At 39.5% G+C, this 576716-nt stretch overlaps 1 protein-coding gene across 2 annotated transcripts; it reads right to left on the bottom strand.

The window, feature by feature from the left end:
• Positions 1-74765: 74765 nt before the first annotated feature.
• On the bottom strand, positions 74766-75228 carry LOC130890073 (40S ribosomal protein S19-like). Of its 2 annotated transcripts, XM_057794017.1 has the most exons (2): positions 75013-75228; positions 74766-74869 (listed from the first exon to the last, which is right to left on the bottom strand). In XM_057794017.1, exons 1-2 carry the CDS (start codon positions 75221-75223, stop codon positions 74766-74768), a joined length of 315 nt encoding a protein of 104 aa, XP_057650000.1. In that variant the 5' UTR covers positions 75224-75228. The 2 variants fall into 2 exon arrangements, with proteins under 2 accessions (XP_057650000.1, XP_057649999.1); XM_057794016.1 differs by having other exon boundaries at positions 74786-75228.
• Positions 75229-576716: the final 501488 nt, after the last annotated feature.

Raw genomic sequence — 576716 nt, 5'->3', positions numbered from 1 at the left:
TGGCAAAAACAGAGGATTTGGGAGTCTGTGCAAATGCCTGAAGCAAAGACCTTCCTGAGTCCCGGGAAGCTTCTTCATTATTAGAATGAGCACCAGGTCTCCCGGCATGTATCATCATTGGTTATTGACAAAGATTGTCCTATTACTACATAAATACCCCAGGAAAACAATAGCTCTGATTCTGCAGGTGGTGTGCAATTACCACGACTTGTATTTTCTATACATTTTCAATAATGCTATAATTTGGGAAACAATTATTAAAATAATCATGTAGCATTTTCATTTTTTTTTTCCAGTTTGAAAGCCTGTCAGGGAAATTTGAACTTTCATTGTGAACAATAGGCTTTCGTTTTCGCTGGGAGATTTTCCTCTTCTTCCTGAAGCCCTTCACATTTAAAACTTTTACAACCATCTTAGCACACACTCAAAACAAAGCCATAATTATGTAAAAAGAAATGTTTTACAGTTAATGCCATCTAAGACACTCACCAAGTGCCAAAATGCATAGGATTTTGGTAAAAGGCAATCTGTTCTTTGAGGATAATACATGCAAACTCCTCTTGTGTGAAACCTGAGGCAGGAGGCAGGAATAGTATACTGCCTTAGCTCACACCTATGGAGCTGACTTTGACACTCTGCCCAGAAGTGGGTTACAGGCTGTGATTTGAATGCAGCTTAATCATTTTTAGAAGCGAAGGGTCTTTAGGGTACTCTTGTTCCATAAGACTTATTACATCTAAGAAAGATGAAGGCATGGGCTTTATTCTTCCTCGTTAACAATGGTAATGATCCCTAATGATGGACGGTTGTATGAGATTCTCGGGCTGGGGAGACAGGCTAGGGGGAAACAGCTGTCTTTTCCATTGTCGGGCCTGCTCGTCTGTGGACAAAGAGATCATGGATTCCCAGACTCCAATGGAGAAGGCATTATGTCATTGTATGGCCACTGCCATTTCTATGGGCTTTAATTTAATCCCTTGCAAATGTTAAAAATATATATTTTACTTAGTTATAATGATATAAATAAATGAGGTTTAAGTAAGGCGGGTCAGGATATAAAGTCCAAATGTTACAGTTCTCAAGAGGTGAATCTTTCACAGCGTCTCTTCGTCCCTGTCCGTCTGTTCTTTCCCCCTGTCCTTTTCAGGGTTTTAGCTGTTGTTTTTTTTTTTTTTTAATTACTAACACAGACAGAAGATATTTTATTTGGAAAAATATTGAAATATTGTCCAAATGAGCCACGTTCAAGTTTATCACTCTGATTGTAAACCAAATGGGTCTTGGCTTTATCGGGTAAACAAAATCAGCAGAGATCTCTGAAACTCATAATTGTAGCATCCCTCCCCAGAAACTTTCAGTAGGACTCATCTTTTATGTAAGTCAGGTATGTAAAATGGATTGGAAGTGAACCCAACAAAATATTCAAAGTCGCATCAATCATGCCTGCACAATGCTCAATTCAATGGGGGCCGACTCCAGCACCCAGATAAGCGGTGTCACACTAACTTATGCTCCATGGCAGCAGAGCCCGCCGTGATCAATCACCCCCTAACCTGCCCGAGTTACAGTTTTGCTTTAGTCCTGAAAGTCTTATGAGTGAACTTGGAAAACTATTGTTTTTATCTAAAGTATTAGATCAATACCTGTGATCAATAAGCATTTATTTCCCACTAAAGAGGACAATGGCCACTGGGATCCTGAGATGTTCTCATAGAGAAAAATGTTGGGTTGAGTAGGAGATCATTAATACATCAAATTTTAGCGGGGCTGTGTCTTGAATGTCTCCTTGAGGCTGGCGCTCGAAGAAGAGAAAGAGCTGTTTGCGTCAAGAGAGCTGTTTCTTTGTTAGACTTTCCGGTGAACACTTCAGAACTTTGTGTACCGGTGGGTTCTGTCGTTTCAATCCTCAGCCAATAAAAATGGAAAGCACTACTTATTGACAATTTGGCCTTGTGATATTTTCTAAGTGTCTTGTTATAAAAACACATTATAAAGTGTGAACCAACCTTGCAAATGATATTAATAACATCATAGTGGGAGATCAGGGTTCTACTCCTGCGTCCACGCTCACCTAAAGTTGTGTGAACACTTAGGGGTCCTGCTTCTAGCTCATGGCATCAGGGAAGGAGGACAGCTTGAATGCCATTGACTGGGATCCCTCTTGTGGAACTGGACCCTGGCTTTCGCAGTAACATTTTACCCAGCTCATCCAGCCAGGAGGCCGTGCCTCCCATTTTACTGTATTCAGAATTGCCAGTCCATTGTTTTTGCCCTGACGAAGATCTAACGGAGTCATCGCCTCACTGCCCGACAGTTTTCGCTGAAGATTCCCGGCTGTCTGTTCATTCAGGGGAACTGCCTCCTACCAGAGGGTTGGCCTGAATGAGAGATGCTTGAGAAGTGGGTACGGAAGTGAATGGGCCCCCTCAAGCAGACCTGCAGACATCCTGCTTTGAAAATGTTGCAAGAGAGGATGCAAACAAGGTAGAGACTAGGGGAACTCCCTAGTCTGGGTACCTTCAGAAGCGACACACTTTAAGTGCGTTCATCTGAGTAGCACCCTTGATAAAAAAAATTCCTCTTAGCAGGCACTGATCCATATCATCTTACAAATACATGAACTGTACGCTAGCACATGGGCGTATATGTATATGTATGTATATATTTAACAGCTTCAGTAGCAATATCCAAAGTATATAATTTAATCACGGATGATAATGAAGATGGATACCTTTCAAATTTTTTAAAAATTATCTTTGGTTGACGCATTGTCATCTAAAATTGTGTTGACTTTATTGGGGAAAACAAAAGGCGTGAAGACAAGCAGAGATGGGGAGATGAACATGATTCATCCATGTTGTGTCCACATATTAAAATGTCACATGGAAACCCACATGTCTGTGGAATTAAAATGGCTAGTTTAACAAACTAAATTTAATCATGTGGCCTTGAAGGAGTAGAAGCTTGTGCTTTGGTGACTGACATTGTCTTCAAACTGCACAGATTCTGCAGTCTGTGCTAATTTTAATCTTCAGGTTCCACAGCTACTTAGGTGTCTGTTTTGTGAACTAACGCAGCTGGAACTAAATAATGGCCCATGAACCTGTTTTAGTAGTGTGAGGAATGGCATTATTGACATATACAACACTCCCTCTCTCACGGTGCAAGGATTATCTCCCCACTTATAGCTTTCAGACGTATGGACCAGGGTGGACACGAGTGTCAATGCACAGGATAAACGTAGCTAAAGTTGAACTTGTATATGAATATAAGTGAGTTTTCCATGATTTTTCTGCATAAGAAAGGCTCATCTTGTATAGCTTGTTTTGGAGATCTCTGTGGTAGAGTTTTGTGGGAACATTCAGATGCTCTCTGGAGAATGTCACCTGACATGAACATGCATGAGACCACACGCTATCATCCTATCTCTGACCAGGAATATCACTCCCACGCTCTGGCTCTGTCTGAACCTCTCTGTCTGCTTACTCTGTATTTACTGAAAATGATCAGTAAACTTTAGTGTTCAGTGTATCTGTCTGTATGGAATGGGATGGGGAGGGGTCTAATGGGAAATTGCAGACAGAAACTGCAATTAGATGTGATGTCAGAAAGATTGGCTGTGATGTCAGCACGCACAGGGGAAGCGGTCACCAGGATGCGCCAGGCCAGGGAAAGCTTAGAGAAAGTGATGTGGAAGTTGAGGCCTTCAAAACCAGCGAAACAAGTCTCAAGATGAGAGAGATCAAGTGCCTTAAAAACTAAAGGATGTCCTTGATGGTTGGCCATGTGGAAAGCAACGGAGTATGCAATCAGGCAAAGAGAGGCTACATTAAACAAGGCTCTGTGTGTCTACATATTTATTTAGTCTTGAAGTGAACTGTGAGAGGGAAGGCCAGAGGTGACCTTAGAAGAAGCAGCGATGGGTAGAATTTGTAGAAAAGGTGCCAGAGAGCTTTCAATGTGCAGAAGCACATATTTCATGTGGAGAAAGCATCTCACATGGGGCCGGGTAGGAACACACACTGAATAATGCCTCTTAGCTGACCTAGTTTTTCTTTGAACTTAAGAAATCTTTCCACAACTCAATAGCTGGCTTTTCTATCATTGGCTTATTTTTTTCCTATATGAAAATTTTTGGTGTCACCCTCTTCCTTTGAGGTGTGCATGCCTGTATGAGTCAAGCTTATTTCTTTGAATTTTCAAATGTTTGGTTTGCCTCAATAGAGCCATCAAAAACAATAACCTTCTATTTTAAAATCTATGATGAGCATTATTTGAGTGTGGTTACATTACCTTTACTTAATCTTCCACCAAGGTAAATTCTTTTTTTTTTGGTAAATTATTTATTAAGCATTAAGTATCAAATATATCTTCAGATTGTGTAGACACAAGTGAATGCTTCATTCACGGTGTTGTCAGTGATCGTGAAAATAATTCGCTTGTGTCAAAAGTATCTGTGCAGAAAAATTTAGAGAGATTTCCTAAATGTCCTTTCTTTGATGTCTTCCGACACCATTTTGTTGAAGGGAAGCAGCCCCAGATTTTCCTGTCCTTTTCCAGCCTTGGATCAAAAAACATCCAAAAGGATACAGATGTGGAGTTTCCCATTCACAGGGAGAAAAATGAGCTCGAGAAAATTCTCTTAGAGGGTCAGGCGATGTCTGAGTCAGTGGAGCGCTTGCTGCGTTAGTGTAAGGACCTGGGCTGGATCTCCTGAACACAGATCAAACTGGGCACGGAGGCACATATGTGTAATTCTGGTGCTAGAGGCCAGGGTGCAGGGAGATAGGAGGATCGCTGGGGATTACAGGCCTGCCATCCTAGCTGCATTATCGAGTTCTAGGCTCAGCAAGAGACCCTGACTCAAAAATAAAAATAAAAACAAGGTGGCAAGCGATAGAGAAAGAAACCTGACATTGATCTCCGGCCTCCGTATGCCTATGCTCATATGTGCATACACACAATACAGACACACACATATAATGAAATAAAGGTCAGAAAACTATCTTTAAATGGCCAGAAGACTAAAGTAAACCTCATATTTAAAGGAAAAGGCATTCATCGTTGAGAGGATGAAGGCACAGACGCAGTACAAATCCAGCCGTGTTTTAGGCACTCCATCACACACAGAAACGGGTGGCATATTCTCGTTTCTGGACACACTGCTGCCTGCTGTGCAGAAATTAAACATTGCATGAAGCAGGTATTTAGAATGCCCATCAGAAAAAAAAAAGATTAAAAACTGTAAATCTTCAGCTCATGAGGCCTAGACAGAACCTGGCAAACTGCCTGTTCTGTATCGCCTTCCTACTGCTGAAGAAGCAAACTCCACCATGGCCAGGCAAACAACACACAAGGCTTTGGCATGGGAATCTTTCGTTCTCTTTTCCTTTCTTTATGAAGGGAACAGAGACCTCAGTCTTCTCCTCTTTTGCGACTTGTGCTCTTATTCTCAAAGGACAGAGCCAGACTCCAAGACGCAAAAGTGGGGGGGAAAAAGCCACTGAAGAAAACTGTTTTTGAGGAAGAAGAGAGCCTTTTCTGATGATGTTGGAGGATGTCCCCATGTAGATGTTGGAAGAAACTCTCTGTTGTGGGGTGAATCACCTGTATCTGTCAAGTTTGGGGTGCTGGAATTCTGCCACCCTCAGTGACTTTTTTGAAATAAGAAATGATTTTGTTCCAAACGAAAAGCATGCCTCCCTTCCCAGCCTGTGGTTCTGCTTAGCAAGCCTGACAATGCTTCAGAGAGGCAGCCATAATTTACAGTGGGCATTTGAGAGCTAAGGGTATATAATTTGGAAGAGCTGTTTTTTGTGTACTTTGTCAAGTTATAGCTTATCTCTGACTTTTATGTGTGTGTTCCCTTTTGGGTGCATTTTCATCCAATACCCTTGTAGATTTATACATGCAATATAACCTAGAGAATGATGAATGGTATGCAATACTGGGATTGTTGGTGCTATCCATTTACAATAATAAAAAGTTAAAAAGACAAAATGTAATGATAATAGTAAACAAAAAACATCACTGCTTTTCTAACTTTTCATCCTGACTTCTCCTTCTCTGGGGTTTCCTCTGGTGGGAAGCAGTTGGCTGTCTTAAACCCTTTGTCCTTCTACCGCCACTTCCACGCTTCCCTTCCTATTGTGAACCTGTAGGTTTCTCAGCCCTCAAACATATGCTCTCATTTTCATATCTGTGACACGCTTAAAACACCTACCTTTTTGTAGATGCGTGTGGGGGTAGGTGTGGGTGAATGTGTATGCGTGTCATATTCAGGATTGAGTGAGTGTGTTTGTGTGTAGGTATGTGTGGGGGGAAGAGGAAGAGAGAGAAAAAGAGAGAGAGGCAGGCAGGCAGGCAGGCAGGGAGACAGACAGACAGACAGACTCGATATGTAGTTCTAGTTGGCCTGTAACTCACTATAGACAAGAATGTCCTGAAGCTCACAGAGGTCTTCCTGCCTCTGCCTCCTGAAGACATAGATCAAACCTGTGCCACGATGGAGGGTACCTTATTTATTTATTCTTTTTGAAACAGTTTGTCACTGTATCTGGAGCTCATCTACTCACTGGCCAGAAAGCCCTAAGGTATGCTTATCCTCACCCTAGGATATCACATGAGAGCTGCCATGCCCATTTTTTCTTTTCTAAGAGGTTGCCAGGATTCAAACTCAGGTCCTCGTGACACTAACCCATCTGCTCAGCCTCGCTCCTTTTACTCCATTGTCCACTCTGCTTTCTGCTTTCCTCCTCCTCTTTCTCTTTCTTCCGTGTCCTTTGTCTTTCCACATCTGTAAATTATCTTTACTATCTCTTTCTTCACTTTGTTTCTTTCTTCTAAAATGCACTCCATTGTTAGGGCAAATCTAGAAATGCTAAAGTGTAACTTGCCTTTGTCCTTGGAACACATTGAGAACACAAGGAAAGCACAAGGTGCAATAGTTCATGAAGAAAATTTAACAGTAAATATACCACCCAGTATTAGAACGAGACTCTAGATCAGGTTGACTCACACGCCTAGAAATGTGTGGATACTGGACCTGCATGGCTTGCAGGAACCCCTCGTAAATATCCTAGAATTCTATTAGAATCCACTGACTCTTATGAGCTCATCAAATGTGCTTACAGTCTCAGAATGCTGTGTGGTGGTGTGGTCTTGCAGGTTTTCATCAATGCTGCCGATGGACTACTGACCTTCAGAGGAAAGTGGAAAAGTAGGTGTATGTTAGAGTTGGAAGTTAGCACAGATGCAATCAGCGTATCTGATTTCAAGTCCATGGTCCAAAATCAGGCACCCTGTAAAGCATTAGCAGAGGAATTCAGCAAATTATTTGGCTTATTTGGGTAGCTAAATGAATAGAAGGCTCACTAAGAAGCCACTACTCTTATTTGCTAGGTTTTGAGTTAAAAAGTAATAGGCGGTGAGGCACAGGCATTGCTAAACCAAGAGCGCCCGGGCTACTAGACTCTCTTTTACCTGTAAACTCGATTGGTAGAACTGCTGCACTGACCACCTAAAAACTGTTCCAGGGAGAAGCATGTCCTCATTTCATGGAGACTACTGTGTGCTTGAAATTTATCTCGATCACTCAAGCTCACCGCTGCACTGTTTCTAAATCCCTCCCCACAGGCAGGGAGTAGTGTGTTGTCTGCATTGTGCACATTCTGGGGGCAGCCCCAAAGTGCCAAGCACAGCTCTCATGTTAGCTTTGCCTCCTCGAGCAAGCTTCCGCTATGCTGTTTGACTGCAGATCTATCCTGCTCTGGGCGACTTCCTTGCTTTACAATCCAGAGTTAGAAGGAGCTATTCCTGTCTGGGCTACACCGTGCTTCCAACGGAGAGAAAACAGAAGAGAGATGGCGACGGTACTTGTAAAGTCCTTCAAGTTTCTACCTGTAATGTTAAACATGATGTAAGCTCCCAGGTAATTGGCCAAACCTAGTCACATGATCAAGACTAAGCCTAGGTAGACAGAGTTCACATCTCCCAAGAAAGAAACTGCAGTTGCATGGCAACAGAACGAGCATAGAATAGTCTTACAGGGAAAGGGAGAGAAAGACAGGGACAATATGATTTCCATACATAATAAAAGCTATTGAAATGAATTATAGCCAGGAGAATAAAATTATTAGTATATTCTCTTGAGACTGAATAGACAGGAGATAGTTTTAAGAACTTTTTCTTTGTTTAGCTTCCTCAGCAAGATTCTCCCATTTATCAGTGGAGTTGAAGAACATTATCTGATTGAGTACTTAGCATTAATTCAATACAATAGTTAAATACATGATCAGGAAATGGTTAAAGAGCAAAGATGATCTGTTACAGGGAGAATTAGAGGGGTTTCTTTCCCTTTAGGTTCCAGATAAGACTTCTTGGTGGAGTTCTTCGGATCCAAACTTGTCCAAAGCCAAAATCCCATTTTCTAGAGTTACCATGGAGGGGTATATTTAATTTATAAATTGTCTTTCTGATAACATATGCCAGCTTTCACTCAGATAAGGGCAACAGCTCACATTGTTACTATAACCGTGGCTGATGAAGACTCAGGACCTCACTGAACTTTTCTGATGTTCCCCAGGAGAGCCCAAGAGTCTCTGTCTCTAAGCAGGCAGCATACTCTGACCACGGGTTCTGGCAGAATCTTTCTCATCTTTCCAATCCCGTGAAGGTTGGGGTTCCTAGGTAGGCTAGGAACTTGTGTTTGTTGAGGGACTTAGTTAAAGTCAAGCATTTGCAGACAGCAAAGCTGAAGTCTCAACAGTGAGCAGATTCGATTTGATAAAAGAAAACGGCCAACTGGCCTAAATCCCTGTAGACGAGCATGTGTTCTATGATAGATGAGAGCTGAGGCGGCCGGTCAGCAGAGACTTAACTCAATTTCCAAGTAGAGGCCAACTTTAGTCGCCCTCAGGTCCATATTGTAATTATATTTCTATGTTGGTAGCCCATTCTCTATGACACACCCATATTTAAATTATTTATTTTAGTTAATGCTCTAGATTTTATTACGCAGCATGCTAAATTATTTACCTCTTTATCTTAAAGGTGTCTGAATTTACAAAGTCATTTTCAGTCTGACTACGAAATTTTGAAATGGATAAGGCTTAAATAACATTTATTGCATGTCCAGGTGGTCAGCAAAAGATGTCACCAGGCAAATGATTTTCATTCTGGAGATGTCTTAGAGCTACTTTAGCTGGTTCCCACCTGCACGAACCCTTGTACACAGCAAGTGTTCAGTAAAAATATTTACCAAATTCACATAGGAAAGCTAAGGACAGGTATTGGGGATGGGCCAGAAAGACTAACTCACACCCAGTCAGAAATCCAGACTGATCACCAACTGAATACATCTGAAGAACTCATTAAAAACCAGGGGAAATGCAGGAGAACATTTCTCCCCTACTCCATTACTCTGTGGGAAATATAAATGAAATAGATCATTTACATAACGGCATAATGTGCCTAGATATAACAGATTATTTGCATAACTGCATAATGCCACTAATCAGGGAAAAAGCCTTAAATATTTCTGGGATATGAACATACAGAATTATATAAGGTATGCATATCAACCAATAATCAGGGCCTTCTCCTTTTTGCAACTCATATCCTGATAAGGAGAAACACATCCACAGGGAAAAATGAACCACCCCAGCAACAGGCACGGAAAGCTGGGCATGCTGGGGCGAGGCCAGACTGCATGGTCTGAGTTCAGTTTCTCCAAACCTGCTTTTTTTTTTTTTCTTGCATCAGGAGCAACGAATAGAGACCTGTACTCATGAAAACACAAAGGTAAAACCCCTTGAAAGTAATTTTTAGGTGAGTGACGAAGAAGGAAAGACTAGACTGCTCACACAGGTATCAGTGCCTGCTCTGTCCTGTTAATGATGATAGCATTTCAAGGCACTAGCCAGATAAGAGGAGGAAAAAAAGGCAGTGCAGTTTCGTGGATAATAATCTTTTCTCTCCCATCATCAGAGCAGCTCACCCTGTTATATATTTATCTCAGTGCTAAGGTTCTTCAACATGTATAACTCCACTGAGTTCATTATATTTTTTAATGTATCTCAGATTCATTTCAGATCCTGATTTCCCAGCGCAAACTAAAGTAACAAATATATAATTATTCTCATAAATAACTCGGCACCTTATAATTCAAACAAGTTTTCCCAGAAGGCACAAGTGCCCTATATTAAATTCTTTTAAGTGTTAAGTTGATTAAGGTAAAAATTAGTTGTTATTACCTTATGGACATTTTCAGTTTAGGAGCAATTCAAAGTCAGGTCTATCCCAAGTCCATTTGTTGCAGCCCACAGGTATAATCATCAGGAAAATTAATAATCATGTTCAGTATGACTATAAATCACTGTGGTTTAGGCAATTAATTTCTGTAGAAAAAATGAAGGATCTATAAGCGTTATTAAAGTGCAAGGAACATGATGTAGGGTTTCTAGTTTCAGTGTGTGAATATGGGGTCATTGGAGGAAGCAGGGACACTGACGATCCTGGATAAACAAGGGGGTGACTTTAGCAGTCTATAAATGTGGTTTTCAGTGCACTCAGTGCCGAGTGTCCGAGTCAGATGGAGGGGAAAGAGCCACTCATTTTTAATAAAGGCAGAGAGCATCATTAGAAGTAAACGAACTGAGGGTATTTGAATGAGACTACACTCATGGTTTGGCAAATATCTCAAGAGCCAGAGCTGGTCCAAGGAATGCTGTTTGCAAAACTGTTTCCTGTAAGACTTCGTTGACTCTGGTCTGTCTAGTCAGTGTGCAAAGTCACACCAGGGGAAGAACGTTCCCTAGCGAGAGACAGCAGCATCCCTCGGACCGTCATCCAGTAACTTATTTTCTCATTTAACTTTCACAGCGTCAACGATGTATGATTATGTTAATAGATGGGGAAATATGCTCAGAGTGCTCACGCAGTCTGTGAAATAAAGGTCAGAGGATATGGCTCTCTTAATTCCAGTCTCAGCTGATCGCCAAAGTTTAACGTTTGCTTTCCAAATCTCATTCTTTTTATCTCCTCTTCGTCTCCGTTTTCTATAAGATCCCTCTCCTTATGTTTCTGCATTATGTTTACCCTTCTCTGATGTTTGCCTCAATGTCTGCTGTTTCTTGCTGCATCTCCAGTCCCCTATGATGCTCTTGGACATTTCATGGTCAGTTAATGATCCTTGGGCTCATAACTCTGCAATGGTGGCCTTGGTTGATGTGGCAATTTAAAGAAGGATGTATTTTCTGGTTTTAGGCATTCTGTGTTTCCCAGGCTATCCTTAGCATGTGTCCTTCTTTGTCCCACCACATCCAACTTTATTAGTTTCTAGTCTAAGAAAGCCACATCATAGCTTTCTTTGTGTACTGTATTTTCTGAGGCATGCTAAGAATAGGAGAGAGAAAGAAAGACAAGAAAACCGGAATGAAAGGATAGGAAAGAACAAAACAAAGAAAGAAGGAGAAAGTTGCAGAATGACTCCTCACATTATGGAAGCTTTGCCTCTTTCCAGAAGAGTCACCGTAGGTTCCTTACATATGAAAGTGTCTTTAAACACTGAATACTCTTTGATTTGTGTGCCTTTTTAGGAATCATTCATGGCATAAAGTGAGCTGCTCCTGACTGCACTGTACAGCATTCCATCTTACAGAGCATAGTGCATCTTTACTGACTAACAAGCATGAGAGAAGTATATATAGATGTCAGTTGGTACCCCTGCAGAGACAAAAGGCACAATTAAGCTGCATAGTCAAGGACTGAATTAAGGGAACAGTAACTAAAAGTGGACAAACTTTAGGAAGAAAAGGTTTTAGGGCATCTCAGCTGGTAACTCAAAGGAACAACCAATCACCTGGGCTGGTTGAGAAGGAGATTTAGCAGGCTGGGAGTACAGTGCTGCAGGACAAGCTTTTGGGAAGTAAAAGCATACTGCAGAGACAGTTATCCTGCTGCGGAAACCAAGTTAGGGAGGAAGATGGGAGGGTGGTACCCTGACCCCACTGTCCGCTTGCCGCCAAGTTACCCCTCATTAGTCTAGCTGAGGTACAACTAAGGCAGTGAGAGATCACATGGGTAGGGTTGATGGGCCTCACAGGTAAGCCTCCCAAACAGAGCAAGGTGGAGGATGTTGGAGCAGATGTGGGGAAGCTTATGGAAGATCTCAGTGTCTGGATTGGAAAAGTGGAGGAATCAAGGCATGATTGACCATCCCAACTGTAGTCTAATGCATATACAAAAGCTGTTTCCTTGAATGGTGGTACCCATCGAGAGCCTAGGAATGAAGAACATTGTTGTGGATCCCTGACCCAGTATTGAATAATTGTAGCTAAACACACTAAGTCGGTGGGGTCTCTTATTTATTATTTTTAATTTATAATTTACAAATTTAGTTTCAAAATTTTAAACTAATTTATTTATTTATTTAGTGTGTGTGTGTGTGCGTGTATACATACGTTTGCAGAGATCAGAAAAAAACTTACCAGAGTCTGTTCTCTCCTTCCACTATGTGAAGCCTGGGGATTGAACCCAGAATTCAAGTCATTAGGCATGATGATTCTAGCACCTTCGTCTGATGGGCCACCCCCCACCCCAGGAGTGTGCATTAAAAAGGTAGCAACTGCTCCAAGTTTTCAGAGATTTCTTCTGGGCTTTTATTGAGTCACTTCCTGACTCGTGTCCCACATAACAAATGAGGTTTAAGCATCCTCCTCCTTTTCCAGGCTCACCACCTTCTGCCAACCAGCCTTGACAGCTTTGCTACTTCTTGCCAAGTGTTTTTATTTTTTCACTTTTTAAAAATTATTTATAGCCAGGTGTGGTGGTGCATGCCTTTAATCTCTTGTGAAGCAGAGGAAGATGGATATCTGTGAGTTCAAGGCAAACCTGATCTACAAAGTGAGTGCCCGGACAGCTAAAGCTATTACACAGAGAAACCCTGTCTCAAATAAACAAATAAGATTTATTTAATGTATATAGATATCTACATGTCCATCAGACGAGGCCATTTGATCCCATGAGATGATAGTTATAGATGGTTGTGAGCCATCATGTGGGTGCTGGGAACTCAGGACCTCTGAAGGAGCAGCAAGTGGACTTAACCCATGAGCTGCCCCTCCAGGCCCATTGCTCAGGGTTCCTTGTGAGAGGCCATCTCTATCTAAAATCCACAACAATTGTGTTCTTTGCTCTCCCTGCTCCCACCCCTCTCCAACCTCCCTGACCGCACACTCCTTCCCTTGTTGAAACCATCTTTCCTTCAACAATGAATATAACATCTTGGGTCCTTTAACAGCACCTGATTCGTGCTTCCTTCTTTTTTCTTGTTTATTTAAACTCTTCTGCTTTCCAAAGAGAGCCCCTATGCAGTTAGCAATCACTTCATTTGGACGCCTGCAATAATTTGAGATGAATTTATTTATACTGTCATTTCTGTATTGCATTATTTAAATGTCTGTTAAGATTGACCTTGAGAACAAGGACTATGGATTTCTTTACTACAAGATTCCAGTATCTAGACAATGCAAAGTGGGTAGTGTTTGGTGAGGGCGCAACTAATGGGTGAGTGAGAAAAGGGAGACTATACCACTCGACGATCCAGAATGACTGCAGCTGACTAGACGCTATAGAATCCAAAGAAAACAACAGTTAAGTTGTAGAATTGTGAAAGAGAAGTCAAAATGCTGATGCTTCTTGCTATAGCCAAGGGCATGGATGGCCACATTAGCCTTCATTGAGCTTACATGGTGTCTCAGACCTGTAATCCCAGCATTTGTGAGCATGAATCAAGAGGCTCACAGTGAGATCTCTATGGGTTACATAGAGAGTTTATATACATACATATATATAAGTTTATATATACATATATATGTATATTTCAATAAATGGAAGCAAATCAACAAATGGAGGGTTTGAATATTAATAGAGTTTCAAGACAGTAACTCATGCATGAGTAGCATTCCATAAATCATGCAAATATTAATTATGACCTACCAAGGCTGCTGTTAGTCATCATCACCTAGATAAAGGAGAGTTAGTTCACGGTGGAAAAATGTCAAATATTTGCCTTAAGGGTGGATCATATAAAATGACAGATACTTCCTACTTTCTCTCTTTACTTCTGTGGCTCTTCCTCTGTTGCAGTGTTTCATAGACTGAGACAGCCTCTGAGAGGAGGCAGGCCCTGGAAAGGAGGTGCAGGGGCAGGAGCTGGGAGGAAGGTACAGAGAGGCTAGGGAAGGCGGAGCAGGCACCTGGAATTGTCAACTTCAACTCAGTTCTTCTGTAAAGAACTTTACCGTGGCGACCTTCCCCCTTTATATGTCTTTTAAACAAAATGTACACACGTTGGAACCCACGGATTTATGAGCAATTTTATGCTGTTCTTCACAAATATAGATAGATACTCATACAGACCTACTTATCAAGAAATAGGGGTTAACAGGACTTTGCCCTGAGCCTCTCTGTTAATTCGTTTCTCTTCTTCTGATTTCCAGGACCGCAGATTTCCCTTGTCTGTTCCCGAACTTTATAGAAATGGAAATATGCATTATATATTTGTTTGTGTCTGGCTTGTGACTCAACATAGTGGCTATGAGCTGCATCCATATTGTGTGTATCAGAAGTTACTCCCTCTAATTGCCGAGGAGTATTACAGCGTATGACTATACCACAACCTGTTTATCTGTTCTCCTACTTGATGACATTTAAATCTCTACAGTTTTTGGTTATTATGAAAAAAGCAGCTATAAACATTCTTATACAAATCTTATTGCATGCATCTGCTTTCATTCCTACTGGGTAAGTCTCTAGGCATGGGATGTAGGTAGGTTTATGTTTTACAGTGTAAGAATTTTCAAACATTTCCTCACCATTGTTAGATTTTATAGTCTTATAACCAATATACAAGATTAACTTGCAGTTACATCACATTCCTGTCAACACTAAGATTTATTTACTTGTGTGTGTGTGTGCCCCTGAATGCATGTCTGTGCACCATGTGTATGCACCATGTGTATGCCCACTGCCTACAGAACTGTGGAGTATCATATTCTCAGGAATTGGAATTACATATGGTTGTGAGCCACCATGTGGGTGCTGGGAAATCAAACCCTGATCTCCTAGAAGAGCTTCCAGGGCTTTAACCACTGAGCTCTTTCCAGCCCTGTCATAGCCATTCTTATAGGTAGGAGACATCTCACTCATGTTTACTTATATTTCCTTGATGACCAGTGCTGTTTCCCACTTTTCATATTCTTATAGACTATTTGTAGAGTCTAACTGTTTTTTTCTCATTATTTTAAAGGGAATGATTTGTCTTGTTATTGTCAGACACTCCTCTCTCTCCTTCCCAAACTCCTATCTGAGTCTCCCCTCCTCTCTCTCACACACAAAACAAATACACACAAACATACTCATGCTCACCAAATGGGAAAAGGAAAGAATATTGAGAGAATTATTTTTCTTTTCTTTGTTTTCTTTTGAGACAGAGTCTTACTGTGTAGCCTTCAGCTGTCCTACAATGCAATAGGATACCATAAACTAACAGAATTTGGCCTGCCTCTGCTTCCTATACATGGAGACTGCTCATTTGTTTCCCGACTGCCCAGACCCTAATAATCACACAGAAACTATATTAATTACAATACTGTTTGCTCAATAGTTTAGGTGTATTTCTAGCTAGCTCTTGTGTCTTAAATTAACTCATTTCTATTAATCTGTGTATCACCATGAGGCTGTGGCTTACTGGGCAACATTTTGGCATCTGTCTCCTTAGGCAGCTACATGGCATCTCCTTGACTCCACCTACTCTCTCTCTCTCTCTCTCTCTCTCTCTCTCTCTCTCTCTCTCTCTCTCTGTTCAGATTTCCTGCCTGGCTTTTCTCTGCTGAAACAGTTTCATTCATTAACAAATAAGAGCAACACATATACAGAAGGACATCCCACATCACATTATGTAAGCAGAGGCTGTTCATTTGTTTTCCAGCTGCCCAGACCTAAATAATCACACAGAAACTGTATTAATTACAACACTCATTGGCCTACTAGCTCAGGTTTCTTATTAACTAACTCATTTTTAAATTAACCCATTTCTATTATTTTATATTTTACCACAAGGCTTGTAGTTTGTTACCTCTTACTTCTTGGGCAGCTACATGGCATCTCCTTGCCTCTGCATTCTTTCTCTATGTATCTCTGTTTGGATTTCCTGCCTGGCTTTATTCTGCTAAGCCACTGGCCAAAACAACTTTATTCATCAACCAATACAGAAGGACACCCACACCAGCCTCCCCAGAGATGGGGTTAAGGTGTATATCACCACACCCACCCCAAGAATCACCTTTTTTAACAGTGCTGTTTCACATGCAGACACTTTTAGTTTTTATAAAGTTCAAACACTGTTTTTCTTTAATGACTAGTTATTTTTTGTCCCCTCATGGTTAAGTCTACGGTCCATCTGAAATTATTATTTATGAAGGTACTTTTGATGTGTGTATACATGTGTGTGTTTGTGCACTTTAGTGTGTTGCAGCTCTGCATCTATAGGAAAACAAGTACAAGCATATGCATGAGTACATGCGGAGGCTGAACCACTTTGGATGTCATGCTCTGTTCTGTGATTCGTCCCCTTTGAAACATGGTTTCTCATTGGCTGGGAGCTCACCAATGAGGAAGTCTGGCTGCCCAGGGAGCCCCTGAGATACTCTTGTTCATATCATGCCAGCACTGGTATTACAAGCACAGCACCATGCTCTACTTTTTAGGTGGGTTCTGGGGAATCAAACTCAGGTCCTCCTGCTTGTTTGCAGGTGCCTTACTGACTGCGCCATAGTTCCAGTCCCTTGTCAACATCCATTGTATTTTTCATGCTTATTCTTAGATGCCCTAGCACCAAGTTATAGAAAGACTTGCCTTTCCCCTTTGAGTTATTCTGGTGTCCTTGTTGAATAGCCATTGCCCAGGTATGCATTCCTGTGTCTGGCTGGGAGTTTCCTCTTCTGTTGTATGGACAGATTTGTGTACTTTTCAGTATTATCAAGATGTCGTTATGATTTCAGCCTTAGGGAATATCTTTATGTCTGTAGGCAAGTAGAACCCTTTAACTTTTTATAAGAACTCCCTCCCTTTCAACCTGGTTCTAGTCTTATGTAAATTTTAGAGTCATCTGCAAATGTCTAAAAACCATTTTGCTTCAATAAAAATGTATTTGCCTATGATTTCATTGAATTTCTAGATCAATTTGGGGAAAATTAACATTCCAATAATATTCATCTCAAATAAAGATATTGACAGTGTTGATAATATTCTTATTTTAAGATAAAAGACTACTGTATTTCTTCATTCATTTAAATCTGAAGTTTCCTTCAGCAATATTTTATACCATAATATTGTGAATGGTCTGATGCAGATTTGCTAAATTTATCCTTCAATATATATGTTTTAATGTTATTTTAAATATAATCTTAAAATGTGATTTTCTAGCTTTTTGTTCTCAATAAAGAGCATGTGGGTTTTGTGTTTTTATCTTAAGATTACATTTTTAAACACCAGATATCATACCACATACTTTCATTTATGCTCATGTTCAGAGTTTTAAGATTTCTAGGAAGTCATTGTAAGCAACAATGAGCTAATTTGTTTATTTATTAACTTTTGTAAACATTTTATTAGTCTTCATCTTTTATTTTTCTTTTTCTCTTTTAAAAACATTCTTAATTTATTTGCCAATTCAAGGTCCCTCTCCAGGCCGTCCTCCCACTCCCCCTACCTTCTCTCTACCTAACCCCCATCCACTTCTCACAGAAGATGGGGCCTCCCATGTGGAGTCAACAAAGTCTATCACATCACTTGTGGCAGGACCAAGGCCCTCCCCACAGTATCTAGGCTGAGCGAAGTGTTAGTGAGCTCCCACTTGTTCGGGTCAGCTATTTATATGTGTATCCCCACCGTGGTCTTGATCCCTTTGCTCATCTTATCACTCCTCCCCCTCTTCAACTAGACTCCCGGAGCTCAGCCCAGTGCTTAGCTGTGGATCCCTACATCTTCTTCCATCAGCTACTGGTCATAGGTTTTATTATGACAATCAAGGTATTCATCAGTCTGATTATAGGGGAATAGCAGTTAAGGCACCCTCTCCACTAATGCTTAGACTTTTAGCTGCGGTCATTCTTGTGGATTCCTGGGAATTTCTCTCGTGCCAGGTTTCTTGCTAACCCCATAATCGCTCTCCTCCATCAAGATATCTCTTTCCTTGCTCTCTTTCTCGGTCCTTACCCCAGCTCAACCTTCTCAATCTCTCATGTTCTCTTCGCCTCATCTTCCCTCCCCATTCCCCCTAATGCTCCCAATTTACTCAGGAGATCTTGTCTATTTCCCCTTCCCAGGGGTATCCATGTATGTGTCTCCAAGGGTCTTCATTGTTTCCTGGCTTCTCTGGAGTTATAAATTGTAGACTGGTTATCCTTTGCTTTTTGTCTAATATCCACTTATAAATGAGTGCATACTGTGTTTGTCTCTCTGTGTCTGGGTTAGCTCACTCAGGATGATTTTTTTTTCTAGTTCTGTGCATTTGCTTGTAAATTTCAAGATGTCTTTTTTTTTATTTTTTTTTAACTGCTGAATAGTACTCCACTATGTAAATGTGCTGCATTTTCTTTATCCATTCTTTGGCTGAGGCACATCTAGGTTGTTTCCAAGTTCTAGCTATTACAAATAGCGGTTTTTAATTTTTTAAAAATGGATTAGGTGTAGATTGAATAAGAATGACTCAAGAAGGAATTCTTAAATGCCCACAATTCTTTATGGATTATTAACTCTATGTCACATATGGTGAATGTTCTGGGCAACATCAGCATTATTGCATGGAGGGAAATTGATATTTTCCATTATTTATAGAATAATTTAATTTTAAAATTAAACTCAGATAAGACAAAACCTTTTAGAAGGAGAGAAAATAAACCTTACATTTCAAAAATGAAACTGCCTTGTCCAGACAAGCTTGAATCATTTGTTATTTTACTCTGAGATTTACTTGTCTAGGAACTTACACAGTAGAGGGAAAGAGATTGGAATTAGGAGTCACAGGAGCCATCCTGACTGAGGAGGAACACCAACAAAGAGCAGATGGAGTTATCACTCATTTGACTTAGGACTGTGTGTTTTACGTAGGTGAGCTCACATAATACCAACAAGCAGAGTTTCCGACTAATAATAAACAAGACTAGCTCTCTACTTTGAGTTATTGTGGTGTGGTGCTTATGGTCATAAATAAGTCCCGGGATACAGCAGTTTATTTTAGCAATAGTCGCCCACTTTTCATTCTTAGGGATGGTATTGCTGCTTGATGCCTTTGTCAAGACATGATTTTTCGAGACCATCAGTTCCATCTGGTGATGGTTATTTGGCTTTTTTAGTTTATCCTCTGGGATAGCTTTTCATTACTAAAGGAGAGGGGCATAAATCCATTAGCAGGGATTTAGGACATTTTGAAGTAATAGCCAGAGTTGAAATTTGGCCACTGTACTTTCTGAATGTCCATTCTAATTCATCAATCTAGCATAGGTTAGTTCAGGGATGATGTCAGTTTCTTCTGTGAAGAGTTTTCCACCGTATAAAAACCTCTTTGAGGTCAGAAGTGTGCATATTTCCAAAAGGCCTTTGACCCTCTAGGATAATAATATAACTTTTGAGTCTAAGTGAAAGATTTTCCCAGTTATTAAGACTGAAGAATGTCCCCAGGGCCCAAAGAAAACCTGCGCTGTGAGGAGGAATCATGGCTGTTGTTCACATCCCAACGGCAGATCTGCCACAGGAAAAGCAGAAGACAAAAGTAAATGAAAGAAAACAAGATAGCTTCCAACAGACAATTCACACATGTCACAAAAAATCCACCCTCCTGTGTCTGAAGTCACACATATGTCTCTCTATTTCTATATTTAGGCTTATCTTTGCAATATCTCTGATTGTGGGAATTATGGAGCTGTTTATTCAAATAGGCATTTGCAGATGATACGTTTCCATTGGCAACGGGTGTCATTTTAAACCATCCAGATCATACAAACCCTTGTTTGGTCCATTATTTTTCTGGTTTCGGGGTTGTCAGATTAGAACTCAATTCCTAATTTCCTTGTAAACATAATTAGAAATACAAGGCATGAGGCAACCATACGGCAGTGCTAACTGAGCTAAAACCATCTACCGACACTCAAACTTTTACTCCTTTCATTTGAATCATTCATGTCTTATATTTAAATATATATTTAATTGCCATCAACAATATACTTTCATATTGCGCTACACTCTCTGGAAAAGATAATGTCACACCTATATTTGTCAAGGTTTTATAAAGAATGCCACATGTCCACTACAGATGGAAGAAAGCCACTCACGCATTTTCAGAGCTGGGTATATATATTGTGCTTGAATTTGTACATTAGTGAAGGTACTATTAACTGACACAGTGCATACACTTCCCTTGATTCACTGGCTTGTTTTAAAGGAAATTTATTTCCCTCCTCTTTGAGTGTTCATGTTGTGTTGGGTTGACTTTCTTCCAAGTTGCAGATCCAGACTCCTTTCATTTTGTGGGTCTGTAGTATCATCCCTAGTATGGGATTATGAAAGTCACCATATTAATGTATATCTGGCTAGCGGGCATGGAAAGACCGAAGATGAGTATCAAGTTGGAGGTGTTTAAAAGACAGGCTGGGAGTTGGCGTGTATCACTTTTGCTCATGTTCCATTGGTTGGAATCAATCATATGCCACATGCAACTTCAAGAGGTTGTGGAAAAGCCTTCAGGCTCTGTTCCTGGGAGAACTGGTGTGTCATTGAAGACACCTATGCCAGTGTCTCGCTCTGTCTAAGTTGATAGCTCAGACTCCTCAGTGTAAACACTTGAATGAAAAACTGAGAGTGGTATGTGTTAATTTGTGATCAACTCCAAATTTCAGAGCTGAGCTTGTTTAGTTGTTCTTTGTCTTGGAAGGAGCGGTCCTTGAAGTGATGCTGTAGTAATGGTAGGGACAAAATGGTTTTAGGTTTATAGTGTCTGAATTGTTTGCTCCTGTCTTCTGCCAATTGTTTGAGTGATCTTAGGCCAGCCACTCTTTGGGCTTTTCCCCCCATTAATACTTAGAACATTAAATTAGATAATTGTTAGGTTTGCACCAAGTAACGTTCTGTGATTGACTGACTTTGTCTTGCCTTGATGCTTATGTTAAATCTATAATTGGATGACTGCTAAGTGGACGGTTGGTATGCTATTTCATAATGCAACTGTGACTATTTTTTTCAACTTTTAAAACTTCATTGATAAATACTTCCCGCCCACAATTATATATCAGGACCATAAAAGATCTACGCTTACTCTGTCTAAAGTTCCACAGTCTGTTTCTCTCTGCCTCTCTGTCTCTGTCTCCCCCCCACCCCGTGTGTGTTTGTGTGTGTGTAAAACAAAGGTTAACAGGGATAGTACTTTGGCCAATATCCACTCATTAAATCATTATAATCTCAGGTTGCTTGGATAAACTGACTCGTGGAGCTTACCGACTGTCATTTGTGAGGACAGGGAATGAGCGATTGAACTTGGATGGTTCCAATTCCCAGCTGTCAAATTGCTTCTAGACAATAGATGAGATGTTTTTTAACATTAAAATGTTGCCCCAAGGTCCATGCCTCCTTTCTATCCACAGTAATCATCAGGTACCGAATGGCGCAGTGATATTTCTTCCCTTCTCTCTAAGCGCGTGTTAGCACTCTCCATGGGTATATGTATGCATATGTGTATATGCATTTGAATTACCCACGTGTGCTGCAATTTCTATTTCTCTTGAGCATATTGAGTTTTCTAGCACAAATACTCCCAACAGGGAAATGATTAAATACCGCTTGGTCAACTTAATTTCTCCAGACCTTATTAATCTTACCCCTGATTTTCCATCAACCTATGTTCCATGTTAATAAACTTACATAGGAGATGATCTTCAAATCCTGTTTTTTTCTATAGAGTTGCAGAAAATATGTCTATAATAATCACCCATTGACCTTGTAATGTCCTTTTACTTCTGGGAACAGAAACAAAAATAACCCAATGCAAAGGTTTAAGCGCCTGTTTCCTTTTGCAGGGTTAGCATCATAACGAGAGGCTTCATCCTTCACAGTCCTCTGAGACTAGATTTTCTTTAGTTCCCCTGGGCTCAAGGAGGTCTGGGCAAATACCCACTTCTGTGTTACATGTTTTTCTCTGAGAACTTGATAACATGTTACCAACACATATTCATTCCCACCACACTTATATGGAGTAATATTGTCTCATCATGCGTGGGAGACCTAGGCCTTTTACATGAAAATGTCAAATTCAATTTGTGGTGAAGAAAGCGTTGTACCCAAGGCTCTGCCAAGCCAGGTTCTTTTCCTAACAACTCCATAAGATGCCTCTGAAGCTATGGATGGGCCCAGATTTAACAGGGGAGGGAATAGTTTATTATATTGTTAAGGCACAGGGAGACAGAAAAATCTAATAAGTTTTACTTAGAAGGTCGAATGAGGTACATTGTGAGACTTGCAAATATCGCCCACTCAGAAAAGTTCCAGGCACTGAAAAGCATTGAAACTATTAACAAACAGCAAGATAGGAAATGAAAAATATTCATAGGGATTTTGAAAAATAGAAATATCTTGGTTCTAAATGCCGAGTTTGAAAATGAGACATTCCCAGATTCTTTTAAATACACATCTTTATTATTGATTCTGGCCCGTGAAAACATATTTGGATGCTTTCAGTCAAACGCATTCTCTCTGTCTATCTCTCCATCAGTTAGGTCCCTGGTGAGCCCAGTCATTTGACACTTTCATTTGGACATGCTGGGCTTGTGTATTAGACAAAAGCTGCAATGTGCCTGGTGTGATGAACTGTTAGAGTTTTGGAAACATTAGCTTAGGTGAGCTTTGCTCGGAGCAGACATTAATAATCTTCTGTAGGTGATATGAAACAACTTTTAATGATTGATTAATAACTCTCTGATGAAATGGTGATAACAAAGAATGTGTATGTTCGTTGTTATGTAGGCAGATAGGGAGAGTCGATATTCAAATAAAAATTGCCGTATAATTAACACACAAGCCCATGCACAAGTCAGCTGTGCGTATAGTCCTTAAAGCCAGTGAAAGCATGATGTTTAAGTCTTTTTAATTTTACCAAGAGTGCAAGCATTTATTAGAGAAGAGAAAGGAAAAATGGGGAAATGGCTTTGTCAGGAAATGGTATATGTTAAAATATTTGCACAATAAACTCATGTAAATTAGATGTTTAGAGACCTAGGCCGAAAACAACACGATTCTGCTCTTAGTTGGCAAGGCAGCTCAATGGTTAAGAGCACTGGCTGTTCATCCAGAGGACCTGGGTTCAATTTCCTGCACTCACAAAGAAGATCCCAACTGTCTGTAGCCCCTGTTCCAGAGCATCTAATATCTTCTAGGTTCCACAGGTACCAGGTACACACTTGGTGCCCAGGTATACTAACTAGCAGGCAAAACACCCATACACATAAAATATAAACAAAATAAAAATACTAATAAAAAGTATCAGAAGGGTACCCTGAAGGAAACATTGCTGTTCTATCTCTCAGTTTTATTCTCTTTCAGAGGACTGTGTTGGATGAGAAGGACAACTTTTCTGTGAACTGTGTGTTCTTTGTCATAAGCACAATGTGAAGATACGGTGTAGGCCCCAGTGTCCACACGAAACACGGGGTGGTGAAGCCCCTGCAAATGTCAGAGACCAGTAAAGCTTTAAGAATGTTTATGAGATTTTTCCAAATCCCCTGGGAAGAAAGAGGATACAGACTCCAGCTGTTGGAATGATGTATAGAATTGTAAACCTTTTAGCAATTGTGTCATTGCCAAATTATAGTTTCTCTTTGATTTACTCTGCAAAGCTTTATATGGTCCAGCGGAGTTCAATATGTAACAATGAAAAAAAAATTGAAGGGAATCATACATTGGCAATGTATTGTACTGTGTGGTTTATGTAAAGTGGGGGTTCTCAATCACACTGGACCCAAACTGTTATCGCAGAGGCCTTATTAAATGTGTGGTTGCTTGGGTCCTACCCCTTGGGCCCAATACTTTTCACTGTTACCACCATTACAGATGATTTCAATTCTGACTCATGTTAAAATTAGAAAATCACTATTATAATAACCAAGAAGGACTCAAGGGAGATCCTGACCTCTCAAACCAAGAGGGACCCCAACTTCAGAGACTCTTGGCTCAGGGATGAATGTTCTATACTCATGAACATAGATAGAGTCTGAGGACCAGGGCATTTATATAAAACACAAACTTTTACCATTTACCTCCTACTAAAAGTTTCCCTGAATTTTCTCTATGGGGCTAAGTGGTTGCAGGCCAGGAATTTCTCTAGTCAATGCCCCAAAGCATCCCATAGTACGACAACAAACAGGGATCCTAGCATTTTTTTTCTTTTTTCTCTTAATGCAAATCTCTCAACTGGAATTCCTCTCAATACCTTTTCTATCTACTATTGATGCTTCAGAAACATGACTTGTTTCCTTTCTTGTCACGTTATGTTCGATGGGTGATTGTGATTGGTTGGAAAGAGAGTTCAACAACTCAGGTTTTACTCACTATTTAGAGACCACCCCACATTTTAGAATAACGAGTACATCTGTGTTTTGTAGAAATTGAGTCTGGAGGAGACGCAGAAAGATGTTGAGTCACTAAAGGGCGTGGCATGTAAGCATGGAGACCAGAGTTCAGAGTTCCAGCACTTATGTAAAAGCAACATATATCTATAAATCCAGTCCTACAGAATGTTCTAGAAGGAAAACTCTAACATAAAGGTTAACCACATCCAAAAAAACACAAGGAATAAATAATCCCAGACCAGCAAATCATAAGAGGGGAAGTACACACACACACCCACACACACACATCACAAGAACAAAGTTACAAGAATCAGTGAATACTGCCAATAGATGCTTCTCAATCTTAATTCCCCAATAAAAAGACAAACGGAATGGATATGAAAACTGGATCCATTCTTCTGATGCATCCAAGAAACACATCATAATATCAACGATAGATATCACTTCAGGATAAAGGGTTGGAAAAAGATATTTCAAGCAAATAGACCTAAGAAGCAAGCTGTTATAGCCATTTTATATCTGACAAAATAGACTTCCAACCAAAACTCAACAAAAGAGATAGGGAAGAATACTCCATACTCACAAAAGAAAAATATCAAACAGGAGGACATTGCAATTCTTAACATCTATTCACTAAACACAAGGGCACACAAGTTCACAAAGCAAACACTACTACAGTTTAAATCACATATTGGCCCTCACACACTGATAGTGAGAAACTTCAATGACCCCACTCACACCAACAGACAGGCCATTCAGACAAAAACTAAGCAGAGAAATGCTGAAGCTAACTGATATTATAAACCAGATGGACCTAACAGATATTTATAGACTACTTCACCGAAAATCAAAAGAATATACCTTCTTCTCAGCACCTCATGGAGTGTTCTCCAACACTGATCATATATACTCGAACACAAAGTAAGTATCAATAGATACAAGAAAATTGAAACCACAGATTATCACTGGATGTCAACCACAAGAGAAACACAGGAAGCTCAAAATATAGTGTCAGGATATTTCGTTTTTTATTACTTTTTATTTTTATCTTAATATTTCCTTTTTCATGTATTTAATTTTATTCATATATTTTCTTCTCTCCTTTTACTCCCAAGGTCCTTTATTTATTATGACTTCCGGTTTTAGTGTTTTTATGGGATTTCTGAATGTGTGACGTGAAAAAGTGGGGCTCTGTTTCTTGTGCCTTCTCTTGGGCTTTTCTCTTTGTTTTGTCTAGTTCTGATGTGATAGTTTTTGTTTTATCTTATAATTTACTTATTTTATTACTATCCCCTAGAAGCCTGTCCATTTTCTAATGAAAGACAGAAATGAGATGACTTTGGATGGAGGAGAAGAGGGGAGGAGCTGAAAGGAGTAGAGGCAGTGGAAACTATAATCAAGAGATATATGCGTGTGTGTGTGTGTGTGTGTGTGCGCGTTGAAAATAATCTATTTTCAATTAAAACGGGGATGGGGAGAGCATATACACCATGGCAAAGGTCCTGCATTTCTCCTGAGAAGAGCCTAGGAATTTCAGCCATGGTGAGCTGAGGCCACTGTTTGAGCAATTTTAAGTAGTGTCCCAGGTGTATAACTCAGAGCAAACAAAACACTTAAGCCTTTGATTAGTAGCAGGAGGTGTTTCTTCACTGATCCTGACAAAACATAGTGCCTGGCTCCTCGGGTAGTGTTCACCCACCATCTACAAATGCTTCAAAAACTCAATGATTGCAGAGGACTCAGCCTCGATGCCTTGGGGCAGGACTCGGGCACACACCATCTAGGATCTATGGTTTCTCAAGACCTGGATAGGTCTGTGATTCATCCTGTGGTTTCTTTTACCTCACCTCCTTCCTCACATGGCCTTGCCTTCATTCCTGTCAACCTTTCTTTCCTCCTTCTTGATATGGACCATACCTCCAACTGCCTGTTTTTTTCTCTTTGTTATCTTCCTGAAAGAAGGGTCCTCAAGATTTTGTCTCTCTGGCAACTTCTTGAAGGAGTGTGGCAACAGGGCTATTAGTGCCCTGACACCAGCCAGCACAGGTGGACTTATGCAATGCACTTCAAAGGGCTTGCTCAACTTGAGGCTGGAGGGCAACACTGGGCCTGGCTTCATCAGGTGCAGCCCAGAGAGGCCTGGCAGCTAACCACACAACCTGCACCATGCAGCCTGCCCACTTAGGCAGGCAGGTTGACAGGTTCATCCAGTTCACACAGTGTGTTTCTCCCATTGTCTACCAGCACAGCACGCTGAAGGAATCCAGGAGTCCCAGGGAGGAGGAGATGCCAACCTGTTGATTTATTCTCAGTCGCAGCTGCCTCTACATTCTCTGTTGTCACCTTCCAACTTGAAGCTCCCAGGGTTGTGTCTCGTCCCGTGGGCATGCCTGGCTCCCTTCCCTCCCTGCCACTGTGGTGTGGCCTATTGAGACAGTGCCCTGTGCCCTGACTTGCTCCTCCCATTCATTCCTCTCCCACCAAGCCCACCAGCTTACATCCCTTTTCCCCAGGAACTGCCTTTCCAGGGGAGTTAGCGTGGGTTGGATTCAGAAGCTTCCATCTTTTTGTTTCCCACCCTTGCGGGAGCCTGGGCTATGAAAAGGCATTAGCATGTGCCTTTGTTAAATCAGAGGCTACCAAAATGGCATTGCTGTCTGTCCTTCCATCTCATTTTCTCTCTCAGTGATATTCAGTACAGACACCTGGCCATAGTCGCAGTCCTCAGTGGTAGGCCTGATTCTACAGGAACGAGTCCTCGGCCACGCCACCTAATCTTTCTGCATCTTGTTTTTGGTTGTAAGACATTGCGAGCACTTTTCTCATTTGTGCTTCATAAGATTGATAGAATTACATGAGACAGTGTGAGCTGGCAGTAGGAAAATGCTCTGTGTTTGGAGCACTTCCCCGGTCATCTCAGTTGAGTTCATGACCCGCTATTGCTTAAACTCCAGCGCTTCTCAGACAGTGCGCACGCGTGCCTTTTAAGAGGGCGTCATTTCAAAGTTCTGGTTCTGCTCAGAGAATTAGCCAATGTCCTTCACACATGGGGTCATTTTGCACATACTATGAGGGTTGTGAAAAAGATGTAAAAAGGGATGCTTGCTGGTGATGGTGATATTACAGTGAGTTATGCCACTTGGGATTTAATCGGTCATTTCCAGACTTTAGAATTAGGCTTATCTGATGTATAAGAAAGAAAAAAGTAAGGGGCAAATACGAATTTTCAATTTTTAAAATTTCTCCTCTTTGAAATGATTTTGGCAATTTTGTGTGTAGTAGTATAGAAAACTACAGCACCAATAAAATTCATAAAACATTGACGCTTAATTAATTTGAACCTTGTGGAAAGCATGCAGTCAGCTCTGATCTTTTCCTGCTTGACCCTGGGCCCCATGGCACTTTCTTATGGAACGGTCAGTGGCTACTACTGCTGAGTACTCAGGGCACCTTATTTTTACTAAGTCAATGTGGGACTTTACATGAGGCATTGACCAAACCCAGGATCCATTCTCTCCTTTGTAAAATAAGCACTGGATTGGACTCCGTGCTTCAGCAGTAGGATAGTTTCTAGTTGTATGTGGACATTTACATTTGTATTGAGTGAAATTCAAACTTTCCTTCCTTCATCATGCTGGCCATACTTAGAAGAGCGCCTGGAAGCCACATGTGGCCGATGACAACTGAGTAAAACAGGTAGGTTTAGCTCATCTCCAGGGTTTCAGGAAGTTCTGCTAGACAGTAAGACTTGGTGATTTCCAAGTATTTATTTATTTTTAATAATTTTAATTTTGGGGTTTTATGCGGGAATGACTCCACTTTTGAATTACCATCCTTCAAATGTTTCTTAAAAGATGAGTGAGGGGGATGGAGAGATGGCTTAGTAGTTAAGAGCACTGGCTGCTCTTCCCAAGGACCTGAGTTCAATTCCCAGCACCCACATGGCAGTTCACAACTCTAACTTCAGAATCAAGCCCCCTCACACAGATACACATACAGGCAAAGCACCAATAAAGTAAAATGAAATAAATTTTTAAAAAGATGAGCAGGATCATTTTAGTTGTTAATCTGTCGGGTACCATGTTCACTAATGGCTGCCAAAGAAATACCAGTTTTGTTGAAAATACTATATAGTTTGGTTAAACTGGTCTCAACTTTAAGTTTCTGCATCTGTCTGAAAAATCATTCTCTGTTTCAATATCCACCTGCTTCTAACCCATAGCAGGTATGCTTTTCTTTGGGGATGGGGGCCGAGATTAATCTCCCTTAACATTTTCACAATCTTATAGGAAAAACTAATCTAAATGATAAGTAGTTCCTTTTTTCTTCTTCAATCTACCATAAAATTGTCCATGTGTTTTTAAAGGCACTATTTTTACAGAATTTTTGTAAACACTCTTTTGGACTCCATCTGTTGAGTCAGCCCCAGTGCTAACAAGTATTGTTCTGAGCCTCTGCCATCCTGGGTGATGTGGATGGGCTACAGAGTGAGATGACTCGGCAACAAGAGACCACATAAATCAAGCCACTGTCACTGTTGCTGAAGAAAAGCACCAACGTCATCCCAGTTCCCCACAAAGTCGAAGATGGGGGGGACCCAACGTGTAGTTTCTAAGTTTGAAAGAGCAAAATCATTAAAAAATCTGAAAGTGATTCTATATCCCCAAGATAAAGACACACACACACACACACACAGAGAGAGAGAGAGAGAGAGAGAGAGAGAGAGAGAGAGAGAGAGAGAGAGAGAGAGAGAGGAGAGCGAGTTCCTAAAATCCATTCAACAAACTCTATCATCAAGATACTGGCAATTTCTGAAAATCAAAGTCTAACCCATCGGTAACCTCTCCTAAGCATTCTTTGTCTCTCTCTCTGAGCAAGCCAAACCAACACTATTCTTTTTTGTACCTCAAAGTAAATGCAACAAAACAAGCAAAGGCTGACTCCACCGGCCAAGAGAATTGGCAAGAACGTTCAGAGAAGTCCAATGACATAATCCACCCTGGCTTCAGAAACACACACTGTGACCTCCAAGCCTGCTCGGGGACTCTGCGTCTTGTCAGTTACAGATTGCTGCCCTTATTACCATGTTGCCCACGTGCTGTGATGAGAGCCGAGAGCCTCTGCCCCCGGAGTGGGTTTGTGTCAACATTTTTATTGCAAATTCCCATTTTCTGATCATTAAAAAGCTTTCGGCACAGAAGTGCGTTTGCGAAAGTTCAAACTTTGAAAGGATTCATTTAATGGCTTAAAAATAACACTGGGGGCCACGCCCATAATTTAAAATTTTCTAGCTGGCTTTGTGGCCTGGGTTTTTTCAAAAGGCATAAACTTAAAATATGAAGGAACTCAAGGCTTGGAATAGTTCCAAAGTTGGTTTTTAGTGTTTGGTGAACTGGAATGGAGTTTGTTAATGGTGAACTTTGCTTGCAGACATGAAATGGTAGGGTCAATTTAGTTAGAATGCTTTCTAATGTCATCTAGAAAGAAGTGAGGGGGGAGGGGTTTTTCCATACTTTCCTAATAGGGCTATGGGACAAGAAGGGAGAGCTGGATTTGGAACGGGCTACATATTTCTGAGACCCACAAATAAAGGGAAAAATCAAGGGTCTCCAGGCTGAGCGAGCCGTTGTGTGGTAGAATACGCTCAAGGCCCCAGGTTCTAGACCGAGTACTAGTGGGGAAACATAGTACCTTGTTTGAAAATTGTTAAGGATTTCAAGATGGAAACATTGAAGTATTAAAGTAAGCGAAGGGCTGGTGTAGGTAAAAGGTCTTACTCGGAGACTGTTCCTAGCCTAGTTTTCTCTTTCTTCTCCCTTTATTTTTTTAAAAAAATGTTTAGCAATCTCTAAGGACCTAGCAGTTTCTAAAGCATTGTCAGTGAGCAGCATTGACTTAGGAATCAGTTTAACATGTAAATGTAGTGACTTCTGTGGTTCTATGCTCTTCCATTTACAAACTACAAACACACCTGACCCTTTCTGAATGCTGCTTGCTAGGAACTAATGAAATACTTGAGAGAAGGTAGATTTTAAAGTTTACAGTTTTTCACATGTGTGTTTCAAGCAGTGTCCTCAGGATAGTCTCATGAAGCAATAAGGCTAAGACACCCATATATTGAGACTGCAATTTCCGTCTGTGTGGTTGATTTTCCTGAATCTTCATAGGTCTTTTCTGATGGAAAGAGAATTGGGACTCAACCCTCTTGACACTTAATTTTGCTTTGAGTAAAAGGGAACCAGGTAGTGCAACATTTAAACACCAAGTAGAAGGAAACCTTGGATCAAGAAATAAAGAAAATATTGTGAAATACTTTTTCTCATAATTTTTGAATTAGACCAATTAAAAAAGAATTCCAAAAGCATGTTTTTATGAAATGTGTTCTTCTTGAGACTAATCCTGTATCCATGCTAAATTCATAGAAATTGTGCCTGTGTTATAATTGGGCTTGTTGAAAACTTGGTAAATGAAAGAGATGGGAGAGGTTATAGGCTGCTAATGAACATAGAGAAGAGCTTCAGGGATAGCAGATGATAGGTAGAGGCCTGTGTTTGCTTAGCAAAGTCTCAAGGGTCCTGCATTTCTTAGAGTAGTCATGGGATGTTAATAATGTCTTTCTTTCTCCACCCCACCCCTGCTTTTTTATTTCAGAGCTATTTTTGGACAATTAAGTTTGGGAAAATAATGAATTTGACAAAGTTAAACAGCTGCCCAAGCTCAGGTCATCTCAAACCTTTAGTGAACCATTGTAATTTGTGCCTCCCCAAGGAGGAGTGAAGTATTTCCAAACTCATCTGACTTTAGAATATTTTAATATAATGGTATTTTAATAAATAAATCTTGCCTGAAGACCAGAGTCAGAGTAAAAGCCACTAGAGGTCAGGTAATGGTAGCTCACACCTTAATCCCAGAACTAAGGAGTCTAGCCTTTAATCCCAGAACTAGAGAGAATATAAAATGGGAAAAGAGAGAGAGGCTTAGTCTGCTCAGTTTGTGGTCACCCAATCTTGATAGAAGTAAGATTTCTCTAGTGGCTTGGCTGCCTTGCTTTTCTGGTTTTCAGGTTGAACCCCAATTTCTATCTCTGAGTTTTTATTATTCCTGCTACAGTTTAACCCTGACCCCAATATTTTTTAAATCCAAAGAATCTCCAAGGGCCAGTGCTCAGCAGAACACACTTTGGGTAGGATACTTGGATCAAAGAACCAACGCCATCGATTACAGTCTTGCAGTGGAGACTTGTGGCTCTTCAAAGACTTCTCCAGAACTGGATTATTAATACCAGGCAATATTAGTACCTTGTAGCCTTCAGAACTGAGATAATACATTCTGTGAGGCCACCAAGTTTGTAGAGATTTTTTTTTTTTTATAGAAACTCAAGAAGCTAGCACAAATCTAATCCGTAAGTCAGAATAGAGAAGTGCCTTCCATCTTAGCCCCACATGGAAAAGCTGCCATCTTTGCCAGGACTGCTCCAGGGAACAGAAAGCTGCTTCAAACAACGTGTAAGATCTAGATAAGTTGAAGTGAATGGACCCTATAGGGCGGCCCAAGCTGTCAGCAGTCCAGCAACTGTATAAAAGGGAAACAGCATGATGAGACCAAGAGTCACTGGTTGGGTCCCTAACAATGCCAGCCTTGTCCTGAGAAGATTCTCCCACGGGTCGACAAGTTGCCTGTGGGGTGAGAACCTTAACCGCTCTCAGCTGTCTCACCCCTGTCTGCAGGCTCTCAAATAAGACTGGGAACCTTTCCAAGCATGCTTTGTATTCTGACCCTTCTGAGTATATTCATGGTTTGTTCTCTTTGCTCTCAGTTGAAGAGGCCATTTCTCTTCTTTGTCTTTCTGCAGCCTTTACCCTACATTGTTGCCTTAGTCATTTCTTTCTGACCTCTAATTGGGCAGAGTCGTAAGGGGCTTTCTTTAGCTTAGAGTGGGGAGGACTTGCGTTAAATAAACTAAGCTAGTTCTCTGATGACTTGCGTGCTCATTGTGTATGAGCAGAAGTGGCTGAAATGTCAAAGAAGCTTTTGCTCAATGGTTTTCACTCTAGAGGCTTAGAGGCTATGGCGGCCTGGGAGGGCCCTTGAATTATCCTGGGTTTTGTAACCACTGTCAGCGTGACATAATGAAGTGAAAAGGTTACAGATGATGTGTGCACGACTTCCCCTTCTGGCAACCCATAGTAGTGAACTTAGTCATCCTCAGCCTTCTCTGAGGGGTCGAAGCTAGGGGTCAGGGCTTCATAAAGTCACTAATTGCACTTAGCAAATGCTCTATTTAGAGGCTCCCTACTCTGTCGCACCAGTAGGGGGCCGACTGTCAGAGTGCTGAGCCAGGAGGGGGCTAGGGGCAGTTGGGGACCTCTGCTGGTGTGGAGCTTCCTCTGCCCCTCTGGTGGGGGATGGGGGCGGGGCAGGGCACGACAGCCACTGAAAGAGAGGCTGGTGTAGAAACAACTTCCTGGTGCCTCTCCAAAGAGAGCTTCTAGGGCAGTGGGGAAGCGATTAAGAGGTGGTGAAAGGGGGGACTAGCAGAAATTTCCCCCCTGTGACTGACCCATAAATTTTGAAAACCCTGGTGATCACCCCTATTAAAAAAGCAAAAATATGGGCCACAGAGAGGTTATTCCAAGTTCATCCCGAGACACGGGGCAGCACTTGGAAGTAAACTTCTGACTCCTGATTTCTGTCCTTCAACCCCACTGCTGGAGAACTCCACCACCCCTCGCCTGTCACCCCACTCGTAAATATAAGCAGATACATCCACTTCTAGAATCCTGTCGACTCCTGCTGTTTGCGTCCACACCCATCTCCAAGCCCAGGGCAGGATCACGTGTGTGAGGCCGAGACAGTGCTCGGGACTTCAAGAGAGAAGCAAGGAAAAACAGCAGCATGGTCCGAAACAGGCCAGAGAAGCATCTGCCAAAAACACAAGCATACATAATTATGATAGCAACTCCCGGAAAAAGTCCCAGCTTGAGATTTCAAGGGGTCCTTTTTGCCTTATCTATGTTGAGGCCCCTCCAAAGCAAAGCAGACCCTGCCTAGGCGCCTCCCTCCAACCATACTCCCAGTCATCATTAAAGATGACAACAGCTCTATAAACCTTTCTAGAGTTACTGTCCTATTATTAATATTTATTTGCTTCTAACATGCAGGCACCACAGAGTGTCTTTCAGTGATTTAAGCCTCAATAATTAGGAAACAGGCATATCTGCAAACAGATACCCTTTAAGATGCCGTTTCCTTCTTTGAAGAAAAGACCAGAGCCTTCCCTGGGCTGCCTTTAAATGTGACAGCCCCTTTTGAGAAGGTTCCAGACAGATCCCCTTGCAACGGCCCTTGCTAAAACCTTTGCTGCAGTGAAACTGGTCCTAGTTAGATCAAAAGCACAAGCCAAACTCTAAAGGAATGGGGGCTAATGCGAGAGAGTAAGAGCCATTAAACTCTTCAAGTATGCGTGAACTGGAGAGAGCCCAGCCATACACAGCGTTCTAGCCCTCAGCTGTTAGCAGGTGTGAGTCAGTCAGTTGTACAATTCATTTGTCTACCTAATTGCACCGAAGATAGGCTTTTTCCTCTGCCTATAACATCTCTAATGAGTAGGTTTTCAGTTCGATCTAACTAATTAATTCTTGTTAACTTCCTTTGCATTGCTGTTCTTTTAATTTAACCAAGAGACAGCCCAGAGTTGCGACTAGTGTTTAGTCTCAACTAGATTACACCAATTCATTAAGGCCCGTAATTGTTGGTCATACCCTTCCAAGCGGTCATTACAACCTCTGGCTTGCATATTGAATAACAGCCGTTTCCTGACTCTTGTGTGAGGGAGGAGAAAATGCTAATAAAGAAAGAATAAATGATTCTCGACTTCATTCAGGGCTGCGTAGATTTCTTTTGCAGGAGGAATCGTAGGGAGATGGCGAAACCGGCTTCTCGTAGGCCCCCTACCTCCACCCTGAGCGAAAACAATAAGAGCCAAGTGAAGCGTTCCGTGCTACTGTGATTACTGCATCCGTAAAGTGATTATATGGCTGCTGTAATCAACTTCAATGAAAGCTGCCTGTTAGAGCTTCAATAATTACTCATTTCTGTTAACAGCTTGCTTTCAGTTTAGCACTTTGAGGCCAAGAGGGAAAAAAAGAAAAAAAAAAAAAAACTTGGGGCATTTTAATAAAGGATTCCACTCACATGGTATTTTGGGGGGTAAGTGCTTGTGTGTGGGCAAAAAAAATGCACATGTAAGTTTTTTGTCCCTTTTTCAATAGCAGCCTCTTTCATTTCCAGCTTAGATTCGCTCTTCTGCAAAGCACAAGTTCATACAGGGTTCAATCATGGACTGAATGTTTACTGAAGAACGCACAATAGTTTAAATAAAGTGGTGGTTTTAAATATTTTACCCATTTCTTTAAACAAATTGCCAATCCTTAAAGTCTGTACTAAACACATTTCAAAAGTAAAATGCCACAAAGATCTTTGACTGAAACCTCAGCATCAAACGTTTCTCTGGGTCTTTCCTCTTCTCCATGACTCCCTGGATTCAAATGCATTTGTTATTACTATGAATTTAGGTGAGGGTGAGTTTGGGAGAAGAAAATTTGGTCAAGAGGGCTTTACATATTTGTTCCAATGGGGGAAAAAAAGCAAAGGGGAGAGATTATGCTAAATCGAGCAACATCCAAGTGCTCAGGTTATCGGACCTTTAGTTACGATGTGATAGACAAAGGAAGCAGCGGACCCACTAGAACATCACCTTTCTGCTTCTCCCAGGTCTCATTTGCAGCATTTCTGCAAGACAAACAAGTCTCATAAATATAATAGTAAAATTCCAACAATAGAGACCTTGTTTCACCAAAGACAGCCAGCAAGCTCCGTGATGCACAAATGATCTTTGAGTTTAGACTCCATCAGTTAATCCTCTTGTCTCTCTTCCTCATTTCCAGACCCGCACTGCAAACAGAAAATATCAAAGCCTTACAGGAAAGCAGGATGTAGTCTTATTCCCATGCCTGCAATGTGCGGATTATTTAGGAACTCCTTAGAGTTTGGACGTTGTCTAGTACGAAATTGAAGCTTACTTTTGTCCTCTGTAACGAAAACCCTAAATGTATTCAGTTCAGATTCTGATGTTCTCAAAACTGTTTAGAAGAACAATAAATTCACTTGACTTTATTATTTTAATTGATTTTTTTCTCAAATTACTAAAGTGCAAATAAAGAAAATCTACCAGTTTTCTGGAAATTGTGATTTGAGAAAACAAAAGTTTTTTAGTTATGCTTATCAATAGAAGATATTCCTATTGGGCTTTTAATTTATCTAATGTTTTCTTTAAAGTTAAAATTTCACCTCTTCAAAACTCTCCCCACACTAGCATCAGTAAAGTTGTATGTGAGGGCGCTTTGTCTGGATGTGTAGTCTTCATCAGCACCTGTAACAGTATTAGCATATCTCCATGGTCCATGTTTCTGTGTATTATTGATGGATTAGGATAAAGAGATGTGTTTTCATCCATTTTTTCTTGGTAATTATTTCACTGGCATATCTCATATAGTCTTTCATCTAATTTATGTCTTCCTATTCATCTTCCTCTTCCTCCACTTTTGCTTTTATTCCTTGGTAAAGTGCCCTCCATTGGACCATAGATCGTAGTCAGTGCTCAGAGCAAGTTGTTGTCCCTTTGGACTCTGTACAGACAATGGAGGGGTAGAAATAAGTAGACTGGGGCCTGGCACTCAGAGTGCAGAGACTGAAATAGACAGACTTTTCCTATTGCTATTCTGGCCCGCTGCTTCAGTTAACACTCACATGTCTCTGCTGCAGAATGTAAACCAAATTCAATGTACTAACCTTTTTTTTTAATTTGTTACCTTCCATGTTGTGAAGTCATGATTATCTCCTAATTTGGATTTTTCTATCCTGTTGGGTATTTGTATTTTTTATGAAGGGAGGAAAAGAAAGCTGTATATCTGAGAATCAAATGAAAATTGGGCACCTTTTAAGGTACTTAACATTTTTAAAAATAAGACTGTAATGAACACAACTAGAGCGTTCACTCTTATTTACACTTAGCTATGTAAAAGCTCTACTTACTCATGAAACGGAGAACTCAGACTTTTGATTAGCACCTCTATAAAATACATGTTATGTGAAATAGAAGATAATCAGAATCATTGAAGAGGATTGGAGTGGTTTTATTTTCCCATTTCCATTTAAAACAGTCACCTAAAATCTTAAGCATACATGAACCAGATTCATACTGGGAAGGCTAACAACCCCAAAATGTTATAGTCTGTAAAAAAGGAGGCAAGATTAGTCCTTCCCATCAGTAGAAATCAGAGACTTAGGGGATGGTTCTCCATTCGGGAGTTTACAACACTGTTGTATTCCTTGCCGTCCAGTTCTGTGTTTCCCGTCTTTACTAAACTCCAGTGTATCTTGCCTCCTTTCTTTTTGTGAGCTTGCACCACCCAGGTGTCTATTATAAATGATCAACATTTGATGTCATTCAAGTCTTTTAAGGCAGGACATCAAAGAAGATAAGGAAATCAGTTACGCTCTGACATATGTATTTTTAAGACATGAAGATTGCCTTTAAACCTTTTAACATAAAGAGGTGACTAAACAGACAGGCTCAGCTGGTATGAAGAGGTGTATTCAAGCTATTTATGCTGCATTTTTAAATAACAAGAGCCCGCAAGCCTCTGTCTCCCATTTGCCCACTGTAAGAAATACTTGTACCCAGAGTTTTGGGGACCAGGGGGCCTGAGAAGAAACTCAACTAAAATTTCAAGATAGAATTTATTCACAGTTGGTCTATCATTTGCAAATTGAAAGTGCTGGCTCAACAGTCAACATCATAATCCTTGCTTAAAGGCACATAATATCTTTTTGATGTATGCCTGATCTCCATTGCTGCCTTGCAAGTTAGTGAGCTGTGGGGTGCCTCCTGTTTGCGATACTTTCCACAGTGCTTTGTGCTTCTAACACAGTCTATTTGTTTCATTGAGACATTATTGACTTTTTTCTTATATTAGCCATAATGATTTTTTATTTTTTAGAGATCTATTTTCTTTAAATGTGTGTATGACTAAGTGTCTGTAAGTGGACCAGACGCATGCACGTGCCCACATAGACAGGAAGACAGATTCCTTAGAAGTGGGGTAGCAAGTGGTTTTGAGCAACCTGATGTGGGTGCTGGGAACTGAACCCAGGTCCTTTGCTAGAATAACACATACTCCTAGCTCCTGAGACAACTCAGCATGCCAAATAAAATTTTAAAGTAATCTAATAATGTAAACTTTCTGCTATGGGATCTTCTAACTTATTTTCTCTGGTTTTATTTGGTTTAGTTTTATTTAGCATTAACTGATAAACAAAATCAGATATTAATGATATTATGACATGATGTTCTGAAACATGTATTCACTGTAGAATTGTGAAACCAAAAAAGCATATACATTATCTTACAAACTTTTTTTTTTTAAATGGGAACACTACTGTTCTACTGGCTCAACAATCTTCAGGTACAAGGGTGTCAACCATAGTAGTTACCATATACATAGTAGATCTTTTGAACTTTTCCCCCTTACTACGGTAGTTTGAATGAGAATGGCCCCCATAGGCTTACATATTTGAATGCTTGGTCCCTATTGGTTGAACTGTTTGGGAAGGAGGAGGTGTGGCCTAGTTGGAGGTCATGAGTCACTTGGAGGGGCTCTGAGGTTTTCAATGCTCATGCTATACTCAGCTCCCTCTCTCTCTGCTTTTGGCTTGTGGATCAAGATATAAGCTCTCAGCTCTTCTCCAGCACTGTACTGCCTGCTTATTGTCATGTTCCCCAGATGGCCATGGGCTCTAACCCTCTGGAACTGTAAGCATCTAATAAACTCTTGGCCACGGTTTACTCATAGGGCAGCAGAAAAGTAGCTAAGACTTTTACCTACCTCCTCAGTTCCTCATCTCCTCTCGATCCTACCTATTTCTTGATAAGCATCTTCTACTCTCTGCTTCAATGAGGCCATACTTTTAGATTCTACATAGGGTGTGCTCTATTGCCTTTTTGACCCTGCCTTCTTTCACTTACTGTAATGTCCCCAGATTCAGCCATGCTACTGCAAGTGACACAATTTTCTTTTCCTTTTAGATTTACTGGTATTCCATTGTATATATTTCTAATGTATTTTCTTTATTTGTCCATTGATAGACTCTGGTTGATTGCATCTCTTGGCGACTAGGAGCGATGTTCCTATAAATGTGGGGGTGCAGCGATCTCCTCAACATATTGATTTCTTTCCTTTAGTCATATACAAAATAGCGGTATTTTTGGATCATATGGTAGTTCTTTATTAGATTTTATTTTTCTATTATAAATTAGCAGTTTATGATTGTATGTATTTATGGGACACAAATCACATTATGATTTATGAATACAATGTAGATTAACTAAATCAAGCTAATTAACATCCAGTACCTCAAATACTTAAAAAGAAAACCCATTATTTTTTGGTCTGAGGATATTTAAAATGTACTTTTAGAAATCTTTGTAATGAAAATACTCTACCACCTGGCTGTGGTGGCACACACATTTAATCCCAGCACTTGGAAAGCAAAGGTAGGTAGATGCTTGAGTTCGAGGGCAGACTGGTCTACAGGGCAAGTTCTAGACCAGCCAGAGCTACACAGAAAGCCTGTCTCAACAAAGAAAAGAAAGGCAAAAATAAAAATAAAAATCTTTCAATTATGTTTGTCATGTGTGTGTGCTTCTAGTCGTAGTTTCAGAACTTCAGTTCAAATAAATGTATTTGTATTTAAATCCTGTTTGCACATGATTTGAAAGTCTAACAGCATTCTTCTGTATGCGGATATCGAGCTTTCCCAGCATCATTTATGGCAGTGTCCTTCACCATTGAATGTTCCTGGAATGATGAAAGTTAACTGGCACAGACATAGGCTTTTATTTCTGGAGTCTATTTTCTCTGGGTGATCTGTGTGTCTGTGTTTATTTCAATACCATGCTGTTTAGATTATAACTTTGTGGTTGACTCTGGATTCAAGTCATGTAATGCCTCCAGCTTCCTTCTTTTTCTTTAAGATAACTTTGATCATTTGAATTTACTTGCTGTTTCATAAAATTTTTATTTTTTTGTGAAAAGACATTACAATTTCAATACAGATAAGAGTAATATGATCATTTTAATGATATTAATTTTTATAATGTATGAACATGGAATGTCTTTTCAATTATTTTATTCAAAAATTATTTTGGTTTTATGAATTGAATGTGGGACCTTGCACATGCTAAACATGTCCTCACCACTGAACTATATCGTCCAGCCGCATTCAGTCTCTGTCTTCAGGATTTTATAGCTTTTGCTTCTATTTCCTTGATTAATGTTTTACTATGAAACTGAATTTATTTTCTTGATTTCTCTAGCAGAGAGTTTACGAGTATATAGAGTCTTATGTATTGCTTCTGCACCTTGGGACTCCATTGGCCACACTTAGTTTTAACAACTTTTTTGGTGGGGTCTTAGGGATTTACTATATATGTATTTTTAAGATCTGTATTAGCATTTAGTTATACTGTCTGCAAATAGAAAATTTGATTTCCTCAGTTCCTATTTTGTTGCTTTTCTTCTTTAATTGCTCTGGGTAAGACGTCTAGGACTCTGTTTCTTTTGGTTGAGATTTACAGATGATCCCAATTTACCAATCCGTAGAGATATCTATGGGCATTTATGGTAAAGCTGGACCTCATTTTAACAAAGTATATCACCTTTATCATAGCATCCTAAACTGTAATGAGCTGATCTTTGTCCAAAATTCAAATAGATTATTGTATCTGTCCTACATCATTGAACAAAATTATTTGATTGATGGGGTTCTTCTTATACCCTAGGATGTTGCTTTTTATATTGCTGCCTCCTTCATACAAGGAAGAGTGGTGGAGAAAAAAGAATATGTTGGTGTTGGAGAGAGAACAGTAAAGGACGTACTATTCTGTCCTGTTGGCTTAGGGCAATTCACATCAATCGCAATTTAAAATATGTCTTCTGTGTGTGTGTGCGTGAGCATACTTGTGTTGTATGAGCATGTAGATGGGAGCAGGACGCTCACCTGTGTGTGCACGTGATGATGACAGAGACTGGCATCAGTTATAGTTTCCTTTTCCTCTCTACTTCTATTTCTTAAGGTAGAATCTCTCATGGAACCTGGAGCTCACCATTTGGACCAGGCTATCTGGTCACCAAGTCCCCAAGATCCACCCATGTTGTCAGCAGCCCTTTATTAAGCACTGGGGTTACAGTCTCTGTGTTGGCTTTTATATGGGTACTGAGGGTCTGGGCACAGATGCTCCTGGTAGTACAGCAAACACTTTACCCATGAAGCCAACTCCCTAGACCCAATGATTCATATGTTTGGAATGAACAATTCTATCTCTAAAATTTATTCCAAAATTACTACCACGAGAATAGAAGAAAATACCCATAAAGGTGCTCATTTGGATTATTTTCATGACAAAAAAACTTAAGCAGATGAAACAAATGTTCATCATCACAATAATTAAGTAAATTACGACCCTACAATAACATATAGTGCAGCCATGAAGATAACATGTGGGAATGCCCAGGGCACTGAAGAGGAGGGAAACAAAAGCAAACCCAGGAGTAGCCAGTGTCTATTCCAGGGTTCTTTTAAACTGTTCATCTCAGCAGTTGAACACATGCTTAGCAGGCATGAGCCTTGGATTTCAGCCTCAGCATCCCAGAATAAAGAGATAAGTAAACGATGATGATAACGCAGGAGTTCATACACTTACATGTGTAATTACACATGGCACAGAAGGACATACACTTCCATGTGTAATTACACATGGGTAGTGGTTATAAAGGATTTGGAAATTAAGTTTACCTTTTGGCTCTATTTAACTTTCATGATATATCAATCGCATTCCACATTTAGATTGTTTTTCAAGTTCAACAAGTAGAATTCACTCAGGTAAGCTTTTAGAAAGAATTATTTTGGAGGAGAAACAGTTGAGTTTAATAAACTGGAATTTTAGGGACAGAAATTTCTAGAGACAAACATCTTTCTTCTCTGAGAGCACACTTTTCTTTGCAAACAAAAAAATCAAACCAATCACTTGATTTAAACACTAAGTGATTGAGTGGTCTAGCAGGGCAAGACGAAGAGTAACAGCGCTGATCTAACACAAGTCCGCTGGAGACCCACCCTCTTACTGTTCTCGACACAGTATTTAATTTTACTCTAATCCCATGACCGTGACACTAAAATGGACATTGTCACAATTAGGGTGTCTATAGCTGTGAGGAGTCACCATGACTACATCAGCTCTTCCAAAGGAAAACAATTGGGACTGGTTACAGTTTAGTCCTTCATTGTCATGTTTGGAAGCATAGTGGTATACAGGCAGAAATGGTGCTGGAGAAGGAGCTGACGGCTCTATATCCATATCAGCAGGCAGGAGGAAGAAAAAAAAATTGACATTGAATCTTACTTTAACTTCTGAAACCCCAAAGCATATCCCTAGGGACACACTTCCTCTAACAAGGTCATGTCTACTTCACAAGGTCACTACTACTACCTCTTAATAGTGCCACTCCCTATGAGCCTATGGGGGTAATTTTCATTCAAACTACCACACACGGGATTCATTGGGTCTTAGAAATTCACTTTCCTTATTTCTATCGGTAAACAGAGACAGGATATCTCCTTAGGCGTGTCCAGATGAAGTCCCGATGTTCACCTGGGTCAGTTGCTGTCTCCTGTTGACCTGTGCATCTGTTGGCTTTGCCCTGGCCACTGTTTCACTCTGTAGACAGGATGAATGGGGGAGAGTCTTGTGTTATGCAAGCACTGCATAGTTGGTGCTAAGGAGAACAGCAGTGTGAGAGAGACAACCAAGAAGTGTTTGCTGTGTCTTTCAGTGCTCCAGCCCCTTGTTTCCCATTTCCCATCGCAACCCTCCATGACCACATTTTCCATTGCTCATCATGACTTCTTTCTGTTCAACTTCTCCTTGTCATTTTACAATTTCTCAGTTCCCATATGGACGGAAAAAATATTTTTAATCACTTAATTTGTATCTTAAAATTTAGAGTTTGATCAGTTTACCTTTTGTTTGAATGAGGCTGTGTTTATTGGTCAGCCTATAGTCTGGCTATCTGGAATTAGACATGACTCCCAGTGCAACACTTTATCAATGGGAGGTGGAATGTAGAGGAATTCAGTCATATGATCTGAAGCATAGCAGGTTGGATAAGGGTGTATCGTTAGCTCATTGATGCCACTTAAATAAAATACCTGATACTTGGTTCTTTTTCAGGAACAGTAATTGATTCGACATGGTTCTGGAGGCTGGAATTCTAAGACAGTAACGGTAGATTTTGTATCTAGGGCTGCTTCTCTCTTCTTCCATCATGGTGCTCTGTTGATGTGTGGTTTAGAGGGCTTGCATGTGGCTTACTGTATTTAAAAGGCTTCATTTTTGCTGAAAGGGTAGAGAGAGAATAGATGCTTTCTTCCAGTCTCTCCTGAAGGCATGAGAGCATTCATGAGAAGAGAGTCCCCATGACCTTTTCAGTCCTACAGGCTCCACCTCTTCCTACTGTTAAACTGGGTTTAATTTCAACCTGGATTCTGAAGGTACACAAACATTCCAACCACAGGAAGAAGCTGTATCAATGCAGGGTGTTTTTTGTGGCGAGAAGCTGAGCAACACACAACTCAAAGATTGACATTGGAAAAGACATGCCTTTTTATGTGCCTTTATTGTATTAAAAATTTACATGAAAAGTATGATTTTGCTTTCTGAGTTTGTATTACATTTGTTTATATGTATTTAATTAGCTTGAATTTTTGTATTTGGAAAGTGTGGGTGATTTATTTTTGAAAGAACCAGAAATTATTTGGTATTTTTTTTCTGATCAAGGATAATGAATTATTCTTATAATTATAAATTTGTCAAAAAATGAAATGTGAGTATTAAAAAAGGATACAAAACTATCTTTTTGTTGTTGATTTTGGTTCATAAGCTGACCTTGAAGGCAATTCCAGGAGGAATTTAAAATGTATTTTCAGTAATGACAGCACATTAAATAAATGTATTATACTTTTGAGGTGACTGCTTCCTTTGAAGTACAAAATTTAGGTGTGTGTGTGTGTGTGTGTGTGTGTGTGTATCATTATTTATCTTCATTCTACAACAAAGAGAAAGCCTGGTTTGAATCAGAGGAACCTGACATTTATCAGGTAGACCTTGTTCTTGGATACTGGTACCTTTAATCTGTTCTAATTGGAGTGGATGTATATTGATTGCTGACTATTTTGAATATCAAGAGATTTCTACTGCTAGCTCCTAACTGACATTGATAAAATGGAGCTGTTGGACTGGATCCACTCTGTAGAACCTAAGAACAGCTGGTCACTAGAGTTAGGATCATGACTAATTATAGCATGTCAATGGGAAATCTAACTCACTATTGTGTGTGTTGTGTAGATTCTATATGGCTACCTTTGATATTTTTCTAGAAGTCTTGAGGATCCTGAGACTCCCATGAAGAGCAGAGGTTTGAGTAGAGCAATTTAGATAGCCAAGCATCTGGTGTCTACTCCTTGCTAAGTTCTTCCTGTGGGAACACAGAGACATTGTGATTGCAGCACCACCCACCAGGAGCTCACTCTCAGAGACGGGAAGAATTTTAGTTCTTATAGGCCATTTAGAAGACAAGTGATTATTCTCCACAATTATCTGGAACTACCTCATATTTCTTCCTCAAACAACAATATTCATTTCCTTCTGTGACCCACCCCCTTTTGTACATTGATATCAGGCACACCAACACACAGGCATTTCACCCATAATAAATCAAAACATCAGGAATGAAAATCAGTGCAGGCCTGACTTTGAGTTCTAGCCCTTTCAAATAGTAGCTGCATTGCTCAGGGGATGCCCATTCTGAGTTTCTACCTTCCTACCATCCCTGATTCTCTTATTTGTACAAAACAGGCAATAATAAATACATGGCATATATAGTTTGCCTTTTAGACTCCTGATAAATAATATGCACTCACACAAAGGCCACCCTTTCACTCCCTGCAACTTCCTGCTAGTCATCTTCACCCCTTAGCTATTTGTTAAGCTCCTCCTGTGTCCCTGTCACGGTAACTACAGATAATATGTTTTTGCAACCCACTCCAATTATACCCACGTCCATGGTAATACTTTACCCTGACTCCTACCTTTGTGTTTAATCTGCTTTTTACCGATATGAAAATACTATCATAACTTTCCTCAAAAGCCAAGTTTTCTGCTGGGGAAAGCTTGAGTCCAATAGGGACATAGTTACCACTGGAGACTGTCTGTGTTGTTAGAGGGTGGGGGCACTCCAGAACATGGAGGCAGGAAAGCTGGGCATCCCAAGTTGATAATTTATAATTGATCCAGGAGCCTCATTCTATACTTATCCCGAAGTCATCTTCTATGATCTATTGCTTAATGAAAGAAGAAATTAATTAATTAAGAATATGTGCAAGGATGCCCAGGGGTTCAATTTCAATGTAAAATAAGTAGCTTAGATCCACTAAAGAGATTTTAACAATGTAGTTCAACCGTAGACGAGGCAACCATGAAAAGCAAGGAGCAGGCCAGAGAGTCGTGCCTGGAAATTTTTCTTTTACCATCTGAATTGTAGTCTCTAGTTCAGTTACTTTTGGAGTCAATAGATTAGGTTCCATGTCATGCTTTAAATTCTGAAATCCATTGACTATTATTGCAGATTTTGCCATTGGTCATTGTTAGACCACCATTTCTCTCTCATGGCTCTTGTCTCATTGCCTTGTTGTTGTTTCTATGGTTCTTCTATTTGTCAGCCTATGAGTTCCTTGGGGATGTGTTTCTCTCATCTCCACACCTCTAGAGCCTATAGTGCTTAGGTGGTCAATAATTGCTGGTTATATAAATCAATTGAGAAACAAAACAGTAAGTGCAAGAATAAAAATGATCCCTGTCTCAGAAAGCAATTATTAGACAGCCTAGTAGTGGGAGGTCAACCATCTTCCCTCCGCATAATTGTGGATGCACTTTGATGACCTTGGACATCAGTGTTCCGGGTTACTTCAGCTTCCAGGTGGAATCTTCAGCTCCTTTAAAGACTTCCTTCTGCCCTCTGGGTCCCCATTTCCCTACATAGTGACACCATCTCATTAGTTCCACAGAAAGGCGAGTTTTAAAACCTCTCTGTGAGGTAGCTGTAGAGTGTCACACGGGAGGAAGCTGTCACTGCCTGCATTAGTACAACATATTTGCTTCCTCCCAGCTGCTGTCAATTCCAGGATGACACAGAGTCAACACTTCAGGTGATTGTACCTGCTTGGTAAATGATACTCCAAACTGTTGCCTTTCCCTCCAGGCCTACACCTGGAGAATGGAACTCCAAGAACAGGACTGACCTTTGGCCTCAAAGTCAAGGGTAATTAGTGAAAAGCTCACGCATAGACTCTCCACTCCTTTCAAGTCAAGACTTAAGCATTCTTAGTTCTCTTCTCAGAAGTGTCTCATGATAAAGTAAGTAAGCTTTATAAAAAATATTATATTATAACAGATCCTCTGGTGCATGATTCTTCCCAAGACTCTTTTTAAAACACGTCAGCCACACGTGATTATTTGGAAAACTAAACTACCTAAGAATTCACTACTGATTGTTGAGAGTGGAAAGGCCACACCTGGCCTGTGACTCATAAAATCTCTAAGTATGTACTCTGAATAACAACTTACAGGATGTTCAGAACAAATGTTTGTCATTAGTTAACCAAGTATGAAATGTGTTTTTATTTCTTAAGAAGAAAAACACATTTCAAGTGTCAAGGTAGCATACATTACCTATGTCTCTATGTTCCTAGGACCTTCAGGATTGGCAAGTGGCAGTGTTTTTGGTGAATATGGGTTTGGCAGCAGGATAGGAAATCTTCTTCTGCTAGTGTATATTTGAAGGAACGAAACTGCAACCTGCCTAGAAAGGGCAGCACCTGCAAGGCAGCTGCAATGTGAGCACACGTGGGAAAATGTGGGTGGCTTCTCAAACCTTAGTTGCTTCTCTTCCATCCTGGCTCCTGGATTCCTGGACAGGAAGCCATCCTATCCAAGCATATCTTGGGGAGGAGTAAATCATGACAATTGTCTTTTCCAGTGATAGAGTCCAAAGTAGTCTTGAAACCCAGTCATTTCTCTGGTTCCTTCCTGTCCACTGATCCAATCTGGGCAGTACTTGTCAATTTTCTGGTCAATCAGGAGCTCAAAACTAGGGGGAAAATGAGACATAGACAACATTATGGATAATTATAAAAAGAAATCTGGAAGTTAATGTTATTTTTAGAGAAGAGAGACTCCAACGAGCCTTGGTTCCCTCTCTTTAAAGCATCACTCTTACCTCCATTTCCACAAACATGGTGATGACACACATGCCACTCATTCCTAGACTGGGACTTGGGGGTGAGAGGAGGAAGGAAACCTTACCTGCTAAGGTACTACCACATGACTCTTCATACGGTATTGGCTGGCTCAAGCCCACAGACCATGGCTGGGAGCTGCATCTTTCTATACCCTGGTCTGCCTGAGAACCTGAAAGGACCACAAAGCTGTGTTTGACTCCATGTTTTTGGAACTTTTAAAGCTTTCTCAGGTCCTGTGTGGAAATATGTGCTCCCATGTTGGATGCTATAAGTAACGAGTCTTTCTCTGTCCCACCAATCAGCTCTCAAATAGTGACATGCACACTTATGAATTATAAAAGTTCAGCCAATAGCTTAGGCTTGTTCTTAACTAGTTCTTATAACTTAAATTAACTCATTTCTATTAATCTACATCTAGTATGTGCCTCATTGCTATTACCTCTCTTCCTAAATGCCCTGCTTCCTCATCTGACTGGCAACCCCACCTTTCTTCTTCCTGGTGTTCTCTCTTGTCCCAGAAGTCCCACCTATACTTCCTGCCTAGTTATTGGCCATTCAGATTTTTATTACACCAATCACAGCAATGCATTTCCACACAGTGTATAAATACTCCACAACACCCACCCCCACAGTGACACATTTCCTCCAATAGGGTCACACCTTCTCCAACAAGGCCACACCTTCTAATAATGCCACTTTCTATGGGTCAAGCTCTCAAACACGTGAGTCCATGGGGGTCATTCCTATTCAAGCCACCACAACAGAGAAAGAGGATAAATACTGTTCTATTGCTGTGAACCACTGTGACGACATAAAACAAGCATGGCGGCAGGCAGGTGAGCAGGCATGGAGGAGACCTTCAGTCTGATCTGCAATTTTCAGGCAGAGAGAGCAAGACTGAGTGTGGTGTTTTGATTTGGAAATCTCAAAGCCCACTCCAGAGGCATAATTCTTCCAACAAGGCCACACCCCTAACCCTTCCTGAACAGTTCTCCGTCATTCAAATAAAGGGGCCTGTGGTACTCATTCTCACTCAATGCACCACACTTGGTGATAAGTGTGGAGTGACTAGATGAAGTCTTAGTTAGTATTCACTGTATTTCTAGATGTTTCTTTATAGAAGCCATAAGTTCCTTTCTAACAAGTAGTCCATTGAGATTTGAGTTCCTTAACTGTCAGGCATAGTGATGAGCAGAGGGCAGTGTGATTGCAAAGGCTGGTGGCTGGGAAATGACTGGATTTACTCCAAGCAGAGGATTAATTGGGTGTATCTGCCCATCCAAGGACAGATATCTCAAACCAGGACAGATATAAACACCAGAGTCTGAAATCTTTATCTCCATTAAAAGGTCTATAAATATTTCTTTGCTTTGTTGTATTAAGATGATTAAAGCCAATTTCAGGGGAAAAAAAGAGAGATGCTTTTACTCTCTCTCACACACTCTCTCTTTCACTCTCTCTCTGGTTCATGGATGCGTTGCCATTCATTTGTCTGTGCACGAGTGAGCATGTGTGTACAGTCACATATGTATACAATCACTGATAGAGAAAGCCATAAAGACATGATTTTGGCCTCTGTGCATCCCTCACCATATATATATATATATATATATATATATATATATATATATATATATATATATATTGTATTCCATGACGTAGAAGGGGACAGCAATGACCAGAGCTTTAAGATCCACTCATTGTTAACCTGAATAATGCTGCAGAATTGAGTGAAAACTGGTGTATGGAGAGAAAACGACAGTAGCTGAAGAAGCAGCGTTACTAGTCTCTCAAATGTCTCTCACTGGAAATCTAGGGTAAACAATGGTAAGACATCAAGGTTTGTGTCTAGTTATCTTTTGCCATCTTCGAGGAGCAGGGGAGAGCAAGGCTTGAGGCTGGAGAGTAGCGTGGGAAGCCACACAGTGCAATTCCAGGGAGGTGGAGGGATGCACAACCTCTTGAAACCTGGTGGGAGCAAATTCATCACCAGAACACGAGATTTCCTATCAGGCATTAGAATTCAAGAGAGCTAATTTGGGAGAATTAACAGAAAGAAACCCAGAGAGTATGGTATTGGAGGAGGGAATACCAAAACCCAGGAGAAGCTCAGGCTGCTGGAGTAGCCGCCATAATTAAAGCAGATCCTAGCTGCTCTGAGGAAAGCAGGTGGAGGGTGAGACTCTCTAGCCAGCCCCATCTCCACTGGTGACTGGTGAGGCAGAGGCTCTGCCATGGCAGCAGCAATGACAGCAGCAGGGGTCCCTAGAGAAATGTCTCACTGTGCCTAGTCTTTTCTTTCTTTTTGTTGAAAAAGGAAATAGTAATTATGACAAACTGGAATGAATAGGCTGAATCAAGTTACCTTTGACCAGTGAACAAAGGGCAGAGTCAATTAGGACACTCTGACAAGCATGAGTCTGTGAAGACAGACTCTGTCTTTAAATCTTTGAAGACGAGGGGCCTGATTAAAACAAACAACAACCCCAGGAGAAAGTCCTGATCTCTCTATTAAAGTTACAGAAGATGAAGAAATCATTTTGAGCAGGTACACAGATATTTGCAAAACTAAAGTTCTGGATGATAGACACAGAGCCTTTCTTAAAGAACACATGACACGTTTAGACTCAGTGAAATGCCCTGCCTCCACCATGCGGAATGGGAAAGGGCATGTGGGATCTACTTGGTGGGCTCCCTTCCTTGCCATCCACTCACGGAGTCAGGAAGGGAGCAAGATTTTTCACAGGACTGGTAGAACAGACGGTTGAACCCTTAAAGGTCATGGAGGTTGTATTAGTAAATGAGCAAAATGTGGAACGCTTGAGGAAGGGTGCAATGATTTATAGGACTGAAGGGCACTCCAGGGAAGGTCTGGTAGTTCTGCTTTAATAAAATAAAAACCTCCCCTTCAACTTTTGTCAGCTGACCACCTCTAGCAGAAGTGGGTATGCATCACACAGCCTGGCTGACCCACCTCATGGTCTATGAAGAATGTGCACACATCAATAGGCTGGCATGCCATCTTCATGGAACAGCCATGATGGTCAGACCACTGGTTAATCCCTGCCTCCAAGGGTCGGTGTACTTGAATAAGACTCTTGCATTGAGTCTACCAATCTACCCAAAGTAGAGAAATTCAGAAGTAATACTGAGAGCTTATCTATATGAAATTAAAGTGTTAGATGTGATAACACTCACCTATAAGCCCAACACTTGGGAGATGGAGGCAGAAGGATAAAGTGTTTAAGGCTAGCCAGGGCTACATGGGACTCCATCTAAAAAAAAAAAAAAAAAAGACTTGTTATAAATCTTAAAATATAATACAATAAAGTTTGTAGAAGAAAACATTATAACACTATGATTCTAAGGTACAATTTCTTAACCGAGACACTATGATCCTAAGGTAATATTTCTTAACCAAGACATGAAACAGCATCTTTTGTTGGAAACACATCATTAAGAGAACAAGAGAAATGAACCATAGACTGGGATGTTTAAATTTTTGTAATCACACATGCACATATAAGGAAATATATTGCAAGCAACTTGTATTCAGACCCTATGAAGATCATCTACAAAACAAACAAGAGATGAAAGGAGACAGAGAGACCCACATTGGAGCACCGGGCTGAAATCCCAAGGTTCAAATGAGGAGCAGAAGGAGAGAGAGCACGAGCAAGGAACTCAGGACCGCGAGGGGTGCACCCACATACTGAGACAATGGGGTTGATCTATTGGAAACTCACCAAGGACAGCTGGACTGGGTCTGAAAAAGCATGGGATAAAACTGGACTCGCTGAACATAGTGGACAATGAGGACTGCTGAGAAGTCAAGAACAATGGCACTGGGTTTTGATCCTACTGCACGTACTGGCTTTGTGGGAGCCTAAGCAGTTTGGATGCTCACCTTACTAGACTAGAAGGAGGTGGGAGGTCCTTGGACTTCCCACAGGGCAGGGAACCCTGACTGCTCTTTGGGCTGCTGAGGGAGGGGGAGTTGATTGGGGGAGGGGAGGGAAATGGGAGGCGGTGGCGGGGAGGAGGCAGAAATCTTTAATAAATAAATAAATAAATAAGCCCTCATAGTAGCTACAGCTCTTTCATGTGTATATGCTATTAAAAATAAAATAATCCTCCAACAAAAAGAAGAAACTTTTAAAAAAGGTACTGTTATACGGCAGAACATATCTAGAAAAAATGGGTTAATTTAAGATGTAAGAACTAGCTAGTAACAAGCCTGAGCTATCAGCTGAGCATTTATAATTAATACTAAATCTTTGTGTGGTTATTTGGGAACTGGCTGGTGGGACAGAAAGTCTGCCTACATTGGGTAGATAAGGCCTTCCTGTTGTCACAGGCTAAATTGGAACGAGTTTTCTAATCTAACTTTGCAATAGCTAGGGTGTGTAGGAAACGTGGGTTACCTTAAGGTCAAGCCATAGAAAGGCCCCTGGTGGGAGAGAAGATTTTAAGGGTGAGCCTCATGGAGTTGAAGCCACAAACAGACCTAGTACCTTCTGGTATGTTTTCTCTGGAAAGGACAGAGAAATAGCTAAAATCATTTCTAAAATTCCACTTCATCAGGTTAACTAAGTGTTCTATAAGCACAGCAATGACGAAAGAGATGTGCTAAAAATGTATGAAAGATAAAAAATGAGCAACCCAACCCAAACACATTTACTTCCATTAAATATGTGGTAAGTCACTAAATATACTTTTTGAACCATATGGCAAAACAACAGGTGGTATTTTTTATCATGGAAAATATCCAGCTAATATTTAAACATGGATATTTATAGGACTAAACTAAAAACAAGCCATGGATGACTGTGTTTAGATCTTGTAATGAGATAAAAGCTAGACTTGGCATTGAAGAGACTGAGTTCAAATCCCTTCTCTTCTGTAGATTAGTGGTGGATGTGTTAGAATATGCTAACCCATCTAGATTTCCCACAAAGTGCTATCAGGCTAACCCAATAGTGAAAGTCAATGCTTGTCAAATCAAACCTGACTGGAGATGATGCAGAAGGATAATTTCTGCTTTTCTTTTGTGATGTCGTGAAGTTAGCATCAAGTTCTCATTTGACGGTTCATTTATATTTACTGGAGTTTTTGGAAAACTAAGGCAGCCAGATAAAGAAGGAATGAAATTGTGGAGTGAATGGCAATTCACAGTCTTCACACACTCTGCTTCCAGAAGGTGGTCGTCACTCGGGGATCCCATAAGTACATTCTTCAGAGACAATGAGAATAGACTTGCAGTCATGGGGGCTTGGGTAGTAATCAGAGATCTCTGTCTTTAAAGGGCTGGCCTACAGTGTTTCAACCATTTCAATAACAGAAGGAAAGAGAAAAAAATGTGAAGAAGAAGAGATTGAAGAAAGGTCTTTACAGATGTGCTCAATGATGGCAGGGGCTGGGAATGGGGAGTGCTGAAAGCCTTCAAGTGTCCTGGGGTATGGAGATTAACGGAGAATAGGAAGACCCATAAAATTAAGTTGGAATGAGCATTAAGGCAAAGAATTAAACTTTGGCTACATTACAGTTTGATTTTAGGCAACAAAATGACTCCTGTGATAATGGAAATTGCATTTTGGAGTAAGACAATGTAGAATAGAAAGATCACCCCTGAAACCCACATATGATATTACTTTCTGCCAAATGTGGCTTTGGGAGGCTGTGCCAGTTTTTTTCCAAAAGTTTTTGTTGTATGTTTTGTTTCCTTTTTAAGTTTGGCCCCTAACTCTTAATCTTCCTACCTCCAAGTCCAAGTCTTTTGGTCATATACCACTGTATACTCAGCTCTAAAGGAAGTTTCTAGTTAGAGACACAAACAATTGTTTCTTTTCTCAAGATATCATTACATGGATTGGCTAAAGGTTCAGGAGAAAGTCCGAGACTCTGGTGTGTCAAACATTTTCACGTTGGCTTTAAGGAAAACTATTAGGGCAAAGCATCCTCTACCTTCCCAAATGTACATTTTTCTTTCACTCATGAAAAAAGCCATGTCAGTGATGAGGAAGAAGCTTCACTATTCTTGATTCAACACTTGGCATTGTCAGTGTACAGCAGATGACCTTTTAACATGCTGACCTCATCAATCTTTCATCTACTTCCGTCCCAGGTAGTTGACCTCTAACCTCTGGCAGCCATCCTCCTACAGTTATTATGGAACTCATCATTGCCATGACTAAAACCCTGGGGACAGTTTCTTTTCAGGCCTTCTGCATTCTGTCAGCTCTTACTCACACAGCTGAATCACCTGGGCTCCTCTATACAACTCTAGTTCATACCTTGGGAGGCAAAGGCAGGCAGATCTCTGTGAGTTCGAGGTCAGCCTGGTCTACTGAGTGAGTTCCAGGACAGGCTCCAAAAGCTACAAAGAAACCCTATCTCAAAAAAACAAAACAAAACAACAAAAAAAGAAAAGAAAAAGAATAGTCTACAGTAAAACAAATCTGAACAAACATGGAAACAAGCCTGAATGAATAAGGACCAGTTCAAACTACAAACAAAGGTCTGACGCCGGGCGGTGGTGGCGCACGCCTTTAATCCCAGCACTCAGGAGGCAGAGGCAGGCGGATCTCTGTGAATTCGAGACCAGCCTGGTCTACAAGAGCTAGTTCCAGGACAGGCTCCAAAACCACAGAGAAACCCTGTCTCGAAAAACCAAAAAAAAAAAAAAAAAAAAAAAAAAACCCAAACAAAGGTCTGTTTTCCCAATGACTTCAAATACTCAGTAGTGAGGTAGATAACAGAAAAGAACTAAATATATAGCATTCTAGAAAATAAAACAAATATAAATAGGTTTTCACAAGAACCTAAATCCCTCGAAAGTTTTGAAAGTTGGATGGGAAGTTCAAATGCAACATTTAAGGAAGAAATTATTAGTGCAATTAGAAATATACCAATAGAGGAAGAAGACACTAAAAGACAGGGCTAAATAGCTTTGAAAATTTATATGCTCATGTGTGTATATTTGTGTGCATGTCTGTATGGTATATGCATACATGTGTGTATTCGTACCCATAGAGCAGAAGAGAGAGGCAGATGTCCTCTTTTGTCATGTTCTGCCTACACCTTTGAGGCAGGGTCTTATCTGCAATCTGGAGCTCTGTTTTCAACTAGCCTGGAACCCAGCAGCACTTAGTCATCTTCCTGTCTCTGCTCCCTTTGGAGCTGGGGTTACAAGCATTTTCAGGGTTGGTCAGCTTGCTATGTGGGTGCTGGGATCCAAACTCTAGTTTTTATAACTTAGAGCAAGCACACTTTAAGAATGTCATCTAGAAACACGGGTAGTTAAAAAACAAGAAATATGAGAGAGAATTTAAACGATAGGGAAAACAGAATAAGAAGGTGTAGTAGACACTTAGCAGGAGTCATAAAGAGAAAGAAATAGAATGTAGAGTGTGACGATCCGAGTTCCTGGAGCTTGTAAGAAAGATGAGTCCAGTGATGGGGACGAGGGAAACAGTTTCACCCAGTGTAAGAGTGAAGATGGGGATCACAGCTATGGGAGTCAGAGTCAGCTCTTAGGTTTCTTGAGACAAAGAACAATCTTACCAGTAGACAGAGAGGAAAGCAAACACAAGGAGAAGACAATTGTACCAACAGCAGGCTTTTCTCTAGTGATAATTTTGTGATCAAATATCAAGACCCAAGTATTCTAAGGGTTGAAAGAAAAATGGTCATATACATTCTCAATATACCCACAACTGTGTCCTGAACTAAGTGTCTCTGAAAGAATGAGGAGACAATCACTGTTTTTAGGGTATGGCGAGACTTGTTTATGAGCATCTTTTATCATAAATAAGCTCATGGAGGAACTTCTAAAGATTATATCTAATATAAAGAATATATAAAAATCAACTCAGCAGCAATGGCTGTAAAGATGCAAAAATGATATATTGACCCCATAAGCAACATAAGAAGTATAGTGTCTTTATAAGGTGATTTAAAAATAAAATTTAATCTGTGAAATATAAAAGAGATGAAACTAAAGTATATTGCTCCTGACAGATTCGATGACCTGGCATAGAAGTGTGAAGTTGGTGCCAAGACGAGACTGTAACCACCTGTTGTTCAAACAAGTGGTCTGGATAGCCTGGGCTATCTTTATTTATACAGTTTCAATGATTTGCTTGAACGGTTTTACAGTTTTGCTTCCTAAGTTTCTAAAAATTGTGACAGTAATTACCAGTTCATTGATTTTTTTTTCTTTTTGTCTCCCAACTCTCCCACCAGTGACCATTGCCTTTTTTGTCTGTATTTCTACTGTTAGAATCATAAATAGCCTTGTAAACTGCAAAGGATCTTTTCTAACTAGGCACACCTAAAGGTAGAAGAGTATGCCCAGTTGGCAGCACATGTGGCTACAGCGTTATACAGTGTACGAGACAGGTTTGTCTTCTGTGGTTAATATTTACATATTACACGGCAGGGTCTGAGTTTTCATGATCGACTCACCAGTCAAAGCTGGATCAGTTCATTCTACATTTTGTAATACTCTATCTCCTCTATGGATATACTAGTTTTTTTTAAATTTATCCTATATACAACATAACTTGGAAACTTATTTTTAATAGTTGGCATTGCTTGCCCTTTGTTTTTATGACTATCTCTCTTAACTTCTTAGGGTATTGGCACAGTTATTAGAAATGAGGGATCTGTGGGTTTCTGTGATTCTGCTTCATTCTCTGTTCCTAGATTTTTCCCATTAACCACCTACCTAATAACATTTCTCAAAGACTCTTGTTAAACCATTATTCCAAGAACAGTTATGCGTATATATAATATTAAACTTCATGAGTTACTGTGACTCATTCAGGCCAACAGTATGGCTAGCATGGTGAAAGAAAGGAGAACACGTAGCACATATGCTCCCGGGGTCGTGCCAGAATCATGCAGCAAACTGTCTTCAGGTTCTTGCCTAGTGGGTCAGGGTCTCCAGGGTCTTGCCACAAGGAGAGCTATTTGTGTCATTCTTAGGCCTTGGTCCCCAAAGAAGTCACATGTCTCCTGCCAAGGCATTACTGGTATGTAAGTCAGACCTAGGGCTGGTTAGAGTCTGTACTCTAATCTCTTAATTAAAATTAAAATATTTTAATATTTATACTCCAATAAATTATCATGTGTGGAAATTTCCAAGAGTGATTTGTCAATTACAGAAACAGGACAAATAACTTTAAACCAGCTTCAAGTAGACTGTATAATAAATAAACTCACAATCAATGATAAGAAACCAAAGGTTTACATAGTAGAAAAATAGAAATGAGTCTAAAATATCATTGCTTATAAGAAATGCAAACAAGTTAAATATGTCAGTTAATCAGAGTTTGTCATATTGGGCAAAACCCCAAATCTAAGGTTATAAGAGGCAACAACCAAAATTTAGAGATACAGAAAAGTTGAAGTTTAAGGGTTAAAAAAAAAAAAGAATAGATAGATGTTCTCTTCAGCAAATGTGGAGGAACTCTGTTAAGGACAAACAAACCTTAAAAACAACAACAACAACAAAAAGAGTGGGTGAAATTACTGGCCTCATTGTAAGAATTTCAGTTTGTCCGGTATGGGAATATACAACCATTCTGAGTTTAATCTGACCCAGTAAAATTGCATAAAAATATGAAAAGAGCTTGAGCCCTGCCTTTGCTATGTAGTGAGTTACAAGACCGTGAACCATATCGTAAGATCCTCCCTCAGTAGTGGGGACCTGCAGGAAGGAAGAACCCTAGAGTTACAATAAAGAATGGAGAGAATCGTTATCCTGGTGGAAGATTGGAACCTGCCTATTTTAATTACTAGTTCAAAGACTCATAGATGAAGATATAGAAGAATTGAGATCTATTTTTAGAACTACAAACATACATCTATAAACTCCAATCTTAAAAATTAAAATATTACTATATTCAAGCACATGAGATTTTCATAAGAAGGATAAAAAGTAAATCACAAAATATTTTAGAAACTGCTACTGCGCACAACATAATGTTTTAGCACACTGAAGTTAGCATAAAAACATGCAATAGAATGAATTAAAATCACTACATTTTGGAAATTAATAAGATGGCCTACTAATCATTCACAGATCAAAGAAATATCATAATTAAAACATAAAGCTCACTTGTAACTGAGTGAAACTAGCAATATTATATATCAAAACTTATGAGATGTGGGAAAAAAACAGACCAAGAAAACCATTTACAACACAAAATGACTACACTGGAAAGAAAAGAAGCTAAAAATTAATAACATAAATATCCAACTTAATAAGACCTCAAATATGTGAATCTCAGGACAATTTGATATTTTCATTGGAAATTATCAAGAGCTTTTATTCATGTGGATCATAACTATTAATATTTATAAGATTAGAAGTTATAATTTTATGTCATTTATTAACTCATTTAAAACAGTAAGCTGATTACATATTAACCTTATATTTTAATAAAAGTATTTCTCTCAGAAAAAAGGATAGTATTGGCTTGATTTTACATTATTAGAAATATAATCAACCTTTCGTGATTTGCTGGTTTGAAGTATATGAAAAACACCTGACCTCATACAGGCATGCTTCGGGAAAATATCCTTTTCCTAGGAATGCGAATACTGTCCTTTGATACTCAGCCAAGACTCTACCAGAGGCAAGCTCTCACAGGCTAACAGCAAGCCTGGAATCTGAAACCACATCAGTTGCTCTTTTGTGCTCTATCACACTAAGGTCCCTTGATATATTTTGCATTTTGAATGAAGATTTACCCTTGTGGGATTTTCTAATATCACTTGTTGATCATTTGCAGAATGTTTATAGACTGAGGTTCACAGCTCTCTTACACATTGGCATATTTCATCATACTACGTGGAAAACCCCACATTTGTAGCCACTCATCTCATGAAACACCCTGCATGAATTGACAAGCAGTCAAATTCAGGGAGTAGTAAAATATAAATTCTGAGAATTTCACTTGAAAGTTCATATTTTAAAAGTATTAATAAATAATTTAGCTATGTGCATTGAAGTGATAGCCATGATTTATTTAATTTGATAAACTCTCTAATATACCAAGCTGAATATTCATAGTTTATGTTGCTAGTTCTTGGAAGTAACAGTTTTTGTAGGAAAATGACTAGTTTAGCCGGCAACTCAATAGTCACAGAAGTGATTTTTTCTTAAAACTACCATCATATGTTAAAACAGAGCAGAAGTGTTTTATGAGAAAATCTCAACTCATTAGACAGTATTAAACAGACATGTAAATATGGATCAAGCCTTAGTAAAATGCTATTTTTATTATTTTAGTAAAGACAATTTAATTTTATTATTAAGTGTGCATATATGTTGTATATGGCAGTGTGCATGCCACACATACATGTGGGGGTCAGAGGAGAATGTTTGGGAGTCATCAGGCTTGGTGACAGTCATCTTTACTCCCTGAGCCATCTTGCAGTGGGGACATTCTTAGGTGAACAGATCTTCAGTCTACAGTCTACAGGAGTGGTGCAAACTGAGCACTGTCTTCAGTTGCTGAGGTATCACTCATTGAATCCATCCTTGGTTTCAGGTTGGCATTTTCATGTTTCATAGCAAAAGCATTGAATAGCATCCTAGCATTTTATTAAAAATGCTTTTACCTTTGTTGTATCCTTAAAAGTCCTTTGTGACTTCACGGAACTCTATAGACTACATCCTTAAAACTCAAGAGTTAGGAGCCAGGTGGTGGCGGCGCACACCTTTAATCCCAGCACTTGGAAGGCAGAGGTAGGTGAATCTCTGTGAGTTTGAGGCTAGCCTGGTCTACAGAGCTACTGCCAGGATAGGCATCAAAAACTACAGGGAAACCCTATCTCAAAAAAAAAACACAAAACCAACAAAGAAGGAAAGAAACAAAACAAAAAACCAAAATAACAACCCCTCCAAAAAAAAAAAAAAAACAAAAAAACAAAAACACAAGAATGAGACCACTGCTTTAGAATTAATCTTGTTCTTTTTTCTTTTCTTTTTCTTTTTTTTTTTTTGAGAGAGGGTCTCAAGTAGGCTAGACTGGCCTCAAACATAGGTTACATAATTGAAGATGACCCTTAATTCCTAATCCTCCTACCTCTGCTTCCCCAGTTCTGATATTACAGGCATGTGCCATCACATGGGGATTTACCCTTATTTTTTAAATAAAGTTTTATTGAATACAATCATGTCTATTCCTATAAATATTGTCTATAGCAACTTTCCTGTATCAGTGGCACAAATGGTATAGTTGAAATGAAAGTTATGTGGCTCACAAAACCTAAACTATTAACAAAGTATTACTATTCTGAATTCATAAAGAATTTGTACAATGTTAATAAGAAAAAGTCAATAAAATTGGAAATGGGTAAAATACTTGAGCAAGCTTATCACAGATGGAAAAAATGCTCAAAATCATTAGTGATCAAAAAATCAAAATTAAATCTATGGTAAATTATAATTCATTCATACATAAAATTAAGAAGTCTGAAATACCAGCTGTTAGTGAGAATGTGGTAAAACAATCAGATATGGTAAAACTATACAGACTAAAAATTGTTGGGCAACTTCAGAAAACTACAATGTGAAATCAGGCATTTCCATTCTTTAGACCTGAGATTCTTGGCTTCAGAGCTTTCAGCCTGAATATAGTGGCACACCAATGCATTGCAAATCATAGATGTGCTGCTTGGATTGTTGACCAGGGCTCAGGCCACCCTACAAATAGATTGGGAGAAGTCTTGGTACAACAAAGTGATGTTTAAAGAATGTTCATAACCTCTTAACTAGGTATGGTATTAATAGAGTGTTCATAAAAGTTTTTGCCTCCTAGGTTAATGTCATGACCTTGATAGGCGGTGATTTGCTGTTAGAACAGCACAGAGATTGCCAGTTGGTGTGTGTAGTATATATATATGTGTTTGTGTGCACATTCCTGTTCTTGTGGGAAGCCAGAGGTTACATCAATTTTCCTCTACTGTGCACCACCTTCACTTTTGAGACAGAGACTCCTACTGAACCTAGAACTCACCAATTGGCTAGACTGGCTGGCCAATGAGCTCCAGGAATCCTGTCTCCCTTCAAAGAGCTAAGGCACCACATCCAACTTTTACATGAATGTTTGTGATCTCAACTCAGGTCATCATTTTTGTATGTGGCAGGCACTGTGCCTGCCCCTTGTCCATGTCTTGTGAGAGGAAATTGAGTCTTAAGAAAGAGAATGTTTTTGAAAAGTACTATGTGTTCATATGTCTTAAAGAAACACACATAAAACTACTTTTAAATGCAACCTAGTTGCTCAGTTTTGTGGAATGAATAAGCATGGGCCCCATAGGCTCATAAATATGAATGCTTGGTCATTAAGGGGTAATACTATTTTACAGGGATTAGGAGGCATGGCCTTGTTGGAGGAAGTGTGTCATTGGGAGTGAGTTTTCAGGTTTCAAATGGTCAAGACAGAGGCAGTATCTCTAAATTTCTTCTGCCTATGGATCTGGATGTAGAATTCTCAGCTCCATCTCTAGCACCATGTCTGCCTTTATGCCACTGTGCTTCTTGCTATGGAAGAAACCTCTGAACTGTAAGCCAGCCCTAGTTAAATGTTTTCCTTTATAAGAGTTACCATGGTCATGGTGTCTCTTCACAGCAATAGAACATTGAATACAACACACAGGTATCTTTTCATATTTTAACGGTGTGTCCTCTTCTCATTCATCTACCATGTTAGACTATCTAAGGTGATCAGATCAAGCTTGTGGAATTTATTCTGAACGAGCCATGCTAAATGTCATGTACTATCTTGTTTGCAAATCCAGTTCTTGATACATCTCTGAATTTCAATCCAAATATTAAAGTTAATTTTACAGAACTCTGTACTGTAGACATCTACAGTCAGACCACAGGAAGGCTTTGCCATCTCTCTGATGGGCTGTATTGAGTCCTTGACACAACTGTGCCCATGACAACAATACACATTCACATAGGACTTCAACTTCTATTTATGCATTCCCTCAAAGTTTGCTCAGATCTCCACATACAACAGTTTCTGGTCTATGACTTTACACATTTATTCAATTACTTAAGCTAGAGTTTTAAAAAAAAAACCTTGGATGTTCAAATTAAAGTTTGTGTTTGTATTCTCCAATGAAGCCTACAACCTACTGGTGAAACATCAGAAGAAAAGAAAAGTCTGAATTTTCTTTCTTCAAACTTATGTCTTCCCAGATTTATGGCGAGTTAGTTAGATGCATAGGGTACCATCTTCTAAAGAATGGCCGGAATAATTTCTCTGCTTAGCTTCTGACGAGACTTTTAGTTTGAATTCTTGTGCAAACTAGAATAACTCACAGGTGGGTTTCTGTCTTAGTTACTGCCCTCATTATCATGATTATCATCAGCAATTATACTGTTATTTTAAATCAAATATAGATTAATTTTTTTTTGCTTTCCAGCTGCTGTGAGGAGTCCAGAGAAAGCTCAGGGCCTGTCACAAAGAAGGGAATAAAATGATCAGTTGGTAGACAGGCACAGGTGTTGGGATTCCACTTCCCTGGGGGGGAGATGTCAAGTCACTCTGCTCAGCATGTCTGCATCAGAAAGAATGAAGAATGGCCATTCAATTAGGGAGAATCCCATTACTGCTGTTTTTATAAATGGATGTGGTGTCAAAGTGTCTTCTGTGCTCTTACGTTTACACTTGAAGGCTTGTGCTTTGCTCTCAGCCTTCCTCAGAGAACCTTATATTATGTAGCAGGCAAAAGTTACTGCAAATAAGTGACTCATGCATGGCCCTTAATGAGACAGCGATATCATCCCCTCCAAAGTCATGCAAGAAGAGGTAGAAAGAATGTGAGAACCAGAAGAGGAAGAGCTGTGCTGTGCAAAGACGTCTTCTAGACATCACATGGTCAACATGCCCATGAACCTCTAGACATCACATGGTCAACATGCCCATGAACCTCTAGACATCACATGGTCAACATGCCCATGAACCTGCAGCAGGCATAGTTAGCCACATAAGATCTGCGTGAAATGCATCTGTCATCACTTCATCATAAATGGAGGAGGGGAGGGGCTCTTGAGACCCTAACCCTCTCTGACAAAGTTACTAGTTCCTGGGGGAGTGTGCCATTTTCTTTGGTGGTATAGCCAATGATAAATTGCCATGCTCCCGTAAATAAGTTCCAAGTTACTCTTGTATAGTGTAAAGATTTGTTACTTGTATTGGTTTAATAAAACACTGATTGGCCAGTAGCCAGGCAGGAACAGATTAAGAGAATTCTGGAAAAAGGTAAGGCAGAGACATAGTCACCAGCCAGACACAAAGGAAGCAAGATGAGAATGCCTTACAGAAAAAGGTACCAAGTCACATGGCTAAACATAGATAAGAACTATGGATTAGTTTAAATTGTAAGATCTAGTTAGTAATAAGTCTGAGCAATAGACCAAAGAGTTTATAATTAATATAAACCTCTGTGTGTTTCTTTGGGACTGAAAAGATGCAGGACCATGGAGGACAGAAACTTCCATTCATACCAAGTCATATTCATTTAAACACTCTAGTTAAAATCAGTGGATCACCAAAGCAAAGAAAGTAAAAAGAAGGCAGGTCATGAAGGTGGAAGGATGATCTGTTGGCAAGAAAGATTTTGGTGGGAAGAGAGAGGGGATAAAAGAGGGTAATGTGGAAGTAAAAATGACTAAAATTTATTAAAGACATGTGTGAGCCTCTGGAAGCATACTACGTGTACAGGAACCAGTTTATGCAATGGAAGTCTTGCAGGTTCAGCCATGGACAGCCAGCTGAGCACTGTGGATTCTTTCCATATAGCAACTTTTCTATAAATTTATATTTATTTTTATGTGACATACATTCTCATATTATTGTTCTTGAGAAGCCTTAGGGGATGTCAAGGAACTCACTCCAGAGATGAGAAATCAGAAGGAAGTGAGGTCAGATTTCCTCTCTAGGTCTTATAGCTTGGGACAGTCAAAGTCAATTCCCAAGTCATGTGACCTCTTAAATTTTAATTCTTTCCTAATTGACTTTGCAAAAACAATGAGGTCTCTGTCTTGATCATTGTCTTCCATTAATCTTAGCAACTTGGAAGTCTCTTATCTCTATGAGGCAAAGTCTCTTTGGAGTGATCCTAGCTCATAGTAAACCTTAATGAACTATCCCTTCTCTTCCAGCAAATTGTATCCATCCCTGAACCACAAAGACAGTGCCAAAAAATGACTCATATCAGTAATGACCTTGTGAAGGGTTTGATTACTCTTAGCTCATGCTCCAATACTTTTCCTATCTTCGGCATTTATCATAGTTCAGCATGACAACTAGCTAGGGGAAAAGTCTTCGTTTACCAAGCATGACGAGACTCTCAGCACATTCTTAAGATGAGACATGTTTGATTAATACATTTTAAGACTTTATTGGCTTTATGCTAGTATTAGAGTCACAGTTTCATTATGACATTTCCAAGCAGGGTTTGCATTTCCCCTCTCTGCTGCCAGTTTTCTCCCCCATTCCCATTCTCCCTCCTGTGGTTCCCTTCCTTCTTACACCTGCTTTCCTGTCATATGGTACCAATACTTTCTAAAGACTTCGAAACAAACTTTTCCCCTTACCCATACAATCAAACTTCTATATTCTCTGTATACTATAATGAACTGTTTTCCAATATTGTGTTTCTTTGGTTGTATTATAACTTTTTGTCCCTTGAACTTTAATTGTAGAGTTAATGTATACCAAAGAAGAATATACTAAGTACTATTGTTTACTCAGGAATTGAAGGGGCATACAAGACGTCATAAAAAAGTCTTAAGCATATATATATTAAAAAACGCATAGAATATCCAGGATTAGACTTGCAATTTGGAAAAATCAGAGAGGGGACATTTATGTCAAAGTAGAATTAAGTAGGGAGAAGCCAGAACAGGCAGTTGGCTTGGGCCAAAAGTTTATATACGCTGGTGTCACACTGACAAGTGTGTTCTCTATGATTGTTCATAAGGATATTAGGCTCATCAGAGCAACGGTCTCAGAACTGACAGCAGTGGAGGTGATGACAGACAGCTGTCATGGTATTGGTACCATTCTTCCTTTACCAGCTTCCGAACACAGGGCCACAGACCAACCCCATGGGGAAATTTCAGAATGAGCAAAGGAAGATGGAAAGATTAAACTATGATGACAAAAAACACCAGTGATTTGAGTTTATTCCCTTTTTTCCTTTCATCGCATCTTCTCCCCATTCATTATTATTTTCCTGTTAGTCTTAGAACTGTGTGTGTGTGTGTGTGTGCTTTGAGTGCTAACTTGGCCAAGTCAGTGTATGTTGTTATGAATTATGTCCGTGAGGGTCCCAGTGCGTAGGACCTGTCCATTTAGGCTGGTTCTCTTCTGTTCAGACACTTGGTGTTTCTAAGAATTTCTTGATGGAAGAAACAACTTTCATTGTACTGTCTGAGTTCCAGAACTGCAAGCCTTATATTCCATCCCTGCCCAGCAAAGCTTTTGGGATTGAGAGCAAAGGATTGGAGCTAAAAGACACACATCCAGCCACACCGAAGATACATTGTGAATGACATGAGAAAAACAAATTTCCATGCAAATCAAAAAGTAACAAACAAAACGAAGCCCCAAGGATGAAATAATTCCTCAATCAAAAATCACTTTGGTTGAAATATGTACTGATACCTGCGTTTGCAAGAGCAGAAATATGAGCCTGAAAAAGAATGAGAGTCCCCGCCAACAAATAAATCTTGACTACCGTTCGTTGTACTCAGAAGTTTTCCAGACGAGATTTAAACATACATTTTGTGAGCATGCAGAAATGACAGAGATTTAGGCTGGTCCACCTACACTCTGCCCTTACACTGGCCTCATTTTTACCTGGTCTTTTCAGTCACACGTGCGCCATGAGTACACTGTAATCTGGGGTAATCCGGAGGAATCAGGCAAGCGCCATTCTGTTTACCTCCTGTCCTTCAGGTGGGAAAGGTGTCCTTTTTGTTAGAGCAGACTCCTCTTGGAAGCAAACAAAACAAAACAGAAAACAAGAAAGCAGAACCCAGACACCTCCCAAAACTGCTAGTGCCTGCAGTCTAGAAGCACCCCAGGGAAGAGTGACTTCAGTGGACAGGAAAAATACTGTGACTTTGCTGATTTGCAAATTTTGAGAAACCTTTGCTTTTAGGAAGAAGACACAGGTCCAGAATGGTTTTATACTGCCTCCTGTTTGCAATGGTTAGAGGACACAGGGCCTTAAGTGAGGGTGTCAGGGTGGCTATTTGAAGTTGTTAGGGCTGCTGAACTGGTTAACTGGTGGAGCAGGTGTTGCCCGCGAACCTGTTCTGAGGACAGCTCCCACACCCCCGCCCCCCTTGAAGGCTGAGGTCAAGCCTTTTGCAGACTCTGCCACAGTAAGTGATTAACAAAACTAAGTTGTAACTGGACAGCTGCGTGTTGACGGCCTTGTCTCTGATTCTAAGCACTGACCTTGCTCTATATCATAGCTGGGGAATCTGTGGGACTGCACAAACTGTAAATGGGTTGTGGGGAGTTTCCTGTTTTCATTCAGATGTGTACAAATTACTTCAACATGCCCCCCCCCCCTTTTTTCCCAGAAAACCCTGAGGTCTGAAAGAAACTCTTGTTACACTGTTGCCACTTAGGTTTCACTGAGCCTGCATTATCTACTCACAGCCTTAATGACTTCCTGCTGAGAGAGGTTCTGTAGCCTTCTTGGCAGCAGGGCTAAGAATAGCATTAAATGCAAGGTTATCTAGGCATTACACCCACTGTAACATGCAATTAACTCTCCTCTTCCATTTTCATTACACAATTATTCATTAATGTCAATTTAATTTTATGCATTGTTCTACATGACCGAAGGCTGATTACGGGCCTTTTCACTCCAATATCCCAAGTTAACTGGTGCCAGCCACACTCAGGGCTGCCTAATTGCAATTTAGCTCAGACAATTCCTCCCATTTTTGCCCTCCAGTAATGGAACAACAGATCATGGCCAGGTAAAGATTTTAAGGTGGAAATAAAGCCCAAGCTACACAAACGCTAAAGTTCACAAAAGGGTTCTTCGCCTCCACCCCTTCCAGTTCATGGAATAAAGACTTTCTGGGAGAAAAATAAGCGATGGAAGTTTTTCCTTTGTTATTATTTTAATTTTCTTTTTAAAGCATGAAGGTTTTGAGAATTGTAGCTTAGTAGTTTTAGCATCACTACCCATGTGGCAACGGACTCCAGGTCTGAGGACCACACTGAACTCCCTCACTTCAGCAACACCACTGGGATGGAAGGTCACCCTATCCAGACCGGGAAACTGTGAACTCCAATATGGACTCGAGGGCAACACTGGCCATAAATGTGCGTAAACTTCGTGTCTCCTTCATAGGAGGAATACTTGTTTATGTTGTTGCTACTTGAGAGGGTTCTGAAGTTCAGCCTTTCTGGTCATTTGAGGGCTTTCTGAGCAGCCCCAGGAGGGAGCCAAGGAAAAGAACTTTGCTTTGTTTCAAAGCTTTTCACTGTGTCTTTCTCCACATCAGGGTAAGTTCAGGAGATCTCCACCTTCAAATCCTCGCAGGGGACGCAGACTGGAAGTCTGACTCTAGTCCTCGCTCTTCTCAGTGTCCGGGGAACTCACATCATTGTTTCCTCTGCACAAACAGCGAGCATCAGCTTTTCTAGTTTTTTAAAAAAAATTAGCAGACCATTGCCAAAAATGAAGATTAAAAGAACGATTAATGAGGACGCTCGCTCACCTGTTCTCTGCCTTCCGCTGGCAGTGACTGAGAAGTCTAGGGGAAGGTGAGTCTGGGATAAGGAAACCTGCACAACCACGTCAGAGAGCACATCTCTGTTTCTTCTCCCACAAAGAGTTACTGGGTTTGTTTCAATTCAGAGTTCAGAGCTAACTTCTTTGCAGCTTCCAAATAGTCCCAATAATGAGTAGACAGATGTGGTTAAGCGACAAATGATGCCCAGGGCTAGGCAGCCAGATCCCTTTTCTAAAGCGACAATTAAGCAAACAAGGTACAAACAGGCATTATAGCACCTCCCTTCTTGCCACTGTGGGCCGAGCTGTGTCAGCAATTCCATTTGAAATCTCTTCTTTTCAGGGTCTTTTGAACTCAGCCATAAAAATTAGTTCCAAGTGAAAACTTGGCATGCAAAGTTTCAGCCTCAGAATGAACTTTTTTTTTTTCACAAATTGTCAAAAAAGGGGGAGGGGGAGGACCAGTCCAATGGCTATTTTTACCTTTTTTTTTTTTTTTTAACTGCACAGAAATAGAAAACAGAAATGCACTGTACTGCTTGTGCACATTTTGGAACCCTGACAGAAACATTTATAGGCCATTATGAGGCATGAATGTTCTTGAATTACTGCGGGCGTCTTAGCCGATGATTTTATAAGGCTAGCCTCATCAGGGGTCGTAAGGTGGTTTCTCAGAGAATGGGCTCTGTAGTACCGTCTCTTCCATCACCAGGAACAGACCTGCCTTATCAACAGGCACAACGGTCCAAGTGCACATTACGGTGAGTTGTTGTGGTCTGTCTGCTCAGAACTCCATAGCCCTTAAGTGTTCATCAGTATAAATATGGTCCTAGACCGTAGAGCCTGGGATCAGCTTCTACTGAAGCCATGGATGCTAACCTCCTCCAATGCGGAGGGAACCAGCTATGTATCAGCTTACAAACTCCTCCTTGGAAAGCAGCGGGCCACGATGCTCCTCAATATAACTCTAGGGGAGAGTTAAATAACTTTAAAGAACAGCACTCAAAAAACTAAACGGACATGATTCAGGCAGAGCTGCGCACGTTTGGTGACACAGACCAGCCGTGGTGAGAGGATCATACTTGTGGCTAGCCATGACTCATCCCATTGTTCAAAATTTACGGACGAGGTCTGGGACAAGCCTGAGAGGTTTGGACACCAGATGGGCAGTGACAACGTGCTACGACCTGACAGGTTAATGATAATGGCAATGAATTAAAAACGAGGCTCCCTCTAAGTTTCAGGACTTACCATTCATCAAAACCATAATGAAAAAGCTTTCATTGCTATTATTTTGCCATCATTATTCCCACCCCGTTTTGCTCACAGTGCTGGGTTAAGTTTCACGGAGACCATAACTAGTAAGCTTACGCCTCTCCGTTTGATTGTACACTTAATTTATATGTTACTAATAGCTAACTGCTGTGCAAAGCCTTTTTGATTCATGCTCTGTTTGCTTTCCTTCTGTGAGGTTTATGGTCAGGGGACCTAATTTGCTGGCTTCATTATAAGCTGCATTTTGGGCAAAATATGAACTAATGGGGTTGAATTTAGGCTCTCAACTTTGCCTCAGAAGTCAAAGCATGGCTTGGTAACAAAGAGGTATTTAACGGTGCCATTGGAGCATTGAGCTTCCTGAAGTTCACATATGATTAGAAGCTAAATATCTAAAAATCCATTTATTTGCTTAATAACAGTGCCAAATTGGACCCGTCTGTGGTTGATGCATTATAAAACCACGAAAGGGCTCTTTGGAGGTACTGGGCATGTGATTACTAACTGCATGGATTTCAGCTAACACCATTCAAATCAATTTGAGTCAAATCAGCTTGGGGGCCATGCACCTAGCCCAGTAGCGCCCTAGATCAGATCTGCATATGTGCAGGGTTCCTTGCTGTCCCCTATGGTCATGAGCATCACAGGACAGTTTAGTTGTGAGTATGAGAGTGCCCTCACTCCAAACTCCATTATTTGATGGACAGGATATGTATATGTCCCCCTCAATTGAACCATGAGTGCACCATAGAGTACTTTTTACACACAGGGGTTGATGATGTTAAGACATGCCTAGGTATGTCATCGGACAAAATTACCTTACTAAGTAATCACTGTCCTATCCCCCAGCCTGGATGGGGAAGCTGAGGTACACAGAGTTACTAGTCTTGATAGGAGTCACACCTTGCAAGGACTGGGACTACTTTCATCTTGAGGCATGTCAACAAGCTTGACTCTTCGACCAGGCCTCATTGTGCGTTGAGTGACCACGCTATAAAGTCTGCTTCTTGAGACTGTCTGGAGCTGGTTTAGCAGGTGAGCTCCCACATCTACACTGGAGACAGCTGTGAACTAAAGGATGGAAAATGTGGGACTAAGAAGGAAAGGTTTGGTCCAGATAATAGATAGCAGTTCAGTGAGCAAATCAGGAAGACCCCTGGAAGAGGTGGGGCAGTTTCGAGATTTGAAAAATCTGAAGGCCTTACATTGCTGAGTAGAAGGTAACGGTTTCTTCTATTGTATGGAGGGAAAGGAAAGAAGAATGAAGTTCTCAAACCTGGGGAAGGAAACAGGAGAGGCTACCTAGGTTTAGTGAAGACCTTGAGAACCAGTGGAGAAGCAGAAATGTCTCAAAGAAAAGTAGCGATTGTTCAGCTAAGTCCCTGCTTAGGAGAACATCTTTGCATTTGTTCGCAGCCTGGGAATGGATATATTCAGATCAGCCTCACACCCTTGCCTGGGAACCCAGCTGTAGCACATCCCTTGGTAAGGCAGGGGCTGCTCCTTCCCGAGGCTTACAGCAGAGTGTAAGGGTCAGGAGGATGTGAGCAGCTCTTTGTCTGTGTTTACCTGGGGCTGCTGCCTGAGACTTCGTGGCTGGCAGTCTTACAAACTGACAACCATGACGCACACATATCTGGGATGAAGAATTAGGCCTGGGGTTGAGAAGATAGCTCAGCTGGTAATTTTTGCTATGTCATGGTAGGTCCTGAGTTCAGTCCCCAGAACACATGTCACAAGCTGGGCGTGGTCGTGTATATCTGTAATCCCATAATTGGGGATAAAAGGGCAAAGGGATCCCTGAGGCGGATTGGCCAGCTAGCCTAATTGAATTGATGAGTTTAAAGATCAGTAATAGACTCTGCCTTCCCATGTAAAGAAGAAGGTGAAGAGAATGGAGAAAGTCACTCTATGTGGACCTCTGGCCTCTACAAGCTTGCAAACGTGTGCACATGCATACAAACACACCATCTACATTTACACACACACAGTAGTTTATCACATAATAAAGATTCAAAGTATTTGGTGGCGCACACCTTTAATCCCAGCACTTTGGAGGCAAAGACCAATGGCTCCTTGAGTTCGAAGCCAGTCTGATCTACAGAGTGAGTTCCAGGACAGCCAGGGCTACAGGATTACATAGAGAAACTCTGTCTGAAAAAAACAAAACAAACAAACAAACAAACAAGAAGGCCTAGAGTATTCAACTAAATTTGATAATTCCGATTCTTAACCCATCTCTCCCCAAGAGCACTTGACCAGTCTCTCAGCATCTCATAAAATCTGGTCCAGAAGGTAATGTGTTCTGAAAGTCTGAATTGGCACCCAGCTCCTAATGAGGTATCACATCATAAACAGTCATTAGGATGTCTGGATGCCACCACGCTTAGGAAGAGACGTCTCAGTTTGGAGTCCACCCGAAATACTCATGTTTGACTTGAGTTCTCTCTGCCAATCATTGTAGATTCTCTGAAGAAATTCTTTCAGAGGCCACAGGAGGTTCTGGCCTACTCCAGACAGGCGATCCTTGACATGGGAAGTCATCTCAAGGAAGTCTGAGGTATTATTTTCTCAAGGTATCATATCAATATGTTTCTGTAAGTGAGGAAGTTCTACATTTTTCAGACACCACAGAGGCCTGGAATTTCGTCTTCGGAGTCACACCCTATTCCCTAGGACTTGTCTCTTCAGAAAAAAGAAAGAAATCCTGAGCCCAGAGAAGTACGGGACTTGCCAATACTGGAAGCAGACATTCAGCTTCCATTCCTGTGCTCCCCAGCTCAGAGTGATCTTTCCGAATATATCTTGGAGACTGTGCAGATTATGAAGCCTAACTAGACAGAGTTCTCCTCGGTGAGGATAATTCACATGCACCAGCTTTGAGTCAGCGACCCTAGGCTACCATCCAAACTCTCACTATCCGAGAGACCTGCAATGAGTCACGCAACTTTTCAGATTCCCAATTTCCTCGTAGCGTGTAGTAACAGTCCCTCACGACCCGAGCCTTTGAGAGTATCAAATGAGACAGCTCATGGGAACTTTCTTAAATGGACTATAAAACACTCTTCAAACCTTGCTGTAAATAAGGAGGAAAATACGATTTTTAAAATGTGATAATGTTTGTATTGACATAGTTTATATCTGTGTATAATATTTCTCCTCCCACTACCCCCTAAAACGCAAAACAAACAAGAAATTGGTTTTCGAAAAGACTACATTCCTGCCAACTTTTTATTCTAAATTGAGTGCAGTTGGAAGGTTACAAGGCACAAGAAACGGCACACTCTAAATCATTCCTCCTAAAATAGATCAGCATGTTCACAGTGGTTGTTTTAAGGTAGTAGGAGCATTGGGAAAATCTTTCAATTTTCCCCCTTCCACATTCTCAATTATCGATCCTTATTGGTGTTACCATTAGGCAAAAAGCATTTAAAAATAAATCTCGTGGTCTGCTTGTAAAGGGCCCTACTCAATAGCAATACCAACCGCTATGGTGTACACTGCTTGCTATGTGACGTATGGCTTACATACAATGATTTTTTTTGCAAGATTGTATGTATATGAGTGTGTGCATACGTGTGCAGGTGCATGTGGAAGACAGGTGACAGCCTTGAATGTCATTCCTCAGTCACTTTTACCTTATTGTCTGGAGACAGAACTTGTAGCTGACCTGGACCTCACCATGTAGGCTAGGTTGGTTGTCCAACTGTCCCTGGGGTCTTCCTGTATCAAGTTCCCCATCACTGAGATTACAAACGTGTGTCCCCATGGTCATCTTTTTGTGTGGGTTATGACTATCAAATCCAGATCTTCTGTATTGACTGAGTCATATTTCTACCCTCGAGGGACATAGCTGCCTCCTCATTTTGAATAGAATTTCAGCATGTTGTGTATTCTGGCTTCATTGGATGATAGCCCAAGGCTTGCAGAAACTAGACTACTATCTCTAGATTACACAGTGAGATCTCAGCATCTCTTTGGGCCCAGAGATTTTATGGATTTTTTTCTGTGACATAGTGTGCTGTTGGTTTGACATTGAGCCCTTGAACGTCATCTCTCTGCTCACTGAAGTGCTCTGGCAATGAGATGCCCTGTGACCTCATCATCCAATCTTGTTGTGATGGACAGAGAACTGACCTCATGTTGGAGCAGAGAACCGGGTTCCAGATATTACTGACCATTACTAGCTGGGGGATGATGTCACACCAGTCTTTTGGCCACTCTGGAGCCTGTGGTTTTTCCATCAATACAATGGAGACTGTGCATTAATAAATGGCCTCCACATTAGCTTGAGCTGCAGACCTCACCCGTGTTCTAAGGAGTGATTCTAGTTGGCCGGACCATATGTCCAGGTCTCTTTGGCCTTCAAGATCTAGGAAAAGTGAGTTCATCTTTGGGCTAGTGTGTATAGTTTGATGTATCCAGGATCTTTGATCCCTGACTTTAGATTGCCATGCCTTTTCTGTTCTTTCTTCAATAACCTTTAGTTCTTTGACTTAATGCCCACTAAAAACAAAACAAAAATGAATGGAAAGCAAAAGCAAAGCTCTTGTGGCTTTATGGGTGTGAATGGCTCTGTCGGGACGTCGGTGGGAGTTACCAGGAAACAACTAAACCCCTTTTGATGGGTGCTGCTGAGTGTTGCTTTTACTTTTTCTTTTTAAGGTTAGAGTCTGGTCTTGCCCCTTCTGTTCCCTTTCTTTTCCTAAATTTCTTGAATATTTATTTTAGTTTTGTTGTTATTCTTAAAGAAAATGCCCTTCTTTTGTTTATTAGGTGATGATATTCTTTTTCTTTTTGTTGGGCATTTTGTGTACAGTGTTGTTAGAAAGAGTGGTGCTCTCTGGTGAGGATGCTGAGGCCAGTTGTCATTGCCCATTTGTTGTGTTGAGACATGGCCGTACTACGTAGCTCAGATGGCCATAAAGTCACAGTGTAGCCCTGGGCAGACCTCAGACTTGAGTCCTCCTGACCTAGAGTTCCAAGAGCTGACATGACCGATGTGTGGCACATACATGACTCAGTGCCTTCCTCTCTGCGGCATTTTAGCTCTATGAAAACTCAATTTGGAAATCCACCTTTATTTTTTTTAAGGGGTAAAGGGTCTAGAAATTCTTCCTTCCCTGACTCTTTCCAAAGACAACACATACTTTCTGGTTGAGATTGTACAGTGCTCACTGTAGATGCCAGATGCAGAATTTAAAGAACCTTCAGACATCTTTGTGAAAACATCTGTCTAACTACCAGTACTGAAAGGAGAGGTATACATCTTTCCTATGCACAGATATTTGCTAAATGGGTATAGAATGATTCTTGTGGATGAGACTACATGATTGTGTGTGTCCTCAGTTAAAGAGAATGTCTACATGAAGGAAATGTGTCCACATCAGTAAGAAAGCAAGCCAAGCCGCTGTGTTGAGCACGGGGAGCTCTGAGAGTGGCATCTTGCCCTCTCATGCTTGCCATGGGAGATGTCGGTAGCACAGTAGTTTTATGTGGGGATGAACAGGAGTTTCTCTGAGGCTTCCTCTGGAAACTTTTTGCTATCAGCCCAGTTGGCCATTGCATTTACTTCAGTTTGAGAAGACCATGTTGGGATTAGTGTTGGGCATAAGGAAACGGTGATTCTTGATCCGCTTTGAATGCTCCAACAGCTCACCGAGGATCGCGTGCAGCTGTTGGAGGACATGTAATGGCATTAGGCACTGAGCTGGAGCAGAGTCTGGTGCCAGGCCTTTCTGGCAGCATCTGCCATTCTAGTGATTCTCCCACTGAGCCAGCTACCATTAGTGACTGAGCGAGGGACAGGGCCCTTCAGTAGGCCCCACACTGGAGTAGAACCCTGGATTTCTGTGCAAGGAAAGAGCGATAGAAGCTTCTGGACTCCGGAATGATTGCACTCAAAATTTCATCTCCACTACTTGGAGTTGAATGCCCATGACAGAGTAGTCTGTCATGTAACCTGAATGCTTTACCTAGCTCTGCATGCCTACGCTATCCATGCTAGGCAGTGGAAACCGAAGAGCATGTATCTCAAGGCTCCCAGTGAGTCTTTGGGAGCACAACACTTGTTTTCGCTCCTATTCTCATTTTACTTGGTGTGTGTATAGATTCTGGACATATTGGTCATTGCCCTAATTCCTTTTTTATTGGAACTGACAAATATGAAAAATCACTGTGATTGTACTTTAGAGTGAATTACCAAGTTCTTTTAAATCATTAATAAAAACCATTCACATTTTCTAATCTCATACACATAATTAGGTCTGGGGTGTGGCTCTGTAGGAGGAGAGCACTTGCTTGGTTTGTGCAAAGTTCTGTATTGAATCTCCAGATTAAACATACCCACCATATTATAACATAGCACTTACACACATATGTATACACACATGTGCATGTGTATACACACATGCACACACAAACACACACACACACCACTGCCACCAACAATGAAAACAATCAAAAATAATTAAAAATACCAACTCAACCTTTTATATGTATTGTTTTTATTGCTCTCATTTTTTTTTTTATGAATGAGGCAATTTATTAACCCAGCATCATTTGTTCTAATGCTTCTTGTTGGCAGCTGCCACCTGGCCGGCAATCCTGTCCAGATCTCTCTGTCCCTGAGGTGTTAGCTTGCGGCCCCCATCTTGGTCCTTTTCCACCATTTTCAGTCCCTCCAGGGCTTGGAGAACGCGGCGGGCCACACTCTTGGAGCCTCTGCTGAAGTGGCTGGGCCTGACACCGTTTCTCTGCCGTCCTCCATAGATCTTGGTCATGGAGCCAACCCCGGCACCACCACGCAGGTACAGGTGCCGTGCTGTAGAGGCAGCTCGTGTGTAGAACCAGTTCTCATCATAGGGGGCAAGCTCTTTATGTGTGGCCAGCTTGACTGTGTCCACACATTCGGGGACTTTCAGCTTCCCGGATTTTTTGAGGAAGGCTGCCAGAGCTCTGACGAACTCCTGCTGGTTAACGTCTTTTACAGTAACTCCAGGCATCGTGCGGCCTCTCATTTTTTTAACTGTCTCTACACCTAATCATATTTACACAGGAAAAGATGGTTAAGTCACAGCATAGTTCTGAAGAAGCACAAGGATATTTTTAGGCTGGCTATTGAAAGGAAATTTCATAATTTCTTTGCAGATTAAATGTATCAATTATCACTTTTCTTGGTGAAAAGAAATACCTAATGAGAGCAGCTAAAGAAAAGAAGGTTGGATTTGGTTTATAGCTGGAGGGTGTAATCCATCACATCAGGGAAGATATGGCAGCAGGCGTCTCGTTCATAGTTGAATCAGGAGGTGGAGATGGGACATCATCGGTGATCACAGACTTTCCCTTTTCATTCAGTCTAGGTCCGGAGTCCACGGGGAGGTGACATGCACGTTTGGGGTAAGCATTCCCTCCTCATTTAAACCTCCATGGAAATGCTCTCATGGATGGGCCTGGAGGTAGATGTCTCCTAGGTGATTCCAAATCTATCAAGGCAGCAGTGACCTTTACATTACAGTAGACCGGTGGTCAGTCAAGTGCTGCTGTACACAGATGTGAGGATGGGGGGTGCAGCTTGCTCAGTGATTATCCACTAATGAGTAGGGGCTGCTCTACTTATTCCCACTGTTAAGAGTGTTCTGTGATGCTGACCTCACAGGCACTTGTGAAGCTCAAGTGTTCAAGTTCCTTACCGTGAGATGAAGTTCTACAGAGCACAGGACAAAATCTCTTAGTGAAGTCCCATTACAAACAAAATTAGTCAACTCTTCTCTTATACATTAATTAATTCCTCTCATTCAAAGATATTTATTAAGACGTTCATTGGGGTTTTAGAGTGTGCATAAATAGCATTCCTTTTTCAGGCTTGTGTTTAGAACCATTTTAAAGATAGATAGATAGTCATGGGTATGGAGATCAATAGATCACCTTTATTACAGATAAAGGTGATTGGAGAAATAACCACACAGACCTTCTAACATAATCAGCATGTTCCCAGTTAAATTTATCGCCCAATTTTCTCACCAAGCTCTTGGCACAGTGGAGAAAGAATGTCGATTCTAAAGGAGAGCTGACTCCTCCCCACGTCTTTCATGTTCCTTTTGCCAAACTTTAGTGAAGTTTCTCTTTCTGTAGGGAGGGAGTCTTGAGACAGGAAAAGAGTGGACATGGAGCTTGTGAGAAGGCCTTCACTGGCATTTCCTGAGGGAGTATTAGAAGGAGATAGGTAAGTTCTCCTCCCGATATCAGGCAGGTATATTAGACAGAAGTAATGTGAGAATGGATTAAAAAACAGAATAGAGGCCTTGAAGCACCTGTCTCAGCACAATGGATTGAGAGCTAATGAGGGGCAGATGGTTGTGTTGCACAAGCAGCATGGATTGAGTAGGCTTACTTACATAAGGAAAAGGAATATCCTTGTTAGTGCGACGTCATGTGACCCACTAAGTGTCATACTTCCCCTTCCACTAAACTATATTCTAAGTAGACCTTACATATATCCACAAACACACATGGAAATAAGAAGCACCATTCTATAAGAACTCCAGGGACAGTGGCCATGGTGGTATCAAAGCAATTCTTCAAATCATGGCTTCTTGAATGGGCAATAATGGCAGCATGTTTACAGGGAAGGTGGCCAGGAGCACTCTCTGGTTGTCATCACTGGTAAGCTTGGTTTATTAGCCCATTAGCTCTGGGTTCCGCAGACATGACACTTTTTGCTTTGCAATGATCTGGAGCCTTGCATCGATCTGCCATCTCCCCATCTTTCTGCCAAGGAAACCAAAGGGAATGCCTGACAATGGAGTTACATGCAGATCTCTTCTGTAAATATGACATGATGCACAGAGTGTGGGATTTAAGGCAGGAAGATGTAGATCCAAATCCTCTCTCTACTATTCAATTGTCTCTGTTACTTGGGGCACGACTTTAAGTCTCTTTGATAAGAATATCAAAAAGGAAGATGTTAATATGAGTAGCAATGCTTAGTAACTTAAGCAGGAGATGAAAGTAGGTGAAGTATGTGGAATTACTTTTAAACAAAATGATTATCGACACTAATTATTTTCTGATGAGACACTGCTGGTATACCAAGATGAAGAAGAGGTTCAACCACTGTGCACATATGCTTTCCTCTCCCTGAACTATCCTACATCCCCCAAGCTGAATGCTGTCTTTCTATTACATACTTAATGTCTTTGACCAAGAAACACACATGCAAAGTGGCATGAAGGGCATTGAAACATTGTGTGTTCACAGTGACTCTCAGAACAATACACTTTACCTGTCGATATGCAAGGTGATGGTGTTGAACCAAGAAGACTTGGTTTCTAAACATTAAATATTAGACCTTGTCTCAGCCAGGTCATGGCTGTTATTGAGACAGGCCTCTGAAAAGACTATATCCACTCCAGGTCAAATCTGAGTTTCTATGTCCATGACTGTGTGGGAAAAAAAGGAAAAATGGAATAAAAGGACAAAGAAGGAGGCTAGGGAAATGGTTCATTCATTTAGCACAGTGCTCACTGTGCAAACTGGAGTGCCTGGGTTTGATCCCCAGAACCTCTGTGAAAAGACCAGATCCACTCTTGTGATCCCAGCAGTGGAGATACACGGGGAGTAGGATCCTTGTGGGCCTTGCTAACCACCCAAACCAGCCTCTTTAGAAAGTTCCAGGTAAAAACCGAGAGGCTCTATCTCAAAACACAAGACAAATGATGCCTGAGCAACATCCAAGGTTTGCTTCCATAAACAATGTTTGCCCAGGACTCACTCACCTGTACATTCATGTCATGTATACAGACCTACATGCTCATATATGGTATGCGAAAAGCCAAGGGCTAGAAATATCTCTTTCAAAACATGTCTACCCCAAGCTCCAGGCATTCAGACCGTAGCAGAGTTCTCCAAAGAAAACATTACATTTTAGGTCTAGTGCATCTACTCCCTAACTTCCACTGAAACAAACAAACAAACAAAGCAAAAGGGAAACAAACAAAACAAACAAACAAAAAACAAGAACAAAACAAAACCATCTAGTTCAAACACAAACTAATTCTCCTGGTTAGGAATGTGGATAAAGAAAATTTTAAAAATATCAAAGGAATCACTGAAAAATTATGAAAGTACAACCGAATAAGGGCATCTCAGGTTTTGAAATCTTCCTTATATATTTCTTTCAACTACAGGATTTAAGAAAGAAGGGGTTTGAAGGACATATGGTTGGTCAATTGGATTTACTCTAACAAGTACATTTTGAGTACTTCTGTGTGTCAGCCTGGGGACACAGAAATGAAAGCTCTCAGGCTCTTCGCTCTAGGTGATCACACACAGTTTAGCCTGAAATTGGGTTCTGTTTTTTTGAGTGGTAAAGTGAGTGGGGAAGACTTGACCTGTACAGGATTGGCCAATGCTATGAAGGGGAAGGCATAAAGCAAATTCTGGTCCAAGGCTATTGTGCTGCTCCTACTGAGCCATTGGGAGGCCAACACAGGAATGCTTGTTAGGATGGAGGAGGACAAACCTGCTACAGACAAGGAGAGACTGGGACCCCCAGCTACAGATAGAGACTGGGATCCCAACAAATTATGTACACATTTATGGGGAACAGGATGATAGTTCAATACATATATAAATGTATTATAATCAAATTAGTAAATAGCATGGCTACATCCTTAAAAATCTGCAACTTGCTTATGCTTAGAAGCTTTGGACTCTAAGCTGAGTGCTGATGAAAACAATATCAGTGTTTGAAGGTTCTTTACGGAGTGGATGGGAATACAATCATTCTAGAAAATATTCATTTTCTTCTCCCAGTTGCTGATAAAAACCAGAACAAAAGAAATGGTGGTGGAATGGGGATAATGCTATGGAAATGTTACAGGGGTGGATTGACTGGAATTTGATTGGAGGAGGACTTTCACGTTGATGACCCTGGGGAGGGAGAGGATAATGAAGCTGTTAACGGAGGAGTGAACCACAGGAGGAGAGAGATTAATTAATTGTATTTTAGATAAATGGAACTTGGGGGGTTTATGGCATATTTTGGGCCTACCACCTTCCAAATAAATAAGCAAGGAGATCAGTTTGGGGCAGAGGGCTAGCTTGGAGTGTCATCATCCTAGAGGGAGCAGGGAGGTCAAGAGAGTGGTGGGAGCTTTTGGAGAGACCGAGTAGTGTGGGGAAATCAAGGCCCAGCATAGCTACAGGTAGAACAGGGAGATGAAGAGTCATGGGATATCCAACAGGGAGAAGATGGGAGGAGGAATCAGAAGAGAACACACCAGGGGTGTGAATGGGGAGATCTGGGGACATTTCCAGAAAGAAGCAGTTATGGCAGTAGTATTAAATAGAAGGGAAAACAAGAACAAAACCCTGTTTATTTGCTTTCTTTTATTTTATTGAGCTCTTCATTTTTCTTTACTCCTTTCCCTGCCTCTCTCCTCTCTTTCAGCCCTCTCCCATGGTCCCCATGCTCCCAATTTACTCAGGAGATCTTGTCTTTTTCTGCTTCCCATGTAGATTAGATCCATGTATGTCTCTCTTAGGTTCCTCATTGTTGTCTTTGTTCTCTGTGATTGTGATTTGTAGGCTGGTTCTTCTTAGCAGTATGTTTAAAAACCACTTATGACTTAGTACACATGATAATTGTCTTTCTGGGTCTGAGTTACCTCACTCAATATGATGTTTTCTAGATCCATCAATTTACCTGCAAATTTCAAGATGCCATTATTTTTTTTCTTCTGTGTAGTACTCCATTGTATAAATGTACCACATTTTCCTTATCCATTCTTCAGTCAAGGGGCATATATAGGTCTTTTTTGGGTTCTAGCTATGACAAACAAAGCTGCTATGAACATAGTTGAGCACATGTCCTTGTGGTACAATTGAGCATCCTTTAGGTATATACCCAAAAGTAGTATTGCTGGGTCTTGAGAAAGGTTGTTTCTTAATTTTCTGAGAAATCACCACACTGACATTCAAAGGGGCTATACCAGCTTGCACTGCCACCAACAATGCAGAAATATTTCCCTTTCCCCACAACCTATCCAGCATAAGTTGTCATCAGTGTTTTTGATCTTGGCCATTCTTACAGGTGTAAGATGGAATCTTAGAGTTGTTTTGATTTGTATTTCTCTGATGGCTAAGAATGCTGAGCATTTCCTTAAGTGTCTTTCAACCATTTTAGATTCCTCTGTTGAGAGTTTTCTGTTTAGGTCTGTACTCCATTTATTTTATTAGATTATTTGTTCTTTTGATGACCAATTTCTTGAGGTCTTTGTATATTTTGGAGATCAAACCTCTGTCTGATGTGGGGTTGATGAAGATCTTTTCCCATTCTGTAGGCTGCCATTTTGTCTTGTTGACCATGCCTTTTTTTTTAAAGTAAACTGGAAGTTTACTATTGAACATTAGGGCAGTAACTTGATAGGAAAACTACCTTCATGTGAGCTGACTTAAAAACTCAATTCTGCTGATCTCCCATCAACCTTTTAGCCTCTCCACCCTCCTACGACTCAGTGATGACTCCAACCCATGCAGGAGACATTCATAACTATGAAGGTGTCTTTGCATTTAGAGGTATTCTTGGAAAACATGCTTTGAGCTAAGAATGATTGAGAAAAGGATTTTGTACTGACACAGGCCCTGAGCCCAACACTTTATAGGCATGAACACAAACTCCACATAGAGTTAATTAATTATAAATGATAACCATGTATAATATAAGCCTTTTCAACTATACATAATTAAACAGGGTGATACAAAAACCAGTTGCATAAATTATATTTAATATGAGAGAATAGCATAAATATTAAACAAAGTTATTGTTTTATTTCCCAACATTCTTTCACATTGGCAGATGATAGGAATTTTAGCAACCTAGAATGAGAAGGAATATTTTGGAGAAAATTACAGCTATTTATGAGAATACTTTGGAGGCCATTGGCACTGCTTAGTCCCTTGTTGAGAAAATAATGACTGTTTTCTGTCTTCTTTTTCTGATAAAAGCCTCTGAGGCAAGAATTGGGGCTCAAGGTACTGCCTTTGCAGCAAGCACCAAGGTTTTCTTTAGTCCTGGTCACCATCTCACCAAGATAGGCACCCTACACATCCTGAGCTTGATCAGGGAATATGGACTTTGAACCACACAGAGAGCACCATTAAGTGTTGATTTTTTTTCCTCTTGCAACTCTGTTCAGTGTGACTCCCCCACCCTCAAACCTTGGCTTGAGTTTAGTGAATCTCAGCAGTCACTAATGGTTTTACCTCTTTGAGGGGAATTTGGACCAGTTATGCTCTTCATGGTTTTATAGAAATGAGACAGGCATTATAAAGAACATGGAGAATTTCCCAATTGCAGTAGCAAATATTTATTTGTTTAGTGCTTTGGAGTTCATACATGATGAGACTTCCTGTGTATTAGCTCACTGTGGTCTGACTGTGTTCTCATATGTAATATAATGGAGGGCGTAGTGTGGTCTTGAAAACTGTAGATGAAGATTAAGGGTCAAAGAGTCCCTATGTTTTTCCTGTGTCACATGAGGTCGTATGTTTTTCCTGTGTGTCACAGGAGGCTGTATGCTTTTCCTGCGTATCACAGTTAAGAGGGTGGGCTAAGAAGTGAACACTAGGGCTTTGAACTCTGGAGGTTGGTCTTCCCAAGCAGCTCTTCCTTTTAATGAACCATCCCAGTTTCCTCTGGGAAACTATGCAAATAGTTGCATATTTTTGTAATTATGAAAAAATTTAATTTTTTGTTTTTCATCCTGATCATTGTTTCCCCTCCCTCCCCTCTTCCCAGCCCCCATCCACTCCTCCTGTGTTGCTCTTCAGAAAAGTTTGTCCATGGGTCTCTGCATCTGCTTCCATCAGTTGCTGGGTGGAGCCTTTCTGATGACAACTGGGCTAGGCACCAATCTATAAATATAGCAGAATATGATTAGGAATAATTTCATTGACTTTCTCCCCATATGTTTGGTCCTATACTAGGTCTCTGGGCTATCCAGCCTCTGGGGCTCGGCATTCCGGGCAGTGTCAAGGGTGGGCTCCCTGTCATGGCATGGGTCTCAAGCTGGGCAGTCTTGGTCTCACTCCCACAATTTCTTAGCCACGTTTACTCTAGCACATCTTGTAGGCAGGACAAATTTTAGGTTGAGTATTTTGTGACTGGCTTAGTGTCCCAATCCTTCCACCAGAAGTCCTTCATGGTTCCAGGAGATAGCTAGATCAGGCTCTATCATCCGCAATGCTAGGGTGGAAAATGTTTTAAAAGCCTTGTTTTACATGTGTTGCCTCAGTCCCATTTGAAATCAGAAACTGATCTCAGTGTGCTGCCTACCTTCCCCGAGTGCCGTCAGCTTCCCAGCTGGTGATGGTCAGTGCTGATGATTTCAGTTGCAGATGCATAGGAGAAACCTGTTTTTCCTGGCAGGATTGGAAGGCCCACGCCATCTCCCACAATGCCTGTTAGGCCTCTGCCCAACATACCTGGGGCCGCTTGGTTGTCACTCTCCTTTTCTCTCTAGGTAAACCTGGCTTCATTATCAGGGGTCACTGATGTTTACAGAAGTTCAATTCTGCTTATCTATCTCAAAAGAGCAGAGTAATTCACAGTAAATATTCTCATGAAAATGATTAGATACATGTTTCCATATTTTGACTTTTTATAAAAGTATGCCTTATTTTTTTGAGAAATTTACTTGTATAGAATTCATCATTCCTTTATAACATCAGTGAAGAATTTGGAGACTGGCCTACAGTGGCATGAAGACGATGCAGGGATGTCATTTACAGTGATGACTGACAGAAATGGAGAGAGAAGGATGTTTGTGACAAACTTGAATGAATCACTGAGAAGGAGAGGTTTGATCTCCTGCTGAATATCTTTATGAGCAATATATTATCTTACCCAAAGGGAATTGATGCTGGTAGACTGTTTCCATATTTTCAAAGCAGCACACAGTTTTTGAGCTATTCTATTCTAGTTGATGTGAAGGATTTGTTCCCTTCATCCAGCCACATTCTCCTTGACAAAGGTTTTTGTTTGCTTTCTTTTCTTCCCAATGACTAGTCCAAGAAGAACATGTTAAGATACTCACTACAGGTTAAAAATGAAGAATACATTAAACAACTTTTGACAGTCTGCAGTTAACTTCCAGCAAAGAAAATAGAAGCAACTGTCTGTCTGTGTGAGTACACATAGGGAGATAGTCACGTCAAAGGGGTTGAAGGAAACTGCTCTGTGTGTGTGTGTGTGTGTGTGTGTGTGTGTGTGTGTGTGTGTAAGAACTTCAACAATGAAATTCTGGGAAAGGATAAAGCCTACTGGATGAGAACTGGTCCTGGTGGTAGCAACAAGGAGAAGGAGGAGAATAAGAATATTGTGTTAGAAGTTAATGTCCTCTTGGCTCTGGCAGCCATGATCTGACTGGGAGTTTGTTTGAGGCTTTTCACATGGACAAGAGGAAAGTCTCTCCAAAAGGATTTTATGCAGAGCTAGAGGAACTGGCCACGATGGGCGTTCAGAACATGAGCTAGGCATGGTAGCTCCCACCTTCCTTTTAGAGTCCTCTCCATTGATTACAGCAGAAGATGCTGCTGTGAATCAGAGAGTGGGAGCTATAACCTTGGTACCCAAAGGGGACTTAAAGATCCCAATGATATGTATGAGATGCAGCCTGGAGGTGGGGGCAGGACTGGCTTATTCTCTGAAGACCTTAGTTTTTGTCCTGATGAGGCCGACATCTATCCAGGACTCATGATCTTTTTGGAATTCAGTTCTAACCACCTCATAGTGATTCCTAGGAAAGCAGATCCCTTTACTCATGGAATGTTCCTGCTCTTGGGGTACTTGGGGAGTATCCAGTAATTTTGCAGGTTTCAGTACTACCCAAACCCTGTGGCTTTGTTTCATCCTCTTATCTTACTGTGGGTTCATGATTCCTCAGATAACAATCCCAGGGTCAAATGTCTTTATAGCTCACATATTCTTAATTTTAAAATAAAATAATATAAATTGCATAACATCCCTCATAGCATATCCAGTAGCTATAGTGTATTGTATACCACCGTGGATATATTCACAGTATGGTGATAAGCAAGGATCAGAGAGAAGATTAATTTGCATACATTTCTTCTGCTAATTTTTGTAACAATATTTGTGTAAATACACTCCAGTATTTCATAGAGCATTGGATTTCAGAACTGTAAGCGAAAAGATCATGAAACCTTGCTATAAACTGATAGACATTATGAGAGTCAGGACAGGGGAATGGGTGCGATTGGAGACCCAAATGGCTGAAGGACGGTCCCTAGCATCATCCTGGAACTTGATGACAATGATCTTATATTACAAAAATGAGTAATTAAAGATTTTGGCAGGTGCTAGCAACTATTGTAGATTATCTAATTGTAACCACAGAAGGAGGCTTAGCAGAAAGAAATAAAATCTTCAGGGAGAGGCTTGACACACAGAAGAGCTCAATGAAGGATGAATGCAGAAAGATTGGCCTTGGATAGTGGAGTGATGGAGCTATAAGTCAGAAGATAGAAGAGTTAAGGAATGGAGTCTATCCTAGTCGCCAGAGAGGGAGCATACCTTTGCCAACACCATGATTTCCATCGGTTGTTATTAATTTTGTACACCTGGCCTCAGGAACTATGAGAAAATTGATATCTGTTGTTTTATGTCAACAAGTATGTGGTTAATTATCCCAGCAAAGAAGCAATGAAGAGTTTCTTAACCTACCTCATGTCAGAGTTCCAAAGCTAAAAGTTCATTATTTTAATATATCTTTGTTTGCATTGATGTGCATGCTTATGTGCCTGCATGAGTTCACGTGCACTGCATATGTGCAGTTGCCCACAGAGGTCAGAAAGAGGGTATCAGGTCCCCTGAAACTGGTGTCATTGGTGGTTGTGAGTTGCCTACCATTGAATGTTTAGAAACGGGTATAGGTCCTCTGCAAGCGCACGAAGTGACTGAGCCATCTCTCCAGCCACTCCTTTTTTTCTTTATCCTGTAATTATTTGCCTGTTTCCTAATTTCTCTCAGTCTCTATTTCTCCATGTGTCATGTAGATTATGACAAATATCTCATAAACGTAATTATAGAAATTAGCTTTTAAAACATATAATGCTTCACACACCGCCCATACATAGTTGGTGCTCAATAAATGGTAGTTTATGTTTGATATTACTATTCTCCGAGATTCCCTTTATAACTTTCTAGGAGATATGAATTTACATTTATATTAAAGTCCATCTCTATTGCAGAAAGAGTTGATCAATCAAATCTCAATTTCTTCTCATCTGAAAGATTTTTTCCAGGCCATTTGTATTCACCAATGTCACAATGAAGATATGTTTGGTTTCTATGAGTATGAGAAACCTGAGCACATACCAATCAGCCCTGGCACCTTAGCTTCTCCTTCTATTCCAAATATTTTCACTTTCTCGAAGGCTGGGCTTTTCAAACCCACTGTCTTTAGCCAAATCAGCGGTGATTTGCTTGGTGGTTACTTAAAAATACGCTCCCTGGCAGACGAATGTGTCTATAGGTACGAAGTAAAAGGTAGTGCTAGACAGTGGGCAACGGTAAGACCATACCCCCACAAAAAAAGAACAATCAAAACTCCTGCAAAACCTCAAGGGATAAGAACATTTTAGAAGGATGCACTTATTAATATTTAATGATTTATATGAACAGTGCTGTAACGTCTTAAAATTCCAATCTTTTAGAAAGAACAATTAGACAAGTTCATTATAAAATACCATCTTAATTTTGTCATCACTTTGACTAAAGAAATGGAGTGTTTATTTTGGCTTAGCGTTGAGGAAAAGATACACCCCATTATACATCAGGGAAGACTCGGCGACAGGAAAGTAAGGTGACTGGTCCGGTTTTATCTGCCATGAGGAGGCAGAGAGTAAGGGATGCTGGTGCACAACTCACTTTCTCCTTCCACTCAGCCCTGCACAGCTGCCTGTGGGAGGGCATATATATGTATACACACACACACATACACACACACATTCAGATAGACTTTCCTTGCTCAGTTAAACCTTTCTCGAAAAAACTGTCAAAAAAAAAAAAAAAGCACACAAGAGGTGTATTTCCATGGTAATTCTAAATCCAGTCAATGGATTTAGACAATGACCAGAGCTGCTAATTTTTAATTTCCACTGTATTTTTTATAATTAATTATCATCATTTAATGCATTATGATTACTTGGTTTCACTGTGGCTCAGTTTCCTGATCTATAAATGGGGTTAATGATAAAAGCTCCCCAAATGTAAGCTAAATTGATAGCAAGACTAGAACATGGTTTCAGCGTATACCAAGCACTATCTCCTTACTTGACCCTTCTACGTCTCCACTGCCACTCTATTGAAAGGACCAAATATCTTATTTGGTTCCTTCCCCTGTTGTATCTCTGCTTCTTCTTCCACTAAATTATTTGTATGTACAGTCAGTTTCTTGAAGTGTTCCTGACTTCATAGAGAATTCACCTACGTAGAACATCACGCGTGTCCCTTCATGATTGCCAAACAGCAGTGTGACAAGAACATCATCAACAACAACAGCAACAAGAATAAGACATTATAAAGAACCACACAAAGGGAAGAGGCTCTGAATTTTCTTTTGCAAAGAAGTAAGCAAATGTAAAAAGTAGGAATCAGATGCCCAGTGTAAGAAGCAAGCCTCCAGCTCAGTAACTTCTATGAGTCTTTAAACATAAATACTTACTCTACACAAGTCTACCTGTGATTTCCCTGGGGTTAGTAACCTGGGCGAGTGAGTGCCATCATGAGCATTGACTAACTCCAGAGTATTCAGCAATGTTCCCACGGGGTCTCATTCCTTTGCCAGTCTAGAAGGGTTGGCAACCTTTTCCTTGGCACCTTTGTGAGTTGTCTTTATACTTTGTTCCATGTCTGATTCAGTAGATTAGGGACAAATGGTTTAAAGGTTCTGTTTTTGGTCTTCTTTGTGGAGAATCGTTTGAGCTCCAGAGTCATCTGGATTTGTCAACATCCAGCAGTGCCTGGCACATAGTCTAAAACTCTTTTATTTCTTTGTTTCCTGGGTGTAAAATATTTCCAGGTTTCTTCTGAATCTTATCTGAATCAAATTTTCTTTCCTGGGCCTTTTTTCTTTGATAAATCATTTTTGTGGCATTTAGGTTCATTTTTCTTCCTTTGATTCCTATTACTCCTGGCCCGTGGGTCCCATGGCTTGGCTTGTCCTATACCAGGGCTTCATGATCTGTTTGATCTGTTCCTTCCTCTACCTGCTGTTCTTCACTTGACTAGATCATGAGAACTTCAGAATAATCTCCTTCTTTAACTCATTATAACTTGTCACCTAGTTATCAAAATCCCTTTCAGAATAAGTAGTTGGAAAATCCCAACTTCTTTATCTCTGTTTATTTTTTCTTCTGTCACATCTGAGTAGCATTCCAATGCTGAAAGTACGTAATTCATGTTTTGCATTTTTGACCCCTCTTTGGGCCTTTCTTATTTCTATGTTGGCCCATAGAACTGCTTTCCAAGTTCATGGCCTTGGCATATTAGCCAGCAATGATGTTGCTCAGACTGATCTCTAACTTGGGAGTCCTTATGGCATAAATATTGCATCCTTCCTCAGTGTGGCATATTGTGATGGGTATTTCTGATTAATAAATGACTTGTGGCAATGTATTTTGAAATAATATAAATATCCTATTCTCCAAATCTTCACTAAGTGGTTATAACAGGTATGGATGAGTCTTGATTCTTACCGAGAGAGGTTACAAAATGGTAAATTTCTAGCTACATTATTTCCTGGCAATGTTTAGTTGGTACTTTACCTACATGAATTTAATAAGGTAACAGTATGGACTCCTGGATTTTTATTTTGTTCAATGAGGTATAATCTTTTCTTATCATTTATTTTGATGCTTAAATTTTCCTAGATTTAGTGCCTCAGAGATCTGGCTCCTTTGCAATTTTTATATGTCTTCATCATTTTATAAGCTTGTTTTATGCATGTGTACATGTGCCAAAAAATCCTCTTTTTAAAACATAGTCATTGTAATTTCCTTCCCATTCCAACATCTGGATTATCTTCTTGTAGTTGAATTTGGTTTTGGGTGCCCCACTTAAAAATCATACCTGATAATTTTTAGTTAAATTCTGGATGTTGTGGTTTAGTTGCATGAATATGAGAAGGATATTTTTCTTATATAAGAACATTAAGATCACATTTGGCAGCAGAGTGCAGAAACACATACTTACATTCTCAGGTTCACTTTTCCTTTTTTCTAAGAATGCTCCAAGCCAGCGTCTGAAATGTTTACAAAGGATGTTCCAAGTTGGCAGCCTTGAATTTCTGCCTATGTCTCTTCAGAGCTCAAATTTTCTAAAACTCTTTGCTCTGTACTTTGGCCTCTAGAACAGTGAGCAAACAAATTAATGCTCATTAATACTATCCCATCTATAATGTTCTGTTACAGCAAAACAAAAAAGACTAAGACCTTCTCATTTTGTTATTGATCTTTAATAATGCAACATTATGCTGGAAGAATATTTGCTTGAACCAGATGAAGTTATCATTTTTATAGGTCAAATATATCCTCACCACTGGTAGTTGAAAACACTTTCATCTATGATTCCATTCCAAAGTATTGATGTTTTGCCATTTATGCTGTGGATACTTTTATAATTTATTAGATACTCTCAAATGGGAATATATGCTTTTTATTTGTTGGAAATATCCTTTAGTTTCTCTTTCTCGAACTCTTACTGGGTTTCTGCCATCATCCTTGAGTTGGCCAGGGGAATGGGGCATCCACTCTAAACAGTGGGACACTGTTTCTTTCTTTCCAAAAGATCAGTCTACTCTAGAAGTCTTGTATTGGCTATTTTCTCAGTACTGTGTTAATACAAGAGAGGGGGAACAACTTAAAGAAGGTTTTGTTTTTGCTCACCATTAGAGGGTTCGTTAGGGGAGGTATATTGAAGGAGGCTTCTGCTCACACTGTGCGCATCATCAGGAAGCAGACAGAAATGAATATTATCAGTTTTGGGTCACTTGTCCTCTGGGACCCCCAGCAGATGGAATGGTGACATTCGAAGTTAGCAGGAGTATTTGCCCTTCTGTTAAGCCTATCTTTAAGGGCCTTCACTGACACACCAAGAGGATGATTCCAAATCCAGATCCAGTCAAGTTGAAAATGAAGAATAATCATTGCAAGCCCTCCCAAGTGCAGAATGAGAAAGGCGTTTATCATCAGCTACTTACCTCATCTTTTCCTTCCTTTTACAGAGATGTACTGTAAGGAAAAGGGAAAGAAGAGAGTCAAAATCAAGGATTCCTACTCTCTGAAGCAAAGACATCTACTATTCCAGTCAGCTTTGATGGTTAATATTGATTGTCAGTGTGACAGGATCTGGAATTACTTAGGAGATAAAATTCTTGGAACAACTGTGGATTGTTTCCTAGACTAGGTAGGTTGAAGTACAAAGACTCAGCCTAGATGTTGGTGGCATAGTCACATGTGCTGGGGCTTCAGACTGAAGAAACAGAGAAGCTGGACATCAGTATTTATTTCCCTTGGACTCCTGTCTCAAACGCAGGGGGGCAGGTGCTTCAAGCTTTGCCTCCACGGCCTTCTTAAACTGTGAGCTAAAGTAAGCCTGTCAACCCTTCAGTTACTTCTACTCAGGTGTTAGAACACTATAACACACACACACACATATGTATGTATGTATGTATGTATGTATGTTTGTATGTATGTATTTGGTATCGCAGAGGGGGTTGTTTCTGCAAATTTCATCATGTAATCCATAGGCTATTGAAGCTATTTTTGCTAGGAACATGGAAGAGTTTGAAGCTTCAGGCTGAAGAAATACTATAATGCTTAAATCTTAAAGGAGCATTCTGATGGGAGCTGAAAAGACTAAGATTCCATGAGCAATACAAGCAGTGGAGGCGGTTGGGGGAAACAAGGACTCCACTGAAAACTGTACTTTAAGTCACTGATGTATTTTGGCAGAGAAAATAACTTTACCTTGCTAATATCTTTAATTCTCAATTAAGGTTGAATTTAAAAGTAATAGACTAATTTGTTTGCTGAAGAAATTTTAAGTCCGGATAGCCTTCAGACTGTGGATTCACTACAGCTCACGGCTCTCATTTGGAGCTATAGTAGACTAGAGAGAAGGGAGAGAACAGAGGAGAGGGAGAATACATAAAAACGTGCAGTTTCAGAAGGAAATGAGCATGAGCTAGTTTGAAATATGGAGGATTCTAAAAAGGAGGTAAAATTGCTAAAGGTTAGCATCTGTATAAAAGAAACCTTGAAGTCTGCACTGAGACGGTAAAAAATGTGTCCTGTGTGCAAGATCTCACACAAGAAACTCCAATTTGTGACAGGACAAGCTCACTTGAATGAGAGTAAACACCGTAACTGAGATATCAACTGGAGGTGTCTCCACTTGAGAACAACCACCTAGGAAGTGTTTTCCCGACCATTGTCCAAGGAAGGAAAGGCTGTATGTGAAGTACGCAGCCTAGCTTGGCAACATTATCTGTGAGGTACTATTTGCAGTTATGAAAGATGAGAGAGTAAGGAGGTCATGGAATTCTACACTCAGATTCCTGACTGAGGCCCCTCAATGTGTGGCAGGATTTTAGTCCCAAAAATAAGGCCCCGAGAGGCCATCGGGTGCTGCAGTGGAGGTAAAACCTCAGGACCGTGGAATTTTTGTGCCTTGGAGGAGAACTATAGGCATAGCGTGGCGCCAGCTCAGTAAAGAGGGTGTGTGCTGTGGGCAACAGAGTTGGAGAGGTGAGGTTACCAAGCTAGTGGGAGCAGAGATGATTTTGTCATGATCTCCAGATGCTGGATATGTAGGTTGAGGATTTAATGTGTTCCTGGCTGTATTTAAGTCTCCTTCGGTTTAATCACTTTTTGCTATCAACCCATTCCTTCCATTTGGAATGGGAACGTTGATATGACATTTCTATATTGGAATTATGGGCCTTGTTTTGATTTTATAAAAAGATTGCCTTAAGTCTTAGAAAAAAACCATGGACTTTACACTTTTAAAGAGTGTTGAAATTTTAAAAGATTAAGGGAGCTTTCGAAGTTGAATTTTGTGTTATGAGTTGAATGTATTTTCCATTATAAGTTGGCAGTGAGCTATAGGGAGAAGGAGTGGAAATTTTGTCTTAAAAGTGATACCTGGAGGTTACCTTGACAAGGTGAGGATTTGTGGTGGCTGATATCAATTGTTAGATTTATGTGGTGTGGAATCATCTCTGCAGCAGACCTCTGGCTGCATCTGGGAAGGATTACCTGTATTGGGTTAATTGAGGTCTGAGGAAACACCTGAGATTTGGGAGGCACTGTTCCATGGGCTAGGACAACGGAGTGCATGTAAGGGACAATGGAAGCTGAGCATGAGTCCCATAGGCTCATGCTCTGGAACACTTGTTGTTGGCAGGAGTTTAAGGAGGATACAACACCTTTAGGAGAAGCAGCCTTGCTGGAATTGGTGTGTTACTTAGGGCCATACTTTGAGGATTTAAAGCCACATCCCACTTTCTGTTATCTCTTTCTCTACTTCCTATGTAGAGATAAAATTTGATTGGTCAGCTTCCTGCTACTACTAGCTTGCTATAGACTCTAGCCTTCTTCTTTGAGTTGTTTTTGGTCATGGTATTTTATCTTAGCAACAGAAAAGTAAACTCATATACCGACTATGAACACAGAGTCACCATCTGCCTCATTTTCCTGCCTCCATGCCTTCCTCACACAGTGGATTCTTCTTCCTTAAACTGTGGACCAAAATAAATCCTTCCTCCCTTTAGTTGCTTCTTCTCAGGTATTTGCTCACAACAATGAGAAAATCATCTAATATCAATACTGGTGTTTCTTTTGTAAAAACATTGATATTTTATTTATCATGATTTTTTAATTTTAATTTAAAGTATTTCATTAAAATAAAATGTATTTTGATCATTGAGTTTTTCAGCATATCCTTTAATTTTGTGTCTGAATTGGAGCTTTACTTTAGTTTGGTAATTGGTACTATATTCTCAGTATTTTGGGCAGAGTGAATTCTAATGAGGGTCTTTTCTTTTTGGCAGAGTAAGGCTGGGGTGCACTAAGGTATGAGAAGTTGGCAGGCTTGAGAGCCATAGAAAGGTCTCAGTACTTACCTTCCACCTAGAGTTGGCTTGTTAGATTTCTTATTCAAGACATAGAACGACTAGTCCTCCCATCCTCCAATTCCTCTGGATCATCATCAAACTGGAAATTCCCCCAGCATTCTTGTGTGCTTCAAGAGTGAAGAGGATATCATGACTCTCCCCACTACAGAACCATCTGTACCAACTACATAAAGCAAAGGAGAAACAAGAAAATTTATACTGATTTTCAAGTTCTGACTGGATTGGAATCTAGAAACCAACATTGACCAAAATGTTAGGGCAGAATATTTTTCAAATTGTTACAAATACTGAAGAGAGCATTAACTTTAAGATGTAAATTCTTAGATGACAAAGCCACTTCATACCTCATAATAACTGGTTACATATATACTGGTAGCAAGCGAAGTTTATTAAAGATATTAATCAAATCTTTCACATTAGTTATTAATTTTTATCTACTTGATTTATTAGATTCTATGAGATGTAGGTTAAATCTATTTAAGGTTCTAAGAGATGTGGGCTAAAAATTATTGCTGATTTAGCTATTATTTTCTTTAGTTCTGATGCTTACTTCCTTTAAAAGTTTTCAGGTGATGTTGTTATGCAAGTATATGTCGTGCTGACTACAAGTATTTGATATTGTTTCTTTCTTGTAGATGACCTTTATTTCTTTGGAGATTTTAATTCTCTTTTGTCTAATTTTTTTTTTCTGGCTCACTTGAGGATTTTATTAGTGTCTGTCTCCAAATGAGGCAGGCATAATGGGGAGCATGAACATTTTAAACTGCATATTTTAATATATTTAAAAATTAGTGTTTTTTCTATTATATCTCTGAAATTTAGTTTACTACTTCTATTACTATTGATTCCTTCACTTGTTGTCCACCCCTAATTTTCGCTGACTAAATTTAATTTAAAGCTTTAAAAAAAAGATTACACAGTCTTTTTCTGTTTTATTTTTGCACACTTCCTTTCCATCAACATTAAAAGCTTATCATAGATGGGTTATTCTCTAAGCATGGCAAGAATTTCTGTTCTCTCTCACTTCCTTCTGTTCAGGATGCTTCTGCATTTACTCTGTGTGAGCTTTTGTGATTTGGAAATGGTCTTTGATCAGGCTTTTGAATCTTTCTTTACTTTTGGAAACTCTCAGTCATTATTTCTTCGTACCTTCATTCCCTACATTTTCTTTTACTTCTCAGTACTGGAATTCCTGGAGGCCAGTTGGAGCCCTTTCTTTAGTGCTCATTCCTCTGCCCCCCTTTTTAAAATCAGGGTACCACTTTTAAAACCTTCTGTTCTGTGGCTGAATCCATTCTGCTCTTCAGCCAACCCAATCATTAGACATATTATTTCACACCTAGTAGTTATAACTGATTTTCCTTTGTATGCTTGTTCTACTGACACCGTCTACTCTTTTTCTCTTAGGGCAGATATTTATTATTGTTATTTTGAGTTCTTGTCTGCCTTGTGTATTACACTTCCTTTGGTATAGGTCACTCCAGTACTTCATATTAGTGATATTCCTCAGGGGTCTTACTCGTCCCTCTGTATGATCACCTCTGACTCTCATGGGAGACCATCAATCCTGTCACTAGGGGAGGAAGACAAACTTCTGTATTCTGGCTTGTGGTCTTCTGGTGATTAAGGTTTCTGTCCCCAAATGTGCCATGATGGGAAGTCTGACCCTTTATAAATGATCTTTCTGTATTTAACACGCCCCTACCTTTTCTTTTCATGAAGAAATGTGAGTAACCTTGTAGCAGTTGTGTTGGAACATAATTATTTAGGAAAAAAAGAAAATGAGAGGGAGCCCAACAATTGTCTTAGGCTCTCATGCTTTTTTTTTTTTTTTTTTTTTTTTTTTTTCTGACTCGGAGCTACTACAGCATAGCAGAGAAAGATCCTCCTGGCTGAACAAAGTATGTAACTAGCAGGGTTTTTTTCTAGGTCCTTTTACTCGTACTAAGAAGCTCCCATCCCTCCACCTATGTTAAAACTACCTTCCCTGTGTTAGTTTCTCCCAGTGTTTGAATTCTGTAGGTGGGTCTGTAGGTGGGTCCAATGTGAGGCTCGGCCACCACCCACCTCCTTCCGTCCTTTATGTCATGGCACCGCCTTTCATTTTTGACTGAGAGGAGGAAGCAATGCCTGGGGTTCATTCATCTTCAAAACCAGTGCTGTGAAGAACCAGTCTGCTTCTCTTAATTGATACCAATTAAGGCCTGTGTAATGCACACAAATTCTGTGTTCACTAAACACAAATTTTTATAGCAAAATTATTGTGGACAGCCTCAACACATAGGGTTAATAAGTAAGCTAAAACATAACCTTAAGTTCTTTTATATAGAAACTTTGGGAATTTTTTCCCCTAGGTTTTGGCTCAATATTAATTTCTACCTCAGAGGGAAAAAGGACCTATTTAAAATCCTTTATTCTCCCATTTATATTAAATAACACGAAATTATTTTTAATAATATGATATGGAATCTAGAGACAAAACACTTTGGTCTACAAAAGGGAACCAATTTATTTCATAAATCATATTCGTTGGCTCCTTGCAGCAATTTCCCCTTTTCCCTGGGAAGGGATGTTATTATGTTCTCTCTGTGGCTCTTGGTGTAATTTTAATTCATCATTAAGTAACACTTTGCTTTTTAACATAAAGAATTCTGTGTGCTTGATGGAGCGGTGCTCCATGGAAAGTTAGTTTGGAGCAACAACTGTTTGGAGCAGAGGAGTTTATTAATTTATCAGAACCTTATGTTCAATTTCACATTTCTCGGCATAGGAAACAGCAATCATCCGCACCTGTTGCCAATTAAAGCATTAATGGCACATCAATCAAAGAGAAGTCGCTGGGAATGGAGACGACGCAGGCTCTGTGCTCCTGTCATTTTTTTGGAAGTCATCCTCTCTTTCAACAGTAAGTGAAATCCACAAGCCACACCCTCCAAACTGCAGTCCTTACTTCTTGGAAACGATTTCAGCAGTTGAACGCTTCAATTTGCAAGGCCACAAGCATTTCCCTGTGGAGAAGTCATTGTCTTAGATCCGGAAAGTAATAACGTTGCTATCTTAGCCATTTTTCTGTAGTTTTGATGAAATACACTGTCAAAGGGAATTTAAGGAGAAATGGATTTGGGGGGGCCGTGTCACAGTTTGAGGTGTAGTCCACTATGACAGGAGCTGAAGGCAGCTGGTCGTGGTCAAGGAACAGAACACCAAATGCTTGTATTCAGCTCACTTTCTCCAGTTCAGGATCTTTGCCAAGAGAATGGTACCACCCACAGTGGACAGATCTTCTCTCCCCAACTGATTTAATCAAGATATTCTCCATGGGCATGCCCAGAGGGTCATCTCCTAGATCTTACCACATTGAGAACTGAGTTAAATCATAAGTTACTACACATGTGGAGAGTGGTTGAAGGCTGTTCATATTTTTTTTTTTTGCCAATCTTGACAAGAGTTAATGTCCAGGATTACATAAAGTGGGGTAGTGCTAACTGTTCAGGATGTATGGTACTGGTTCAGTTTATAAAGGTTTCTCCATGAACATAGGAGGCCACTTTAGCATTAACATCAGGAAGTCTATTGAGGAGGAGGCTGGGCTTCCTAGCATCTTGTTATGATTGGTGAGATGTAGTTCAGGCATGTCTTGCATTGAGATTTGGGATAAGAATGGCAGCTGTGAACGGGAGTTGAAAGTGCATAATTACTGAAGCAGATGTTTTCAGATTGCCTTCTGTCTGGGGCTTGTCCTCTTAGTTAACTGATGTGAGATAAGTAACCCTCAGTCTTGGATTCTAACTCCGAACATTGAGCAGATGTGATATAAAGTAAAGAGGCTGACTAGGTCTCTGAAGGCAAGATGCACAGGTTGATCAGGAGTGGCCAGCTTTCTGATATCAAGGAACAATGTTGCCATGTACAAAAGCTCCTGCTCCAGAATTCTATAAGCAAGGTCTTATCTATTTATTGGTATGTGTATATGTGTGTGCATATTTACACACACACACACACACATCACAAAACCTCCTCATGTTTTGTGTTCATAGCTATCTTTGATTGAATGTGGCCAGTGGAATGTGGGTTGCAAGTGTCTATTAGGAGAAGGAAGGCAAGGCCTTGCATGTCGTAGGTGTCCAATTCACCTGTGCTGGTTAACGGAACAAAGAAGGCCCACTGTCTGGCCATCACCTCTCCAATGAAGTGTGCTTTGTAAGTTGAGCTGGAGAGAAAACAGCTTCTGACTTGGCATCAAGAACTCAACCCCATTTTCTTGTTTAGTGATGGCTGTAGTTTGGGTGAGGGTTCCTCAAAGACACTCATGAGGGGTGCTGGTATTGGGTGGTCCTGTGGTATTTTAAGAGGTGGGTCACTGTTGGATGCCCTAACGGTGTAATGAATGAAGTAGGTAAAAATGGATACTGAAAAAGGAAAGAAAGGAAAGAGAAGGGCAGGGCAGGACAGGACAGGATAGAGCAGGACAAGACAACACAGAGCAGCACAGGACAACACAGGACATCCAGCTGAGAGTCCCCTAGAGTTTAGTATCTAAATGTGGAAAGTAGGGCTGGGTACTTCAGAAAGGGAGAAATCCTGCTTTTAGGATTTCTCCTCAAATGTGTCTTCATACGTTCTCATTTGTTTCTTTTTAAGTAGAATAGTGTGGCCCAGTAGTAATGACTAGTTTTGAGCCAGACAGTTAAAACAGAAGCAGGAGAAATTCCATTCCCTAAAACCACTGTGTGCTTTTTAAAGTACAGCCTGATCTCCATACCTTTACTGAGAAAGATTTTCCTCACAAATAAATGACCAGCACACAAAAGAGCCCCTCCAAATTGGAAACTCCTCTTATTCCAAGTGAATGTAAAAAATATGTAAATTGGAAAATTTCATTTTGCTGCAATTTTCCCACATTAAAAGACACGTGATACATGAAGATATAATATATGTTCTTGGCAATACTAAAGCATCACTCGTAAAGTGGCTTATATGATCCAACCACATGATGTTAGGCACAGGCTACACATATGCCATGCACATCTAACCAGAGCAGCAATTATGCAGGGTGGAAGCCTCCAGTACAGCCAGAGCAATCTGAAGCAAAGAAACAGCTCAGTGTTTGAGTGTAGTTCCTCTCTTTGCTGACTCAACTCTCTGCTTCCACATTTAGAAAAGCATTACTGTTCTGGAAATGAAACACTTGGTTTGCCAAAATATGCATCCCTCCCCTCCCCTTCTTTTCTCTCCCCTCCCATCTCCCTTCCCTTCCCCATCCCCTCTTTTCCCCCCCCTTCTTTCCTCTCCTGATTTGTCTTCTGTGCTTTCTTTCTTCTATTGTTTTCAAGACCTCTTTGAGAGCTTGCCTAGTACATTCAAGGCCCTGAGATAATTTATTAATCACACAAATAAAGAGAAACGAAAGAAGAAAGAGAAAAGAAACCAAAAGAAAGGAGGAAGAGAGAATATAAAAGGCTGGGCCTGGGTTCATATGTCTGTAAGCCTGGAGCTGAGGAAGTAGGAGGAGAGCAAGTTTGAGAAATGGCTACATAATTGATGCTTTGTTGAAGGAAGGAAGAGGAGAAGTAGGAGGAGGAGAAGAATAGAAACACAGACAATTCAGAGTGGCTCCAATGCACCGTCACACCTTATCTGCGTTTTTCTGTCAGTCTTGAACTGAGTGCCTAAAGACTGTCACTGACCAACTAAGACCTTTGTAAATCCGAAATCCTTAAACAGCGAGTTTTATTTTCAATTTTCTTGCCAGTCTAGAGAGATTCCACAGTATTTCATACCAAGAAATTCATTTGTTCTTTGCTTCCTTTCTTTCCTCTCTCCTTCCCTTCTTCCCTCTCTTTCTCCCTCCCTCTCTTCCTCCTTCTTTCCTATCTTCCTTCTTGAAAGGAATAGAGATTAACTAATCCAGTCCCAAGGAAAGGAGACCCTGGTGATCAATTAGACTCCACCAGCTTAATGATCCAGTCTAGAACATGGAATAGGTCACTTAAGTCCATGCATCAGTGACTGTTAAGTCTCTGGATACTGCAGTAGATCAAAGGCACTCTGGGGTCAGACAAGCCTAGGTTGAGAATTTTCTACCTGGGGGGACCTTTGCAAAGGTAGAAACTACTTTGAGACTCAGGTGGACCATACATGAAATATTAACAGTGATTCTCAAGAGTATCTGTTTACACAAGGGTGTGCCATGGGGGACATACCCACAGGCCCACCCACAAATAATGAAAACTGTGAATACTAATTTATTCATGGGAAAAGCCACAGTGCAGTTTTACTGTACACGAGTTAATAACAGAGCACTGTTGGCCATGAGAGGTCTAAGAATTTTCATGTTTCTCCTTTGGTCTTGGCACCCAATATGCTGATAGGCTACAGGTAGGAGATAACATAGAGTATCTTAGTGAGATATTTACCTTTGAGTTATGTGGACTTCAAATTAATATTTTTAAGGAAACCATGAGATTGGTAGCAATTGTCTTCTGCTTATACTTGATCCTACTCCATGTAAGACCAGAGTTTCTTGATCTTCATTACTTTGCCTTTGGGGATAAATGAAATTTATCCTTCATCGAAATGAAGTCAGCTAGTAGCCCATGGAAACTGGAAAGACATGGTCATTAAATCCCAATCATAATCTCCTAGTCAATTGATGAGTGGCAGATACCTAATCTTTGTAAGAGACCTTCACCTCGTTATCAGTGTATGCATGCCGTATGGTCCGGATGTGTGTGTGTTCCCATAAATGCCTATGTTGTGACCTATTCATCAATGTGGTCATAGGAGAGGTACTCTCATTATGTTCTTGGGATAAGTGCCTATGAGTGGGATTAGTACCTTTAATGAGAGAGAGAGAAAGAGAGAGAGAGAGAGAGAGAGAGAGAGAGAGAACTTGTGATTTAGCATGCTGATTTCCATTTGAAAATTGAAGTTCACACCTTTAAAAATAAGCACGTCCTGAAACATAGACAATGCCATCACCACCTGTCTTAAGTGTACTGGAAGGAACGGAAGGAACTTTGTGAAGTATTAGAAATCTTAAGTCATAACCATCTGCCTACGATGCTGGGCCGAATGCTCTGTGAGTTGAAGTAAGCTTTGCCTCTGTTTGAAAGGGGATTTTAATCTACAACCCACACCTTTGGTGCAGATAGAAGTTATATTGTTTTATGGGGAAAAGTAAAAACACTATAATAACTTGTGGTAGTTTGAATGTAATCGACCCTAGAAACTCACAGGGAATGCCACTATTAGGGGGTGTAACTTTGTTAGAGTAACTATGGCCTTGTTGAAGGAAGTGTGTCAGTGTGGGGGAGGACTTTGAGACTTCCTATGCTCAAGATATTGCTCAGTGTCCATTTCCTATTGCCTTCTGATGAAGGTGTAACCAGCACCATGTCTGCATGCATGCAGCCATACGCCACGACATGATGAAATAGACTGAACCCCCGAAACTGTAAGCAAGTCACCCCAGTTTAATGTTTTCCTTATTAGAGTTGCAGTGGTCATGGTGTCTCTTCATAGCAATAGAAACCCTAACTAAGACACAGGGAAACTTCTAATTGTTTGTTTACATTTTCAGATTGCTAGTTTGGATAAACAATTGTCACCTAGATAAGTGAGCAGGACTCTGAACCACTAAGGATTATGTGGTAATTTCCAAACATTCTCTGTACCTCTGCTGCAAACTCACCATCATTTCTTGCTGGAGTCTTGTCTTATTGAACCATTTTTTAGGTATTTTTTACCCTTAGCCCAGCTGGTTAATGCTAACTCATTGTCTATGTTTCTGCATTGGCATGGCTTCCACTTCCACTGCGGAACATTTCCTGCCCTTTGAAATACTGGTAACCTGGTCTTCCTTGTTCTTATGTAGCTCTCAGTTCATCCACCACCACCACAACTCCACACTATGAGGTAGGCGTGGAAAGATCTACTACGGTTTTGAGTAGTACGAGGGTTTGTAGTACTACAGTACTACAAATTGCTACGTTACAGTAGGCTGGCCTGGGCCCCAGCACTAACACCTAACCTAGTGCCTGGCAATGCATAGTTACTGTTAAAGCAAACTGAAGTCCTGGAAAAATCCTGAGTAGATAAAACCAACTAAGTGTTGGTTGTAATCTTTGCTTGCAATGGTAACAGAAGGGAAGTTGGCTTGGACCCTTTCTACTAGAGAAAGACAAAACGTAAGCTCAAACAGAAGAAGCCACCAGGTCCCTTGTATTGCTAGGGAATTGCCTTTGGAGCACCAAATACAGCTGTGACCATTCAGGTGCTTGATTTTCCTGGCTTCCACATTTGCCTTCTAAAACGCTCTCTCTTGCTTTTCTATTTCCTCTCAGCAGAGCTCCAAGCTCTTTCTGGTATGGGGATCCTGATTCATGAACAGTTGCCCTGCTCAAAGAAACTCTTTAAAATGTCTATTATGTTTCAATGTTTATTTTCAACCATAGATGACAAATGCTTCATTGTTTTAGGAGACTATGTTTCTATGTGGAGTAGCTGCACTTTGCATTGACATCTGTGTTGACATCTAGAATACCCTTGTCCAAGAGTTGTGATGTTAGAGATAATCTACCTGTACTCATCTATGGAGTTGAATCCCCATTAACTATGTGTGATCACTGGCAATATGGCTAGTGAGATGAAGGAACCAAGTCTTTGATTATATTTCATTGAAATTATTTAAGCTTAAGTGGTCCCCAGTGGAGGCCACTTTAGACACATAGTCCCAGAAGATTTATATGAAACTCATAAGCAGTCAAACTTTCTCTGGGCAAGAAGTTAAGAGCTCCATGTGTTCTAATAAGACCATTAGCTCTATGGGGCTACTTAGTTATGTATTAAAGTCCAAAATAACTGAAATCAAATATAAGTTAAATACTGGCTTCTGAATCATGCTAGCCACATTCAGCTGTTCAAAATCCAGACTCTGAGAATGGATGTCATAATAGGTACCATAGAGGGCATCTATACCATCAGAGTGATGGGGGAGAGTCTTCTGTTTTGTGTTAATTTCATTGGTTAAATAAAGAGACTGCCTTGGTCCTTTAATAGGACAGAAAATTAGGTAGGCGGAGTAAACAGAACAGAATGCTGGGAGAAAGAAGCCGAGTCAGGCAGTCGCCATGATTCTCCCACCCGACACAGAGGCAGGTTAAGATCTTCCCTGGTAAGCCACCTCGTGGTGCTACATACATTATTAGAAATGGGTTAAAGCAAGATGTGAGAATTAGCCAATAAGAGGCTACAGATAACGGGACAGGCAGTGTTTAAAAGAGTACAGTTTCCGTGTAATTATTTAGGGTATAAAGCTAGCTGGGTGGAGGGACGCAGCCCGCCCGAGCTTCATACTACATCAGAGAAACTTCTAATAGCATTCATGTGTTGCAAGATGGATCTGTTAACCAGAAATAAAGATGTATATTTCTGGCATTGTTCTTTGTGAGGGAGACTTGGTTAGAGCACTGGGGTCATAGTTCTTATGGAAAACAGATAACAGCGACTTACATTCACATTATCTGAATAGGTTTTTGACTCTAAGAACCCAGCATTATCATGAAGTAGGACACTGACGAGAACTACGTAGCTGACACAGCCTTGACCAAATTGATTCAGGTGGACATCCTCTTGTGAGAGCATGCCAGGGTCACTTCGACACTCTCTGCTTCAATTTCTTAGTTACTCCGACACCAGTCATCAAACAAGGTTACAGCCACTTCTTGACCCCTCTCTCTCACTGGGGTCTCAGAAGCTAACATCTTTCCAGGGCAGCTCTCTTTGCTCCTTATTTGCATCCCGTTCTGCGGTTGGCCCATTCTCCTCCCCCATGATGCAGTTCTTGGCATCGACTTGGGTCTTTGTTACCTCTAGAATGGAGGCTAACACCAGAGCTTCTCCGGAAGACCACCCAGAAGTTTCAGCTGGCACAGCGTGGTGCCGTCCATCTGCCTAAAGGCACCAGGCTCCCTGTGCCAGGAACACCTGCGCTCCTCGGTGGTCCTGGCTAACTTATCATTTCCCAGTGACATTCAAGGTGCAGGCCTGAATGCCCACACTGGAAATCACCCCCACGGAGTATCTCTCCTCCCTTCAGCAACATTGCAGCAGCGGGGCGCTGATCAGCCAAGAATGGTCCCAGGCAGGGGGTTAAAATCGGTCTGGTCATTTTCTGAGGAATTTCCTTCTGCTTTGACGAAGCCAACTTTCCTGTGTTCTGGGACATAGTGAAAATGCCATCTGTTAAGGTAGGCTTCGGCCATGCAGGGTTGCTTTTGGGGGAGCAGATACTGAAGTACTCTGGTTTTGAAATCTCAAAAAAGAAATAATAAAAAGTGTTAGCTTCAAGTCTTTGCTTCCGTTTAGGAGCCCTTTAGTATTTGTTTAGTTTTGTTTTTTAGATTTTGAAAGTTGATTTTCTTATCAACTTTTTGGTGCACCCAGAGATGGTCACGTGGTTCCTCTATTCAGTGTGTCTCTTCTGCATAATAATTCTGATTTCTCAATCTTTGACCATGGGGAGAGAGAACTTCATTGCTCTTTTACTTCTTCGATTTACTTCCTCCCTTGCCCACTCTACCCTGGGGTTTTCAAACCACTGCCATTAAAACTTCTCTAGGAAAACACTTAAATGCCAACTCCCCCTTCCTAAAAATGTCTTGTCAGATTTCTTCCTCTTGTTTGCCTCAGAAAGTGGTGCTTTGATTGTCCATTAGAGAGTTGTTTACATTTCTCCAAAAGCTCCATTTAGTTTCCCTGACAAGGTGGAATAAGTGACTGGCTGTGATGGATAGAGGCACCTGTCCTAATGGCTGCTCACACTGTGCCCACCAGTGCACGTTACATTGATAAATTGACAACAGTTGGGGCATGCTCTGCTAGCAGCAAGAACGAGGCTATGAGGACAAACACAGGCGGCGAGACAGTCTGCTTTAATATTCTTGGGAAAGGTGTACAGCCTCCCGCGCTAACACCCCAACAGCTGTGAGGAAGAAGTAGCGCAGAGGCAGATTTTCTTTGTTACACTGACGCTACCTCTCCTTGTTAGTCTAGAATTATAGTCACCCTCGGCCCGTTTAACAGTCCGCCATCCTGGAGCGGACGGTTGTGACGAAAGCTACCTGGTAAGATTGTACTTTTGTATTATGAATTTATGAATCTTTTCGGTCCCTTCGTGGAAGACTTTTCTTCTCTCCTTGACAAGAGAAAAAAACGAGGACAGCAGAATGCTTCCTGTTCTCTTGGAGTGGAGAATTGGGCAAATGTAGAGTAGCCTCAGTTAACACTGGGGTGTTAATTATCTGGATTAAGTTGCTTAGAAGGTTTTGAATTTCTGGTGAGGTAACTGTCTGTCACCGCACTCCACCCTGCTGGGGGTGAGGTCTTAGAAGGTCTTCAGTTCTCTCTGCTGTGAACTTGCTCATTTTCCTTTTTCCACCCTGTTGGGTTCTCATTCCCCTTAATAAGGGCTGGAGCAGCAGCAAGGACCTCAATGAAATATCCCCATTTGAGAAGAGGCCGACCCAGAGAGGTGCATGAGTTGCTCCTCGGGTTCATCCCAGCTCCTGCATGTCTGTCCTCTCAGATTAAGTTGGAAGTATGGGGCAGAGTGGCGGGTGGATCTGCTGGCACAGCTGGCCAGGAGCTTCAGCAGCAGCGCGGCAGCAGCAGCAATCTCCAACAGCTCCTCGCTCCATCCATTACCCGCTTATCTTAACTGAGGACTAGTCTAAAGGAACAAATGACCACTGAGAAAATGCCACAACTTAATACACAGTCATAAGGAAGGAGAGGGAACCAGAAGTAGAAGCAGCATGGACCTAACTACGCTTTCCCGAGGCTCGCTTTCCAATGGCCCCATTACTGGTTTGATGCTAAGACAGTTCGCCTTTGTGATTTGCATGGATAATGAAGCAATTAGCAGCCGTCATATATAAAACATGCTAGTCCTTCTTCATTAGACACCAGACTGGAATGACATACCACAAGACCTATAGTGTGGTGAGGCCCGAGCGCCTGGTTCCGTCCCTTTTACTTTGTGTGGAGTTTTGTTGCCAGCCTGGTTGCTGCTGTTCGAATCACCGTGGCATTAGAAGGCTAGACTGTGGTTAGCCAATGTGAAATTCTGACTGGCTGGCAGTCACCTCCACCCCCCACCCCCTAACTGCTACTAAATTTCATTTCAAGTTATAATTGTTGACATTGGAAACAGCTACTCGGATCAGAACAACAAAGCAACAATTATACAGGATCTGGTATTTCTCATGCAAATTATAGCAATGAAATACAGGAAAATCCAGCCCACTTACAGGCCAGTTTTTGTCTGTGGAGAACACAATCTGAACTTTTCGGTTAACTAAATTAAAATGTAAATCTTGGCAGGGTTTTCTTCTTAGATACTGATATGAAACAGTTTCTAAAAATCAAAGAAGAAGGAGGAGGAGAAAGAGGAAGAGGAGGAGGAGGACGAAGAGGAGGAGGAGGAGGAGAAGGAGGAGGAGGAGGAGAAGCAGTGGCTGCTTAAGGAATAGGAATTCATTCCAAACAACCCACGTAAATATATTTTTTTAATGAAATAAAAGGTCAGAAAGGCATAGCTATAACAACAGGATGTTCTAATACACTGTTCCAATAGGAAAGACAGAAGGGCAAGGCCACTGTACTTACTTTTTTTTTATATTTTTGCTTATAAAGAGACTTGGAAGCTTTGGACACAGTCATAGAGTCCCTTTGTCCCCAGGAGTCAAGCCATCTTGCTCTTATTTTCCCCGGTTGCCTGATGTGCACAATGAGAGGAGGAACTAACGGAGATTAGTGAGCATTCCAACTGACTTCTTTGGCTTTATTAGAATCACTCTTCTTCTTGTCTTTGTCTCTCCTTACACACAAACACACACACACACACACACAAAACCAAACTAGGTGCAAATGTCACAGCCAGAGGACCAACAGAAATCACCAGCCACAAAGACCCTAGCTAGCATCAAACAGGTACAAATGCATCCTGTTCCAGAGCTGTGCAAAGACCCAGGGACTAGGAATCCGTGGGGAAATGGTGTGCTCTCTGAACCATTGTAGTGACTACTTTTAAAAAACCAAATGAGACAAGGCAATAGTTCTCCAGCAGCCTAGAAGGGAGTTGGACACTTGAAGTCCTCCCATCAGTACATTCAAAGAACCATCAAAAAAAAAAAAAAAAAAAAAAAGAGACGAGAAACCGCTGAATTCCCTGCTTGTGCCCTGGGCAGCTAAGACGGTATCTGCTCTGAAAGACATACCTCTGTATTTGACCACAAGTAAACTGACCCTTACGAAGCCATGACAATGCAGGATAGTGACATTTAATTTATGTATTTAATTTTTTTTATGTAAGGAAAAGCAAGGGAATGAGCTCACCTCATTTCTAACAAATCTGATCTTTAAAAGGCAATAATTCCGCAAATGGACTTTTGTGTTAAGAGCTCTGTTCTCATAAGCATGGAGCGAATGCTGTGTGGGCAGTCACTGACTTATAGCACCTCCGTACAGTCGCTGCAAGATAACCAAGAGTAATGGCTTTTGATAATCAGGCCACACTATTAATATAACATGAACCACAAGCCCTTTCGTACTGTGGCTCAGTTAAACCAGCAAATCTCATTGGAATATAAAGAAGGGGTGGGGAGTCATGCTCTCTTTCTACTTCTGCAGTGAAAAATATGCCCCCAGGCACTGTCTAGTGTGTCCATGTCTCAGGGCGAGCACAGCAGTACCGGACAAGGTTTCCCTTAGAACCTCTGGCCCTCTCCGCTCACTTCCAGCCTCACCTTTCCTGGCTAGGTCAGAATTTAGGTCCCTGAAATGCAGCAGATGGATTTCAAATGGCAGTTCTGTTCGCTGGGGGGCAGCCGGTGGAACCTGTGGAAGCCCAGAGCAAGCTGGCTGGATGCTGGGTTCTTGCTGGCCCGTGACTGGTGAAATATTGCAGGGTGTAAAGGGACTCATTCCCGCTGATGTGAGCAAAGGGGAATGCTGCCCCTTCGTCGTAAATGTTAATGTGAAAGAAAATACGAGGGAATCACTTCTGGTGGTAAGAGCCAGGCAACATAATCATAACAAGTAGAACCAGGCTTAAGCGCGTCCCTACAATGTTTATTCATATGGTGACATTTACTGGAACTTTTCTCTAAAAGGCAATGGTTTCCTCCTATTTTAACAACCCAGAGACTGTGATGAAGTTATCTTTGGATATATGATCTATACCTCTGCCATCCAACTCTCCATTTACTAGGACATGTGGACTAGGAGTGAATTATGTATTGGGCCTCAATGCTTGGACTATTTCTGTACATTGGATGATCAGTAAAAATATACAATTTCTGAATCTCACAATGAGGAAAAAAATGCAACTGAGGCTAAGAAATTTCTTAGGCACATTTTTCAAGGCTAACTTTTGAAGGCAGAATAATGCGAATCAGAAGTGAAGCATGGACGTTCCCAGCAGTCCTATCAGGACACAAAAAGGAATGCCCACAATGCTTGCTAGGAGGCGCTTGTGACCATGGCCCCGGATTACTTAGCTGTGACATTCATCTGCTCATTAAACGTTGTTGAATACTGAGTGCAGGTCTGTGAGTGGAGCAGGCTCAGAGAAAGAGCGACAAGCAGATCATCCTGGAAATCAAAATCTGGCAAGGCCAGGCATGTACGTAGTTAATTATAAAACTTGATAAGTCATCATTAGTAGGCTGTACTTCTGCGTCATGGGAAGGGTTACCTAGAGCAGTGTGGAATTAATAAGAGCGCTTTGAAGCATCTAATCCGACCCCCAATGATTTAGTCTTGTGTCCATGTTTTATCTTCCCTTCACTGCTGTAAATTAGCTTAGATTAGTCGCCCTGTCTAGTTTATATCCATATAATGATGTATTGAGCACGTACTTGATCTATAGATGCTTCACATCAGTTGATGCCACATACAGAATATTTACTATGCGTCAAGCGTGTTTTCTTATTTACCCATCGGGGCTCCTCCTAAAGAGGGTCCTTACCACCATTTACAAAGGAAACTTTGGACTGATGGTTTAGTCCGTTTCACAGCTGCTTTGTGGAGACACTTGACGGGAGTGCAGCCCTGTGGTCTGGCTGCAGAGACACTCCTTGTCCTGCACATGCTGCCTCTGGTCAATAAATGTTGCTTCAATGCTGACTAAGCCAGGAAGAGTCTCTCGGCATTTATATTGCCATTTCGTTTATGGATGTAGAATTTCTTAGGAATGCTTAGCTCAGGTAACGAAAAAAAAAAAACCATCAGACTGCATAAAGATCTGTTGAACATTAAATTTTTATTTATCTCCATGAGCAAGACAAGCAATTGTCCCCAGTGCGTCTGTTCTTGGAGACAGCCTTGAGCTGTGTGGATCAGCAAGGACAGCCTTGACGGACGCCACTACTTCTTTGAAAACACTTTTTACTGTTTGGTGGGTACACGCTGTCATTACTCTTGGCATCAGGTCCTCTGTTTATCCCCGTGTTATCGTCCCACAGTGTGAGGGAGTATATAAAGGAATGTGTTTACAAGAGAACAGAAACAAGTTGACTTGGAAAACGTCAGAAAACTGAAAACCTTCTTCCTACCCAAGTTCAACAAATAATGGCTCTCTGGACGAGTCAGTGTTTGGATTATGGATGCAACGATAAAATATACCTTGCAGTTTGCTTTGTATGCAACAGCGTCCAAGTTTAAAAAGTTAAGCATTAAGAATTGATTTTCACTTGGAGTCTCAAGAGGAACAAAGAATGAGTAGCATTGAAGGGAGATATAAGTAGCATGTTCCTTGGATTTTCTAGATAGGTATTAATTTCCACATGGCGACAGTGGGGTGGTGAAATATTGCTCACAGATGCTAATAACTACATCACTATCTTTTGAAGACACACACACAAAAAATCCAGTCCATTCTGTAAATGTTTTTTTCTGGTTTTAAAGAATGAATGAAGGACTAGAGTTAAATCTGAGTGGGAAGACATTTGCTTAGCCCACGAGAGACCCCAGATTTAGTCTCCAGCACTAACGCAGAGAAGAGACCATCCAGTGTTACCGATTTCCCCAGATTTTGCCAGTCTGTCCCAATTATACTCCCATGTAAGCCATTTTGAAAAACTAAATTTCTTTGTTTTTACAGTTGGCATTCACATATTTACTCATCATCATCTGACTTCTTGTTTTGCAAAAGAAATAATTTTCATTTATCTTTGAATTCTATTTCTCACCTGTTAGGGGTTGTTGAAGACAGCAACATTTTTTTTATTATTATTTTACTTCGTAACCAAAATGGTATGTGGCATATTTATTTTAAATTAAAGTGAATTACAATAATTTTAGAGAATTTCATTATATCCCTCAAGATAATTAGAAACATAAAATAACACACCACAAAAGAAAGTTTGCCTTTCTATTTGTGTGTGTGTATCTGTATGTATGTGGGTGTGTGTGTGTTTACTTGGCACTGGAGGTAAGAATCATATGTATCTAATAAATATGCAGGAAAGGAACAACATTTTAACATTTTTAATGCTTTCAAGATGTTTTACTTAAGCAAATCCCTAATTTTCACATAGTAAATTAAAGATAAAGAGCATTCAAGTTCATTCAACTTTCAGATTTGAGTAGTGATGACAGAAGCTCAGACTAACCGCACTTGTGTCTATAATTGCATTAAAAATAATTCAATAAAACGAAGGCTATTGCTTCATTTAATATAAATAAAATTGTAATTTAATTAAGTTTAAATAAATTAATAATAGAGAACAAAAGACAGAATGAGACATAGCATAGCAGATTAGAGGAATCCTGATGTAGATAAGAATCTCAGTGTTGCAGAAAACTGAAATGAGAATCAACTTTCTATAATTCTCGGCTCTTCATTTAAAGACGGAGGAGGCATGTGTAGAAACGGCAGGCAATGTCCTCTGTTCTGTATGTCATGGTAAGCAAAATATTGAAACTGGGTATGTTCACATTGTCTTCTTCATCAGCATGCTTCAACCAACATGTCACACACACATTGCTCTGTTAAAGTTCCATTGGTCGTAGAAACGGTTCCATGGCCGGATTTTCTAGGAGCAGACTGAACCACCCATAAGAAAGCTCAGCCTGAAAGAGAGAAAGAAAGACAAAGAATTAACATTCACTGGCCAGTGCTAAGCCGTGTAGATGAATTGGGTGTCGCTGCACATACCAAAAATTCCTGGTACTCGGAAGAGGAGGTAGGTAAATCATGAGTGCGGGCTCATCCTTGCCTACATAATAAGGCTTTTTCAAAAACAAACAAAACCCCCAACAAAACCCAACAATGGTACCCCCGAAATCTATGGACATGATAGTGAGTGTAATATTTATTATCATCCAGCAGTCCTAGTAAGCAGTAGAGTGGAGCATGTCTTCTATAATCAGAGTCATCATGTGGTGTCAACACTGTTTAGGAAGGAGCAAAAATATTATTAATATTGAACTTTAAGAAAGCAAGAAAAAGTGTACTAATCGCTAAGGTAACAATTCAAATTAATGATAAAATACTAATGTAAGCATAGAATGAAAATGTAGTGTTTAAATTAATGTAAACATTATTTTTAGAATTTATAGAAAACACAAGAAACAAGTAGAAAACAAGCAGTAAAATGAGAGTGATAAAACTTCAAGTGGAACTAATTGTATTTAATTTTGATGGACCAAATCCTTCTATGCAAAAATAAATTGTTAGGTACATAAAAGACAAAACTATGTGTTGTTTACATGAGACAAGTATAGCTGGAATTTTCTTTGGGTCTCCAGCTAGCTTCCAAATAAAGACACAAAGACTTATTAGTTAGGAATGCTTGGTTTTAGTTTAGACTTGTTCTACTAGCTCTTATAATTATTTAACATATTTCTAGTCATCTACATTTGTCTCAGGGATTTTTACCTTTCTTTCATTCTGTAAGTCCTACTTTCCTACTTCCTTCATGTCTGACTGGCTGGCTTCTGGGGCTTCTTTTTGTTTCTTCCGTCAAGCCTAAATTCTTTCTCCTGTTTACTCTCACTGCCCAGAAGTCTCCCCTATACCTCCTCTCTCACTATAGTCCCTTCAGTTTTTTATTAGAGCAATCAGGTGTTTTAGGCAGGAAAGTTAAAACAACAGCACATCTTTATATAGTTAAACAAATATAACACATCTTTTTAACTTTGCATAGTTAAACAAATATTCTGCAACATTTTCCCCTTTTTGTCTAAATATAAAGATTTTGGCTTTAACATAGTAAGAATATATATAATAAGAATAATTATTGAGTAAGAATTACATTTATGATATCTAGTTCAATTGTATTTGGCAAATTCAGAGAAAACACTCCATTATTTAGCCTATCTTAGTAAGACCAAAGATGTGTACCTAATTTTCTTTCTATCCTAACTTGTATTACCAACCCAAAATTATCTTTTAAGACTCAAAAAAGTATTCTTAGATGAACAATTTAAGCTTTTATGTTTCTCAACTTTATAGACTTTACTGTTGTAGAATATTATTTTTAACTAGGCAAAGATGTGTTAGATTTGTTTATTTTACTTTAGCGGTACAAAGGTGGGATGCTTTTGTTTATGCTGCTTTTGTTAAACAATGTAATGATGTGTGTTTAATTATGTAAAGATACGTTGCATCTGTTTCACCTTGCCTGCCTAAGGCACCTGATTGGTCTAAGGAACAGCTAAATGCCCAGTAGCTAGGAAGGAGAAAGGATAGGCAGAGTTTCCAGTCAGACATGATAAATAGGAGGAGAAATCTAGTCTCAGGAAAAAGAAAGAAGAATGAGAAGAGGAGAGAATGAGGGACACCCCTGAGCAAGAATTCAGGGAGATACCAGCCAGCCAGTGAAAGTAAGATATGCAGATGTAAGAAAGGTAATAAGCCCTGAGGCAAAACACAGATAAAGAGAAACAGCTTAATTTGAGTTCAAGGAGTCAGTCAGAAACGTGCTTAAACTACACTCAACATTCAAAATTAACAATAAGTTTTTGTCATGATTTAAGAGCTGGTTGGTGGCCCAAAAGAAAAAAAAAAGCCTGGTATGCTTTGCCTCTTATGTAAGTTTCTTTGCTGAATTTGGTAACAAGGAAAACTATACCCAACCTACCTCATCTTCAACTCCATCAGAGACCGAAAAAAGATATTACCTGAGAAAACAGGAAGTACAGAGCAAGCAACTTCTAAAGCTATATAAATGACAAAGACATCTGACTGCCTGCAGTCACCCCAGTTTCCTCTACAATGTTGGGGCATTGATCTTCAGCCTACAGGCCTAGAATATCTGAAAGGTTTTTCTGTGAGGCAGTAATTTTGTCAACTTTATACATTTGTTTGGACTGTAAAACCAAACCTCTCTCTATGCCATATGAAATAATGGCATACATAAGTCACGAGGATTCTGTAACATACAAGATTTATCATGCCTCATCAAGTCTTAGAACTGTTCCCATGTCAAGGAATCAGCATATATACCACCTGTATTACAGTTTTTCTAGGTTTATTTCTTTATGTCTGTAGCCAAGATTTTTTAGGGGATCTCCTCCAATTAAATCTGGTCTCCATTAATTTTGAAGGAATCTGCATGCTGTCATTTCCTGTGGAAACAAAAGTATAACCTCTTCTGCAATGCAATACATTTTATAAATTTCATTTTAAAGTTAAGACATCCTTAAAATATCCAGACTGGTTTAATTAAGCACTTTCTTTTACAATCCTCTGTCTCCCAGAAGTTGCTGTTCACTCACCAGCATCCAAAATACTCTTAAGTCAACAAAACACCATACAGGATCCAGATTCCCAGTGTATTTCTGATTGTTATGTGACTTATTCTTTTTATATTATTTTACTCTTTATTTTCAAAACTTTGCTTAATGAATTTTAACTATTAATTTTATTCTATGATTGTCTATATCCATTTTCTTTTCTTTTATAAGCACCTATGTACACTGTAAGCTAGTGAAAGATTTTTGTCAGTCTGGACCTCTTTTACTGTGCACCTATAGCTTTTCTGACCATGTTAGGCAACTTAAATTGCTAATCATCTACTAGGCCCTCTACCATGTGATTCTGGCGTTGGTTCTGCCCTTTTCTCTGGTCTTTGAGAGTCAAGCCTTAAGCCCAAGGACTTGGCTAAGAGTTCTGCTTAACTGGTAGCCACATTTAACCACCTCAGCTCTAGGAATTTGGTGCTTGCACTGTGGTAGGCATTTTTACTTAGCTTTCTGCTTCTACTTAGAGTACCAGCTGCTCAAGTGTTCTGCTGTACAGTAGAATCTCTTAAAGGAGACCTCTCTCTCTCTCTCTCTCTCTCTCTCTCTCTCTCTCTCTCTCTCCCTCTCCTTCTCTCTTTCTCCCTCTCTTTCTCTCTCCAGCTCTCACGAGCCCTATGTGGAAATCTTGGCCCCACATCAATTGTAGATGAATTTTCTTAGGGCTTCCAACTAGCTCCCAAGTAAAGACACAGACTTGTTATTAATTATAAATGCTCAGCCTTAGCTTAAGCTTGTCCCACTAGCTCTTATGACTTAACATGTTTCTAGGCATGCATATTCTGCTGTGGAACTTTTTATTTTTTTTTCATTCTATATATCCTACTTTTTACTTCCCCTGCATCTATATGGCTGGCCCCTCAAATCTTTTTTTCTTTCTTCCCTTGAGCCTAAATTACTCTTCCTACTTACTCTCCTTGCTCAGAAACCCCAACTATATCTCTTTCCTCGCTATTATTGCCTGTTTAGCTTTTTATTAGAGAAATCAGGTGCCTTAGGCAATAAGGTAAAACAGCCATACATTTTTACATAATTAAGCAAATGCAACAATTTTTACATAGTTAAATGAATACTGTACAATATAAACAAATGCAGCACATCTTTAAATATTTAAACAAATTCAACACATCTTTGCAAAGTTAAACAGCTGTTTCACAACAGACAAACTTTGGCATGAATATCCAGAAAATTCTGAAAGTAAATGAATTGATAGAGAAACACAGGCAGGAGTCAAGAGTGCAACTCAGTTGTTACATCAAACCAAGGAGAGTTCTAGGCATTTATTTAAAAATAATTCCAGAGATACACACACACTCCAGATGAGAAGCTCTGAATAACCAATGGCTGCCTCTATATATACAAGCAAGAGTGAGCAGAGGAAAAGTATACACACACGTCTATCATACTAGTGAAAGGACACAGCATATCTCTGACCAGGCGATGAAACAGACCAACATTAATAACGACATAGATAGTAGAACCTAATAATACACATCATCTTCATGTGTGCACCAAGTAGTTACCAACATTAACTATACACTCATCTATTAAGCAAATCTCTAAAATGCTGTGTTAAGTAAAAATCCATCTTTTAAAAGACCTGATGAATTCAAATGTATTTTAGATATAAAGAGTGAAATTATCAGCAAAGTCAGGAAATATTCTTTTTTTTTTTTCTCCAAAGTCTCTTATACACCAGGATAGTCTTGAATTGCCATATAGCCCAAGATGATCTTGAACTTTTGACACTCCCTCCTTCCTGAGTACCGGTGTCATAGGAGCATTTGAATACTGTGCTGATTTAGTGAAGTAGGGGTCATAACCAGGCTTCATGCTTGGTAGTCAATGATTCTACCAACTGAGCACATTTTTAACTCCAGAAACATATAAAACAAAATATAATATACTAAAAGTATTAGAAGCTTGGCACAGCCTGGATAAAGCTATTTAAGAAAAGATGATCTTGGAATAGGGGTATATGCCTGTAATTCCAGAATTAAGGAGGCTAGGGGCACAAGAATTCCAATTCAAGGCCAAGATGGGCTATATAACTAGTTGTTATATTAAAAATGAATGAACAGCAAATAAACAAAAGCAAAATAAAACAAATCAAAAAATAAAACAGAAAAGAGGAAAGGCTGAAAGTTAATTTTGTAAAAATTTATTTCAAGAAATGTAGGGAAAAAGCCAACAGCAAGTAAAAAAATTAGAAGAAATTATTAAACATAAAATTATAAAATAGTTGACCAAAGAGAAAGAAAGGAAGAAAGAAAAAAGAAGAAAAGAAAGAAAAAGAGCACAAAACAAATTACAGGGAAAAAAAATCAACACTTTTCCTTTGTAAGTACTCTTAAGTTGATAGAATGATAAAGAGGACAGATATAAATAACCAGCATGAAAACTGAGACATCACTACTGACAACAGAAGACTTAAAATGCTACTGAAAGAATACCATGAGCAGCTCTTTGCCGGAAAGTAGGCTCATTTTAATACATTTGATCAATATTTAGAAACATACATTTAGGGGCTGGAGAGATGGCTCAGTGGTTAAGAGCACTGACTGCTCTTCCAGAGGACCCAGGTTCAATTCCCAGCACCCACATGGCAGCTCACAACTGTATGAAGATCCAGTTCCAGGGGATCTGACACTTCACACCAATGCACATAGAAAACAAAAACAAAACAAAACAAAAACCCCATACATTTAAAAGCGAAAATAAAAAAATGTACACGAACAGTTTTTCAACAAAAACCCTTCCCACGAAAATTTCTTTAAACCCACATGGCTTCATTATTGAACTGTTCTTAATGTTTAATGAAACTCACACTTATTCCACACAAATCTTCTTGAGGAAGAGAACAGAATATACTTTATAATTAAATGTAAAAGACGGTCATATCCTTGATGGTAAGACTTTTAAGGATGATTTTACAAAAAGATTAATACAGGCCAGTTTCTCATAAAACTGCAAAAGTCCTACACAAAATAGTAAGGAATAGAATCTAGTGTTTTATCAAATTAGCAGATAAAGTAGATAAAGGTGAGGTTAATCAATGGACCGAAGAGTGGGCTCGGTGGTCGAGAGCACTTGATGCTCCTGCAGAGCACCTGGATTTGGTTCTCAATACCCACAAATGGCATTCACACACACCTGTACCTGTAATTCCATGGTCTTGATACCTTCTTGTCTACATGGGTTTCTGCATGTGCATGATGTGCATATGTTCATGCATAACTGTAAATAAAAAATAAACTTAAATATATTTAAAAATTTGATCATTAGGTTACCCATATTAATAAAATAAATGATAAAACTCATTATCTTTTCAATGAATAAAATTGAAAACAACTGATAAAATTTAACATTTATTCATGACTATGAAATTGTCCTTTATAAGTTAAATAGGTGAGATTTTATGTAATTTGACATAGGTGATTTTCAAAAATCATTGATTGCAAAATTATTAGAATTTATTAACTACTGGTCACCCAGAATAGTTTCTGGACAATTATAAATTATTGGAGATTAGCAGTGAGTATTCTAACATGGGTTAATGTGTGTCTAAGCTAGTTATTAATACACAGAATTAGTCAGTATTTTTATCATTCTTTCCTTGCCTAGAAAACTTCTAAGAACTGCTTTCAATAATATCCCTCTCTTTTTTTTATTCAATAAAAATATATAGCAGGATGTAACCCATGTACTTTGAAGATTTATATGTTCTTACAAATGTACTTAAAAAATGATCAAGAATTATACAAAATACATATTTGCACCAATGACTGAGAAATCAAACCAAACCTCTGGCCTTCATGTATAATGAATATATAATTTGATGTATGAGGGAAATATAATTTTAAATGATGGTGGTTTCATACATGGATTCAGGATAATTAATTTCTGGTGTTTTCAGAGTCTATTCTGAGAATCATAAAATGTACTTTTGAAGCTATGTATTCCTTAAAGAGTCACTAAAATGTGAAAGGAAGTATAACAAAAGAACCATTTCCAAACATGTAAGTTTTTTACTTTTATTGATTTTAGGTTCTGAGACAGGGTCTCATTACATGGCCCTGGTTGGTCTCATATATACCATTTATCACAGACTAAATTTGAACTCATGAGGATCCTTCTACCTCAGCTATTCAAATACTAGGATTATATATGTGAAGCACCATTTCTGATTTAGCATCAGAGTTAGACACTGGGTGATTATACTAGAGAAGCAATGCTGAAATGTCGACGGAGGCCAGTGTTTTTTAACTCTGCAGTAGAACACAGACTTGAAATCAAACTCCACTATGTGTGAAAAGCATACCATTCTCCAGAAATACTGACATGTTTTCCTCCCTCTTAGAAACTTACCAAACCTGAGATGAGTAAACAACAAACATTTTTTTTTTTTTATTTTTCCAAATGCCCTAATAGGATGTCACCATCTAGGATATACTTCATTGAGGCTGGCTTACTGTTCAGAGGTGTGGCCCATTATCTTCATGGCAGGAAGCATGGTGGCATGCCGGCAGGCATGGTTCAGGAGAAGGAGCTGAGAGTTCTACATCAGGCAGCAGGAAGAGGGAATGACAGTGCTTGGCTGGAGCTTCTAAAACCCCAAAGTCCACCGCCAATGACAAACTTCCAACAAGGCCACACCTACTCCAAAAATGTTACACCTCCTAGTGGTTCCACTCCCTATGAGCCTGTGGGGCCATTTTCATTCAAACCACTGCACTTATCTTAACCTTGGTTCCCCTATTAGAATAAAGAAAATTAAGGGCATATTTATGTGAATTCTTGTGGTAAGCCCAGTGATCTTGTGGTCTCAGAAACAATCAATTCACTTGGGGAAGCCTCCACTTTTCTTTATTCCAGAGTAGAAATGCATACATTGCTTTAACAAGTACCCCAAATAATTGATTTCCCTAATGGTTTAAATTTTTCTGAGGGAACAAGGAAAATAATGAGTTAGAAAGCGAATGGTCTACTCAACCTTATAATAAATACTAGGGAAGCACACAAAACATAACATCAACTTGGCAATCACATGAAAATCCGTATCATGCTAATGGCCATAAAGAGGTTATGAGATTCTTGGGGATCAAATTCACTTTCTCCAAACTGCGTCAAGTAATAAAACTGTACTAGTGCATGTCTACGTCTTGGAAGTTTTATAACTTTTTTTCTCCAGAGGTAGACAGTAGCAAAGTCTTGAAAACTGTTACCAAAGTGCCTGAGATATGACCAACCACACTACAGAATAGTAGCTAACCATATTTCCCAGCAACTATTATTCTCTGAGCTAATCATAAAGGAAATTAATATGCAATTTTTTACATTACTTATATACTTAGATTCCAGTGGAAGAAGTGTGAGTGATAAATACATGAGCAATTACTGAACAATATAACTTTATAACAGTCCCTGACATGTTGCAGTCTGGCTGTTCCTAGCTCTTTTGTGTGTTGTGATTTTTTTTCTTAATATAAATAGTATTCAAGCCCAAACGAAGACAGCTTCCCTTCTATCTATTTTGTTTGTCTTCTTTGTTTCTTTGCAGAGACTATTCTGGTATAGTTGGGTCCAGTGGAGCCATATCAGCCTTTACTGCTTTGCTTTACCCTTGATTCTCCTTCACGAGCTACAGTAAGCCTTTTGAAGATGTTTCTTCTCATGACTAGGAACTTTTGAGTGTTTATTTATTTATCTAGTCTCATTAGATGGGAATCTGTACAACCAGAAGGTCTTGTTTTGGGGTGCTCTAATATTTCCTTGTTCTTATGCATTTACACCTCCATACTGTGTTTTAGTTAGATCTTTTTTGACTACCACCTTAATCCTGCTGCAGTCATCTTGAAGGCAGGAGATGGGCTCTATATTTGATTCAAACTCTGGGGCATCCTTCATGACTATATATACTATATATACTGCTATATGTTCATGTAGTTCAGTATTTTCATGCAGAAACCACAAACATACACAGTATATTTTTTTAAGAAGCTCTGTATCTGGTTAGGGAGAATCTGGACTCTGTCACAAGGCTACTTGCTTTAGAGGTTTGAAACTGGCATTAAACTACAAAATGTAGCCTTTGATCTTTCTATACCTTAGCTGTATCATTTATAGATCAGAGATAACATCTGAAGACAGTTATAAATATTAAGTAGTTTAATTCATGAAGAAGACACAGCATTTAGGAGCTAGTATATAAATTCTTAGTATTATTATTATAAAGATCCAGTGAATAGTGTATTAGTCATTAACTGACTTCAGTATTCTGTTGTCTTCCACTAGTAATACCATTTACCCTTTGTTCTCAGCCTCATGTTTTTCTGTTTGGCTATTCTGAAATCCCAAAGACTTTAGTTCTCATTGATGGGATTTGCTCATTTCAGTATTTACTTGACCATGGAATCCAGAAGAAACACTATCGATGGAATGGTTGCAGCCACTCAGTTCTAGTTCACCCTATTTGGATTTGCTAAGTGCTCATGGTCATCAGTCTGCAAGATACTGATGAAGAAAGATGCAGGCACTGGGGCTCAACACATTGCCCCACAGCTTCTCCTCAAGGCGAAGAAGCTGAAGGATACCACTGGCAGAAGCGGCTCTTTGCACACATAAATGGCTGACCCTATCAGAGCAGGTGCTTTTACTGACAGATGAATGAATGGATTAGAAAATGAACCAGTTCAGGTTTCATAGCATTCTCTTTTGACTTTCTGTTATCTTCTTTCATCTCTCACTTTCTTCCCATAAGACTCTTGTGGCAGGGTTGGTCCAAAAGATTTCCCTTGATCAAAGAACATTCTCACCTTTAGAAAAAGTAGTAGATAGCAAGCTAGGTCCCAAGGGGAAGTGGTGGGAAGACGGAGGAAGCTCTTGTCTCTCACAAATGATGGGAAAGGAAATACTAAACTAGACAACCAGGTAATATCTACTTTAAAACTCTGATTTGCAGTTATCTCTAAGATTTTTAATAGTTATATCTCACAAGAATTCGGTAGCCTACTAAGGAAGGCTAGGTTTAAAGGTTAAGAGATTATGTCCCTGGCCACATAGATTAGGGGCAAATGGCGCTGGGATTTCATCAAAGAAACATTTTTGATTTAAAAAGACATTTGGGGCATTTCTTTTTTAGTGTGTGTGTGTATGTGTGTGTGTGTGTATGTGTGTGTAAACGACATCTTAAACATAAGGGATGTGAAAATTTCTAAGGCAAACAGTTTACTGAGAGTTTATAATGAATATTGTACATCACTGAAGTTCTTGGTTTGTTTTGAGTTTGACAAGAAAGTAAAATAAAACAAAGTAAAACAAAATAAAATGTCACTATAGTGGCTGGTGTTGGAGCTTGATTTAGAATAAACAATTGCTAAAAATTTGGGCAAGTTTCTTGAATATTAGTTCTCTCTAAAGATGTTATCAACAGTGAAATGGCTTACTAATCGAGATGTTAAATATCTAGAAAAATCCAGTGTTAAAACTAAAGGTATAGTTTTAAATAATGTACCAAAAGGTCATAAATGGCTAAAAGCTAAAGGAAATGGAATATCATCAAACAAAATTTTTAGAGTGCAGCAAAGATACCACATAGATGGAAATGCATGGCCTTGAATGTTCACATGAGAAGAAAGACTGAAGAGTTTTAACTTGCAGTTTTTCTTCTAGGTCAGAGAAAGCATAAGAATGAAACTAAAGAAAGAAGGAAGGAAAGTGGAGGAAGAAAGAATGGAAGTGTTAAAAAATTATAGTAGAATTTAGTAAGATAGAAATTTATAAAATAAAGATTAAAATTAATTCAATACAATGGAAAAATCAGTTGGAGGTTAAAAGCACAAGTCATAGATAAAAATATTAAATATAAATCCATGACACCAATGCAAAGAGAATGAATTCAGCATAATGGATAAAATATGTTTTGCAGGTGGATTTGAAAAAATTAAAAGGTCCAGAAAATTTTAGAGAGAATTAAAGTACACTTAACCCAACTAAAAGGGGATTTGAAATCTGAACAGACACGGACACACTAACAAATCATTTAAATCATTAAAATTCCTTCAGATTAAAATCACCAGAATCAACTGATCATAAAGATCATTTCTACCAAACATCCAAGGAACAGATAATCCCAGTCAAAAACAAATGGTTCTAAAAAGAATAAGAAAAAAGAGTAAATATAGTTCTTTCTTAATTTTATTAAGCTTTTAGAAATTTAAAACCTAAACAAGGACAAAAGATCTTAGCAGAATCTCCGGAAAGAAGGTTTACAGTCTGGAAATAAGCAGATGACATCAGATGAGGGCACACCTATCACAGTGCCTTGGTTCCTAAACACTCTCAGTACCAAATGCTGATGAGCACGTAAGGCCAGAGCTGTTTCTCATTGTTGGTGAGGATGCAAATGGTTCAGCATCTTGGAAAAGAGTTTGGTGGTTCTTGCTAAACAGTAGTAATTTCTTACAAAGCCTCCTCTGCCTGGAAATCATGCTCTTTTCAACTCAAAGGGGTTGAAAATGGATCGACACAAAGAACCAGCTCATGGATGTTTGTAGCAGACTTATTCAAAGCTAGAAGAAAGCAAAATGTTCTTAAATAGGTAAATGGAGAAATAGCTGTGATACGACTGAATAATAATTCTGTGCTAAAATGAAGTGAGTTATCAGGCCAGGAAAAGAATGGAGGAACTATAAAACACAATGTTAAGTAACAGAGCTAATTGTAAAAACGAAAACAACTTTACAAATATCTGACAAGTAGTTATAAAATAAATATGGATATGCAAAGCAAGACAATTTGGAAGTATAAGTTGGGGCATGCTATAGCAAGATGCATTTTCATTATATGTTTCCTTATAAAAATCAACATAGTCTGATGTTGAATTAGAACTAGACAGTGTTGAACAATGTAGTAGAGTTTGGGGTTAGTTTTCTAGAAAAGACCCCTGAGCACACAGATCTACATAAACCCAAAGTGTATCTACCATACTAATATCAGGTAACCATTTGGGAAAGAAATTCCTCTCTTAAAAGTTGCCTGTCCCATGTCCCTCCCTCCCTTCCACATCTCATTCCCTCCCTCTCCCACCATGTGTGCTTGTATGTGCATGTGTATGCTTGTAGGATTGTATTGAGTATGTGTACATGTGTGTGCCCACACATACAAATTCAGAGGTCAACAACCTGTCTCACTTTATTGCCCTCCACCTCATTTTTAGAAACAAGGATTTCTCCTTAAGCTGGAGCCTAACTGGAAAACAATTTGGGTAGGCTGCTGACCAATGAACTCCAAGGATCTACCCCTGTAGTTATAGATGTGTGCTCCCCCAACAGATTTCTGTGTGTGTCTTGGGATCTAACTCACATTCTCACATATGCATAGTAAATATTTCTGAATGAGCTATCTCCTTGCCTCCTAAAACTTGAGTATTATTATTTAATAATAAGCACTCAAATTCATTTATGGTGAATCAGATATCTGAATGTGGAAGCAAACTTTAAAACTTTTACAATAAATTAGGGAATCTCTTATAATTTGAGTATAGGAAAAATAATTCAACACTAAATCCACAAGAAAAAGAAAAAGAAGAAAATTGGCGTTCGAAACTTTCTCCCTAGTAATTGATACTAATAAGAAGAACGGAAAGGGACACAAATCGAAAAACTTTGTTCACCAAGTATCAGACACCACGACAAAGCAATGAGAAAGGGCAAGTGTTACAACTGAAAGTGAAAGAAAAAAGGAACCAGTGACATGGATAGGAGACAGAGAAAAGAGAGTGGCCACAACCACTAACACACCAACCACTGACTGACAGAGGTGTTCATCTTCTCTAGTTAGCAACACAGAAACATTGGGTTCCTTTGCTATAAAATCTCTCACCAGATTTGCAAAAGCAAAATATCTGCAAATAGCAAGGATTGGAGAGCAAAGTAAACACCCTTACCTGTAGATACCAAAATATGGGAGAGTGACTGAGTAGATCTTGTCATCCATCAACTATGTCCACAGGAAGATCCTGGAGAAACCAAGGCTTTTCCCAGTGCTCGAATTCATGAACGCGCTTGCTCACCAGTCTTTCCCATACAGTGGAAGCTTCACGTTGACAGAGGAATGGCTTCAATCATGTCCAACCTCAGAGCCCAGAACTGTGGCTGGCAAGTGGTAACTAAATACTGCTTTCAAATGTAAGCAAGCAAAATCAAAGATGGGGTAATCACATTAACTGGTTCTCCGAGTCTGAGGAGTGTTTGTGCAACCAGTCTAACCTTGGCACGTGTCATCCATTTTGACAGGTCCACTTCAAGTGTGTTCATCGTGTGGGTTGACTGCCTGATTATTTCTCCTTCATTCTCATCCCAAAAGACCATGCCTTTTATTTCCACAGAAGGGCTTGGAAGATCGTCTGCTGCTTCAACAACTCAGTGCAATAACTTGTGACTTCTTCATTTTTAAAAAATATTAATTCTCTCATAACTTTCAAGTGAAAAGAGGGACCATGAGAATTTCCTAACTCTGAAATGCCATCCTCCCGAACACAATGGCAGTACTATAAAATAAGACGCTTCTGTCAGGCCAACAGTGCTGATGCCAATGATAATGGCTGGTTCTCCAGTTCCTTCCTTCAGCTTTGAGTAGAGGTTCCTGGGAAGTTTCAGATCCAAGCAACAGAGGTTGACATAAGGCATTAAAAAAAAGTATTATGTAGATTAAATCACAGTATTTTCTTGACCATGAGATTTTTAAAAAATGGGCCCGTGTACAAAAATGTTTTCACTAATCATTTTTTGAGATCAAAGATTTCATTTCCTAAGAGCACAAACTTCAAATCTTTCACCAAGGGCTTACTTTGAACCCTTTTAATGATGGCGTGGAAGTCTTTTCTCCCCTTCTCTTGAACTACAGCTAAAAGAGTTGTAGAAAAGAAAGTCATTTCAACAGTGAAGTACTTTAAATGGCTGGCTCTAACCACAATGTCTAAAAACAGTATAATTCAGACTTGGGAGAGCCAACTAAATAAATAGTGATGATAAGCGACCTATCTAACAATGTAGCCTCCTTGTCTTGTCATTAACACAATTATGTCAGCACAGTCAATCACCACATTGCCTTGACTTTAAAAGCCAGAGACTGAATACCTGCTTTTAGAGTTGGAGGCAGCAGAGAGAGAAGAGCTAGCCCACTTAAGCCAGCAATGTGACTTCGCAGTTATTCAGGGATTTGAAAGAAAAACAAGGTTATACATCTGCAGAATGCTTTGTTGTTGTAGCAATGTTCAAATTATTCTTATGAGTTCAGGACCATCTGTAATAACCCTCTGGTGATCCCAGATAAAAAGAAAGACCTGGATTGCAGCATTCCCTCTGCATAGGAGAAACGGATTCACTACCTGAAGTGAAAATAATGGGATGCCATTCAGTTTCAAGTGGAGATGAATTGCACAGAGGTGACTGTGGAGTCCTAGAATAGCAAGATCCTTCAGAACAGTCTCCTGCCATCCTACCCTGAAAACCCTCTGTAGCCAGAAGTGACAGATTCTAGACCATTAAGCTGAGTGAAAGGGCTGGGTCATGGAAGAGCGAAGGACGTATTCAACACACGTGAGTGTTATTTCTCTTCCACCTACCCAATGGATATAATAGAAATATCCATCTATTTGCATTTTGAAGTGACCTTAATTTCATTCACCAATAACTGAACAGCCACAAGAAACATTGTCTTTATTTGAAATAGTCTCTATGGATGGAAGAAGAGGAAAAAAAAAAAACTCAGTGGAGAAGTTTGACTATCTAACTTTAAACAACAAAAATACTTTGATGCTAAAGGGCAGGGAGAGGGCAACCTTCCTGCTTAATTAGATGGATTTTCACCACACCACTTCTAGAATGTTGGCTGCTTCTACAAAGTAATAAACCCTCTCACAAGAAAGACCACATAATAACACACAGAGGCCCTTCCCTGAGGGTGACGCGTACCACCCCCACTTTACAGAGGAGAAAATTGAGGTCCTGGGCATCCATATCAAAGCAAGATTCAAGCACAGTTACGTTGCATTAAAGATAAAAATTGCACTATCTCCTCTGTGTTTGTTTAACTGATTAGTTCTTTGGTCAGCTTTCCCCTCTTTTTTTGTTTACTTTGTTTTTTTGTTTTGTTTTGTTTTTTTACCGTTTTTCAGTATTTCTCTCCCATGATCAATGCAAAATTCACAAGAACTTCTGTTTGCATTGTGTTATATAGTACTCTAGACACAGGATGGAAGAAGAGCTAAGCCAGTGGTGTCTCAGCATGCAAAGCAGCTCACTACAGCCTTCTCTAACACTTCCCTTTGTTCTTAGTCGTTCATGTTTTTCTCTGTGCCAGTATTTTCTTACCACCAAACACATTATCATCTTCTTGTTTGGCCTGTCTTCTCTGGCATATATGATTTTGTGTTGGGTTCGGTGTTGAATCCCTCATATCTAACCTTTGTCTATCATCATGGTTACTCATGAAGAATGGTTGCTTTTCTTTTGTAGATGAGATGATGAAGACTCAGAGTCTTTCCCCATCATCTGTTACATAAGTGGAGGATCTGCCCTTTAACCTGAGTCTGAGGACTGCCCTGTCTTTTTGAACAAAGCCATCAAGAGAGAGGTTATCTGTTTATTTAAAGATGAATAGAGAGTACCTTTATCAGTTTGGTCATAGGTCAAAATTGAGAAAGAAAAATTGACAATAATTACTGGCTTCGGGAAATTGTTCTGAATGCTCTGGATAGCAAATTGAATTTGGGTAGGAAGTAAAATTATTTGGTAATTTCCAAATCAATTCTTTTAAAATAATTTAGACATTTCAGAAATGATTTAATGAGTTGCATATTCAATGAGTAGCATGACTGAACACCGTTGTAAGTACTGAAACAACTCATTTGTCTGAGGATGGGGAAGAAGACTCTACTTCCTATGATATTCTAAAAAAAAGTTAAAATAATATATACCTCACAATGTATTAGTTTTATGCTAAAGAATAGCTTATTTAAATAAAGCTAGGCAGAGTGATCCTTCAAAACCATAGTGCTTTGCATACAATTTTCAAAAGCATTCTTAAGATACCTGTGGAGTAGGATTTTCCTTGGGCTGCCAACTCCTAAATCATGACACTGAGACTTATTTTTAACTATGAAAGCTTAGCCTTAGCTTAGGCTTGTCCCATGGGCTCTTATTACTTAAATTAACCCATATTTTTAAATCTACATTCTAACACATGGCTTTTACCTCTCTCCCATTCTGTGTGTTCAATTTGTTGTTCATCTCCACAGCAGCATCTCCTATATGCCCCAATTATTCCCTTCTTCTTGTTACCCAGAAGTTCTCCTTAACCACGTCCTGCCTAACTATTGGGCATTCAGCTCTTTATTAAACTAATCAAAAGGTGCCTTGACAAAGACACACCTTCACAGTGTACAAAAAGATTATTCCACAACATACCTGGATATGTAACACAGAGATAAAGATTTGATATTCATAACAAATCTACCAAAACTCATTAATAACATCATAGACAGAGTAGACTTGTCCCATGTTTTAGTCTGTTTGTAATTTGTTGTTGGAAATTTAAAATAACTGTAATAGAAATATTTAGTAGCAAATTGAAGTTTATTTCTCTCAACTCTGAGAAATGGAAGTTCTATACCAAAGGGCAAGAAATAGATGGGTCTTCTTGTTGTGTCTCATATGGTGTAAGGTGGGTTGAAGAAAAACCCAGGCAGCTTATAGTCTAGTGAAGATCTTACTCCTTCACAAGGGAGTGGTACTCACAGCTTAGTCCTTAAAGGCATCGAATCCCAGCATTATTTCATTGTCAATACATGATTTTCTCAGGATGATACATCTAAGTCATAGCACTGGGGACTAAAAGTGAGGACTGAGACTGTTGGCCACAAACCTGCAGAGGCAAGAAGAGATTCCCACTAACCAATTCATATGAAATATCCGTCTGCTCAGCTGTCTTCTGAAGTAGATTATTATATACATTTTACAGCTAAAACCAAGGCCTATGATGGCTAAAGTATTGTCCCAGGAACACATAGTTTATAATAGATTAGACCAACATTTAAACTCTGAAATGCTGATTTCAAATATAAAACTGCTAAATACAGTTGAAAATATGATAGTATCGGGGCTGGAGAGATGGCTCAGTGGTTAAGAGCATTGCCTGCTCTTCCAAAGGTCATGAGTTCAATTCCCAGCAACCACATGGTGGCTCACAACCATCTGTAATGGGGTTTGGTGCCCTCTTCTGGCCTGCAGACACAGACGGACAGAATACTGTATACATAATAAATAAATAAATAAATATTTAAAAAAAAAAAAGAAAATATGATAGTATCTTACTTAGGGTTTCTATTGTTGTGAAGAGACACTGTGACCAAAACGACTCTTATAAAGGAAAACATTTAATTGGGGCTAGCATACAATTCAGAGATTTAGTCTATTTCATCATAGTAGATGGTAGATAAGCAGACAGGATGCTGGACAAGGAACGGAGAGTTCTGGATTAACGTGAACATAGGATACCTCAAAGCCCATCTTCACAATGACACACTTCCTCCAACAAAGCCACAACTCCTAATGGTGCCACTCCCTATGGGGGTCATTTCAAACCAGCACAGATAGCCAGGGGGGTCTGGGCATCTATATTCTGTACATTCCATTGTGGACCCAGGAAGAGCAACCTACCTCAGAGATTTGTGTGGCACCAGAAAGAAAGAAGAGGACGGATATCTGAGAACTGCATGGGCTGTCAATGCTGAAAGGCTTTTCGGTAAATCAGACCTCCTCACGTTTTCCTCTGTAGTTCCCTTCCAACATGCTTTGGTGTGACTTGGGGAGGGGATTATATTTAATCATGAATGTAAGCCAGGGATGACACGTATCAACACAGATCTTAACTGAAAGGTGACAGAAGCTTCCTCGAGTTTCACACTAGCTCTTTCTAAAGAGTAATGAGCCTGGCAGAGAATCTTGATTAACGGGTGGCATGGGAGGGGGAGTCGAGTATAATTTAGGGGATTAAAATCCACAAATTCTAGAAAACATGCACTGTCTCCTATTACTACTTAGGGGGTTTCCCTTTGAAAAACCCAGGTAAAAAGACAACCTGGGTAAGAGCCTGCAGCCAGGAGTTTTCCCACGTACGTTATGACGACTCACCTATCTGCTAAAAAAAGTATGTCAATGACATTGTGTTCAAGTGTTCACTTCTATTTTCTCCTTCAATAGCTTTTAAAGTTATTTATCATGGAATCTTAGAGATAGGAGAGCTAGAGCCATAAAATATAACTATTCTATTGATAGAAGGTTTGATGCTTACGACCCAAGTGAGGAACATATTGTCCTTTGTGGAGGAGTTCTCATATTTTCCTCTGAGAAATGGTACAGCCAGGCCTCTAGCAGAGAGAACGAGGGTCTGTGTTTCTGTAGCAATCTGCCCACTTTGGTCATTGTTGATGAACATCATACTGTTGAATGGCCATCTTCCAGAGTTATCTCTTTGAATGAGGCTCTGTAGAAGTTGGGAAAGAGGTCAAGCTTGACATAGGGAAAGACCTAGAACACTAATGGCCTAGAATACAAAGAAGGGTTAAGGATGCGTGGTAAAGAGAGGGCTAACTGAGCAACAATTAGTGGGAATTTCTTGACAGTTCACAAATGATGGAAGTCTGCAGGTATCAGGGATGCATACTGAAGAAAATGAGTAAGAAATGGTCTAACCAGAGTGCCTCGTACTGCGCCCCCGTGTCTGCGCTCTGTGCGCTGGCACCCAGTTTGCAAGCTTCGGGCAAGGGGCTGGAGGTTAAAATACACAGACACACACAGACAGAGAGACAGCGACACGGGTCATCCTTGAATTCCCCAAGAATGCCCCTTTATTGTGTTCAGGGGCAGATTATATAGAGATAGCCACGCCCCAGCCAAACCCACCAGAAACTACTCTCTTGCCATCAGGAACTCCTGAAGGTCTCGTGCTGAGAGCAGCTGTAGGCACTCAGATCAGGGGATTACAAGAAATTCAGGATCTGGTGTCTCACTGCTCCCAACACCAGAGCAGGGCACAACACTGTGAGAACTGCTCTCCAGGCTGTACTGAATAAAATAAACAAAGAAAAAAATGGAGGCAAAGAACTCTTCCTAACAGAATTCACATTGACTGTAGTGTGGAGGTGCCAGATCCAGTTGGCCCCAGTGTGCCAGACCCTGCATAGCAGTGACTACAAAGGGGTGGCCATTCAAGCCACCTGGGCTCAGCAATAACTCAGCTTTGTTGGATGGACTCATTAATGTATGCCTGATCGCTCCTGGTTGCAAGTTTTTTGTTTTGCTTTTTTTTTTTGCTTTGTTTGTTTGTTTTTGCCATTTTTAAACTTCTGTTTTTCCTTGTCCTCATTACTATTTATTTATCTACGTTCTTGGGTTCAAAAGCCCATTTTTTTTATTAAGCTATCCAGTTATCCCAAAGCATAAGACAATAATTCTGCAGCTTACTTGAGTTAATATATTTCTATAGGATTTGCTTCATAGAGCTCCATATCCTTATTAGGAAGCCCATGAGTTTCATCCGACTTCATATCCGAAGTGCATTGACCTATAAAGATAGATATTCAAAGCTTAATTCCCTGGGCCAGACTTCCCCCAGCATCACTGTCTGGCTGTGATGCTCCACCTGTAACCTGCTTCCAGTATGCGATAGATATGCTTTCAGGACTTGCCCCTTCCTTCTTTCTTCTTTCTTCCTTAAATATGACCTCAGTGTGCTTAGACGTGACTATTAAGACTGAAATCAAGTCTTGGAAAGCCAACAATTCCTTGGAGTATACACCTGAATGACACTCAGGCTGAGTCTTGAAGAACAGAAGGTATTTGTGAGATTAATATTGGGAGGGGAGGGCCCAATAGACTGACACATCAAATGCAAGAGTTGTGAGATAGCTGTGATAGTATAACCTGGAATCAAGATGCAAGTATTTAGTATAGCTGGAGGGTGACATGGGACATGAAGAATGTCGGAAGATGACAAGAAGTAAGGTATGAGATAGCATCAGAAGGAAAAATACAGGTCTAAGGATTTGGAACTCTGATGTAAAGATAATGGGAAATACCTAAATATTTTTTAAGTGGATTTGGCGGAATTTCATTTATCTTTAAAACCACCATTTAGATCATTAGTGGGAGGAGGGGATTGAGTATGTAAACCAGAACAGCAGGTAGGAGATTGTTGCAAGGGTTGAAGAAATAATGAATCCACAGAAAATGACAGTGAGAGAAAAGACGAGCTGCACGAAAGAAGAGAAATATGGAGGCATAATTAATGAGCCCTACGGGGTTAGTAGATAACAAAGGTGTGCTTGCAGGAGAAATCTGGAATATGATGAACTTCTGTATTAAGTAAAATAATCCATTCTTTTCTAGACAGGAACAAAGGCAGAGCCAGGATGTCTGTGATGATGTGGCTCTGGTATGATGCAGGGATGACCTATAGGATCGCAGAGGGCATAGAACAAAGGTGAACATAAAAGCCAGATCTTGCAACCAAAGTTTCAACACAATTAGCTAAGCAAGAGATTTAACAGGAGAATGTGACCTGGGGACCTGAATATTCTAAGTTGGAAACAGACTTGGGAAGTTCTCTGTGAAACTCTCGCATGTTAGTCTTTACAGGAGAGAAGAGATGATTAATTAGAACTCAGCTACACTAATGTAAAGTACCCACTGGCCTATCTAACAGAGACACTCAACAGGTAGCTGAATTTGTGACCTGGCATGAGAGTCCCTTATGTAAGACTGAATCTGTCCATAGGGAAATACGAGGCCACCCAAGAGGAGCTCAGTATTCTCAGGATGTCCTTGTGTCCTCTTTGTTTTCTGTCCCCTGCTGATTGTGCTGCTGAGGGATTGGAGGTGGGGGTGAGGGTTCCTTTAGCCTCTGCTCGTTACATTGATCTACTCACAGCTCCTCCGGAGTCCCTGCAATCCTGCTTGAGCCTCCTTTTGCTGTTTTGATCCTCTCTATGCCTCCCCTGCGAGCCTTCAATTATCTCTCAGCTTTTCTGAGTCCCTGAAATCCCTTAAATCTCTGTTGTGAGATGCACACTATTCTTAGTAGGCGTGTCCCCTTTGAAGTCAATGGGAACTTACAAACAACAACAATAAAAAACAAACATGGTCCATCTGCCATGAAAGGCTGATGCAATTAGGGGGAAAAAATCTAAAAGTGGTGGTTTTAAGAGAACGGTATCTCTTCTTTGTAAAAGTACCATTTAGCAAAGATCTTAGGTCTCATTATTTCCTCAACCATTTCTACTTTTTTATTTTAGTCTAGAGTGTTCTCCATTAAAAAGTGATTTCACCTGAACTACTCAAAATAATGTTAAAAATTGCACATACACCCACGCACCCCAAATCAGATTCCGTGATTAGTAACTGGGGGCAAAGAGAAATTACTTTCTGTGTGCATTTTAAATGACAGAATCTCGTACACAGTTATTACAAATGGTTGCAAAAGGTCATACAGAGCCCACTCAAAGCAAGGCTTAGAGTCATGGGTTGACTAGGACTTTATTTGCTTTTTTTTTTTTTTTTTTGTTGTTGTTGTTTGTTTGTTTTTCGAGACAGGGTTTCTCTGTGGTTTTGGACTAGGACTTTAATATACTTTTATTAAAAGCACTCATAAAATCATATGTTACATCTGAAGAGTCGAGTATCTATCCACTATAGTCTAGACTTGCATTGTGCTCTGTGAGCAAGAGCCTTCAGTGATTCATAAGTATAAAAGACAGAAAGATGTCTGAGAAGGATACCGAGTTCAGAAAGCCAGAGGCCTGGTTCTCCAGTGAGAATTCTGCTGGATTATTTGGAGGGGTGGTAGATGTGCCTGTGCGCACATACTTGTTCTAGGAGGGAAAAACATCTTTAGTCTTTCTATGCTGCAAGGCAGCATAGACTTTCGTAGATGAGCAAACCAAGGCTACAGCAGGCCAGGTCTTACCTAGTGGAAAATAAATAGCAGGTGATGGCTTCGAATGTATTCATGGACTTAGCCTTTCCAGAGCCTTTTTAAAGTGTTTGTGGGAGTGTAAATTAGTGTGCCTATGGAAGTAAGTGTAGGATAGTAAACTGCCACATGATCTAGCTATCCCACGTCTAGGTATATGATCGAAGGTATCTATGTCAGCACACAATGGAGACACCTACACGCTCATGTTTATTCCAACACTATTCCCAACAGCCAAGTTAGGGAGAGTCTGCCTGGGTATCTGACAACAGCTGAGTGGATGCAAACAATGTGGTCTTTTACACTGCCACGAAGACTAATGAAATTATGTCATTTCCAGGAAATGGATGGGTCATCATGTTAAGTGAGTTAAGCCAGACTCAGAGAGACAGATACTGTATGTTTTCCCTCATTCAGGCAATCAAGGTTTAAAACAAGCAAGATATAGCTGTTTGGGAAAAAAAAGGGGGGGGGGACCATCATGAGAGACAGGAGGAACTTGAGATAGAAACGTGGGAGGGGTTAGTAAATGTGATCAAAGTACAATATACACATGCATGAAAATGCCACTAGGAGACTCGTTTTGTTTAAAGAATGCATACCCAAAAGAACAACTAAGTCCTTTCTTTACACACGGCTGTATCCTCACGGGTGGCCTCGTATTTATAAAGTACATGGACTTAGCTTTGTCGAGCCTCAGTACCTACTCTTGTCCGCATAGGAGAATTTGTGTACAGAGTTGGTGGCCACATGCAATGAAAAAACGCTTGATTAAGTGTCTTCACAAATGAGCTCAACCAACTGCATGTACATCTGAACTCAGAACCTTGGATGCGAAGTAGCTTACCATCTCTAGTGGAATAATATGACAGATAAGTCACAGGAGCCCCCCACCCACCCCAGAAATCCTCTATGTGCAGAAGAGGCTTTCTGCTTTGTTTCTCCTAGAAGATGCTCTTTGTTTTTACAGAGTTCTTTGGTTGGTTCTGTAAGGATGCCTAATACTATTTCACTGCAGAAAGCAGGGTTCTTAAACTTCTTTCTGTACTTTAATTTTTAACTAATGGTTCAAAGATGTGTTTAGTTAACTTACACCACTGTTTATCACTATGCTGCTTCAGCAGAAAACCTAGTAAGGAACATTAATTATCAAATGTGCCAGTTTTGTGACCATTAAGTACCTCATTAGATTCTGTTTTGGAAACTGCATTTATGAGCATCTTTATAGAAAAGAGCATAGCGTGATTGGCACTGCTTAACCAGAGCACAATCTAAAGCAGAACCACTGATTTAATACGGCTCCTTTTTATTGTTATGCAGCAAAACAACAAAATGATAATTTCTCATTGGAGGCATAACTTTAAAAAATTACAAGCTCAGCTTGCAAGCCCTGGATATGGTTTAAGGGGACAAACAACAATCTTCATGAAAACCTCACTTTGAAGACTGGGTGCTTGTATATCTCTTGAATATCAGCCTGTAACTTCTGTTTTGTCTTTAAGCTTCTCATTGGAATGGAGAGGCTTGTCTACACCTATCATCATCCCCCATCACTGTGCCTGCTGGAATGTGGGCAAAGCTGGTCTCTGTTGACAGGTTTTGTATCATATCTTCCTTATAGGCCTTGATTTCTCAGTTGTTAGCATGAAAATCTGTTTGGCTTCAACTGTGAAAAAACTAGAAAAGAAAAAAAATTAAAACTGTTTAAAATATATGGGACAGCCTGAGCTTTTCTCCATTAGAAAGACTATAACTGCGAAAAGATTAAACACAAATTTGTTTTGCTTTTAAACCTCCTTAAGAAGCACCTATCCCATCTGACCGTATAAATTCCAATGGAACACGATGACATGCAATTACTAATCTCCGTGTACACAGCTATGCCTCGGGGACCTGGCGGTTCATATTTTACTGTTCTGTAATCAAATACAAAACTAATGAGCAAAAATATGCTTCCCCCAATAAATTCTCAGCACCTGGACAAGTGTCTGACAGGGAAATGGAGGATGCACACAGAAAATTCATTCTATGAAGCTATTAAAGTGTTATACTTGCCAACAAGTGTTCATTAAACCAGAATGAAGGATCTTTACACCAGTTTCCTACCAAAGGCTTTTTAATATTTTAATGGAGAGTAAAGACTATTTATCTGAACTCTGATCAGTTAATGTTCAGATCTGTTATGGAGAAACAAGGAGTCCTTTATAATACTTTCATAAAAATCCACTTTGCAATGCTTCAAATAAAGACACAGGACTGTGAAAGATTATGCTGCACATAAAGAAAATCAGTACCATTTTGAGATTATATGGTTATCCCTGGAACTCCTTAGTACATTAGAATCATGCTGTATTTTTATTTAAAAAGTGGTTAACAAAATCCAATATACAAATGGAAAATGGGATTAGAGATGGCATCCCAGCCGTGTGACTTCATCCGGACTCCAAAAAGCAACCAGCACACTTAATGAAGCAGAGAAAGAGAACAGAAGGCTCATCTGGCATCTGGGACTTGGAAAGAAGAAGGGAAAAAAAGAGAACAGGGTAAGAGTAGGGGAGAGAACAGAGGGAAGGAAAAGGGAGGAAGAAGGGAGCAGAAGAGGGGAGCGACGGAGAGAGGAGGAGGGGGGAGGGGAAGGGAGTGGAGGACAAACCACAATATCAATGTGTAACCATGAGAACTGCTTTTCAAACCAGTATTCAGATAGTTATATTTCTGCCTTGGAGTCAACGGATTTCAATATATACAAAAGTGATGCGAAATGAAGACAATATAACCGGTTATAATGTAGTGTCCTGGAACAATGTTTTGATGGCGGTATGGCAATTATAATCATTTTCATCACTTAACTCCACTATACATGCTTATATTTGTGCATATATGGAAATATGCAGATGCATAGATAAGCCTGGTGACATACTTTAACAATTGGTTCCCACTTGGTGGTACTATTTGGGAGAGTTATATAATGTGGGAGGTCCTCCACTGAAGAAAGTATATCATGCGGTTGGGATTTGAGGTTTGATAGCTGGCTCCCACTTCCTGCTCCCTCTTTGTCTATTTCCTGTGTGTGGATAAAATGCGATTAGCCAGTTTTGTGCTCTTGCCTCCAGGCCTTTCCTGTCTAGTACTATGTCTTTTCTACCATGATGGACCATAATCCCCCTGGAACTGTAATCCAAAATAAATATGTCTCCTCTACTCTCCTGGTATTTTACCACAGCATCAGAAAAGTAACAGATGCGTGTGTGTTTATGCACAGACATGTAGCACGTGTTAACATAGGACTATTGTAGCAGACAAACAGCACAGAGGCATGGATCTTGACAGTGGGGATCGGGTACATTGATAGGTTTCATGACTTCACGCCCTGTATTAATATCTGCACGTGGTAAATTTAGGCTGTGCTGCCTTGAATGGAATCAAGCCAATAAACAAGGCAGGCAACGCCTCTGGTCTCATGTAACTTTTTCAAAAGAATATATCGAAGAGACCTTTTCCCTCCCGCCCTTCCTTCTCTTCAAAATGCTTCATGAAGCCCAAGCTTCTTAGAAAGTTGCCAAATGCCAGAAACCATTTTCCTAAGTAACCTTCCGCAGAAGCAGAGGTAGGGGGGCACTGCCAGTGATTCCAGCTCCTGAGTGATAAAACACCACCTTGGGGTATCCTACCCAAAGTTCTTGGAAAAGTCAGATATTTCTAGGCAGATATTCCAGCAACAAATTAAGGACACGAGGAACATGAAATAGCACAGCTCATCACCAATTCATATTCTTTGAATCTTAGTTTCCAAAGTGGATAGAGAAGAGTGCCTGCTTTACGGGACATGAGTTGTAGAAGAGGCCGCTGTTGGAAGCTCGTTCCCCATGGAACTTGCACAGGTTATTTAACTTGTGGCTTTATTGCTTAGGTAACTAAGATTGGAATACATGCCTAGAAAAGAGCAGGGGACATAATGAGGATGTTTAGGATATTTTGCTTCACTCAGACAAATTACAAAAATTATGGTGAAAAACCTCACAGTATTCTTATAAACTGTCCCCTTGTCCCAGAGTTTCCTCAGAATCAGCAAGTGAATCTAGGCACCTTAGAATCTGCCTTGGTCTGTCATAATCTGCTTGCTCTGCATGTCTGCTGGGGTTGTGTGGACTATAGGGGTCCACGTTTGCTAAATATGGGAACAAGATCATAATTATTGTCTATTTTCGTTTGTTTGATGTCTTAAAAATGAGTTTAACATGGATTCTAAGGTACCCTGGAAGATCTTTAATTTGGAGTTTTAAGCTTACACTATAGGTTTGCAGTGACTTCATACACCATCAACCCTGAATGTGGCTATCCTGTCTTTGGTCCCAGAGGAGAACAGAGAGTTCAAGGAGTTCTTGTTCCTTTTATATGTGCATGTATGAATATATGTATATGGAAAGAGAGAAGAAGCAGGATTTGGATTAATGAACTTGACATTCAGCCCAAATGATCTACATAGGTTCTAGGGAAAGCATATTTATAGACCTTGGCTTTAGTTTCTAAGGAGAATTTGTAACCAAATCAGGAGAGCTGCCAAGGTCTTTGTTCACAAAGTCATCCAGCTGTTATCAGTGAGGTACAGTGAGGCCCTAGACTCCACATCTGCACCAAAACCTTTCTGGAACTAACAGACTCCCTAATAACCTATGGGCAGGTTGCCTTCCCCCTGAAAACCCAGCAGGAAGGCCAGTGCTACGTCCATGATAAACAGAAAATGCTGATGTTTCTTCTTGTGATACAGAGGTCTCTGTACTTTATACAAGCTGGCAAAACAATGGCTAATGATTTAGAAAACCCCACTAGCAAGGAAGTTCTGGTTAATATGAGAGAAGATGAGCAAAAGGTATTGTGTGTGTGTGTGTGTATGTATGTGTGTATGTGTGTGCGGTGTGTGTGTATGTGTGTGTATGTGTGTGTATGTGTGTGTATGTGTGTGTGGGTAAGCATATACAACTATCTTGTGGAATGATAAAATGGGAGTTTAGTTTTAAGTACTTAGTTTGTTTATCAGACACTAGGAGTGGCCCATGGTTTGTCTGTGCCTCTCACCATTCTATCTAAGTGCTATTGAATATTACCTTGCTGAACTTTCTCGGGTCATACAGTGCCATGAATCTTTTTTTTTTTTTTTTTTTATTTTTCTGATACCTGGAGTAGAGATAATGCTGTCTCTGTTTTTTTTTTTTTATTTTTCTGATACCTGGAGTAGAGATAATACTGTCTCTGTACATTAGCCTTATAAGGAAACGTTTGACTGCACTAGATGAAACTCATAAAAGCTAATGAACAGTCCTCCTTAATACACATTTCTTCTTTCCTGTTTGGACTTGAAGTGACAACATTACAGAAACACCCTGCAGGTTTTTTATCTAAATAGCATCCTATAAAACAATGTCCTCTTGTCAGTCACCACTAATTCAGCACAGTCAAAGCTATAAATCTGTCCAAAGGCCAGCACAGTGCTTAACTTGGCACATCACTAATAAAATTAGGAATGCAGGTTTATTACATGAACCTTAAGTAGGTTTGGCGAAGATATTAAGATTTTTGCTTATGGCAACCGTGGCTAATGTGGATTGGTATTTTCATTACAACACACCCCACAGCACTTCTAAGTAGCAGCTCAGGTTTCCGAATCAGACAATACCCCCCCCCATACCCACTCCTAGGTGCTGCAGCTGGAGCCCCCCCCCGCCACCTCCCGTCTCAAAAGCCTCATGCACTTTAGAGTACTCAAGGATGGGAAAGACTTTCAATAATGCTAATTCGGCTGAATAAAATTAGAGCAAATTAATTAATACTTCTATTAACGTAACCTGATTTCACTTTGTTCGAGAACAGAAGCACTTATAGGCTTTTAACATGCGCTCAGAAATATCATTTCAGCCTGGGGCAATTTTGAGAAGTGATTTATACGCAGTTGCAAATACCTCTAAAATGGTAAGATTGGAGAAGGCTGAATGTAGATGAACCAAATTGTCCTGCGGTCTTCGGTTATCTTATTTTTACTATTTTTTAATTATGAAAGAATAATAAATACGTTCTCTCGCCTGAGTCAACACTTAACACAATGGCTTATATTTGCATAGTGACTTTGCTTACAAAATGGCCTCAGCTGTCTCTGGTGTCTGCTCTCGGTATGATGATGGCGGTGCAGGCAGGTGCTGTTACCTCCATTTTGCACAGACCTGAGTTGAGACCGGCACCCAGTTTCTTCCTTGTATTCAGCCCTTCACCCCTGTGAGCACTTAGACTCTCAGAAAATGTTGTTGCAGCCCTTTGCTCCGCCTACCCCCTAGCAACACACACAGAGAAGTGTGCATTTGTTCACCTTCATCTCTTCAGTCCCCCTGCTTCTATTGTCCTGGCCCATCCAAGGACTCCTTGTCTCTTCTCTTCTCAATGACAGAGACCCTGCAAGATTTCCTTTCCTTCCTTCCCGTGCTTGTTGAGGTGGCCCACAATGGCACGCTGTACTAAGGCAGCTCTGTTAAGATATCAGGGGAAGCTGCCCAGCAGAGAGGAAGTGGGGAGCTCTCTTTAGCATACTGCAGTCTTAAAAAAAAAAAAGGAGATAGGCAAAGTCACTAAAGTTCACTTCATGAAAAATACAACACACCACAGAGAGCAAGTATGATTGATGCCCGCAGAGCAAACTGTTTATCAGACAAACACATTTTGCAAACTTTGACATAAATTGTTAAGTTGCCTTATCGCCCAGACAATGCGACACTAGTGTGTCTTTGTAGGAACTTCCCCCAAACTCTTTAATGACCTCTAAAAAGCTTTATCTTATCGTGATCTGATTTGCTACCACAATAAATCATTTACAAATAGCGTTTAAAAAAAAGAGAGAGAGAAAGAAAGAAAACTGGCATTAGAAATATGGATTCATTTTCCAAACATGAGAAAGCTCAGAACCGAGCTGGCTATTGTGCCGTGGTGAAGGCATGACAAAGCGCTCAATATGCCTGGTGCTAAAAGATTCAACAGGACAGACCTGCAGCCTCTTCAGATCTAATTGGAGGCTAATTACACATTTGGTAAATCACGCAGGCACTTTCATTTTCTTTTTTTCGCCTCTGTTTTCTGACTTTTATCACTTACAGTGGGGGTGGGAGCTGTAAGGGAAGTTATATTGTTCAATTTCTATTCTGTCTGATGTTTGAAAATTAAAATGGTACCTGGAGGTGGTGGTGTACAACCACCAATCGGCACACTGGTGCTTAGATCTCTCTGCTTTCTATAATCTAATTTGATTCCATTAACTCTGTGAAATTAACATTTATTGAACACCTACTATGAGCCAGACAGTGTGCTAGATATTAGGAACGTGAAATGAGCAAGGTGTTCTGGTCCTTAATGGACCTTTATTGTGGTAAATCACACTCGCTTGGTATGTTGCCTTTTTCACCTCTAAAATAACAGAATTAGCCTACGTCCTTTGTAGATGCTTCTAATTTCAGTGTGGCAACTGATGGTTTTATGTTGCTGAATCTTTTCCATTTTCTCCTTTGCATACATTTTCCATTCTGTTTCTCTCAGCTGTCGATGCTGGAAGAATACCTGTGGGATCTCCTGCCCTCTGGTTCTTTTCCTGTTTAGCCAATGGAGAGCATCAGGAAAGATGTCAAAATATTGACAAAATATTGTCATTGAATTGCCAGTTTGACTTGGTCCGGCCATGTAAGTGGATTGACGGTCCCTGAGTTTTCAAGGTGGCCTGTCTGTGTAACCTTCCTTTAGGGGTCTGGACCTGCCCCCTCCTACCTACACGGCAGGCTATTGTAAAGCACCACCATTCCCAGTGCAGAACACTGCTCATCATGGCCTCCTTCCATCTGCACACTACTTCTTAAGCAGTTCTCTGTAAATTACCTTCAAGTTTTTGAAACTTTTAAAAACTTAATATAATTTTAGTAATATTCTAAGAATTTCATGCATGGATGAAGAATATTTTGATCATATTCAGCTCCTCTCCTCCCTTTAACTCCTTTCAGAGTCAAACCCCCTGCCCCTAATTTTGGTTCTTCTTTTTATTTTATTTTATAAATCCACTAAGGCCAATTCCTGCTGCTCATATATTTATAGCTATATGGCCATCCACTAAAGCATGATCTACATACCAGGGGCCACACTCTTTGCTGTGGAACAATGGTCTCGCACTTTGTAAAGATTTGTCACTTGTATTGGTTTAATAAAACGCTGATTGGCTTGTAGCCAGGCAGGAAGTATAGGTGGGGCAGCCAGAACAAGAGGATTCTGAGAATAGGAAAGGTTCAGTCTGCAGTCATAACCCAGAAGCAGAGGAAGCAAGATGAAGATGCCTTGCAGTTAAAGGTACCAAGCCACGTATGTGGCTGACATAGACAAGAACTATGGGTTAAGATGTAAGATATAAGAGTTAATAAGAAGTCTGAGCTAATAGGCCAACCAGTTTATAATTAATGTAGACCTCTGTGTGTTTCTTTGGGACTGAACGGCTATGGGACTGGGCAGGACAGAAACCCCTGTCCACAACATTCCGTACCCCTAAAAACATTAAGTGTCAACAGTCCTCAACTAGAGGTGGGAGTTCATGAAACCCCTCCCCTCCGTGATGTTCTAAATTCTTAAGTGTTGTCTGTTGCCTTCTAGAACTCACTTGCAAACCATATGAGTAATATCAATCAACTGAAAATAGTTTTAAGTCTTGAAGAGAAGAAATCAACATGAAATAGAAATGTACAGGGAAATTGGAGAATATATCCATCCTAATAATAGCTTGACCACTTTCCTTTCCAGAGCAAAGACAGTCTAATGTTTAATCTTTTTCTTTTGTCTTATGATAATCCCACATAATGTGAAATTGAACCTCTTAACAGATTTCTAAACACAGTACTACTTATTGTAGGCTCCATGTTAAATAGCTGTGCCCTTGAGCTTACTCATCTTAGATCTTTATGATAGTTAATCAGTAACTTCCCTTTTTTCTTCTTTCTAAAAACTTCTGTCAACCATTATTCTAGTTTTTACCTCTATGTACTTAGCTTATTTTAAAAATACCTTGTTTAGATGATGTCAGGAATGTTGTCCTTTGGTGGCTAGCTTATTTCACTAAGTGTTATGTCCTGAAAGTTCATCCACGTTGAACACCAGAAAACTTCCTACTTTGTAAAGGCTGAGTAATGTTCTGTAGTATGAAAATTCATGCACTATATGCTAAGATTTTGGTCAGTAATGGACTGTATAATGATGTGTTTCTTTAAGATTATTATCATCACTTTCTGTTGTAAACCTCCTCATGATGATCCCACAATGATGGTAAAGGCACACGTGACTAGACTGAGGATACCACTTTCTCTCTCTCTCTCTCTCTCTCTCTCTCTCTCTCTCTCTCTCTCTCTCTCTCTCTCCTCTCCTCTCCTCTCCTCTCCTCTCCTCTCCCTCCCCCCACTGCAGGATTTCATTACACAGGCAAGACTAACATCATCTAACTCACAAACCTCTTAAATAAATATCCTGAGTTCTGGGATCACAGACCCTCCCTTCACCCATAAAAAGATGTCTAGGTTGTTTCTACATCTTCTCTATTATAAACTGCCTAGGGTGAACATGAAAATACTACCATCTCTTTAAAATTCTCATTCTGACTTTTAATATAATGGAACTTACCCATCAAATCTGGTGCTATAATGAAGAGCCATACCTTCATGACTCCCTTTGCTGTATGTTGTAGGTTCAGGTGGACTGTAAAGAACATTCTTGCACATGACAGCTAGGAGGTGGGACTCAGACAGAATAGATATTATCCTGCGTAATCTCAAGTGCCTCTGCCAAGTTTCTCAATCTTATTTTCAGCTCCAACGCTGACTTCTTGAATGTAGGACAACTGCCTGGCCTGAAACTTCTCCAGCTTTGCATTTACCCCTTAGTTAATTCAGTGTCTGGGGAAGCTGGTAGGTTCACAATGAGAGGCACCAACTCCTCACTAGCATCATGTGACTATGATCACGGGTAGAGGCAGAGACAGCTGAGATAGGTCCCAGTCTATCCTGTGGGTTTCAACATGTGTTGGTGAGTTCTAATTTGTTCTTGACATTCTGCCCCTAACATCCATCTTCTTGTCAACTCCCTGACCCAAGGAAATTCTCAACTAAAATATAAAGGAAACAGGCTTATAGCAACCATTAAGTTTTTATACCTTAATTTTGTAATAGCAAATTTATACATTCAACTCATTTCTCACTATTGCATTGGTATTTAGACTCATGTGTCACGAAACATTTTGGCTAATGATGTGCTATACATAAAATAGTGTCTTTAAAGATGACCTCTCCTAAGAATATCACAGATATCAAAGTTTTTATAGTTATTCTATCATATAATGAAAGTCACCTAATATTGTATTTCCTGGAATTTGTCCTTGTTAATATAACTGTATATCAACATGTGCATCAATAAATAGATCTTTGTATCTTTTATCTCTCTGCCATCAATTTATCTACCATGTCTATTATCTATCTATTTAATATTTTTGCAATATATAGTCCCATAATGTGTATATATACACATTATATATATGTATATGTATATATATTTATTTCCTGTCTATACACAAGGCATATTCATATAAACACATACCTTAGTATTTCTGCTTTTCTAATTAAAGAATAACTGATATATTGATCAAGGCATTTTCTTGTAAAACTGGGCTTCAAGCATAGCTTCTTTAAGTTGGATCTACTATTTTTGTTGCCAACCAAAAACTCATTAACCAAGGACAAAGATCCTAATATCCTCCCAAAGTTCTCTTGTTTCCCTAAAATAGCTTATTTGGCAAATGGGCATAAAAATGAATAAGAACTTTTTTAGTGGACAATGACACACATCTCCTAAAGAGATAAATGAACACACCACTGGCTTGCTATCACATGTGATTAATTCTGTGTATCAACCAGCAAGGACTATGAGGTGGGTGTGTCTGGGAGAGTGTTTTCAGATGTGATTGACATCTGTACGGATAGAAACAGGAAAGCTACCATCCTCAGTGCAATTAGCCATCACTTTATCCTCTGAGGCCCAAACACTGCATGAACTAAATCATCTCTTACCTCCTCTTGTTCTCAGACTGGGATCAACATCTCTAGCTCCTCTTGTTTAGACCTCAGAACTATATGAAATTACATCAGCCATGTGCACATTGCAACTCTGTGGAACTTCTCAGTCTCCTCTCTGACAGCAGAAAATCCTTTACAGTAAACTTTATATGCTGACTGAGTACCATTATCTAAAGTGCTTATGAGCAGAAGTGTTTCATATTCAGGATTAGCTTACTTGCAGGAATCTTAGGGTCAGGATCTAAGTCTAAAAATACAATCCATATGTAGTTTTTGCATGTATGTGAATACAATACTTGTGTGTGCATATTCACATTTACAGGTATGGACATGCATTGTGTATAGGTAGGTGTGCATGTGGAGACCTGATGTTGACATAGGCATCTTCGAAGATTGCCGTCAGCTGTATTCATTGAGATAAGTTCTCTCACTAAACCCAGAACTTCTTGGTTCAGCTTATCTAGATAGCTAGCTTGTCCTGAGGATCCTCTTGCCCTGCCTCCTAAGTTTTGTGTTACTTGTAGCTTTCTTACTGTCCCGTCTTCCTAGGACCTGGGTATCTAGGGTCTCGTGCTCATGCCTGTGGCATGATAGAGCCTTATCCATGGCTCTATCTGCCCAGATTCTCATGCACGTTTTGGATATGCTTTACACGCACAGCCTGAAGGTGATGGCAAATAATTCTTATGGTAGAAAAACAACAAACTGGGATGAGGTCTTCAATAATCTTATTCTCTATTTCAAAATGTTTCTGAAGTAGGAAGGCATGAGGGACCTAGTGAAGGAGGTATAGCGGCATGGCTAGCATAGGCCTTGGAAGGCTATTGACACAGGCAGACCTTCCCTTACTTGATATTTCCTCTTTTATTCTCCATGGTTCAAAGGCCACGTGATTATGAACAAGTGATGAAACTCTTGCTTGGATAGAAGCAGAGTGTAGAGCCAAAGCTATAGGGATGTTTCTCTGGGTCACTGCTGGTGAGTCGTATTTTTGTAAGAATGCCAAGTCTTGGGAATGACATTAGAGAGTTTGCACTCTGATTATTGGTCTCCTAATCCTTCTTTCTAAATTCACCCTGAAGTAAATACACTTTTGCCTAGACTTTTATTCTATTTTTGAAGAATGAAGTGTCTGTCAAGGAAGTTGATAGCTGTATGATAAGATATGCTCTGAAAAGGAAATGAATTGTTTCAAGTACATAAGTCTTATGAAAGTGCAAAGATTTTAAAATAGTCATAAAACTATTTCAAATAGGTAAATAGGTTTATTAGTAGCATGAGATGGCTCCAAAGTCTAACAGGGAACCTGAGGATTATGATAGAGAAACAAAATATAAATATATGTCTTGGTTACTTTTATATTGCTAAAATATGACACTATGACCAAGGCAACTTGTAGAGGAAAGAGGTTATCTGGTGTTACAGTTTTAGAGAGTATGTCCATGCCCATCACAGCAGGGTGTATGGCTGCCAATGGGCAAGTATGATACGGGAACAGTAGCTGAGAACACCCTTCTTGAGACACAACCAAGAGACACAGAGAGAGAAAGACACTGGAACTTGTGTTGGTTTTTGCAACTTCAAAGCTGACTTCTGTTGACACAGTTCCTCCAGCAATGCCACACCTCTTAATCCAATCGCAAAAATACTTAGGAAAGAGCAATAGAAAAAAGACAAATGGACCAATGAGAGGAATAAAGAATAGAAGATGGTGGATATGACCATGGCAGGTTACAAGCATGGACAGAATGTTTTGAATTCCAATGTTGTGCATTGAATGGTTACTTAACATAAAAATTTAATTTTAATAAAAAGTATGAGATGTATATGATAGAAAAGGAAAGATCAAAGTATGATAAAGGAAAACCCAGAAGAGGGAAAGGTGACAGGGGAAAAAGGCTAAAGTACCTGAGAATTGCTGAGAAATCGAGCTGAAACACTTCTGATTAAAACGCCTCGTATATTAACAGCTAAGCCTTATGTGAGGGAAATGCCCTGAACCTGGATATTATAGGAGAGTTTAAAAGCATCAGAGACAGGTAGTGCCTTGTAAAGATGTTAGAGAGGAAGCCTAGTCCAGTAGAAAAGAAATTTGATGTCAGAATGCACTGAGGAGAAAAAAAAACCCGTGGTCAGGAAAGCAGGGACTATATTTATTACACAGTAAATGTGTTATACTGGATGGGAGAGCTGTGTTCTGTATCTAAAGAAACATCATCAGGTTCAGAAGACAGAGGTAAGGACGCTGTTTGGAGCAGGGGCTTTTCTGCTTCTGTGTAGCTTGCATGTGGGCAGCTTTTCTCCACAGTGCTCTCCTTTCTCAGTTCTAGAGACCTAGGGTTTTCTGTGTGAGACCTGTTTACCTCCCTGTACTCCGCAGGCTGGTCAGAATATTGCAGGTATTCTGAGTAACGTTTCCTGAATTTGATTTATAATAATCTATGATGCTTCTCCTTTGCTTAACATTTGATCAATGAAACCAATGTCAAATTTACTCAATAAACTATTGAAACTGAGTAAATCAAATGTGTATCTTCAATTAATATTTACTGTGGAAAGCACAAAGCTGAGATCCAATAAGAAAATCAAAGCTCCAGGGAAAATTTGGAAGCTACAGGGCTATGTAAAAACTCTAAGGTACAAAATATCTTTTAAAAGCAGTTATAAGCAAGAGATGAGTCTAACCAGTAAACTTAGGACTGCAGAAGAAAGTTTCTCTGGTGATGACTGAACAAGGCAGCGGTCTCTGAGTATAGCAGAATTAGCAGAATACCATCAGGAGTTGTTTTATCATTACTTTCTTGTTTGACCAGTAGTAGTTGATTTTACCCCCAAATTCTTGGGCTGTCTAGTTTCTGGTTCTTGATTACTCAAGCAGTGTCAGCTATGGGTTCTACTTCACTGAGTGGGCCTTAAGTGAACGCTGATACTAATTGGTTACTCCCACAAGCTCTGTGCCACCATTGGCACAGCCTATCTTGCAAGCAGGGCACCACCGTAGAACAAAGAGTTCATGACTGGCTTGGGAATTGATAGTGTGTAGGTCTGAGCAATAGAAAAGATATTGAGATGGCTGATGCTGGTTCTGAAAAGCATCTGAAAATTCTGAACTGAAAACCACCCACACCTAATCTTAGCTTTTCAGTCAACTAAAATGCCCACGTGTTTTTAATTTTTTACCGTCCTTTAGCTGACAGATAACAAAAAGAAAACCTAAGTTATTTTGGATTAGTACTTTCAATTTGTTGCTTAATGTTTGAAAAAGAGAGGAGCAACCCTAAACAGCCTGACTTCCAAATTTTTTTCCAGGAATTTTGGTTTATGGAATCAAAGGCTCAGGGTTTTAAAAATAAAATCATATCTTGAAAGCCAAATGCTTATATTGAGCAGTATAAAGTAAATTTGCCTCAATTTAAGACGGATAATCATATGCAGGTCTAGAGTCTTTATATTTTATAGCACTCCTTAATTCCGCATCTTCCTCCTGCACAGAGTACAGACATAAAATATTCCATCACAGTGTTTAGGAATGGTTCTGAAAAAGGGGGAGGGGAGGAGTGAGTTTTTCCCAAATGGGATATACTTGCCAAATTCCCATTTGTATTAAAGACAATTGACAATCCTAATTTCTATTTCAGGATCACAAAACTGAAGATGTGATTGAGAATAATCAGAAACAATCCCAAAGGGAGGGGCTGAGCAAGGCAGCAAAGCTGCATTTTTCAGGGTCTCATTTCTGAAATAACTGTTGCTGACAAAATGAACATTTTCTGCTAAATATCTGTCATGTTGCATTTAAATCATATTGATTCCCACCTCTTCACCTTCGAAGAACAAATGTCACCTCTCCTGTAGCAGCTAAGGCATCCCCTCTCCTTTGAGCATCCCTGTGTTTAAGGTGTGATGTGGGATAGGCCTCAGAGATACACACAGACCTGTACACACACATACACCCAGAACCTACAGTATATGACTAATCATCATGGTTATCAAAAGTTAATGGACTCTGAAATTGATACAATTCCAATACTACAGCTCATAAAAACCGTAGTGATGTTTTCTTGTGACCCACATCATTCACACTGAAGAATCCACAGAGAATTGGGACAGGCTTTTGTACTTCTCCTGGATAGCTGCTCCACCCACATCATAGTTTTTCCTTGCAGTATATAGAGTGAGAAAACCCGCTCAATAATTTTTAAGTGTCTGGCTCAGTAATGTTAAGTACATTTTCTTTATTTCATACCAGTTGCTAGAACTGTCCATCACATAAATCAGAAACTTCATGTTCGTTAAGTAAGAAATACCTTCCACCCACTCTCCACTCCAGTGCTGCTGGCAAAAACCTGTTCTCTTCAGGGGATTTGGCCTCGTGTAAGCATTTGTCCATTGAAGATATGAAACTTTGAACATCGGGCTCGCATGGTTTGTTCATACTGTAGCATATGTCAGCTCCCCTTGCAGCTTGAGGTTGAATAATATCTCATTGCACAGATACGAACATTTCTTAGTCTGCCATGGGCATATTGCTTGCATCTTTTAATGATTGTAAATGATACTGCCTTGAGTAGGAGTGTGTAAAGTGGTCCGAACAGGATTTCAGCTGTTTTGGACATATACTTAGAGGTGGGACTGTTGGGTCACGAGGTAATTCCATTTTATGTTTATCAAGGGATTGTCTTTCCATTTTCCTAAAGAATTTTGCATTTTCAGGTAACAGTGCACGCAAGCTCCAATTTCTCTACATCTTTGCCAACACTGGTTATTTCGCCATTTTGTTTTGATAGAAACCATTATGAAACATATAAAGTGGTTTTCGATTTGCATTTCCTTGATAATCAGTGATGGTATGCAACAGTTAATATGTTTGTTGTCCTGGGTATCATTTTTTATTAGAACAAGTAAGATATTAAGGATCAATGCTGATGTGTTCCATGTCCCAAGATTTTGGCACACCAATCAAAAAGTATTACCTTAGACAGGGCTAGTACTTAGCAAAAGAAGTAAATCAAGAAATAACTAAAACCCAATTGTTAAAGAGAAATCTTCCCACAGGAGTGCAGTGAAGACAGAGTGTACATATAAAAGCCTAATGAGTCTCCCGAGGCTTGGGGTTCCCTCCAAGAAAGAACTTTTGCCTCTCAACCTTTTCATCACAAGGCCATTTAATGCTACGTTTAATAAATATTTGTTGACAAATGAGTAAGCTTGTTCTTCCTGTATATGGTTTTCAAAACATTTTTCCATTATGTCTTAATGCTTTTTGTCCCCTAAGCAATGGGCTTCAGTGTGGATCAACACACTCCACTCCACTCCACTCTGAAAATAGTTGCCTTGGAAGAGGTGTGAATTTTCCCTAAAAGTGTGTTAACTTCAAAAGGCGACCTGGTGAGTGTTAAAAAATTAACACGTTTCAGTCAGTAGCCAAAACATCACCCCTGGATCTGTGAACCTCGAGCTGCTCTGGTAGACTGAATTGACTCTGGCTTAGATGCCAACCAAGTCATCACTCAGCAGTAACCTGGACCAGGGAAAATTTGTTCTTTCTTTGGGCTGCAGAGTAAAGGAGCTGGAGGACCATGAGGCTAGTAGGGCATAAAAGCAGGAGACAGCTAGTTATAAACTCTTTGCCAGACCCTTCTAACCCCTTAAACCTGCTTTAAAAGCTACTTTACTGCAGAGAATGTGCACTTTAGCTGGCTATCATCAAAAGAAACCTCTTTTTATTAAGAGCGGAGTTGTTTATTTGTGGAGAAAATTGGCTGAAATATCTTCCCTGGGTCCCTTCCCCTCTCTCCTGCTTTCTCATTGTCCACCAACGTAGATATTTTTCCTCACTCTGCCTGGCACCCACCGATATATTGCTTGGGCCCCGTTTTTTCCTCTCTGCAGTTCTTGTTTAGAAAAGATGCTGGCCACTAGATTTTGGTCAGTGGAAGTGCAGCAATTGCGGAGCTACTGCTGTCAGGCTTTGCATCAGGGACTGCTAACGCTGAGAGGAGGGCATCCGGTCCACCCTTCTGCCTCTGGGCACGAATGCACTTAGCTGAGGCTATTACAAAGGCTTTTATGCTTCTCAGAAGCAAGGCATCCCAGGACCGTGGTGAAATATATGGCAACATCAAGAGCCGAGAAAGAAAACCAATATGTGACAGAAGGTTTGAAATTAAAAAAAAAAAAAAAAGTTTTTGAAGGTATGAGATAGCACGGGGTTATGGTCCAGGTGGCAGTTTTGCTGGGGCTGCGAGACTGTAGACAATGCATTGTGGCAGGAGCGTAGTGGGTTGTTGACTGGACTTCGCAGCCACTGCTGCAGAAGGTGACAATCAGGAGCAGAGGTCCTATCTCACTTTGCCCTGGAAATGCATCTCTAATGCTATCTCTTACACCCACAGGTCATGCTTTATTTTATCCTTGGAGATTCATTAAGTACCATCAATGACCATGGCACTTTGCAAGATGCCAAGGATCAAGGGATAAGTGACTTGTTGAATTAAAGGTCTTGCAGTCTTAAAAAGAAAGATATCTAAATAAAAATGAAAATAAAGGCTTCTAAATGAGGCAGCAGCTACTCTAAGGATAGAAGCAGAGAGAGAGAGAGAGAGAGAGAGAGAGAGAGAGAGAGAGAGAGAGAGAGGAGATTGGGGGTCAGGAAAGACTTTTGGGTTCTTTGATATCCTCACACACATAGGAGAGGGTGAAGTATGCACGGTTCCTCTGTTAGCAAGTGGAGGAACAAGAGCAGGTGCTAAGGTATGTGTTTAGTGGACACATCCAGGATGAGATGCAGCAAAATGTGATGTCTGAAAGGTAGAGAAGATGCCCAAACAAAAACAAACAAACAAACAAAAAAAACCAAACAAAAAAACCAAACAAAAAAAAACCAAAAAACCAAAAACAGAGGACAGTGATGTCTTGCATTCCCAGAAAGGAGAGACTATTGTAGTCTGAGAGGGGCACTAGAAGTGAACAGGAGGCGGGAGGCTGGAGGTACAGGTTCAACTGCCATACACACACACAGAGAAAGACACACACACACATACACACACACAGACACACTCACAGACACACACACATACACACACTCACAGACACACACACACATACACACACAGAGAGAAAGACACACACACAGAAACACACACACACAGACACACACACACAGACACACACACAGAAACACACATACAGACACACACACAGACACACACACAGAAACACACATACAGACACACACACACGCGCGCACACACAGAAACACACATACAGACACACACACGCGCACACACATTTCTGGCAAGGTTATTCAATCCCTCTAAGCCTTGATGTCTTCATCTCCTAACAGTGATGCTGATGTTAGAAACCACAGAAATTGTAGTAAGTCTTGTGCTGGAGAGATTTTGTGACTATCCTGGCAAGAGGGCAGGCACTGGCTCTGTGCACATTCTACTCACTGTTGTTCTGGCACACCTCAAGTTGATTTGGTTCAAATACTAAGAAACATTTCTATTAAACATCCTCATCTTTATCTTATGTATATTCACAATGGTATGTAAACTCACTTCCTTTTAACTCCTGTGAGAAGAGATAATAAGATATAAACAATTGATAAGACTATTAATATTCTAAATTATCACTTCATCATGTACTAATTAACTAGAGTCGAGTATTTACTATATCCAAGAATATGATCAATTTATAATTTCTTTATTAAGGAGTTTATAAGCTAGCTAAGAAACCAATGTAGGGACAAATGACAGTAGTGTAGTAGCTCTTGGCTGGGAGCTTCTCAGGCCCTGACAGCTACTCCAGTGGCTCACCTGGATTTATTTTTGGCTCTTCCAATTGAGTGAGAGGAGTTCACCTGAGTAAAGCAGAAGGAAGCTGTTAAGCATCTTATAATGCACAGTAGTGTAGTCCCATTTACCTTTGCAAACAATTACCCAGCCCAAGATGTTAGTGTTAGTGTTAGAAAATGCTGCTGCAGTAAGTGATGTAGGTGATAGAACAGAGGAGCACGAAGACGGCATTGGACAAGCAGTGATAACATATATCCTAGCAAAGGGCCCAACAACCATAGCCAGAGATGCCATGTGACTTACAAGAAGTGGGATTAGAGAGAGGCAGTTTCATGGCTCCCCTTGCTTTTCTTCCCTATGCTCCATTCTTTATCCAATCCCTCCCAGTGGCTGGAATTACATTGCTTTTGTACATGTAGGTAAATGTGGTGAGCATGTTTGTATTCAAATGTTTGGATGCACCCTTGGAGGCAGACATGTGGGAGCCAGAAGTGGGCATTGGGTGTCCTTCTGGGGTGCACTTTTTATAGAGGCAGCAATAGTCCTTACACCTGGAGCTTTTCAGTTACTACCGGACAAGCCAGTCAGCTTACCCCAGGGATTTACTGTCTCCACTTGTTCAATGCTGGCATCACAGAAGAGCTGTCTTCTTAGCCTTTACTTGCATTTCCTGGATTTGAATTCCAATCCTTACACTTGTGGTGGGCCATCTCCAAAACTTTGGAAATTTAACTATCTGGCATGAGAACTCGGGAAATGTGTCTTATATAACATCATAGTTGAATTAGAGCGGTGAATGAGCAGAAGGTTCATGTCACTCCTAAGGAATAAAAGGATCCCTGGCCCTTCACACGAAGGGAGACACATTTTTAATCTAAGATATACTTTGAATCAAGCCTCTTCAGTCAAATCTATAGCAAATTCCTAGGCCTTTTAGGTTGTTAGTAAAGAACAACAATGAGATCTCTGACATTTTCTCTGTAGCAGGAGAAATCTAAGATGAAAAGTTCTATTTTTAATTTCGAGAACAGGTTCAAGACATTTAGTTATTAAGCTGAACGATCAACCAGCTTATACCAGGGGACAGAACCTGGTGAATATGAGTGTGGTTAAGTGTCAAGTAATGCAGATCAAAGAGATGAATTCTCGTAACTCCAACTAATGTGACTGCCATCATTCTGTCATGTCTCTGGGTTGCTGATATCTTCTTAGCCATGTTTGAGTTTTAAGGTTACACAACAAAACAAAAATGATGTAACGTGAAAACATTTTCCAATTCGTTAATCATCAAGAGGCACCCTTCACACAAGCACTGTTACCATACTGGGTGGGCCCAGATGCCTTCCTTTTAGGTATGCCATACTGTCTCTTGACCAATATCCCTCTGATTCTGAAACACTGTAGCATAGAGTACAAACACACAGTGAATAGAAATATTGGAAAAGCAAGGCCAATAGTGATGATGTTGGGTAATTGGGTAGCCTGCAAAACCAACGACATACACATGAGAATCTTGTGCAATTGAATCAGTTAACAGACAGGAGTAAATCAAAGTACAAAAGAAGATTATCTAATATTTAAAGACTAATATAGGTCTTCTGGAGAGCTGGTGAACCCTAAATTTTAATAGACATTCTTATTTGTCTATTTAATAATTTGTGTGTGGTGTGGTATGTATGTGCATGTGTGTCTATGTTTGAGTGAAAATAGCAGGCACCTGTGAAGTCCACAGAACGTTGTTGTGTATTCTGCTCTATTACAGCTCATCTTGTTCCTGGGGAAGAAGATCTCTCACTAGATCTAGTGCTAGGCTATAATCAAAAAGTTCCAGGGGACTTCCTGTCTTTGCCCCTCATAGCACTGGCATTACAGGAGTGTACTGCTATAATCATGCCAAGATTTTTACATCAATTTGAAGATTTAATTTCAGCTCCCCATGCTTGCATAGGACATGCTATTACTACCTCTCCAGCCACTTTTCAGCCTAATAAAGATATTCTTCAATGATCCTGTCATAGTTAACATTTTAAATAAAGACACCCAATCAGATAGTCACTGCTAATAGAAAAATATCACCCCAGAAGCCAACACTAATCATTTTCATTTTAAAAACTCAAGTATATTGGACATTTAATAAAACTAAGTTATAGTTGGACAAAACAATACATTTATTTGTATCTATTTTAGATTCTTTTTCAATATGAGGTTGTAATTATTTTCTCTATTGCCTCTGAAACTCATGTTCTGTTTAAAGCAGACCCCTCTTGTTGGTTTCACCTTGTCCCAATCACCCTCAATGAAGAAGGCTGAGCTAGTCTCCTCAGGGCACTAGGGCGCCCGCTTGGTGTTTTTCTCCCTCTTTAGACAATGAATCCCTGGAGGTGGTCACAGACAGCATAGACCCCTTCAGTATGATTGCAGACAGCATGGACGTCTTTCGTGGTGCACAGTTTGGTAAAAGCCAATTACTGTGATTAAAAGAAAACAAGAGAAACAGAAACAAATAGCAGAAGATACAGAAGTATAAGATATTAAAGTAAAGAGACCTTAAAATCCTCTGGTGTCCTCCATCCTTTCCGAGTGAAGGAATCTGAAGAATCAAGAAGGGATAGCTTCCTTTATCATTCCACTAGTTTGAGGTGGAGCTGTTGCTCATAACTGTGTCTTGGGACTCCTGTCCAGAACTTTGTTGTGAGTGACACTTCAGCATTGAGAACAGTTGATGAACTCTGTGTGGCCGAGGCCGAAATTGTATCCTTTAATGACTTCACAAGCGGTGGCAGCTGGCTAATGGGCAGAGCTCCGTGTAATTTGCAGGCACCGTATTGCATGGCGCTGATGAACTTACGCTCTGGAGCCAGGCTGCCTGGGTTTTTAATGAGGTCCTACAACCCTCTAGCCGAGTGACCTTGAGCGAGCCACCTCTTCTTTCTGGGCTTCAATTTCCTTGGTATTTTCTGAGTGTTTACTTTGTGCCAGTGAAGAATAATAACCCTTCTTCTGGAGTATCTAAATTTAGTTAATATTTGAGAAATTACTTAGAACACGGCCTCACTTACAATAACCTCTCAGCCTCTCTAGTGTCAACCAGAGAAAGCTCAGCAAGTCAGGTTGAGCACAGAGAATAGGGCAGAGCAATCTATTCCAACTTCACCAAGTGCCCAGCTGATACATCAGGGCAGGTGAGCAGTGCGGAGGTTCTCCACAGAAAAGCTACTTCTATCCTTTCCATGACATTGGTCCTCAGTTCTTTTTCTGTAGCAGTTAGAGGCCCTGTGACTCTGTAGTTTCCTCATGGACTTCCTCTACTTACAATTAGTTCCTGTGTTTTTCAAGTCTTGAGTTAAACATTAATTCAGGAAAAGCTAAAAGGACAGAAGTGGGTGGAAGCTAATTATTTCAGTGGTCTTGTTTCCTGATAAGAAGCGGGCTATCTTTGTTACCTTAGGAGATGAAGTCTTCAGGAATGGAAGGTGTGGCAAAGAGTGGTATTGTTTGTCTGACCCAGATACATCACTACTTAGAATACAGGTTACACACATACACTTACAGAAGGTGTGGCAAGGAGTGGTACTGTTTGCCTGACCTAGATACATCCCTACTTAGAACACAGATTATATACACACTTACTTGCCTACAAGCAAACACAGCAGGTTTGGACCATTGAATTCCTCCTCTGGTGCAAACAGATTTAAGTCCATGCATGCCAAACTTCCTCACAAAATTTCTCAAAAACATGCCAGTTGGAGAAAAATAGGTATCCAAGTCCTGGAGAATTAAAACTTTCTATTTTAATAAAAAATAACATTTGTTAAATAAATCTAGTCTAATTTCTCTGAAGTCCAGATCCCACCTAATTTGCATAGTTTACCAATCCTATTCTTAAACTTTCCTGAGACATAGATTCTTCAATTTAGGGATTTTTTTTTCAAGTTTCTCACAACAGGGAATGCTAAGCAACCAGATAAACTAGAAAAAGGAGAATCTGAAGCCAACAGGCCATTGTGCAAACATTCTGTTTCCTTTTCCCTGGACTTTTTTCTTGAAGCAGTGCTAAGTTTTATTCTGGTTTAAAATGTTATTTAAAAGCAAATAGCCAAGCTATTGTAGGATAGTCCTGACGTGGGGCCGAGAAACAAAGGAAGGGGATGCATTCCAGAAGGGACCTCAGGATTCCTGAAACCTGTGCTGCTTCCTAATGAAAGCCTGAAAGTAGAGGGTCTAAGAGACAGCAACCTAGCACCCATTTCAAACAGCAATAACCTAGCATCTAGTGCAAATGAGAGCAACCTAGCACCCCTGCAAATGACATCCTTTTACTATTAATTAAAAAGCATTAAGAGGTGACGTTGAAAGGTTCACCTCTGAAGTCGTGGATATGTGAGGTCAAATATTGGTTCTGCCACTTAACCACTGTGCGATCTGAAGTTGGAAGCCTCTGTGAGCCTCTGATTTTTTTCTTTCAGTTATGAAACAAAGGAGCTCTAATGCCCACTTCATGAACGTGTAAGGTTTAAAGTTTATGTCAATGATGTGTCTAACATTGTCTTAGCACTTTGCACATATGAATTTGTGATTTGCATACTGAGGGAGTACTCTGGGCAGGAAATAGTTGATACCAAGCCCACCGTAGATTGTAGTTGAAGGAACAGAAAATAGACAAGTCTGAACATAAAACAAAGCAAAAAACACAGCAGAACAGAACACAAAACAGTTGTTTTTGTTGTTGTTTGTTTTTGTTTGTTTTGTGATCCATAGGGAAAGACACTGAGGGTGAGATTACTATGTTACATGAAATGTTTCTCTGAACACTTGATGATAAAGAAATTTAAACAGAGACAAAAAAGAAAACAGACCCGATGGTTCATTTTGATTAAATTTATTTATATTGAGAATTGCCTAGATAATCTGTGAAGTATACTTATGAGTGTGTCTGTGTGGGTGCTTTCTAGACAAGCTTCACTAACCTGAAAGTGGGCTACACCGTCCTCTATACTGGGACCCTGGGTAGATAGAATAAGGCATAAAGGAGGAACATCCGGAATACGGAGATACCTCTCTGCTTTTGCTACCATGATTGTTCTGTTCTACCACAGCCTATCAGCCATAAGGGACTGCCAACTCTGAAATTGCAAGCCAAAATAAATACTTTTCTCTTAAATTGGAATTTCAGGTATTTCATCATAGCAATTAAAAATTCCGATTGACACACACCTATAGTCAATTACGTATTAGTTACTTTTCTATTGCTGTGACAAACCCATGCCTAAGACAAATTATGGAAGAAAGAGTTTATTTGGGCTTCTGAGTCCAGAGGTTCAGAGTCCAGGATAGCAGAGCAATGGTGTGGAGCAAGAGCACAGGCGGGCTGAGAGCCCACATCCTGAGCTGTAAGCAGGAAGGAGAGTGTGGTGGTTTGAAAGACAATGACCCCCAAGGGAAGTGCTCTCTCATTTCTCACCGCCAGATTCAGGACTGTAATGGCGTCATCCAGAGTGGCTATGGAAAGGATCATCTGAAACTTATTGGAAGCAATCACGACAAAATCCAAGTTTTCTGGAGCCACTACAGGGTTCTTGGAGTACTGTGATTGAAACCAAATTCCAAGTAGCCATTCTGTTGTAACCTGGGATGGGTTACATGGCTGGAATGGCATCTCCTTTAGGTGGGTGCTTGTAAGAGGAGGGCCTGCTTGTTTGTCCCTGCTGCCCAGAACCAAAATAATCACACAGAAACTGTATTAATTAAAACACTGCTTGGCCCATTAGCTCTAGCTTCTTATTGGGCTAATTCTTATATTAATTTAACCCATCTCCATTAATCTGTATATCGCCACCAGCAAATATTCGGCATGTATGCCTCTGGCAGTGGCTCCATAGTGTCTCCTTCTGACTCTGCCTTCTTCCTCCCAGCATTCCATGTAGTTTTCCCTGCCTAGCTCTGCTATAGGCCCAAGGCAGTTCCTTTATTAACCAATGAAAGCAATACAGAGATAGAAGGACTTCCTACACCAAGTGTTTGTGGTTGAATCAAAGCCTACCAAAGCAGTCAAAGGATGATTAAAGCAGGTGCAGCTGCCATGATGTCAGCTCAAAAGTCCTCAGAGGCAGCTGGGAAAGTGGTGAGGTTGGAGCTATGGGCGATGTTGTCCTTCTGGATTTTCAGGTGAAGTACCATGTTGCTCAGAGCATCACTGGTCCTGGGAAACTTGGAAGCACTAACAGCAGACTGTTCTGGCAACCCTCTCTTGTTGCCTGGGGGATGTTGGGTTTTCCCCTGATAACTGTAGCAAAACCTTATATGGTGTAAGGGCTTGACAGATTTCAATCAAGCAGTTGAATATTTGAGCCTAAAAGTTTTAGTCATCTCAAGACAACAACATTAAAAAAAAACCCACTAAGTAGTACTTACAACAAAGATCCATATGAAATTAGCTTTCATGAGGGAGCTTTATCTAACAATGCTTAACTTTTAGAAAAATATCCATAAAGACAGCTGACACTTTCCAATTGTTTCAATGTCATGTGAAGTTTTAAAATAATCACCGATCTGCGTTAGAGAATAATCTCCAGAGTACCAGCAAAGTGGGGAGACTGAGTTAGGAAGATTTTATAGTATTAGACACTTAGACCAAGATGGAAATGGGAGAAATAGTGTGTCATGGTCAGAGTCTAGGTACATTTTGAAAGTATATCTAAAATGATTTCTAGTCAGTTTAATGTATGGTGCTGATGGAAAAGAGAAGTCAATGATGATGTCATCGTTTTGTGTGAATAAAAAAATGAGGATTCCTTGAATGTGAGATGCTGCCTCTCTCAGCATCTTTTCCAATACCCTGTCCTTTCTTGAAAGCATAGATCAAAAAAAATGAAATGCCCTGATTTCTAATCTCCTTTACATTTAACAGTGACTATGTTATAAGATTCTGGCTAGGAAAATGCAGGTACTCATTTTTGTTTGAATGCCTTAGAAAAATACAAGAAAACTAGACATCTTCCATGAGAAGAAAGGCTTTGTACTCTGTATGTGGGCCTTTCCAACTTCCTCCTAGAATGTACAAGGGGTGTCTCTGATAATGAGAATCAAGCACATACCAAAAAAATGACATTGGGAGCTGGAGGCGACCAGGCTCTTAAGATAGCCATGGAGTCACAGTGTTATCTTTGTCTGCTAAGCTATGAACACTTGCCTTATAACATCAATTACCTGTCTGTTTGAGATTATGGTGATTATATTTTCTGCCATTGACAGCAGAATGAATTCTTTTTTTTTTTTTTTTTTTTTTTCCAAGACAGGGTTTCTCTGTGGCTTTGGAGCCTGTCCTGGAACTAGCTCTGTAGACCAGGCTGGTCTCGAACTCACAGAGATCCGCCTGCCTCTGCCTCCCGAGTGCTGGGATTAAAGGCGTGCCCTACCATCTCCCGGCTAGCAGAATGAATTCTTAACCTACACAATTGTGTATTAAATATCTAAGTGGTGAGCAAATAAGGATTATAATATAGTGCCTGGAGAGATGAAGCATTAAGACGTGTAGCAAGATGCTGTCAACATATAGAAGTCATTCAAGAATGGAAGTCAGGAAGATATGAAATTCAGAAAAAGAGATGGAGGTGAGACCAGGAATAGAATAAGAAGGAAGAAGGGTGAGTAGGGAGGAAAAGAGGAGGAAGACAAAGAAGAGAAGGAGGAGGAGGAAGAGAGGGTGACTTGTCTCATTGATGAAGACATTTCAAAGGAGCGCCTGCCTCTCTCATATGCTAATGAGAAATGAAGTGAGGTGCCCTGGTGAACTTGGAAATCTGGAGACTCCTGGGGATTTTTACAAGAGAAATTTAAGTCCAGAGTGCAATAATGAGAGTGCAATAATGTTGTGTATATACTGTGTTGAGACTGATGAACTTATCAGAAACCTCTCCTTCCATTAAAACAAACAACTTTCCAACCAGACAAGTAAAACAGCCAACTTTGCTGGGATTCCAATAAGGACAGAGAGGGGGGCAGTCTTTTTCCAAGCAATGCCAGCACTTCAGTCTCCCTGCCTGAAGAAACATATACTCTTTAAGAGCATCATGTAAGCTTTCTGTTTAGTTGGAAAGAAAATGAGCTTAAAAGATGGGGTCTTAATCTCCTTTCCTGCACTACAAGAGTTTCCAAGGGAAATAGAACAATACTAGTAGGTAATGGATAAATGATAAGATTTGGCTCATGTAGTTAAAAAACTGGTTCCCTGGTATTCCACCTGCAAGGTGGAAAGTCGGTGGTGGAACTGAAAGTGTGAGGGGCAGCAAGATGCAGACCCTGTCAAAGTCTGAAGGCTGAGAAGCAGGTGTAGGCAGGAGAAAACCTTGTTAAGCATAAGAGCCTAAACAAAGGCAGGTGTGACATTATTTCATCTTTCTTAATTATTATCATGTTTGTGTTCATGATATGTGTGTGTGCATGTGTGTGCATGGTGGAGAGGGAGGTGGCAATTCTTGGTGCATTTGTGGAGGTCAGAAGTCTTGGAACCAATGCTCTTCTTCCACTTCTACGTGGGTTCTGGGAACTGAACTCATGTCATCAGGTTTGCATGACAAGTGTCTTTACCTGGGAAGCCATCTCACAAGCCCATCCCTTCATTTCATTTTGTTCAGGTCCTCAATGGATTAGATGCTGGTGTCCTCCATGCTATGTGTAGGGGTGAGGTGGACTAATCTATTTTGCTCAGTCCATTAGTTCAAATATTCATTACTTCCAAAAAGAGTTTAACAGACATACCCAGCAAGAATGTTGAGTCATATATTTGGGTACCCTGTGACCCAGTCAAATGAATGTATAATCATTATACCAACCAACTCTAATGGTATCCAATCTTGGTAGGGCCATTGAGTTCACCTGGTCATTCTTTACATTTCTATTATAGTTTGGACTTCTCTTTTAGACAACCTGCCAACTCTAATATTGTGTATTTATACACCAGTTAATAAGCTATTTAAAAATACAGTGTCTAAGCTGCACTGTGTGTCATGGATACTCAAGAATACATTTAATAAAAAATGGATATACACATTGAGAGGCACTGTCACTGTGGCTGTCACTGGAGTGACAGAGATACTGGCCCTGTTGTGTTAGAGATATAAAGGTAGGTGTAGGTGACAAGATTTATCAGAGTTGGACAATACTGGAGACCATGGCTCAAATTCAAGGTTAGTAATTAATTTTGTCTTGATTTCAGAGTTTAAAATCTTAAAACTTTCTGTCCATAAAACACCTCTCTTCTTGTGCCTTTACAATTACACAGATGTTAGCCAAGGAAATGCCAGGACTCCTTCACTAATTAGGCTAGGCTTTAGAGACCTTCAAGAGGAAGGATGTATACACATTACATGTATTGAGACAACTTGTTTAGATGCTAGCTTCACTTAAAAATAGCTTAGAGTGTTCTTCTCATGACAAGGCAAGAACAAAATCCTTCACAGAGGAAATTTGTATTTGTCCTTTTTTTTTTAAAGGTTTATTTGTTTGATTCCTCAAAGTAAAAATCATCTAAATTCCCACACAAGCAGAAACAGAGTTAAGCAGCTTCATTCTGTCTTGAGTATGCAAATATCAGCTCACTCACCTGTCAACGTGAAAAGATAATGTCATGCAGAAAATTAAGTCCATCTGATGAAACCATGTGATGAAGTGCGGCTGGAGGGAGCAACGTTGTGCAGTAGAATTTGAAGTATTTTCACGCCCAAACTTAAAGGAGCAGGCATGGACCTTCAATTAGAGCAAAATTTGAAAATTTTAGACAAATTTACAAGGTGTTTACTAAGGAGAAAGGGAGGGGCAGTGGACATTTAAAATACTGTCTCCTTGTAACAGCCTTGGATTTATGCTCTGTGTCTAAGGAAGTGAACACACCAGCTTTTTCATTTCAGGTTTGGAGTTTAATCTGATAGCAGTTTGGATATAATACTGATGGACTTGCTGGTAATTTCCTTAAAGCCTTACTACTAACAATGCAAGCTATTATCACCCCCACATACTTTTCGCATTTGCAGAGATTTCCATATTCTACAGTGAACTGGACTCCAGAGCATGGCCTAAGAGGAATATGTGAGAAGGTAGAATATATTTCCTTAGAATCTAGACGGCTTTTCCTTTTTCCCCTCCACAGGCCTGTCTTCCAGAAGATGAGGAGACTTGACAGGACTTTATTGGTTCATAAATTAACTTAGTAGATTTACAATCATTACTTGGAAAGCCAAGAAACCTTTTCAGGAACTTACTTTCAGTGCGGGTGGGGCAAACCCAAGCTTAACTCAGACTATGAAACTGATGCCACCATCCTCTTCAGTAACAGTGGGCTGGCTTCCTCTTCATCCATGGACCTGATCCCATCTGCTCTCAGCACAGTTATTTTTGGCCAAAGGGACTATTTAAACAGATATTCACCATTATGCTTCCTTTTCAGGTTAAATGAATAAACAACCATCATTATCCTTCCAGTGGCTGAGTGGTAGTCGGCCGTGTTTGTTGGCTTCCATAAAAGGCTGTAATGGAGTTCAGAGGTCAAATGAACACTATGCAATAGTGGAAGATATCCACGACTTCCTAGTCTAATCTAGGAGTGAAGAAATATAGGTTAATTTCCATGTGACCCGCTCCTCCTAGCCGCTGCTCTAAGACGGAAAAGGTCCAAATTTTGAAGCTAAATGGCTCTATTCCTGAGCAGACCTCTAGCTGGAGTTCACAGGACAGGTTACTTCCAAAGTACACATAGATCTCCTGTGTTGACAAGCCGGAGGTGTGGTTCTTAGTTATGTCTATTGGAGCAGTGTTCTGTCTACTTGGCTCTCTTCAGTTAGGTCCAAGAGAGGATCACATGAGGGCCTCCTATTCAGAAGGTAGGATAAAAATAAATTACCAAATATTGAAATAGAGAACACTAACCTCTGTGGAGAAACACAGGCTACTGAAGAAGAAACTGTCCATTTGGCCAAAGTCAATGTGAGCCTCATTTTTCTTTGACCCAAGCAAGCAAGTTAAAACAGAAACAAAAATCACATGGAGAGGTGATTCAGCACGTAAAGTGCTTATACCGCAAGAAGAAAGACCCACGTTCAAACCCAGAATCCACCCGAGAAGCCGGTGTGCAAGTATACAGTTGTAATTATAGTGAAGACGACACAGGAGGTGGAGACAGGCTGATCTTAGAACTCATTGGCCGGATAGTCTAGCCTTCCTGGTGAAGTCAAAAGACATCACCCCCCACCCCAATAAAGGTGGATGGAGCATTGGGGGAACAACCACCGTTGTTTTTCTCTGACCTCCGTATACTTGTTCCTGTATTCATATGTAGGGATGAACACACACACATGCACAACACACACATATGCACAACACACACATACACACACACACATACACACACACACTCCACTATCCTTTGAAAGTAGGCCCAGGGCTAATTATGAGAGGCAGAGAGTAGGTAAAATGGCCCCTTGTTCAGAAGCATCCTCATATTTTCCTGAGATGAATAGCAAATATTTTGTTTAAATAGCAAGCAATTTTCTATAAAAGTGCTACTGCTTGGAAACACTCTTTATGATTTATTGCTGCCTTTTAACCTGGAAAAATATTAATAACTGAGGAGCCCTTGTTGGTGTCTTTATGATGCTTAAACCCAAATAGCCATAATATTGTAACCGGTGTAGCCACACTCAATGTTTTTCTTTCCTGAACGCAGTGTGGGCTTATTAAGAGACAAGAAAATAAAGACAGAGGCTACCATGCAGCCTGGAGCTAACTTTCAGAAGGCGCTCTGTCTAGGCTGTGCAGAGTCTTGCTGCATCTCCCCCTTGCTCCTGGAGAGAGGACTCTCTCTGTGTGGAGATTCATGTCATCATTCAGCTGTTTCTCCTGGCAAAGCCAGAATCCAGAACAGAATCTCTGTGAAAAAGAAACCAATAAATTAGATCTCTTTGTGAGCAATTTGCCGTGAGTTCTATTCTCCCTGCCTAGTAAGATTCTTTATTTACTTCACCAGGAGATTTCTGCCGACAAACCCATCCATTTACCACTAGCCTAGATAAAATGCTAATAAACAAAATGTCAAGAAATGTATTCATGGGACCTTCCCCAAGCCCACCCCTCCTCTCTTTTTCATTAAAGATCCACCATAGCATTGTGTTTGAAACTTGACACATTGGAATAAGTTTTTGTTTATTTAATTTATTATATTTTTATAGCTGTGTCCCTATATATCATAGATTTTAACTATATGTGTGTATATATGTGTATATATATGGACATCCAAACCACGTATAGTCCCAAATACGGCATAGATCTCCTTGATACATGTGTTCCTGACTTGACTTGTACAGTAATTGTGTCTCCAGAATCAGGACACTGGATGGAAACCTTCAGAGGAAAGAAAATGTCCCATTTTATGCCTATGGATGCTTCCCAGAGGAATCTTTTGTTTCCAAGTGTCTTTTGTGTCCTTTGGGCAAAAGGCAAATGCTGTTTGGTTCTGTCTTGCACACAACTCCAATGGAGACACCTATAACACAAAACAGAAATCCCCTGAGGGCACTGTTATACATTTATTATAAAGCAAAGATTAAAACAATTTTATGGAAATTAAAGATAATATAGAACATTTGTCTTTCTCTCTCAGTCAAAGAGTAACATGATGCTGTTCAGCAAACAGCTCCAGGCATCACACGCAGGATGATCGAATGGCTGGCTCTGGAGGGGACAGGCAGGGCGGCTGCAGACTGCGAGGTGTGGGTTTATTCAATAGGGCATCTTGCCGGGTGCTTGGCAACTGTGCTTCTGTGAAAAGTGATATGCCTGCAAAGTCAGAACAATGGCAACTTACAGGGGGAACTTAGGTGGCTTGCCCTTCTGGAAGCCATCTCTACAGGGAAGGATGCAAACAGCAAGGTGGGGACCAGAAACTGTTCTGGAGGGCCCTTTAGGACTTGCTGTCATGAAGTCTCAGTGTGTGTACACACATTTACGCACCTGTGTGTGTTTGCGCGAGAAAGAGAGAAACTGTGTATGTGTGTGTGTATGTGTGTGCAAGTGTACGAGCTGAACATGTATATATATGTGTATGAGTGTGTGAGAGTGTTAGTGTGACTACGTGTGTGTATTGAGAAAGTGTGTATGTGTGAGTGCATGCATGTGAGCTGAGCGTGTATGAGTGTGTGAGAGTGTATGTGTGTGTATGAATGTGTATGTGTCTGTGTGTGCCTGCATGTGTCTTATTTAGTTTCTACTTGATTCTCATGCTCACCAAGGGAAAAAAATTCAAGTTCTGGAAATTTGCAAAATAACCTCAAGCTGGTAGCATTTCCATTTTATATATAATAGAATCCTGCTCCAGAGAAACGCTTGTCGGAGCAGAGTGAAGCATCTGTGCTAAGCAAGAGATGTACTCAGCTTCGTTTGCACCCAGGGGTCTGGTTTGACCTCTGGTGCACCGAATTCATGGTAAAAGGAGGGCTTTTAAATTGGGTTTGTTTTATTTTGATCCTCTGTCTGGATATTTCTTTCATACCTCCCAGGCAGTAACTCTCATGGGGAAGCTTATATTTTTGTTAATAAAAAAATGCAATCGGTGCTAATCTAGGCCTCCATCATGGTCGTTCAAGCTTTCCAATGTTAATAACCACTCCCAAAGAAAGGATCATCAAAGAGGTTCAGATGACATGGTGTTGCGGTCAAGGCAGTGGGCCATGTTCAGAAATGTGTGTTTTCTATTCCAGGGCCCACGGTGGGATAACTATGTGACATTTATAAGTTAATTGTTTCTTTCAGCCTTGATTTCTTGAGCTGTAAAAGCCCACTTTTTATTTACTTATTTAATATGGGTCTGGGGATGACAATGATTTATGGAGTGAACTAGTTGGGATATTAGGCTCTGATCCTACTGACCTGGGGAGGGATCAGTAGCTCTTTATTACCCTCTAGCTTCAGAACCTTGTGGACGTTACGAGCTCTAACTCACATTTAGATCCTTAAGCCTACATACAGTAGTTACCATGAAGATTAACAAAGATATCGTACACAACATATCTTAAGATAGTGGCTACTACGTAGCACTCAACCGATGTTCAGATTTCATAAATAATAGCATTAATGATGATAAAATAATAATAGCTAAATGTCCTTATGGACACAATTAATTAACTGGAGAGGAAGCATTATCATATAACTATTTTTATAAATAATAAGAGCAACAAATATATACAGATTTTTTATGAGCTCTTGATAGCCATGAATTTTAATGCCACATCCCAAGCCCCACACTTCACCTTTCATTTCAAAGTCTATGACTTTTTCATATACTGGCATAATGTAGTGCAGACGTTTGAAACACCTCCAATTTCCATTCCCCTCCTCCCCCACCGCCTCCCGCCTCGTGCTCTAATGAAAAGTAAAGGTTAGGGGCAATCTGTTTGAGGCGAAAGCTGACTAGCTGGACCAGGCCAGGTGAAGGTGCAGGGCTGAGAGAGCAATGCGAACAGGAAGGGAGGCAGGAGGGACTTATGAAACACACAGAGGGTGTCTGGTCTTTCACATTAAAAAAAAAAAAAAAAGTCACCGAGAGAAGAACGCTGAGCAAAGAAAATCGCGGGAGGAATATTTTTAAGGCTTTTCCATGTGTTCCCTGTCATTCCTCACATAGGAATCATGTTCTTCATGGGATGGATGTGCTGAGTACCATACGTACAAAAGCTCCCTTGTTCGAATGTTATTTAAAAAGAAAAAGTAAAAGATTTCCATTATAATTAAGAAAAGACACAGGGTCCAGGGGCTCCTGGGTCATCATACACATTAAGGGGCACTAAAAGGGACAAAGCCTTAATTTACTGTTTCCTAATGACATCACCCTGAAATATCAGTGCTTCATTACAGCTATTTTAATATTCAGACAATAAAAAAGTCAGAATATATTGTCGAGTGAGTATAGATACACAATCAAGTAATATTGCTGTTCCTTGTCCACTAATGAGGTTGAGACCTGTACCTTTAAAGGGATATCAAGTAAATTCATGGATATTTTTTGCCTCAAATATTTTTGAATCTATGAATTCATCAGGATTAGGGGATTAGATAACTGCTGTCTACATACAAAAAAATCTGCAAAATTTTTCATTACTTTTTTATTAGTTGGCAGCAAACGCTCTAACTGTGAACTTTTATGAAGCTATAAACATAAAGGACCTTCTGATAGTAGTGGGATGATAATTCTAAATTTCCTCTTTGCAGCTGTGTTTGATCCCTCCATTGAGTAGAGTCTATTTTTTTGTGACTTAACAGAACAAAGTTGGCTCACTACTGTATTGCCTTCAAGCAGTTTCCTGGGAAGTTCTTGAATTAAATCCACATGGAAACCCAATTCTCCTCTCCACCTCTCCCTTAAGGTGGTTATAAAATGTCAGTAGAACCAAAGCTGTTTATTTTACTTAGGGTTGGATTCTGTTAGTAAATGAGTTTCTGGTGGGGCATAGGTGCCAACCGCATCTTTCAGTCAGCTTCTTTACGTTACTAAACTTTATTAACTTGTGCCATAAATATTAATTTAAAATTCAGAGCTTCAGATTTCACCTAAATCCCTATGAATAAGCAGAGAGACACTTTGTTTAACAAGGTACTAGAGTCACATTCCAGCCTTCTTAACAAAACATGGCCTGATTTTCGTCTCTTCCCGAGAAGCCTCCTTTCCACTGGCCGAATGGGGCAGAATGGAGGTCTCTGCACAGACAGAATGGCAATCCCCATGGGACAGCTGTCTTGGCATCCAGAAGATGTTTGTTGCTAAGACTCCTGGTCCACATCTGATATTTCTGTAGTTGATTAGGGTCGAAATAAGACAGAAGGAGGTCCTGGAAAGGGGTGCAATCTGAGAGAGTATGGCTTCTCTGGGGGTGGTCCTTGAGGTTCTTGCTGATGAAACCAAGTTTTGTTCTAGGATCTAATGGGCAAGAAGCCCTGGATGGGATTTCAGCCCCTCTATCTGTTTCTCCAACTATATACTTCAGAAAATAATACAAAATGGAAGGCCTACATCTGTGATTGGTAGGTAAATTAAGGAGATGGAGCCTCTGCTACACTTTCTTTTTCATCTAACTTGCTTATATTCTGACAGAATCTCATCTTTTAATTATTGAAGGTTTAAAGAGAAGGGGAATGACATTAGCTGAAATTCCTGAACAGACAATAAAAACATCTCTTTATCTCTCTGTCTCTGTCCATCTCTGTCTGTTTCTATCTCTCTCTTTTCTCCCCATGCCAAAAGCAATAGACATCTTCCAATTTGTGTGTGTGTGTGCATAAAATGAAAACACACCTTTTCTCATTTAAGAGAACCCATATTTAAATCTTGCTTAAATTTGGAAAGTGAGACTCTTTAGGCCGGAAGACAGTATTCAATGGTTCACCACCACAGTATTGTGAGAACACTTTGGAGTTTTATTATGGAATCTTACTAGCCTCTACATTTTCCTTTTGCATATGTGTTATTAGTAATAGCCACATCTAGAACCTTTGAAAAATCATGGAAAAACAATGGTATGTAGCAGTGTGAGTTCAGTACAATGCTGTCTGAGATAGCATTGATATTAACTTGATAATAGCTCTGATATTAACTCCATTGACCCCTGAAAACTTAGGGATCACCTATTTATGCCCAAGAAATGCATTAAATGAAGTTGGTGACTGGCATTTGGTCTTTATTTATGCAAAAATATTAATTCAATGTTTCTTCTGGTATCATCTGGGCTCAACACAGTAGCACTTGTAGTTGCCCAGGGTTTAAAGTTTAGCCTGCTTGAATTATAAATGAAAACATAGACAGAGTAAATACAAGATAGAGAGGCATGTATTTCAAGCCTGATTTCACCATGTGTTTCAATCTGATTTTACCATCTCTGGATCAGTAGCTTGCATGTTTGGGGTGTTTCTTGCATAGATGATTTTCTTCTGCTCAAAAGTAGTGTGAAACTCCAAGAAAGTGGAAGTGATGTGTGTGTGTTTGTGCATGCGTAGGTTGTTAAAATTTTCACTTCATGTGCTGTGCAAATGTTCCAAGGCTGTTCACTCAGACACCGAGACTCCACAGCATCTAGCGGAGGTGTCGAAGGTTAAGAGCATGGGCTTTGATGCCACATTTGAATTTAAATAAATGTTCTCGTACTTACCAGCTACATGTACTTAAACAGGTCATGTAAACTCTCTCCATGTCTTGATTTTATCACTTCTAAAGGAACAGAAATGCTTGTACCTATACATTCATGATTGTCAAATACTAAAATCAGAAAAGCCTTAGCACAATCGATGCTGTGTAGTAGCACTTTATATTGGGTAGGTGTCATGTGACAAATGCAAAAAGGAAATTCAAGGGAAAACTACTTAAAAATTTTGGACACATTGCCCTTTACAATCAGTTGGCTCCATCCGCACTGCACAGGGTCTCTTTGTAAGTCAGCTCTAATGCTCTATGATACTACCCAGATGCCAGGTCAGGGAGATAGAGAGGCAAACCAGAGTTCTGACTGATCAATAAATGAATCTGAATATAACTATGGGACAGATACTGTGGACTGGGGGAGGAAGACAAAAGGAGGAAAATAAGAAATAAACTGGCCAAAAAGAATGAATAGAGGAAGTGTGAGCCAGCAAAGAACACAGGGAAACGGTTGAAGAACGTTTAGGACATTGAGTGAGGAGCTTAGATGACTATAGCAATGTGTGAAGGTCCCTATGCCAGAAAGTCTGCTGCTGAGCTAATCTGAAAGAATCTGAACAGTTACTGGGAGTTGGGTGGGGACAGCTAAATATGCCTCATAGCCTCTGGTTTTTAGAGTTCTGTCATCATCACTAATAAAAAGGTGCTACTCCTAAGACTAATAATAATGATAATTAATACTTATTATTTTTCATCTATAAGTTTGGCTTACTGGTATGCAGTGGCTCACTTAATGTTTCTCAAACCCCTATAGAGCAGATATTACATATTTATTATTGACATTTTACAAGTGACATGACTCTGCCTAGGATCATGTGACTTGTCCCAGTTCATACAAAGTGTCAATGACAGAGTTTAGACTCCCTCCTCAGTTAGTCCTTAACAGGATTTCTATGGATGGCTGCATAGATTGTGCACTACACTGCCACATAAGTTCTAATAGTTCCTAATGATGAAAGCTCAGAGTCAGGTAGAGGGGAAAATGCTGATAAATCACCTAGATGAAGGAACAAAACCATAGCCACTTTACCTATTCAACTTCCCATCCGAAAAGAAACTGTGCTCCTGTCTCCTCCCGCCTTATCACTTCCTCTCTCTGTCAAGTCATATCACTTCCTGTCTATCTGTGCAGACCTCCAGATCTCTGTGGTTAGCTAGTGGCTAGTTCTGCCCTCTGATCTTCAGGCAAGCTTTATTTGTACAAACAAGATATCACCTCACTACACAATTGTTAGAGCTTGGTATCAGTCAGTGTATGATAGAAATAGTTTAACTTTGAAGGTATGTTATACAGAGTCCCTGGTTCCTGATCTGATCTGTGTCCTGGAACTCAGATTTAATGCCCCTAAAGGCTTCCTTTAAGTGAACAAGTGGAGTCATGTGTCTTTACGTCTTATGCAAGAAGAGGTTGCCTTCACCTCTAACTTTTCCTAAGAACATTTCACAAAAATAGCGGTTCATGTCAGTAAACATGTTTCAAATGTAGCTGATAGCTGAACAAATCAAGATTACCACTGAAGATGCCACTTAAAATAAATTAGTGTCAATCAAGTATCTTTAAATAATGTCTAAACTCTTGTAGTATAAGCTAGAGTCATTTAAAAAGTGTGGAATCTCGTATACATTTAAGAGGAGAATGAAAAATCATTTTTAGCCCCTAATATTGAGAAGCGCCATTGTGGAATGGACTCCATTGTCTCTGTCCAAGCAATTTGATCCTTAGCATTAACTTTCAATCCATTTCCCACACAGGTTGATCAAAGCTATCTTTGGAGAGAAACAGCACCTGCTTTTCCCAAACCTTGAACCGAGGATAATTTGTTACATACAAAGGCCTGGCTCAGATCTCAGGGTTATTGTTGAAGTTTAGAAGTGTTTAAAAACAAAACAGCAACATGAGATTTGAGGTAAGGTCAAAGCCAAGGACTGGGAGGAAAGCCGGAAGTTGTGATGAGCTCAGAGTGTGGAAAACTGTTCTGGAGAACAGGACTGCCCATTCCCTACCAGACAGGAAGAATCCAGAACTAGAAAACTGTGGCAAGTCAACTCCATCCGTGTACTGTCATTTTTATAAGGGCAGTTGCAGACTCTCTGAGAACAGTCCTCTGCAGAAACAACACAGATCCTTTGAGGATCTCCAAACTCCTACAGCAAAAGACTCTTCTAGAAGTTTCCAGCACTTTCTTCTGCATTATTTTCCTCCTCTTTCCTACCCAGCACTGTCGTGATTCCCTTCCCCGCTTTGGCTCACATGCTCCCTAATTCCACACACATGTCATCTGCCTCTCAAACTCCAAGGAATTCCTTTTCTCCAAAACTCCTTGAGAGTATTATTTTCCCATTAGCGTGGAACCCAGAACGCTGAGCCTGGCTTATATTCCAAGCTTCCATAAACAGCCGGAGTGATGGCTCAGATTGAAACGGCCTTACACATAATGTTAGCAAATGGAGAAACAGTGAATGGTTCCAACAGGTGTATCGTTATAAAAAGAATGTCAGATTTTTGTGGAAATGAATACTGGGATATGGGGTTTACTATTACTGCTCAGCAGCAAATGGTTCACGTATAATAATACAGCCGACTCACAGAGCCAATTAATCCATTAGGGGAAAATGCTATTAATTTTAAAAAAAGTGAATTTTAGTGTAAAGAGGAATGAACTGTAGATAACGCTTCTCAGCAGAATTCATCTTAACAAGTCATGCCATTGGTTTTTAGCTACCTTATGGGAGGCCAATCAGAGTACAGAGAAGCCTGGCTGCTATTTGTAACAATTGTGCCTTTTGTGAGGCACTAAAACTTTGTGTCAGTTACCCTGTGATTATTTTGGCATCTTGTTGGCAGTAGCGATTGGACAAGAGGGGAAATGTATGTGAGCTCAAAACAAGATCCTGGCTTCCTTTCTTCATCCCTGCACACTTCAGGGTTTTATTTATGGCTAACATGAAGCTGGATGTCAAATCTGGGCCCCTCCGAACAAAATCTTCATAATTAACTGAAGAGCTGAGCATGATCGCTTTTGACACACCTACACTGGTAATTATTGCTTTGAGGCCATTTACTAATGAAATTAATGTATTCATTGCCCTAACAAATTAGCATAACTCATACATAATGCCCCACATTTCAAACCCTCACCAGAAAAACAACACTTAATACCGCAGGATGAAATGGCAAGAGCATCAGAGGGAGGTAGCCTTCGTTGAGTGACTAGGAGTAAAAAAACCACAATAGCTAAGTGTTCCTTACAATTCGAAATGTAAACACAATAGGATATTAAAGCCACTAACAGTGTAGTCGAGAGTGTACAATTGATGATTATCTTTACACTTCAAGTAAGCAGATATAACAATAGCAGTAACCATGGAGTCTAATTAACTGGCTACTTTTAGAGCCACAAAGTATGAAAAGAATGCTCCGAAGACAGCCCCTTCTTCTTCTCTAAGACGACAAAGAATATTGTGCAGCTGTTGCCGCATCTACATTTTTTCTTTTTACTAAATAAACTCAATACCACACTAATTTAATAGTGTAGCCCTTCTCCCAACTGCAAGAGGTTAAAACCACAGGGGTAAATAATTCCAGCACCTACCTGTTACACATAAAAGGGGAAAGGTAAAACGAAGAACATGCCAGCTGGATGCATTGGCATACGAAGGTAATTAGGCTTTAGTTCTCTGTGAGCTTTGCATTTGACACTACAGAGTCATTGTCAAGTTAAGCTGCATCATAAGAAAAACAAAGCTAAATTTAAAAATCTGATGTTTCCAAATGCTGTTTCCTTGAATTGATGAGAACCAAAAGGCAATAATGGTGTTACCAGTGTCCCTGCAGTAGACCCCTTTAAAGAATGGTGTCTTAAAACTCTCCTACCCAGGAGTGTGATGACATTAAACTTGGTGTACAATGCACATGGACACAGGTGCGCACAATCAGCAGTTTGGAGTTGGACAGATCCAGACCTACACAAAAAGAGTGCCGTTTACACCCTCCTTTTGTTCGCAATCTTGGTCTCCATCCTGTACTCAGGGTCTCATAAAAATTTAGAGACAAATGACCGAAAACACTCACAGTATTGATGATAATTTGAGGGCTCTTTATGGGAGGCAGCAATCAGGGTGATCATGTAATCCAGATTTCTCACTTTGTAATGACTTAAGTCAATATTTTGGAGTGGTAAAGCAAAGTGTCTGAGGCAGCACAGCAGGTGAGTCAGCATGGCAACTCTAGCTCTAGTCTCTATCTCCCTTGATCTTCACTTTAGAATTTTATTCACTAAGGACAAGAGACTGGGAGAATAAGGTTTTGGGGAAAAAAACACAGGTGCCACATACTTTATTTATTAGGAAAAAAAAAACCAAAGAAGCATATCCCAAACAAGGATGTTTGTAGTTTTGTTGACACCAGAGCCTCTAGAAACAGATTTTTCAAATGAATTTGTCTGAAATTCTGTGAATCTTGTAATGTGTACAATCACTTAGTCACAAGGAGCTCACTACATATGATCCAGACTCAAACTCTGACTTGTGGGTCTTGTGTATGCAAATACACACCACGCACACACACCGATACACACCTACACGCACATACACACTACATTTGTTTTATGTTGTGAGCACCAAGCCTTAATGCTGCTAACTAACAGATTCTTGGTAAAAGCAAGTAAGACAGAAATAGAACAAAGGCTAAAGTGGTGAGCATCTCCCATGCTTGTTAGACCACGGCATGACTGACAGGGGAACTTGTGCATAAAAGGTCTTTGCCTTTATTATTTCTAGGATTTTCTAGAAACATAGCTATGATCTACTACAGTGTGCTTATTTCTGCTTCCCCGTTTCTCTACTCCCATTCTTCCCCCTGCTCCCCTCTCTTTCCTTCCTCTCTCCTCCCCTCTTTTCACTTCCATCCTTTTAGAACCTGCACTCCTCACTGACTATTTTCCAAAGTAGTCAGACTGAGGACTAATGGAAACAAAGCTTCAACATAGGGCCTCATAAAAATGACTTTCTTCCTCCCCTCTTTGCAGTTCATATTAGTGAGGCGGAGACTGTAAAATATGGTGATAGCCTTGTCGAGCACTGTGTGACCTTCTGAGGCCAAAGGCATCAACAAGGTGACATGACAAGCCCCAAGAGGCACATTCAATTGTACATCTAGGCTCACCTATGGTAAAGTATCTCTGATGGTGGACCTGGATGTATGTGGAGGAGTCAGGTGGGAGACCTGATGTTATGGAAATTCCGGGGTAATGAATGAACTTTTCAAGTTTACAATGGGGACTTACATCAAATGAAGGTTAACTGAAGTTCAGTTCTAAAAATAGCTCAATGTTCTAAGATCATTTTGGGTTCAGTATGCTTACAAGACAGAGGGAACAGATACTACAGGAGCCAATACTACTATTGCCAGGTAGGCAAGTTATTTGGAACTAGTGATTATGATTGCCTAGATTGGCATATTTATGCATTTCTCCTTCTTAGAGTCTCTCTCTCTCTTTCTCTCTCTCTCTCTGTGTGTGTGTGTGTTTGTCTGTGGGGTGCGCATGTGTGTGGAGGACAGAGTTCAACCTTGGGTGTTTCCTTAGGAGCTATCCATCTGGTCTTTTGAGAAAGGCTCTCTCGTTGGGACTTAAGCTTGGGGTTGGTTTACTAGTTACCCCAGGGAGCCTCTTGCTTCAGCTTCCCCAGCACTGATATTATAAGCACAAGCCACCAACTTTTTATGTGGGTGTTGGGGACTGAAATTAGGTTCTGCTACTCCAATGACATGCATTTTACTGACTGAACTGTGTTTCCATTCCTTTCCTTCTTAGATGTTTACTTCATCTATGACTGGAAATATGGTTGCCAAGAGCCTCCAGGGTTGTGTGGTACCAGCACCTTGTGGTGAGGGTTGGACTCTAATATCCCAGGGACTGGGAAAAGATCCAGATTGGGAAAACTTATGGGGGACATTATTAAGAGGCAATCAATCTTCCTTTGGTGACACGCTGGCGGGCACACTCAGCTGCTGAGCGTGAGTACAGGGGTGGAGTGCTGGGACAGAGACTGTGGGCAGCCTGCCTCCTCCTGCAACTAGAGGGTGAGCTGTCTGGAGGAAAGAACTTTGCTTGACCCCCAAGAAGTAATGCATGCAGCCTCCGACACCCGTGAGACGTTCTCTGTGGTGTTTATATACTTTTCAAAGTGATTCTCCTAGTTCCATGACCCTATGTGGTGCCATAGTTAATGAGGTGTTGGGAGTCGGAAACACAACGGTGGTGTTATGCTCCTGTGCTGGGCTTTACCATATAAGGTTAGAGCCAGCGCTTATTTGCTGATGTGACACAGGGTACAGTCTCCTGGGCACCAGTTACAGGTCGAGTCAATCTCTTATTTCAGGGAACTCAAGACATCAAATTAATACATAAGCCAAGTGAAGTCATTTCAAAGAAGGAATGCGAATGAGTGGCTGAAGCGTGCGGCCTAAGCACAAAGCAGATCAAGATTGTTTCATAAGAATCACTGCAATAATGATAATTTGCTGACTCAGTAGCTCATGGCTGCTTATATTTTTTTCCGTGCTTCAATCTGTATTACCAAATGCTCTGTTGACAATGGTCCCCATGCCCTCCCAGCTGCCACATGCCTGCTTATTTAAAAGAAATCCATTTGCCCCCCTCCTTTTTTGACAACTTCCTAGTTCTTACCTTTCCAATACAATAGAAAATGAATCAAAATAAAACTCAAATGGCTTTTCAGTATATGCATGTACATGCTTACATATAGATAGATGTATATGCACGTGTGTGTGTGCTCCTATATCACCACTGCACACATATGGATGCATGCACGGGCTTGTACACACACACACGTATTCTTAGATTTGCACACTCAATAGATGCTGATTAGATAAATACAACAGAGGAGAGGAACCATTTGTTGAATAACAGATCACTAATTTCTCTACACTGGAGCCTGAATGTATAAGTTAATAGTTAACTAAGTAAGAGCTGTGTTAAACCTAATGACTTGTACCCCAAAATGTCATAACAGATCATTCCTAATAAATCACAGGAGTACTGCTTGGATGTGTCAAGAAAGAACTAGGATTAGTAAACTATTTGGAGAACTGCAGAAATGTAAGCATTGGATGAAGATGTGTAAATCAGTAGATGGGTGCACTCATATATTCTTATATAAACAGTATCTATTTTTGGGTTGAAAAGACACCTAAGTGAGTATAAGTTATTGCCTCACAAACTTGGTGAATTTGGATCCTCAAAAACCATGTTAAACAACAACAACAACAGCAAAAAACCAGCCATAGTGTCTTGTGTCTGTAATTCCAGATCTTCTACTATAAGGTTGGATGTGGGCTGGAAGTTTGCAAGCCACTAGCCTGCAACATGAAACTCAGGGGCTAATAGCTAGAAAGACCTTGTTGCAAACAAGGTGGAGGGGCCGTCTCTGACCTCCACATATGTGATGAAGCATTGCATGCCTTTATACAGATATGCATATGAACATAAATAAACAAACAACATCCATTCTCTAAGCACATTGTGAGGGAAGTGTCCTGACTGATGGTCAAATACAGCCAAGGTCAAGATGACAATATGGCCACTAATTTAATTTTCTTAGGGAATGAAGTACTCACCAAAATCCCTTGTTGGGATACTTAAAATATTGAAGTGGTGATATTTAAAGTAGTCATAAAATGTATTAACAATTTGTAGAGGTTGCATTTTAAGAATTTCGATCTCTTGGTTCAGTTTCTACCTGAATGGCTACTTTAGCTCCAGGCAAATTCTTTAAAATAGAAAAAATAAAATAGATCTTTTTTATATAAAAAATGATATATACAAGACTGGTTAGAAGATGGATAAAACTCATAAAAAGAGACTAAAAAACCAAATATCAAATGGAACAAGATAAGAATTATGATGTTATTTCACCTTTTATCATCTTCAATATGAAAATTTAAAAAATCCTCCAATTTTCCTTTGAAAGAAAAATAAGCATATAAAATGTCAACAAGGCTTCTCTTAAATTTTTAACAGACTCATAAAAAAGTAAACTGCCGGAAAAAAATACCCTGAGAAACATTTTGCATATGATTACCATAAAGTTGTCTCACTTCCGGAAAACTCAGAATAGTTCTGCACATGTTCTGAAGATCTCAGCGCAGGAGAGGCTACCAGCACAGATACACGCACGTTCCGGAGTGCTATCAAAACCACTATTTTATATCATTATAATGGAGCACCTTCTTTCAAAGCTCAAATTAGGGGGAACCCAGCACTATGACCTAGATGGGAAGGAACTCTTTTTCCTAACATTTCCATCCAATTTCTGGGAAGAGTGTATGGGAAGGTGTTTGTCTTCTTAACAACTCTGGTGTCTTCAGGCATTGGGAAGCAGGTATTTTCTGTCTGAAGGTAGAACTCACAAAAGAGCCAACAACATGGTTTTACTCTGGCCCAAAAGCAGAGTAAATTCATCAGGAGAAAAGTGAATGGAAGAGGTTCAGTCAAATGAATGAGTCTGGGGCATACCAACTTTTTCTACAAAGCTACAATAACCTGTTCAGGAAAACCTGTCTCCACTCTTCTGAGGAGAATAGGTGTGACTGGAAGTTATAAGTATAAAAGTAAACAAACAAAAACCCGCCCTTGGGACTTCTAAACCGGTCACCTTTCTCCCTTCGGTCCCACAAAATACCCCATGCTTCAAGATTTGAATACCTCTGTCTTACAAACATCTTGGCTGTTGTGTCCTTATGTGTAAGTGACTTGCGGGGCAACCATTCACTTAATAAACCCTAGATAAGCCTGCACAGCTTGAAGACGTATTAAATATGATTAATCCAAATAGGAAATTCTTGCGTTGAAGAATAACAACTGTAGTGGTTTTCTCTGTGAGCAAGTCTTTGACGTCTGGTCTTCTAACACAGTTATTTCTATGTGTGGAAACTCTGGGAACCTGGGCTTGGCCTCATGGAGGTATCTCCCCTACCATGCCCTGCACTGGTTCAGGGTGGGTGAACACATTGTGCCTCTCTGTAAATTCCGCCAAACACCCCTGGGTGACCTTGGCTGAGTGGAGCTAGTGAAGGGCCATTAAGATACATACTCTCAGCTAAGGAAAATCCGCAATTAGAAACATCTAAGGAAATGCTAAACCCAAGAACCAGTATCCTTTAGTGAACCATGAGAACAAAGTAGAAGTCAAGGGCAGACAAACCTCAACATATAACCTTTGGTGAAACAGGCAAGAAGGCGAAGTGGCTGATCACAATACTGAACCTTATGTCTGGATAACATGACCTCAAGTGTTCACAGTACAGAAAGATGCCTCACAGATAGAGCCCATCAGCCATACTGGGCCAACAGCATAATGCCTTTCACATGTGAACTTGTGACTTCTAAGTTATTTTCTTCTTGTTAATGAAACTTGTCTTTAGACAATTCATGGCAAGATGTGTTTCTTACTTCAGAGTTACAAACCTTCATGTGGCCTCTCATCCTTAGAACCCTGCTAGATGAATTTTTCTAGTGTAAGAACACTTTCAAAATTATACGGATCAGAAATACAAATATGAAATGTACTAGCATCTGTCTGATTTGTACCCCCATGCTAACTGAAGAAGAAAATACCAGAGCCAAAGATTAACCAAAAAAATCTATGCTGAACTCCTTTAAAATTTGTTTCATATTTAACAGTTGGCAGGGTGTTTGCATTTAAGTTAATTGTTTAATGGAAACTCCCAGAGATTTCTAGTTATAGGATCATTAACAAAGTCATCCTTCTCAGGACGGCAAGCTCACCAAGGCACTCACACTTTTGGTGCTCTTAGAGTGTTCGGAAATATTCAAGTTCTGGTGAGGCTGCTTGACCATCTAGAAAAGATCCTACATATCATCTAGTGTGGCTGGATCATTCCAGAACTAGCCATGAGGCCGGGCGGTGGTGGCGCAAGCCTTTAATCCCAGCACTTGGGAGGCAGAGGCAGGCGGATCTCTGTGAGTTCGAGGCCAGCCTGGTCTACAAAGGGAGTTCCAGGACAGGCTCCAAAGCTACAGAGAAACCCTGTCTCGAAAAACAAAAAACAAAAAACAAAACAAAACAAAACAAAAAAAAAAAAAAAAAACTAGCCATGATGAGTGTGCTCAGGTTTATAGCCTACCAAAGTAAAGCCAGTACAGGCTTGAAGGGGGAATTTACAGGAACGATTTTCTTCTAACCTTAAGGCAGAAAGGGGGACCACCATCCACCATCAAGGTGAATGCAGGTTAGCTACAAACGTTTGTGGGTATTGGAGGGTCTAATTCTTCTCCTTGCAGCTCCCCAGAGGAATATGAATCATGAAACTGCATAGAAGATGTAATGAAATTTTCTAGCAACTAAAAATGATAAATAGAGAGAGTTTAACATCCCAAGACTCTATAAATCTTGAAAATTCCTACCACTTCTCAAGTAGATCTTTCTTTGTCACAATGGCTTTTACAGTTTTCTTTTTTGATCCACAGGAGCCTAAATTCACTTTGCTCAGGGTTTTTCTTTGACATCGCCACTCCTTATTTAATTACAACTTTTAAATAGCCTAATTAGAAATTGTGTATGAAATATTATTTTCCCCTTTAAACATTAGCACAAACACATGTATCCACATGAAAGAAACATACGGTTATTTTAGAATATTATAATTACCCCAGGGCTTTCCAAATCACCCTAGTATCAGTGACGTCTCCCTCCAGAGGAACATTCTCATAATGTATAAATTATTATGACTTTGATCCTACATCTTCCCTTGGTATTGTTTGTGCCATATCTGAAACTGTCCACAGAGTTTCGACTTTAACCACAGAACAGAATTTAGTAATGAGAGACCAATGAGTGAATCAGTGTACCTGTTTCTTCTAGTGGCTAGCAGATTAGTTTAGCTTTTAAATACATGGGCCACGGATATGGTGGTCATGAATAATTAGACAGGAGTAAAAGGTTTGTGCTTATTCTACAATCAAAACTAAATTTTTCAAAGCTGAACACACAGGGAATTTGAGTTTCCAGCAGCATTTGCCTTTGTTGTGTCACGTGACTTCACTCTGGCCTTGGTTCGGAACACACCAGGTTCTCAACCTGTTGGTTGCAGCAACCCTTTCACAGGGGCACATATTAGATATCCTGCACATCAGATATTCATTACAACTCATAACAATTAGTCATGAAATAGCCACAAAAATAATTTTATGTTTGGAGAGTCAGTACAGCATGAGGAACGGTATTAAAGGGTCCCAGCAATAGGAAAGCTAAGAACCACTTCTCTACAGGGATGACTTTGGACTATACAGGTCTCCATGCCATACAGTCACACTGTATGGAAACATCTAAACTCAGATTTGAGACTATTGTATGTTATGAAGTTGTTCTAGGAAACCCTACTCAGATTGTCAGACCAGCTTTGTGGGGGGTGAGGAGGTATGCAGGTTAGGTGTTTCCCACTGTTTTTTTTTTTTTTTTTTATTTTTTGAGACAGAGTCTCTCACTAATGAGGAAATTTACAACTGATGGCTTGCCTTCAAGGCCCAAGGATTCTACTATCTGCTACCCAAGAGTATGCTACCCCATTCAGCATTTTCATACCTTACACAACAAGCAGTTTATCTACTGAGCTCTCTCTTCAGCTTGATGATGCTGGTGTGACAGCATGGATGTTGAGTTGAGGCAGGTGAGACTACATTTCTGCTCTTCTACGCTTAACAGGTTTTTATTTAATTTGTCACTTTGTTCATATGTGTGGCATGCATGTGTGTGCGTATGACACAGCATAGAAAATGAGGACAACTTCGTGGGGTCAGTGTTCTCTTCCAGTCTTTATGTGGGTTCCAGGGATCAAATTCAAGTCACTATGCCTAGTGTAATTTTACTTGCTAAGTCATCTTGCTGGCCCAACACTCATAAAATTTTAACACTCATGGAATCAGTTCCCTCACCAGAATCAACACCTATCATGTAATAGTTTTTATGAGCGTTGGAGGCACACACTGTTGCTGAACGCTTGGCCTATGTCATGACCAGTGCCTGGTACCTCTTTCCCTGGGCTTGCTTCATCTCCATGGCATCTTGTAAAATATCTTGTCTGCACATCACAATTAAAAAGAAATGATTGCTGAGTAAGTGAAAATAATAAACATTACACACAAACCTTGAGCATCGAAATCTCTCAGATCAAATATTTTTCCTTCATTCATTTTGGACACATTCTTCTCTGATTTTGTGGAAATTCCTTTTGGTAGAGGGTCCTACAGAGAAGCTCACTACAAGAAATGTGGAGGCTGCAGCTCAGAACCTCGTGGTTGCCGGGATTCACTCCACCCGTGGCCCCGCCCATTTCCCCGGGGCAGTCTTCATCCAATAGTTCGTCCTTGAAACAGTAAAAAGCGATCGTCTCGCCTCATTCAGGCGAGCCCAGTTCCAGAGCTCCAGGCTTGGCGGAGATGGCCTTTGAAATGGCCTTGTCACCCAGGCTCTCTGGTACCCAGTTTCACTCTCTTTCCTTGTCATATGTCTTCATTGCTGAGCGGGTCTTTGGGGGGAAAAATCAATTGGCAATCCCTCTGAAATCAGATTTGAAGATCTGCCTTTTACTTTATACACATATCTTTCAAAGGCTATAGCACGCCAGGAGTGTTTGTCAGGGGCTGGCGCTGCTTATTAAGCCTCCTGGTACGCAGGAAACAGGACTATGAATGTTTCATGGTGTGCTCCTGTGGAACAGCCATTTTTCAGCGAATCTCCCTACTTCCCGGTTCCTGGGGGACAAATAAAACTTTCCTAGTCGGAGTTAGAGGAAAGCAGATTCCAAGGGAACCATTTTCTCCTATATTTTAAAATAGTATAATTTATATTATGAAATTACAAACAACATAAATTAGTAATTCAATCCCAGCATTCCAAGTTAATGAACTAGAGATTTCATTACACCATTGTTCTGTTCCACTGGACTAATCTTTCGGCGTATGAATGGAAATTTTGTCTTTATTAATAAGTAAATATATATAAAAAAATTAAAGGTGTCTCTCTGCAATTATGTTGATGTCTCAAAGGAATGCAAATTCAATAATTTAAAACTAATCTTTTCCCTAGCACACTCCCAAGCACAGTAGATAAGCGAGAGAAATGTGTCTCTTTTCCATTTAAAATCCCTTTAAGTGCTGTGTAGCAAAGCAATGGCTCCCGGGGTGGGGGGGGGGGCATGTGGGGAGCGCTTCCCAGGAAGACTGTTACTGGATAGAGTTCTGCCTGCATGAAGTGTAAATATGGGACATTTTTGATGTCCAAAGAGTGCCCAGTGTTCTGGATAGGTGAAGCTAAGAGTCAAGCCCAATGCAATGCTTTTATGTCTTCTCTAAGACAAGCATCATGTGTGGGGGTTCTTGTTCTAGTTCATGTGTTACTATTTCTTAATACTTCACCTACCATAATCTGGAATACACAACAGATGCAAAAATCTTATTACAGGCGTTTAAAATCTCGACAGACCTTGTAAATGCAGTTCCCTAAGTACTTATCCTTTCACAGATGTCTTAAGGAATCTTATTTGCCCCTAAAGAATATAAGTCTATTGTGGGATGCCACTGTGTGTGACAGGCCAGCACTTTGGCAATGATTTCCTTACCCTTCCTCTACTTGGCCAACCACAACCTTGGCCTTCTGTAACCTCTCTGTTTGTTCCCACCAGGTTTTGTTCATAGCTTTTTTTTACCATAAGACCCTATCAGCTTAGTCTCTGCAGAAAGGACAGTAATTTTCAGAAGGGCAGCAACTTTGTGGATTCAAAGATCCATTTTGTCTTTTTCCCAACTAACGTCTGACTTTTAGCAAGTACAAAATATCAGTCTTGTGACAGAGTGACTGTGGACATGGATGTATGTCAACCTCTGTCTCCCTTCCCAGTGGTAACTACAACTGCTTTCTTAACATAATGCATATGAATACAAGTGGACCCAAACCAGATTCTTGTTAATCTTCCAATCTGTGAATCATCTCTCATCTAATACTCCTTGAAGAGTTTCATCATGAAATAGAAGTAATATTTTGTGACTCAGCAATCTTCACATCTGTTTTCAATATTCAGGCATGATATAAGTATTTATAAAATAATAAACAAGAATTTCTAGATTGTACAACATTAGAGACTACATAGCCCAGTTAATTATCTCCCTCTTAAAATTCTACACAAATTCACATAAAAGTTTAAAAGCATATATCTAAGAAGACAAGAAAATCTTCAGGAATAAAAAAAAATGAATGAAAGCAAGAATGTGGGACAGAAAGGTCCCTGAAGCCCAAAACAAGAACAAACAAAATCAAAATAACTGACATCTAACTGGTATACCTCGGGGAGATCTGTGATTTAGTTTTTATGAACTTGAGCGACAAAGATGAGTAGAGCCACATAACTTGGAGATTCTGAGAGGAGCACTCCCTACAAAGCCAAGACCACAGCTACCTCTGTTCACAGGGAAGATTGACTTAGAAAACTATGCACATAAAAAACCTTGCCTCTGCTTGGAGGAAAATCTTCAGTCTTGCTAATAAATAAGTGGTTCCTTACTCAGCACATATTCACACCAACTGTCTTAATCCAATGAAGTTCAAACCAAGGAAACATTTTGAAAGATGTCCTGATTAAGAATTTCAAACTCTGAGATTCCATCTTACACCTGTAAGATGGCCAAGATCAAAAACACTGATGGCAACTTATGCTGGAGAAGTTGTGGTGTAAAGGGAACACTCCTGCGTTGCTGGTTGGAATGCAAGCTGGTACAGCCCTTTTGGATGTCAGTGTCAGCAATTTCTCAGAAAATTAGGAAACAACCTTCCTCGAGGCCCAGTAATACCACTTTTTGGTATATATCCTAAGGATACTCAATCGTGTCACAAACACGTGCTCAACTATGTTTATAGCAGCATTGTTTGTCATAGCCAGAACCTGGAAACAAACTAAATGCCTGTCAACCAAAGGATAAGGAAAATGTAGTACATTTACACAAGGGAGTACTACACAGCAGAAAAAAATAACGAAATCTTGATTTTTCAGGAAAATGGATGGAGCTAGAAAACATCATTTTCAATGAGTTATCCCAGACCCAGGAAGACAATGATCACATGTACTCACTCACAAGTGGTTTTTAAACATAAAGCAAAGAAAACCAGCCCACAAATCATAATCCCAGGGAACCTAGACAACAATGAGGACCCTAAGAGAGATATATAGATCTAATCTACATGGGAAGTAGAAAAAGACAAGATCTCCTGAGTAAATTGAGAGCATGGGGACCTTGGGAGAGGGTTGAAGGGGAGGGAAGAAGTAGGGAGAGGAGCAGAATAAAATGTAGAGCTCAATAAAAAAAAGAATTTCAAACTAAAAGTGTCAATATTTTAAATAGAAAAGAGTCCTTGGAAAGTAGATTTCAAAGCACTCTCCCAAGTCCAGTTCTGTCTAACATAGAATTTGGAAAACTAGCAAAATATTGTGGTATATGAAAATAAAACAGTTCAAAATAGACTTAAATATTACAAACACTATTGAAAATTATAAGGATCATTGTATAATCAACATATTTAGTATTTATGGAGGATATGAAGTTATAATTGTTTTCATTCACATTAATAAAGAGTAAAATGCACATAATCTCAACTTTGGATTGTTTGATTTAATACTTTTTTGATTTTACAGTAGTCGAAAAATGAAATGTATTCAGAAGAATTTGTACTTTAAAATTTTGAAATTTTATCTTTTCCTGGACTCTTCATATTCAGTATGATACTCTCTCTCAGTGCAGGACAACTTCTTAGTAGATACAGAAATGTTGGCTAAAATTCAACTTTTATTCAAGAAAAGCTTATATTTTAAAAATGAGAGAGACTTTTGTTAAACTGATAAAAGATATCTATAAAATTTCACAGGTATCATTATATTTAAATAAACATAAACTTTAAAAATGTTTCCTGTAAAATCAGGAGACTGTTACAGAGCCAAGTTACAGGTCCTCATGATTCTATCCCTTGAAAACTGAAAGCCGATCCGGACTACACAGTAAAATTTGAGGAAGACTCAGTCTCAAAACAAGTTTGTTTGTTTTTTTTTTTAAGCCAGGAGTCATACAAAATGCCAGCCAGCAAAAAAAAAAAAAAAAAAAAAAATCTGGTCATAATCATAGTTGAGGTTCTTAGAACAAAAACTAAATGAATAAATATATTGGAAAAGAAAAATCATAAGGCTGGTAATATATAAGAATGTAATGTCTACAAACGTCTACAAGGAAGAGTAGACATTGTCGTAGTAGTAAACTACTCCTCAGAATTAACCCGTTCTGAGAAGTGACAAAATGTGTTTACTAAAATGTCAAGTAAAAGAAGAGCCAGTTCTGCTGATTTATGCTAGAAGTAGTTAAATTTTTCAACTAAAAATGCCATTATTAATAATTGCACTAAAGACAACACATCTAGGAATAAACATAGCAGAAGACAGGCAGGTATTTTGTGGAACATTTTTAAAAATTTTTTTATTTTAAGGTATTTATGAAGATCAAAACCATTCAGAGGTCTACTGTATTAAGGGGTGGGAAGATGCAATTTCATGGAGATGCCAATCCTTCTGAATTCAATCTGCAGATAGAATACCCTGCCAGTTTCCCAGAGTTTGCTTTTCTATATGTAGGGCGTGCATGATAATTCCAAGGTTTGCATGGGTAAAGAAGCAAAGGAGTTCATGGTGTTCCTATGGGAAGAAATTGAAGGGATCAGTGTTGTCACAGATAAAGACTTACTAGAATGTCAAGGCAGTATATGCTGTGATTTGGTAAGAAACACCAATGGAACAATGGCTTCAATTAAGAACCCAAATACAAAGCCCAAGTTATGTGGCATTTGACTTACAAACACACAGCAGTCAAGTTAGAGTGGAAGTCAAGGATTCGATAAATTAATCTGAGAATAATGGTTAGATATGAAAAATTTCCAAATCACGGCATACAGATCATCATCTTGGTGACAGCCTCAAAAGTGAAAAGCAAAACAAAATCCTAATAAGACATGGAAATAATGCCAAATTATACATTTATGAGCTGAGAATAAAATAGACCTGCCCACATTACACCTTCACCTGGAATGCTCATAAAGGTAGAGTGGATAAGCTTCATTGAAACTTCTAAACTTCCATTAGAAGTTTTATTTTCATAAAGAAAATTGAAAAACCAGTGTGCAACTTAAGAAAGGATATGTGTGTGGATTTATTAATATATATATATATATATGAACAGAATAATATACAAAATAGAAACATTAAAAGACCATATCAATGCAAATATATAACTCTATTATAAGATGATCAAAACAACTGACTAGTAGTTTATTTGAGGAAACACAAAACATACTTAGAGCACTTGCTGCTCTTCCAGAGGACCTGGATTTGATTCCCAGTTCCTGTATTGTGGCGCACAAGTGTTTGTAACTCCAGTCCCAGGGGGTCCAATTCTCTCTTCTGACCTCTGTGGGCACCATGTAGATGTGGTATATAGACATACATGCAGGCAAAACACACATATAAACAAACAAACAAATGCCACGAATTAAGCTCTGAGTGGTGCCTTGTGCCATTTATCATTTATCTCAACACTCAGAAAGCAGAAGCAGGTGAATCTCTGTGATTTCAAAGCCAGCCTGCTCTACAAAATGAGTTTCAGAATAGCCTGGGTGGTTACAGAGAAACCCTGTCTCAGAGAGAGGAGGGGGAGGAAGGAAGGGAGGGAGAGAGAGAGAGACAGAGAGACAGAGACAGAGACAGAGAGATAGACAGAGAGAAACTACATGGTTAAAGTATTAATATAAACTTCTATATACCATAGGTTGGACTATAAATTGATAGAATCACTTGTAAGAATGGTTTGATAATACAATGAAAAAAATCCAAGTTCAAGGCAGAGGTTTTCTGAGTGTGGTCTGTGAAGCTGTCAGCAACTCTAAGAGCACTTCTTGTTTCCAATTACATGTTGGAGAGACCAGATGTTTTTCAAATAATCGCACTAAAAACAAGCCCAGTCGACTGAACACGCGGCGAAGAGGCGTGTTTAGTTGCTGTTTTTAAGCTTTACAGTTAGAAAACTTATTATGATGTCACTCTTGGAAATTATTTTCTTCTTTTAAAAACACTATTTTTCATAAAATTGTTATTGATTTTCATATATGTCTGAGTCAGCTGAGGCTCTTATAACATAAATACTGTTGATTGCATAGTTTAAGCAGCAGGTATTTGTCCTTGGCTATTGTGAAGGCTGCAACGTCTGAGATGGGAACACTGGCACACCCAGAGACAGAGACAGAGAGACAGAGACAGAGACACACACACAGAGTAAAATAAGTAAATATTTAAAAAATAAATACAAAAAACACTAGAGCCCTTAATGCTCTAGTTGACAAGAGAGGGAAAGCAAAGCTTCCCAGAACTCTTTTTGTTGACAAATGGACAAAAAGCTGTGTTAGGTATATGGAATATGTGTGTACTAGGGAGTAACTACTAAGTATTTATTATATGTAGGGTTATATATGGTAAAAACATAAACTTTCTCTACAGGCATTACTGTGAATGGGCTTTAAGAAAAGGAGATCTGCATGGTTTCACATAGTTTTAATCCCAGCCTTCCTGAGGTAAAGGCAGGAAGATATGTGAGTTCAAGTCCAGTCTAGTGTACATCATGAGTTCCAGCCAACCGGGGCTGCATAGTGAGATTCTGTCTCTAATGTAATAATAATAATGCATAATTCAATGGATATGGTGGTCTGAAGACTATAATACTGCCCCTATACAATATGTTGATGAGGGACAAATACACCTGGTAAATCTTTAGAGAAAATTAGAGAAACACAAAATATGAAATAAAGGATATGATTTTTCTAGTAAAATAGGTTTAGAGAACTTCCAAATTTTGGTCAGTTTCTTAAGCCATATAGTTGGGTTTCATGGGTATTTGTTTTAGATGGAGAGATAGATAGATAAATGATAGATAGATAGATAGATAGATGATAGAGAGACTTGTCAAATGTCAAGCATATAATAAGTTTGAATGAACTATTTTTAGTTTTTTAACATTACCCACACATTCCCAGTATTCGTCTATATGTCATATGGAAGAACAGTTCAAGATAAAATAGGGTGTTGAAACATAGAGGGGGGAAGGAGGAGGAGAGAGAGGAAGGAAGAATGAAGGAGAGAGAAACGACTTCCTGACCTTTACTGGGGGCTAAATCAATCCATTAAATGTGCCTTTGCCAATGTTAACCAACTTTTCTGTGCTGAAGGAAGATAACCTTTTGGAGAAAGATATCACTGTTTGGCTCCATCTGTTCTAAAATGCTGTTAAACCAGCCATTTTGAAACTCTTTCAGATAAAGAGACCCATTAGAGACGAAAGCCAGCCTGAGCCGACTTCTCCCGAAGTTAGCCCAATACCATATACAATTTACAGAGTGGTACAGGTTATGGGATCAGAAGAATCAGCCTCAAACAAGGGTTCTGGGAAGCTTTGCTTTCCCGCCGTTGGGCATGCTCCTTCGCACCCTCTCAAACCCGCAGACGGGACACTACTTCAGCTTTATCCGCCAACAACTGAACCTTGTAGCCCTTCCCTGGAGATGCTAACAAAACTGCAGATGCCTTATGAGGGGGGTGCGGAGCAGGGGCAAGAGCAGCGACTGGCTGCAAAGGTGCTCTTCTCATTTTTTTCACCTTGTACCCTTGTCATTATATAACTAGCAGCACCGGCACCTATTTTGCCACTTTGAAATTGCATAGCTAAATATACTTAGGAGAAAAAAAAACAAACAAAAAACAAACAAACAAACAAACAAACAAAAAACCAAAGAGATACACCTAGGAGGAAGGAGAATTTTTTTCTTTCTTTCAAGACTCTGCCTGCAGCGACTGTGAACATTAGTAGCTCCCAGGACCAGAGGGTTTCAAACGCGCAATTCCTCTGTACACGAAGAATCAAAGGCAGAGAAACCTGGGCTCCTTCTGAGCCTGCGCGCTATCAGCAGTGCCAGCGTACTGAGTCAGCTGAGGCTCTTATAACATAAATACTGTTGATTGCATAGTTTAAGCAGCAGGTATTTGTCCTTGGCTATTTTGAAGGCTGCAACGTCTGAGATGGGGCCACTGGCACACCCAGAGACAGAGACAGAGAGAGAGAGACAGAGATAGAGACAACCTATAGTCCAACCTATGGTATATAGAAGTTTTTATTAATACTTTAACCATGTAGTTTCTCTCTCTCTCTCTCTCTCTCTCTCTCTCTCTCTCTCTCTCTCTCTCTCTCTCTCTCTCTCTCTCTCTCTCTCTCTCTCTCTCCCTCCCTTCCTTCCTCCTCCTCCCTCTCTGAGACAGGGTTTCTCTGTAACCACCCAGGTTATCCTGAAACTCATTTTGTAGAGCAGGCTGGCTTTGAAATCACAGAGATTCACCTGCTTCTGCTTTCTGAGTGTTGAGATAAATGATAAATGGCACAAGGCACCACTCAGAGCTTAATTCGTGGCATTTGTTTGTTTGTTTATATGTGTGTTTTGCCTGCATGTATGTCTATATACCACATCTACATGGTGCCCACAGAGGTCAGAAGAGAGAATTGGACCCCCTGGGACTGGAGTTACAAACACTTGTGCGCCACAATACAGGAACTGGGAATCAAACCCAGGTCCTCTGGAAGAGCAGCAAGTGCTCTAAGTATGTTTTGTGTTTCCTCAAATAAACTACTAGTCAGTTGTTTTGATCATCTTATAATAGAGTTATATATTTGCATTGATATGGTCTTTTAATGTTTCTATTTTGTATATTATTCTGTTCATATATATATATATATTAATAAATCCACACACATATCCTTTCTTAAGTTGCACACTGGTTTTTCAATTTTCTTTATGAAAATAAAACTTCTAATGGAAGTTTAGAAGTTTCAATGAAGCTTATCCACTCTACCTTTATGAGCATTTCAGGTGAAGGTGTACTTTCTAATCTGACAACCTGTGAATAACATAGTGATTTACAGAACATTCAATGTGGCCAAGCAACCACACTCCAAATGAGCTGAGTTCTGTGGGTTTGCCCTGTGTATCAGGAATCTTCATTCTAACCAGTTGTGGAGAAAAGACCATCTGAAGCTTCTAATTAGTTCAGACCTCCCCTTCCCACAGAAGACTGTAAAGGTTTTGCTTAATAAAACTTTTTTTTAATTTATTAATTTATGACTTAATAAAGACTCTTTAAGGCTGTGTGTAAAAGAGAAAGAAGAGGCTGTGCACAGACGACTTGCAGAGACTGGCTCACCCTCAGTGTGTGAGCTTGTGGGATCTCTGTGGGTCTGGGTCTGAGGATCACGAGAACTCTGAAACCCGGACACAGGAACACCGAGAACCCAGACAACACCCACAGCGGACTCTCCAGGTTTAGACAAACTGAGCCAAAGCTCGGGCAGCCTTGGAAGAACACTGGTCGCTTGTGTCTCACCAGTGACTGTGCTAGATCAAGAGGGTGAAAGGCCTTCCCATAGTCTCTTGGTTTCTTGAAATGCATCAACTTTGAGCTATTATTATTGTTATTTTACATGCAGAGATATTAAAAAGCAAATCCTCCAGATTAGCTGAGCTACGATTTCTTATCACCTGTATAAAGTGTGCTGAAACAGTGGGGAAAAGATGGAAGAGTTAAATTCAATCTGGTTTTAAAAATCAGATTTCACAGAGCTTGCCAGAACCTGGGGCAAAAGGCTGAATGGATGGGACTGCTGTCTTGAAGATATGTCGCCTGGTTCCAGTTCCGCCCATTGTCTGCTCAAACCCTTCTTCACCTGGAAAGCTGTCTAGCAGTGTGCTACTTTGCTAAAGTGGGTCATTACACCACTGCCACAACAATTGCACATTGAAATGTTTGTCCTACTGCCCCACAAATGGTGTCGTTTCCGACAGAATGTGCATACTTCTGAGGCTCAGCTTCTCTCAGCTGTGAGCCGAGGACTATTATGTGTGGTCACATTTGTGGGCTCAAGTTGGGGGTGGGAGGGAGAGAAAGAAAGAATAATTAAATATCCTGAAATAATGTAGAAATATCTTATTTATTAAGACTCTAAAGCAGACCATATCTATACTAATTTATAACTTTTTCATAGTACTAGAAATTGAACCCCAAGGTATTATGTATATGAGGAAGATGTCTACCACTGAAGTTGTGCTCTGATCTCATGCTAATGTCTCTTCTCGATCTACCTACCAAATCCTTCAAGCATCCCTAAAATGTCCAGGATGGATTAGAACCTAAATTCTTGAAAACTCAAGTACTGCCCAGGCCCATAGTAAGTAGATGATTAAACCCAGTTTGAAGCATGGTTTGATGACTGTCTGCTTGGTGATTATTTCAAGACCAATTATGGAAAACCTTCCTCTCTGACTGTAATACTGACAGAGTAACAGTTACCAAGTACTAAGTCACTGCTCAATGCCTAGGTCCAGACTGACAACTTTTCTTAGGTTTCAACATTTACATATCAGGACAGTCCCTCAATGCGATGTCTTCGATTTGCCCACCATTCCAATTCACTGTGTCGCAGGAACTAGATGCCCTCAGTGGGGAGATGAAGGCGGACAGCCGTGTAGACGCACATACTGCTCACAATCTTCGCACCATCTCTCATGATGGCCCAAATTAGAAACATCTTAAAGTGGAGAGTATGTGGGCAAAGTGGTGTCTGTGAAAGGAACAAACTGTTGTGAATACTGGGAAAGAGACAAACTTCAACAACACGTGAAAGAAACCAACAGAAGAGAAAACACATTGTATAATTACACTTTATTGTAATAAATTATGTAATGTATTATATACAATTATTATAAAATGTAAAGTCCAGGAAAGACATTTACATATATTATTACATGTATTTATACACATATGTATATATATATATATATACAACCTACACATATGCATATATATACATGTATATGGTTACCTGGGATAGGAGGTGGAGGAAAGTTTAACAATAAAATGAGCATGAAGGATTTTATGGGGGTAAGGAAAATATTTTGGAACATAGATAAGGTAATAATTATTTAACTAGACTAACAACAAAAACCAGCACATCAACATATTGTGTAATTAAAATAAACCGACTATATGATATGCAAAGACTATCTCACCACAGTTCTGCTTAAGCAAAACCTCATGGGGTTGGTGATGGATCAGCGAGTAGAAGTTAGTTTGGCAGCCTTCATCTGTATCTGGACCTCACACTAAGGTGGAAGAAGAGAAATGACTCCACAAGCCTGCCTGCTGACTGCCGTGTGTGTTCTGTGACAAGCTTGCGTGCACACACACACGCACATGAACGTGCACACAGAGACAAATAATAAATGATAATAATAGTCATAATTAATTATCAAGTTTTTGAAAACAGCAGTGTGCTATGAATGAATGAGTATGTCACAGTGAAGCCCCTTTCTTTGTATGGCAACAAAAAATGAATTTAGAGAGTTTGAGGAAACATTGTGTAAGACATATAGCAGTTTTTAAATACTTTGCACTTTGGGTCACTGTGTGCTTTTACTGTTATTCTAGACTGTCCTGGTTTTAAATTTGATATTATAGGACCACTTTAGAGCCTTGTGAGTCAGTTCAACAAATAACTTTAAAATGTTCTTGGCAGTTCGGGGTGCAGGGGGAGGGCATGGAAACCACTGGGAGAAAAGAAATAATATGATCAAAATATGTTGTATGAAATTCTCAAAGAATAAAATAGCAATATTATTAAAATGTTCACTCTTCTCTCCATCACTCCTGACAGAGATCATCATTTATAAATAGTATTTTCTCAAACACTAAAGAAGGTACTGGGTCCATCTTCAGTTCTAGACATGTGCTTCAAATCAGTTATTAATAGCTTTTGAATTGATTATTTACACCAATGGGGGGGGCAATACCTTTCTGTCCCACAGCATCTGTACCTTCCCCTAGAGTTTATCATTATCCACATTAATTAAAGAGGAATGGTGAGAGGGGAGGGTGACTCTGACAGAGAGGGTCCTCCACTATGGTAAGGAATTAATTGTGAGCTTATTTCTGAACAGGACCATCAAGAGATTTCTAGTCCTGAGGCTTCATGGGGACATGGTGAGATGGAGAAATGATTAAAGCACTCAGAGAGCATGCCTCACATTTGTATAAATAAGGAAACAAATCACTGAGCCCAAATGTCTGAGAAAGAGTGACTGTGATTTAACTTTGCTAGCAAGATGCCTTGGTCTGTTCTAACGTTCCTGCCATGAGTAATCAGGATATTATGCACCTCTTGTAACTGTACAAAGGCAGAAACTTAGGTACAGCTTCTAAAGCTAACGTCTAAAGCTGAGGAAGACATTTCTTAGGCTCCTGCGCCAGGATGTGCCTTCTGGGTCCTCCATGGCCAGCAACTTTGTGTTGGTTTCCTTTGCCCAAAATGTGTGATTTAGTCATTGTGCCATTAGAGTTGAGGTTCAGGGAATTAAAGAGCAAACTTTGACTTACCTTTGAATAAAATAGCTCAATTACAGGTAAAATTATTCTCCCACTAGAGTGACTAGCTGACAAGTCCCCTAAAGTTAGGAGGTTAGGGTAAAACTACAATTCCTTTTGCTTCTTCCACAAAGTCTTTATTTTGGGACAGAGAGTATAGAGAAAGTAATGTATACCGAGTATAAGAACATATCTATGGGTCTCTGGTAGGGTTGCATGAATGTGACTATGCATTGTATATGTGCATACAAGTGTATGTTTGAAAAGGGTAAGAGACTGTCAGTTTAAAGGTGTTGTCATTTAAAAAAATGAGGCCAAAATGAAGCCTAAATTAAATTCTACACTAACCAAAGCATTTGTATCTATAGGACCAATTGGGTAAAATTAAAGCTGGAACTCAATAGATATTAAATAACAATAACAAAATAATTGGAGGCTTTAGATTTTAATGAAGGGCCATTATATGCTCTTCCTATCAATATAATGGGCTATAAAGATGAACTCTTACTCAGTTACCGGTGTTAAGGACCACTTTTCCCTCTTCTCTCTAGAGACTTTAATTTGGCTGGGTTGATGACTCTCTGACACCTTGGTAAGGAACTCAAGTTGCTGTATCAGGAATTCTGAATGTTGTGTTCTAAAACTTGACCCTGACCTGACCTCTGCCATGGCTCATCTTGAAAACCCTCTCCTTGTCACTTTCTCTAGGTGACAAAAGAACCCTTACCTAAATGGATGCTATTTTCTTTTTTTCTTTCTTTCTTTATTTGTCTTGATATTTGCATGCAGCGAGTAGACAAAAATATTTTAGTTGGCGAACAGCAGCAGGAGAACACAAGTAGGAAGTTCAGTCAAAAGCTTGCATTGCGGGTCAAGAAGAGAGCCCACTCGCCATGCTTGGATGTGGTTTGTCCCACGAAGATCTCTGTGTTGGAAGCTTGGATTTCAGTGTCATAACATCAAATGGTGCGGCTGAGAGGAGAAGACTCCCTTGCGAAGGGATTGATGCTAGTGTCTTAGAATAGACTGTCTCATGGGAGGAGATTAGATTTCCTAAGAACAGCTTATTATAAAAGAATGAACCTAACACATCCCTGCTCTCTTGCTTCCTTTCTTTCCACGTGACCTGTCTTTGCATACTCCAGCTTCCCTTTCTTAGCACCATTTGGTGGTGAATCCAGAGGGTCCTTCCAAGTGATACTGGTGCCATGCTCTATGGACTGTACAGTCATCAGAACAGGAAGCAAAACATTGGATAGCCTGAAATATTATAGAAACAGAAAATGGATTGATACATTTTAAAGAAAATAGCTCCTTTTTGATTTTTATTGAAAATGCAGACTTCCATTTTGTCTTGTGATAGAGAAAGAAGTCAAAGAAATGCAAATATTTTTTGTCTCAGAAATTAATAACAAAAGCAGGATGATCAGCACTGAAAATACTCAAAAGTCTAAGAGGCTGATTGCTTTATGTAACGATGTACTGACCACTTACTAGTTAACTATATGCAGAGAAATAGACTGTTTCTTCATCTTCATTAGAAGATGGGGATTCATTGGCCAATGTACAAGTCTTCTGACTTTTAAACTTGCTATATTCTAACTAAAGGAATAGCATCTCAGGAAGGTGTGTGTTGCAAATCACTTCTACAGGGATAATCAAGCCAAGAGCATCAACTGTTTTTGGAAAATCTGCCTGCCGAAAAGAGAAATGAAAGCTGGGGTTTTCAAAGATCTAGCCGAGTTATTCTGGGTCACTCTGCATGAGAGAAATCACAAAGGACTGCAAGTTACCAAACACATCTTTGGTGCTTCTTCAGGAAGACAGCAGTCTACAGAGTGAACGTTCTGTGTGTCAGATGGGTTAGTTCACGAGATGACAGGCATCCAAACCTCAGCTTACAGCGGTTGGCCTTCAGTGGAAATGCTGCCAAAGAAATGTCTCAGTTCCTCTAGGAGTTGTCTGAGATCTAGTCAGGACAGCCCATGATTTCATTCCTAACTCCCGTCATTCAACCAGGGGAACCAAGCTTACCTTTTCATCTAAAATTTTGTTCACTGATTATTTTTTAACTTAAGTTGACTAACAATGATGTCTTTGCAGGCTCTGTGCTAAAATAAAGCAAGCTGAATTTTCATGAAGGTTTTAACTGTTATTAACTTCATAACCTTGAACAAATTATAAAGGCTGTAAGATTAACTTTCCCGATGACCAAAATGGGCTTGGTAACAGTACATCTTTTATTATGTCATCGGGTATATATAGTTCATTAAGCGCCACAAGTGAAGTGCTTAAAACCCTGCCAGTAGCAGAGTTGTGGATAAATAGTAGCAGGTAGTAAGGCCACCTGATCAACAACTACTGTAGTGATGAAAGCCCAGAGATCCTGCAATGTAGCTTAAAATAGTAGAATGCGAAATCTAGGGAGCATAGGCTGAGCCTGCTTATTGGTGGTCATACTCCAATGCTAGCCCCATGGGCTGTTAAGAATCACAGGTTTTTTTTTTTTGTTTGTTTGTTTTTTTTAAGGCATTCCAGATTTCAGGTCCCAGCACCCACATTTGGGGCTCACAAGTACCTATAACTCCAGTTCCAGAAAATCTACTGCTTCCTTTTGGCCTCTCCAGACAACTGAAGCCATGTTCATATACCTTCACAAAGACACACATGCATATACATAGTTACAATTTCAAAAACACTAAGTAGAGGAGACACAAGTGTGAAACTTCGTAAACCTCAAGTGGCAAGAGAAGATGGGGGGGAATTTAACGCGCAGGTTTCAAGCAAAGGGCAAGAAGTTTGCCTGATCCCACCTGAAGCTTAGCAGACATTCCGCATTCCTGATAAACACATCTTGAAATAGTGGAATCCTTGTTTTGTGTGCGCATCAATAAAATATTGTTTTGTGAAGTCTATTTGAAAAATATATGAGCCCCTCAGACCCTGGATGAGAGTGATCCAGCCAGGCCCAGCCACTCCTACTAAGTGGGATTGGAGAGCACACATTCACAAAAACACCAACCAGAATATCACACACAACCTGTGTGAAGCCCACTCAATCTTCAGATCCCACCAGACTGTATGCCCAGGCAATCAGAATAGATGATGGCCTTAAACAACCTAGTACTGATACATTATAAACATTTTAGGTCCTAGCCTTTGGGGTCACTCACTCCTAAACAGATGTAATCTTAGCTGGGGTCACTAAGGGTCCTTTGGTTCAATAGTTCTCAAGTGATGCTGTCTTCACCTCCCCCACATATACACTAACACTAACATATTTTTTTTTTTGTCTGAGTTGGTAATTGTCCTGGCCAAAAAACACTGTCCCAAGACTTGAAATACAGACTATGTTTTGCTTGGGGCATGCTTATAATTCTATCATAGGGTTCTCCATGTCCAGTCCAAGGGAATAGTTGAAAAGATCAGAGCCTTCTATTTTTTCTCTGTGGGCCCAGAGTGTCCTGTACCTCTGTAAGCACTTTGTAAGGGACTTAAAATCAACACTCTAATTACAGGCAAGAGGAAAGAACATCAGAAACCCATGCCAAGGCTGAATGGAGAAGGTTGCTGCTTCTAGCGGAGTTACATAAGCAGCTCAGTCTTGCTCTCCTTGGGACATGGAGGCCCACAAAGCCCATAGGCGCATTGTACCTCTGGCTGCCTTCAATCCTTCTTTACATTTGAGTTCATTTAAAAAAAATCTCTGTATTTATGTGTATCAGGGTTTGTGTTTGTTTATGCACGGGGGCAGTCTGTGTTGTAATACATGTGTCACAGCATGGTTGTGGAGGCCAGAGGGCAGCTTCCAGGTATCAGTTCTCTCCTACCATGAAGCTTTTAGAGGTAGACCCTAAGACATTGTTCTGGGCAACCTTTATATACTAACTCTGACTCTTTAAATTTTGGAGAACCAACAGAATATTTATGAGACAAATTGGTGTCACCAGGAGAGCTAGACTGTAGAGTTATAGTCCCTAACAGAGGATCCATTTGAAGCCATTAATAACATTAGTTAAGGTATCATCAACATTGCTTTGTGTTTACTGAAAGCTCCAATGACTAGGCTCAAGGTCTACGCTGAGGACAGATCAGGATTTAACATTCTGTACTTTCCTCTGTCTATAATAAAAGAAACTAGGGTTTTAAAAAGTAAATTGTCACTCACCATATTTTGGTTCATTTTGGTCCTAAGACCACCTACATAAAAATCTCCTGACAAGACTGTTTAAAATGTATATTAATGCAAACAAGATCTACCAGGGACTACATCTTATTAATGTTTGTATCACTAGCTCCAACATACTGCTTAGCCTAATGTAAGTGCTCAATAAATTTGTTGAATAACACGACTTATAAATTAATAGGATCCCGAGAGGGATGAGTTGGATGGGATTAAGTTAACCAGGCCTTTGCTTTTTATCTTCCATTCCTCTGATCTTCAGTTGGCAGAAGTAAAGCAGTTGGAAAAATCCAAGTCAAAACATTTTCCATAGTTTCTTCTGAGCTTCCAAATTTCCATCAAGTCAGTAATCTTTAAGAGATGAAGTTAGTCTTGGAGCAGTTCTCTGCTGGCTAAAACTCAAAAGAGTCTTAGTGGTCCAGAATTAAACTCTAAAGCTCAGACAAATAAGAACGTACTCAACACCTGGCAAAAACTTGGATAAATGCATCCCTGCTGAAAATGAAGACTTGGAAATGTCAGGCTCTGGGGACAGTTGAGGGGCGCATTTGTACAGGTGTGCACACAGACATCATCTATGACCTTCAGAACCAGTCTTACCACAGGAGTAAATGGCACCCTATGAGCCAAGGGCATCAGGCCACTCTATAGCATAGTTTAACTGCCAGCAGCTTACACAAAGGTTAGCTACTTCAGACCTTCATCATACCTTTAGACAGAAGGTTTCATACAAACTACAATGCAGGCACCCCTGAAGGCAGCATTCCTTGCACCAAGCCTTTATACTGTGGTTCTCACTTTAAACAAATAATTCCTGTCTCTTTCACCACATTAGCAACCAAAGGAGACTTGCTGACTCTTGGAGGTATATCAACAACAAGTTCTATTAGAGGCAACAGCAGCCAGCCAACAAACTGATCATGTGTTATCTGGGGGTTAGGGGGAGGACCATAATTTATGAAAGGTCTCTCCACACATGGTGGCCTGCACCTGGGGTTTCTCCACAGTTTGCCTCCTCCAGGTTATTATCTCCACCAAGAGCCAAGAAAGCCTGCCATTTGTGGTGGATGGTAATATGTTGAAGGGATTGGAGCATGCTCGATAGGTCTCTCCCCCTCAAGTACACAGAACGGCAGGCCAAACACAGAAGACCCCAGAGCCAGCCATGTTCTTCAGGCCTGACTTAAAAGCTTTTGAATTTTTGGAAAAACAAAACCTCAAATTTATCTGTGTTTAACTCCATTCCATCTGATAAAAGCTCAAGAAGACAGACTGTGCGGTAAAGCACGTCAAGTTCTTCAGAACGGGAGGACAAAGGGTCAGAAGGAACGTGGTTGGAGACACAGCAGCTAAAACCACTTTGGCCCCTGGGCTGAGCCCTTGCCTGCGTTCCGCAGAGACTCCCCTTCCACAGAGGCTCCCTGTGCAGCCTGTCAGCCGCTGTGGCTTCCTTGGGGGTGCTGCCTTCTGGTTTCACTTGGCCTTGACATGTTTCCAGCCTCAGTTAATCTTTTCCTACTTCAGCTTTGCCTCCCAGGCACCTTCTGTGTGAGAAATGGCTTGTCTAGATACTTCCGAACTAGTTCTGGGGGAAGGAAGTGGGATCTTACCTCTTTGAATGTACTCTGTCGCCTGTGGCCAGTGGACCGCATGCATCCCACAAGAGTGAAGGGGCCCAGCATACTTATAAGTGACAACATTGTGTCTTCTTCAGTATGACTCTGAACACTGTGTTCTGTTGGCACAGTTAATCTATTTAAACATGTTTTTCCTTATTCTTTCAGACTTTTATATTATGTATTTCAATCTCATCCACTCCCCTTCCCCAAACCTCCCAGTTCCACTCCTACCTCTCTACTCACCCAAATTCAAGTTTGTTTGCTCTCCTCTCTCTCTCTCTCCCTTACTTTCACCCCTCTCTCCCTATCTTTCTATCCTACAGAAATTCTGTCAAGTACAGTTTGGATTGTGCAGCTCCTGGTTCTGGAGCTGCCTCAGAGGCTGACAGGTTTACCAGGTGTCGCTCTATTGAAGAAAATGGATTTTCCCTCAGACTCAACAAACAAACAACAACAAACTCACCATGTCACACCAAACTACAATATGTAAAAGAAACGAAGGATTGTCTAGGTATACACAACCCACCAAAATTAAATCCAGATGAGGCCAATGACTTAAATAGTTTGAGAGAATCTGGTGAGGTAAAAACAGTGACCAGGGTTGGTTTGGAAGAATATATCTATTAGGGTGAACTATTTTGATGACAAGGTATGTAATAAGTCATACAAAAGCTTAGCTGCTTGGATTCTGCCTCTTAGAAAGATGTGGAATTGAGACACTATCAGGTTTTTAATTTCAAACTCTTGCCGGATAGGGCTAGTGCCCTGATATGAGGGGGAAGATGCATTTTTTTCTTTTTAAATCTCAAAAAAAAAAAAAAAAAACCATGTCAAATGAGAGAATTATACAACAACTTCAGGTAGTACTTCCTGAGCGTCTATTGGCCACATGTCAGCCATTTCCTGTTTCCTCTTCGTCTTCTCTTCCTGGTATTTTTGTTAGACCTACTTTATGGGCAGGAATACTCAGGCTTAGGTTTGGGCTCAGGCATGGGTACAGGACATCTAGGGGACTGGAGAGGATCAGTCTTCTTTCTAGAATCCTTCTGGCTGGAAGGCTTGTGCTCTTAGCTCTGGTCCTCCAGGTTACCCAATAAGGCTCCCTATGTAGATTCCTACTCCCCACATGGCACAGCTCTTGACTTCATTTTCTGCTTTTTAGCCTTGCTACTCACTGATCATGCTGTCTAGACCTATGTCCAACTCTGTCTCTTTCTCAATGTAAATGTTACACCATAGCTCCACAGTGCTATGTGTGTATTCTCATGTACAAGAGAATCTATTCTTCCAGAGTCAGTTCATGCACCTGCCAGCAATCACCCTGGCCTCTTTAATACAGCTGCATAGCATCTAAGCCATGCTTCCAGAGTCCCAGATGTGACTAGTTGTTCACAAGGTCGGGGTCTTCCATATCATCATCCTTACAATAGAATCTCTAGAATCTCCCACAGTGCCCTCTGTCTCATAGGCCCTCCAAACACTTTATTATTTGATTCCGCCGTGTGGAACTCTTAGTATTGGCTTCCATCAACTTTTAAAGTTCAAGAAAATAATCCAGCCTACTTCTACTGATTCATTATCTAGATTTCTCAGCTTGGCAATTTTGTTTCCATACCTTATCCACTCAGGATTTTCTCTAAGCCAACAATCCCAATTAATGTCCACGTCATTATTTTTGTCTCTTTGATCTACACACACTTTCTCACCTTCTTCCATCAGGCCCTGGGATCCTTTTCTGCCTTCCCTAACACCTGTCTCCCCTCCCCCCTCTTTTTTTTTTTGCTTTCATGGTATGCATTGACTCCCAACTCTGGTATGGTAACAATTTAAATTCCCTCCCTAATTTCCCAGCAAGGCTGGTCATGAAGGTGATTTGCTCCAAGAGATACAGAAGAAGTCATTCCTTGATAGAAGCATGTTCTTGCCACTTTGGTCTCCTTGGCCCATGGCCTCGGCTCTACAGGAACTCTCTGTGAGCAATCAAGCTCTTTAGCCCCATGATGAGGCAGAGGCAGAGCCTCGCCACCCAGCTCCTCTCCTTCCTGGCAGATGAAACATCTTTTGCTTCTAATTAAAAAGATTAATAAAAAAATCAGGACACATCAGGTTCACATCAATCATTGCCCATGTGGTTTTTATTACTGTAATTAAAAGTTATCTTTTTTTAAATTTCAGGATGAAAGTGTCATGATTTGCACTTGAAAACACATTGTGATTCTATATTTGTTTACTTTGTTCCTTTTCTCCCTTCACAGGCAGAGAAGCAAAGCGATAACTCTTGTGGCAGATCAGCTTAAGGGTCCTCTTAATACCAGCCAGTCAAGAAACATGCATTGCTTGATTCTCAAAACACCCTAAAAGAAGTTGCATGGCTTTCATTTTTCCTTCAAAATATGAATTGCTTATTTTGATAATTCCCATGCTTGCCTTTTTTTTTTTTTTTGTCCAACTGTTGTTGTCCTTGAAAATTCTGATGGGAAAGGCATTTTTAATGACAAAGTTAATAAACTCACTCACAGCTCTCCTGTCATGTTTGGACCCAAACAAGACAAACTTTAGGCATGCAGAATTTATATCGACCGAATGCATCAGCTTTCCCAAGTTGACACCAACTACCTGCATACCTTGTTCCTCAGGTTGACCAGGAAATGTGAGTGATTCTGGGAACACTGGTCCTTTTGTAGAATTTGATGGAGGAGAGTCAACCCTGGGTCAATTGCTGGGTCATTAGCAATTTCGTTTTCCTGCCATCAAATTTTATTAAGAACCAACAGGTCAACTGAGCACAATGGACTTATGAGTGTTTTAGGCTCCAGCTGGAATGGAAACAGTTGGAGACACAGAATCCTAGAAAATCCATAGCTCATTGTCACGTTCTGGCTATGCATTCTCCCCAGCAACAGTGATTCTCCTAGAAAGTCAGTTGATTGCCAATGCTTGTGTGTATGTGTTTCTATACTATTGTATATGCCTCCCCATCTGGAAAATGGCAGTTCTTACATATATCTTTCTGCTTCCTTGCTCTGCCTGCATCCTGGTGGCTGGAAACATAGTTGGTTGAAATGCATGAGTGTCGCTGTTCTCTAAGCTCTCAGCCCTCTGACCCAAGGCTCTGTCTTCTCTCTGTTCTCCTTATCTGTGTCAAAGCAGGGAGCTTGTAACATTCTCTGCACATTTCCCATCTGCACAGTTCAAAGCAGGAGCTTGCAGCCTTGGTGTGTTTCCTTACCTCTCGAGGCTCAGCTGTACATTCAAGAGCCTCAGCAGCTTCAGCTATAAGGCGCTCCCACTGCCCAGCCTAACACACATCCAGACAAGCTGGAAGCCTCTATAATTCCAGCCTCTTCTTTGAAAAGGAGGTGGCATGCAACTTTAACTTGCAATCAACACATTTCTTAAAAACCTCACGGCTTTGGTTTACTGATGTATAACCTTACCATGGTCCATGGCATTGGACCAAAACCCTTGTCTCCAAGCACTAAATTGTCTCTTCAAGCCAGAACTTCAGGCTGAAAAGATAACTCAGCTGGTTAAGTGCTTGCTTTTCAAGCTAGAAAACATGAATTTGATCCCCAGAATTCACATAAAAAACTGGATGTCATGGAATATACCGCTAATCCCAGCACTAGGGAAACAGAGACAAGCAGTTCCTTGGGACTCACTAGCGAGCTAGCCCATCGTATGTTACAGGCTAGTGGAATGGTCTCCTAATAAAAAATAAAACATTAAAATTAAATATAATAATAATAAATTAATAAATAAATGAAAATCAATGGAGCCTAAAGACTGATATTTGAGGTTTTTCTCTGACCTCTGCATGTATGTACATACATGTGTACACATACATGCCCATTAATACACATGTAAAATTCAAATGTGTATTGAGTCATATTTCCAGACCGCAGTGTTTCTTTTCTTAAAATCTGGTGACCAACATCATTTCTATCACTCATGTGGCACTTTGCTCTCTGTGCCTTTGAAGCCTTGTCTCCTACTTTCTCACTCACACTGTGAGTCTCTTGGGGCTTGGGAAATCCACGTTTCCTCTCTGGTTCCCAGTACCTCTTACAGTGTCTCTCATGGCAAGTCCAAACAGAGAGTGTAGAAGGACATTTAGAGATTTGTACAGTGAGTGAAGTCGGAGTATCACAGAGCCAGGCCCGGCAGGTGGGAAGCAAACACACAGAAATGCTTGCAGTGATGGATAATTAATACCTGTCTACCACGGCTGCCCGTGTCAGACACTGTCATCATGGCATCCTCTGGATTTCTCAAAAAGCTCGTGATCTGTAGTTAGAGCCCCTTGATGCAGTAAGGCAGTGGAAGCAAAGGATGAAGTCAGAAGGCCTTTGCCAAATGAGGATTCTCTTTATCTATCAAATATGGCTGAGAAGAGAGTGATGCCGTCTATGGACAGCTATCCGTTCTTACAAAACGAAGTATTATACCCCCGAAGGAAAGTACTCACGGGGCTGGCAACCTCTGCTTCTTTCTGAGGAAATATTTGAGGGTCAATCTTATCCTCTCTTCCGTACACATGCGACATGGGCCAACTTCAGGACATAAATTCAAGCACCGGATGGAAGATGCAATCTTTTGAGCTCAGAACTGGAAGTCTGCAGTTTGAGTCCACAGGTATGGGGAGGATAATCCACCTACTGAAACTGGAGATGGGGCATGCAGAGGTACTTACCGAAACGTTGGGGGGAGTGCAATGCTGATGCTAAATATGCTCAGCACAGGGGACTCTCAAAACCAGTAGCCAGCATTCACCTGCCACCTGCCATTGCCCTTCCCACAGTCTCTCCTGTACCGGAAGTTGAATGTTCCGAGGGATAGCTAGCTATACATTTCCAATATTCTAGATCTGCAAATATTTTCCAAGAAATCGAGTGACAACATATCATTTGAAACTGCAGATACTTTCCACATTTTTTCCTTTGTTCTTTTTGGACACTTTTCTAACGTATGTTTGGTTTCATCACTTTTTAAGATGCGAAAACATTATCAGTGGGACAGCGAGAACACCAGCCCAACAGAGCACTCAGAAACAAGCAACAGAAGCACATTGTTTGGGCTGCGGACCCTTTTTTTACTTTTCCATATGTTGGTCTATGGAGCTGGGGATGAGACAGAGTGTCTGTCACCCCGAGAGCTAGTCTGGAGGCTCTTGCGGGGGGGGGGGGTCGGGCAGCATGACACATTGGCTGGAAATGGATGTGTGGGAGAAACGTTTTGTAGGTAAGGAACATGCTTTCCAACTTGTCTGTGAAATTCTTGAGACAGAGCCATGCACCTATCATGCATAACACGTGGTTTATTTTTAGTGTGCATTTACATACAAAGTTGATTTGAAGTCGTCCATGAACACTTCTTTCCAAAAAAAGTTTGCTGGCTGTTGCGGAGATACAATCTCCATTTAAATGGCATCCTTCCTGCTTTGCGTTGGTGGCTGGCCATGCATCTTAAACATAGGCCCTTCTACCATGTTTGAATACGCAGTCTCAGATTCCAAAATCAAAAATGGTCCAATGAACATTCATCATGCGTCCCTTTTGAGCAAAGCTACGATGTGTCGTGTCCCTGTCACTCTTTGACTATCCGCTAAGTAATGTCTCTAGCAATAATGCATCACTTCTATTATATTTATGACGTTGTTTGCTCAGATGTATATTGGAGGCTTGCCGTAATTCAAGATTAAAAGAAGGTAATGCTGATTGAAGAGTCAGAAAAATGGGGTCTTTTATGGGCCCATGTAGGAACCCCCCTGCTAAAGTGAGAGTCATTATAAACAGAGCAATGAGTGGCAAATGTGCTGTTGTCATAGCCTCCCCTACTGGAGATTGGTTCTAGATGCAATCCAGAAGAGGCTCAGGGTTGCACTTCTGTTTATGGAAGTCCTATAAGATATGGACTTAGTGTAAAACAAAGTGAATGAGTCCTGGAGAGATCCCAAGAACATAAGGGGAATTCAATATAAAATCATTGAATCTGGAGAATCTCTGCTGCCAATCTGAGCATTCACTTTCCTGTGTGTGAGAGACCTCTGCATGGAGGACTTCACATTCCTGAATTGATCTCCTTCTACTTGTCTTTCTGAGCTAGAAGGGCATATGCTGTCTTCAGTCCAGGGACTGGAGAGAAATAAGGAGTAGTATTTCGTATAATTCCATGAAATGGCTACAGAGTTGCTGAGTTAGTGTCTCAAGACATGCAGGGTTTGGGATATCTAGAATTTAGTACTTGGGGAAAAAATGTGACCAAATGTATGTGGTGAGCACAGAGAAGTCTTCGGATTTTTGAGGGCATTTTTCTGAACTTTACAATAGACTAGAGTTTGGTTTCAAGTTAGAGCAAGAAGGCTGCATAGGAACAATATTTCTTTTAAATTACTGCACACTATGAAATCACATGTGGAGCAGATGAAAGTGGAATAATAGAGTTCAATACACTGTAACTCAAGAACAAGAAATTGTGTTTGGCAGGACTTTTGGACATTTTGAACATGTCTAAAAGCCAGAAACAAGTGCCTAGCCTAAACATTAAACATTAGCGAAAGGCTATTTGTTCAGACTCTGCTTCATGCTGCGCAAAGGAACCACAAACAAGAGTGCAGGTTTGTTTCATAGAAAGCACTCAGTGCTATGAATCTCACTGTGAATGTGGGGTGGTAATCAGAGTGTTTATCATTTTATCATATGATATAGGCCATAGCTTGGAGGCAAACTGCCTTAGAAAAATAGGTCTTTCTACTTCTCCCCTAGCTCCAAGAAGAAACCTCCTTTTCATGGAGGGTTTTAGCCAGACAACCAATAGCACAACCTTCAACATGGAAGTGAAATTCATCAGGTTCTGGGCACTGTAGACCTCAGTCATTTAGGGACACTGTTAAAGAGAGACAGCTACATACTGCCCATGTTCCATTTGTGTAGATCCGCTGTGACCCTTGAATGCACACTTTACTTCAGAGCAACTGGTGCCTCAAGAGTGCAGTGTTTACTGGCTTCCTACCTTAGGTGGTAGCTCCACAGTGTGGGAGATTTAACGCAGAGGAAACTAGAAACTGATTTGGTTCATATTGCCCTTCTTTTGGTTCTTTCCATTTCTTCCATGTTTCCTGACCCACAGTTTTCCTATAGGTCAAATAAACTATGACTGTAGTATCCACCATTTGCTGCGAACTGTATTAAATGTTTCAGCATGTACCAGCACGTTTAATCATGTCCTCTGTGGTCAAGTATTGTAAAAGCAAACATATAAGACAGAGTCAAAAAGAAATTAGGTCATTTTCCTGAGGCTGTGGAGTTAATGAACAAGTAATGGCAGCTTTACAAAACCAAAAGCTGTTAGTTGCTACCCCGTGTTTGATTTTTTTGAGACCTATATTGGCTTAACTACCCAGTGGCAGACAGACTTATCTCTCCATTCCTGCCTCTGTTTGCCGTTCATCACAACACCTTTTACCTATATTGGACTTTTATCTCCTTATGCGGACACATGATATTTTCCAGCCAAATGCAGTTTGCTTTCCAAGCCATCATTCATGTCTTAGGGGGACCTCATCTACTGCTTCTATGGAAACGGACAGAAAGGCGATCAATGTGCCGAGGTCAGCCTGACAACCCCTAGGAACACACCAATAACTTTGCTTTTAATTTTTTCAAAATGGTGCTTCCCAATTTAGCCCAGAATCCCAAAGATCTAGATCTGCCTTGACTATGGAGAACAACGGCTCAACAAGGCCCAGAAGATAGCAGGCTACTAATGCAGCTAAAAGGCTACATTTAAAAAAATGCTACACACAGTAAGCAATCACAGACTCTAGAAACCTACTTAATATGAAAGGGAAGGACTAGCCAGAACTAAAGCAGCACAAAGTTGGGGAAGTCTCTCTTGGAGATCAGTGACTAATGAAGAGTTCAACATGAGATTACTTCGACAAACCTGTCTCCTGTTTGCTAGAACTGGGGAGCAGCAGGAGGGGGTGAATGCCTCACCTTCCTTGGAAAATGTAGTTTCTTAGGGAAGATAAACCAGAAAGAAGTGCCAGTTCATTCAGCTTGACAAGTGTTCCAAAGCTCTGCAAAGCTGATTCGAAGTTGAAACCTGGGAGCCAACAAGATGGCTCAGCTGGTAAAGACACCTGCGGCCAAGTCTGATGACCTAGGTTCAATCCCTGGCGGAAGGAGTGAACTAATACTGATTTTTGTCCACTGACAACTCTATGTTTGTGCACATGTGTATGTAGACTGCCCCAAACACGCAAAATACATTGAAGTTAAAGATGTAATTAATTCAAAGCTGAGTGCTGAAGGGTGTTAGAATTTGTCTAAGCAAAGATAGAAAGGATATGGAAATAGGCATACTACCTGGAAAATGTCAAAATATCTTAATGATGTCCTGTATCTCTCCATATTCTGGTTAGCTGAGTTCTAGGAGACACTCACTGGGTTTCCACCATAACCAACCAGCTCTGTTTTCAATATCTTGCTTAAAGTTCCCACTCTATGAGACCTTGATAAAGATAATGCTGTACCTGTGTGCTTTTGTTTCTCTCTGGCCATTGAAATTGGTTAGACATTCAGGTGCTCAATAAGCAGTCTAGATTGAATGAAGCAAAATAACAGAAGGATATCATGATGGAGCACAGCAAGCGAAACCTACATGGTACAGCTCACAGATGCTTTTGACACCCATGGCCAGAGCACCTCAATCCTATGGTTACACTCCCACGTAATATACTGTAGGATATACGAGTGAGGAGTAATTAAATAGATGAAGAAAAGGGTAACCAAGATCAAGCAGCCTTGGTGTGTAGCAGGTCAGTAAGTGAGCATTTTCAGGTGAAGAAACGAGTTCTGGATATAAGGTGGTGTTCCTCGTTCCAAGACTTAGCACTCTTGCAGTTCCATGGTTAGAAAGGAGACTGATGCAAGACTCCAAACCTAAAAAGCTGCAGAGATGTCTGGGTAGCGTGACTGCACAGAGAGGAATTTAGGAAGTGAATCACCAGTGGCAACAGAAGATGCTATGTGCCTGTAAAGAGAACTGGACTTACACGGAGAAGGAAAAAGTGCATGGCTGCAAGGATCACACGTGGAAAGAATGGGAAGCAAAGATGTAGTTGTGTCCCCTCCTTCCCAACGTTTTCTCCTTTAGACAGCAAAAGAAACCACTCATGAAGGGTTCCTAGTAACATTACCCACTATTCAGGGCCAACGAAAAATATTAGCACTTGACAAATAGGTGTGAAAGCGAGAAAAGAAAACCAGAGAACGCAAAGTAAATGGAGACAGTTTCTCTTATGCTGTCAAGAAGCAATCGCTATGAAATCAACAGGAAATACCTGATGACTTGGGATCTCTCTCTTTTCCCTAAGCTGTGAAACCAAGAATGTTTCTAAGGCACGGCTGAGAGAATTGCAGACGAGTGAGGCCCGAGTGCTCAGAACTTCCTGCTCAGTGATCAGCTGACTCCGCCTTCTCTCCTCCCTATCCATATTTATATTTTTTTACTTTGACAAAGGGAGGGCAGTTCTTTCCAGCAACTGGAGGTTAGTTATCTTTAAACTCTACCTGTGTGGACGGGCACATAGCTCAGTAGTTAAGAGCATTTGTAGTTCTCACAGCTGGTTTGTGTTCTGTCCCCAGCTCTCAGGTAGGGCAGTTCACAAGCACCTGTAACTCCAGCTCCAGGGTATCTGATGCCTCTTTCTGGAATCTTCAGGCACCTGAACACATATGAACATAACCGTACACAGACCAGACCCATACATATACACTTGGAAAGTGAAGTAAACCTTCTAAAATTATTTTTAAATCCTCCCCACATTAAATGTCTTAAAAATTCTCTTTCAACTACAGAAGTGGGCACTTGAGTATTAATTGCTCTTGAGATTTCATGATGGAAAACACTGTTCCTTGGCGCATTCCTTCATCCATTGAATCACAGTTCTTTAAAGCGCAATTTTAAAGATCCAGCAGTCCTCCTTACTTTACTTTGATAATGATATCCACTACTTCAATTTGAAGAGTACCTGTGTGATTCCCATGGTTGTGTGTCTCTGGAATCCCTGTCTATCTTCCCCAGTCATCCCTCTTTCACTAATATCTTAAAACTCCCAGGGCTCAGTGAATTATTTACCTCCTTACAGCCTTGGTTTTCCCCAGCACTGAAATACTGTAAGTGCTTACTAAATACAAATGGAATTACTCCATTTGTTTGAATGCTAAGATTTTTCAGAATATGATGATCTATCTATGCATCCATGCCTGCATCTATCCATCCAGATATTAGTTCAAATGTCCATCCACCTGTCCATCAGTCCATCTATGTACATGTTAAGGAAGTCCAGCATCTACCATAGCAAGAGGACATGAGACAGGGCACTTTTTCCTCTTGGAACCATTTGAAGCTCCTGTCTTGTAGGTAGGCATAGGTGTTGTATGCAGGGCACTTTTTCCTGGAATGTCATTCTGCCACCGACTTACCATGCCAGGCATGGCCATGTAAAAACCCCATGTGACAGACATCTAAAAACTTACATTGTCTTGGGAGAAGCCCGAGGGGTAAAGAGACCCGTGGATTTTAGGGAGTCAAAACAGGGAGGACTCTTTCAAGCGAGCCCTTGAAGATTAATGGAATAATCTGGAAGGTGAGAAAGCAGAAGACTGTGCTTGGTACAGCACAGGTCACACAAAGGCCCAGAGATATGTAAGCGGAAGCCATTGAGGAAGGTGTGGGTCTTCTTGGCTCAGATGCAGTATTTATGGAACTGGAGCAGAGGTCATGGCGGTGATGAGATCCTTGGGCATACTGCTATGTTTTTCCCACCCCAAAGGCTATGGATAGCCAGCATGGGATTTAGGATGACTGATAGAATAAACCTTGCATTTCAAAACCGATGTGAAAGCAACTCACATGGGGGACCCGTGAGAACTGGAATCTCTTCCTAGATTCCAGAATGGCTTGTTATATGACATGGAATGAATAGATTTTGTCAGGGTACTCTGTAGACTGTGGCCAGCATGACTTTTTCTGATATTAATTGTATTCTGATAGAATGTGGCACTCTGTCTTGGAAAGAGAGAGATAACATGTTTAAACTATAGCTGTCTTATTTTTAAAAGTTTTCCCCCAAAGTAAGAATTCTGGGCCAAGGACCTACAATATTTTCTCTTTCTCCAGCTGAATTGTTTCTTCTAAAAAATTTCCTGAGATTTCTCCATTGATTAAAGTGAGGACTTCACTGTAGGAATCCTTGAGGTTCAGGCAAACACAGATTACTCTTTGGATAATACTGTGTGCACAGTGAGATGGAATAAGCCTACTCTCGTGTACCTAAAAATGATTAAGAAGTTCTGTCCTGAATGTGAAAGCTGGAATGAAGCAATGCACATTAGGCACAAAGCAAAGAGGTAAAGTACCTACCACCAAGGAGGCAAAAAAATATGGGTTTCAACATGGGCAGATCTGTCCGTCCATCAAAAATGCAATACGGCAGCGAAAGCTGCTTGCATTCAGACCCGTGTCTGACTCCTCCAGACTCAGTCAGCAGTCAGGTGTGGGGAGATCAGCCTGTTCCTGGGCAGGTCCTCAGGGCAGAACAACGTCTGGAGAGACCAGAAATGTTGATGATTAACCTGGCTGTGGGCTCCCACGTAGGAGTTCATATCATCAGTATGTTTTTGGTCCTCAGGTAAGTTCTTTTCTGTTCTAGTATGCCCTTATTCTTTCTTTTTCTTTTCTGTTATGAACTGGGGTGGGAACAGTGTGTGTTGGGGGCAGTGGTGGCAGGGAGAGCTTAGGCTACTCCTCCATACCTGGGAAAATGCTAATTCCTGTTTTTAAGTATATAGGCTAAGAAAAGGCTCAAGGGAGTCTAGGACATCAAAGAACTCTTAAAACAACTTTTTTTTTTGGCGATTTAAATGAAAATGAGAAAGACATATATGGATTAAATTTCTCTTTCCTGTGCCTGAGGTTTCAAGATTAAGGGGCTGGGGGTGTTGGCGGTTTATCATCAGTGTTTCCACGATGCTGGCACCGAGCGTATTAACCCATGATACGGTTGTGAGCAGGCTCCCATGTTCTTTCCCAGGTACATGCACTCACGCCTGTGAGCCATGTGGTGGGAAAACAGTCCCTCCACGGTGGATGATTTATTCAGCTTGCCAAGAGAGAAATAGGCCACACCAGCCCTGAAAGCACTTTAGTCTGCTTGTTTTTACTCATGAAGGACGTTTTGTCCTGTAATTACTCTGTCATTTCATAGGTGAAATCCTGAACATGTTTGTCCCTTCTGTGTTGCTAGAGCACTTTGTCGGAGCATGTCTGACCGAGCTGGACTCCCCATTTTGCCTCTCTTTTGTGAGGAACAAAGAGGAAGCAGGCACTGTAAAATGTATTAGTGCACAAGAGAAGGAGGAAAGTGTGTTGGTAAGGGAGGATTAGATAAGATAGAAAAATCACAAACAATATTCTTGTTTCCTCTTGGGATATCAAAACACCTACAAGACACATTGCATTAAGTTCTCTGGTTCCCCGTTGCCTGTCAATAAACAAGCATTGTTTTGTATCTATCTGTAGCAGAAGAGACAAGGGTAAAAATAGTCACTGTTTAACTCGGAAGCAAAATGTACGAAGACTCCAACTACTATAAATGTTTTTTTTTTTTTAAGTGTGTTTTAATACTTTGGAAATCTAAAGGGAATGCCAGCGTTGCTCTCTTAGCATTGATATCCTTAGCTAGCCAGTTCTTGTACTACTGATACATTCCCCAAGGTTAGAGAATTAAAAAAAGAAAAGTTTTAGAGATGTAAAATAACCTGGAACTTTACCATTTTATTGATCGAATACAATAAGTATGTAGTTCTTTTTTTATACTAAAATTAATCTTTCAGTTTGAAAGGTAGATCATTGTAACAACATCTAGCATGCCCTACAGGGCATTCCATGCATCAGAATGAATAATCTTCAGGAAGATGTCTTAGCTTCGTGAGTTCTTAACAGTTTTGATGTTGTCCTTTGGATACACCCATGGGTGAGTTGTCCGTGCACTGTATGCTTTGTGTGACTAGCAAGCAGTCGTTCTTATCGCTGTATGTGATACAGGACCTACTCCATGGAGAGCTCTCAAGACCCTTCTGTCAGAAGGTTGTGAAACCGCAGTCATTACTGTTGTCAATTCGTTTAGACCCAGGCTATACCAAAGCACACACAGGCCACCAACTGTTTGCCCTCTGCCAGGAGCCTGCAGTGGCCCAGCTCTTCCACTCAAACTGCTGCTCAAGAATCTCTATTAACTTGAACTTTGGAATCAAAGCACTTCAAAAGTTATCACGGAAGTCAATTCTTAAGTTCATCCAGGAGTCCCAGTGTTCTTTTCTCTGGCTTCTGTCAGGAGCTGTTTCTGGTGCTCTATGCTTTTTATCATCTTCAGTAGTCAGTGATAAGCCAAGTTGGTTAGCATATATTTGAGTATTTTTCTTGAACAGATGCAAAGTGATTGTTACCCAGAATCCTTCAGATTAATATCCTGCCTTTCAGGTTACATGACCACATATTCTGTTTAGGTCCTGGTGATCATTTCCCAAAGCTCTTACAATAGACCTTGGTGTATCATGAGACCAGTCATATCCCCATGGTATAGGCATACTGAGCTATTTCTGGGTAGCAAGGCTCTCCACTATGGGTCTGCTAGATGTAGAAACTTTAAAAAACAAACACATTTCAGTGATTTTAATCAATATGTATGAAGTTCTTTTGACTTGCCTACAACTAGAGGTTAGGAATACAGCAGTAAAAGCAACATACCCACTTTTTGACAATTGACCACGGTGAAAAATGGTTTATATCCCAACCTAATACATATAATTACAAACTTATGCCTATCTGTGAGTATAATGACACTGTCTCACAAAGCCTAATCTGCTTGTGCAGGTTCAGGCACTTCCTATATTCTACTAATATTATCTATTGTATTATGTACTATAATTTATTTAAAGAAATATACTAATTGATCCTACTAAAACATTTTTTATTAGTACTTATTATGTAATAGGCACTATCCTAAGTGTTCTGTACACATTAACTTTAGAACTACATGTCCTCAGCTAGCAAGTAAAGGAAGTATCTTATCATCCAGTTCCAGGCATGAGCTCCTATCCACATCCCAGGGAGGGAGGAAATAGTGTCTCTCACAGAATGACCAAGGGAATCAGCAGACATTGTAAAATTTACCTCTGCGGTGTCTCAGATCTGTTAAAAAAGAGGTCCTAATGGGGCGACTTATGAGCAGCTGAGGGCCTGGGACTGTTATTTACTCTCTAACTTCAGCAGGTCCTACAGTCCAGTTGAGAAAACCCACTGACCTTGACAGAGACTGTGTCCCATAATGCAAGGTCAGCCTAAGTTCCCATCGTTCTCCAACAAGCATTTGCGCTATAACTACACCTTAGCACAGAAAGCCTGCAGCTGTCTCCTGGCCTTTCCTACCTGTGCAATTCAGCTTGCATTGCATTCTTTGTCTTTGCACATGCTTTTTTCTCTGTTTGAGTGTCTCATTGTGACTTCTTAGTTCTTCAAAAGCCCGCCAGCCTGTCAATGAAGCATCTTTTAACTCCCTTTTAGACCCATGGCAAAATTAATTCGTGATTCTTGTACAATTCCTTAGGCAATGCCTTAATCTCATTCTCATTGTAACACTTTTGTCTGTGTTGCTTTGCATAAACTGGAACTTGCTATTTATAAACCAGGCTGGTCTTGAACCTGCAGCAATTTTCCTACCTTTGCCTTCCCTGTGCTGGGATTATAGACATTCATCTCTATGCCTGCCCTATTTTATTTGGCTTCTATTTTGTCCCGTATTGAGAGTCATAACTATTATATTATTTATCTATTCTGCTTTCTGAAAGAGTTTTTACCCCACTCTCATTCTCAACTATCAGAGGAAGACTTCCACAGTCCTTGGAAAAACAGTTCACCGTAACAAATTTTCTATCAGGGACCTGATTGATCACCCAATCAATTCAGTTCAGAGACATGGAGTTGGTTTCTGTGTACATGGTTTGGGTGTCACACTCGTGGCTGTGGGCAGCCCAGTCTTGCTGAGCCCTTAGAAAACACTGATACCATATCATTTCAGATATTGTACATTAAAGAGAAAACATATATCTATGACTTCCATCATTTTCAATTTGAAAGCTATACAGCATAATTACTGATAATATTTACCAAATATATAAGCATAACCATATGTACACAGAATTACATGTATACATTTGCATATTAACTAACAATCAAGGGGAGACAACTTATGTCTTGTTGACAGATACATTGCATGGTATTTATCCTGACCACTTAAATCTGCCTCCCTATATCAGCTATTTAATAGTTTTCCCTAACTTGTAGGGTGTTTTTTTGTTGCTGTTCTTTTTCTAGACAGGGTTTCTCTGTGTAAGAGTCCTAGATGTCCTGGAACTCAATTTGTTGTAGACCAGGCTGGTCTCAGACTCACAGAGATGTGCCTGCTTCTGCCTCCTGAATGCTGGGGTTAAATGCATATACCACCACTCCTAGTTAACTTGTAGCTAATATTTTTACCACTCAACAGGTGAAAAATGGGTATTTAAAGAGTTCTGTTTAAATAATATCCCCAAATTAGCACAGAGATGAAATTCAGCAAGATATCCTTCCTCACCCATAAGGACTTTATAAGTCAACCCTTTGACTCAGAGATTTCCCCAAGAGTAATATGGTATAAACTGAAGTTCTGAGCACTAGCGCCTGATTGTGTGACTTTGCCATTGACACTTCTTGATCTTGCATATCTGGATTATATAGTGTGCATCGTCTATGATCAGCAAATCCTAGGTGTTGAATTACGGCGTGAGTGTGAACATGGGCTCCAGGTGTGAGATGATGCTATCTGCTTGCTTTGTTGCTTTCTCAGAGGCTGAGTAGAAAGGTTATAAAGAGTGACTCACACTCTGCCAAACGCTCCTCATGGTTCACATAGAAATTACTATCATCCATACTACAAAACATAGAGCCCAAAATGCCAGGTCAAGAAAATCATTAATTTTTGAAGGGATTTGCTGAGGGGATTAAAAAGATCTTCTGAAAGGCAGGTGAGGGGACCCCAATACTGAGCACTCACTCAATCCTGCTGAGCCCCACTACTTCTCCCTATGAAACTATTGTGTTGGGGAAATATCTTTCTGTGCCCTTGTGAGCCCAGCATTTTATCAGCTGAGATCTGCAGGATCCTCTGGTCAGGACCTCTGTCTCCCACATTGCTGTGATGAGCCTGGAAAGCCTTACAAGAAAATCTTCCACCCAATTGATCTGGGTCCATTTCAACTGCAGGACTCAAACGCCAGTGTGCTGTTTGGTCTGCTTTTCTGAATTGAATTGACCTCCCAGTGCTGTAAAAATGTATCTTTCTTTGACTTCAATGCCAACTGCTTAATCCCTGGAAATTAATCGAGGGAGCTGGAGCTTGAATTTCCCCGGTGTTATTGGCCTATGGAAAATCTTGTTACTTAAGTCTCACTTTGTGAGTTACATCGTTATTTTTAAGAGATCATCACAGCAATTCCCTGTTTCTGTTAACACTTGAAAATCCAAATGGGTTTATTTCTTAAATTGCTAATAACCTTACCCAGTCAGACAAATTATCAAGTACATGGACTACCGTTGAACACAAACTCATCTTATTTTTATGAAGGCAAAAAAATAAAAATACCAAGATTTCCATTTCGAGAGTAAAAACTGCCAGAGCGAATTACTTGGAATACAGCTCAACATGATGAGATGCCATAAATTATACTGAATATTTCTTTGTGTAGATATTTGGGGCTGTATGCTCTTATTGATAAGGCAGCAGCTCCCTTCCCTCCTTTTGCTTAAGAGGACTAACAATTATATTACTCTGGAAAAGAATTTACTTCTATTAGCTGACTGTAGCCCTTAGACAGAAAACGCAGATTGTTTTATAAGAATTTTGACATAGCAAAATTGTTCCCATGAGACGGTCTTTCTTGTACCCCAAGTATAAGATCACCTGCCTCATGTTCTTTCAGTCTCTCCTGTGGAAGAGCTGTGGATTAGTCAGTTCACTCAAGTTAAAAGTAGGCCCAGTGTAAAAAGTCTGCCCAGATACGACAGCAAATGCAAGGCTGCACAAAGACACTTCCCAAACAGAAGTCTGGCAGAACACAGGACTCAGAACAGAAGGTAGAGCGGAGTTCTCCCAGGCTGCACTGGAAGCTCTCGGAGGGTGCTGGATGAATCCCCACATATTTCTTCCCGACTGGGCATGCATTTTTGGCAATGGACAAGTCCTCTGTTTAGGTTCTGCCATTTGATTTTCGAGAAATTGCTGTAGTATACAAAGTGAAAAAGAAATCAAGACATTTCGGTTCCATATGTTTGAGGAAAGTCTTCAAGATTGACCAGCTGCATTCCTGCGGAACCTGTTTGCAAGCGTACGAAGGAAGCTCAGGAGTCAGTGAGACTCAGACCTCCTCTCTTCCCCTGCATTAGTCACTCTGCAAAAGATGAATCCTAATGAGCTGCCTTCTCCAGGCAGCCACACCCAAGCTTTGCCCTGCATACCTGTGATTTCTCAGCATTTAGGCCAACATGTGTGCACTCCAGTGCTGATAGACAGGATCTTTCCAGAAAACATTAGGCACAGGATTAGTTGTAATAACTTAGTTTAAGGAGTGAGGCCAAGCAGGGAAGGGGGGAGGAAGGGGGTGGCTCAGAGTTGCTTTCAAAGCAAAATAAAAGAACATGCTGGTGGAACTCAGGTTTCTAAATCCAAAAGGAGAGCCAGCCCAGTCCCTTCTCTTTTTTTCATTTTTTCCAAGTGGCTGCTAACACCTCCTCTGAGCCATTGCTGGTCATTCTGCAATAGGCAGTGAGTACCACTAATCTAATTGATTCCCACACTTAAGGGGAAAAGCTGCATTGGAATATGAAGTTCTCTTTTCAAAGAGTCACCAGGCAGATAGAATTTCCTGATGCCTTGGCCAGAGCCTGGGAGGACGTCTGCACACAGGACGTCTATGCTGACCCAGGAGACCATAGCAGTTTGCTGCTTTTATGGGGTGGCACAACTCTGCCCTCGCACATGGAGGGGGTCACTCACTGTGGATGCATCTCTAGGAGCGAAGAGAGTATAGATCCTGCCGTCCTCACACCAGTGCATCTGTGAAATTAAATGTCACCTCCATGGCTGCTTAGCCTTGTTAAACTTATTTAAAAAGAGATTTATTTTTAACTTCTATTTTTCTCAGCTATCTTGGAGACTGTTACAACTATTGCAGCCGAGAAGACAAAGGAGTAAAGACTGGACAAGCCATGAACACAGAGAAGTGACCAAGAGAGGGCACAAAGCAGAGAGGAGTCTAAATCCAGGCTCTGACAGCATTGGATCTGAAGATGGGCTCAAGACAGTCACTCAGTTGGGCACACAGCTGTATGCCCAGAAAAGTTCTAAGGCAGATAAACTTCCCAAATAGAGCAACCTAGTTCCTTACCTTCAAAGGCTCACAGTTCATGGAAAGCAGAACAGTAGCTAACTTCCCCGTGTGCCTCATACCAAGCTCTAGCGTGAAGCATGCTACGTTAGCCTGCCCTCAACTGTGGAATGAATTAATAGCATTTCCCCCATTTTGTTGATAAGAAATTTGAGGTTCAGATAAAACACAAAACTTCCTAACAACACACAAACGGGAAACGGTCAATCTGGGCAACACACCTAGACCTTCTGAACCCAGTGGTGGTCCTCTTCTGGGTTATAGTATAGTTTCTCCCAGGACAGAGCAGTCAGTAGGACCAACTCAGTGGAAGAAAGACAACGCAGAGTTGAGAAATGTTTTATCACTGGAAAAAATAATACATTTTCTCTAACTTAATTTGAAAACTGCTCATGGACTCACAGTTGCACTACTGGCTTGGAGAGTTTTCAGAATTTTGTATGCCTCTATGAGATGCTTGGATATTATTTGCAAGACACTGATGTTCCCTCTCGCCCATCTGACCCAGTGTATCACACAGAATTGGACGGGAGGCTTTGATAAAGGCCTGCTTATTGTGGTGGTCTCTGTAGTCCAACATGGAAGCTAGCAGCCTGTCTAGGGTGATGGAAAAGGCAACTCCTCGATTTAAATTAAGCCACATGTGAATTTAAATTTAAAAGCTGATGCTCCACAGAGTTTGGAGGATGTGTCCACTTGCTTGGAACTACTTAGAGTAAGTGTAGCTCTTCTTTCTCAACAGTGAGGTTTATAAACTCTCAGCCCAAATCAAATGCTTCTAATAAAATGTTAGTACCTGAGTTTTCCTGTCATTTTTAAACACATTGGATTTGGGGGTTGGGGGATGTCTCAGTGGAGAAAAGCATTTCCTGGGCAAACATGAGGACCTACCTGAGGTTCGAATGAACACCCAGCACTCTTGTAAAAAAAGCTAGCCATGACTGCAGGTGCCTGTCACCCCAACACTGGGGATAGAGGTAGTCAACTCGTGGCAGCTCCCAGGCCAAGCACTCTAGCCCAAACAGTGTGATTCCAGGACAATGAGATACCCTGTCTCAAGACATTAGGACAGAAAGTGATAGAGGATAATACCCTATGTCTGCGTCCTCCTCTGGCCTATTCAGGCATGTGCATAGGCAAGCATACCCACACACTCACATTCATGCAACACACACACTCTCTCTCTCACACACACACAAATTACATATATAAAAATAATGAAATAAAATGCACATTAAATTATCAGATTTATGAGAAAATATGAATGGGAAAAATCAACATTTTATGATTTTGGAGCAGTAGAATAATTAAAATGAGCTATACATTTATTTGTTTTTGCTTGATTTGAATGTGACTGATAAACAACTACATATGATTTATGTGAGTTATAGCATATTTCTTTTGTGCAGTGCTGAATTGACAAAGGACTTATTTCTCTATAAGTGGTCTGGTCTATAAAACCAGCCACCATAATGTACACATCGCTGATTTGTCTGTGTCTAGTTGTAGGCCTGTTTCAGTGTTTTCTATGTGTCTTTCAGCTTCCATGTGGTACAATATACCTTTAACTGATTTCTTAGTAAAAAATATGCAAGCCCTAAATAGAACAAGGTCCTCTGAAATGTTGAATTATCTGGGTCATCTGCTCCTATTGAAGTTTTTCAGGGTTTTTTTCTTGGTCAAACACAATTTTTCTTAACCCAGAATAAATCCACAGCCTCTTATTTCCTGTGGAAACAAAAGCAAAACCTCTTCTCTAAAGGAGCATATCTTTTTACTTAAATTTTGAAGTCAAGGCATTTTCAAAATATATATGTTGGGTTAATCCAAATCCAGCAACATTTGTAATCAAATGTCTTTTGGTAGCTGCTGTCCCTTCCTCAGCCATCAAACAATTCAAAGACAGTACAATAACATACAGTATCCAGACTGTCTGTGTATTTTCCATCTTTACATGGCTTCAAGCTCTATTTTTTTATTTTCAATTTTTGTTTTGTGTGAACAGTTTTTTTCTGTGTATCTTTGGCTAGCCTGGAACTCACTCTACAGACCAGGCTGCCCTTGAATTCACAGAGATCTGCCTGCCTCTGCCTCCCAAGAACTGGGATTAAAGGTGTGTGTCACTACAACCAAATACTCTTTCTTTTTTTTAAGGATTTTATCCTTTTTCTTTTTTCTCCCAAGCCTATGTATATTTCTAAACACACTATAAACCATTTGAAAGTTTTCTTCATCTGAATCTATCTTTACTGTATATCTCTCTCTTTCTGACCACATGAGTCTTTAGTTTGCTAAGCAATATGGCTAGGATTAAAGCTGTGGCTTTGATTACTGGATCCACCCCATTTTTTAGCTTTCTAAGTGTCTAGCTTCATGCCAGAGCTACTGGCAGGAGCCATGTTTATTGCTACAACTCTATGGAGTTTCAAAGTCCCTGCCATGACCAAAAAAAAGCATGCTGTTGGCTATTCACAAACATCATTTAAGTGTTTGGTGGTGGGGCCTCTTAAAAAGCTGTATGGTTTTTGCAGTTAAAGCTGAGTTAGGAAGCCTCTCTTAAATGAGACATGCTTGCCTCTAGCAAACAGAGCCACCTGAGAAAATGCTGCTACCAAGAAGCCATGCTTAACTCTATTTTTTTTTGTGTCTAGAATTCCTTCCCAAACCCTATCAGGTTTTAAGTGGGTTTAGTTGTCCATGTTGGCACCATTTGTTGATAAAGGCTTCTGTCCCAGCAGGCCCTGCAGCCATTCAATGCCAAAGAAACACACATAGGTCAACATTAATTATAAACTGGTTGGCCTATTAGCTCTAGCTTTTTATTAACTAATTCTTACATCTTAAATTAATCTATAATTCTTGTCTGTGTTAGCCATGTAACTTGGTACCTTTTATCAGTGAGGCATTCTCACCTTGTTTCCTCTCGGTCTAGGTGATGAATGCAGACTGAGCCTTTCCTCTTCCCAGAATTATCCTCTTCTGTTCACCCTGCTTATGCTTCCTGACTGGCTACTGGCCAATCAGCATTTTATTAAACCAGTACAAGTGACAAATATTTAGAGAGTACAAGACCATTGACCCACAGCACCTCCCCTATTTATACCTTATATTAACGTGGAAAATAATCTGTTTTCTTTTTCTGTATCTGTGGGAAGGATATTTTAATTCATGGTGTCTAGTTTCAGGTTTATAAATAATTCTTTTTTCTACCTAGGGCATCTGGGCCTTGCCTCCCATCCCTAATTCCTGAGAATGATAACTTCCTATCACTTCCTGGTATCTCTGCAACACTATCTCAAACTCACTCACTGCCTGTCAAATTATTATTTAGTTAGGAAGCCTGACATTAGTTTTAGAAGCCTGTTTAGTTTTCCCCAACTTTCTATATCTTTTGAGCATGAATATATATATTTCAAGCTTTCTCTTTCCTATCTACCTACTTCACAAAATTAGAGAGCACTGGGATGTCCAGCATGTCCAGTAGCACAGACTCCTAGGTACCTTTGGAATAAAAGAAGAGATATCTCTCCATATTAGCTTATCTAGATACCACAACTTTCTCTGAAGCAGGGTGTGAAGTGCCTGCTATGTTGGTACATGTGCATACTTATCCATAAATATACATTTATTTGTGTATGTAAATGGATACATATATAGACACAGACATATCAACTTAGAAATCACTGCTTGTCAGCTCCTTTTTCTGTCTTGCCCAGTTGTGTTTCTTAACTATTTCTTCAGATGGGGAATACTTACCCTAGTTTCCAAACCAGTCTGTATTCCCAACAGACACTAATGATATCTGGTACAGTTACTGTGCAGTATCTTCATCCTAGACTTGACCATGGAGCACTACATTTTGGATGCCACTAAACAGACCAATATCCACAGCTTTTAAAGTACTTACTGAGTTTCCTAGTTGTTGCTTGTTTCCTAAGCCATTGTAGACTAGAAATCTACATAAGATTTACACAGTCTCACAAAATCACTGGTCTAAGTGCTCTGGCCCTAAATGTAAATTCTACTCTATGTCTAGCAAATGTTTCTCTCTCCCTGCAAATAGATCAGTTGCCATCAATTGTTAGTACCACAGTGGTAGTACTACAAACAGTCCAATACTTTCCAGTAATCTTCCTATTATAGCTTGCTTGGATTCTCCATCAACATGGGCTACAGATTGCGTTCCTCTTGAAAAGGCAGGAATCCCAAGTTTGTATTAGGTCTTTAATCACCATGTCTCAGATACTTTTCCTATGTTGATGAGCCTTTATCAACTATTATTTTAATCCTTATGAATGATTAAATGCATATGTATTTTGTTTCATAAACATGTTTCTATAAAAGTTTATATATAAAAATATTCATCCAGGCTAATCATTTTGACATTAATTTATCAGTTTGCATCAATAATTAGTCAAGAAAATGAAGATAAGACCTCCTTTCCCTCTGGATTTTAATTTTTACAATAATATAAGACATTATTATTCCCACAATTGTTCTGATTATGTGTTTAATACCATTCTTCTGTTAATGACCTGAAGAAGCTATGAGAATTCCACAATGACAACAAGGACAATCAAAATGTCCAACCTCAAAACACAGATATTTTCAATATTTTATTAATAGGACTATTCCCTTCTATATGCTGTGATTACCAAAGGAACTGCTTTGGGCCTATAGCAAAGCTATAGGGGAACAGAGCAGGGCCGGGAAAACTAAACGGGATGCTGGAAGAAAGGAGGTAGAGTTAGAGAGATAGCATGTAGCCCCGCCGGAGACAGACGCTGGAATTTTATGGTAAGCCACAGCCACATGACCATACACAGAGTAATAGAAATGGGTTAAATTAATATGTAAGAGTTAGCCAATAAGAAGCTAGAGCTAGTGGGTCAAGCAGCAATTTAATTAATATAGTTTCTGTGTGTTTATTTCGGGGCTAAGCTGCTCTCTCCTTCTACATACTTTTTTCAATTTTCTATGAGTATGGTACAAGGTGAGGAAAAAACCCCCCACAAAATTAGCAGGAGAGGGACCAGAACTGATTAGAACAAGGGCCCTGTGCCAGTCTTCATTTTTTTTTTTTTTCAAGAGGATGTAGGATGGGCTGTGAGAAAGCGGGGGATGAGAGGAAAATTGGAAGGAGAAGCAGAAGGAGCTATTCAAAGAGTGGGAAAGAACCAGTCTATACAGAAAGGCTGGGAAAGACTGGAGGACATTTTCAATTACCCAGACAAAGGCACTGGGCAAACACTTTAAAATGGCAGAGCAGAACAAAGTCCTTGCTGGGAGGGGGTGTCAGAGTGAGTATTTGGTGGAGTATTTTTGGCAGAAATTATTCAACTGGATCTTGTAAAATTTATTTCTGGAATTTGGAATTGGAAAGTTGGATGTAACAGAATATTTAAGTAAAAATAAGACTATGTAAAATATACCAATAGCTGAAATGTAAAGCTGCGTCTTACATAACTTTTAAAACATTAATCTTATTTTTCCTCAGGAAATGATTATAATACCATCCATAACTATACAAGAGATTAATTTAAAATTAAAATAACTTCACAGGCTGTAATTATTCTTGATATTCTGGAGATACAATGCGGTTTTGTGAGAGAAATAAAAAGAAAGTCTATAACACAATGATATGCAGTAGAAAACCAGCTGAGACTGTTTTTGAGAAGTCTTAATACCTACTAAACAGCATCCACAGAGGAAACATGTATCTTAATGTGTTGGTCATATTCAAATCCATCAGTCAGATTCAATACATTTTAAAATACCACTATATACTTAATAAATGTAATTCAGAAAAGTCTGCTGATTTTCACTTCCCTAATCTGCAAGCCCTCAGTGCTCACAAAGAACCCTGCAGTCTCACTTCACTTCTGGGCAGAGATTTAATAGCTGTGAGCTTTGCCGTGCTCTCCTGTTACTGAGACTTCATTACTTTTACATGCCACTCTACAGGACACTTACTAATATACTATTAAGTATTATCATAAATAATTAAAATGCAACTACACTCGACAAAATGAAAGAACAAAGTGTATTCTGTATGGCAGGCAACTTGCATGTGTATGTTGGCCAGAGAGAGCCAAGCACATATTTTAAAAATAGAAAATCAATTACTGAGAGACCTCAGTTGGACTGCAATGGGCCTACCTCTCATTAGTGTGAGTTAGTTAGGTCTTTTCCTGGCTTCTACCTGCCAATTAAATCATAGAGTCATTATATCATTAGTAAATTGAAAAAACATAAAGAAAACAAGTACCAATGAAGCTGTGTCTTCATGCCAGGCTCGTCTACCTTGGCATGCTTCTCATTCCTGGTTGATTTGGTATAGCCAGCACTTTTTACTATTGACTAACTTGCAGGAATTTCCCATCTCACTAATTGGCCAACATATGTTTGGTAGCAACACAGTGTGGTCAGCATACAAGGCATGTTGTTAAGGATGTATTATTATATATAATATTCTTCCTCTTCAGGTAGTCTACAATATATTTAAAGAAACAAAATTGGTGTGGGTCAAAAAAGAACAAGAAGACTTCCAGTAAAAGATAAACTTTGGCAATTCCACACAATGACAAACAGATGGTAATGCTATACACTGTGTGTCACAGAATCCAGAAAACCCTTCCATTTCCCCTGAGATTGGATTAAGTATATTACATGCACCTAGGTCATCTTGCATTTAGTCCCAGTTGCCCATGTGCATAGCTGTCGTGGAATCCATGCTAAGAAACATAACAGTGCCGATCAGGTCACATGCTTCTGGAGAACAAAACCTTGTTCTTAGCATCACTCCCCCTCCTCATCAGCCTCAAGAAGCAAACGGAATGCAAAATGATGGAAGGCTGAAGTCCAAGTAGGGCTGCATCACCTAGGGGTCCTACAGACAGGGTTTGGCCTTCAGTTTTACAGGGTTCAAAGTCAGGGAAGACTTATCTGAGGTCTGCAAGCAACCCCCTGTCCGAAGCATGTTGAAGATCAGAGGGAGATGAGTGCAGGGAGCTTAGACAATTCGAAGTAAACATGCAGCAAAGTAACAAGGAGTGGCCAAAATTAACATGTGTTTGTGGTGTGATTTACTCAAATTTGGGTAATAGCCAGGCTTTCTTGGCTGGTCTCGCGGAAGTGTGGTTATTTTTCTGTTGTTATGAATCAGCTCATTATATCTGAAGGTAAACAACTTAAGTCACACGACTCTCACTTTGCACAATCTCTGAGAGTCCCGAGTACTTTCTGTGTTATACATTGGTTTAACACATGAAAGTAAGCTGAAGGTAACACAGGCATCCATTCGGAACAAGTTCCTTCTATTAGCAGGTGGCTGGACTGAGATGCTCCAAATGCCGCGTTTCATTTCTTGACTCTATTGTTCATTGCTAATCCTGCTAGATCAGTCCAGACTCCAGCATTTTCCATCATGATAAATGTCCTCTTTTTAAGAATGGAGTCTTGTCTCATCAGTGTGCAAGGAAAGTCAAGCTTGCTCTGGTTTCTAATAGACGTAGACTTGGACCTGAGGTAGGAAGAAGGAGTATAAAGCTTTGTAGGAAGCAGCTAACCACACAAGAATCCAGCAGGAAGATTGGATGCCACCATGCTACATTGCTGGTGCAAAACACCCCCATGACTGTCACTGTGCTTTCAATAGCTGTAAAAGATTCCTCCTAGTCCTGGATGGGTGCCTACTTCCTGCCCACACTCCAACATCATTTTATACCTTGTTTTTCCAGATGATCAGACAGCTACTTCTCCCCTCCCAAACCCACTTGCTGTATAATAACAGTGCTTCTCTTTGAATTGTTTGAGAATTTTATACATGTGATGTGGGATGCCCTTCTGTACACAGTGAATATGTGTTGCTTTTATTGGTTGATGAATAAAGCTCCTTTGGTCTATGGCAGCACAGAATATTGTTAGGCTGGAAAGCCAAACAGAATACAGGGAGAAAGAAGGCAGAGTTGAGGGAGACACCAACAGCTGCTGGAGCATTAAGATGCCAGGTATTACTGGTAAGCCGTGGGCTATGTGGCAATACACAGATTAATAGAAATGGGTTAATTTTAATGTAAGAGCTAGTAATAATAAGCCTGAGACACCAGCCAATCAATTGTAATTAATATTAAGCTTCTGAGTGATTATTTCATAAGCTGCTGTAGGATAGGGTGGGACACAGAAAAGCCTCCAGCTACATACATGCATATAATGTTTTGATCAAATCCACCCCTTTCCTCGGCTTAAATTTCTCTCCTATCCCGACTTCACGTGCTTTTTTTTTTTTTTAAATAAACCCACTGTGTCCACTTAGTATTGCCTGAATGTGCAATGGGTATGGCACATCTGCTGGAGCACAAGCAGCCTCTCAGGAGCCACATTGCTGAAGAAAACTGACTCTACCAGCCCCTAAAGTCATTGGCTGCCAACAGCTCCTTGGATGGGGGTGAGGCTTCATGTGCTCCTCCCCTAACCATGCCGGGATGTTGGCTGGCTTGATCTTGTGCAGGTCTTGTGTGTGCAGTCACAACTGCTGTGAGTTCATGTGCAGGCACCCAGTTCTTAAAGTTTCTACCATAAGCTCATCATCCTTTGAAAATGTACATAAGCTCATCTTCCTTCGAAAAAGTACACTGTGGAATTTGAAAGATGGCTAAGTGAACTTGGTACTCTTTCAGAGGACCAAATTTGGTTTCTAGCACCCATGCCCAGCAGTTTACAACCCTCAGTAACTCCACATCCAGGGCATCCTACACCCTCTTCTGGCCTCCATACATAAGTCACACACTTACACAGATACACATAAACAAAAATAAAGTAGAAGAAAGGGGACATCATAATCTAGGCATGGTGGGTGGGTGCATGTCTGCAGTCTTACACTAAAGAAGGCTAAGGCAGGAGGACTGTGAATTTGAGACTACCCTGGACTCTAAAGCAGGACCCTGCCTCAGAAAACATAAAGCACATTTTACTTCTTTCTGTACTCTGACTGGAATACTACAGACCCAACTCTCATCCTCACCTCCAGTTTTGCATAACTGGCTCCCACAGTTTCTTTAAGTCTTAGCTTGATAATTGTTTTCCCAGGAAGACGCTCCTACCACCACCTCCACCCTAAAATGAGTTAAACTGACTCATTTATGCCCACACAGTACCATACAATTAGCCTTCACATTGCTTAGCACTTGTCCTCTTAATTAATTTCCTTTATTTGATGGATGCTTGTCTCTCAACACACTGTGAAGTCTAAGGAGACTGGAAGCATGTTTGCTTTTGTACATTATATCCCAGAGGTGGCATTGGTACTTGGCAGGTAGTATGTGCTCAAGAAAACTGTGTGAGTAAATAGAGAACACATAGTTCTCTGGGAATGGTGAGGTCTTCATTTTTCCCTTTGCTGTGGCCTCAGAGTCCATTCCTAGAGCTTTTGTTTATTTTCTGCATTATACTTTGAGCTTCCAACTCTTTCATTGCAGCTTTATGTTTTCAGTTTATTTTTTTACATAGTTGGTGAGAGTGTGGTAAGCATTTGCTTCCATAAAGTCTTATATCATCCCACTAGGGGTGGGTGACATTTGAGCTTGATACTTGGTATTGTTTATCCTGTGACTTCCTCATCTGTGCGGTGGTATATTTGTGCCTGCACACACACACACACACACACACGCACGCACCCTCGGATACATGCATTCACACACACAAAGGGAGAAAGAGAGAGAGAGAAACAGAGAGAAAGGGAACTGGATCTAGTAAAAAATGAAAGCTGAACTAAGAACAATGGACATAAAGGAGCTCCAAGGTTCAAAGTTCATTCTTCAGAGGCAGATGATAATTAAGGATTACTTACATTTACTGTCAAGCCTGAGTTCAATCCCTGTTGGGAGCAGTGAGACCCCAGATCCTGAATTTCTTAATCCCCTGATCTGAGTGCCTACAGCTGCTCTGAGCACGAGACCTTCAGGAGTTCCTGATGGCAGGAGAGTGGTTTCTGGTGGGTTTGGCTGGGGCATGGCTATCTCTATATAATCTGCCCCTGAACACAATAAAGGGGCATTCTTGGGGAATTCAAGGATGACCCGTGTCACTGTCTCTCTGTGTGTGTCTGTGTATTTTAACCTCCAGCCCCCTTGCCCGAAGCTCGCGAACTGGGTGCCAGCGCACAGAGCGCAGACACGGGGGCGCGGTGTGCGGCAAATCCATGGGACCCATATGGTGGAAAGAAGTAACTGACTCCAGCGGAGTGTCCTCTGACCTCAGTACTGTGTCATGTACACATAATCCATCATAAATAATAAATTTAACGAAAAAAATAAGTTGGCTACTCAAGTTTTCCCAGTAGAATTTCTACAGTCCGAATAGCCTGGATGTGAGTTCGGAGAGGTACACTGGCTTCTCACCTTTCTTGTAGTACATACATAGGGGACTCATCACCATCCTCACGGAGAAACGATAGTAAGGGTACACAGCCTTGGTCTCCTTCATCCTTACTGCAGGAAAGTGGCCACCGTGGTGGTAGAGACAGAAAGCCTTGAGGCAGATGGTCACTGTGGAAATGGAGAGGAAACCAGCAGACAGCAGGAAAGCAGGGACCTTGGAAGTCATGACTTTTCTCCCTGTGGGTGTGCTCGCCAGAGTTCACACAGTTCCTCTGCCTCTGCTTGTCACAGGCACAGGACTACAAAAAATTGGTGACAGTGACCACATGGTCCCAGGGGGAACAAGGAGGACTGCTTCCAATGGCATCAGCTGTAAGAATGCACACACTCTCTCAGGGGGAGAGGCATCAAAGCCAGCCGGGGACTGCCACGAGACTTGTTTCTAGTCCTCTTTAGAGTTGCAATCAAATGGTAGAAAGTAGTTTTGAAATCTCCTTTGAGCTATTTTATTGTCTGTTCCCTTTTGCCACCAAAAGGGTGAAGTTGATAAACTGCTAAATAATCAACCTTTGTATATTTCATTTGAAAACTTTAAAATTTTAAATACTCACTTTATGGATCTGATAAAACATGGCAGGGACTCAGTGCTGTCCTCATTGAACTCCTGTGGTGGGTGGATGGGATATGTTTGGTTTAATGGCACACTGAGGGGCTGTCCCTGGCCTGGCTTACTACCCCAGCCTATGACTCACTGATTGGATAGAGCAATGACTCCTGGGAAGCAACGATTTCACATTTTTCCAGGGAAGAGGCTGAGCCCAAGATAGAAGGAGAATATAGTCTTTCAGTGTTGATTAGGCAAATAAATCACGTTTATTGGGAAAGAACTGCACAGATGGAAGTGGATACAGATTAGGGAGGAACCCAGTATCATAATCATTTAACACCTTGGAATATCGATGCATTCTTTTGAACACAGGGATTGAACATGAATTTCTTTTTCTTTTTCTTTCTTTCTTTCTTTCTTTCTTTCTTTCTTTTTTTTTTTTTTTTTTTAACCTCTGTGCGGTGCTTGGTATGTATTAGATACTCAATAATGCATCTTTGTTAGATCAATACATCGATGAGTAAATAAGACAACTTGGAAACTGTCAGATTCAATAGTGGGTTTTTTTTGTTGTTGGTTTCCTAAGGTGTCTATTCTGTCTACTGTGTGGCTTGGTCTGCAGGAGCTCATGACCTCGCAGCTCTAGGGGCTGAACATCTGATGCCAGGGTGCCAGCATCATTATGCTCCCACTGAGGAAGGGTCTGCCCCAGTCTTCTGGAAGTTTCTTCCTTTGTGGTGATACAGGGAATGAAATCCTCATCTGTAGATATTTTCTCTTCATGTATGGCCAATTCCAAATTTCTTCCTCCTTTTTTTGAACAAAAAATAATGGCCAAATTGAATTAGGAACCTAGGCTACTCCGTTTGTATCTCTTCTTAACTATGCCTTGGAGGTCTTTGTTTGCTAACTAAGTCATATTTTAAAGAGGTTAGGACTTCAAGATATAAATTTAAAAATTGGGCCAAACATAGTTTAACTCAAAACACTTTCTCTCTTGTACCATGAATACATTTAAAAGTTGAATTAAATAATATATTTAGAAATTTTATTATATAACTAATCAAAGAATATTCATTTATTAGATGATTATCAACAGGAAATTCAAAAGACATGGATTTTGAACTCAGTGCAGGCATAACAATAACATAGAATTTCCTCTGAGTCAATAAAGAGAGTTGGTATAAAAGGTCTTTCAGGAGATTTTACCTCCTAAGTTCTTTGTATCTCTTAGCTACCTATTAGAGGTACACCTCTTCTGAACCATCCATAATGCTGCATATTTAAATTACTCTTTCAGAGCACTACAGTAGTTAAGCCCAATGATTTCTTTTTCTTTAAGGAGTTCAGGAGCCTGGCCCTCCAGCTTCCATGAGAAAAATGTTTTACATTCATGTTCTCAAGAGTCATATCTGTGTTGCCAACTGGTGAATTCCAGTAGCTAACACAGTGCTTGGAACCAAATTCTCAATAACAAGCCAGGCATGTTGGTGCACACCTTCACTCCCAGCACTCAGAAGGCAGAGGCAGTGGAATCTCTTATAGTTCCAGGGCAACCTGATCTATTTAGAATGTGAGGTTCAAGGTAGCTATAGAGACCCTGATTCAAAAAAAATTATCAAAAATAATTATTAATAGGGGGCTGATGAGATTTAGAGGTTTCTCTGGCTATTTTTCCAGAGGACCCAGGTTCAGTTCCCAGCACCCACATGGCAGCTCACAGCTGTCTGTAACTCTGGTTTTAGGGGATTTGATACCTTCATGCTCATAAAAGTAAAGTTAAATAAATAATTAAAAATAGTTCTTAATAATAGTAGACATTTGCAATTATTTATTTTGAAAATTATATTATAATAAAACATAATAATTATAATAGTTCATATTTATAATAAAAATGAATTTGGTAAATATTGAGTTCAATGGATGTACTGATTTTAATATTACTTGTATGAATTTTTTAATGTATCCAGATCTGTAGATGGAAGTTTCTGTCCCACCTGGTCCTGTAGCCATCCAGTATGAAAGAAATACACAGAGGCTAATATTAGTTATAAACTGTTTGACATATTAAATTAGGCTTATTATTAACTTGCTCTTACTACCTAAATTAGCCCATAATTCTTGTCAGTTTAGCCATGTGACTTGGCATTTTTTCTCAGTGAGGCATTTTTATCTTGCTTCCTCTACATCTGGCTGATGATTAACTCTCTACCTTTTCTTTTCCCAGAATTCTCTTAGTCTGGTTGCCCCGCCTATACATCCTGCCTGGCTACTGACCAATCAGCACTTTATTATATTTATTAATTAGTGACAAATATTTACAATGTACAAAAACATTATCCCGTAGCACAAATCCACACATATTTTCATCTTTTTGTAAACATTTTCCTCTACCTACTAGCGTAAGTATAACATAGAGCTCAAAAATTCATGCTCAAGATCCAAAAATCAATGGCAGTATATAGATAAAACAATTTTAGGATATGTGACAGTTCATATTAAATATAAGGAATATTGTAAGCTTTGTAAAGGCAACAAGAAGGAATAAACACTGTTTGGCATGGTGAAACGTGACTGTGTTTCCAACCCTAGAGGGGCAGAGATGAGAGGATCAGGAATTGCAGCCCAAGCCTAGGCCACATTCAGAGACACTGTCTCAAAACAGCAAACAAACCAATAATGAAAAGCACACTCTGGTGCCGGAGTTGGGTTTAGGAAAGGGCTTGCCTGGCATGGCTTCCATTCCTAGCACTTCAGAAAAAGAGGGGAAACACACGAACTATGTGGGAAATGACAAGAAACTGAGTCCATTGTCTTTCACAGTCAGAGAAAACCAGCATCCTCCTGTGGACGCTTGGAAAGGGATCTTGGTGTATATTTCTCCATATAACTTTTATGTAGAGGACTGTGGATACACAAGGTGAAAGCAGTTTAGAGAGCTGACAACATGAAAACCTTGGGTTCTGCCTTGCTTTGATTCCTGGGAATGGATCATGTAAACAGTGAAGAAGCTTATGAGTTATAAAGATTATCAAGTTCCTTCTTGTTACTGAAGGTCCCAGAGAAAGTTGGTCGTTTCTGGTGACTTTAGGATTTTGGCATGTGTCCTTTATTTACAAGGTCTGAGACTGAAGCTTGTTCTGGAAACCTGGCCACAGGGTCTTGTCTGGCTATTCCCAGGGCACCAGCCCTACCCTCACTTGCAAAAGCTGAACCATGAAGGAGGCTGGAACTTAGTTGCAGTGACAATATCCCAAGCCTCTGAAGTTAACTGATGTTTAAAACATTTTGATCATTGGAGGGACAGTTTTAAGTTGGGAGCAGGGCGATCGCAGAGGAGGTACGCCTTCCTTCCCATCAAACTCAGGGGACCCTTTACTGTTCAAAGTGCCATAAGACTTTAGTCCAGAATCAGGGAACTGTTGGAGCAATCTTTCAGGGTACAGAGGGGCCTTGTTCTCCCAAGCAGTGAAGGGAGCCAACTTCTTCCAACCACAACATGAGAAAATCATATCTCCCTTAATTTCCCTCCTACCACCTAGCTTCATTTCTGAGACCGTTCAGTTCTCTGAGGCTGTAGACTAAAATCAGGGAAGCTTTTGTCCTCCCAAAGAAGAAAAGATTTTCATTTGACAGAAATACCATTCGGAGTGATTGATTTTAAGCTCTGAACTCGTACGTAGAGCCTAAAATGCAGGCACTGCCAAACGAGTTGGGATTTGAAGTTAGAAGGACAGAGTGAGTTTCTGAGTTGGAATGTTTTAAGCAGTGGGGGCAATTGCTTTTCTCACCTATCTCTCAAAAGACGGAGGAAGGCGAACATTTAAGAATTAAGAAATTCTAGGGCTTTTGAGTTCCTGCATCTTGCTCTGCTAGAGGGAGAATCGCAGTTTGCATTTACTCCGGGAGACTTTGGTGAGGAATTTGATGGATCTTTTGGTAACTGTGAATTGTTTGAAAGGAGAGTTGGAGAAGACAAAATAAACAATAGAGGAAGAAAGGCATACAGAGCAGTCACCTTATTAAGGCTGGACTTGCTAGCTATGTAGGTGTCTGAGAGTATAATGGGCCTATTTAAAATAAACAAGGCATTTCCAGGCTGTGACTAACAGGACTTGGTCTACTGGAAAAAATTCCTTTTGAAGATTCTTCAAGAAACAGTAAACACAAACAATGGTACCAGGATATTAGGACATATAGTGTTCATGCACTTTTTTATTTTGTGGACTGTGGTTTTTAACGGATGGATTTACCCATAGCTTACTTCTTCTTTTTCTCCCCCCACCCCACCCTCAGGCATGCTGAACAGTTTCCTTGTTTGCCATTTTAAATAAAAATATTTGTAAAGGGAACACAATGTTAAGGGAGATGTATAAATAAGACAAGTGTTAATTGCGGTGTCTAAAAGGAGAGTCTTCATGCTGTAAATCGTGCTATGACTGCTTGCACAGAGAAAGGGACAGTTACCATCCCAAGTTGTACCTTCCATCAAGTCATGGGGCATAAATCTTGCCTATAAATGATCAGGAGGTACTGTACTGTGTAACTTCTACAATGTTCATAAAATAAATTAATGAACAAATAAATATTCTTTGACGGATGAGATGGCAAGAATACAGCTTTTAAAAAAAGCCTTCCTCTACAGTTGGCAAGAATATCATAGAGGTGACATTTCTTTGAACAGTGTGCTGGTCTCACAGAGAGGAAATGCTTAGAGAATAACCTGAATGCCTGATTTGAGAGTTGTGACATAAGCCAAGGCTTATGTGACTGTCCATGGGGGACCTGGTGCTGGTGGTGAGGAGGCAGGACTGGACTATTTTCTTACATTCTGACTACAAAGCCACCAATTTACTTGGAATTCTGAGACTTAAGTATTGATTTGTATCCACAGTAAGAAGGCTGTTGAACTTCATTATGAGTTGAACTAACCTTCTAAACATAAAAGAAAAAAATCTGTGAAGAAAGATGAGTTTCCCTACAGAAGTGCTGGAAGAATAGCAAATCTACCAATGGACTGTAGTTTGGGGTAGGCAGTCCAGAAGCCTTCTAAGCTTTTTGGTTAAGATGGATATGCAATGAACATTGCTGGGAAACACCTTGGTAGATGCATGTTTCTTGGCAGGCATCTAAGTGACTCTGGAACTGGTGATAGCCACTCTGAACTCTGTATTCTTGTTAGCCCATGAAAAACTTTGCTGTTGATGAGTGTGCCCTACTATTTCCAAACAGGATTTCAGGTGTCTCTGGGAATAAATAGGGGATTGGTTCCAAGATTCTATGAGGTATTGAACCCCATGGATGTTCAAGACCCTTACATAAAACAGCACTGGATATGTGTATAATTCATGTCCATCCACCCATATGCTTTTAATAATTCTTGGGTTTCTTGTAATACTTAATATATTATACAGACCATAAACATAGTTGTTGTATCATATTGTTCAGGAAAAATGTCCAGAAAATGTCTGTATATATTCAATACTTAAAGTATTTTTGATTACAATTGGTTGGCTTTGTGGGACAGAACCTGCAAATTTAGAGAGAAGACTGGATTTCTGCTTTATCTTTTCTTTGTACAGCATCTCTGTCTTCCATCCTTGTTCTCTTGGTCCTATGTGCTCAGTGACCCATCCAGTGAAGTGCAAGCCAAACCTAATTGCTTAATGAAGCTCCCTAGTTCTCTACCCTCTAGAACTTCTCCACAGAATCTGATTACACAGGAAGCCCACTTTCTCATAGCTGTCCCTTCTCTTTATGTTACCCTCCAAAGCAGACCTAACTATTTATAGATGATATATAGTACATGGAGATTATGCTCCATCTGAATATATAAGAAGGTGAGTTTAAATTGTGGAACTTAAAAAGCTTAACTCCTTGTTATACGTACCGAGTTGAAAACAATCATTTACAATTCATTTACCATTTTAAAGTATCACGAAGGACCTTAATAGTTGGATGCTTTATTCTTCAGCCTGTTGGCAGTATTTTCTGTTCAGTAGCTGTCCCCTCCTATACTTGTTGGCAGTGTGTGAATCCCACTTCCATTTGTCTGCAGCGAAACTTTGTCAGCCAGTTTAGTAAGTCCTCGTCGCTAATGCAATTCCGGCATAATTATAATTTCTAATTGTAGTCTACCACATGGGAATCCAATTTACCATCTATCAGTATTAATACTTTAGCACCAAAATAATGTGACTCAAATAAGTAACAGTGAATTGGAAGCTATTTCCAATTGGAAGATACTAATAAAGCCAAATAACAGCCAGGGTGTGATGAGAATCATTTGGGGCGCCATGCTCTGTGCAATTCTGGAAATGGTACAATACGCCAAAAAAGCGGCCTCAAAATAAACACGCTTTAAAATTCTCCAAAACTGTGGAACAATCCAGCCAAAAAGTGACTTTTAAGAAGACAAAAAAAGAGTAAGTGCACCTGGTGTTGTGGCTATAAGATCAAATCCCCCAATTTGCCCAAGGTTTGAATAGCAACACATCTGAGGGAAGTTGGGTGTGTCTCCCCTGCTTTCTGTTTACTGTATTGGTTAATGTAAATTCTGAAGTCTGAAGAAACGCATGTACTTTTCCTTTCCTATAGCTGCTCTGTGTAGCATAAGGTGGACAGATAGAATGTCGGCTGAATTTAAAGACAGAATTTCAGTTAAATTTGAATTTTGGATAAACAACAAAGAAATTGTTGGTTTGTGTTTTTGCCACAGGCATTACATGTGGTAACCTATTTGCACGATTAAGTTTGTGTTTCGTACAAAATCATATTTTGAGTGAGTATCTTCCAATTTGGAATTTATGTGGATAATTTATAACCACTGAAAAATCAGTGAGTCTGCATGAGCTTGCTTGTGCCTAGGTGAGTGTGTTTGCATGGTACTCTCCCAAATTATTTTGAGATAATTTGAGAGGGTACCTCCCCAAACTGATGGTGTCTTTTTGATTTTTATTGTTACACACACACACACACACACACACACACACACACATATATATATTCAAGTTTACAAATATAACCTGATGAGTCTTTATTTGTCATCTGAATTATATGATTCTAGGGTCTACCACTTTGTATTGGATAGGTAATGAGGAGAACATCCCTGGGGGAAGCTAATTCTACCTCTCTCAGCAGTCATTAGTTGCCTGTAGTTTGTTGTCCAGGGCTGGGACCCCATGAGATTTGTTCCTTTAAGCATTAGCATGCCTATTGATACTGTTGTTCAGGTCTTATTTGGTAGCCTTTTCTTTCCTTTCCTTTCCTTTCCTTTCCTTTCCTTTCCTTTCCTTTCCTTTCTTTTCATTTCCTTTTCTTTCGTTTTCCTTTCTGCTCTTTTCTTTTCTTTTCTTATAAAAGACAACTGTTAATTGGGTCTAGCTTACAGTTTCAGAGGGTTTTTGTAAAAATATTTTTATTGTTTTTATTGAGGTATACATTTTTTTCCACTTCAAGTTTCCTGATCCTATTTTTCTGCCACCTTATCTATGATGCTCCCTGAGCCTTGATGCTGGAGCTGTTTTCTTGATGTATCCATTGCTGAGATCCCCATGATCCTTGGATCCTTTCATTGTGTCCAGTTGTGGGTTTCGATACTGGTCTCCATTTTTTCTTGAAAGGCTTCTTTAATGAGGGGTGAGAGCTACGCTTTCCTGTTGGTATAAGTATAAGCTTTAGATGGCAATTAGGAATTATGCTGTGACAGTGGAAGGTTCTCTTCTAATATTCATGACCTCAGTATCCCTGGCTATGTTTCTAGTTTCTACCAGTTATAATTTCTCCCCTATTGAATGGGCTAAGTCCTGTTACAGAGCTGTTGGTTGGTTACTGCTAAAATACGAGTGCCGCTATTGCATGCTTAGGGATATCTTGCTATACTGGTCTTTGGTGTAGTTCACTGGCATCAAAGCTAGATAGGACTATGGATGGTTTGTCTTCTGTGACAGCTTTCATTTTCCTTTCTGGTACTATAGAAGACATGCAACAAGAAGAGCCACATTGAGTTATTCAATTCCTGGGTTCTAAATGGGTGGAATCTTCAGCACCCTCAACTCCTGAGAGGTAACCTAGCATATCAGGTTATCTTTATTGTTTGGGAGTTCTTAGGCTACCCTAACCAACAGCTGAAACAAGTTTTTCTTGGACTGTTTTTTGTTTTTTTTTTTTTTTGTGTGAAAAGTCTCTGGCTTTTGTGTGAAGCTTTGTCAGACCAAGCGTTGTAACTGTATTTATATGTAGGGGAAAACAGATGATCTCTTACTTGACAGAGAGAAGAATTTACTTCACTACTGAACAGCTCCAATGATTAAAATTAAAAATTAAACAGACAAATTTTTCTAAACCTTTGCACCCTCTCTGGAGTAGATTATGCCTATATATTATTTTAAAAGACCTCTTTATAATATTTAAGATAGATATGGTGCTTTAACCTTGATCCTCAGCTTCAGTATCTCAATGCTTTACTTTGATTTTCTTCAGGATGAGAAAAATCACCATATTTTTATGCTGTCACCCACAATGACTTAGTTTGGACTATTCTTAGCCCTCAGTATGGCTTAATATTGTTCAATCTGTTTGTCATATCAGTTACTTTTACTGTTAGCCAAATGTTTGAAAGGGCACCTTAAGGATCGAGGGATTTCTTTTGGCTCATGGATTGCAGGGATATACAGTTCATACTGGCAGCAAGGCATGGCAGCAGGAGAGAGCATAGGTACTCCTTACATTCTTGTAGCGGTATGGAACTCAACTTCCTAGTTGAGAGCAGAGACAGGAAACAGGGACTGCCTATAAAGAGAAAACCTGACATCTACTTTTCTCCTGTGGTTCACATCCTCCAACTAGCCCCCCCCCCCCCGCCGCGTTTCCACAACCTTCTGCAAATCAGTACTACCACCTGAGACCCAGTGTTTCAATATACAAGGCAGTTGGGAGCATTTTACATTGATACTATAGCATAGACCTACTAGGAATAAGCCTAATCCAGGTATATGAAAGTGGTTCATGAGCAAGATACAGATCCTGGTGTTAGAGTCTCTATTAAAGTACTGGAGATATGGAAATGCCCGTATTGTCCAGGACATGAATAATAGTCAGAAGACAAGCAACATGAAAGAGACAGGGCTGCTTTGATAGAGTAATAGCCGAGGAGACGCCTATGGAAGTCTGGGTATCTGATGGATGAAATAATTAGTGTTATTGGAAGTCTGTTTCCTGAATTCTGCCCTGACTCATAGTAAATTAAAAATAAATGTGGAGGTGTTGAGCCACCCCGTCTACATTTCTTCATCTCTACTCATTAATGTGATGATATTTGGTAATGCCCAAAGTCCCATTTATACACTCATCTTGGAAGTTCCCTGACTCACTCTATCCTCTGTTCTTTCTTAGCTCATTGCTCTCCTAGTGACATTTTCCAGGGATCCTTCCAATCTCTTGGTCCGTATGCATGAGTGGGTTGATGGTCTTTGGAAAAGCCACGGGGCACTTTCTCTTACCCATTTCCTCTCCTCTGTCACCAGTGACACTGATACTCCTGGAAATAACCCCAGGCCATGTTCCCTTGCTCCGGTATCATCTGCTCATTCTTAATGGGCACATTTTAACCAGAGTATAAACAATAGAGTTTTGTCTCCATTTGTATTCATGCCTGGTTATACAGTTAGAACACTCCAAGGAAGTAACAGTTCCTGAACTGGAACCTTTACATTCTCCCATCTAGACACTGGCTGAAACTCCATTCTTTACGGTAAATTCTAGGTTCCTCATCTTGAATCTGAAGCATCCCTGGACTACCTTCATAGTTTCCTTCTGCTGCCCCATTTACTATCATCAAGTGAACATTCTGGTTTCATTCTTCTCTAGGGTTCTCTTTATTTAGGATACAATGGTGCTTGATACCTATTGATTCATCACTTAGTGTGTGTCTGACATATTGCCTCATTCCCTGTATTTAAAAGTTCCTAAAATAGGCAGTGGTGACACAAGCCTTTAATCCCTGCACTCAGGAGTCAGACACACAGAGCTCTAAATTTGAGGCCAGCCTGGTCTCTACAGTCGGGGCAGTCAAGGCTACACAGAGAAATCCTGTCTTGAAACACACCAACCAGCCAACCAACCAACCAACCAACAAAAACTCAAAATTCCTCCAAGCATAGCCTCTTTGGAGATGCTGCTTTTAATAAAATGCTTTTCCAAAGTTACAATTGCTTATATTTGTTTATAGTGTCAAACAAAATATGAAGTAATAAGAGAGAAAGCCCTTCATTTAGTGAGAAAACTGAATATTCCGTTCAAGTTTAACTTCACACTGTGAAGCATGAAGAGCTCTTTCTGTTCAGGACCCTGATCTCCCACAGAAGGCAGACGATCAGCAGGCACATCTGAGATCTCACCATGCGAATGACCCACAAAGTCGTTCTGTTTTAGCAACTAACATTAGTAAACAGAAACGAAACAGCCATGTTGATCTCGTTGCTAATGGAATACCGCACAAAGTGATCTGAGTATTCTCCCAGGCCTGCTGTGTTCTTTTCTCCTGAATTATAAACTTATCTAACTCTAACTCATTATTAGATTGAAGAGACAGGTAACCTTATGCATTAATGGAGAAGATCACAGGGGGAAGTTTCAGAGCTCAGACCCCTGCCCAGAGACTAGGTCTTCCATGTCTGGAAACAGTCTTCGTGTATATTTATTCTTCTGTCTCCCTTGGATGTTCTTCTTTTTCCATAGATGTTCTTTGGTTCTCCTCCTCTCTATGTTTCTTCCTAAATTCTACTATGGCAGCCTGGGCATGCATCCAGCATCAGTAAATGAAAATGTCTTCATGCAGCTTCGCCTCAGCATCACATACCAGCAGTTAAATGCTGCCTCTCCCACACCCCACTCCTAGCATATACAGTATCAAAGGGCTGCTCCTCTCAACTTCCCTACACAATGAAGGTGTTTATATTTGTGTGGGACATTTAAGCAATTCCAGTCAATGGGCTTTGGCCTGAGAGTGGAGTGGGGGGGGGATCCCAGGCTCAGAACAGCTTCAATTGCAAACAAGAACCCCATAAAAGCTCAGCACAACTCTAGTTGCTTAACTCCGTGCCTGACTTTCCTTAAGCAGGTCATTCTCGGAACTACGGGGCAGTTTGATAAGCTGGGATATACTAATTTATTGGCCATTTAAAAGAGAGGAAATTTTATTATGGATTACTCTGCTTTCTTGAAAATGTTTTCTTATAATTAAAAACATCTGGAAGGCATTTTAATATATCATAAACAAGAGGAAATCCAAAGCACGTGACTTCAAGAAAATGATGCAAATAGGATTCCTTGCCAAAATTTACTGTAATCTGTTTTTCTTCCCCTCTCCCTCTTCTGGTGCGTGTGTGGAGGTGGGAGATTCAAGAAAGAAGGGTAAATGAGAGAGAATATTGGGGATTCTGTGGAGGATAGACTCATTTTCAAATTAGTCCACTGCTGGGTTTGGCCAGTGTTACAAGACATTACACACTGGCAGACTGAAACAGCCTTGAATTCCTTTAAAAATGTAGTCATTTTACTGGTAACTTTATTTCTGAAATGGGCAAATAATTAAATAAACACAAATGAAATTAGAAGATTGTAATCGGGAAATCAGGAGAGCCAGAGTGGGGACCTCTTCCAGGGCGATCTTTGGTAAAGAACCGATTGTTTGCTTGAGCTGTGCTCTTCCTTCTCTGTCTATCTTCTATTTCGATAACAGCATCATAAGAGCTTCACATTTTTAATAGCAACTGTCCAAAATTGATGCTGAGACAGCACTTTAAAGATTTCCTTCTCGGCCCTCTATCACATGTTGAATAATCCTAGGTATAACATAAATGATAAGTTCTGAAGATCTCCCCCTCTTAGTCCACCTCCTTCCTCCTCCTCCTTTCTGTGTTTGCCTTCTTAAGATAGAGCCTCATCCTATTCAAGGCTGGCCTGAAGTTTGCAATGTAGCTCAAGCACCAGGCTGACTTCAGACTTGCAGTGATCTTCCTTCCCCAGTCTTCCAAATGCTGGAATTCCAGGTAGGAGCTGTTGTGCTTAGCTGAAGACTTGCTTCCTAAATATGGAACTGTATTGAAAGTAGTCATCAAACGCAGGAACTGCATCCCTTGAAGCCATGGTTAAGAGCCACCTCACCCCACATACTTGCCCCTCCATAAAGTGAAGCCAACAGTAACATTGGGGCCAGCACTTACCTTATTTGGCTTCTAAATCTTCAACACACACTTAATAATTTGATGAAAATAATAATGTACTTTTTTGTTTGGTGTAGAGTCTACTTTAAGTGTATAAATAGTTTATAAAAGATCATTGCACTGCTATAAATCTATAACTACACAAAGCGTATGAAAGAAACAGTAGCATTTTATACAATGCAGGGACCTCTTATTTTCCTGGCTCCATTCCAGGTTGGTGCTGCGGGGAAAATTCAGAGGAAAGGGCAGATGAACAGTGTGTGCAGATCCTGACTTGACATCATAGCAGCGATTTCTCCGAGTTTCGTGCTCCCCTCTAGGATGGTGATAATATAACCCCTATTTTCTGTGAATTCGCTTAGATAATTCATGTACTAAGGGCTTGAATAATTTCTAGCATATGACAGAGTATTGGATGATACTACTGTTATTACTGGTGCTGTTATATCTGTATTGCTATTGTTGAAATAAATCCATAAAGGACCAGCTGGCGACAAGCCATTTTGAGTTTTGTTCTCATTCTCTTTGTGTGTATTTGGGAGGGGTGGATATTCTGTGTTGCCTCGTTTCTGTGCGAAAATCTGATCAATTGACTTAATGGCCAGTGTATCCCCTTTGCCACACGCAGCTGTGTAGAGGTGGATTCTGATTTCCGCCTTCCAGGCTCTGATGTGGACACGTTAGGAGGGTCAGATCTGGCCTCACTCCTCTGTCCACAAAAGAGAGCAATTAAGTGCAACATATCTTTTTATCCACCTAAAGCCATACATTGTGAGAGCTGCTGAGGACAAGAAATGAGTGAGACGATCATCTTTTTTAGATTAGAGGAGCTCTAGAAGCCTGTCTCTCCTAGTACAGGAGTATAAACGATGGACAAGCTGAGATCATTAATGCCAAATGTTGGAGCAGAAGGTGGGGAAAAGATGGAAGAATATAGCCTGCCCTCTGTATTTGCAGTTTTCACGTCAATGAACTCAACTAGCCTTGGATAAAGAACGCTCAGCCTGGCCATGGCAGTGCATAACTATAGTATCAACGCTTTGGAGGGTGATTAAGCAATCTTGATGAAGCTAAGGCACACAGTGAGATCCTACCTGTAAAAAATGCACCTATATTGTGTAGAGCAGTTATTTATTACAATTTGCATTATAATTAGGTATTTGTTATGACTGAGAAGTGAGTTAAGGCACGGGTTGTTGTCTTGCTATGCGGTCTACATACTCACTATGCGTTTATGGAAAGTGCCGAACATCAGTCAGTTTAGGCAACCACAGGGAGAGGAATCCTAGCACAATCCCCACCCGTGCCTCACGGACACCAAGGGACAATTGTACTTGACTGCAATGAGGGAGATTGAGATAAAAAGAAATAAATATTTAGAACTCAGCCTATACATATTTATAAGGACAACACTTCTTTTAAAAATATCCTGAGACTATCCAGGTAATTAGTGTTCATATAGTCCCTATTAGGAAGCTTTCGATTCCCAGATTGTTGAGAAAAGCTATAAAGAGGTTAGGGGTGAGGAGTGATGTATGCCAAAATGAGAACTGGGGTGGATGCTCTTTTGAGATCCTGGCTTGGCTTCATAGTAGCAACGTCTCTAAGTTTCATACGTCTTCTAAGATGGAATGATATAGCCTCTGTAATTCTCTGACATAAAGCATCAATCAAATTGTTTAACCTGCTTTGAGTTCCCCCTCTGCAAAATAAGAAATGAAATATAGTCAAGGTTGTTGTTAATGCCAGTGTTGATTTATTTTAATAATCTATCAGGTGATATGTTTATTATTATTGGTCACTGTTTTCATTAAGAAGGACAAAAGACAATCTGGAAAAATCATGCACAGTACTAAAACACAATTGATATCCATTATAAATTAATATGCTTTGCTATGTTAGTTAGTCTTTGCTCATTAATGATAACAGATAGCTTTGGAAAACTTTTAGAAATTACTTTATCTACCCAAATCAATATATGTTAGAAGTTTTAATTACAAAGTATACTCAAGACATTTATTAAAATAAATGTAGGTTTAGGTACTTTCAAAAGTGACAGTCAGTCAATGATTTATAAAATTTGTATTAAACTAATGTTAAAGTTGGGGAGGGGTTCATTTTAAAACCACACCTGAAGTAGATGGTAGTTAGAATATATTTAGTATTCTTCTGAGTTCTTTGTTCTTAATAGGAACACAAAACAAGAGCCTGACTAACAGCCAACTGCAGATGAGGTGAGCAAGAACAGACTTTTATTACAAAGGAAATTACAAGGCTAATTTGCATCAACTGGTTTAAACAACAGTCTACCAGCCACACTATTCTGAGCAAACAGTACATATAGACAAACGACAGGATAAGGCCAAGAGAATGCTTTTTTACATTCTTATTTCAGAATCCCGTCTATTGAAATAGATGTCAAACCTGTGAATGGGCCTTACTATTTTATATTAACACTAACTCCAAAATTATTATATTTATGGAAGGTATTCTTTATAATAACTTCTATGAGGCCAAACACAATAATTGCTACTGACACAAGAAACTTGGAGCACGTTGAAGCCTGGCATGAGAGAACTAAGATTCCACTATTACTATTTCTGTAAGAAATTCAGTCCAACAAAATAAACAGCCAAATACAGACAAATAGTATTATTTAATTGAAAAAAGCTAATTTGAGAAAGAGATACGAGGAAGTGAAATATTATGTACTTGTATATAAAGAGAATATTAATAGCAGTCTTAGCAATTCTGTTTAAGCTCTGAAGTACTATCTGTTACCTTTCTGAGATTCAGTAATAGCTTTTTCTCATTTTGGATCTTAGCCTGTGGTGATATTCTTTAGATGACAATTCCTACTCATATACTTTAGCAATTTACATTGTAAGGCAATATGTGCACATACATTTTGAACGGATATATAGTTTTTGCTAGTAGAACCATTTCCAGATCAGAAACTGAAACAGAGGAGGGAATCTCATGGCCAAATGCTAAGAAACATAAATTAACAAACAAAAATATAAAATCTCTCCAGAAATATAGCAAGTAAATGTATTAAAATGTAGTTCGTGCTCATCCATTTTAGCCTTCTTAACTTTAGAATGTCAGTCACCATGTAACAGACAGACAAGGCTAATGAATATTTGGAATGTTACTCAAGTTGCCTGTGTTAACAGATGACTACAACAAGAGGTCATCAGTAGATTTTAAAACAGTGCCCAATGATTCTTTCTCTGTGCTCCCTTACTGATGCTATCTGTAAAGCTATAGTCAAACTCAGTAAATAAATACACGAGTAAAGTCCTTGGGGAAGGTCCTTAATCTACAACACAGTGATTTTATAGCTATGGGGAAAATGATCTTGAGGAAATAAACTTTCACAGAACAGCAGTAAGAATGTTATCTACGCCTCTACCTATAGTGTTGACCAAAACACAAGCAGTATGGTTAACTCATTTATTGAAAAAACCTTGAGCTAAACAGAGGACATGGTCCATTTGGGGGAATTAGGTGAGACTAGCTTCCATCCTCATGGATCCTAGATTCTAGGATTTATCCCTTAAAATCTGTCCTTTAATCTCCAAACATTTTGGATCTTTACTCTTCATCCATTATGCAAATTATCTCAAAGATGAAAATCTGGAGCATTTCTGATGGGAAATAATTTTGAAGAAGTCAGATGTTAATTCCAGACAGAAACGTCATCCAACTAGTGGCTCACAAATTCTCAAATTGAGGGAAAAAAATCCCAGTTTCTTCCTTTATAATAATGTTATTTACAAAACTTAAGGACCCCTCAATATCTTTTAAAGAATATGTGCTCTGAAAAACCCACGTCTTCTTACTCAAACAGTTCCTGAATACAACTTGACTTTGTGCTCCTTATCTTCAAGAAGATGTTGCTTGACAGACAGGGAGATGAAATATACTCCAAAAAGCTCATATGTTAGAAATTTGATTCCTAGGTTGTGTATCCATCATTAAAATATGTATGGATCATGAAGATTCTGACTTAAAAACAGATTTAATTAACTGATAGAATCATAACTGAATAACTGTTTGGTTTCTAGGGAAACTGTGGGAAGTGGTATTTGATTGGAAGAAGTAGGTCATTGACCTGAGAGGTACCTTTGAAGGATATCTTTGGTCCCTGGTCTGTTTCTCTCTGCTGTCTTACAGTCAATTAACAAATGCAGTCCTGCAAATTTTTCTAGTATTTTATGATCCAGCTACCACCTAGGACCTCATGGTACTGTGGTAGGTAACAAGAACACTGAGGCATGGGGCTGGAGAGATGGCTCAGAGGTTAAGAGCATTGCCTGCTCTTTCAAAGGTCCTGAGTTCAATTCCCAGCAACCACATGGTGGCTCACAGCCACCTGTAATGGGGTCTGGTGCCTTCTTCTGGCCTGCAGGTATACACACAGAATATTGTATACATAATAAATAAAAAAAGAACACCGAGGCATGATGAAGCAGAATTGGGGAGAGATTATTGACTGATCAGGACCAAAATTAATCACAATTTTTTGAAGCAAGAAGACTCTTTGACCATGGCCAGAGACAGCCCATAGCAAGATTAGATTATCAGTCTTTGCCAAGTGGGTTAGAGAAACAGTCTAGCAAGAATTAGGTGGAGTAATGAAAACAATAATATTTGAAGTGATCTAAAAATTATAAAATATGACAGTTGAATATATTTAAGAAAATGAAGTGAGGAAAAAAGTCCAAAATCATGGCCTTTGGTACTTTGGTACATGGTACTTTGGAGTCAAATAACTTCAATGGTATTAGAGCACTGAAATTTGTTCATATTTGAGTAAGAAGGAAGAACTGGAAGGAAGAATGGATGAAAGAAATAAAGGGTAAAGAGTAAAAGAAGAAAAGAAAAACGAGGGATACAGGAGGAAAGAGCTGCTTGTTGGCTCCTGGATGCTTAGTGTTGAAATAATCACACAAAAACTGTATTAATTAAATCACTGCTTGATCCATTAGCTCTAGATTCTTATTGGCTAAATCTCACATATTAATTTAACCCATTTCTATTAATCTGTGTATGTACACATGAATGTGGCTTACTGGCTAAAGTTCCGGCATCTGTCTCTGGCTGGGCTACATGGCTTTTCTTTGATTCCAGCCTTCTTTCTTCCAGAATTCTGTTTAGTTTTCCTCACCTAGCTCTGTTTCCCTATAGCTCTGCTGTAGGTCCAAATCAGTTCCTTTATTAACCAATGATACACAGCATAAGAGGGGAATCCCACACCAGAGGGGAGTAAGAAGAGAAGAAATAGCAGAAGGGAGGGAGAGAAGAATGGATGGAAGGAAGACAAGGTTCCTCATGATGGGTCTTGGAGGGTCTGGGTATGGAGAGGAAAGGGGTGGAGAGGGAGGAAGGGAGAAGAAAGGAAGAAAATAGGAGAAAATAAATCATTGATGTTATGGTTAGTTTTATCAACTTGACACACTCTAAGGCTACCTGTTTGTGGATCCTAACATGGAATTGTCTGGAAGAGCTTGGTCTGGGCATATCTGTGAGAGATTTAACCTTAACTGGGTTAATTGAGGTAGAAGACCCACTCTGAATATAGGCAGTTCCATATCATTGTCTGACTGTGGCCTAACCAAAAGGAGAGAGAGAATAGTCATTTTTCTATTGTTCCCTTCTTCTGTCTATTGACCTATGTGTCCAGTTGTGCTGGATAAAGAAAACTACCAAGGTAGAAGGCAAGCCAGAAAAGTACTGCCTTCTAGAAACCAAGAAGGGAACAGAATAAATGAAAGATTTTAAGAGGGTCTGGTTAGGGACTGGAGGTATGTATGCCTTAGTGTTCAGTTCACTTGCTGCTTTCTCAGGGGACTTGGGTTCATTTCCCAGCATCCACCTCAGGCAGTTCACAACTGCCTATAATACCAGTTCCAGGGGAGCTGACCTCCCATTCTGGCCTTCTCATGCATATATACAGGAACTAACACATACACGTAAAATACAAGTCAGTGGAGAGAGTGAGGACTTGATAAAAGTATTGTAAAGGCCAGTATGGAGGTTGAGAAGAATGACATTGAAAGAAAAAAAAATCATCACTGGGGCATGTGTCCAAACTACTGATCCCTTGGAGACCGAAGTTTCAGGGGTCATAGTACAGGCGAGACTTTGAATATTTTTATCCCCCCCCCCCCAGCATGTTTGGCTATGATAGGAGAAAAGAAAAAGTGGAAGCACCCTAAAAATATAAATGAACGATTTTTTTGAGAAATTCTTATTATTTTAGTAGAAATTTAGCTGCAAAATAGAAAAAAAAATCAAACCCTTGAAAACCTAACTAGTAGCAAGAATGGCTGGATTCCAAAGTCAAATCTGAGGGACCTATGCGCAATTTGCTACAAGCCCCGCTTAGTCAGACCACTAGGGAGAAAAAAAAAAAAAAAACAAAAAAACCAAAAACAGTCCTGGAGAGTTGTGATCAAGCAAACAGAAGAGGTGGAATGAGCCAATGTCAGTCACGGGGTAGGGAGAGTAAAACAAAGCACTTGTTTCATGAAAAGCATGGAGGTGGGGGAAGAGGGGAGGCTGTGCCAAGAACAAATATGTAAAAAAAAAAAAAAATCTTGGAATGACTTGTTTTATCCAGCACATTTAAAGCTGAATATAACAGAACTATCCTCTGATCTCACACTCCTTACTTCCTGTCATTCTCCATGATACTTCCTTTTGGCCTGAACCAGATGCATTCTCCATTTCTACCCCAAGCCGGAGGACTGGCTCATCTCATCTTTCTTCTGCCTCCAAGTCTTCCTTGACTCACTCTCAGAAGACCGAGAGATTTTGTTGTGGTTGTTGTTTATACAACACCTAATACAGAGTAATAAATGTCTACTAAGTATATATTATAGGCACTGTGTTTGTATGTGTGTGTGTGTGTGTGTGTGTATGTGTGTGTCCCTGTGTGTGCGTTCCTTCTATTGTACCTGGGGGAACTGGCTATTAACGTGTGATGTGTAATGGTTATCCATCCTCTGTCTTTGCGAATCTGCCCACCTTACCTGTGTACCATACTAAAAGCTGATTTAAAATAATTGAATGAATGCAGTTTAAAAATTGAATTGAAATTTAAAACAGGTTATTATTGAAGTCTTGTGGATGAAAGATATTGTGTGACAGAAGATAAAGTATAGTATATTTTTATTCAAAAGCACTTTGCTTATAAAAAAAGATAGTATTTAGGAAAAAATGGGGTGGTTCTCCTTAGAAAGGCATCTGGAATGACTGGGAGGTAAAAGTGATTTACCAGTATCTTCAGTTTCTACCATTAAAAGGTTAAGACTTTTGAAATAAATGAACTGAACCTCCCCCTATTCAGCCAGAGGCATCCATTATATCAGGCATGATTGAGATTATTAAAGTAGGAATATAAAGAGGAAAAAATGTCATTGTTCAAGAAAAGACTTTTAAAAAAATCATCAGTGTGTAGTGAGACAAAAAAAATGTGAATTAGGATTTGTGGTCATTGTAAGGTTTTTATAAATTCAAAGACCTACTGAAATATATAAATTAAACTCTGTAGAATGGAAAATACGCTTAAATGTAAGGGAGTGAAGATAAGTAGATGTTTGGAAACCTCAGTTCCAGCCAAGAAAACGTAAAGGGTGTCTAAGAGTGGTTCTGAGAACATTCCAGAGAAGGGAGGCAAGAATTCAGATTGGGTGTCCTGGTTTTCCCTTAGGAAAACGCAGGAGGGAAGACAGAAGGTGGTGTGGATTGAAACACTCAGAGCTGGCTGGTGCATGCTACCTCTCAGGAAGATGTCAGCATTCTGACAAGCATGCATGGTGAGTCTACAACATATCAATTAGGATGATGTTTATAAACTGCTGGCCTTTACTGAATCATAGGCAGGAACTAAAAGAGCCTTCTCATGCACCGACACCAACACTAGGGCGAGCTTTGAGGGGAGAAAGGGCAGGAGAAGAAAGAAAGAGATGTACAAGATCTCTTGTTGAGCCCAAACAGGTGCTTGAGTGGATACAAGGTCTGGACAAGGCATCTGCCACAGAGAGGCTGGGGATAGAGGAAGAGAAGCAAGCTCACCAGCTCTTCTCAAGAATCAGTAAAGCCCCAGACTCACCAGCGAAAGCTGAATAGAGCAATTCTTTGAAGATTACTAGAAGCCCGATCCCCATGCTGCCAATCCTATAAAAGAGGTACTGCTGGCATGACCTAAAGCATGCTAATGCCAGGTGCTGGAGACTAAATTCATCCCCAGCGCCTTCATCAGCACTCAAAGCAACAAAGTCACAAAAGACAGCATGTAGCCTTCTTACTCTGCAGTGGGGAGGGTTGGAGGGCAGAAATGCTCCCATGAGCCCAAGCTCCACCCCCAGCAATAGAAAAGGAAGCTGGACAGTTTCAGTAGGAAGCCTCTATAGTGAATTAACTGTTTACTGCAAGCACTGTGCTAAATATACCAAATCCTTATACAACTGCCCAGTACGCTGTGGCATTCAGGGCTTGAAAGTTGAGACTGATCATGGGCACAGAGTGGCAACAATTTTGGGGCACATTTTGAATGACATATATTTTCTTATCCAAACTAACTGGGAAAGAAGAAAAGGACTGGGAAATATGGGTTTTCTCCAATCGTTTTTAGGTTGCCATGGTGTTTCTCTGTCATTTCTAATCTTGCAGTGAGAATAGTACGTGGAGAGAAAGCCTTTTTCCTTTGCAACACACAGTAACGAGAGAAGGCAGAGTGGCAGCTGGAGATGAAGCAAGGCATGATGTTGTATCGTAAGATTCAAGCTGAGTTAAGACTACACAGTGCAACTATTTGGAAATGGTACAAGCCAAAGTACTTTTGGCACCAGGAGCATTAAAATTGAGAAGTTTATTTCCTAAAACAGAGTTTGTTTAAGTAGAAATTAATTGGCCAAGTTAGTATAGCATCTAAGAAGTTATTCTCATTTAAAAATTGCTCTAAAGCTGTGATCCTTTTGTAGATCCTGGAAATTATACATTTTCCCATTATGTTTATAGCATTTTGGCAAATGATTTATTTTATAGGAAAAACTTTATTTCAGAAAAATATTAAAGAAATTCATTTTATGACTGGGCAGTCCTTATGAAATGGACATACATCCATAAACCAGACAGCACCAGTAACCTAATGGTGGTTTCTGGGAAAGTAAATATAATTTCAAGGATGAGTTGCAAAGTTGTAATAGGTAGGGAGTATCATGCAGCAGATACATGGTTCTATAAGTAATCTATACAAGATAACCAGGCTACTGCAAAAGTTCAAGGAATCTGGTCAATTTTGAAGGGTTTTTAAATGAGAAAATAAATTACTACCTGGAATTATTTCTTTGTGACTGACCCATTTTGATTCATTGAAAATGAAATTGTGGACTAAGCAGTGAGGAGCCTGTATTTACTATTGCAGTGTCTTTCAGTGCATTCGAGAAAGTCATTCATATTTATTGTCCCATTATTTTCCTTAAGAAAAGAAAGCTGCCATTTCGTAACTCCAAAAATGGCACACAATTCCCTGGGAGTCTTCATTTTGAATAACAAACATATTAAGATAACTTGGTAATTGTGTCTTTTTCTTAAAAATATGTCCCTTCCCCTGTCCACTTCCCTACCCTCGTGAAACTGGAAGAATTTTATACATTAAACTTCATCATGATTGGAATATGTCTTAGGTAAATAAATGTAAAATTGTATGAGGAGAATGTGGAACATCCAAAGAAGAAAGAAAAGTGAGTTTCAGTCTACCATGCCTCCACACGTTAATGTAAGGAGAAAAGGGAAAACACTGGATTGCACATTTTTGTCTGTCAGATTTCATGGAGAACTTTTCTGTGGCTCCCTGCTTTCTTTCTTATAAATACTCATACTCGCCACAGTCCACTGAGAGGCAAGATCTCACTCATGCTTGCTTAAAGGTTAGTTGTTACAGTCTTCTTAAAAAAATGTTGAAATATTTCAAGAATCTATGTCACGATCATGGGTTCCACTGACACTCTTCATGTCTGGGAATCTCTCCTAAAAATAGAGGTGAGTCAGAGCCCAGATAGAAGGATCAGCTTTCTTCTTTTAAAAACAAATGGTTTCATATTAGCATATGCAAATTACATTCATGGGTTTCGTTATGAAATTTCCATACATGTATATAGCATATTTTGATCATATTTACCCTCCCTGCTCCTCACTTCCTTCAATTATCCCTTTCTACTAAAAATTCCCTTCTCAACTAGTCTCCCTTTTATTTTTATGTTTTGGTTTGGTAAAGTGATCGGTATTTTCATTTTAAATGATCCAGTGTGTGTTATCAGAGTTGCTTAGAGCCAGGAGAAAAGGTGCGGGGGTCTGCGAGGCCCCCAGGAGCTTGAGAAACTCGACGGTGCTGCACAACTGAAGAAGTCCCGCCTCCCGTTCGCTGTGTGTAAATCCTCTGAGAGGTAGCGCCTTTGAGACTCTTTCCCCTTCGTGACCAGGTGTTGCCAAGCTCAGTCTCGTGCAGACTCCTGCCAGTAACCATGACAGCTGTGAGTTCAGGAACGTAATGCCCACACCATGCCCAGATGTCAGTGTTTTACACTACTCAATGGCCCTCTTCTGCCGCTTGCATTCTTTCCGTCCATTCCTCTAGATGGTTACAGACACATGAATGAGGTGTTACAGATGTCCCATTCGCGGTGACATTCAGCCCTCGTGTACTCTCATTTTGATCAGTCCCTACAGTTACCACTACCCGCTACCAGAGAAGTTTCTTAAAACGAGGATGATGGGGAAAAACACCCACAGTCTTCTGAAGGGCAGTTGCTGGCCACATGATGTTCGTTTAGAAAAACAGCAACAGTAGCTTCTCCACACGGGACTATGACTTCCCTAGCCACAGGGTTTTAACCAGGCTTACAGAAGCAGATATGAAGTCCCTCCTGTGGAACAGGTCTCAAATCCAATTAGAAAGCGGTTGCTTGCCCTGTAAAACACTTGTTATGATTGTACAATAGGCAAACCTCACTTGTCTGGAAAGCCCCTACCCCATTGCTCACTGGACTTTATACCCTGTAGCCAGAACATATATATTAAAATAAAAAGTAGAAATAATATGGATATACAAAGATAAGAAACTAAAGTTTAAATGTTTTTTGCTTCTTTGTTTTCTCAATTTAAAGGTGCTAATGTAAGCTCCCGAGTTTACTTCTCTTCAGGTCAATATCAAACTTAAACTAAGCCAGTTAATTTTGTCATTAATCCCTTTGTTTGTTAAAAGCATAGTATGTTAATGATTGATAACATGTTTTCAAAAATATGTAAAATAAAAGTCAAAGAATCACCACGAATTCTTGTTTTTCAATGTGTGTGTATTCGGAAGGGAATGGAAGAGAAACAGCCCAAAATACTATTATCAGTTTCTTCTCAGTGATAGAACGATTTGCGATTTTGTGTTATTTTCTTTCTAAATTTTTCTGAATGTTACAAACAATTTATCACAAAACTTTTCATTTATTTTAAATCAAAAAAATAAATGGAAAAATAAATTAGAAAAATATTAAAAGTAAATAAAACATTTTAATCTCAAACATCATATTCATTATAATTTTGTGGTTTATCTTCAAAATAACTTATTTTATGTAATATTTTTATTAAATATTTTCATAAAAATGATATGAATTTCAGAAATTTTCAAAAATGGTCTTAGATACTACCCCTGAATCATGAGTAATATAAATAACACCTCAGATTTTATAGAGATCTACATTTCTCTAAGTAGCTATATATGCACACATCATCTGCTTCTTCTGCCTGCTCAACCTGTTTTTATCATAGAATTAAAGAATCTGACTTGGAAAGATCCCTAAGAAGCAAACGATTGAAATCCCTCTTGTGTAACAGAGTTTATTATAAGTTACTGAAATATGCCCCTCAACTATGTTTCCAAATCTCCCAGCACCATGAGGCATTTTTATTTTCTGAATAGTTTTGGTTGTTACAAAGTTCTACTTGCATTGAATGAAAATAGATCAAAAGCACCCAAGGTCCTACCTTCACACTTTACCAAGTATTAGGACAACCGGCATTTCCAACCCTAATGTTCTATTCATGACAGAAAAGGTACCATTTATGGGAAGACAGCTCCCATCAAGGGGATGGAGGGGCCAGTGCTGGGCTTTGAAAAGTTAGTCCCACAGACAATCTATGTCAAAGTATCTGAGAATCTACTGTGAATCAGTTTTCCAGGTCTTTCCTGAACCAGAATGAATGGAGGTAAATATCAAGGAACTTCTGGTTTTCATGATTTTCGTATTCTTAGGTGTCTGAGTATGTGTGTGCAGGAACACATTTGCCACAGTGTACATATGTGTGGTCTTCAGCAGGAAAGAATGTGCCATTGTTAGACTGTAGCTTGCTTTGGCTTGACAATGGCAATTTTATAAGCTCCTGTGTTTAGTCCTCTACTGGTCAATAACAATGTTATCATCAGGGCTATTCTATCCCAACACGGGTACTCCTGTTAAATACTGCTCATTCTACAGTCATCACTTTCTTTAACAGGACCCTGCAGAAGCCTGAAGATGTCAAAGTGATGACCATGGTCTTTGCAGAAAATAAGCATGGTGCCCAGCAGAGAAGCCTATAAATTAGATGGTTGAGGATGGTTTACCTTTTTTGAAGGATAAATCCTGGTTCCATTGCCAGTGGCCCCACAAATTGCCCAGCCACACAACTGTCACCCACATTCAGAGAGCCTATTTCAGGCCTATGCAGGTTCCTTAGCTATCAGTCCAAAGTCAGTGGGCTTCCAAAAGCTCAGGTCAGCTGTCTCTGTGAGTTTTCCCATCATGATCTTGACCCATTTGCTCATATTATTGCTCCTTCCTCTGTTCGACTGGACTCTAGGAGCTTGACCCAGTGCTTAGGAGAAATACCTCGCTCAGCCTAGATAGAGGTGGAGGGCCTTGGTTCAGTCTCAACTTGATATGCCAGTTTGTTGACTCCCCAAGGGAGGCCTTACCCTCTCTGAGGGAATAAGGTTCTGGGAAATTGGGGAGAGCAGCAGGATGAGAGGAAACTGGGATTGGTATGTAAAATGAAAAAACAATTGTCTTTAAATTAAAAAAAAAAACAAAAAAAAGAAAGATTCCCTATTCAATACTTGTAAATGTGGTTCCTAGATGCTAGCATGTGTTTGGAGGAGGTTATGGAACCCTTAGGAGATGGAGTATGTCACTGGGGGCAGATCTGAGAATGCTCAAATCACTTCACTACCTATTCACTCTCTGTAAACTGGTTTACAGTTCACGATGTGATCTTTCAGCTTCCTCCTCTAACTGTCTGGGGATGCCTGCTCTCCTTCTTTGGTAAACCGTAAGCCCAGACAAACTCTTCCAAAGCATGCTTTTGTTCGTGGTATTTTATCACAGCAACAAAAGTAGCTACTACAATGGCTTGGTAATAATAGTGGAGGCTAAGGTTTCTGATAATCAGAGGCTACTCACTGGGGTTACCACTAGTCCTCTATCCATCTGGGCATGAATCCCACTTAAGAATGTCCCCATGTTAAGCCTCAGTGACTCTCAGACACCTTACACATGTTGATTTGTTTTATCTGATGAATGTACGTTGATGCTTTGTGTTTCTGATATAAAATTCACATGATGTGAAGTTCATCATTCTCAAGGGAACAATGTGAAGGATGTCATAACATAGTACTGTGTAACCATTACCTGTGTTTAGCTCCAAACACTTTAATAACTCCAAAGGAAAGCCCACATCCACGAAACACTTGCTTGTCATACACTTTCCACTTGGTGAAAGATTTTGATTGTTGTGATTTTTTGTGTATCTTTACTCTTGCTTACTTGATCCATTAAGCATTCTGTGTGTGTGTGTGCATTTGTATGCAATATATGATACGTAACTCTGTGTATATTATGTGTGTGGGAGGAGTAAGTTTGTGTCACAGCACGAGCGTGGACATCATGGGATGACCTGTATGTCAGTCCTTGCTCTCTTTCTTATTTGAGGCAGATTCTCTGGTTGTTTGCCCCTGCAGGCACCGAGCTAGTTTACCTGTGAGTTTCCCAGATTCTCCTGTAAGAGAGAATTCTCGTTGATATTACAGATGATCATAACCACATCCTGCTTTCCAAGGGTTCCGGGGATTTGAACTCATGTTCTCATGTTTGTTCAGCTAATACTGCTCACTTAGCTGTCTCTCTAACCTTACTTAGTTAAGGTTTCTTAATTCTGTTTGGTTTGACAATGTCAGGGTCTATTATGTTAAATATTCTACCTGATAGGTAGCTGATATAATATTATTTTTATTGCTATACAAAATAAACTTGTATACTATCCACTGCAGCAAAATATTTCTATAATAGAACATAAATTATTTAAATTATAAACATACTATATTGTGCTACAATCATTTAAGTGTCATATAAATAAAGTAAAAGGTAAGAGATTTACCCATGTAATTAATAGTAATAATTTTCCTTATCGCTTTCCAGATATTGCTTGATTCCATTGTATGCATATCACTGTCACCGAATTATATTGTATTAATCACTTCATTATATCAATAATCAGTTTTATCACTTGTTCATTAATTTTGTTTCATTCATTTATTCATTCATTTAATATTTATTGAGTGCTTTTAAAAGACAAAAGTCTTCTAAGAAATGAGGATTCTGAAGTAAATAAATGTCTACATCAGCATTTGTCAGATTGTTATTTGAAATAAATATATAACATTCCATAAATGGTGAATAAAGATTCAGTACAATATGACACTATTTCATCATTTTTCTACTGATGGTCAGAAGGAAATCTTTTAGCTAACATTAACTGAGTATTTGCCACATTCTAAAAACTATGCCAAGAGAGAAGTATTTGTTTATTGATTCTGTGACTAAAATTTAAATCAAGCAGGATTCAACATTAAAATAATCTTGTTTCAAACTTAGAAGTAGCTTTTAATGAGTATATTTGTGGAGACTCAGTGACCTGAAATATGGGCTCAAAATTATGGAGAATACATCAATCCTTTCCTAAAAGATTGCATAGCAGAAGAAATAATCAAAATAACTAAAGTCTTCTTGGTGGGAGTGACAGCCATTCAAATTCACACCTAACCAATGAGTATACATAGAATCTATTAAGAAAAATAGATATGTACCAGTTTAGGTATGTTTTACCTTGGTAAGCACTATAAGAATATCCCATCTTCAAGTCACATAAATAATTTGTTTCTTCTCTTCTCTTCTCTTCTCTTCTCTTCTCTCTCTCTCTCTCTCTCTCTCTCTCTCTCTCTCTCTCTCTCTCTCTGTTTAATTTTACTTTGTAGAAACTGTGTAACAATATTTGTGGTTTTCCATTTACATATTTGGCTATGTAGAGACCCCAGGGAATGTATCATTCTGGATAGTTGAAAATTTTAATCATTTTTGATGGAAATCTTTCTAAAATGGATTTCACACTTCTCTGCCTTCTTAAACAGAATGGATGGAATGTAATTAATCTTTTTTGATGACTTGGTTTTATCATTATGAACATTAATGACTATGCTGTGATATCCAGAAATGATGCCCGTGACACAGACTGTGGTGTGCAGAATTGTCTACGGTCCTTTACACTCTTTCTGACTGTGTGCGCCTTGCTGGTCTTCTTGCCTTACTGCTGTATCATCTGGTGCCACTCCGGACATTAAGAGTGAAGCAGCTCAATTCTGGTGTGAAGAGGTGGACTTAGGAGAAAGAGAAAGCTGTGTTCAAATCTAAGCTGTTGGTTGGGCTTATTTCCTCTCCTAGCCTTTGTGAAATGAACACAGAAATCCACCTAGAAGAGATGCAATAAGCACCATGTGATAGTTCATACTCATAAGGAAAGTTAAGACAACTGTTACTCCCTGTCCTCTACAGTGTCATCATAACCGTGGAAGCATTGCTTCCCAACTGCACTGCAGAGCCAGCTGCTAGGAAATGGGTACTGAAGTTGATAAGATTGTGTTCAAACAATCAATCAAGTATTTAGCAGACTCTGCAATATTTAGAACTCTACAAGTATTTAGAACTCTGCAGGTTCTGTTTGATTCTATAGATATTATGACTGTGCCTTTGGGTGCCTACACTCACCATTTCCTTCTTAACTCCTGTCTAAGAAAACTTCTGCCTCCAGAAAATAGATGGTGGGCATGGTGAGAGAAATGTGCCTTTGGTTCTTTGACATACATGTGTAATATGGAAACACTTCCTAAAGTTTAAATGTTTCAAGGTTCTAAATTTCATTTTAAAAGATCATCAAAACATGAGTGTGATAACTTACACCTAGATTCCCAAAAAAAGCCGGAAAGCTTGGAAGTTCGAGGCCATCCTAGGGTACATAGCAAGACTATGTCTCAAAAAACAAAAAAGAAGGTCTGGGTAGATGGCTAAAAGGGTAGGAGAACTTGCTTTGCAAGTCTGAGAATTCAAATCCTAAATTCTTAGCATCTAAATAAAAATCTGGACATGGCTGCACATACTTAGATCCACAAAACTTAGGGACAGATACAGACAGATCCCCAAACTCACTGATCATTCAGCTTAGGCAAAATGGTGAGCTTTCAGATCAGTGAGAGATCTTGTCTCAAAGCAGCAGTCGAGGAGAAAATGTCCCGCTCTGCTTCTATATGCATGGGAGCAAATCACTCGTGTGCATGCACCGTTCATACACAGAAAAAAAGTCAGGCCAACACCAAAACAAGAAAGACTAAGATAATGAACATTCTTTAAAAAATAAGTTATAATTACAAAGTACTTAGCTCCTACTAATTATATTTATAGGAGCCAGTGATCAACTATCAAAACAACAACAACAAACCCAACCAACCAACCAAATAAACTGATGGAAACTTCTTTTACCAGTAGCTTCCACTCTGCTGGACTAACTAAAAGATAAAGCACACAGAGAAGAAAATGTACAGTGTATTACTTTATAAGTCCTTTAGAGAGTAAAGCAGGAAGGAACATAAATAAATGCAGGGATCCAGGGAAATCTTTCAATTTTAAATATAATGATCAATGGAGGCCCCATGGAAAAGCTGACATTTGAAGAAGGGCTTAAAGTAGAGGCCTTAGCAGAGTTAGCATCTCCAGAAAAATAATTTAAGAAGAATATAGAAAAAAAGTAACAATTTCTGTGCTCAAGAACCAGCAAAGAGTCCCAGACACGAGAACAGAATGGTATGCCAGTCAGATATTGCTAAGAGCAAGAGGGTTAGGGGAGACTTGACATGGGATGGGTTCTGAAGGTAAACATTTCTTCTGAGATTTAGAATGAATATTTCAAACGTGCAGTAGTCTTTAAAAAAAAGTGATTCTAATTGTCCTTATTAAAAGTCAGAGATGATCAGATAAACACATAAGATAAACAAATTTAAAGTGGAAGTTAGAAAGCTTAAGTAAGACCCAAATAAGGGTTCTCAGCTTGAGCTATTAGCAGAGGAAAACCACACTAAAAGAAAGTAAAATAAATGTGGTAATGGATAACAACAAAAAATCGATAAAAATTTTTGTATGGAGAATAATTGATGAAACAAAACCTGGTTCCTTGAGCAATTTACTAAAATTGATAGAGATACAGGTACCATATTAGCAGTAGAAGAGATTATACAGTTTCCTGATATCATGAATAAGAAAAGATGCATCACTACAGACTCCACAAATGCACAAAGGAAAACTATGAAATCTTAGTCTCAACAAATTTGACAACTTAGATAAAATATACTTATTTCTCCAAAACATAAAGGACAGTTCAAGAAGTACGGGACATAAGCAGATCTCTGTATGAAAGAAATTGATGTGGAACTGCAAAACTTTCTACAAGGCAAACCATTAACTCTGATGGTTCAGTTGGACACTGTCATTCTGTAACCCATTCTGTGAAACCAACACTTGTCAAGTATTAATACCATATACTATGACATGTAAACAAAATATTGCATAACAATACCTAATAAGCACAGAGACACTTAAAAATATGAGAAAATTTAATCCATCAATAAAGAGATAGGACATTCTAACCAAATGGAATTTAGGCCAGAGATATAAAATTTGTTTGATTATTAAAAAACAATTAATGAAGTTCATAATAATAGAATATAAAATAAAAATGCAACATGTAGTAATTTTCATACATAAAAACAAATTATTAGAGGTATGGAGATATAATCAATTTATAGTAATAAGTCTCAGAAAACTAGAAACAGATAATAAATTTACTCAACATCTTAAATGGCATCTATGATAAGCCTAGATATGATTTAATTATTCTTAGTGGAGAAAGACCAACCACTTCACCCATAGGATCAAGAATAATGAATAGAAAACTGAAGCTTGCTACTTTTTCTAAAATTGCATTGAAAATCTACATTGCAATATAAGAAAAAATAGAAAACAATAAAGCATTCTTTTTCCCATATATCACCATTTCCTTATAAGTAAAATCCCACAAAACAGGAAGTTAGGAAGCTTGATAGATAGAAGATCACTAAATAAAATGAGCCTGTTTTTATTAAGACCAAATGACTAAAATTGAAATTAAAAATCCATAGTTAAGTGAATAGTAAAATATCCTTGAATCAATTTACTGAAAAAAAAATGTAATGACAGCAGTTGATGGTTCTCACCTGTAATCTCAGCCCTCTGGCGCTTGAGGAAGGAAGGTTGCCATGAGTTTAAAGCCTGTCTGTACCACGGAGTTAAGTCACATCTCAACAACAACACACAAAAATAATTGCAATTGAAAACATTTCTGAACAAGACATCAATAAATGAAGAAATGTGATCCCTGAATAAAAATGAAGATATTTTACTAACACTCATTCTCCTACTTACCTAGGGATAAAGTAGAATCTGAACTAGAATTCTGAAGAATTTTTAATGACAAAATTGGCAAGATGCAATGACCCTCAAAAAAGCCTGAAAAATTTGCAAATGAATAAATCTGGAGAGCTTACATGGACATATTTCAAGATTTTATTATAAAGACCAAAGCATTATTATAAATGTAGTTAATGTGGTAATGATAGAAAGATAGACAAATGTACTGATTTTATAGGAAAAACAATTTAGAAACAGGTCGGCACATATATGGTTAATCAATTTTGACACAGATGCAAAACTTATTAGCTGGAAAAAGAAAAGTCACTTTACCTAACAGAACTCAATGCCATCAATAAATGAACCTTAACCATGCCCCACAATAGGTATATTAGCTCAAAAGTAGACCATAGACAAATATAAAATCCAAATCTGTACAAGTTCCTTGGAAAAGAAAAAGGGAAATAATAAGCTCTTTTGTATTTTATCAAAGACTTGTAGGAACATTAAATGTACAGTCTGTGAAAGAAAATAATTGGTAAGTTAGACTTGTTGGGAGCAGTGAGACCCCAGATCCTGAATTTCTTGTAATCCCCTGATCTGAGTGCCTACAGCTGCTCTCAGCACGAGACCTTCAGGAGTTCCTGATAGCAGGAGAGTGGTTTCTGGTGGGTTTGGCTGGGGCGTGGCTATCTCTATATAATCTGCCCCTGAACGCAATAAAGGGGCATTCTTGGGGAATTCAAGGATGACCCGTGTCCCTGTCTGTCTATGTGTGTCTGTGTATTTTAACCTCTAGCCCCCTTGCCCGAAGCTTGCGAACTGGGTGCCAGCGCACAGAGCGCAGACACGGGGGTGCAGTGCGTAGCATAGACTTATGTTAAAAATTCTTTGACAGGTATTTCATGAGAATGAAATATTGCACAGACTAGAAGAAACTGAAACTCAGTAATAAGTAAGCAAGCAATCCAGCCATGTATGTGCAGAAAGTATGTGAAAGATATAAGGCTGGTAAATAAACACAAGAAGACACACTGAACATCATGGATTGTTAAGGTATTGACAATGAAAAATAATCTGATATATGTCTAAGTATTTCATAAAGTGTACAAAATTAGAATGGCCTGTTTGGTGTATATAAAGGAATGAAATGCTGTTTGAGACACTTGGTGGCCATTCTACTTCTACAAACTTATCCGAGAAAAGCCAAGGCAGAGGACCACATGTAACTTATATATGTGCTCATAGTGGTCCTACTTAATCATAGATCAAACCTAGAAATAGCCCAAATGTCCATCAACAGGTGAAGGAAAAAGACAAATTATGGAATATGAATATAAACAGTTTGGCTGAAAGATGCTACTCAGTAAAGGAGGGAGGGGGAGAGAGGAAACAAGATATTATGAAATGCTCCAAATCTGCTTTAATCTCAGAATCAATGTGCTGTTGAAAACAGCCATGGCCTTCCTACAGGAAAGTATATTGTATAATTCCATTCATATAAATAGTAAAGATTGTGATGTGGAAGTCTCCTCTGTGTGTGGTGATTACCATTAGTGAATAAAGAAACTGCTTTGGACATATAGCAGGGCAGAACTTATCTAGGCAGGGAAGATAGAACTGAATGCTGGGAGAAAGAAAGGTGGAGTCAGGGAGATGATGCTATGGAGCCACCACCAGAATCAGACATGTCAGAACTTTGTTGGTAGGTTATGACCTTGTGGTGATATACAGATTAATAGAAATGGGTTAAATTAAGATGTAAAAGTTAGCCAATAAGAAGCTAGAGCTAATGGGCCAAGCAGTGATTTAATTAATACAGTTTCGGTGTGGTTATTTTGGGGATAAGCTAGCCCGGCAGTCAGAACAAACAAGCGGGCCCTCTTCCTACAAGATTGCAATATAATTTAAAGGACAAATGTAAATGACCTCTGGGGGCAGGTGTATGGGCAGAGATGGATGTGTAAGATTATTTGGGGCAGAAGGAAACTGCTCAAGTGTCGTATGTTTTCACTATCTTGACTTAGTTATGATTTCAGAGTTGTATACTTGTGTCAAAGTTAATTGCATTTTATATCTTAATTACATACAGTTTACCCTGTAGCTGTTAAAAATTAAAATTCAAATATAAAATAACATTTAATAAGGAGGATAATTCTAAATTTACCTTGATGAAAGACACTTTAGAGCATTAAAAATTGGGGAAGTAATTGAAAACTATTTTCACTTAGCAGCCACTAATAAAAATACTCACTTTGGGGTAGGTGTCCTGCCTCTCATTTAGCTGTGGAGATCTCTCTACCAGGACAATGGACACTTCTCCCAGCCTCTTTGCCTATGGAGAGATGAGTGTGCTGAGCGGACTTGCAGAACGTGGTGGGGATCTCAGCCGGGTTGTCTGGCTCCAAGGACAGAGCACAAGAGTTTATTTGCACTACTTCATAGACTTTGTCACTTTCCTCCATAATTTATTTTCATTCTCCTGCCACCCACATTTACTGAGACATCCGCACACAGGTTGAGTGTGTCACTGTCTTTGATTTTTTCATAGGCTGATACTTCAAACACACGAAACCTTACTCTCATGAACACAGTGCCCTGCTCACTCGGCCGTGTGTCCCTACTCCTTACTTCTTTTCCAAATTATTTTATGAAACATGAGTCTTCATTCTCATGCTTTCTTAAATACATTAATATGTCCTGCACCCCATTCTCACTCACTGTACCCCTGTTCCCACTCACTGTACCCCTGTTCCCACTCACTGTACCCCAGTTCCTACTCTCTGTACTCCTATTCCCACTCACTGGTACCTCTGTTCCCACTCACTGTACCTCTATTCCTCTATTCCTCTCTTTGTACCCCTATTCTCACTCAGCTCCTCCTGTCCAGTTTTAAATTTTCTGTCTGCAGGATTATTTACTGGGATATATATATATAACTGGTTATTGTATCTTCTAGTGGTTCTTGCTGGAAAATACAGCTTGTTACCAGTTACATTTGTGTTTGAGATAATAAATGAAGGCTTTGTCTTTCGCATTCATATGCAAAAATACTTATCTTCCTGTCCCAGTATTGCTACCATCTCCATTCTCATAAGACATATATGAGGACGTCCCTATAAAATTATAGCCTCTTATAAAATTAGATTATAGCACATAGATGAGTATCTCAGAATAGGGGAGTTTCTAGTGTGTATCTCCCTTTCTCTTACACGTTCTCTCTTTTTTGACCTAGGTTTGTAACCTGAAATGTTCACCCAAGCACAAAGAATAGAAGCTAAAGGGATTGTGAAAATGGTGTAGTTTATGTGGCTAGGAAAAGTTCTACTTATTTTTCTTTAAAAATGCAGCATTTGAATCACACCAGTGGAGAGTTTGGGGAGGGGCCTCTCACAAGGGCTTAAAAATTGCCCAAGTTCATCAGGAACTCCAGGATTCACACTCTGTCAAGTCCGCCGTCCTCAAATAGCTTTCATTAACTCCCTGGGTTCTAAAACAAGTCACTCTTGTTTTTCCATTACAAGTTTCATATAATTTATTGTGCATAATAAATAGTTTGCAAGAGTTGGGTTTATGAATAGCTTGAAACAGGTTTTCCATGTCCAAATCAAGCTGCCATAGTAACCATTTTTCATTTCTGCCAAACGTATGGTCTTTTCCTTTTTTTTTTCTGACTTGAAATATGTTGTTTAAAAAAAATCCCAAATTATTCAGGAAAGTTGATCAGGTTTCATTAAAATAATGACTTCATTGTTAGCAAATGCTCATTTCAATCTCTTATTAAATGACTCTTTGTGTTAGGAGCATCAAGCTGAAAAATCAGTACTTTTAAACTGTGACATAGTGGGTATTTATCAAGAAAATCAATTAAGGTACAGTTGTCTCCTATTTTCCCATTAAACTCCTCTGCCCTTTTCAAACAATAGAACTAGAATTTGCCCAGATCAAGATATTGCCAGCAGTCTATGTAGGGAAACCTATGAGATGAGACACTCAAGCATTGCCCTCCAAAGATCCCCCACAGAGTTCCTAAATATATAGCAAGAAGGATTCCCATGAAGGGTGCTACCACAAGTGTCCTCCCACTTATTATCAGCGTGATATTCGCCCTCACAGCTGGTGACTTCCCTGTATAGAGTCCTCCTAAGTGAGCATGGCCTCCTAGATAAAGCAGCACACTCCCAAAGCAAGAATTTCTGAGTTCTGTCATGAGCCAGTGTCACTCTTAAGCATCCCATAGTTCGTACGTGCACTTGCCTGCCCTCTGCCTCAAGTCATCAAACGAAGAGCAAACACCTTGAGAAATCACTGAGACTGTGTTGGCTGTCACAAAAAGTTCAGTGAAAGCTGGAGGTAGTAGGTGTGTCCTGCCGATTCAGGAAAGCTTTGTTAATTCATTTTCTTTAATGCTTTCCTTTTTCAAACTTAGAATTGAAAAATTTTGCGTTTTTATCTCTAGTGAGTCTGAATTCCAGTGTCTACTAACTTAGAGAAAGGACATTGTTTATTAGATCATGCTGTAGTCTGTAACTCAGAGACAAAAAACCAAACCAAACAAACAAAAAAAATTGTACATATTTACCCTTTTCTTTTGAAATGTTCTGCTATGTTTATGGTTTTTTTTTTTTTTTTTTTTTTTTTTTTTTTTTTTTTGGTTTTTCGAGACAGGGTTTCTCTGTGGCTTTGGAGCCTGTCCTGGAACTACCTCTGTAGACCAGGCTGGTCTCGAACTCACAGAGATCCGCCTGCCTCTGCCTCCCAAGTGCTGGGATTAAAGGCATGTTTATGTTATTTTATAAAATCTACATTGTTTTCTAAGTACATTCCTCCGTTCTCCATGTTGTTGTATTTCTAACTTGATTGTAATTCCTTCACAACTTCTTGCAAATATTCAACAGATGTTCAGTAAGTCTCTTCTTCCTGTTATATCATAAAATTTCTGTATAATTAAGAGGAGTATCTGCTGTCTGTGACCAAGAGTGGGGGAGTGTCTAGCAGGCACATCCAATCTGTGAACCCCAGGATGGCTATAAATGGGACTCAACATTTTTATAGACCACAATATCATGTTGCACTGTCAAAAGTTTAAATCCCTGGTACCAGAATGGTCATTCCAGACTCTTGAATCCAGAGTATCTTAGGTAGTTCAAGAAACAGGTTGATGCTAGTTCTTGGTAACTAGAAGAACTAAGTCTCTTTAGAACCTAGACTGGATGTTTCAGTACTGTTTCCATTGCCACCACTCAAACAAACAGCTCCAGTGTCTGGTCCGCCACTCCCGACTCGGCCCATGATGCTGAGATAGTGACTCTGGTGGGGCAGTCTGATTTTCTGTTACCCCCAATGAAGAATATATGAGCCAGTTCAAGTACTGTACACATGGGGTTGTTCTTGTGGATTAGTAGACTTGGGACAGAAGGCAGTGAGTCTTGGCATGATGGACAAAAGTTGCCATGTGTAACTGGTTAGTCTTCTATAAGTGAAGCAGCTCAACAAATCAGACTCAAATACAGAAAGATGAACTAAGGACCATGCTAAGGACTTTTCACATATTAATTCAAATCAGCTTTCTGCAACAAAGTCTAACTCAGTAGATTATAAGTTCTACTTTCTTTCTATTATAAAACAACAATAAAAAACAACAATAGTAAAACAACAAAGTTTAAAGAGAACAATAGCCAAATGGAAGGGGCAAAGATATCCAGGCTTTAATTTATTCCTCCTCTGATATTAACTAGATAGGCTTACATGTAGGTGGGGTCTGGCGTCTTTGTATTCACTGAACATTTTCCAGTGTTTAATTCCTCATGCTGATGAAGCAACTGATTAAAAGAGTAATCACGTGACCTGAAAATTATCTGGTTAGCTAGTTGCCCCCAATACTTAGTTTTTCCTACCATGTTCTAATTTGGAAAGGAAAGGAAATCAGGTCCAGGTATATAGAAATATACTTTCCCATGCAGTCATTTATGGAGCTAAGACATAGATGAAGTGATAGTGTCATTATTAATTTTCAGTACATCCTAATGGATCTTTCTATGGGTGTTCTGCTTTAATTTTTTTATTGCTGTCATAAAACCAAAATCAGGTCAATAGAGAAAGTTTTATTTTGGCTTGTAGTTCTAGGGGAGGTAGAGTCCACCATTGTAGCGGTAGCATGGCATCATGGGGCTGGCAGGCAGCAAGAAAAGTGATCCCATTTCATCGACCTACATGAAACAGAAGAAAGAGAAGGAAGTGGGGCCTATCTATAAAACCCCAATCCTGCTCACCCGCAGTGATGGACTTCCTTCATCAAGGCTCCACCCCTAAAGCTTCTGTGCCCTTCCTATACTGAAGCACTGACTGGGTGCTCAAATACATGAACTTATAAATAATCTTTCTCAATCAAACCTTAGTAATGTAAAACCAACTGCTACCTATTTCTTATTTCTATGGAAAAGCATAAAGGTGGCACAGAAATAAAACTTGAGTACATATAAAATTAACTGACCAGCTGAATACAGCTTGCAGACCATTTCTTCTGAACAGTCAACCAAAGCAGACATATAATATTCATATTTTTAATGAATGAAGTTTTACTGGACAAATGGGAAGTGCTCTAATCCCTTTCCTTGTGAAAGGAGAAGAAACCTAGAAACTTTGGACAGTGGAATGAAGATGGGATGCAAATTAAAGTTGTCTCTAGGAGATCAATAACTTCTGTGCAGAAGAGAATCACACATTGGGTTGAGTACTCTAACTCATGTAACAGAGACCCCTAGCTCATGATCCCTGCATAGGGGGAATGGGTGGAAGAAGATAAGAAGGTGAAAAAATAGTAAAAATTCACTAGCTGTGTCTTATTTACATTGTAAATTATTCCTTCATCTAAATGAGGAAAGTCTTGCTTCATTGCAATACTGCAATTAAATCCTTCGGGTTGGCATGTACAAATCCTGAGAAAAAGGTGAGTTTTCTTTTATGTGGTAGAGTTAGTCTTGAAAGTAAAACCTTTATTAACATACTAGAGTTGATAGTTCCTTCTGGGCTAACTGGGAGCAATGGACTCCTTGATGAAAAGAGAATGGTGCCCTGTGGAGGTGAAGATTCCCCTATGGCGATGGGCTTCTCTGGACACCTTGGGTGGATGGGTGAGTAGTGAACCTTCCAAACTTGATTACTTTCTTGTTAGTCATGGTGTCTTCATAAGCATTGCACAGGAGTTAGGGCAAACAAGGATTATAAAACTATCCAAATTTACGTTGATGGTTGAACCAATTAGGATGCAAATAATCCAAAAATTCTAATATTGGAAAAATAGGAGCCAATAGGAAAACAAATGACTTCATCTCCATCCACAATGGAAATATATTTTGAACATCTCACCTTAAATTAACACTTCTCTTGTGATCAGAGATGGTGTGCTTCTAACTAATTCATTCAGCATGGTTCCCAAAAAGATCTGGCACAATCATGGAGACTCATCGACTGACATATACACAGAATGCACCCAAATAACTCAGACGCTAAGTGGCCCCAGGCAGGAGAATAAAACTTCTCCACTTGTTAGCTCAGAGCTAGAAGGAACAGACTGTGACCAGTGACATCCCCGTCACATGACTTGTGTGCCCAGTTATGAAAAGAGAAGGAAGGAAAGCCACAGGGAGAGAAGGGAAGGAATACAGCACAGAGAATGAGACAAGAACACAGAAATCCAGAAGAAATCGTCATGGATAGTGGTTACTCAATTAAAGTTATCTGATATGTGAACCACCCCTCAACACACCCAGATTTTAGGATCTTAGGATATAATTTTTGTTTATCCTTTCTGAAAAGCTGAATACATCTCATAAAAAAAGGGCTCCAATTTCTTTGCACAGAGACAAATCTGGGAGGCACGGAGAATGATGGGAGGAATATTTTGTGGAACAATGTATTTATTCTTGTTTCTCTGATGAGGATATCACGACAGCAAATTGTCTCTGGAGAAAATCATGCCTCAGAAAGATATTTTAAGATCAAAGTTTGCCTGACACATAAGCCAATGCTCTAACAATGAAAAATTCGAAATTCTGTTTTGAAAGTCACAGGTTTTTATTTCCCTTTCCTTTATCAATTTGACTTTTTTTGTTTCACAGAATATATCTACACCTATAACAAAGTGATCTTAGAAACAGAAACTGTTCAAGCTTGGAAACTTGAAACTTTCAAGGAGGCGAGATAATTCACACCACAATCGGGTTACTAGGAACTTGGTTTGTTCCACACAGTTCTGATGAGTTCTTGAAACAATGACAATTATCTCATAGTAAATGCCATCAATTTTCCATTTATATGTACAATGTATGCTAAATTTTTAGGGCAAAATCCTTCAATAGTATAATATCTTTTTGTGGCTCAATTTCTCTTCATTCTATGTTGAGAAAATCAGAAATACATTATTCTTACTAACTTGCACAGAATGAAAGTCTTCATTTAAAGTAACTTAATTATATACAGAAAGTATGCAATAAAATAATGACCTCTATTATAAATCATAAGTAGCAATCAAAATAATGATCAAACCAGATAATAAATTTGATTGTGTGTGGTATTCCACTTCCTTAGGTATGCTATTACTCCCAGAGCAGGAGAGAAACAAAAGGACTTGGCTGGAAATAGGCTTCCTTTTGATCACATGCCTGGTGCAGTTTTCTGTGCCCAGTGGGTTCTCAATAAATATGCGATGATGATTATAATGAGTCTCCTGGCAAACACTGAGGTGTGCAGGTATGTATGCACAGATCCCATATTAGAAGAAATTGGTCAGTGTAATTGATTGTGTCAAAAGAGAAAGAATCCCACATCTAGAATCAATCACAGAAACTATGGACTCAGACAAACACAACTGCTCTGTGGTCTTTTTTTCTTTCATTTTTTTTCCCTCATGGTCACTCCATCTGTGAAATGGATGCCCACTGGACACATGTGTCAATTGGTCAAATTATCCCTAGACAAGGCTGACAGGCAGCACTGATGCTGAATGCTCCTGGAAACCCCCTTGCTTCCTGACAACGCTCATTTTGAATCTGAACACAGCGGTGTGGGACAGCAGGGTGTGGAAATGTCCTGAGGTTGCTCTCGTTAGCCAGACTTCTGGTCATCACGAAGTCAGAGGACAAAGTTGGAAGGGTCACAAGTGCTTATAGAAAGAAAATAAGTGCTGAACTATTAAAATATCAAGTATGAAACAGTCCTTGTTATTTACAGAATTATATGATGTCCAGGAAATGTACTATTAGGCCAGCAGGAAACTGGGGGAAATTATGTTGGTACTGCCATGGCCTAACCAGCTTACTTCTATCCCAACTGCAATCTCCAAGGGGAAAGGGAAGAAAAGAAGATGAAGTGGTGAAGTCAGGAAACTAGAAGGCAATGCTGACTCTCTAGCTGCACCTTCATCTCATATGTGGCCCACGTAATATTCATGCAGTTTGCTGCCTATCCATGTTGTTAATCCATTTGTCGTTCTGTGGACTGAGTAATCTTCAGTATCTAGACACCTATCCCACTGCGTACAGAGCACTCTGGGTCCTTTCACACTTGTTTACATTTCTCATTTGATTCTTCACACACTCAATGGGATGAGTACTACTGTATGTGTTTCCTGTTGTTCCCACAACAAATAGGATGTAAAGCAAATAAAATTAAGGTCTACAAGTCAGAAATCCAGAATGAGACCACAGGTCTAAAGTCAAGATAGTCTTCTTTGACAAATGATGCCATAGCAGCTGAATCTCTCCAGACCAACGTTTGGCATTATCCCTTCACAAGCTTCTTCAAAACGAGTCATGGGCTCAAATACAAAATATAAAACTATCAGAAGCTGAAATAAGAGAAAATCTTGTTTAAAAAATCTTCTTTAATCTCAATACTGGAGGGAAAATCTTGAAAAAAATTATAAAATGGACATCACAAAAACAAAATCTTCAAGCGTCAGTCCATCACAGGAATGAAAAACAAGCTATGGATTCATAAAACATCTTTGCAAAAGGCATATCTAAAATACACAAAGAATTCTTAAACCTCAGCAGTAACAAAACAACCTAATAAAAAAAATGAATAACAGACCCGAATAGACAGCTCACCAAAAATGATACACAGATGACAAATACGTATGTGAAAAGATTCTTCACTTCCTACGTCACTAAGGAACTGCAAAGTAATACAAGGGGACAAGAAGATTGCTCTGTGTGATGGAGAAGTGAGGAATTAGTAATTCATGACAACGAGACACTAGCACACAGCTATGCGAGCAGCCCTGAGCCACCAAACCCTGACCACAGCTACTACTCCTGAGCACACAGCCCAGAGCTCCTACTCATTGTCGGTGGGAATGCAAAATGGTATCTTCATTTTGGAAGACACTTTGGCAGTTTCTAACAAAACTAAATATATTCTTATCATATGATCCAGCAATCACATTCCCTGGTATTTTCCAAAATAGCTTGAAAATTTATGTCTGAACATGATGTTTATAGCAGCTTTATTCATAATTGCTGAGATTTAGAAGCACCCAAGATGACCTTCAGTAGGTGAATGGTATATAAACTGACAATGTTCCATGGAATATTATTCAGTGCTAAAAAGAAATGAGCTATCAAGCCATGAAAAGACATGGAAGAAGCTTAAATGCATATTACTAAGCAAGAGAACCCCATCTGAAAATATTACATACTGTAGGAATCCAACTTTGATGTTCTGGAAAAGGCACAACTATGGCAACAGTAAAAAGATAGTGGCTGTTCAGACAAAGGGCTTTTATGGCAGTGAGGCTATTCGCTGTGTTGCTATGATAGCAGGTAGCAGCAATGAACTATCATCCATACCCAAGAGTGAGCCCCCTCCAAACTATGGACTTGGTGTGGTAGTGTGTCAATGTAGCAACCAATGTACATTCTAATTAAATGAGGTGGGAGGGGTGACTCAAGGGAGACAAAAGCAGCAAAATTCTGAGCTCTAGTATAATTCATAGACTGGACAAAGATTAATGATTTAGATAAAAAGTCAAAGCTTTCCACTTTAATACCAGACAGAATGGTGACGTCATTGGTAAATAAAGAAAACTTTGCAAGCCTCAACTTTTGGGTAGGAAAGACGCTGTAATCTCATTGGAGAACAGAATTTAAAGCATAAGACAGATTACTAAATAATCATTTTAGTTTATGGGTTGGAACTTGAAGAATGTTTGGGTCTAGTGATAGAGGTCTTCTAGCCATTATTTATTCAGATAAATAATAATATTTTATCACAATTACTTTACATTGACAAGAGATCATTTTTCACACGTTATCTCATTTAATTCTTTCATTAACTCTATGAGGTGCTCAAGTTTGTAAAAGCACATTGTTGATAGAACATGGTACTATGTCTGCCTGATCTCGGAGATGATAATTGAGCAAATGTGACCATCATGGTGGAGCTTCTCAACCGTGGCTTCCAGATTTATCCAATGGAAGATGATTGAACTACAAGCCTGTGTTGCTTATGCCTAGATAAGGAAGGTAGGTGGGGTGGGGGAGCCGATTGATAAATATTTCAAGTATTGTACTCAGCACATAAACTTCTTACTTAAAAAAAAATCCATCCTAAAATGGTGTTAATATAAAACAAATATTTCTCCCCAAATGTCAGTACAATTAGACCTAAGGGCCTATGAGCTATGTCAAGTTGGCTTTTTCTCTCAGCAGAGTTTCCTATATTTTAAGAGCCTACAAATAGATAATCTGGGCCGAGTGCCATAGGTCCCAAAAGGATATTGAGGGCTAATACAATGGGCTTGTGGCAGTCGTAAAAAGGTGAAAGGTACTAGTTCAAGCAAGGTCAGAGACTCTGGGTCAATTACATTTTCTCTGTGCCTACAGCACAAACCAAATCTGTATAACTGAAGCATAGAGGGATTTTGCAGAAGTTGTAGGGTCACATGGGAACTGAAACACTTGGATATCAGGAAGTCTAGCTAGGAACTTGTGACTGCAGACCAGCGCTGTCTGGTCAATCTCTGGCCTTTTTCAGACTTGATGTTTATAGGCCTGCTGGGTGCATTGCAGAGAAATGATCTGATGGCTGCTTTCTGACCATGGGATTATCGTTGCCCAGGGAATGGCAATGTTTTTTCACTACAGTTTATCTTTTAAAGAAATATTAGTTATTCAAGTATATTCTGGAGAATGAGTTTCAAATGGCAAAAAACCACCCACAAACAATAACAACAAAAACAAACAGAAACAAAACCCAAAGAAACAAAACCCCAACAAAAGTCAGATCCCAAAGTTCCACAAGTAGAAATAAGCTCTAGTTGTGATACTCGTTGAAGCCCATACATCCTGACATCCTGGCATCCTGACATCCTGACATCCTGGCATCCTGGCCTGGATTCTGCTTTTGCTGTATTGTCATAACTGTGCTTTAACCAAACACCACAGACTGCTGTAAGATTACTAACAAGTAAGAACATGACTGGTCAGTGTGGTGTTGTACAAAGTCAAGCCTGATGTACATATGAGCAGTACCAATGGTAAAACATACAAGACTTCAAAGACAGACTTACAGAATGATATCTAGTAAGAAGGAAACTTCTAGTAAGCTGGACCAAATCCAGCTCTTGCCTAGGGAGTCAGAGGCCGAGGTAGACATAGCAGCTAATTAATGATTTCTACTTCAGACAACAACAACAAAAATACATCATTAAGGCTAAATAGGTGTGGGCATAGTCACACATACCTTTAATCCCGGCATGTTGGAAGCAGAGGCAGAAGGATCTTTGTGAGTTTAAAGTCAGCCTGGTCAACAGAGTGAGTTCCAGGATAGCAATAGCTTGAGACTCTCTTTCAAGCAAAATAAAACAAACAAACAAAAAAAAAAAAACACAAAAGAAAACAACAAAGTTAAATAAATGTTAAAATAAAAAAAGTTGTTCCTAGAGCTTCTGTGACTTAATAGGGAAAGCCACGTGAGGGAAGAGAGCTAGGTTTTGAAGGACTGATGAAATGTGTATCCTGGGGTGTAAACTGAGGTGGGCTTCTCCTAATTCTTAAGAGCCTTTCGACTCTGACATGCTATGATTCAGAGCAACGTGTACTAAAATTAGCAAGTCATCTGCAGAGAATAGTAAACAGTAAGGCTTGATTGGAGCAGAAAGTCATTTGGAAGAATGATGACAGCCCCAGGAGGATCAGCTGATGGATGTCTGGCTAATATTTGGGGGTTCGTACACTTCTGAGAGAAGTAAGGGAACACGTCACCCCTAAAATGCTGCACTATGCCACCATCGTACAAATGTACCAACACAGGCATTGAAACACTATCTCCCAACACACTCCCACGGGATGTGATGGAAATAGTATTGGTAAAGGTTTTCCTCCTGGGTCTTAAAAACTGAGATCCCTCCTTGTCTTATTAGACAAAACAGTGTTGGTCAGGGCAATGATATTTCATAAAGCTCCTTCACTGATTGAACAGTGATAGTTTCAGAAATGAAAGTAATCTGGTTTCATGAACTAACCTATCTTGGTTTTCTAGATTCTTGACTTCCAAGACCTCCCCCAAGCAATGGCTATCTGGAGAGATGTTCATCTCAGTCACCTAACATTTCTACCTGACCACTCCCTGCCAACTGGGAGCCAAAGATGAAAACTGAAATCTCTTCCCATCCTATTATTATAAAGCCTATCAAAGGGACTCCTCAACTCTACCATGTTAGTCTTAGAGCTATCCCTGCCTACTTGTCTGACTGTGGTGTAAATATCTCTTCTGATCAGTTTATTAAAACGGACAGTCTATCTCAGTGTTTCGATTGACCCCAAAGCCCCAAAGCTTTTAAGAAGCTATAGCCTTTAATCAGGATTCTGATATCATCTATGCAACTTCCAACAGATGTACACAGCCTCTGAGACCATACCTAGAGCTGTGCAGAATGAACATATATGTGGGAAAGCCAATACAACCTGCTTAGTAACCATGGGACAAACCCACTCATGGATATTCCATGGGGTTTGCTTCATGTTTTATTCCCATAGGGAAACACCACTTATCGCAAGTACAGGTGGATTATATTATAAAAGAAAGCAGAAAGTTATCTCCATTGTTTTGACTCTCATATATTATCTTTCCATAACCCCCTATGCCTTTTGATCAGATTGACAAATTAATAGATAAAGGAAATGTGTTCAGTTCTCTTTCACTTAGGCCTAATTGCCTTATAGTATCTCTGTTTATCGCAATCCAGCTTGTGTGTGCTTTCCTGCCTGACCTTTCCAATCCCCCACATAGTTTAGCATCCTTCTCTAACCCTTAGATATCTGTGACTTTTTCTAGAGTCCCAGCATTCACTTTCAGCACACTTAGCATTGCTTGAGCTAATTAGAATGCTTTATCTTCCATGTATGCTCTCTTCATCCTGTTGTAATTAGACCCAATTTGTCTGCTATTTTTATAAGTGGTATGGGATTATTAACTATGTCCATAACTGCTGTACAGGCCCTCTCCAAATAAACATAACAATTGAACCTATAAATTAAAGCAGGAACACACCAGAATTGACAAAGGCAGAGATTATTTTTCATATATGCTATCCTTCACGTTCCTAGCATTCTATAATAGGGAATGAGGCACCTGATTTTATTAAGGGAAGTCTTCTGTAGTTACCATTTTTGTCCAACACCTTGTCTCTTTTTAAAACCGAAACCATACATTATCCATTTTATACCCATTAGTCCATGATTCTATTCACTATGCACTAGTTTTTGTTGCTCTGCCTAGATATTATTTTTGTTTTTTTTTTGTTTGTTTGTTTGTTTTGTTTTTCGAGACAGGGTTTCTTTGTAGCTTTGGTGCCCATCCTGGAACTAGCTCTTGCAGACCAGGCTGGCCTCGAACTCCCAGAGATCCGCCTGCCTCTGCCTCCCAAGTGCTGGGATTAAAGGCGTGTGCCACCACCGCCCGGCTGCCTAGATATTTTTTCCATTTTCCTCCTTTCTCACACCTACAACTTAAACAACTTAGGCCAAAGTTGCCCAATAAAGGACTCATATATTTCTTTTAGAAAAGATATCTTTCCATTATTAAATATCCTTCTCAAATATTTAAATATTTAAACAGAAATATATTAACCTCATACCTCTTGTACTTACAACTCCAAGGATCTACAAACAACAGTCATATCTCTCATTTCATTCTTACCAAATCAACTACCTCCGCCTCACATTCTAAGCTTCCTTTTTTTGTTTTTTTCTCTCTTCCTTTCCACTTTTCAAATATAAACTAGCCCTTATTATCCTTTCTTCCCTCCTTAGGACTTTATTGACTTCGCCTTGCTGGTGAAATGGGACACCCATTTCTTACAAGACTTTCTCTGGGAAGATGACAAACCTCATGTTCCTCTCTGATGTCATCATATTCTATTTTCTGCTGCCCTCTCTGTGTTTACAGCACCTGCGTTCATTCTCTTCCTAAAGCATGACATCCCCAGACTCTTGGGTCACTAAAACTTCCTAGTCTCTCCTCAGAAAGGATTCCTCTAATGCCCTGTCCAAAGAACTTCTGCATCTGACTTTACTTCATCTTATGCTGAATCATCATGGCACTCTAAGAACTCGTCTATGTATTGATTCTGACTCCCTTCTTTGCAATGGGCAGATCTCCCATCTCTTCCATTTGCTGTTTGTCTGTTCCAGAGACATGGAAAACAGAAGATATAGTTTTTAAACTTCTGACAATTTCTAGCTCATGAGGGGAGCTAAAAGACAATTAGGATATGAAGTGATCTTCTTCAGGTAGATTTGTAGAATCTAGACTCTGTACCATGTCTACACGGATTAACTACATAACACCTGAGAAATATTAATCACTCGAGAATGAGGAGGAAGCTGGGCATTTTAGCAAATGCCTGTGATCCATGGAGGATAGTGGAGATAGAAGAAACCAAAGTTCAAGACTAGCCTGGACAATGGGAAAGTTGGTCTCAATAAAAGGAGGCAGGGGGTGTTATTATTCATCATATCTGCCTTTTTCTCTTTACTCTAGGAATCCTCAGAGCTTCAGGTAAACCTGAAACTGTTTCCTGGCCCACCAGCAAAGCCTTGACTTCAATTTCATGATTTCTTCCTAATTCACTCATTGTAATTCACTCATTGTTGTCTGTACATAGGCCAATTTGCTGAGATGCTTGGTTGGTTTGGTAATAGTGGAACAGGGACTTTAAATAGTAAAATGTCTCCATGAAATCCCACTCAAAAGTAGCCTAAAGTCTTGACACCAGAGGAGGAAACCCAGAGGATAAAGTACAATTAATAAATGTGGTGGCCAGATCTTTAGGTTCTGATTTTCATTGACTCTGCAGAATCTTTAATTCTTACCCATTCTTCTTTACCATAACATACCAAATATTTTGCCATCTCCTGCCACCTGCCATTTCTTTCCTTTATTTCTTTTCCCATGCAGTTTCTTTGTCATGAATACCACTTACTTAATTATCCTTTTAGCAGTATTAATACTGCTTGTATTTAAGCTTGAGTTTCTAACACTAAAAAGCTAGTTCCCAATGGCTATTAAGAGCTCTATAGAATGGTATGTACACTACTTGTCATTGCAGTTATCATCTATGTCTGGCTCCCTGAGTCTTCAGTATAGAATTACTTGTACTTTAAATCTTTGGTGAAATGCCTAGCACAAACAATTTACTTTATTATCCAATAATTGACTCATTAATACTATAAAGATAACAACTTCAACATTGCAGCAGCTTGACATCAACTTCTTGCCATGGCAAAAATAAATAGTTAATAAACTTCCCACCAGAACAACTAGAAGGTTTGGCAGAATTTATGAAGTAACTATTTTCAGATTTGGAAGACAGGCAGAACAGAGCTGAGATCCTTGATAATAGGATCCAAGCTGAGTGAGAAAGCAAGAGAGGAAGGGAGATGAACATCTTCCCTGGATTTTTCTTTCCCTGGATTCAAAGTCCTAGCTCGTGATTATAAAGAAGCTAACTTACATGACTGCTGAGCTGTCTGATTTTAGAAGACACAGTTTAACTGTATAGGTGCTGAGACAAGGAGAGTTCTGACACACATCCAGAAAGGTCAATAGAAACAGTAAAAATAGCAGATGCTAGTGAAAAACTGTTATTCCATATTAGCTACATATGAACATACTGTAAAGATAAAGGAAAAAAATGTGAGATACAAATAAGTACAGTTACAGAAAAAGTTAATAGACAGTATATATATGAAATGATTATAATATCAAAAGAATAGTATAAAATATCTCAAATATCTTGTATATTTTTAGTTTTATGGGGTATCAGCACAATCATGCATAATGTTCGATAAATAGCAAATAGAAAGTGGTAATCTGCACAGATTCCAGAGTCCACAGTAGACAATGGAACAATCTTGCTCATGAGAGCAAGAGGTGAGGAACTTTGTAGTTGTGACTTGAGAGGGAAGTGCCCTACAAGTAAGTCTGAGTTATTACTAAAGGGAAATTTGTTCTAACAACACTTTAGACATGTTCCAGAAGTGTATTATTCAGAGCTTCCCCAAAGAAAGAATAGGATACAAATAAATATGTAAGGGGGTTGAATCACACTGGTTATGGAGGCTAAGAATCCCTTAGCCTACAATCTGCCAGTTAGAGAACACAGAAAGCCAGCAGTATGATTTAATATCATCACCAAGGTATGAGAACTTTGTGATATGGGAGGTCCTTCTGTGTATGTGTTGTTTTTATTGGCTGAAGAATAAAACTGTTTTGGCCAAAGGATTAGCAGAGTAAAGCAAGGTAAGAAATCTGAACAGAGATGTATAAAGAGAGTAGGTGGAGTAAAGGAGATGCCAGTCAGCTGTCAAGGAAGCAAGATATGTAGAAAATGAGGTCATGCAATGGCCACATGGCCATACATAGAGAAATATAAATGGGTTAATTTAAAATGTAAGAGATAGCTAGAAATATGCCTGAGCCATTGGCCAAACAGTGTTGTAATTAATATAGTTTCTGTGTGATTATTTGGGTCTGGGCAGCCAAGAAACAAAAGTGCAGTCTCTGTTTACAAATGGCACCCAATTAGGAGCACGAACTCATGAGCCTGAGATTAAGAGTCTCATGCCCTACTGACTGAGCTAACCTAACAGGACAGAAACTTCAGTCTATAAATGGTGGCAAAGGGAGGGGTGCTGTGGATAATGCTCTTATACACTGTAAAGATTTGTCCCTCATATTGCTTTGATAAAACACTGATCAGCCAGTAGCCAAGCAGGAGGTATAGGTGGGGCAACTGAACTAAGAGAGTTCTGGAAAGAGGAAGAAGAGAGTGTCAACCACCAGTCAGATGCAGAGAAAGCAAGATGAGGATGCTGCATTATGACAAGAATTAAGGGTTAATTTAAGTTGAAAGAGCTAGTTAATAATAAGCCTGAATTAATATGCCAAACAGATTATAATTAATATAAGCCTCTGTGTGTTTCTTTGGGACTGAACAGCTACGGGACCAAGCAGTAGAGAAACTTCTGTTTATAACTTTGGAGTATCCTAGATCCAAAGGAAGCTAAGAAAAACGGAAGAATCTTGCATTCTGATGTGTGATGATAAAAGAGAAATGACCCACCTCCACAGAACAGAGTGGATTTTTCCATTTCATGTGTTTGTATATTTCTTCACCACTTAGTGGGTAGGAGGATGCTTACTCATGCTGGTGAGAGCAGACTTTAATTTATTCAATCTTTTGTTTCACATGTTAATTTCTACTCCTTATAAAACCTTCATATTCATATTTATAAGCAATATTTCACTAGCAACAGGTCATGACCCCATAAATTCACTGTGATATTAGCTACATATGGCCTCATCCTTCCTTTCTGTCCTTCTGGACCTATGTATTCAACCCATCTTGTTCTTTGTTTCACTTGAGATAGGGTTCCAATTCCTAGGAATTAAATATCTGCCCCTTAAAGAGGCCAATCTTTATGACTGTTAAACTCAGTTAACTTGGCATTCAAATTGACCTGTTGCAGCAATGGAATAACCAGATTAACATTCTTGCAGTTCCAAAAACTCATGTTTCTAGAAAGGATTTTATAAGATATTATAAACAAAGGTCACCATCCATTCAGGCTGTAGAAGAACACAAAGCAACTAGCAATTTCAGAGATATTAAAAGCCCTACCTTTGAAATGGTTAACTGATGAACCAATATGGGTTAAACAAAGGCCTTTAACAAAAGTAAAACTGCAATCTTTAGTACACCTGGTAGAGAAACAACTAGATGCTCACCATATTGAAGAAAAAGACACCCCTTAGAATTCTCCTGTATTTGTTGTTAAAAAGACATCTGGAGAATGGTGATAGACCTAAGAGTTGTCAACAGGATAATTCAACCTATAGGCCCTATACAATCTCGAATTTCTCTGCCTTTTCTATTACCTAATGGATGGCTTCTTATAGTTACTGATTTAAAAGATTGTTTCTCCATTATACCTTTTCAAGAAAAGGACAGAGAAAAATTTGTCTTCACAGTGCCTACTTATAATAATTCTCAGCTTAACAGGAGACATAAGTAGACTGTCCTCCCACAGGGAATGCTCAATAGCCACACCCTGTGTTAATACTTTGTGTGTCAGCCATTGAAAATAATATGTAAACAATTTTCTAAATCTATAATTTATCATTACATGAATGACATTTTGCTATCTGACTCACATGCAGATACCTTAGAAACAATGTTTGAAGAAGTAAAGAAAGTTTTGTCTAAATGGGGATTATAAATTGTTCCTGTAAAGGTACAAAGAGGAGATTCTGTAAATTACCTAGGTTATAAAATAGATTTACAGAAAATTGAACACAAAAGGTATAAATTAAGAGAGACCAATTGTGGACTCCTAATGACTTTCAAAGATTGTTAAAAGACATTTACAGCCTATGACTGGCTTTTGGGATAATATCTGATCTAAAAATTCATTTAAACAAAACCTTACATGATGACAAAGACTTAAATAGTCCCACAGAATTAACAGCTGAAGCGAGAAAGAATTAACTGTAGTTGTGGAGAAATTATAGGAGGCACATGTGGATGAGTAAATCCAAGTCTTAATTGCATTCATGTCTTATTGCCTTCCAGAATTCCCCCTACAGGAATTTTAATGCAGAAGGAAGATATTATCTTAGAATGTATCTTTTTACCACATAAACCAAGTAAAAATTAAAAACTTACATGGAAAAGGTCTCTGAATTATTATAAAAGAAAAATTGAGACTTAGTCAACTACCAGTTATAGACCCAGCAAAGATTGTAGTACCTTTTACTACTGATGAAATTATAAAAATTATGGGAAGACAATGAACCCTGGCAAAGAGTTTGCACTAATTTTTAGAAGAGATTAATAGCAATTATCCCAAAAGTGATAGAATTAACCTTATGAAGAGAACTACTTGAATCCTTCCCAACATTGTATGTGACACACTAATAACTGGAGCCCATATATTGTATACTGATACAAATAAATCATGAAAAGCAAGTTACAAATCAGAAGGTTTAAGTAAGGTGGAACAAAGCCCTTTAATACTGTCCAAAAGGCAGAATTATATTCTATTCTCATGGTACTAAGGAATTTGAAAGAACCTCACAATATAGTTACTGATTCACAATATGCAAAAAGAGTTGTCTTGCATATTAAAATGGCCGAATTTATTCCAGATGATACAGAACTGATTTTATTATTCATTCAGGTTCAAGATATAAAAGGAATAGGCTTTGTCCCATGTACATAACACACATCTGATCCCATATGGTTCTGTCAGGACCTCTAGCACAAGGTAATACAGACATTGATTGATTATTGATTGGAAATGTGCTAAAGGCCTCAGAATCTCATAAAGTCATCATTCAATAGCAAAGGTTTAAAGAAAGAGTTTTTCAGCCAGGTGGTGGTAGTGCACACCTTTAATCCCAACACTGGGGAGGCAGAGGCAGGCAGATCTCTGTGAGTTTGAGGCCAGTCTTGGCTACAAGAGCTAGTTCCAGGACAGGTTCCAAAGTTACAGAGAAACCCTGCCTCAAAAAAAAATCACAAAATGGGGGGGGGGTTATTACATGAAAACAAGCTAAGGAGGTTATAAGAAAATGTCCTACTTTCTTTTTGTATATCCAAACATCACTATCTGCAATAACCCAAAGGGTACTCGAAGGAATGAAATCTGGCAAAAGGATGTGTTCCACTTTATAGAATTTGAAAAATTAAAATATGTACATCACACTATTGACACTTACTCAGGTTTTCAATTGTCAACTGCTTTGAGCTCAGATAAGGCTGATTCAATAATAATGCATTTATTACAAGTTATGGCCATAATGGGTATACCTACACAAATAAAGACAGATAAGGGTTCAGTATATGTGTCTAATAAAATGAAACAGCTTTTTGCTTATTATAATGTAAAGCACATTACAGGTATACCAAACAATCCTACAGGTCAGGCAGTTATAGAAAGATCAAATCAAACTATAAAGAATATGTTAACCAAACAGAAAGGGATGGAAAATACCTACAGAAACTGATTGCATAATGCTTTATTAACCTTGAATTTTCTCAACAATAATAACAGAGGAACAATAGCAGCAGAGAGACACTGGATAATAGAAAAAAATCTTTTAAATTAAATCAGCTGGTGTATTTCAGGGATGTGTGGACCTCACAATGGAAACCAGGAGATATGCTATGTTGGGGAAAGGGTTTTGCTCTTGTTTCCATACAAGAAGAGAAGCTATGGATACTATCAAAATTAATAAAGATTTGGTTTTGAAAAGAGAAACCTCTTCTGAAAGAGAAATGACAGTTTATCTACAAAGGTGACAATCATGTAGTTGGTAAGAAAACCTCATAAGGGTTTGAACAGGGTTCTGTTCTTATCTTTGCAGGAAAATACTCTGCCTGGTTCATATGATGTCATGTTGTTGATAGCATTACTTTAAGACTGGTTTTGGCTTAAAGCTGTTCAAAATTATTCCAACTTGGTTAGCTAAAATGGTACACCTTCTTACAAAATTCTGGCCAGAACTTCAAATAAGAAGATCAGAAAAATCCTAGCAAGTACTCAGAGACTACTTGCAGTTTGATCAGGCAGTAATCTTGAAACTTAACCATCATTTTACTTTTAAAGGATCCAATAGAAAGAACATTGCCCCCATGACAGCTGTAAGTAATTCTAGAAGATGATGTCCCCTCTCCAAACAAAATATTTTTATCAGGATTAGAGACATCAATTGAGCATTGATTATAACTGGTAGAGAGTTGGGGGTTGGGGTGGAAATTATGTAGGCTCAGGGATCTCTTCAAAAAAATAAATAAATGGAAATTTGACAGTATAATAGGTAGATTAGTGTGAGCTTAAACTAATAATAATAGTGAGTGTTAAAGTGAATACTTGTGAGTTATTTTTTATAGGCAATTTACATTGGTATAGATTCTTATATGTTGATACAAATTCAAATTATATTGAATATGCTCCTATTTCTGTTTACAATATTTGTACACCTAAGCAAAGTTATTTTATTATATTGTATACATGCATGCTTCTACATGTTTATGACATTTTGCATATTTATATAATTTTAGGATATATTTATTATATTGCACTATATATTTCTACTTCTTATCAAGATACTGATACACTGTTTACATTTTGAGGTCATTGTCCTCATTTGCTGCACAATTGTTTAAATATTGTTTAATATTCTAATATGAATTCTTAGTATTTAAGCTATATAAAGTATTAAAAGGGTCTATAGTCATTCATGTTTGTCATACTTTAGACTAATCAAGTTCTTTAGATACACAGAGATTGTATTCTACATAGATAGGTAATCCTTAATCACTTCAAAGAACTGTAGAATATGGCATTTAAATAATGTAGGGTTCTGTTGATATGAGACATGATTGCTCCTGGCAGCACCAATCTATTTCTGAGAGAACGTTGAGCACTAAGGACACTCCACTTGAAGCTTGTTGTCTTCTTGGCAAAAAATGGCCTTTGGGAAAGAAACTGCCCATGGCTCAACCACTCACAAAATGCATTATGTCTAGAAAGAACAAGCAGGATACAAGGAAAAAGACTGCCAAACCTTGCCAAGACAGGATCAGTTGCTCCAATGTTGCAAATGAGACTTTGGTTGATTGCCCAGGTAGCCAGTTGTCTCTGTCATTTATTGCATGGTTTGGAAGTTACTTGATTGTACTTCTTGTTTACTCAAGTAATATTATTTCCCTTCTCAGGTTTTCAATAAGTTGAAGACAAGATAGTCATAGTTACTTTCCTCTTATGACTTGGACAAACTATCTCTAATACAAGACTTAGACTCCTTAGGATAGGATGATTATTAAAACATTTAGCATACGTTTCTTGCTTGATATTCTTTACGCTGGCTGTAATTCTAATTTTTATACTTGATATTTTTTCTTATTGTATATAGTTTTGTACTAGGCTTAGAACTCTTTTATTTAAACAAAAGGGGGAAGTGCTGTGGGAATTCCGTCAGCCAGTAGCCTTTAAGATACCACTTGTGCATGGCCTCTTATACTAGAAATGCTGATGTAATTCTCACTCTCTCTCCTGGCTACTGGATTTGGTTTCTGTTTCCCATTTGTACAGAGGACTGTGATTTGTGAGTCTACCCCTAAATAAATAACCCTTTATTATACTCAATTCTGAGCAGGTGTAGAATTATTTTATAGCATTCATCATTAGTAACCAGGTTCACTTTTGTGTTCATGAGACTTTATAATTCAGGAATCCCTTAACTATAATTCCAAAACCTAAACAATGTAGTCATTCTGGATGGGGAAACAATGATAATACATAAAAATGACTTTATACATTGGTCATAATGGTTCATACCTATAATTTCAGCCCTCAGGGGGGTGAAACTGGAAGATGCCACACTCAAGACTCGCTTAAGCTACAGAGAAACTGCCAGGCAATCCAGGGTTATTTAGTAAGATCATGTCTTAAAACAAAACAAACAAAATCCAAACAACAGCAAGAAAACAAGCAGAAAATAAGTAACAACAACCAATCCACACTTATAAACTATTAGAGCAACCACTCAAAAGTTAACAAAAAAATGGGTTGGTAATAAGTAAATAGCTGAGGTAAAATGGAATGCTAAAAATAGTTCATTAATTCACAAGAAGTCAGGAGAAGAGTAATGAAGGAACAAAGATGGCAAGAATAGAAAAATAGCAAGTTAAAAAGTTAAAACTGACAATAGCAGTAATTGTATGAAATGTAAATGGTCTGAAAACTCCAATTAGAAGAGATGAATTTTAAGAACAGGTAATGAAAAGACAAAACTTCACAGTTAACAAGAAACTCATTTTGAATATAAAACACAAAGAGTAAAAAGGTTAAATGTACAAAGATAGAAAAGTTGAACAGGATAAACAGCACAAAACCACGCATTAGCAAACAAACATCAGAAAACAATTGGAGCAGCTTTAATGAATGCTATATAAAGCATTGCAGAAGGAGGTAGAGAGCTGGGAACCCTGAGGATGAAAGGATCACAGTCTCAGGACAAGCAGCAACTCTAACGATGTAATACTCTAGAATGATGTTTCCAGATCCCAAAGAAACAGAAATGATGTGGACCCCCAGATAACCTGTATAGGAATTTGGGAAAATTACAGAATATCTGAACAATATAACACAATTCGATTTCACTGATATTTATAGAACATCCAAGCCAATGTTAGCAGAGTACACAATATTAATAGTGCACACACACACACAGACACAGAAACATCCACATTGTCATGTTCTAAGTCTAAAAACAATGTTCAATAAATTTTAGAGTAAAATTGGAGTTATTTTGTATATGTTGTCTACCCATCAAATGATTCAAATTATAAATGGATAATAAAACAAAATTTAGAAAATCTTCAGTCATTTGAAAGAAAAGCATCATGATTTTTCATGCTAATAGAAGACAAGAAAGCTAAAGAAATGATAGAAAATAATTTTAAATGAAAGAAAAAATAAAATACAGCATATCAAAGTCATGGGATACAGCTGAAGTTGGGGGAAACTCTGTAATGTTTCTAAAATTCTAAAATTAGTCATCTAAGATTCCTTATTAATATTTTAAAAAGAAGAGCAAGCCAGGTGTGTCAGCTTATACCTATAGTGAGAGCACTAGAGATGTTGAAGCAGGGAGAATGCTACCAGCTTGATATAGGCCAGTTTAGGTTACTGTATAATATTCCTTCTGCCCCCATCCCAGCCATAAAAAGAATCCAAATGCAATCCAAAATTAGTAGAAGAAGGAATTGAAAAGCAAGGAAGTTAATCAAATAGAGAAAGAATAGCAAGGGTCAATAAAATCAAACCTTGCTTCTTGGAAAAAAATCAACAAAATTGATAGTTTTCCAGCTAAATTAATCAAGATAGAGAGAAAGAAGAGCAGCAAGCAACACGCAGAATGAAGCCATCACACCACTAGGGACCATGTGGTGATTAAAGTGGCAAGAATAAAATGTTGTAAAGATTTTGTGCCACTAAATATGACAACTTGGGCTAAATGGACAAAGCCTTTGAAAGGCATGAATTATTACAACTGACTAAATTAATTTGATGTGATCAGCACCTATAACAATAGCAACGATAAAACTGTTTTGGGTAAAGTCAAAAATGGCTGTCAGTAAAAAATAAAAATACCTTTAGGTTTGACTTCTGTATTTGACTGTATCGAACAACACCTAAATTACTCCCTTTCCTCTTCCTGTGACACACACAACCTTTGATTTAATCCTACCTCCATGGCCCTTCTTTATTGTTATCTTTCAAGGATTGGTTTTCAATTATTCACATCTGAAATGTAGGTCCTTCCCAGAACTCTGCCTGAAAAATCTCTGTTCTCTTTCTGAAGCTCTCTAAAAGGCTTCCTTTATTCTCAAGATTTCAAGACTCTTCATAGAATGATGAGTCTTGCATTTATGAATCAATGAGGCAATTGATATCGCATTTGACTGTACAACAGATGCTATAAACTCAGCACACACCAGCATGAGAACAGATGACAGTAAGTGATGGTAAGGATGAAGGGAAAGAGGAACCCTTATTCGCTGTGCAAGGAAGCACAAGCAAGTAAAGCCACTCTGGAACCTTCTCACAAAAACTAAAACTATAACCATCATATGAACCAGCAATCGCCTTCTTGAAAATATAACGAAATGACTCTACAACATACCACAGATACTTTTGCATATTCATGTGTATTGATACTCCATTCAAAATAGGTCAGAAATTGAGTCCACCTAGATACCCTTCAATTGATGAATGGAGAATAAAAACGTAGAGTTTTATTTGGCTCTAAAGGAAAACGAAATTTGCAGGCAATTTCTCAGACATCAGATTAATTGATCTGTGGCATGGTCTCCTTGCAGGAAGGGAGCTAAGTCCCAAGGTTTGAGGCTGTGGATGCCGAAAAACATCCAGTGTTTAAAGCAAGACCCGAGAGGGGAAGCTTTCCATGGACTGAAGTTTCTGGAATCATAGGTGTATTTCTTTTTAATCCCCCCACCCAATTCCATCTCTGTCTCTATCACAATCTCTCTCTCCTCTTTCTCTCACTGTGTTTGTCGGTGCAGAAGCCAGAGAACGTCACCAATTCTCTCTCCACCGTATGTTGTGAGGCATGATTTCTCTCTGGACTTGGTGTGCACTGGTTAAGCTAGACTGACTGTCCAGGACAACCCTCCTATCTCTAAGCTCCCAAGACTGGGTGCATCAGAACCTTTTGACTCAGACACCAACTTTCCCCTGGCAGGGTCTAGAACTTTGATTCTGCATTATGTCTGGAGAAAGTCAGGTGAGAGTTTTTGAATAAAAATAGAAAGTTTTTAAACAAGGACACAGCATGGGGAGGATCCAGGACTCTACATGCCTGGAGCATTTAATATGGTTTGAGGGAAGGAAACCTGGGATTAAATGGAGCGTTTGAGAGCCACAGGGTACAATTACTTCCAGAAAATGTTTGAGTGATTGATCACTAGAAACTCTATTCTAACAATCTGTCATTGAATGGATGAATGAATGAATGAATGAATGAAGAGGCTGTTTCAAATACTTAATATACTTGCTTTTTGCCTTATATAGACAGCTGCTAGGAAATGCTTGATACTGATTGAGAATTATGGCATGTGCCAAAAGGATTTTAAAACTGGGATCTAACTTGTGATCTAATTAAACAATAAGACATGACAAAACAGTCACTCTGTTCCCTTAATGTCTTCCCCGGGCAGTTCACATTCCTGTGTCAAAACAGACTCAGGGCAAGGTCAAATGCTTTTGGCCAAGGTTTCTAAAACTCAGGCCTCTACTATTCTTTCTCCCTCCCTCCTTCCTTCTCGCCTTTCTTCCCCCTCTCCCTCCCCCTCTCTCTCCTTCTTCTTACCCTCCTATAAAATAATGTATTAAAACAGACCAGAAAGCCTAACTCAAGAATCCCACAAACACTATGAGAAAACAGCTCTTAACAATCATCTAAAAATACAGAAGAAAAAATAGCATACCACAGCCCACAGCTCTATCAACCGAAGGCCAGGGTGAGGCAGAAGAGAAGAACAGCTTGAACATGCTTGGCCACATTGACTGACATAAAAGAGAATGCACAGGCGTCAGAGAGATCCTCAAACCCCAGCTCCCACATGTGGAAACATCTGTTCAAATTGTGGCCACACCTGCCAGCCTGTTTAGAGCAGAGGCAGTTCAATTTAGGAGAGGCTTATCACCTACCGCAGGGACAATTTCCTGAAGGTATTGGTGGCTGCATGCATTTTTGTATGCTTTTTTATTTTGAGTGACTGTACACACTTAGTTGAAAAATCAAGTAAAACTTGACTTGGGGGAATAGACATGTTCTCGTCAATGTTTGTGACTTTTTTGCTTGTAAGATCTGAGTCTACTTCGTGGTGATTTGGGGGCTTAACAAATTTTTATCATTGAAACATAAAAGCATCCTACATATGATATATTTTACAATGACCAAATTAGCTGAGAAACAAATATTGGTTTGAAAAAAATAGCTTCTTTTTAAGTAGAGTCTTCACATTGTTAATCATGTCTTATAACCTCAGCAGTGAGGAGCAGAGACCTGGGTCTGTCTCTGCAGACAGCAGATGGGACTCCCTTCTTGAACCAACATAGGAGACCAACATTAGTGTGGGTTACAATCTGCAGACACAGCCGTTTGTCTAGCCTGTGCCCAGCATTATCAGCTAACAAAATGTTTTCTCGAATGCCTGCCTGACATGACCATTCTTGCATCTTAGGATAGCCCAGAGACTCTTATTCAGGCAGGTGACACCGAATCATCCATTTGGTCTTCCTCACAAGGATTTACTCACCTTCACATCCCCTCAGACTCGGTGCTTTCCTTTTAAGTTTATAATGTAGCAAACATTATCCTCCCTGTCTGCTTCCTCTGGGATTTCTACATGGTTTACTGTAATTACTCCCGATGCCAGACCTTGTGTGTTATGAACAACTTTAAAAAATAGAATCGGAAAAGGAACAGTATAGAAGAATCTTCCTCCCCCGCACCACTGCTTTCTTTCTATTTTCAAGAAGCAGTATCAAGGAGACAAGACAGCATTTTGTTCTCATAATGTGATGGACAAATCATATGGATGGTCTATTAGGGTGATGGATGGGATACATTTTAATAGGAAACATCAACTAGAGCCAATTTCTCCTAGGCTGTCTTTGAAGCCAAATAGTCTCTGTATAGTTAAATTTAATACCCAAGTCTCTTAAGTCTCAAACTTTTCTTGGTAAAAAAATATTGATTGGTTTTCCTTTAATTCTGCTCCTCACATGAACTATTAAAATTTTAGCTCACAGTACTCATTACAGGAAGAAGTACCCAAAAATGAGATTTACTTCCTACAGCCAAACTGGTATCTTGTTTTCATCATTTACTTATCATTTTGAATACAACTCTGTGATATTCCTTATAGCCTGTTTTTATTCCATAAAGCCAAATTACCACAATGAAATTCTTTTTGTCTGTTTTGTTTTATTATATACTGTATATACTCTTCAAATAGAGTTTTGTTCAAAAGGTGTTTCTTCAGCATCTACTAATTGCCAGGATTTATATCTTGGTCTTGGAATGCTTGATCTCTATCCTTAAACTGTTCCCTGCCTACTGTGGTTCAGAAATAAACCTATGTAATAAGATGATAAAAGTATTGAAAGGTATGCATATAAAAGTACTTCGGAAAGAAAAATGTAGAACAAGTAATTCATAAGGGTTTAAAGAGGTCAAACTGTATTTATGTTTTCATGCATGTGTGTCTATCTTGTGCATGCAGTAGCCAAGAAGACCAGAAGAGGGCACTGGATCCCCTGAAACTACAATTGCAGATGGTTATGAACCACCACGTTGTTGCTGGGAACTGAACCCAGGTCCTTTGCAAGAACAGCTAGTGCTCTTAACAGCTGCTGGACCATCTCTCCATCCTCAGTGCACGTGTGGAGAATTCTCTCCTCTCTCTCTCTCTCTCTCTCTCTCTCTCTCTCTCTCTCTCTCTCTCTCTCTCTCTCTCTCAATATGTATGAGTGTTTTGCCTGCATGTAAGTACATACATCACATGCATGCCTACTGTCCAAGCAGATCAGAAGAGGGTGCTGGATCCCTATCACTGGAATAGATAGTTGTGAGGCCATATGTGGGTGCTGGGAAACAAACCTAGATCTTCCACCAGAAAAAAATCGCCCACTCTGGACTGTGGTCTTCCTTTTTCTGGCAAACTGCTTGAGTTGGTAAAGGTAATAATTCCCACAAATCAGTTTCTGGTATCATTTTAAACTTCTAATCAAATTAGGATGGTCATAGCATTGTGTAGCCTGAAAACAGAACACTAGCTAAAATGAACTAGTTTAACAACCTGAGTCTTCTTAGCCACATGATATTTTAAAACTTGTTTAACCACCACGAAACTGTGGTACCTCCAGATGGTTGTATGTTGTGAGACTTAAAGCTGTCTTCCCAGTTACCATGGTTGCCACTACCACGATTTCCAGCTGATATTCATTCTCGAGTTGTGGTCAGCACCTTTCGAATAATTCAGTAAAGCCTCACAAGGGCGCTCTGAGGTCTGCATCTCCCAATGTTCCTCTTTTAGGGAAGTGAAAGCACCCATGGCACTGTCCATCCTGCAAAGCCAGGCAGACTTCAGGGTTTCACACAGACGTGTCACAGGAAATTAGTTCAATGGCGATGCCATTTTCTGCCTTCCTATATTATTGCTGCAATCATGATTATTGAAGGAAAGCTGGCTTTATTTTGTTCAAAACCCTTAAGAAACTTGGAGAAGCATAGGCAGTAAAAATGGAGAGTAAATACCTCAGTCTATTTGCACTGCTGTAGCAACACAGCAGACTAGCCTCCGGGAAGATGTGTTAATAAATTATTTTGTGACAAGCATGAGAACCTGAACTCAGATGTCCAGCTCCTACAGAAAAACATCTCAGGTCTTTAAGTCCATCTCAAGGGAGGCAGATCATTGGAACTCCTTTGCTAAATAGCCTCACCAAATTGGTGAACTCTTTGAGTTCCAGGTTCAAATCAGAGACCCTCCCTCACAAAGAGTGCCCAAGAAAGAAGCAAACACTGATATATGGCTTTCACATGCATGTGTGTACCCCCATGAATGTGTGCACACATCCATGTACATGTGTGTGCATGCACACACATACACAGATTGAGAGAGAGAGAGAGAGGGAAAGAAATTAAAATTTTAAAAACTTAAATAACATGGTTGTTACTGGATCATTTAAGAATAATGGAAATCTGCTCCATAGTTCTGGGCACTTGAAGTTTTTAATATCAAGACACTAACAAGATTGCCTATCTGGTATGGACTCCTTTCTGCTTCCATGATGGCTTCTTGTTATTATGTCCTTTGAAAGGAAAGTCTAGTATGTCTTCACGTGGCAGATAACAGAAGAAAAAGCAACTAAGCAGCCTAAAGCCAGCCATACACAGCTCTGGTGGCCTAATCCCCCTAAAAGTCCCCACCTGTTAACTATCATATGGGTCATTAATACTCAACACCTGAAACTGATAGGTGACACATTCATACCACAGAATTAAAATTTCTCAGAGGTTTCCCTGTTTACTAAAGGCTGCTGTACACATCTATGATGTTCTGTGACTCTTAACAGGAAGACATAAAAACTTATACTACTCCAGATAGGGAACCAATAGAGACTGAAGAAATGATGTATCAGATGGAATTTGGTGAATGAATGAGTTTGCTGGGGTTGCTTATAGGCTCATGAGTGAGGAAGTATATACAGAAGCATTGGGGGACTCAGCTTTGCTAGCAAGAAGCCCACACCAGCGTGGTGACATCTCACAAAATCTGTGTGGCTGGAAGTCCTTGCCCAACTTGTAGGCTCCTCCACCTGTCTCCTCTCCTCTAGCAATTACTTCTGCAGTCTTGGAAAGGAGTCTTGTATGTTTCAAGTACTTCCTGAGTCATGTAAATTTCATGAGATTCTGGAGTTCCATGAACCTCATTCTTGCCAGTATCTTCTCCTCCATACTCCCAGAGGAAAACTATTATTTTAATCAGGTTACTGGGATGGGCTAGGATTCACAAATTTTCTAATTAGTCATGAATATATTTAAAAATGCTTTGCTCTTGTTTTAAGAGATGACATTCTTGTGATATTGATCAGCAAATAGTGGCAACATGATGTCAGCCTGAAGCTGGTAATTTCATCCCTTGGATAATATGGGAAGAGTACTTTTCACATTGGGTCAAAAGAAGGTAGAGATAAGAAAGTCCATCTTGGACCTGGAGATGTGGCTCAGGGGAAGGTGCATGTTTTGCTTTTGCAGAGGACCTGAGTTTGGCTCCCAGTACTGATGTTGGACCATTCACAAGCTCTTGTAATTCTAGACCCAGGGAATCTAATGTCTCTGGCATTCATAGACACCTACACTCATGTGCATATACTCCTACAGACACACAGACTCAGAATGAAAAACCAAAAGAAATACCTTTTAAAAACTAAGGTAACATGTCGTGGTTTATGATCCAAGAATCTATCCACTTCTTGCCTTATTATCCTTGTCCAACATAATTGAGTCCTGTTAGAAAAATATTTCCCTCTCCTTCTTCCTCCCGTTCTTGTCTCAATCCTGGTGGATCTATAGTGGGACAGAGGATAATGTTGGAAGTACAAGGAGATGTAGCACTGCTTACCTCATGGCAAGTAGGAAGCAAAAGAGAGAGGAAGAACGGAACTCTTAGTATTCCTTTCAAGGGCACACTCCCAACAATCTAGTATCTGTCCTGTAGGCATTGACTGGTAAGAGTTTCACTATCAACAGCACAATAGACTCTTTTGCACATAAACCTTTGGAGACACTTCATATCCAAAATATAGTCAGTTTATCTGGGCAGTGGTGGTAATGCCTTTATTCTCAGCACCTGGGAGGCAAATGCAGCTGAATCTCTAAGTTCAAGGCTAGTTAGGTCTACAGAAAGAGTTCCAGGGAGCCGGGCGATGGTGGCACACGCCTTTAATCCCAGCACTTGGGAGGCAGAGGCAGGCGGATCTCTGTGAGTTCGAGACCAGCCTGGTCTACAGAGCTAGTTCCAGGACAGGCTCCAAAGCCACAGAGAAACCCTGTCTCGAAAAAAAACAAAAAAACAAAAAAAGAAAGAGTTCCAGGAAAGCCAGGGCTACACAGAGAGACCCTGTTTCAAAAAACTTGTGTGTGTACAGTTTATTCATTAAATTTTATACAGTTCTTACAAATGATTCTATAAGATTAGATGATCTTATTTTTATTTTTTCATATAGAGAATCTGCAACTGTGAAATATTCATAAAATGGCCCAGGATCTTCTACTTTATTAGTAGTAGAAAAAAAGGTGCCACAACTGAGGTATCTTTGACTCAAAGCTGGCATTCTTTATTTCACACTAGATTGCCCTTGAAAAACCCTGGGATCTTAGTCTCATCTGGAAAGGAAGGAGCATAACAGGGACTAGAACCACGTGTAACTGTTTTGGATATGAATTACAGACCTCTAAGCCTGTGGAAAATAGCCCCTTAGTCCTCAGTTTGGAGAACAGACCCAAGAGCAAAACCAGGTCCACCTGGGACACCATTTCATTGTGGCTGAATCACAGTAACACACTGAATCCCACTTCTGTTACATCAGTCACATACAATATTCAAATGCACCTAATATCATCGCACTGCCTCTGCTAATTCTGCCTAGGAATGAGTCATTAATGTGAGCCTGCTTTCTGATACAAATATAATCATTCTCTTCAATTTGAGAAAGTATATCTACTTGTCAAATATATTCCCACTAAAAGCATTGTAGTATTTCATATGTGCATTTGCTATGGAAGAAGGGTTTTTGTTATCATTTTGTTTGTCATGTTTTAGAGTTTTTTGAGACAGAGTGTCTTTGTGTAGACTTGGCTGTCCTGGACCTAACTCTATAGATCAAGGTGGCCTTGAACTCAATGGTCTGCCTGCCTCTGCCTCCCGAGTGTTGGGCTGGGAGGATGTTTTTATGTGTGTTTAGGTCACTTTGGAGTAGAATCAGGATGCTGCCATGACTAATTATTGTAAAACAGGCTTCTTCATGAGTTTTGGAAATATATCTGGTGTGTCTAGAAAAGATTTTAGACTTGAAAGCAGAGGCAGAGAAACTATCCACCTCAAGCTACTTATTGTGAATTTTATGGAACATAATTAAATTTCCTAAACTATTGCATAAGGAAGGAACCTACAGATTTTGTTGACATAATGTCTTCTTTAAACCTCCACCCAATGTCTTAAACTTTAGAAATCCAGTGCAGATGTCAAGGGGTCTTTAAGAAAAGAAGGAGTAGAAATCAATACTAGAATTATTATTTTGAACAGGGTATCGACAGCTATAATAAAGGTAGAGCAACGGGGCCCAGCAATGTAAAGTCAGTTAATGGACTTTATTTAGACGACATTAGATAAGGACATTAGTAATAACTGTTATCGTGATGGATAACCTTAAATTCAAGAAAACATTTCCCCAAACACAAGTTGTTGTGAATTCCTGCCCCTTTTATCTTACAGTCAGCAGAAGATTGCAACCTCCCATTATGAAATGGCATCATAAAATGCAGAGCACAGCCACCCAACGGAAACCACCTTTCTCCTCTGCTGATACATGCGGGCTAGCAGTAAATGCTTTTTGAGCTCCTGGCGTGCGGATAAATTCCCACAGACGTCTCCAATTGGACTGAGAGATTGAGAGACACAAGGGAGAGAATAGCTGAGGCCAGGAGAATTTAACATGGCAATTAGCAACCCTTTGGCTTCCCTAGACCCCACAGCCTAAGACTGGGGTGCAAGAAACCGAAAATCTCTCCAGCAGCGTCCATGATAAATTGGTTGGGTCCCTGGGGTTATTGGACACAGTTATTATCCAATAGCAGCCCTGGATGGTGTGAAAGTCTATGTAGTGAGGTCAGAAAATGAAACAGGGGCTTTAAATTCCCAAGGAGAGCTCCTTTGCTTACGTCTCAATTGGTATGCCCTTTCCCCCTATTTCGGGAAGGCTCCAGACCGCATCACAGCATCTGTATTACCTTCTCTATCTGAACAAATAACTTCTCAAACAGCACTTACATGAAGCAATTGCAACCATTACCACCGGTGACTCTGTCCTTGAAAAGTTAGAAAAGTAAGAGATAAAATTGAAAATAAAAATATTTAAAGACTTTTGGTACCCCCTCTCTCTCTCTCTCTCTCACTGCCACCTCCCCCCTCTCTGTGCAAAAGCAGGGAATTTGTGGAGAAGAGAGGAATCTTAATTCTCTTTGCATATTAGGACTGAAAGCTGCTTTTAGGCATTATTTTAAACATCACGTATAATTCATAACAACATCACATTGCATTGAAATTAACTTTTTACATTTATGCATTTCTTGGGGTCTTAGGAGTCTAGGGAGAATAGTATTGCCTATTTACAACTTTGCTGCAAAGATTAAATGAATTAATACATAGAAAATGCTAGGAGGCTTGGCATTTAGGAAATTCTCAATTGTTAGTAGCAAGGAGGATAATGATACTGAAAAAGACAGTAATAATGATTTTTAATGTCATCTTAGATATATTTTATCATCCACAGAGCAAGGATTGCACTTGCCTTATCTAAGCACTGAAGCAGACTGCAGAAATGCAATTGATATTTATACATGTACAGAATGAAGGATTACCTGGGTTTTTCCAAATGCTGAATTCCACACTTGTGTTACTATTGATTTAGCTTCATTATGAAGATTATTAGGGGTCGTTACATAGGAAGTGGGAAATAGACCGAGCAAAATCAATATCTTTAGAATATATTTACTGAGGGACTACTACGAGTCAGGTACACTGCTTACAATAACTACACACACACACACACACACACACACACATATCTTCAGAGGCCTAAAACATTAAAATTAAATCTACTCATCTATCTGTCTATTCTGCCTAAACATACACACATGAGCACGTGCACACACACACATACACAAACATGTATGTGTAACTGGCACAATAAAGAGGCCATGTGGTAACGCTATATATGTTTTTTAAATTCTACTCAAATGTCAACTCTCTCCTCTTTTCCCCCCTCCTCTTCTCCTCCTCCCACCTTGAACACCCCTCCTTCTCTTTATCTACACTGCCTTTATCCTTTCCCTCCTCTCTCCTCTCTTTTCATCTCTCTCACTCCCATGTATTTCTTCTTTCTCAGAGTTCTTAAAGTCTAGATTATTCTATATCTTAAGCTAAATAAGTAAATAAATTGAAAAAAAAATTTGAAATGCTAAACTTTCCTGTGGTTGGTCCTTAAGAGTTTCCACCTAGATTTCATTTGGCCTGCATCTCTGAGCCACACCTGTGTGAAGGGCCTCCAAAGACCACTCTCAGCACTAGCTCTGAGCTCCGCTGTATTGACCATGCCTATGCAACTGTTATGCACCTCAGGACTGTAGGGAGACCCTGTCTCCTCTCTAGTTCATTGTGCTCAACTTCCGAGGTCAAAGGCTATATTTGGTAGGTTGTTTAGCAATGCTGGTGTCAAAATTGAAAACTATTATGTTCCTTGAGGTCATTTTTTATTTTTTTACCTTCTGTGATTCTTTGTCCTGGCTCCTTTTCTTGTGTATTTAAATTAAATTAAAATGTAAGTAATTGGGAAATATGTAAGAAATTGAAAGCCAGTCATGAATGTGTGCACACTGTTTGATCCAAAGTGAATGCCCTCGTGTCCATGTTAAACGCCCTTTGAATTTGTTAAATCCTAGCTCAATGCAATAATTTGAGAAGGAAGTGAATGTCTGGAGATAAATTTCATTTTCTGTCCTCACATGGCGTCTAAACTTTAATAGCAATGTTTTCTTCTTTGTTGCCTTTACAAAATTCCCCCTTCCTGGCTATCCTATTTACAATGACAGTTTCCAGTTGTTTTGCTGTTTCCTGTTTGCTTATGGGACTGCTTTGTTCTGTCATTACTATCATTCTATTATCACTCATTTTTTCTTGGCAGATGTTTATGAATTGATTCTGTATTCTCGGCACAAAGATGTAACGCTGAACTTCTGTGACGTAGCTGCTCTGCTTGTACCTTTGCTGCCTGTTTCTCTTCGCTTCACACATTTACCTGAAATGCTATTTGTTTGCCTATCGTTTGTTTTCTCCACCATGAGTCTGCCCGTAGCAATGCTTGCCCCAGTGTGGGAACACAGAAAAGCATCTGCTGAAATGGCGAGGGAATGTCTACAGAAGCTCTCACACTCACCGCTCCCCTTAAGCCTGGGGCTATCATGGGTACAGCAACTATGGGATAAGTCACTGAGCTCCAAGTTTTCGGTGAGTTGTCTTCTTCTTTGGTTGTGTCTTCTACTCAAAATGGGGGAGGTTAAATTCCCTGAGCATCCTCTGAGATTACTTACCTATCAGGTACAGCCACCAGTTCTTAGCCACCATTGGTAAAATGTGTTGCTGGAACAAAAAAAATCTCAACATCACCTGCTCTTCAAGTTAAACTAGATTATAAGGTGATTAGTGAACTAGGCCCTCACACACTGATAATATCAACCAAGTACCTTTTTATTCATGTAAAAGTAAGTTTAAAGACAGACAATTCTTTAGGAGATGATAAATTTTCATAAATAACAAAAAAAGAAGCTGGCTTCTCTGCCCTGACAATACGTACAAGGCTGTAGGTACTGAAGGGCTTGGGAAATGACTGAGTAAGGTTTCTACCAAGCAAAAATGAGGGCCTGAATGTGGCTCTCCAGTATCCATGTAAAAACCACGGTCATGTAAAACCAGTCCTGCTGGGATGGGGTCAGGAACAAGCGGTTCCCTGGAGCACTTTGACTAGCCAACTTAGTCAGTATGAATTTCAAGTCAATAAGACAGCCTGTCCGAAAAAATAAGGAGGAAAGTGATGCATTCCACCCTGACCTTGGTTTCTATCCATAATTACAAACATGTGTTTGTATACCCACATGCATATACACACATTGGTATTAACATATAACACCCCCCCCACACACACACACATATGAGTTGATCATGGAGAATTAGGTGGTAGGTCCTTTGGGAATTTTTCTTCTTGTGACCGGCCTAGAGTGTATCAGGAAGAGATGACCTCCATTGGCAGTAAAGATTACCCATATGCCCTGTGCCACTGGCAGAATTTCCTGCTTATGACTGGTTAGATACGATAAACAGGTTAGGGACCATTGAATTAAATAAATATTTTTATGACTTATAAAGGCCAATTTTATAGAAACCAAAGGAAATAAATACATCCTATTTGAGGGAGGTTTATTTCCAGTTGTACCAAAGGCCCTGCTGTGGCCTCTGCTTACATCTTTCAAAATTGATTTTCCACCATATAAACAGTTCCTCTGAAGTTACCCAAGGCATTTCCTCCCAGTAACAATGATACAATGTCTTTGAGACATTTTCTGGAATTTCCCAGGCTTTCTTCTTTCTGTTATACTCCTTGTCTTAGAACATTCTTTGCAGGAGAATGTGCATTGTGAGTCTACCATGCTTAGTGTCTCCTGTGTAATCTGGGGACACTAGGAATCAGGAACCTGGAAAATAGCATTGGAATCTCAGAGAAGACTCTCTTGCATTAGTCTCCCCTCGGTAAGTCTTAACTCACTCTCAAGTAGGAAGCGTTAAGGCCTGCACTAATCGGTTCTCATTGAATTGCTCCCCAAGGCAAACTTGGGAAGGAGGAGTTGGTCTTTAGAGCTTGTACAAACTACTTTGCTCTCTTTTCTTCTCTTCTCTATTAGGGATATTTACAGCCTGCCTCTTTCCTAAGGCCTTGTGTACCAATCCCAAAGGTGGGAATTGGCCCCACACACCCCCCCCCCACCTTGTGACTTCATGTCATCACCCAATCCGCCTGCATGCTTCCCTTGCCTATGTCTTCTTTCAGAGAATTTCTATTTCAGTTCTATCTCAAAGAAGACAAGGAAAAGATGATCTACAATAGATTTCCCTAGTCTGTGGTTTCCCTTTCTATAGTGTTAAAACAATACATAGTCTATAGCTTTAAAAGGCTCAAATTAGGTGAAGTAGGTAATTTTTCTCGCAAATAGTAAAATTTCCATCTCTGCAATATTATTTTAATTAATGATACTGGGGAAAAATTTAATCTTCCTCTCGGTATACGAAGTTTATGAACTTTCTCAGAATGTGTTGGTCAGGATGCTTCCTGGATAGGGAACAGTAGTTGTTTGCAAAGTCAGCAAGAAATATTCAGTATTTCAGTTTGATCTGCCCATATCTCTGTTTCCCTCTCTTTCTCTTCCTAGGTGCTTTATGTGGAGTCTACTCTCACTGTGAGAACTCTTCAAGAAACCCAACACTCCATCCCTGGATGAGCACTAAGCCTGGAGAACCAGTGCACACACAAATATTGTATTCAAAGCCCAAGAGCAGGAATATTGCCATTCTACACTGGTAGTCTCATGAAATAGATTTAGGGCAAGTGGTACTAACGACGGACAGAATGTTCCCGAATCTCACTTCTGGTTAAAGGTGTAGGATAACTGGATAGTTCTTGGTACTTTGTGACATCTTGGCAGAGCTGTCTGCCAAGGCACCCTTCTTTGAGCAAATGTCTAAAGATGAGGGGCCAAGGAAAGCCCACACGCCTGTATCTGTGCCTTTTAAGTGTTTGCAAAATGTATGTGCAGTTTGAGATGCCGGAGAAGAGGAAAAGGAGAAGGCCTTTCAAAGGCCGATTGTTGAACAACATACATGTTATGCATTCTTTCATCACCAAAAATCTTATAAAGTATCTGGAGAGGGGAGAAACTGAGGAACATTTTCATTTCAGAAGGCTCAGTCAGTGCAGAAGATTTTATGGTCAAGAATGTAGAACTGGGTAAAGAATCCCGATGTCTGTAGCCTTTCTAGCTTCCTGTCATGTAGAACCGACTCGAAGTTTCAATTACAATGGAATCTAGAAGCAAAATTCCTCAGGGTCAATTTCAGTAAGAAAAATACTTTGCATGACTGTTATTGGCTTAAGATTTGGCCACTGGTCCTCATAGTTATGTCTTGACATGATTTGGGTGTTAACAACAACAGAAAAAGCTCAAACACTCCAATAAAATTCCTTTCTATGAACTGAATTTTAAACTCATTGGTGTCATAAAAGCAGCATTTGAATTTATCATAAAAAGAAAATTCACAGAAAGAGAGGGCCCGGCATGTCAGAGACATGACAACTCATCAATATATTCATTGAATTGGTTATAAATCAAGCTATCTGTGTGTTTTGCTGGCTATGGGCTGGTGATCAGCATGAGATAATAGAAATGTTGTGGGTGAATTTCTCTCATTAGCTCCAAGATGCTCCCAGATCCTTAACAAGCTCTGTGGACGAGAGTGAATCCTAAAGACACCGAGGAGTGTGTGAGCAGGACATCTGCCTGTTTCTCTAACATCGCTGCAGCTCCAGAGCGAAAATTCATGGACTCATTTGAACATTCTTTCAGTGTTTTCAGCCTAGTTCGTGGCTTCACATTATATTTTGGTGTATAGAAAGCACAGTATGGGAGGAGGATAATATCATATCAAAAAGAACCCTGGAGATAGCTGTAAAGTACACCAGTTAGCAACTCGGCAGAGAGCCTTCCATGGAACAACCTGAAGTGAGGTTGCTTTGGTCATTAAACCGACCCTACACGAGCCATTATTGCTATTTGGCTCTGAATTATTAAAAATCAGTAGCAAGATTTAGCACACCTCTAACTCCAGGCTCTCCTGTTCTTTAAGATAAAAACAGTCTCTCTTTGTGCTAGTTAGAAAACATATGTGAGCGCACTAGCACTCAGCTTCCAGGGATAACCTTGTTAGTGTCTACATAACTGCATGTAACCGCTCAGCATGGCATCCTTTTCCATTTCTCTTTATGAATAATTTTGTTAGACCTCATCCATTTTCTAGTGCTCTTTATTACAGCATGCTACTACATTTATTAGAGTTCCCATCAGAGAATTCTTCTTCTTGTTATCCTTAATAGTACCATGAACTGCCCTCTCTCGACTGTAAAGCTGGCACTGTTCAAAGTCCATTTATTAGTTTATAGCCCTTCCATTTAAAATTCCTGCCAAGAACTTCCTAAGTGAAGAAAAAGTTTGTAATAGATATTCACCCATATCACACACACATCACAATACATGTCTGTGGGCACGCGCATGCGTGCGCCCCCCCCCCACACCCATTCACATGAGCATGCACACGTAGGTATATGAATACTCCACCACCACTACCACTATCACCATTATCATCACCATACCACCACATCATCATGACCATCATCGCACCACATCACACCACCAAACTACTACACCCCACCCCCATCAGTACCACCACTATCTCTATTATTGCCATCACTATCAACACGCCATCAGCACCCCCACTACCCCCACTATCACTCTTACCACACTGCCAAACCACCTCATAGTCACACCACCATGGCTATCAACATCACTACCAACCACCACCACTATTAGCACTATTTTTTAAAATATTTATTTATTTATTATGTATACAATATTCTGTCTATGTGTATGTCTGCAGGCCAGAAGAGGGCACCAGACCCCATTACAGATGGTTGTGAGCCACCATGTGGTTGCTGGGAATTGAACTCAGGACCTTTGGAAGAGCAGGCAATGCTCTTAACCTCTGAGCCATCTCTCCAGCCCCCACTATTAGCATTATTAACATACCATCTCGTTATCACTACCCCCACGGTCACCATCACCACATGACCTAACAATCGGACCACCACACCATCACTATTATTATCACTGCAAGCACAAATCACTACTACTACTATCAGCATAGCCATTACTGTCACTATACCACAACACCATCACCATGAACATACCACCGCCACCATCGTACCATAACAGCACCACCATAACTGCTGCCACCAGCACAAACACAATCATTTCTAATAACATCATATGAACAAGGGACTACTGTTTATTACATAAACTTCATGGAACTCATAGACTAATTGTATATTCATTTTAACCTTTTAGAGCCAGGTAATTATGCTAAGAAACAAGGGCTTGCATAGATTGTAGAACACACCTAGGCCTTTTTAAGCCTTGTGCTGAGTTGAAGACTATTGATTTTGGTGCGGTGATACGGCCCTTTGGTTTTTATTGCATAGTCCACTACTACCTTCTGACCAGGGGTAGAGACAGGCTAACGATGTGATGATACAATACAGCTTCAACTTTGATCTCGTGATAGATCCAAAACCATTTTAGAGTTGGCCAGGTTAGATATGGGCAAGTTAGTTCTAGAAAATTGCCTCCTTTGGATTCTGTGGGAGATCAGTTTGGAGATATTGATACAGAACCTGAGCTGGTACCTGTCCCTTCACTGATTGACACCTGTCTTTGAAAAGGCAAGTGACAATACGCATGAAAAATGTTAAAAAGAAAGGAAAACTGAAAACCTTTCTTATGATACCTTATGGTGAAGAGAACAAAGGGTAGAAAAGCTGGGGTGGGGTGGGGATTGGAGGATGTTGGGAAGATGGGGAGATAAGGCTTAAGACAGGGAAATGGCATCACAGGAATCCAGAAGCTAGGGTCACATCTGGGATCCAAAGCCAGCAATGTAAATAACAGTGAGTGGCTTGAGGGAGGCCATAGAACACACAGTGCAGATAACCACAGATAACCTGAGTTTAAAACACAAGTCATCCTGTATAGGGACTGTTGGTAAGGCTTCAAAGGGTGACAGATATGGGGCAGAAAACAGTCTACATTTTAACACAAGGAGAATCACAACCAACTTTCTCTATAAAAATTGTTCAGGGGAGACTCAGGATCAGATTGATTGCCAGTGATTGGAACTGATTTGTACCTGTGGCAAATTTTCCCACAGATATCTATACAGATAAACCCAAGAAACCCTCTGATGCTAGTCCTGGGTCCATCCTCAGGTAGACTTTGGATGGGTTGGGAGATACTTCCTGTATGTCTCTTACACTCATTCTAAGTCAGAAGGGCGTATGTTTTCTTTCTCTAGTTTGTTCTTGCCTGATTTCACTAATTTCTTCAAAATGATTTTAATTCAACCATCCATTTTTATTACCTGGGGTAAGAGTGAGTACACATGCTTGTGATTTCTGAGCTTTTGCTTTTGGTTGGACCAGTTGTGACTCTTCCTGAATAACTGCTTCATGTTCCTGTCACTAATTGGTGGACCTATCTAAAGGGACTTATTCCTAGGGAAAACCAGGGAAGACATGTGTGTGTTCTACCCATCTCTTACTTAAACACATGGCTTACCTCAATTTTTTTGAATCAGCTCAGAAGCAAGTTAAGAAACTTTATGGGTAGATAGTAATCAGAATTCCTCTGATAATTGTATTTTTCCTGTAACTACTTGCTCGTGGTAGTTAATCATTAGGATGGATAGTGAAGGCAGTTTCTCAACATTTTCAGATTTATTCTTTTCTGAAATATTACCCATCTACCTCATCTACCGTTACAAAAGACAGAACAAAATAAAACCAACCAACCAACCATCCAAACAAACAAACAAATGAACAAACAAAAAATGATCTACCAGGAATGTCCTTCTCCAATTTGAAATTTACCTATCCTTTGCTTACCAACCAAGAACCTTGAATTCCCAAAGGTGTGCTTATAAAATGCCACACACCATACAAATATCATTCAGTTTTATATCTGGTTTTCCATATACTATATTTTCTAAAAGTATACAAGAAATATTCATGTTTTTAGATGAAAGCTAAATTTGTTATCTCTAAGTCACATTCTTTGGATGTCATGGCTATTTTTATGTAACTCTTAAATATATATGCAGCAACATCTTATAAAGTCTGATCTTTGGTTATATGGAATGCACTGATACTATTTCCCCTCAGCTCTTGACACCCTGGGAGTTGCAATATGCCAAAGCAAATAGAGTACTGAAAGCAAATGAAAGTTACACTACAGTTTGCATTTTCTCTGTATCCTTATGAACCTTTAACAGGAATTCCAGTGAAGACAATGCTCTCTGATTACTCAGAACCAACCGGGATGGGTAGAACAGGGAGATTCATGAATGATAAGGATGACCAATATTCTGCCATAAATGTCACAGCTTGAAGTATATAGCAATATTAGCGATATGAACATGCACATGATTAAGTAGAGGCATATTGACAAATACGGGATAAGTCAACTTTTCTTCATGGATTTCTTGTTATGAAAGTCTTTTATGTTACCTGAATCAAATAAAATAGTCCAAACAGAAACAGGTTGTTTGCTTAATGATCTGTGAAACTAGGAACAATGATTGCACTTTTAATTTCTAGCACGAAGGCTCTCCAATGTTTAATACAATCATCACATTGCTGAAATTTCTCCTCATGCCTCTGAACCCTGCTATGGCCCCGAGATTAAATTTCAATAATGCAATCAATAGTGTGATGAGGAGACAGTGGTTTTTTTTTTTCAGGGATACATTTCTCAGACAAACACAGGGCGCTGCTTTCTCAGGCAGCAAAGAAAAAGCATTGTAACCACTGGCAATACTCTTCTGTTTCCCCTCAGTCCTGCTAAAACATTCTTCTACCCTATAATACAATACTCTCCACATTTGTCAATAATCCATTCCCATCTGGAAAAAATGTCCAAATAGCAACCTCCATCACATTCCATATGCATGCTTTATTCATAAATTCTGTTCGTGCTCTCAGAATATTGTGTAAATATCCACAAGATACAAAGTCACAGAAATGAGATAATGATGAGCTAAACATTATTTTAAAAATATTATTAGCTAATACCTCAAGGCATATTTTCTATTTGGAGTTTGTTATGACAGTAGATGATAAATTCATCTTCAAAACAATTTTCTTGATTTTCAAACTCATTGTAGAAGAAACATTGAAAGATCTAGAAAAATCTTCATTGTTTTAACTCATAGTATAAATGTTGACTCTATGAGTGGAAGAGTCATCTGATTTAGTGCTACTTTTATTGATGGATGATGCTATTTTGAACAGTAATATTTGTTAAGGGAAAAACTGAGATGCTTGTCTACTTTGAGAGATTCTGTTTAGTTAAAACTTGACAACATAATCTCTAAACTGACCAGTGACCATACATAGTCTAAAGAATATCACAATCTGCCCAAAATAAACCAGTGATTTAAAGGTGATGCCGTTGACAATTTTCATTCATTTAACTATTAGTATTTTTCTAAGGACAAATATGTTCTTCATAACATATGTTCTCTAAAGCAGGTTGAGAACCATTTTATTTTATTCATTAAGCCTTGGTAAAGACATTTCATCAGAACTATTAATGTGGGAAGCAAATATATATATATATTTATATTTATATATATATATATATATATAGTGGGGGCTGGAGAGATGGCTCAGCATGCTCTTTAAACTCAGTGAGTCATCTTATACAGCACTGTTTCCATTTCCAAAGTTGAAATCTTCTATCCTGACAAACCTGAAGTTTGCTCTCACATCTTGTCTCCCCTAGTTTTATAATATTTTGGAGTCATTTAATACAGTCTGAAGAGACCAGATAGACCATAGCTCAAGCTTCTCTTCTAAGCAACAAACTCTATCTGTCTGTCTGCCTGCCTGCCTGTTTATCTGTCTGTCTAATCTATCTATTTATCTACAAATAAACACATTTGAACACACACACATATACACACACAATAGACAAGTGGATGTGAAAGTTGTGCTTATTTAATTAGACTTATATTTCTGATGAATGGTTCTCCCATTCATCCTTTACTTTAGAACACATACCTGATATTATTTTCTTTGCTTTCCACTTTTATGTCAATACATTCTCTTCCTCGCACCTTGTAAAACCTCTCCAAACTATCACCTTGGCTAAATCTTACTTCATGCTTTGTTTGTACACTAAGTGATGAACTCTACATGCTGATCTCATTCATGTTTCCTCCAATCCTACCACCATCCAACTAATTTCAGACAGACAGATAGATATAAATATAAAGATAGATAGATAGATATAGATAGATAGATGATAGATAGATAGATAGATAAGTAATAGATAGATAGATAGATAGATAGATAGATAGATAGATAGATAGAATAAGTAATCGATAGATAGATAGATGGTTTCTTTAAGACAAAAAGATTCTCTTTTGTTTACAAGATAAAGGAGTTTGTTTCTCACAGATATAAGGTTATCTAGAACTTGGAAATCGGCCTTTTCTCCCTCTTTCCTCACATGTTGATACTCTTCTCTTGTTTTGAATTCAAACTTATTTTTATTAACTTTTTTATTTTTAAGTATGTATATACATATGACATAAACATACATATGGAAGAGTTGGAAAGGTTGGAGTCTGTACACATGAATGGGGTGACCATAGAAGCTAGAAGAGAGGATCTGATGCCATAGAGATGGCAATACAGGTTGTTGTGAGTCAGCCAACATGGATGCTAGGAACCAAACTTGAGTCCTCTGTAAGAAGGGTCAATACACAAAGCCATCTCTCCACCTATCATATTCTTTAAAACTTTAATCATCATAGATTATGAAAACTCTGAAGGTATCTTTGGTGTTTCAGAATACACTCATTTTAGTGGCCCCTTTGCCTAATATGCTAGGTACACCCGGGAAACTTCCGCACCCTGAAGACCTTAAATGTCTACCCACAAAACTCTCCTGGTGCAGGGAGAACTGCCTTTATTCTACTTCAGGTATGTATCTTTTACTTTATCTTAATTGATGAACTCACTTTCGTGCCTACTTCATGGCAAGTACTGTCTTAGTGGCTTTTTCTTTCTTACAGTCATAGAATAGAACGTTAATGTAACACTAGGGCATTTTGTTAACAATATGTACTAGGGACTGATATACAGGGATTTAGAGATTGAATAAAATAGACAAAAAAAAACTCTCTGACTTATGCAGTAGTATATTATGCCTCATAATAGGTGTTCTCAGTATTATTATTTATATAATGGCACACTATAGTTTGAATTGCATTTAATTGAGCTGAGGTATACCAACTAGTTAAACTCATATTGGTATTACCAAACTACCTCCTGCTTTCTAAGAAGAATTAAGCTTGCAACCAGATCAATTCAACAGAGATGATATCAATTTCTAAAAAATAAAGCAATATATTTAATACGAAATCAAGTATTCTCCCTTGTAAATGCCCTTTTATTGATTGTGCTTGCTTACTTTCAACTTTCAAGACTAATTTTTTCTCATAAATAGGGCCTAGTTATATATGAGAAACTAACCAGCTACTTAGGAATGTGACTAAATGACTATAACTGATTAATTTGGTCATGATCTGTATTGTTTTTGTTTTTTTTTTTTATAAGGAAAAAGTAGATGACAAGTTGGAGAAACTCAGGCCAATTCAGTTCTTACTGTCTTGATTTCCTGCAGTGCTCATTGCTGTCTCCATCTTCTGAAATTGCAGATCCACAAGTGTGATGCTGCTGACTCTGATTATTTCAAAAGTCCTCTATAGACTAGGTAGATAACTCTTGTTCTACTCCAGCAAAGGATTCAAGTTCTGCTCAAAGTGCTCAGGTCAGATAATCATCTGCAATTTGGATCTCAGAGCTTTTTCTGGACTGCAGACTTCTGGAACACTGCACACACACACACACACACACACACATGCACATAAATACACTCATACACACACACATTCACACATTATTTTAAAAAATTCTTAAAAATATTTTATTTAGATCTAAAACTTAGAGCGAATGACACATAAGAGTCCTATACAAAGTGGCTTGTTTGAATATTCTCATGGAATTCTCCCACTAAACTTTACACAAGTGAGGCTTTATTATGCTTTGCATTTTGTGGAGGAGGAAACAGAGATTTGTGGATAACTAACAGCCTTCCTGTTATACCACCTGAACACATTAAAGAAGAATTGTGTGTGTGTGTCTACATGAATGAATGTCTGTATGTACATGTGGAAATGTGTGGGGATGGGAATGCACATTATACATGTGTGTCACAGCCAGAGCTTAACTTTTTCACTGGCCTGGACAGTTAGACTAGGCTGACTGGACAGCAAGGCTCCAGGAATCTAGCTGTCTCCACTCTCCCATTCTTAGGATAACAGGTACACACCACCATCCTAGGCCTTTTTGACTCAGGTTCTGGGTATCTGATTCAGGTCGTTTTGCTCACACAAGTACTTTTCTGCATTTGCCATCTCTCCAGTCCCCAGAACAAGAATTTTAAGCCAAGGATTTTGCCACGAAACACTCTATGTTTTACTTAGGTTTCAGGAAAACTCATTCAAGACACTGAAACTGGAAGTGAGGTCGGGAGGTATGTTAAAGCATCAAATCCTGCTTTCAAGCGTTGCTGGAGCCTACACGCTTGGGACGCTACACAGATATGTGGTAAGAGAAAGTGGAGCAGGAAGGATGCGCTGAGCATGAGCTCAGCATGGAGGCTGTCAGTCTTCAGCCTCCAACAGTTTCCAACAAGCGCTTGCCGTTGTCAGGAAGAAGAAATAGTGCTGCACTGATGACTGTTGCGATTGTTTATGGGAAGCTGCATAAACAAGTTTCACCTCTGTTTTTTGTCAGCTTTCTGCTTGTGCTGGCATGCTCAGTGTTAAAGTGTCCTGGTGGAGTTCAAACGCAGCCCAGTGGGCAGGAAGCCGTCACTGCTACTTGAGATTAAATTATTTCCTATAAACCAGCCTGCTGGTTGGTTCTGGTTAGCACACACAACAGTGAGGAGGGGGCGGGCACACGGGTTTCAAAAAATATTGAATCTGAATTTGATGAGTTTGGGACAGAATTTGGAAACTGGAAATCAGGGTAGTAGGTGATTGAGGATAATGATAGCAAGACAGACAAAAGGACAATGAGAAACAAACTCCAGCTCCAAATGTGTGTGTGTGCGTGCGTGTGTGTGTATTTTGTTGTTTGTTTTGTTCAGTTTCATTTTGTTTTTCAAGACACTGCTTCTCTGTGCATCCCTGGATGTCCTGGAACTTACTTTGTAGATCAGACTGGCCTCAAACTCACTGAGTTCTGCCTGTCTCTGGCTCCCAAGTGCTGGGCTTAAAGGCATGGACCACCACTGCCCACACCTTCTATATATTTTAATGATTGTTTCTATGATTTAGGAACTTACAAACTCTGAAAGGTATTCACTCCTCAAAAATGAGTTCTTTATGAGAAAAGAAGCCTTGGAATATGGCCTGTGCTTTCCTTACCAGCTCTGCAAGGTCAACATATCTAAACCTTGTCTGGTTCTTTATTTACATGGGAATAATAGCATCTGTCTCTACCTCAGTAACACATACCCTCAATGTGCAATGTGTAAAATAATTACATCATTCATGCTGTGCCTGTGACTCCCCTCATGCTTCTTACTAAACACTTTAAGCTATCATGAGGAAACAGGGCTCTCACCGCAGCTCATTCTAAGAGAAGACTGCCCAAGGAGCTACTCAGAAGTTGTCTGTCCACTCACTAACCTGATTCATCCTCATGAAAAGTTGTTAAGAAGAAGATTTGTGTTATTGTTAGAGTCAAACGTGCCTCATCATGAGTTTAAGCATCTAGGGAAGAAGAAGCTAAGACAGACACCTGCTTGAGACTGGAGCCACTAACAGTTAAAGGCATAGAGTCTGGCGTGTGCCGTCTATCCTACCTAGGACTCAGAAGCTTTCCTCAGTTCTTACCTGTAAGTAATGTGCATACTAGTCCAAACATCTCTGTCCTGTCCCTAGACTGTGTCTAGCAAAAATGTACATGGTCACATGAGGACTATAATGATTATATGTCATGTTAATTTTATATACTTCACAATGAAGGCTGATTATTAGTGAGTTTGCACAGTGAAGAATTACTAGAATTTAACCATTTCCAGAAAATATTTACATAATACACATAGGGAATATTTTTATACACTGAATACTCTTCTAAGTATGTATTGGCTCAACCTTCTAGGGCACATATAACATACACTTCAGTAAATATTACTGTGTTCATCAAAAAAAAAGAAGGATTTAGTGGACAAAGAAATTAAATAAGTTGCCCAAGTGAGATATCTATAAATACAAAAGTTTCCCTGTACTATAGCCCAATCAACTCTGCCCCTTAACACAATTCATCACGAGACCTGGACTACCACACACCACAAGGCAATATCCTCCTCCTAACGTCAACATTTTTCTGGTACTATGAAATTCTTGTCCTGTTCTATCCTTCACCCAAACTTTTAAAGATGAGCAAGTGACCTTCTTACAATATAGAGAGATATTATTATGAAATTTACTGCCAGGGTGAGACCTTGCATGCCACACTAAATTTTTATGACAGTTATAAACACTTAAAAAAATATAAGTCTATCATGGGACTGCTTATAAATCCTAATAATAACTCTCTGGCCAGCCATGTCAGTCATAAAAGAGGCGCGTGGCTCCAGTCGTACGCGTGAGAACAAAGGTTGGATGCTTTCTCCAGCTCTCTGTGCTCTTCTTCCCTTCCTCTGCAAGATATTAGGGGACGGAGGAAGCAAGGTGAGGCAGAGGAAAATGGAGGCTTCCCATAGGAGCCCCAGTAGATCTAATTTTCTGAACTCCACTTTTCTTTTAAGTAAAATGGTATTCAGTACATTGTGAAGTTCTTTGAAATTCCATTTTACTAAATCCGCTCAGGATTTAGAAGGCCAATTTAATAAGTGATTGTAGAATTCCCGCCATCCAGTGCTGCCTCAGGAGTTATTCCCCTGTTGTGTGTTTCTTTTTAAGTATTGGAAGGCCTGGGGAAATACTAAACAGAATTACAAAAATGAATTATACAAGATGTGACTTTAAAGTAATGAGACCAATTCTGCGAGCCACACCTGAAAATCAATGATATCACCATAATCACACTTGCACTTGCGCTCAGAAAGGTGCAGCACATAATCAATGGGGCTAGGGAACAAAGGGGGATTAGGAGAATACACATCAAACTCGGAAAAGTACTTGCTTGTGGGTTGAGTGGAGACTCTGGCTTACCCTTCGTGTTCAAATTTTTAAGTGTGATATGTTCATGTGTGGTGGGTTTCTAAAAATCACCCAATATATTTTGATGTAAAGATCAGCTAAACCAATTTGAAGGAAAAGGAAAGAATTGATTGGTTAATTTCATCAAGAATTTTCAAAGAAGTAAATTGCATGCTTTCAGGAAGAAATCACCTCCAAGCTTCAAATCTTAGCAAAGAGTACAATTCATGTTAGTTCTATTTTATTTTATTTTATTTTATTTTATTTTGAGACAGGATCTCATTTACTTCAGACCAGCCTCTACCTCATTATGTCTTGAAGGGTGACTTTGAGCTTCTGATTTTCACGGCTCTACCTTCCAGGAGATTGGGTGACAGGCAGATGCCACCACACTCAGTTCACTTCTGTTGCCGTGTGGACAAAACTATCGCCACAACAGAAACAGAAAACCATTTGTTGTGAGTGAGGTCTCAGTGATGCTTTTGACATCCTAATGGCAGCCTCCCTTACTTCTCCCTCGATCTCATTTATTAATTTATCTAATTGGTCTCTCTAATATACTTAACAGCTCCACCATTTGTTTCATTCCTTTCCTTTGATGTGTGACATGATACCCCATTGGACTGAACCCGTTGATTGGATTTCATATGCTTGTCTGGGATAGTCAAGGAGAAAATTCATTTTCTCTCCCTACAGAGAGAAAAGGGAAAGCATTTATTCGTAAACTTGAATTTGTAAATGTAAGCAAGTACTTACAGGCAGTTATGAGAGAGCTGAATCTCCAAGCAAATATGGTCTCTCTGTTGGCATGGCTCTTCAAAGAAGCTGTGTGTGTATCCTAGAAAGCCTCATGGCAAAATAATACGTGTCTTGGTATGAAAACTCAGAAAACATATTTTAATTTTACCCACTGGAAATAATTCTTACCATGAGATTGAAGTTGGAATTAGCATTGCTTGTCTCTCCCCCTCTACCCCTACAAATTCTCTAAAACAAAATACCAGAATTTATATGCTTTTGGGCAAAACATACACCAAATTCTTAATACAGGACAACAAAAACAGAAAGATGTTTAGGGAAAAGGGAAATGAAACCGTAAGGCAGTGTATCACGGTGTTTACACCTGTGAATGCCAAGGGATCCACTCACACATGAGGACGGACAGTCCTTCAGCAAGAACACAGAAACAGAGGAGAAAGAAAGAAAGCAGCACTTTTCTTATTCGCCCATCTATGTAGACTCCAGGATAGAAGCACAGCTTTTCAGAGCTATCCCATGGGGAATGAACACCTATTGCAGAAGGGCATCCTGAGCACATTCACATAAATAATTATCAGTGACAATAATATTTAAGCAGCAGGCATCACAAGCACTGACAAGCATGTATTAAGCCTCCTAACGGTGACTGTGAAGTGCAGGAGAAATCCCCATGGAAGGATCTGGGATAAGACATCCCTGACTCTTTATCAAGGAGTGAAATTAACTGAGAATGCCTGGGACGGCTGCGCCCTGAAGCCAAGTCAAATTCAGATGAGATCTTTCTGGGTTAGCACTCCAACCCAGGGAATTAAGGTATAAATACCCGCTCCAATCCCCCCAGCTACCTGCTCCCATCTGAGAAGAGTGTTCTGAAGAAATCTACATTTAAGGCTGGTGTCTTAGTATTTGCTAGTAAAATTCGAAGAAATTTAACTATTTTTTAATCAAAGAAATAAATTGTAAATATCTATCCTGGATTGATATTTTAAGTCAAGAAATTTTAAGAAAGCCAAGTAACAAAACTGTATAATTAATACAGGTCAGATGCATGGAAAAGTGCCCAAACACTACTAAGCCATCTTTTTTGAGAGTAAGCATCTTTAAGGTTGTCTCCATCTGTGTATGTGTGTGTGTGTGTGTGTGATGTATGCATGTACACGTATAAATATACACAAAGAGACCAGAGGAAGCTGCTTAGTGTTTTTCTCTATCATGGTCTACATAAACTCTTTGAGACAGCTGCTCACCGAAACAGCTAGGTTGGTGTTAAGTCCCCATAAACCTCCTGTCTCTGTCTCTCCCACCAGCACTGAAGCTATATGCACCGATGGCCAAGTTTGAATTTTTATATGGGTGCTAGGTCCAAACTCAGTTCTTCATGCTTGCACAGCAAGTGTGCTTACCTATCTGAGCCATAATATTCCAGCCCCTGTGTCATTTATATTTTAAAACCATTCAGCCAAACAAAAGTCTCCTGACCAGTATGTTTAGAAGCATATAAAGAATGAAGTGCTTGGAGTCTGGCCCAAAGTCACTCTCAGCTCTCTTACTGACGCTGCCATTATGGAGTCATCTGATGTCTCTGGGCTCTAATTTCTTCATCTGCAATGTAGAGGTAAGATTTATGTTGTATAATCAAGCAATATAGAGATAATGCATTGGAAAAACAGAATAAAAGTAGTCCCTTAATAGTTTACAACTTTGGAAATTTCTGCTTTTGATCAAATGAGTTCCACTTTTGCCAAGGCCTTCCCTTCTCCCAGGAGCAGGTCATACAAGTCAGGAATACGAGTAGAAGACTCAGAACATCTATGCAGCTTCTAGAAAATGCCAGGAATTTCATCTTGCATCTTGGAAGGAAATTAGGTGATCTTAGGAAACAGGTGGTCTTGGCTCTGTTTAAACACAAGATGACTGAGGAAAAATACAGTTAGGTAATCTCCTTAAAGTCACACAACTACAGATGTCCAAGGACATACAGCAAGGACTTCTGGAACGTTGTTTTTTCATTGTTGCCTCGCTGATTGAGTCCTTGTAGCTTTCCAAATCCATTTCTCTTGGGTATCATTTCAGGTGTGATGACTGTGATCTAAAGTTGTCTTCTGGCAAAGCTGCAAAGAACTACCAATGTATCTCAGTGTCTCTGCAGTGATGCCCAGACATCTCGGTGATGCAGACCTGCAATTTCTTTCCTGAGCATTCTCTAGGCCTTCTCCAGAAGGAAGGATTGATTTTTCTTCACTGCGGTAAAAAGTAAAGAACTGGCAGTGTCGATGTTCAAAATAGACCTTCCCTTTTCTGTATTTCCTTCAAATTGCCTTGGGTGACAGTTGATCAAGTATTCTGCGCAACGTCAAAACTGTTTGTGGAAATGGCCCCAGGAAACTGTAAATTTCAAAACATGCAGGCTTGTTGTGCTCAGAGTACAATAGCTAATAAAGTCATAAGGGCACCAAGTGCTCATTTTTATCCGTGGCCCTCCAACTTACACAAAGAAAGCAATAAGACATGGACACAGCCTGTATTTAGAGTGTCACACATGACCTGAGCTTGTCAGATCAAGGTCACAGTCACCTTTGTAAAAAGAGACTGAAGATATTTTAATAAAAACTACTAATCTTAGAATCATCAGAATAATTGCAAACCAACACACAACGACCCTTTTTTGCTGCAGGCAGAATGTGTAGGAATTCCTGATGGTATGAGGGATGGCCAAACATATCTGAATAACACCCTCTATTAAATACCTTCACGAATGACCAAGAGGTGTGCGAATTAATTCAAAAACTAAACATATTACTCCTCTTTTTCCCTCTGAAAGCACAAAAATCACTCCTGATAAGGTGCCCCAAAGAATCCTACTCAACACATGTTTTCAGAATGAACAAGTTTACTCTCATTTAGCTAACTCTAGAAGAATTTTTCCTTAATACTCATGCATGGAACATATAAGACTAAATGAAAATCACAAAGAAATTATACGCCCTTCTCCTCTATCCCTGGAAATATCTTAACATAAGTGACGGTTATTGCCTAACCTTCTATACAAAACAGGGACAGCATAGCTAGTGTTATAAATTAAATGTCTATCTATTAATGAGCAGAAGGAAGTTATTGAACAACCTGTATTTTCTTTAGCAGAAGCAGATAAACAAGTAAGTAGAACAGCCAGATATTTTGACATAAGTGATTTAACCATTTTACTCACACTGCTGCATTGAGTCCTGAAGAAAAGTCAAACTTTCCATAAACTATCATTAAAAATCCTTGAAAATTAGGGCCTAGGTTTTCTCTACCTCTTCTATGGATCTCCGATTTAATTCATGAACACCTTTTCTAGTTGAATTAGCCAATATGAAATCTATTGAAAATATCTGTGCTGATATGTTTGAGATGAAGGTTGTCGAACCAGACTGGGTGGCGAGGACTGAGTTCTCCAGTCCTAATGTAGGTGTTCAACTATTCTACCTAGAAATAAATCTGAAAACATAGGGACGTTAGACAGTTTTGCTTTCTTGCAATTCATTTTTGAATCCAGGCTAACAAAAAGGACACCTGGTTCGTCCCACCGAGCAGTAGCTAATGGGGCATAGTTCCCCATCCAAATAAACCAGCTGCCAAAGGGAAAATGAATAATGACAAATGCCAACTGTCTGTCCCTCTGTCCAGCTTATCTTCTGCCTCTGTCCACTCAGTTCTTACAGTCCATGAATTCCCCTAGTGACCCTGTCGGTCCCTTTCCCATCTACCACATTATCCTTTCCTTTTCTGCTCTCTTAATGTTCCAACACATCCTACAAGACTCAGTGTCTTCCCCCAAAACACCTTCACTTTCATGCAATGTCTGGATTAGGTTTCTTTTTTTATTTTTGTTTTTGTTTGCTTATTTGTTGTATGATTCTCTTCCTCATTCCTTCCATCCAAAAGAACATTTCAGTTGCTACTTTCTCTGTATCCTCATCTTGGGACACAGATGACTGTGTCCAAGTCTCCATTGTTGTCTTTCTTCCTTGGCATGGTAAGCAGTGTACTCTTGACAGGGTGACCTGGGAAGCAGGTACTTCACAGGCCCAGGAAGTATGACCTCCTCTTTGGGTGGCAGATTCAAGAGTTAGAGGGCAACTATACTGATATACAGCCAGGGTTGCATATGCGAGTACAGGTGATCAAATTATGGATGAACCTAATTCCTAAGCCCCATCTATTCCTTCCCTCATGGAGAGCACAGCGGTGTCAGGGGAGTCAGGTGGACTCTCCAAAGCCAAATGCCTAGTGCAGGGTCCCAGAATCCCGAGTCCCTAGCAATACTGCTCGACCACTGTGAGTTACTAGAAGGTAAGCCCAGGTCAGCTCTGTAGAACGGTGGCACCTGTGGTGGTTCGCACACGGTTAATGCCCCATATGATCATGATTAGGAGTAAGTGGATGAGGTCACAAGCCTTAGTTTTCTTTGAAAAATGGAAGTAATATAATTTACCTGTCACTTTCCATGAGTGATGTGGAAGTAAGGAAATAAAATGATGCAAGAGTGTTTTGAAAAGAATTAAAGATTTAAAAGCCATTTCTAAGAGCTCCTCAAACACGTTCATGACTTATTTTAGTTGTAAGAAAAAGCTGTGTACAAAGGTAATTAGACACTGTTTTAGATTGTGTGTGTATGTAAAGACATATAGTTTCTGCATGCACATACACAATACTGCAACAGCTGAATTATGAGTAATGACAGAAAGAAAATCCCGTATTTCTAATTCCTATATTTATACCCCTTTCTCTTTAAAATGTAATATATCTGTAATAAGTATCCTTAAACATGAATCACTGACTGGTGCAGAACATCAATCGTCTTTGCTCGGGTACCTGTGAGAGGGTGCACCACCTTAATGTTGCAGTCTGAGGATCAATCACATTCCAAGTTTGGTCATGATTTTCTGTAAGCATATTCATAGGAAAGATCATCACCTGTCATGTGTACTGACCTCAGTAAAGTGGGGGGAGGGAGTCCAGGATTTGTTGTATATGAGTTCTATGATAGCTGAGATGTGTTCATTCATTCATTTATTCAGTCTTTCTTTCTTTACCCATTGTAAGACAATTACAGTGCAACCATCTCATATAAATTGTAGGAGATATGGGAATTAAAAAACAGGCAGTCTTACCCACCATGCACTTGCAGTCTGATGTGGGAAAGCAAGCCATACAACACTGTGGTGAGATCTATAAGCATAAATCCATGATTTCCCAAAGCAAAGATTGATGGAAATTTCTCAGACCATGTGGATCCCGCACCTCCCAGCATCACAACGTCTGTGATAAAAGAGAATTGAATCAGTTTTTATTATGCTTTCCATTTGCTTGGTTTTAGTTTTTATCTCACGCTCCTCATTCAGTTCTGTCGCAAACTGATCTAGGGGCCACTGTATCTCAAGATGAAGATGACTGTGTCTTACTCAGTCTCGCTGTCAGCAGACTGACCCAGCTCCAGAAGACAGGGACAGTGTGCTGAGTTCATCCCACTTCCCATTACATGGGAGCCACTCAGACTTATTTCCTAAGTGTTACTTGATGAATCAGACGTCTACATTTAGTTCTTAATTGCGTATCCAAGGTCCCGATGAAATAGCCAAGAACTCTGAACACCATGTGCCTGCCACGGGAGAGATGGAGCTGACAGACACCAAGTCACGCTATTCTCCCCACCCTGAGCTCACATTAGTGTCAAAGAGTTGTAAATGTGAATTGAAATAAAAATGATGTCGTGATCTCTCGTGTTTCCTAAAATAACAGGACTCTTGCTGGTGAATTAAATTGGAGAATGAAAGTCAGCAAAATTTGAGAAATTATACCATTATGGCAATTAAGATTTTTCAAAAATTGTATGTTACCATGCTAAGAATTTATACTAAAGAATCCTAAACAAGAAGTTTACCTGGCTTTTGTAAAAAACCAATTGACTCTGGGGCTAGAGAGATGGCTTACTTAGTAAAGTGCTTGCTTAGAAAACATGAGGTGAACATAATGGACAATGAGGACTACTGAGAACTCAAGAACAATGGCAATGGGTTTTTGATCCTACTGCACGTACTGGCTTTGTGGGAGCCTAGGCAGTTTGGATGCTCACCTTACTAGACCTGGATGGAGGTGGGTGGTCCTTGGACTTCCCACAGGGCAGGGAACCCGGATTACTCTTAGGGATGATGAGGGAGGGGAACTTGATGGGGGAGGGGGAGGGAAATGGGAGGTGGTGGCAGGGAGAAGGCAGAAATCTTTAATAAATAAATAAATAAATAAATAAATAAAAAAAAGAAAACATGAGGTCCTGAATTTAGATCGTCAGCACCACGTAAGAAAAAGAAAGCCAGAAATGACAACACATGTTAGAAAACCCATTGCCGTAGAACTGATGCTGGACAGTCCCTGGATCTTGATGGCCGGTCAATCTTATCTGTGAACTCTAGATTCAGTAGGATGTAGGATGTGGGGACCAGGTCTACACAGTGAGACTATAGAAAAATCCTGTCCTCATCTCCCCTCCGCAAAGGAGTAGAGCGATTGAAAAAGACACACACACACACACAATTGGAAGATCACAAGCCCTGGAACCATGCCAGGCCTGTTGTCACACAGTGTATGAGGTATTTGCTGCTTTCATTGAGTCTGGCCTGCGTTTGTTTACTATGGTTCTGAACTAACTTTCCACCACTGAAAGAGACTGCAAGCACCAGCTGTTGCAGGTCTTCCGGGGGAGGGAGGGGCATGGCTAGCTGCCTCTGCATTCTGTCTCACAGCAGAAAAATTTCCACCCAGCCAGGGGTTTCTGAGTCCAAGGCATTTGGTCTATTGTATTTCCTTTTCTGTCTTTGTACATTGAAGTACCCCAAACAGGTTTAACCTGGTTGTGACTCCATGAATTGATTGTATGGCATGTTTCCCAACGACCTGGTCTATGCGGCTGTCAATTATTAAACAACCACTAGCCCCAAATCTCTCCTAACTCCCTCAAGCTTCATAGGATATGACTTAATATGCTAAGATCCTTGGGGCTTTTGCTTAAACAGGCAACTTAAAAGATTTTCCCAGGAGAACGGAAGGAGAAAATGAGGAAACATGCTGATGACTCAGAAAACGGGAGGGCAAAATGAATATCATATGAAAAAGGCACAATGGGGTATTCAGAGTAACCCTTACCGCTGACCTATTGGGTGTGCTCACAATCCTGTACCTTCACCAATCTCAGGCCTCGAGCCCAGGCACCATATGCTTATGGCACTGCCAGGAGAGCACCAGATTTAAACCGATGCTGCAGTTGCTACTAAGAGAAGGTGACAAGCCATTTGGTTTCAGATTGCATTTGTAAGGTCATTCTGAATAGAGAAAGATAGGCCCTGTAGACAAAATAATAGAGTCATATGAAACAGGAGAGGAAGGGTTTTCGTAGTTGCTCCTTCCAGTCCCACTTAGGGACCCTTTACTGACTTGTCCAAAGGTGGGCAAAGGTGATTTTCAAAGTTTTAGCTTTAAAAGGGGCTAGAAGTCAGCACTCTCACTTTACCAAGGACATTTGTACACACAGGAAATGGACATAACTCATTCATGTGAGATTTCCTAAGGCATGTGTATGCAAGCCTTACATTGCTCTGAGTTTGTAAGAACAGGAAACCGTTGATAAGGTCATCAAGCCAGAACCTGGGAGATGATGTACAGAGAGCATAATTTAATATTTTTTTACTTTAATTTTTTGCTCACTAATAAACACATCACTTAGTTGTCCAAAATGCTGATCAGTTAGAAATGTACACAACTAACTCTACAATATCATGGTTCTAGCAGCAATTAGAAAGCAGAGATTTTCGGAAATGTGTCCAGGTTTTTAGTTTCACTTAAAGAAATAACATTTTGTTTGGTTTTTCATTAAGGTTCTTAAATGCATTTTATATTTAGAGTAAAAATACAGTAGTGTAAGTACAAAATTTCAGAAATGTGATCCAATAAAAAGTAATGGAAATTCAAGGAAAAGACGCCTGCGTGCAATTGCACATAGGCAACTTTCAAACACACCCATGCAAACATGACACACAATATCCCATAACTAACATGTTGCAGCATTCTCACACGGGCTACTCACCAAAGACACGGAGCATGAGATAGCAGAGGACAAATCACCACTCTCTGCCTGCTCACCATTTGGCAGGTCTGTATTCACAACCCTGACAGCAATAAGCAAACCTTCTGTTTCTTTTTCGGGAATTTTATGAGATGCTCTCCTGTCCTTTCCTTTCCCTCTTCCTCCTCCCATAATGCAGCTAGTCAGAAAACGCTATAACGTTTCAGAGAAGAGGTTTGCTCAAAGCAACCACAAATAAAGTGCATGTTCATAAATAACTGCACTTGACTTCTTGTTTAATGTCCAAGATGATTGGAACAGATTGTATCATGAACTACTTTCCCTTCGGCTAATTAAATAGCAGTCCCCACTTACCACAAAGCATATTCTTATTAAAACAAGCAACTATAGTCGTTCTGCTGGATAAATGACTCCCGAGTAAGTGCCATAAAGTCCATTACATTCCTGCTTTAGGAATGGAGCAGGTCCAAAGAGACAATCAAAGGATTTCAGTGGGATTATTTTAGATTAGAAAAACTGAGGGAGACATGCGGTACTGACAAGATCGTAAAGGCAGAAAGGATAAATTAGCGGTTCCATCCCAGCGAAGTGCTCGAGTGCTATCACAGTACATCCGAAAGGAAAAACAAATTCCTACTGTACTAACCTTCGCCAACATGGAAATCTGTTTATGCAGAAATAAAAATGTCACGGACAACTGTTATCTCCTGTACAAATCAGAATGACTGTTTTGAATAATAATAAAAAAAATCCTTTCGAACCAACTATGGAAATATGCCATGGGGAAGAAAATGCCTTCATTTCAATAAATTGCCTTTTACATTTAATAGAAAAGGTTATGTTATGATTTATCATATTAATGAGACATTATTGCATAACCATATTTTTATGGCCATACGTTGCCTGCTAAATGATGCCCCTTTATTTTTCTCTCCAGGAGGAAAAGATTCCATAGAGCAGAGTCTATGGGACTTTTTCTTGCTGCCAGTAGTTAAATCTTTCAAAAGCTGTCAGCAGCCTCAGAAATCAAGTTCAAAATACCATAGCTAACATAACTATAGGCATAGGGTAGTCTATTTTTAAATTGTAATACAAAACTGCTGGAGAAAAACCTAAACACAAATGATTACTTAAAGTGAGATCGTCTTATCAGACTTGTCAATGTAAAGGACAAAGTCAGTGAAGTGAAATTCAACTCTCAATTCCTATAAATATCGCCAAGCATTTGAGAGCTAAGAGATTTCTTTCCCTGTCCAATTTGCCCTTAAACCTGTTATGCATTAGAACCTTTACATATTAAACCCTCACATCCCTGACCATGGCAACCACATGCAGTAGAGGATACAAACCACTGAAGACAGGCAAAAGACTCAATCTCCTTCTTTGCCTTAGTCAGGAGATCCCCCCTTTTAAAAAGGAAATTGATGCCTAAACATTGGTCATCTGCTCTGGAAACTTCCACAGGACCATGCTTTTTTGTTCTGCCAATAGCATGATTTTCCAACCCTGATGCAACTTGCTATCTGTGCAGAACAAGAGTCTTGGGTATTGCAATCACAGTAGCATGAAGTGAACCCCTCAGACTACTCCAACCATATGACAGGGAGCTAGTTACCAGATGGGAACAGAGATGGGCCATTCGGGTGTACGTTCCTGGATAATCTGCTACTTCTGTCATATTCCTGATGACGAGGGACTAAAGAAAAAAAAGGCATGTGCTGTCATTTCTTAACACACTGCCTTCGCTGTCAGTTCATGGGTGTGCTTACCTTTGGCTGTTGCTGACGGATGCTACAACCCATCATTCATTCCAAAGTTTCTCTGAGAGTGTAATAGGTGACAGCATTGCACTCGGGGCTGGAGACAAAAATGAACAAGACAGGCAAGGCGCTTACTCTCAAGGAACTTTAAGTCGGCTGGAGACAGCACTGAATAAAGATTCCATTTGACTCATTATCAGAATACACAGATTCTGTAAAAATGAAGTTTCAGGAGAAATTCTAGAATTCATTTCCTTTAATAATTATACAAATAGTATGCACTAACAGGTATGTTGTGAAGACATGATCAACAGAAGGCTATAGAAGTCCTTTCGTCTCTCTGTAATGGGTACCTTTCCTATAGGTAACTACAACAAAATAAAAACAAAATGCAGACTTGTGTGCATGGTTGGGCTGTTCTTTCTTATGATTTGAATCTATGTCTTCAATGCAACTGAAAATTGTACCCAGGAACATCTACTATACAAATGCACAGATATACCATATGCTTTCATATGTTTGGAATGACTGTATTTCTATTTCCTTTATGTAGGTAATTATATGACATATGTATTTATGCATCTTGTGTGTGTCTGTGTGTACATGAGGAGGCCAGAGTTTGACACTGGATATGTTCCTCTTGACCTCACCTTAATTTTTGAGACTCTTTTGATCACTGAATATGGAGTTCAATTAGGGTGAGGCTGACTAGCCAGTAAGCTCAGGGGATCTCTGCCTCTCCCAGTCCTAGGGTTTAAAATTGACTGCCACAGCCAACTCCTTGTGTCCTGTACTAGAACTTAGGATGTCATGCTTGTGTGGCAAGCACTTTACCCCCTGAGCCATCTCTCAGACCCTCAGAATTATTAAATTTCTATGCATGTCTTAATTTGTATCATCTTTCTTTTTGCTGGATATATATTTGGTTGGCCAGTGAAACAAGTAAGCAACAAAACAAACACTTAAGACAACCAATTGTTAACAATACTATTTTTAACAATTCTGTAGGCTAGATGCAGGAAATGACTATCAGTTGGCCGAAATCAAAGATTTGGCAAGAGCATCTTCTCTTTAAGGCTCAAGGGAAACATCCATTTCTTGCCTCCTCTGACTTCCATTAGACACCTGTAGTGTTCCTTGGCTTTTGGTTGTATTACTGCAGTCTATAAGGCGAGCGTCTAAAAAAATCTGTCTGTGTTCTGTCTTTACATTGCCTTCTGTTGTGTAGATTAAACCTTTTTCTTTCTCTTCATTCATAGGGACCAGCTTTGGAAGTCCATTGTCTTGTCCCCCTTCCAGTTCTTCTTTAGCTTTGTGTTTGCTGATGAAGAAGCAGTCTCTTCAATTACTACCCTGGCTATCTGCTACCAGCTTTCCTATACCTTTATGGACTCTGCCTTTGGAACCTTAAATCAAAAGAAACTTTGCTCCATAAATTGTTTCGGTCAAAATGTTTAGTCACGGTAACAAAAAGTACCTAAAACAAGAAAGTATTGCATTCAGGCTCCACCTAGATAATCCAAGATAATCTTTCCAAAGCCACTAACTTCAGTTGTATCTGCAAACTGCATTTTAATTGCTCTACTAGAAACAGAGATTAACTCTTATTACTTTGGGAATCACGGATCAATGTGAGTTTAAAGCATTTTAGCAAAAATAGAAATGCAACCACGATCAATGGACATTTATATCTGCATTCTTTCATATATGGGTAGGTGAAATTCCTAAAGTAGGGTTGTGCGGGAATTCCAAGTCAAAAATTTCTTTCAAGATAAAATAAATTTTAAACATGGTCAAAGTGCCCTCCAAATCTCAAAATGCATAGAAGTGCACCCCCTAAAACCTGTATCATAGAATCTTCTGCATATTGGTCAATATTAAACTTTTCACCTTTTTTCTGGCAACTTGAGGGGTTAAAACTGGGGACTTGTTGAATTGTCTTTATTTTTAATTATGAAAATATCCCATTTGTATCATTTCTTCTTTTTATTTCAATATTTCAGTTTTTCCATGTTTTTCTGATAATCAACAAATATTTGCTATTTTATTTTGATTTATGACAAAGCTTCCTGTACCCATTGGTCTTTGCAGACTTACTGAAATTTTAACTAAAGTAAAATCTTTATGAAATTTTGGTTTGGTATCTCTTTTTAGAACCATTTCAACTTGGACAATGAACATGCTCTCTCAAATTTACTTCAGCTTTTACAACTTTATTATTTATTTTTGGTTTCAGGTATATTGTCTTTGAGGCATAAACTAAGATCTACCTTTTTAAATCCTCTTTCGATGGAAAGCCAGACTACCAGTAATATTTTTGAAATAATCCATTTTTCTCACACACTAAGTTGAAACTCCATTTTATGAACTAGGTTCCCAAACACACCCGGAGCTGGTTTGAGTCACATGCGACAAATCTATTTTTGCTCTGTCTGTGAGTTCTGTGAGGACAGACTTTGTTTCTCCATGACTTTACCCTAGTGATACACAGCAAGGAGTCAGCTAAGATGCCAAATAAAATACAGACCTCCAGTTAAATTTGAATTTCAGTTGTGTAATAAATAATGTTTAGTTGAACTCTGTTCCAAGCATTACTGGGGACATACTTAAGCTACCACATCATGTGTTGTCTTACTACAAATGTATTCAAGTCATATTTTCACTTGCTAAACACACTACTCTATTAAGGAGCTATTGGATAAATGAATAAAAACACTATCTTAGTTTTACAAATCTATTTATTATGTTTCACAAGTATATTTATGTCAGGCAGGAAGAATTTCTTTTTATTGTGTATTTACGAATGTTTTTGACTCTTTATAAGAATTTTCCCTTCAGAAACAAATTTCTATTGACATTTTATTGGGACTTAATTAACCTTATCAATGCTGTTAGTTTTACTCAGTAGATTTCTCTAATTCATACTTTATAGTTGTGTTGAAAAGAAGTTATTTAGAAAGCAAAACCAAATCATGAAACTTTTGAGTAATCTCAGGCTTAATGGCTAAAAACTAAAACTATTATCATCAATAGAATAATTAGGCAAGGACATACACCATTGCCAGCAGGAATTTCAGCTTCTGTACAACAACAGCAATAGCATGGGAAAACATATACTAAGAGCTGAAATAAAATAAATTATTTTCTAGTAAATATCTTCCTAGAAAATATAAAAAACATTAATGAATCATGTTGAACTAGTGTGAATTAGTTTGGGGATTTTGCTATCAACAAAATACATACTTAAAAAGTAACTTTTATATATTTCTATAAAGGCCAGAAGTTATGATAAATGGATTGTCTATTTCTTTTTTGGAAATGAAACTGTAAGACATTTAGAAAAAAGATTTTATAAAATCATTTGAAGAATGTATAATAAAAAGATATTTTCCTGTTCACACATAAGATTAAACAGCAAATCTATTATTTTATTAAAATTACATCCATATTTATTATCATTTTTATTAGAAGTTACAAAATTATATATAAATGTAATATATGAATATTTTATATTTATAGTTTAATATAGTAAACAAAATAGAAATATTCAGGATAGAAATGAAGAAACCATCAAGAAGTTCACTAGAAGAAGTTGTGATGAGGGCTGGAGAGATGGCTCAGTGGTTAAGAGCACTGCGTGCTCTTCCAGAGGTCCTGAGTTCAATTCCCAGGAACCACGTGGAGGCTCACAACCATCTATAATGGGGTCTGGTGCCCTCTTCTGGCCTGCAGGCATACATACAGACAGAATATTGTATACATAATAAATAAATTTTAAAAATCCTTAAAAAAAAAGAAGTTATGATGATAATTTTTAGATATTAACTTGACTAGAGAAAGACTATTTGGTGCCAAGGAGAGGATCTGTTTTTGGATATCTATGGAGATGTTTCCAGTAGAGGTTGTTGAATGACGCTACATGGACCACTTGGGAAGAGCAATCTTTGGTGTCTCTTGGCTTCATCTTCTAGATAAGAATCTATAAAGTAAAAATACAGTCAACGAATCTTCCCCTTCCTCCTGACTTTCCTTCCCATCTCAGATTTGGGGTGCATTTATCTTCTGTCCTGGACTCTAGAATATCATGGACCCCTATTTGAGTTCTCAGACATTCAACCTTGAGGTAGGGATTATACCATTCATCAAATAATCATTTGAGCCTTTTGAAGTTCTCATCTATGTAACCAACATGACAGCATCTCAGGACTGCAAACAACCTGTTGCTGAACTCCTCAGCCACTGTAATCACACAAGTCAATCCTAATAAATCCCATACAATATATTTATATACATATTCTATTCTAGTATACTCTATACTAGAGAACTGAAACAAATAAAGAAGGACTAAGAAGAACTAAACAAATTGATCTTTCTCCCTCTCCCTTTCTCTGCCACAGAGTCCAAAAAGTATTGGCTTCATTTTGATGACAGGAGCAAAAACTAAATAAGTCACCATAAAACATTTGACCTCTTTAGTAATGTGAAGCAAAGAATATACATTGGAAAATACAAAAAATAAACCCAGGTAAAATGATGTTTCAGTTTATTTTACATCCTATCTAGATGAAAAATGGGAGAAGAACCGGCTGTGTCTAAGAATTAGACTGGTTTCACTCCCTGTAAGTCTTTCTTGCCAGGTATCTCATGACTCTGGCATCTCTAACATCTTGGGTTCCCCAAGGCAATCTAGGCTTCAATTTCACAGATTCATGGAATGGCCTCTCTAGGCCTCTGCTCAAGGACATTCCTGACACATGCCAAGCCTCTGCAGCTTTCCTTAGGTAAGGAGGCAGATTCCATAACCTCTTTTTTCCTATTCTTCACTCTAAAGCCAAAACCAAGTGGCAAAAGCTGCTAAGTTCTACTGCTTGATGAGGCTAGAATATGGCCCCCTTGTTCAATTACAACTTCAGCAGCTTCCTGTGCACACTTTTAGGCAGTTTTACTATTTTTGGTTGTACTGAAACTGGGTCTGTAGACTAGACTGGCCTCACACTCAGCATTCTGCCAGCCTCTGCATTCTGAGTACTGTAATTAAAGGCATGTACTAACACACAGGGCTCTAAGCTTTTCTTTAGTTCTATCTCACAAGTTGAAAACTTAGTCAAATGGGATATTGCCCTGAGGTCACCACCCCTTTATTTCATTTCTTAATCCATTTATCTCCATGAACACAGGATTTAGCTCCATTCCACAACCTGATCCTTTTTTTTTTCTCTCAAAATTTACATTTTGTTATTTACCCTGTTCAGCTTGTTTCTTTTCATTATAAATCTTTATTAGAGTTATGACTAATAATCACACAACACAGTTATTGATAAGTTGTTTTGAGATTTCCTCTACCAGTGGAACCAAAACTCTTCACTTTACCTTCAAGCAGACTCTTTGGACAGGGTAAAAGGCAGTCACTTCCTTCACCAAAATATCAAAAGAAAGATCTCTAGGCAACATACTAAACTACTTCTCCTCTGAAACCTCTTGAGTAAGCTCCCCATAGTTCACATCACTTTTAGCAGCACTGTCTTCCATGCTCCTACTAGTATGGCCCATTAAGCAGTGCTTATGTCACTCCATGGCTTTCTTAATTCAAAGTACCAAAGTTCAAATTCCTCCAAACAAAAACATGGCTATCACAGCAATACCTTAGTCTTTGGTAGAAATTTCTGTCTTAGGGTTTCCATTACTCTGAAGACACACCATGACCATAGCAATTCTTATAAGGAAAATATTTAATTGGGGTAGCTCAATTACAGTTTCAGAGTTTTAGTCTATTATCATCATGGTGGGGAGAATGGTGGTATGCAGGCACACATGGTGCTGGCTACATCTTGATCAGTAGTGATAGAAATGAACTGTCTTACTAGGTCTGGCTTGAGCAAAGGAGACCTGAAGACTTGCCCCTACAGTGACACACTTTCTCCAACAAGGCCTCACCTATTTGAACAAAAGCACACCTCCTTATAGTGCACTTACTTTGGGGGCCATTATTTTTAAATCACAACATATAGTTTAAATTATTTTGCAGTTAGGATGGTTGACTTTTGTAGTTAACAGATGGAAGGAGTAAGAAGAACAGCTCAGTGGTAAAACAAGTATGAAGACCTGAGTTCAAATGCCCATTACTCACTTACAAAGACAGATGTGGTGGCAAGTGCCTTTAACCCCAGCACTGGAAAGGCAAAACAGAAGGGTCGGTCTTGGGCCAATTAGCCCAGTAGCCTAGCTGAATTGTTGAGATACATACAGGTTCAGTGAGAGACTTTAAATCAAAATATAAGATAGAGGCTAGAAAAAATAGCTAATGTTTACCTCTGGCCTGCACATACACACACGCACACACACACATACACACACACACACACACACACACAGAAAGGCAGGCTACAGCATTAAAACAAATAATTTGCCTCTTTTATTGGTAGAAAATGGGCAGGTGTTTAACACACTGGGTATCACAGAGAATCTTCACACTGGTTTTAATTAGAACATGTAAATTAAGATGAACTTAGTCCATCAAAGATTCACCCTATTACATTTGAAGATCTCCAGATCACACTTGAAGGTGTCATTGCAGGATATGGTTGAGACTAACAGCATGGGTGACACCGCAACTTGGTTTTAATGTTTATTTCCAAACACCTTCATACCTACTTGATAAAGATAAATTAGTGGGTGTTCAAAGATGTACAGACAATTGATCATTGGTCTGAAGGGACTGACTTAGGGGGACAGATTGGAACAAACACATATGTATCTGATAAAGTAAATGACAACTTGATTAGGTGGGAAGAAAAAAAATATGATTAGAATCCAAAGACCACTTTAAAATGATAGGTTCCAAACCCAGACAGTCTGTATTATTCACTGAGAATTAACAAGCCACATTCTGTTAAGCAGCCAATTCTTAGTATACTCACCCAGTAGAGAATCTATTTATTTCTAGGTTCTGCTTCAACACACCATTTTGAGACAAGATATCCTTCGATATCTGAAAGGATGTTGCTTCAGATATTTTCATTATTCTTGGAGTGGGGGATCTTTGGGGCCAGTGAATATTTGTGAATGGGAAAAAGCCATGAGTAGGTTTCCCTGCTATTGATTCACGGCATGGATGGTGCATGGTTAAGCCCCCATTGGTGCCTTTGTTACTACCTTCTGACCTCTTCCCTATCTCTTACCCATGACCACTCAGAACACTAAGTTGAAGTAGAGACCTTCCCTTATATATTATTTTGTTTCGGTCTCTACTATTACCCCAGAAGTTCATAACTGCTAGGAATGTATTCATTCAAAAGGATAGCCTGGGAAAACCATGTGTGTGAGGTCAGAGAACCTAGTAAGTGCTCAATGAACAATTGTGAATGTGTAAAAACTGACTGGAGGCTGATAGTTTGCTGCTTAAAATAATATCAGAATGAGAAATGTGCTTCAGCCCAGAGGACATAAAAATGTTCACAAATTCTAAGTTAGAGCTAAAAGGCATACCAAAGAGTGGCAGAGTGCTAATGTCACCTTAGCTTGACCTATACAGAAGCATTGGGAAATTTACCACTACCTATTATTTTTGTAATCTGCTCTCTAATCTTATGCAAAAGACATGCCAGGACCAAGGAGTGTTATAATAGAGCATCTAACTCCATATAGCAAATACCCCTTAATGAAGTGATTTAAAACAGGGCCCTCAGGCTAACTAGCTTTAAATCCTAGCTCTCTTATTCTTATGGGTGGTCTATTTGGCCACAGTCAAATCACTTAGTTTATACCTAGATTATTTTTATCAGTAAAATAAAAATTAACACTGATACCTAACTCTCAGAATTCTTATGAGCATTGAAGGATACAGGCAAGTACTTATTAAATAATGGCCTCTGGTCTCATATCTTTTGAACAACTTGATTTTCAACCCGTCATAGTAACCCTGCATCCTTCACCTCTGGCAATTATTTCACATAAACTCTCAGTTCCTACCTACCAATCTGTTTCAGTATCTCTGCACAGTTATCTCTGATACCCGTGCCCCTCCCACAGGAAGACCTTTTTCACACAATTGCCTATAGCAGTATTTTCACAGTGCATTAATTCTGACATTTATAGGTAAGTTTGCATATTCCCTGTGCGGAGGAGGAAGAACAGAAAAGTATGTTTCCCCAAAAGTATATGAAGCATCCTGTTCTGTGCTACTGCTTCCTTGGTCACCATCTCTCTGTTGGTTTTCATTTGTCATCCTGACTGTAGTTGAAGGCAGCCACTCATCTCTTTTGTTCTGTCATGGTAGAAGGAAGGGAAGGTGGCTGCTCATATCACACTCACAGTCGGGCTCGAGAAAGCAATGCATGCTGATGCTCAGCCAGTTTTCTCCTTTTGCTCTGTTCAGAATGAAGGTGCCACCCACATTTAGGGTGGGTAATTAACCTAATATGCATAGGCACTTCCAGATGATCTGCTTCTATGTGATTCTAGATTCTGTCAAGTTGACACAATATTAAATATCATAGTAATGTCAAACACTTTTCATTGTATAGGTGTCTGCTTATATCCTTTGCCCATTTGTCAAGTGGATTATCTGGCTTCTATAAGAGTACCTGATATATTCTAGATAAAATTCACTGTGTAATGATTTCTTTCACTCTGTGGGCTGTCTTCTATTTTCTTTTCTTTTTTCTTTTTTTTTTTTGTTCCGGAACTAGTTCTTATAGACCAGGCTGGCCTCGAACTCCCAGAGATCTGCCTGCCTCTGCCTCCCGAGTGCTGGGATTAAAGGCGTCTTCTATTTTCTTAGTAAGGTGCATATTTTTTACTATTTTTGTTTTAAAATCACTTTTGATTTTCGAATCCATTTTAAATATTGTTTCTTTTGAAGTTTATGCATTTGGTGTTGAAGGCACTCAGTAGCAGGAAGAAGCCAGAAACAAAGGGAGTAGAAGTGTAAATTGATAAAGATAGAAAGTAAATGAAAACCCATTAAGGACTGGCAGCAGGGATGGTGAAGATACACTATGACTTTAGGAGCGTATAAGGGGAATCCTGGGTGTTCTGACTGTGATGGTGACTGTGCAGCTCTGTGAACACAGTAAAATTCACTGTATCATGTACTTTTTAAATTAATATTATGGTATGTGGGTTATATCCTAATGTAAAACAATTCACCAGTAGAAAGATGTAAGAGTATACACACCTAAACTGTGAAGACTTCTCCTTCGATTTATCTAGAAGACATTTCTGAGCTCCTACTCCTTGACAAATACAATAGTAAGAACAAGAGATAGAGTAACTGACTTCAAGACAAGAAACCACTGTTTAATCCATGTTTGTACCTAGGTCCTCTTCAAAAGCTCTTAAGACCTCTTTGAATGATGGCATGTGATCCATTTTGAGTTACTTTTTGTATATGATATTAAGTAAGGATCCAACTTTGCTTTTCCAGATGCCAGTACTTGGTTGTCCCAGACTCCTTGTTTAAGAGACTCTTTTTTTCCCTTAATGAATGGTTTGGCACCCTTGTTGGAAATTAGCTGGCCAACAAAGAAAAGTTGCTTTATGGACTTTTGATCCCATGTCATTGATGAATACCCTTCCAGTTCCATGTCTTAGATAGGTCATTGCTAATCTATAGAAATAAGAATGTTATTGTTTTGGTATATTTTACTTATATCTGGCAACTTAATTGAGCTTTGTTACTTGGAATTTTGGTTCTATGGTTCTTTGGAATTTTTGCATATGACACTATTATATATGAATAGAGATTGTTTTATAAGCCTCTCTGAAACAGGGTGCCTACTGTTTCTTTTCTTTGCTTAATTTTTTTATGCTGTGAGTTCTTAATAGGATATTGAACAGAAGTGAAGAAAGTCAACATACTTGTCTTATTTTTGATTTCTTGATTTTAGGAAAAGAAATTTTCAGTTTTTTATCATGTATGTGTGTTTGCAATTATATAACAATTATATGCTTATGATGGTATATATTTTATAAAACTAATAATAACAGCTAACATTATATATAGTAATAGTTGCTTGCTTGTCTTATTGATATGACAAACACCTGACATGGGCAAAGTAAAGGAGAACCAGTTTATTTTGACTCTTTTGGCTCCCAGTTTACAGAGCACAGTCTATCATAGAAGTGAGGCATAGAGACTAGAAGAACACAATTCTTGCCTATGAGAGATTGTGACAGATGCTTCTCATATCTAGTGAAAAACTGAATATTCAGTCCAGAAACAAAAGGAGATATTTCCCTCAAAACCAGCTCCTGGTGACCCCTCTGTGCCATCCATTATGCTGCCCTCAAGACTCCATAAACCCCCAAAACAGCACCACAATCTGGGATTCCAGTGTTAAATACACAGGCCCTGTAGAAAAAGTTGTACATTTAATCCATAATCATCTTTCTTTTTCACATACACAACTTTCACAGGTTGATAGAGTCCCATTTTATTTCTAACTACTGAGTTTTTATCATGAAAGAGTGTTCAGAAAGCATGTATTCTTCCTGTGTTACACTACACTTATGACTCTTATATGTTGAAACACATGAAATTTATAGAATAAAATTTACTTGGTCATGAGTATGAGTGTGGGCAGTGGCCATGGAGGCTAGTAGAGGGCATCAGATCCCCATAAACTGGAGTTAGGTAGTTGTGAACTGCCATGTGGGTGTGCTGGGAGTGAAACCTGAGCCTTCTAGAAGAGCAATCTGGGTTTTTGACCAAGAACCATGTCTTCAAGCCCTGCTGTATTTTATTTCCCATATCAAGAATTGAACTTAGGACCTTGGCATGCCTGTTAAGTACTCTAGTACTGAGTTATATTCCCTAGTTGTGCATTTTTCTATTCTTCTTCCCATTTTAAGCAAGAAGCCAATAACCTTGCTTCATTCATATTCAAATACTTGTTAGACATTTAATATATGTCTTAACTTTAAGCTTGCTGGCTTTTGTGTGATTTATTATTGAAGAGATGGTTTCCTACCAGTCGAGAGTCTACAACCTAGAAATAGATTTGAAATAATAGGATGAGCTGGGTGCTCAACTTGCAACATGCAAAGTGCTTTGTGAGGCCTGGTGAAGAGTCTGGGGAAAGGGTTCCGGAAGTGACCTGAGGCTTGCTGGCAAAGTTCAGCAGCTTAGCTACCAGCATACTATCCATGTGATAGGTGACATCATAGACACTCTATCCAGGAAGAGCTCCAGGGTCTCGCAGATATCCCAAGCCCCTTAGAGTGTCTCCAAAAATAAGATGCTTCAAACATCTCACTCTTGGTTATCTGTCAAATAAACACTTGGTGATTTAGTGGAAATTCACTGAATAAACATGCTATGGCCTAGAGAATTTCAAAACCTGAGCTCTTCCAGGCATTTACTCCTTCTGTCTCTTTCACTCACTCTTCTGTGTTGCCCAATTTCTGATCTCTGTGATAACTCACTTCCTTGTCCATCATCCAAATGCAGAATTGTCATTTGGCCAACATAGTTCTTAAAAATTACACCTGTCATTTCTGCTGTTCCTTTCCCACATAACTAGAGGGTTCATGATAGTGTCGCTGTCACTTTATAAACACGTGCCCATCTGAGAGCTAGCACTCTGCTGTGTGATTCAACCTCAGAACTTGGTTAATTTCAGTGTGGGATGATTATTTTGCTCGGCATTGGCTCTCAAGATGGACTCTGTAGTATGTCATTTTCACACTGAATTTAATAAACAATTGTAAAAATCAAACATTAAAATGACACTTTACTACACAAGCAGTTGGGGGAAAGAGTGAAGGAAGCTGTCCTGGGATGGGAGCCCACAGCCCCACATGGCGGGGTCTCTGCAACATCTCAGCCTTGAAGAAAGGAGTTTTATGCGCTGTCGTGTTTCTCTGTGTGTTCACAGGTATGTGAAAGCCTGTCATCGGCAGGATAAAACACCCTGTGGCACCACGACAATAAAAAATGGTAACTCTCATCTATCTTTGCCTGAGGGAAAGGGAACTTGAGAATACACAGAAATAGAATGGGGGAGGATAGAGAAGGCCACCAGCAAAGTCTAAATTGTTTCCAATTTGGGTCAGTCAAAGGGAATGCCCCACATAGGGCTCGGAGGCATTGACCTTGTGGTCCAGCAAGCAGCAGCATCTACAGATGTGGCAAGATGGTCCAGGACAAAGCCCTGGTTGACACAGCTGTAGTTGTGACCTAAATTAAGGAAGCAGAAAGACATTAAAAAAGCAAGATAAGAACCTAATCACATCTCTCTGGAAAGAGAGAGAGAAAGATATTGTTAATAGAATAGATTGGAGAGAAGGACAAAAGTACAAAGAAACACCCAGAAGAGTAGACAAGTTTTCATTAAATAAAAAGTTGAGAAAAGCCAGTACTGCAAGAAAAATTTGGCCAACTGGGTGAAAAGTTCATTTACTCTGTTGCTGTATTGTCTCTTTCTTCTATGCTATGAAGGACAATATATTAAATAGAATGAGGTCTGCTTTTATTGAAAGTGTGAGAAGATTGCTAGTTTAAAAAGTGTAACTTTTTAGAAATCTAAGCTATTCTGAATTTTTTTAAAATACTAAAACATTAAATCAAATAACGGAATTGTACACCAAAAGCAGGGGTTTTCGTTGGTAATTGAAGAATCAATGCTGCTTGCAGAAAGCAGTGTAGTTAAGATAAAGAGGCAAATACAAAACAAACAACTCTACTTTTATCCCTCCCACCCCCCAGGGCTGAAGAGAAGGCTCAGTTGGTAAAGCGATTGCTGTGTTGCTGTATACAAGGAGCTGAGTTTGAGTCCTAGAACTCATGAGAAATTCTGCTCAGTGTGATGACATGTACGTGTAATCTCAGATCTGAGGTTACAGAGTTCCAGGCCAGTGAGAGAGCTCAGGGAATGACACCTAGAGTTGACTTCTGGTCCCCACAAGCATGCTCACACTCATATGAGAGCACACACACACACACACACACACATTCTTCCCACCGTTTACACATAAACTGTATGTTGCTACTATCCTTGTTTCACCCTGAGTGACCACAGGAAGAGAGTCACTGTAGCCAGCGAGGGGAGGAGAGCTGAATGATATTATTTCAACTGGGAGGACAGTGGTCACCTGAACAGACCATGAGAAACTGGGTCTGCTCTGAAAGCAGCACACACCGCACAGACGCTTAACCTCCTGGTGAAAGGGTTACTTTTCCAACAGGATGCCACAGACCTGGCATCTACTTTCAAAGATTCCATCAGCTCAGAAATCGCGGGGAAACACATTCCCAGACTCAGAAAACAAACCCTAACGTGTTGGAGGGCATCGATTTCCTTCTACCTCCAATGCTTCTGCTTTCAGTCAGGCATTCTGAGTCTGAAAGGGAGGTACCTTGTAGAAACAGTGGGGTGTAATGATTTTCCCTGCAGTAGAGTGAGCTATGTATTGTGCTGGAGAGCATTCAAACAGAATACTCTATCCAGGGATAGGGAGGACACATTTTTACATTTTCCTTTTTCCTGAGTATCTCCCTCTCTACAGTTTATCTTCTCAGACTAGAATTTATAAGCATAGGTTTCCAGAGTAATTACTTGGTTTAATATCAGAATGGACAACAGCTTTGCTCTTTTTTTTATAGCATGTTTGGTGTTTATTCAAGGGAAACAATCTTAGGGCAGTTGCATTTCTTTTCCTTTGCACTCCGGAGGCTGGGGATTTGAATACTAGTATTTATGGAGTTTGAAGGTCTGGCGGTACTGGGAACCGCCGAACTTTGTTTATCCAGAGTCCTGTCTCAATGCAAAGGTGCCAAGGCAAACTTCTGCAAGCTACCATGCCAAAAATGTACGCCCTGTCTTTGAGGAGCAGCCTTCCAGAGCAGGGAGAGGCACTGGGAGCCACAGCTGCTTGAAGCTGAGCTGTGCAGAGAGCCCAAACACTAAACCATGCTGTCCCAAGCACAGCAGTTTAAAAACACGCATTTTATCAGATTTGTCTCCTATTTTGCCTCGTATTTTTTATCACAGCAGGAGCTTGCCATCACCAGCTAAGCTGATTGACTGTGTCCTATCCCTGCATCCGTCTTTGATATTCATGTCTTTGGGAAAGCTCCATCCCTTTCACTTACACTCTTGCTGGGGTCTCTTTATGCACCCATTATTACTACAGTTGCAGCGTCTGTCCCCCGACTGGGAAGGAAGCTTTAGCATCAGGATCACCTGCGTGTCTGCTAACTGTGGGTGCAGTCAAAAATGGTCGCAGTCAGCACTTTCTTTTTAGTCTTGAGACATTACATCTCCGCAGCCCTTGGGGTGTTTCATTGTAACAGCTGGAAATTCCTGAGTTTTCAATACAATTTGCTTCTTCCTCTTCATATTGCTCGGCATCGGGGCCAACTTTTTAAGGCAGTTTTTAATGAACCCATAACCAGTGTGTTAAATATGGTAGCTGAATTTTTCCATAAAGCTAAGTTAATATAACGTGATTGTTTTCTTAGGCACCCTGTGGTGAGCAGAAGAGGTAGGAGGTAGGAAAAGTGAGGGTATATAATTGATGGCATAGGCATATTGCCAAATCCCCCCCCTTTCAGGACTGCCCCCCACCCAACAGCGTGCTGATGGGCTTCGCCTTTGCTAAGCTTTCTAAACTCAGGGGTTCATGTACTGATGGGAGCCAAGGCCTTCGCATTCAAATATAAGTCTTGGACAAATGCTGCCATGCTTGGAAAGGCTGACTTTCTGGATTGGTCAAAAGTAACTGGTAATAACTTTAACACTGAGTTCCATGCTTGCTGCCTTCAACCCTAGGATTCTTCTCACAGCAAAACTGTCAGAAGACCACACGCATACACACACACACACACACACAGGCAAAAGCTAACGTGTGCACAGTAAAGATAATATAGCACTATTAAAGACGTCACAATCCCCCACATTTACTTTCTCTTCAACTTGTATTTACAACCTAAGTACGGTGGCTAGGGTACAGCAAGCCTCCAACCTGGACTGTTCCACTGCGATCTCACTAGAGACTACTGAGAGAGATAGGAGACAGATGTCAGGAACCAGAGCAGTCAATCTAGGCTCAAAACAGTATTGAAAGTTGGCACAAACAAACAAAACAGACAAACACAATCCCCTCATCAAGAACTCACTCACAGTGCGTTAGTTGAAATCTGAGGTGCTGGACCTTGGGGTTTCTGTGTCAGCCATTTCCTAGAAGATGGTATTGAGCATTTATCAAAATCCTTTTTGCAGTTTGACTTCCTCTTCTGTAAAATTGAGGGGGTACTAATAATCTTTATTCTTTTAACTAGAATGTGATGGAGGTGGGTCTTGTATTAATCTGTTGCTTTCATTGGTTAATTAATAAAGAAACTGCCTAGGCCCATTTGATAGGCCAACCCTTAGGTGGGTGGAGTAAACAGAACAGAATGCTGGGAGAAAGAAGCTGAGTCAGGCAGTCGCCATGATTCTCTCACTCCAGACAGACACAGGTTAAGATCTTTCCTGGTAAGCCAGCTCATGGTACTACACAGAATATTAGAAATGGGTTAGATCAATATATAAGAGCTAGCCAATAAGAGGCTGGAACTAATGGGCCAGGCAGTGATTAAAAAAATACAGTTTCCGTGTAATTATTTTGGGGCATAAGCCATGCGGGCGGCCGGGTGCCGGAGACGCAGCCCCACCGCTCCTATTACAACAATAATGAAGCAAATTTAGTTTTTGTCTGTAAAGGCTTAGTGTCTGGCATATAAAAAGCATTTAGGTATCTGTTAAGGGAAACATGCTTGGGATGTTGGTCACTGTGTCATTGTCCATCAGTTTCAAAAGTGTCACAGCTACACAGGATACACAGAGCGAACAAAAGAGTGAAGCCATTAGCTCCGAACTATTCTACTACCACAGTAAATATTCAAATAAAATAAAGTATTGGGAAATGAGCGGGGAGAGACTCATCAATGATGTTTAAAGAAACTGGAGAGAGGCTCAGCTGTTCTCGCACAAGACCAAAGTTCAGTTCCCACAACCCAGCACAGACGCACCATTGCCTGTGACTCCAGCTCCAACATATCTGATGGCCTCTTCTGGATTCTCAGGGAACATGTGCTGTCAGGGGCATGTGCTCACGTACACATACTCCCTAACACAGAGATACGCATAATAAAAATAATTTCAGAATTTTAAAGTCTTTTAGAAAAAGAAAAGAATTAAAAAGTTGAGAGTCAGACCGACAAAGGCTTCAAATTCCGTGTCACCGTTGACAACCCTATGACTAAAATTTCTTCAACCTACGCTTTTCAACTGTAAAATGGTTTTGTAGGTCCTCCTAGAATAGGGATAATTTTAAAAAGAAGTGAAGCAATGCCTAAAAGTTGCTGTGTGTCATGTCTCACACATAGTAGTATCAGAATAATTGGGATAATAAACCATCATTGTATGTAAAACTGCAGTATTTTGATTGTTTAACAAGAAGCAGATTTACAAAATCATTAAAACTCCAGAAATTTGACAAACTCTAGCCACAAAGATAAGTTTAAAGATTAACCAAGCTTAAAAATTCCCTTTGATTTTTTGCTATCAGAATATAACATTGAAGAAAAGCAAAATCTCTTTATTTTTACTTTACATACACACAATGAGAAGTAGTCAATATTATATGAAAGATAACAAGTATTCATGTTTTATAAAGCTCTTTATATTTTTCATATATTGCTGAAAAAATATAAACACAAAACTAGAATTACTGGATAGAAGAACACAGCTTTCTAGTTCTAGAAGTTAAAATGAAAGATTTCAAAATGATTTCATATGGTAAAGTGAAATGGTTTAAGAGGTCAAGAACTTCAAGGTCAAGGGGCCATAACTGGCAAAATTCTCTTTCTGAGTTATTCCAAGACAGGAGAGCAGAAGGCAGAGGAAGAGCAGGAAAGGGAAGGGGAGGAGAAAGAAAAAAAAGAGACACAGAGACCCTGACTTACCCTTTTATGCCTGCAATCTATTGATGAGAGTGCACCCAGCTTGCAGCTCATTCTAGAGGGCAACACTCTTGTGACTCAATCAGCTCTTACGAGCCCCACCCTTCAACATTGTGACCCTGCACTTTTAGCTTCTGATGTGAACTTTGGGGGAAATTAGTTCTTTTAGAATTCTGTTTCCTGCCGAAACTGTTTTGTCCCCGTATTCCTTCAAACTCCTCATAGAGACAATTTGTTCACATAGTCTTAGTGTGAAAATCACTTAGAAGCCATCCTTGTGAGCAAGCAGAGACGCAGAGCGGTGGAGGCCACAGAAGCGCTCGGAGACAGGGTGAGAGTCTAGTAGTCTGGTGTTCTCATTGGATTAGGAACACTGGAGGAAGTCTGTGGAAGTTGCTAGGAAAGTGACACCCATCATCGCTTTCAGGTTTTGCTTACCAAGTTTGGATAGGTAAGGCTATTTTTTGTCTTTTAGATACCACACTGCATTTTGGGTGCCCGACACCAGACAAATGCTGGGGCCTAAGCTACACAGTCTGCTCTTCTGCATAAACAAGAGGTTTCTCAAATCGACTCTCTGATTTTTATTCCTGCTTCTCTCCATGTATGTGTGTGGGCACACACACATGTGCATATATCTGTGTCATGTATGTTTATATCTACTTTCATTTATATGCATTGCTTCTGTTTTAAAACGTGAGTATGTATATATAATACGTTGTTATAACTTAAGGAGATGTAATACTAATTTGTAGGCAATGCTAGTGGAAATCATCTGACACCGTTTGAAGATGTCCCCCAAAGTTCATGTCAAAAACTATGTGTGCAGTGTCACAAAGCTGAAAGTTGGGGCTTGTAAGAGCTGGTTGAGTCACAAGAGCATTGCCGTCAAGAAGGAACTAACGTCATTGCTACAAGACTGAGTGAGCTATCGTGAGCAGACTGCAGACCTAAGAGGGAAAGTTAGGTTCTGTCTACTTTCTTCTTCCCCTCCCCTTCCATTTCTTGTTCTCCCTCTGCCTTCTGTTCTCCTGTCTTAGGATGACTCAGAAAGGAAACTTGGCTAGACCTTCGAGATTCTGGCCTCTTGAACCATTTCTGTTCTTCTTCTTTGTAACTCATCAGGTTGTAGATAATCTGTAAAAGCAACAACGTGAATTAACATACAATTGTAGCCTTCTGCTAAAAAAGAAAACAAGGTTTGCAATAAATTTGAACTTAAACTTGGAACCCTCCTGGGTATATGGACACCTGCTGAGTACAGCATTGGGAAACTCTGTCTTAAACTTAAGTACCCTTTCTTTGGGATTCCACTGGTCTCAGCTTATGACTCACCACAAATATGGTAAAATGTACTCTTTCTAGAATTATCAAGCAGCTTCCATGCTACCTAACTTCACCTCTCCATCCTTTATTTGGGGAAAGACAAACATGGACATATAGAAAGTAAACATATAGAAAGTAAAAAGAAGTTTAGTCCTTCAAATACCTGATGACATCAGCTGCAGCATTAGCTTTTGTAACTCCAGAGACTCAAGCACAATGTGGTTATGAAATTTGTTCAGTTAGTGACAAGGGGAGATTTGAACTCAGAAGGCTCTGAATCACTGCTTTTGAACACTATACACTTAGAACTTCTCTAATTAGCCACTTCATTCTTCAAGAAAGGAAAGATTCTATTAATATATATATATATATATATATATATATATATATATATATATATATATATGTGCGTGTGTGTGTGTGTACATATATATGGAACATAGTGAAAAAATTTAATTATTCACCTTCTTTTTTAAATATTTTCTTTAAAAAATTGTATTGTACTTACTTGTGTATGTGTGCATATGTGCACGTTTATGAGTATAGATGCCATGACATGCCTGTGAAGGTCAGAGAACAACTCATAGGAGTTGCTTCTCTCTTTCTACTATGAGCAAACATAGGTCACTAGGCTTGGCATCAGACACATTTATCTGCTGAACCACCATGTTGGTCCTACTTACCATTCCCTGTGTCCCCCAACTCATCTTTAATCCAAGGACAAATTCAGAAAGCAAGCTTATTCTCTGATGAACTACTTTAATATATTATACATAGTTTAATGTATTTAGGCCAAATATTATGAAATTAAATGATTATATATGAATTATTTATGAATATATATATGAACTATGTACTACATATATGGTGTTGCCATGGATATGGTGAATTGTCACAAATGTAAACTGTATTCAAGGTGTTTGAAAGTGAAGGGAAATTAATCAGTTTATGTTTAAAAATGAGCAATGCTCTCTGAAAACAAACCAAAAAATTCGTCTAATCATATTAAATATAAAACTTGTAATATAAACTATTCATAAAAAAATAGAAAATTATTTTAGTAAGAAACCAAATAATGTATTGTAATTGCCATAATGGGTATTCTTCTTACATAGCAAAATTATACCTTTCAATTGTTCTTTTTTTGTTGTTAGACCTAGCATCTATGATAATCAGCAATTTTCTCTAACACATAATTAGTCCTGTTTACCTACTTACATTTGCAGACATGGTAGTGTGCAGTGCCCTGAACTCAATAAACTGGTATCAAAGTTCCCTGTACAGGTCATGTTTGCTACACTCAGAGTTCCTGCTCTGTGCATTGTTTCTCTGCTATCCTGGGACCCACACTATAGATTTCCTCATGTCATGGAGTTGCCCTCTATCTGGACTGTAAGAGTCATACACCGAGAGTTCTGGATCATTGGCACCCTGGCCAAGGAACTCATAGCAAGGAGGCACACACCCAAGTATACTCAGTCACCACCCTGCAGGGATGAAACTGAACTCTTGAACTTGAACTGTGGAATGAGAAAAAGATAACAGAGGCCAGGGTAGGAATGAGCTGCAGAGCTTTGGAGGAAGTGGATGTCAGGCTGGGCTTCGTATGGTCAGGAGGATGGGAAAAGATGCAGGGGAGAAGAGAGAGATTCAGGAGACCATGGCCGACACAGGGTCCACAAGGAAAGCAGGCCTGAGGGAGACGGAGAGCAGCAGTGGTTTGTGTGCTCTTTCTAAAGAGGATGGATTCTGAGGCATGGGTCTGCCAAGCAGGAAACTGAACATTCTCCTTTTCTATCACTGCACAGTCTCTGTGCTAGCCCAACAGAAACCTACCCTAGCTCGATTCCCCACAGGGAGGATTCATATGAGCCTCTAGACATTTTATCAACCCCTGGAGATTCTTTCCATGGTCTCAGCTAACTGGTCTTCTGTTACATACTTTGAAAAAAAAACTTAGGGGGAAAAGACAGGTGCAGACTATTATTTTTGGAGAAGTTCAAGGACAGAAAGTGTCCTGACCTTGATCTAAACAGCAGGCACAGGGTCCTCCTGGTCCCAGCCTTTCAGCTCCATATATTGCTGGCAGTAAGTCTCTGGTGGAGGGTTACAGCCACTGAGCCAAGGTGGTCAGAAAAGTAGATACTGGCCCTAATCTTCTCTTGCTCAAATCTGAACAGTATTGACTATACAAAGTAAAAATCATCCTTATATATCCTCAGGGGTCTCTTTTGAAAGCAGTTTGTTGGGACACATTGGATAACAAGAGCAAATCTTTATAATCAATCTAATTATCTCTGCCTGAAGACACCAATTAACTCCTTGCCAAATTCTTGGCCATCCAGGGAGCCAGCCCTAAAATTTCAGACTTGCCACCCTCCCACAATAGTATAAGGCAGTTTCATAAATAAAATATTTGTGTGTGTATGTGTGTGTGTGTTCATCTCTCTCTCTCTCTCTCTCTCTCTCTCTCTCTGAAGAGTGGATGCCTCACAGGTTCATTTCCTCTGCAGAATCTTGAAAAGATGCTTTGGGTTTTCATTGTAGATGGCACTGATGATGTAGACATTTAAAAACCTTTCTCACTCTTGGCGATTAGTTTTTAGGAGGTTGACAAAGTGAGGTATGGCTCTGTGTCTCCATGACTGAGGCTCAGGAAGAGACAGGGGGATCTCTAGAGCTCACTGGCCAACTGGCCTAGCTGACTAAACAGTGGGATCCAGGTTCAGTGTCTCCAGGGGGTAAGGTGGAAATCTACAGATAATGATATCTAAAGTCCTGTGACCTCTTGCACAGCAATACACATACATACACATGTACACACACACACAATTGGTGTGAGAGGTCCTTCTGTCTGTATGTTGCTTTTATTAGTTAAAAAATAAATAAACTGACTTGGCCTATCGCATGGGAGGAGGAAGGTGGAGTTAGGGAGAAGCTATGGAGCCACAGAGATAGATGCTGGGAAATTTACTGGGTAAACCACAGCTATACGCTGATATACATATTAATAGAAATGGGTTAAATTAATATAAGAGTTAGCCAATAAGAAGCTAGAGCTAATGGGCCAAGCAGTGATTTAATGAATACAGTTTTGTGTAATTATTTTGTGTCTAAGCTAGCCTGGCAGCCGGGAACCAACAAACGGCCTTCTCCAACACACAATCTTTCACAAGAAATAACAAACAATAACAAATTCTACCCATGGGTTCATTTACACAGACATAGCAAACTAAGTCAAATATGAAAGGAAGAGTCTATGAAACATGATAGACCTGCCTTCAGACTGTCTGGTTGGAACACCTAGTGTCATATGACTTGGAATTTATTTGCTTATTCCTTGTTTCTTTGGTGGTTTGTTTTTTAATTATCATCATCAAAATAATAACATCTGTGATCTTGGAGAAGATGAGGGGAGAGTGACAAGGGAACTTTGCCCAGCTTTACTCAGAATGCCAAGTTCAAAACATACTGTCATCAACCTGCAACCCAAGTTATAATGCTGGAAATAAGTTTACCTAAAACCATGAAGACATTTAGTGGCTGTACATCAGATATTGAAAGAATGGATTTTGTATTGACATCACAGTTGTTCAAAGGCTTGATCCATCGCCTAGGTCATCTGAAGGTTCTGGTTGGTTACTAAAGCTACTCTGGGCTTCAGCATCCTTATTTGCAGTATCAACTTCAGAGCTTAATGAGAAAAAAATAAAGTGTGCATCTCCATAACTGGGAAGAGTTTCAGCCTCATGAGTACATTATGTAACCTGTTATTATTATTAATATGGCTGGCAGCAATTTCATGAGTGAATGCTTACTGGGCACCTACAATGAGTCACAGAATAAGCAAGACATGGTTCTACACCTGCAGGCATGGTCAGACTTACAGGAATAAAATATCCTCTGAGAGAAATCACCATATTATAGTGATAAAGTTGACATTTGGAACTCAATGTTCATTCTCCACCATAGAGACAGGCAGCAATTAAGAACTTGAGATGACTTGGAAAACCCTATCTTCCCCTGGCTGAGTGATGCAATTCTTGACCCCAGTGGGTCAGGTTAGAGGGAAAATCTGTTTAATAACTGAACATGGCATCACAGTGATGGTATATGTGAGTCCACATTGTTTCCAACCCACAGACTCTGAGAACCTTTAACCCACGAAGGGTTCCACTGGTAATCTTGAAAGCAGCCTTCCCAGAAGACATAAAGTGAAAGGGTTGTTCTTTCCTGACTACTAACCGGCATTTAAGGGTGTGACATTTAATGTGATAATGGCATAAATTTCTCTGTTACTTATCACTCGAAAGTTATTTTTAAACATAAACATTGTATTTATAAGAAGGAAAGTGAGATCAGGAATGACAATTGTCATTTTTATGGAAGCCAGATCTCTCTGAGATAATTGCGTGTGTACATTCAAGGCGGAGATTTATAGCTGAAGCACACTTTGTAGATCCCAGTGACAGATACGGGCCTTGAAATACATCTCCAACACAGGAGATCAAACAGATTTTTTTTTCCAGTTAAAGCTCATGATAGTGCAGTAAGAAAATGAGCTGGCAGCTTCCGGAGTTTATCTCTCCCCTCTCACCCCCCATACAATAGATTTTTCACAGTTTCTACGGCGTTCATTGTCTCTTATCTTGGACACACACCCATATTGCTCCTGGAATTTGTAGTCACCTGAGTCAGGCCCCTGAGCTCTTCCCTGTTGGTGGGCAGCCCTGGTGCTGGAGGCTGCCCTGCTTGTGAGAGTAGTAAGTGCGGCTAACAGGGAGGATTAATCTAAAGCAAGCCTGGAGGTTCTCTAACCCCTAGAAAAACTAGCCTGATCCCTGGAGCTCTACCCTTGTCTGTAAGTGCTAAACCTTACAACGACCTGGGGAAACATAACAACTGCAATTCAAGGAACCTCAGAAGTCATCAGGTGTGGAGTGTCAGATCGCTCTGAGCGCTATACATTAACATAAGGAAAAGCTGAATCAACACCTCAGCAGCCTCCTCCCACTGAGGCGTGCAAAGGGCTTTGCACAGTGAGGGAACAGTGGATGGAGAAGGATAAAAGGGGTGAGGAGTCTTAGAGCGAAAGGAATAAAAGGCACTAAAAGGCACGTGCAATGCCCAGAAAACGCCTGTGAGAAAAAAATCCAAGCTGTCCAAGTGAAATCTCACAGGACATCTCTCCTGTCCCTCTAAGCATCTTTAAATCACAGCAGGTGCTCCCTTATATTAAGGTGGATGTCACATCACAAAAGTGGTTTGCAGAAATGGACTTCGTATAACATGTTGGTGTGGTTTGGAATAGGACCTGCAAGACCAAAAAGCGACGTTGTATTGCGGCCAGAGAGACATCCAAATCCTAAACCCACTGAGCTGAAGCTGGGTGGTCTTGGCTAAGCCATCTAATTTATCAGCCTTGATTTCCTCATCTGTCAAAAAGCAGTTTATTACAGAGTCAACTCTATAATGGGTGCACTGTAAGTGGTGGTTATTACTAAAGAATATGACCTTCAGTTAGAAAAATACTGGGCTATAAATATCAGGCAAAAATACTAGGTTAAGCAATCAATAGCTAGAGTGGTCATACATCCCCCAGTTTGCCTGGGACAATTCCAGTTTATACCTGTTGGCATAATTATTAGCTCTGTGATAGATGGTACAGTCATTCCAGTAATAGCCAAATAGTCACTTGTCAGCCAAGGCAGCGAAGCAGATGCAGGCATCAGGCAATGAACTCCCACTTAAGGAAGCTGAGTAGATCTCATACTGAGGGGTCTTAACAATCAGGTCTGAGTCAATCATGTATTCATTAGAAGGTCAGATAATGAACAAATGTCCTTGCATTATAAATGTAATGGTTAATTGTGAATGTTCACCTGATTGGATTCAAAGTCTTTCTAGGGCGTTAATAAGGCATGTCTGCAGTTTTCCGTATACCTGTGGAAACAATGGGTGCAGAGGATGAACCGAGGGAGGCACAGCCCACTCTGAGGATGGGAGACATTATACCCACAGGCCAGAGCTCTCAGGCTGAAGAGGAAAAAGAAAAAGAAGAAACGAGTACTAGAATACCCATTTACTGTTTTTTGCCTGCCTACACAGTGCAACCAGTGGCTGGCTATACATTCTCAGTGACACACCCTGTCTGCCATGATGGAATTTATCCCCTCATACCTGGAGCCAAGATAAATCCTCCCCCCCTTGAGTTATTTTGTCAATCTACCAATCACAACAACAACAAAGGTTACTGGTATGTTTCTGGAAGTGTTAATATCTCAAGTGTTTGAGGTATTGGTCAAGGTATCAAATCTGCCTTGAAAAGTATGTGCCTTTAAACTTTTCTTGTCGACTGTTCAACAAAGACACAAAACTCTGTTTAAACTTCTAATTGTTAAGTTTATTTCACCTCAAAGTTAAGTTAGGGGAGATTCAAAGTTAATGAATGTTTTGGGGAGATTCTTGAAGAAACACCCTTTTGTAGACACAATAAAAGTGGATAGGCTGGAGCCTGGCTTTGCAATTTGGGTATATTTTTTCCAGGCAGATATAAGAAGGCATTTCAAGTGTGGAATACACAAGGTGAAGATGCCTCGCCTCCCCAGTCAGTTTTAAGAACTGGACATAAGAACAGAGTAGCATTAATGAACAGCAGGTAAATGTGGTTTCCCGAGTCAGGAGAAAAGGCCTCGCATGGTTCAGAGCAATCCTGAACTTCCTAAGGATGATTCTAGAGCAAAATGACTGGGAGTAGAAGAGGACTTCAGCACAGGGGTAAAACTGAAGGCTTCCTGTAATTCCTGAAAATGAGTGTGTGAGAGACAGAATCCTTCAGGAACTACCGTATGCTGAACAATAGCTGTTCAGGATAATTTTCTCAACCCTTAGAAGAAGCAAAGTTTTTTTCTTCATTTTGTTGCTTTGTGCTCCTCCTTCATCGATTTAGAGGCCTTATCCTCCAGGTTTGTAGAGCCATGACCTGTAGAATCGACTGTTAACACAAGCAATGTTTTCCCTAGGTTGCTCTCCGAACAGTTAGGGACATGCTGGTCTGTGGTGTAGATGGGGCAGCGGATGGAATTAATAACTTCCTAAATGTGTTGTTGTGCTTTTGCTCACCACTATCCATCTTGGGTACTAGACAAGGTGATTAACAGAATCTCAGACACCTAGAGATAATAAATCTTGCATGAATTATATGTCTAAATAGAGATATTTATCAAAAGTAAGGTGTGGTAAGAAAAAATGCTTATCCAGTCATATAATCTTTCAATCTTCTCTGGGTCCAAGAATATTATGGGTGTCATGAGGGATTCAAAGTTTAATGAGCTAGGGTAACTGCCTTCAAAGATTAAAGAGAACTCAGATAAATCCAGGAATAGATGATAGAAAGTAATATATAAGAGGATTCTGGGGGAAACTAGTAATGTTAAAGACATAAAACACCCTGCTTTCTGTTCCAAATAGTTAGAAATACCAAGTAAAATAATATTTCATATATAGGAATGTGTGTTTCTATCTGAAGTTAAGGAATTTTAGTAATAACTGAAAACCAAACAATTCATGAAAGAACATTTTAGGGTATGGTCTTAACATGCACATGCTGATAATGGCTCAAACCACAGCCAGCAAATGGAAGGAGGCGAAACAAGGATCCTGTGTCTCGTTTTCAGAGCTGAGAAAAGGCTGATTCATCAAGAGGAGCTTAGACATCTCTACCTTCCACTGTAGTTCACACCTAAAGTTAGCTGCCCAGTTGGGCCCTTAAATATAAATAGTCTGTAACAGATGGAAATCCACATTTGGGAATTCGGCTGCATTTGAGTTATACGGTATAGAAATGCACACAGCAGAATCATTAATTAGAACACTGTAAGATTAATTATGTAGCAATGGCAAAAGTAGCCCATACTGGACCACTATCATCTAGGTCATGCCTAGGAGAAAACACTCTTCAGATAGGAGGGAGTCTGCTATTAATGACAGGATGTGTATCAATGCAGAAAGTCAACTCCCAGGAGATTTGGAGTATGAGATAACATGGAAGAATCAAGCTATAAAATAAGAACAAATGATAACATGAAAAAGAACCAAAAGGAAATAGAAATAATCTGGTCAGTTAAAATATGAGAAGAGACTACTGAGAAGATGGAGTTAAAGAAAGAATTGAGTAGCTGAATGATAGAATACATGAAGTCCTATCCCCTGCCAGAAATAGGAAAGTAGAGCCAATGACAGAAAGACAGAAGTTGTGATTTTATAAAGCATGGGAAGAATGCAATAGGAATCTCCCTAAGTACTCAGTAGCTTAGAATTTTTATTTTTAATTAATTATAGGTTCATAGGCATTCATGTATTCAAAAGTACATAGCTTAGTATTCAGCAATGGTTTTTATGTACGTAAGGTAGAGTCTTTCATAAGAAGAGTTGGTAAGACAGCTATCATAGTCCATGTTAAGATTATTTCAAAGGGGAGAAGTAATTACCTAAAAGCTCAGAGAAACACGCAACAAAGCACATGTAAAATATTCATATGACAAATACTATAATTTTTTCAAAAAGTAATCAACCTGTTTATGCCTCATTTGCATATTATTCGCCCCCTGAGCAGAAGGAAAACAAGAAACAGAACTTTTCATCCATTTTAGAATCATAGCAAATATTTCCATTTATCATTTGTGAAAACCTATATTAAGTTTCACTTTGCTTTTTAATGAAAACCTGGAAGAGGGAGACAGAAAATTAATAGTAATGATTGCTTCTGGAGAGAAACATAACCATTTAATAGTTAATATAGGTAGTAAATATCTGAGTATACATTTTATATAATTTATGTTATTATAGGTAAAGTATTACTTCTAAGGAATATTAATAGTAGGGACTAAGGAGAGTTAGTCAGTAAAATGCATTCACACAAGCAGGAGGATCTGAGTTCAATCCTAGAACCTTTGTAAAAGCACCAGGAACAATGCCACATTGTTCCAGTCCCAGTCCCCCCGTACAGAGGAGTCAAAGAAACAGGGAAGGGCTTGGGGCTTGCTGGCCGGACAGCCTAGCCTATTTGGAGAGCTTCAGGCCAGTAAGAGAGCTTGCCTTTGAAAACAAGGTGGCTAGTTATTGTGAAACAACTTCTGGAGTTTTCCTCTGCTCCTCTTGCACACACATGCATGCACACATGCATATACACACAGGAACATTTGCCTACAAACATACACAAAAGGATAATGAAAGCTGTTTGTGATGTTAAGTGGCATTTGCTGTTTTTCAAATCTTACATTTCTCAAGAAGGTTTGGGAGGGAGGCTTTAGATGGGAGGACAAGAACTGAAGAACTAGATGACCTAGAACCCAGAGAAAGAAGTTGGAAGGAATATGACAAGTCATTCCACCAAAGGTTTCAAGAGGCCTTAAGTGACTTGCTGACACGGATGAACTGGGGAGCCCTTAGTAGATACAATGTGTTGGATATTTACCTCATTCTCAACCCAACGGTTAAAATCGGCTTTTTACCATAGACTCTCACATAGGTTGTATATGATTCATTTCTTCTGATAAGGAATTTAGGAAGCCATGATTCAGTTCCTTTTTTCCCACTGAATCCCAGAGAAAGGGGACTGACGTTGTGCTGCTGCTGGTGGTGATGGAGGTCCAGTTCCACTGCTATCTCAGGCTTCTTGCTGTTCCCCTTCTAAACAAGAAGTTAGTCAGTTTAAGGAAGTGATGGTTAACCTGTATTATCAACTTTATTGTACTTATCTCACTGAGGAGACATGCTTCTGGGCATGTCTATGATTCTATGATGGTATTTACAGAGATTAATGAGGAGGCACCACACATCCTGAGTATGAATGAAATCATCCCACAGGCTGGGGTCCTGGACTGAACACAAAGCTCATTTTGAGAGACACCAGCAGTGATTTTTTTTCTTTGCTTTCTGCCTGTGGTCACAGTGGCATGAGCTGCTTCAATCTCCCCCAGTCAGGCTTGTCTTCCTGTCCCCTGGGTGAAACCGATTATTCTACTTTTATTTGCTTTCTCTTACATATTCCCATAGCGATGGGATAGGTAACTCCCCATATGGAAGTTAACTAGACACACACAAGTGTCTTTGAAACAAGAACAAAGAGTGTGATTACCTGAAACTTTTCTTTTTAAATAATGTTTATTAACATTTTGCTCACCTATTTCCCATTTATAAAAGGTTTCCCTTGAATTGCTCCATTCTTTCCACAGCGCAGGCAAATTTAGATGTAGGCTTCGTATTTGTTTTCTCTTCAAGGGAATCTGAACTCAGAAAGGCTAGTCCTGTCTTCGGAGTCCAGTTTCCATATTGAGGTTTTTCTGGTCCTTATATTTTACCTATGTTTTCTTTCATATGAACCGTGCAAACAGATTCGACAGGTTTAACCCAGAATGCCCTCTGAAAATGAGCTACTTGTTATCTGGTTTGAGCTCCCTTTGTGACGACTTTAATTTTAGGAATGATTTGGCTGTAATGTAACCAGCATACTGGATCTGAAAGCCTGTGTTAATGTTAATTCATTGTTCATGTTAAAAAATGTTTGAGTTTCAGAAAAAAAAAGTACATATGCATATATATGAAGTCTTGCAAAATTAGAGAAATGTCTTATACCACATGGGAGATGCCAAGCTATATTTTGCTCAAAAGGAGCAAAGATGGTGCAATACAGCTTTCATTTTCAGCAATTTTTTTTCATGCTATTAGTTGCCCTGGAAGTTTATAGATTCATGTAAAGGGAGGCAGCAGCAGAAAGCATCTGGGCCTTGCTTACATTACTACAAAAACCTGAGTTAGAAACTCATGATGTGATGAACAAATTATTTGGTCATGATTCAAGTCAGAAGGGGGGAGATTAAGAAGCAGTGGATAGGAGGAAGGGAGTGAGTGGTCAGAGCTTGCTCTAAGATGAAATGGAAGATTCAAGTGACAAATGTGTGTCTCCAAGGGGCAGCAGAAGGGAAGAGGGACTGGGAGAGCCTTGAACTCCTCCTGCAAAGTCTTCAGGAGTCGGAGTGAAATATTGGCAAGAACAAGGCCCAGCCAGGAAAATAAATAACGGGTCAATGCCCAAGATCTAAAAGAAATAAGGTTAAACCTAATGAAAATCAGACTTCAGATCTAAGGAGAAATGTGCAGGATCCTGTTCTTTCCTTTTTCTGCTTTGATTGGTTTTGATAGGAACATGTGTTTATGGGAGGGCTCTAATCTATGCGTGGAGATATTTGTTTTCTTTTAAAGCCTGGAGTCAGAGAGGAACAGAAATGGCAGAACACTGAACTGGGAAATTAGCTTAAGCCCGTGCAAATTTTATGGGATGTTAGATGCTTGCATCCAAATGTTATTTTTAGATTATTGTGTATTCTGTATATGCTTTCTATCCCAAAGATCCATGATTTTGGTCTCTGGAGGCCACAGATGAGGCACGAGAGCCAAGGACACTTCCAGAACATTTGTGAGATCTTTATTTGAAGGCCTTTGGAAGGCCTGGGTGTCTGTATGTGAGGTGAGTTTGTACAAGAGGACAGATTCAGGCTCGATGGTGCCTACGATACTGAGGAGGTGAAGGAGATTAAGGTACCAATGAGAGCTGATTGTATGATGTTTATAATTTCTTTCAGTTCATGGGGCAAGTGCCTGCAAATATAAAATTAAAAACAATGTATAAGTTTCTAATGAGTGATGTAGAAGAAACAAGACTGAACTCAGTGCACAACACATGGGTTTATATTCATGCATTTATAAAGACAGAAGTGAATTAGTGATGATCCCAGGACATCAAAAAGATCCATAGTGTGGAAATACTATAGTGACCCATGAGGCAAAAGCAATGAGACCAAGAATACAGCCCTCTGTATTGTTTTGATAATTTTTGAAGTTATTTTTCTATTTACTCATTCATTTAGTGACTAGAAGTTACTGAACACAAGTCATACATACACCCGGTACTATACAGACAGAGTGGTTATAGAACATAAACAAAACCCTGCTACTAACCTTCCTTGAGTTGCTTAGAATCTAGAGGAGTTGTTTTCTAAGGGGAAAAACACACTAGAAAGAGGAATACTTTGGGGGAAATGAAAACTGAAGTGTGTTTGAAAGTATTCAAATGCAGGAAGAGATGTCAAACCATTCTAGAAAGTGTGCTCAGGGATACTAATGGGGAACTTATTATTTCTTTTAAAATACGAAAGAGCTAGAGTTTTCATAGAAGCAAATCAGCCTACATAAGCATTGCCCAGCTTCCTTGGGTTTCAGGCCAGATGCAGAAGGCTTCAGCAAACATAGCTCTGGAGCTGGCCTGAGTTCCGAGCACTGAGCAGTGAGAATCTAGTTCAGGACAGACTTTTCCTCTGCAGGACAGAACTAAGATCTTCACCACAATCTTCTGTAGTGGGTCTGGCGTTGATGAGTTAGGATGGGGAAATGTGCAGAATCTCCCTGGTGGGCACTAGCCTTCACTAGAACTCCAGCTTCTGTTGGACGTGAGGCATGAGCCTGCTTAACCAGGGTCCATGATCACAGCTGGCAGGGAAGGACATGCAGAGAGAGAGAACAGAAGAAGGAAGCACACAGTCTGAGGTCTACAATGGAATACTTTGTTTCTTGTGTGTTTTTTAAATGTGAATGTTAGGTAAATAAGAACTTGTCTATGATGTCATTATCAAGACCCCTTCATATTTGCAACATTCAGTAGCTTATTCTCTCTTTCCGCCAAGATTATGTTAGAAAAGTTCATAATTGACTAGAAGAAAGGCTATAGGAACGAAAATAGAGCATACACAAGATCACAAGAAGAACTGACAGGTTAAAAGAAAAACAAAGTTAGAGGACTAGAAATAAGACACTCATTAAATCAGATTTAATTCAGTTAGGCTAAAGGTAGCACACATCTATGTAGAGAAAAAATTGAAACCAATACAGGCTTATAACTTTGAATGCTTTAATAGATAGTAGACCGATCAGAAAATAGTATACATTTCTTTCATGTCAACATGAGTTAGGTGACACAAAAACAAGTTGACTCTGGGGACAGCTCTGTATTTTTACAGTCTTCTCTTTACTGAAGTGATTGTTTTATTATTATCATTTTAATTATATGCTGGGAAGGGGGATATGTGAACAAGAGAATTCAGGTGCATGGGGAGGCCAGAGGTATTGATGGCCCTGAAGCTGGAGTTGCCTGCAGTCCTGAGATACCTTCGAGCCATGTCTCCAGTCCCTACTCTTTGATCTTAAGACATTTTCCCAGCAGTTGATTTTCTGTAGTCACTGTTTAGAACTTAATCAAAAGGAAGAGGAGAGGAAAAAAGGGAAGGGAAGGGAAGGAAGAAAATGGAGATGGAGAAAAGAGGGAAAGAGAGGGTTTGCATCCAGTCTTCCAGGTTTGAGGATACGGCTCTTAGTTCCATCATCTAATTTTTTTCTGACCTGCTCACCAAAGGTCTCTCTGGCTCTTTGCTCCCCAGGCAATTTAATTTCTTGTACCACCTCCCTTCATTCTCACTAGACTTTGATGGTTGCAGACCTGTATGGATCTGTGTTGAAACGTTTTAAAAAGAGTTTCAAATACAAACCACCACATCATAAAACAAAACCTTCAACTACAAAACAGGATCCCAGCAAACTCCAGATGATAAGCACTGAGATTTTTCAATCCCGTAGCCCCTTCAGTCAAATCACACATGGCCATTAACCTATTATTGTAAACTCTAATAGTGAGTATGCCCAAACAATAATGAATGTTCTAGAAATAATGACCCTGGATATAAGATTCTAAAAATGTCTGAGGGTCAGCCATGCTTTTACTAGAGGACACAGTCTAGTTAAAATTGGCACAGGAGGAGGGGGCAAACAAAACCATTCAACGTGGTTTTCTCGAAAAGTAGACAATATTTCCCCATGTCTAGAGGCCTATTTAATTATTCCACTCAAGTTCATTCTTAGAGGGATCTTGTCAATAAAGTCAAATCAGCGTCTTGGTGTGCAGCAGAGTTTTTGAGGGTCTTTTTTTGAGAGCTTCATTAAAAGCAGACAGTTTCTCTAACCTTTTAGCAGAGCCTGTTATCTGATGACGTGAATTAAAGTCTCTCAAATGACTAATAATCATATCAGGGCTGCCATGTCAGCTTGTAGATTTGAATAAGAGGGTCGGAAAACATTTGCATGCCTCGACGTGCCCGCGCTAAGAAGCTAATGTGAGAGTGCTGTCATAAAGCACTGGGAAGACATGACTTAATGTAATCTGTCATGTCATATGCTAATCTTCAACCATTACTTGAGTGCTATAAGTAAGTAGAAAGCATTTGGGAGAAATCCTTTCCAATTTCTCTGAGTACCACTTCTGCTGCTGGTCAGCTCAAATGGGTTTTGTGCATTTAATGCAGAGCTCAAGTCAAGTTGGTTTAGGTCACACTTAATTAACCAGCCCACTGATGGGCCCGGTCACTATAGCACTGTGGAAAGTGGTTACTGCAAAGGCTGCCTAACAAGTAAATATTTTATATGCAAAAGGAATAAAAGAAAAGGACACTTTCCCAGGCCTTGATAAGGAATGTATTCTCTTCCGAGAACACACTAGGCATCTTCTTCGCAAGTCAATACTTTGCATTTTGCTTGCCACTTTCTTCCTTGAGGTGAGGTTACTGTGAGCAAGTATTAAATAGTTAAAGACATTGCTCTTCCTCAAATGCCCAGAATGTTTCTATTCACCTTGAGTATGGTAAGGACTGCTCCCCCTCTAAACTTGATTGAAATAGAAAAGAAGTGAGCAGAGACAGACATCTTCTGAGTTCACTGTCTGACAAGGTGACAATGCCTCTTAAAAACAGCCAATAGGACAGGAGAGTTGGGTCTCGGAGTAAAGTATGCTTTGGGAGACAACAACTGAGACTATAGCACTGACAAATTTTGGTCAAACTTTTTTTTTTGTTGTTTGCTTAAGAAAGTGTGCAAAGGATTGTGATTCAAAATATAAAGTTTATTTTTATCGGCCACATTGAGTCAAGTCAAAAAGATGTTTAAGAACTTGAAGATCTGCCTCCTGGAATAGAATCTTTGAGGATGCTGAGCAGATGGCATGAGATTAGCCTCATCGAAACTGCCTGAATTTCCCAGCATTCCTATGGGGCCTGCTATTGGTAACTCAAGGGAGTGTTCCTGCATGTGGGAAATGGCTTTTTATAGGGTCTAATTAGAAAGAAGTGCTAATTCCTACCTACAGCATTAAGAAATGTTTCTGCGAAATATTTTCACATGAAAAATGTATGTCAATTTCGGAAAGGAAATTAATGCGACTCATAATTGATAGAGATGGGGTCTTCATCTTTTCCTGCCAGCTAAAGGGTCCTGTTGAGGTTTTCATCTTTATATAAGCCCTCCATTTCTACGGTGCTTACACTTCTTATAGACTATCATGACTATTTCTATGAATTGGTAGTCAACGTGAATTGATGCAGCATCATCTATAGACATCACAAAATTCTAATTTACAGAGTTAATGGGTCGAGGTAATTCTTGGTCCTAGTATAACATGGCTCCTTGCCTAGGGTTTCATTCCTGACATGGCCTGATCACAGGAGGACTCTTCTTCAGAACTTTTAAACTCTTGTTCAGTTAGTCCTGGGAAATAGACCACGTTGCTTGGTTACTTAGGGGCTGGACTGGTTAGCACAAGTATCTAAGGTCCAATCATCAGCTGGACCATCCTTTTCGCAAAACTTATCCAACTCAGTCTGAGCATCTATATTTGCATATTCTTTGCTTTTGGGACATTCTTTATCATTAAGGAAACAACAAAGTAATCCCTTCCTAGGCTTTGAGGTCAATAGGTTCACTTCCTCTATGAAGGCAGTAAAATGTCTTCTAATATAATCTAACAATATTTACCCACAATAGGCCTTGTTTCCCACACCTGCTCACTTCTCTATGACTACCCAAATAGTATATTTGTGTTTGTTTCACCTGTAGTTACAATAACCTCCTGATGGCCTCTCAAACTTCTAATTGTATCAACATAGATTCTTCTCTACTCTAAGCCTATTTTGTATTTGCCTTTGTGAAACTCACCAGTGTCTTCAATCATGAACTCATGGACACTCCTTCTCTCATCATTTTTAACCTTGACTCAAAACAAGAAAATACCTCTGCTTCCTTTTTCTTCTCTAAGCTGAATTAAGTCATAAGTTTTGGTTAAACAGTGTTATTCTTCATGTGAGGCATTTTATCATTCAATTAATACCTAATTTATTTGGAACATAGTCCCGGAATAACCTAGCAGATTATTAGTATCATCATGGATCCTTGACTAATCCTTCCCATCTATTTATTCATTGAACACAAGGCTGAACTCCTCTACTGAGCGAAGTATTGTGCTAGCCAGCTGTGATGGTAATCAAATTAGGAAATGGTTCCATTCCACATGGTCATTTAGTGTTGTCTTAGAAAACACTAATAATTATATGGATTGAATCCATGTCCCTTTATTTGGTTGTTTATTTAGTGTGTCATCTTGAGGCTCCTATTCAGAAATAACTTTTTGACTAGATCTCTTGCTTTATATATCAGCATACTGTTGCTCCTTCTGCCTACTACCTTCTAAGACAGCCGGACTAGTTTTCTCAGGGGGTTCTCAATTCAGTTTCATGTAAAGTTACTGGCATTAAAGGGTCTGTGGTACAGTAATGTGGAGGTTTGCAGTGAATCACGGTCCATGTCCCTGACATCAAATGATTTCTAATCTTTTGTAGAAAGTAATACTTTATACATCAGATGTCAGAAAAACTCAAGGACAACATAAAACAAGATGCTAAATAAAGGTGATCTGCTCACATCTGTGGGGATGGTAAAGCTGTAACTTACTCACGAGAACTAATGAAGATTGGCCAGAGTCTTCCAAAAAGTTTTCATAGAATATTACGGAGAAGCTATGTAGAGCAGCCCACAAATTTCTTCAGATCTGGCATTACCTGAGTTCTGTCATAGGACATGAAGATACCATGAGTATTTGGTAGCAGTAGGAAGGGAAAAACCGAAATCGGTAGGGAAGTGGGCTCTTGATGCCAGGGAACAAATAAAGAGGAAGCAGGAAATCACAACTGTCTGCGACGAGATAACTCCTAGTACTACACTCACAAGGATGTCTTCAAAGGACAAAATTCTCACCATCAGAAATACAGGACACTGGGGACAAAGGGCTGACAACTCTGAGCTGGGTCTGTTGCCTCATCAAGTAGGATTTTTATATCAGGTCAGTATCACTCCCTTACTGTGTGCAGTGTTAAAAAATCTATTTCTAGAAATTACTATGGTTCTCATAGTCTCCTTTATTAAGAGCCATGATTTATAGTGAGGTGTGGTGGCTCAGGCTTCTCTAATACCTGCTATTCATTCTTCATGAGGAATCTGGGTTCTGCAGAGGGCTCACTACTAAAGGCGGCTCATTCACTGGGAAGCAAACTCTGCTTTCAGAGGCCACAGGCCTACTCAGTTTCCTGCTGGGTTTCTGCCCAAGAACCTAATTGTTAATGGCTCCCAGCTGTGCCACAAAGGACATTTCTTTAACTCCTTCCTTCCCAGTTGCCAAAGAGTGCCTTCTACTTGAATTGTCAAGTTTTAGGGCCTTGGGTAGAGATAAAGAGCTTGTGGCCAGGTAGGAAAATCGGAGAAAGAAATGTGTATTTTACCAGGTTCACATTTACTAGGTCCACATCATCCTCCCAGGGTGAAGTGATGTGTGAGCATTAACATTGAATCTTGAATAGAATTTCAAAGACCCTTCTTCTGCCCTCTTATATTTCTGACAAATGTCTATTGTTCTTTATTTATGCATAGCATTCATCTCAATGGGGACTCCTGGGTTCCACCTCCACATCCCAACCCAGCCTCTATGAGCTATGTATGATCTTCATGATCTTCCATAGAAGCCCTCAGTGAATCACTCCTGCTGTCAGACTCTCTCCGTCTCAGTGTGCCTGCATCTGAACAGCCTGGAAACGTATGCAATTTCTTTTTAATTTCTATACTATGCGTTGTTCTCTCCTGTTGCAAAATGAAAGTCTCTGGTAGCTCAGTCTGCATGGGTTTCTTTCCTGAGTCTGCACGTTTTTTTTTCTGGTCATAAGAAACATCTTTCTTTTATGGGGACTGCCAGCAAGAGATGAAGACTTTCCATTACCTTTATGTCCTGATCTTAAAACTCCCTAAGGAACTTGTTTCCTTCCTAGCCCAATCTTTCAAGATCTTCGGGGTCCCCAGCTCTTTCTACTGCTTCTTTTTCAAGGCTTCATTTATATTAGTCACTAAGTCCCTAGGCACCGCCACACACACCCTCCTATGTGCTAACAATACACAAACCTACTCCCCAGTACTTCACTCCACCTTAGGTTTCTTCCCTCTCCAAATCCATTGCTGGGATCCGCACACTAATTACAGTCTGTAGTACTACACCCCTCAGAGAAGACTAACTAGTAGTATTTTTTTTTCACCTTGTGACTGTATATATGCAATGCTTCCTTCAACTTCTGTGGTAACAGCTTTCTTCGAGGATCCCTTCAAGAATGAAAGAAGAATAGAACCAATATTCATTCTCTGTTATTGCTCTAAGCCTTGTATTCATGGTGTTCTTTATGAGTTTTGTTATCACTTAAACAACAGGTTTGCATATTGTTTCTAGTCCCTTCACCCACAATCATCTATTGGCCCCACCATCATCAGAGCTGAACTCCAGCACTTCACTACGTATTTTCTGTTTTCTTTACATAATTCTGTAGGGTGCATACTTTCAGTGGCCCCACTTTTCTGAGAAAAAGTGAGACATGGAAGAGGAGGTATCTATTCCAAGTTTACCTGTATAGAAATGATGGAAGAAGAGCCTGACTCCAGAGGCCAGGTTCTCAGGTTGCAGTCATGAACAAAATGGTCACCGTTCCTATCCCCTTAGAGTTTACGGTCACCTGGAAAAAACTCATGAACAGTTGATATGAAGTTGGGAGTGGGTGGGTGTGTGGGGAGTTGGAGGAGGGAAATGTGGGTACATATAATTCACTTTATACATACATGAAATTCTGGAGGAAAATTTAAAAACTCAAATAGTTATTCAAATAAATATTTACTGTCTGCCACAGTGGCTCTAAGGACCAAGAAGAGGCTCCCTCTGTGCTACAGAACATGAACCCTGACCTTCTATAAAGGATTTTCTTAGGAGCCTAAAAAGATCAAGAATATCTTTTTCAAAGTGGTAATGTTTACAATAAGACAAATCGGATAAGAGTGCATGCCAGTGGGAAATATCATCAGACAGGAGAAATAGACGGCACAGGCTCCAAGAGCAAGGAAAAATTCAGTGGAATCCAGTATTGGCTAAATACCTGTGATGGAAGGAAAGAGAATAGAAGGAAGTGAGGCTGGGGAGATGGAAAAAATCCTGTCCTGTTGGGGCTCATATGCAAAGGCAAAGATTTTAATGCACGTCAAGTGTAATGAGAAGTATGGAAAATCTTAAAGAAAATTGACACAGATTTACTTTTTGCGTGGGTTTTATTAAAATAAATTAGAAGGAGTTGGAAGCAAATGCAGTACATTAATTGGAAGAATATTTCAATGGATATTGATGTTATAAATGAAGAAAATATAGAACCAATGAGTCGTCTGAGTTCATAGAGTTTGTGTCAAAGCCAAGATTTGAATCCAGTTCTCTCTGACACTGAAGGTCACGTTACTTCCAAAAGTATTGATTTCTTCTTAAATGATAATGACTTTCCCGTCCCCACTTAGATAACTGACTAGGGGGGTGGAGTCTAGGAGATATTCTCAAGGGCATACAGCTGGTAATTAGCGTAGCTCTTAGCTCATGCTCTGTGGTGCTACCACATGTTTTTTCTACACTGGTACCCTTTGCTATGAGCCAACAGCATGTTTCAAAATGATCCCTCTTTATGATAAAAATGGAAACATTCAAGTCTTAAATGACATTAGAGTCATAAATATAATGTATAACAATACCTTCCCAGTATATCTCGCAGGATTGTTATGAGCTTAAGATAATATGCATTAAAACACTTCATAAATTGTCAACTGCGCTACAAAAGTAAAGGATCACTGGTATTTGTTATATAGGAAATCAGAGTGCCATGGCAACTTGTCCAGTAGGAGTGGGTCTCGGTCCTGAATGTCACTATCAGTTGCCAAAAGAGTTCGAAGAATATAACATGTCTCTATATTTCCAAGAGCTTTGTGACTCAGGATTCGAGCCAAAGAGAAGCAATTGGATCCCTGTTTCCACCATGCTCTCTACACAGTTATGCCTATTTTGAGTTCAATTGGATAATCTCCACAATAATTACTTGTTCTCCAGGAACCTGTGTGCCCCAGAGTGCTGCCCAATATGTCATTATTGGAACTCTTGTTTTACGAGGCAATGGCGTCTTTCTTCACCACACCTGAAACTGAGAATTTATCTTTGCAATTTAAATTCTCAAGGAGAATGAAACACGGGTACACAGACCAAATCAATAGTCATCTTTCTTCCATTAAAGAACTTTTAGGGTCTTTTATAGGATCCCATTACTTGTTAGTAGCCAATTCCTAAAGATACTTTTGGTCTGAGTCAGTGTTGGTCAAACTACAAATCATGACCCGTTGGTGAGTATGAAATCAATTTAATGGTTATAAGCAGTATTTAAAACATGAAATAGAAGACAGGGAGACAATCTGAGTTTCTTGTATGTAGCATAGGTAATTGCCTTGGGAAGCTTTTTCAGGCATAAATGCATGTCCCTAGGTCCTGGATTACAATAGAAAACACATTATTATTATTTATTATTATTTTAATGTAGTTTACACTAGAAAGAAGTTTGCAACTCAGTGGTGCTCCATATCCAGGGACAATACTGATATCTTTCTACCTTCATAAGATGGCTTTGTCTAACTTCAGGATGGGCAATGCCACCCATTTTTGATGCGGGTAGTACCTGTAATTTAATTATTTACCTGGACATTTCAAAAAGCAGTACCACATGGGAAAGGTGTGAGCTGAGTGCCAGCCAAACCCAAAAGCTGTTTACTGAAGGAAATCTGAGTGGGTGGCTTCTTAAAAGGGGTGAAGGATGTTCAGAGCAATAGCAAAGAAGGGACTATTTTAGACATGCAGATGGGATGTTGGGCTCTCCATTGACCTGGTTGTTCTATTCATTTCCCAAACACCTGCGTGATATATCCAATGTGCCAGACCTTGTTCTTGGTCCTTTTCACATCTTTACTCTTGTGACCTATGAGGCAGGTGGGTATGATTGCTAACTCCACCCTGAAGCTGAAACTGTGTCACTAAATGAGCACTGAACTGCCATGTGAACGCCCTTCAACATGTTCTGTAGCTTTGCTGTGGCCTCTTAGCTTCCCGTCAAGGTGTTCACTAATAAGGTTGTTTCCCATCAATTCTAATTCAGTTCCCATCCCTAGATGAAGGCTCTCTCTCTCTCTCTCTCTCTCTCTCTCTCTCTCTCTCTCTCTCTCTCTCCCTGTGTGTGTGGGTGGGTGGGTGGGGGGGTGATATCAGACAAGTAAGATTTTGAGAGAAATGCCAAGCATTTGCATCCCATGAGCTAGAAATGTAGCTAGGAAAGAGAAGTGATTTGGAGAGAAGGTATTCATGACTAGCAACTTTATATGAGGGATTAAAGAACAAACCCTTCCAAGGTGAGTGCAAAAAGCTTCCAAGGTTGGCAAAATGATCTAACATGCTGCATAGTGAAAAAAAATAAAACAACATAAATCAGACAGAAGGTAAAAAGAACTTAAGTTTAACAGGAAAGCAGAATTAAGAAGCAATCCCTAAAATTAGGCTCACAGTGCAAATAGCATCTGTCTTTTGCACGTAAAACCATTCCACAGTGACCTTGGAAAAGCATCCTTTTGCCTAGACTTCGTTGGCAGATACCTTTTCAGGGGGAAGAAAAGTCTCTTGACCTTTTGTGAGACAGGACTGAAACTTTGCCTCAGGCAGGAATTGTTTGACCTGATGGGAACATAAAAGATTATTGAGTGCCCAGTGCCACAAAATTTCGTTAAAGTCACTAAAAGTTGGCCATTGTTTCCACACATCTTTAAGTGGCTGATATGAAAATGATTCGACTTACTTGTTTGTTTAAGCGTTGTTCCTAAGTATGAGGTGGGTGGGACCCAGCAATATTGGGAACTGTTCCCAGTAGCAACTCCACCACCTGTATGGGCGCCAGTCGTGACTCCATTACCTATATGAAGCTTCAGAGCCTGCTCGGAATTTCAGAGATCCCAGGTGATCCTCCATCCAAGTAATTGTCCCATTTTCCTGGCTCCCTCTCTATTCCGTTGCTTTATAGATGCAATTTTACTCTATTTGAATTTATATTTAAGGTTTCTTATCACCCACAATAAGGTGGAAGCCCTCAGAAGGCAGAGCTGGGGTAACTGGCTTTGGGGAATACACACAGCCTGGAATGTTATGTTCTCTCCGTTCCTTCCATAAATGTTTATAGAGTGGCTGAGAGGCGAGTTCTAGACACAGAGACTTTGTGTCCCCCTGCAGCTACACGTCCACTGCTTTCTTCTTCTTTTTATATTGCTTTTAAGAGCCATCTGATCACTTGTTTGGAATATATCTCAGCCTCTTGGGATAGTTGTTGGAGACCACCTCCCTACACGCCAACTTTTCTCCCAAGTTGGCGATAGCCAGTGATGGAGAATTTAAAGATGAGCAGAAGACGCCTCTTTCTTATTCACTGGCTGGTGCTAATATGGAGATTTTTCTCTGTTGGGGTCTCGGAGGCAGTTAGCCTGTTTCTTTAGAAGAAGCACAACTTTCCTGAAACGGAGGCAATCCTCTGCAAACTGGGCAACTATGCACACAAGCTGCCACTCCCACATACATTGGTAAAGTCATAGTGGCCTCCTGAGCTCTTGTGATTCTGAGGAAAAGCACAAAGACACCAAGGGTGACATGAATAGAAATTTCCAACCAGATTTCTCATTTGTGTTTCTAAAAGGCAAAAGATTTATCCATGCTGAAGAGCAACCAGAGTATCCGTTTCTGTGTAGGACAGCCCTGAGTAGAGGGGACCATCAGCTTAGACTGTGCCAGCTACTTTGTTACTTAGAGGTGGAACATTAGGAAAGGCTGTCCGGGAGGTGACGTCAGTTCTCCATCTGATACTTTTTCATACAAACTCTTCTAGGATGAAATACCCTCGCAGGCTGTCTCTGTGTGGATCACCTATGAAGTTAGCACCTTGTAAAGTGGGAGAATTGTGTTCCCTAGGCGCCTCTTCTCTAAAATTGCCAACTAATGACATTAGCAGGGAGGAATGATGAGAAGGAAGAAAATAGGTAAGGGGAAAGAACAGCTCAAAACAGGATGCTGGAAATCCCTTCTTAGCTCATCCAGTACCCACACTGTAGGTTAAGGGTCTTTAAGGGTAGATGAACACCATACTTTCTCGTACTGCATGGGTAGCTTACAACTCTGCCGCTTCTCTCCTTTTGTATTGCTTTTGGTGAAGCCCAGCCTCTTCCCCAGCCTATCAGTTAGTGTCTGACTTGTGGTTTCCCCAAAAAGAGCCAGTGTGAGCTGTGAAGGAAACCTCTGTGCCTGCACTGACTTTGAAGTCCTTCTCCCAGTCTTACCACACAGCCTTGCTGTTCTGTAAGCCTCACACCTGTTCCTCCTTTGCACAGGGCTTCACACAAGTTCAGTTCACTGCTTCTTTTGTTCACACAAGAATTGTTTTTATTAACTACCTGTTTTGTAAACATTACTATGCTGGGTGGTGATGATGCAAAACTAAGAGAATGCCTTCCTTGCTCTCAAGTTGTCGCTGGGAAAACAGACACCTTAAGCAAATACTTCACAGGTCATCCTAGTACATTCTATGCCAAGTTGCTATGGGAACACACAAAAGAGGCACTTAACCCAGTCTGGGGTGGAGATGGGCAGGGCAGGATTCAGGAAGAAGTGGTGCTTGGACAGTAGGAGATGATAAAGCCTTAAATTGGGAATTTGTGGGAGGGAGAAAAAGGAGGAAGAAAGCTAGGGGAGGTTCCCAGAAGTTTCTGCAAAGGCATGGAATGGCAGAAAATCGGTGCCAGGCTGGGGAAGTTCAGTATAGCTAGGGTATTAGTGTATGACTGGAAAAGTAGACAAAGACAAATGATGTGGGGAGCATCTTGAGACTGTCAAGGGGTCTCGGCTTTCTCCTGAGGGCCACTGGGAGCCCCTAAAGGGTTTAAATGGGAACAACAAGTCTGTTTGCATTTTATCAAGGTCTTTCTAATTGCAGTCTGAGAAATATTTTGCAACAGGAGGAGATACTAGCTATGTGGCCACTTTGACCCAGAGAAGGCTGGATAGCGAGAAAGGTGAGACGTGTGGCAGAAACAACAGCTAGAGATGTCCCCTGGGTTCTGATGATGGCATGCCGCCAGCCTCCCAGCCAGCTAAGTGGTGTGACATGCAATTATCAGGTAAAATTTGATTGTTCATTTCCTCTTATTATTTTATTATATTTATTCTATTTATCTTTCTTTTATAGGAGAAAATATCATTAACTCAGTTGTTGGCAGCGGCCTCTTTTATTTGTTGTAAATTTGAAAACCAATAATAGCACATACAGATGAAAAAGACCCACAAAAAAAGTTTAAAAACACCAATATTAATTTTTTTTTCAAAGGGAAAAAAACCCTATGCCATATGCAGAAACTTTCCAATTAGGTTAATGTACCTTAAACTGTATTAGTAATTAAGTGCTTTGGGTATTAAAATACCTAATCTAGCTTCAGGCTATTTTTGATAAATCCTTTGACATTTTGCCAGCTGAGTAGGAGAGACAGAGCTGAGGAGGCCTCGCCTAGGGATTAGTGAGTTTTTGACTCTGGTACCCAGCGTGGGCAGCTTACTCTATGACCTTGGTAGCATTGCCTTGCATTCTCAATCTTTAGTTTACATTATCTGTAAAATGGCAAAAATGCCAAGACAACAGTTGTGATCATGTAATGCCTTCATTTTACACAATTCTGGAAATACAGTTATTTGTTTATTGGGGGATTTTTAGATGATGGGGTGGCTTTGATTTTGTTTTTCTATGACTTATGCTACTTAGAGGCATGCTAGGCTTGCATGAAGCTGGTGTTTCTAATTATTATATTATTGTAGGTGTAATTTGTAAGTATGTGGGTGTGTGTTCTATGTATGCCACACAAGCAAAGACGAGCCCACTCACCTCCTGCCCCATCCCCACCAGACTCACAGAGCTACAGTGATTTACTAAGATTCTAGGATTTCTTAGATGTCCACTCTGATTTCCTCATGACTAGATAGCTGTTTTTAGGATACATCATCTCTACACAGAGCAGGAAGGAAGCAGGAAGAGTTGGTACCAGCTGCATTTTTTCCCATGTCCTCAGAGGCAGGGGTGTGACTGTGGTAGATGGTAGTGGACATAGCTGAAGCCCACGGACAGGCCAAGGAAAGCATCCTTGAGTTCTTCCTGCCTCCACAGTACAACATGACTGGAGGCAGAGGCTCAGTGGGTCATAGTGGTTGGGCTGCCAAACAAGATCATGGAAATGAATCACTTTGGAGAACTGGATGGTCAAAGATAATCTGGAGCTAAGGCTGGGTGAGCTTTCACTTGGAAATTTGCTTGTTCAATGGAAGCTTTTTGTTTAGCTGGTTTGGGGGCTGAGAATTGAACTTAGGGCCTAATGCATGCTAGCCTAGTATTCTACCACTGAGCTATATTTCCAGTCCTGTTCTTTTGTTCTTTGAAGTACAGTCTTCCCTTTCTTTGGTTTATATTTATGAGAATCTAGCCACCCCCACAGATATAAGAAAATTTCATATCTTTATCTAGCTGGGGGACTTGATTTTGAACAGAAAGTACAGACTTCATGGGACAAGAAAGTTGCACTGAAATCAAAAAGGGAAAGCCAACCCCTGATGAAGCCTTGCTAGACTCTGACCCTTTTGACTTATTTACTATCATGTGTTAAAATGAGAAAATAAGTACAGGAAACCAGAATCAAATTATATGCTGTGTGGTATCCTTGTAAGGGTACTGACCCAGCATTTTGGGGCCAACGACTCAGAGCTGGTCATATGAGCAACCACTCTGAATTTTCTTGTTGGGTGACACATTCAGTGTTCAGCAGTTCTGTGAAGGATCCTGCAGAGATGTTGCCACTGCCTATAACAAGCAAGCAGGGAATCAATAGAATAATTTCTCTATCAAATTTCAGTTGGGTCTCAATTTCTCCTTTTAGGTGATCAAATAATAAGTTAATGCCTCATGCTATATATATCCTATAGTCGATATCCTCCACTATCCTATAGTGAGGGAAGCTGCCAACTACCTTCTTATTAAAACCTGAAAAGGAGACACGTAGCATTGCTGTATTCCTAGAGACGTAGACTAGCTCCAGGTCGAGCCCATTACTTTTTCTTCCTGACCAGTTTACACTGGGCTTGGCAGGAGAGACTCACTGTCTTCCCTGTGCTTATTCCGTTATGTAAGCTCCTATAGTCCCAGAGATTCAAAAAGAAATAGAAAATCCATTTTAAAAAGCCAGCTTCCTAGGAAGACTGTCACTTCCCCTTTCTTCAAAAGACTTGGTTTCCTGGTGATACACTTGTATAAGTGTGTTTACAAATATCCCAGTCTAGTCCAGGATCCCTGCTAGAGCTACACAGGGGAACATGTGGGCTTCAGACAGAGCTTGGTGAGGAGAAACAGACTCTTGAACTGGTCTAAGGGAACTGGCAACTCAATTTCAAGAGCAGGAGAATTACCAGGCAGGTTCTGACTACAGAATGGAGCCTTGTCTGTGTATTTTTGCATGCATATGTGCCACCACCAATCTGTCTGTGTGTAATGCAATAGCCCAGCTCCTTTGCTGAACTGATTGTAGCCAGGAGAAGGAAAGCAAGCTCACCCAGAATTAGTACACATTTGGGAACACCACAGTAAGAGAAACTAAGGTACAAAATTAATAAGGACAAAATCTATTTTTCACATATTGCTACCCTTTCCTTCAGTAACTCAAAGGCATATAGCTCTTAGTTTGAAAATCCATCAGAGAATCCTTGATATCTCATGAAGTTTTTTTTTTTTTTCCCAGAGTTTTTATCAGTAATAGTGACACATTATAGCCCTTTGGCATTACGGTGGCCAAACTTGTCTAAAGGTGCTGATTCCACTACCCTTTGATTCCTCCCATAGATGACATATGGACAACTCCAGAGAAAAAATTCTAAAAGCACACATACCGTGAATGGGAAAGAGCATTAAATAGTCCCTGGTCTTCGGTCCTTTCTACATCAGTGCCAAGAAGGGATGGTAGATGGAGGTACCATTGAGAGAAGAGAGGAAAACAATGATTTGTTATGAAATGAGTTACGCTGAAATGATGAAGGATGTCTTTCTGTATGCTGTGAACATGGGTTCCTTTTATTGGTTAATGAGTAAAGCTGTTTTGGTCTATGGCAGGGCAGAATAGAGGTAGGTAGAAAATCAAAACAGAGATATGGAGAGAAAGAAGGCAGAGTCAGGGAGAGACCAGCAGTCACTGGGGAAGCAAGATGTCATGAGCCTCAAGGTAAATTATAAAATAATAGAAATTGGTTGATTTAAGTTGTAAAAACTAGTTAATAATAAGCCTGAGCTAATAGGCCAAATAGTTTGTAATTAATATTAAGCCTCAGAGTGGTTATAGGAAACTAGCAGGCAGGAGAGAAACTTTCAGTTACGCTGAGACACCTTAGAGAGTAGTAATAACTTGGCTTGATTTCTTTGGAGAGCATCCTATCTGAGGGGCTCAACCTCAGCAATTTTGAAATTCTTCTCAGGCTTGGGAAGTAGCCACTATGAATTTGTGTTTCAAGGTAGAGTGAATTCCTATCCCTGTCATTGCTCAGAGTCAAATCAGGCAGCTGAGTTTATATCTGATGCATTTTGTTATAGTGGCTCAGTCTTTTTGAACGAGGAGTATCATCCACGACAATGCAGCTGACTATCTATGGTGTCTCTCTGAAGTGAACTTGGTTCTGTGAACCATTTCATCCTTTGTTTTCCCTGTCGGTTCATTTATGAACCCCACAAAAACCTGATGATTTCTGATTCCTTTTCTGGCAGACACAGATGGCCCAGTTCTGGGGTTAGGGGCACTAAGCATTAGCCTTGATTTGAAGAGCTGATAGGTAAAACATTTTCAGAACAGAATGTGAAAACGTTCTCTGGGGGCAGGTCACACAGGGTGCTTTTCATGGTAGCTGCAGCTCCCCCTGCTGCCCAGTTAAGGGCAAGAGAAGGCAGCTCCAGAAACCCTCAGTAGTGGTAGGCAATCCGTAGACGGTGAGTCTGAGGCAAGCCAGTGAAGGACTCAAGCAGACGTGGGCTGCCTGTTTGCTGGTAAGAGCGGAACAAGATAGGGGGGTTAAATTTTTACAATGACACCACCAAACTGTTGATTAGAATCAAACAGACCAGCTGCAGCAAAATTTGCATTCATACGGAAGTGACACCCAGAGTTCTTTGCTCCTTTGCTGACTTCAGGAGACACTGCTCTCACTGTCTTCTACTATCCTTCCCACCAGCTTAACCTAGGGGCACATTAAACAGCCTACGCTTTATGTTTCAGCTCCGAAAGTGGAATTTATTGTGTATGGAAAAAAATACAGAAGACTATGACAAGGACAGGTACTGACAGAGAAGCAGCCAAAATCTAGTTATTTTGAGCTCCAGCAATGCCATTTTTCTTAAAGCTTTTGTTCTCAGTCATGGGTATACATTGGAGCCATTAAAAGAATTTTTGAAACTACTGATTCTTGTGGCTTACCCTTGAAGATTTAATTATCCTGGGCTATGGCTTGAGAGTTTTCAACATTCCCAAGGAATTACCACCTGCTGCCAAGTTTAAGGCCATTGTTGAAGATCTCGTCACCATCCTGCAGAGTCCAAAGTCTCCAGAGGGGGAAAAGAGCCACACAAAGGGAACATCCTACGGTAGTGTCAGAACAGCTGTGGGTCACGGAAACATTCTCACCTTCTGTATGTCATCCTGAGATCATAGCCAGAGTAAAGACTAGAGTTTTACCCAGACCTTCTGGATTATAGTCTTCCATGGGATCTGGACAGCCTCCAGTTTGAGAAGATCTCTCTCTCTCTCTCAGTCTCTCTTTTGCTTCCTCCATTTTCTTCCTTTTCCTATGGCTTCTTTGATTCCATATACTACAGATGGTTCCTTGGACATATCTGACAAGGATATATCCTGGCAAAAAGTGGGGGGAGGGGGGTTCATGTCTTGGTTTCAATAATCCCTTCAGATTGAAATCCCTTTAAATTAATTTTTTTTTCAGCTGCCAAGCCTTAGTCTGACTTTCTAATGCCTGTCTCAACTCATGAGCACCCTCTTCATATGTGGTGACAGACCACAAGGGGCCTCTTATAGAGACTCTAAAAATATTCCTCACAGGCCTGGTGCAGAGGCCCTCAGGCAGGCTCTTGTCTCCTGTTGGGACTGGGCTAACTTTGACAAAGGATCTTTGGAACATCACAGCTGTGAGAGCCAATGTGAAGGATGATTGCTGTTTACTAAGGCTCAGAATGAAAAGCAATCCTCCTTCAGAACCCAGGCCTTAAGGTTAACAGTAAACTCGAAAATGAGTGGAAGGCTGGCCCTGAGAACAGGTTTCAAAACACAATGTAAATGAGGTCAGGTAAAATGTAGGGAGACAGGACAGGGCTTTGGAGGAAAAGGAGCAAGCAGAGTTGATGCTTTAGAAAGGGGAATGAATCTAACTGGAACTGTACTTTTTTTTTTCTGTCTTCCTCATCCAGTCCATTTCAAAAACTATTTTAAAACATGACTTTAAAAAGGTTTGTATTGAGGCAGAAACATTACAAGAATCTCCATTGCTATCTTCACATTTTTTTTTCTCTCTTATATTCTTTCCAGAGGCACGGGGTACTCTTTATGATGCTTTTATGTCTATAAATTGTTTAGGAGAAGTCACTGAAACCTAATCTCTGAACATGCAATGCCCCTGGATTGGCAGGGAGGGGCAGGGTGAGGACGAGATACAAATTGCAGGGAGCAGAATAATCAGATACAGGGGGACTTTGATCTTCTGGAGACCTAAGCTAATAGATGTTAAGTGTAGTTCAGTGGAAGTAATAACCCATGAAGAAAACAAAATCTGCAAAATGATAAAACGCTGCAGTCTACTGATCAAGGAAGACATTGGAAAATTACCATGAAAGCCTCCTTAGCCCGGCAGATCCAAGGTGAAGAAAGGGCTCCTTCTGCCAGCCAGCAGCCAGACATCCTGGGCAGACTCAGCCGCCTCCCAGCCTCCAGCCAGATTATCACTCGGTGTAACCCCAGTGCTTTCTCACTGCTGAGCGCACTGGCACTGACACTCTGAGAGACCTGGCCTTCGTCATGTCTTCTTGTGACGCCACAGCAGATCCCCATGTCCTCTGTGGAGGCATTTCAGGGGATGCTATTTCCAGGAGTCAATCCATGCAAAATTTTCTGAATTTTCTCCAGTATTATTTTTCTTTTTGACAACAATACAACATAGTAAAGACAAATAAGATAGCTTTCAATACACTGAAATCTGACCCAGTAAACAATTCAAGAAGACACTGGGAATTTGTGAACATTTAAGTACAATTGAAATATAAAAGGATGCTCCTTAGCGCTAGTTCATTTAAGTATCTGTTTATTGAATAATGAGTATATTATGCATCCTGGGCTGAATTAAATTAATCTATCTGCAGAGGAAACTAATAGTTAATATTAAAAAGAAAATCTAAAAATCAAAACAGCTAGATAATTTTACTGTTAAGAGAATTAAACAAACAAATAAACACAACCCCCAAAAATGTGAGTTTTAAAAGACAAGAAACTAGAAAAAAAGTAGCATCTAGTTTTAAGCTTGGCCTCTTTATACTTCACGTAATGGGTAATTAAACATATGGCATATATTATCTGAACCACAAATTAATTTGTTTGGCTAGAGTGGGTCCAAACAAATGAAAATAAAGGAAAGCCACACAATTTAATTTAGGCAGGATGGAGATAGCTGTGCTGGGCACCGGCATTCGGTTCGTGTCTGAGAGGCTTGTGTTGGAGCACTTACAAGAGGCACCTTCCTTGGAGGAGTCCCCTCTTCAAGCAGGAAGAGTAAAACTGGCAAACTTCATGAAATAGGACATAGGAGGTGGCTGATGGCCGAAATGACAGAAAAGAAAAGGAACTGAAATTGAAATAAGTGGAGAAAGAGGTTGGGGGGAGAGGAGTGAGAGAGAGAGAACTGGAAAGGATGGGTAGGGGAAGGGTGAGGAAGGGTTGAGGAGGTTGTGGGAAGGAAGGAGGGGAGGGAAAGTCACAGATTCATCACAAGGCATTCACACTCTCTGGACAATTTCCTCGTGTTAACTTACACGGTGGAGGGCATCCACGTCTACCTTTGCTCTAATGCTGACTTTGTATGTCCATGTTTACAGAAAGACTAGCCCTTTAAAAGAAGGACTTTACCCGGAAGCGAAACTGAGACTACATGAGGTTAAGGAGAGTCGCTGGAAAATCAAAACTTGGAGCTTTCAGACAGTTGTTGGAGATTTTATTTTATGGAACATATGTACTTATTTTTGAAACAAATGGAGTCCTTGTCTGAAAGGTCCTGTGGGTGCAGGCCTGGTGCCCAGTGCAGAGTAACCAGCTGAGTGGTTAAGATGAGGAGGGCTGACTCCGGGTTAGTCCGTCTCTCCGCCATGTCCTGCTGCCTGTATGTCAGCAACCCTTCTTATCTGTTAAATGCATATAACAATTTAGACTAAGCATGCTGAGGGGATTAACTAATGATTGTGAACCACTTTGGAAATAGAAAACATCCCATGTGTGTGCAGAATTAATAACGATTAGATAACAGACTGCCCTAAATTTTACTTTAAATTCAAGTAACCCTTTTCTCGGCAGCGAAAGTTTTGCCACTAAACAGAAGACTTTATTTTAACTAGAGGCTTTCACGGTATTTTCATTTGAGTTGAATTTCTGTTCTTCAGACCCACATTTCTGCCAATTTCTATCTCTTGTGCTTTCTCTGGCACAACCAAAAGAACAAAGTTAATAACAGAGAAAGGACAAGCGTTAAGAGTGCTGCATTTATCGTCAGTGGTAATTCTACTGTTAAATGGTCTTGGCATTTGCGAAATTCTTCTCAATCTTACTTTTTCCCCCCTCAGAGGGGAGAAAAAGCCACTGAAAACATGAAATTTAATCCAAAAATAACCCTTCTCCTCATTCTATGTTCTAAGACTTTCTCTTGGCCCTCAGGGTGTGACCTTGGGTCTCCATGGGACTATCTACAAGATAAATATTCTGCCTTTGTTTCTCCTTAAGCATTCTAGAAGGAACACATATGTATGCCCTCATATGCTGTGTGTGGTGTGGTGTGTGTATGTGTGTGTGTCTGTGTGTGTGTGTAGATATTACACATAGAGGATTTGTATAGAATTATTTTTTTCACTTTGATTTCTGCCTGTGGAACAGATTGAAGATTTTACTCTATCGTGGTCTTCAAACTTCCACTCAGTTGATTCGCCTGCCAAGCACAGTGACCAGTGCGGCCGCTCCTGATGGTGGGAGCATATGGTACCGCTGGGAATAGTTTCGCTCTGAGTGCTGTGAAATCCCACGCCTTCCTACAGAATGTGTTTGGAGGAGCAAATGGTGAGTGTCTCTCTTCAGTGTAGCTCCTCTTCCCTGCCTGCGGAACACAGTCAGTTAAACAACACAATCAAGGGAACCCTGCAAACTTCTAGGCACTGGTTGATGTTCAGTTTCAGGGCTAATGGCAGCAGTGAACTTTTTCTTCTGTTCAGGGAAGAGGGTTATCACCGACTCATCCTGGATTTCCCAGAACAATAATTTTGAACCATTCAGCTCTCACTTTTGTTTGTTTTACTCTCTTTCCTCGGTTTCCTCCTCAAAGTGAGCTCAAACCGGAGCTCTAGACTAAGTTGGGAGGCTGGACTTGCAGATGGAAATGTCAAGCTCTCATTAGCCTTGTAAACTCGGCTGCATTCATGCTGTGTCTCTTCCGTGAAGTAGAGACTCTGGGCCCCTCACGTCCTCTCTGGTTCATAGATGGTCTGTGTTGGACACATGTCATCCACGTCTGCTCTACTCCAAACCACATCTCAGAGAAAGTCTCTTTCTACACATTTCAAACAAATTGCTGTCTTTCATTGTGTAAGGCATCTTCAGGAACTAATTTGGTTGCTTCTCCCTGGGTTTACACCTCCACTGCCTTGGAACACTTTTGCATATTTAGTACAACACTCTCTTCCTACAGTATAAGCACCCTCTCTCTTCTGAATCTTGTGAAAGTAGAAAACAATACTTTGGACTTTAGCTGTAGTAACTTTTCTTGTTTATACTCACTCTTTATTAAATCTTTCAAAGCTGTTGTGCATTTCAGTGTCCTTAGAGTCACCTGCTCTTTTCTTCCTCTCCTATGCTGCCATCAAAGGCATGGACAGAGTTTTTTGCTGGGATGGGGCCATTTGGAAGCTCGACTGTGAGCCCCTGTGAGCCCCTGTGAGCCCCTGTGAGCCACGTTTAGGGCTTCACAAGCCGAGGGGAAAGCGAGCAGACGCTCATCTTGTAGTGAAGAGGGCTGCGGAAACTTCGGTCCTCGGCACGCGTCAGTAAGAGGATGAGGATTTGCCTGATGGGAAGCTTCAAGTGCAGAGGCACTCGTACATCTACTTATCCTCAGTCTCAATGATGCTGTTTATGAGCGAGCTGCTTAAATGGGGGGAAGAAGCTCACGGAGAAGGAGAAATCACAGGTTGGAGTGATTATGTTGAGCAGGAGAGGCCTGAACACAAGTCCAGTGGGAAAGGAGGAAGGGGATCAAATTAAGAATGATTAATGGCAGATCTCCAGTGGCTTCACTGCATCCGAAGGAGCGAACAAGCTGAGTAAGAAGCACTTGATGTAGAAAAAGAGCACGCGTGTGAGGGAAAATGTATTATTCTGCAAATGTTGACAGCTTCTAAGGAAGGGGAAGAAACACGGAGGAAAGAGAAGCTGCGTGGCTGGTGCCTGAGGCATCCTAGCTGGCATGGCACCCTCCCTGGCCTTCTGGAGAAACCCCCTCAGACGCATTTCGATTGGGCCAATTCTACGATATGACTGTTGCCTGACGATGGATTGGGATGCAGAGCGATAGGTAGCAGCATTTAGGAAACTAGTTTAAGAGGTTACATTAGCTTCCTTTGTGTCGTTGTAATAAAATTACGTGACCAAAAGTGACTTCGAGGAGGAAGGGTTTCTTTTTGCTTACAAATGGAGCTGCCTGGAATCCATCATGGTGGTCCTGGCCTGGCAACAGGCAGGAGAAGCATGGCAGCATGAGCGGAAGCCTGCTGCTCATAATTCCATGCCCATGCAGGAAACAAATGAAGAGAGCAGGAACAGAGGTCAACTATAAAACCCAAAAGCCAGACCTCAGTGACGTCCTTCCTCTAGCAAGACTACAGGTCCTAAAGGTCCCATAACCTTCTCAAACAGTGCCACCAATTGACAACTAAGTGTTCAAATTCATGAGGCTGTGGGGGACATTTTTTATTCAAGTCAGTATGAGAGTCAAGGCACTTCTCCTAAACATTCCCTTAAAAGCCTTGTAAAGTTTGTGGTGTGTGTGTGTGTGTGTGTGTGCATGAGAGAGAGAGAGAGAGAGAGAGAGAGAGAGAGAGAGAATGAGAGAGAGAGAGAGAGAGAGAGAGAGAGAATGAGAGAGAGAGAGAGAGAGAGAGAGAGAGAGAGAGAGAGAGAGAGATTCAAGCTGAGAATAAGAAACTAGATTTTTAGTTGCAAAAAAATCCAGGGTCAATCTGTGTGTTGTGGGGAGGAGGGGAAAATGTGTGTATGTCCATGTGGGCAGGCAGGGTTGTGCTGATATACATGGAGACCAGAAATAGATCTCTAGTGTCTTCCTAGATTACTTTCCAAGAATCTTTCACTTGGACTGAGTTTGAAGACTTAGCTGCTGTAGTTACTCAGCTTGCCCCAGGGAACTCCTGTTTCTATCTAGCAATTATTGGAATTCTAGGAAGATTGCCATTGTCAGGCAGCATTTCAGTGGGGTCTCAGGAGCTGAATCCAGTCTTTACATATCCACTCAGTCGAACCATTTCCCCAGCCCCATGATCAGTTGTATATGAGCCTTTTTATGCAGCCTCCTCACAGCAAAAATATACCACACAAACATTTTATACACTGCTTATTTAGTAGAAGATAATAACATTTCAAAGGTTTCATGTATGTCATAGGCTATCATTTTTCCTCTTTCATAGACAATAATGCAAGCAGAGACAGCCTGTTTGTTTTCCAGCCGCCCAGACCAAAATAATCACACAGAAACTATATTAATCTCGACACTGTTTGGTCAATAGTTTAGGTGTATCTCTAGCTAGCTCTTATGTCTTAAACTAACCCATTTCTATTAATCTGTGTACCAAAATGAGGCTGTGGCCTACCAGCAAGGTTCTGGTGTTCTTCTCCTTTAGCAGCCACATGGCATCTCCCCTGACTCTGCCTACTCTCTCTCTATATATCTCTGTTCGGATTTCTCACCTAACTTTATTCTGCTAAGCCATTGACCAAAAGAGCTTTATTCATCAACCAATAAAAGCAACACATATACGGAAGGACTTCCCACACAAGTCATGGGCTATTATTTTTCCTCTTTCACACACAAGAACACCAAAAATCAAAGATATAATTCACCCACAGTAAAGGAGTTACTTGTTGTGGGAGCTACGGGCCTGCTTTCCTGCTGCCCCAGCTCCCGGCCGCCTGGCTAGCTTATGCCCCGAAATAACAACACACAAACTGTATTCTTTTGAACACTGCCTGGCCCATTAGTTTTAGCCTTTTATTGGCTAGCTCTTACATATTTATCTAACCAATTTCTAATATTCTGTGTAGCACCACGAGATGGTGGCTTACCGGGAAAGATTTAGCATGTCTTACCTGGTGGCTTGCTTCATCGCGTCTGTCCGGGAGAGGGGAGCATGGTGTCTAAGCTCACCTCCTCTTCCTCCCAGCATTCTGTTCTGTTTACTCCACCTACCTATGTTCTAACCTATGAGGACCAAACAGTTTCTTTATTAATTAACCAATGACCTTCCTCCATCAGTTACTGGGTTACTTCTGTCTTTAGAATGCAAGCCTTGGAACAGCAACAATTACGTAGGATTTTTAACCACATTCATAATGCTTTGGTGTAGTGAACTCTCAACCATGCTGGCTGAATACAGAGACTAAAGCTTCATTACTGATATGATGCCAGGTCCTATGTAAATTTTTTTCTCCAAAACCAACATAAACACTATTAGATAACTAAGGTCCCATTCTCTCAATATGTATTTATGAAGCATCTCCTATGCACCAGGCCTTAGTCTGCTTTGTTCTTTAGTGTTGAAGGAGAAATGCCTGGTGAGTGACTTGTGCCAGTCACCTCTTGTGCCCACTAAGGTTTGACTCTAACTTCTTCTGATAAGTCTCTGCCTCTTCCCAACGAGCCCTGCACCATGCAGAAACCAGTTTTGTTGCCATGTAAGGAGCTTAAGGCTACATTTTCCTCCTTTCCCATTAGCCTTAGGTTTGGAAGACCCACTGGGGATAATGACTTGGTGCTCCAGAGAGTGTCGAGGCTGCATGCTGTGTATCTAAGGGAGTAGGGGGTTCAAATTGCAGATGTTTCATTGTTTCCTCCCTTTTCATTCTGAAAACTTTCCAGAAGGAAAGATCTATTTGAATGGTTTTCAAAATCCATCTTAAGGTCAGCACTAATACAGTTGGGACCTGGCAACGGTCTGATTTCAGTATCATTGCACAGCTGCCAAACCATGCTAAATGCTCACCTTTCCCTCAGCTGTGGGACCCCTGGCTGCCCACACAGCTGCCCTGCAGCCTCCTGGGACAACCCAGTCTCCCAGAAATGGGCAATGTGGTCAATGCCAAAGGGAAAATCTGCCCTATATAGGAATAGAAGTAGGTAGCTAAAGGAGTCAGAATCTTGGTTTTGGTAAATGTGGAGGCTAAACACCCATTGAGTCCCATTCTCAGTACTCATATGACCTTCCATTTTTCTTCATTTCAGTAATCTGCTTAGTTTTTTAGCAACAGAGGTTTAGATTCACATAGGCTCTGGAATGAGTCAGATATTCAGTGAATGTATGTCCAGTGACTAACACATACAGCATGATAGAGAAATAAAGATTCAAGAAATCCTTGTTCTAGTGTCTTTAATTTTATAATTAGCAAGATGATAAACCATGGAAAATCACCCCTCTTTTCATCAGTTTCATTTGTAAAGTAAGATTAAATAAGATAAATATTTATTGTCCTTACTGTTCATAAATTTTATAAGGGAAAGTTTCAAAGCTTAATTCCATAGTAAAAATAAAGACATCAAACCAGAATCCAAGAATAAGAATTATCTTCTGCCTTTGAATGCCCCTAACTAGCCATAAAAGTCCAGAGAACAATGTAACTAAACCAGTTTATAGGCTCCAAGAGCATAATAAAGGACACCTGGGGCAGAACAACACTAGCCATGGCCAATCTAGGATAGCCGAAATACCAGTTAAGTCAGCATTTGAAAGATAAGTAAATGATAGTTTTAAACCACTGTTTTGAGTATATGTTATGCAGCATTTGTATACCAATAGCTGACTGATACAGTATTTGTTTACAACAGAAAGAAGGAAGTGCAAATTGCTTTATGATATTGAAGTCTGAAAGTTAACATTTTCAAATGTATTTACTAGTCTACATTTGATAAAACTTCATACATATATTATGATAAAATTTTAGTAAATGAAAGAAAATAAAAATTGACTCAAATTATCTTTCTATCTCAAAATGGCACTTTTGATGATGTCTGAAGCATTTTAGTTGATAAATGGTCAACCTTTGGAACTGTCATTAGTACTGAGTATTCTGGTTTTGATTTTTGATTTGTAGTGTTTTTATCAGAGAGGGACTTAATCTGTGCAGGCCCCAATTTGATTACAGAAAAGGTCTGTACATCTTTAACAATATAGTTCATTTGTAAAAAAAAAAAAAAAAAAAAAGAAAAAGAAAAAAAAGTCATTTTAGTAATAGCTTTATTCATATTAGCAGGTTATAAAATCCAATGTCATGGGTTGCCAGTGAGAATAAAGGGCTACCTGTTCACAAACACTGGTTAGATCTATTAGAAGAAAGAACCCTGGGAGAATCCAATCTCCTATTGATTATCATAAACCATCATACATCTGTGAGTACAGCAGGTTTTATGACAGATGCCTTAGTCTTCAGAACACTAGGGCTAAAACTAGCTGGTAGGCATCAATATGGCAGGAAAGAGGACACTGGGCTGTTTGGTTAGTAGGAGACCATCACAAGTTGGAACACTCTTCTCACCATCTAATATTCAGCACAAATGTAGTTCTACCTGAAAGAATGTGTCCCCTGGGAGGTCTCAGACACCACCTCCATCCATGTCTGCCTCTACACCTAGGCTATCAGTAGCTCAAAGACACAATACTCATCATACTTCTCTTATGTCCTCCATGCCTGCCAATCCACCTTCATACAGTGGCACTTTAATATTACATAATGAGGGGCTGGAGAGATGGCTCAGCGGTTAAGAGCATTGCCTGCTCTTCCAAAGGTCCTGAGTTCAATTCCCAGCAACCACATGGTGGCTCACAGCCATCTGTATGAGATCTGGTGCCCTCTTCTGGCCTTCAGGCATACACACAGAAAGAATACTGCATACATAATAAATAAATAAATATTTTTAAAAAATATTACATAATGAATAGGAGATTGTGTCACCCTGATATTAAGTGAGGATGTTGGATCAGCAGGGTGGACTAATTTCTGAGCATCACCCACCTGGACAAAGCAGAGAGTTAGATGAGAACTCAGGCATGGCGAACCCACAGCCTACATCCTTGCATCCCACTGGAGTCAGGATTTTGTGGCAATAAACAAAACAGCTCATGTAAGGAACATAGTGTCAGACTCCAAATAAATGTTCCTTGCCTTCTTTACATCTTATTCTGATGCCAAGGAGTCTCGCTCCTGGAGGGTCATCTTTCTTCTTCTGAATGTTGTTTTCTTAGAAGACACTAATACCATGTTGACCAAGAGAAATTGGATAAGAAAGCAAGTATCCCAAGAGAATGAGGGCTAATTTGTGTATAGAAATCAATCAGATTGCTACACAGTCTTTGCTAACTATGCTTAGGAGTAGTTTAAATACCATGGGCGTGCATCAAGTAGTGACGTATTTCTTTTATGTGAAAGGGATCATGTGGCATTTTAAATGTATTTGTATATTTGCAGAATTATCAACCCAACGCTTTCAAAACTGAAAAAGGCATTCAGAACTGCTGGACATAAATATTCATGGTATTTGTCTTCAAGACAGGAGAGTAGGATAATCTTTCCTATCTTTCTATTTTACTGAAATTTCAAATTTCAGGAAATGAGTCAGGATCACCTGGATATATTGAAGCTTTCACAATGACTTCCGTGTTTCCATTTATGCTTCCTTATCTGTTGCAAGAGGCAGACCACAGTCCCTGTTTGGCTTCAGCTCTGTCAGCTGTTCTCCACATTTATCATAGTATCTATATTTCTGTACTGTAGTCATTTCATATTGGTCTTGCATGCTCCTAGAGTATAAACTTATGCACACGCCTTGTCTCACTCCTAGCTTCTCCCTGGCACCTGACTAGTTCATGGTCTGTTGTGAGTTCATAAATCTTTGCTAAATGAATAATATTCTCACTACAGAATTAAGAATAATACCATGATCTCCAAGAAAATGGAGGAAAGAAAATAATGCATGCATTTGTGTGTGTGTGTGTGTGTGTGTGTGTGTGTGAGTCTGTGTGTATGGCAACTGAGTCAGAGCTTGCAAATACTGTGTGACATGTTTTCATGTCTTACTTCAGTTTTGCACATGTACAAATTGGAAAATAAAATTTAAAATGTGGTGAGCTGTTTTTCCTCCCACATTGCCTTTTCTGAATAATGATGAACAGTTCTCAATGTGTATGTTGGTCTAACACAAAATCTGTAAATTTTCTGAATACAAGGAATATGTATGGAAATCACATCAGAACTAATTAAGTGTTCTTTCTTAGATGCAAAATATTTAGTTTCATGAGAAGAACAAGTGATACAATTAGTGTTTCTTTTTTGCCCACTCTTTTCCTAAACAAATCAGCTAAGAAAATACAGGCAACACTAAAGTTCAGCGCTTCCTCGTCAGGGTTCCCAGCTTCTTAAGTTAAACAAAGACAGACCAACCTTAAACCTTTGATAAATATGAGGCTTGTGGTAACTGCAGCATTCACTTCGGATTCCATTTCTCCAGGTTCCTGTCAGCCAGATGTCACTTGCAATGCAAACACTAGAAAAATATGAAATAATAATTTCATACATCATCTATGTGTGCATGAGCCGGTCAAACATTCAATACAAATTCAAACTGCTACTATACACAGCAAATATCATCCAAATAATATTTAAAATGATTGAAAGGCTTTTGATTTGGAAGTGTATTCTCTTAAGCTAAGTGGTCCCCAAGACCATCTAGAAAATTCAATTGTTTCATTTTTAAAATGTTTTCTGCCCAAAATTATATCAAACCCTAATGTCTCAATAGAAATACATGGGATTGGATTGCTGACTGGGCGCCTGATGTCAAAGAAAAAATCTAATTTCATGATGGCATTTCCTCATACTGTCTCACCAAAATACAAAATTGATAAAATTTTAATGGATAATTTTCAGAAACAGAAGGTTAAGGTTGGAAGATCTCAAAGGAAAGTCGGCATTGTGGCATAGAAGCAGCAACTCAGAGGAAGGAGTGGGCTGTGAATTCACATATATGGTGCTGCAGAAACAGCTTTTGTAAAACCGTCCTCTCCTCCCCCAGAACTTCAACTCCTGAAAGGGCCCCATGCTCAAATATGCACTCTGTGCATGCGCCCACGCCTGTGTCTCTTCCCCAGTCTTTTCTATTTGCTATGTCACAGAGAAAGGGATCAGACAACGGCTGGCTTCAACTATTAGATATACATTAGTGAAGTGACTATTCTATTTTTGAGGTTAGCTACAATAGTGGGCATGTGAACACCTGGCTTCAATTAAGAGATAAGCAAACAGTATCAGATTCTACTCTGTCTTTCTGCATTAAGATCCAAGGTAGACTCTGTTTTTGCTTCCTGTGGAGTGGGAAGGCCTTGCCTATTTAGGGGGAAGAAGCGGCCCTTCCCTTTGTTTCGGGGGAAGGGCTGAAGACAGCAGTTTCTGAGCAGGTAGCCCTTTCCCCAAGCCTTCGGCTAGTCTCCTGTGTCTCTGGGCCTCATGGCTCCCATCTGTAAGATGGAGATGGTAGTTCTAGATTTCCTTGTGGTGTCCGGAACTGATGAGGCCTCTGCTGTCCTGCTTGGTGCAAAGTAGGCCTGTGACATTATACTATGCTTTTGTTTGTTGTTTATTTTTTTGATAGTCTAATACCTGTGACCTTAGATGCTGCCTTTATTTGTTTATTTTTCTAAATAATCCTTCTGACACAAGCTGGCAGCCACAAGTAGCTCAGAAAGGGAAGGGCAGCTTCATAACTGGACACATTGACCGAGGGCATTGTGGTCATTAGTGAGGCTAGCCATTGAGGCAGTGCAGACACCGAAAGGTCGTGGGGTGACCTGCAGCCATGAGCCTAAATGAAGATGCTGGGAACATGAAACAGGCAGATGTGGACTGCAGGAATAGATCCTCCTTAGAGACATGGAGGATAGTTTATCTTTTCTGTCTCTCATCGAAACCACCTCGACCTCCACTGCCTGACTCCTCCTTTCTCAAGTTCGCTTGGAAATGCACTCTTTTGTTTCTTTGGTCCTAATAAAGGGCTTTGTATCTGGTGCCTGCTTCGTAACTGTTTAGTATTAAAACTGAAATTAACTTTTTCTCTTGAGGCAGCTTATTGAACTAAGTAAAAGTTTAAATAAAAGCTATCTCTGAGTATGAAGCAAGATGAAGTGATGGTATGGTCTATGGCTCTAGACACTTCTGTAAAATGCTTAGAACCATGGCTGGGGTAGGAAAGAGATTGCTTCATACGTATGACAGCCTGAGTTTGGATTCCCAGCATCCATGTAAAAAGCCAGGCATGGCAGCACATGACTGTAACCCCAGCACTGGGAAGGTCAGATTAGCAAATTCTTGGGGCTCCCTGGTCAGACAAATGACCCGAACTGGTTAACTTCAGGTTCAGCATCTCGAAAATATGGTGGTGAACAACTGAGAAAGATTCCTGATGTAACCTCTGGGTACCATACTTATATTCACTCAAGTACACGAGTACCCACTCCTACAGCGAAATACTTACATGGCTTACAACCAAATAGAAACAATCTGTAGTTCACACTCTGCCACAAGTCACCATCAAACCCATCAGACCTTTCTTAATGTTGTCAAGTCTTTTTTCTTTCCTCAAAGATAAATTGAGAATAATAATTCCTCTTCGGGATTATAAGCAAAATTCCAGATTAAACTAAGATGCCTAGTTAAATAAGCCTTTCTGAAATATTGAGTGGAATAAACTTACACTAAAAATACTGTTTATATGAAATTCACATTTAACTGATATATATATATATATATACATATATATATATTCACATTTAACTGGTATATATATATATATTGGAAATTAAGGCAATGCTAAACCTGGTAAGTGAAGACAATCCTTTCATTGTTATCATGTCCCCTTCATCTCTGCCTGCTTCGACACTGATGGAATGCTTGGAATACAGCATCAATACAATGGGCATGTTTTCCCACCCAACGCCGCATCTCGAAATATGTGATGATTTCTGCCTAAAAAACAAGGGCCTAGCCTCGGCTGCGGTAACATTTGTCCCTAGGCATGACTTCTCTCCCATTCCCTGGTCTTGTGTGCTGCGTGCAACAGAGGCCTGCGTGACCTAGTTAAAAGGACAGAGCAGAAGGGACAGGGAGGATTCGTCAGTCTGCCCTCAATCTAGAGCAAGTTAGTCCTTGAATGGCTGAGCTTACTGCGAGGCATTTGGACTAAGGCATAATCACTCCCCTTACTACATAAAGTGACCCACTTTAGAGAGTCCTTAAATCGTGAGCTCTCTAAATGTTTAAGAAAAGAAAAGACAAGAAAAAAAGAATAAAGGATCTGTGTTAGGAAATCGTAGAGGTAAGATAACCTGCTAGGAGAAGTCTGCTCCCTGGAGTGAGTGATATCCTTGCTTCCACAGCCACTCTCACCCTGCAAGTCATCTCTTCTGGATACTGTTATTCATATGGCAAAAGAAAAAATGAAAGGCTTTTGATTCTTACTATTGCCAAATGCCCTCTTGGGGAGGTGGCAAGGCATGAACTTGCGTGTCCACAAAAGATATCGGCAAGGGTCTTAAGGACATGTTGTTTCCCTCACAAGCTCTGTGTTCCTCTCTGAGAAGCCAGAGATAGCGCGTAGGATATGATTCAATGGAAAGTCTTTGTAGGAGAGAGCAGCTCTTTGAATGCGGGCTATCTGGGGATCAGCACATTTGGAGTCTGGCTGACAGTGTTTCCAGAATTACAGCTGCCTTCCTTGGACCACAAGCAGCAGACAGCACCCGGCTCCTGTCAGACAGAAACTATCTCCTGCCCTAGTTCTGGGGGAAAAAAGCCTTCACGTATGGAAAATAGTTAAGGCTTGAGCCCTCAAACATGTCTAGATTGTATGCTGGGCATTTTTACGGGGCATACAGGCTCAGCTGATAGCAAAAGACAGATACTATCCACTTGGGCAGGCTCCAAAGTTCATGTGAACAGCTGGCCAGTGTTTGGCACTGTTGTTGCTTTCTGGGTGGTCCAGTAGGAAATTCCCCTGGATCACAGCACAGTCCCCTGAGCTAATGGTCACACCGATAGGACCAGCATCTGGGAGAGTGAACAAGGCATGCAGGCTTTCATGGTTCAGTCTTAGGTGGAAAACTGAAGCAAAGACAGATTTCCCAGAGAAGCCTGCTTTCCAAAAGCAAAAGCAAAACCAATGACCAAACCAAATGGGACAAAACCATAAAAGCAGAGAATGGGTGGATTGTGCTGATAGGCAGCTCTCTGTGTGCATCTCACTAACTGATGCTTCCCTGCCCTCTTGGCATGGAAGTTGAGCCTCTTTAAATACGTGTTCCTTTGCTGGTATTATATCATACTAAAGTGTGATGCTAGGAAGTGCCCAATATCTTTTCTTACAAAGGTGAAAAGAAATTTACTGTGTTGGAATTCAACTTCTGTACATACCACTCTTTGACACTTTACTTGACCTCTCTGTGTCTGTGTTTTATCATCTGTAAAAGATGGTGCATGTAACACCCTCAATGATTTGTTGAGAAGTCTCAAATGAATTCATGTATTTTTGAGAGCTGTTTGCACACATATACACACATATAAGTGTGTGTGCATATATCTCTCAAAAAAGACATATATGAGTACACACATACACACACACACACACATATGCATTGAGGGAGTTTAGAATAGTGCCAGGCATAAACTTAACCTTAAGAAATTACATTATTTAATAATATATAGATATAGATATAGATAGATAGATAATTTGAATAACAGGAATAATTGTGTTGTACCAATGGTGGTAAGAATGGAGGTATAACGCCTGAGCATGCAAGCACGCTGATGGTGGTAGAATGTAGGTGGAGATGGGTGGATTTCTTGGGGACTGCTGGACAGAGTGTAGCCTAACTGATGGGTTCCCTATCTCAAAAAGTAACTTGGGAGCGCCTGATGTTGACCTCTGGCCTCTAGATGCACATGCACACACACACACACAGAGAGAGAGACAGAGAGAGACAGAGAGAGACAGAGACAGAGAGATTATAAAGAAATGTTGTTGGTTTGTGGTATTAATGATGTAGAAGAGACAACTTCCATAATGATCTTGAGGTGTCTGAGACCCCAGGAAGATATAAAGTAGACACAGCAGTGTTGTTCAGGTCCAATAATCAACCAAGAGACAGATGGTGTGAGTCAAAATGTTTTCATGGAGTTCACAAAGAGCACAGTAATCTTGGTGTAATATAGCAGACAGCTGTGTGAAGCAAAATGCAACAGTTTGGGAAAAGATTAATTTTTGCATTTTACCCCAAAGTCAATTGCAGGTGAATATTTAAGAGTCAGATACACAGAAAATTAAAGAGCATAGTGTAACCAGGAAAAAATTGAGAATTTATCAAGCATTTGGGGCAAGTTTACTTTTCTAAGCCTATACTCAGTAGGAGGATATTAATATATAATGGCATTGGACAAATATGTTTGAGTATTCACATTTTCATTTTGATGCCTTTGAGCTAAATCAGGAAATTGATTTCCAGTCACATAGATATTACCTTCAATAGACACTCTTTGTTTCTCTGGGTCCTTCAAGTCACTTAGGTGCTGTGTGATTTGTGATGCTCATTGTGAAAAGAAAATTTGTTCAAAGAACAGGAAAAATTATCATTAAATGTGCTCATTCCTATTCTCTTTGGGAACTTTAGTATATGGCCATGATGTTTTTAATTTTCTATTTAATGCCATTGTTAACAAATAAAGGGAAACTAGCCATTTCATCCACTAGCATGTGTTCTCCTACTCATCTTTATACTCTGTGACGCTAGTTCTGAATGCTACTAGTAGAGCCTCTACATTGTATGTGGAACTTCTGAAGCTGTGCAGTTGTGACTCTAACATTCATGTGTATTTCATTAGGACAACAGTTGGTACAAACCCAACTGTCCTTATTTTCTAGCACTTTCTATTAACACTCTGCTTTGAGATTTCCAATACATCAGGATTCAAAGGAACACGAACTATGTATGGGCTGCCATATTTATCCATAATTACCAGAATTAATGATTGCATAACACACAGAAATGTAAACAGAGATGACAGAGTTCCTTGATTTTTTACTCTTCTTGGAATTCCATGCTTTTTCTCTGTGATCTGCATAAATCCAACATAGAATTATTACTATTTATTATATTTATGTGTGTGTTTGTTCATTTGTTTGTGTATGTGTATTCATGAGTGTGGGTGTCTGAGGAGGCCAAAAGAAGTCATATTCTCTGAAACTGGAGTTACAGATAGTTGTGAGCCTGACTTAGGTACTAGGAACTGAACTTGACTCCTCTGCAAAGCAGAGTGTACCTTTAACCGTGGAACCATCTCTACAGCCCCAAAGCCATTCTTGCTAGAGTAGAAAGTACAGCATCACAGTAATACTGGTGTCCCATTCCCCTCATACTTCCTTCCACAAATAACTCAGTCCTCATGCAGCACCTTTGCCTTGCTTTTCCTGAGAACTTCCTTTTATTTCCACACATCTGGTTCCTTATACAGTCATGCATATTGGGCATCATGCATGTTACATGCAAAGTGTCAAGCCCGCAAAAATGGACATGAGCTATCTTGTCCTACACAACTCTCTTCTGCGCATGCACAAGTGGTTTTTACCCTTTAGAACTCACTGAAAAGCACAAATTAATTATCACATTATTTAGAATTTCAAGATGGCAACATCAAGGTGGGTAATAGGTATGAAGTCCTCTGTAGCCTCTGTGACAGGTCACACTGGGAGTAACCAATGACCCTAGCTCAAGTTCTGTTGCAGCTGTTTTGGCTGCAAATCAGTGAGCTCCCCTTAGAACATCATCAGTACTTAAGAGTTAAACCCTGTTCTATGATTTATACAAGGCTAGGAAGACTGTCTTTTATAACATTTTATATCCTTTCTTCATCTTCAATGGATTATCCAGTATTGTGCCTACAAGGCAAGTAACTTTGGGATAAAGGTGTTAGTTATACCCTTATGTAGCCAGGCTTAGGACCTGACTTAAGGAATCCCTTACACTGGATGTTAATATTTGTTAGTCCACTTTCAGTTCACAAACCCCTTTTTAATCAATTAACAAAGAAACAAGGTGCCCTGGTTAATATTTATTATTTTCTTATGGAAAAAATTATATCTACAGTCCTTGCTTTTCTAATATGCATAAAACTTCTGTACATGACTGCAAACCATACTATCTCAGTCCAAGGAAGTAGAAGGTGCTCGATCTCCTCTTTACATATCTGCCACAAAGATGCTTTCCGACGTGTGAAGCCACGGATTCCGAACACTGCATATTTTGTGTGTACAGGATCCAAGTCTTACATATGTGAACACTTAGCCCTCACCAGCAAAACAAAGAGACTCACAAAGAATGATTTGGGAACATGTAACCCAGGCTTGCTCACCCTGATAACAGCAAAGAGATACAGAAAAGAGACAAAAAAAAAAGGGCTTGCCCCATTGCTGACTCTACTTCTCTATGCTCCAAACCCTGTGATGACCAGGTAGGATGGTATGACGAAAGACTGGCAGCATATGCTGGTTATGAGTCCAGCGGATATGCAGCTTGTATCCCAGGACCCAGAATCTACGCAGCCAGAAAGGAAATGCTTGCAAACTCAAAAGGCTTTCCTAGAGCAAGGAGATGAGTAGGCTCTGGAGAGCTGACTGTGATGTGCATATACTCAAGACTGAACACAGGAAGGACAGACTGGAAGGCATTTAGGCCAAATATTGATGAATTCAGTCAAATTTAAAGGCACCGGAGTCTGGTTTCCTAGATATAGGATGAGGGATAAAATAGTGTGGTCATTTTCCTTTTGCAGAGACAATGCCCCTCATGGGAGAAAGAAAAGTCAGGGAATGCAACCCTCCCAAGGAAAGAGAGGGGAGGTGATCTTGGGTCACTAAGGGTAAAGGTAAAAATCTACTCAATGGAGCTAATGGTGAGAGGAAATATGGAGAAAGAAAGAGGAGCAAAGACGAACGGAAGACAAAGCAAGCTGGTGACTTTGGGGAAAGCCTTTCTAGTGCACAAGGCTCTGTATATGCTAGTGAAATTACTTGAAGTCAATTGAACATTAGAGAAATTAGAAAGAAAATAAGCGGTGATTTAATTTGAACTGGTGCAATTTTTCTCTTTGGCTCTGGGTGATAAAAATGCCATAATTTACTCTGTGATGAGAAGCTCAAAAGACAAACACTTAATTGAAATAGGTTGACACCTTTCCTAAGGGTAGTCATTTTAGGATGGGATTGAAGGCAAGGAAGGAAAGATGGAAAATGAAGCAGAGAAAGATTGATATCTCACTCATCTATTTCCAATCAAAACCAGCTCGAGCTGCTCGGAGGGAGCTCCAGTGATATGGTTGCCAAACAAACTATAGAGCAGTTGACTTGCTGTGATCCACAGAGAACCGACCAGCTCTAAAGGCAAGCAGACAAAGGCGAGAACAATCTCCTCAGCAGAACTTCTCCAAGGGGCTATGGTTTCTGTGTTCATCAAGAAGCCTCCAAGTCCTAGAAATTTGGAGGTAGTCAGAATTGATTTAATTCCTTTTTTTTTAACCATAAATCTCATTTCTGAAAATGATTAACAGAGGCAGAGACATCAGTGGTAAAGTCTGGATCAGGGGAAATGCTGTCAGCGTATTATCTAGATAGATTAGAAAATGAACACTCCGGGTTCTCTGAAGGAGACTAATGACATTAAGTCAAGATGAAATAGAAAGGAACGTTGCAAAGGCTCAAAAATCATAAACCATGCGCTCACCCTGACAGAAGTCCCTCGGCAACTTTCTGAACTGGAAGGCAACCAGGAACTAGTAGGAGAGTATTTTCTTAGACCTCAGTTGCAGTCCCAGGCTTGTGTATGGGATTTGTCCTTTAATTTGGGAAGGCTTTGCCAAGGTTCTGACATCTGTGTGACAGTGTAATCCTTCTGCCTGAAGCTCATGGTGCAACCAATTACACACCCAAAAACCTACAAAACAAGGGCAGCTCACTGAAACAATAAATGAACACTGGAGATTCTTCCACACTGTGCAGCCAGCTGATTGTCCAACTGTCACAATTCCAGTTCCCTACAGAAACAGGACAGCGGTGGTCCTGAAGCCAGTGGTGGCTAAAACCAACGTCCTTTGTTTAAATTCAGATCAAATGGTGAAGCAAGTATATAAATTCCTGCCAAATAAAGCTAAAGCAGGCCTTCTGCTCTGCTTAGGAGTAGGAACAATCTGTACATCTGCTTCACATGTGGCCCATCACTTGATCACTTAAACCATGTCTCCATTGGAAATTCACATGTGTGTGCACGTGCAGGCACATGTACATGCATACACACACACACACATACACATACACACACCAGAAAAAGAGAGAGAGAGAGAGAGAGAGAGAGAGAGAGAACTATGTTATAAAAATACCAGGTAGAATAATGTCAGACCTAAGTACCTGTTTTCTGTACTTGGCCTGTGATATTGTTTAGTAGAAGCTATTCTGTTCTGACACAGCCTATATACTTCAAGGATGAAGAAGAGCCCAGGTGGAAACCATTTCTATCATCCTATGACCAGGCATGGTGCTACATACCTATAATTCTGCACTCAGGAAACTGAGGCAGGAAGGTTGCTGCCTGGGGTCTCACGTGAATACTTTTAGAAGCTTAAACAAAGAGGAAGGACACCCTGTACTAACAGCAAGTGGTTCTTATGCAAGGAGCCTTGGAGTCCTTATCCCCTGGGGTTAGGGTGCTGACCTTGTGCCTATATTTGAAATGTTCTCAATCTCCCTAACTGCACATCACAGATTTTTTTCTTTTTATAAAAAACAGGCCTACAAAATTATAATTCAAGGTAAATCTATCCTGTTTAAGAGTTGGGATGAGCTATATGAAAATTAATTCCCTAACCCTCCCTCCATCTTCTATGGCTACACGATAAGGAGATAAACATAGACTTTCTCTATCTCAGATTCTCAGAATTGCAACATTCAATAGCTAGATGGATAGTTGGGAGGGTTGCTAGATACTTGCTGTTTAATTCTTCCGTGTCTGACTTAAAATTTTGAGGTCATTGTCTTTCTTCTGACACCTCTTACTACATCAACACCCCATTATATCATTACCTACTCATGAAGCAACTGCACTTTTACATTTTGCAGGATAATGACTCTTTTGTATTTCAGTTTTTATCATAATATAAATCTTGAATTGCAATTTGCATATCCTTTGTTTAGAAAAAGAGAACCCCTATTTAAGATTTTTGTCATTTTAATACATAGGTTTTAAAGTGACTTTTAAAAAAAAAGAAAAGAAAGAAATGCACAAAATATTCCAATTTATTCTTCAACTGAATCTGATTCCACCTCTGCTGCTGCGTCAATAAATTAGCAAGTGTCCTGAACAATACGTCTCTAACAGCAGTGGCCCAAATGCTCAGTCCTCTATGCCAGTAGGCTGTCTGCTGTTAGAAGTCTAGCTGCAAATCCATAAAGACAATTTGGACAAGACTATCAGAGTGATGAATACATACATACACATGTAATCCATATGTGTGTAGTGTTATTTAATTTAGTTACTTCACATGAAAAATACACAGCCTCCTCATCTTCAGGAAGTAATCGAGGAAACTGGTCACCATGGCAGGCAGACCTCCTACCAGAATCGTGAGCGTGCTGATAAGAGACAGAGCACAGTACAGCAGCATCTGGTCTACCTCCAGGTAGCTGAAGGGAACAAAGGAGCAAGGCATAGCATTCACCATGCATTCCACCCAGCACACAGGGGCTAACAAACTGCTGCTAATAAGGGAGTGACTGAAAGCACAAAAGAGACCTCAGGACTTGTGTCTCTAATCTGCTCCCAGGGGTCAGGATGACTTTCCCAGATTCCTGTGTCACCGGATAAAGAAGGAACAACTTCTTTCCCTTTAAACTCCTTGATTTTTCAGTTGTGGCTCCAGTAACATAAAGCAGACCAACAAAAGAAGAGTCACAAGTCTATTTAATACTAGTCAGTAGGTGAAGTGCAAGCATGAGGCCTGCATCCAGATCCCTGACACCCACGTAAAAGTTGGCCATGATGGTATATACCCATAACTCCAGTGCTGGGTTGGAGACAGGCAAAGATAGGGGTATATCCATGGCTTACTGGCCAGCCAGCTAGCCTAGATGAATGAATGAGCTCCAGAGTCTGTGAGAGACCCTGTCTCAAAAAATTAGGTGGATAGCAAAGAGAAAGATACCAGGGACTGACAATCACTAGCTTCCACAGAGACATGCATAGGTAAGTACATGCACACATACACATGTATACACTACACACATAGACACAAACAGACATACACACATAATACAAACAAAAGAATATGAATAAATTCCTATCCTCTGTTGGCTAGCTGTTTCTATATCAGCAAATTACTGGATGTATTGAAGTCTTAACCTCCTCCTTTATCAAATGAGGGGCAGTAAAACTGCACTTCTGTTAAGATCGCACCTGACAGCGCCCAAGAAACACCTGTTTAACCCACCTTATTTTGCTACACACGTTCACCTCCATTCCTACCACCTCACCTCCTTCTTGTTTCTGGAGAAATTGAAACATTCATGTATGTCTTCAAAGAAAGACAGGATGAGGTAAAAAGAGCCTATGGGAAGAGGACCAAAATAGCCAGAAAGTTCAGTCTAGCACATGAAGGTAAGTGCCTCCCTTTCAGGCCTTCGGCCTCCACTTGACCCTCCCCTTGGACCAGGACATGCTCCCTGGACACCCCAAGAAGTCCACATTTGGCCAACCTGCCTGACAGTGACACTGCAGGGAGCTTTGCAACCCCCCATAAACATAGGCAATTAAGCCCCTGAAAGCTTGTAGGCTTATTGCCCAGTAAACTCGCAATGAATAGCAACCTTAATAAATGTTATAAATCTCACCTCAGAGCCAACAGGAAATTCAAACTTTTGCATGTGTGGGAGCCAAAGTGCTGCTGAAACAAAAGGGAGGTTTGAGGACAAGGAGGACATTGTGCTCTGCCCTCCTTCCCCAGGCAGCTCCAGAGAGCCCCAGGCCTGGGAAAGGCCCTTAATTGTATTTTGTGAGGCAGTTCCCTGGCCATCCTACTCTGCCTTCCTTTACCTGACTTAACTCTTTCTCATCCCTGTGGTCCAAGGGGCAATTCACGCACAAACATCTCCGATGTATTGAAATAAATGATGGAAAGATTTGATGGGGGATAAATGATAGAGATCAAGTGACTTTTTTAGGTCAATGTTTAAGTCAGAAGCAATTTTGGAAACTTAATTAAATCCTAAAACTGAAATGTAAACTCAGCACTATTTTTTTTAAAGGAAGTATCAAAGAAGAGAAATCAGTGGCTATTTTGATCCACGCCCTCACAAAAGGGTGTTAGTTTTAATAAACAGTCACAATTTAGGGTTGTTATGAACCATAAGGCACCCTCCTGGCCGTGTTTCCAATTTCCTCCTTTGCCTTTACTGCCGTTATATTAAGGTCTGTGCAGAGGCAAAATGTTTATTAAAAAAGGTGAGGAGAGCAATATTCCAGATTAGATTATTGCACCTGTCCTAACTGCTCAGCAGCCAATCAGAGCGATGCATGGAGGGTGAGGACCATCAGCGTGCCTACCTCCCCGGCTGTGGCAGGGGAAGCGTAGCCTGTGCTTTCAAAGTTGAATGCAGATTAGCTGATTTTAATTACTGACTTCTGAATATGGAATACATTTTCCAGTCACAGGGAAGGGTGAATAAATGCACCCGGAGCCTCCTCCATGATGGAGATAATTACACTGGGACTGAAAAACATCTTGGGAAGCAAAGAGCGATGAGGGTGGAACGATTTAGCCAGGTCTTCCCAGTTGTCCTTTATGTCTGATGTGGCTTCAAACAAGAATACAGATCTCTCTCTCTCTCTCTCTCTCTCTCTCTCTCTCTCTCTCTTTCTCTCTCATGGTCCAGTTTGGGTGTAGAACTTCTTCTAGAATGAAATGGAGGGGAAGGTTCAGCATGCTGGAAATCCTAGAACACAGTCCTCACACAGAGGAATCCCATTAAAACAGCACAGCCTTTGATTCTCTTGAGAGTTTCTTTAAGACAATAGGCTTTCTTAAAGGGAATCCTCGGGGACTTCCAAACCCTTTAATTGTTCTGAATTTCTCTAATTGTAGGAGCTGTTGAAAAGTACCTTTATATATTGAGCGAATTGTCTGTATTCCCCAGTGTCAACCATGTTCCTCTAAAGCCTTCCCTTTTATGCTGTCAGGTATACAATGTTTCTATTCCAAATCACTGTGGTGAATGGGACTTTACCGAAAACCTTATTAGTGTTTAGGATGTGCCCTAGGACTCTGGCATTGCCCAGTTTGAGCAATAATAAAGCACACCATGGAAGCTTGTTTTAAAATCACTCGCACAAGTATCCATCTTGTCTGCTGCCCTAGTCAGTCTTCCACTAGCAAAAATTCTGTAGTTGGGCGGACACTGTCAGAAATCAGATTCATATCTCACATCACAAGGGCCAGTTGCACATGCAAATTGTACATTTTCAGTGGCCTCCAAACATTAAAAGTTGCAGATGAAATTAATTTTAGCAGTATGTTACCTGACTGTATCCTAAAAAAGAACGTTATTTTAATATATAACTGATTACAAATTTTACTGAGGTAGGTTCTTTTTTAAATAAGAGACTTAAAGGTTGGTTTTGTGTTTTGTGTAAACAGCCTTCTCATTTGAAGCGGGTGCCACTTCTCGGGCTGACTGTGATTATAGCATAGTGGCAGCTCAGCTCTGCACATACTCAGACCTTCCTAATTCTTTCAGAAGTTGAGCTGATTTCATTCTTGGTTTTATTAGCTTTGGCATCTATCAACGCTACCACTTTCCTATCAGCTCCATGTGCTTCAAAACTCCACACACCCTGGAAGCTCTGAGGAAAGCCAGGGACCTATCATGTAACAACAGGCCCTTGCAGGCTCCAGTGAGGTAAACCTGATATATCTCAGTGTTTACTCTGAGAACAGAAAGTCCTCTTCATTTAAGATGCCTGCTTTCTTCATGTGGGTCCACGAAAGTACCGATCAGAGCATGCAAGGAGTAAGGGCTCTTGCCTGGGAAGGCAAAAAGCAAAGTATCCTGTCATATTCTATGATAGTCTTTTCTCAAGGCTTGGGACTAGTTCCTCTGGTCTCTGGCCCCTCCCTACAGACTTTCACCAACCCACGGCTTTGCAGAGTTTGTCTTTGGGCTGGTGTTCCTCTCTGGGCCTCCTGCTATGTGTTCAACCTGACAGACCCGTCACTGCAAACAGCTCAGCCCCCACCATGAGGTAATCAAGAATGCTGCAGGTAGCTTTTAAGTACAAACTTTAAGACATATATTAAATTCTCAGAACATATGCTTTTTATGCTCTCTTCCCACGCACCCCAATCGCAAAAGAATGGAAGCATCTCTGTAATTGCTTCCCCAGGAGAAAAAAATATGGTCCATGAATGTGATGTTTAACCTCCATCAGTACAAAAAAAAGTCATTGTACAGCATAAAATTGCCTAGAAGGTCAGCTATGGAAGCAGCCTTACAAAGTAGGGACCATCTCAGTAGTAAACAGACAGCTCTTTCCCAATTTCTACTCTCAGAAAACATTTCCAAAAATGTGTTCTAGAATGCTGACCCCTTCTGACCTATGACCGAACTCCCTTTAAACTCTGCCCTGCTACTTGAGAAGCCTGTGTTTCTAAAGACTGTCTTTTGATTCCATGTTGTCTGAAACACAGCAAAGGCCTCAGACTACGAACTGTTTGGTAGGGAAGTTAACGCAAAGAAAGGGTCAAGCGTAATAATGAATGCCAAGGTCACAATTTTTATAAGGAAAGCTAATTGTGGTTTACATACTGACTTCATTTCTTTCAGCTTTGTCCAATTTTATTTTCTTTACTATTGCTATATAATTGCTGATATTTATTAATTTATTAAATATCAGACTTATGTGTATTACTGAAAAGGTATAAATTTCAAAATTTAGTTTTAGCATTTTCTTCCCCCTTCTAGTTGCCCAAGCATGGGTTAAATCATTGGTGCAGGAGACACTGAAATTGAACCATCTTTGGCTGGCTATTGAATGGCTAGGAGGTCAAGTATAGGTAGTTCCCCACACACACACACTACAAGAAAACATTTAGTCCCCAAATACTACTGTGGGTCTTGGCTTTTGTTTTTGAGCTCAACTTCAGGGAAGAAGGAATTTTGTCTATCTCTTCCTACTCTACCTCAGTAGTCAGTCAGCTCCCGATACACTTCCTCAGTGAATAGATTCTGAATGAAAGAATGGGCAAGCAGAAAAGTAAGGATGAATCCTGGGAAGAAGAGCTCTTCAGAGAAGCAGAGCTCCTAGATTTATATACACATTCTCTTCCAGTAAGAGGCTAGGAAGGGCTTATTTGAACAACCCACAGGATCCTCTTCTATCTTGTGACGTCAGCACTCGGGGTCAGCCTTCTCTCACCTCACTAACCATCTGAACAAAGAGGGAATTGTGTCTCTAAGAGTCACACATTCTCCTTGTGTTGGGGAGGACTAATGACCCCACCAGAATCTGTTTTGCAAGAATGTGTGCCCCTCCTGTTGTTTTCTTACCTGGAGTCATCTGTCTGAAGGAAGAAGGTAGCCACCACCAGCCAAGAACAAAAGGCGCCACCTCCAAAGGGGCTGAGGCCCTGCCGAGCTGTGACAAGTGATTAAACACAGAGCAGGACCATGCCTCAAGAATGCTTGCTCTCAGCTGCTCCCCTTGACCCCGGGGAGACCCGGGTTGCCATCAATTCCGCACCAAGTGAGGCTGTGTTTTTCAATTGAGAGGCAGTCAGGGGGACAGAGACAAACACCTTGGTATGTCAACCTTGAAGTCCCACCTGGAGGGTGTGCGCCTTTCACAGTTTAATAGTGGACAGAATGTCATGGTGAGGACCCGGGTCAGGTGGTGAATGAGGCAGCCATGGATCCCGAAAGAACAGATGTCATGGTGACAGCTGTAATATCTAAGACTTATTTTTCTTCTTCACCAGCAGAACAAGCCAATAACAGGCAGCAGATCTGGCCCTATGGAGCGAGCACTGCCTTTTTTTTTTTTAATGTTTTTTATCAGTGTGTGGACGTGGGCTGTGCAGTATTAATTACACTGCATGGGTTGCATCCAAACAGCCTGATGTTTGATGCAGAGAGAGAGTAGCATGTGTGCCCCAAGTAGGCCTTTAACCACTAATTAAAACAAACTACCTGCTTGGCGCTCTGGTCTCCAAATTGTTCTTAGTTCTCAGAAGAATCTGGCTTCTATCAAAAACAATTTTGGGGGATTATATTCCCATCCATTATCCCTGCCTTTACCACCCGCCCAAGCCTCCCATGTTCCCCTCTCCTCTTGCTCTCTTTTAAGCGTGTGGCCTCTTTTTCCTTTGTTGTTGTTACCTGTGTATGTGTCGGTGGGCATGTTTCTAAACCCTTAGAAATAACCTGCCCAATCTATATAATGTTACCTTGTGTGATGTCAGAACTAACTACTTGCTATTGACATCCAACCAGGGTTCTCTTCCCTGGCTTTTTTTAAAAGCCTGCCAGCAAATTGGTCTACAATTAATTACAAAGTAGTCCTCTATCAATAGCTTAGAGTCCAGGATATCATGATTATGAATATGCCACAGAAGTTTTAAATGGCCCAATATATGGGCTAGTCTGTGAGACTACAGATTTTACTTATTTATAAATGGAAGAAAGCGCCCAGCCTAACAAGGGACATAGTAGGCACTAAATAAATACTAAATAAATGAACTGTGCATGTTTCGGGGCTGCTTTGGAGCCTCATTTAATATCACATTCTTAATGGTTTACTGACTTGCCCCCCACACGCACTTTTTTTCTAAGCTTACATACCTTTCTGCCTTTCTCTATTTTCACCTTGCTAATTAATCCTGTCCTACATAATATGATACACTGGGGTTTTTTATTTGTTTGTACTTAAAATATATGAGAAGCAATAAAAGTAAATTAAATACCACAAGTTAAAAGAATTCTTAAGAAAAAAAAAACCACAACAAAGTGCCAGCATCGTTTAGACTAGACTTTCACATGCCTTTCCCATCTCAACCTTGGGGGAAACAGGGTGAGCATCCCCTAATGAGCCTGTCTGTGTTCCTAACCTGATGACTTTGCTCCACCAATTGGATCCCACAACAAGCTGACCAGTCACAGCTTTTATTATGGAGATCTGAGTTCAGTTGAGAGACCTTCCCTCTAAATATGGTAGGTAGCAATTAAAAGTCTCCAGAAACCAATCTCTAACCTTCACATGAACTCGTACACACACAACCTCACACAGACACATGAATACACACACACATGCATAGCATCTATGCATGCATATCTCCCCCTCCTTTCTCCTTCTCCCAACACACACACACATATACACAGACACACAGTCACACACACAAATCTAAATTAAACTTCTACTAGAGGTATCATACACACATAGAAAGCACAAAACGCATTCTTAGAAAATTTAAAAATGAGCACAAGAAGAAAACTGGCAACATAAAATCCATAGCTCATTCACACAGTCCAAATGCATGATGTAGGCCCCAACGGTGGAGTCACAAAGAGGGCATGAATGAGATGGAGTGGGGCTGTGGAGTCAGCGGCCGAGGATACGGAGAAGCACCAGGAAGTTGAAACTAGAACTGCAGTGAAATAGAACCGTGAAGCAGCTCCAAGGACTAGGCAGGGGAGGAAGAGAAAGGGGGAAAGACGAGAGAGAGGAACTGGAGTAGAGTTTTATATTCATAACCAGCCTATTCAAAACCAATAGAGGAAGGAACTTTAGGAAGGCAAGTTTGAGTGCATGGAATTGACAGAGTTGAAACTTTCAAATAACGTTGGGGAAAAAAAAAATCCCTGAACTCCTGGGAGCCTCTTGACAAGAGCCCCTCCCGCCTACCTGTGGGTGGCCTGAGCTAATCATATGAGCGATTAGAACAAAATGTAGCAGGTCACAGCCTGGGTGAGTCCTAGAAACATAACCAAACATGCAGAGTTAAGAAGAAGGAAGCAGAAGGCAAGGCAAGGAGTCCTCGGTGGGATGAAACCCAATTTTAAGCCCCCAGAGCGCAGCAAAGCCCGCTATTCATTAAGGGAGGTCCCAGCAGCTATTTTCTCAGGAAGCTCACACTCACATTAATGAATGAAAGAGAGAATTTTAATGTGCACCTCTGAGAGAAATAAGACCCCCCAAAAGTTCATTCCTCCGGTCCCTCTGGGTTTTCCCCTCCTTTCCCCCTTTTCTGGTGAATAGTAATGAGGGCTGATGGTTTGTGGAGACAGAACCTCTGAACCAGAGAGTTCCCTGCTTCTGTGACCCGTGCTTTCTCGCAAGCTTCTATCTAGGACTCTATGTTCGGGTTCTCTGCAAGAAGGCCTGTGGGAAGGACAGTCAGGAGAGCCTATCTCAGTCACCACACCTTGAGAGCAAGCTTGCACACATGCCCCAACCTTGCCAGTGGGCTCCCAGAGTGTCAGTCTAAACTCTTAACCTTCCCGGATCTCTGTCTGTCCAAAGGGAAGGATAAACTCCTGCCAGACTTAAGAGAATGGCTTCAACAGCAAACCAGAGGTCAGGATGTCCATCTTAGTTGCCCCCAACTATCCCCAAACTTGTGGAAATTCTATTTGTTTACATTATAAATGCATTATATGAGCTAATTATATGATCACAACTCACAATTAAAAACAAACACAGTTAGAAGTTTCAAAGACTTTCAATATCTTTTCTTTAATCATTCACCCAGGCTCAAAATATGCATTTTTCAGATTAAAGCATTAAAGTTGCTAATTATATTCTCAGAACTAACAATTATTTCTTTACCCTTTTACTACCTTCTTCTGGAAACAAAAAATGTCAGCACTGATTTAATTTTTTGTTATTATAGGATTAAAAGAAGTTTCTAAAAATGCAATTAAATTTGCCCTGTAGCTAGACCGACTTTCCTATCGCATCTGAAGCCTCTTCCCTGAAACAACAAGCACACACACACGAAAAAAAAAAAAATTAAAATTTTTCCCTAGTTTTGCGACACAATCTTTCGGTGATTATCTCCACTAACAACTGAACCGTTTTAATGAAACTCCCCGCACGTCAAGTCTGGTGAAAGGTAGAACATATTAGATTAATAAAGAAAATGAAAGTTAAATTGACTGATGGAGCACGAAGGCCTGCCTGTGTCATGCATGCGTTCCTCACCTTTGGGATCCTAGTTCAACTTCAGCCGGAGGCCCTAAGTGAAAAGTTCAGGAGGCTTGAGCACGTCCCCACTTAACACATCACAAAATCAATTATTTCATAGTGGCACACTTGGTAACCTCTGCTCAGATAGAATCAAGTTTTGTTCCCACCGGGGATTCACCAATTATCTATTCAGTGAATGGTTTTCAGAGAGAGAAGAAACACTTGCCATCAGCAGAGGGAGTCTGTGCCTAAGATGGGTATCTTTCCGTGCCTGATGTGTTTCTGCATTTGTCACGTGCGGGACTGGTACTGTGAGACTTCGGATGGATTTATCACATTACCGGGATGCTTGATGGGACACCGGAGCATGATTCAGTGCCCAGAGTTAGAGCGAAAGCTCTGTAGCACAGAAATCCAAAATGAAGTCTGCAGGAAAAAAAAAAAAAACAGGGAAGGGGGTAATCAAGTGTGCAGATGCTACAACGCATCTGTCTTGCCTGATTTCCAATAAGTCAGCACAAATAAAATTTCTGATAATTCAGCACAATTTCCTTTTACTGGCTATTGACCTGGGCCCGATTCAAAGCAGGAACCAAAGAAGGGCGCCACGGATGCTGATTCCAGGATTGGGACAAAGGTCAGACTGGAGACAAGCGTAGTTTATGAGGCTGCTACCACTCACCATCTCCCAGAACTCTTACTCTCTCAAGGTCTCTTTTTCTCTTCAGAAGCCAGAAAGCCTCAAGACATCCATAGTGCTTATTTTTCTGTTGTAGAAAACTAGCAATGTCTGAAACTTGAGCAAAGAATCAAAGTTCTTGACAAAGTATATTAGAAATTCTCTTTCATTTCAAAGTTTTAAGGATTTAGTGCCTGAACACTAGATCTCATGATGACCACTGCCTGCCCCACCCCTACACACCCGGAAGTGGGAATAAACTCTAATTCATATAGAGTATAATCATGGTAGAGCCTTTTGAGTCAACCGATAGTGAGCTATCACTCTCTGTCTTTTGGGATTACCTTCTTCTCAAGAATCATTGCCTATCAAAGATGTCAAGTCAGGAATAATGGAGAATGGCATGTTTGGGTTATGAGGACAGTTTCTAGAACCAGTTAGATCTAGCTTCACATTCTGCCTCATCCTAGTTATCAGCTGTATTGTATCAGATATCATCAGTTAAACTATTTACACCTTCTCGTCTTTTTCCTCCAGATGAATGTACTGAGACGGCTCAACAGGAAAGGCTCTTGTCACCAACACTGATGACCTGAATTTGAGTTCTAGGATTCACGTGGTGGGAAGAGAGAATGGATCTCTACTCCCCACTCTCTGACCTCTACACCCCTGCTGCTGTGTGCACTCTCCCACAAAATAAATGAGAAAATAAATAGGCATAATGGTTTGAGGATTACTATTGGGATTAACAATATAAGTAAATGTTGAGCACAATACTTAAGACATTCTCTGATAATTTTACTTGTTTTCAAGGCAGTGATAGCTATTATTGTTATTATATTCTTATTCATATAGAAGAATTGGGCATGCCAATACTGAAGATGACTAAGACTGGCCCATGCAATTTTGAGTTGAGAGAACTAATAGATGGATGAGGTGAATAGTGAATGAGCTTGAAGCCCAAAGGCAAAGGTGTAATGGATTTGAAACAGGCATCAATCTTGCTGCAAAGGATATTAAGTCAGCCCTCAGTTGTCTGTGCTAATAGAGGGGAGAAGAAGCATCTAAAACAGTAGCTGACTCAACAAGCTGCCGTTTTGTTTCTAATTGAAATCTCATAAGAGGCATAGACACACAATTTGTCAGATTCTGCTCTCTCTCTTGGCTCTTGTTCTGGCCCTGGTTCCTGGAAGATTCCTGGAACTCATCTCCATCTCAGAGAACTTAACCATCCTGAAAGTATCCACACCACTGTCACATAGGCCCTTAGGTCTGAGCCATGAGAGGGATTTATTGAGACTCAACCCCACACCCATTGCTCAGCTACTCTCTTACTCAAACGATTACCCTAGTTGCCTAACACATTATTTTAGGGCCAGAAAGTCTGCCCATCCTAAGACAAAGCTTCCTTTTAAATACCTCTTCATATCCTAAAGGTCCAATCTACAGAGATAATCTTCTTTAGCAAGTATAATAACTGTAGATATTCCTGGGAAAAATAGAATTCTAGTTTTCCTGTAGGTCCTACTTAGTATATAGCACTATATGTTCTATCCATGTTTCCAGATTGCCCCATCAAGATACCCAGCATTCATGGCTTAAATGTGGACTTTTCTTTTGAATCTCTGAGTTCCAGTTTTCTACTCTCTGTTCTTCCCCTCTCCCATGGCAGTTACTTCCTCATGGTGTTTTCAGCCCTGGCCAGCACCATAAATATAGACCTATCTCTTAGTGACGAGGCCACCTTTCCTCACTGTATGGACAACTAAAAAAGACAAGTTAGTGGGGATACAAAGAGAAAATACAGGACACCTTCAAGCTGCTTATTCTTTGGCATGAAGTTCAGGCAGAGTGCAAGTTTGAGAGGAACTTTAGGTCAATATCAACCTTCCATGTCCTCTTTCAGGCTGACTGCCACAAATGTTTGCCTCTTCCTTTTGCTCAGAACTTAATAGAACAGATAGCAAAACTGTAAAGATTTGACAGAAATTCATTCATTATGCAAATAATTATTCAACAATGATTTATTAATTCATTCACACTGCAAATATTTATCACAGCAGGTACTGTCCTAAGTCCCAGAGGGAGAGAGAGAGAGAAGTTGAAATCGATGCACAGACACATGGTTCTAACCAGAGTGCAGTTTTGTACCCACAGGATACTTTGCAAAGTCCACAGAAAACTTTGGTTGTTACTGCCGATTGGTGAATGTGACTGGCACCTAGGAAGCAAAGGCATTGATTAAACATTGCCTGGTAGAGGAAACCATGGGAAGCCCATGAGAGATAGGGGTTCCCAACTTCTTCAACACCAAGAATATTCCTGTTTCTTTTTGCCTACCTGAACTCTAGCGCTTTGAAAGGTTTGGGAGGATGTAGGAACAAGGAACTCAAAATTAACGTAATGTGATTTCATTTGCACATGAACACAGTACCCAGAAATTTGGAAAACTCTGGAAGATTTCATCAAGATAAGCATGTTCATAATAATACAGAGATAAAATTATCCCCACTTGAGGATTCCAGGAAGTCATGTTGGAACCTGTCATTTGTGTTAAAGCCTATGTCCTTTCTCTCAATAACCTACTAGATATTTCCCTATAGCCCAGAGGAAAATCTCCTGCAACAAAGGACTATTTAGCCTCCAATATTGTAGTACCAGAGTTGGTAACCTTGCTGGGTGGGCATCGCGAGTTACATTTGCTGTGAGAGGATGATAGGAAACGATGGTAGGAGTGAGGGGCGCATTCTGTTCCAAGGTCGAATCTAATCTGAGGTCTAAAGAGGAAAATAGCATTTAACTACGCTGGAAATGTGGATGGGATTTTGAAAGATGGAAATAGAGTTACAGGAAGGGAATAACTTTCTAGCAAAAGGAAGAAGAAGTGGAGTTTTTAAAATGTGCTTTGGTCTAGGGGGAGCCACAACAGTAAATAAACCAGAATCATTTGAGGAGCAAGATGAAAAAGTAGGGAGAAGAAGGAAAGAGGATTTTCCAGGACTCAAATCCAAGCTGAAGAAGTTACCCTTTCCTTGTCAGAATTTGTTCATTTAAGCCATCAATCTGGTGAAAGCCAAATTAAATAATACTCTTCGGTGCAAGATAACTTTATATTTGAAAATGGGGGGGGCAGGTAGGCAGCTTTTAATCGGATATCTGTATGTGGCAGGTGAGGATGTCAAAGTCCAGGGAAGGTTTGTGAGCTGGCCATGCAGAAAGAGTCTGTTATAAAAGATTTGAGATTACTCTTCCTTTTAACCTGTGCTATTTGATCTTAATTGCTATGATAAAAGTATATGAACAAATCAAGTTAAAAATGGAAAGTATATTTTGGCACGTGGCTTCAGACCATGTTCAGTTGACTCCATTGCTTTAGGTCTGTATGAAGCAAGGAAGGGTGGTGGAAGAAAACTGTTCACTTCATGGCAGCTAAAGGACAGACAAAAGGAGAAAGAGCCAGGGACAAGATACAACCTTCCAGAACGTCCATCCAGTGACCTACTTCCTCCAACGAGGCCACACTTCCCACTTTCTAATTCTTCCCCATAAAAGGGGATCAAGTTATGAAACCACACATGGATTAATCCACTGAAGAGGTTAGGCCCTCACAATTCGCTCACTTCTCAACGCTGGGAATTCCCATTGGCTGGAATGAAGCCTACAAAATATGAACTTTAGTATGCATTTCATACCTAAGTCAGAGTGCAACAGTTCTGTGGTTTCTCTGGTTCTCTTGTTGACTCCACAGGACACTACCATCTACATGTTAAACACTTTAATTGTGTTGTCTTGTTTGGCCATGATCTATACTCACTGATGGTATCTACAAGAGTTATCCAGGAGGTCAGTTGGCAGGACCTGGGGAGCCTAGTTTAGCCATTCTCCCCTGCTCCAGTAGATGAGATAGGGAAGCTGGTGTAGAGGGAGCAGCTGCATCTCCAGGCAGCAGAACACTGTTCAGACTTGTCAACGGATGATCTTCTAATTCAGCACACACACCAGGGATTCTGATGCGTGCCCTGCGGGCTTTCCAAACTGTTCTTACATAAGTGCTTGTGAATCCCGACTTTAGCCAGTGGCCATTGAGTGAAAGCACAGTTGAGAGAAGTCATGTAGGTTTGAATGCCCAGATTCTAGCATGACTATTCCTGCAATCGTCAAGTTGGGGGGCTAGTTTTATCTCTTTTCTATTCTGCGCATGTGTTCTCGACATATGTTCTTTCAGAGTCTTCCAAAATTCTATGTCCTGATGCACTGACGCACACATGAAGTTAAATTAAACTGATTTCAAGTTCCCTCTTCCCACCTTGTCTTATGCAATACCTCTAAACTATTCAAAGTGCTGAAATTTAGGTAGACAAAAAGAAACAGGGCTGTTCTTGATGGTGAAGAAGTTGGGCACTCCTGGTTCTCCTCTGTTGGTCCGTACTTAATTAGCAGTCTTCTATGTGCAAAATCAAGCTGTATAAACAAATTCACTCCATAACTTGCCTGTGCCTTATAGGAATGGTGAGATGATAAAAATCAGGAAATATGGAGAAACTACTTAAAGCAGTAGCCGGTACACAACAAGTATATCCAGTAATTGATTTCAGTAGAATTTGGTGAGACACTTGGAGCTATATTGATCTTCATACATGATCCACAGGAACTTTCACTTGAGAATTTTATGTGTATCTATTCTTTCCTTTCATTTATAGAACTATGGCCTTCTGCAGAATGGCTCTAAAATCTTAGGTAGGTTTAATGTTCACATACCCACTCTAGAACACAGACTCCCAATCAGGGGCTTAACAGTCCTCAATATCCATAAGTTTATTTCTCAAGTCTCAATGTGAATCATCCATTGCCTTATAATAAACTACCCCTTCAGTGCCAGGTATTTAAAAGACCACCATCGGTGAAACCGGTGGTTTACAATTGCTGGTCTATTCCTTCACTTTGGGGAAGAATTACATCAGCAGTATGGTGAAGCTCTTCTACAGAGAAGACTACATTTTTTAATGCATCTTGTCTATGAATGAAAATGGAATATAATAATCGTGTCTTTAAAAACACAGATCGCTCAATAGACTCCATCATTTACGGATGGAGTCCATGTTGGAAGAGGGGATAATCAAAGGGACTCTCTCTCTCTCTGAAAAAAGGCCAGCAGCTTTTGGAGTCTAATGTGTTGTTCAAATTTTCTTTTTCTTTTTTATTTACTTAACTCCACAAACAACAACAACAACAAAACCCCAGGAACACCTCTAAAAGTGAATCCCAGCAGGGAAGGGGAACACTGTGCAGGACGCATGATTGAGATACAGTCTTCTATGTTCAAACTTAATGTGCCAGTTGTTTTCTTTCGGGAGAGAAAGGAGGGGTTGCGTTAGAGAGAAAGTCCACAGCATAATTAGGAAACAATCAACACGTTTTTCTTGCTGTCCTAATTTTTTCTTCACTTTAAAATGCTCCATTGAGTTTAATTAAACTTGCCCTAGGCTTATAAGCCTAGCAAACTGGGGAACATTATTATTTTTTTTTCTTGAAACTCGCTTTCCTGTCAGAAAGGTTTTCTTCAAGCTGGCCCAGTACTGCTGAACTTCAAGGTTTCAGGGGATGTTAAGACAACGGCAACCAAATTAATGTAGATTATCTTTACTTTTTCCTATTGATCTGAGCAGAGGGGATGGGGAAGCTGAGCACTACCAAATAAGCAGTTCTGGTAAAGATGCTTGCTCTGGAAGGCGGAGAGGAATAGATGGTTTTGTGTTGCTCTGAGGGAAAGGGAGAAAGCAGGCTTACCCTTGATGAATAATCACTGTCATTTCAATGGATTGCTGTTAAGAATGCCCTTTCTTCTCTTCATCTTGATGCCAGCATCTTCTTTGTCTTTGGGAAAAGCCATATCCCTTTCCTAGTGCGATAGTCATCTGCTTAGATCTACTTCCAGAAGGAATGCTTCCCCCTCTCCTCTCCGTGGCACAGGGGTTGACAGGTTTCTGACTATTTGAACCAGAAGCAAAGCTCTTCTCTACCACCAGTTTCTCATTCTCCTTTTAAGGATCTTGGATCTGGTCAAAGAACCATAAAAACAGAAAGAGTTTCATATAAATCACTATCATATGAAGACCATGTAGAGCTTGTCTGTGACTCAGATTCCTTACAGTGCCCCAGATTCCAGGATAATTGGTGTTTCAGTAGATTTGTAGGTTCTTTAGCCTTTAGCTTCATCATTTGTTACGGGGTTGCACTAACACAATCAACAGCCCTGAAGCCTAACTGACTTGCCCAGCAAAAGGTAGCATCTTGCTCGTGCTAAATGTTGCCTGGAGATTGCCTGATTCTGCATACACTCTCCACTCTTGGATGAATACGCAGCTTCTCTTTGGGAGCTTGTCGCCCCGGTGGTAAACAGAAAAGTGCTATAAAGCAACCAACCATAGGAGGGTCCCTAAATCCTCTGTGTGGGAACAGCACATGTTATTTCCGTCCTTAGCTCAGGCAAGGTTGTCATAGTTGCTAGAAGTGTTCCTCCCCTTCAGATAGGTCCTAACTGGGAGAGACCACAGAGGAGCAGCAGGCATTGGACGGCAACACAAATAGAACTTCAGTTTGGGCAAGTATTAATTGTGTGGCATGGAAAAATTCCTGCAGCTCGCTGAGGTTCAATCAGAGATGTTATAAAAAATGAATTTGGGGCGATTATTCTGTAACTAGCTATGGTCATCACTGATGGAAATTTTTGTATCTACTGCTAAGGAAAATTAAGTTTTTCTACACAAAGGCATTGGAAAAAGTCATTGCTAGATATTAAAACGGAAAATAAGGAGGAAACAACATGGATTTTAGACAAACATCTTCATTTACTACATGAAAGGTAAGTTTGATGATGAGTCAGTGGATAAAGCGAAGACTAGGAAACCATTTAGAAGGTTATTATGGTCGTTCTGGGGAAAGGCAATTGTCCTTGTTAGCTTCACTTGTCAACTGGCTGCAGTCTAGAGTTATCAGAGAGGAAAGCCTCAGTTGAAGAATTGTCTAGATCAGATTGACTTGTGGCCAAGTCTGGAGTGCTGTTGATTATCAATTGATGCAGGAGGGCTCAGCCACCATTGGCCAGAAGCATCCTTAGACAGGTGTACTGAGCTATATAAGAGAGGAGCTAACAGAAGAATAAATAAAGATTTTAATGATGGATGTTTCTCAGGGCTCAAAGAGCAAGGACCCTGAAAATGACTTCTCACAATTAGAAAAAGAGGAAGTTGTCACAGGAATAAGTAACGAGTTCTGCATATTTTCATGAGTGCTGTACATAAACTCAAAATAGTCCTAAAATGGGAGGGAAAAGGGAAAGGATTGAAGGATTATTTCAATGTCTCTAGTGGCCATGATCCAAGGAGAAGCACACTATAAAAGACAGTAATGCTCATGACCTCAAAAGAACAGGAGGTTTTACTGAGAATAAAGGAATATTGATTGACAAGACACACAGAAATTGAGAATACAAAACCCATTCCCAGTTTAAGTCAGAGGTATCCCAAGCCTGGAAAATAAATAAAACACAAAGTCATCCCAGTGAAATAGAAAGTGAATTTTTAAGACTCACTTAAGTTTCAGGTAACAAAGGAGATAGAAAATGTATTTTGTGTGTAGATTCAAGAAGTAGTGGGACTGGAGAGATGACTCAGAAGTCAAGAGCACTTGCTGCTCTTGAAGAGGATCTGTATTTTGTTCCCAGAACCCACAATGTTACTGAAAACTGCCTGTACTTCCAGTGCCAGGAGACCTGAAACTCTCTTCTGGTCTCCATGGCCACTGGGATTGTATATGGTACATACATTTAGGCACTCACAAATACACACAAAATAAAGTAAAAAAATAAGTAAGACTTTTCAAAGTGCAATTAGGGAGCTGTTTGCCTAGGAGATGTTCTGAGAATATGTTTGTGCATGTGATTCCACACATACCTCCATAATTTCTGCATGATACTAGGTCCTTTATGTTTGCTCTGGAAACTCCCCTCAATCTCATGGCAATGCTCATTCTGACCTCATTGCTCTCCTCTCTAAAGGCTCAGCTAATATTTCTACCTATGTCTAAATCTTTCAAGGCCCAGTTTGAGTCATAGTTCCGTTATGAAACACTCCCTGATTATAACCAGCTTTCTGGACTGTTCTATTCAATGCACCACTGTGCACTTTTGGAATGTCTCAATGTGGGGTGCATCATTATAAGCTGTAAATGAATCACTGTGTTGACTTTGCTCCTCTAAATAGCTTGCAAACTCTTTGAGAGCCTGATCCGTGTGGTGGCTATTATGTTGGCTTCAATTTATTGCCTCATCCTCATGCTTTGAAGGAAGGGCCTCTTGCCAACTGTAGCTATATGTTTCTGTTGGAAATCGAGGTTGCTAGTTAAAATATTTACTCCATCCCTTCTCACAAAGAAATAACTGGGTAGCCAGATCTCAATTACTACATTCGTTACCAACCCCTGCCTATCATGGTGGCTTGCCCACAGGATGACTAACAAGTGTCCCTATCTAGAATTAGCCAAGTGGAAAATGGGAAGGAAGAGAAGACTTCCTGTTTGTTTGGTTCCTATCATTAGGATGGAACTTCTCAGTTGACAATAGGCATATCTCTAGTGAGAAACACTGTATATAAACACAGAGCACATAGACATTTGATCAAACACTGTATGTGTCCTGTGCGTGCAGATGTGCATGCATGGGTGAGCACATGTGTGTATGAGCACAGGCATATGAAAACAAGGAAGATAACATCAGTTGTTCTGCAGAGGTAGCTTTTCTTAATATTTCTTTTTGAGACAGGGTCTTTTATGCTAAATAGCTTACAAACCTTTTGGACTGGAACTAACTAAAGAGCCTAAGCCAGCTAGTCAGTAAGCCCCGGCATCTGTCTCACCTTTATTCTCCAGTGCTGGGATTGCAAGCAAGCACCATTATATTCAGCTTTTCAAATGGGGATTCTGAGGGTGGAACTGAGACATTTCTCCATCTCTGTAGTCAAACATTTTTAGTGGACATTTCCATGAGATTTCTTTTTTGTTAGATTATCATTTTAGTTGGTAGTTTAGGTAAAAGAGTTTGCCCTCCGAAATTTGAGTGGTTACCATACAAAGAATCAATGTTTTGATGAAACCAGAAAGACTGATGCTCCCTTGAGTGATTCTTCTGCCTCACTACCCTTGGGTTCAAATGTTGTCTCTGTTTCCTTCCCTTGGTGAGACTGAGATTCCAGCTCCTCCTTGGTCTTGATCCTATCAGCCTTCCTTCTGGAACTGTATCAGTCCTGCTGGGTTTTAGCCTCAGAATAAGACAAAGCCATTCTCTACCCCTGGTCTCAGCCTTCTGCAAGTCTCCATGTATCCACAACCTTAAGACTCCTTTCCAAATAAGGAAATGGATAATGGATAAAACTGACACCTAAAGAGGCAGAAAAAAGGAAAAACGTAACTTTAGTGTACCGTGCCTTAAGATGCTATCCCACTCTTGATGTCTGTGTTTGCAGTATCATTTCCTTCCGTTCTGTGAGCTAACCCAGAGCCTGCCAATAAATTCTCTTCTGGTGCTTTAACTAGCCTGAGCTGTGCTTCTGTGCCTTGTAACCCGAAGAATCTCACTGTGGACGCCTGTTTTAAGTGCCTGTACCTCTCTTTACACTAAAGACTGCTGAGAACAGAGCTGTTTCAATAAAACTTGGTGATTGATTGATTAATATTATTGGAGTTACACTACCTCTCTTGGCTCAGGTTGTTCCTGATATATTCCTGGCCATCTCGATATTACATTCTTAGTCTCATATTGAAAAAAATTTATCCGGACTTTTCCTAGGAGAGGATCCAACTTTGAGAAAACAGCCTAGATTCACAAAAATAAAACAGATTATACAAACTGGAAACTTTTGGCTGAAATCACAAAGTTGATATTGGCCAAAGGCTAGATTGTTTGATGATGATTTGATCTTGAGTCCCGATAGTGCACACAATAAAGTGCTGGGTACAGCAACTTGCGAAATCTTGATAGCTAAATTAATTTAAATTGGATGAATATGTAGATCTTAAATATTTGAATACAGGAAATATGGGATGACTGTAATATGGGAGGTGTCTGTTTGGAATGTGAAGACTGGATAATCAGATAATGGGGGATCAGTTTAACTCCGTTATTGAACTGTCTTCGCTAATAGTATCTAAAGGGGTAAACAGCGTGTTAAGGAAATCTTCAAAGCATTGGTAAGAACATTAATAAATTAAACAAAGGACTTCAAGAGCTATGAGAGATATGCTGACAAAATAAAAGTTAGAATATCAGAGGGAAAAATATTCCTCAGATTACTTAGATCCCAAATGCTTAATTAGAAAGAAAAGGAAAGTGAGTAAGTAAGATAAAGTTGTCAGATCTTAAAAGGATGTTAAGGTTCTCGTTAATTACACTGGGAGGCACGGAGATACGACAGCCTGAAAGGAAGTAGGGGTACAATGGCACATGTTCAGTCACACCACGTTTTTAAAGATGGAAAATGCATGCACAATCTAATACTGCACATGACCTTGAGAATCAATAATGCGCCTAACACTTCCTCTCACTTGCTCTTGCCTGATAGAATCAGAATCACAAGCTACCCCCCTCCCCCCTCCAGTTTGGTTTGTACCTTTTAGGCAAGCATGGGATGACTATAATATGGGGAGGTGTCTGGCTGGGATGTGAAGACAAGATAAGCATAAAATGTGGATTGTTTTAACCCTGTTATTGAACTGTCTTTGCTAACAGTATCTAAAGGGGTAAACAGCATGTTAAGGCTTTAGGCACAAGGATTTGAAGACCAGCGTAAGCTGAATACATTAAAATGGAATATACTATTTTGCAGCAGCATAGACCCGATCCTTCTGTGAACATTGAAAAGAAGACTGGTCATTTTCTGTCTGAAAAGTGATCTTAAGAACTCTCTTTTACTAAGAATATGGCCTCAGAGGGGAGATGCATTAAGGGAAGGGGAATGTGTGATGTGGGAGGTCCTTCTGTCTCTGTGTTGCTTTTATTGGTTAATGAATAAAGAATTGCTTTGAGCATATGACAGGGAAGAACAAAACTAGGTGGGGAAAGCTAGGCTATCTGTTGGGAGAAACAGGGTAGAGTCAGGAAGAAGCCATGGAGCCATAGCCAGAATAAGACATGCCAAAACTTTGCTGGTAAGCCACTGCTACATGGCGATACACAGATTAATAGAGCTGGATTAAATTAATACATAAGAGTTAGCCATTAAGAAGCTAGAGATAATGGGCCAAGCAGTGATTTAAATAATACAGTTTCTGTGTGATATTTTAGGGGCTGAGCAGCCTGGAACAAAACAAGTGGCTTCCTCCTACATATGTATAAATCACATGACAGTAAAGTTGAATCGGGTGTGTATTAGATTTTTGTAAAGCATGGTTCTTGCTGTTCAACTCAGCCTTGGTTCCAAGATTAAAACCAAAGCCTGGATAACAACTATCTTCTCATACCATCCTTCTGTCTTGAGTCATGTTTCACAATATACATACTTTTCTGAGGTGTAAGCCTAGTGAGCCAATAATACACAGCCTACAGTTTGGGGAGGTATAACACCTTGAGATAATGGGGTAAGAAAACAAAGAGGATGCATTTGAGTGAACTGCTCAGGACAGCTCTGGAGGACAAAGTAAAATTTGAGTAGTGTTTACTAGAATGAAGTGAATAAGCCGATCCAGACAATGCCAGGTTAGGCAGACCTAAGTATAAGTTCAGAGGGAGGGTCTAAGCAGACTAAGAGTGAAAAGCAAAGAAGGTCTATGTGACTGGCAAACAGTAACTAAGAGAAAGTAACAGTAGCTGTGTGTTGATGGTGCACACCTTTAATCATAGCATTTGGGAGGTAGAGGTAGGGGAAATCTCTATGAGTTTGAGGCCAGCCTGGTCTACAAAGAGAGTTCCAGGACAGGCTCCAAAGCTACAGAGAAACCCTGTCTCTTAAAATAAAAAGAAAAAAAGGAAGGAAGGAAGGAAAGAAGGAAGGAAGGAAGGAAGGAAGGAAGGAAGGGAGGGAGGGAGGGAGGAAGGATGAATGAAGAAAAGAGGAATAAAAAAGGAAAGAAAGAAAGAAAGAAAGAAAGAAAGAAAGAAAGAAAGAAAGAAAGAAAGAAAGAAAGAGGAGCAGAAGAGATGGGGAGTCAGGAAAATGTGGGTCCAAAGTAACATTGCTAATCTTGAGGTGTTTTGAACAGAGGAGTGGATTCATTTAACTTATTTGTTTGTGAGCATGTGTGTGTATATGTTTGTGGAGGTCAGAAGTTGGCATTAATGCCTTTTTCAATATCTCACTCCCTTGTTATTTTGAGACAGGGTCTCTCACTGAAATTAGAGCTTGCTGATTTGACTAGACCGGCTGGCCAGCAAAGTGATCCTTTTGTGTGTCATCTCTGAACTGGAGCTACATGCATGCACTGCTACACCGAGATTTTTACATGGATGTTGGAGATCCAAACTTGTGCCCTCATGCTTGGGTGCCCAACTTTTTACAGACTGAGCCATCTCTCCAGCCCTCTAACTTATTTTTAAAAGTTTTATTTATTAATATTTATTTACTTGCGTGTATATATGTCTGAGTGTTGCACATGAGTATATGGTGTATGTATACCTACGTAAAGGGGCACATCTGTGTAGGAGTGTTCACATCTGTGTGCTCAGAGGTCAAAGCAGGATGTTGGAGGTCTACTCTAGCACTTAAAACTCATTGTCTTGAAACAAGGTCTCTCATTAAACCAGAGCTAGGCTGCTAAGCAGCCAGCCTCAGAGATTCTCCAGTCCTCACAACAGTGGCATGATGGTCACACTTGACAAAGTGTGGCTTCTTATGTGCTGCTTGGACCTAAAATCAAGTTCTTTTGTGTACATATTAAGTGCTCACTTTGAACCAACAAGCTTTATATTCAGGTACGTACTCTCCCAATCCCCGAAACTACAATTTATCTTTTAAAAGATGCTCAGATACAAGTGCTATGGTACACTCCTGTAACCCCAGCCATTGGAAGCGGGAGAGGGCACGGAGAACATCAAAGGGAAGGCCAGTCTGAGATACACAATTGCAAGCTGCTGTTTGAGAGTAGATGGCAATGGGAAATACGACAGACAGGAACCCACTCAAGTACTGTGGAAATAATCCCAAATAGAAGAAATGATGGCCTGGGCCCCACCTCTGGGGTGGGAGGTGACGTACAACTGATGAAAGCAGTGGTGGTTCTACCTGGACACAGATTTGATAAAAACTGTTTTTTGGTCAATGTTGTACATCATGAGAAAATGAAACTCCAAACAAAGATGAATCTTGGTTTCGGGACTTCAGTGAATGAATAGTGAATTTGGAATTCAATAATCCTAGAAGAGAAGGTGGGGAGAGGATATGTTTAAGGTGTAACTGACCTTCCTGTGTGAGAGTGAGATGCTAATTACACAACTGGGAAATGAACATCCTGGGATATAATCACACAGTTGGGATATGGATCTCGGGATGTAGGGATCTGGAGTTTCAGGGACAAATCAAGGCTGTAACTAAGGAGGCTTTCAGGTCTAACACTCATTAAAAAGACCTGAAAGTTCATGAGGGAGGGAGTGAACAGGAAGATGTTCCTCCACTTGGAGATTGGGAGCATCCTTATAACTGCAAACCAGCAGACAGCAGAGAAGAATGCTGGGAAAGTTGTTTAGAGAAACTGGTCTGGGAGAAGGAGGATTTAGAGCCAGCCAAACAGCCACTGTCCTTCAGAGAGCAGGAGGGAAGAAAGGAGACATCCCAGATGTAACAACCCAAGACTCAGTTCCTTGAGGTGAATTCTCTTACAGCAGCCTACGGCTCATTTCTTCCCAGGGTTCCTGGTCAGTCCCCATCTAGTTCCTTTACTGTTCTCCCACGCCAACAACTTCTAGTCCACAGTTGCTTCCAACTAAAGAATAATATTAAACAACCATTTTAAGAAAAGAGATGATTAGACCTTCACTTAATAGAGGTTTTTTTCCCATGACATCAGCGTTATTACATAGGCACTTCTGGTGTCTTCTTTGTCTAATCTTTTCTAGTAAATTCTACAGGAGTCATTGAAGCCACAGCTGCGCGCGCGCGCGCGCACACACACACACACACACACACACACACCGGTTCTCAGCTTGGCAACCATCCAAACCATCTACTTTCTTCACTTCTGTCTCAGCACACGAGAAACCTGAAATGGGAAGGCAAAGTGCTCACTGGCAAATGGCAGAGCCAGGACCCCAGGGTGCTTAAACCCAGAGCCTATGATCTTAATCACCTCCCCACTTTTGATTTAGTGACTTTCTCGTGCCTGGTGCACTCTCAGTAAAACAAATTTTATTTTATTTAAAGCACCCCTCCCCAAGGGTATGTATTAATATTCTAAGAAAAAAGTTGTAAATCTTCCACAAATTCTTATGCTATCTATCTCCCGGAAAAATATTTCATCTAATGCCTCCGTTTTTAAACTCCTGTAGATATGAGAGTAATTGTGCACTTCCGTTTCCATCCTCTCAACAAAAATGCCCTCATTGTTTCCTGAAGAATAAGGAGACTTTGGGTTTAGGTTTTGGTAGGGTATAATATAGATATAATATGAGCATGCCTATGGTTTTCATTATGATATGATATACATTTCATTACTGTTTACATAATTTCTCTGGTAAAGCTTTCATGGCTTGTATCTATAAACTTGGTTAAAAGCTACATTATATTTCTTTATCTGAAAGTGAGAGATGCCACTCTACCCATTACCTTTATTGCCTTTGAGTCTCTAAAACTGTTAGGATCTGCCATTTCTACCTTTGTTAAATCATTGTGTTTATATAATGTTTATACACCATAAGTTCTATTTCGACTATATTGATCATTTTCTCCTAGTAATATTTGTGGTACAAGCACTCTTAGCTAAAATGTTTAGTATCATAGATTTTTAGATTCAGTTTTCCAATTTTGATGGTAGAAAATGAAAAAGAGGGATTGCTTCTTCTAAACCAGTGTAACTGGGCTCAGCTCCATTTACCTCTTTATAAGATATCCATTTCACTTTTCAACTTAATGAAAGCCAGAATAATATTTTAGTAGTCATGTAAATTGTACTCAACCATTATTTTTGGTTAATACATGTTTTTTGTTCTAGTTGTAGGGTTTCTATCTCATCATAAAATGTACATTTTTATTCCAATGGCTTTTTCAGAGACTAGCCCTCAAGAACCAATAGGAACATTCTCGTAACTTGACAACTCAAACTCAACCAAGCTTCTCACTTTTCCAGTTGCTCAACAAATATAACTCAGAGCTGCCATCATGAAATTGCCTTCCCAACATAGCAAATAATTTGAGAAGTTAAGTTTTCCTTATAAATTTCACAGAAGCCCAGCAGCAAATTGTCAGTGTTTAATGAGCCTGATTTAAACATCATGTGTTCAAACTGATGGACAAAAATAAACATGAAAATCCACAGTACCTCTGTAAATTTATACAATTAAATTTGTCATTAGAAGTAAGACTTTAGGTCATATCTAAGTATTGATTAACCCCTAATTTATAGTCATTCTCATCTCTCAGCCTAACTTTTACCTCAAACATTAATTTTCATTTTTTATTATCAAAATGACAAACAATCTATAGCTCTGGTTGCATTTATCTCTTTCCACTTCCTAGCTACCAATCTCATCACCTTTGATGTGTTTACCAGAACACTTCCTCTCTCCGCAAAGCCTACCTTGATTTTCCAAGTATGAGCAAGTTAGAGACTGCATAGCATTTAACAATCCTCCTATCATAATATTGGCTACATCTGTGCATCCTGCTTTCTTTGACTTCCATTAACAACCCAGTTTAGGTAATGAGGACAGTGACTTATCTTACATGTTTTGTAAGTGTGTGTAAAAATTGAAATGTGTCATTTAAACAGGTAGATAAATAAAATATTTATATGCTGATAGATTCTGGTTTAAGAGTTCAGGCTTTCTTAAACCAAAATGGCTGGCTGGGTTTAGCCAGTTGGTACTTAACTAGTTTAATGACTCACTTGAGCAAATTACCAATTATATTTGAATTTCAGGTTTTTGTCTATGAAAAATAAATATGGAAATATATAATGATTTTTTATAACAATGTTATGTAGCATTATATTTGGTATATAAGGGCACTCAGTAGATATCTGTCTCAGTTATTACTATTGCTAATATACTGATAGGAGCCTTAAGTAATAGAATATGCTCACAGAGCAAGGTGAGAATTAATTTTGTCATAATGGTTATGAATTTCAATGATAACCTCAAAAATAGCTATGTAAAGCTTCATTGAGTAAAAAGAGAATAACATCTTGAAATTATAGATATAGTTATTTAACCAAGATTAAGATACAGGTTGTCATTGGCCAATCCTAAAATAGCCTTCTAAACATCAAAAAGAATGAACATTGTCCCTTTATGCTAATCATCACTGATTGAATAAACACAAATTAACTATATATACCTAAACATGAAAATCAATCAATGCCACCATTAAAATGAAATTACTTCAAAATAAATAAAGAAGCTTACAAAAATGTATCTTATCTGTAGAGACAATGAAAGGAAACACCAAAGCAGGAAACAAATCAAATTCACAAAATGTGAAAAGTACTAGACCAGCCACAGGCATCACATAAACAAATGTGTGATATTAGTCATGAATGTGATAAGAAGTAGAACTACCCAGAAAGCAAACTTCTGGGCATGCCATTGACGCTCATCTAGATTAGAGTAGACTCTGAATAATTTTCAGAAAATTCTTTCTAGATTAAGTTACTAGCGCCGAGAATAGGCAGCATCTTATGAGCTGAAATCCTGGACAAAAAAAAAAAAAAAAAAAATGTGGTTTATCAACACTGGTTACTGTGCTTCCTGACTGTGGATGCCATCTTATCAACTGCCTCAGCTTCTGACTCCAGGATTGCCTTCCCACCATGATTTGTACCCCTGAGCTGTGAGCTGAAATGAACACGTCCTTTCTGAACTGCTATTATCAGGGATTTTATTGCAATCAGTAGCCAACACAATATGTGAATACATTTTGTGTCCTACTAATATGAATCTTCTGAGAGTGATAGGTTTAGAAGTTAGTTCCATCATTATACATCAAAATTATTCTATATGTGTTAAAATGGAAGAGTCATTAACAGTCAGAAATTTTTATAATTTTAAGTTTTCTATAATAGACAGCGATTGCTTCTTTAACTTGACAGAAAGTAGATTGAATTAATGCATGTTAAACTCTCATTAGAATATTTGTCACAGAGTAAGCTCAACTTAAGGGCTGGTTTATAGTCCTCGTCATTGCTATGGCTGTGCCAATACCTTCTGAATGATATGTCGAAGTCAAGATATTAGTAACAGCTTTGCAATGTGAAAATTTCAAGGCTTTACAGCATAGCTGGTCGTATTTGTGGGCAGTCTCTAGGGTGAAATCCCATGTAGTGATTTCAGTTACGTGTGGTGTGGCTCATTCATCATCATCATCTCCCTTATTTGGAGACTAATGAGTGGCATATAGTAGATACTTACTTCCATTATTTTCACTAAAAGAGCAATAATGACATTTAAATTGCTCTGCAGTTTATAAAGTGGCTCCAGTTCTATTTTCTGAGATAATAGAAAAATTAAGCAAATTATCATTTGCATTCTCTGTCCTCCCCATCTTGTAAATCCAGCTATTGTGTTGATTTAGTCCAGCCATTGACTTGTTTGTGAAGCCCTTACCAGCTGTTGTGTACATTACAGAGGTGAATGAAAGTGTGTGTGCTTCTTGTCCTCTGGAAGATTACTTTTTAGTAGCAAACAAGATCCAACACATTGCCCAAACTAAATAAAATAAGCCAATTTTACTGAGCTTATAGTTTCAGTGGGTAGAATTCCATGAAGGCAAAGCAAAGGCATGAAATCATGAACAGCTAAGTAGTCACATCTTGACTCAAAATAGCACAAGTCTTCAAATTTCAAAACCTGACCTCGGGAAAACACATTCTCCAGCAAGGCCCTACCTTCCATACAACCATCAAATGGAAACCAAGTATTCAAACCTATAAACCTACAGGAGCCATTCTCAGTCAAGCTGCCACATCCCACTCCCCAGTCCCCATAGGCTCATGGCCATAGCCTAATGCAAAATACAATTGGTCCACTTTCAAAAGTCCCCTTTGTCTTTTACAGTCTCAATACCCTTTTAATGCTCAGAATACAACATCTTTTCTGAGACTTAGTCAATATCTTAATTATAACTGCTGTAAAATCAAGAGCAAATTACATGCAGACTTACAACATACAATGGCACAGAACATACACTACCATCCCAAAAGGGAAGAATGTGGGCACACTGAGTAAATACTGGATCAAAGCAAGAGTGAAACTCAGCAGGACAAACTCCAAACCCCTTGACTTCAAGTCTGAAGTGGAAGGGCTTATATCTTGTTCTACCCTTCCAGTTTGCTGCCTGCAAGATTCCTCTCTCTTAAATACCCACACCTGGGTCTGATGTTGAAGAAATAGTCTCTCTCATATATGATCTCATTACTTGAGTTTTCACACAAGTAACCGTAATTACCATGGCCTCAGAACACAAAGTCTTGTGTGTGTGTGTGCTGCTTGCAAGTTCATGTGCATTTGTTTACACACATACACAGAGATACATTATAGATTATATAAAAATTAACATGAATTAATATTTTAAATAAAAATCATAACTCAAAAGTCTAAATAACTCAAAATACTTAGTTAAGCATATAAATTTAAGAAAAGATTTATTTACACATAAATAAATTTATTTTTCTCAGTAAATCTTGATTATTTTATATATTCCATTCTTAATGATATATGCAGAACCTGACTAAGAGCTGCCCTTCTAAATTGATCAAGCCTGAGTTTAAATCTTCTCTGGAGTTTTGTCTACATCTGATATTTGTGTCAAGTTTGCCCCCAATGCTTTTCTGACTTTTACAATTGAAACCATAAATTCTACTGCAGTGGAGTTTCTCCTATTGCTTTTTCTGGTCCTATGCAATGGAAAGAAAGAAAGAAATACATACATTTTAGAAGACTACAAGAATATCTGTCTCTGTTTTTCCACAAACACGAAAGCAGAGTTATCCTGCAAATGGAGACTGAGTCTTTGTTTCCTAGCCACCCAGACCCAAATAATCACACAAAAACTTTATTAATTACAAAACTGTTTGGCCAACGGCTCAGGCATTTTCCTAGCTAGGTATTACATCTTAAATTCACCATTTCTATTAGTTTATATTTCACCATAAGGCTTGTGATTTGTTACCTCACATCTTGCTTCTTGGGTGGCTACATAGTCTCTGCCTGACTCTGCCTTCTTTCTCTCTGTATTTAGTTTTCCCACCTTGCTACATTCTGTCCTGCTATTAGCCAAAGCAGCTTCTTTTTTAATCGATGGTAATAAAACATATTCACAGCATACAGAGGGAAATCGCACAACTACCTTTGCTGAAATTTCAGAAACTCCTTGTAATCACTTCAAAGATGTTCAAAAAATACTTGTCTATTTCTTTTCTAAACACTTGCTCACCAAATGGGAGCTTCTAGTATGTATAACAACACACCACATAACACTGTTTCCTTAAACAAAAACAGCCTCTCTAACTTGACACAAAGTTGCTTTCTTGTCAAATGCTTTTGAGCTATTACAAAAAAATTTTAAATGAATGCAATGAGGATTTTCAAAGCACATTAAAAATGGTTATCTGATGGTATCCATGACTGAAGGGCTTGCCCAGACTCTTCTCCCAGCTAGCCAGAAACCTGGTTGTTTTGTATCTTCTTTATTCAACAGCAAATCTGAGCCATATTTCATTCAAACTGCTCACAAGGGGGAATCTTGGGAGGCAATTTTCAACCCTGTGATTTTAGAATCTATTAAACCTCTTGTTCTTATAATTATCTTCACATTTTCTCCATTACTTAATATAGAAGGCAGAATAAAGAAGCTGCAATTTTGATTACAAGATTGTTTTAATCTCATTACTTCTTCATATCCACGTTTTCTCTTTAATTTCTAATTTGAAACATATTAAAATAATAAAAAATTTTCAATGATTTTAATATTAATTATTTGACAGGTCTAAGATCCTAATCTTTCAAACATCTTATGTCAATGAAGCACCTACAATTTTAAACACTATGAAAATCTGTTATAATTTATCGAATAAATGAAAAGCATTATATTTAATTTGATAATGCAATAGTTATCAAACTGAATTTGAAGAAGAGAAATAGCACATTATTGGAAACCCTAAAATAGAGCTTCCTGCTCTTTGCTACACAGAGTGACCTGGCGTCTTTCATTTCACATTCCCGGGACACACTGTGAGACAGACATGTTTCTTTGCTACACATAACTCTGACCCGGGAACTGCATCATCTTCTCAGACACAAAGACCAGCAAGATACTGACCTCAAGAAGCCCACGGGTCATAAACTGAAGCATGATTGACACGGTGAGGTGAATAAGTGTGTGTGTGTGTGTGTGTCTGTGTGTGTATATGTGTGTCGGTGTGTTGAACCATTTAGGAATCAGTGGCTCTTCCTAAGTTTATTATTATTATAGAAGTACCCTTTGATGGCTGTGGTGTACAGCTATTTATAAAACCTTTGCAGATTATTTGTTCTGTATTGATATGTATACAATTTCCTCTGCTTTGATAGTTTACAAGACATCATGAAAGGATGGCACAAGGGGGAGGTTGCAGGCCTATGAAGGTTCTATTATGCTCTGGTTTGCAAACTCGAATTGTTGTGTATATATGTGCATGTGCATATATATGTACCTAGATGTATCAAAGTATATATATATATATGTATATATATATATAGTAAATGTGTATAAATATGTGCAGTCAATTTTAACTATACTTACGTCTAGTAATAGTCATAGAGAATTATATACAAATAGAAGATTCAAATTTTGAAAATAAGAACAAGGAATCTCCAGTATATACTTCTGTCCACTTTGAATCAGAGAATGTACATGCAACAGAAACCATGAGACCAAATATAAGTACAGTATATATCACTTTTTTTTTACTTAGTAAGACAGTGAACTTGCTAGTGCTATGGCATTTCACAGTCTAAATTATTCTATGAAATTACAGGGTTTGATTTATTTGCTCTTTCTTCCCATAATTTTTCATTATAGTACAATATTGTTAAAACCAATCCAGAGATCCTCACCAGCCTTAACCATACTTTTTCGGATGTTGAAATGTATCTTTCCTCAATCAATTTCATTTCCCATGAAAAGTACATTCCTGGTTTTAAGGAAGACAGGTAAAACAATTCTTCAGAGACACCACACAGAAGTTCTCTTTGGAGCAGTAGGGCAAGAGCAGGGAGAGAATGGCACTAGTCTCCTCTCCATGTTGTCCTTGAGGTTCCCACATTAAAAAACAGAGGTGATCAATGAATTGAATGCCATAATATTTTAAAACTCTGACTATTCAGGTCAACATTTTCCCCCAGGGTTTCTAAGAAGAAGAAGCTCTACATGTGGGAAGCACACATATTATTATTCACACAGACTTTGACTCTCAGGTGAGAGAGAGAGAGAGAGAGAGAGAGAGAGAGATTTCAGAGGTTGTCACTATTGAGCTTATTGTATAGGACAAAAAAGACGAAAGTAAAACACTTGGCTAAAAAAACTCTTAGGGAAGGAAGGTGTTGTAGCCACTCAGAGGAGGAGGCCAGGACGAACACTATAAATTTGAAGTTTTTGTTGAGCTGTAAAAACTTGGCCCAGGCACACTCTCTTGTGACTACCTTTCCAGATACCCAAGCAGAGAGAGCAGAGGATTTATAAAGGTAAGAACCATTACGTGGGTACCTCCCATTGACGTAGCTGTGATGACTATTAATATGCATGAAAGGATATGAACTTTTATGTAAGAATAGGGCACAGTTGTGGCACTATGGCACAATCACTAGCCTGTTCTGGTGCAACCAGAGTAAAGCTTGCTTTAACTTGGCCTCAGTTCATGGCTGTGGTGTTCCTTCTTGCATTGGTGGGTTTAACATCAGCATCTTTTGTGAAAACTCTCTGTTGACTTGGACGTGAGGAAAGGAAATAGGGGAAGCAATTCTTCCCATGAAATCAAAGGAAAAACAAGACTGAGGAAGGGTGTAGAGCAGAGGGAAGCTCAATGGGTAAAACTAGACCGAAAGGACAGCTAGATGCTTTCTAGTGTTGCTATTAATTAAGGCATTTAACAACCAAGAGACTGATGTTTCTTTTAAAAGCAGACCATAGCACAGTGTGAGTTATCCAGCTTTCCACCACTTTGTCTATGACTCAGCTACTCATAAATTCTTCTTAACTGTCAGTGTCGGATGTTTTAAGAGGTCATGCCAGTGTTCAGTAATGTGATCTGGCATGAAAAGCAAACAACTGCCCAGGTGATCAGAGTCAGAGAACGGAGTGAGAATGTAGCCAAAGCACTAACCTATGTGGAAGAGGAGCCTTTGATTTCCAAATCTAGGAGCATGAAGAAAGAAAGGTTGAAAAAAAATCCCATTTCTAGTGAGACACGAACAAGGTATCCCTAAGGAAACTAGACACTTAGACTAGACAATTTGATTCGAGCATTTTTTTTTTACCTCTTGGCCCCAATGTTCCATTATGACCTGTTCTTAGAATTCAGTAGAAAAAGAAAAAAAAGGAGTCTAAAAGAGAGAAAGGAAATCTCCAACCCTGATTTAATCTCTGATATTCTGGGATATTTCTTAAAATCAAAGGCTTAATATTTAAGCCAACATTGCTTTCAAGATATGTTCTCATATGATTCCAAGATATCTCTTGAGTTGTATCTCTCACTACATCTAGGTGCTATCATCTCAGAGGCTTAGCTGGTATCATAGTTGGGTGATAAGACATTCTGACCAACAGTACTTTGAGGAGGGAAAGGTTTACTTCATCTTAACAGCCCACAACTCATCATGAACGGAAGCCAGAGCAGGAATTCAAGGCAGGAACTTGGAGGCAGAAACTGAAGCAGAGGCTACAGAGAAATGGTGCTTACTGACTCGCTTTTCACAGCCTGCTCAGCTGCTTTCTTACATAACTCAGGACTGTTTTCTAGAGAGTGACAATTTTGTCAATGGGCTTGGGCTTCTTACATTAATGGTTAATCAGAAAAATGTTCTATAGACTTGCCTATAGGCCAATCAGAAGGAGGCATTTTCTCATTTGAGATTTCCTCTTCCAAGATAACTCTGGCATGGGTCAAAGTGACAAAATTAACTAACTAACTAACTAAATAAATAAATAAATAACTCACTTGAATAACATGAACAACTGGTGATCCCATGTGGTGTTGCTACAACATAGAACTGGAACATTTCCTCCATGAAGAAAGGAAGAAAGTTCATGAAGGTAATGAAGTCAACAGAGGAAGCTCTCAAAACTCACAAGGATTCATAATTCTCCTCTCCAAAGTTACAGAGTGGTAAAAAGTTGCTGGAGAGAGAAGCCTGTCAGGTGAAGCTGACTGCATGGTACTCAAGGGACTCTAAAGATGTACCATTCATAGCGATGCAGCTGTTTGGGGGTTTGTGAGTAACCTCTCACCTATATGCCAGTAACTAACCCAAATAAACAGTGATTGTTTCTTTGATTTGGCTTTTGTGGTCTATTTGAGGTCTATTTGATGTTTTTTCCTATCTCTAAGGAAAAGTCATGCAATGTTCCAGAACAAGCTCATAATGGCACCAACTTGAACTGGACAGACTCTCATCTCCTAAGGTAATAATAATAAAAAAGAAACCTGCCAGTGGCCACAGTACCAAAGACACTAGTAGTCATACCAGGACCCCTTGTCCCTTTCTTGTTAAGTAGGTGCAGAATCTTCTATTTACTCAACTAAGAGGATTGAATTACCATCTCAGATAGGAAACCAAAGATTGTGTTTGTTATAGCTTATTTTAGTTATTCTTTGCTGTTTCCTGAAGTGAATAGGCAAGACCATGACTTCTTTGGTCTCTGAATTTTGTCTTTATTGGTATTGTGGAGACTCAAGTTTATGACATGAATAAGAGAAATGAGGTCAAAATCAAATTAGTACCATGAAGAGATACATTGCTCAGAATTTGACAAACTAATGTTCTTCTTATCAGTCATTGAGAACTGTAATCAAGTCTGCTACTAGTGTGTAAATCTCATGCTATTTGCTCTGACAAAGCAAAGGCACAAACTGTATCGTTGCCCTGGCCACATTGTCCTTTCCTCCCCCCCGCATTTGCCCACCAGGCTAAGGTGCACACAGAATTCCAGCCCAATAAGCTAGGTCCCACCTTCAGGTTCTTACATCTCATCTATCTGACTCCTTGAAAACTTCGCACTTCAGCATGATACCCTCTGCTCTACCACCTTTTTGGAAGGGTTTTCCTGTCTTTCTACCTAAAATTATTACTTTTTTTTTTTTTTTTTTTTTTTTTTTGGTTTTTCGAGACAGGGTTTCTCTGTGGTTTTGGTTCCTGTCCTGGAACTAGCTCTTGTAGACCAGGCTGGTCACAAACTCACAGAGATCCGCCTGCCTCTGCCTCCCAAGTGCTGGGATTAAAGGCGTGCGCCACCACCGCCCGGCCTAAAATTATTTCTTAAATACTCCAGTGTACACAGTTAATTTTTTATTTTCTACCTAGCATCTACCATCATTAAAAATTCATCTAGCTTCTTTATCAACAAGCTAATGATATCTGTTTATATCTATATCTATTTATCTACCACCTATCTATTGTTATTTCTATTTCTATTACCTATCTTCTATCATCTATCTCCGTTATCTCTGTCTGACCCATCATCTATTTATCTATCTATCTTATTGTATAACTACTATTTTCAATTAGATCTACGTATTATTTATATTTTTCATATAATATGTGTTGCATCTATCTATCTATCTATCACCTATATAGCCAATATTACTCTTTCACATGTCTACCCTTCGTTTTTCTGGCTGTATATCTAACCTAACAATTATTTTCTCTAACTATGTAAAATATCCCCACTAGAATTTCTGAGAAGCATGGATCTTTTCTGCTCACTTTTCTTCTCAGCATTTGCAACAGTGCAGCTACTATAGAGTAGCTGGTCATGAACAAATACATGCATTCAAGAGACCTGGGAGGGGCAGGCTCAGGGTATTATTATTTGTTTCTGATTTCGTTGCCAATAACAAATGATTCTAATTCTCAAAACTAGAGAGTGAAACCTTCAACTAAGATAATTTTGTTCACTGTTTAATGAAATTCTACTGGGAATATAGTAAGCTTATGCATCATTTTTAAACATTGCAAACTGTGAGATTTTTTAAAATATAAATTAGGTCAGCCCTTGCACAAATTAAGATTAACTATTATGTTTTCAGGAATGTAATGATATATGATTCACCGACTATCTCAGACTCTTTTGCTTTTTTAAATAAAATCTAAAGGAAATAACTAATTAGTCAATTTGAATGATTTCCAAATAACATCACCAGTCTGTGTTTGTCTACACTATCAAGGTGAATAATTCATTAGCATTTATGAGAACTGCCTGGAGAACACTAGCAGTGGGAGTAAAACAACCTGGAATGGTTTTTAAATGACCTTCCAGGCAGCTTAGATTAACACGGGCATTATTCTCCCTGGACAAATCAAGTTAGAATTTTCCATGTGTCAGGTCTCAGAAGAAGGCCATGAAGAAGGCGGCTCACAGAGGAAGTGACCTTCTGCCTATGTTCGCAATTAGATCTTGCGTTTTCCCGTGTCTGTTTATGCGTGTGTATGCATGTGTGTGTCTGTGAGTGTGTGCCTGTGTGTGTGTGCAAGCATGTGCCACTGAGTGTGTGTACCTGTGTACATGCTTCTCTATCTGTCTATGTGAAAATCAGAGGCAGAAACAGGAAGGCAGGGAGACAAGAAGAGAATAAAGTTAAAGTAAAATGGGGCACAGGAAAGAAATAAAATGGGGGTGAGAGAGAAAGAGATAAAAGGAAAGGATACATGGGATACATTAAAGGAAGAAAGAGGAATGGAGAGAAGAAACAGAAAACAGATGTGAGAAGGCAGGAGGCAGAAAAGGAGAGAGGGAGGGAGGGAGGAAGTCACTGGTGACAGAAATGCCAGATTCCCAGGCAGCTTTTCCCTTGATTTGGCACACCAGGTTGCCAAGCTCCCAGGAGTTCTCCCAGGTGTGCAAGGTCACCTGACTTACTACTGATTAAAAGTATAAATTGCAACACAAAAAGGTTAAAAAAGTAATTGTCACATTGTTTATCTCCTGTGAGGTCACACTCTGTGGCTGTAGCTGACCGTGCTGATAGGCACACCCCTCTTGCTTAATAAAATTGTATTAACTTTATCCCTGTCCTTGATTTGTGGCTTTCTCACGTTGTGAGGAATAAATAATAAATGATTGTAAAGTACTTGTACATATGAAATGCCACATAAATGCTTAATAATAATCAGCTTAGTCCAGGAAGCCAGGGGGTTGAATAGAAATCATTGCCTATGACCATTCTTGTTTATGTGGCTGAAATCATGCCGTATGCCAAGTATCCCCTCCAATCCTCCAGCAGATTTAATTGTTGCTCATTCAGGAATCCACTTCTCTGCAAACTAAACAACCTTTGTTACTCTTTCCCCGCAGCACTGCAGCCCTGATGGCAGAACATGCCTGCAAAGATTCTGCCTTTGATCTCTAGCTTCAGCTCTTTTTCCAGAAGTCCTTCTTTAATCTCAGTCCTTCCAAAGCTGATTCTCAGCATCTTCACCCCAGAATGCTTGGTCCGCCTCTGGTTACTTTTGAGGAAGTATCTGCCGCCCAGTCTTAGGTTTCCTTCAGTTTAGTTCAGGATGAAAGCCAGGTGGCTGAGTTGGCCTTTCCCCCATGATCTTCACTTCTGCATTTCTTGAACCCTTCATTCAATAGCTAGAGGCTGAATGTTGTGCTACATTCAGAGATACAATAGAACCCAAAAGCCTATGAGTCTTCATCCCCCAAACAAACAGATTATTACTGTTCAATGTACATAACCCCACAACCACGGTAAGGTGGCCATCGTTAGAAAGGTAAGGAATTTAAGAGGCAGGAAGTACAGTGTTTTGCCAGGGTTTAATCTACTTTGCTTTTTCTTAAATGTCTGTATATATTCAATTTAATTTAGCTCAAATTCTCTTAACTTGACCTGTGATATAGGTAGGGAAAGGGTTCAGTCCCCTAAAAATAAGTCACAGACCCTTTGTTTGCTTTGTGATAGTAGAAGGAAACCCATTACTACCTCAGTCTCCAGATTCTGGGTTGGGGGTTGTCAAGCATCAAATATTTGCTGATATAATTGATCATGTGGACTTGGAGAGTGTAATATCAAATGAAAGATATTGTTAAAAGCTTTATTAGTATTTTAATGGCAAAATAGCATGTGCTTTTTAAAGGGAAAATAATGAAAATTAATAAAACAAACAAATAAATTAAAAAACCCATTATTTACCATTTACAGTGCTAAATTTTTTTATTTTTTTTTTATTTATTTTTTTTATTTTTATTCTTTTTTAATTAAAATTTCCACCTGCTCCCCATATCCCATTTCCCTCCCCTCCTCCCAAATATTGCCCTCCCCCCACTTCCCTCCCCCTATCCCCACTCCTCTTCTCCTCCCCCCACTCCATTCCCCCTCCCTCTCGATACTGAAGAGCAGTCCAAATTCCCTGCCCTGCGGGAAGACCAAGGTCCTTCTATCTACGTCCAGAAAGGTGAGCGTCCAAACAGGCTAAGCTCCCACAAAGCCAGTTCATGTATTAGGATCGAAACCTAGTGCCATTGTCCTTGGCTTCTCATCAGTCTTCATTGACCGCCATGCTCAGAGAGTCCGGAATCAACCCATGCTTATTCAGTCCCAGACCAGCTGGCCTTGGTGGGCTCCCAATAAATCAGTTCCACTGTCACAGTGGGTGGGTGCATCCCTCGTGGTCCTGATTTTTTGCTCATGTTCTCCCTCCTTCTGCTCCTCATTTGGACCTTAAGAGCTCAGACTGTTGCTCCAAATTGAGACTCTGTCTCTACCTCGATCCATCGCCAGATGAAGGTTCTAAGGTGATATGCAAGATATTCATCAGTATAGGATAGGGTCATTTCAGGTTCCCTCTCCTTAGTTGCCCAAGGTACCAGCTGGGGACATATTCCTGGACACCTGCGAACCCCTCAAGAGTCAAGTCTCTTGCCAACCCTAAGATAGCTCCCTTAGATAGGATATATACTTCGCTGCTCCCGTATCCATCCTTCCTATATCCCAACCATCCCATCCTCCGAGCTCCTCCCATCCTCCCCTTCTCATATTTCTCATCCCATTTCCCCTTTGCCCCATGCCACCTCACCTGCAAGTTCCCAGTTTTTGCCCTGGAATCTTGTCTACTTCCCCCTCTCCATGCGGATGACTATATGATTTTCTTTGGGTTCACTTTCTTATTTAGCTTCTATAGGATCACACATTATATGCTTAATGTCTTTTATTTTATGACTAGAAACCGATTATGAGTGAGTACATCCCATGTTCCTCTTTTTGAGTCTGGGATACCTCACTCAGGATAGTGTTTTCTATTTCCATCCATTGCACGCAAAATTCGAGAAGTCATTGTTTTTTACTGCTGAGTAGTACTCTAATATGTATATATTCCACACTTTCTTCATCCATTCCTCTATTGAAGGGCATCTAGGTTGTTTCCAGGTTTTGGCTATTACAAACAATGCTGCTATGAACATAGTTGAACAGATACTTTTGTCATTTGATGTGGCATCTCTTGGGTATATTCCCAATAGTGGTATTACTGGATCTTGGGGTAGGTTGATCCCAAATTTCCTGAGAAATCGCCACACTGATTTCCAAAGTGGTTGCACAAGTTTGCATTCCCACCAGCAATGAATGAGTGTGCCTCTTTCTCCACAACCTCTCCAGCAAAGGCTATCATTGGTGTTCTTGATTTTAGCCATTCTGACAGGTGTAAGATGGTATCTCAAAGTTGTTTTAATTTGCATTTCCCTTATCGCTAAGGAGGTTGAGCATGACCTTAGGTGTCTTTTGGCCATTTGAATTTCTTCTGTTGAGAATTCTCTGTTCAGATCAGTGCCCCATTTTTTTATTGGGTTCATTAGCATTTGAAAGTTTAGTTTCTTGAGTTCTTTATATATTTTGGTGATCAGACCTTTGTCTGTTGCAGGGTTGGTGAAGATCTTCTCCCAGTCAGTGGGTTGCCTTTTTGTCTTAGTGACAGTGTCCTTTGCTTTACAGAAGCTACTCAGTTTCAGGAGATCCCATTTATTCAATGTTGCCCTTAATGTCTGTGCTGCTGGGGATAAACGTAGGAAGTGATCTCCTGTACCCATATGTTGTAGAGTACTTCCAACTTTTTCTTCTATCAGGTTCAGTGTGTTCAGACTAATATTGAGGTCTTTAATCCATTTGGACTTGAGTTTTGTGCATGGTGATAGATATGGATCTATTTTCATTCTTCTACACGTTGACAACCAGTTCTGCCAGCACCATTTGTTGAAGATGCTCTCTTTTTTCCATTGAATACTTTTAGCTCCTTTATCAAAAATTAGGTGTTCATAAGTTTGTGGGTTAAAATCAGGGTCTTCTACTCGGTTCCATTGGTCGACTTCTCTGTTTTTATGCCAATACCAAACTGTTTTCAATACTGAGGCTCTGTAATAGAGTTTGAGGTCAGGGATGGTAATGCCTCCAGATGATCCTTTATTATATAAGATTGTTTTGGCTATCCTGGGTTTTTTGTTTCTCCATATAAAGTTGATTATTGTCCTCTCAAGATCTGTGAAGAATTTTGCTGGGATTTTAATGGGGATTGCATTGAATCTATAAATTGCCCTTGGTAGAATTGCCATTTTTACTATGTTGATCCTCCCTATCCAAGAGCAAGGGAGATCCTTCCATTTTCTGGTATCCTCCTCAATTTCTTTCTTCATTGACTTAAAGTTCTTGTCAAATAGATCCTTTACTTCCTTGGTTAGGGTTACCCCAAGATATTTTATGCTATTTGTGGCTATCGTGAAGGGTGATGCTTCTCTGATTTCCATCTCTGCTTCCTTATCCTTTGTGTATAGGAGGGCAACTGATTTTTTGGAATTGATCTTGTATCCTGCAACGCTACTAAAGGTGTTTATCAGCTGAAGGAGTTCTTTGCTGGAGTTTTTGGGGTCGCTTATGTACACTATCATATCATCTGCAAATAATGAAAGTTTAACTTCTTCCTTTCCGATTTGAATCCCTTTGATCCCCTTATGTTGTCTTATTGCTATTGCTAGAATTTCAAGCACTATATTAAAGAGGTATGGAGAGAGTGGACAACCTTGTCGTGTTCCTTACAGTGGTAAATTTTTATTACAATGTGTATCATTCCAGGTTGTCTCTCATTATTTATATCATATATATGTGACTTTAGGCATGTGTCTCCTAAACCCTTAGTGTTACATTTCTCATGAATGTATAATTATTTTACTTTCTCTGCTCATATTTATCGGTTTATAAGTTTTCTTTTGGTAAAAATATATCAAATTATAATTTCTTATAAAATGATTTTAACATACTCTAATGATGGCCCTATATTTTATTATGCATGTTAATTCTTTTAAATATTTGCATATCTATGAATTGCTAAAATAAACCTGCTCATGGGGGAGTTGCTAGGTGGAGTTACTACCTAAGTTAAAGCTTTTGTTGCATTGACAAATTGCACAGATACCTGCAGGTACTGGGCTGGTTTGCATTCTTATCTCTGGTGTGTCAGACCTCTTCCATGCCCCTACTCCTTCTTCTGCCCGCATACACCTCTTAGTCAAATGAATTGCTCTCAAGAAAGATGTACTGGAAATGCACCAATTTAACATTTTCCTCTATGTTCCCATTTCTTCCCTCATGGCACAAGAATTAGTGACCCTTGGGTTTTCCAACAGGTGGAGAAGGCTGAAGGGTGGATAATTGCTCTTGGTGTAACCATCAACAACCACGCTTAGTTTTTCCTGCTCCACTTCCTCCAATTCAATTAGCCTGTTCTTACCAGGGGGAGAGTTTTCAAAGCATCAGATAAGGTACTACCTCATGATTAATAATTCATGACAAGAAATGAGGATTGGGAAAGGTAATAATGTCCTTCAAGCTGTTTTCTCCACCACTCTGTCGTTCTTATTTGCATTAAATGCTCTGTCTCAATCAATAAAGTAAACATGCGAAGTTACACTGCCCCATAAACCAAAGATCCAAAACAGAAATCTGTAAGCTTTCTAAAGTCTTAAGTTTCTTCAAGAATCTTACAAAGGGCTACAGACTCTCTCTTAAGAGGAAGACCTGAGCTAGTTGCATGCATAACCCAGAACAAGCCCAAAAGGAATCCAAAGTAAGTCAGACAAGAAGTTGAATATGTATGGACTCAATTTTATGCACCCAAATTCCCAATGAAATAAAGACATTTCTTCTAAGGTAGTGTAATTATTTAGATCTTTTGTTAGGGGAAATGTGAAGACAGTTAGTCTAAGAACACTGTGATTTGGAAAATGCATAAATTCTAGGACAAATCAATTACAGGTGTTGAGGCATGGTTGCTGGTGGAATTTATTTTGCAAAGCTACAGTCGAGGATGTCTTTTTTTCCTTGCCAAATACTATCAGCCATAAAATATCTAAGGCATTGGTCACACCCACTGCTGCATGCTCTGTTACTTGGCAATTCTTTTAAGTTCTTCCTCAATTGTCATATCTCCACAGGCCATAACAAGGGACAACAGTCAGCAGCAATTCAATTTCAGCCTCCATCTGCTGGCAATAAGAACATAAGGGAGAAATTAATGTACACTCACACACTTGTTGTTAGACTATCCCAAATTTGTTTTTATAGTAGGGCTTTCCTCCAAGGAAATTAAAAATATATAAATTCTCAAATTTCTGATGAGCAACTCACCTGGTGTATGACTAAAATCATCTTTATTTTGAAGATGTGGAGAAGCTGAAAACATCCAGTCAAGGCTACAAAGCATTTCTGGATGCAATGTAAGTCTTAGGAGTCCTCTGGAAATCGTAGTGGTATTTCTTAAAAGGCTGATAGCTAATGTCCTAACCAGAAACCAGAAGGCAGGATGTATTAACAGATCACCATGTTATGTAAATATACAATGCAATGGTTGCTCTTTTAACCAGAACAGCAGCCTTTTATTTTTTCTACATGTAGGTAATTCTCTTCTAAATTCAAGACCCATAATCCTCCCACTGAGCCTTTGCTTAAATTTCCTTGCCTCTATTTCTTCCTCTGTGATATAGAAATAGTGATAGAAGGTCACTCATGGATTTTCTCTGAGAACTGAGCAAAAAGTTCTTAGAAGATTTCATAACATACAGAGTGGTCATAACCTAGGTGATTTAGCTATCATGGTGTTTATGAAATATTATGATAAGTTTCCATAACATACAGAGTGGTCATAACCTAGATGATTTAGCTATCATGGTGTTTACTAAATATTATCATCAGTGAGGTCAGCATCGTCATTACTTATGACAGCTTAATTTTAGAAAACATTATATACCCACTGTTTCATGTGCGTGTGCGTGTGCGTGTGTGTGTGTGAGAGAGAGAGAGAGAGAGAGAGAGAGAGAGAGAGAGAGAGAGAGAGAAAGAGAGAAAGAGAGAGAGAGTCAGTGTTACCTAAAACAGAAAGTTTAAAGTGTAGTTACAAACTGCTACCTGCTAATCCAGATAGCTTTTTTGACAATTCTATCCTCCTGGTAAGTAGTACTCCTGGATGTGCTTGTGTGCATGGATATGGAGACCAAAGGTGAGTAAACCTCAGGTCCTTTCCTCATAAATCATTCACTTTGTTCTCTTTGGCCTGGAACTCAATGACTAGAGTACAAGGGCAGCCAGCAAACTCTAGCAATCTGCTGTCTTCCCTTTCCCAGCTCTCTGGTTACAGTGGATGTCATTGTCCCCAGCTTTTTTATGTGATTTTAGGGAAGCAAGCTTAGGTCCCCATGTTTACATTTTTTCTATTGAGTTTTTGCCATAGCTCTGTTTATATTTTTGGAGTAATAATTTTTGTACCATCTAGTAATGGCAAAGGAAACATTAAATTACCAATGAGTACTAATGATCCACATTTACCTGGGGTTCATAGAACTCTTCCTTTGGTATCTTGTTGTAGGGAGCTACTTGTTCATCCCAGCCTTCCAGAACCAAAATAATCACACAGAAACTGTATTATTTAAATCATTGCTTGGCCCATTAGTTCTAAATTCTTATTGGCTGAATCTTACATATTAATTTAACCCATTTCTGTTAATGTGTGTATCACCACATGACTGTGGCTTACCAGGTAAAGTAAGGTAAGTAAAGACTGTGGGTCTACATGGCTTCTTTCTGACTCTGCCCTTCTTTTTCCCAGCATTCAGTTTAGTTTTCCCCACATACCTAAGCTCTACCCTATCATGTCAAGGCAGTTTTTTGATTAACCAATGGTATTCACAGTATATAGAGGTGAATCCCACATCACCTCCCCTTTTCTGTTTAAGTAAAAAAGGAATGTTTTAACTTTAAAATAGTAAAATTACATATAACAAACCAGGTATCAAGTAAGAATTATAGTTACAATATTTAAAACTATAACCATAACTATAAATTCTTCAACTCCATCAAAGACTCCAGAAGGATATAATAGTGCCTAAATAAACAGGAAGTGCATTGTTAGCAACTTCCAAAACTCTAGAAATGACAGAGACATCTTTCTGCCTGGACAGTCACCCAAAGTTCTTCTGTACTGTTGGGGCATCCATCTTCAGCCTACAGGCCTTTAATATCCAGAAGACTTTTCCATGAAGCAGGAAATTTCAAAGACAGTTCTGCCTATACTGGCAGTTTGTCAGTCACTTTCTTCTGTATCCTGTAGAATGTCTTGCAGACTCTTTGATGAAGCAGGAACCCCAAAGGACCATCTCACCTTTTGGCAAGTTCAGCATGTCCAGCTCATCAGTCCAGGCAAGAGCAGTTTCTTGCCCAAATGGTTAACAAAATCTATAAGGAGCCTCTTTGATGCCTGTCTTCCTCTTGAAGTTAATTGGTGCTGTCAGGAGCAGATGTGTCTCACTGTCATGAAAAGTCTTAAACTCTTAAAATATTTTAAATGCCATATTCTGAAGGTCTCTCAAAGATTTGAAAAATACTATCTAACTGTATATCTAGAAAACTTAACTAACATGACTACAAGCTTGACTATTATAAACGATTATCAATTAACCTATATTTCTTAATTATACATTACCTTTTTAAATGAGCTGCACAAACACAATACCTTAATCATGAGCAGAAATATACATATAACAAAATTGACCTTAAATTTTTATCAATAAACCAAGATCCATACCAATCCAAATCTCTATAGCATATTCTCCTTTAAATGTAAATAAATATTTATAGACAATAATTGAAAATATGGGCATAGTTCTGTCCAAACTATTTTCTGTTATTTATTGGGTGAAGTAATTTTTTGAGAGGTGTTCAAGGCAACCTTTTAGGGGGGCTTGGTCCATCAAACCCATCAATTTGGAAAGATTCCACAGGTTTTCATACTCTGTGGAAACAAAAGAAGAAACTATTTTCCAGAGTAACAGATCCTTAGACCTAAATTTTGAAGTCAAGATACTTTTATAATATACATGCCAGATTAGTTTAGCAATCCATATAATGAAATGTCTCTCTGTACTTAGCTCCTTCACAGTCAAAAAATTCAAAGACACAATAATATATATAATCCAGACTCTCTGTATATATCCCATTTTTATGTGGTTTATTTATTTTTACTCTATTACTTTTTAATTTTTTATCTTTACTCCTTTAATCTATAACTGTTTTGTTTTTTAAAAAGCATTTATTTCTTTTTATAACTCTCTATACTCTTTTTCTCCTCTCTCCCAGTCAACATACATTTATCCAACACTGTGACTAATTTAGATATCTTTTATGTCTGAATTTGTCTTATTGTGTATCTGTAATTTTTTACTGTCCAGGAGCATTTCTTAAAATGCGAAGCACTTCTTTAAAACTTAAGCTGTGCCATTACACAGCTTGTTATGTGCCTGCTTGTTATGCCCAGTCCAACATGACAGAGGAGTCCATTCACTGCCTCTGAGCTGCACACACTGCCCCAGTTCCAAGTATGCAGCAGGTCTTTGTTGAGCCATTAAGCAGTTGTAGCACTCTGCTCTCAAAATCAATTAAATGCTCCATAGCAGGACCTTGTCAGAATTTATACTGGCAGCACAGCACAGAAAGACAGCATTTCAAAATGGTGTGCAGCTTTTGTCCTGCTACCACTGAATCAGGAAGACCTCTCTTAAAGGAGTCATGCCTCTGCTTGCTTCTAGCCAACAGAGCCCACCCAAAAAAATGATGCTACCAAACCATGCTTAACTCTGTTCTTTTGTGTCTAGGGTTTTTAAGCTTTCTCAGGTTTTACATAGATTTAGTCTACCATGCTGGTGCACCAATTTGTACTGGGACAAACAAGCAGCCCCCTACAACAGTATGTTTATTAATGTTTTCCCAGTCTTTTAGGGAAACACAGACATGAAATGAATATGCACCATATCCTACTTATTCTCCAAAAAATCAAAGAGTTTAAGGCCCTAAGTTGGAAATGCAAATCTGTCAATCTGTTATTTTTCTTCCTTTCTTTAATCAATGTCCTTTTTATAAAGAAATACTACATTTAAAGTTGACTTTGATTCACAAAAATAACATGCATAGGGTTGAGGTAATTAAACAAACAAGCACATATCTTCATATGACCACAATAATAACAGTAGTTTATTTCTGATGGCTTGCATTGTGCTCTCTGGAGAAGACTTAATGACAGATTTCTGACGAGCAATCCCATAAAAAGCAATTATGAGTCAATTATCCATAGGGCAATTTTGAAAAGCCTACTTGTGCTCATCCCTAATCAAGATGCAGAGAACTTTTCACAGAGAAGAAATGTGTGTATTATGCAGTCAAATAGTGTATATAACATGCTGTCCTGTCAAAGGGACATGCTCTGTCACATACTTCAGATTGATTTTTCTTCTCTAGCTCAGACTGATGGCTGCAAGGCAATGTGACTTAAAAGGAGGTTGAAGAAGATCTCTTTTCAGTATAGAAATGCATGTTGCTGTCAATAGGTGTGACCACAATCACAAGAGCAGCGGAAGAGTGCCACAGGATGTTCTCAAAATGAAGCCCAATTTGGAGGAGCCTAAATTCACTATTAGTCTCTTATTTAGAAATTGTACCTGAAAATGTCTTTCTTCCAAGAATCTAAGGGTGGCTACATGTAGAGAAGCAACATATTTGTGGTCCTTCAAATCCTATACTTGCTGTGAACTTGGAACTTTGCAGGGAATCAGAGTGCATAGAAGTTAGAAAACAGCCAAGAACATGAGGGCTGGCACTGTCCTCAAAGTCTGCTGGCTATACAAGTACACACAAAGATCAATCCACCAGGATGACTCCAGTTAGTCTCTGCAAACATTATTCTTAGCCCTGAACTGGTGATGATTTTTATCACTACCTCAATCTTGAGACAAAAAGTGGAGTTATTATATTATGAGATTTCATGAACTAAGAGAGAGAGTATTTTTGAGGAGGAGTTCAATGTGGACAGAAGTATAGATCTGAGAATGGAAGGGTCGAAACTGAATATGGGCAAATAACAGTAGCACCAGCAACTCAGAAAACTGAGACAGGAGCATTGCTTGGGTTTAGCACTTTACAACAGCCTAGACAACACTGTGAGATTCCCATGTGAAGGAAAAATGTAGACTATCTTAAGACAATAATTAGCTTTCTAATGGGAAAGAAACTGACATACTAAATACTATAATTTAGAAGAGTTGAAAAATTAAAATATTTACAAAGAGGAGAGTAAGGTCTATGACAACTACAAAAGGTATTCTTAAATCTCCTAAGGAATAATACATTCTAATTAATGATGAGACTTTCTTCTGCATGTGAAGGAAGGAGAGAGGAAGTGACTGAGAGTAAATCACAGAAGACTGGATGGGTAGAGCCACTTAACCATAGGCATCCGGGGGGAAAACACAGAGGGAATCAATACTCTAATCTTGCTGTTGTATCCACTCCCAATTTGCAAGCATACTTAATGATACTAATGTTTTTCCAAGGTCTGAGAAAGTCTGAGATGTTCAACTTCTCCTGTGCCTCTGTTAACTCAACTAACACCTTTATATTTAAGAGGGAAGTTTAAAAAAGAAAAACGGGCATGGCAAGATGGGCATTCTTTTTATTTTTTATTCAAATTTATTTTGCTGATTTCTCTTTTGACTTGTGAGGGACAAACATTGGAGAATTATTGTTTATTTCCCTCAGTTTAAAAACACAGACTGTCTCAATGGCTCTGATGTTTGAAAGCTTAAATTTGTATTCTTATAAATGATAAGCTTTAAATATACACCAATAACTACATTTATTATCAGAATTTATATCAATTAAGCTTATCAGTGATGGTGTATCATTCTTAGTTACTGTAGAAGTAAAATTTGACAGAAATTTCCTAAATTTCTGAAGTTCTTAGGAAGGTTTCAAATAAGATGTAATGACCAATTGAAATAGAATGGAGAAAAATAGAAAATTTATATTTATCTTGCAACACGTTTTCTCAATCTTCCATTTCAAATGCTTTATGACATACTTAAAGTATCTGTATTACAGGGGTTTAACATATTTGTGCCGCGCACCGCGGCCCCGTGTCTGCGCTCTGTGCGCTGGCACCCAGTTCGCGAGCTTCTGGGAAGGGAGTTGGAGGTTAAAATACACAAACACACACAGACAGAGAGACAGCGACACGGGTCATCCTTGAATGCCCCAAGAATGCCTCTTGTGTTCAGAGGCAGATTACATAGAGATAGCCACGCCCCAGCCAAACCCACCAGAAACCACTCTCCTGCCATCAGGAACTCCTGAAGGTCTCGTGCTGAGAGCAGCTGTAGGCACTCAGATCAGGGGATTACAAGAAATTCAGGATCTGGGTTCTCACTGCTCCCAACATATTTGCAAATTAAATAAATATTCAAGTTATTGGAAGGCAGTATTGGTGAAGCAAGGTTTGTCAAAATTCCATTTTTTCCCTAAAATTAACAAGAACACTGCTAAGCAGTTGTCGAAGTCATCTTTTTAAATGCACTGGAAATTAACCAAATGCTTGCAATATCTAGAAAGGGTTTACTCAAAAAAAAAAAAAAAATGGTTGACTTTCAGTGGTGTCACTCAGCTTTGTAACATTTAAGCTTGCCCTAGTCCTGCCTCACTCTTCCCATCACCAGAGCACAGAAGAGCAGGAAGTTTCAGAAGGATGCTAGGTATGAAACAGTGACAGAGAAGCCACCAGAAGGCGGAGAGGATTTGGAACCCCCCCCCCCAGCCCTATTCCTGCAGAACCTGTCATCATCAGGCCCGCCTCAGGGTCACTCGGAAAATCTGTATTATCAGAACCTGTATGTGATTATTTAAATGTCAAGGGTCAAAGAAAGTTGTAAATTTGGGCATCTGTATATACAAAATAAATAAAGGTAATTGATAAACATCTTACTCTCTAGGGTGTTCAGGTCACTTGGAATTATCAAAAGCCCCAAATTAAAAAAAGAAAATAAAAATTCTGGGTCCTCCATAGAGGAGTTTGTACAGTTCTGACATATATATCCCAAGAAACCCAGGATGTCATCTGCATGGGTAAAGCGGTGTAAATGTTAAGAAAATTCTTAAGTCCTTTCTATTCTTATCCATGTCAGGTCAGACATGAGATTCTGTGTGATCCTGTCAAGAAATTGTGCTGGAAGAACTATATACCTTCATGCAAAAAAAAAAAAAAAAATCCTGAATTTCCAACTTTATACGAAATATACAAATCAAATCAAACTGGGTTGCCATCCAAAATATAAGACTTGAACTTTAAAATCCTTCAAAGAAACCAGATTGAGCCTTTATTGTTCTTGAGCCAGCTAATGCTTTTAAATAAGACACTAAAAGTGAATTTGCAAACGGTAAATTGGACTCTGTCAAAATGCTCTAAAGTCACTTAGGTCCTATAAAATGTATCAGCAATATCATGCAAAGACAGCCTGCAGAATGTGAAAAAAGTTTCAGGAGACAGCACTGATAAGAGTACATATCTCAGATATACAACAAACCCTTGTAATTTAAAAATCAAGTGAAAATTACCACAGTTTAAAAATAAGCCAATGATTATGTAGAAATTTCTCTAAAGAAGATATGTAAATGGCCACCAGGCATGTGAATATTATCATCCTTAGCCTTTAGAGAAAATACAAATTAAAAGCACAATAAGAGATCCTTCTTACATGCCAAATGGAAATTTAAAAAGTATTGCAAAAACCATGGGAAAATGGAATTATATTATATTGTCGGTGAGTATGTAAAACAATGAGCCCTTCTTGAAAGATTAGAAGACTTTTCAAACGTTAAACACAGAGTTAACATAGGATATGACCCCATCTCTCCATCCCTAGCCATATAATAAGAGACATAAAAATATCTGTCCACATCTTATATATTATAAAGCCATAATTTCTATCAACAACAACAACAACAACTAGATCAATCTACATGTTTATCATTAAGGAATAGGACTAAAGACTATGGTATATCTATACACAGGAGTATCATTTAGCAGTAAAAAAATATGATGTACTGATACCCAGACAAAACAGATAAACTTTGTAAACATTATACCAAATGTAAGGATCCTGTCATAGAAGAACATAGCCCACTGTTTCATCTTCATAAAATATTTGAGACAGGGAACCCCATATAACCAGAAACTAGTTAGACATCTCCGGGAACTGGAGGCATTAGTTGCTAAGGGAGAGAACTGCCTTAGTGTGTTGAATATGTACCAAATAATTATCACAGAAAACCTAACAGAGCTTATTGTTATATAACTTGCTGAATCATACCCTCTTAAAGGGCAAATTTTATGATCTATGATTGCATCTCAATAAAACTGCTAGAAATTTATTGAAGTTCATGGCACCTTTAAAAAATACTAGCATGTAAGACAAATATAAATAACTTGAAATGGATCCTGGTTCCTGAGAGGTAAATTCTCTCAGACTGGCAATGCAAAATATATCAGCTTCAGTGTCTGTTAATACAAAAGTAAAACAAAAAGTCAACTTCAAATGAAGTCAGTAAAAGTAGACAGACTGTTAAAAAAATAAAAGATAAAGAGAGAAAAAGACAAAATTAAGAGAAAACAAAGAAAAAATGCAAACTGATTTCCAGTTAAAAATATACTAGAACTGTGACTTCCATAAGGTGAATTTTGAATTGAATGGATTTTGACCTGAGGACCAATGAAGCCAAATTTGATGAATAATATTTTGGCATGAGAGGTGGAAAGAGCTCAGGAGTCAGCGAATGGAAAGAAATGAAGAGACGGACATGCAGACATAACAGACAGAACAACAGACAGAACTGCCCAAAACCAAAGGCAGAGGAGCATGTTGAAGGTGACCACAAACCCCAATTCAATATTGTTGGGAAATAATTAAAAATAATAATAATTTTATCGTTAGAAGTTGGGGATCATAAAATTTCTGGTCAAATGTCATAAAAGTGTTAAAAGAAAACAAGAACAACACAATAAAAACAAAAACATGTCAACCAAGTCTTTAATATCTAAACATTAGTAAAGCTACAATCTTGGATGAAAAGGATAGAAGAAAGTGAATTACAAGCAGATATAAAAGAAAAGAATTGTGGAAGGAAGCTTAGAGATTGAGAAGAAATGAGGATAGCTGAAAAGTCTATCCACTGGAAGGAACAAGGAAGTCCATTGAAGGTGGAAAATAAATGTTAAAAGACTCTCATTTTTCTCTGAATTTCTGAAAACTTCTTGTGACTATTTAAAGCTCAATTATAGCAGTGCCTCTTGTGGTTTATGTAGTATATACAACCAAAATAGATGCTGACAAGGAGAATAAGATGTGGGATGAAAGGAGTATGAACACACACACACACACACACACACACACACTGTACAGACCTTACAGTTGCAAGCTTTATTAAATCCTTGTGAAAGGATGAAATATTAATCCTAATCTCATTATGAAAAGTTAAGCAAGTATGCATATTTTCTATATAACAATTACTAAAAATGTACAAAGACAGCAAAATAAAAGGGAAATTAATAAAACAAACAACTTGACCCAAAAGATTGATAAACACACATAAAGCAGAAAAGGCCTGGAAGTAAAGGTCTGGGAGGGAGTAGGGCAGTTTTCTCAAAGTGGCTTAGAATCATGAAGATGTGAATCATCTTAGGCCTGAGAAACAAACTCAAGCAGCTATCAAAAGCTTTTCTCCCAAAGAAAACTCGAAGTCTTGATGGTTTCGATTGCACTCAACCAAATATGTAAGCAGAAACCTCGCAGAGTGTACACAGAAGCAGAATGCCCAGCTCAGTGAGGCCAGTGCAGTCCTTGCTGACAAAGATATTAAAAGACAGTTACAGTTACAGATTAATCTCCCTCATGAGCAAATATGCAAAAATGCTTACCAAACTATTACAGGATTGGATTTTAGATTTATTCACAGTATCCAAATGATAAAAATAGCCAGGTGTGAAGAAACAGAACACAGTCATTGTGCTGTGTTCATAGAAAACTGCTTAGCAATTTAAGCAGCCAGTTGTTGCGACACACAGCATGGGCAAATATTATAATACAGTACATGCGAGGCAGCTAACACAATGAAACAAATCCTTGTAGGTAGAAGTTTAAACAAAGAAGGAGAATGTGATGAATGTCTCAGGAGCAACTTCAGCCCTTGGATCATAAATGTAGGAATTAACTGATAAGTTCTCAGAGTTTTGTTATGATCCGTGTTTCAATAAGGACTTGAACTGCACAGAGAAAGTTAAAAAATCCAGAAAATATTTTTATTTAAGATCGATGAATCGCCTTTTACATTAATTTTACATTTAACTGTACTGAAAATATTGTCCTTTGTCAATGCCACAGATAGTGATTTAGGAAGTCATAGATACGTGAGCCTTTTCAAAGAGTAAAAGGAAAGGATGAATATTTGTATGACCGGATTAGCAATTACAAACAATTGAAAAAAAGTACAATAAAATGTCGATTGAAAACACACAACAGCGCTCCCTACATACTTCTTCAACTTTATCCTATGTATTACTTTTACTGAAAAAAAAAAAGAAAAGAAAAGAAAAAAGATGGGAAATCAGACTTTCCAAACTTTACACTCAGGGAAATTTCTCCTTTGGGATTTGAATGACCAATAATTAGCACAGTCCTACACAAAAATGCACTTATCTTAAAAAACCACATTCTGCACATCCATTATGCTCAGAATGATATTGTAGCGGTGGAAGGAACTGTGCCAGCCTCCCTCTCCTGGGTCAGGACTAAAGACCCCACTTCACTGCCTTCTTCGTGTTCCTCCCTTAAATCTCTCATCAGATAGACCATTTGAACAACTGACTGTAGCTGTTACTTCTTCTGTGCCATTATCACAGATCTCCTCTGGGCCAAGGATTCATTTTTAAAGGCAAATGCACCAGGAAGAGTGTTCTGCCAACAGTTTCTGGTTGTTCCCATATTCCATGAGCTCCAGAGTCCCCGTTAACTTGATGAGCTGCTAATGCCTCTTCTTCTTCTTCCAATTGACTCCATACAAAAGAGAAAGTTGAAGGAAAAGAAATACCCAATTTAAGGAAATGAAGGAAGAAATGAATAAATGCAATTTTCCCAAGGCCAATAACCTGGCCCCAAATCTGTCCTGTAGACTCCAAAGCGTTGGGGCTCAGGAGTGTCTTGGCCTGCTGTGCAGATGAAGTCTAATCCTGGCTGTTCTCAGACTCGAGTCTAAGTAGGAATGTTTCTACTCAAATATAAGAAAACAGGAAAGATGAATGTGTAAGAGAGAGAGAGAGAAAGCAACTGAAGTATGGAAATTTGGATTCCAAAATGACTAGATCAGGATGGCATAGAGAATTGTTACAAAAAGTGTTATTTGCTTTGTCTGGAGACATGGGTGAGTCAGTAAACTATTGTACCAGTGTAAAGTCCTGAGTTTGAATCCCAAGTGTCTACTTAGAAAAACAAAGCCAGGCATGGTAGCACATATTGTAATCCTAAGACTTGAGGGACAGAGACAGGCAGATCCATGGAGCTCACTAGCTACATCCTGCTCAAGTCAGTGAGCTGAAGAAGGTGCATTGAGAGACATTGTCTCAACAAAAGAAGTGAAGAGTGAAGAAGATGCTGGAGGTTGACCTTTGGCCTCCACAGAAGTGTGTGCACACATGCATACGTTTCTACATGTACAGATGCATACACATAATGTTTGTGTGGTACTCCCAGTGTAAGAAGATACTCACCTTTTTATCTTCATCTTTGTGTTCTCTTGCTTCTGCCACGAAATAAATTTATCATTGTGAATGAGTAAATGGATTTCCCTTATTTTAAAAATGTTACTTTTTAATAATTGGGGCATAAACACAGACATATTATACAAGGTTGGAATAGAAAAAATGCTAATTGTTGCTACAAAAATAAATAAAACAACCAAGCCACAAACTGTGGCAGACTTTAACACCCAAGGGACACTGAAGCTAATAAGTGTCGTTGCCTTTAGTGGTGCAGTGACTATTTAAGTTGCTTATGCCAAAAACAAAACAAAACGACAACAACAACAACAACAACAAAAACCCTTCTCAGGCTTAAGAAAGCAACTTTAACTACTTAATCTCAATTGATTAAGGGGAAGTGGTGTCACTTTAAGAGGGGAGGCTGGAGAGATGACTCAGCAGTTAACAGTTAACTGGCTACTCCTGCAGAAGACCTGGCTTCCATTCCCAAAAGCCATTATCATCTAGAACTCCAGTTCCGGAGAATTCATCTCCCTCTTCTGGTTTCTGTGGGCACTGTATGTGCATATACATGTGCATACATGTGGGCAAATACTCATACATATAAAATAAAAATAATTTTTTTTTAAAATAGGAGAGGGCTTATTTAGAAGAAAGATTTCAGAGGGAAAGAAAGTGAAATTAGGGAGGGTAGGGAAGGTGAAAATGACCAAAATTAAGCTTTTATATTTATAAGTAAAAGATATTAAACTATGGTTGGAAAATATTTACAAGATGTTGAAAAGGTGAAGTGCAATTTAAAATTAGAGGAAATTTTCAGTCACGAATGCAATTGGCACTGAGAAGTCTGAAGCAAGAAGCTTATGAGCTCCAGAGCAGCCTGGGATACGTGTTGCATTATGAGATCTTATGTCAAAGAGGAGAAGGAGAAAAGTAAAGCAACAACAAAAATATTAGGAAAAAATACAATGAATTAGAGTTTCTAGATTTTATATTAGAGTTCAGAATTAAGAAGATGGAAAAAAGATTAACAAAGGGAGACACATACTTTAGGATATTCTAACAATTTGTTTACCTTTAAGCAATGATCTTCAGCTTATCACATGATTTAACACACCTATTCGATTTATGTTATGTTTTATCCATTTTGCTCCAATAGTACTGAAGATCCAGGATACTGGATATTTTTACTTTTTATGCTCTCTCTATGCTGACTACCTAAAATTCCATTTGATATTGAATGAATGGACACGCTTGACTAATTTAAAAGAATCTGAATGTACTATTCAGAGGTGATGGTATCTGGAGGAAGGAAGCCAACTGTGTTTTTAGCAAAGCAATTGAACTCTTTAGTCTCAGATTTCCCCTCTGTTAAAAACAAAAGCAATACTCCTCCTAAAAACTCTCAGAATTCCAAAAACTGCACTAGTAAAGAGGTTTCTAAGAAGCACCAGAATGAAACTTGCTTATCCAAAGTCTAAAAATTATTACTCATAGCAAGGTGTTAAAAATGCTTTGTTAAATTGAATTTTTTCAAAATAAGGCTCAAGGGGAAACAAAGAAGACAGCTAAAAAAATAAATAACCCATCAATCTAAAAGAATTAAAAAGTAAGAAACCAGGTAAGTTCAAAATCAAACAAAAGTAAATAGAAATGTATGAATAAAAAGGGTGGTTACCATAGAGAGATGCCCTTCCCTGCTCAGTGTTAAAGGTATATAGAAATGACTTGAATATACTTCACAGAAACAAACAAACAAAAAAAAGGGGTCTGGTAAGATGCTTCAGCTGGTAGGAGGGCTTGCTTCCATTCTTGATGATCTGAGTATGACCTGGATCCCACATTACAGAAGGAGAGAAGCCATTCCCTCTAGTTGGCCTCCAACCTCCACACACTCACCATGACACAAGCACACCCACATAAATAAATAAAAATAAACCAACAAATTAGTGGCAAAATACATAATAAATAAATGTTAAAAGGTAATTTCAAGACCCTAAATAATAAATAAACATGTATATGTATATTAACTATGTATAAAATAAACTTCTAGATATTACTATTTATGGATGATAGATAGTTGATAGGTAGAGAATAGACGGATAGGCAGTATGTGTTCTCATGAACAAATACATCTGTGTTTGCTTTAGTATTTTGAACTTCAGAATAATGAACTCAAGACTGGAGTAACTTGAGATCGAAAAGCAAGGATGAAGGGGGCAGAATGACAACGTTTTCTCAACAGTTAGCATCTTTTGCTTCCAACGTGAAGATAATGAAGAAACATAAAAAAAGCTCCATCAGACCCCATTTCCTCCATCCTATTCCAAATTCACTAATGCTTTTGGGTTCTTGCCATTTCCTCCTGCAGTACTTCTCTTTGTTTAATATTAATTAAAAATAGTGTTTTATCAGATGTCAAACACCTGCATCATGTAAGTAACTTTAGAGTTCATTACAGGGAGCAGGAAAGACAAACAGGAAAGGGACATTAATAAAGAATACAATAGAAGTGTGTACTGTGTAGGACCCCATGGAAGATGAAGGTGGCTCATAACACTGAGACCAGAGAGTGGTATAAGACACGCACACACTAGGTCTGCACTGGAGCATGACACTATCTGGGAAAGCCTCAGGACTTGTTGGGTCTGAGGTTGACACTGAAATCAGAAGGGATGTGAAGTGTATACTGCTCAGATCAAGGATGTCTTCTGCTTCTTTGATGGAGTGCTTCCAAGTCTGTAAGCAGGCATGGGGACCTTAACTTGGAGGAGGATTGAAGGGGAAGGAAGAAGCAGGGAGGAGAGCAGAGAAAAATGTAGAGCCCAATAGAAATCAATAAGAAAAAAAAAGTATAACAAGGATAAAAACAAGTCTGTAAGCAGGATCCTCTTTATAATCCATTTGGTCAAATTCACTTTGGTGATAGTGAAAGATATTTCTGTTACTTGGATTAAGAGTTTGTATAAATTAAAAAAACTGTTATTAAAGATATGAAACAAATATATGATATTGTTTTTTGGATGTATTATTGAATATCACATGCATTTTAATAAATATATATAATTTATTTTTTAATTTTACATATATATTATATATACTAGGCATATGAATCATATCTTACTTATATCTTACACCTTAGAGTTTTAGTTATAAATTCTTAGTTTCTTAAGGAATAAGATATTATTATCTAAAAATATAAAGTATGGGGGATTACAGAGAGCAGTCTGCCTGTTGTTCAACTCTTCATACCTTCTCAAATTCATACTCTGAAACTTGGTCCTAAAGATGTAAATATCAGGAGATGTCACTTTGAGGAAACGATTAGGTAACTAGGTCTGTGCCCTTGGGGTACTAATTCCCTTATGGAAAGAATTCCAGTGAGCCCACTTGTCCCTGCCACCTGTGACTTCTTAGGGAGGAGACACCATCTTCACATCAGAAAAGGCAGTGCTTGCTAGATAGTGACTCTACATCATGGAACCTTGGCTTTGAACTTCTAGCCTCTGAAACTGAAGAAATAAAATTCTGTTGTATCAAGTCACTCAGTTCACAGAAAATTATCCTAGATGTCCAAGCAGATAAGATTTCACCCCTGGGCTTCTGACACACACTCTTAATTCTTCAAACAGAATTCTGATCGAACTATCTCTAAGTTTTTACTCTCCCAAGTTGACCCTCATTTATAATAACACATGTTTGGGGACAGGGGCAAACTTTTTGTTTTTGTTTTTGTTTTTTTTGCCTCAGAACATTGTAGAGAAATCCTGAAAATTTTTGTCTTATGAGAGCAAAATCCAGAAGGTAGTATGCCTTCTGATTGATCACACCCAATTACCTGTTTTTTGTGTCTATGTGCAATGAGAGAGGCTGATCCTTGCCTCACTAGACCTCCTTTCTTTCACGTTCCTCTTTCTCAGGTGTTATTCATGCTCTTCAGAGTTTCCCACCATCACCTGTCTACACCTTCATAAATTTTGTGTGCTTACAATTCTGTTTTGGCATCTGTTTATTGAAGAACCTGAACCAACACAGTAGGGAATGCAATTTTGATAGATGACTCCAGCTTCTGGATAGAAAAATTTAGCAGAAAACACATCTTAAGACAAGAAGATCCCTTCTGATACCTTTCTCTAAAATGTGCTGTTTTTGTTATAAGTACATGTTCATGCGTGAATGTGGATGTGCATGTGAGTATATGGACATCCATGCGAAGACAAGTGATCAATATTAGAAGTCTTCCTAAATGATTTTCCACCTTGTTTTCTGAGGCAGAGTCTCTCACCTAGCTGAAGACTCACTAATTAAACTAAGGTATTCAACCTGCTCCTGCCATTGGCTTGTCTCTGCCCCACTCTACCACTCAGTGTGCTGAGGTTACAGACGACACATATTCTTAGCCCTGGGCTTCTATGTAGTGCTATTGTAGCTGAACTAAGTTATCATGCCTGTGGTCCAGGTACCTAACTCACTAAGCTATTTTTCCCAGCTCCAAACAGTGCTTTGAATAGCTTTTCACTGAGTTAAAAGTTTGTTATGGAGGCTCCTATGTTCATAACTTAAATAAACTTATGTTTTAAAATAGAGGTATAAACCAAACCACCACACATTCAGAAAAAAGAAATTCACAAAAAACAAAACAGAATTTAAAGGGAAAAAAGAGAATCAGTTCATGTTAAAAGCAAAGAAGGATCTTAGTAATTAAAGAACTAATGTACAAAATGGGGGTTTGGCTTCATAAGGCAATGTTAGTTGACTACAAGATATTATTAAAAATTACAATCAAATATATATTAATAAATAGCTATATTACAAATACAAATAATAACTACAAATATATATTCATGATATATTGCATAATTATTTAATGATATAAATATATGTTATATATCATAATATAGAACTATATGTCATAAATTATTTAATAATACACACATGCAATTTATTTATAATTTTACATATATATTATATATGCTATACATGTGAGTCATATCTTATTTGTATCTTATGCCTTAGAGTCCTATTCTTTAGCTATAAATTATTTGTGATATATATAATATAGTTGCTTTTGCAGTATTACTCTTACACTAGTCAGAGTTCAGCAGAAGCACTAACTGCAGGCTAGAGTCTCATACTTTTAAGAGTGGTGGAATGCTGAGGTGGGAAAAAGCATGGGAATTTTAATAATAGAAGGATTCACTCTTCTATCCTTTGCTGTTGTAAGTTTCTTTTCCCCAAACTCTCTCTCACATGCATGCGATGTCTACAGAAAGGCACACTCTATGATTGTGCCTGGTTAGTAGGTCTCAGTGAAGGCATAAATTCCTTTCTCAGTGGAGAACATATGGAGCCCAAAGAAAAGAGGAAAATATATTGGCTGAAAAACAACTAATTAGAGCTGGTGACTGGACCAGAAATATCATCCAAATTCTCCCTAAATCATTTAGATTTGGTCTCTGATAGAAAGTAGGAAACTTCAAAGTCCTTCCATTATTCTAGAAGTTACTTCTTCTGTTCTTTCTTGCACATGATGGCCCAGATAAAAATGACACAGGCCATGCATGCTTAAACTAGCTAGATTTTATGAGTCTGTGGCTTTTGTTTAATTTCCCAAAACAGAATGAAACTAGCATATTAATCTAAACCTGTGTCCTCAGAAAGAGGAAACAGACCAATTCACCAATGAGCACATTTAGTAAAAGCACAGTGTGGTGCACCAAAGAGTAAGAGTGCAGTGTGGTGAGCCTGGGAAAATTTTGGGTAGCTAATCTTGGCCACTAACATCACGTTTCCAGTTACCTAATCCAGAAAACTAACATATATAATCTAAATCCTTCTCACCATAATTGATTTACTTCAGTTTGTCAAGTCTGCCTAAATATCTTCCTGAACCTCATCTGCATTCCAGCCCATAACCTCAACTCAGTCGTAGGTCACTCTCTCTAGATTACTTAAGTAGACTTCTGAGTGTCTTGTTCTCCGCTATCACCTCGTCAGTCGGACACTGACAGACACTCAAATTGTCTAGTTCTCTTATCTCTTGAGTTTGAGAGCTACAATGGCTTCCATTGGCTTCCAGTAAAAGAAAATGGTCACCAATGCCCCGGCGCTTGGGTAAGGAGTGAGAACAGGATGAGACAAGAGACACAAGAGATGGATACAAGACAGGATTCTGATCAAGTCTCATTTACCCAAGGGGATAATTCGGGAAAATATAAGGTAAGGGAAAGGAAGAAGTTCTTCTTGTGCATATGGGTAACTAAACAACTTACTAGGCAACCTAACCATGGTCTAATGGTCGGGTGGAAAGTCCCTAACTGCAACATGCAGAAAAGGCAGAATGTTTAAAACACGGGAACAATGGAGCAATAACCTTTTCCAGAGTTAGTATTTGACAGATCAGAACAGCAGGAGAAGCCAAGAGCAACAGGGTGGGCGAAACTGATCCAGGGAGCAGTGAGTCTCCCACACACAAGCCGACCAGTGAAACAGGAGTTTAACAAGTACTTCTCGGTCTTTCTCGATTCTAATTCCTGCTTCCTCATAGTCATGGACCAAATGTTGTGCAATTCCTAGGTAGCTTCATAGTAAAATAAACAGGTAAGTCTAAGCTATGGAATCATGTTTTTAAATTACAGAATTAATTTTCATATAGGTGGCAGGCATCCTTTGCTCTCTCCCTCTGTGTGTGTGTGTGTTACATAGCCATGTAGTATGATACAGTGTATATGTTTTAATATCAGGTTATCTGATAACCCAATATGTCACTGAAGAAGTTTAAGAAATTAATTCTTTTTTAACAAAAATAACTATTTCACTTAAAAGAATATGAAAAATTCAGAACAACAACAGTAACAGTAATAAGCACTATACAGAGACAATCACTGTTCGTAGTTCAGGTGTTTATTCTTGGTCCTCTTCCTAAATTTCAAATAGTTTAAAAATGAAAGCCTTATGGCTCTAGTTCTGACATTATTATCTCATAGTACTTAGCATTGCTATCCCATATCATTAGATGTTAAAAAAAAATAAAACTTTTGAGTATCTGGAGAGATAGCTCAGCTAAATACACTTACTATTCTTCAGGGGACTGAGCTGCAGTAGCTCATAGTCACCTCAAACTCCAGCTCCAGAGGATGTACCCTCTTATGGTTTCTGGGGTATCTGCACCTAGGTACACATATATACAACCAGACACAAAACATAATTAACAATAAAATGAATTTTTAAAAAAATTGTGTTATTCCAAAAACAAAAACCTAAACATGTAATCACCTATTAGATGCTGAAAAAATCTTTAACAGAATCCAAACCCCAATCATAATAAAGGTCTTGGAGAGATTATGGATACAAGGGGCATACCTAAAATACCTAAACATAATAAAAGCATGTCAATTGCTGACATTAAATTAAATGGAGAAAAACCCAAAGCATTTCCATTAAAACCAGGAAAAAGACAAGATTGTCCTCTCTCTCCACACCTATTAAACATAGTACTTGAAGTTCTAGCTAGAGCAATAGGTCATCAGAGAGGCTTCATCCAGTAACTGGAGGAAACAGATGTAGACCCACGGCCAAACATTTGGCAGAGTTCGGGGAATCCTGCAGAAGAGCAGGGTGAAGAATTATAGGAGCCAGATGGATCAAGAACATCTCAAGAGATCTCACAGACGCACTTAACCTGGGTTACTAGGGGCTCACAGAGACTGAAGTGACAGCCAGGAAGTCAGCATGTGACTGACCTAGGCACTCAGTTTATATGTTAGATTTGTGTAGCTTGGTCCTCTTGCAGAACTCCTAACAGTAGTAACAGGGGCTGTCTCCAATTCTTTTACTGGTTTTTAGGATCCTACTCCTCATACTGGGTCTCCTTGCCCAGATTTAATACACTGGGAGGTGTTTAGTCTTACTGTAAATTGATATGCCATGTTTTGTTGATACTTAAACAGAAACAGAGGACTGAATTGGGGGTGGGAACATAATGAGGAGGAGGGAGTAGACTGGAAGGAGAGAAAGAAAGGGTAACTGCATCTAGGACATAAAGTAAATAAAATTTTTAAAAGTATTATTACAATTATTTTAATACAATTAAAAATTATGCACGTAGGCACGCTACGGCATGCACATAGATGTCAGAGAATTACTCTCAGGAACTGGTTCTCTGTGTTCACCCCATAGATTCCAAGGATCAAACACAGGTGATCAGGCTTGGCAGCAAGTAGACTAACCCGCTAAACCAACTCATCAGTCCCATTAAATGATTTTAAAATGCATTTTAGTAGTGTCCAATTTCTTTAGTTACTCTCTCATTGTTTATCTTTAAACATCAACGAAGCCTTTAACTACAAACCTAGCAATTACTTTAGTGTAGATTTCTATGGCTGGGCGGTGGTGGCCCACGCCTTTAATCCCAGCACTTGGGAGGCAGAGGCAGGTGAATCTCTGTGAGTTCAAGACCAGCCTGGTCTACAAGAGCTAGTTCCAGGACAGGCTCCAAAGCCACAGAGAAACCCTGTCTCAAAAAACCAAAAAAAAAAAAAAAAAAGATTTCTACCAATCTGGGCTGGAAAAGTATGACTGTATTTTATTTCTGTGTACTGGGTGATGACGTTTTCAGTAAAGCTTACTGGCCCTATAGGAAGATGTCTATCTTACCAGCATTCTTACAGGGATATGCACCGTCTTTATAGAAGAGTATTTGACATTTTAGAAGTAGATTTATTCTTTATGGTTTGAGCACTTTTTCATAGTGATATTACTTCTGTGTTTCTATTGTGAATTGTCTAGCCTTGGCCCATTTTTCCATAGGAGTATGAAATAACACATATTTTGCCAGCAGGTTTCAACACACATGGGAAAAAGCTATATTCATGGAATGTGCCTTTGAACCTGTATTCAAAAGAACTCAGGCAGAGGTTAGTGGTGAATAAAGCAGAGTTACTTTTGCTTAATGACACAGGTGGGGAAAGAATTTGTAGAACATGTTTTTCTTGAAAATAAAATATCTGTGGCTCACCATGTGGGCACAGGAACAAACCTACAAATCGGCTCAGAAGTGCTTTCCTAGCCAGAGCCGCTGGATGCATGGTATAAATATCTGCCTTTTGTATCACAACAACCCTCTAGAAGCGAAGAACTCACGGTGCTTTCAAGACTAAATTTAGGAATTGATAATTCACAGGGCAGTGAAGCCAGAAACTTCAGAGACATCCTTGGCATATCTGCTGCCTGATTGCTAACAGGTTTCTGGGCATTTTTCTTGACTGTCCACTCAATACATTAGGCAGAGTTATGACACAGCACCAAGACCTCTGTAGGAGCTTCCCGGGGTCTAAAATCACTCTCAATTAGTATTTTGTTCTTGAATTAATGAAGAATTGTACTTGCTAAGTATAATTGTTTATCTCCTCCACCCAAATAGAACAGGGAAAGCAATAGAGAAGATGTGGATGATAGAGTATACAAAAATAATTTACCCCATAGTTCTTGAAAGAAAAGCTAAGCCATTTCTTTATATTCTTCCAGTTGTTCCACTTAAGTGAAAATGGGACCATCCTGCTTCTTTGCAGATTCTCTGCCATTTGCAGGACAGTGTTTTATTGTAAATTAGTTTGTGTGTCGTCTTAGATATTTCTTCTTGAGAATGTTTGCCTGCGTGCCATGATATGTGTGCATGGGTCATTTGCAATATTTTGCTATTACAAACAATACCACAAAAAACACCTTCATAATTAATTTTCATTTTTTCCTTTCATTATTTTAAAATGGTGCTTTTTTTGTTTGTTTCCAAAGCAGCCAAGAGGGACCTGCTGTCTAGCCCAGTCTCGTCCTGCTGACAAGGAGCAGCTCTTCCCTTCTGGCAGGGAGTAGAATTTACTTTTTGCTGAATGATTTACTTCCCGTGTGAGTTTTCTTTACTTCTTTCATTTGGTGTTCTATAATTACTCATTCTTGGGTCTCTCACTCTTCAAAACAGCTGGAACATTTCTCTCCATTATTTTTTTTAAATAGTTCATAATTTTTCTCTTCCTCTGGGGACTTTAGATAATGACAGTTCTGTCTTCTATACCACTTTGTTTTCTTGGGTACCACCTCTTCATTCTTTTCTTCTGCCTTCTGAGAGAGTTTCTCAGTCTGATCTATAATTCATTAACTTTGGCTGTGCCCATCAAACTCTACGTTACCATTGCCCTAGTAACTATTTCCCCATCACATGGACTTTTCTCACCATGCGTTATCTTACTCGTCTTTCCTAAGCTTTCACAGAGCTACATGCTGCCCACTGCAATGCGTATATTCTATGAGGTTGATGAGAACAAAAGTTAGACACACTCTTATAGACCCCAAGTCTACATCCTCTTCTGTGCATCTGCCACTCTGCTGTTGTCTGTGCAGGGGAAGAACTGCAGTGCTCAAGTCCTCCTTCAGCGATGCTAGGGAAGTCTAAGGAGAAAGGGAAGTATGGTCCTAGAATGGAACTGAAAATGATCACACTATTGGTGTTGCCTCCAAAAAAAGCTCTCTTAGAAAGTCTTCACTTAGTAGCAAAGCCTGTGGAAGAGCCCAGCATCACAGTCCTTCAGGCCTGTGGATCAGAAGGAAGTGCATGTGGCTGAGCAAAGAAAACTGCTGGGCAGATTCTGTCCACCCATTGTTCTTTATCCCTTGGGGACATTTGTTCTCTCACCTTGGTCTTAAATTTTGGATCCAAATACCCAAATCTGTTCCAACAGCTAAATGACAGGTGCTCATGGCCCGTACATGGTAGCGAGAAATATAAAAACAAAAATTAAAACTCTTACTCCCAGCTCATGTGTTCACATTCATATCCAATCACTCTGGACTTTTGGCGATGTCACTCACACTTTTTGTATGTCTCCAGCCAATTACACAGAAGTCAGATCTCCTGCATGTTCCCACACTGTATTATGATGCTGTTTGTCCCTGGAGCCTGTTTCCATTTTTCTCTTGTTGTCACTAGGACTGATGTTTGGCAGAATGTCCAGAAGTCCTTCTTGTTTTCCATCTTGATGGAATATGGAAGCTGAAAATGCCATATTGATTTACATCCATGCCAGATTCTCTGAGATAAATGCTTAGAGTAAGGCTGTCACTAGGGCTTGCCAAATGGTCAGAATTATACATTAAATAAACATATTGATCAATCTTTTCTCCCTAATCTTGTTTGTCCAATTCGATGTCTTCATAAAGAGACTGTTATGAAATCTACTGTGCCATATCCAACCATACTGGACTATTTCTCTGACAACAAACCCACCTTTTTGCAATCTCTGCCCTTGTTGCTTAAACTGGCAATGTCTTTGTTCTTTTCTAGTTTTTACTTTTTAACTTTTTTTCTGCCTTTTTTATCCTCCCTCCCTCCCTCCCTCCCTCTTTCTTTCTTTCTTTCTTTCTTTCTTTCTTTCTTTCTTTCTTTCTTTCTTCTTTGAAATTTCCTTATGTATTATAGATGCGTCTCCTGAACCTCAGTCACTATCCATTTATATTTTGTTAGTTCCATTGTTCAGCATTTTGGTCATAGATATATTTAAGTACAGTAAGCTTTAATTGCCTACTTTTATATCTGAAGGATCCCCCTACCCTGTGACTGTCTTCTGGGTAGAGACTATCTCTGGTCGTCTTTTCTTGCCATAACCTTGAGACTGGCCATCTATATTGACAGAACCCAGATTAAGTGTGTAAGACACTTTTAAGCACTTTTATTCAACTTTTAACATCACTCATGTTATCGTGTTCGGGGATGAGACCACTGGAGCTCTAGAGAGGGATAGGAAGCATGCCCAACGTAATGCTAGGATGAGAATTCCTGTGCGTTCTAGAGATTTGATCACTCTGACTCAAAGTTTCTTGTAGAAACTTGGAAATATTAATCAATAAAGAAGACTGACATTTTTCTTTAGAAGCTGCCATTTCCAGTATTTGAGAAACACCACATTCACTGTCTAGCTATTCCAAAATAATCCTGAAACTTAGAGGATTAAATTGTAGTCATTGCAAGAAATAACCTACGTGCCCCTCCCCTTGTTTATAATAATCTTGTTGAGAGACTATAACAGAGCGGGCTTGGAAATATTCATTCTCCACACATGACCTAGCCATGCACCCATTTATCAGTACCACCTTCAACTGCCCTCTAGCATATATAGCTTTTTCACTATTCCCTGCTAGTGGGCAGGGTGGCAATCTGGTGCTGAAAGAAAAATAATTCTACTTAAGCATCACTTGACATAATGAGTGAGTCCTGTCTAATCTCTGCTACTGCTTGAAGAAATCTGAAGTATCTAATCAAATATGACGATCACCAAACAAAGTTCACAGGTGCATCCCAAGAGCATACATTGAGTTGCCTAATTCTGATGTCCTGGTAGCTCCTTATAAGCTGCCAGACAGTATTTCCAGGACAAGTTTTCAATGATCTCTATCATCTCCTGCTTGGCCAACAACCAGATCAAGGAGGTGGAAGGGATGGCTTGTGCCACCTGATCTGCTCTGCCACCCTCTTGTTTTTACAGGCCTGGAGACATAGTCCAAGGTAAATGTCACTGATATGTATTCCCCTAGAGCTGAATAAAAACAAAGGCAGAGTTTATTGATTTTTTAAAATTAATTTCTTTCTGCCAGACTTCATTTAGGCTCATTGCCTACTTATTTGGAGACCACCTGGCCAAGCAGAAATTTCCATAGCTGATTCAGAACAAGGGAAAACAAAACCATAAAGATCTTAAAAGGCGATAGCTCTAATTGGCTAAGGGGAGAAACAGATCTACTAAAATGTCCTGGAGGTGCACAGATCTTGACTATATTTGGCTGTCACTTCCCTGCCTGGAACTGGAGATTCTTGTTTTGGAAGATTTTTGGTCTGGTCAACAAGTTTTCATTCCCATTTAAGTACTGTAAATATCCACCTCATTAAATGCATGGCAAAATATGTGTCAGAATTATTAAACACAAAAAATAAAAAAAAATCCTATCATCTTGAAGTTTCCTGTCAAAAGAAAGGAAGAAAGAAAGAAAGGAAAGAAAGAGTGAAAGAGCGAGAGAGAGAGAGAAAGAACACTCATAGGGAATAAATGAAATATAATGCCCACAAACACAGGGTTCAAAGGCTATCCAAGGTCAAAATCTTTATGATTTTGTGAAAGCATTAGTCAAGGGTGTTTTGACTTGGAAATAACAAATTTTTCAAATCCAGTGTGTGTGTGTGTGTGTGTGTGTGTGTGTGTGTGTGTGTGTGTGTTAATTTGAAAGGCAAATATAAAGGGCCACTATGGAAAGAAGACAGCTGCACAAGAGGGCTCATCATCCAGTCTTCTTTCTTCAGGAAACATTGCAAAATTAACCTTTGAAGCCCTTCTCCTTTGCTGCATCCGGCAATAGAAGCAGCAAAAATGACCTGCAACAGGTTCAAATGGTGTCACTTTGGGAGATGAGACGGTGTGATTTATGTCTGATCAGGAAGAAATGACCCCGTGGAGGTTAGAAGCCTTCTGACCCTGAGAGCAGAGATAAACCAAATTAGATGCAACCTAACATGCAGAACCTGACGCCTATGCCATGCACATTGCAGGACTGCATTTTTTCCTTTATTCAGACCAGAGAATTTTAATTCACTAAAGCTTTTTCTCTCTTCCTCTCAACACAAGCACGCACACATGAACTGTTTTTAAAAACTTAGAATCAGAATGCAAACTTCCAACTCGTATCACAGGATCCTAAAGATGGCCCAGGTCTGGTTGCTAGGCAAGTATCCCTGTTGCCTGCGCAAATGTATGGTAGGCCACAATTGTTTTGTGCAAGGGAACAGATAAATGACATGGATTGAAATGATGGTAAATTTAAATTGATGGCCTAATTAGTATTATCTCTTTTTGTATTCGTTGTAAGAAAAATTATCCAGGAGGAACTCATTTTGCATTAATGTTGATATAAAGTGTAATTCTCCAGGATTTTCATTGTAATTTGGCATTAATTAATGCATCATTATTTTAAAGTGTTAATTAAATTGTTACAGAAAGGGACATCTGCAGTGGCTCAGAAAGGAAATCACATGAACAATTAGTTTTGTGACGGTCTAGGGTGCTGCATCTGAGATCAAATATAGGGCAGCAGCAGAAAGACCAAGGGCCACTTGGACAGGAAGAGCCATGCCTGGTATGGCACAGTGAGGTCTGGACACCCTGTGACCACTTCTCCCTGTTCACTGTGTCCATGAGAAGAGGGGGCAGTCTCTAGTGCATGTAATACTCACTCTGGGCTTTAGATTGGTTGCCTAGTAGGAAATGATTTGATTTTTCTGGGCACTTGGCAGGTGTCATTCACATTTGTCTGTGTCAATAAAAAGAATACTTGATTCCTTTTGGGTAAGTGGTGAAAGTCTCATTCAGAGGCTGTGGCAGATAGGCAGGTTCCATACAAAACAATGACAAGTCAAAGGGGAGGGAGTCTGTGGGGAGTCCTGAGGTAGTGGACCATCATTATCAAGACATCTGGAAGTCATTGAATCCTATCATGGTTTAAGATATATAATTCCAAGAAAATTCCACCCAGATGTCATATATCAAGAACTCATGGGAATTAGATAGCAATGCAGACTTTTGACTCAATGTATCCTGAAATTTAGAGGCACTGTATAAATTGGGCTCCAAATGCCCTATCATCATAGATCTATAGGGCTCAGACATTTGGAGAATCTTACTCCATTAGCAATATTACCCTAAATTTGGTCCTGGGGTGCTTTGTTCCACTGAATGGACAGTCTATATTAATGGTTGCAAATCAAGACTCATACAAAAAGACTATAAAAAGGATACTTTTGTTCACAAACATCTACCTTTTGTAGATACAATGAGACCCTTGAATTTTTCCAGTTCTGTGAAATGTCTCTCATGGAGAACTCCGTTCTCTGAGTATATAAGGGAAAAATTCAAACACTGATGGGCAAATAGAAGTCCAAACTTTCACCAGATGATGAGGTTAACTGGGAAGATTATCATCTGTCTCTGCTGGCTTTTGAATTCCCCTTATAACAATATAAGACAGTGCATCCTATGTTCTTGCAGACAACTGTAAGCTTAGGGCTATACTGACTCAATAAATGGATCTCCGATCCATGAAGCTCCTGAGAAACGGCTTTTCTAAGCAGAGGTGGCCAAGGAATAGTAAGTTTCACAGCGCTGTATTTGAAAATGAGTCACTTTTTAAACTAGCTAATGTTCACCAACCCAAGATGCTCAATGTCTGTAGCTCTACTGTTCAGCACCAGAAGGAGCTGTAAAACATGTGGGCCTTGGAACTGAGCCCCAGTGACATGCAATGAAAAGATGTAGTGTGTGCCTAAAAGAATCTTTAGACCTCTATTGGCAGAAATAGAAGCGCTTCCCCAACAAAGCAAATAGACGGGGGTTGGATTCGAAGACAACATAGGTGCAAGCAGAACTTATTCTGTGGCAATGTCACATAGCTCTTAGGTGATGTGAGTGAGAATGTCTGGGAAGAAGCTGTGTCTACACAGGCTAACCGACTGACTACAACTTCAATGACTGTGGAGAGGTTGGGTTGTTGCCGATACAAAGCCTAATTATAGTTTCTTGGGGTTATCTTTAGTTCCACTAAAGAACCATTCCTTGACCACCTCTGCACCAAAATTTATTGCCTGATAAAAATAGAAACAACTGAAAACCTTATTCTCTACTAATCAAATGGCTAATTATACCCTGAGGAAGCATCAGAGGCCTACAGCCAAGATGCCTCTGAATTGTTGGAACCTGCCTCCTGGTTTACACCTTTATTTTCTAAAATGTCTTAATTTTGAACTTTGCTGTTACAATAAAGGTTCTATGAATCTGTTTCCATGTTTGAACCCGGAACTAGGAGTAACCTAAATGTGTGTTTCTAAGGCCATGGTCACTCAAATTTGGCTTCAGAATGAATTGTTTTTGATTCCCTTCTAGGTGAGAGCAGTGTTTTGGAACCAAGAGTAGTGATGGCAATTGCAGGAGGAGACCGACAACTGAGAAAGACAGGCAGTAAACTGGCATGCGCATTAGCGACTTCCCTATGAACCAACTATAAATTGGACGGGAGGCTTGGAGATTGCTGACATCCTGATGACCTCGATGAATGAGAGAGAGACACTCATTCTGGGTCCTGAGTGGGAGTATAAGAGACCTGTCCATACCCTCGCTAAGCTCAGACAGCATGAGACTGTTAATCTCAGGGTCATGGGTTCAAGCCCCACATTGGGTGCTAGAGGTGGCAGGGGCCAAAGCCCAAATGAGTAACCTCTCCAGGGAGGGGGCGAGAAGGTGCAGAATCAACGGCACAAATTCAGAGAGCCAGATAAGAAGCAAAAGCTGACTTGTTTATTGAGGAGACAGGCAGGCCTCTTATACCCCAACCTGGGACTCAGGGGTGGTACCAATCTGTAATATTGTGCTGTCTTTCTCTCATTGGCCCAGGTCATCATGACATCAGCTATCTCCACGCCTCCTGGAGACTTTAGCCTCCTCCTTCAGATGGTGGTGTTCACTCTCTTCTCTGAGACTTGGATTATTTTCAAGTGGAGCCCAGCCTCTTGTGGACGTCTTTTCTGGTCTTGTCAGACACCCTAAGGGCCAAGGAGAGAATGGATCAAACAGCTGCATTTTCTGTGTGTCTATTCCAGATTCCACAGTTACTGTTCAGTTTGCTCATGCTAGTGATTTACTTCCTTGTAACTGTTTATTTCAGTTTAGACTTCCAATTTGGAAAAGACTTGGGAAATACGACTAACAAAGGCTGACTTTAGAAGACAGGACAACTTTCGAAAATGAGATAAACACAGGCATGTGCCCAAGGGTCACAACCCCTAGCCTTGCCCCCTACAGGGAACCTTCCTGATCCTCCCTTCCTCTCCTCCAGTGCTAGCTCGTTCCTCTTCCTAAGTCCCAAATTTTCTCCCTTCTCTTCCTCCAGGGACCTCACCCCTCCAAATACAGTCAGCTCCTTAACAGAACTTTGTAACTGCCTCTTTGTTTTGCTTCAACCTTCTTATCTTGCCCCAGGCCTTACACTCTGAACTACAGTTGGTCTGTCAAGTTAATTTTTCCAAACAAAAGGCTATTTAGGCTTTCTTAGGAAACAGAAGTAGCATTCAGCTGTGGGTGTTAAGTAAATCTCTCTCTCTCTCTCTCTCTCTCTCTCTCTCTCTCTCTCTCTTTCTGGTGGGTTTGTCATCTTATGGTTTCAATGGTTATCTCAGGCTTTTTAGTGAACCCTGGTTTCTTTGTTAACAATGCTTCTGCCTCCCACTCAGTAGATGCCAATTCCTTGCTACAAATGGCGTGTGTCTGGTTCCCTTTGTAGGTGTTTGTAAGAGCCAACGGTAGCTCTTCTGGCCGCTTTGGGCACTCGGTGAAGGCCTCCGAGAGGTGCAGCCCACAGAAATTCAGCAATGACATGGAAGCGTTTCCAGACCTCAGGTTTCCATGTGGGAAAGAAAATGAACTCAAGAACCATCGCTGCAGCCGGGCGGTGGTGGCGCACGCATTTAATCCCAGCACTTGGGAGGCAGAGGCAGGCGGATCTCTGTGAGTTCGAGGCCAGCCTGGTCTACAAGAGCTAGTTCCAGGACAGGCTCCAAAGCCACAGAGAAACCCTGTCTCGAAAAACAAAAAACAAACAAACAAAAAAAAAAAAACAGAAAAAAAAAAAAAACCATCGCTGCCTTCCCAGAAATGAGGAGACTCCTGAAACCCCAAGAAGCTCATTTTAATTTTTAAGCCTCAGATGCTGCCCATCCCTTGCTCTAGATTTAGTGTTGTGGTATTCAGTTTAAACCACCTTGTGTCCGATAATATACTTCCTGGCCTGCCCTGAGGTCCTTGGGAAGCATTTTATCTTTGATATAATTGCCAGGGTGAATCCCTAGTTATAACATACTCTGCAGCATATAAAATAATTGTTGCAACTGAACCCATCACATAAATATTAGTGATTGAAGAGACTGGTTGGAATAAATCAATGTGGGTGACATATTTAATAAACTTTGTATAAACATTGTTTGCAACAGCAATAAATAAAAATTGTCCTTAGGAATTTTACATATTGCACGTTCCTCTATTCACGGGGAGAGCACTAGCTGCAGGAAGTAGCAAGCAAAGGGTTTTAAAACCTGCCCTGATTGAGCAAGTAAGCTGAGTCAGGGGATGGGGGTGTCATAAGCAAGGTGAACCCTGAGACCAGCACTCTCTTTTGAGCTGAATATCCACTCTGTCTCTTGCCATGTGAAGCAGTCTGGGTCCAGGATAGCCTCTGATCAAAATTCTTTCTTTCTTCCATCCTCCTGCCTCCCCCATCTCTCTTTCTTCTTCCAAAGGAAAAGCCACGCCATAAATAAAGCATGATAGAGATGGCATTTTACATTCACACAGATTTTGGCATAAATAAATAAGAGGGATTTTGTTCAAATTCTGTCATCTTTACATGCCATTTTAAAATTATCATTCCCTACTGGATGATCATACTCAGCTACACTGTGAGAGAGTCCTGCCGGCTCCCTCCAGTGGCTGACTGAGCTTTCATGAAAGACTGGGGTCTCTCTCAGGGCCATGTGGCCTAGTGGTTCAACATGGAATCACTTACTGAGAGATAATAAGGTCCCATCTCTTCAGGAATTCAGCCTCACTTTTAACATACCTTCCCATTTTGGAGAAAGTTTGATGCATGTGTTGCTTTCAGTTAGCCAGCTTAGTCATTGTCTCTGATTCAAATTGGTACACTCCACCGTCCCCATGTTCTAGATGAAATGCAAACCACTGGGAGGCAGCGGGGTGACCAAGGATGCTAGAAAGTATGGCTGACCCCTGACTGCAACACTTCCGTGATTGTCTCTCGGCCTACAGCAGCCCATTTTATGGTCTCTGGTTTATTGTTGTTATATTCCAAAGGATGACAAATTGTGGAAACGTTTAGGTTTCTTTTCTATAGAGGTCACACATAATAGTGCGTGTTTTCAGCTTTAGTTTTAATGAAATGCCACCTACTCGCTTTAAAGTCCAGGTATAGACTCTGCACTTTCATTGTTTGAGATTTACAACCTTCACATTTATTTTTATTAGTAATATTTTAGTCCTTGAATATATTTCTCTGATGTTAATGGAAAAAACATGGTATCTTCATGTAGTCAAAATAATCTTCCTAAATTCCCATTGAGTTTAATCAATGGCCGTGAGACTTAATGGTTAAAGTTCTTGCTATGCATTTCCAGTGTGCTGAATTCAAATCCCATTACATTGAGCTCTAATCAAAATTCATTTGAACTATTTTCTATTACGTAATTGTTTTTTAATTCTTAATGGATCACATTAGCCTCCCTTTTATTCTGGAAAAAAATGAAGGATCAAAAAAAATGACAGACAGGAAAAAGAACAGTTAAATTAGAGAGTGAATGATGCCCTTTTATAAATCAGCCTGAGAACTGGGTTTGCCATGCAGATGATCAAGAAGAGACTTAATTAGGGCTCAACCGCTCAGTTCATAGTTCTTGGGTCTTTATAGAAGCTAAGAGCAAAGCTGAATTGTGTGCAATTTGCCATTATTTTCCCAGATAGCTCTTGCTGAAGCATTATTTTTCACTTGCTTTTCTTTTTCTCCGATCCTGAAAGTGTGGTATCAGGCCTTGTATATACAGCGCACCACTTGCCCGCTGTCAGAGAGAGAAGTGGCAACACTTGTCACTACCAATCTCTTCATGTCTGGTCTCATCTGAGCGACACGCACAGCCTGATTTCCAGGTGTTTGTCGAAACTCCGAGTTATATAACATGTCGTCCTTGTGCTCAGAATTGAAAACGGCAGCAGCACAAGGAAGATGCATTTTTAACTTTCTAGGAAACAGGAGTGTGTGCAGCACCGACTTAGCCTCTTGTGGATTACTGAAGGACAATTTTGCTATAGAACCCTGCAGCATCACAAAGTTGGGGCGGGCCTAGTAGAAAGGGTTGGCCAAGCAGCACCGAGGCACAGTTTTAAAGCAAACTTTAAAAAAAATCAAGGCAATATGACTGCATAGTTTAAGGAGTTAGACATTCGTAAAATGACTCTGTATGTAAACAAGCAAGAAGAAAACCTTGTCTGCCTGTGCTCGCCAGCTCACAGAGCAAGGGGAAAAGCCCATGTCCAATACTCTCCAATGCATCTGCTAACACCCACCTCTACTATGACTGATCAGTTTTAAGCACCATTGATCTTTGATATCAGAGGACGACGATTTTAGCTTCTACACATATAGACGCATATATACAATCTCTCCCCCTTCCTGCAATGATTTTTATTCATTTTACAGTTTTTCAATTTGGAATTAAGATCCTGTCTTGCAATATTGAGGCTAGACAGATATATTTTCTCCACAAGCAAACCAGCGGACTCTGCTTACATATATTTTCTTTCATTGTGTATGATGAATGCAAGCATACACATTTCTTTTTGTGTATCTGTGTATGTTGTGTGTCTGTGTGCACATCCACCCTTGTGTGTGTGCACACAACACACACACATATGCACTGGAGGCCAGAAGTTGATGCCCACTTTCTTCCTCAGTTTCTCTCAACTTTATTATTTGAGACAGGGTCCCTTACTGAGCCTACCATTCACGTATTTGTTGAATGGGTGAGACAGCAAGCTTCGGGGATCTTGCCATCTCTACCTCACCAACAGGGGCATTACTGTTGTAATCACCATACCTAGATTTTTATGTGAATGCTGAGGACTAAATCAAGTCCTTGTGCCCATATATTAAGCATTTACTAACTTATATAGCATTACTAACTAACTCCCTAATATCGACATCTATTTTCTTATCCAATGTATTTTCTTTATACACTACATAATTTCCTTTGCTTCTTTTGGTATCACTGAGCCTTGCCATAAAGCACAGTTTCTCCAACTGTGAATCATGATCCCACAAGGGAAAGAGAGAAGAATCATGAAACAACGGCATTAATACATTTTCTCAAAGCACGAGAACCGAAGACTATCGAAAAATCAAACAGGTAGCAAATCTGAGGTATTTCTGATAGTGCACCCCTGTGTTGGGTCACACAATCCCCTGCAGCCCTGGTTACACAGACGCTATTCCATACAATGCACTGTGTGCTGTATTTGCTGCTATGCCAAAAAATAGTCCCGAAGCATCTTAGTTCACATTAAAGACTATTGTATGTTACAAATTACATTTTCTCACTGTACATGTAAAGTTTTGCTCTTGTAGCAACATAATGATTTAATTACAGAAAATGAAGACATATTTTTCTACTGTCATCCCTAAGCAGGTAAATATCAATTCAGTTGATCTCTGGATTGTATTATGTTAGAATTTCTTATTTTAACAATTACTGATTGACAATTATTGGGTGCACACATAGAATCCCAGCATTTGTGAAGCAGAAGCACATGGATCTCCATAAGTTCTAACCCAGTTTGATCTGGTCTGTGCAGTGAGTTCTATGTCATCCAGGGATATATAGTGAGACCCTGTCAAAAATTACTGTTTGAGATGCTGTCGTAAATTTCATTGAAAAACAATTTTTGAATTTTGTTTTAAATTAGGATAGACTTTTCAACAGTCTGAAATGGTCATTTCCTGTTACATAGTTATGCCAAGTAATGTTCTTATCACTTATAATTATAAAATCAAAATATCAATCAACTATGAAATGTGTTGAGGTACCTAGTGCCCACAAATACTAAGTATTAAGCCAAGATTTAATTCTTTATCTAAAAATAAATAAGCACACCAATCTCAGTAGTATGAAATGCCATTATAATTTTTAATAAGTAATAAGATTAAATGTATGGTGAATAGTTTTAAAACAAATTAATGATTAGTAACTCTTTGATTTGTATGTATTCTATATACCTAAAACAGAGATTAGTTTTTTTTTTTTAATTAATGGGATCATGAGTGGGAAAACGTAAATTATTCATACTCCCTAACTCAGTTTCCCAGCCTGGTGAATCTAAGAAGCAGTGAAGCTGTTTCCCTATCAATACTCCTGGAGTTTCTCCCCCACCCCCGGCTTATTCTATACTGTTAACTTCCTGTCCTGTTACATAGTAATTGTCTCCAAGGTCTGAGTCATCCTGAGACTTTACCTTTCTCCAGGATCACATCAGTCCTTTCACAAGCCAACTCTGTGTTGCTGAGGCACAGCCATTCGTACTTTCCAGGTAAAAACGTAAACTTAGAAAAATCACATCCTAAGGCTTTGACTAATGATTTTGCTCTTTTCTGGAATGTAATGTTGGATTGTGGAGGTTTAATGCTGTATCCTTCGCCCCAGGGCTTCATCTTTACCCACCTGGTGTGATTGCTCAATCGTGCTAGACGACGGAAGACTCTTCCATTGTGGGAATCTTCAGTTTTGAGAAACTTTCTTGTATTCTTTAATATGTTATTCCTGTGTTCTTTCTTCTGAGAATGCCTGTCACTTACAGATTAGACTTTATTTGGCAGTCCTAATAAAGAAATTTAAAAAATATTTTCTATGTTCTTATCTCTTACTGTTTTGATTTTTTCTAGGATTTTCCACTGAATCATCTCAAAAATTTATTATGACTTTGGCTGATAAATATTAAGAATATTTTTTGTGTTTTATTTAGTTTTCATAACTCACAGTTTGGGAAGCTGCCATTTACAGCAAGAATCAATGTTCTATCTCTCTTTTGGCAGCTTTCTATTGAATTATTGATGACCCTTCAAAACTACTTACTCTAGGATAAAGAGATGGCTCATAGTAAGGTGTTTGTCATACAAACATGAAGACTTGTGTTCAAATCTCCAGGACTTACATAAAACCTGTATAACAACATATGTCTGTAATCCCAGACTATTTACAGTGAGATAGGAACCCAAGCCAGAGAGTCTCTGGAAGTCAAGGGCCAGCTAGCCTGATATGTACAACAACCAACAACAAAGAGATCATGACAAACAAGGTGGAAATTGAAGATAGATATCTACAGGTGTCTTTGGCCCTCCATATGTCAGTGTGTCATGTACACACCTCTACTTTCACGTATGAATATGCTTATGCAATACACACATTGGACACACTCATAAATACACACACATGCAATAGAAAGTTTTTTTTCCCCTTTCTCCAAAGTTCTAGCTTTTGGCTTACTTGATTCCCATTATTAAAGAGTTTGATGACTTGAGTCCCTTTGCTTGTGTCTAAACATCAAAGAGTTGGTGGGAAACCATGGTTCATGTCACTTTAAACTAATAGTCTCAGTAGCATCAAAGGTACCTAGTTGATCTTTCACCATCCCATCCAACTTTTGGAATCTGCGGGACTGTAGCTGTTTAATCTAAGAATAACGAGCCTTTAAATCCCCCTCTGCTACCAACATCAGGAATTAAACTCAGGAATTAGGCAGGTGAGGAGTTGAGAGAGGTAACCTCAATCTTCACATCACCAATATCTACCTTTGATTTTGAAGTTTGCAGTTCCCGCTGCTCCCAATTCTCTTCCTCCCTGAATGTACCTGTGAGATCATGGTGGGTATTCTCTTACATTGGTTTTGGTTTGTGGAAAGTTCTACTGCTCTTGGGTCAGGTCCACCCATTTGTAGAGCTAGTGGAGAAGAAGACATCAGCCAAATCACCCTTTCTTTAAACTGTAATGAATCCACTTATTTTCTCTCTTTTCCTTCTACAATCACCTTGTATAGAACTTTAAATTTTGCTTCTGTATCCCTGGGAAATATAGTTATAACATGATTAATAAAATGTCAGGCTCATATATTAGGGTTCAATCTGAAGATCAGAAAAGTAAAACTGCCTGCCTCAGGCTCTTACTACCCCAGTCTGCAGTATATATAGCATTCTTTGATCCCAGGGTTGTGGAAGTAGTAAGGGATGTATTTAAACACAACACCTATGATCTTCAATTTTACTGTATTTCAAAGCCCTCATTATTAACGTAAGCTAACCTGTCTGAGAGTCTGTATAGCCAGTAACGATGAGATAAATGTCATTTTAAAATATAACCAAGATATGAATAATTACATTCAATTTGCATTTCACATAACAATTTTTTAATCCCAATAGGTTTTTTTTTCAGGTAGGATTGAAATGAACAAACAAAATCTACACCTAAAGCAACTATAGCTAGACAAGTTGAAGAAAGGTAACTCAGTGTTTGGTGTGATATAGGCTTTTTCTATCTTTCTATTCTAACCCTCAGAAATGGAGGTATCAGTAATATTGCCATCATTTTAATACTGGAAAGATTAAATGCACGTCAAGTTTTTGCATAGAAAATCATGATAACTTCCCCTCTCACAAATAAAAACCCAATCAGTCCAGTTAGTCATAAACTAATTATCCAACAAGGAATCTGGAATGTAGGATGTTTATCACAAAGCACGAAGAATGCACCCACCCAAAACCAGGTGCCATATTCTGACTCACAATTGTAAAGAATCAAAACAATCAACTTGGCAATTCAAGCAAGATCTTCAGTAACAAATCTCTGGCTATTGCAATTTAGAATCATTCTCCTAGGTAGAACCTCCTCTCCCTCAACTTCATAGCTTTTGTACTGTTCTTGTGAAGCTTTCCTTCTAGGGCTTGGCAGACATACTGATTTCCTTCTAAGGCAAAATTATGATAATTCAGGGATTAAAAATGTTTTATTTTTCCTACTAAGTCTTGAATAATTTTTTTCCTGGAACGCTATATTCAGATTCTTGAAAACAAATGGCAAGCGAATAAAAAGTATATGAAAGAATCTGCTAGAAAAACCTCAGGTGATTCTTTATTTTTTGCTTATTGCCCTGGAAATTTTTATTTCCCAGAGTCTTTGCAGAACCTAGGAGAGCCACTTAATTCATTAATGTGCTCTAATCCTTCATTGTTCTCTATGTAAATTGCTAAAAGCAACATTTTCTACCTGACATATGAACGTGTTGATTCATAATGGCATATTACCCCTGTCATGGCAGGGATGATTTATTCCCTCATAATCCAAACCAAAGAGAGCAGAGCCAAACAACCTGCAAAGTCCAAGTTTATTTATACTGTAGAGCAGTCAATTTCCTGTTGGGTTTGGTATTCTCTTCTCTGAATGATGGGCAGAGAGTGAAATGTGATATATATATATATATATATATATATATATATATATATATATATATATATATATATGGGAGAGGGTCATCAGTTTGAGAATGAGTTTCCTTTGATATTATGCCCAAATGAATCAGGAGCTAAATGCATTTGGTCTTCTGAAGTTTCCTGTGAACATCAGTGGCCATAAAAATCCTTCATTGTCAATAGGATGCTTGGCTTGCCAATGAACTTGTTGTTCCTAAAATATGAAATCCAAGAAAGATTCCCATTGGGTTGGCAAGCAAGGTCTGCAAACAGCTATGTGCTTCGGTTTGTCCAGAAATTTCTCTACTTTTTCCTGGGTTAACAATGGAATCCTTCGAATAGGTGCCGTGTTGAATAGGGGACTCGTCTCCCCACTTACCTGAGTTGTCTAAGTTTTGTGAAGACAGCAGACTTGTGAGGGAGATTCTGCTTTCAGGTAGCTTCCGTTCTATTACTAGGATCAGGGCATAGGTAAAACATACCTGAAGAGCAGTAATTATCACTATTCTTAAGAATGACAAAAGTGGCAATGTCTTTCGCTGCTGAATCTCTAGTATCTCAGGAGTGCCAGGCTTGTCACTGGCAGCCTTGGAAGAAGGCCAGCTTTGAATAGGAGACAAGGTAGGTGTTTGGAAGGTGTCCTGAGGCTTCTAGAGAAAAGGCTCTTTAGGATCTCAAAGGAAGAGCCATGTGTGTTAGCATGGAAGAAGCTAGCAGTGTGCCTTTGGAATTTTTGTGGCATGATTTTAAACAGAATGTGTAAATTGTGAGCCTGGCCTCTTTCTGTCTGCTAGTGAATCCTATACTCTCATCAATGTGCAACAGCATCTCTAATCACTGAATATGAGTTTCCTCAGCATGTCCTGGGGCACGGTATTTTGTGGAATAGATAAGAGAAGTAAGTGAAGCCTTTAGCAAATGGGATTCTTTTTCCTGCCCTTGTGTATAGTCCCACGGAGAAACCAGCAATTCTTGAGTCAAATTCAAGCATGCAATTGCATAGTCTCACTGTGTTCAGGTGCAGTGTGGGAGAACAGATTTATCAGCCCTCAGCCCTCGGGTACAGCAAAGGTCCAGTGTGAGGATAGCACCTGATTTAGAAGGCAGTGGGAACCGTGCAGAGGCTCAGGAATGGAAAGCATGCCTGGCCTTGCAAGAAGAGGCAGAGAAATCTCTCAATAGCCTGTCAAGCCAGACATCACTGCCTTAGTTTTGTCGTCTCTGTCTCTGTTCATGATGAACAAGGTCAGCTCTCAATGTCAGGATGTCTTCTTGGCAGTGGTGACCCAGTACATGCTGAGACCAAGGGCTCAGAAAGCCAGGATGAACCCTGAGAGGGACATGAGCTGCTTCCCTAAGGACAGCCTTCTTCTGCAACAGCAGTCACCGCTGCAAGAACAAAACCAAACCAAACAACAAAAGCTTTAAATAAAACATTTGCTCATATGCCAATAATTCTCTTAAATCTACACAGAAAAATAGCACCAATTTGGAGATAGAGGAAAGATCTAAAATAATAACTTCCTAAGGAATGTTTCTCCTATACTTCCTCTAATTTCAAAATTCAGAGTGATTACCATTTTTAAAATCTCGCTCTGTGTGTATATATGTAAGTGTGTTTTGGGGCATCTGTGTGTGTGTGTGTGTGTGTGTGTGAGTGTGTGTGTGTGTGTTTTGCCTATAGTGTGTATCAATACATTTCTGTTATTTCCCTGCAAAAGAAAACAGATTGGAGAGAGAAAACTCTCAGCTGACAATATATAGTTTTGTAAATACAACATGGAACGATACAAGCATTTACCAACAGGTATTAGCTATAAGAATATGAATTCCGAGGCTGAGCAGTATAAAACATATTTACAGCGCTGCTTTACAGCATGCCTCTGATGTTGCAGGGTCATGTTTATGGAGATGTACACAGCGAAACCCAAGAAGCTGAGTGTGTGTGTGTGTGTGTGTGTGTGTGTGTGTGTGTGAAAGAGAGATAGAGAGAGAGAGAGAGAGCACCTAAATTGACTTCCCCAAATTTTCAGTGCTTTTAGGTAATAAAAACCTAACACTCCAGACTCTAAACCAAATCTCCATCAAAATGGATGGTTAGCATGAGATCTAGTCAAAACCATCAGCCTGAGAAAATAAGTCAGCAGTTTTTTTGTTGTTGTTGTTCTGGTGGTAGTTTCTTTTCTTATTTCTTCATACAGTTCTGTTTGTTTTCTGTTCTCCTTGCTATTGATACATCAGCCATCCAATCATGAGAAACAATGTCCATGTCACTGAAATAGCCTCCAGGCATCCAGTATATCTACATTGGGGTTAAACATCTATGTGGAGATGTGACAGCACACCCTATAAAAGGTATTATTGAGTAATATAGACTTTCTGTAATAACCAAACAGTAAAGAATATAGCTTTTTAAAGGTCTCCCTGTGGCTGATCTCATGACTCAAAGATAAGACACTATGCTGCAAGCTAAGTAATAAAATCTGGTGGATACTCTGGGCTAGCTTGTGACAAATCATATCAAAGTATTATTAAAGAAAGAACTTGAGACCCAAGACTATTATTGATTCTTGACAGAATTTCTTATAAATAAAGTGTTGCAATCAGGCCCTGGACTTCCCAAGGTCCTGGTAGAATTCTTCCTATTATAGGAGAGGCTTCAAAATAGTAACGCTCCATTAGTGTGAGCCAAAAACACATCTGTACACAGTGCTACAAGGATGGGTCATGGTCAACAGGCTGCCAATAAGAACACAACTTCCAAAGGCCTTTTAAGACAGTCTCGCTGGTTCATTTTTGCAATGGGTAAAGCTATGTGCGAGCTTCCCTGCAATCTGGTTTGTGTCCTGACTTTGCTCAGGAGTGTATCTGTGACCCTCCAGGGCACCGAGGACACACCTCCATTAGTGTCCATATTCTTCCAGTGAAGAGCCTGATACAGTCAACTGAAATGACAGGGTGATAAATATAAAACCACTCTCATCAATAAGAGTGGGATGTAAAAGCACTTAGTTTCAGCCTAAGTAACTCAGAGAAAGTTTGGTTTCCAGAACCAGCGCGTCATCCATCACTACTCTACCTTCTGTTGACAAAGTAATTGTGAGATATCTGGAATAGAGGCTCAACGTGAGCTGACATTTCTGAAAGGAGGAATTGTGTGCCGTACTTACTCATTAAATGTATTTTTCCTCTACTAAAGATGTTTCCTTTTTTAGTTTATGTATGAATAACTTTAACTAAAGTTCCCTTGACACGCTGACTTTGCTCTGAATAGCACCTATGTTCATTAACATAAAACCTGAAAGAAAATAATTTTAATGTAGTTTTTTTAACACTTCAAAAGCCTCTAACAAATTGATCGAGCACAATTATGCATTCTAAGGGGAATTATAAAGAGATCACAGAAGGTTGAAAAGTTCTAGTAAAAAAATATAAAAGAAAACTTCGTGATAAAAAAGAAAATAGGCAGCTACTGTGAAACTTTGATAGACATTGAATAAAAGTAAACTTCTAATGTTGAGCTATTTTTTAATTTTTCTGTGAATGCAGTGTTCACAGAGAAGAATAAACAAGGACCTGCAGCATGATGAGACTTTTGTAATTTCTCAAACGAGACATCTTACACAAAACATTAACTTTGGAATCAACTCAGAGTTTGAAGTTTAGCTCCACCTCTTACTACCTTCATGGTGATAGACATGTTACTTTCTGAGACTCAGTTTCCCCTGTTCCTTAAATCTCATTTGTAGTCATTGCAAGGGTTACAGAATACAATTGCTCTTATAAAAGAGGGCACCATATGTCACCCACGCTCACTTCTAAAGTCATGATCTTCCTTCCAGGTACCTGAATGCTAGCAATACAGACGAAAGCTACCACCCAGGCACCAGCTGCAAGTTTTCAACCTGGAACCATACTTCTTTGCATACACACGGCCTTCAGCGACTGCATCTTTCCATCTCCATCTCAAATTGTGAGAGTGTTCCACTTTTGTTAAACTCCATGGAGTGATTTCCGGGGTGAGACGAACTGCCCCACTAGTGTTTCTGTGTAAGAGTAAGGCCACTTTCTCTTAAGCCAGCTGGACCAACTCAGGATGGAGTCTGTTCACCAGCAAGTGAAGAATTCTTGAGCCATCGTTGCTTCATTGTTGTGTTCTCCTCCGGGAGCCAATGAACAGTCTTCTGTTTGGAGTGCTATATTATTTGACTTAAGTTTCACAAACTGTGAGTCCCTGAAAGGTAAGAGCCATCTCCACCTTGTTCTCCTAGTATCTAACAGAGATTGGTCTTGGATGATGATGAACACCCCCCACAAAAAAAAAAACCCAAACAACAACAACAACAACAGCAAAAAACCCTCCACAGTAAGTCTCAGGTTGGTGCCATAAAACCAAGTTAAGATACAGAGTCTCAAGGCATCCAGTGAAATTCCTAAGCAACTGAACCATGTCCCCAAGCCCTGCTACAGTTTGCAAATTTAGCCATTGTGACCACCATGCAGAGTCACTGAAATTCAGGCAGTCAATCAAAACCATTTACTGAGCCCCAAAGAGTCATAAGAAGGGGTTGTGCAAGAGAAGGAAAAAGCCATCCACCAACCTTTAAGAAACTCACTATCTCACAAAGAAAATATACATGAGGGGGGCTGTGCAAAACATACTACCACCATATGTAGGTTATAAATCTCAGACTGCCAGGCAATAAACCTCAGCGGATGTGTTCCCAGTTGCCCCAAGCCATTGTATATAAGTTATAGCACAAAGGGTGTATCAGTAAAACTCTATTGGACCTGTTGCTCCTCATGAGGTTAGATTTATACTTCTGTAGCAAGCGCAGGAGGCCAGAACAAATGTCCTTTCTTTGTTTCAAATTCAGCCTTTCCTAGTGATAGATGTGAATGGATGCTGAAGACATCAGCCGGGCTTGAGTTGTCTGTGCTCCTCTACCTGTAAGAGTCTTAGGTGAGTCACTCAGAACTCTTTACATCTTGCTTCACTCGTCTGTAAAGTGGGAGTAAAAATAGCATCTTTCCTTGTAGTGTTTTGAGAGATGGGCAACTAAATGAGGTATCAAGTCAATGATTCAAGCTCACAATGGGCACCTAATACTTAGAACAATACAAAGCACACGGTGGGTACCAAAATCAGCACTGGTTCGCATCCGTGGTGGCTTGCATGCGGCACATCTGACAAGACCATTAGTTATTGTGCCTTTCGACTCCTCGGCAAAATTAATCATCCCAAACTGACCTGTTTACTCAGCTGAGCAGATGGGCCTTACTGTGGGCAACTGCAGACCTCAGGCTTGTGAAGCTCTCCTAATAGTTGCCTTAAGTGTACGTGCTTGCCTACTTCCGCAACCGTGGCCATGGTTTTTCTTAGCCCTGGTTGGTATTCAGTAAATAAGGCTCTGGGATTGTAAGCGATTTGCACAGAATGAGAGAGCAATCAGTATTACATTTGGTTTCCCTCTCGACTTCTTTGAAGACCCTCTTCCAACTTCAAACAAGTCCTCAAAAGAGGGAACCAGGCATAGTGCCTGCTTCTCTGGGAATTGGGTGCAGTGCCTACCTTCCCTGTGCACCAGTTAGAGCCACCAGAAAATTCCTCCAGGCATCTAGGGAGCAAGTGGCTTTAACCAGATCTAACCAATGAATCAGTTGTACCAACAAGAGGAAATCTGACTCCTCACCTTGAAACTGTCTCTGCTCCACTGCAAACCTGAAAAGACAGAACTGTGTAGCATTGCTTTGCTGCCGAGATGCCCCGCTGCTGGCCTTCTGCAGCAGAACTTGTTTCCCTGGAGCACCTGAACCCATTTCTTTCCCATCTGTTCCTTGACTTCCTAATGCAATTTTATTGCACCCCAGAAGGTTTTGCTTCTCTCAATTAGAGAGGGGAGAAGCACTCGAAGATATCCAGGAGGCACCAGAGACTTTGCCGGTAGGCGGGAAGGGGTAAACAGGTTCATGAACCCAACATCATGATATCTGATCCTTTAGCACTTAGACACGCATTGCCCTGCTTGATGCTGGCCTGGGAGATTACAGTTGGAGGAGACCTGTGCCTGGGAGCCAGCTCTGTTAGGGAGGAGGAAGCTGACTGACTTTGCTCAGAGTGAGCCAAGGTGAGGCTGTTAAGGCATTGAAGGCAGTGGTGGGATTCAATGAGTTTGTTACAATGTGAAGCAGGATTTGGAGCACGGGTTTCTCAGAGGGTCTGGCAATCCACTTTTCTTTCTAGGGATGTTCTCAAGCTTGCCTCTATGGAGTAAGAACATTTGAAAGCCCGTGGTTTTATAGACACAGCATAGATGTTGGCTGCTTCCGGGGAGAGATTCCCCTGTGAGAACTGACGGGGATTCCTTGGAGGTATGTCAGCCTCTTTGGGGCATGTAATTTGGACAGTTTGGGAAACTAAATCCGGAAAGCATGGAATCTACAGGGGTGGAGAGGTACAGCAGAGGGCAAGGCGGGCTCTCAGGGCACAGCCTTTCAGGTATTTGGAAACAGTGCTCACTCATGGAGTCCTTTTATCCCCTGGAGTTAAGATTACCAATTACTCTACCTATTAAGGTTTTAATGTGAGACCAATAAGTCAAAACCAATTTAACAACTATGAATTATAGTTGATATAAAATGTTTGAATTTGGGCTAATAACATATACTAAGTTATAGACAGATGAGATTTAAAATGACTAAGGTAAGAAATTGGGTTCATAATGGACACATTAATGGGATACTAAACCGATTTAAAGGCTCTGGCAGGCACAGTCAAGAAACCAAATATATAACAACTTCATCCATCTTGAACTTCCTCATCATGTCACCTAATAGAATTTCAAACATTGTTAGCACCCTGATAAATGGTTATTATATATTACCCATGCATTCTCCTTTCCAATTAAAAGACAGGAACAAGCATCTGCTACTCTATTGTCCTGGGTCATCTTTCTCCTTTCTTAATGCTGAAATCCCAAGCTTCGTTCATTGTTTGAAGAGACATGCACACTTTCCCAATTGTAGGGGTGTTGTAGGAGCCTTTGGAGCTCACAATGACCATGTCTGTCACAGGAAATATATCCAGAAGAGTCTTAGAAAAAAAGCTATCTGCAGCAGCTTCTGTGGGGTAAGGCTGGCCAGTATCTTAGAGGACCAGATATAATCTGCATTGCCACTTCTGTTAGGCCAAGAATAAGTATGTATTTTGATGGATGGTTTTTCTTTATTTTTTTTCTTGTATTCTCTCTCTCTCTCTCTCTCTCTCTCTCTCTCTCTCTCTCTCTCCCTCCCTCCCTCCCTCCCTCCCTCCCTCCCTTCCTCCCTCTCTCAATCTCTCTCTCCCTCTCTCAATATCTCTCTCTCTCTCTCTCTCTCCCTCTCTCTCCCTCTCTCAATATCTCTCTCTCTCTCTCTCTCTCTCTCTCTCACACACACACACACACACACACGATGTAAAAAAGAAACAAATCTAAAGAAAACCCTCCATCAGTGTCTGGACCAGGTGGGTCTACGGAGGATGTGCACCTTGATATCCTTTCGATGTCTTCATTTATCAAAGAAAATTTCTACCGCTGCTTCATTTCTTAGCTTTTTTTTCTTCTAGAGGCTTACCTTCCCCACCTTGCATTTTTTTAAATTGATAATAAATTAGACTTTTAAGAGTTGTATTTATATATGGTGAAAAGGCACCCTGAATTTAGGGGAGAATTTCTCAAAAGTCAGCAAATACACAGCTTAATTGGGTTGTTGAGACCTGATTTCTAAACACTGTACTTATATCAGAAGGTCCTTACGAAAGCTCTGGGTCTGGGAAGAAGAGGCTAGAGATAAGTCTACACAAAGGGGAGTCTGAACGTGACGTGTGCTCAGGTGGGCAGAACAGATAGCAGACTGTAGACAGGCCTAACACTGAAGCCAGTCATGCTGACCTCAGAGTAAATGCTCTTTCCATTGGTTGTGCTGGAAGTTCTGAACCTGCCAGCCTATTCCCTACCTACTCACTGAACATAGAAGGCTGAATATCTGAAGCATAGTCTACTAGGGAGCTTTACGGGAAGAGAGAGGTCTTTTGGTAAATCAAGTACAGGAGTGACCATGGTGCTAATCATATGATCCTCACTGATTGATGTTAACTGTTACCTAGCATGTAACAGGAAAGGTAAATAGAGCCCAAGGAAAATGGAGCTGGTGACATAATGAAAGAGCATCTGAACCCAGAACATCTAACATCTCATCCAGGAGATACTAAAAAAAAATAATATATAACAATGCTAAACACAAGTAGATCTCTCTATAAGAGGACTAATAAGAAAACCAGGCAGATACTTTCTGAAATTAAGATTTCCAAAAAGGAAAATATAACCAAGAAAAGAATTCAGGAGTAAATAAACATAGCTGAAAATGAGCTTGAGTTATCTTCCAAGTCTTCAACCGAGTACCATCCAGAATCAGCTAAATATTTCATTATGGTCCTTGAAGAAAAGATAAGACATATGACCATATACACAAAAGAAGAAATTTGTCTAATATGAAAGCATGACCAATTATGGAAACTGATAGCCCAGACATATCTTCAATTTAGGAACAATAAGAAGTAAGTCCTGAAATCATTTATGAAAGATCAAACATCAGATTGACTTCATGTTTTTTTTATTATAAGTGAAACAGCAGGCACTGTTAAACCTGTAGTCAAGCTTCGGTTTCCATTGGTAATTTCACATACACATTCTTTCTCTCTTTCTCTCTCTCAATAAAACATATTCAATACAAACATTTTCAATAATATATACCTGCTCCCACAGTTAGGAGTGAGTCCCACAAACACACAAAGCTAACAGTCATAACACACTTGCAGAGGACCTGGTGCAGGCCCTGTGCTTGCTGCTTCGGTCTGTGTGAGGCTATATGAGCACTGCTAGTTCATTTAGTGGACTGCTATTCTTTATCCCCTCTGTTCCCTGGAATCCTTTTATGCCACCTTCCATGGAATTCCCTGAACTCAGAGAAGAGGGACCAGATGGAGACCTCTGATTTAGAGTCTCTAACTGCATAATGCCTGGCTATGGGTTTCTGCATCTGCTTCCATCTGCTGCCAGAGGAAACCTCTCTAAATATTACAGGACAAGGTATAAATTTATGAGTCTGCCCTTGATATTGAGATGTTTTTCTTGGATACAGGAGATGGATGGATCCTGTTTTTGCATGTTCTTTGTTAGTCTGTGTCTTTTTATTGGCAGAATTGAGACCATTGATATTCCCTTATTTTGTTTTTGCTGATATGAGATTGTTTCCTGTGATTTCATGGGTGTACTCAACCCTCTTAGGTTGGAGTTTTTCTTCTAGCACCTGTTGTAGGGTTGAATTTGTAGATAGATATTGCTTAAATTTGACTTTTTCATGGAATATTTAATATTCTCAATCTATGGTGATTGAAAGTTTTGCTGGGTATAGTAGTCTGGACTGGCATCTTTGTTCTCTTAGAGTGTACAGCACATCTATCCAGGCCCCTCTGGCTTTGAGAGCCTCTATTGAGAAGTCAGGTATAATTCTAATAGGTCTGTCTTTATATGTTACTTGGCCTTTTTCCTTTGTAGCTTTTAATATTCTTTCTTTGTTCTTTATGTTTAGCATTTTGATTATTATATGGTGAGGAGTACTTTCTTTTCTGGTCCAGTCTATTTGCTGTTCTGTAAACTTTTTGTACTTTTATAGGCATATCCTTCTTTAGGTTAGGAACATTTTCTTCTATGATTTTTCTGAGGATATTTTCTGAACTTTTGAGGTGGGATTCTTCTCATTCCTCCATTCCTGTTATTCTTGGGTTTGATTATTTTTGCAATGTTCCAGATCTCCCAAATGTTTGTGACAAGAATTTTTTTTAGATATGACATTATCTCTGATGAATTATCCATTTCTTCTATTGTATTTTCAATGCCTAAGATCTTTTTAAAAAAAATCTCTTGTATTTTGTTGGTAAAGCTTGACTCTGTAGTTCCTGCTTGAATTCCTAAATATTTTATTTCTAGAATTCCCCCAGTTTTCTTATTTGCTTCTGTTTTAATTTTTTTTATCTTGAACAATTTTATTCATTTCCTTCAATTGTTGGTTTGGATTTTCTTGGCATTCTTTACAGAATTTATTTATTTCCTCTAATTGTTTGTTTGCATTTTTTTAAGGGATTTATTGATTTTCTCTTCAAGGATCTCTACCATCTTCATATAGTTGTTTTACAGTCTTTTTCATATGCTTCAGCTGTGTTGGAAGATTCATGGCCTGCTGTAGTAGCTGGGCTCTAATGGAAACATTGTTCTAGCTATTACTGATTGTGCTCTTACACTGGCATCTAGATATCTAGATTCGAGGTGATTGCTGATTTTTAGGTTTGCCCTTCTTGGGTGTGTGTTTTGTTCCTTGGCTTCTGCTTCTTCTTCAGATTTTCAGAGAGTATGATGGTTGTGTTTTCCCTGTTTTACTGACTGCTAAACTGGTGTTTTCACAGGGAATGCCTGCTGGTGGTGAGCCTGGGATGCAGTGAATAGCAGGGGAAGGAGGTGAGGATGGGATGGTCTGTGGATTCACAGGGGAAGTGGGCAGGGAAGAAGAGAGGCTGCAGTTGATCTGTTTCAGTGCCAGGAAGGAGGCTGAGGGATTGAGTCTAGGGGAGCAGAGAGAGTGAGAAGGTCTACAAGTAGCCCACCTGGTTTTCTAGAAAGCATGACCTGTAGTTGAACAGGGAACATCTGTCTGAATTAAAGGCTAGGATATAGCAAAGAGTGGGAGGAGGGAAGTTAGGAGGGGATGGTCTGTGGGATGTGGGCAGAGTGTAGGGAGCCTTTGGGTGGTATTCTGTTGCAACATTAGGGATGAGCCTGAGGAATCTGGTCTTAGGAAATGGAGAGAGCAAAGAAAGTCTGTCTGTAGCCTATCTGGTCTTCTGCATAAGAATTCTTTAAAAATTGTAATAAATAAATGGTTCCAGGATACATTCCAGAAAAATGAAACAAGAATCTTTATACACACAGTAGAATTAAAATACATTGTAGTATGATAGGGCAATGCAAACAGAAAGTGACTGTGTGGTGAGCTTAATAAGAAGTAGGTCAAATTAATGAGTTCAATGTAAAGAATTTCTTTCATGGGCAAGTCAATTCTATTGTGAATTGCATAATTGTGGCAAAGTTCCCTGTGGTAAGATAGAGTCATCTGCCTTGATAAGAAAATAAATGTATTTAGCTTGAACACGCACAGTGAAAGCTGCAAATAAACATGCGGAAAAGAGAACAAAGCAAGCTGAGCCAGAGGTCCTCTTCACTATCAGGTGTGTCTGACCTATGGCCTTAGAACCCTGCAGAGCTGTGGAAACGTGAATGCAGCTCTACAGAAAATTGTGAACTTACTTCAATATGATTTTCTTCTGAGGTTTTTTTTGTAACTCAATTATACAGTTCTCGAGTGATAATTTTGTAGGTGACAACATTGTGCTGCTGTGCCAAAGGTTGCATATGCCTGCAAAATGTGTGGACTTGGCATCTTCCTCCAAGAGGGAGTAGTTCAATGATATAGGTTAATACCTGAGTCTTTGTGGATCCAATCACTTCATTTTGCTAAAAATGATGTTTTAGTATAATGATATATGAGTTTATTTATATTCAATTCATAACAATTTATAGACAATTATAATCACAGAGCATAAAAATTTTAACAATTGAATTAATAGCATTTGGGAAACTTGTAAAAGGTATAGAAAAGTAGGAAAAAAGTGGGTTGGTTAATTTTCTCACTTATCTCCTTAGGCCTCAATAAAATTCATGAATAATATACTAAATATCTAATGGCAAAGCACTGATAAGACAAAGGCCAGAAAAACAAGCTAATCAAAAAATCTATTAAAATATTCTATACAATGGACAAAGAATAAGTAGAAAAACAGATGTATTGTTTAGTTATTAATGTTACTGCTAGAAAACTTAATGACATAACTAATAAAACCAAGAAATAATGTGTTGTTAAAATACGAATATTTTTATTATTAGTCATAACTAGATACAATCTAGTCAATTAATTGACAAGTAGACACATGAATATATTATTTTAGGTTTATGTAATAGGATGTGGTGTTGAACCTCATTACACAGCCTTTCACCAGACACTCAAGAAAATCGCTCTCAGTCGTCAGTGATAAGAAAGGTCTCAACTACCATTCAAGTTGGAGTCTATTTCTCTACAAGAACAATATGCCCATGTGTTCGTGTGAACAGTAGACTCACTTTAAATTCTCTGGAGTATAAAAGCCTAACAGAATATTCAGTTCTCACATAACGAGAACTAATAAATAATAAACAAACAAAAAAAAATAAATATAACAAGGGTGACTGCAGGCATTCTCTAAAGACAGGGCATCCTCAAAGCTGTGAGGATGATGTATTTAACCTTTTGTGTTTTAGGGGAGTGGGCGGTGAGCAGGCGTATATGTGCATGTCTGCATGAGGTCAGAGGACAACTGTTTTGGGGTGATTATTAAACAGCCATCTTGTTAAATATATTTTTGTGCTTATATATTTTATGTATGAATGTTTTGCTCCATGTATATATGTGTGCTATGTGTACCATCTATGCACGTGTACTATGTGTACCATGTATTTATGTGTACTATATGTGCCTTGTATATATGTGTACTATGTATATATATATATATGTACAATGTGTGCTATGAATGTATGTCTACTATGTGTACTATGTGTGTATGTGTACCGTGTGTACTATGTGTACCATGTATGTATGTGTACTATGTGTGCCTGAAGCCCTTGGAAGTTAGAAAGCACATTGGCTCCCCTCATCTGGAAGTACAGATCATTGTGATATGCCACATGGTTATTGGAAACCAAACTTGGATCCTCTGCAAGAGCAGAGAGTGATCTTGGACATTCAGGCAACACTTGAGCCCCACCCACCTTACTTTTTGAGGCAAGGTCTCTTATTGACACCTGGGACTCTCAAATTAGGCTAAGCTGGTTGACCAGTGAGCCCCAGTGAGTCTGGTCCTTGGATTGCCAAAAAGTATCACCACACCTGGATTTGTATGTGACTGCTAAGGACCAAATTTGGGGGCTCATGCTTGTTTTCCTTGTAGCTATGTAGCATTTCACAATTGCTTTTCCTCTCCATATCTTATTATCCTTGTGGAAATATTGAAGATCATTAGACGTAGCCTGTCTACCTCATAGGTGTGCTAGGGTAACTGAAGGTCACTGTTAAAAGTCCCGTGTAGATGTCTTGTGTTAGTATTATGACCATTGTTCTACCCTGGGACACATTTTCATCTCAGCTTTTTGACTTGTCCTCTCCTTGCCTCTCCCCTGGCATTGACTACAGTGAAAGACAGTATGCCAGAAAGTTGCTCTCTGTCATTTGTTTTTCTGCTCCCAGATAGAAGGTGCTTTTGAGGTCCAAATCAGTGAGATAGAATTTGGGATCGTTGAGGTTGGCTACTTCCACTATTAGACACACAGAGTGGTTCCTTCCTCCATGCTTCTTTACCAGGTCCTTCATCTCCAGTGTTCCTGTATGTCACTTTCTACAGTCAGTGGCTTCAACTTTTTTCTCTTTTTGATTTGCTTGGGTCCTCACCTTTTTGTCTCAGACCTGTCCTCGTTCAACAACAGTGAATCAGTACAAGATGCTTAATAAATTGCTGGTGTTCCCTTGTGTGAAGGATTGGTGGTGTCAATGATTGGTATGTCTGAGGAACACCACCCATTAGACCCTCTGAAAAAGAAGAAGAGATGTTGCTTTTGTTTTAGGGACATCTCCAGTAAAATTAAAAATGCTTCTGTTGACACATTCTCATTATCACTGGAGACCACAAATGTTATATCATTTAATTTTTTGTGTCTTTTCCAGTAAATAAGTGAACTAAAAATGAAAGTAACAAGCAAGTTACTGACCTGTTATTTTTATAATAATCTAGAAGGCTAATTGAAGAGCAAGCTATGTACCCTAATCTTTCCCTTGAACTTATTATTTTTATACAATCTAATTCTTAAAAATAGCTTATAGATGTCTCGAAAAACCAAAAAAAATAGTCTATAGAGTATAAAGGGTGATTTCTTTTGTTTTCTAAGCAGGACGTCATAATTTAAATCCGTCTATTACAATAAATTTATTATGTAAAATTATTTTTAGGGGACTGGAGATATTCAGTGGGCACAAGAGTACTTCCTCTGGAATCATGAGAGTCTGAGTTCACATCTGCAGTGTGTCTGTACCCCCAGAACTGCAGGACTGAGAGGACGATCCCAAGACCTCACTGGTCAGTAAGCTTACACAAAAGGCAAGCCTCCTATTCAGTGAGAGACCTGATTTGAAACGACCAGGGAATGTGATATAGGAAGGTAATGAATAGCCTGTGTTAGCCTCCAAATAAACACATCTACACAGAGCATGTTCATATGCATGCATGTGACACACACACACATATACACACATGCCTCCACTAGCCTTAGATGTTATAAATACACGGAACAACTGCTGGAGGACCTGGGATTTAGCCTGCAGCTGTGCTCTCTACCTATGCCCACTTCTAAGTGATCCCATTCTTTCCCGAGGCTATAAACACTTCCTCCACACTCTGGATTTCCTACATTTATTGCTTCTCCACCCAGTTCACAAACCTTATGTTCACAAAACTTACGAAGTTTTATGCATGCCGCTTAAGCCCAATTTAACCTTTAAAACTAAACCGAACTCTGCCAACTGCTCGTCTTGCAGCACTCCTCTCGTCTGCATGTCGCTTGTCTGATTCTCAGCTAGGGTCATATTTCCAACACTTATTCCTCTGCTGCAGGTTGTGGGCCACCCACCATTAGAATTTGATCAGCAAAAGGGTGGAGGTCATGAGGGCTGTTTAACAAGATGGAGCCGGAGCAAACCACTGCCAGGGCTGCAATGCCTGACTGTGACGAAGGTGAAGCAGCCCAGTGCATTTATTTCCTGAGCACAACTGAAAATGTGACGTGAAAACACCAGCAATGCATAGAGCACTGAAGGCTGGAAGAAAGAGAAGGGAGGAGGGAATGAGGGGGGAGGGAGGGAAGGAAGGAAAGGAGCGAAGGAAAGACTGAAAGAAAGAATGAATGAAAGGGGGCTGGAGAGATGGCCCAGTGGTTAAGAACATTGCCTGCTCTTCCAAAGGTCCTGAGTTCAATTCCCAGCAACCACATGGTGACTCACAACCATCTGTAATGAGGTTTGGTGCCCTCTTCTGGCTTGCAGACATGCACACAGACAGAATATTGTATACATAATAAATAATTTTTTAAAAAAAGAATGAAAGAAAAACAGAACAAGAAGAAGAAAGAAGGAAGGAGTGAAGTTACACCCAATACTGGAAACCTAGCCAACTACCAGGGCTAGCAAGGTCATAGTTCTTATGAGAGAATATCTAGAGAATGGTTTATCTCTATTGAATCATCTTCCTAATTGCATAGAAATATAGTCAGTCAAGGTTGAAACCCTTCAACAGTTTTTCAACAAAACCAAAATTATACAATTGAATTAGCATGTATAAAGCACAATCTATGAAAGCACCAGCATTTTATGCTTTAAAGTAATAGTTTATTCAAAAACAGAACGTGCACCTCAAATGAAATAAAATATTAGAAAATTATTTTCAAGTAATACCTATACTTCTCTGTATTAAAGAACTCTTTTTTAAAAAGCAAAGACCACTGGGGAAAGTCCATTGAACTTTTTAATGGGTAAATAATATGAACTGTCAACTGTTCTGTATCCTTTGAATTATTTCAAAGCCCAAAGTGAGCAGAATCCATTGATCAGAGAAGACCCACGGGTGACACCTTTTCATTTATACTGTTAATGATTTTGATAGACTTCTGACATACTATTGGATGCCAGTATCTGATCTAAATATTTATGATAAGCCATCTGTGTCTTGAATTGTCATTTGTGTGTGTGTGTGTGTGTGTGCAATCACACCTGTAATTTCTACATTTCTCTACATTTAGGACCTAAGACAGGAGGAACACTCTAAGTTTGAGACCTTTGGGATACATGAACAGGAAAGCAAAAGAGAGACATATCAGCAGATGATGCCCATATGAATACAGAAGCAGAGGCTGAGCCCCTGAGCTCCTCGGTTGATGGTCTAGTATAATGTGTGTTTTCTGGCCTTCTCAGGTGCTGTGTTTGCAGCATTCCCAGAGAATGAGATGAAATGAATACAGATATCTTTGGTGTGCCTTTGGGGCTTTGAATAGGACAGTGCACGACTTCATTTAAGACAGATATCTGCAAGAAACCATAAGCCCAGAACCAAATTCTTTCTTTTCTAGGTTGCCTTGGTCATGGTGTTTTATCACAGCAATAGAAAAGTAACTAAGACACATGGTGCCTTTTAATTTTATGTTTCGCAGCCAGGGCTCTTTGCAGAGACTCATCTTAAATACTGATTTATCTTTGCTGCCTCTCTTCCTCTCATTTCCCGCGCTATTCATCAGCACATCTGTCAGATACACATCTAAAATACTTTCTAAATTGGACCGTTTCTCACCACATCTGCATATTTCAACCCAAACCAATCACCATCACCTTTTACCTGACAGCAGGAACAGCTTCCTAGCATAACTGCTGTCCGTTCCCACTGTACAGGCAATACTGCAATGCTGCAATTCTAAAATCTGCCAGAATGAAGTTTTCCCAAAGGCTCACTGAGTTACAACAAGTAAAACTCAGGACCTATGTCAAGGCCTCCAAGGCTCTAAGTGAACTAGCAGCTGTCCATCTCTCTGCTCAACTCTACCCACCCACTTGCCCATCACCCATGCCCACTTTACCCTGCTGAACCTTCCTGTACTGCCTTGTTCCTCACTCTGCACTCGCTGCTTCCTGAGCCTAGAACAACCATCCTATTATCCCCAGAAATAAATTCATATTAGCTGATATGATGTTTCATTTGATCTCATGCTATAAGTCCTTACATAGTTTCATTAAAGTAAACACAATAGATGTACAGGCACCCACGTTGTTGTTCCAACTTGAGCACCATTTTGTGTCATAGTGTGTGAGAAATCATTTACAGTGAACTAAGTTTTTACCTGAACTTGTGATTAAATATAAAATAAATGAAAACCTGCCATTTCTTTTCCAATGCAATGTCACTAATACTGTCCTTTGAGGAGGTGTGCAGGGCTGGAGCCTTGCATGTACATGTTTAGGTGAAGCTCACTCCTTTTGTCTCAGGTAACACTAATGGAAGCGTGTGATGCTCATACTTTTACCAAGCAAAATGTGCTGGAGCCCCAGCTTGTGAAAAGCAGAAACTCACCATGTAGAAGACGTAAGGGGCCAGAAGAACTAAGTAATTATGTAGAAAATGAGACTGAGTTGTCCTCCCTGAACAGCATGAAAAGTATACACTGCCTATAATTTATTGTTGACTTACCACTACTTATATATTTATTTTTTGATGTAACTTTAATGTTCGAGGTTAGTATTTCAGTGTCAATGATCTGGAAAATGCTTGGTGCAGAGCTGTAGCTTATTGGATGAACTGCATAAGCACAAGTATGGGGCCTGGAGTTCAGATCCCCCGAACTCATGGAAAAGCCAGGCAGGCGAGGTAGTTGTCTTTAATTCCAGCACTTGGGGAAACAGACTCACTAGGCCAATCAGAAGTGGTGAGCTCTGGGCTCTGACGGAAACTCTGCCTGAAGAACTAAAGTAGAGGAAGATACCTAGTGTCAACATCAAGCTTCCGCATAGACACGTGTGTGTTTGTAGCCACATACATGTATATCTAAAAACATGTAAATTGACTACGCAAATGCACACACCACACACGCACACATACACATGCCAAAGTGCACTTTATATAAACGTGAAAACGCACATTTTTCATCCCTGATGTCAATGCTTAACTTGCCCATGAGGGTTACCATCATTTACTTTGGGGGCTGTAGGAGATGTAATTGACATGCGAAAATCAGAGGATGCAAATCTCCTGACAAAGCATCAATGTCTATTTCCAAAGTTCATGGTTATTTTAAAGTCTGTGCCCCCTGCTGCTAATTTAACTGCCACAGTTAGAGAGAGTGTGTTTACAAGTCATTCTGTGAGTCCTGACTTTTTGCTTAGATCAAAGGACTTTTGTTTAAATTGTCTTTGCTTTCATTTTGTTTTGTTTTATACACGCACGAAAAGTGAAGCTGAGATGTCAACATGTTGAGTTCATCAGCAAAACGATGTTAGTTTCTTATATGTGCCAGGTAGAGAATCAGTTAACCTTCAGAATGGTTCAATTTTATCATCCAATTCACTGAGTCGAAGGAAAACTTTAGAAGTTTACTCTGTTAAAAAAAAAAAATGAAGCATCTGAAATCATCGTGAAGCCTGCTGTAAATGATGGGGTAGAACACCAGGCCACATTATTTACTATGTTTATAAAAATAAAAATTCAGAGGAACATAATATTCTTGTTACAATATAACTATTATTGAATTAAAACTCTGATGGTATAAACATATAATATAATGTACATAGAAGTCATAAAAATATCCGAAGACATTGGGATTTTCCACCAAGGAAAATACCAGCTGTAACTCTATACACATTCCACACACACATACACACACACACACACACACACAAAACACCATACCACACACACAACTCTCCCCAAATACATCCCCCCACAACCACATAAGCACCACAGAGAATATACACACCATACACACACACCACATAAATACTCCTCATGACATACACATAAAAACTACACACACACAAGACCCCTGCACACAAAACACCACCACCCACTTGAAGGAAACCCACACACAACGTCCTCCCCCACAAACCACAAACACACCATACAGAGCATATACACCATACACAAACAACAGACAAAGACCCCATACCACCCATATAATACATACATACAAACTACACACACATATGCAGACACACACCACACAGAACATGTACACCATACACACACACCACACAAATACCCTACAGTACACACACCATGCACATTACACACTCATACAAACAACATACATGAAATAGACTGCACATGACACAATGAAACTACACATATACAAATCACATATACACACTACCACACACATACATACACACACATACTACAAACAAGCAAAATATACTAATGTTAAATATAGGGAAAAAATCAACATGGGAATTTAAGCTTTTTTTCTTTGCTTTCATCATCAAATGGATTTTAGAAATACCGAAATCTTTAAAGGACTGCTTTTAAATCAGTCTTCTTGTCCCATGATACTATTATACATTTTTATCCATGACCAAATTTTTTTTACTATATCTTTTTTAAATTACTTAAAAATCTTCAATTAAATTATAAAATAAATGGAGTCCCAGCAGAATTTGGCTTTTCAATCTTTTTGAAATTGCAATTAGGAACTCAGAGTGCCTGACTAGCACGATGGCATTCCTGCAACACAAAGAAGGAACTGATAAAACCACAAAGGCTCCAACATGGCTGAGGCTCAACTCTGAGATCTGACGACTGCGCTCAGAAATAAGAGCGAGGTGAACTTTCCGATAACGTTCCTACTTTTAACTTAATCAACCTATATTATTATGTTGGAATTCAACAAATTAAGAAAGTTGATGATTTTAAAGCTATATCTTGCAAGAAATTCAGGTCCAGAAACCTCATTTGAGTTTAATCTTGCAAAAAATATTTGCCAGGGAAAGTAAAATATGGTACTTGTGAAAATATTTGGCCTAAACTATTTACATATTTCAATATAAAAATGGTTTGAAAATTATTTTTTATATTTCACAGAAAATGCTCTGATATTATTGATACCCCGACACTTATACAGAAAACATGTGTGTGCACCCCCATTCAAATATCATGATACATATAGAAAATTTAACTGAAAATGTAAAATATTTAAAATTTATTAGCCTTAAGATGCAACGTGAAAAGAGAACACAGGCAAGTTTGTGAAAAATAAAAATATAATTCATATTGGAAAGACTCACTTTTCAAATGACAAAATATTATAACATACTAAAATAAAAATGGCTTAAACTAATTAAAGTATGTGACTGTTGTTATAATATTTGTTCTCCATTCTTTTAAATGGTCAGATTGTTAATACTACATTTTAATTTTGCTTATGATATCTTTACTACTTTAACAATTAGGGGTAATGCATTTTTTTCTCTAATGCATTTTATCTCCTCTATTTGATTATATTATGAACAGATTGAGTAGCAATTTTTGTTACTTGCGAGTCAGGGAATCCTGACACCACATTTATTAGGGCTACTTTTGAAGAAATAGAGGTATGATAGTAAAGCACTTAGCTACATGTAGGCATCATAAATTCTTCTTAAAGGCAGCAGTTATTACTATCAATTTGGCAAAATAAACAGCAATTAAGATGTGTCCTACAAAGCTGGAAGATTGTGGCACACACCTTTAATCTCAGCACTTACAAGGCAGAGGCAAGTGGATTTGCGAGTTCAAGGTCAGCCTTGTCTACAGGGTGAGTTACAAGACATCCAGAACTACCCAGAGAAACCTGACAAACAAATAACAAACAAAAAATAGAAAACCACCACCAACCAAAAGATGTGTCCTATAATACCAAGGTAGCAACAAATCCCTAACACTATGTATTCAAAACAATACTGATAAAGACAACCGTGGCTCTCCATCATTCAGTTTTTTCCCTGTAATTAGCAACATTCTCTAATTACCCTGTCTTCATTCCAATTAATAACAATAATCAATAATTGTGGAAGAATTTGTAACAGTTGATTGAAGAAATAGGCAAATTAGTTATCATAGTCATGTCAAGATCTACCTTGAATAATTGAGAGTCAAATGTATTTTCTGAATCATATATGAATGTATGCGAATGTGCATTTGATCTGAATTTCTGCCTGCCATGAACTTTGCCTTTTCTAGCCCTCTTTATTGTATATGGATACAAACACATGGAAAGGGAGCTATCGCCCCTACAATCTTATTGCATATGGGTACAAACACATGGAAAGGGAGCTATCGCCCCTATAATCTTTCATCCACCTGTCAGTCACTGCATAAATTTAAAAATAAAATTCCTAATTTTTATGAAATTCATAATACACATAATGGCAACCAAAAATAATATTCTTCAAGTAAGTTATGTTTGAAGGTAGTGTATTAAGGAGAGGGGAATATATACGATGGCTAAAGCTCTTGAAATGGAAAAGGGACCTCAAAAGGCCGCCCAGAAACAGAGCAAGCAAAAAGTGAAATAGAGATGATAACATCCCAGGAAATGGTTGCTTTTATTCTGAATGAAGTGGGTTGATTTATGAATGTCTTTTCTTCCTGGCCATAAAGTGCCCTTTGCTCAGGCAGGAACTAGAAGCCGGGCTTATTCAAGTCAGCTCTGTGTAAGGGGCGGGGGAATATTTGATAGTAAAGGATGAAGCAGAGAGTCCTGGATGTCTCTGTGAACCCGTTCACATGTGGAATATGTTCAGGCAACATGGCCTGGAACAAAACAAAGAGATGATAGCTACAGAAAGAAAAGTGGCAGTTCTTAATAAGCAAGTGACAGAACGTCAGACCTGGGACTCTTTGACTTGACTGAATGAGTCTCAGTCCATTTCCGTGGTAGCCTTTGCAGAAGTGATTGATTCTCATCACTTTAAGCTGCCATACTCTCCACACTGCCGGGGGTTGATGGACAGGAGGACCAGATGCAACTGTTTCTCAATGGAGTCCCTGGACCACCATCACAACATCACCCAAGGACACTCACAAAAACACATATGCTCAGCCCCTACCATGGTGTGCTGGACCGTGCCATCCAGATATCTTTATACTCTGAAAACCCAAGGATACTGAACAGAAAGGTGGCTTCTTCAGAGTCCTGCAGTTTCCATGCCAGGACCCCCAAACGTTCAGTGTGCCATGCTTTATTTATTGATAGACTTCCAGAGCTGTACTACTGTCTTATTTTTCTCTGCTTGGTTTGTTTTACCCTGCTGCTATGACAGGGTGCCAGAAAAAAGCAACTTAAAGGAGTTTTACTGTGGCTCCTAGCTAGAGAGGTACAGTCTCTCATGGCAGGGAGGCATGCCAGCAGAGTGACTTCGGAGCTGGGGCGACAGAGAGGGTAACTGGTAGTTGCATCCCTCAGTAGTCTCAAAGCAAAAGGAGAGACAGGAGGGCCAGAATTACAAAGTCTTCAGTGAGGCTCCATATCCAGAAGGTTCCACAACCTTCCCAAACATCTTAACCAGCTGGGGACCAACTGTTTAAACACATGAGCCTGTGGGGGACATTTCACATTCAAACCACAAAAAAAGGCTATCGATCTTTGAACTAAGTAAAGAGAAGAAATGTGCCCCAATATATTGTCTTGGGGATGGAAAGATGCTTTAAATAAAATTTAAACACATTTCTCATTTCTATAACTACCCAAATATTAGAGGTTATAAACAGTCACAAGGTGGAGGGCCCCTTTTTACAGCTATATCGGGAACTGAGACTATATTAAGTCTTGCGAGTGTGCATGCTGTTGATTTTGATGATTTGAGCCAAGAAGAAGTAATGATGGCTAAATATCTAAGATCTATTGCCTTGTTAGCTGTGTTAACAGCCAACGACAACATAATCTGAAGAGATTTACTGTTTGGCTTTAGAAGATGTCTCAAGTTAAAGTATAATTAAAATGTTTATTAACCTGCCAAGTTGGGAAAAAAAAAGTGGATTAGGACTTGCTCTCAGTAGCTGGCAAGACCTCATTTCCCATTTTGTCTCATGCCTACTTTGTCCACGGAATACCCCCACCTACACCACAGGAACGGAAGAAATGGGCTCACTACTTTTTCTTAATTTGTAGTTTGAGATCCAAAAAGACTCAAGGAAAATCCTTTGTTGCAAACCCTGTGATTATTGAAATTCTGTAATTACCTCATCCGAGACTTTCCTTCATACTGACTGAGATCATGCAAACCATTCTTGGCTTTTTTTAAAGGTCAAATTACCTTGCTTCAGCATCTTCTAGTGATTGTCCAAATGAGACTAGCTTAATTTAATATGTCTCTGCTACTTTCCTTTCAATCCAAGGGGGCATCCATCATGGGCTTCTCATTCAGACTGATATTGATCAGGTAATTGCCCTCAGCTTGTCAGACTATCATGATGTGTAAAGAATGAGTATTTTTCTAGAAGAAAGAAGACCTGGAGAACAAGAAAAAGACAAGGATTCCTATTAGACATTTGCCCTAAAGTAAGTTAAAGTAGAGGGAAAGATTGGGGAGAAAAGGGAGGAGCCAGCGGGGGGAGAGGACAGGGAGTTGTTTTTAAGTGTGCTATCCTCTTGGGAGAAGGCATAAATTATCCACTTGATGAGGTTCAGAAAATGTTCCTGGCTAGACCATACTACAGTTCAGAATAATACAGTTTTAAGAGCAAGAACAACCAAATGTGTGGCGGTTTAAAGTAAGTGTTTGAAACATTACCTTCCTATGTTAGTGATTAAACTACCAGCAAGGAGCATCACCAGTAGAGGGGCTCATTCTAGGGGGCCACAGTCTCTCACTTGGTGGGGGGTGGGGGCCTGGCAGGAGCTTGAGGCTGGCTGGCCACACTGCACCTTCAGTTTTCAAGCAGAGCAAACAGAAAGTGGAGCTGGGCTATAGCATCCCTCCCAATGCCTACCCCAGAGGTGACCCACTTCCTCCATAGAGGCCCCACCTCCTCAAAGTTCACAACCTTCCTAAACATCACCACCATCTGGGGACTAGGTTCAAACATGTGAGCATCCTATGTAAAGCACAGTACTGACTAGCTTAGCCTTAGGTCTCAAGATGAGCTTGGATCTCCTGGTGTCGTCCAGGATCACATTTTCTTTCTCTATTTGTGGCAGAATAAACGTGAACCCAATCATTTGTTTTATCCTGGGTTATTAAACTAAAGAGGGAACCCAAAATAAGAGGCAAAGCTCCTGCCTTGAAAAGGGTTGATGCAGGAGATAGCCTAAGGAACAGGAGAGCAGGAGAGCAGGAGAGCAGATGCGGAGTGAGGGTGCAGAGCACGGTAAGAGAGGGTATGAGGGAAGCAGAGGGGAGGCATTTTCATCCAGACATGCCGGAGAAAATACTTAGTGCAAAAGGAGAGCGAGCTTGCAAAAGTCCCAGGGATGAGTCTAGGAAGTCAAAGCATGACCCTGTGTGTGATCGTTGTTGTTTACAATAGGATTCCAGAGAGCGCAGGGTGTCCAAGAGTTGAGAAGTAGCAGGGAGAATGGGCCTTCTGCAAAGGCTTCAGCTAATCATACAGCATCACTAGCCAGCTTGATGCTTTATTTCATCTCAAGAGGGCTTGAGATAAAGACCCCTACTATCTTGTTACCTTGAGAAGAATCCTCCAGAAATGGTCCCCTGAAACGTCAGTAGCTTCAGTAAAGCTGCTTCTTAAAACAGTTGACTCTACGCAGGATTTTGCTATATTGGCCTTTAACGCCTCTTCCACTGCCCCACAAGACAACACTGTTTAAAAGCACATACATGACCTACATGAAACCTAATATTACTATATAGTTTTGAGATGATATTTTCAAATTTGCTTTTGAAATAATTTAGTTCCAAGTGACTGGCTTGATTCACGATTTGTTATGAGCTCTCAGAAATAATAAAAGTGAAGTTAAAATTTTTACAAAGTGAGAAAGCATAAACTCATGAAGTATTTGCAAACAGTGAAGTTTTAATGAATATTAAATTTAACAATTAGGTTGACATAATATCATATAAGCATTTTGTAGAACATTTATTAATATCTGTACTGCAGTTTGCATTTTACTACTTTTCAAGTCAAATTTCTTTTTGAGACAAAGGCTTCAGCTCACTTCTTAGCAGCCTGTTCAATTTAATGTTGCTGTTCACAACAGTATGATTATATAGCATGAAATATATTGTTTGCTGGATACTCCTGGTAGGTATGTAGTAAAGTTTTCTTAGTTAGTGCATCTCATACTGGGACCCAGAACTGTTTAGGAAACCCAAGGAACTTTAGAACAATGCACAGGATAAGACAGCTGTGTCCTGACTGGAAAAGTGTGACCCAAAGACAAGTTCAATTCTATGTTCTACATTGAACACCTTTCCTATCTATTCCAAGAGAAATTTCATAATGAACCAGTCATCAAAAAATGAAAAGAAAATGCAAGGAAAGGAAATCTAAGAGGGTTTTGTTTGTTTCAGTTTTCATTTTGAAATCTCAGATACCTTGGCATCTTCTCCACATGTATTCTTTTTTCCTATCGTTGTCTCAAGAGAACGGTAACAGTGTGTAGGGAGGGGTTGAGTACAAGCAGGGCACTCCTGGGGGCCCTCACTATCCCTGAGTGGCAGGTGATACCATCAACTTTACAACAAGCTCACTTCCCTTCTCCGTCTTCCTCTCTGGCCCCTGGCCCCAATCCTCTGGGGTTATTAAGCAAATGTGGCATCAACTTATAGTTGTGGATGATCCTTGCTAAACACTCCCGGCGGCTCAAGACAAACACGACTTCTCAGATGAAATGCTATTATTTTATTTTGCTTTATTTTATTGTTATTTTAACTTCATTCTCATGTTCTATAAGGTACGATGTCTATATGTGTGTGTCTATATGCATGCATGGGTTCTCTTAGATTGTATTTACCATCATCCAGCCAATTCAACTTGCCTAACATCTCACATTTTCAGAATTAGCCATATTTGTGAAAAGGATAAACCTTCAATTTTAAAGAGCCTTTTTCTTTCTTAAACTGTGTATAGAATATGCCTTTTGGCTCTTCCTTGTGTAAATAATGTGTAAAATAATCAAAGTACCATCACGACCTGACAGCTCAGGCCTTTGATGAATAGGGCTTTATGTGGGATTATCATATGACATTTCCAGGCTAAATTATATTTATGAGTCATATAGAGTACTATTGCATTATTATCCCTCAGTGTAGAGCCTGTACATTCTGCAAGGACTGGAAGAAAAGTAAGAGACTGGGGACTGGATGCCCTTTGTTTTCAACATGAAACTTTAGGAATTAAAAAGGTGAGTAGGGAGAGAAGTCTTCTATCCAGCTGTTGATGATATTCCCCTGTGTTATTCAGCTGAGGTTCCTGTATCTTTGTGGGAAATTTGGGATCCTGTATTGTCCCTTAGGTTCTATTACTTTATAGAATAAAAGTGAACATGTTTAGAAACTTTTGGAGATGAATTAATCTACTCTCCGCCCTGTACAGATGATAAAACTAACAGAACAGGAACAGAATTCGAATGTCCTGACTTTGTGCAGTACTTTCCTTCAATTGTAAAGATTACTAAGATAATAAGGCAAACATATGTAGATCAAAATACCAAGACCACAGCACACAGGCCAAGCAAAACTCTCCTGTTACCAAAAGGATTCATTTAGAGTCAGTCATTTTGGAAAACATTGTGGCATGTTCACATTATTTTTACTTTGTAAACATCACAAGACATTTCTCCATTTGACATTGATATTATCATATTTTTTACCATCTATAATATAGAAAGACGAATATTATTCTTCAGTCTCTCTTTTGTACATCAGAATCCCCAGAAGAGTTTGATGTGGATCACTTGAGATCCTCCTCATCTTTGTTCCCCTGTGGGCTGTTGCTTGTCTGGGCATAGCATGAGTTAAAAGCCTGGTCTACTTGCCTCTCAGGGTAATTAGAGAGAGGAAGAACTTAGAACTTCAAGAAGTGTATAGGTCTGTTGTAAGATGTGTTCATAGAATCTGTTCTATATAGCATCCAATTGTAATGGTTCTTGTAAAGAACTCTAGCTGTAAGTTCTTTTGGACCTTTGCTCTGTAAGCAGAATCCTATCTGATGAACGTAGCATCTGACGGTGTCACTGTTTCAACATGTAAGATGGCTCTGTCATAAAACAGAGTAAAAGTACATGTCATAGCTGCTTCTAGGCAAACCTTGTAATTCACTTATGAATCCAAGAATCATTGTGAAAATACAATGCAGTGAAGAATTACTCTGCTAGAATGCAGAATAAAATGTTTTACCCAAACCCTCTCTAGACGAACACATAGTTGATCCTATAGTTGACATTCATGGACTTGTCTCAGTCATCGCAACAAGGTGACTTGACCTGCATTAAATAAATTAGACATGGGAAGATGGCCTGTCCCGAAAGGAAGAAGTGTCTATGGGGGATAATTAGAGCCTTTCAGTAAAATACTTTCCAGAGTCTTTTAGCTATTCAACAGGTATTCCCAGGAACCCTGTGATAGGATCCTTTAGTTCCTTCAGTATGGGCTCATCTTCCATAAACCAAAATATTGAAAAAAGAACCATGTTGCATCAAAAATTTATTAATATCACCATTGCTCTTCCAAAATCTCAACATTCTCCATATTCAAATCCCTTCACTGAGAACAACACAAATGTCAACCTGAAGTTGATCACAGAATGTACAAATTCATTTAACCCAAAAGAACAAACCAGAGACTATGCCAGTTTGGCAAAGGAAAAGCAAGCAAACAAGACCAGCGGCACTCGCTTATGACCTGTGCCTGCTTCTTCAAACACATAAATCAGCCTTTAGGACAGGTGTTTCTCCAATGCACTAGTCAGAAGCAAAGAAGACCGTTAAATGATGGCGATCCCATCAGCTAAGATCGAATGATAAGCCTTACATGATTTAGTTGACTAGTGAAACTGAAGAGGGAGATGTATGTACACTGTTGACACAGCAAAGGCTCTGACTTACCAAATGCTAAATTCTACCTGAACCAATTTAGAGTACTGGTGTTCATTTGAAGAAACTCTCTGTTCATCATCAATTATTTCTAGAAAATAATAATAAAAAAAAATCTTTAGGCCACAGAATTGGGGCTCTCTTCATTGTGATCTTTAAAAGTAATGCAATCTGAAATCTCTGACATGGGACTTTACCAAGCAGAGAACCCTCTTGTGTTTCTAATCACATGCAGGTGAAGATATTGCGCGCTTTAATGAAATAATGATACCTTGTTTTCTGGCATTTCATTGACAAGTAATAAGAAAGATGTCTAAATGGGTGTGGCAGGGTGAGGGTTAAATCTGATTGTAATTAGATTGCAGTATGCATGGCCGTGTGGTTAATAGTAAATTTCCCTTGATTAACTGGCCCTGTTTGTTAAGAGCTCCTATTAACATTAGAGCTATTCGTGTTGGCTGTGGAGGCACACCATGGACCAGTGCAAAATTAATGAAGGCAGGTACGCATGCTGATTAGAATGTGGCAGTTTAATAAACTCTTCCGACATTAAATTATTTAATGCATTCATACTCATGCAGGCTATTCGATGGTCAGCTTGACCACCTATGTGTTAATATTGGGAATTGAAATGCAGAGAGTGGAAGAGATATAGTGGTGTATGAGGTAATTAGCTCTCATGTCTGATAAATGGGGCAATACCTATGTGTGCGCATGTTTTAGCACACCACGAATGGTGCTTTCATTAGTGGGAATCTTCCGCAGATTTTATAAATGTTTAGTTTGATTTTTACACCATAAACAGAGGGTCTGCACTATCAGTGGAATATTTGAGGCAAATTTCAAGTCAGCTATGAGGTAAGCTGTCTTGTTAAAATAGATGGGTGACCAAAATTAGATAGGAAGCTTATCAATAAACATCTCCAATCTGGGCATAATCTTTTTCTATCATATAGGATAGGCATTATATAAATATAAATGATTTCAGTATGTGAGTGAAAATACCTATTAGATTCGGAGCAAAGTAATAAACTGTTACATTTATACTATGCCGTATAGTTTACTTGATGTGGGTACATCTTTTATTTTATTTAATCTTAATCATAGACATTTTAGGCTAGTAATGTTTTAATAAGTGGCTGACGTAAATCTGAAAATCACAGTTTTTGTAACTCAAAGTCCAGAGCCTTCAGTACAATTCCTTGGCTCTCCACAAACTTAGTGTATGCAGTAGTGTTACTTACAAAGGAATTTTTAACCAACCCTGAGAATTTCAGAGACTGAACATCTACATAAACGGGGAGCTACTTACATTCAGTAGAAACTGAAAGGAGAAAATTTCTATTTGAAAATACCTGAATAAAAACAGGCATTTTAAATAACTTCCAGTTTGTCCAGATGCTATTTTCTGACTGGGTTTTAGGAATTCACAGGGACTTTCGTGAGGCTTGGTTTGCCAGGCCAGAACAGTCCGGACTTGGTACTTTGGATACATCCTGGAAAGGGAACAGTATGTCATCCTAGTCTACCGAATCTCATGAGCACCCACTACGAAAGTGATCTCTGGGAGGGCTGAGCTCTTTAATGGATTTGTCGTTCTAGAGAAAGGTTCTTTGGTTCCATACCACCTTAAAGTCTTCTCCCATCCTTTAGGATCGAGCTGAAGTAATAAGGAGAGCTGATTCCTAATCTAATCAAATGGGAAATGTCTGTGAAGATGAATCCACAGGACACCAGAAAAGCAACCTATGTTCCAGCCCTGAATGTCTTCACGAGGAGGCAGTCTGAGTGAGCTCTCAGTTGGCTTCCTGGGGCTTCTATCTGTTCATGTTTAACTTAAAAGACGAAAAATCTCGAGGTCCTCATGACACTACCAGGACATTTCCATTGCTTCTCATCAAAAGGATTTTCCTCATCCTTTTTGATTATCGCTCTGAGGACTAGATGGAGCCACTGATTTTTGAGACAAATAGAAAAAAAAAAAAAAACCACCTTTGAACAGCATACTCTGCAATCTCCTTTCTCTGTAGACTTTGGTGGAAAAGTAGGGCTTTTTGGCCTCCAGTTTTTCTGTGGGTCTCAGCCAGCCTGGATGGTCTGACTGAATTTCTACTGACCCCCACCTCCTTTGGCTAGCTTCAAAGGATTCTGTGGTCATGAATTAATATTTTCCTCTTGGGTAGCAATTACAATGTTGGTTGCAGTATCATTGATTCTTTTGTCCTTATTGCTTCCTTTGAACAATGAAGACTATTATTGATGTCTGGCACTTCTGAGAGGTGCTTGGCAGCTACGTGAATATTGTAACCTATGATAGACTTCCCACAACATTGTCCTGGTATCCGTGAATTCTGAAAGATGCAGGCACGGCCATTGTTGCTATCCATTTTTGGTAGTCATGGAGTGAGCTGACACGTTACACTCTACATCTAGCAGAGCACGTATGCAATTATGAATATAACCAGCTCCAATTATGTGCATATATTCCAGCAACACTGTGAACAGAAAAGCCCACTCTTTCTATCCGGCTCAATTATTCATTCAAACGCAAAAGCATGGACTCAAAATCGCTCAAACCAGGTTTTACCCTTTCTTTATCCTTTCAACCTCTGACTGCTTTATAAAACAAGCATGAAGAAACATTTTAGCTGAATCCCTGACGTGGGAAAGCTTGACTCCCCAAAAAAGGCAAACTTACACCCTTCATGCAGGATGAGCTCGTAACGGCATTGATCATTAAGCATTGAAAATGGTAGGATTAGATGGCTGGGGTAATGACATGTGGTAAACAGAAAATTACAGCTTTGGAAATCACACATATTTTTTTTTTCAAAATTCCCTTATAGGTTCAGGTAATTTTCTCAGCAATGTCATTTCCTCTGTATCTTCTAATGCATTATATTTACTACTTAGAATGTGGAATTCATGTAACCTTCAGGACAACAGAGTGAAGTAGGATTAATTTTTCTCTGTGTTTTCCTCATCAGGGAACTGTGTCTAAGATCATATAATTAACTTACTTTTGGAAATAGAAGGACACAGGTAGAAATGAGATTCAAATTTATAAAAATCTTAGTGGTCTTAGCTCCTATGAAAATTCCAATGTATCCATTGGGCAGTTGAAATATGGCTACTTTGAATTCTGATAGGCTACAAATGGGAGTTCAGATTTTGAGCAATTGGTATGAAACAAAATTATGACAATATCTCATTGTGTTTTGAATTGATTACATGTTAATAAATAATCATATCTGAGTGTTTGAAGTTATTATGTTACTTTTTACTAGATTTTTCTGATTTTTAATGTGTGCCTACTAGAAAATTGTGTCTATGCATATAAAGTACATGCACATAAACATGCATACTACACATACTACATATGTGGGTGTGTGCATATTTATATTTATGCCATATGTTTTACTATTAGCAGTATTTATATATATTCCTCATTAAAAATTTTTAATTCTGTTTTTTTACATATTCCTCAGACAAAATAACTTCCTTTGTGAAATGAATCTCATTTAAGGAGAGGTAGAATACCACAAATAGAACATTTCCAGTATTACCATCTTCCTTTAAGTTTCAGAACTTCATGCAGGATTCCAAGTAACTGTCTGTAAATACTAATTATAAAATCAAGTTGGCTGATTTACTTCATTTTCCATGGAACTTTTTTGATTTAGCACAACTTACCATAAAGAAATCTATCAAAGGCTGGGAATTCGTCCCGCTTCCCTATCTCTAATGTGTGGCTCCATAGCCATAGGAACGGGTCTATGTGCTAGCTGTCAGTTTTGTAGACCTGAGCACAGGGAACATTCTTGGAGAACGCTGTGCTGGGCATCCGAGATTTTGGCCTCAAGTCACTAGTGAGACTGTTTCTACTGGAGAAGCACTGAATTCTTCCGGAAATGCAGAAAAACAATTCATTTCATGCACAATTGTACAAATTATCTGAGGACAAGTATAACCAAATCTGATTTGCTTAGGTTATTTTTCAAACAGAAGCATCCCTTGGAGGGGTTGGGGGAAGATAAAATTAAGATTTCTATGTGGGTCGCTAGCTGACCTAATGTATCTTCTAAAAAGATGAGCAAGTCAGCAGGTATTATGAGCTAGATGCATGGGGAAAACATTTTAAATTCTACTTAAAAGTTGCAACAAATATAGTGCTTGTACATTTGAATATTTACCTTTTTGTGATAGGGAGATGACACATGAGAAATAAAAACAATAAAACACCTGGGTTATAAACAGTAATAGATACAGGCAGGAATTAATTAAATATATTAGACTTAAGTATAGCTCGCGATGATGGATGTTGAAGAAGAGTGAGACACAGACAGATGGGAACAGACGCTTTAAGGATCTACTTAGAGGTTTCAATGTGATTTGAGGGGCGGCTGTACACTGTTTTCTTAAATAATGACTCAAATAGAAAAATCCAACATTTATCTTTTTTAAAAAATATGAAACACAACAATGTTTTTCTTAAAAAAAAAAAGTCTCACCTCTAGCTAATACCAGCTGAATTTTAAAACCAAATTTGGCAGGCATTTGACGGCTTGCTTTTAGCATGATGTTTTAAAGACTCAACTAGGAGCAATCTTTAGACATTAATGGAGGTCACATGGCAAATTCCACTCACACAACGGAGTTGTCAGCCCATCTCTCCAAATATGTGTCTTAAGCTCTAGGCTGGATGGATACAAAAAGAAATTCTTATTCTCTCTCCTCTTCCTTGAGTTCTAAGAACACCCTTGAAATGCTTCGGCAGTACAGTTAATTTCTCTCTGATATATTTTACTGGCTTTGGTGCTCAACTTAATTTAAATCAGTAGACTAAGCCAAGTGGATCTAGGTCGTTGTAATGTTCCATTAGGAAGCTCTGATCCATTTGCAGCTGAGGTATACCCAAATTCATTAACATTTACTCAATAGGCTTCCAGCAGGTGATTTCAGGAGAGAAAACAGATGCATCTGAATGTCACCTTACCACACATGTGATGATTATAGAATTTTTCTGTCCACATAACATTGCTACATCCATTCTAAGGAATGTGGATAATGGCATCAGTTTAATTTCATTTTCAATACAACAAATTACACAGAAATGTTCTCTGAGAGCCTTTGACAGCTAGATGAATCCAAACTTCACACAGGTGCAGATGGGATGACCCCAATGGCTCTCTAAGTGCTCATCACTGAAACTAAATGAAGTATGACTCAAAACATTAAACCATAGAGAGGGCGCTCAGAGGTTGTGGGTTCTAATCCCTATTATCAGTCAGATGACCTGAGGCAGGCTTCTCCAGGACTGAGAAGTCAAAAGAAGCCCTCCAGGTGCTAGGCTCCTGAGTCATGGCAAGAAACTTGTTGGGGGTCTGAAACCTCAGACATGGGCTCCTAGTTCTGAAAGAGATTCTTCCCTTTTACCCAAAACATCTTTTGCAATTGAAGAGGTCAAAGGAAGCCAAACAAGCCAGAAACAACAAATGAATGAAAGAAAGTGTACAAATGAATGCAAGAAAGAAAGAAAGAAAGAAAGAAAGAAAGAAAGAAAGAAAGAAAGAAGGAAGGAAGGAAGGAAGGAAGGAAGGAAGGAAGGAAGGAAGGAAGGAAGAAAGGAAGAAGGAAAGAAAGAAAGAAAGAAAGAAAGAAAGAAAGAAAGAAAGAAAGAAAGAAAGAAGGAAGGAAGGAAGGAAGGAAGGAAGGAAGGAAGGAAGAAGGAAAGAAAGAAAGAAAGAAAGAAAGAAAGAAAGAAAGAAAGAAAGAAAGAAGAAAGAAAAGGGCTCAAAGTGATTTCAGGATCTCGGGGGAAAAGAGAGCTCAGTATGTAGATAAGAGCCTCCAGGAAACACCATGATGGCAGAGACTGAAGGTATAACAAAGAACCACGGAACCTTACTCATCCTAAGGACAGCACATTTTCAGCCATGCATCTCAAGGTTTATCAAATATGAGCCAGAGCTCTGGGTCCATCAATATTCAAAATTGCAAAAAAAAATATGTAAGGCTAAGGCCAGGAAGAAATTCTGAATGCTACAGAGATCAGAAGTGCATTCTTGGGTTGTTTGAATAAAGTGAAACAAAAACTCTCCAAAACATGTTTATACAAAACCAACTCTGAGCTGCTAGGCATGTCTGTAAGGGGGTGACTAGCTGACTTAACTGAAGTGGAAGCACCCCAAATGGGAATGGCACCATCCTAAGGCCTGGTGTTTCAAACTGAACGAAAAACAAACAAACAAAAAAATTGAACACCAACATTTCTCTTTTTTTATTTTTTACTGTGGACAGAGTGTAACCGGGCATGGTATGCACCTGTCTCTGTGCCTTCCCCATCCAAATGAACAAAACCCATTTCAGAAAAAGGGCTTCTTTTTGTTTACTGATGTCTGGGTTCCCAGCATGCAGGACAATGAGGTAGAAGAACTGTGGACCAGCCTTAGCTATATGGTGATCCCCAATCTCCCGTGGCGTATCAAGAGAGACCCTGTGTCAACAAAGAATCTGAAACAGCAGAGTTTATCTTAGCATCAATATCTCTTGTGGACTATATTGTGTAACCCTCTGTGGAGAACAGTACGGGCCGTCGTAGGCAGATGGTTACAGGAGCTGTACCTACAGAGTGCTCCTGATCCGCAAGAACACATCTTCACCAAAACAAATACAATAGTTTCCTCTTAGAGAGTAAGAGAAAGGCAAGAGGAAAGAGTGAATGAAAGGCAGAAGAGGGTGTTAAGAAGAGATGGTGAGCAGAACTGGAGACAACATTGACTTTAGTTCCTAAGTGATGTCAGAGTAAAATGCACTGCCTAGCTTGGGAATCCTATATGAGTGTGCTGGGAGAGTCGATGCACACTCAATTAGTGTGTCCTCTTTCAAACTTCATCTTTCATTCCTCCCATCCTTCAGCGGTCTCTTTAAGCCTCATTCTTAATCCTCTGTCCCGTCATCCTTCTGCACTCCATCCATGTCACCTCTCAGTGTTCTCTACTTAAACTACCCCCTCACCAACAAACTCTCTGACCTCAGAATCTCTCTTCTCATCTCTCCCTCTGTCTTCAAACACATTCAGCTCTGTTGCTCTGTGCCTTTCCAAATACACTGACAGTTTTTTCTTCCTTTGTTCTTTTCCATTTTGTCTTTTCTTCATTCTTCTTAGCAGTAAGAGAAGTTCTAAGAGGTGAACATATAAAAACACTGTCTTCCTGGAAAGGAGACAGGGAAGAAATGCTACCAATGTTTTCATATAACTTTAAGATGGTAGACAAAGAGATCTATAGGATGATTATAACTAACATTGTTGGTGTTTCCTAGGTGCAAAAGCATTGTCCCCAATGTCCTGCATACATTAATCCTTCTAATTCTTTCTCTAGTTCTTACCCCATGAGGTAACATCTGTATCAACTTTATTTTGTAGAAGAGGACAATTAAACCCAGAAATGTTTACTCATTTTCCCAAAGACACAAATTGGAGTGAAGACCTTGTGCTCAGCCACTAAAGAGAACAGTTGTCCGGTGAGTAAAACGAATCAATGAACAAAGTACTGAAGTTGCCATTGCAGGACTAGGAGGGGGGGTTGTAGTACTTTGTGGGTACAGGCCATTGTACAAGTTCATGGCAAATTGCTTTACTGTCTAAGGTCAACTTCTACCAAGGTAAAGTTTTCTTAAGACTGGATTTTTAAGGTGAAACATTATTGAGAAGTCTATTTGCACTGGCTACCAACTAAATTAGAAAAAGGAGAGTCAAATAAAGCAGAATGAGTTTACCAGAGTAAGCTAAATGCAATAATGTTGTAGTTTAATTTCTGCGGCTGTGATAAAATAACCCCACAGAAGGCAATTTAGGGGAGATTTGGCTTTAGTTTAGCTCACAGTTCCAGATCACGTTCAGTTGAGGCTGGGCATTTAAGGTGGTAGAAATTTAAAACAGCTACTGACATCACATCCACAGTCTAGAACACAGAGAAATAAAAGCATCCATGTTCTGGTGTTTGTTTGCTTTCTCCTCTCCCATACAATGCAGGAACCTCCTGTCCAGGGAATGGTATTACCCACAGTGGTCCAAGTCTTTCTGTTACAGTTAGTCATCAAAACAATTACTCATGGACATGCCCAGAGGCCAAACTGGTTTAGGCAATTCTTCAATAAGACTCATCCTAGGTTGTCTGAAATTAATAGTTAAGAGCTGTCTTCAATAAAGAAGCCAAAGTTATACAATGGGAAAAAGAAAGCATCTTCAACAAATGGAGCTGGTCTAACTGGATGTCAACACAAATAAGAATGTAAATTCATCATAATCTATTACCCTCCACAAAACTCAAGTCCAAGTAGATCAGAGACTCGACAGAAATACAGTTACACCAAACCTGATAGAAGAGAAAGTGAGAAATAATCTCAAATTCATTGACACAGGAGACAACGTCCTGAACAGAATCCCAGTAGCACAGGCACTAAGATTGACACTAAATGGGACCTCATGAAATTGAGAAGTTTCTGTAAGGAAAAGGACACGATCAATAGGACAAAATGGTGACATCCCACATCTGACTGAAGGCTGGTTTTCAAAATATATAAAGAACCCAAGAAACTAGATATTAACAAACCAAACAATCCAATTTAGAAATGGAATACAGATATAAGCAGAGAATTCTCAAGAGAAAAATATCAAATGGCCTAGAGACACTTAAGGAGATATTCAACATCCTCAGCTATCAGGAAAATACAGATCAAAATAACTCTTAGATTCCATCTTATAACTGTCAGAAAGGCTAAGATGGCAAGCTACAGCTAAAAACACAAGCTACAGCTCATTCTGGATAGGATGTTGAGCTAGAGGAACAATCTTCTGTTGCTGGTGGGAGTGAAAACTTGTACAACCACACTGGAAATCAGTGTGTCAGTTTCTCAGGGAACTGGGACACCTACTGCAAGTCCCAGCTCTACCACTCTTGGGCAACATAGAATGCCCAAAGAATGCTCAATCATATCACAAGGACACTTGCTCAGCTATGTTCATAGCAGCTTCATTTGTAATAGTCAGAATCTGGAAACAACCTAGATGCACTTCAACCGAGGAATGGATAAAGAAAATGTGCTAATTTACATAATTGAATATTACCCAGCTGTTAAAAACACCTGGAAATTTCAAGACAATGGGATGAAACTAGAAAGAATCATCATGAATGAGCTAACCAAGACTGAGAGAGACAAGTATGGTATGTACTCACTTGTAAGTGGATGTTAACTATAAAATAAAGGATAACTATGCTACAATCCAGACCCAGAGAGATTACCTAACAAAGTGGGGAGAGAATACTGAAAGGGGCTATTGTAAGTGGGAGTTGGGCACTTCAGGGTCAAGTATAAACCTGGTGCAAGGGAATCTCCCGGGAATATACAAGGATGAGCCCAGCTTAGACTCATAGCAATAGCAGACGTGTAGTCTGAACTGGCCATTTCCTGTGACCAGATTGGCGCCCAGCTCAATTGCCATGAGAGAAGTTTCACCCAGCAATGGATGGAAACAGAAGTAGATCCACAGCCAAACCCTAGGCAGAGTTTGGGAATACTGTAGAAGAGGAGGAGAAATGATTGTAGGAGTCAGAAAGATCAAGAACACAGGAAAACCCACAGAATCAACTAACCTGGGCTCATAGGGGCTCACAAAGATTGAACTGACTACCAAGGAGACTACATGAGACTGGCCTACGCAAATTGCATATATGTTACAATTGTGTGGCTTGGTCCTCTTACAGGACCACTAACAGTGTGAACAGGAGCTGTCTCTGACCCTTTTTACAGGCTTTGGGTATCCTACTCCTCATACTGGGTTACCTTGCCCAGTTTTAACACATGGGAGGTGCTTGGTCTTACTGCAGATTGATATGCCAAGCTTTGTTGATACTTACAGGATACCTGTCCTTCCCTAAACAGAAATGTAGGTGGAATGGGTTCCCGAGTGGAAAGAAGGGTCTGGAGGTGGGGGAGGGACTAGAAGGAGAGGAGAACGGTTAACCTGTGGTCAGGATGTAAAATACATAAATAGATTTATTAACAAATAGGAAAAAATGTCACAAATGATGCCTGCAATATCACCCCGCAACCCTTTTCAGGTCTTGGAAGAGTTGCTAGGTAGAAGCAGCAATTATCCATGATTTCAGTGCATACCTAAAAGGGCCACCCCAGTTCTCTGTAGGTGGCAAGTGAAGACTACCATGCTATTACAAAATGATTCCCTCAATGCTCATCCCCAAGTCTCTATATTTAATAAAATTCCCAACCAGTGCCAATTTGTTCTACAAATTCAAGTAATCTTTTGTAATTGTTATTCTTTTTTAATATTCATATTTTCTCTTCTTCTGGTTCCATGAGGATTTACATTTTGTCAGATATTGAATTTGACTGATAGAAATCATTCTTCTGTATTTATGAGACATTTTTCAGCTACATTCCGGAGTCTAGTAATTGACTGTTATTAGTATTAACAGGAGTTACACAGATGCCCTGCACGAGAAGTTGCCCCTTACGACTGAGCCTTAGCATTAGCTTTAATAGGATGAAGTATAATTTCTCATATGTAGAGTTTTCAAAATGCAAAACAGATATAAGAGTTTAGGTTTGAAATAATAAAAGGAAACGTCTGAGTTTGCAATGTTTAGGATTGGAGATGTATAATAAGTGATGGCATTTTCGTTAAAAAGTAGGGATCTTTTGACAGCCATTCTTTGGACTAAATTGACAGGGGCACTCAATCCTTCCAGGGACTCATACAAGTGGGTCTCCCAATGCCCCTCTTCAAATGAACTGTGCCTCTAGCCACATTTCTTTCTATTAGAGCCCTGCCTTTACCTTTGTACCTCCAGAGTACACATGGTTTTAATATCTATACCATGTGTTACTGCCATAAGTACACTGTGGAAATCACTAACTCATACAAATGTTATCAGTGGATTTCATGTTAGGTTTTACTTTATATGCAGAAATTAAAGGAACTGGACTTCTCATTTTGTGACATGATGTAATGTGTGACTTACATTAGGAGAATGATTTTAAGTCTGTTGATAATCAACTACTTATATATATTTTAAAATAAGCCTTGATTATCGAGAAAGATCCTGTGTGAATCTTCCCATCTATCCAGACAAAACTATAAGCACCATTTCTTTCAGACACACCCTCTGCACTCCTCTCTCCCTGTCAGCAGAGAGGCCACAGAGAACCCTTTCTCAGCCTTTCTACACTGCAGCGTTCGTATCTTCCACATTTGAAAACTTGATTCAACAATCATTCCATACCAAGGGACATACCATGACTTTTGAAATGTTCACTACCTTTCAATAAAAATAGATGAAATAATTTTACATAAGCAAGTTTAAAATGTCAGGAGAACAGAATGGATCTATTTGAAATCATTCCTGAAACAAAATTTGATTTACGTCAATGGTGCATGAAAAACAATGAAATAGCCAGGGAAACATTTTTGATATTACACGGTCCTTTTGATAGGAGGGTCAGTCTTAGACTTTTGAGACTTGGCATCCTAAAATAATATCAGTTTGTTAGAATATTTTCTGAAAGTTTGCTTTAAGCTAAATCAAAAATGGAACACACGGAAAAAAATATGGTAAGACACTGCAGCATGTGAAGTTTGATGGATGTGTTTTGTGGGGAGTTATACTGATTATTTTATAATCACCACAATTTTAAAAATGCCCCGTAAGAGATTTTGGCGACATCCCTATTGTGAACCATCTGAGTCTGAGTCTACAAATCTTTAAGCAAAGCTACTTTGAAGACATGTATTTCCTCTAGTCAATAAATGCAGGTGATTTTATTAATTCATCCTGGTTGCTAGAAGTTAAGTAAAATTGTAGGTTGAAAAATAACATATTTTTCATGTTTCTTGAGAAATTCAGAAGTGGAATATATCATTCAGAGAGGATAAGAAACATAATGTAGACAAAACCAGTTGTGAGCAGAGCACACTTTGTTTTTTAATGTGTTGTCCTGTTCTGGAAAAAAAATCATTGAATATTCACACCAATGCTATGTTTTTAGGGATTTTCCTGAACTGTGACTGAATTCTGAAGGGTTTTTTTGTTGTTGTTTTGTTTTTAATTTATTATTGTAAGAAAAAAAATAAGAAAAATTCCATTTTAAAAGAGACGTCCCTTTATCAATATTCCAATTAGTAATCAGACTAAATGATCCCAAAGATCAGATTCCCAGCATATTTTAAAATGACTCTTACTTCCAGAATCTCAAAGAACTTATCCCAAGCCTCCACATTATCAAGGTTTTAATATTTCAATATTTCTAATAACGATGTCATTTGTAAAAAGTCCAGAAGTGAAGTTAAAGCATTCCTCTCAATGACACTTTGGGAAATAGAATGTCACTCCAAGCAGTGCTAGGAGTTGGCCAGTCTATTTCCTCCTTATGAGTTGAAGAAAAGATCCTCAGACCAAGGAACACGATATGCCCAGAACACAGAGTGAAGGGCTATCTCCTTGAGGGGAACTAAAGTAAGATCCCATAACAGAATTCTATAGCATTCAATTTCTTCAGGATGCCGTAGGCCAGTTTAATCTTCAATTTTTCTACCTCTACCCTACAGGTAGATGTTTCCTTTGTATTCTATGACGTACTCTGAAACATCTCTCTTATATGCTATATACTGGCTGTAGATGAAACACAATTTACAAAAGACATTCTTGTCTCTCCTCTCCTCTGACCATGATCCAGGCTTTGGTTCTATACAATCCCTAGAAGGAGTTGGCAAAGTGGAACTATTCTCCTTTCTGACCATAATTCTGCCTTCTCTCAGGGCCCCACTTCAAACCCCTCTTCATTAGGTGTTCATCTTTTTTTTATCTCCTGGCAATATATGATTGGAGAATGCATCTGATGTAATAGACATATTTCCCAGTCAATTCCTATCACTGGTCATTTGACCCACTAGCAAACCATTCAAATGACAGTTCCTTAAATGTCCCAACTTCCCAACTAGATTGTAAGTTTCTCGAAAAATAGAAGATATATTTCACTAAGGTATACCTCCAATGTACATAGAAGATTTTCATAGAATAATTCAAAGAAGATTTGTTAGGGGAGGCCGCTTGTTGGTTCCTGGCTGCTTAGCCCTGAAATAATCACCCCAAAACTGTATTAATTAAATCACTTCTTGACACATTAGCTCTAGCTACTTATTGGCTAACACTTATATTTTAATTTAACCCATCTCCATTAATCTGTGCATCACCACAAGGTCGTGGCCTACCACTAAAGTTTCAGCACATCTGTCTCCAACAGCTGCTCCATGTCTTCGCTCTGACTCTACCTCCTTTCTTCCAGCATTCAGTTTAGTTTTCCCTGCCTACCTACATTCTGTCATATCAACAGGCCAAGGCAGGTTTTTTATTCATTAACCAATAAAAGCAACACATAGACAGAAGAACCTCCCACATCAAAGATTTGACGTTATAAATTAACAAATATTTTTAATAAAACTTGCTCAAGGATAATATCAGAAGACATGAAGATTTTATCAAAGTGTTTCTCACATTTAAAACACCTTCACACTTGAGAAAACAGCACTATAAAACTAAATAAATCTCAACTACAGAAAGCTCCTAATGGTTTACTGAAGTAGACATTGAATATAGAATCATATTAAACTCTCTAATCAATAAGCAGGGCCTCAAATCTTTCAAACAGGAAATTCTGGAAAGATATTAAAAAGTCACACATGTAAATGAGGAAAAGAGAAACAAATGTTTCTAATATTAGTAATGAATGAGCTTGGTGCTGGGGTATGGCTAGCACAGTGGGGGAGTGTTTGCCTAACTTGCATAAGGTCCTGGGATTAATTCCAGACTCTACAAGAATCAAAACAAGGCTTCAGATTTGATCCAACACAAGATGCTCTTCTCACTTCGGGGTCTTGTAGGGAAAAAGAAAAGTTGAGTTTCATGCAGTAAAAATTTATCCCTTTAATTTATTTCTTACACATAGGTAGTCCAAAACATACTGCATGTTTTACCTGACAGGAAGGTCATTATCAATGTCTTGTTTAACACAGAGTCAGAGAGCCTCCAGAAGAGAGAGAGAGAGAGAGAGAGAGAGAGAGAGAGAGAGAGAGAGGGAGGGAGGGAGGGAGGGAGGGAGGGAGGGAGGGAGGGAGGGAGGGAGAGAGAGAGAGAGAGAGAGAGAGAGAGAGAGAGAGAGAGAGAGGAGAGAGAATCAATTGTGCAAAACATTAGTAACTGACTGCCAGAATACAAGACTCCCCATATCCTGGGCTGTTACTATGGCACATTCTATACTGTTCATATGATAGTAAATTATGAGAAACTGCTAATGGTCTCTAAATCTGACATTTTCTCAAGCCTTTCTCCCTGTCATTTAAGTCTCCTCGAGTGACCAGCAGCCTCCAGCATATAACCTGTCTCTTGCTTAGGCACAACTCCCTTACTACTACTGTGTTATATGTCATGGCAACTCACCAGCCCAAACCACCCCTATGCTCATTGCCATAGCCATGAAAAGTTGAGAAACCTGATCCCCTCCTAACTGGCCAGTTTTATTTTTCTGTCATTATTAAGCAAAGCACTTTTAATCAAATCAGTTAAATTAACCTTATCAAATCTGCCTTAAATGTCTGAAGGCACAAACTAGATGCTCAGTAAACACATGTTAATTGATTAAATAATCTGAGATGTTTTGAAAAGTACAGTTAGGACCTGGTGAATTGGTGTTTGTCTTGGCAGACAAGCAGCTTGTGCTGCTTGTATTCAAGCTTCAATGCGTAAATATGAATAAGTTCAATAGTTCTAGAGGGCAAACATCTACGGAGGCCCTTTTGCTTTTTTTCAAAACCACAGTGTTCTGAAACATTCCCTGAAGAAATTCTGTCTCAGACAGAATTCTAAAGGCACTTCCGTATTTAGAGGTGTTTAATTTATTTTGAATACCAAAAACTTAAGGCCAAAAGTACCCAAGTGTGTTTGCCTTTTTATAAGTCTTTCAAGAGGTCAGACTCGACAGTTGAATGTCTCAGGGTGACTAATGAGTGCAGAATCTTTCTATTCTACCTTCTAAACAATATAGAACAAATATCAATCCCCCCCCACTGTGGAAAGTGCTGTGAACTGGCTCCCAATAGCACCCAGTACAATTGCTTGGAATGTGTCACCTCACAAAGCAGAAGTCTTACATGTCATCAGTATTTGTCTGTGGGCAGATCTTTAAAAATCTCCATTTCCCTGGTTGCATTTCAACCTTAGGTGGACAAACAGGCATGCATCTGACAATGAATCCCTTTCTGCTGACCCCAGCGATGTTTAGCATCTGTGCAACTTGGTGCAATCAAATCCTCCAAGAGCTGCCTTTGTGCTCAGGGATAGTTTCCTTGAGATTGGTCACATGCTCTAGCTGCACACAGCAAGGCACCAGCATTTATTTATTTATTTTTGTTCCCCTTCATTTAATTATCACAGGATCATTTCTAAGCTTCGGGAAAAAATTAGGAGAGAAATAGACAGTTGTTTCTAGTCTATCCGTGGTATAGAGACCTGATTAGCTACTGCAGTTGTTTCTAGTCCATCCATGGTATAGAGGCCTGATTAGTTACTGCAGCTTCATGACCAAAACTCACCATGGCACAGGCAGACAACTGACATTTTGCCTTCGCCTGTATCTGTGGCCAGTGATAATTAACCTGGAGGTAAAGAACCAGTCATTTTCTTAATACAACAAGGCACCTCTTTCAAAGTTGGGGCTCTTCCTGTTTTAATAATCAAAAGGAAAAGACCTTTGGTACTTAATATTTAAACAAAATGTTTAATATTTACACAGTAAAGTTCTTCTTCTGATATTAAACCAGCATTAAAGCAGGGATGGAAATTGGTTTATAATCTCTGACACCAGGCCTGGAGCCTTGTAGTGTTGTAAACAATGTCACTCTTCAGATGGGCACCACCTGCAATGGGTTCAGAAATGTCAACTGTAATTAAACATTTTATTTCAAGGATAATTCGTAGGTTATGTGCATGAAGGACTGCTTTTCTGCCATGAGAAATTTCAAAGTGCAGGGCTGTGTAAATAAGAAGCAGGTCTGTTTTATTATTATTTCATGTTTTTTAAAAATGCAAACTGGCTGAGTCATAATTAATATTGTTCTTAAACATATGCTTCATATTTTGCAGAGATTTTAAAGTTAATTTTGTGAAGCCTGGCAGGCAATGACTCATCTCCACCTCACCACGTCTAGCTGGAAGCAAGAACACTGAAGACAGAAAAGGTCTGGAATTTGCCATAAGCTTCTGTGGCAAATAATGGAGACACGGGGATTGAGTCTCACCAGCCCCCAAAGTTAGTTTATCATTTAGTTTTAATGAAAACTCAAAAATAATTGCTTATTATGATGATAAGAATGACAATGACAGGCTCACTCAAAGGGGTAGGCATCACCTAATACCTCCAGTAATGCCTCTGACCCTAACAGGAATCTGGGGTGAAGTGTTTCAATTAAGAGTTGTGTGTGCGTGTGTGTGTGTATGTATGTATGTAAAGAAGGAAAGCAATCCCCCATTTTTTCTCTATCCAATAAAATTTATATATTGTGTTTCAAGTACCAGTTTTTCAAACAACCACATAAAGAGCCAAATGTTTAATGGACACTGGCCCTCATTTTCTACCATAATTCTGTATGGCATGGTTTTTCTTTATCTTTTCTACTAAAAAAGGGGGGGGGGTTTATAAATGATGAGTTTGTAAGAAAAATACTCTTTAAAAAGTGAGAGAAAAAATCTGGTAAAAACATGTTTCTTAATCATGGAACATAGCCCATCATACAGAATAATTTTTATTTTTTTCTAATTATTTAAAGCAATGGCAACTGCAAAAATATAAATTCATTGCTTTTCGTGCTCACTTCCTCTGCCTTTGCTTCTCACCTATGTCACAGGCATATATTTTACAGCAAGCATTGCCTGCCAAAGAGAGAGCCTTCTGGACACCAATAAGTTGAAGCACTGAGCAAGTACATCTGATGAGAGCAAAGAGAACTCCTCTCTCAGGTGGGCACCCACAAGAGAGAAACCGTGTACTTAGCAAATGAGGCCATAAACTTTGGGGCATTCTTTTGGGAATAAAATCTTCATTCTATAACATAAAAAATGGTTTTTATAAGAATTTTCCCCAACCAGGAGGACCTTTTATTTAATAATATTAACTTACTACCTATTAATCACATCTGCAACACGATACAGCTGGTGTCTCAGAAGACACTGAGAAAAATCCCAATGCTCTCCTTTACCTCCCAGTTTGAGGTATAGCTGAGGAGGACATGATCAGCATGTTTTCAGAGGGCACATTGGTGTTTTGTCCACAGGCAGATGTGGAAAGGGCATGAGCCAATCCAGATTAAGGCAAAACTTACACCACCTTCCAGAGCACAGAATAGTCTTTGCTCTGCAATACAGTAAGAATGGACAAATTTTCTCTATCAAATAGTGGCTCTAGAACCTAAGTGACTTTTAAATCATTTGAAATTATGTTAAAACTTTGTTCTCCCATCTGTAATGAATGAATGGTATGTTGTCTGTATTGCTTCCTGTAAGAATTTAATTTTGGTGACACAGTAATTGTCCATATAGGCCATATTCCATGACAGAATAAAATGATAAAAAATGGATTTTAATGGGAAAAATACAAACTACTTGAACTCCTCCCATCACTATTCCAAAATGAATACAATATGGACACTTGTTATTTCCTTTAGGACTCTTTCCATTTAGAAATATCTTAGCTATAAACTATGTGAAAATTTGTAAAAGTGAAGTGATAGACTTAAAATTCTATATAATATTTATTCTGATTAAAATAATATTTAAATTAAGAAGCTGCTATTAGGTGTAAACATTTGAAAGAAATATGCAAGCCAAAATCAGAAAGTGCATGGTAATAGTTTTCCAGTTTCCCAAGTTTCCACAATGAGGTCATATGACTCTATTAAAAGCTCATGTACAGCAGGAAGACAATCTCTTAAGGAAGTGAAAAGGCCCACAACACACTTGATCACTGAACCACATGAGGCATGACGTAGACAAGACACTTGATGAAGGCCTGGATCCAACACGATGTGGGTGTCTATGACTCCACAGCTCATACTCAGCAGATATAGAAAAGAGTCCACAAAGAACATTCTAAACAGAGTGAAGAGGGAGAAGGCAATGTTAAAATGGCAGGCTAGTTTCTATTAAACCAATTAAACTAGACGATCCCTAAATCCTCCTTCTGAGATGGCCCTACCCCAGCTGTAGGCTGGAACACAAACCATTCCCAGGCTTTGCTGCTTTCAACTCTGGCTAGGAAGGCAGGAAAGACAACGACCTAGGTGATGTCTGCAGCTATCATGCAGCAGGATTCGAGAGCATTTGCTTCGCACTGCAGCAGCTTTTATGCCTGCTAATATCAGCCAGACACAGATGGCAAGTTTGCAAAGCATTGTTTGAACTCAGGAGAAGGCATGTGCCTCAAGCCAGAGAGTCAGAAAATGACAACACCGGTAAGATGGCACCAACGGTCACATTAAGTGTTGCACCAATCAAGAGGCAGATGCAGATAAACTTGATGACAGATATAGGTGCTTTGTCTCACACCATCAATCAATATCTGGTGGCTGCTTCTCATGCACCTCAGAAAGGTCTCTCTCTTTTAGCCTGATTTGATTCTCCACTATAGCTTCCAATTCTAATTTCCCATTAAAAAACAAAAACAAAAACCTTCAGTACAATGGACCCACCATGGAGGCAATGCCTAAAGTTTCCCCGTGAAAACTCCCATCAGCCACAGGCCAGTCTCAGCTGTAGAGAGGCTCAGGCTCCTGCTGAGCCTTTTGTATAAAGACTAGAGATGAAGGACCTCACCCCCCCATGGAACAGAGTTCAAGAAAAGATTCTTCCCTCTGGAGACAGGAAAGCTTAGGAGAAAGAACTCTCAAGGCCTGCACCTGGTTGGATAAGAAGAAACTCATTTAGAACAAACACAATATTAAAAGCTATTTTTTTCACCACAAAATTAATTGATTAACTTTTCCCTCTACAAATATATTACTGAAGGTTTCTCACTACACAAACTCTCCAAACAAAATTAATGGTTTTGTTTTGAAAATTAATTTAGATATTAAAAAATTATGTTTTCCACCAAGATCTCAGTTACTCAGATTAAATATTAACCAAAAGCTGTCTTCTGCTTAAATAGAATTTAGCCTTTGAAGTGTTTTTATTAATCTTTTCTGATGGAGGTGCTTGAAATTCCAAGAGAGTGGTACTGCCACCGTTCCCTGCATCACTTACTGTAATTTATTTTCAGAACATAATTCTATTTATAAATGAAAATCCTATTAAAAGAAGACAAGAAAAATTAGTCCTAGACTTTGCATTGGTAGAGTAGAAACAAAATGAGCAGCCTAACCTGAAGTGACATTTACAAATTACCTGTTAATTTAAACCGGGTTGAAGGATGACAGGGTTTAGTCAGACTGACAGAAAGTACCAAAGGAATGACAGTTGAGTCTGGAGTGGTCATAAAGCTCTCCCCGCTGCCACATTTATCTGTGGTCTTCTACTGTCCCAATGCTTCCTCCCCAAAGCTCCCTGCCTTGTCAATAAAAGATTTCTAAAAATATTTACATTTTTGGCAGGTGAGGGAGTAAGGGCGGCACACATGCAAGGGATTTACTCCTTTGTCTCAGGGGTTGAAATTATTTGTTAAAAAAAAATGTCTTCTGGCACTAGTCATGTGAGTGTCCAGCTGCCAACTACATAAAACCAAATAGCAATTGTTTTCTTCTAGGGTGTTTTCAGTGAAACATGAGGACCCTACAAGGCTGTGAACAGCACAACGCCTACATTTAGGTGCCTTGATCTTCCCTCTCTCTCATCCTGGTCTGCAGTGTAGTTGAACAAATGCTTCTTGTTTACTTAAAAAAAGAATTCTACAAGATTTGCAAATTGGAACATTCAAGAACATCTTCTAAGGAAAATGATGAGACAATAATCCTTTAAGAGAATGTCTTCGAGAGGAATTGAATAACTTTGGATGTACATTGCTTTAGTTCAATTTAAACCACTTCTAGCAGTAATAACTAGCTGAACATGGTTACGATATTAGTTATTTTGACCACCTAAATAGATTTAGTAATTAATCTTTTTCCAAAAGCTTCTTTTCTATCTTCAATTTACATGAGGAAACATGTTTCTCTCTGGTGAGGCATGCCCTTGGTAGTATTAATAAGAGGTATATTTCTTAAAATAAAAAGGACATACAAAACACAACACAAAATGTGTCCATTCACAATACACAACACATCATATACATACAGCATATATATATCCACATTGCAAAATTCATAAATACATATAGTGTCCTAGTATTTTGCCTTTTGTGACCTCTATTTCTGTTAAAAGGTAGGGTTTCTTTTTACCTTAAAAAAAGTTAATGTTTATTTTTTAATGGAAAAGTTTATATTTGTAATGTATTGACAATAAACACATCGAAGTAAAAAGGAAATGGATATAAATTTAAAATATAGTTAAATAAATGGAAATGTTTTGTTAAATTGACAATGAGGCATGCTGGCGTTTGATCTGCTTGCATCTGATCAGGGCCCCTGTGTTTTTCCTTCTTTCCTTGGGTTTCTCCATCTCAGAACTCAGCACACTTCAAAGAACTGTTGCACTCTTTCATCTTGTTGACCCATTCTCAAATTCTATTGACAGCACAAGGATAATTCCGCAGCACAAAAAAATAATTACTGTGAATTATTCACACCCCTGTCTCCAGAATCTCCACACATCTTTGAGCAGCTACCCCCACATTAGAGAATTACTAGGAACAGCCTAATTTCCCTGAGCAACGTCTCTTCATATCTATGATAAAGATGCTCAACAGAGTCAATGGGCCATTGCATTGTTTTATAAAAAGAAATGTCATTGTATAAAGTAACTTACCTTAAAGTTTTGATCCAATATTCCTGATTTTGAGTTATTTGTTATCTGGCAATAAGAAAAAACTTAACCCTCCCACATTTACTTAACCCAAACAACCTCATAAATAGCCAGTATTTCTCAATGAGTGTCTAGTTTTCCATTTTTTAATTAAGAAGGAAATTGCAGCCTTGGAGGTAGCAGTCTGTCACAATGCAGTTCCGCCTGTCCTCAAACTTACTGTTTAGCCCTGGCCAACCTCAGACTCATGATTCCCCCATCTTCTGTCTCCCACAGCTGGGGTCACAGTTCAATATCACCACACTTGATTTTAGTATCAACGCAGTTTTGAATTCATTTAAATGGAAAAGCTTGAAATCCAGGACTTGCTTAAAGATGGAGTATTTGACTGGCGGTTACCTTCTCTTATAGCTCTTCAGCCATGTTGAATGTGTGCCTGACCCATCTTACTTCTACTATCAAGTCATTGAAAGTTAGCAGAAAACCTAAAACATCCTTCAGAAAGGAATAAGCCAAAGAAAAATGTCAACTCTTCCTCCCTCTATCTCAAAAGCTTCTTCAAAAACCACTGAAAAATGAGAACCTCCTTTCAGTCCTATGACAAGAAACACTTTTTAGACTAAGTGTGACTTTTGAGTTTTTCTTCAGTCTGGGCTTGGAGATAAATTATAAATGATCTGTGTCTTAGGCTCCTCTGTCACTTTGCTGTCAAGAAGCGTATGCCGGTTTGGACAATCCCAGCTATTTCTACAAGATTTATGAAATGTTACTGTGCCCTAAGATTGATATCCATGTCCTTATTCAGTATATCAAGGGCATATGATAATGATAGCGATCAATGTTATTTTAACACTGCACAAAGGCCGGGGTGTCAAGGCCATCACTTCATTAGACAACAGGACTATTGATTATTAACTAGAGACTGGCTGAAATAGAAATGCCCATACAATCTCTCCACACCAAAAAAAAAAAAATTATCAGTAGGAGGGTAGATTATATAATCTGTCAACTGCTATGAAAAGCTTGCAAAAGAAGGCAGAGGAAGTAGGTAGGGCATTTCAAAAGCTACTTCTCAGCAAGCATCCCTCTGTGACATCCTTTGGCCCTCAGCTATCCCCACTCCTGCAACCCAAGTCATTTTAGACTTGCAACACCGCTCCAGTCTTGTTCCCAGGGTGCAAACGCTGATCAGAAACTGATAAGCATAGGAATGGACGTTAAGATTTGCGTGAGAGTGGGATAGAAGTAAACAGGGAAATAAACATAAAAGGCAACCGCTAAGGACTCCCAGTGTCCTAACTTCCCCTGCTATTGCCAATTCTATTTTCTTAAAGCAGATGTTTTCTAAATATCATTGGTCTAAAGAAAACCCCACATTGTTTTCCCTCCCCACCAAGATACACATTATTGTTTAGCTATCCCTAATCATTTTTACATGCAAATTTATCGGCCTTCCATTGTCTTTGCCCTGAGCTACAAGCTATGAAATTTGTACACTCCTTATGCAGGTGTTAAAGAGGTCCCTCTATCCTGCAGGTATATATTTGGACTCTAAAGCAATTTCCCCATCATGTCTGACTTAATTGGACCATGCTTCCTAATCAACATAATTTCCCCCTTGACCAGCCCTCTATGCACAGGCACTTAGAAAAAAAGAAGTGGGTTAAATGGAGGGCAGTGAGGGAAAAAAAAAGAAAAAGAAAGAAGGCAGCCAGCAGAGAACAGCAATTTGAGCTCTAGGAACTCATCCTAAGTAAAGCAAATGGCAAGAGGCATGTGGGAAACTGATTAGTGAGGACCAAAGCAGACATTTAGTGCCCAGAGGTAGAAAGTCCACTAATCTTTCCTGTTAAACCTGTCTTCATTTCCTTCTCAACTAACTTCACTATGAACCCAAATTCATCACCTGTCTTCAGCCTGAAACTGTTGCTGAAATCACAGAACTGGAGAGGACAGAGACTGGAATGCCATGGGAGTTCATCTTTCTTGAAATCCCAGCATCATGCTGAAGTGCTGACCCACTAGGGTCTAGGCCCCTTATAACTTCCAACACTTTGCTACTTTTGGAAACAACTTGTTACCGTAGTTCTGAGGCTACCATCCCTGAATTTGAGGAGCGATGTGAGATCCACCACAGTGAAGTCTTGAGCATGCAAAAGAAAATTCATGACCAATTGCCGGGCAGGGTGTGACTGGAGTGTTTGTGGTTATGGCACAACGTGCCTAGCCAAACAACTTATGATGCTTAGCTAATAGGGCAGAACACATTTTGATAAGTGAGTGGCCCTACAGAGGGAACTCTCAAGATAAAAACAATAGAGCTTGAATCATTTGAACAAAAATAGCAAAAAGTATTATAACACAAAATGTGGAATAAGTATATGATTTCATAATGCTATAAATAGATAAAGGAAAAATAATAATGAGAGAAATATCTTCCCCAGAAAAGCATTTAGAATAATTTATGGGGAAAGTCTCATCCAGGAGATGGCCCTTGGTACTCAACGCCAGTCTTCTCTTTATTTGAGGATGGGCTCCATTTAATGACTTGTTTTCAGAAAAGAACATATGAGGGCAGATAGAGAAATGAGAGGAGAAAGCTGGAGACCATTCATGGACTTGGAAATCAAGATTAAAGTCTTCAGGGATGAATCGCAGTGATAGTCTGTGGGCCCTAAAAGGCTGTAATGGGAAAGGTGTCCTCCCAAATGCACAAACCCTGATCTCATCAGGGCCAAAGTTGTAAAATCCCAAAGTGAGAAGATAATCTACAAAATAACCAACTAGTATTCTTCCAGGAAAAAAAAATCCAAGAAACCATTACTGTTGAGAACAATACCATGTTTCTATGCAGTGGCAATCCTGCATGGGAGGAAAACACTGGTGAAATCTGAATAAAGTTGGGAGTTTAAGCAGTAGTAAGGGATCAGTGCTCTGACAAATATACTACAGTGGTATAAAGTGTTAATACCAGAGGACACTCCATGAAAAAATATATTCAAGAACATTCTATATCCTCTTCAAAATTTCTGTAAATCAAAATAATCTCAATGGAAAAGGTTATATAAAATATACCAATATATCTTCATAATGACCACCCTAGAAATTATACATTGCAGAAAAAAGAGAAAAGTGAGACGACAGCATTTTGTCAAGAGAAAGAATAAAAGAGAAAAGGATAACTTGTCGGTGATTTTTCTCTCCAGCAACATGAATAGCCATAGCCCCTTCTAGCGCTGTAAAAGCTAGACAGGTGAGATGAAACATCCAGGTCAGTACCAGTTACATTATCCAGCTCCTATTATTCAAGTGTGTGTTGTTTACAGCAGGAACATCCTGTCATCCAGTTCTAGATGGCAATCAAATGCAATGGCAACTGCCTATAATATTTGAGAGCATCTATAGGACCCCACTGACAAACAAATGGAAAAGAAGTAATCCATACCCTGGCACTGAGCTTTCTACTTGATAGCCCATAGTGTCTGTGGGAGGCACTGTCGGTACCCCTAACCCTCTATTATAGGGCGACCCCACTTATACTCATTTTATATGTGTTTACTGTCTGAGTTAGGAAGCACCTAGAAGTAGTATGTCTCCACATGGTGTTTTCAAAGGTCTTTGGTGTTAATTCTCCCTCCCTATATTCCTTCTTCTACCCTGTCCTTCTAACTTTGACTTCATTTAACCTTTCCAAAAAATGTCTCCTTAATTTATCAATGGCTGCTTGGGTTCAGGTGTGCTTGTTTATCTCCACATTGAGATTCTTTATGACAGTTCTGTTTACTGAGACATTGTTTCTAACTTGCCCTCTGTGCTGTTTTATAAGCTCTCATCCTCCCCACAGACTACCTAGGAGAGGCTTCTCTGTAAGCCTTATGTGAGTTCTCACTATCTCTCCTTCCTTATGTTGTATGGCACATTTAATTATGCTGTATATTTGTGTTTTAATGTTATATTTATAAGTGTATATATGCCTAAAGGTTTTAGCAGGGGTTACAGTTTTGTAGTTTGAAAATAGTACATATTCAAAACATCAGTTTTTGAAAAACAAGAAAATTCCTTTAGCAGTTTTTCTCTTTTTACAAAACAACAGTAAAGTCAAATTTTTCCCTAGGCTACTTAATAATGCATTAGATCAATTTGAGGATTTTGGCTTTTTATATTTTTGCTTTAAGAAAAATAGCTTTTGGTACTTTTCTGGGTTTTCTTTTTCTTTCTCTTTTTCCTTCCCTCATATATGGTATATAGAGAGCTTTGTTCAACTCGGTCTTTCAAGTCCATGACTGTCTATTGAGTTCTTTATATTTTTCAAAGAATTTACCTTCTAGTGACAGTGTGGAACAAAGCAAATAGCTAGAAAAGAATACAATCAGTCTGAAAATAGATATAGGTTTAGTTGTGCTGTTGGGAGTTAGGAGAATAAAAGGAGAGACAGCAAAGGACATTTGAGTTTCATCTTCAAGAATACTTATGAGTTTAATAGAACAAGAAGGACACACCTAAACAGACAGACTATGGGAGTCCAGTCCAAGGAAGTAAATTCTAGAAGACCCAAGGTTCAAAAACCTCAAGAGGGTAAGGCAAAGAAAATGAAACAATATGTGGTTTTTGGTTATCTTCTGTTTTATTCAGATTTGCATGGCCGCTGCAAAACATCTGCATTGATCATTTTAAAGCAAGTAGGGGTTTGCTTTGGTTCACACTTTTGAATATTTGTTCTATAGTGTCAATTTATTGCTTGGGAGCTAATTGTTTGGGAGCTTGTGATGAGGTATTGGGGGCAGCTTACCTAATGGCATCTGGAATGTGGAAGAAAGTACTGACCACGGTACTGCTATCCCCTTCAAAAGCATCCTCTTAATGACCTATCAAGGTCTACGGGCAATCCAGAAGACACCTTCTCAGAAGCACAATGGATTGGGGATCATGGTTCCAATCCATGAGATTTTCGAGGTCATTAAAAGATCAGAGTAGGTGGGACGCAGGTGTGCAGGTAGCCCTTCCTTGCCTTATGGCTCTGAGAATCCATCTTACACCTGTCAGAATGGCCAAGATCAAAAACACTGATGACAACTTATGCTGGAGAGGATGTGGGTTAACGGGAATGTTCCTCCATTGATGCTGGGAGTGAAAACTGGTACAGCTGCTTTGGAAATCAGTATGCTGATTTCTCAGAAAATTGGGAAACAATCTACCTCAAGGCCCAGCAATACCACTGTTGGGTATATACCCAAATAATACTCAATCATACCACAAGGACATATGCTCAACTATGTTCATAACAGCATTGTTTGTCATAGCCAGAGCCTAGAAACAACCTAGATGCCCCTCAACCAAAGAATTGATAAAGAAAATGTGGTACATTTAAACAATGGAACATTACACAGCAGTAAAAAAATAATGACATCTTGAAATTTTCAGGCAAATGGATGGATCTAAAAAAACCATATTGAGTAAGGCAACCTAGACCCAGAAAGACAAAAATAATATGTATTCACTCTTTAAAAGGCTTTCAGGCATAAAGCAAAGAAAAACCAGCCTATAGGCCACAACGCTAGAGAAACTAGACAGCAAAGAGAACCCTAAGAGAGACAGATGTACATGGATCTACATAGGAAGTAGAAAAAGACAAAATCTCCTGAGTAAATTGGGAGTATGGGGTTCACAGGACAGGGTAGAAATGGAGAGGGGAAGAAGTGGGTGGATTGGAGAAAAATGTATAGCTCAATAAAAACAATTTAAAAAAAGTTCAAAGTAGGGACTGCAGAGATAACTTAGCAGTTAAAAGCTCTGAGTACCCTTCCAGAGGAGGCAGGCTTGATTCCCAGCTCCCACATGATGGCTAAAAATTACTTCTAATTCCAGTTCCAAGGGGATCCATAGTCCTCTTCCTGCTTCTGTGAGGGCTTCATGCACATGCTTTACTGACATATATGTAGGCAAACACCCACATGCACAAAATAAAAACAAATAGTTTTCTTTTTCTAAAAAATTAAAACTGACTGAATACATAAAAATATTAATTTTTTAAAAGTTCAAAATATAGCATCCTGGCATCATAAATGAAAGAGGATGAGGCTTTTACTTATAAAATTCATGCATCAGCATTATATTGGTGGTGCAGAGGTCACAACTAAGATCAGAATTAAGAAAAACTATTAAAACTGTGTGTCTATTTGGGGAGAATAGTTGTTGATTCACTAAACATAATGAATTCAGATTTATAAATACAGGCTGACTAATAGTAGCATCTATTGGTCAGAACCCAGGTGGAACAACACACGCTTCTCTGGACATTTTACCCTGGAGTGAATGCAACCTGTAAGATTTCAGATATGCGGGGAAACTGGTAGAGAAAGGTCAGGAAGCCCCAAAGTACTAAAGACATCAGGAGGTAGAAAAGGTAGAAGGAACTCTCTCTGGTTTCAGCTGTCTTCAGCATCTAAGTGTTGCTGAAAACTTGCTAGAAGAACTTTGTGTGTATCATTTGTCAGTGCTTAAACACCTTCCCAGTATTGTTCACAGCAGTACCAGCTTCTGAGTCTTCATTAGTAGACTCCAAACTAGAAGATTACTGCCAGAAATAATAAGAAATTTAGTTCTTCTGCTCTTAGCTCCTGCCATCTAGAAGTGACGGGACATGGCATTGGGTTGCCAAGAGTGATAATCTACAATATGGATCAAAGGTAGTAAAAATACAACTTAAATAGCATTTAAAATACAGCGGTAGTAAACTATGTAATTCTCAAATACATGGTAAAATGAAACAACAAAATAAAAGAGAGAGTTAGCTTCTAAGAAATTTTTAAGTCTAATTTCCCAAAGTTCCTCCAATTCAGTTGAACTAAAGAGCAGTGAGTCTTGACCTGGTCACTTATTGTGCCCTGACTCCAGTGCTAGTTGAAATACTCTCAGATATTAATAATTATGGGTCACTAGAGTTTTGAAGAAATTAGAGATGGAGAAAAACTTCATTTTTTCATAATTAAATGGTATTTAGGACATAAAGATTCAAGTGGGAATGATTATGAAGTTCTCTGTGATTATCACAGACAGAGAGAAAAGATCTGTGAAGTTGGGGGCTAGAGAGAGTACCCAGTGGTTAAGAGCACTGACTGCTCTTTTTTTTTTCCTTTTTATTTATTTTTTATTCTTTTTTAATTAAAATTTCCACCTGCTCCCCGTTTCCCATTTCCCTCCCCTCCTCCCAAATATTGCCCCCTCCCCCCACTCCCCTCCCCCTATCCCCACTCCTCTTCTCCTCCCCCCACACCATTCCCCCTCCCTCTCGATACTGAAGAGCAGTCCAAATTCTCTGCCCTGCGGGAAGACGAAGGTCTTCTATCTAAGTCCAGGAAGGTGAGCGTCTAAACAGGCTAAGCTCCCACAAAGCCAGTTCATGTATTAGGATCGAAACCTAGTGCCATTGTCCTTGGCTTCTCATCTGCCTTCATTGTCCGCCATGCTCAGAGAGTCCAGAATCAACCCATGCTTATTCAGTCCCAGACCAGCTGGCCTTGGTGGGCTCCCAATAAATCAGTTCCACTGTCACAGTGGGTGGGTGGGAGAGGGAACCTGAAATGACCCTATCCTATACTGATGAATATCTTGCATATCACCTTAGAACCTTCATCTGGCGATGGATTGAGGTAGAGACAGAGTCTCAATTTGGAGCAACGGTCTGAGCTCTTAAGGTCCAAATGAGGAGCAGAAGGAGGGAGAACATGAGTAAGGACATCAGGACCACGAGGGATGCACCCACTGACTGCTCTTGAAGAGGACTCAGGTTCAATTTCTAGCCATCAATAATTCCAGCTTCAGGAGATACAACACCCTATTCTGGCCTCCATGGGCAATGCACATGCACGATGGTACACACACATAATGCAGAAAAAGCAATCATAACTACAAAGTAAAAGTTAATTTAATAAAAATATTGTACTTCCAAACAAACACCACACACTCACCATGCTTCTGGTTGCTCTTAGGATAAAATGCAGACTCGGAAAGTAGACCAGTCGCTGCAAGTGAGCTGAGTCCAGAACACCCATCCCCTCAGCGGTGTACTCCAGTTCCTCTGTCCATCTCTCAGCCCTTTGATTACAGGTCTTTTCTCACTGCCGGAAAAGTCTTTGTCTCCATCCTGTCTTCTCTCTCCTCCGAGGTTACCTGGACCAGCTCTTCTTTTCTTCTTTAGTTAGTTTTGTTTCAATATATATATATATATATTTTTTTTTTCCAGAAGCTACTTTCCGGGTCACCTTATACACATTAAGGTCTCTGTCTTCAGGTTCCTATTTCTGTGATGAAACATCATGACTAAAGGCAGCCTGTGAGGGAGTGCGTTTATCTGACTTACGTTTCTGCATTGCTACTCATGATTAAAGGAAGTCAGGACAGGAATCCAAACAGGGCAGGAAACTGAAGGCAGGAACTGATGCATGGAGAAATGTTGCCTATTAGTTTGCTCTCCATGGCTTTCTCAGCCTGCTTTCTTAGAGAACTCAGGACCACAAGCCCAGAAGTGGCTCCACCCACAATGGGTTGGGCCCTCCCCCATAAATTACTAGTTAAGAAAATTCCCTACAGGCTTGCCTGAAGCCAGATCTTCTGGAGGCATTTTCACAGCTGAAATTTCCTCTCCTTTGAGGACTCTAGCTTGTATCAAGTTGACATAAAAACTACCTAACATATCTCTCATGGTTCTCACTAATTTTGATCTATATGACTTCTACACAGAATTTACCCAGTAGGACCACTGAGCAATTGGCATAATTTCTTGCTTAATCTTTGTTGAAGTTCTGTCTTTTTCAATAAATTGAGCAAAGGTCATGACCTATGGTGGTCTGATTTAGAATTATGTGTTTGGATGAATAGAACAGAATATGCCATAACAGACATCTTATGACAGTTTATTAGCAAACAAAGAAAAATGGAAGGCAGGAAGGAAGGAAGAAGGAAGAGAGGGAATAAACTATAATACCATGCCACCACTATATTATAAAATAACTACTTTCATGTAAACCAACCCTTCTGAAGTTATTTTCTTAAAATTTTCCCTAAACTATGAAGACTCTAGAATCTCTGACTGTCTTCAATGTGTTAACTCGGAATATGTTAATTCCTTTTTTTAGGCTGATAGAGATTGTACAGTCTCTGGATGAGATTCATGAAGTACAGATCATTGCCTGGGAAATGGGTCTTGTATTGGGAGAGAATGGCAAATTTCAACAACATAAAATCAGGAGGTCACACCCACGGCCTCTGCTACCAGACATGCCCTGGGGGGTCTGGCAGTTCATCCAGGACCAAAAAAAGACTTTTCAGCAGCTGGAGATTTGTCTCATGTAACTTCTGGTCTGCGGCAGCTGCATCTTCAACGTGGCAGGTAATCCAAACTGGATGAAATTAGCAGGAAAATGTGCTCATTTCCATGTTGTCACCCAAAATAGTTTATAAGATGGGGAATGGAGGAACAACCAGATGCGAAATGACTGTGGGTAAAGTCAAAATAAGTTAGGCTTTTCCTTTCTAAGGCTGTCGGTGATAGGTGATTGTCAGATATTCCTGCTTCTCACGTGTAATCAGAATCAGAGATCCCAGTGCAAAATCCAGCAAGCAGGGACAGCATTTTGTTTTCTAACGCTCCCTGAGGACCCTATAGCCCTTAAAGCAATGAACAGATTACAATGATGGCCTGTTTAGAAGAAAATGATGCCTGGTTTTAACAGCCTAATCCCAAAATGTTTCAGGTCACAAAGAAAAAAACAAAAAACAAAAACAACAACAACAACAACAAAAAAAAAACAACCACCTCAGCGTGGGTATTCTAGCAAGGATCTGAAAATTAGCTTTTTGTTACCAGTTGAAACTTCACACTTACAAGGAAAGCCAGAAAATCAAAACAGCTTTTCTCTTACTTTTCTCAAGTAAAATGAACAAACACAATTAGAGACATGACAATTTTTCACCTTCCGATGCTGAACAGCATCATTGGGCAGTTGAGCTTACACAGCAAATGACTGACACACCAAACGACAGAGGGTCACATTCAAATTTCAGAATTAGTTGATGGAGATGCTACCCCTACCCGCTACACACACACAGCTCCCGCAACAGTGTACTGGATAGAGACATAGAGGTGAGTAGTCAGGCTCTGAACATTTGCTGCCTACAGTCTGTTTCCTTGGGTTTGCTGATGACCAGCAGTGCAACTGATCAGGCCACTGACCTGATGCTATAACATAGATTTCTTATACATACAAGAGAATAACAATATTATTTTTCCCAATGATTACTGTTAGCAATGAACAAACTTCTAAACATAAAGCTGTTGTTAGCATGATTGCCTAGACCATAGCAAACTATTGACAAGTGATACAGTGATAATGACGAGTCCTTTTCAAGATGTCCAGAAACCTGGCCCCTTCTCCCAAGATGAGTCATTAATCTATAGTAGAGTATCTTTTCACATCTCCATTGTGGCGATTTGAATACAAATGCCCTCCATAAGATCATATATTTGAATGCTTGGTCCCCCATTGGTGGAATGTTTGTCAAGCATTAGGAGGTGTGGCCTTGTTGGAAGAGGTGTGTCACTGGGGTTGAACTTTGAGGTTTCGAAAGTTCATGCCAGTCTCAGTTAATTTTTTCTTTTTGCCTTGTACTCGCAGACGAGAATGTAAAGTTCACAGCTACTGCTTGAGAACCATGCCTGTTGGTCTGTTGCCGTGCTTCCTGACATGGTTCTAGACTCTAAGCCTCTAGAATCGTGAGCTCCAGTTAAATACTTTCTTCTATAAATTACCTTTGTCCTGGTGTTTTATTAGAAGAATTGAAAGGTAGCTAAGACTTCCATTCAGTGCCAAGTGCCATATACTTTCATGACTATGACCTAAACAGTAAGTCCGTTTAGAATTTGAGTCACGTGCCCATGCTCATTTAAGGCACCCTTCAATGAAGACATTGTTCCGTAAGCAGTTTCCTAAATGAAGAAATTTAGAAAAGCAGTATTCATTTTTTTCTTTAACCCGGTGATTCCTAGTGCTCTTTATATATGAGAGAAAAGACCTTTCCGACAACTCAACAAAATCCTTGTGAGGCAGTTAGAAAGACCATATACTCAGTAGATAATTTCACACTTGTAGTTAATGGTGGTTAATGGGTTATTTAATAAAAAAAGAGAAAATATGAAGTTGGGGGATATACAGGTACGGTGGATCTGAAAAATGTAGGGGGAAGAGTTGTGGATGAATATGATTAAACTATACTATATGACATTTTCAAACACACACACCTACACACACCACACACAAACACACATACACACACACATCCCAGTTGTAATGGCAGCTGATTATACATTCTCTTTGGCCTTGTTCCTCATCATTTCTTCCATCTATTTCCTCTGAGTCTGATTCTTCAAAGCTCTTATGTTCATTATTTCCTATCATCAATCCTCCTCACCTTCGGGTACGTACTCATGTTCATTTTCCTTTCCTTCAGTCCTGTCACGGATGGCACTCCCTCTGGCCATTCTCCTTATTTTCCTTTCCTAACTCATACTTCACTATACCCCTTTAAAACACACCTTCTTGTTTATGCCCGTTGCTTGCTTCTACCTATTAGAATAAAAATTGAAGGTGGAGAACTTGTTCCTGGCTGCACTTTCCGAATCTAGCATAAAGCTTGCCTTGGTGTGAGTGCCTCATAAATATGTGCGGAATGACTGCATCTGATGGGTGTTTCCCACATGTCGGATATAGTTACAAAAATTGAAGGCACTTTTCCTCTCACCTCTCATTTGTCTGTGAGCAGATGCTATTGGAACTAGAATCCACATTCTCAAATGAGGACAACAAAGTGGTGGGAAGTTTAATGCAACTTCTCGCTTACATAAGCAGTTCTAGAAGTTATTTCTAGATCCAGGGACCAAATACATAGCAACGAAAGTCCTGAGCAAAGACATTCCCATCATACAACTACATCTGAAGAAAAAAATTAACCTGAAGGAATGGTCGACACCCAGTACGAGGTATCATAGTGTTTGAATGGGGAAGATAAAACCAAGAATTTAAATCTCAACCTTTGGCTAACTAACTGATATTGATCCTCCCAAATAAAATGTGAACCACCTCGAGTTGTGATATGTCAAAGCTGGGATTCAGGAAGGAGCCAAAGAAGTGACAATGAACATGGCAAAATTAACACTAAGTGGTACATAAAAGAGAGCCTATCACTAAGCTGGATGCTGCGGGTGCCACTTTCAAGCCAGAAAAGAACTACTGGGCAGATCTGAGGAGGTAGAGCAAAGGCGGATAAAACCTCGCATCAGCAGGGTCAGGAAGGGCTGAGCAAATGCAGCAAAGAGGAACACACTCCTGGAGGAAATGTTTTGATTCTCAGAAAATACAACTTAAGGACCATCTGGAAATTCTCATAGTTAAATGAACGTGGGTAAATACAAATGCTTTATTTCATATTTTATAAAATGTGATTGGTTTACAAAGAGGATATAAACACTAAGAGTGGGCTCTTGCTTGCATTTTAAAGTGGTTAATATCACAAGGATGCATCAAGAAGTATCACAAAAAACCTGGAATTTTAATAATTTGGAGAGAGATTTTGAAGCACAAAGGCAGGGGGAGGGATTAGATTCTTGATATCCAGTTCTCATCACACCAGGAATCTCATATTAATGTTTGTTAGGAAAAGGAATCCATCCTAATTCCTGCTGCCTTAATGTTGAACAGAAATGTCAATATGTTTTATTCAACCTTTTAGTTTTCCTCATAGGGTAAAATCTGCCTCAGGAATCTCAGGCTATGACAACCTTCAAATGTTAAGAAAAATATATTTATCTTTTATAATAATTTTATAATTGCTAACTTGAATCACAATTCATAATACACCCTTACATATAGCATTTTGTGTATGTGGAAATATTTATATAAAAATACATTGGAAGTCTTTAAAAGTATTTTTCAAAAGGTTAAGGAAGTAAAATGCCATTTAAAAAATAATGTGTGAATTATTTTTTTATGCTGCACCAGAGGACTTTGAAGCAGATTCCTTTCCATCTCTATCCATCTACTCTGCACACAGTCGGGATGCACATGATGAGAAGACATGACAAAACCACAGAGACTGGACAACGATGAATAGAAATAATTTGATTAGAGGATGTAACCTTTGAAGCCAAAGAAAGCTTTAGAGGATCCTCAAAGATGAACTCGATGCTTGAGGGGAGAAGGAGGAGAAATTTGATTAAAAAAAATTCATTAAAGTTTTATAATTCAGAAAGCTGTTCTTGAACAGATCAGAAAATGGGGATCACTCTCTCTGCTACTCTCTATGGCCATACCTAGGTTTGCATGTAAACACACACACACACACACACACACACATACTTACACATACACACCTCTAAATGGAATTTGTCACTATAGAATATTTAAAATCCAGACTTGCTGCATTTAAAATGTATGGAATTTATTTTTAAACCAGCCATATCTGAATTCAATGCCTTATATTTTGAGTTTTAATTCCAATCATGCTAATTTTAAGTCACAAACATATATCTGCCGGTAATGAAGGTTGTTTAATTAGGTCCAGATAAAATAGCTCCAATTCTGTTTCTGATCCACCTGTCAAAGCAAATCAGTCTTTTACATGGCTAAAAAAAAAACAAATTAGACTAGCTGATGACTTTTTGAATATTCAAGTAGACGCACCGAGGATAAATCCAAACTGAACTGTGACTGAACAAAAGCCTAAAACGTGACCTAGAGATGAAGAGATCTTGTTCTGCCAAAAGCAGATTTGCAAGCCGAGTGTTCCCATTATTCTGAAGTCAAGGATAGGGTGCTAAAAGGGATGAGAGATGACTAAAATGAAACAGCATATCCCTACAAGAAGTAAAATCCCCTTGGTTTAAGGCAATGCAGTTCACCATCCTGACAAAATAAACACAGACATTGAGAAAGACGGTGATTGAGAGGGCTGTTAAGTATTTTCTTGGCCAAGGAAATTCCAAAAGAAGAGATCTCCTCACCATAGCCTCTATAGCCACCAGAGAAGTTAGTTCCAAGGATTACTAAAGGTGGAAGAACAACACCCCTTTTACAAGCTCATACAAATGACTTCTGAATATTTTTGCCTATGAACCTAGTTTAATTATGTAAAAGCAAGGCAGATGTCAGTGCAGATCCAAATAAAACAAAAAGTAAAGGTGTTTGAAGTCGGCATCATGGCCAGGTGAGCTAAGATGCTTTAAACAAGAAGATACAGAAGGGAAGAGAGAAGTCCCCTGAATCCTGGGGATGTTATTGGGAGTTGCCTTGCTCTAAGATAGATGAAGGGTATAGCTACCACCTGAGTTAAGAGTGAGCTAGTCTGCCAGGTTGTCAGACGGTCCTGGTACAGTCATATGGCTCCTTTCCTAGTTGTTCATCATTACATTCATAGGAGTATCCTCTATTCAGAGAAGAGATTCATGTTCAAATCTGTCATTTTTGAGTTCTTTAAACAAAGCCATTGCTGCACAACCTCTTTCCTCAGGGAGCTACAAATAAACATTTACCCTTTCCTTTCAGAGCACCAACAACATCCAGAATATGATTTTATTGAGGCACACCTTGAGGAACTAATGAGTTTATTGAGCTTACATACAGAGTATGGATGAGGGATTGACTACTTACAGAAGCATGGTTGATCCCAAAATAGCCATAGTGGACAGCCACACCACCATGAATGAAGACTTCCACATAGATAGAGTTCCACTTCAGTTAACCTTGCCTGTATACTTGATCATGTCTCATCTCTTGAGGAAACATCAGGGATTATCAAATCTGATACTGTGGGATGCTTGTTCTTATAATTAACTATAGCTATTCTAATGAAGAGGATGGTGGTTATGATCAGGAATAACAGTCTGCAAAAGGCATATAGTAATAATTAATGACAATAATAGTGTAAACATTTCATAGGAGATTACAGATAGATAGATAATAGATGGATGGATGGTAGATAGATAACTGGATAGATAGATAGATAGATAGATAGATAGATAGATAGATAGATAGATAGATAGATAAATGGGTAGATAGATAGATAGATAGATAGATAGATAGATAGATAGATAGACAGATAGCTAGCTTGTAGATGTATGAGCTGCTGAGATATTTCAATGAGGGGAAATTTAAAAAGGAAATAATGAAACAATTGAATATCTATTTTAAATAAACTATCTCAATCGTTCCTTAACCCTATATTATGATTGAAATTCAAAGTTCCCTCCCAAGGAGAATATATTAGAGAATTGAAGAATTAATTCTCTATGTATCAGTGTTTAGAGCCGTTTTCTAGAGGAGACTTGGTTTGCTTTTAATAGTGGTGCCTACTTATTTTGAGAATATGGTTCATTGGCGTATACCTTTGGAGGTCTATCTCATTCCAGCATTGTTCTCTCTCTCTCTCTCTCTCTCTCTCTCTCTCTCTCTCTCTCTCTCTCTCTCCCTCTCTCCTCCCTCCCTCCCTCCCTCCCTCCCTCCCTCCTGTGCTTCCATGAAGTAAGTAGCATAGTCCCTTCTTGAACACTTTCTTTGATATGAATCTCATAATCCTCTCAGGCAAAAAATGATGCAGATAGCTGGTCACAGACTGAACCATGAGCACAAATAACAAATCACAAATTCTTTTTAGGATGATTTTTTCAGGTATTATTGTCTCAGTGAGAGAAAGTTTACCAGCACACCGCATTGACAAATTAACTCAAAAAGAATAATAAATATAAATGAAAGAATGTGAACTTATAAATAATAGACAAAGGCAGATTAAAGTTTTCATAATCTCCGGGAAGCCAAAGACTCCTCAGATTACGACACTAATGTATATCCCAAATGATTATACAATGACCTTCAATTAAATTAATTTTACTATTAAAGGTGTTATTAAGAAAAAAATCCACAGAACTTAGTTAAATCCCCCCCACACACACACATTTACTGTAAGTCACAAAATAAAACTCAGTTCCTAAAATGGGAAGACATTTGGAAAAATTATTTCCCAAAATATGATAGACAAATAGCTCATAAGCATATATAACAAAGTATGTCATTAAGTTACTATGGTTTTGTCCTCATTTTTATCATACAAGCTAAAACTGACAGAGTAGAATTACATACACTAGAGTGGATTAAAATTGAAAAGACTAAGAATGTCAAGTCTTGGCAGGGATATAAAGTAGCTACTGTTCTCATACATTTCTATCACACAGGGACAAAATATCTACAGAAAACAAGTTCCTTTAAGTTAACAATATACTTTCTTGGGGAGGACCCAGCATACCAACCCAGTTCCACTTTAACTCTGACCCCAGCTATTCTTGGAAATCACTCCAATCCCACTCTAGAAACAAAGGCCATAGATAGGGCTCAGTAGGTATGGAAGCTTGCTGCCAAGCCTGAGGACCTGAGTTTGAGTCCAAGAACTGATATGGTAGAAGGAGGTGGATTCTCTCACTAGTAGTACTCTGACCTCCACGTGTGTGCTGTGGCAGACACACGTACACATATATACACACAGACAGACACATAGACAGACAGACAGACAGACAGACAGACAGAAGGATAGATAGATAAAATAATCCTAAACCAAGTGTTCATCAGTGGAAGGTGGCCAGGAAGGAACAGAAGACAACATGCTAAAGAAACAGAAACATTTCTATACCTTAACTTTGTGGACAGCTTTTGAAGATGAAAGGACCAGAAAGAGGGTAAATGGAAATGACTTGGCAGTTGAAAGTCCCTGTCCTAGAATTGATGCCCTCAAAATGATTTGCCACATGCTCTTTGGGTGGTTCCTATGTGTTACCAAGTCTACGGGTAACTGGGTAAGAGAAGCATCAGAAAACACTTAAAGAAAGTGTAAAATGACTCCTTGGTTAAAACTAAGGTTCTTTTGAGCTTTTTTTTTGACATGTCTGATAAAAATACAAAAAAAATAATAACAATGAGCTTGTACTAATTCTGCTCATTTGGGAGCTGGGCTTTCTATGATGGGACATCAGGAAGATATTTTCTATCGATTAATGGCCTGAGAATAAACTCTCTCCTAGGTAGATATTACATTCCATGGGCCCTAAACTTCCCATATTGCTTATTTGGTTTCCTAGAAGCCCTGACTCAAGATTAAATAAACATTTTATAGAGATGTACTTAAAAGATATAGTTTTGGGGAGAGGAGAGGCAGGGAGGGGAGCAGAGAAAAATGTAGAGCTCAATAAAAATCAATAAAAAAGATATAGTTTTGAGTGAAAATAAGTAAATTTTATATGCTGGATGGTGATTAGTTAATGTGTGAGTGCCCTGTAAACTGTAATAGTGCTGTCATTTTAAACATGGAACACAGTCCCCAGCCCAGATTTGCAATCCAGATGTATGCACCTGAGTAGAGTCACCTAAATATGGAAGCAGATCACTCATCCTCCTTGGGGTTTTCACATGAAAGAAAAATGCAAACTGTGGCTACCAGCTCTGGGTTTACCAGAATGACTCCAATTTTAAAATCCTGACTTTTCACAATAAGAAATCAACTATTTGGACTGAGATACAACACTGCCCCCTTACCACACTGACATGCTGTAACACTCTTCCCTTGTGTGACAACCTCTAGAAATGTGGTCTGTGAAAGGTAATTAAGTTAAGATGGCGATCCTTCATGAATGAGTTTAGTACCCTAGATCTCTGTCTCTCTGTCTCTCTGTCTCTCTCTCTCTCTTTCTCTCTCTCTGCCTCTCTCTTTCTCTCTCTCTGTGTGTGTGCATGTGTGTGTCTGTTTTTCTTTCTCTCCCTCTTTCCTCCCTTTCCCCTTCTCTCTTTCCCTCTTTTCTAAGTCCCCATCTTCCTAACTTCTTCCTCTTCCTCCCTCTCTCCCTCTGCACAGTAGGAAAAATGACTGTCAGGAAGAGGGTCATCCCTAGAGCTCCACTCCTTGGGTTTCCCGGCCTCTAAAAATGTGAGAAACAAGTTTCTATTGTTTGACCTCCCTGTCTATTACATGTTAAAGTAACCCAATCTAGCATGCATTTTATACTCTAGTTAAAATATATATCCTTGTTCGTTAAAATATAATAAACACTTTATAAACCAAAATCAAAGCCCTCCTATTCATGGAGATTGCAATCCAGTTAGGGATGTAGAGAAAGTATATACACCAAAGAAACAATATGAGGAAATTCATTAAAGTGCTAACATATAAAACTAACTATCAGTAGTATGTGCCCACAGTTAGCTATGCTGCTCCATTGTCTTTATGATAGAATTCTCAGAAGGTTTATTAAGAACTACCTAGTCTGGATGAGGAAGTACAAAGGTCTGTTTAACATCTCTATACCACAGTCATCTCTTTATAAAACAAATATAATGGTATCCATTTCACAAAGATGTCAAGAGACTAAATATAGATACTTAGGACAATGCCAAGCACATGAGTACTGTGCCACGGGCAGTCAACCACAGTGAGAGACCCCCACCTCCCATGACCACTTTGTCTTAAGTGGGATTTGATTTTCCAACATAGGGACATGAAGGCTTGTTTATCGTTCTTTGCATATTTTTATGTTTCTCCCTGCGGAATGTATAAGTATAGGAATCATTGGCTACTCAAGTCCACAGGATGAACAATAGCTGTGCAGGCCCATCCCCCTAGGACCAGTATGGATGAAGGAGAAGCAGCAAGACTACCAAGTCACAAGCAAGTAATTCCACCCCGGGTCTGTCTCTAAAGCTTTCTTTGCAACTCAGTTTTCTGCAATGAAGGTGCTGTATAAGCAGAAAGAAAATATTATTAGTATTAATAAAAATATTTCAGCCATGCTGCTTCTTGCATCATATGTAATTCATTAGCAACAGTTCATAGGCAAGGCAAAAAATTCATGTCAAATAATGTTTTATGGGTCTTTAGAACATTAGCCACCCGGGTGTCTCCACATCATGATAAGACCTCCCCAGGAGGAGGGACAGGCCGAGAAGGCTTTCTGAAGCCCTTTCTTTCCCAGACTCACTCAGGAAAACGGAAGTTTCTCCTTCTTATTCGGCAGCCCCACGGGGCAGGAAGCTTAGGTGCCTCTGCAAAGGTGCGTGTTGCATTGTTCATGAAAATAGGATTTATAATGATGCTAACTCAAAAGAAGAAGTTAAATATAGAGGTTAATGAAAGGTTTCAGTCATGATTACAGTGCCATGATCAATCAAAGGCCAGAGAAGTGGCTGGTTTACAATGGAAATACCCCAACAATTGTTATTTATCACCACTGCACATTGCGGCAGTGGGCTACAATTAATCGTATAAATCACCCCGATGAACTAAATTCTGAAGTTCCCTTTCTGCCAAATAAGATGCCCGTGTTATTGTTAAAACTGATGAAAAGACATTTTCTGATATTCTGATTTAAAAAAAAAACCCTCTTATTTAAAAAGATCTTTTATTCAGAGATTATAGGGAAAGCTCTAGGCAGGAAACTTTAGTGATTATTTCAAAACTCATTAGGTTTCAAGGATGGATATATATCTCTCATTCAGATATATAATAGCATTTCCACAAAGGCTTATGAAAGGGTGAATTAATTGGACCTGTGCTTGGTAGCCACTCACTCATTCATTCATTCACCCATTTATTAAACCAGTACTTAGTGCATGTCTATGAGTGCTAGACAACCAGTCAGACTCCAGAGCACAGCACTCATGATCTCTAGCCTCCTGTATTACATAGACTGGCAAGAAAGACAATACTAACCAGAAATGTGGAGAATGCAAAAACAAGGTATCACAGAAACATAGAGTTGGAATTGCCAGATGGAAAACGGACATTTCAACTAAAACCTGAAGTGAGCAGGAGGTAGAATTGGGCCAGTCACAGTGGGAAATACTCAGGCAGAGAAAATAGCCTGTACAATTTATCACAGTTGTATTGTGGAGCCCAGACTATCGTAGGCACACACTAAACATTTATGCAATAGATGGATGCTGATTGTTCTGTTCCTGGAGGTTCTTGTCCTCTCAGAAATGAAGCCATTCTCTAGCAATTGATGGTCCCCTTGGACAAGGCTCACAGCACCTCCTTCGCCTACTGATGTTCCTGCACAGAGAAAACAAAGATGAAAGTTCCAGGTTAGAAGTCAAAGGGAAGTGACACAGAAGAACAACCAAAAATCCAGGTGCAGAAGAAAGAGCCAAGCGTCCACAACACGAGGTGTGGGATTGTTGGGGCATTATGGTTTGCTTTTCCTGTTAGGGAGCTGTGCTGCCTCCCTCTTACAGCAGCATGCAGTAGGTTGCTCCACACCCTGTAGAACCCAACAGCCAAGGACAGGGAGTGAGCACTGACATCAGTCCAGACTCCAGTTCCAACTTAAATGCTCTAGTGTGGAGCTCTCTCCTCAGAGAGATGGCATCTCTTCATGTCCTGTCCTTCCACAGAGGCTGCTTCTTATTACTTCCCTTTAGGCACCACGTAAGCCAACTTTCTCTCTCTCTCTCTCTCTCTCTCTCTCTCTCTCTCTCTCTCTCTCTCTTTCTTTTGTCCCTGGAATGAGATATGCAGAAATACTAGTTTCATATTTACACTAAAGTGTTCACTCAAAAGAATGAAAACAGTCTACACCAAATGGCATCACTGCAGAGGGAAAGGTCACAGCTGTTCTGGGGATGGAGATGATGTGACCAGAACCAAGGATTCTGTGGTCCTTTGCAAGGTGGCAGTCTCTTCTTCTATAATGGCCCCGGGGTGGATGCCATTGTGAAACTTTCTTCCTCTGTAGCTCAGTCCTCTAACCTTGACACTTGAAGACTACAGACATGGCCAGAGTTCAGGTCAGGCGCATGCGTTCCTCAACCAAACAACTTGCGACTGAGTTGAGGCATTTTAAGTTAAAGCCCTAATCTTAAGTTTAGGCTTTGCACACGAAACAGAAGTTTGAGGATTTTGTCACTGCCTTTAGTGGAATTTACGTAGAAAGAATGTGGAAATGGATGTTGTTTTCTCCTATGAAAATACAATAAAAAATGTCTAAATGCACAACAATGTGTGAATTTAGTGAAAATACACTTCAATGTGTGCAAATATAACACCAAGAAAATGCTTGTCAAAATAGGTTGATCATTCATTCAATATATTATTGCAATAGAACTTCAAGGTAATCTTGTGCATTTGGGCAATGCTCAGACTTTTGTGTGCATGCTGTGTGAAAATTAAATAGATCCTAGTGAAAAACAGTGATTTCCCTAAAATCGTGTACAACCCAGAGTGTAAATCAGGCCGTTTCAATCAGAGCTGTGTTCTCTTTACATAAAGCCACAAACTAGAAAACAAAGGAAGGAAGGAAAAGAACGGTTAAAAGCTGTGTGTTTCTCATGCTTATGAACTTGTGAGACCATGGGGACGCTGTGGCAATTCCAGGCAGGACTATTTTAGCTACATTATTACAAATATCCAACAGAAGGGAAATGTGGAGGATAAGAGGTGCCGACAACATGTGGTAGTTAATTGAACATATAATCAGGACTGCAACACTGTGGCGGCTCTGGATTATATCAACAGGCATAATGATGTTTCTAAAATTATGCACCTACAATTATCCCTTAAAGGTAGGTGATAAATGAATTAACTAAGTACCGGAGGTACAAACCTTCAATATTTAGAAACCGACTGTTGTGGAGCATACAAAAGCAGCGTCAGGGCGAGAAATAACCATTCTTCATGATTTTTGGCTTCTTAAGCCTTGAAGGAGTTTTAGGAAGCAGTTGTACAATTGTTTCATGCAGTTGCAATACTCTGAGAAGAAGGAAATGAAGAATTTGTGAATTTTCTCTGACAAAAGGGGAGGCACAATATCATACAGAGATGTTTCAAAAGCACCAAAACAAACACGATTTCCCTAAGCAATGGCCTGTAAATGTTCATTTCTTCAGTTGAAAGGAGGTCATTTATCTACCATTACCTACCATGGTATTTCAGTATAAGGACGTTGAGGAAAACGGCTAACCAAGCTTCAACAAATGGTGATTCCAAATGTGGACAGAAGACAGATCTGACAAAGTGAGGAGAGATCAAAGAGCAGGTGCCATAAGCATCACTAATTGACTCTTCGTGTGCTTGGAAGACCAAAGGTGCAAGCTCGTCCTTGGCGTAGAGGAGCTAGCATGGAAGTTCACGCCTGACTCTTGTCTCACATCCTGGGTTCTCTCTAGAAAAGCACACAGGTCCAGTTTTCAACCTCTGTTGAGTTTGTTTCCCCAACTTCAAAACACGAATGAAAACTGCTCCAAACATCGTTTTCTTGTTGTAAAACAAAACAGTAAAATTTAATGTTGAGTTTGGTGCATGGCATAGCGTGGCTGCCCAGGGAATAGACACCATCACTGTGGTTATTACTGGGCCTCCGGCAATCATGATGTATGTGTGCTTTACACAGCTAGAAAAGCTTCAACTTTCTAACAACACCAGATGAATCTCCAAATCCTGTTTTGGATGTGAAATGCCCCCCAGTGATTCATGAATTTGAAAACTTGGTCCCCATCTGGTAGCACTGTCTAAGAAGCCAGAAGAACCTTTAGGGGGTGGGTTCTAGCCTAAGGAAGTGTATCCTTGTGAAGGCAGGCCATGGGGTTTATAGCCTGCTTCCCATTTTTCTTTCCTCACTTTGCTTTTATTCTGCCAAGATATAAGAAGGAGAGGCAACCCAGCAGGATATTCCTGTCACCATGTGTCTTAGTTCGAGTTTCTATTGCTAGGAAGAGACACCATGACCTCAGCAATTCTCATAAAGAAAAACATTTCATAACTGTGGACAGTTTACTGTTTCAAAGGTTTAGGCCATCATCTTCATGGCAATGTGTAAGCAGACATGGTGCTAGAGATGTAGCTGAGAGTTCTACATCTTGATCCTCAGGCAGCAGAATCAACTGTGTTTCACACTTAGTGTAACTTGGAGCATAGAAGACCTCAAAACCTGCCTCCCACAGTGACACACTTCCTCCAACAGGGCCACACCTACTCCAGCAAGGCAGCACTTCCTAATAACGCCACTCCCTAGTGAGGGGCATTGATGTGGGATTCCTTTCTGTATGCTGTGAATACAATTGGTGAATAAAGAAACTGCTTTGAGCCTATAGCAGAGTAAGGCAGAACAGAGGTAGGCAGAGAAAACTAAAGTGAATGCTGGGAGGAAGAAGGCAGAGTGAGGAGAAGCCATGCAGCCTCCTTCAGTGACAGAAATGCTGAAATCTTGCTGGTAAGCCATGACCCTCATGGTAAAATATAAAATAATGGAGATGGGTTAATTCTAGATGTAAGAGGTAGCTAGCAAGACACTTAAGTAATTGGCCAAGCAGTGATTTAATTAATACAGTTTCTGAGTGGTTATTTTGGGACTCTGGGTGCCAGGAAACATACAAGCAGCCTCCTACAACAAATTGGCACTCCAACATGGTTGACAATATCCAAGTAAAACCTGAGAGGGCTTGGCAAGGAATTATAGACACTAAAAAATGAAATTTTGCTGCATTTTTTTTTCATATGGGCTCTGCTTGCTGGTGGCATGCTGAAACTCCTTTAAGAGAGGTTTTCCTGATTCAGTGGTAGCAAAAAACAAAAAAGCCACACAACTTTGAAACAGCTTCCTGGGCCATGCTGCCAACGCAACCATGCGCTCTTTCAGGAGACTTAGCATTTAAATAAGGTTTTATTAGCAGAGTGCTACAGCTTGCTTAATGGCAACTTAGACCCTCTGTATGCCTGAAAATGTACATGGCTCTCAGATGCAGCAAACATGTCTCCACCATGTTGGATTAAGCAGCGCAAGCAGGCAGGACTGTGGAGTTTGTTTTAGCCATGCACACTTAGCATTAAAACAAAAGTGCTCCTGGTCAAAAGATAATTACAGATACACAATAAAGACAAATTCTCTAAATGGGTCGCAGTGTTTAACAAATGAACGTAGGCTTGGGAGAGAGAAAAAGAGTATAGACAATTGGGGGAAAAGTAAATAATTAAAAAAAATAAAACAAAATGTCTTTAAAAAGACAGAGTACAGATAGTCATAAATTACAAGAAATAAATAAAAATAAGCCACTTAAAGATAGAAAATTCACAGAGAATCTGGATTATGTATACTATTGCATTTTCTTTAAATTATTTGACTGTGAAGGAGCTAAGTAAACAACATATATACTTTAAAGGTATCTTGACTTTAGAATTTGAATCTAAGGATATGTTACCTTAGAAAAGATGTTCTTCTTTTATTTTTACAGATGATGAGACCCTGTGGACTCCTTCCAGACTAATATGGTTTGATGGACCAAGACTACCCAAAAGGTTGTCGTGAACACCCCCAAAAATTACTTCACTCAACAAAAAGCAGGAAACTGTTTAGAGAGAACTATCCCCAAATTCCCAAATATTGTCTATAAATGCTTGTTTATATTTAAAGGGGGATATGCTATAGAGATGAATACTTTGGATTGGTATGAATCTTGCCTTGCTTTATTGATATGAATTTAAGATCAATTTTGTTATGATATATATATATATACATATATATATCTGCTCTTGATTAAGATATTATGTTTCTATAGCTCATTTATAAATGTAATGTATAATTAAGAAATATAGGTTAGTAGATAATCATCTATAATAGTCAAGCTTCTAGTCATGTTAATTAGATTTTCTAGAAGGATAGATATGTATTTCAGATAAATAGGCATTCTTCAAACCTTTCAAAGACTACAGATTATGGCATTTAAAGTGTTTCAAGAATTTAGGACTTTTCATGACAGTCAGATACATCTGCTCCTGGAAGTACCAATCTACTTCAAGAGGAAGATGGACATCAAAGAGGCTCCTTATGGAGTTTGTTAGTCATTTGGGCGAGAAACTGCTTTTGCATGGACTTCTTGATGGTATGCTATGTGAACTGGACATGCAGGACCCATGGAAAATAACTGTTGAACTTGCCTAAAGGTAAGATGGTCTTCTGGGGTTTCTGCTACATGAAGACTCTGATAGACATTCTGCAGGATACAGAAGAAAGTGACTGATAAACTGTCAATATAGGCAGAACTGTCTTTGAAACTTCCTGCTTCATGGATAGTCTTCCAGATACTATGGGCCTGTAGGCTGAAGAAGGATACCCAAACAGTACAGAAGAACTTTGGGTGACTGACTGTACAGGCTGCAAGATGTCTCTGTCAATTCTAGAGTTTGGGAAAGTGCTTACAATGTACTTCCTGCTTACTTAGGTAACATTATATCCTTTTGGACTCTGATGAAGTTGAAGAGTAGATAGTAATACTATAGGTTTCTTTGGTTATCATAAGAGATAAAACAAATAAAACTATAATCCTTACTTGATACCTGTTTTGCTATATGTAATTTTAATACATTAATTTTAAAACCTTCCTTTTTATTTAAACAGAAAGGGAAGTGATGTGGAATTCCACTCTGTATGCTGTGAATACCATTGGTGAATAAAAATCTGCTTTGAGTCTATAGTAGAGCAGGGCAGAACAGAGGTAAGTGGGGAAAACTAAACTGAATGCTGGGAGGAAAATAGAAGAGTGAAGAGAAGTCATGGAGCCACCTCCAAAGACAGACACCCTGAAACTTTGCCTGTAGACCATGAGCCTCATGGTAAAATATAAAATAATGGAAATGGGCTAAATCTAAATGTAAAAGGTAGCTAGCAATATGCTTAAGTAATTGACCAAACAGTGATTTAATTAATACAGTTTCTGTGTGGTTATTTTGGGAGTCTGGGCAGCTGGTAGACAAACAAGCAGCCTCCTAGAACAGGGCATTTCTTTCAAACCACTACAATGTGGTTTACCTGCCACTATGATAGACTTTGCCTCCTAATACTAAGAGCCAAAATAAAGCCTTTCTCCATAAGTTGCCTTTTATCAGGTATTTGGTCACAGAAATGAGAAAAGTAGCTAATGCACTCTACTTTATGTTTTATAGAGAGCACACAGATATCAATCTCTTTTGTTTGTTTACAGCATTTTGGTGACTGGTCCATCAGCCATGATAAACAAAGAAATAACAAAGATCACTCACTGCAGCAGTTCAGATAGAATACTGGATGGATAGAGAAGTTAAAAAGTAGTTATTCAAAGAATGAGATGGACCTCCTCCATGTCATACTCATCTGTGCTAGACGATGGGCATTATTCTAGATAACTGACAACTGACTGTGTTTCCAAAGGTTTCTTTAAAATGGGAAGCTCTTTGTGGTATCTTTAAGATTTGATTAGAGGGCCTCTATAAGCACACATCTAGTTGAACCAAATGAGAGATAAATTAACCTATAAACAGCATGCTGTTTCTTGTGGAATCCTCTAATGGCCTGATTTAGGATATCAGCAGATGGGAGGTCAATGCCCAGTGCTTTCAGAGTTCAGCCTATTCATTACAATCAGGTTCACCATGCCACAAAGAGGGTCTAATGAAATACACGTCCACAAACCTCACGGTGGGGGTGGGAGGAAGCTCGAGTGTGCACAGGCGCAAGGTGAAGGGGGCAGGCAGATGGTGATTCTGTATTTCTAGACAGGTAGGCGTCCAGAGCCACTGCACATTTACTAAGCTGTGTTCTTTCAGGGAGAGCCTCTCACTGAGACGTCTTACCTGGAAGCTCCTTTAAGCTTTTAGCAGAAATGCTCTAGTTCATGGTTAATAAAAATATAAAAAAAGGACTGTTTGTCAGTAGTTAGTGTCCTCGAACATCAGGGCTCAAGTGGGAAGAGAGACATTTAAAATGTGCCTGATTTCATTGACTCTCTCCCCATCTCAGCTGACAGCGCATCCCAGAGCTTTCTTTCAGAGTCTGGGGGTGAAAATGCACATACCTTGCAACCTACAGAATCATAGCTCCAAATAATAGACCTTACATGCTTGCAGAGTTTTGAATTTTTTTTAACCAAAGTACTTTGGAAGCCTGAAAAAAATACCTGCTTTTGTGTCCATGATCACTGACACACACAGAAGAGCTTTGTAATTTGTCTGCGAACCAAGTTAATAACACCACAGCAAGAAAATATCCACTTCCAGCACACATCCACTTCATCACAGGAGGCTTGCTGTCTTGGAAATGGTCAGTTTCCTACAGTGTTAGTGGACGAAGGAGAAGGCTGCCTTCTACATGTGCTGTGCAAAGGATGGATGCAGGGATGCACAGTGATGAGTGTGTCAGTTGTCTCAGTGAACTGTAGATAGTACCAAAGACCAAGTCCCGTGAGGACCCCTACTGGGATATGATCCTTCAAATAATCCTTCGGATTCACTCAGGTGGAAGATGCAGAGAAATCCATCTTATTGAAAATTCTAATGCAGAACGAACAGTTTCTCAGCAAGGCTTTTGGGACAATGGTCTTGTACTCTGTAAAGATTTGTCACTTGTACTGGTTTAATAAAATGCTGATTGGCCAGGAACCAGCCAGGAAGCATAGGTGGGGCAACCCAAAGAGGAAAATTCTGGGAAGAGGGAAGGCTCAGGCTGCAGTCGTCACCCAGACACAGAGGATGCAAGATGAGAATTTCTCAGATAAAATGTACCAAGCCACGTGGCTAGCATAGACAAGAATTATGGGTTAAGATGTAAGAGTTAATCAATAAGAATCCTGAGCTAATAGGCCAACCAGTTTACATTTAATGTAGACCTCTGTGTGTTTCTTTGGGACTGAATGGCTGCCAGGGAAGGCAGGACAGAAACCTCTGTCGACAGGCTTAAAAAAAAGCCTCTTATTATTTGATTATTAATGGCTCATATTTTTCACATAAGCACAGACATACTTTTCACATGTTCTTTTCTATTTATACCTGACACAAAAAGTCAATCAGAGCTAATTGTGATCAAGTGTAAAAGCTTAAAATAAGGGGCTGCTGAGATAGTTCAATGCTAAGAGCTCCTCCTGCTCTAGAGACAGCTGAGGGTAGGAGTTTGGTTTCCAGTACCCACACTGGGTACCTCATGATGACTTGTAACTCCATCTCCAAGGGATTTGATGCCCTCTTGTGACCTCTTCAGACACTACACCCACATGAACAAACCTAAGCACATAGATACATACACACTAATAAAAAAATAAAACCTAAAATCTTAAAAATCACACATTAAAACTTGAAATCTTGGCATATGTTACCTCTTCTTTCTAAATAGATTGTTTTATCTAAAAATTCTGCAGGTACATATATTTTTTCCTTTCTTAAATATTTTAATTTCAATGAAAAATTTTTAAGAGAACAAATTATTAATGGGAGTACCAGGCTTTTGAACTGGTGAGTAATTACAAACAGCAGGCATAGGGAAGTCTCCTCTTAGATGCTCCATTTTGGTGCCTCAATTTTCAGCCCTTGACCACTGACCTCATCTCATAAACTGACCATTATCATATGCAGTGTACCTCATATGTCCTCATCAATAAGCTTCTGCACCGTGATGCTTTATGGCTCTTTAAAAGCCTTGGATGCTTCTCTGTGGTACTGAAAAGCTGTGGATATGCAGTACCATGAGTACTCAAGTGTCTTGCATGTTGCTTCTGTTGTTCATGGAAAATGATTGCTCTTCTTTCCTCTTAGTATGTAATGGCATGTAGTCTTTCAATAAATACAACCTCAGCCTACAGCTGTGTTAGGTGCTGGGTATAGAGAGGGGGCTGAAATGCATTGGGACTCTGGGCCTCAAAAACTTAGTGCGCCTGAGAACACCAAGGGTATTTGACTTAAATGTTAGCAATTTTATTGTATTTTTTAAATGTTACAAATTACTCTTTTTGAAATTTCTTTAATTTGTTGTGAAGTAATTAATAGTTTAGACTCATCCTAGAAGTGGGAGTTTTAACTATTGTGATCCACCATATGCTTATGCCTCTGACTATGACATGATTTTTATTGATATAAGCAACTGTTGAATAAACAAATATTTGAAAGATCTGATTTTACTTCATGAAAATAGCTTTGGTTAGAGCAGGGAAAACAGGAAGAGACCAGCTAAGAACACCAACAAAAATGTACCAAGTGATAGACATAATAGCTATGAGCTGTGAATTAAATGAACGTGTTTTAGCCCGTGTTCGGGGGAGAGAATGCAAGGAACTGAAACTAGTATGTGTTGTCTACAAACCTTTTCTTCCATGAAATTAGTAAAATCTATGCCTTGACTCACTTGTAGGAGAGGGATCCCAAATTCTGGCTTGTTGCCTACATATTCCACCCTGAACAACCATCAAGGCTCCTGAAAACTATAGTATTCAGTAAATGTTCCAGGTCCCAGTCACTGTTTAAACTTTTACCTTGTTTTTCCTCCTACAGGAAACTTAAGCTGAATGTCAGAGATTCATAATGAGTTTTAACCCCTGTGCTCAGTACCTCAGATAAAACACACTCCACTGAAATCAAGCAGAAATGACACATAGAAGTCAAGGCGTATATTGTACATTTCCTGGGGAGATTCATGCAAATAGTAATAGATTTGGGGAGCATTGCAGCATCATAGGAGACAGGCCTGGTGCCTCTTCCAGAAATTGTGGACATTGTGGGGAATAGAGAGGAATGATAATGGAAGCGGATGCAGCTAGCGGCTAAAAATCTCTGAATTCAGCATTAGTCTTGCTTTCAAGGAGGCTTGTAGAAGGCAAAATTACTTTCAAGAGATTATGGAGGATAGCAAGGATTTGGATCAATGGGAGAAGAAAGTCTTTTGGGTTCACAAAAAGGGGTGTATATGATATCAAAAGGAAGGTGGTTTTAAATCTCTGCACTAGACAAAATCTCCATAGAACAGTGATAAAGGCTAAGTATTTGTCACTTTACCTATTGCCTGTTGTGGATTCTGAGGCTCGGTCACTAGAGAAGACAGTAGTGATGAGAAACCATTGGAAAAGGCTGTACTTCAGTATGCATTTTAAACATTACTATCAAAAGGTAGAGAGGACAAAAATAAGTGAAAAGCTTCATTTTGGAAAGATGAATACGGTGGTATTTCTGTAGAGGCACAAGGGGAACAGAGGGTCTGCCCTATGGAGGAACAGAAACCTGGAACTGCCTGGTGGCAGCAGCCCAGAAAGAGAGTGATGGGCAACCAAGTTTTAACAAAGGAAGAACTTTTTGAACTTGAAGATGAGACTGACATGAGAAGAGAAAGGAGACAAGGAGTCCAAGATAAGTATAGGATTTGGAGTGGCTACAAAGCGGAAGATAGCAGGGCCAATGGTCCAAATGCAAGAAGACAGTTCTGACTCCTGTGAGGCTGAATTCTTCCAAATCTTGAGCCAACCATCTTTAGCCAAATGGCATAGCAGAGGGAATAATGAGACAACCATGTAAACTAACCAAGTCAGAATTTTAAAAGAAAAAAAAGGAAAAAAGATAGATAAGATGGATTTTGCCAAAAGAAAGCAATCCCAGATGTAGAGCCTCAGAATCAGGATGAAACCCAAGGCAATGTCAGAGTGAAAAGGACACAGGATGCAGGCACACGGTGATAATAATAGCTAGTATGATTTTGAGAGTTACTGTGTGGCAGGCGTAATGCTATTTTGTCTTCACATAGATGTCTGTGAACTCCAATGATTTACAGATTAGAACAAGATGAAAGAAGGTTAAGTTACTTGTTTAAAGTCACAGTCTTTACTAGCGATCACACTTCCATACTGTAGTATAAGTTTAACCATCTGGCCAGGTGACCACAGTATGGACCTATAACCTCAGTACTTAGAGGCTGAGATGAGAATCTCAACGTTGAGGTCAGCCTGGGCTACACATTGAGGCCTGGACCCCTCCCCACAAAGAGGGTTACTCATCAGCACGGTGCTTATCTAAAAAGCAAGGGCATCAACAGGAAGGAGAAACTCGAGTCCGTTCAAGTAATGCTTCCTTGGCCAGAACCTCACTCACTGCCTCTGCCAGGTCACTCACCCTTCCAGACACTCCACTAACAGTCAAAGAGAAAATGGTTTCAAGCCAGAGAAGATTTTTGAAGTACCTATGAATTTCAAAATACATAAAGGTTACAAATGAAGGTACAGAGGACTCATGCAATGCACTCATTGAGACTCAAACATTTATTCTTGTTTTGATTGGAGCTATAATTTATAGCTTTCTTAAACTGCTTATCATTTGCCTAAGATTTCACTTCTCACAATTGAGCTGCTTTCTGGTGTTCCACGGAAGCTTTTGAATGCAAAACCCATATATGATTCCATGTATTTTTGCTGCTTAAAATGTATATATATGTAAATTATTACTCATTGGATCCTTTTGCATCTAATATATAAATGCTGAATCAATGTGGGAAGCATCAAGTGTCTGCTTAAACCCAACTTGATTGTACCTAAATATAAAATATAAATTAGCATTTTACTCTTGGTTGTATTATTGCTGTATTATATCATGCATTAATTAAAAATATATGTGTTTTAGAAACACCTAATTTACAATTCACCTGCCTATACATACCATCATAAGATCAAATTATGTGAAAATTGAAAGATTTACACCAAGTTTTTAACAGAAAGTGGCATATCTTTATTGATTATGTTTTGGGTATATTATCAGCTTTATCCCAGTCTTAAGACTTTAAAAAGTATCAAATAACCAGGTTCCAAGATCTCTGTGTTTTGTAACATTGCCAAACATCATTTTTCTAGTCTACTGATGTGATTGACATGTAGGTATGATTCAAGGGGAAGTCATTATTAATAGGAAGGAAAGTTATGACTATTGAATCATGACACTTCGCTTTTTTAAGTAATTTGCTGGCTCTGTGTTCTCAAAGGGAAGGTGGTGGAAATGGAGAACAGGTTAAGAAGCCTGTACCTTTTTGAAAAAAATCAAAACACTAATGGAATGAGCTATTGAGATTTAAAATAAAATAAGTACTTCGGGTTGGAGAGTGTCAGGAAGGTACAACACCAAATCATACTCAGTTCCCAGATTCCCACTCCTACCCCCTCCTCACCACCCCCATTCCTGGTTCCCGGAATGTGAACCTCCCACAGTTGTCACACAAATGAAAATTATGTCCACGCGACTGACCATGAATAATCAAAGAAATTTCATTCAGTGAAATATAACTTAGCCACAAGCCCGAGACACAGAACGCTCTAAGCACAATGGCACAATGGCACAATGGCATGAGCTACTGGGGGATACCCTATAACTCATTCTTTTGGTTCCTTTTGTTCAAATGGAGAATTTATTAAATCATAGAGCACTGGGAGAAAAAAGTCTCAAGCTAAAACTTATTTAGGCCACTGAATGTTTTTTTTTCTACGCTATATCTATTCATCCACCTTTAATTACCCCTTAGAAAGTATTGGGCACTCTCGTACATAAGAGCAGAGATGATGGAGGATGTCTACAGGTCTGTAAATGTACCACAAAGGTTAGAGGGGAAACAACTGACAGTATTCTGCCGTTGATGTAGTATCTTTCATATCTAAGTAATTTATTCCTCAAATGTATGTGGGTCCATCCCACCACCATAGCTTTAGTTTGAATTCTCAACCTTTATATCCCAAGCTTAGAGTTGACCCCAAGCTTGGTTCTCTGTTCCTATTTTCCCACAGAGCTCCATCTCTCAAATTCAGAAATATCAGTCATAAGAATAGTAACATAGTTTTAACTTACTAACCTTGTGATACTTCCCTTGTCTACCTCATGTGTAGGCATGCATGTACATGTGGTAGTACTTATCAAAGATATGAATTCACATGTTGAGATTAAAATTAGCAATGTGGAGTAAGGAATGCCTGAATAGTTACTCTATCAAAATCTCTCTCTCCGTGTGTGTGTGTTTGTGTGTTTAGTAGCATGCTAAGGTAATGCGTGTCAGATACCAAAAAGAATTAAAAGTGGCCAGGAGTGACTTCATGATTTAGAATCTCCATACCGGGATTGCTGACAAAATTGGCACAAAAACTATACCAGTTTGGAGAAATAAAAGATTGGTTTTGGAATGCTTAGTCCCAACTGACAGAGAACATTAATGTTTGGGCATTTAATGGGCAGCTGACCTACAACCAAGATATAGGATATTAACAAATTAGAAGTACAGAAATTGTTCATTTGTTAATTCACCTATTTATCCATTCAATAAGTGTTTATTGAACATTGTCTAAATCTTTACCACTGTTCTAGATGCTGAGGAAAAATTGGCTACAGATACTGTGCTCACATAAAAGCATTCCAGTAAGAACTTAATGACTATCCAATCAACTGTAAACAAAAAGCAGGACAAAGCCACCACTCTTGTGAAATTACACTAAATCTTCTGTCAGCCTGGAAGATATCCAGTGTGAATGCAAAGAAAGACCCACATAACTCAATGTTGAGGTGTTCTTCATCTTGAAACAGTAGAAAATTGAACAGATACCATGGACTTAAGAGAAGTGGGTAAGTCCAAGGCTCAAGAATTCTTCTAAATCATGATAGGGAAGTCTTTCGTGAAAGAGAGACTTTGCATAGTGTCAACTGATGCAGAAAGGATGAGAAAAAGATGGACTCAGCAATTGAGAAGAGTCTGAGAGCCTTTGGAAGGACTTCTGAAGAGAACCAATAAACATTCAAAAAATTAGGGTAACCTTAATGGACTGGCATGGAAACTTGATGCTCAAGCCTACATGGCTGGAGAAGTCTGACCTAAGAAGTCAGCCAAATTAATAAAGTAAATGAGAAAATGAGAAGTGGGGGTGCTAAGGGCATCTGAGAATCAAATTTTTAAATTGTATTTCAATTAATTTTCTAGTTAGTATATACAAAATAACAGTTTTATGATGAAATTTCTGTACATATATATCATTGAACTTAGCTTATATTTGTCCTCCATTACCCTTCAAGAAACAGATTTCTCAAAAGCTTGTATAACACATAAAAGTGGATGATATTGTGATATCAATGAACACTTTAAGTATTTCATTTAACTTAAAACCATCCATCTATCTTTGCAATTGTGGTTCCTTCCTTTCTTAAGTACGTGATTTTTTTTTTTTCTGTTTAATCTTCTGGCCCTATCCTGTCTCTCTGGGCCTGAGGAAGGCTGGGGAAGATGCTTTAATTTTCAATTAAGTAGATAGTCAAAGACTTGTAAATAAACTAGGTGAGGAGTCTATTATCTGGTGTGATAGTTTTAAATAGCTTAGGAAATGGGATAGATATGATGCCATGGTAGGGTGCTTCAGTCTGAGCAGCCTGTAAAAACATCTAATATTAAATGATACAACCATGATATCAGAGAACAGCAGATAGTAATTATTAGTATAAAATGAATGTTTTTGGTAAAAAGATGAAACAGCACTGAGAAATCTCTCAGTCTCACTACCCCCATCTTCTGTGGTGCATCCCATTAACTTAGTTTGCTGTGCACGTACAGGGCCATATAGATCATAAGCATCATCACAGGAGTGGTTCAGGACATCAGTACATCTGAGCCATGTTAGGTGGTTCTCCAGGAAGAGCTGTGTGAGTGGGGGTTTCAAAGAGGAACAATTCTGAAAGAAGGTTTTTCTGAGGGCTGGGTTATTTGGCTCAATCATTACATGGGAAAGAAGGGGAGAGGAAAGGGAGGAGAGAGAAAGGAGGCAAAGGGAGGAGAGGGGAGGGAATGGAAGGGGAGAGAAAAGCAAGAGGAGGAAAGTGAAGGGGAGACGACAGGATGGGAGGAAAGAAAAGGACAAGCAGAGAAGAGGGCAGGACTGAAGAGGAGTGGGGGAAATGTGAGGAGAGGGGAGGAATGGGAGGAAAAGAGAGGGTGAGGTATAGACGGGGGAAAGGAAAGCAAACAGACCAATGATTGAGAATCAAAATGTACAAACCACTTCCTTTATATAGCAATGCAAAGACAGAAGACAATGAAAGATACTATTTAGAGAGTTACGTAGATATATGTTCCCATAAAGCAAAGGCAGCTTATTATTCAGGCTTGGACTTACTTTGTGGTCTTAGAGCACATCAAATCTTGTAACCACTCATTCTCAAAAAGAAATTTCTAGAAGTTAACTTGACAGTGAGCATTCCACACCCCATTACAACTCTATTCTAACCTTCATGCATCCTTAATGTTCTTAACTAAAACACAAAAGAAACTTTCAAACATTCTACAACCTCTAATCGGGTGTGACAATGTCTGAAGTTAGACTTTCTGACAGCAGAAGGAACCTGAGGAACTGGGGGAGTCTATTCCACAGTTGTTGGACCAGAAGGTTACTATGTTCACTGGACCACTTCTAGGGAGGCTTCTGGAAAAGGCACCAACATAAAATTTCTATAAGATGAGCGATTCTCTGTTCAAGCACTAACACAATAGCTATTTCCCTAAGCTGAAAAATAATTGCTATTTTCCCTCCTGAATTGTATGTATCCAAAACTATTTGATTGACATGCAACAACCATCTTATGATCTCAAATGATCCAAATCTGTCTATACACACAAACTGAAATATTGAAAGAGGGTGCCTAGTCAAAAAAATATTGTTATACTTGCCCCATCATCTGCTAGCACAGTACTTAAGACACCAGATTTGTCTTAGTTTAAACTTTGTTTAGAGCAGTTCTATTCTTTAACTTCTTGGGTAATCATTTACATTGACCATCTGAGAAATGTAGGTAATAATTGCACCTAACTCATAGAGTACATGAAATATAGTACTTAGAGAAGTGACTGGTCCAAAACAAACTGTGAAAAAGTTAAGTTGATATCAGAATAGATTACTAACTTTTATTATTTACTCAGCAGTCAGTATGTTTCAAAATTCTTTTCTGGAATTACTACTCCAAGATAAACAAACCCAAGTCATCATCTTTGGCAAATTCATGGTTGAGGATGATTAGGAACCATGCAGTTCGAGTTCTCAGTGGGAGCCACTGCGACTCCTTATCTCATAGCATCTTTATCAGAATGACCCAGCCCAGGGGAGAACTTTTTCCAAGTCTCAGACATTCATTTTTCTGCCAACACCCCCAGCGTTGTAAACACACATTTCCCCATCATTTTTCACATATGTATCCTTCTTATAAGTGGGATCAGTCTATTGACCTGGAATTTATAGACAGAGAGCTTGTCCATTACCACAGGGCCCCATCTCCGGAGGCTTACTGCTCTCCTGACTCGAGAGATCCTTAGTATGCTACATGGTGAACTTGCATTTTTGCTTTGCACTGGGCTCACAAATTACATAGCTGGTCATTCCTAGAACCTTGTGGTCTTGGTTTGTTGTTGTTGTTGTTTTTGTTGTTGCTGTTGTTTCTACAACCCTGGAAACTGCTAAAAAGCTTCACCAACATTTCTTGAAATATTGTCATTTATGAATAAATTAAATGAGTGAATGGCACTAAAATGCAGTCAACAAATGAGACTTTTAAATCCATACTTTTCTTTCCATAAAGAGATGATGAGGAACCACACTGGGATTACAAGGCTTCAACATCTCTGCATTGCTGAGGATGTCAGCCTTCCAACAGCACAAAGCAAGAGGCATTGCCTTATGTTTAATCCCAGAACTCTCACCAGGCTGAGAGGTGCTAGGGAAGGGGATTGGTGGTGGGATGAGCAAGGTCTGCAGTATTCATTCTGATAACTAGATTCAGTCACATTTACTCCTTAAAGGTTATTAGTTATTTTAAATAATTTTGTTAAACGCTCGAGAGGGAAAATGAAGACATATTAATAAACACACAATTACGCAGGTTAGGGCAACAATACAGTGCTGGTCATTCAGGAAGCTCGTGCTAATTTTAATTAGCTGCTTTCCCTTGCTTTCAGATGTAATTAAAGGAGCTTAGCTGTGCTCAGTGATGCAAGCCACCTTATTTAATCACTAACATTATTTCCCTGAACTATTAATGATTTTCAAAACGCTTGTTTATGCAGAATTAGAACAGTAATTACCTTACCAGTTAATTTCGTACCTTCACATTTCACACCTAGCTCAAACGTCATTCATTTACCCCAGCCTCTCTGTCAAAACAAAGAAATGCTTGTTCTAAATGTGCTTCTGAGTGCCAAATTGAAAGCCAAGTTTTGTAACACTAATAAAGTGGCTCCCAAGTGAAACAGGTGTAGTAATTTAGACCCTTCCTGTCTCGAGCTTGCACGTACATGCTATGTCTTTTCTTTATTAGCTTTAAAATGAGAGCTTGGTGTGCAAAATAAGCTATTTAATTCAGACTTGTGGAGCAGAATATAATCTTTAATTTAAAGTACTGCAGTAAAAAGAGCCCTTTAATTTTAACTGGCGTGTGCGTGTGAATTTGAATTAATAATCCAGAAAATTGAAAGTGTTTTGCTGCCGTTGCTGGATATTGACTGTTCTCTCTGTGCCCTTAGCTTCACTCACTTGATTTCTCTCCCAAACCATGGCCAGCACTTCTTTCTCCTCTTTTCTTTTTTTTTCTGTCTTTTTGTATCCATGTCACATGAAGCAGAGCTTTCTGAAAAAGGAAGTCTCAGCTGACTGAACTCTCTTCCCCCAAAGAAGGTACTTTAATATAAATACTAAATCTGTACTAATTTACTTTATAAAAAAAGAATATAATTGGTATATTCATTCCATCTACTTAAGATGTAATTCAAGTGTGCTCAGAATGCATGGTTGGTTGGACCTTTAAATAGGACACAGTCTACCCACATGCCCAGAGACCGAACCACACCACTTCCCACTTAGAAGATTATTCCCACATTAGGGAAATTCTTTAGAAAATTCTGCTAACAACAGTTACACCCATGATGCCTCATTGGCTCTGATTTGGGAGGCTTTTAACCTTCAGCATTCTCTTATCAGAATGGGCATTTAGACATTAATCAAACATTTACGGGACACCACTTCACAGCATCTGAGCAGCACCATACATATGTAGCACACATTCAGGTCTTATCACTATATTAATGGTTTATTCTCTAATGTCAGGCATTTTAACTTGATAGTACACTTTTTTGTTAAAAACATTTCCCCTCCCTATTTCAAACCCAGATGGTTGAGACCCACATCTTTTTTGTTAATATTTTCGTGAGCGTTGATGAATTTCCAAGATGGAAATCAAACCTTGAGGCATGGATATACATTAGAAAATATTAAATAGGCAGGACTATTGTGCACAGATGCACTGGCCTCAAAGAATGATAGGATTATTAGAGAAAATACAATATGCATTGTAGAATAAGGAAAAGGAAGGGAATAACATGGCTAGGAGTAGGAGGCTGAAGATTTTATTTGCAATGCATTTGGAATGAAAAAGGAGGAAGTGGGAAAACAGCAAAAAGGCCAGGAAAGTACCCCCACACAGGCATGTTTAGATTCAGTATCAAGGAGGCGTATATATGGTTGCCTTTGCCAAAGATACTTCACTGATCATGTTTTCCTGTTGAAGAACTATGCCCCCACCCTAGAGAGAAAAAAGTACTATCCTGCAGGAGACACCATCGGTGGAATCCCAATAGCCTCACCACCCACCAAGCCAAATATAGATACCCAGTAGATAAATAGACAGCCAGACAGAAATAGATATGCATTTATGTAAATGGATATACCTTTTGCTAGTTCATGAAGCTCTCTTAATAGAAGGCAGAGCTTTTCATTAATTAAAGCTTAAACTTTAAATTGCTAGAAGGCAAATGTCTGGGAGGATAAGACTCATTCAAATCAGAATAAAACAGTCAACACATAAACCTCAGAATTGCAGAAGACTCTTGCTGGATGGCAAACGAAGGGGTACACAGAGGCCCAAGTCTGAGCACCCCTGTCTCTGTTTCATGCATGCTTATTATGAAGATACTCCATTTTCAGCAGATTTCTTCAACAAGTAGATTTATTTTTGTTTGCAGAATGGAATTATTTAATTACAAGTAGAATCTTCTTGAAATTTGGCCACATGTCTCACTAGGTTTTGTTAGGGAGACTAACTTCCTCAGAGACAATTTCCATGCTAAACATGCTTATTTCTTCATAGACAAGTACTACACTAAGTTAAGCACAGAAACTTGATATGGAAGCGTTGTTTGACTCATTGCCTAAACAGAGCTAAGTTAGCCCAAACTTGCTGTACTGCTTAACAGCTGTCAACGCAGTTCAGCATGGGTGCCCCTTAGCCTGTGTCATGACTGTGCATTATACAATCTCATTTAGCAAACTGACTATAAACTTCCAAGTACAGGGCACTGCGCTGAGCTCTGAGAAGACAAAGATTGCTAAGACCCCATCCCTGCCCTTCTCAAGTTAGAAAGAAAGACAGATAAATTGAATATGCTATAGAAGCATCACAGAAGGAGAAAGAATCTCTCAGAATACATTGTTGCCATTTCTCATAAAGATCTCCAGGGATATTTAAGAAATTTGTGTTTTGTTCTATATTCTAGCTCCGTGCCATTCTGTAACGCTATTCTAGAAGGCTGCCGAGGGTCTTTTCAGTTCTAAACTGTTGGCTATATTTTCTTCTTCAGTTAGCTGGAATATATTCTACTCTAAATGTACTGCCAGTTGTTAAAATTTTATATATTTCAGCAAAGAAATAGTAATAATTTAAATAAAATTTGTTATGACTTTTAGGCTTCTTTTGTTCTATATCTATTCTCAAAGAATGGGAAATAGTATTGTCACTCTCTAATAACAATACAAATATAACCCTTTAATAAGCATAAGGTATAGTTCTGCCAGAATAGTTCAAAGTAGCCTTCAAGTTACATTGCAGTTATCTCTATCACTGTGTTATTTTCTCCTTTGTTTCTCCCCTTTCTCCCTCCATACCTCACTTGTTAGTGAGTGCTGTAATATATTCTACACAGTCTGTCTTTACCCTTGAAGAGTTTACTATTCTACCAGGAAGACCAGGTGAGCAGTGTGTTCCTAAGCAAGTTTCAAATAAAGTACCTTGAAGTACAGAGTGAATAGAAATGAGTAATCAGGGAAAAGATTGATGGAGGAGGTGGGTAGGAGTGATTTCTTTAAGAGGAGGAATTGAGAAAATACATTCAGAAAAAGAAGCTACACGGAGAAGGAATGGAGTGGTTTTCAAAGAAGCGGCTGACGTGCTTTGGGAATTCTCAGCAGCAGCAGTCATTGGGTGGATGGAGAGGGCACTAAATGATCCTAATGGAAGTAAGGATAGCAATGGAACAGAAACAAATTGGAGTCAAGGGTTGAAGGCCCTTGCATGCCATGCAGTCATGTTTAGACTATCCTCTGGGGCAATGAGAGCCACTCTGAGGACCTTGCAGCAGAGAAGCAGAATCAATAAAGATGAAAACAAATTAGTCTCCTTGCCTCCTTGAGGTAGAATGGATAAAAAATGAGCTGTGAAATTAGCATTACTCGGTTAAACTCTAGCTGTTCAAAGTTCTAAGACTTTAATCACGGGAGCATCTCTTAAACCTCTCCCATTCTTCCAAGGCCCAGTTTTACCTGCAGGATAAGATGTGTCATGGAAATGAATTGATGGACTCTAATGAAACATCTGAGCTTGGCATAGAACACATTCCACTGATGCTTCTTCTGTTAGCTATTTGTATTTAGTGATGTCACTGTCTCACATTAATGTCTAATTCACCATTTAATGACTAATGCACCCCATCAAACAATGGGTGCATTCTCTGTTCTTTGTTTCTTGGCATTAGTCATCAAGCTCATACGTTTTCCCCCCATCTTGCTTCAGGTCTTCAATTTCCACTTTCTTTAACTATCATTTTTTAATTTCTCCCTGGCTTAGACCACCACCATGTCCCATTGATTGGCCAGATTTGTCTTCCCATAGTTCTTTGGTGTTATCAGTGTCCTAACTAAAATACACCCTATGTCTTGATTTCATATCCAGGCCTCTAGGATGCCTGCCACATCTTTTCTAATATGGGTATCATTTATATTTTAGGCAGATTCAGCTGGTTCCCCCTAGAAACCCTACCAATTCTGTGTCATATCCCACACAGTTCACCAGCCATAGTCTGGTCTGTCATGGCTTCTTTCAACTGTGTCAGCTTGTCAAGGAAGAAACTAAGGAAAGTTAGGGGGGAAGAAGGTCGGTCTTTGGTGACATCGATGTCCTTGAAATGACAATGCTAGTGTCACCCAGCCTTACTTAGCAGTTCCAAGTATATGAACTGCATTCACAGAGTTTAGCCAGTCTTCGTAGGGCTTTTGTTTTCATTATCAATACTTGAGAGCATCCATTAGGTCACTCTCCTAATGAGCTCATAATTTAGCATTGTCCCGTAGTAAAAAAATACTTTGTAACAAATATTTTTATTTTCTTGGAAAATGGAGCTTATATTCTGGTGTTCATGCCTTCCCATTGTGGCCTAGGGATCTCAGAAAGTGCCTCGTCCTCATCGCAGGCCACGTGGTGCCCACTGCGGTTCCCACACCTTCATTTAGTTTTCTCAGTGCTGGATGGAAGACTATTTTCTTTTTACATGGAGCTTTTTTTTCATGAAACTTTAGATGTTTTAACATAAAAAAGACTAAGAAATGTCTTTTGTATCCAATATTTAACAGTTTTTTAATTCACTATTTTCCCTATTGAGAAACACAGGTTGCAAGACCAAAAGACAGTACAATACCAACCACAACACTGGACTAGGCATAATCTTGGGCATTGTACCCACCCAAAACAGGTAGCTGTTGTCTTCATTTATTTTTTTCCCTGTAAGTTTGGAAGACTCTGGGCCCAAATCTCTTTCCCCATATTGTTAAGGGAGTCAATCTCGGAAACATTTGATGTTCCTGGGATGGGAAATTTGCCCAGGACTCAGTGATCAAAACATCTATCTTCAACTGTGTTTGTGTTCTTTTGCATTAAAGTATTGCTGTTATTGTGCATGTGTGTTGTGTGTGTGTATTCATGTATGTGTGCCTTATCCTTTTTCTAAACAACAAACTTTGCTTAATTATTTATTTCTGAGACTATAATTATATCATTTCCCCTCTTCCAAACCCAATATACCCCCTTTCTCTCTTTCAAACTCAATGTACTTATTTTGTTGTTGTTTTATACTTTTCTCAGGAACTTTCCTTCTTCTCATCGTCTTTTCTTCCACATCATGGCATACCACTGTGGCTATCAAACAAAATATGGGGCACTTGAACACAAACACTGTAACACTGGGGTACCAGATCTGGTAGCCAAGATGGCTATCAAGTGACTTACTGGTCGGTAGTGCCAGCCATGTAGCTAGGCCAAGCAAAGGGCCAACTCACATCCGAGGGGGTAGGGGAAGGACGTGAGGTTTCACCACTCTGTTCAGAATGCCATACAAGTCAACACATCAGGTAGTTATTTCTGGAATTTCTCAGACTTGTGCTATCATAGCTAAAATTTTGTAAGCCAAAATGGTAGAAAAGCAACTGTTACTCTATCACAGCAAGTTGGGGATAGAGCCACAAGATGGGAAAACAGGATATTTCAGTGTGAGGAGGAGCCAAGACTCACCTGTATGCCTCTCACTGGATACCCCCTCACTGGGAATGCCGCTCACTGGAATGCACCTCACTGGGAATGCCCCTCACTGGAATGCCCCCTCACTGGAATGCCCCTCACTGGGAATGCCCCTCACTGGAATGCCCCCTCACTGGAATGCTCCCCTCAGTGGGTTTTCACAACAGAGGAAATACACTTCCTTTTGGCAGGACAGAGACTTATAATTGGGTGTCCTCATTTAACCATTACCCCTGCAAAAATCCTCCTTTTCTCTTGTTTGTGACTCTTGTGCTTTGAGGGAAGCAGGGGAGTCCCATTGGTCTCCAAACCGTTCATTCATTAAGAGAACATGAAAACACTCAGAGAACAATATGGCACACTGTTACACTGTTGGGGATCATGTTGGCAATGCAAGTCTGAAAGTAACTTTTCTCAGCTTTCAGGAACAAAACGTACTTTTTGGTTCTAGGCACAAAGTAGTCTCTCTCTCTCTCTCTCTCTCTCTCTCTCTCTCTCTCTCTCTCTCTCTCTGTGTGTGTGTGTGTGTGTGTGTGTGTGTGTGTGTGTGTGTGTTTGAAAGCAGAAAAGAGAAGGTAGATATTGTAATTACATTATAATCTCCAAAAAAAATCTAAAATGATGTGTGTGTCTTTTTCTCCTTTTTCCTCCTCTTTCTTCTTTTTACAAACAAGATCATTCTATACTTTCTTTGATTGCTAGGAACCTCAAAGCTCCACTTGCAGGGGGTCGGGAGGTGCTTGTAAATATCTTAGCCAGTACTTAGAATTGTGAACAGACACCCTATGAATGTGTATCATGACTTCATTTGTTCATAGTTTCTTTCCACTAATCAGCTCATGTATCAACTCTGAACTGGATGGCAGAGCGTATTTATGTATCACTTTAAGTCATGTTTTGATGATGCAAACTATAAACAATGAAATTGAACAACAGAGAATTTAAAATACATGAATACATGTTCTAAAGGGCCCCTCTCTTCAGAATGAAAGTTTTATATACAGAACTATAAAACCTAGAGAGACAATGGATGCTGTTCTGAAGGTGATTTCAAAACATGGCCATTTGGATAATCTACTTTATAGCCTACAATTTTCTGCTTCAAACATACAAGAATATATTTATTAAGCTATTTATAGATTTTAACATATAATTTGCTGTTCTAAACACTCACTTCTTGATCTTTGCTTTTTATACCAAACATTCATTTAGTACAGCACATATTATTCAGCTGTCATAATAAGAAAGGCAAAAGGAAAATACTGTTTTAATTTAGCGAGAAATTGTGTTTGAGTAACTCGCTTCCTGCTTTTTTAGTTATATTATTTATATATAAATTAAATAAATCATTTTCATAAGAGTTTAACAAAATTTGAATGGGCTTTTTTTGTGACGGTTGATACCTCCTGCAACTTTAATGATACCATATTGGAAGAATTATATAACCACTGAAAATATTCTAGAAGGTAGCACAGTAGTCATGTTGCGCCTTTTCAAAACCACAGGAAAGGTCAATTCCATTTAAGACTTCAAATATATGCCTTAATTTTAAAGCAACTGAATGCCTCACATATAATCATGAACACTTTAGGTATAATGGTAACAATATTAGTTTAAGAAAAAGGCATATTGAACTTTAGAGTAAATATATTTAATATTTAAATATAGTACATACTTTGAAGGGATTAGGAAAATTCAGGTGAAAATAATTGCAATATATCTACAGTGCCCTGGATTCATGGTCTCTAGGCAAGTTGGCATCAAAGAGCTACACAGGGTTGGCCCTGCTTTTACAGGGACAATGTGTGTTTGGATGATGATTTAAAGAGACCCGATTGCACCCCTTGCTATTAGCTCACTTATTCCCTCATTGCTTTAGAACAACTCTTATGCCATTCGTAACTGTCAATAATTGACTCATCGAGATTGGGATTTCTCTAGTCTCTAAACTTATTACCTGAAAGACCCCTTTCCTCTTTGCTGTTGGCATATGCAGACTCTGGTTTCATTATTTCATAGCCTTCTTTCTGTAAATACCTGCGAATACAGTCACACAACTCTTAAACTAGCCTATCCTAGGACACACACTTGAATCATAAGTAAACACGGCATTTTAGAGCTTGTTTGCATGCAGTTGATAAAGATGGTCCTTGAATGCCTCTCAGCTAATCACGAGTAAATAATATTGGCTTTTATAGAATAAAAATAAACCATGGCATGTACCACTTGACAATAAGCAGTCAAATGACTAGACTTGAAGAGATCTTCTAACAATAACAAGGGTGACAGAGAAGTGACCACTTATCTTAGTCAGAAACACATCATTTCTTCTTTCTTTCTTTTTCCTTTTTTCTTCTTTTCTTTCTCTCTTTTTTTGACTAAGGATTCACTGCAATAGATGAATTAAAAAACCATAACATGTCAGAGGGGGAAAGTCAAAGAAGAATGTCCAGGGTACAATCTGATTCACAAAATGTTAAAAATAGGCAAATAGAAAAAGAAAGGGATGGTTAAGCAAACTTCAGGTTAGTGGTTGCCTGGTGCGCTAAACAGATAATGAGATCTAATGGGGGATTCCTGGGGAATGTGGAAGTCAGTTCCTCAAATGGTTTCAAGAAAACAGTAAGCAAAGCCTTGTTTTTCTTCCTAATTATTTTGGTAGGAAAGTTTTATGAATTTTTATAGTTGGGAAAAGGGTTTTGTGATGTCCTTGATTAATTTGAAATATCTGCCCTAACATTATGAAGACCCAGGACATGAGAGAATTTTCTAAGGCTTTACTGGAATAGACAAGAATTTTTACAGAGGAGTAAATTGGAATTCATTACTACGCAGCTCTCTGTTTCTCTCTGGCTGTTAAGCCAAAAAAAAGAGCATCAGTTTCACTCATTTAGAGAAGATCAGAACATTGATAAAGTCAGAGAAACAAAGATGGGGTTTGAGAATGCTAGCCAATCCTCTGCAGTTCCCTTTCCACAAGGATGTAGCTGCCCTCACCGCACAGGAACTATTGAGCTTAGTTCTCAACACCTGGGCACTCAGTTCAAGTCAGGAGATGAAGGTTAAAGATAACAGAACATCAAAATTCTGCATCCGACGCTGAAATTCTATTTAATGTGTAAACAATATTTTGGGTACAAATCTTGAAATCTTTTTAGAAATTAATAATTTATTAAAATAACCTTAATATTTTATGTGTTGCAATGAACATAATGAAAGGCTGCAAGTAAAAGGAAAATCTCCTTCCAAATCTCAAGTTCAACAATGAGTGATCGCAATATTTTTCAGATGTTTCTCTAAGAATATATGAACCTTTTCTAAGAAGAAAGAGGGCACTTACTACTAATATCATCATGAGGCCATTTAAGCTCAGGATGAAAGACATATATTGCTCATGTAGATATGCATGTATATATGTTTACATGCATTATATTCACATAAGCAATATGCATATTACATATATACATAACACTTAGAATAAAATACATTTCATCTAAGATCTAAGATTTCATCAAAGATTCTTGAAATTTTATGCCACCTTTATTCCACGTGTTTTATAATATGTAAAATTTATATCAAGCTAACACAGATATTACCCCCAAAGAACTGGCTCAGCAAAGTGCCTCAAAATGGCAGCTTGTCTCATCTCCCTTTGGCTTGGTTTCCAATTAAGTCTGATCATGTGGGAATGGCTTCCTGGCAGAAGCTTAACAAAAGGAAGGGACAACTTGAGTTGTCCATGGGGAAATTAAAGGTAATAATAAAGACCTGTATCTATAGAGCTGCTCCTCTCACTCAACCCAGGAAATGCTGAGAGAGGCCCTGTGCTCAACAATCATGTCCTCTTGAGCCTGACTTGTTGGCTTGTTTTTTTTATAATAACCTGCAGTATAAGAACTGTAGAGGGAAACCATGACTCATACAGAACAGTGAGCTAATGAGCACCACTGGACCAAGAACCTGATGCTTATTCCTCAACGCCACCAATCCCTGCAGTTGCCAGAGTCTGGCTCAGCCAACTGAAACCAAGTTTTCTCAGGAAGAAGCAGGTGAAGACTGTTGGTCTGTCAGCACCTCCACTCCTGACAGTATCCATGGGTCCTCTTTGGTTCTTGAGTTGTGACTTAATGAAGAAACACAATATGTAAGCTGTGACTCCAGTTCCACCAGTAACTTACTTTGTCCCAGAGAATGGACTTCACTTCCCTGAGCATTTGTTTTCTATCCCATAAAGTGAAAATAGCCTTAAGGTGTTCAAAACTCTCATGGTTTCTCTTAGATCGAAATTTTTACCGCCGTGATTCTTAGGTGCCCCTTGCTTAACTCTAATGTGTCCACAGTGTATCGTGGAGTTTTCTAGAAGTTATATGAGATATTTTGCAAAGCAAACTGACTTAAGAAGCTGAAATGGAAATCTATCTGCTATTAAACCAGATTTTAGAATGATTTGTCAAAGAGTCAGGACTATATCATTCTTAAAACCATTCATGAATTAATGAATATTTGGAAACTTATTCTTAAGGATTATTTTAACATGATAAATATTAACCAAACAAGCTGTAAATCTTGGTTGTTTTCAGTACTTTTTTAAGCTGTATGCTGTCTGAGCTCAATGACTTGTAGGGAAAGATGATTTGAGTCTTTTCAGCAGCACTATGGTTCTTTGACATCCCGGAGGACATTGAATATTATTGCCTAAAAAGCAACCTTTTAGACAACTAAACTTTCCTGTTTATCTTGACCTATATAGATATCACCTATGAATAAATAATGAAGATTATTTTAAAATTATACAACAAAAGGTAAATAATTGCCTATCCAATGAAGTTATTAGAGTCACAATCTTCTGCCTAAAGAATCCACATCCAGTTCTTTCACACCTAGATTACTCTGCATCTTGAGCTCTCCTTTCCCGAAATATTTATTCCAAATGTTTACACCAGGGGTTAGCCCTTGTCCCAAAGCCAAACACTTGCAGAATGAATATTGAGCCTATGTGGCAACCCTGTGTAAGAAATCTAACTACTCTATGCTAAGCATCAGCCTACTCCGTCATATCTTTCCTTCAGGAATGTGGATATGACAGAGTGTCTCAGTTACATTTCCATTGCCCTGGTTAAACACCATGACCAAAGCAACTTATAAAGAAAGCGTTTAATTGGGCTTACAGTTTCAGAAGGCAAGAGTCCATAATGGTGGAATGAAGGAAAGGCAGCAGGAGCAGCTGAAAACTTACAACTGAATGGAAAACAATGGCTTGAGAGCACCAGGAATGGGAAGAGTCTTTTGCAACTTTCAGACTCTTGAAACCAATGACATGCTTCCTCTAACAAGGGCTCACCTTCTAATTGCCCCAAACAGTTCTATCAAGTGGGGACCAAGTACTGAAACATATAAGGTCATTCTCATTCAGACTATCACATATATGAAGATATCTAAAGAGTAACGTGTCAGAAGCTATAAAAGAGAGAATAGAACACAGGGAGAAAAGTCATTAGAAGTACCGTGTGTGGTCAGGGAGAAAGAGACAAAGGGGAAACAGGAACACATGCATGGCTCATTAAACTACCATACAAGAATAACCTACGCCTAGAGTCATCCCCCGTCTGCGGAGGTAGTGTGCTGATCAAGATCTCAGGTAGCCAAGTGTCTGCTCCCCACATGCTAGAATGAATGCCCATAGTCACATGTCTGTGTATGTGTACAACAACAAAATAGAAAAGCCTGCCAGAGTACCACAGGATCTATTAGGAAAATGAAATTCAAAGAAACAAGGAAGAGACAGCTAGTTCATATAGGGAGAGCAGACACACCCACAAAAGTTACCTGTACATAGATATGACTTCATTTTACATATTGCATACACACATGCCCGACTTTCCCTTGAGAGCTATGGGGCTCTTCATATTAAAAAAAAAAACACAAAATTAAAAACTGCCATCTAACAGCAGGGAATGGAAGAAATTGACCATCTCAGAGGCAGGGTGAGAGTCATTCTCAAAAGCAGAAGCAAAAGAATCGGGACAAAAGTAATAAAGAGCAAGGGTCATAAAAATTCACAGAAGTACTAGTCTTTGAGAATAGCTGCAAGAAAAGTAAGCTGAGAACAGTAGCTGAACATAAAATCATTATACACTAAGACCAGAGATCAAAATGTATATAAAAAAAATAGGACCCAAAATTCCAAAGGCCTCCCTGTATGGTTTTCTCAGAAACAGAGTGCTTTAGAGCTTCAGAGGGCTGGTCTGACTTTGTTGCTAAAATGCAATAAAAAGAAAAATAAAATTAGTACACTGCAAAAAGTTTCTAATGCTCTTACTAATACATTGCCTCCTGGATGATGATTTGCATGATATATTTTTGTTGTTGTGCTGTGTAATTTCAAGTAAATAGTTGATGCATCTGCACATACTAAACATTCAAGAATGTGAGGCAACTTAGACTTACGTATTGACTTCTAAGTTCCATAACGGCTGCAAAGATAGAACAAATATGGTCCTTCCACAAATCTAGGAACAGAGAAACTAACGTCAAAAAAGACCATACGGGTGCTTTAGCCTTGAGAAGCACTCCCCTGGAATACTGGCAAGTGGGGAAGACGTGGTCCACCAGAGAGAAGGAGGAAGATCTTCATGGAGGAATATTTCAACTGCATCCTAAAGATGCATAGGCGTAAGGCAGATGAGCATTGCCTAAGAGGGGAAATAAGTGAGTGGAGAAGGTGAGAGAAGACCCGTCAAATTAGATGCAAATGAGTCCTGTTTAGAGGCAGCAGCAAAGGTTCAACATGCTCAATGTGAGTAGAGTATAAAGCAAGATAAGACTGAAACACTCACATCAGGTCAGAGCAGGAAGGGCTGCTCAAGGGGATAAGGTTGTAATTGTAAAGACTTCAGTGCAGAAGACTGACATAAAATTAATTGCTATCATTTTAAGAGTCTGTGCTAGAATACTTTCATATAATGATCACAAATTAACAATGAAACAATTTTAATTCTCATTATACTTAGGAGAAAACTAAGACTTGGGGGAGTCCCCAAACTTTCCTCAGATTGCAGGACACGCAGTTTGTCTGGGTTCAAGTTCATCCCTATTGACCGTTAAGGCCCATGATGATAACATGGAAGAATGTAGAGTTCAGAGACCTCACGAGCATACAACTTTGAGTGAAGCATGAATCGAGGAGCCATAGTGAATGTGCGAGACAGGAAGGCCTTACAGACAGAAATGTGTACAGATGTGTCTGTGATGTACAGACAGCTGTGACTCAACCCTATCTCTCATGATACAAACAGTTACTTTGTCTCCTGACTAGCTCTGCTGACAGAACTCCCTTCCTTAATCTGACTACACATGTGTTTTAGAGAGTTGATCTGAGTGTTTATGAAAAATTTGGTCAAGAGGCAAGAGATCATCACATTTTCCAACGAGAGAGAAATCTGATGCCTTCCTAGACTGACACTTACCGTTTTCTAGTTCTTTCTCATTCACACTTGCCACAGATTCATTTCGGAATTCATTTTGTTTTGCTTTCCTTGCATTTCTCTTACAGACTAACTCTAGAGGTATCTAGCTTCTATTTGTATTTGCTTTGTGTATAGATTTCAAATACTCAAATTCCATCCAGACTATAACAAATACTTAATAAATGATTGTCAAATGAGTAAATGAGAGTGATATGGGACAGACAAATAAAAGCCTCATGAATGAGAAATGGGATTAAAAAATTGAGAATAGGTGATCATTAGTTGTTTCTAATGGTTTCAGTGAGATCACAAACCAAATATATACCTGAAAGTCAGGGGTGAAATGAAAGCAAATTATAAGGTCCCTGTTGCAAAGCAGGAAGGTATCATATAACTTTTCCTAAAGTTTGCCACAAATGGGAAATTTAAAAACAAAACCCCAATTTAACCAGACCAGGAATTCTCCAAAAACTCAAAAGAAAAGAATTAACGGTAATAAAACAGTCCCACTTTTAGGTTTCTTTCCAAAGAAAATGAAATCAGCATAATGAAACAATACCCATGCACCTATATAGTACTGTTGCCAACAGCTCCGACGTGCATTTTCGGCAGTTGTCAATCAACTAGGGGCCCATTTACACAGGCACAGTTAAAGAAAAGATGCTCTGGCTACAAATGTGATTCAGCCTTAAAATAAAGCTGTGGTGGCCGAGGAGCATGTCTGGAAGCAGTGCGGGTGATCCTGGAACACAGTCCACTAAACGAAATAAGCCAAGTACCGAAGGACAGGCACCCAGTGATCTCACTGATATTCAGATTCTAAAAATGTTAAACTCTGGGCCATGGGGGATATGGCTTTGTGGTTTAAATACCTCATAAAGGAAAGAACAAGAGTTCAGATCCTCAGAACCCACATAAACGTCTGGTGAGCATGGCAACCTGACTCTCATTCCAGCCCGCCTCAAAAGGCAGAGACACGGAGTCCCCAGAGCAAGCTGGCTAGCAAAACTAGCCTTATTGGTGAGTTCTGGGTTTGATTTAGAGACTCTGCCTCACTGAATGTTGTGGAAATGCAATTGAAGATGACTTCAGATGTCAACACTGAGCACTCACACTGATGGGCATTCATGTTCACAACCCCCAAAACACACACACACATACATACACACACACACATGCGCACACATGAGTGCGCGCACACACACAAATGAAAAGAAAAGCAATAAATAAAAATGTTAAACTGATAGCAATATCAGAGTAGAACGATGCTTACCAGAGGCCAAGGCATAAAGGTAGCTGGTAAAAAGAGAGTTGATGATCAAAGGTTCAATTTTGCAGTTAGACAGAAGAAATAAGACTTAGTAATCCATTTTACAGAATTGTGACTAGAATACCTAATAATGCATGGTATTTTTCAAAATTGCCAGAGTAGATTTAAATGCCTTTACTACGGAAAATACACAAGGTGATGAATTTGTTCATTAGCCTCATCTGATCCTTTCATATTGTAAACATTTATCAAAATATCACATTGTCCCCCATAAATTAGTGCCGTTGTTATTCGTCAACTGAACATCATTTCTGAATGCCTTTAGCTTGCGGCATTGAGGCAAGTGGGCAGGGAGAGCAGGCTGGTACTCAGGGATGGGATGAAAGGAAAACCATGGCTGGGAGACAAAAGGCAGAGAGCCGGTGATGACTTAGCTGCTGGGGATGCAAGAGACGGGTGGCAGCTGGTTAAATGGCAAGAAGAATGTGAGGGAGAAACCAACAGGGAAGAGAGATTGGAGAAACACAGAGCTGTTTAATGAAAGGAATTGTCTTGAAGTGAAGGTCCTAATGATCCTGTGGGTAGCGTAATCTCTGTAAGTCTTCAAGTTCATTACAAGTTAACGGTTTTCTTCTGTGGTAAAAGCAGAAAGAAGCTGGTTCACAGTGAGGAGGCAGCTGACTGAAGTGAAAGACCAGCTTACAGAGAAAAAGTTCAAAGGTGATAGATTAATACCCAGGGAGTCTCTAGATGAGTTCAAGAAGGATGCACAACTGGCAGAGTAAAATTGAAAATGCTTTTAATTCTTTATCAGAGGAATCTTGGCATTTGCAGGCATTAAAATATCCACTAATCATGCAAACTTAGAAATACATCCTGCTATCAAGACTCTAATATTGAGCATTAGAAAGCAAGGAGGGAGAAAGAGAGAGAGGATGTGTATGTATCTGTAGTCAGTGAGAGGCTATCCAAGGCCATGTTAGAGATGAAGTAAGAACAGGAGCATTATATGGACCTCACACTCAATCATCCAGGGGAGTTAGTTAGCCCCTTGAGTTACAGTTACATCCTGTGTACCATAGATTCTTGTGGAGAAAAGCCCAACACTGGAATCATTTCTACCAGGAATGTGATTTGTTTGCACGATGAGTTGAAGCCCCAGTTCACCATACAAGTGAAAGCTAAGACTAGAACCATATATCCTCTCAGGTGGCACTTAGCTCACGTCTTGACTTTGAAAGGACACTAGAAGAATGACCAGGGCCACTGTGGTTTAGAAAGACTTGCTCAGTCTTGCTTCAGAAGTTTTCTGTTTAATGCCTTGTTCAAGAGCACAGAGGTCCTTTTTTTTTCCAGGATCCTCTGAGATACATGTGTGTCTTCTCTCCCCTCCTCTGTCCCTGGAAGATCCATCATACAGTCCAGTGCACCTCTTAGTCACTTTGAACCTCTTTCTATAGGGCCCATTCTCATTGTTGTAGCTTTAGAAAATCATAAAGAGGGAGTTTCATTTCTATTGTTCCAAAGCCAGAAGAAGAAACCGCTCTTGAGTAACTAGAATACCATAAACATTAGTCTCTTCTCCAGGACGACTTCCTGTACAGGCATGTTGATTGTGTGCTATCATATTGTTTGTGGATGTTATTCAACTAACATACACACAGTGAACAGTAAACACACTCCCTTTTTTTAGCTAATCCTGCTGCGGTATAAAGTTGGAACCCAGTAACTACAGGTGCAGCAGGCTTTGTCTGATTTCTCAGTCATATTCTATTGAATTATAAGCCATTCCACCAGGGTGATCCATAGTGAATGCAATGGGCTGTGTGTTCCTTCAATGGTTCCACCCAGGGTTTCAGTGCCTTCGCCTTAGAGCTTCTAAGAGCAGGAGAGCCTCGGGGAGGGGTGGAAGAAATTGGAAAATATAAATAACAAATCAAAAATTACAATTGATTGGATAAACAATTTCCCTTAGTCTGTTTCTTAATAAGTGATCGATTTTATGATCAATATTCATTATTTCCCAGAACATAACAAACTGCTTATTGAACAAATGAATGGCTGCAACTACAATGACACAGAATCAAAAAGGTGAACCAATTCCTTTAATAACATGGGTTGCACAGACCGTCTCCTCTTACCCAGTTGTTCCACATCGATGCACTTCTCTACGTAGCCCTTTGGAAAAAAGGCTGGAGTTCAGGGAAACGAGGGAGGTGATTCATCACTCATTAAAAGAAGTGGGTTATTAGAGCACGCGTATGGCACGGTGAGGCCTCGGCTGTCCTTTGTCTATTTGAAATCAAGTCTCCAAGGTGCTAAACCAGGCTCACTTAAAACTCTTCCTGCTGATTTCCCTTTGTGACCCAGGGGCTGGAACACAGCAGCCTGCACCTACTCAGCAGATGCTCTGTCTGTGAGCTATATGTCATCAGCAGGCATTGCTTTTTAACATTGGAGGTACTTCGTAGACATACAGTGAGTCAGGAAGCCAGGGCGAATGCACTTCCTGAAAATATTTTTACTCAAACTCGGAAAGGTACATAATGGAGTATATAATTGTAGTGGAATCAACTTCTTCGACGTTGTTGTTTCATTTACTTATGTCAGCATCACTATTGAAGCATTCTACCAAACTCACTAGTTTTGGTAAACTATACAAACCATGGTACCTCCAACGTGTGTTTCCCTTTGTCATCTTAAAATAACATACCAAGGCCAGCTGGACTGTGACTGAAAAAGCATGGGATAAAACCGGACTCTCTGAACATGGCGGACAATGAGAGCTGACGAGAGGCCAAGGACAATGGCACGGGGTTTTGATCCTACTTCAGGTTCTGGCTTTGTGGGATCCTAGACAGTTTGGATGTTCACCTTCCTAGATCTGGATGGAGGGGGGAGGACCTTGGACTTTCCACAGGGCAGGGAACCCTGACTGCTCCTGGGACTGGAGAGGGAGGAGAAGAGGAGTGGGGGGAGGGGGAGAGGGGCGGGAGGAGGGGGAGGGAAATGGGAGGCGGGGAGGAGGCGGAAAATTTTTTTTCAATAAAAAATAAATAAATAAAAAATAAAAAATAAAATAAAATAAAAATCTCAGTGGATATCCATAATAAAGTTCAGATAAAAACCTTTAAAAAAAAATAACATGCGGATCACCATACTTTTAAATGGCTGCTGTCTGCCTGGTTTTTAGTGGTTTCCAATGGCCCCATGGCCATAGAACGAGGTCACAGAGCTATACGATCATGTGATCAACTAATGCTAGCACCGAATTTACTGAAGTGAGGCCACTGTGTGAACAAGGAATCCCTGTTAGGGCCCCTCATAGGTCATGCCCACTCGTAGGTGAAGCGCCCACTCTGGTTACTATGACAACCTTGCTCCTTCCACTCTGCCTAGGAGTGAGTAACGAACCCCAGTATCTTATTTAACCCTATCTGGACTGCTCCTCCTTTCTCATCTCTCATGTTGTTGTTGCCTGGTATCTGTAGCAAGTGCCTAATTATCCAACTCTGGGAGAATTGCTGGACTGATCAATTATGAAAGCAACAAATGATTAACTTGTTTCAAAAAAAAAACCTATCACTTACTTAAAGTCAGTCATCCAAGGCTTATCCAACCTACTTAGGAAAATCTCATTAACTCAGACTCCCCTAATTAGAAATTAGATAATTCTGACAGGAGCAAAGCAAAGTTTACCTTTGTACTGTCTGTTTAAAAAAATGTTTTTGTGAAGTAAAGGCATAACAAAAACAAGTCATAATGATCTTTGTAATTTTTAAGTTCTAGGATAGATGCAATGTGTCCCTAAGCATCTTGAAAACCAGTTGTCAGCCTTCATGGTGCATATAAACCTCCACCTACAGAAAACAGTCCGAGGTTTAATTGTAAAGACTTTACTTGGTAATGTAATTGGAGCCTGGTTGTAATTAAAGCTAGTTTAATATATGCATAAATGTCTCATTTATACCACATCATTGGGAATTCATACAAGTAAAATTTCAGACAACTGAGATATTTATTTTAAGAAGCAGTACTTATTTATTTTAATTAGGGAGGTGTGGCACCATGATTAAACGTGAATGCTGGTGCTGAGGGGATTTCTGTACCTTGGGCAAAGTCGTGCAGTTTTGTTTTATTTTGTTATTTTTCGGGTTGTTTGCTTTGATTTTAAACCCGAGTCTCTGTGAAATGGGGATGGTAACAGTGATGCTTGAGGATGGAGCTCTGAGGTCTTAGTGATTGAGTGCACTTCCTAAAGCTCAGTCAATGCTTGTGTCAAAGCAAATGCTCAGTGAGCACAGCTTACCATCATCTAATGCTTCCCAAAAGAACTTACGGAAGCAAAACAAAGCTACTGTGGGCTGGAGAGATGGCTCAGTGCATAAAGCACTTGCTGTGCAAGTGTAAGAACCTGAATTCAGACCCTCAGAGCCCATGGAAAGCCAGACATTGTCTGCATTCCCCAGTGGACATAGGAGAAGCCCTTGAAGGCTTGCAGGCCAGCTGACCTGGCACACAGTGCAAACAACAGAAGAGATCCTACCTGAAAAAGAAAGGAATGAGTGAAGCAACATACAAAGCCATGTGTTATGACATGTATGTGCCCACATTTATACCCCCAACACACACACACACACACACACACACAAATTCAGTTTCTAGAAATAGAAAAGCACACGTTGCATAATCATTAGTGAAATAATACACCCAGGAGGATTTAACCAATCTCTATTTTCAAAATCAACATCATGAGAATGACCTACTATTCACTTCTGTTTCAGTAAATATATCAAATTGTCAAACTTCCTCTGGCCTCATCTCTTTTTTTGTGTGTGTGACTTCTCATTATCTGCCAGAAGAATATTCCTAATATTTCTATAAAGTGACGTCTTATGCAGAGTGGTCCATGCAAGATTCTGCAAGGTGTATTCACCCACCATTAATTGTACTATGTGCCTCCTAGAAGCTGATTTCCTCAATTCTGGTAAGAATTTTTCCACATTCTATGAAATCTATAGTCTAATCTTTATATTTGAGCTTTCTGAATAACTAGACTCTCCATATAATAAACATCTCCATTAGCAATGCTAGCGTATTACAAAGTCTTGGCTATTGACTTAATATTTTTAATTTTTTAAGTTCTATGACTGAATTTTTACTGACATGGCCCACCTTCCAGTTAATAACACTTTACATAATTTATTTTGATGAATCATGGACTCCTTTTAATTGAGAGAAGACCATTATAGTCCAAGTGACGTATTTATGTTCTATACAAGGCAGTAAGTAACTGGTAATGTATTCTTTTTCTCTACCACCCACTTGTGCCTATGAGTTATATCCATCTAAAAGAAAAGTTTGGAAGGATTTGGGGGAAAGATTCTTTGCTTAGTCCTTCATCACCTAAATCATATTAGAAGATTTGTAGGCAGTGAAGCCTTCAAGCCTGATGAGTGGGGTCCTCTAATGAGTTCCCACTCATCGACACGAGGTTCAACGCAAATGGAGTACAAGCTTTATTTTGCATGTGCTTTTTGTCATCGCATGGAGTATAACATAAGCTGGTGTGGTACTCAGAATTCACGACATACATAGATAGATTTTTCTTGACAATTAAGAACATGTTTTTCTAGAGAAGAACAGATTAACATGAAAAGACATGCATTTTAGAGTATTGTACTATAAAATGCCCATCATATTTCTCTACTTGTCAAATTTAAAGGAGCCATCACCTAATTGCATAGTCCAAATGCAGTTTCCATCGTGGTGAATAAGACAAAGACTTCAATTTCTGGCAGTAATTTTTTGTGTCTCCTGGTGGCATGCCACAGGATGTGTTGAGCATGACAACAGGATGGACATAAATGGAAGCACTGAGGTGATGGCAATGCTGGGTTAAAAACTAAAACAATCGAATGTATAAAAGAGAATACATGTGTCTTCTGCAAGACTCAAAATAATAATAATAATAATAAATAAGAGAAGATAGCTCCCAATTTCCATCATCTTTTATGAAGAGTTATGGGGCCCAAAAATATTCCTTTTGTCATTCACCTGTATTGGAGCACAACTGGAGACCATTTAAACTGAACATCTGCTTGAGCCTTCTGCACTGGAAAACGACAGCTAAAAATACCATCCTATCCTTTAAATGTTGGGCTCCAGAATTAATGCCAGGCTGTATCCACGATCCCGGGGAGAGCTATCAGTCAGCCATCCTGGAGGCTCACCATCTACTTTTACCAGGTCCCTTCACCACAGTTGCAAGCCATGTCCTGTCTCATGTTAAATGTCACCATGCCTTGGTGGCCCAGCACACAAAGCTACTGCTAGAAAACCTCCAAATGTGTGTGTTCTATTCTTCTAACTTACAGGGCTTGTGAATTATTTTCTGATCCTCTAAATTCCAGTAAGTTTCCACTGCCATTAAGTGTCAAGACTATTCACCTCACTCATGTTCTTAACCTCTAAAAATCTAGTTGTTAAAAAGGTTGAATTAATAAGCCTTGAGTGACATAATAATTTCCAGTACTTGGTTCACATTATAACAGGAATCAATGCCATACAGGGAGCTTCAAATCTCAGATACAAAAGATGATATAATTGAATAGCAAAGGAAAATTATTTATTCCTTTACACGGGTGTATCTTTCCTGTACAAAATGAACATTTTGTACATACATAGTATGAAATTGACTGAGATATCCTTATTTAGTCTGTCTTGCAAATGGTCGTATGTCACATAATCTATAGGAAATGACCTGAGATAAGAACAGGAAGTGTGCAGGATAGGAGGGACGTGGATGGAAGTCCTCTCAGATCATCAGACGGATGGTTTGTTGTGAAGCAAAGCAGTTTTCTTAAGAATATGGATGTATCTTACTACCAAGCAGAAATTAAACTATCTCACAAATAGAGGAAAAGAGTTAGGCATTTGTACCCCCCAAATGCCTCTTCACTGTCATCATTCAGGAAACCAGGTGTCAAAGTCTTCCCGCACTAACAACAATCATGTCAAACATAAACCTTTAAAATGTAGTAAGCTATTTATAACTCTTGATAATGAGATAGGAAGGGCCAGTGAGCATCTTTTATACCATACAGAGGTTAGCTGTTTATCCCATGAACAAAAATTGTAGAAATCATCTGACATTTCAGTAGATGTTAGTATTCTTTTTATAAAGGCAAAAGGTATAAATTGGTGGTTTTTCCCTAAAGAGAGAATATACTTAACTTGGTCTGTAAGATTTCACTCATTATTTTAGTTGTGGGGGAAAATGTTTTTTTTTTTTTTTTTTTTTTTAAGACTGAGACTTAGGAAAGAGCTTTAAGAATTGCTACTAAGAATCATTTCTATTGTAATATGATTTTACCACTAAGAATGATAAGTTTGCCACCTATAAAAAGCTCCCATCTCCTCACACTTCTTAACAACTTGAAAACAGAATATTATAACCTGTCTCGGAATCCTGCAGCTCAAAGCTCTCAGAGGAGTTTAAACTCGTTTGTTTAGAAAAAAGTAAGAATGTATATATTCTAATTAGTTTGCAAAGACAACTGACATCAGAAGGTGAGTATTTGTTCATTAGGAAAAGCAAGAATGTGTTTCTAATGATGGGGACAAATTAAAATTTGGAGACCACAAATAGAATATGCAGCCACCAGGACATTTTTTGTTGTACTTTGTGTCTGTCAATGTTGATTGTCAACTTGTCAAGGTCTAGAATCACCTGTATGACCAGCTTCCAAACATGCCTGTGAGGAGTCATCTAGATTCTGACACATCATACCTATGTGTAGCAGGACTCCATGGACTGGGCACTTGGCCTACATCAAAAGGACAAAGAGTTGAGAGACAGTATTCATCGCTCTCTGCTCTCTGACCATGGACTCAGAGTGGCCTCGCTGCCTCCCTCCCACTCTTCCACATCTTCCCTGCCATGATGGTCTTCCCTCCAAATTCTAAGCCAAAATAAATCTTGCCCACTTGCATTGCTCTGTCAAAGTATGTTGTCATGACAATAAGATAAGTTATTGAGGCATACCTGGACTCTGATAAAGTGTTCTTTTCATAACTTCAATTTAAAAACAAATTTTTAAATAATGATATAAAACCAGATGTTTTATCATGAAGCATTAAACCAAAATGGTAAAAAAATCAAATTATAAGAAATCATGATTAAAATAATACAAAATAATAATTTGTGTAAAAGAAAAAAAAGTGTTATTATTTAAAATATTTTACTTTAGTTTGTCTCTGATATTCAAACTATTTAGATATATTCTATTATGTATCAGCATACTCTTACAATAGTAAATATATAATTTATAAAGACATACACACACACAGAGAGGGGGAGGAGTGTTCATAAAAGGAACATCTAGCGTTGTATGACTTTAGAACTTTGTAACACTTCTGGGGTGGTTCTCTTTAACTTGTATATTCTGTTTCTTTAAATAACATTTCCTGGCTGTCATTTCAGACTCTAGTGAATAGAGAGAAAGCCTGACCACACTAAAAACCTTTCCTTTCATTTAAAAGTTTGGTTTTCGGTCCATGAATGTATGAAGCATCATATGCCACCTCAGAGCTAAACCAAGGAAATGGGTGATTTCCATAGACATAAGTAAAAGTCAGTGCACTCCTTCTCCAGCCCCTAGCAAACAAACATTTCTTTCTTTCAAAAGTCTTATTGAAATCCTACAGCACTGATTCCAGGTGCTCTTTAGGTAGGCCCATCTTGTCTCTCCTTTACCTGCAAAGAACTTACAAGAATCCAAGCCTAGAAAGAAACCGCCAGCAGCCACTTTGTGAAAGAGTTCCATGAAGTTTCCCTGCCTTGTGCCTTTAAATTTCAGAGAAAAACACACCTGTAGTTTTAAAATATCCCTCAGCATGTCTTCCAAAGATGCTCCAGCATCAGCTGCAGACATTGTGCAGGCAATTGCTATTCCAGACACTCTATCCCCTCCTCGGTGCTTCTGTTCCTCTGCCCACACATTTCACAGAGCCACCAGAAGCCACCAGGCAAGCAGCTGCCACAGAGCACCAAGCAAAGATGATGATTTTTAAAGACTTCTTAGGGGGATGTTTTCCAAATGCCAGAAAACACAGAACGAAAGAAAATTAGCCTTCTGACAGTCACACAGTGCAGAGGAGAGGGTAAGGTCACCCAGTTCCAGGAAAGGGCAAGTGTTTTAAGATCTGTTTTGAGAACTTGCAGTTCAGAGGCATGTTCTCTGAAAATATGAGGGCAAAATCAATCATACCTTCCAAGCCATCCTGAGAAAATCCCAGAAATCTCTGGGGCAAGCTTTAAGGTGCCAGGGCACTTTCATGGCAGAAGTCTTGAGTTTCTGTCTTCCCCCAGGCTCCTACTCTGGACCTTTCAAAGAAATTCTCCTATCAGAGATCCATAGGAAATGATGGATTATAGTGTAGTGTTCAGGATGAAAACTGTAAGTAAAGAAAGCACAAGCAAACACACTAGCCTCACAGTAGGAAAGCAGACAGAAACCATTAGACTATAAGTCTACGCATTAGCAGGTATGGCTTATATCTTAAGGTGGTATCACTTAATGGCCATGCAACTGTCATTATACCTTTTTAAGGTCTTAAATTTCAGTTTGTAATATTTTTATTAGCTCCCGAATACTTATAATTCTAGACTTCAATGGGATGGTATTATTATCTATGAATTCTAGCTTTGGACCATATAAACCCACAATAAGAGGGCTCAGCAAGTTACTGGCTAAACAGCTATTGTGGTTTGAATAAGAATGACCCAAATAGGCTCGTATATTTGAATGTTTAGTCATCAGGGAGTGGCATTATTTGAAAAGGATTAGAAGGACTAGAAGGTGTGGCTTTCTTGGAGGAAGTGTATCACTGTGGGGTGGGGATTGAGGTTTCAAAAGTCAGTGCCAGACCTAGGTGCTCTCTCTCTCTCTCTCTCTCTCTCTCTCTCTCTCTCTCTCTCTCTCTCTC

Source organism: Chionomys nivalis, chromosome 18 (genome assembly GCF_950005125.1).
Source record: "Chionomys nivalis chromosome 18, mChiNiv1.1, whole genome shotgun sequence".
NCBI classification, from domain to species: domain Eukaryota; kingdom Metazoa; phylum Chordata; class Mammalia; order Rodentia; family Cricetidae; genus Chionomys; species Chionomys nivalis.
Note: the sequence above shows the minus strand (reverse complement) of the source record. Positions and strands in the feature narration are given on the sequence as shown.

Coding starts and splice junctions, on each gene's coding strand:
- LOC130890073 (XM_057794016.1), bottom strand. CDS start 75,223: ATGCCTGGAGTTACTGTAAAAGACGTTAACCAGCAGGAGTTCGTCAGA.